The 556,313-nt window shown below is 39.4% G+C and overlaps 3 protein-coding genes, 2 long non-coding RNA genes and 1 pseudogene across 27 annotated transcripts in view; 2 read left to right on the forward strand and 4 right to left on the reverse strand.

Annotated features, from left to right (window-relative positions):
- Positions 1-4,467, reverse strand: part of LOC134759257 (uncharacterized) — a 6,249-nt gene extending 1,782 nt beyond the window's left edge. Inside the window, exons 1-2 of the long non-coding RNA XR_010135332.1 lie at positions 4,235-4,467; positions 1-29 (exon numbers count right to left, since the gene is read on the reverse strand). The exon at positions 1-29 is cut by the window's left edge and continues 1,782 nt beyond it. This is a non-coding gene — a long non-coding RNA (uncharacterized lncRNA). The remainder of the gene's footprint in view (positions 30-4,234) is intronic.
- Positions 4,468-14,032: 9,565 nt separating this feature from the next.
- On the reverse strand, positions 14,033-34,041 carry TEX35 (testis expressed 35). Of its 14 annotated transcripts, XM_063710609.1 has the most exons (11): positions 33,884-34,040; positions 33,035-33,085; positions 32,344-32,412; positions 31,197-31,253; positions 30,438-30,497; positions 26,678-26,742; positions 26,240-26,441; positions 25,850-25,892; positions 21,649-21,746; positions 16,933-16,989; positions 15,552-15,578 (listed from the first exon to the last, which is right to left on the reverse strand). In XM_063710609.1, the coding sequence occupies exons 1-11, from the start codon at positions 33,920-33,922 to the stop codon at positions 15,552-15,554; spliced, it is 768 nt and encodes a 255-aa protein (XP_063566679.1). In that variant the 5' UTR covers positions 33,923-34,040. The 14 variants fall into 14 exon arrangements, with proteins under 14 accessions (XP_055222645.1, XP_063566679.1, XP_063566676.1 ...); XM_063710606.1 differs by lacking the exons at positions 15,552-15,578; positions 16,933-16,989; positions 21,649-21,746 and adding an exon at positions 25,301-25,436 and having other exon boundaries at positions 25,849-25,976; positions 32,927-33,085; positions 33,884-34,041; XM_063710611.1 differs by lacking the exons at positions 15,552-15,578; positions 16,933-16,989; positions 21,649-21,746 and adding an exon at positions 25,301-25,436 and having other exon boundaries at positions 25,849-25,892.
- Positions 34,042-50,087: 16,046 nt separating this feature from the next.
- On the forward strand, positions 50,088-68,413 carry CLEC20A (C-type lectin domain containing 20A). Its single transcript, XM_055366606.2, is given in 8 exon segments — positions 50,088-50,127; positions 52,231-52,587; positions 54,477-54,542; positions 56,599-56,964; positions 58,441-58,539; positions 63,748-63,855; positions 64,632-64,717; positions 67,404-68,413. Coding segments are annotated over 8 exon segments (1,203 nt in total). The 3' UTR covers positions 67,485-68,413.
- On the reverse strand, positions 65,798-446,581 carry RASAL2 (RAS protein activator like 2). Of its 9 annotated transcripts, none has more exons than XM_019027079.4 (19): positions 445,961-446,272; positions 257,712-257,839; positions 241,619-241,745; positions 157,464-157,570; positions 126,694-126,803; positions 107,771-107,924; positions 105,402-105,500; positions 103,822-104,376; positions 101,388-101,532; positions 95,330-95,474; positions 94,393-94,629; positions 92,398-92,599; positions 90,146-90,324; positions 88,501-89,362; positions 82,621-82,755; positions 80,916-81,118; positions 79,617-79,704; positions 76,329-76,359; positions 65,798-73,968 (listed from the first exon to the last, which is right to left on the reverse strand). In XM_019027079.4, the coding sequence occupies exons 1-19, from the start codon at positions 446,160-446,162 to the stop codon at positions 73,826-73,828; spliced, it is 3,852 nt and encodes a 1,283-aa protein (XP_018882624.1). In that variant the 5' UTR covers positions 446,163-446,272; the 3' UTR covers positions 65,798-73,825. The 9 variants fall into 9 exon arrangements, with proteins under 9 accessions (XP_018882624.1, XP_030869425.1, XP_004028004.1 ...); XM_031013565.3 differs by having other exon boundaries at positions 90,146-90,345; XM_004027955.5 differs by lacking the exon at positions 76,329-76,359 and having other exon boundaries at positions 445,961-446,581.
- Positions 135,602-136,172, reverse strand: LOC129527741 (small ribosomal subunit protein uS11-like; annotated as a pseudogene).
- A 56,124-nt stretch (positions 446,582-502,705) lies between the features above and the next one.
- On the forward strand, positions 502,706-535,124 carry LOC129531620 (uncharacterized). Of its 2 annotated transcripts, XR_010135357.1 has the most exons (10): positions 502,706-502,962; positions 503,058-503,165; positions 506,057-506,153; positions 506,988-507,044; positions 507,764-507,822; positions 508,354-508,419; positions 509,189-509,298; positions 514,588-514,700; positions 518,300-518,528; positions 533,090-535,124. It is a non-coding gene; the product is annotated as an uncharacterized lncRNA (long non-coding RNA). The 2 variants fall into 2 exon arrangements; XR_008676905.2 differs by lacking the exon at positions 506,988-507,044.
- Positions 535,125-556,313: the final 21,189 nt, after the last annotated feature.

The raw sequence follows: 556,313 nt of genomic DNA on the forward strand, positions 1-556,313 counted from the left end.
TCATTGAAAAAGCAGCTCCTGCCCCCAACCTGTGTGTTGAAGAAGGGAGTGCAGTCAAATGTAAGAAGGTAGGTTATTTAAAACACTATGGTATATTCTCTACATTACAAAAACCTCAGATGGGCTGGGTGTGGTGGCTCATGCCTATAATCCCAGCACTTTGGGAGGCCGAGGTGGGTGGATCATTTGAGGTCAGGAATTCAAGACCAGCCTGGCCAATAGGGTGAGACCTGGTCTCTACTAAAAATACAAAAATTAGCCGGGCATGGTGGCACGCGCCTGTAGTCACAGCTACTGAGGAGGCTGAGGTAGGAGAATTGCTTGATCCAGGGAAGCGGAGGTTGTAGTGAGCTGAGATCATACCATTAGACTCCAGCCTGGGCATCGCAGCGAGACTCCATTGCCAAAAAAAAAGAAAAATCTCAGATGACATCAGCGAACAGAGAGAGCTGAGATTCTAGTGTTGCTTGTGAGCTTCCCTAGAGGAGGCCGAACCGAAACCAGGTCTCAAATGCAGTAGGGATATCCATCTGCTGTTTTTTAAAAATATTTTTTAAAGTATATATTTAAAATACAGATAGGGTCTCACTTTGTTCCTCAGGCTGGTGTCAAACTCCTGGCCTCAAGCAATCCTCCGGCCTCCTCCTCCCAAACTGCTGCCATTACAGGGACGAGCCACTGCGCCCAGCCCATTGTAGTTTTTATTAGAATTTATGATAAACTTTTCATTTCATGGCATTGTCAATTATATCAGGTATTTTCTTGGTCATTTTTTCTTTTTTTTTGGTCTGGAAAGCTGCTCTGGGGAGACCTCAGTTTTCTGCCCACCTCCTCTGTGTGTGGCCCTCAAACTAAAGACAAGACCCTTAAAGATCACCACTCCCATGCCTTGCCTCTACCACGGGTACCTCAACCGCTTCTAAAATTTTTAGATCATCTCTGCTATATTCAACGGCCATGGAAGTTTCAAAAGTTTCCAAAGCAAAATGTTTTGTCTGAAACAAGCTGCTTTGGATTTTGTCTACATGATACAGGCACCTTCCTCTGGGCCCCACAACTGTCCCCTCTGTCACTTGCTTGGTGTTATGACATGTAACAAATCAGAGTGGGAAGGTCTTAGTTTTCTCTTTGTCAGCATTCTGGGATGCCCTGGCGGTAACAGGAAATGCACCCACAGCTCCATGCAGCTCTCTTGTAGGTGCTTTTCTTACCTGTGGGCCAGATCCTGTCCTGTGTAATGTTGATGTTTGTCGAGTTTATTTTTTGGTTCAGGGCATGAAATGATAATCGGCTTAAGCAGCACCAGAATTGAAGCAGAGAAGGTGAGGACACAGATTTCTTGGCCCTTTGACGAACAAACTGAAGATCACTGTTCTGGCTTCCCAACTGCAGAAGCTGTGATGTGGCAGAAAGAGCTGGAACCGTGCAGCTGGGCTTGCTCCCCCATGTCCCTCGTCCATCCTTCGTGGCCCACTCACTTGCCAAGAGCTGTTGATGTTGAAGCACCCAGGATATCCAGGAGGCAGCACCACATTCAGCAGGGCATTGTGACTTGAGGCCAAGTCTTTCAGCCTCCCTCAATCTCACTTTCTTTACTTGCAAATAGCAATACCACAGACCCCTCACAGGGATCATGGGAAGGTTAAAGAAGTGGAACTGGTTCAGCTGGAGCTTAGTAAGTAGTCAAAATCAACCTTCAAGAGTCCTTGTCCTGGAGGTCAGCAGCTGTCCTGGGCCTGGAAGACGGGGTGTGCTTCTGCTCCGTCTCCTTCTGTGGTTCTGGGGTGGGGGATCTGCACAGCCTGTGGGGTCCCCAGAGAGCCTGGGGCTGCTGCAGAGCAAGTTCTCTGTTGTTGGCAAATAAAGCCATAGCAGAGATGACTCCAGCAAGTTGAGCACCCTCTGAACAAAGAAGGAAATGTATTATCTCTTTCCTGAGGCCTATTCAATATTGGAAAAAACACCACCAGATTTAACTTCAAAATATAATTTTTCCAGCACAGCTGGAATGCACCCCCTGGCCATCCAGAGGCTTCTAAATGCATTGGGAGCTTAGTTACGACGCTCACCAAGTTGTCTCATCTCGCCTGGAACCCACTGGCCCTCACAGAGTTGAGAGAATATTCATTTTCTTGAGCTCTTATGAATGACAGTTTCTCGCTTGCCATGATTCCATGGAACTGGGCATCCGGCATCTCAGAGATGGGAAGTCGGAGAAATTCTGAGCATAGGCTGTATTTGCTGAGAAGATAAAGAGACTATTTTCCATTTCTCACTTCTCTCTCAAAGCGCAAAAACAACGGGCCTGTCTGGCCTAGTCACTGCTTTCTGTCTCTGAAGTGTTCCAGGCGCCAGCACCAGCCTTCCTCCTTATTAACGTTCCATGATGATTCCTTCCAGGTGCTGGGGATCCAGCCCGTGGGGTTATTAGAGGGCAGACACCAACAGGGAAGGTGTTGTTGACTCACCCTCACAAATATCATTCCTTACATTGTCAGGGCAATTACAAAACACGACTTTAAAAATACGATAATAAAATATCCAACTGAAGACTTTCAGTATAATTAATCCGCCAACCTTATATTTTGAGAAGGTTGAGAGCCATGAGGGAAAATAAACCCTAGAGAAATACATTGTTTTTAAGTTCTTTCAATAAAGACATGTAGGCATTTTCTAATGTTTTTCCCAAAAAGAAAGAACATCTACCCCTCTAATTCCACAAGAGATATAAAGAATTAAAGAAATTGTGATTAACAGCCCTGTAGCTGGAGCTCATGAAGCTCAGAGGATTGGGAATGGAAGTGGCAGGTTTAGGCTTGAATCAGAACTTCTGAATTTAAGAAAACAAAACAGGCCAGGCACGGTGGCTCACACCTGTAATCCCAGCACTCTGGGAGGCCAAGGCGGGCAGATCAGGAGCTTGAGACCAGCCTGCCCAACGTGAGAAACCCTGTCTCTACTAAGAATAAAAAAATTAGCCAGGCATGGTGGTGGCACGCCTGTTAATCCCCGCTACTTGGGAGACTGAGGCAGGAGAATCGCTTGAACCTGGGAAGCAGAGGTTGCAGTGAGCCGAGATGGCGCCACTGCACTCCAGCCTGGGCCACAGAGCGAGACTCCGTCTCAAACAAACAAACGACAACAACAACAAAATGCAAACTCTGGCCAGGCGCGGTGGCTCATGCCTGTAATCCCAGCACGTTGGGAGGCCAAGGTGGGTGTATCACTTGAGGTCAGGAGTTCGAGACCAGCCTGGCCAACATGGTGAAACCCCATCTCTACGAAAAATACAAAAATTAGCCAGGTGTGGTGTCATGCACCTGTAGTCCCAGCTACTCAGAAGGCTGAGGCAGGATAATCGCTTGAACCTGGAAGACAGAGGTTGCGGTGAGCACAGATCGCGCCACTGCACCCCAACCTGAGCGACAGAGCAAGACTCCATAAAAAAAAAAAAAAAACCCACGCAGATTGCAGATTCCTGGGCCCCATCCTCGCCTTTCTGAATTGCAGCCTTTCACCCTTTAAGAATGAGAGGGTGAAATCTGCACATCATACAAACAGCCCAGGGGCTATTAATCTGATGTTGCGCCCCAGCTCCCTCCAACACCGTCAGAGGGTGCACGGATTAGGCCTCTGCTGCGTGCAGAGAAGCATCCTAGGTGCTGCGTGGCTGTGCCAAAGCAGCAGAAACCGGTGGTGTGCCTTAAGATGCATGCTCCAAAGCTGTCCACAAGGCCTCTGGTACAGGCTTCCAGGTCTACGTCTCGGCTTCCCCGACAGTGTCCATGCGACACTGTCACCAGTTTCTCCTCTCACAAGCAGAAAATCAAATTCGGATTGGGCAAATGATTCCCTGCCCGGGTGTGGAATAAGGGTCAAGTCCTAAGTATGGAGAGAGAGCCGGCTCCCGCCAGGATAATGCGAAGCTCTGGAGGGGAGGCCAAGCCACCAGGCACCCGGCGGGAGAAGAGGAGGCTGGAGAGCGCCGCCCAGTGCCTGCAGGCCGGCGCTCCACGCCTCCCCTCCCCCCTGCACACCCCATTCCCCTCCGGTTGCCCGGCCTGGGAAGCCCCCTCCCCACACCTCCCCGCCCAGCATCTGCACGAGAGCCGCGAACCCTGGCCCAGAGCTCTGGGTGGGCCTCTCATCCCAGACGGCGGCCGCAGCCCGGCCCTGATCACCGGCCGCCTGAGCCCTCCGTTCGCTTGGCGCGAGCGCCGCCACCCGTCCTTACCCCCATCCAGTCCGAGGCCAGCCCCGTAGGCTCCCAGCCTGCTCCGTGAAAAGCCTTTTCCCCAGGAGGAGAGTTACTGGAAAGCAAGAGGAAGCCGAGAAGAGGCGGTGGCTGCAGCGCGCGGGGCCCGGCAGGGGCGCGGGGGCGTCGGGGCACTGACTGGGCAGCGCGGTTCCCCCTCATCCCGGGACACGGCGCGGCGCTAGCGCCACCCAGCGGGCGCGGTGGGAATTGCGCTCCCTTCCTGCGCGGGGGCTCTGGACACACAGGCGACCAAGAATGACGCCTGCAGCCGGATAAACGCTCGAGGCGAGGCCGCTATCATCCCTCTGCCGGGAGTGAGTCAAGTCTCAGCAAAAGAAGAAGCCACTTTGGCCAAAATTCCAAGAGTGCTGATGAAGACGGTGACATCTGACATTTCAATGGCACTTTCCATTTCCCCCGGGGTGCGCATTCCGGGCCAGTGGAGCGCTGCGTCGCCTGTGCAGGACCTGGAGGTCTGCAAGACTGTGACCAGTCGGAGTCTCGGAGTCGTGGGTTAAACATTAGTCGGGAGCACTCGTTCATTCCCTGAGCTCCCCTTGCCCTTCACCCTTCGGTCCCTGAAGCCGGAAGGGAGACTGCCCCGCCCCTTGCCTGCCGCCGGGTGGCTCTCCCGGGGCCCTCTTGGCCCCTCTCTCCCAGCCCTCCATACAGTGAAGGGTTGTTTCCGCTGGTGACTTCCACCTGTGGGAGCAGAGAAAGGAAGCGGGGCAGAGGAGAAGGGGAAGGTGTCAGGCGATTCCCCTCCTTGCGCTGCAAGCCGGGTGGGAATAGAACACCTGCAGCCCTCCCCGGCGCCCTGCGAATGAGGTGGGAGTGGGAACGCCATCAGGGCAGAGCCCCTCCAGCTGGCTGGGGTCTGCACCTCCTCGCCAGCCCGGCCACCTCAAAACGGTGCTTGCCTCCCTGCGGGGGTGTAGAAGCCTCTTGGAGCAGCACTTGTAGAAAATCAAGTCCCTGGAAAGAAGCAAAATTAATCCGTTTGTTTCTCTATTTATTTTTGCTTCCCCACACCAGGTATTCACTTCATCCAAGGCTGCCCAGTGTCACCTTCCACCCAGAGGAATCTCCCCTCTCCACCCCAGGCCAACAGCCTCTGCCTTCAGCTGTGGCCTCCACTCTGGCATTACTCTGGGCAGAGGGCTCAGGAGGGCTCAAGGAGGACCAGTGACATTCAGAGTGGCCAGAGTAAAGGGAGGGAGGGGGAGTGGTGGGAGAGGCGTGCAGAAGGCACAGGTGAGGTGGCGGAGGGGGGCAGGTGGTGGGGGGAGCGGGCTGGGGTGGGATGGGCCTGTCAGCATAGCAAGAGCTGTGATGGGCTTGAGTCTGACAGGGGGCAATGACCTGACCTACGGTTTTGTAAGATCACTCTGGCTGCCACCTGGAGAGCTGGTGTGGGGATGATGGCCATGGTAGACACAAGGGGAGCAGTTAGGAGACCACCACAAGTGACCATGCGGCCCAGGCGAGTCTGGTAGCAATAGAGATGGGGAGAGGAGGTCAGATTTGTGATCTGTATCTGAAGGTGGAATGGACAGGAATTGCTGATGAGCTTGGGTGTGGTGCATGAGGGAAAGAGAGAAATAAGCATCATTCTTAGGATTTGTCATGAGCAACTGGAAGAATAAGAATGACAGTGGCTAATACGGTTAGCCAGGCACTCCTCTAAACCCTTCACATAGTTTAACCTGTCTAGATTTCGTAACACTCCTATGAATTAGGCGTTAGTTCTTCCCACATTTTACAGAAGAGGCAATTGAGGCCCAGAGAGTTGAATCAGTTTGCATAAAGTCCCACCATTAGCAAATGGAAAAGCTAGAATTTGGACCCAGCACTTCACCACTGCACACTTCCCCGGCTTTACAGAAAGAGGAATGCCGTGAACTGAGCTAGATGAGCCCGGGGGAGGAATGGGGTTTTTCCGTGGGGGTGTGAATCAAGAGTTCTAGTTGGAATGAATTCAGGCTGAGGTGCCTTTTAAACATCCAAGTAGAGATATTTAGCTCAGCAGATGGATGTATGACTCAGGCCCTTGGTGGCAAGGAGGAGCATTTGGGGCTGGCGTGTTAAGCATGGAGAGGAGACAGGAGAAGAGGGCAGAAGGCTGGGAAGTGGGATTAAATGCTGCACGTGAACGGATGAGGATAGAAATGGATATTTTAGAGCATCTTGTCAAGCCTTGGGGTGTCGGGTGATGAGTGTGTTTAGGAAATATTATTCTAGAGCAGTGCTTCTTTTTGTTTGAGGATTCAATAAAGGCTCACCTTGTTCCAGAAAAAGTACATGAACACACACGCAACATTTTGCATACAATTTCAGGGTGTCCGTGGGTCCCCAGAGGACATGCATGGGCCATTCTATTTCTATCAAACCTTACTTCATCCACCAGCCACAATCAAATTTCACTGCATCTCTCAAGTCCTGACCAGACCTCTGATGCAGTCACCCCACCCTCTCTGTCTGCATGAGATAGGAGCTGCACTCCTCTGAATTGAGACAGTTTTGAATGTCTACGTAGAATGCAGCTCACCCTGCAGGTATTGCCTGTGTACATGTCTCATTTGGATATGGTTCCCCTGAGGAATGATAGGATGAACCCACAGTCTTTTGCTCTCTTATTCACCTGGGAGGTGATGTTATTCATCTATTTCCTAGATTTATTTGTTTTTTTGGTGTTTTTTGTTTTTGTTTTCGTTTTGAGATGGAGTCTTGCTCTGTCGCCCAGGCTGGAATGCAATGGCGTGATCTCAACTCACTGCAACCTCTGCTTCCCGGGTTCAAGCGATTCTCCTGCCTCAGCCTTCTGAGTAGCTGGGATTACAGGTGTGCACCACCACACCTGGCTAATTTTTGTATTTTTAATGGAGACCGGGTTTCACCATGTTGGCCAGCCTGGTCTCGAACTCCTGACCTCAAGTGATCCATCCTCCTCAGCCCCCTATAGTGCTGGGATTACAGGCATGAGCCACCATGCCTGGCCTTATTTCCTAGGTTTAAAGACAAAACTAGCTCGTTCTATTGTTTCCATCGACACAATTGCTTCCCCAATATATAATGGGCATTTGTTGCTATTGTTCTGTTTGTTTTGGCGGTCCAGCTTCCAGCATCCATTCTATTTGGGAGGATTCCCCGGTGACTCTTGGCAGGAATCCATCAACCCCTCTGGAAATGGAAGGAATGGAAGGAATCAGGTGTCCCTCTTGTCCCCCACCCCTGCAGAGGTCACAGCCTTCCTATCCTGCCCAGCCCAGTGGGGCTTTGAAGGCTAGGGTGCAGGAATAGAAGAGAACTTATTTTTGGCCATGGCAGCTAGGCCAGGAGACCATCTGTGAGAGTAGCATCCCGTGTCCTGTGGCAGCAGTCCCGGCCACGGTATCCTCACCACAGCCTGGCCACAGCTTGGCCTCGCCTGCATCTCCTGCTGCCAGCCGCCTTGATACCTGCCCATTTTCCCCATGCGGTTCTCCAGCCTTCCGACTGATAAGTTCTGCACATATTTCCCCATGTCCATTGCCTGCACGAGTCAGCCAGGTCAGCTCTGTCGCTTCCACCAAGACCTCTCACTGCAGTGGCTGTGCTGAGCTTGCAGCTGACGTCTTGTTCTGCTCTACAGTGTCAGCGCTTGGGATTCTTCTTCTGTTGGGGGTCCCTGAAGGTGGGATTCCTGGCCTGTCGAAGCATTGCTGTGTGACACATGCCAGATCCTTGCGGTTGCCTGTGAAGCTCGGAGCCCTCCATATCGAGAGAGGAAGGCTTTCCTTCCAGCAAAGTCTCGTGGCTTTCAGCGAGAGCGACTATGCAGCAGCCAGACCAACTACAGAGGTCACAACAACAACCCCTGTCCCAATGACAATCCTGTGATTTTCCTGGCTCAAAATGAAGTTTGACAAGTCTTGTTTTATACTCTTGTCATCACTGGGATTTCTTCTGACTTTACAAGACCAACAGGAACTGGAGTCAGACTCACAGGGGAGCCTGAGAGCCTCTCCATCCCACACCACTGTGGGAGCCATGCCCGGGTGGGGCCAGGGCCGCAGAGGGGGAAGCTGGGAATGGCTGGACAAGGATAGAGGCAGCTCAGCTTCCCCTAAGACTGGGGTGGCCTGAGGGGCCCCCTGCACTATGCTGGAACGTACCTTCCTTTCCAAGGAAGGAAAACAGCAGCTTCTGACTCATGACTGTGTCCTCCTGCAGACAAGTACACAGCTCATCCCCTCAGAGTGTCTGAGTGCTGAGCTCACATCTCATGGTGGGGTGTGCGGCCATGTCGCTGCCCCATCCCACGGGCATGGCGAGGATTCTGTTACTGCACACTCTTTAGGGTCCTTTATAGTTAATAAAATATTGAACCACTTCCATACTGGTTGGTAAACAGCTGCTGCCCTGAGCTGCCCCCACCTCCGACCCAGTGGCCACCTGCTCATCATTCTCCTGGTCCTTTCCCAGGACTGGCCAGATGTCCCCACAACCCAGCAGCTAAGGGTCCTACCTGGCACAGGTTCTGGTGGGTCAGGGCCCATGGTTAAGTATTTGGGGGTATCACCCCACCCACGAGTGTTCTCAGCACGCACTCACTCCTGCCTCTTCTCTGGTCCCCACACACTCAGCCACCCTGTCCCACCTCTTCTCACCACCAAATTAATATCATGCTCATCCTTCTCACCTCATCCTAGCCCCACCTCCTTCACGAATCAGTCCTGAGTCCATAGCCCCTGCATCTCCCACTCACACCCAGAGCACTCCGCCTCCTACAGATAGCGCTTCCTAAATATGTCTCTCTCAAAGCTCTTTATGAGTCTTCAATATTTCCTTGGCCGGCTGGCCGATTGATTGGTTACAGAGCCTTGCCTTCTCATTTTCTGGCAGCAGATAAGTGAGGCTGGGACCTCTGGGGCCAGAGGCAGAGAGGCAGAGGTCCCAGGCCACACCTGAAAAGGCCGCCTGAGAAGGGAAGTTTCTGAAAGAGGCCAAGCAAGAGGGACCCCAATGCTGGGGCACTGTGAGCAGTGCTGAGCTGGTCAGTGGTCAGAACAGGTAAACTGGTGGGGCTCAGGCAAAGAGAAGGTCAAAGTGCAAGTCACACCTGGAGCAGGCGGGCATGACGCAAGGCCAGCTCAGCCACAAACCCCGTGTTGGGGGCAGGTGCCTTCCCTCTGGGTCAAGATGTCCTGGAAGTGATTGGCTCCTGTTGGACAGGCAAAAGGTTAAGCAACACTCATCCCAGCTTCGAGCTGTCCCTCCCACCGACCTGAGTGGCAGGGAAGTTGCAGGGAAGGGGGCCTTGCTCTGTGCCACAGCTAATACCTGAGAATAGAATTTGGGAAACTTGAATCACAGTTCCCCATAACGTGTCGCGATTGCTTAGAAACTACGTGTCTCCCCTCCCCCCAGTCGTCGGGGATCAGTGGCTCCTGATGCGTTTGCTTTAAATCTCTCTGTTCCCTGCCAATTAGCCAGTTTGACTTTCTGCTGTGGCAGAGATGAAAGTCACTATTCAGCGCTAGACACGGATGCTGGGGGAGGAATCTCATTGCTGTGGAGGTGGAATCTGGGCTTGGCACTGCCTGTTCAGCTGCTGAGTGTTACTTTGGGTTGACTCACAGCCCAGCATGAAGCAGGAGGCCAATCTTCGTGCACTCCACAACTTTTCCCTCCCCAGCTTTATCCAGACTGTGTCTTCTGCTGACCAGCTGTTTACACTTGTACTTGATATGCGCTTGCCAAAGCCTGCAGCATAGAAGCCCACAGCTCAGTCCAAAGCAGCCAACCTTCGGCCTACTAGGATCTTAGCCACACCCCAGAGTCCCAGAGAGAAGTGACTCAGGTTGGACACAGTGGCTCCAAATGACCTCAGGTGACTCACAGCAAACAGATTAAAGGTGACACCCAGTGTCTCACCTATCAACTCAATTTGTCATTGAGTTGGCAGCCATGGCTGCCACCATTTCCCAGCTCGTTCACCCAGCTGTTTTTAAATATGGGCACACCAGCTTAAATCCCAACCTTGCCTGTCCTAACACCACAAGTCTCAACTCTGGCTGCAGGTTAGAATCACCCGAGGAGCATTTGAAACCACTGAAACCCCAGGCCTCCCTCCTGCAGAGATTGGTCCAGGATGGGCCTGGGCATCTGTATGTTTTCAGAGCTCCTCAGGTGGGATTTTTGTTTGTTTGTTTGTTTGTTTGTTTTGTAGAGATGAAGTTTCCCCATCTTGCCCAGGCTGGTCTCAAACTCCTGAGTTGAAGCGATCCACCCCCTCGGCCTCCCAAAGTGCTGGGATCACAGGTGTATGCCACTGTGCCCAGCCCCCAGGTGGTTTTAATGTTCAACGGTCCTGAGAACCAGGGATCTGCCATCCAATTCTGTGAGGAAGGAGGATGCCAGACAGATATGCTATTTTCATATCCAATTCAGTCACCAGCACGTCTGCAGCCTGGCTCATGCCTTCAGTAGAGGACCTTCTGGTGTGAACACTTGCTCATTTCTGACCCAGAATCTTCCATAAATTTTTCTGCATCCCACTCTTTCTCCTTGGGTTTTAGTAATCTGTAAGTTTCTGCTTAATTTTCTGGATTAGGAGTTGAGAGTCCCAGCTTGTGAAACACACATTGCCAAAAAACCTAGTTATGGAAAAACTGGCTGAGATGAAAAAGATCTTGTTCTTACATAATTATGGATTCTCAATCTGTTCCATTTTGTTTATATTTGTTTCTCTGGAGAAATACTTTGTTATACATCATATATATTTTTTGATCTATATATATCTTTGTTTTAGCTTTATTAACTTTGGAGACTCGAACATACACAAAACTAGACAGGATAGCATCATGAACTACTACAAACCTACCCACTCTCCTGCCCCAACAATGGCTAACCCAGCCCCATCCCCACACCCATCAGTTCACTCCATCTTCTATTATTTTCAATCAAATACCAGATATCATACTATTTTATCTATGAATGTTTTAGCAGATCACTCGAAAAGAACTTCTTGGGTATCATAACCACCATTCTACTGCACAGCAAAACTAGCAATAATTCCTAGAATTTAAATTTCCCAATTGTCTCAAAACTGTCCTGTGTGAATTATTAAAAAGAATTTGAGCCAGGCACAGTGGCTCATGCCTGTAATCCCAGCACTTTGTGAGGCCAAGGCAGGTGGATCACCTGAGGCCAGGAGTTTGAGACCAGCCTGGCCAACAGGGTGAAACCCCGTCTCTACTAAAAATACAAAAATTAGCCAAGCGTGGTGGTAAGTGCCTGTAATCCCAGTTACTTGGGAGGCTGAGGCAGGAGAATCACTTGAATGCGGAAGGCAGAGGTTGCAGTAAGCCGAGATGGCGCCATTGCACTCCAGCCTGGGCAACAAGAGTGAAACTCTGTCTCAAAAAAAAAAAAAAGAAAAAAAAAAAGAATTTGAATCAGGGTACAAATGAGATGCAGATGTTGAAACTGGCTGATATAACTTTTTAGTCTGTTTTAGTCTATAGATTACCCCTCCTTTTTTTTTTTTTTTTTTTTTTTTTTGAGATGGAGTCTGGCATTGTTGCCCAGGCTGGAGTGCAGTGGCTTGATCTCGGCTCACTGCAGTCTCCACCTCCCGGTTTCCAGTGATTCTCCTGCCTCAGCCTCCCAAGTAACTGGAATTACAGGTGCTCACCACCATGCCTGGCTAATTTTTGTATTTTTAGTAGAGACGGGGTTTCACCCTGTTGGCCAGGCTGGTCTCGAACTCCTAACCTCAGGTGATCCACCCACCTCGGCCTCCCAAAGTTCTAGGATTACAGGCGTGAGCCACCACGCCCAGCCTCCATGTTCCATTTTTGAGGAACTGCCAAACTGTTTTCCAAAGCAGCATCGCCATTTGACATATTCAGTTTGATGAATTTTTACACATAGTACACACCCATATCCCCACCACAAGATCAGGAATAGGGCATCAGCACTCTAGAATCCTCCCTATCATCCTTGCACTCTAAAGGTAACCCTATTTTGACTTCTGTCACTCTGGATTAATTTTGATGGCCAGGACTTGAGAGGTGATCCAAGGAATGCTTCCACTGGAGAACTCAGCGTTAGCAAAGGCTCAATGGCCGAGGCAGGGCAACCTCAGCTTTACATTCTGCAGGACAGGGACCCAGATTCTCCTGTGGTCCCACCAAGGCCTGGTGAGCAGGCAGGTCTCCTCCTCCCCTGCCCCGCTTCCTGCACAGCCAGCAGAACTTTTCAAAGGAACAGCAAACAGGTGGGCTTCTTAATTGGGATCCCCTGCGAGGCAGAGGAGGAGAACCATGTGCGCGATGACTAAGTTTCATCCTAATGGAGGACTTTAGCATGCAGTGCCATGGCAAAACCTGGCTTGCGGTGGGAAGGGAATCTGTCCTTGCATGGCCCTGGCACAACTGTCTCCCCAGGCCTGTTAGGCTCTGCTCACCTCCTACAGCAGGCTCTTTAGGAAAGACCCAGGCTCCCAGAGCCCAGCCCACAGCCGCTGAGGCAGGACTTTCTGAGCAAGTCTCTCCTGACCACAGGGAACTGCTGTGTGGGCAATTTGGCAGCACAGGCATCTGTTCTGCAGGGCAAAATGCTGGAGAACCAGCTGGAGAACCATGCTGCATGGGGAGGGCTCTCAGGTGGTGGCCCCTGGAGAGTCAGGCCTGCTGCAGCCCCATTACTTTGAGGCCTTTCTCCCAGCTCAGCAGTTCTCTGGCTTCCAGCCTTTTCCCTGAACTGACCTTCTGTCTCTGGCCTCACCCAAGCACACATGCAGAATGACACTGAAGTCACTCAAAACTGCTATAGATATTTACCCCTGATCTGCAAACCCCCTACTTGCCAATGATCTTTCCATGCCAGCCCCTAACTCTAATTTGCTTCCAAATTCCATCCTCAGCACAGTCTGAAATTGTCACTCCCCTCCAGCCCACTGCCTGGGAACTTACCAATTAGAGGTTAATTTGGGTACTCATTAAAAGATGCAAACAGGCTGGGTGTAAGGGCTCACACCTATAATCACAGCACTTTGGGAGGCCGAGGTGGGAGGATCACTTGAGCTCACAAGGGGTTGGAGACCGGCCAGGGCAACGTGGTGAGATCTCCGCCTCTACAATAAAAAATATTTTAAAATTAGCTGGGCATGTGCTTGTAGCCCTAGATACTCAGGAGGCTGAGGCAGGAGGATCACTTGAACCCAGGAGGTTGAGGCAGCAGTGAGCCATGATTGTGTCACTGCATTCTAGCCAGGACAACAGAGCAAGACCCTGTTTCACTCAAAAAAAAAAAAGATGTGCAAACGTCCCTGGGAGGGCTGGTCTGTCACATATCAGGGTGCTTTCTTTTAAGAGATTGAGCTCCTACCAACACTGAGCTGGGAAGAGCAGCAGCTGCAGACACTTGGCGGCTTTGGGGCGCCTCACACAATGCTGTGTTCTGCAGAGATAAGTCTCGGGTCCTGGTCTAGAAAGGGAAACAGGATGATGCCAAAACCAAACCTTTTATGGTTCAGTATTTTGTGTACACCAGGGCCGGGTGCAGTGGCTTCGCCTGTAATCCTGAGCTTTGGCTGAGGCTTGAGGCAGGAGGATCACTTGAGGCCAGGAGTTTGAGACCAACCTGGACAACATAGTGAGACCCTGTTTCTACAAAAAGAATTAAAAATTAGCCAGGTATGTTGGCATGCACCTGTAGTCCCAACTACTCGTTACTATTTTTTTTACTCAGGAGGAAAAATAATAACATAATAATAAATATATATACCATGATGGGATTGAAACCCAGCTTCTTTTTCTCTCCAGTCCTCTTGCTCCTACTTGTCTCCCTTCCTTTCTCTCTCTTCTCCACACTGTCCTTCCCCTATTCCTTTTCTCTGACCCTAAAACAGAAAATAGTCTCATTCCATTTTCTCTAAAGATATAAAACAGGGTTTTTTTGGCGGGGCGTGGTGGCGCAGCAAACTTGGAATCTAACCATTGTCACAGCATCATTTTACGGGAAAACACATCGTCCAGCCCTGTACCTGGCCCATTGCAGGTACTCAACAAATGCTAGTTAAGTAAATAAAGGAATGAATGGAAGTCCCTTTATTGTGAGTTCCAAATACGGATTTGGGGTGTCCTTTTGGAACTGATCCCTCTGTGAGGGGCCACTGGCTTTCCTGTAGGCACAGATCAGCGGTGTCAGTCTTCCTGGGTCCCCCTGAAAATTCCAAAGAGGAAGCCATGGTGGGACCGCGTGGGACGCAGGGTCTAGACTCCCAGTCTGGTCTGATTTTCTTGTTTGCATCCTTGCCGCTTTCCCTTCTGGAGAGGTCAGTGGGCAGGGACTGATGGGGCCACAGCGTCCTCTGCTGGCTTCTCACAGTCGCCTTTTGCCTGCCTGAGCTTATACATACAGTGCCCTTGGAATTGGAGGGCTTGGGGCAGGCTGCGAATGGGGATTTCTGGTTTTATTCCAGGCCCACTCCTTAGTGAATGTCAAGACCAAAGGTGGCTCCTGGTAATAAAATGAGTGTCAGGGTGGGCTCCCAGGCATTAATAACCTAAATGAGAGTAGGTTTTGTTTTTGTTTTAACAGCCTTCCTGGTCCAAGTGCCTGAGAAGTGTCAAGTGGAAATGGCTTCTTGCCCGGGCTCAGCGCTGTACCTCTGATGTCAAATTGGCTCTCTGCCTGCTTTTGAGAGGTGCAGCCTGCTGCTCCCTAAGTGAACGGAGAGCGTTTTCTCCAACAGCCCTGTCCATGACAGGCCTGGCTCTCACACACAGGCAGGGGCTGAGCCTTCCCTGATCAACACGAAATCTGGCCCTCCGACAGAGGCCCGTGGGCAGCTGAAGAGGAAGCCTAAAGCCTCACTACCTGCACCAGGCCCTTCTCAGCCTTCTTTCAGGATTGCAACAGCAGACAGGGGAGCGCTCCTGGGTAGGGTGGGGGGCGGTAATGGCAGGAGAATGACCCCCAGGCCATGGGCATCCCCTTGTTCAGAGCGAGGCCCCCTGTTTTCCATACAGCAGATCCCATTGCTTATAGTGGTGACTTTAGTGTGCCCTGGAAGGGCTCACCCAGGGAGTATTGTGAAAATGCAGATTCTGATGCAGTAGGTCTGGGGTAGAGCCTGAGATGCTGCATCTCCCACAAGCTCCCAGACAGTGCTGATGCTGCCGGGCCGGGGACCACATCGAGAGAAGCCAGAGTGTCCAGGAAACAGGTTCTTAAGTCAGAATGCTAGGATTCGCATTTCAGCTCTGCCACTTATCCTGTGACCTCAGACAGATTACGTTCATTACCTTCTCCCTGAGTTTATTTCATCCTGTATAAAATGGCAAGAATGACAATTTCAATGGCTTCATAGAATGACAGAGGGACTTCACAGGGTTGTCATAAGTATAAAATGAAATAAATAGCCAGGCGTGGTGGCTCACGCCTGTAATCCCAGCACTTTGGGAGGCTGAGGCAGGCAGATCACAAGGTAAGGAGCTCAAGACCAACCTGGCCAACATGGTGAAACCCTGTGTCTACTAAAAATACAAAAATCAGCCAGGTGTGGTGGTGGGCACCTGTAATCCCAGCTATTCGGGAGGCTGAGGCAGGAGAATTGCTTGAACCCGGGAGGCGGAGGTTGCAGTGAGCGGAGATCACGCCACTGTACTCCAGCCTGGGGGACAGAGCAAGACTCTGTCTCGAAAGAAAAAAAAATGAAATAAATAATATTAGAAAAGCTCTTAGCCCAGAACCCTCAGTGCCCAGTAGATGGTAAGTCTCTTGATGTCCACGTGGCCTTTCGACAGGTGCTTATTGATCCCCTGCTAGTGCCTGGCACTGTTCTGGGCCCTGGGATATGGCAGTGACAGAAACAAAATCTCCACACTCAAAAAGCTTAGATTCTCGTAGAAAAAGACAGACAATAAACAAATAAGTAAACTGTATGGTATGTGAGTTGGTGACAAGTGTGCTGGAGAGAAAAATAAAGCAGAGAGTAAGAGAGATAAGGAATGCTGGGACTGGGGGCCACTGAGAAGGTAACTTTGAGGTGAGGGAGCTGGCCGACTGGAAGGCTGAGAATTCTAGTGATGGTGGTGGCAGGGTGGTGAAAGGGGGTAGTGTTTGTAAGTGCAGAGGCCCTGAGGCAAGAGGGTATGTGTTGTGTTTGAAGAAAAACAAAGAAACTAGCGTGGCTAGAAAGTGCAAGTGAAATACCGTACAGGGTTAGGGATGGGGAAGGCAGCAGGGCGAATCCTGTAGGGCTTTGTGAACCACTGACTTTGCATTTTGCTCTGAGAGAAGTGGGAAAACACTGGAAAGTTCTGAGCTGAAGAGTGACATGTTCTAATTTATGTTTTTAAAGGACAGCTTCGGTTTGCTGAGACTAGACTGTGGCAAGTCAGGGTAGCACCCCTTGGGAAGGTGGGTGGGCAGCCCGTTGCCATGGAATTGGGGGATCCTCAGAGCTGCTGAGTTTAAGAGAGATGGATCTGGGCTCCAGTCAGAAGTGTTGGATGCCTGAGCCCATCCTCAGCCACCTTCTGGGCTGGCCTGTGGCCTGTGACCCGGGAGAAGGAATGTTGTGAGTGGGCACTGGGCCAGTGCTGTGGCAGTGATGGGATGGATGACACAGTCTGGCCTCCTCCTGGGCCTCCCCTCTTAATTGCTCCCAGATGACTCACCCTCATGTTTCTCTGATGACCACATGCGTCAAGGCCTGGGGCTGCCGCACCTGTTACCTGTGGGAGGGCTGGGGTGAGCCAACTGCACCTCACTCTGTTGTCATTGGCCACCAGGTTGACAGGAGTGAGATGCTGTGTTACAAGGGACCCACCCCTGTCTTCTAGAATAGCCAGTCCTGATCCCCACCCACTCACGTTTTCCTATTATTTTATTTCCTACCTCCTCTCAAAATAACTGTAGGTCATTTGTTTATTTTTTAAGGTAGATCAAAATTCATTTCATTGCAGGCCTCGACATGATAAGTGTTAGTCAATGTGTCAGAAAACTGGGTCTGTGAATGGAAGGCCTTTGATCCAGGAAAGGCAACTCTGACCTTATGGTTACTGTCAACACAACAGTTTTTAAAAAATCTAATTCCTCCATACATACTCATTTAATTCTCACAACACTCCTATTAACTAGATGTTATCACCCCTACATTCTGGAGGAATATGCTGAGTCTCAGAGAGGCTAAGTAACGTGTCTGCAGCATCCACCAATTTGTATCTGGATCCGGCTGGCTGTGACCTCTGAGCTCCTCCTATCTCACCTGCTATCTCTGAAAGAGTTGCTGGCCCCAGAGGGCCACAGGGCAAAGGGAGCAAAGTGCTGGGCCGGGAGCCAGAAAACCTGGGCTGTAGTCCTGGCCTGGCCACAGCGGAGGGCGCCTCGCCACACACCTCTGGACCTCAAACCCCTCACCTGTAAATGGAAGAGATTGATCAGACCATCTCCAAGATCTCTTCTGTGTGGCCTTAGCTAAGGCTTGTTTGGTGATAACAGAAGCCCACTCTGCCTAAACAGGAATGGGTGATACAGTCCAAGAGGCCAGGGGGTCCCTCAGAGCTAAGGTGGGAACTACAACTGGACCAAGAGGGCCTGGGACCCGGAGAGTGGCTCTTGCAGACCCCTCTCTGGATTGCAGGGCCTTTCCCTCCACTCCTCCACTTCATTCTTCTCTTTCTGTGAACTGGTTTTCTTTTCCAACAGATCAGCTTTTTCTGCATCTTCAGCTAACGGTGGCAGATGGCAACCCAGCTCCCAGTTACATATCTTCAATTCTGGGGCCAACTGAGCTCTCACCAAATTCCAGTTCCAAATCCCCAGGGAAAGGAATCCAACTGGGTGAGCTGGGTTTGGCATCCACCCCGGTCTAGTCAACCGGCTCCTGATTATGTCCAGGAGGGCAGGGTCCCATGGCACAGAAGTAGGGGCCTGGGTCAGGGAGATGCCCACCATGGCTCTGTACACAGGACAGGAATAGTATTTTTAGGAAAAGAGACAAAGTTAAGTATCATTCTGTCCCAGAGGAGGTGACATTGAGACCTATGAATAAAGCACAAGCTTGCCAGTAAAGCTGGCCTGTGCGCAGTGTCAGCAGGAACGTCTGGCAGTGGCTCCCTGCAGGTCTCTCCCCAGGGGCACAGGAAACAGCTTTTTGACAGCTAGGCAAGCCTGTCCCTGCACACACACAGATGTCCTGTTGCCTGTGAGTTGGGTGACATGGGACTGGGGCATGAGGGGGCTTGGGAAAGATCAAGGGATAGGGAAGGCAGAGACCACTGCCACCAGTCCTCGGCACTGAATTAGAGCTGCAGCATCATTTCCATAAAGAAGTTAGTGCCTCAGCAGATTGTGGCAGCTCAGTTTCCCTGATGACTTTGCTTCTGTTCTTAAAACTGGCACCTACGTAGGCTGGGAGGCAGCCTTGCTCATCCCGTCCGCCAGCCTGGCACAGACACGGTGATGTATGTATATTTCCAGACATGATCTGGGATGGACACTGGATAGTATGGAGAATTTTCTTGGGATCGCCCCCAAACCTGCACAGTCCCGGAGGGCTCCATGTGACAGGAGACCCCTGTTGGCACCCCGGGACCCTCAGGGATGTCCACAGTCCGAAGGCCACAGAGCCAAGAGGGCAGGAGTGGGTCAGGAGGGCCAACATGTGAATCTGTCAGGCTAGGCAGCAAAAGTTCAACCAAAAAATTTTTCCTCAGCCCCTGCCAAGTGCAGGGTTCTGACCTCCATGATGAGGATGAAGATGAAGACAGCATAAGCTCTGCCTCTAGAAACTGACAGTCTGCACGGAGAGGAAAGACATATGCAGGTTGGAACAGTAAGATGGGAAACACCTCTACACGGCCGAGTGACCTATTCCTTGGGTCCCTGAGGAGCTGTTAGAGCAGAGGGCAGTGCAGCGGGGATGATGGGAGATCCCTGGAGCTCAGAGAAGAAGGGGAGCGAAGGCAAGGATATGGGAATGTGAAGGGCACATTTGGGACCCTAGAGTGTAGGGTTTACAGATAGGAACGGGGGAGAAAAGGTGAAAAATAATATGGGAAATGCAAGGCCTTGGACGGCAGGTTAAAGAGTGTGTCTGTTATCCCACCAGTAATCAGCCCTGGGGATGGTTTTTGAGCAAGACGTTGAGTTGCAGAGTAAAGTAGTAGTTCGGGAGGAAATCTCTGGAAGTGGCGTGGACAATGGATTCCAGGCTGTGAGAAGAAACTCCTGGAGTCAAGAGGACTAGGTCAGAAGCTACTGGACATAGCTCAGGATCCAGACACTAAGAGCTTGGATTAGAGTGTGTATGGGAGAGGGGAGAATTCAGGAATAAACATTTGAAATGGTTAAAGGCCGTGGGACCCAGGTGCTCATTTGCTATGGGAGATGGAGAAGATGTGAAGCTTTCATGACTAACGTGGTACCAAGGGCAGAAAAAGGGCATGCTCTCCACAGCCACGCAGCCATCAAGTGGCAGGGGCAGGGCATAATCAATGAATTCTACACAGTCTCTGCCCTTAAGGGACTCACATCCTCTTTTTTCATCCTCAGCTCTTCGGAAAAGGCCCTAAGAAGCCATCAAAGATATGTCATGGAGGAAGCCATCGAAGAGGAAAGAGGAAGCTTTGTAACAGGTACTTTACCTGTATTCTCAGAAATCCTCAAAATAACCAAAGGAGCTCTGGGAACAGCTGCTCAGGGCAGGGGGCTCTGAGCTCCACAGCACTCCAGGTTTCCTCCAGGGATGTTTAGTCCAGGAGACCAAGTGGACAGGCAAACAGACAAGCTGGTGAAAGCCCTGTGGGGGGATGAGGTCCAACCTTTGGCTGGAGATCAGCCTGTGCTCTAGCTGTCAGAGAACTGAGCAAAGACAAGGACTCCCATCAGCAAGTCAGGCAGAGAAGGGTTTGGGGACACGGGGAAGTTTGGTTTTGGCTGTGTTGAAGTTGACAGGATGATGAGGCCCTGAAACAACAGGTAGATCCAAGCTTGGGTGACAGGTCAGGGCTTGAGTCCAAGGCTTGGGGTCACCTGCCAGAGACCATGATTTGAGGCCACTGGTCAAGTTCATGCTTCTTTTCTATTTTTTTTTTTTTTTTTTTTTTTGAGATGGAGTCTCACTCTGTCCCCCAGGCTGGAGTGCAATGGTTCAATCTTGGCTCACCGCAACCTCTGCCTCCCGGGTTTAAGTGATTCTCCTGCCTTAGCCTCCCGAGTAGCTGGGATTACAGGCGCCCACCAACACGCCCGGCTAATTTTTGTATTTTTAGTAGAGACGGGGTTTCTCTATGTTGGTGAGGCTGGTCTCAAACTCCTGACCTCAGGTGATCCACCCACCTTGGCCTCCCAAAGTGCTGGGATTACAGTCATGAGCCACCGCAGCTGGCCAAGTTCATGCTTCTTTAGAGCAAAGTTGACATTGGTACCTCTTAAACAAATTTACATTCCCTCTCAACCAGTTTACCTGGGAGGAATAACAAGCTGCCATATGAATACTGATGAGAAAGGAGGTGGGAGAGACATTTGATCATCAATCAAGTTATGATTATGAACACTCAATTAAGAAAGAAACGTGAAGTCAGTGTTCCTGAACATGAAGAACAAGACCAGGGGTTGGGTTTTGGAGTCACATGGACTTTTTTTGTTCCAGCTCATTTGTCTTTTTACCCATTAATAAATTAATCTAAACTCTAGATTCCAGAGCCAGTTTGATCTCTTTCAGGAGGCCCTGTGTCAATTTGGTTTCGACCTTCTGGTCCTGAGGGTTGATACTGAGTGCTACATACTCATTCACTGAGCAGTGTATTAATTCTGGGGCTGCTGTGTTGAGTGAGACAGACTCAATTTCTACCCTCCAACTCCAAGAAGGAAGTGAAGTAGGTCCCTAGAAAAATGTCAGGTAATTAAGGGAAAAGCCTAGGGGTCATCCATGTTGAGAATGGAGGCAGATGCTGTGGTCTGAAAGTTTATGTCCCTCAGAACTTGTATGCTGAAACCTAACCTCCAAGGGGATGATGGATGGTATTAGAGTTGGGGGATTGGGTCATGATGGCAGCACCCTCACGAATGGAATTAGTGCCTCTTATAAAAGAGAGACCTCTTGCCCCATCTACCATGCGAAGACACATGAGAAGATGCCATCTGTGACCCAGGAAATGCCTGCATTAGAAACCAAATCTGCCGGTGCCTTGAGCTTGAACTTTACAGCCTGCAGGACTGTGAGAAATAAATCTCTGTAGTTTATAGGCTGCTCCACTTATGATATTTTGATATAGCAGCCCAAACTACTAAGACAGTGGAGGAAGAGTAACCAAGAGAGATACAAAAGAAGGTAGGGGTAGAACAGGAGTCAAGGAAACCGGGGAATTCAAGGAAGATCGATTACTCACCAGGGTCAAAAGCAGGAACTCAATCAGAAGAACAAGACCTGCAGAAGGGTCAATAGAATTGGCTGTCAGGAGGTGACCAGCTTCCTTTAGGGGAGCAGATTCAAGAGAAAAGCAGGCAGAGGACAGGCATTCAGGGCTAAGCAGAGTAGGCATGGGGAGGCAGGCAGGCCCTTTCATACACTTCTCAGTGAAGAGGAAGCAGTGTAACCCACCAGGCACTGTGGACTAAGGAAAGTGTTCAAATATAGGGAAGAATGGACAGAGGGCAACTGGGAAAATGGCTTTTACTTAGATTATTTTAAAGAACAATCTGGACTACCAACAGGAGAATAGAAAAATAGATTATGAGGTAGACACAAGATAGAAACTTCATGGCAGTTAAAAAATAATGAATTACTTCTATATACAAACAATATGCATGAGTTGTACAATTTTGAGCAAAATAATACATAACATATTATTCCATTTATGTCAACTTTAAGAACAGGCAAAATAACACAAAATGGTAGAGATTAAAATAGTGGTAACCTGGATATGGGGCAAATGTGAGCTGGGAAGAGGGGATGGAAGTGTTCTAGAACAATTCCAGTCATGTATCTGTACGTAAAAATTCATCAAGTTGTATATTTGTGTGCATAACCATATAAATCTCAATGTTTCAAGTCTTTAAAACAATGAAGAGGAGATAGACATATTCTTATCTGTTGCTGAGTAACAACAAATTACCTCAAGACTTAGCAACTTAAAAACAACAAGCATTTATTATTTCATGGTTGCTGCAGGCCAGATGTCTAGGAGAAGCTTAACTGAGTGGTTCTGGCTCAGGATCTTCTCAGGCAGTTGCAGGCAAGAGGTCAGCCAGGGTTGCCATCATCTGAAGGCTCTACTGGGGCTGGAGGATTCACTTCCTGGTCAAATGGCTCACTCAAATGGCTATTGGCAGGAGGCCTCAGTTTCTTGCCATGTGGCCCTCTCCACAGGATTGCTTGGGTGTCCTTACAACATGGCAGCCAGCTTCACTAAGAATGAGTGTCCAAGAGAGAGCAAGATGGAAGCCACCATGTCTTCTACGACTTAACCTCAGAAGTGATACACATCACTTCTGCCATGTTCCATTCATTAGAAGCAAGTCACTCTGTCTAGCCCACACTTAAGAGGAGAGGAACTGGGTTCCTCTTGAAGGAAAGAGTATAAAAGGAGTATCAAAGAATTTGTGGGCCTAGTTTAAAACCACCACAGCACAGAACTGAATAGTGCAGTGTTCCCAAGTGTTTGGAGGCTTGGTAGTCAAGGGACAGGGTCTGGGAAGTCCCCTGTGGTGGGTAGAATAATGTCCTGCAAAGATGTCCATGTTCTAACTCCCTGAGCCTGTGAATATGTTATGTCACCTGGAAAAGGGGAATTAGAGTTGCTAACTGGCTAACCTTAAAATAAAAAGATTATTCTGGATTATCCAGGTGGGCTCAGTGTAATCACAAGGGTCCTTAAATGTGGTAGCAAGAGGCAGAAGAGTCAATGTCAGAGTGATGAGGCACAAGAAAGATCCCATGGCCATTGCTGGCCTTGAAGTTGGGGAGGGACCATCAGCCAAGGAAGGCAGGTGGCCTCCAGAAGCGGGGAAAGGCCAGGAAGCAGATTTTCCCCTAGAGCTTCCAGAAGGAATGCAGTTGTGCTGGCACCTTGATTTGTGCCCAATAAGATCCACGTTAGGCCCATTTCTTGTTGTCTTAAGTCATTAAATTTGTGGTGATCTGTGACAGCAGCAATAGGGAACTAATACAGAGTTCTGCCCACCCTTCTTCTTTTCCCCATTTCTGATCCATTTCTGCTTTCATCACATGCTTATGATTATTGTACTTATTTCTACACGGTCCATATTGTTATTCTGCATGTTTGCCATCTCACCTTTAAAGCTATAAGCTCCTTGCAAACAAGGCCTACATGTGTTTTGAGTTTTGTTTTTTAAATGTTTATCTGAAGCACCAAATACATTGCTCATTAATTTGCAGCCATTAAGAACTTGACCCGGAGAAAAGGGAATCTTTGTACACTGTTGGTGGGAATGTAAATTAGTACAGCCACTATGGAGAACAGTTTGGAGGTTGTTCCTCAAAAAACTAAAAATTGAGCTACCATAGATCCAGCAGTCCCACTGCTGCGTATATACCTACAAGAAAGAAAATCAGCATATTGAAGAGATATCTGCACTCTCACATTTGTTGCATCACTGTTCACAATAGCCAAGATTTGGAAGCAACCTAAGTGTCATCAACAGATGAATGAGGAAAATATCGTACACACACACAATTGAGTACTATTCAGCCATAAAAAGAATGAACTCCTGTCGTTTGCGACAATGTGGATGGAACTGGAAATCATTATGTTTAGTGAAATAAGCCGGGCACAGAAAGACAAACATCGCATGTTCTCACTTATCTGTGGGATCTAAAAATGAAAACAATGAAATTCATGGATATAGAGTAGAAGGATGGTTACCAGAGGCTGGGAAGGGTAGTCAGGGGCTTGGGGGCCGGTAGGGATGGTTAAGGGGTACAAAAAATAGAATAAATTAGACCTACCATTTGATAGCACAACAGGGTGACTACAGTCAATAACTGTACATTTTCAAATAACTTAGAGCGTAACTGGATTGTTTGTAACTCAAAGATAAATGCTTGAAGGGATGGATACCCCATTCTCCATGGCATGCTTATTTCACCTTGCATACCTTTGTCAAAACATCTCATGTACCCCACAAATATATACACCTACTATGAACCCACAAAATTAACCATAATAATACAATTCCAAAAAAAAAGAACTTGGCCAATTATTTATTAGATGGTAGAAGCAGCCAGCTTAGCAAAGAGATGAAACAAGGAGGAACTGGTGTGAAATAAAATATGAAATCCCATCATTCCCCCTCCTTCAAATTGAAGCCAAAGAATCACACCCAGGGCAGGACAGTTTCTGAAACAGTTTGCTCTGTATCTTCTTTACTCTCATCTCAAGCTGGCAGTTAAGCTTCACCTTCCCTCAGTCTGGGACTTTGGGGCAGGCACAGCGTGACCCACAGAAGGTTGGGTGGTCACTGGCTCCTCTCCACCTTTGTAAAGGCCTGAGGCCTCTGAAGGAATGTTCCCTTCGGGGGTGGAGGGAGGGAGAGGAAACCTTCAAGGGGGTGAGAAGGGTGGATCCCCAGAACCCAAGAAAGCTACCCAGTTCCTATGAGCAGCAGGAACCTGAGTCCTGCTTGGTGACAAGACCTCAGAGGGGTGCAGTGCAGGCAGAACTCGAGGCTGAGGGGTTCCCTGCATCACCCAAGACACCCTGGCCCCATGCACAGGTGGAAGCTGATTATGTGGAGGGAGCGGGTGGGCCAGGCAACAGGGTCTCCTGAGACCACACAGACTGGCGTCCGCTATCATCAGGGGCCCTCCCCATGCTATGACCTGGGACGTTTGCAGACCCAGGTGGAATGGAGGGAGGTGGTGGTTGGGAGAACCCTAAGATGACTAAGATGGAATTTCCCACCAATCCATCAGGAAGCAGGGGGAAGGGTTGGAGTCTGAAATACACTGATATAGAACCAAAAATAATCGACCTCCACACACTCAAGTTTTGGACTGGTACTCAAAACCATGACATCCCCTTTGGCTTTGAATGAAGGTTTTTAATCTCCAGTGGAGGCCTGGGGTTGGGGTGGTATTTAACAGGACAAGAAGCCCTGACTGTGCATCTTAAGGAGCTGGGAGGTGACGAACCGGAACTGCTGGTAGGTTCTGCAGCTGCGTTAGGTTGGAAACACATATTCGATGTCACTGGGGTTGAGGTACAGATAAATCAGAAGGCAGCTCCAGAAGCCAAGGGTGAAAAGGGTGCCCAGACCTGGTGTGAATATTTCCCACTGGATGGGGAGAAAGGGCAGGACCTGAGGCAAGGTCAGTTCCGCTGCTAGTGGTGCACCCTCCCCACCATGGGAGCCCCAGGCAGCAGCCTCTAGGCTGGGTGACCCAAGTCCTCCTTCCTGGTGCCACATCCTCTATGACTGAGCATGCTGGGTGGCAGCATCTGCTAACAGTCCCTACTCCTGGCACAACCTCAGGAGGGGTGTGATGTGAATGCGGCTGGGAGCACATGGCCTTGGGGACAACAAGGCACCTGATCGAGAAAAGGCACATCTTGTATGAATCTACCTACCCCTGATTGTAGTTGTTCTTTAGAGCACGCAACAAACATTTCTCCTGCAGAGGACAGAAACGGCACAAGAAAGATCGATTTCCCCTGGTCCAAGAAGGGCAGCCTGCTAGGCACCTCATCTGCCCTTGCTAAAGGGAAGGACAGAATAAGAGGGTGGAGCTGGCGGATAGGCCCATCCAGGGTCAAGTCCTGCATGGTCACAGCTAAGGAGGCTCCACAGGCCTAGAAGGCAAGGCAGGTCAGGGAGGGCGCAGGCTCGGGCGGCACCCAGAAGTCAGCAGCAGGCGGACCTGTCCCTTCACTATGATACAGCACAAGCTCGGGGAAGTCACCAGGGAGCAGGAGCCAGGGGTCTGGCACGAGTGCTGGGCTCAGGCAGGGTTTCACTTACGCAGCAGGTCCCACAGTGATGAAGGGGATCCAGTGAGCCCTGTTTTGCTTTTTGTGGTGCCATCGTCTTCTTGTGAAGAGCACAGGGTGCTCCATTGACTCCACCGGCTCCATCCATTTTCTTGGGCCTGAGCTGTGGTTCTCTGTGAGTCTTTCCCATCAGCCTGAGCTCCTGCTGCTCCTTTGGTGCTCTTCTAAGGGGACTGGGGGAGGAGGGCCAGGGAGGGGCAGAGAGTTGGGGAGACATTTTGCAGCATGACAAGGAGATAACCAGTACACGGGTGGCCATGGAAGGCCTTGACTCCAAGTCACAGGGGCAGTAGGAGCAAAGACAACTCCTCCAAGAGTCTGGGTGTCCTCTGAACCCCAAAGGGATCCAGCAAAGGGAAGGGAGGAGACCCTTTAGGGATGAGGAGAGACGAGTGCAGGTTACACTTACAGCTTATAGTTCTTCTGTGTATTTATTAAAATGTCCATCTTCTCATCCATATCTTTCTGCATTTCCTTCAACAGAGAATTCAGAACTAGCATCTTCATTTTGAAGGACTTTGGAAATACCTTCCTCCTGCCTCTCTGCAAACCATTCTGCATCTTACTTCCTCAAGAATCCTCGCTAGACTTGGGTGAGGTGGCTTTTGGAGTGTCCGTGACAGGTACAGCTTCTCCCCTTCCTCATCCCCCTTCCCCGATGAGACGAAAGCACAGGCAGAGACATTAGGGGACTTTTCTGAAGTCTCTAGGTGAGCCAGAGGCCAGCTACTGTTTTATCTGATCTCACACTTTGGATAAAACCAGTGCTTGCCTTGGTTTGATGCCTATAAAATGATAGAACCAAGAAGACCAATCTTGTGACCCCAAAGACAATTTGACTGCAATGTTTTGACCCTTGGCATGCACCCAGATCCTGCATATTTATGTTTGCTTCATCTTTTACCTAATTCCTGGCAAAGATGGTCAACAAAAAGTAAAATGACAGCAGCTAAAGGGATACATCACATGTATTATTCACTCAGAACAGAAAGAATAATAAAATCTTGACAAAGTTTTGATCTATAAAATGTGACCTGGGTAAATTGAATGGAAATAGTGGACATGAGAAAAATTCTAAGATGGTAGAAGCTATAACTGACAATATTTGTCACAGAGAAAAACAGGTTTGGGTTGTCATAAAATAGAAATAAAAACAATTTATTCCAATAAAATAATTTTCATTAAAAATGAAAGATTTGGTAACAGTTTAATTGATGTACTATAGAAAATTGATCAAGAAATTACACCATCTGCATAGAGATGATTTCATAAAATACCTTCTTGAAAAGCATTTTTAAATGTTAGTACAAATTTGAATAAAATATTTGTATTCATAGAGTCAAAATATCCTTGAAGTCAATGTCCCCTAGGTCCAAAACATCAGAGTCAAAATGTCCCATATTCTTACACGTTTCACCAACATGTACCCCTTCAAAATCATCATGTTCCAAACTGATTTCATTTTCCCAAGCTACCTCTATCTCCCCACTGTCATTGTCATCGTCACCACTTTCTTTTAATCAACCAGATTAAAATTTGGTGTCATCACAGACGCTTGCCTCTCAAGACTTCAGTCTCCATATTGAATCAGTCGCCAGGAACTGTTATTTTTCCCTCAGTGCATCTTTCAGATTTATCTTTTCCTTCTTTCCCTATACCTGGTCCAGCTGTGGTATTCTTGCTGCCAGACATCTCCACCTGCTCCCCGGGCCCCACCCAGGCCGCCTTGCAAACAAAACCTGCCGGGCTAAGCTTTTTGAAGTGCTCCTCCCAGAATATTCTTTGATTAAGAATCTCCAGAGGCCTCTTGCTGCTCACAGAACCAAGTCCTAGCTTGTCTGCATGTCTTTCAAAAGCCATCATTACCTGCAGCCTTTGTGCCCATTCATTTTTTTTTTCCCTCACAGTTTCCCCCAGTGGTCCCACTTCATGACTGATCCCCATGCTGACCACCATATACAACATACTCCTCCTGCCTCCTGCCCTGCTTAAGGGGTTCCCCTGCCTGAAATCTCCTCCTTTGTGCCTTTCCATACCCAGCCTCCCCACCAACAAAACACTTACTTTGTTTGGATTTTAACAGAGAAATAATTAATGCATGCCCTTTGTAGAAAATTTGGACAGTACAGAGGGATATAAAAGTATGAATATTCTCATCCAGAAATAACTGCTATGAACCCCTTTGGTATATTTCTTTCCAGTCTTTTTTCTATATATTTACTTATTTTTTTTAACCTAGCTGAGATCAGCCTGTGTATATTACTTGTATCTTGCTTTTTTAGTTCTTATTATAAATATTCTTTCTAAACATTGTCTTTAATAGTTCCTAACTTTTATTATATAAGTATTTCATAATTTATTTGGCCATTCCCCTACTGTTGAAAATTGAGGTCGTTTCCAAATTTTTATTATTACAAGTAATCCTGTCATGAACATCTTTTTATGTATACCCATGATGGCGTTTCTGATTATTCTCATAGGTTAAATTCTAAGAAGTGAAATTGACAAATCAAGAGGTTGATTTTTTTATATCTATCGTCTAACAATGTTCCAGTTTTGTACAAATTTGCACTCTAATTAACAGTATAAGAGCATTTATGTCTTATACTGTAATTGTCATAAATTAAAATTTTGCTTGAGTGTAACAATAATTGATTGTTCATTTGCATGTATTTAATTATGAGGTCAGGCCTTTGTTAATATGTTTATTGCTTTTTAGTTATATTCTCTTCTGTGGATTGTCTGTTCACACTCGTCTATTTTCCTACTTAGTTCTTATTGATTTATGTGAACTTTATATGTTATGGATAAAAACCTTTTTTCTGTGCTTATATTTTTGGAAAAATGTTCCCCCAAACTGTTTCTTTAATTCTGTAAATGTAAGTGATTTTTCTGTCATAATTCTTTTAAAAAAATCTTACATAGTTAAATATATCAATATGTCCTTTGTAATTTCTTCCATTGTATTTATATTTAGAACTTCTATTTACATATTTACTTAACATTTCTTCTTATTGGTTTTTATTATTTAAAATCACTTCATAGACTATTTAGCTTTACAGTGTTAACTGGCTTAAGTTTTTTCTTCATATAATCAAGCAATGTTTCTAATATTACTACCTAATCCTTTCCTTCTGACTGACATCAAAAAATCACCTTTATCATATTGTAAATTCTATAGAGCTGTGATTCTCAACCTTGAGTATGCACTGTAATCACCTGGGCAACTAAAACCCACTGGCGTCTGGACCTCATTCTAAGAGCTTCTGACTTAATCGTTATGAGGTGTAGCCTGGATGGGGAGGGCATAGGGGAAAGGCTTTCCAGGTGATTCTAATGTGCAGCCAAGGTTAGTAACTGCTGCTAAAGTGTTTAGGACCTGGTTCTCATCCACAGGCAAGCATCTGAATCAAAACGGAGTTTTAAGCAACTCCCGTCCACCCTGGAGATTTTTATTCAGTTCCTCTGGGAAAGGGTCTAAGTAAATGGAGTTTTAAAATTCTCACAGCTGATTCTCATTACATCCCAGGCAGAGAGGCTGTTGAGGCGTTATCTATCCCATTTCATTCATGTGTTTGGTTATCATTGGGCTGATTTAATAACTTTGTTTTTATCGTGAATTTTAATATCTGGTAAGGCTAATGTCCCCTAACAACTCTTGAAAAATGGGTACCTATTTGCTTTTGCCAGTTTATGCTTCTCAATCTTTCCCTTCGGAACTTGTCTAAACTACGAGGGCCCAGCACCATCTGAACATGAGCCCAGGCTCTGTTTTATTAGTGTTCCAGGTGATTCTGAAACACACCACATGTTGTCAATCACTGCTCTAGAATCTAGATCATCCTAGTAATTTTTTGAGTTAAAAAAGAATCTTACTGGGCTCTTGATGAGATTTGCATTAAGCTTCCCATGCAGTCTTCAAGGCTCAACTTGAGACTCACTTTCTCTGTAAGGACTTCGCTGCTTACTCCAACCCGCATTCATTTCTCATGCCTCTAAGCCCCTAACTAGCAAACAACGAATTAATTATTTGGCTTGCAATGCTTTCCTGCAATGGAATATGGGACTACTAGTAGATAATAAGCTCCTGGAGGGCACGGTCTGCTGGTGTCTCTTCCACAGTTTCCAGTACGGTACTGGCCCATGGAAGGCACTCAAGTAATGCTTACCTTCATAATTTCCACAAATTCGTGAAGTTTATCAAAATCCTTGTCCATTAGATCCTTTATCTAACAAGGAAGAAAGGCGTGGCTTGACAAAGCACAGAGCATGTTATTGAGGTTAGTTGTGGCGTCTTTCGGGCATTTTAAGCAAAGGGCAGCAGCTGCTCCTCTGGCATGGACTAATAATGGCCTGTTAGAGCCACTTTCTTCTCAAGGAGTCTGTGAAGGGACTAGGGTGCAAGCACCATCAAGTCACCACCACCACCAGCCTTGGCACGGCTTAGATCTGGCTACAGCAAGGCTGCATGTGGAGCTTGGACCACAGCTTCAATTACACTTTCTTGCTTGATTATTCGCTTTTTTCCTAAGGATGCTACAGGTGGTTGGTTGGTTGTATCATAGAAATGAGAGGTTTCCTGCTTTGCAACTTGCTCAGGGGAGGTGAATAAGGAAGATGGGGTTGGTCCCTGACTTCCCCTAAATTCAAATTCCAAACCAGCCCCTCTCACTCAGCTTCATCACTAAGGTGACATCACCCACCCTTATCAAAGAGACACTTTAGGGAGTCCTCAGTCACTCAAAAATTGGGTTTAGGCATCAAACAAGTAAGAAGTGAATAACCTAATACTGAAGTGCTCTGGGTATTAGGACTGAGTTACACTTTTCCATGCAATTCCTGCTTTCCTTCACTATTCAAACTTAAGGATTGCATTTTTCCTGAAGCTACACTTTCCCTCCATGATATGGAAGGCCTCATCTTCTTACCTGTTTTATCTCCTCCATTTTCTCCTTGAGCTCTTCTCTCACTTCCCTGAGTTCATTCTGAGGAAATAAAGTGGAGAAGAGAAGGAGGAAAGAAATATCTAGGATGGAGGGGAAACCATCAACAGGAGGAAAGGAAAGATCCTGGGACACTGTCAGAGAAAAGCTTCCAATAGGGAGGAAAGAAAAGATGTTGTTGAGACAATAGGATAGACCAGGCGCACTGGCTCACACCTGTAATCCCAGCACTTTGGGAGGCCAAGGCGGGAGGATCACTTGAAACAAGGAGTTTGAAACCAGCCTGGGCAACATAGCAAGACCCCCACCCCCATCTCAAAATTAATTAATTAATGAATGTTTTAAAAAGACTATAAGATAGTGGGACCTACAGGCATCATGTGTCTCTGCCAAAAAATGCACAGCCTGAATCTCATCATGAGGAATCCAACAGACAAAGCCAAACTGAGGGTTATCCCACAACATAAGTGATCTGTAATCTGTAAAAATGTCAATGTCCCCAGACCAGGTGCAGTGGCTCAAACCTGTAATCCCAGCACTTCGGGAGGCCAAGGCAGACAGATCAGCTGAGGTCAGGAGTTCGAAACCAATATGGTGAAACCCTGTGTCTACTAAAAATACAAAAATTAGCTGGGCGTGGTGGTGCACGCCTATAGTCCCAGATACTCGGGAGGCTGAGGCAGGAGAATTGCTTGAACTTGGGAGTTGGAGGTTGCAGCGAGCCTAGATCATGCCACTGCACTCCAGCCTGGGTGACAGAGGGAGACCTTGTCTCAAAAAATAAAATAAAAATAAATAAATGTCAGTGTACCCAAAGAAAAAGAACTGTTCTGTTCCAGATTATAGAAAAGACACCTGGTAATTCGAGGCAATGTGTGATCCTGGATCAGACCCTAGACCAGAAAACGTCTCCTTTCTGTTGTTATGAAACACATGTGTGGGACAACTGGTGAAATTAGAACAAGGGCTATAGATGAGTGTTGTCTGTGTGTTAACTTCTGGATTTTGATAATTGCACTGTGCCTATGTAAGAGGATATTCTTGTATTTAGGAAACAGGCACTGAGGATTTGGGGAAAACTTACACTCACGTGGTTTGGAATATAGACATGCCTCTGAGTTCACGCACTCACCTTTAGGTCCTGTGTCACTCCTGCTTTGGTAAACCGCCCTTCTTGTTTAACTGCTTTGTAATCAAATGTCTGTGGATTGAAACAGCAACACAGACTTTTGGGTATTGCAGATGGGAGGTGGAAGTGCAGAGGCAGAAGAGATCCCCCTGTGTTTCTGTTCCTCCCTTAGGGCTAAGGCAAGAGGAAAGCTGGTGGCCCCACCTGTGCAGGGGGTTCCTCTATCCTCCTCCCTCTTTCAGCTCATCTTGTTCCACTCCCCTGCTGGCCCACGGGGCCTCAGCTCCTTTTGTCCCTTGAACAGCCAGGCTCATTCCCACCTTGGGCCCCAGTGCATGCTGCCTCCTCTGCCTAGAAGGCTCTTACTCTGCCTTTGCAAGGCCAGAGTCTTGTCCTTCAGCTCTCAGCTCAAAGGAAGGCCTTTCCCTACCACCCACTCTACGGCAGCCACTCAGACATGTCTCCCTGTCTTGATTCCCAGCAGAGCAGGTAACACTGCTGAATGAGTCCTTGTTCGTTTATGTATCTGATTGGTTACAGTGTGAAGTTCTATGATAGCAAGAACTCTCAGTGCATCACCCAGCACCTGGGACAAATCTTGGCCACTAGGATCAGCAAATGACCCCTGACTCCTGGTCACTTCCCCATGGATCTCAGGCCTGGCTGCTGGCATGGCCTCAAAAGGGCTTCTTACTTTGGTCGGCTCTGGCTTCAATTCCAGGCAAACTGCCTTGTAGTTCTTGCTCTGCAAAAAGAGGAGACTGGGATTCAGGCTGGCAGACATCAGGATTGGGGAGGAGAACATCTGGCCCTCGCATGGGAACCCTGCCCCCTGCCCCCCACAACCATGCAACCCTGCCTGTCCAACTGGCTTGAGCTCAGGCTCACAGACCCCGCAGCACCCGGATCCAATTCCTAACAACTCACATCTTGTCGTGCTGTCCTCTTCCTATGGGCGTGTGTCTGCCTATTTGGCAGACAGCCCTCTCTCTGCTGGAGGGGCCAGCGTGGAGAAAACACTTTAGGATAACTACAAGCAAGCCCCGGAAGTGTTGTTTCCAGAGCAAGGGCTTTGGCCATAGGCAGATTTGCACTATAATCTCAGCTGACCTCTCTACTAGCTCTGTTATTTTGGGTGAGTTGCTTAGCCTCTCTGAGCCCCCATTTCCTCATCTATAAAATCGAGGTGATGATTATATTTATCTAATAAGGTTATTCTGAGCCTTAGCCCTGCTGGTTAGATGTGGGCCTGGCAGGCCTGGCATGGGCCGTGGAACCATGAGTGGTCTTGGAGTAGGGAGTGCTCCCTTGGCAGTGCTCCTTATCCCCAGAGGGAGGCAGCAGAGGCCTCTTTCCTTCCCACCCCAAGGCTAGGGATTAATCTCACACCCCTTCCAGACTGAGAGGCTGCTTTATGCTCAGTACAGAGAAAGAAAAACCAGAGATTCATGCGAGCATTCTCTGTATCCCCTGCCCCGACACCATCTCCATTCAGTAGGAGCTCAGAGAGGACCCACACTGTCCAGCAATGTCTCTCTTTTACCAGATGTGTTTTCTCCAATTCTGCCCTCTTGGCTGACATGATGGAGGAGGTCAGGGTGTTCTTCAACTCCCCACAACAGCCCCCGGGACCAGGCCACTGTCCTAGGCAACTTACAGGTCAAGGTGAGGGCAGGGTGACCACCCCTTTGTGTACGGAACAGCTGAGGTCACAATGCCAGGACCCACATGGTGGTCCAGAGTGTCACCACAGCTTCAGGCCTGGGGGGCTTCGGCCACTGAGATGAGGGGCTCAGGCCAGGTTTCAGAGTCCCACCAGGCCTCCCTCTTGCAACAGAAGGAAAGTCCACACTGAGGAGGATCATGGCCTGCTACGGTCGAAGTGCAAGGCACACGTCAGAAGCAGTGGCTCCTTCTGCAGCAGGACTCACTTACTGACTCAGAAGGACGTCCTCCAGGGACAGCCAGCTCCTCCTCTGAGCGCACAGCCCATGTCCTCTGCTGTGCACTCCTCACGCGAATGGACCCCACCTCGGACCGGAAGCCACCTTGGGTTGGAGGATGCCATGAAGTCTCTCTGGTTCAATGTGCATGCACCGTCTCGCTTAACCTGGGTTACTCTGTATGAGGTGGGATAGCCAGTCTCAGCAGGATGGTTTCTGATGCCTCTGACCTCACACTGCCCCTGTCCCACAACCACCCCCAGACCCATGCCCACCTAAAAATTCTCTTTTCCTAGTTCTTCTATCATCCTGGAAGAGGGTTGGGACAAGAAACTAAAGATAAGAAGCTTTTGGGGCAAATGAAGAATACTAAAGAAAAGGCCATTCTGCGGGTAGCCATAGTTTGTGCTAAAGTAGACAGTCAGAGGAACATGGCACCCCATGGGATAAAAAATCACTGGGGATCTGGGTTGGTGAAATTGATTTCTCTTTTCCTCTTATCACTGGTCATTCACTTCCTTCTTCCCTCTCATTTCAACTGCTAGTTGCACAGAAAAGGCCAACATGGACATCTGAGGACAGACAGCACAGGAGTACAGGAACTAATGCAAATTGCATGTGAATGACATCCCCACGCAGGCCACTACTGACCACACTTACCCTCCCGTTTCACACACCTGCTTGGGACTATCCTTCCTGGAGGCCACTGGAACTTCTGGAGCCACCTGCAGCACTTCTGATGCATTTCCTAGGTGGTGATTTCCCAGCCCTGACACTGGTGACAGCTGTGGGTCTTACTCCACCATAGCCAGAGGAGAATGTGTCTGCCACTGCATCAGGGGAAGGAGAGGGAGTTGGGGGTGGTCACCAGCTTCCCAGGCCTCACTTTCCCCACTTATAAATGAGGGGCTGGAACTTTTCAGTTTCCTTGGACTTTTAATTCAGCCCTCTCAGATCTGATGGCCTTGTGGTAGGAATGCCCTTCCTCTAAGGGAATTACAGTGAAAATGACTGACTCCATCTCAACATCCACCAGCCCCGTGAAAATGTGCCCCACCTCCTTCTGCTAATTTTGGCTTGGGGGCCTCCTGGACCTGCGGCAGAGCTTCCCTTGCTTGGTTGAGCGGTTGTTAAATGAGCTGCCTTCTAGCCAAGCATAGCACATGAGCCCACTGGCCTATCTATTAGGAAAGAAGGTCTAAGAGAAATCAGGGTCTCAATGCAAAGCCGCATTACAAAGTAAAAAATTATCTTGTATATATACACAAGTACACATGGTATTATCACTTGGGCAGAATTTTAACTACAGAGCCACAGCTCTGGGCTTGTGCCTTCTCACAGCGTTTACTATTCATGTTCTCAAACATTGTACACCATTGTTTTATCAATATATTCTGGCGGGGCTGGGGGAATCCATGTGGCGAACCTGAATAATGATTATTTATTTATGAAGAGACAGGATCTTGCTCTTTCTCCCAGGCTGGAGTGCAGTGGTATGATCATGGATCATTGCAGTCTCAAACTCCTGGACTCGAGCAATTCTCCTGCCTCAGCATCCTGTGTAGCTGGGACCACAGGCATGCGTCACCCCACTCCCAGCTAATTTTTAAAATTTTTTTGTGGAGACAAGGTCTCACTATGTTGCCCAGGCTGATCTCCAACTCCTGAGCTCAAGGGATCCTCCCACCTCGGCCTCCCAGAGTGCTAGGATTGCAAGCATGAGCCACCATGCCCAGTCTGAATGATGATTCTCATATTCTTTTAAGAAGCTTTTGCACCTGCAAGAGAAACGAGGTTGAAGCAGTGTTGCAGTGTTGGTATTGCTGTGGTGTGACTTTGTTCTAGGTAAGCCATAGGACGTTCTTACTTGAAGAATGCCAGACACTCTTTTCCTAATCCCCCTTCAGAGCAAAACCCATCTGTACCAGGGCAAGCAGCATAGAGCCCACTGCTGCTCCATCAGAGTTTGGGGGAAAAGGAATATTCACAACAGACAGAAAGAAGCAGCCACCTGTCTCTGTTCTCCAAGTTGATATCATTTGGGTTTCATTTTCTTTACAAGGGTCCTGCTTTTTTTTTTTTTCAGTTTTAAGGATACAGTGTTGTGGGGGGAGGCTGGGGTCGGGGGGAATTTTAAAGTGGTCTGAAGCCTCTGAGTTTGGCATTTTGTGATTCTGGGTCTGGCCCATGATGAGGTCCAGGCTCAGCCACTCCCCACGTCAAGGTCCAGAGAACATGAAGAGAACATCATGTGTGCTGAGGGGCCTATTCGACCACTGGGGGCCCAATGTTCTAAAGTCCTTTGATTAGGGTGGAACATTTCACAAAGACCCAGAATCCCACAGGCTTTGCTGTCCAGTCAAACTCAAACAGACACGGCTCAATACATGTGACCTAGACGACTCACACTTAGGATGCCCTGGCTGTTTACATCCCGACAGGCTGCAGTATCTGGGTGGCTGCCCTCAGCCAGAGATGATCTCTGGCTCGCAGCCCCAAGAGAACCTCTTACATGACATTTTTAGAGATCTCATATGATTGATTCCTGTGTCATCCTACTTGACTGATTTATAGACACCTTGGAAAGCTTTACTCCGAGCAGAGTAGAGATAGCTTTTATCATTGGCACACTGATTACTATGCAATTTCTGATCATTTTTATCATAGTGTATCAGACCTTGGCTAGAATCATAATCCTATTATGTTGTTTCTTTGGAAAATTTATATCCAGTTTTTATCATATGAACTTCCTGGTACCTCTATTTCTGCAAAAAAACACAACAGTCTGAACAGATCATTGTAAATCTCTGGCTATTTCAATACAGCCAATGACAAGTGAAAAGTCTGAGCAAATGTATTGTGGAAGAATCTTCTCTGTAAGTTCACCATGACAGGCACATGCTTGCCAGGGCCTTCCAAGACCCAGGGGAACCCGCTACTCTTCCCACAACCAACCATCACAGGGCACCTGCCGTGTGAGATAAAGCCAACACCGCCAGCCAGCAGAGGCTCTCCCTCCTCCTGCCAAACAGGGCTCCTGAGGCCTCCTTACTTAGCCAGTTCCCTTTACCCTCTTTGGATGGAACCCAAATAGAGTACAGTGATGATTTCATGCCTGTCTCCCTCAGCTTGCCTGACGGAAGGTGCTCTGCAGTTGCAATTCCCTCCCCTAATAGCCTCCTCTCCACCTCTGACAGCTTCAAATTCCCATCCATCACTGAAACAATCAAACTGAGTGGCACAGTAGCCTCTTGGGGCTGGCCTTGTTGGGGGACTATGCTTCACACAGGGTCCATGGAGAGTGGAACGTCTCAGATGGGAGGGTTTCTTGGGTTAGTCCTGGGAATAGCCCTCGTCTCTCCCACTCACATTCCTTTGGCTGGAATATAATCACAAGGCCATATCTCACTGCAAAAGAGGCTGGGAAATATGGCCAGGTTTCTCCCAAGAATAAGAGGAGACAGGCTTATGGGGCAGGCAGCTAATCTCCACTATACTTTCCTGACACATTTCATCTTCCTTATTCTACTCTAACAAGTCTCCTCATAAGAAAACTTGATTTCGAGTTCTTCCACTCTTAGGGTAAAAGGGAGGTAGCTTACAAGGTCCAAAATCCATGAAGTCAGTAGCTGGGTGTGGTGGTGCACGCCTGTGGTCCCAGCTACTTTAGAGGCTGAGGTGGAAGGATTGCTTGAGCCCAGGAGGCCAAGGCTGCATTGAGCTAGGATCACACCACTGCACTCCAGTCTGGGCAACAGAATGAGACCCTGTCTAATTAAAAAACAGAAAACAAAAAAGAAGAGGAAACCTACACTGGACACTCAAACAGAATGAAATCTCCTAGCAAATGTGAACTGAAAGAGTTAGGATTAGGGTTAGGGACTCACCTCTGTGTCACCTGAATGGCCAGTGGGCTGGAGCATTGAGACAGAGACTGGAATAATGATCTGGTTTGTCCAGGGCTTTCCCGAGCAATAGTTCCAGTCTCTCCCAGTCCCAGTCTAACCCAGTCTCATTCTGTGGCAGGCCCTGCAAACCTCCCTCCCCACCACAGGCTTCTGCCCTCCTGCAGCACAGAATGTGGGTCTGGTCTACACTTCTCTTGCTCTTCTAAGCCCTCTGAGTAGCACTGGGGCCCAACCAAGTTGCCTCAGCTTTGCCAGCCCCTTCCTGAGGGGTGGGCCCTGCTGCTGTCCTCTTGGCTGAGAATCCATAACCTTCTTCAGCTGAACCTTTGTGTCCAGCCCCATGAAGCCACCTGAACTTGATTCCTGCCTGGAGATGCCAAATGCTAGGCCCCACCCACCGAATATGGCAATGACTCAGATTGAGCCAAGTTTTTCAGAACCTGGAGATACTGACTGCTGGTTGGCATCCAGTGGGGTCAGCCTGGCCATTGACTCTTTTACATCTGGTTTACCTCCTTCCCTTGAACATTCTGCCCCTGAGGTCATTAGGACCTCAGAGCTGAGTCCATGAGAACATTGGCCCAGAAAGTTTGAATCTTCTTCTCTTGGTAGGGGTTTGGGCCTGGGCTGGAGACAGAGCATTTCTCTCTCTCTCTCTCTCTTTTTTTTTCTTTTTTTAATTTAAGACAGAGTTTCACTCTTTTCACCCAGGCTGGAGTGCAGTGGCATGATCTCAACTCACTGCAACTTCCACCTGCCAGGTTCAAGCTATTCTCCTGCCTCAGCCTCCCAAGTAGCTAGGATTACAGGACCCCATCACTATGCCTGGCTAATTTTTTTTTTTTTGTATTTTTAGTAGAGACGGGGTTTTACCCTGTTGGCCAAGCTGGTCTCGAACTCCTGACCTCAGGTGATCCGCCCACCTTGGCCTCCCAAAGTGCTGGGATTATAGGCATGAGCCACTGCGCCTGGCCTAGAGCATCTCTTACCTGGGGCTGTGGGGTGGTGATAAAAGTGAGGGAACTTGTAAAGCCAAGAGTCACGTAGAGAGCTGAGGTCAATGTGCTCAAGAAAAGTGGTTAAGTGGGTCTCCAAACAGAGAAGCCAAAGGCAGATCCTGAGAGCTCTGGTGGAGAGACCCAGGGGAGATGAGAGAAGCGAGGGAACTGATGCTAGCATAGACATGGCCGGCCTGGGAGGTTCTCCTGGGTGACTGAGTGGTGAGTAGGGAGCATCTGGGTGCATTTAAAGACTAAGAATTAGGCAGTTTCCAAGGTCGTTTGCTCCTTTCTTCTTGTTACATCACTGAGCCCTATGCAGGGCTGTGGATTTTTTCTCTTGTTGGCAAAGAGCATTGGTAGAACGCTCATAAACAGGCTGTGTGGTTTTCTAGAACTTGAATTCAATGGATTCTATTTTCCTCTTGCATTTAATGCCAAAATATTTTTCTTCTCTAGTTTAGGTTTAACAAAGTTAAACAATATACATCCAGATCCACGCTGACATGCTGGACATAAAATTGGGTTGTGTTTAGCTCTGAGTCACGCCCTGAAGAAACCCCCCTGTTTGCCTCTGTGAGTGGAGCGAGGGAGCCAGCTCCCTGAATCAGCCCATCTCCGAGGTGGCTCCAAACATTGTTGCTGGAAGCTTAGAGTCCAGCCTTATTCTCTGGTCCTTCCAACAATTAAACCAGCTGAATGTGGATTCTCTTTGCAACTGAGAACCTAACTGACAGAGCTGGCCGCATGTTCCTGGTCATTGTAGATCTTTGGGGATGCCCAGGTGTGCAGAGGTAACTCCTGGTTGGTGACCCATGAGGACACTTCCTATGCAAACATCAAGGATGTCTACTTCGTGCCATGTCTCAGGGTAGGTAATTTCGACTCGTGGCCATGAGCAAAAGGAAACCTGATGTGTTTCTATTTAAGCCTCTCATGATTTTTTTTCACAAGTGCTTTCACTTGGCTGGTTTTCTGCAGCCAGACATCAGACCTTTTACTGCACCCAGACACCTGGGACAGCCTTTTCCTCACAGAGGGTTGAGGTCTCCTTATCTTGTCTGCTCACCCAGCGTGCACTTTCACCAGCAGCCCTGCTCGTGCAGTGAGCAGCCAACAGAAGCCTGCTTTCTGACGCTTCCAGCTCCTCCCTGCATGGGACTCTGAGGTGTTCTTGAGCCACGTGACAAACCAACACTTCAAGATGAACCCTCTGGGGCCCTGGACTCTGACTTAAAGCTGAGGAAGAGGCATAAGTGACATTACTCTTCTGGGTGGCAACATGTGTGAAAATTGCCCTCTAGGGAAAGGCAACTTCGATTGAATCAAACACTAGAGCAAGCTGCACTCATTTGCCATTTGACTTATTTGACTCTGACTTATTTGACTACAACTTATTTGACTCCGACTTAAAGCTGAGGAAGAGGCATAAGTGACATTACTCTTCTGGGTGGCAACATGTGTGAAAATTGCCCTCCAGGGAAAGACAACTTGGATTGAATCAAACGCTAGAGCAAGCTGCACTCATTTGCCAAATCCCCTAAACACACATGTGAATTTATTTTTATCTAATTATTGATTAAACCCCATTGATCCCCTTCTTGTGCCCTCATCCCTCGAAAGACCATGATGATCATCCAGAGAAACCCAGCCAAAGAAACACGGATCCCGGGGCCTGCCTGGCTCTCAGCCCCACAGCTCGCTGGCAGGCCCAGGCTCCGGGCCAGGCTGGCTCTTAGCAAGCAGCTCTAGTTCAACATGCAGGTGACACCACACCCATTCCCGTGTTCATTCAGCACAGGCTTCCTGAGCATCTACCATGCGTCAAGCACTCTGCAAGGCACCAAAGGCACACAGGTAATTAAGACATGGTGCTGGCTCCTGGGAACTCACCATCCATGAGGCTCACAGAGGCATCATTTCACCATTTTAGCACAAGATGGTAAGTGTGATGCTTGCGGTAGGCTCAGGGAACTGAGGGAGCCCAGAGGAGGAGCACAACCCAGCTACTGGGGCTGGGTCTCTGCCATGTTCATCTGGACCTCATTCCTGGCCTGGTGAGCTTCCCAATACCCCAGCTCCCCTAAATCCTAGCTCCCCAAAATCCTAACTCCTCTAAATCCTCTAGCTCCTCTAAATCCTATCTCCTCTGAATCCTAGCTCCCTTGAATCCTAGCTCCCCTGAATCCTAGCTCCTCTGAATCCTAGCTCCCCTGAATCCTAGCTCCTCTGAATCCTAGCTCCTCTGAATCCTAGCTCCCCTGAATCCTAGCTCCTCTGAATCCTAGCTTCTCTGAATCCACTGCAGGAGCCAGGCAGGGCCACTGAATGCCAGGCTTTGCCAGTGCCATTGCCTGCCTGAGCCTCTGAAGATGGCACACCCCCTCCACTCACATCATGGGGAGCTCCTGTCCATGCTGGGCCCTGGGGGGCAGTGTGCACCTGTCATATCAAATGGCTCTTTCTTCTAGCAGAGACCATGCTCACCTGTCCCAGCAGGCGTGCTGCATACCAAATCAGCCCTCTGTCTGCTCCACTGGCCCAAGAGCACCTTTGCCTGGCCTTGTCACTGCACACAGCAGTTTGGACTGGACGGAAATCTACACATCCTCTAAGACTGTTGAACAACAAGGTGTTCTCTGAGCTGTGTGTGTGTCAGACTGACATTTCACCACATGGCGGTCTGGGCAGCTAACATATTCTTGTTTTTGGAGGTCCTATCATTCCTGCCTCAGGAAATGATGGGCTATTCATAAACGCAGCAGCCCTTGGGTTCTGAGTATTGTCTCCTTCAGCTGTCAGTGCTCAGAGAATAAGAAAAATGGGAGCCGGCCGGGCACAGTGGGTCACACCTGTAATCCCAGCACTTTGGGAGGCCCAGGCAGGTGGATCACCTGAGGTCAGGAGTTTGAGACCAGCCTGGCCAACATGGCAAAACCCCATCTCTACTAAAAATACAAAAATTAGCTGGGCATGGAGGCATGCACCTGTAATCCAGCTACTCAGGAGGCTGGGGCAGGAGAATTGCTTGAACCCAGGAGGCGGAGGTTGCAGTAAGCTGAGATTGCACCACTACACTCCAGCCTTGGCAACAGAGTGAGACTCTGTCTCAAAAACAAAAAAACAAACAAAAAAAGAAAATGGGAGCCACAGAAGTCCACAGGAAGGACACTGTGAAGTGCTGGCCTGGTGTCCGTGAGACTCCTCTCACTGATGCAGTAACCTTACCTGGCCTTCATCCTGCTGTTCCTCTGGACGTCCCACCCTGCCTCCCACTTGACCCGTCACTTCATCTCCTGAGCAGAGCGCATCTCCTCCCTCAGCTGTGGCGCTCACGGCCCAGCCTCAGGGCAGCTGACCACTGGGTGGACTGCAGGACCTTCCTCTCCTGACCTTCCTTCTCAGGCAGTTCCAGCAGGAGCTCTGGGGCTCTCAGGCCCCTCCACTCAGATCCTGTCCCCTGGCTGTTGGGATGCCAGCTCCTCCCTTCCTCCCTTTGTCCCTGTTGGAGACCTGCAGTTCACCCAGCCCCATGGCTCCTGATACCAAGGCAAAGTCTCCCAGAAGGACATTTCTCTCTCTCGGCTCAGTGATAGGAATGGGAATGGGCACATTCTAAAGGCCCCACCTCCTCCTGCTCTCATTCATGGTGTTTCCTCCCCTGGCACCTGGCTAATATAAGGGTATTTGTCCAAACCCCACCCCGCCACCAGCCCCTTTTTCCAGGATGGAATATCCCGTTTTTCAGATTCCCTTGAGCAGTCCTCAGCCACAGCTGCACCTGCCACGGCACCTCCTGAGCTCACTCTCAGACATCCTCTCAAGAGTGCAAACCCCAGCTCCATGTATGGCCCCTCCTGGGGAAGCCCCTGGCCCCGCCTCTGCAGCCTCCTGCCGCCCCTCAGCTCGTTTCCACAGCTTGGTTCATGCCAAATGGGAGAGCAGCTTAGGGGCCGGGGACACATGGCACCATTTCCTCATGGAAGGGTGGATGGCTCAGGCTTAAAGAGATGTTGATCTGTCCCATTGCTAAAGAGCAACTGATGAGGAGCTTGGGGCCTGCCTGCGTCCTCTGGTTCAATGTGTTTCAGTGGCCCTGCCAGTCTTCTTCCTTGTGGGTCCTTAGAGTCAATGGTTTGCCTGCTGGGATACAGGGAACCACTGTCACAAACCAGGTAGTGGCTTGAGCAAGCATTTTGTGTGTGTGTGTGCATGCGTGTGTGTGTGTATGTGTGTGTTTCTTGGAGACGGAGTCTCGCTCTGTCGCCCAGGCTGGAGTGTGGTGACATGATTTCAGCTGACTGCAGCCTCTGCCTCCCGGGTTCAAGCAATTCTCCTGCCCCAGCCTCCCGACTGGCTGGGACTACAGGTGCACGCCTCTATGCCTGGCTAGTTTTTTGTATTTTAGTAGAGACAGGGTTTCACCGTGTTGCCCAGGCTGGTCTCGAACTCATGAGCTCAGTCAATCTGCCTGCCTTTGCCTCCCAAAGTGCTGAGATTACAGGCGTGAGCCACCACACCCGGCCTTGTGTGTGTTTATTTAGCCCACATGACTACCCTAAGAAGTAAACACTGCTGCTATTCCCATTTTGCAGGTGAGGAAACTGTTTAACTCAGAAGTTAACTTTTCTGAAGTCACAGCTAAATGGGGGAGCCATGGCTACACAGCCAGCACATTTGACCTGCACCCCAGACTCTCCCCCGAGGGGCATACACCCTCCACCTTCCTTGCTTGGGGAGTAGAGGGGTGGACTGTGTTGACCGCTGCACCCCATGACAGCATTTCCCACTTGACATTTGTAAAATTGTGGTTTAAAAAAATGAGTAGGTAGACATGATCCCTGCTTTCCCAGGCCATGCCCCGATGCAGGAGGGTCATCTGCATAGTGTGGATGGAGGGACTCCATCCTTTCCCCCGATAACTCAGTTGGCCTGAGGTGGGTCCTGGAATAGCAGCCTTGGGAAATGAGCCTGGGCTGTAACATCACACAGCCCTGCTCTAAACTCCAGGTCCTTGCCATACCAGTTACATGGCCTTGGGCAGTTTTCTTAACCTCTGTGAACTTGTTTCCTCATTTGTAAAATGGGATATTATACAGTACCTACCTCATAGGGTTTTAACATTTTATTTCTAATAATTAAATAAGGCAAAGCATGTGAAGGGTGTGACACATGTACCTTGTGAACCGTAACTGCCCCCAAAGGCCTCTAGTTCTTGGGGACGATACCCTCCAGTCCTTACTCCTGTCCCAGGATCTCTCAGGGTAGGATGCTCCACTTAGCAGAGATACCAGTGCTTCCCTTTTTTAATGGCTCCACTCCCACCCCCAGGGCTCTGGACACAGTTCAGAAGTATGTTGAGGTGGGAGTTGGGGGGTGGAGGAGGCTTTAGGGACAGGTGCTCATGTGGCGGTCCCTGCACTGTCCCTGAAGCCAGCTTTTTCAGAGGCACCCTTCACATGTGGTGTGTACCCAACCCACTCCCTCCTTCCCCCTTCCATGAATACTTGAAATAAATAAAATATTAAGAGGAAATTAATCATGTATCTACCAAGCTATTGGTATGAAATACTTGCTGAAGAAAATTATATGAAGCAGAACAGAAAAGACCAAAACAGTTATATAAAACAAAAGGAATTTAGTAATCTGAAAGGTAAGAGGATCAAAATCAGAGATAATATACGTATTAGGTTAATGGGAAGAAAAATAGTCAAATTAGGTACATAATATTAACTCAATATTTAGTTGTAAAGGAATCAAGTAGAATTGTTTCTATTTAAGACTAGCTATTAAAACAGCACTTAAACAGGGGGAAGGGGGTGGAATAAATGAAAGATACAAGCAGCAGTAGCTTAGAATGCAAGGGTTCACCCTTCCTCTCCCCCACCAGCAAAAACGGCTCTTCAGGTTGAAGGAAGCAGGTCTGGCAGCCCAGTACTGAGTGTTTGCCCCTAGGGGGCGCCCAAGAACAGAGGCTCTCGCCAAGGGATCCAAGTGTTCCAGAAATACCCAAGTGACCTGCCCCAGCTGCTCCCCTGCTTTCCCTGCCAGCATAGGGATTTAGAGCAGAACTTTTCCCTTGGGCAGAAATGGCCCCACGAGGCACAGGCGACTTCACAGGTCATGTCCAAACCCACACAATCATCAGCAGTAAATCATTTTTATCCAACCGTTCATTCAGTCAACATATACCGACTGCCCCTCCTTGCCAGGCATGGCAACCCACACTTACAACAGAGGATGTGGAAACAGATTTAGGTTACAAGCCGAATAAACAGTTCAGAGCAGGGAGCAGGAATAAAGGGAACAAGCTCCTCACTGCAGACACCCTACCTTTCAGGGTGGGCAGGTGTTCCTAAGAGCTGCCCCTCCATCCAATGGGACATGGCCTGTGGCTCTGCAGTGTCCACAAAATGAACAAAGTGCAGCCGAGCTTGAGGTCCTGCGGTCCTTGAGGATGATCTCAACCCACGCAGCTGATGGAGCCTTCCGAGGACACAGGTGCTGTCCCCGTACTGCCCTCAGAGCACAGCCCTAGTCTCCAGTTCACAGCGCCTCCCACAGGGAGAGGAGAAAACCTTCCTTTCTCTGAAGAAATGGAAGGAAGGCTAGTTGAGCCTCTTCTATGGGTCTGGGATGAGGTTGAGTGCTTTTATAGACACGAGGCAGGATAAGCTTGTTAGGTAGTAATTTGTGTTTTTTTCCCAGAGCCCTAGGCGGGAGTAGGACCTCAGAGAGGAGCAGCCATGTGGGGGTCCCAGATTCTCAGAACATCCTCCGTCACTGGGGTGGCTCATCCATGGCAGAGCTGGCTGACCTGAAGTCACCCTAAGGACTGGAAACGGGTGTCTCAGTGGTGAGCAGTGCAGACAGGCCCAAGGCAAGACCCAGGCTCTTGTTCTTTCTCTACAGCCTGTGAGTATGTGTGCAAGAGAGTGTGTGTTGGGGGGAACAGCCCTGAAAAAAGAGGGGCTCTAATTTCTTCCTTGCTTAGGGTGAGCACTCAGAGTGAAAGCTAAGTTGCTTTACTTGTTATCGAGGTAGCAGAATAACTGGGATTATCATACATTGGGGTAGGAGTAGAAAATGAGACACCCACTCTAGAAAAGAAAGTGTTTCCTGCACACTGGAATTTGTAAAGTGCATCATATTCATGACAAGGAATCCTCATGATACCATAATGCCATTGTCAAATAGCTATGTTGACTCTCATCTTGTAGATGAAGAATCAAGGCTCAGAGAAAATCTCTCAAGCTGGCCGCAGGGCTGTTTCCACTGTGCCTGCTCCGATGGTTGGCAGGGGTACTGCGGCCACGGCACACAACGTTAGCAAAAGCACCGTGGGAAACGCAGCTCCCATGTTGGGTATGCAGATCTGGTGGTTCTGGGAGAAAAGGTGTGGATTGTAGGAAAGTGAAAGTTGTCTGTCTATAAAGAAGGGTTCTTTAAGCCTGGGTAAAAATGGCATTCCCATGTTCGGGGATAGGAAAAGAGTGGCTGGGAGTTTCCCTGAACCATTTGGCTTCCTGTAGCTCATGCAAACCAAGTGTTTGTTCCTGGGCCGCTTAGGAAGCCTGCTCCTCCCTCACTCTTGGTTCCTTTGACCCTTGCCTAGATTTCCTGGCACAGCCACCAATGTAACTCACACACTGGGAGCCAAGGCTGTCCTCCCTCGCCTTCACCATCATTCAAGCCATCTCCTTCATTCATATATTTAAGGTCTCTATGTACCAGGCAGAGCACTGCGTAGAAGCTGCAATCCAAAGAGAATAATAATAGCAAATGCTACTGTATTAGTCAGGGTTCTCTAGAGGGACAGAACTAACAGGATAGATGTATATATAAAGGGGAGTTTATTTTATTTATTTATTTATTTATTTTATTTATTTATTTATTTTCGAGACGGAGTTTCGCTCTGACCCCCAGGCTGGAGTGCAGAGGCGCGATCTCGGCTCACTGCAAGCTCTGCCTCCCAGGTTCACGCCATTCTCCTGCCTCAGCCTCCTGAGTAGCTGGAACTACAGGCCCCTGCCACCACACCCGGCTAATTTTTTGTATTTTTAGTAGAGACGGGGTTTCACCGTGTTAGCCAGGATGGTCTCGATCTCCTGACCCTGTGATCCGCCCATCTCGGCCTCCCAAAGTGTTGGGATTACAGGCGTGAGCCACCACGCCCGGCATAAAGGGGAGTTTATTACGGAGTATGGACTCACATGATCACAAGGTGAGGTCCAACAATAGGCCATCTGCAAGCTGAGGAAAAAGGAGGCCAGTCCAAATCCCAAAGCTGAAGAACTCGGAGTCCGATGTTCAAGGGCAGGAAGCATCGAGCACGGGCCAAGCCAGTCTAGTTTTTCCGTGTTCTTCTGCCTGCTTTTATTCTGGCCGCGCTGGCAGCTGATTAGATTCTGCCTACCCAGATTGAGGGTGTGTCTGCCTTTCCCAGTTCAGCTGACTCAAATGTCTCCTCTGGCAACACCCTCACAGACACACCCAGGATCAATACTTTGTATCCTTCAATCCAATCAAGTCGACACTCGATATTAACCATCACAGCTACTAATGATAACCATAATGCTTGCCATTTATTGAAAGGTTTTGTTGGGCTTGTGAGGGGCGAGTGCTTTGTGACTTTGGCACAGTCCCTGCTCTCCAGGAGCTCACAGTCAGGAAGGAAAGAAACGCAGGTGGAATTTCAGCCTGGAGTTCCAAGTGCTGCCCTCAGGGAGTGCTGGGCCTGAGCTGGGGTGAGGCTGCAGGGCCCTTCCTGGAGAGACTTGAGGGAGACGCCTGGGGGAGTGGCCAAATGAAAAGGTGGCTGGCAGGGCAGCATCTTCCAGGTCAGGGTTGTCAGGTTCTCTTCTGTCCCCAGAGAGTGGTCCTAGGAGGCCCTGACACAAGCAGGACCTGCTTCTGGGAGGAAGTTATCCGAGGCCATTGCTGCACGAGAGAATACTGTGGCAGGACATTTTTGTGGCTGCATTAACAAATTTTCCCCCCTTTCTCTTTTGCCCATTCAGAGGGGCCGTTTGCCTTTCCATCAGGGAAAGGTGAGAAGGGGTGGGGGGGTAGGAAAAAAGAGAGCCTTCCAGACTGTGTTCCTGAAAGTCTTCGCCCTTAGGCCAACAGAGAGGCCTCTGGGCCTAAACAGCATGTTTGATGTTGTGGAGAGAGAGAGAGAACACAAGCAAGCTGTTTTTGGTTCCCCAGAGAAAGTGCCTTGGCCTCCAGTCCTGCATTTTGTTTTTGTTTTACTTGTTTATTTATTTATTTATTTTAGAGACAGGGTCTCGCCCTGTCTCCCAGGCTGGAGTACAGTGGTACAATCACAACTCACTGCAGCCTTAACCTCCCATGTTCAAGCAATCCTCCTGTCTCAGCCTACTGAGTAGCTGGGGCTACAGACATGCACCACCAAGCCCAGCTAATTTTTAATTTTTGTAGAGATGGAGTCTCACTATGTTGCCTAGGCTGGTCTCAAATTCCTGGGCACAAACAACCCTCCTGCCTCGGTTTCTCAAAGTGCTGGGGCTATAGGTACATGCCACTGTGCCCAGCCCAGTCCTGTGCTTAATTTTGGAGCCAGAGCCTAGACTGGGCCTGGGGGTCTCTGACCGTGCAGAAGCAGAACTTGTCGGGGCCATCACCTCTCAACCTCATGCTTTTCAGTGTCCTAAGCTTGAATACAGTCTCACCTCTGCCTGCGGTGTAGTCGTGAGCATGCTGTTTCACTTCTCTGAGCCACAGTTTCTCCCCTGTGAGCCAGTGAAAATGACAGCCCTCTCCCTCATGTCATGTGGTTGCTGTGAGGAGGGGTAGGGGGTGAGTCTAGCAAAGCCTGCCTGGTCCACAGTTTCCAGCTCCTTCTCCCTCCTCACCCCCTTCTTCCCCATCCTTCCTTTCTGCCCCTTGCTCTTCTGACCCTGAGGACTCAAGGGGTCTAGCCTCACCCTGCCCTCTGCTACCCTACTCTCTTTCTCCCCCAGCAGCCAGCCCCAAGGATGGGTTCCTTCCCTCCCCGATCTGCTTATTAATTACCAGATCCATGTTGCCTTCCTCCTAAGTTGCAGGAGGACCTCTGAAGATGCTCTGAAAAATCAACTTGCAAAAGGCAGATTAATTGGAGGAAAGTCATACAAATTTATTTAACATGTGTCCCCGGGAGCCTTCAGAATGAAGACCCAATGATAGAGGAAGAAATTGTTCATTTTTATGCTTAGGTTCAGCAAAGTGTGGGCAGCTGTGTAGAAATATGATTGGACACAAAGGGTCTGATCTAATGTGAATAGACAGAGTGGGGAAACCCAGCCAGGCCTGTGGGTCTGGATTCTTCTTGGCCCCTCTGAGCATGAAGTCCTTCCTTCTGGGCGTGGAGCAGGGCCCTCTCTGGAATGGGGGGGGTCTCATGACCTACAGTCAAATGATGATCCCTTCAGATCATTTCTTTACAGCCAGTTTCTACACAGCCAGGCAAGGGCAAGTTAGAGTAATATTTTTAGGTTTTATGGCTGGCTTTGGCGAAAAGGAGTTCTAGTTCCTATGGCTGGCCTTGGGGAGAGTGGGGCTGAGAGACAGGAAGGCAGGAGAAGGTAAGAGAAAAACTTGTGCTTCTGGGGCCTTCATTTTGGGACACTGTTTTCTGAGCCCCCACATAGGGATCTCTTCCGCATCCTCCAGGCTGCATCTCCAGCACCTCACACCCTGCTGGCAGCAACAGACACTGGATAAGTATTTGTTTAGTAAAATCCAGCAGTTTGGGTAGCAAAGAGGAAGAGAGTAAACAGCAAGGAATAAAAGGCCAGAAGGTCAGACGCAGCCTCTGCCACAGTCCCCGCCAGCTCCAGGGGCTTGTCCCGTGCCCAGCCAGCACCCAGCCATCGCCCAGCCAGTGCCCAGCCATGCTGCCCCGGGCGCTGCTGCTCTCCTTCTGCACAGCAGGTGAGGCCCCCCAGCCTGGAGGAGGGTGCCTGGCTCCATGCTCCCCCGGGCTAGAGGCTGAGGGAAGGGGGCGCACCCCTGAAGTTCCCAGATTTCCAGGTTGGAGGGAGGCAAGGTGGAAAGAAATGAATGCTTTTCAACCCTCAGAACAGGGTTGGGAAGGGAGCTTCGCCCTCATCACCCCTAACCAGACAGTACTCAGCCAGCGTCCAGAAGGCAGCAGTCAGAAACAGTGCGGCTCCAGCAGCTTTCTTTCTAGCGGGGCTAAGACATTCCTCAAAGAGACGGCCGCGCAGGTCACTTCAGAAGCATGTGCAATGCAGGGAAGGACATCACCGGGGTGTGGACAGGGATGGGCGTTGTGGGGGTCTGTGGACCAGGGGGCGGCAAGGGTTCTCGGAGAAAGGGAGCCGTGGGTGAGCCTGAGGGGGAGAAGGAGCCACCAAGAAAGCCAGGAAAAGCCCTGGCTTGGAGGGTGGCGGCTGCTGATGCAGGTAGGAGGGGAGGGCTCAGGGCCCCATGGCTGCAACCCACGTGACGGTGGGTGGTCAGGTCTTAGGCCCTCTGGCTGCAGAGTGGGGTCATGTGGGGACTGCCGAGGGTAGAGGGGTCTTGGGCCCAGGTGTCGGCAGGCAAGCAGAGAAGGGCTAAGTTCAAGGCCATGGAACTGACTAGAGGCTCCCGGGTGGGGCTGGAGAGGCCGGCGGGAGGGGCGCCCTGCATGGGGCTGGGGGTCCAGGGGTGGACACCGTCCTAAAATCAATTATGCGGGCCACAGCCAGTCATTAAAAAAAATAAGCAGAATGCTTTTCTCAGTGACAGGAAGCATCCTCCCCTATGGTGGGTGTGAGGAGCTTGTTCTCCTTGGCAAGTGCCTCCTCAGCCCTGGCCCCTAGCTTCCATGCCACGGCCTGTGCCCAGCTCTCCAGTCTCATTCTCCTCTCCTGGGGCATTTAGCTTGAAGGGTTCCTTGTGGCCCAGACCCCCAAGGTCCCAGCACCAAGCCCTTCATTCTTCTCTGCCTCCCTCCATAGGCAGGGCCTGGGCAGACAGAGCAGCCCTGGACCAACCGCATTTACTGGGACCAAGAGGGTGGAGTCAAGGAAGGAAGGAACACAGATCTTGGGGCTTGGGGTGGCTTCCTGGGAGACGTTTGATTTGCTCATTAGTTCCTCCCTCTCTTTCCTTCCTCCCTCCTTCCCTCCCTCCCTTCCTTCCTTCTTTCCTTCCTTCCTTCCCTTCTCTTCCTTCCTTTTCAATACATTGAGCCCTTGTGATGTGGCTGGCATTGTGCTGGGCCCTGGGAATATAATGAATGAAGCTCGTTCTTTGCTCCTAAGTTGCCTATACCAGGTGATACAGACAGACAAGCAAAAAGGTCTCTTCCCTGAAACCTTTTTAAAAAATCCTGATGCTAGTCCCAGCAGCAGATCTTTGCTTTAGGGTGGGCCTGGAAATTGGTATATTTGAAAAGCTTCCTAGGTGACTCCAGCTTGCAGCTCTGGTTATGAGCCCCTGATGGAGGGGCAGTGCCCTGCCATGGATATGGGCCTGGAGCTGAGAGCCTGCCCAGGGTACTTGAGTCTGGGCTGTATTCCTTCCCACTGAGTGACCTTGGCTGTGCCTCTTTAACTCTCTGTGACTTGGTTCCTTCATTTGTAAAACAGAGTGATATCTTAGGCAGCTGGAAGAATTCCTTGAGCTGATGGCACATGGTGGGTGCTCAGCAAGCATTGTCTATTGTTATCAAGCACTAACAAAGGTGCACTGCAGCATGTAGGAAAGGCACCTCACCTTTTCTGTAGAAAGGATGGGGCAGAAGGGTGAGGAGTTAGCTGGGCAAAGGGACTGGGGAGATGAGGGAATGGGAGAATAGGAATCGTGGGTTGAGGGAGCTGGAGGAGGTGGCCGGCTCTTCAAGAACAAGAGAACAGCTTGTGCCAAGGCTGGGAGGTAGAGCTGGATATGACTGGTGGGCCAGTGGCAAAGCGCAGAGTGGGCGGGAAGAGGCTGGGGAGGCCCACCCGAGTGTGGCTGAAAGCTCTTTGAGGACTAGGGGCTGGGGTGGGGACAGCCATGCTGTGACAGCCTCTCCTGCTCCAGCCCTGCAGCTGGTGAGCAGTAAGAGGGACTTGGTTCTGGTGAAGGAGGCGCTGAGCTGGTACGACGCCCAGCAGCACTGCCGGCTGCACTACACAGACCTCGCTGACCTGCAGCCAAGTGGCCTGTGGAAGCTCTACTCCCTCATGACCAGCACCCCGGCTTGGATTGGCCTCTTCTTCGACGCAAGCACTTCTGGCCTGAGATGGTCCAGCGGCTCCACCTTCACAGCCCTGGAGTGGGGCCAGAAGCTACCCGAATTTGGGTTGGGCTTCTGTGCCACGCTGTACACTTGGCTGAAATTACCCAGCATAGGGGCTTCCTCCTGCACAGCCCAGAAGCCCTTCCTCTGCTACTATGGTGTGTTCACATTCATATTTCAGGCTTGGTCTTTCCCCCAGGGGCCTCACTCTGTTGCCCAGGCTGGAGTGCAGTGGTGTGATCATAGCTCACTGTAACCTCCAACTCCTGGGCTCAAGTGATTCTCCTGCCTCAGCCTCCTGAGCAGCTGGGACTATAGGTGCATGCCACCATACCTGGCTAATTAAAAAACAAAACAAAACAAACAAAAAACCAAACTTAATAGAGACAGGGTCTCGCTATGTTGCCCAGGCTGGTCTCAAATTCTTGCCTTCAAATGATCCTCCTGCCTCAAGTCTCCCAAAGTGCTGGGATTATAGGCATGAGCCATTGGGCCTGGCCCAGGGTTGGTTTTCAATAGCAAATGACGGGGCGGGGAGAGACAGAGAGAGAAGCACCCTTTCAGAGGATAACTGGTCATGACTTTACTCTTTTTGCCACATCACTTTCTCTCTGTGGCCTCTATTTCTATCTCCTCTGCACCCCTATTCGAAGCATTAGAAAAAATGGGTGTAAGTCAGGATAGAATACAAATAAAATCTGGAAATTTCCTTTCTTTCCAATTAAGGATTTGGGGGAAGGAGAAAAAGAAAGGGAGCCAAGAGGGAAAGACAGGCTGGGGTTGAGGGGATGCATGTGTACCTATGCAGAAGCAAGAGCAGAATTCACTGTCTTCTTCTCATGAAGCACAGGTGGATGGTTAGGGTCTCAGAACTGGGCAGGAGGGGAGCAGCCGCCCTCTGGGAGATCCCCTGCTTCCCGCTAAGTGGGCAGTGGGAGCCAACTCCTCGGGCATCTTTGCGGGAAATCCACCATCAGTACGCCATGCGCAAGGCTCCAGCTGTTGGAGAACAGCAGCCCCCTCCTTGTGCTCCACCGGGCCCCTCTCTGTCCTGGCTGCCGGTGCCTCCGACTCCTGTCTTGTTGCTGTTGGGAAGATCATACGTGGGCTGGTTGTGGCGTGCACAGCACTTCCCCGGTAAGAGTGTCACTTCCTGCTTCTCCCTCTGTCAGCCAAGGCTCAGTCCAACTCTGTGCCATCCTCACCTCTCAAATAGGGTTATGGAGGACCAACCTCAACATGTGCCCAACATGGCCACGTGGTGCCTGCCCCGGGACCTTGAGAAGTAGCAGGTGGTGGCTGCCTAGATTTAAATGCTGGGTTCCCAAGGGAGTAAGGAGATTCCCAGGGGTGGTGAGTGTGCCTGGGACCAGGAGGCCTGCAAAGGGAGGGGTGTGCGTATGGGGTTGTCTCCTGCTCCCCACACTGTCCCCGCACTCCACCAAGATGGGTCCTGACCCCTCACCTCTCTCCAGCTCTGCACCTCTGCTGCTAGCACGTGGGGTCAAGTCAGCGCTGTCTCTCCTCTGGGACTGCCCTTGACCCCTAAAGTCTGTTCTCTACACAGAGTGAGCTTTTAAAAAGGTAAATCAGGTCACTTCCCTGTAAACAAAAGAATCAGGAGGATCTGGCAGCACTTAGGATCCTGTCCTCCTTTAGCCATCAGGCCTCGCCTCCCCTCTTTGGCCTCATCTCCTACTCCTGTCCCAGCCACATGAATTCCTTTGGCTCCTTCTCACTGCAGAACCTTTGTCGTGGCTGTGCTTGGGCAGCTCCTCCCACCTCTCTACAAGATTTGCTCCTTCTCATATTCTCTTCAAGAGCAAGGACTCCGCTTGTCTTATTTCTGCCATTTTTTCCCAGGGTGTAGAATAGCGTCTGCGACAAAATAGGTGCCCAGTATTTATTGAATGGATTGAATCGATGTGGAAAGGGATGGACCAGCCTGTCTGCCCTGAGCTAGGTTTTCCCGGCTATAACTGGACAGCTCCTGCCTGCAGAGGATCCTGGGCCTCCCCATAACTCGTGGTCTGTTTCTGTTTTACAGACCCTGACGTCGGGCACCTCATCTCCACGAAGCCCTCTCTCAGCCTGACCATCTCTCCAAAGCCAGGTACATACCTGCTCCCCATTCCCTTTTCTGGAAATTTGGCTTGTTTTGCCTTGGACCTCTCCACCAAGACCAGCCAGCAGGATCTCCACCCCCGGATCCCCCCTGTTCCCCTGATTTCTGCCTGGCTGTCCGGGAGGGATTTCCAGACTTTGCTGCCCCCTGGCTGAACCCCATGGGGAGAATCAATGTCTTTATTTTTATTTTTTATTTTTTTAAGACATGGATGGTCTCACTCTGTCTCCCAGGCTGGAGTGCAGTGGCACACTCACAGCTCACCCGACATTACCAGTGGCTGATCCTCCTGCCTCAGCCTCCTGAGTAGCTGGTACTACAGGCACATGCCACCATGCCCAGCTAATTTTTTGTATTTTTAGTAGAGATGGGGTTTTGCCATGTTGCTCAGGCTGCTCTCGAACTCCTGGGCTCTAGCGATCCACCTGCCTGGGCCTCCCAAGGTGCTGGGATTACAGGTATGAGCCACCGAGCCGGCCATTGTCTTTATTATTCTGATGGGCCCAGAGGGGAGGGTGACTGGCTCAAGGTCTCCAATCACAGACTAGAATCAGAAAGTGGATGGGCCCTTGGCTGCAGCCCAGCTCTCACTCTGGGGTTGGGGACAGGGTGGTTCCTTTTCACAGCCCAAGTACCTGCTCATCCATCTAGGGGTGGGGCGACTTCTCTGAAATAGTCCCCTCTGGTATTACTGCATTGGTATCTTTTAAAAAGTTTCTTCCTATCTGATATGGAGAAGATCTACGACAGAGGCAATATACTCACTCAATCTGCTCTGTAGAGTAGGTTTTCTGCATGGTATGGAGTACAGAGTTGTAGAGTGAAGATGGCGTGGGCTTCCCATGTTCGAATCTCTAGTATGGCCTGAGTTCGGGCAGGTTGTCGCCTCCCTGAGCCTCCTTTTCCTCATCTGTGAACTGAGGTTAATGACACCAACCTCTCAGGATGGTAGTGGGGTTTTCAAAGATGACACAGGCCACATGCATAGCTCAGGGCTGGCACATACTAGGGGTTTAATCAAGAGTAACTTTAAAAAATCTGTTTAGATAGGGAAAATGTTAGGGAAATTGGAGGCAAATCTTGATGGGCTCAGGTGAAAGGCTCATGTCCAAGTTTGGGAGGCTCCATTTGAATCTGAGGATGTGACTCCTGACTCAGCAAACAGGAGTGTTTCATCTTCCGGGCCTCCGGAATCAATGCCTCAGGTCAAGTCCCAGCCACTCACGTCGTTTGCAATCTTCCATTGTCTGGAATCTCAGATGTGTGGGCTTATGTGCTGCACCGGTGATGGGCAGGGTAGGCTGGGCCTGTCCTACCTCAGGACCTGGCCCAGTCCAGCCTCAGGCAGGGACTGGCAGTGGTGGTTGTGGGAGGACAGCATCTCAGTCTGTCTGGGCTCCCCAGAAGGCAAGGCCACTGAGCCTGCTCTGCGTCCTGTCCACCAGGCCCATCCCTCCAGGCTGGCCTCTTCTCCCTGGCTCTCCAGGCACGGTGAGCCTAGGAACATCACACAGTTCATCTATTCTGCTCAGCCCTGGATTCACCTGAGAGCCAGTGGGGGCAGGCACCGCCCCTAGAAATCACACTGGAGGGTGGCCCCAAACCAAGATTGTTCTGTCTTCCTCATAATCTCCCCCGAAATGGTCACTACCATCTTGCCAAGTGCTTACTATTAATATATCACTGTGCTAAACCATTTACATATGTGATTTCATGTAATCCTGACCTTAGGTACTATTATTACCCCATTGTATAGATGAAGAAATTAGGACTTAAACTGAACTTGTGAGGCCATATATCTACAAGGACTCTTAAGCTCTGCTTTCCCTAATGTTTCTCCCACCTGCTGCTATACTATCTCATCCATTCTTCCATCCTGGTATTTAGTCTACCTATAAAATTGTTGTTTTGATCAAACCTAACACTCAAGGACCAGGGACAAGGGCCCATGTCAGACCAAAATTCTATCCCCAAGGGTGATGAAGGCTGGGCTGTCAGAGATCCGGGCCCTCAGGCCAGTGACCTCCACATTCTTTGACCCCAGCTGTGGTCCAGATCAGTGGTCAGACCTTCATGTGATTTGACCAAGTGATGACATGGTCCTCGGCCCTGCTGTACTGCCGCAGCCACCACACGGATCTGGCCGACCTGCAGATGGTGACGGATGAGACAGGCAAGGAGGCCTTGAGATCCATCATGAGTGAGACTGAAGCCTGGATTGGCCTCTACCTCAATGCAAACTCTGGATCTCTGAGCTGGTCCAGTGACCTGGGGGCCAGCATTCCCTCCTGGCTGCAGGTGCCGATGATGGTGAGAGGACTGTGCACAGCTCTTGGCATCTATATGACCTACTCCCCAAAAGTGTACTCAGTGAACTGCTCTTCCCTGCTGCCCTTCATCTGCTTCTATGGTGAGTGAGAGTCTGCTCTTGCTGGCCCTCGGCCCATTGAGGATAGAATGAGATGGGAAATGGGTTTACTTGGCAGCAGATGACACTGAGGATAGACCCAAGGAAGCACTTCCAGACTCTGAGGGGTAACTGAGTTCTGGAGCAGGCTCCTGAGATCCTTGCACTATAAACTTGTGAGGAAGTTGTATTATTTTAATTCTGGGAATCTTTAAATGATGGAACGGACTCCATCCAGCCTTAGGGCAGTGGCAATTAGCAAGAGCAATACGTTATTGGACAATGAAGTTAAGACTCTGGGCTTTGGAATCAGACTTTACAGAAATAAGGTGGGCAGCATCTCGGAGCCTCCTTTTCCTCATCTCTGAAATACATTGAACAAAATGAATTGGTGGCACCCACCTCATAGGATGTCTTTGAGAGCCGAATGAGAAAGTGAATGTAAGGGGCAGAGTAGAAACTCTGGCACAGAGTGGGCCCCGGTGGACGGGAGCCATTGTCATTGTTCTGTCCCTGTGAATGCATGGGATCCCAAACCTGCCTGGTGCCCACATCCTGTGTGATGGGCGTCCTTCTGCCTTGCCCTTTCCTTCTCTTCTTCCTCCCTTCCTCATTCCCCACCTCTCTCTTTTTTGTAAGTTTTGTTGAGATATAATTCTCATCTTAAAATTTACCTTATTTTTTATTTAATTAAATTAATTAATTAATTAATTTTTGAGACAGAGTCTCGCTCTGTCGCCCAGGCTGGAGTGCAGTGGTCTTATCTCAGCTCACTGCAACCTCCACCTCCTGGGTTCAAGCAATTCTCATGCTTCAGCCTCCCAAGTAGCTGGGGTTACAGGTGCCCACCACCACGCCTGGCTAATTTTTGTATTTTTAGTAGAGACGGGGTTTTGCCATGTTAGCCAGGCTGGTCTTGAACTCCTGACCTCAAGTGATCCACCCGCCTTGGCCTCCCAAGGTGTTGGAATTACAGGCATGAGCCACCGCACCCAGCCAAAATTTACCTTTTTAAAGGGTACAATGCAGTGGCTTTTAGTATATTCACAAGGTTGTCCAACTATCATCACTAATCTGATTTTAGGACATTTTCATCACCGCCCCCCCGACCTCAAAGAAACCCCTTACCTGGTAGAAGTCACTCCTTCTCCTCCCCGCCGGCAGCCACAAACCTATTTTCTGTTTCTGTGCATTTGCTTGTCCTTGGCTGTTTCTTTTTGTGTTTTGGATTTGATGAGACGCATGATCCTTATCCATAAAGATGCTCTTCCTCCCTGAGGAGCTGCTTGCTGTGAGGATTGGAGATGGTGAATGTGTCTCCTGCAGGGATTGGCACACGGTAGATGTACAACAACTGTGCCCTCCTGAGTTTGGCTACCATGATGGGCAACCAAATGCGGGGCCATCAGAGCCTGGGGTGGCCACTCACCTGCTGGGTGTTGCAGACCCTGCCCTCACACTCACTCTGTTTTCTTGCAGACCCCTCCACTGGACACCGGGCATCAGCAGAGTTGCCTCCACTCTTCCACACTTCCCCCACAGAAATGACAGAGGAAACAACTCCCAGGCCAGGCAGAGGTGCTTTGAGCCTGCCCTTGGCTAGATCTGGGTCTTCAGGGTCTGGGGAAGTGGCAAGGCTGGCTTGCAGGCCCCATAAGCCCCTCCTAGAAGGGCCAGTGTATGCCTAGAAAAGGGGTGAGCTAAGGGGGTGGCAGTCAAGGGCCACTTACGCAGAGGGGAGTTTCCCTCCGCTCCCCACCCTGCTGGTCCAGCCAGGGTTGGGGAAGGAGGACTGGGCCACATCAAACTCCCTTTTCCTGGAAATTGGGCCACTGAACTTGCAGCTCCAGGGCCAGGAGACCCAGGAGAGGCCGTACGGTCTCTCAGGTGAGAGGATGAGGCCCTGGGGGAGGTGGAGGGGAAGACGCCTGAGCAGTGTTCCTGAGGAAGAATCATCAGAGAGGTCCTGAGGCTCAGCATCCAGACGGAAGCACCGCAAAGTCCCTCGGAATTGCAGGCTCCTCTGCAGGGAGAGGATGAGGGATGATGAGCTGTTGGCATTATGTATGGGGAGGTGGCTGGGAAGGACAGTGACAGCATTCCTATAGCATTTTAAAATTTCTGAAACATCTTCACAGCTGTTACCTCATTTTACTTCCCAAGAGTTCTGAGGCTAACTAGAGTAATTGAGGGCAAAATCACCGTTTTCCTGGCCTCCTTACAGATTCCTATATCACACAAAGGGATTATTGTCTTTTTTTGAGGACACAGAAAAGTGAGGGCACTTGATCAAGGTCGATCAGAGCCTCGTTCATTCACTCATTAGAAAGTGTGGATGGAGTCCTGTGCTAGGCCAGGCACAGCCACCAGGCAAGATTTTGGGGACACAACGAAAAGGGAAGGCTTGTTCTGAAGGCGCTCACAGCCAGCTGGGAAGAGGCTGGTGCTTGGTATAGGCACAGGCGTGGTGGGGACGCTGAGAAGGGGAGCATCCCCCCCTGTAATTGTCCAGGGGATTTCCCAGAGGAGGTGACTTTATAACTATTGGAAGGATGAGAAGGATTTAGCTTGCAAAGTGGAGTGGGGGTGCGTGGCTGGGTGAGGACTGCAGATGGAAGGAGCTGCAGGTGGGGTGGGGACAGTCAGCGCTGGAGAGTGTGGGAGCCCAGATCCTGCCGGCCGGGCCCTCTGTGAGTCACTAAGGGACCTCACCCTGAAGGCGACAGAGCCCAGGCTGGTAGCCGTGATCAGATTTGGGTCAGAAGCTGGGTGACAGCCTGTCTTCTCATCTAAGGTCTATCCTGGCACCTGCCTGGCTGCCCCAGGCTCACTGGCCACCTGGGCCGCGCTATTGGGTTCAGGAGGCCCTCCCTGCTCGCCCCTGTCTGCACTGGGTGGGAAGAGGCACAGGCCCAGGAGCCAGCGCGCGAAGCCACTCCTCGGCGCCCTCGGCTTTGGGAGGGGTCCCGGGCGCAGCGGACCCCACAGAAGTCTTCTCTCTGGCCCTAGGGACCAGCACCGGCCCCGTGGGGGCCTCGCAGGGCCTGGCTTCAGCAGCGCGGCTCACTCAGAGGGGCAGCCCGGAGCCCCGCGAGCCCGACCTCCGCACCTCCTACTCGCGCGCTTCCGCCTCCGCGGGCCCAGCGGCCCTCCAGCCCCAAGGAGCGGTAACACCCGGCCCTCCGGCCAACCTCGCGGCCCCGGGGGGCACCTTGGTTCCCGCGGAAGGACCCAGGATGCCGCCGGTCACTGCCCAGAGTGCGTCTTCCCACCCTGCGCCCTCGGCGTCCCAGCCCTCCAGCCCTGCTGCGGCCTCTCGGGGGAGCCTCTCTGTCCCCCAGGAAGTAACTGCGACTCTTCTGGCCTCCGCTTCGAGCCCCACACTCGATGCCACCCGCGATGCCCCAGCTACTCCCAGGATAGCAGCACCCCCTGGGTCTGCCACATCCAGCCGGGGCCTCGGCTCCCAGGCTCAAGGGAGCTCTCTGGGGACCAAAGAAAGCATCTCGGACTCATTTGGCTTAGGGAGCCCAGCTGTGCCCCAAAAGACAACTGCACCGCCTGACTCTGCAGCCCTGAGCCAAAACACCCGCCCGGAGGCAGCTGGGAGCTGGCCAGGGCCCCAAACAGGTGCCTGTCTGCGTCGCTGGAAATTAGGACCTCCACCCCAGGCAGGCCCAAGCATCTTGGGGAGTTCCTCTCTTGGGGCGACCAGGCCTGGCTTCCATGAGTAGGGTGCAGGCCAGGGAGTTGAGGATGAGAGGTGGGGTGTGGTGTGGGCGCGTTGTGTGCTGGGCCACAGTCTCCCCACTCCGGCTGCATTCCAGCGCATCTTACGGGGGTCCTGTCTGGCCAGAGCCAGCTCACTGTCTCGTCCTCCCTGGGTAATTTAGGATGGAAATGGAGGTGAAGTGGGGTGATCTGGGGGAGAAATAATCCATTTTGGTTCTAAAAGCAAGAGTCTGACAGTCAAGAGTTGGAATATTGGCTCCAGTACCTACTGTGTAGCCTTATGCAAGTTTCCTAACTTCTCTGAACCTTATTTTTCTCATCTCTCAGTGCCTGGCATCTGGCAGACACTCGATAAATGGTAGTTATTACCATTTTAATCTCAGTTCTCTAGTGAAATGTTTAGTGACTCATTCCTTCTCCCACCTCTCTCCTTACCTTAATAGATGGAGCTGGCCTCATTCTCATTTTATTAATTATAAATGGCTACAATTATGAATTATTGAGATTGCAGAATCTCACAGGGCAGGGGCTGTTCTGTACTTCTTTGTATCTCTCTGGGGACTAGGATAGTGCACATTGGTAGATGATTTAATTTGACGATAATTTCCTGAGTACTTGTTTTGAAGAAGGCATTGAACTGTGGATACCAAGATGAACAGGGCTGTTTCCTGTTTTTAGAAGCACATGGTCTCATAGGAACTAATGGAGACAGTCAGGACGGTTTGGAAAGTGCTGCACCAGAAGTGTGAACCAAGAGCTGTGGTAGGAAAGCAATTCATTTCCTTCTGCCTGGAAGGTGGTAATAGGATAGAAGGTGTAACAATGGAGGATTTCATCTGGCAGAAAAGTATAGAAAGTTCTTCCTGGCAGAAGGAACAGCATGGGTAAAGACAGATGTCAAACTGTATGGTTTGCTTGGGAATGACAAGCAGTTTGATGCGACTGGTGTAGGCCACACAGCGGGGAAGGGAGTGGCGGGGGATGAGGAGAAAGGGGTACACTGGGGGCAAAATCTGAAGGACTTGATCCCCCAGCCAATGGAGCCATCAGAGGTTTATAGCAGGTGAGCAAAATGCTCAGATCTGTAGTTTCCAGAAGCAAGGCGGTTAGGATGATGTAGGACAATGCTTGTATTAGGGTGCTAAATGAAAAAAGCATTATCAATGTTATGTACATAATACAGTCACAACAAGGCTGAAATGAAATAGCAATGCTTAGGAATCAAGTCTGGAAGGAGATGTGTGACAATGTTAACAGTGACTATATTCAGGGGATGAAAATACAGATGTTTCCTCCTCTTCTGTGTTTCTGAATTTTACACATTTATCCACTTTATTAAAGAAATTTATGATGCTTTGGGTGGGGAAAGAGGCCTTTGAAGGGGTGGCCAATCAGAAAAGGAGAGACAGGAAACGTGTGTGCGGGGAAAGAATATTGCACAGTCTGGGTGGGTGGAACCCAGGCCTGTTCTGGAGCACTGGAGTGGGAAGGGACATGACAGCGAATTGATTTTACATTGTTCACAAGTGACGTTAACTGAAGTACCAATACAAATACATTTTAAAAAATGCTCAGCTTTGTTCACTGAATCACACAAATGCAAAGTTTATAAAGATGCTTACTTTTTTTTGCTTTTTGTTTTGTTTTTGTTTTCAGAGACAAGGTCTCACTCTGTTGCCCAGGCTGGAGAGCAGTGGTATGATCATAGCTCACTGCAGCCTTGAACTCCTGGGTTCAAGCGATTCTCCCACCTCACCCTCCCAAGTAGCTAGAACTATATGCATACACCACCATGCCTGGCTAATTTTTTTTTTTAAAGACAGGATCTCGTCATGTTGCACAGCCGGCCTTGAACTCCTGGCCTCAAGTGATCCTCCTGCCTCACCCTCCCAGTGTTGAGATTACAGGTGTGAGCCATCACACCTAGCCAAAAGATGCAGTTTTAAAATGTATTTTTGTACTTAACAGTGTGGCAAAGATTTGAAAGGTAATAATGCTGAGAATGTGGGAAAAACAGTGATCTTGGCACAGTAGGTATGCCAACTGGGGCTACCACTCTGGTATCAGAATTTGCGTCAGTTTTAACATGTGCATAATCTTTCGTACAGAAATTCTACCCTTGGAAATTGATTAAGGAAATAGTAATATGAGGTGCACACATATATATGCACCTTCCACACACACGGTTGTTTGTTGTGGCATTGTTTATTACAGTGAAAAGGTGGAAACAACGTAATGTCCACTGAAAGCAGATTGGTTAAATAAGTTATGGTACATTCAGTGAAATACTGCTATGCAGGCTTTAAAGAGAACAAGGGAGATCTTTACACATTCAAATTAACAAATTCGAGAGTGTGAAGGACCTTCTACAGCAAAGTGTTAATCATGGGTGTCCCTGGGTTGGGGAGGGGACAAATTTGCTTACATATTTTACAATAATATATTCCAAATAAAAGGATTATTTCCATATTTGAAAAAATAAGACATCTGCAAGGCACTGACAGGACTTTGGTGACTGAACATGAGAGCAGGTGAGACGGAGCAAGGGAGCCGCTGAGGACACCAGGGTCTCTGGCTGGAGTGCCTCCGGGCATGGCCAGCCATACAGGAAGAGAGGGGGTGCTGGGGGAGAGCCTGAACTTGGTTTGGGATGGAGATGGCGATGTTGAGGGTCCCTGGGTGCCATGGTGGGGGCTTTGTGTAGCTGGCAGACAAAATAAGGACATTAGGCCCTTTGGAGCACAGGCTACTGAACAACAAAAATTTGATGAGGAAAAACCTCCTAATATTGCCCAAGCCCCACAGGTCCTGCTGCCAGGGGGGGCTTTCTGAAAGATGATGGTGTAGCAACTCAAGTGCTGGGTTAAAAGAGCCTGTAGGGGTGAGTCAGGGATTGGCAGGAATTGAGCTTCCCACATCGCTGGCTTCTGCAGCAACTGTGTGCCTAGCAGTGGCTGTCCTTGACTGTCTTTTAGCTCAGGGGCAGTCACCAATATCAGGCCACCTTACTCCTGGTTGTATTTGCAATAAATCTTTTATTTTCCCCTCCTGTAGCTGTGGCCAGTGTAGGGAGTGGCACTGATAGAAGACATACAGCTGCTGCCACGGAGGCCCAACATCTGAGTTCAGAATCTAAAGAAAAAACATCAGCACAAAAATCAGGTAACTGCTTCTGTCTACCAAGTTCCTACTCTTACCAGTGGAGCAGTTAAATCTAGACATCACTCCTTGGCACAGGGCCCTTGAGACCTTTTCATGAAATACAGCATGAAATGTTGGGAATAGGGATAGTAATAAAGAGGTGGATTCTAGTTTATGCTCCATGACTATTATGAAAACTTAGGGGACAAGTTTCTGAATTTCTATTTCTCTTCTGCGAAGGGGATGTGGTAAAAACTACCCTGCCTATATCACAGCGTTGTTGTGAGCACCCAATGAGATAACTATAAACTTCATAAACAATAAAATGCAATGCAAATATAGTCTTATTATGAGATTGTAGTTCCTGTAATGATTATGGATGGCTCATGGGCAAAGGCTGGATTTATTTAAAAAGTCAGAGAACTTCTTTAGAATTTTCTGTGGTGGGGAGCTCAAGGACAGATGAGTATTTCCGGCATGGTGTGGAGTATCTACTTATTGGATTAAAAGTAAGGAGAAAAATACAGAAGAAACAAAAAAGAAAATAATTGCCTGATGGGTAGCCAGGCTGTGGAAGACTTCGCATTACCCAAAGCATGGGACTCTTTTTTCAGCCACTAATTGGTTAACCCTAATTGTGGCTGAGCATTCTTCTGCTCAGCAGTTTCTTTCTTCTTTTTGAAATCCCAAATCAACATGTAGCATTTATGGTGTCCACCGGGTGCTCCTGACTGCTAAGAACTTGAAATGGAAATAGGATAATATCCCCCCCGAACAGGTAGCACTTTCTTTTTCAGGGCACCCTTTTGGAATCCTGAAAGCAGACTTTACCATCTCGACTCTGATGGACCCAGAAGAGATGAAAGACCAATTTCTGAGACAGGTGAGACTTCTGCCCACTCTTCTAATTCTGATCAGATGATTGGACATTGCAAGACAATCTTATAAAAACCAATATATTAAGGTGGAAAACCTGTGGAATATGACCTCATCTTGTTCCACTGCCATCACTTTGGCTCATGGTGACAAGTTGGTTATGTGGCAAGATCTTTTTGGATCTTTTCTTACCCTCTCCAATGTCTTTCCTAAGCTTTTTTTTTTTCTTTTTTTTTTTTTGGTCAAGACAGCACAGTCAGAGGGATCTGAGCGTGGGTCTTAGTTTTGCCCTTATCCATTGTGTAGCTTTGGGCAAGTAACTTAGTCTTTCTGAGCCTCAGTTTCCTCCTGAAATAAGAATGATAATAATGCCTAACTCACATGGTTGGTGTTATGATTAAATGATATATTCCATATAAAGTGCTTAGCAAATAATCTGACACATAGTTGGTGCTATTATTAGTTATTATTTTTGAGTCAGGGTCTTGCTTTGTCCACCTTGGCTGGAGTGCAATGGTGTGATTATAGCTGACTGCAACCTCCAATTCTTGGGCTCAAGCAATACTCCTGCCTCAGCCTCCCAAAGGGCTGGGATTATAAGCGTGAGCCACTATGCCTGGCCAGCTATTATTATTATCAACATTATCACTGTAGTGTTCTGAATATACATTTGTTCCAGACTTTATTTTTTTTGGTTCTTAAAAACTACTGTGCCATGGGAGACTGTGGAGGAAGAATTGTTCCTAAATACTGAGAGAAAAGCTTCAAGCCGATTTTTGAACATAGTCTAAGGACACATTTCTCAATTATATCAGATAATAACCACAGAATGTCAGTGCTAGAGAGTACCCTATACACCATTTAGCCACAGTCTTAATTTTACAGACAAGGAAACATTGGCATTTACCTGTTAGTTCATTGCAATTTATTCATAGGCCAAACAAATATCACCCTGGGAATTCATTCTAGAATTTCACAAAATCAAGTTTCTAGAAAGACCAGTAATATGTGTGTGTGAGTATATAATGTATATGTGTTTATTATAAATTTTACTGATATAAAGAATGTATAGCACACAATTTACAAATTATAATAAAATATACAATACTCTTTATTGTAATTTCATAGAACCAACTGAATCTTACAAAATGCTCATGATTTTGGAAAATTCACACGAGCACGTGACTGCATGCTTGCCAGGAGTGGAGGGGGGACTGGAGAGCTTTCAGTACATTTTGCTATTGAAAGAACAATAAGTATGAATGGTGTAATTTAGCATCTGATAAGTTTCAAGTAATAAGACTTCAGTGCTGAATATTAGGTCAAGAAAAGTTAAGAACCTTTTTTTTTTTTTTGGGTGGGGAGAGACAAAGGAATTCTGAGTTCTCTTATGTTTATTCCTTAAAGTCAAATGTAGTTAAGGGCCTTTTTTTTGGTGGGGGGTGGTGGAGGTAGACAAAGGAACTTTGAGTTCTCTATGTTGTTTACTTTTTTTTTTAATTTTTATTTTTTTGAGACGGAGTCTTGCTCTGTCGCCCAGGCTGGAGTGCAGTGGCGTGATCTCGGCTCACTGCAAGCTCCACCTCCCGAGTTCACCCCATGCTCCTGCCTCAGCCTCCCGAGTAGCTGGGACTACAGGTGCCCGCCACCACGCCTGGCTAATTTTTTGTATTTTCAGTAGAGATGGGGTTTCACCATGTTAGCCAGGATGGTCTCGATCTCCTGACCTTGTGATCCACCTGCCTTGGCCTCCCAAAGTGCTGGGATTACAGGCGTGAGCCACCGCGCCCAGCCTGTTGTTTACTCTTTAAAGTCAAATGTAGCATATTTGATTCTGGCCTGGGCCCTTCAGCACTCCTCAAGGGGTGTACTCATTGAAGCTTCTGACTCCAAACCAGAAGCCACCTACCTTCTGCTTTAAATTGAAGCCAGTGGGGAAACTGAGGTTGAAATAGGGAATTCCATCTTCTGGTCAGCTTTGTCAGAATGTATCTATTCCATAAATGGGATGACCATGTTAATGGAGAGAATTTCTACCTCACAGACTTAAAGGACAGATTGGTGGGGACAACGTGTATGTGGGGGAAGGCTGAGTATATATTGTCAGTTTTAGTAGAATTTTAAATTCCAAATAGAAGGGAAGGAAACACCTCTAACCAACTTACCCCAGTTTCAGGATTGGGGACAGAAAACATTTTAAGACACCTACACACAGTGCTCACAGCTTGATCTGGACTAGTGTTTCTTACCCCCTGGCTCTTTGGAATCCCCTGGCAAGGTTAAAAAGAAAACAAACAAACAAAAAAAGCCTGGCCAGGCCCAATCCTTAGAGAGATTCTATTTAATTGTTCAATGGTGGAGCTCAGGAGGTACTCCTCTGTTTTTTTTCTTTTCTTTTTTTTTTTTAAACAACTCTCCGGTGATTCTGATAAACAATCAGGATTGAAAACCACTGATTTAGTCATCTGTTTTAGTGTTCTTTGTCATTAAATTTTTTTTTTGCTAACAAAATTAATTTATGTATTTTCCTACTGGTAAAATGCTAATAAAAAAAGTCAGGCAGCTGGAGGGAGGCTAAAAACAATTACAGGGTATGGATATGCATAAAGCGTATACGGATGGATAGTTTAGGGCTAAGAGGACCATGAAGTAAAAAGACCGCATCAACACTTTCTCTCTTTTTGATGTTTCAGATCCAGGAAGTCTTAAAGCTTACATTAGGTCACGAACAATTTAGACTGAAATGGGTCAGCTTCGAAGTGAACAAAAAATAGCACAATTCTTGGATATGCAGTTTCTGTTTCATGCAATCTTCTCTGGATTTTGAGTAAATTTTAATTTTTTAATCCCTAGTAGAACAAGATTAGGAAGAACTCGACATGTGCCAAAAAGCACAGACCTACAACTAACACAAAACAAGACTACACATGAAACCTGCATCCCTGGATTTTACAGAATGAAACAGGGATGCAGGAGAAGATGGGTGTATTTGGGAACAATCATGTTGGGAATGACAAATGAACTTCTATTAAGAAATTAAAATAAAAAACCTGAACCAAACATCAAAAATCCTGAAAACAAACCCCATTAATCTAACTGGAAAATTACAAGAGGATGGTAGTGGTCTAGGAAGCTAAGTGGGGCTACATTTCCTAATAAACCAGATGAAACTTTCTTTACCTGTCACAAGTTATTAAAGAGATTTCAAATTCTGCAGAATTCGAAAGTAACAGTTTTATCACAATACATGCTAATGCTAGTTATTTTTCCTAAATTGAAATCTTATTACATGGAAGTTGGGAAATTCTAAGACAGACTGTTCTTAATGTTAAAATATATTTTTAGAAGAATATTCCGGCATACATTTCCTTTCTTGTTTCTCTTCAAGTGTCCTAGTCACCCAGGTGCATGCTAGAAGACAGCAATATGTCAAATATAGTAGCAGCTTTAGTCTGAAATGTTTAAAGTTAAAGTTTATTTGTATTCTTTGTAGGAATATCAATAAAAGACCTCAAACATATCTATATCTGTACATGTACAAGAACCGTCAAAAATTATTCACAGAACAAAAATAAATCTTCTTTAGAAGAAACCCAGGTAATGAAATGCTGATATGGATCTCACATACGGAATAATCTAAATGCTACTAGCACAAAAATATGGCTTTAAAAATAAAATAAAATCTTGGGTTTTGTTTTTCTAAGGTGTATTTCTCTTTCTTGAAATAAAAAATAAATTATTTAGAGCTATCATTGTAAAATAGTCGTGTGTTAACACACTCTTATTAAGGCCCTGGAGATGAAAAACAAAATCGAATTTAGAAGGTCATTTCCTCACAGGTGTAACTCAGGTTAATGTGCTGCTGTCTGCTTAAGTTAATATAACTAGGAAATGTCTAAGCACCAGTCAAAATTTAACCTAATTTACTATTTAACTTTTCTGAAGGTGGTCATTGAGTCAATTAGTATTTAACCTTTTGTTGAACTGGGAATTGAAATGTTTCCCTCGAAAATTTGGAAATCACATAAAATGATATTTACACATAAATATCTGTACCCCCACAAAGATGATGGAGGTCCCTAAAACACAACTTCTGTGGAAATCTCTCTACAACAACAAATAAATCTGGTTTTAAGTCTCAAACTAAAAAAAAAAACAAAAAACTTCCTAGGGTCAAATGAGGGTATTTAAGTGGAAGATAGCAACTGAGTAGGAAATGAAAACGCATGCTGAAATGCAGGCAAAGACTACCACTTTCCTTTCCTCGGGTGCTCACTGCCTTTCTCAAGTCTTGCTGTGTTGGTTACTCAAACACTTGAGGCTTAACTGATCAGGAACTGAAACTACTTATTTCTGGATCCTACTCTCAGATCAGTGATATTCAACTTTATTTCTATGATTCCCCATGGTATCAATAATGATATCTAGGGTTCTTGAGACAATGCCAAACCAAGTCAATTTCAAGTTGCTTTAACTTATATATACATATAACACATATAGTACATTTTTTAGGATGATAGAATGACTGTCATAAAATCTAACAAACGAGAGCATAAAATCTGAAAATCTCAAAGTTTGGGAATCACTGCTCGATAAAATGGATTAACATTCAGAAAAAGGAAGCCCCAGGAATTATGTTTTGTGTGGGTGTGTGCATGTGTTGTCTACAGAGACTGCCTTTTTATGTATCTATGTATTTTAAGAGTGGGCAAGGGATATAAATATTCCTGTTTCCTGGAAACTCTGGGCTACTGAGAAGACTGCTTATGCATTCATTCCCTTAGGGTCGTGTCTCTTCCTCAGGTTCTTTCACTCTTCCTAAGATATTTATTCTATCTCATGCACATTTCATCACTTTTGTCCTTCCTAAACCCAAGAGTATACATAATCGGGTCATGACAACGAGAATGCTTCTAGAACTAATAACAATCATTCAAACATGAAAAGAGATTCTATTTAAAAATTCAACACTCCAACATTTCTTGCTTTTAAGAAACTAAATCCTTCAACTGACGCATTGAAAAAACAAAGTATCTCAAATTATCGGCCCCCAGGTAAGGGGTAGGAAGGCAACAATTTACTGCTGGGGTAAGCAGGAGATTTCACTATTAGACTTGAAAAAGGGAAGGAGAATGGAGAAGGGAGCCCTTCTGGCTTTCCACAGTTGATAGGAGAAGGTGGCCTCCAAAGGTGTAGCTGAAAATGCAGTGAAGCTATGGCATGTGGCTGTTGGGTTTGGCCCTGTGACAAGTCTAGTCTGGTGCCAAGCGTGTGTTGGGCTCCATGTCACAATGGGGTAGACTGATGGGACTGAGGTAATCCTGAAGAGGGTTCCTTTCCCACGCTCAGTCCTATAACCAGCCTTCTCAGGAACTCCAAGCTAGAGGTAACTAAAACTAACCCTCTATGGAAGGGGAAACAAATATGAATGCAAACTCACTTGATGGCAGTTATTTTGCTCTGGGACTTCCAAAGAAGAACTCTGCTCTCAATCTGGTGTACCTCTGAGAACACAGTGAAAGCCAGGGGTCTACAGAACCACAGACCCATCAACAAAGGCCCTGGGTAGACTAAGATCTGAAAAGCTTTACTTCCAAAGTCAAGCTCATTCTTAAGGGCATATAGTTAACGCTTGTAGCAGTCTTAGGTAATCTTTCTTTTTCTTTCATAATCTTAACACCATCACAGAGAAACACGGAAGCAGACCAGTCAGAGAAAGCTAATTCTGACCAACTTGATACTATACGAAAAAAAGCAAAAAGCTATAGCAGCATGATTACCTCATTTTACCACATTTTTCTTACCGTTAGACTGCCATAAACCCAAACAGTACCTTGGTGATAGTGCTTGGAACATGGTAAGTGCCCAAGTGCTTGTTATAGTTACCTAGTTATAATCTCCCCTCTGACATGGTTTTTACTGCAGAGACTCAGGGAATATGATGACCTGATGGAAATGTGACTCTTTTTGCTGCTTCAGCTCAGATTGCTTATTGCTTCCGTAATATAAAAGGGGAATATGAAGCTCTTTTCTGACTCCTACCAACACTGTCCTCATTAATGGTCAAGTCTGTTGTCAGCTAGACATGCACTTTACAAGCACTTCACCTGAATTCCAAATTCCACTCAACCCTGATCTATCCTGCGCCCCACAATGTGGTGTTGTTTTGAGGGAAACAGGAAGTGCAAGACATTGCTATCTTAATCTATTTGCCTCTCTTCAGCCATCTACCTCCTCCCAGCAAACAAAGTTATTTACCTACTTGAACTGAGGGAAAGCCAATTAAGAAACATCTCCATAAAAATTATCACCTGTTGGTGGCTTCTCTTCTTAAAAAATCCTTCAGAGTAAGTTATACAGATTGCAGCATTCTCTAAAGAAATACTGAGAAAAAAGGTTGGACAGGAGTAGGCTCACAGGATAACTTAACATTTAACATCTATCAGCAACTCTGAACTTTTAGCTTATTTGTAATGCTCTATTATTATTATTTTTTATTATTTCTTCTTCATTCAAGATAACCTGGTAGTAGAAGGCTGCATAATCTGTCCAAATGTTTTGGGCATTAAATCTTTCAGTGAAGACAGCCCTCTAAGGAGCTCCCATAATGCTAATAAGATACACTCTATCCATCAAAAGCACATTTGATTTTTTGGGGCTTCTCTCAATTCCCAATATAAGTAATTTTATCAGCCCTCTGTAATCCATAATCGGCACTTAAGAGCTTCCAAACCTCAATGGCAAGACATCACTCACATTACATACTTATGGCCAATGAAACTGACAATTCTCTTACCAGGTTTTCTGTGGCACAATTGAAGGCTTTTACAAAGAATGAATTAAACACGGCTTGAGCTGAGAATAGCCAGAAACAAGAACAAATCTATGCTTACATCCCTCCTCCTTCAACAAAAGACACTACACTTTGGAACAGTTACCTCTTTTTCCTAATAAAATAAGTGATTTTGACCACAGTGTGCCCTCCGCTTGGAGAGAAGGTGTAAGAATTTGCAAAACAAATACCAAAGGTGAAGAAAACGTAAAAGTGCCAAAACAGCTGGATATAAAGTGTGCAGATCAGATAAACACAGTGAGAAACTCCCATTTTAGATCTCTGTCTGGCAGAAACAGGGATTGCTATGAAAGAAACTGTTTTAAAAGGTTGTGGGTTATGTGGCCATGGTGAGGTTGCTGAAACGTAAGGTCCAACACAAAGATCCACCTGAGAGAGGGCAGAGCTCAAGAGGCTGGAATGCAAGCCTGGGACTTGGTGAAAAGTAGGGCTTGGTGTCTGTCGGCATCACTCAAAAGAGGGCACTATACACGTTCTCTTATAAATATTCTGTTATGGAGAAACACAAACTTGATGCATATGGCTCCCTCAGGTCCTTTTTTTTCCATCCCCTTTTTCTAGAAAAAAAATTCTTTAAAGCTTATAATTTAAAATCAGCATCAACTTATTCGAGAAACATTGTTGCTTTCTCAATATAAAACAACTACTTAGATCTTGCTTAAAGAGGTTTGAGACCCTTTTAACATTATATCTGAACAGCATAGAAGGCATGAACTTTTCCTATTTGTGCAGTTGTATGTACATATGTGTGAATATATATTATATATATATTTGTATATATAATGTCTGTTTAACATGTAACCTTCCATACTTCTGGTAATCAAGGTTGCATTCAAGATGACATTGCACACCTCTGGAAAAAAGGAAATGAATTCGTTTCCATGACTTTTTCTGTTCTATAATAATAAGGCTATGGATGACAAGTGTTGAAATTGGGTCATTACTGTCAGATCTACGAGCATGGGAATAATAATTGGAATGTGCCATCCTGACACTTTCCATTATTTTCTTTTTCTTTTTTCTTTTAAGAGAGTGATGCTTCAAATTTGGATTTCCTTTCTTTACTGAGGGGATAAGGGGAAGAAGTATTTTAAAAGTTAAAGATGGAGATAAAATTACCCCCCATAGATTTGCTAGTACAATGGATAAAGTCTTTATCCCAAACAAAAATTATAACAACACATAGAAAAAATTTCTAATAGGAAATATTCAGAGATTCCAGCTGTGGTACGGTTAGCCCTTTTCTGTATGGAAGAAAGGGTGTTGATCTGGATGGCTTATGGACAGCTATTTAAATAACCTCTCCAGGGGAGAGTAAACCCTGTTGGTGATGACAGCTCCCACTATGGGGAGGAAAGCGCAGTGAATGTGTGAAGATGAAGATGGTATGTGGAGACACAAATATTTATAGTTTTGTAAACTCTAAAGAGGAAAAAGAACACCCTTTATTACAATTGGGGTTAAAAACAAAAAGCCCCTATCTAAAAGAGAAGACTCCCATCTGCTGTAGACAGAGGAAATAAACATATTGACAGGAGTTCAATAGAAATTACTCCTAAAGTCCAGTTTTGATGCAACAGCTTTTGTCTGTGTCCTCTGAAACAGTGAATCCCCAAATCAGATTAGCTGTCCAACCAGAACCAGTCTTGGTTGATCAGTGGAATAAATTATTGTTTTGTATGGATCTTGGTATTTGCATGTTTTCTGAAAGGACAAGGGGGCCAGAGTGGGGTTTTTAAACTAGTAGATGAATCCCTGAAAAATTCCTTCTCACAATGTCCTATTGCACTCCATGTGCTTCTATCAGATAGATGCTTGGTCTCTACCTACTGAACCTACAGGCTCATGTCTCGCTCACACAACAGTTCCTACTTTACTTCCTGTAACAACTGCAGTGCTTTCAACAAGAGGAAAACAATAATAAAAATAGCAATAATCAAAAAGGTAATCTACATTATTAACTTCCTTTTGGTATATTACAGTGATATTTTCTGTACATGGCCCAGAACTAAGTTCCCTATGTACATAGAGATGTGGGGGAAAAGCATTGACCTTGGAAGTCGCCGCCTTATGCCCTGAAAGACAAGGTTCCTTTCTTCATTCAAGAGTTTCTCACCACATTGCCATTGTGAAGTAGCAACATTCTGTAAACCTGGAGGGGCTAGGTAAAGGTCTGGAGATGGGAGAGTGGGTCAATTTCCTTCTGTCTCCTTCCACAGTCTGTCTATTCACAAAGCCCGTCAGCAGCTGCTGTTTTTGAATTCACCATTCTCCGTGATGGAAAGCTTGGTGGGGTTGGTGGGGGAGATGCCATTGCGGACCTGCATGCTGTACCGCTCCTTCACTTGGGTCAGCGCACTCATCAGTCTGGTGTTGGCTGAATCCAGGGACACGATCCGTTTTTCCTACAACACACCAATCATGGCTTTATTCAGGCTACAGGCAGGAGGTAACACGCTTTCTTTACTGAATGACTAGTCCAGTGCTTTCTCTCAAACAGTTGTATGCATGGTGCTTCCCAGACAAATGGAACGTCTCTGCCTCTTTCTGCACACTGGTCAGGTTCAGCTTCCCCTGAGCCCAATGGATCTGTGTTTATTTTTCTCTCTCTCTCTTTTTCTTTCAGCATAGCAGGACTTTTTATTAACAATCTCTTGGGACATTAGACTGTCATGTAAAAGTGATACCATGTGTTACCTCAGACTATGCAACACAGGTATCAAGCTGCCTTATACTAAGTGCTTTAGGTCAAAATTGAAACATGGAAATTAGGTGGCAAAGAAAGAAGCACCAGAGGTTTCATTTCACAGAGGAGAAGAGCATGTGATCTATGGGTTCTTAGCCCCAAAAGAGGGCATATCAGTCACATTTGGAAAGAATTCACATTGTGCTCAAAATTAAAACAATACATGGTGGCAGTGTAGAGTCACCAACAAGGTGAGGATGCAACAGCAAGAGGGGAAAAAAGCAGCCAAAAAGCTCAGACCAAGGAGTTACTTGAATATGGGGAGGGAGATGTGGCCGAAAAGGGAATGCCATCAACATAACACATGAGAACAAACAGAGAACACAGGCTCCTAGACCCATTCCAGCTCAAAGTTACTCCAGGAGGGCTGCCCAATACGGAGATTGCTTTCATTTTACTTTCGAGTCTCTGAAAAAAAATGCTTTAGAAACAATATTTGGAAACCAAGCATTGGTGAATACACACACACAAAAACCAAGGGGGAAAAAAAGAGGAAAAAAAATAGGCAGTCTAACTAAAGGAAAGTAGGACTATCTAAAATTTTTTTAATAAAATCATTTAATCAAAACATTATCAGTCTCCTAAGGATTAGGTTAGAAGAGATACCCTAATCTTAGCTTCAGCAGCTCAGTAAATCATTCTAGAACCTTTCTAACATGAAGTCTATAGTTTTCAGAAAACAACGCAGGAAACAGTCTTTACCTATGCCTGTAAAATTAAAAAGAAAATAACACATAGGGAATACCTCCAAAGCCAAAAGGAGCTTTACTACCTTAGGGGTTTTTAAAATTGACCCTGAGAAAAGCATGGTAAAGTTTAGTCATGGTAAAGTTCAGAGAGGAGGTAGCAGGGCTGAGGGCTGGTGCTGCTCCTTGCTATTAAAACAGCAGCTACCCAGGGCTGTCATGTAGTGCTACACTTTGGGACACACGCTACTGGGAGCAGGCAGAGTGAAGACCACGGCCCTGGGGGAAAAATCTAGGTAAAACCACATACCACCATGGTATCAAGTAATACTTCCCTTTACTCTCCTGCTTTCTGGGGGCAGGAGGGTAGGATCCGTAAGGCAGCAGTGCTGGTGGTCACAGTTTCAAAAGTATATTAAAAAAAAGAAACAACAACAAACTAGCTCTTGCTTGTCATTATCACTTAAAAAAAAAATCCTTCTTTCCCTGATGGAGAACTCATGTGGTAAGATATACAAAATCAGCATTATTAATGACCCATGCATCTGGTATAAAATGCTTTTTATTTTAGGAAAGTAATTCATTTTAAGGATAGACAAAACTAAAGGAAAGAGCTGCAAGGCTTTTAAAAAATAATTATTATTAAAAAAATTTTAACCAATGAAGTTTACTGGGATAACAAATATAGATCTTTGAAAAGCCAATAGGTAAGAACTGGCCAGTGAATACTAGAAAACAAGAGGTAAGAGCTAAATATGATATTCCCCCCTCCCTACTCGCATTATTAGGAATGATCTCTAAACTGAGTAACTGATAATTTCTTGAATGATTAAAGAAAAGATATTTCAGAACTGGGATAAATTATAAGGCCTCAATACTAAGGAAATTAGGATTCTCCAGGGTTCATCCAAAAATAAATAATTCATAAAAAATTTGATTTTTAAAGGGTCAAAAAGCCTAAGAATGACTGTAATTACTTACTGCCTAAAAAGGTAACAACTGAAGACAAACAGCCCCCCCTACTAAACAGCTGAAAGTTTCCACATAAAGAAACTCCCTTTGTATTTCCCCCTATTGCCAACCTCTCAAAATAAAACAAAAAAGTTAAAAAAAATCAAATAGAGACTTATGAAAGTCATGTTCAGTTGGCAAAAGATGCTCGGACATTTCAATTCTGCCTGGATTGTAAGGGAAAGCAATCTAGTCCAGGATTCCCATGGACAGGAAGGATTCCCATGTGGGGAGTGGCAGGAGCTGGAATGTGTAGGAGGCCAGTGCACTGGGCCAGGGCTGGGAACTGCTCAGCTAGAGAACGGACGCGGGGTTTACTTGCCTGTTTGAATAATCTCATCTCCATTTATGACCTGTAATTTAACACAGCGGAGATATCACTTGCAACAGTAACTAGGCAGCTGCTTTGCTTCTCATAGGAGGAAGCCCTTCTCTGTTCTCCACCTGAGTCACATAGAGAGATCCTGGGAGCCACAGTGTCTCCTCATGCTCAGGGGTGAAAGGTGGCACATTCTCTGGTCTGATATTTAAGAAATGGATCCTTATGATCACCACTAGGATCCCTATGGCCCCTAAGCTACAAGGTCCAGGATAGGTGCTTCTGCCACTCACCAAAGGAGTGCTCATCCTTTTGCAGTTCCTGTTAGAAAGTGGCTGATGCAGGCCTGTGCCTTGTAGCATGAAATGACTCAAGAAGAGGCAGAGGCTGAATTCAGGGACAAGATTTTCCTGGGAGCACAGGGCTGCTGAGAGAGATGAAAACCAGTTTACTGGGCACCTGGCTGGTAGTGTTTTGGGAAGTGTTGACATAAGAGTCACTTCTCTGGGAAGCTTTCACCCCAAACACGTCTTCATTCTATTAAATGATGCCAGAAGGGCTGCTCTGCTCCATCATTCACTTAAGAGAGAAGATTTATCCTTACAAAAGAAAGGATCTGATACCAAAGTCATTCATTACAAAGAATGCCAAAGGATGTTTAAAGTCATTTGCTATAATAAGATTTTAATGTATCAGTAAGCCAACAGCTGGAATTGAGAAACCTTCCTTTTAAGGACACTATAATTTTCTAAAATTTAACTATAGTGTTTAGGATTTGTGCTATGCATGGTGCAGAGGTTTTCCAAATATAGTTTAGTGGATTCTCCCAACTATTCTTTAGGGATCCACAGTGGGTCTCTGGTAGAATAATTTATTATATAGTAATATTTGTGTTTGGGTAGGTAATTTATTATATTTAACCAATCCCAGTATGATTTGATTCATTAGTTGAGAGTGTGGTCCTTGCTGTTGAGTGGTCAGTGGAAGGAGCCGGATATTCATTTATGAAAGGTGCCTGGATTCTACCAAAATAGTCCAGAGAACCAAACCATTTCAAAACCACTGTCTTGAAGTATGGACTCAAAACATTAACTAGCTTAGCCAGACCACCAGTCTGACAGTGACTGACGGTTTGAGGATAGCATTTCTCCCATTCCTACACATGACACCCTCCTGGTTAACTGAGAGAAAGTCCTTACTTTCCAGAGCATTTGAGCCCTAATAAATCAGATTCCCTCCCTGGCTTTTACCTCCTATGCCTAGCAGGTGACTTCTGCTTTATACCCAGTCACCTAGCCCTAATATAAAATTAGGGGGTGGGGTAGAAATCTTCAGGAGCTAATCATGAGGCTGTCCTGTCAGCCTGTGTACAGAACCACAACTGTGGCACACCCAAGCTCCCTCTGCTTAAGACTATTACATTTTTTTTCAAGACAGGGTCTCACTTTGTCACTCAGGCTGTAGTGCACTGGCGCAAATATGGCTCACCACAGCCTTGACCTCCTGGGCTCAAGCTATCCTCCCACCTCAGCCCCCCAAGCAGCTGGGACTACAGACATGAGCCACCATGTCTGACTAATTTTTGCATTGTTTGTAGAGATGGGTCTCACCATGTTACCCAGGCTGGTCTTGAAATCCTGAGCTCAAGCAATCCGCCTGCCTCAGCCTCCCAAAGTGCCGGGATTATAGGCATCAGCCACCTTGCCTGGCCAAGACTGATACTTTTAAACCAGCTGAAATTATTTAAAAAGTCTGTTTTATCTCTTAGTACTAACATCTCTCCTTGTGTGGTTATTAATAGAACTCTTCTTGCTTTATATTGTTATATTGAAATTTCCAAAGTGAAAACCTACTAACATTAGTTTTCCTGACTCAATTGCCTTATTTATCCAGGCTGTTTTTCTTAAGTCTCTGGGATGAATTTTTATAATGTGAACAGCGAGATGGCCTAGTCTCCACTACCCTTACCTCACCTACCCTGGGGGCATCTAGAAAGATTTCTTTCAAAGGACCAAGTAAGATAATTACTACAGACCTTTCTTCTGATTCTCCGCATGTCTAAGTATCCAGAAACTATAGAGTTCAAGAATCCAAAATATTTTAAGGAGCAGTGCTGATTGCATCCTCACAACTCTCACCTGACTTCCAAGTCTAGTGTGTTTAAAGGAGTGTGAGGCCCATGAAGCATTCTTTCAGCCTCACTCTCAAATTTGTTGAAAAATAAACCCATTCCACATGGACTCTGTAAGGAAACTAGACTGTTAAGTACATGTTTAAGAATACTGGGGGCTCTAAAATATGCTGATTACTAGCTGATACCTAGAGAAGGGAGGAGGCTATCTATGCATAAAATCCTTGCTCTCATTTTTTATTTCACAGCTTAGGGATATGATATGGCATTTAAGGTTAAAAAATGCAAACCTGGATCGGCTATCTTCAGGGAAGCAACACATTCAGTGGCTAGATCAGCCACTATCAAAACTATAAAAACTCTAACTGCTTTTTGTTATTTGTTTCACCCTAAGAAATACAACCATATTTTGCAATGATAAAACAAAAAGGAGTTAGAAACACTTCTTGCCTCCTGGATTTTGCTCTAATCATTGACATGTCCCTATGAGGTGCTCTTGGCAGCCTTTATGTCATTGGTGTCACAGGTGTGAGCTACAGTGAGCAGAAGCCTAGGTTCTGATTTCAACAACCTTTTCTTTTTTTAAAGTTTTATCAAAAGATGCTCTCTAAGCACAGCACCAACAAAGAAGAGCAGCCAAGCACATTCCAAGCAGCAATGCCAAACCCTAAACCAAAAGAACAACAAGGAAAGGTACCTTTTTACAACCTTGTCTTTCCCTGGCAATTCCATTACTGTCTGGGGCAAAAGGTTGATGGCAGTGGACGTGACTGACAAGACCATGAACAGCACAGCCAAGCAATGGTCAGTGGAGGTCACAAGCCAGGCACATGCAGTGCACTTTTTCACAATTGCGCCCTTAGAAAATGCCCTCCTTTCCATAGGGAAAGAAGCAAACCCCATCATGCACTAGGTTGAGATTTGTCAAGCAACTGCACTAAACACGCTAATACTTTGCTGAGTAAACAGACTTCTCACCAGTGAAAGAAAGGAAAATAATGGAGGTCACATAGACACTCATTTAATCTTCAAAATGTAACGTCCAGAACTTTTCAATGACACATTTTCGGGTACCTGCCTTGGCATTTGCAAGGGTGTGAAGTCAGGAAATAATCGTTACTATAAACAAGTGCCTTCTATTAGATTCAAAGCCTGCTTACCTGTGCATCAATTATTTTCTGCTTTGCATCAATAACTGCTTGCATCTCAGCATGATCCTTCTTCAGTTCCTCTTCCACAGCCATTAGCCTAGAATGTGGCAGGAAGGAAATATCAACACCTTCAAAGAAAGGGCTAGCTAGTGTAGAGAACAGGAAAACTCAATATCCTCTGCCCTTCTTAATAAGACACCTGCAACCATCTTTTCTTTCTTCTCTGCTACCTTGGAATAAGACATCTAAGGTTGATTTTTCTCCTTGTGCCTGGATCCCACACATTTTCATCTCCTTCAGAATAGTAACCCCATAATGATTTCCTCCCTCTTCTCTCTCAGATTCCTTCCTGAGCACAACTTATTTCATCTTAAAATATCAAATCAACCAACAAAAAACAAACAACCCTCTCTTAATCTCAAGTTACCCTAAACCTGGCCCACTTTCTCTTCCCTTGCACAGCTAAGTTTCCTCAATGAGTACTCTATACCTAGTATGTTTAGCTTGTTTTCTGTCCGCCATTCACATCTTAACTCATTGATGTTTAATTCTGCCAGTCTACCCAAACACCTCTCAGTAAGACTGTCAATTACCTCCACACTATTAAAACAACAAACAGTTCTGTTTACTTGACCTGTCCATAGCATTTTACAAATATTGAGGCATAGTGGTTATGAGCATGGAATCTGGAGTCCGGGATTCAAATCCTGGTGCATCACCGTGTGACCTTGGGCAAGTGACTTAATGAATTTGTTGCCTGTTTATTTGTAAAATGAGAATAATAATGCGTAGGTGGAGGCTGTGATAAAGATTAAACAAACTATTATGTGTAAAGTGCTTAGAAAAGTGTGTGTCCCATGTCGAGTGCTACACAAGTGTTTGGTAAAACTGACCCTCCCTTTTTCTCCCTTGGCATCTGCAGCACTCTCAAAAGAGGTCCTCTGGCCCTAAAGATATTCCATAAAATTCCTTTCCATGTTTCTGGACTCATTTTGAAAGATTAATTTAGTCTTGGGCATTGGATATTTACATTTTTAAAACCGAGTTCTCCTCTAAGATTTCTCAAGTAAACCACCAAGTTTTAATTTTTTCTAATTGTTATGGTTAAAGAAAAACAAATTATCTTCATAGGAAGTGCCCAAGGTCTCATATTTAGGATATTTTAAGAGATACAGTCAATTATCACATTTGTACTCAGTACCACAAGGATAAAAATGGCTTTTGCTGCCATTCCTTCAGGGTTCTGTGGATCATCTCAATTCTTTGTCTTGCTAACTAGCCCACATCTGCTGCCAGGTGATGTCTAACCTGCTGATGATGCTTTTCATCTGGCTATCTTTTTCTTCCTGCTGTCTTCGGAGCCGCTCCTCGCTGTCCTCCAGTCGGGCCTTGTATTCCAGCAGCAGCTTCTGCATCTGCTGCTCCTGCACCAGCAAGCGGCGTTCATATTCCTCCAGTCGCCGGCTGGAAACTCTCAGGCGCTCCTTCAGTTTAGTAATTTCTTGTTCATACTAGGGCAGAGGAGGCAAGGAGACAAAAACTAGAGTCACACTGCTTTTAGAAATCAGTGATTTACTTTTCTTTCTTTCTCTTTTTTTCTTTTTCTTTTCTTTTCTTTTTTTTTTTTAACAAAAGAAACCCTAAGCAGTGTAGCTAGATGCTGGCTGTGCTGTCATTCCCTATACTGTTCTTAATATTCTTTATAATTATCAACTGGCATAAATGTTAATGGAGCATTGCCTTCCTTACTAAAATTACATTTTAAATCTTAACTTGGCATTCCAAATTCTACATATATATGTATCTCTCTCTACACTAGGCTACCATTGCTATAAGCCACATCCAATCTGTGATGGTATCAAATGAAAGGGGGAAAAAAAAAACCAGATGAAGTACTTAAAAGTCTGACAAATCACTTAAAATAAGCCAAAAGTCAGTTGTCTATAAGAGAAAAAGATTCTGTGTCATCATCTGCACTGTAGGATCTCTGATGTGTCTTAGCTCATCAGACTGCCATTCCTTTGTTCTACTAGAATCAGCCCTATAGAGAACAAGCAACATTTCTATAATGTTAAGCCCATAAATCAATAAGACTTTCATGGCAGAGGTTATTGCTGCTTTCTCCCCAACTATAAAAGTGTAAAGTATTCCAGTTACAAGCACTAAACAAAGGCCTACATGTTCTCTAGGGCCAATTAATATTGCTTCTTTGCCCATTTTCGTAATATGACTCACCTGCCCAATTTTGTACTGCTTGCTGGAACATACATGTCTGTGTTCTAAGGAGCTTTACATAAATTCAGTGACTCAATTAGTTACATGGCCCTTTCCTGTACTGTAGTTGCTGTGGCTGGGGTTTGAGTACACTGGAATATCATGCTGATAAAAAGAAGCTAATTGTCTGGTTGTCAATTAAATAACATAATGCTATATATGATATCAAGGTTCTTGTTTGATAACCCTTTTACCCCTTGTCAACTTTTCCTTAAAAAACAAAAAAAATCTAAACAATAGATAATATCCTTTTAACAATCATTTATAGAGCTATACATTCTTTATCCAGAAAAGGCAAAAAAAAAAAAAAAAAAAACAACTAAAACCAAAACCTAATTGTTACCAAGATAAACAAAAAGTCTTGCCCTAGGGTAATTTTGTCCTTGGGTGAAGACCAACAAGTTTATGGAAACACAGAAACATGAAATATTTACCTAAAATGACTAGAAATGAATAGTAGAGTATCCTCTAGATTAAGGCATCTACATTAAAAAAAATAGTAGCTAACTGCCACCCCCTAGCAAGATGAACATTTTCCATGTATATTCACACACACACACACACACACACACACACACACACACCACTGACCTATTTTACATAGATATGTATAGGATGATTAACATAAGGGGTAGAGGTGAAGATGGGGGTGGGATGAGTTTATGTTCTTAGCTAGATAACCTTTTTAGTGGCCTGTCATTTTGGGATCAGAAAGTTGATGAAGCAGACTAGGTTCTACCTTCTCAGCATGCTTGGCTTCATCTAGATTTTGCTCAGTTTCTTCCACATCCTCTTCATACTGCCCATTGTTCAGAACCCAGGCTGCTGTCCTCTCTACTGGGGACATTGTGGCAGAGTCCACAGGTGACTGAACCTGCATCAGAAACAGTTATTAGCATTTCCCCTAACAGCTCACCCGTGTGCTATGTTTCACAAACAGCTATTCTTGGAAGACATTAACTGTGATCTCTCAGTTTTCTAATAAATGCTCTTAGCTTTAAGTATTATTTTACTAATGCCAAGGCTAGGGGTGGGGAAAGAGAATATACATTTGTATAAGTGCAAACTATTCTGAACAGAAAGTTGTATATATCATATCCAAGAGGCATCCTTATTCTCCCTCTAAAGAAAGTCAAAGCCTTAAAATTGTTAATTTGCCCAGTGGTCCAAATACTGGTAGGTAACAAATTGCCTGCTGAAATTAATAAACGACCTCTGCCATAAAAGTCTTTTATGCCATAAAAGTCTATTTGATGATTAAATAAGAGAAAGAAAGCATAACCTGATGGTCAAAACATCTGTTTAGCCCAGACACAATCAGAAACCAAAAAACTGATTAGTGCTAAACAAACTCACAAAGCGCCCATTTATATATCAGAATGGCAAATACTAGGTTGGTGCAAAAGTAATTGTGGGTTAAATGGCAAAACCTGCAATTACTTTTGCACCAGTCTATTTAGTTTTCATATTATTGATTTAGAGAAAAAGAAGGACAAGTGATGCTGGTTATCTTTACAGAACACTGACTTCATGATGGATTAAGATCACTCAAGGGTCCTTATACTGGAAAATTTCTTGCATACAGGATCAAAATGATGGATACTGGGTAGTCTATTTTCCTAATCTACTGAATAGAGATACCAACACCGTCACCACCACCTATCTTGATCATCTCATAGGGAGCTGTGAGGATAAGACAATATATTTGAAAATTCTTTGGAAACTTCAGAGTGCTACAGAGAGGTTAGGTGTCAGTCATTACAATATTTATGTTTCAAAAACTAGCATTAGATATTACAATTTATATTAGGCTACTGAACATTAGTGCTTTCTCCACAAACAATGATGGAAACACACAATTTTTTTCCCCTCTGTCCTGCCTCAGAGAGAGAGAGTAAGCTAAAGAGAGAGTACAAAACTTGGCATGTGAGTTAGCCTTTTATAATTAAATAGAGGGATTTGTATTTTAAGGACCAGAATTCCATAATTTCATAATTGAAGGGCATTTTCTCCCCCATCACAGCCATTACATCTTAAGGATCTTTATACCATTCTGAAATAGAACTCAGTTAAACTCTAAATAAATATTTTAAAAGAAGGGGTATTTTGATGAACTGGAGAGTGAGGAAGACAAGATTAAAAAACTGATTACAGAGACTAAAAGGCTATCAGAGATGGGTTGGGAGAGACTTTAAAACTTACACATGCAAAAGTAACATAGGGACATTTCTTAAAGGTGTGAAGAAAGATCTGGTTTAGTCGATTTACAGATTATAGTTATATATCAATAAAAATAGCTTCATGCCTGGGGATGGATGTGCATAGTTTATATAAATAGACCCGTACACACTAAGCAATTGTGAATGAACTTCTAGAAATTTCTACTATTTTATTGGTCAAATCTTATTTTCAGCCACTTCCTAATATATCCTAGCACTTTGCTTGGCATACAGTAGGTGGTCAAAATAATAAAAATAAAAGTGACAAAATAGATCAATCCTAACTATTCCTTCTATTAATGATAAAGCCTTCACAAAATTGTAAAAAGGCTAGAAATATAGAATAAATAAAAAATAGTTATTGTGCTAGATTGAAAGGAAACAGAGGTGATTTTTGTTTCATGTTTTTTTTGTTGTAATATGTTCTTCAAATGAAAAAACTATATACTATCTTTTATATATTCTTGGTCTTATAAGCGTTGCTCTTATTTTCCAATTAGTCAATCTAATGCGCATCATATCATACAGTTCTTTTAAATGATACTGACTAGTTAAATACACAACAGATGCTCAATAAAATATTATTCATTTATTATTCTGGATTATCTTTAGAATTCATTACTAAAATATAATTTATTACTTAGAGAATATTCTATGTTTTTCCCCTAATCCTTTGGAAGGGCACCAAAGGCTTCTTTTCAATGATTGTTCCATCTCCTTATAAGCTGGATAAATAGCAAAAAATATCTCTAGTTTATAGTCCAAAAAATTGAGGGAGGAGGTTAGTAAGTGGTTCAGATTCCATCTTGCTTAGGAATAGCCTTAGAAAGAGAATTTATATCCACTGACTTTCAACATGATCATCAAAGATAATGAAAAAGACAAAAAGAAAAAGGAGCAGGAATTCCCATTAGGAATATCTTCCCTTTGAGATAAAGCTGTGTAGGGTTTCCCTGGAAAAACAGTAACGCTTTAGGGCAAAAGAGCCTGATGCAGCAGTTTCACTGATACTACAATTAATCATAGTCTGGCTATGCTGAGGCCAGTTCCTTGTTCCTTGCTAGTATTTACTAGATATAAACAAGACCAATTGGTTTCAGCTTCATAGTGTGAAATAGTCGGATTCCCATAAATGAATAACCCTTCTGCTATCAACACCAAAGAAAGGGCCGAATAAATTAATCCACAAACTTTGGGAGTTCTTGAAGAGGTTGGTTAGGAGACAGTTCAACAAATCTAAATGTGAAAACTGCAGCATCATATTAACGGGCTTGTCAATTATCTATTTTAAAAGGTCTCTTCAAATTCAAATTTCTAAGATTAGAGTACATGATAAATCTGAACAACTCATATATATAAAGTCTACTGTTTGTACGAAGTACATGATACATGAAAAACAAAATAGAGAGGAAAATAAGAAAAAAGCAATACAAACAGAGGCTGAAATGGGTTAAAAAATTAAGAGAGTTTCTTGAAAAAAAATTTATCTGTAAATTTTTTCACAAGGATTTTATTTCCTTCCTACTCATTAGACGTAGAAGACTGAAGCCAGTTACTCTGCAGACAATGGCCACTACTTTGTGCTAAGATATAAATGGAATTTGCATGGGACAAAGCTACTGATAATTACAGCCGCCTACAGAACAATCCCCACAAAAAAATCCTCTAGTTTCTGGGAGAGAATTCCCCAACACAATTTGCAATTAAAATATGTAAAGGAATTTGCCTTAAAAATGTGCTGATTATATAGAACTTCAGAGGCTTCATGGGAGTGAGATGAACAAAGCAAGCAAGAAACAGATAAGAAATAAAAAACTAGGCCGGGCACGGTGGCTCACTCCTGTAATCAAAGCACTTTGGGAGGCCGAGGCAGGTGGATCACTTGAGGTCAGGAGTTCAAGACCAACCTGGCCAACATGATGAAACCCCGCCTCTACTAAAAATACAAAAATTAGCCAAGCGTGGTGGTGGGCACCTGTAATCCCAGCTACTCAGGAGGCTGAGACAGGAGAACTGCTTGAACCTGGGAGGCGGAAGTTACAGTGAGCCAAGATCGTCCCACTGCACTCCAGCCTAGGCGACAGAGCAAGACTCTGTTTCAAAAAAATAAAAATAAAAATAAAAAACTAACAATGTAAGTTCAAAACAATGAACCAAAAGCCAGTGTAGGAAAAAAAAAAGAAACTTGAGCAATCAAAATACGGTGATTTATGCTTCAACTGATAGCACAGTGGCAGTACCAGCAAAAATATAAACAAAGATTAATATTCAAAGCTGTACCTGGACATCTCACTGTGCCTGTACCCCACTTCATGCCAAAAAATATATTTGCTGACTCATTAATGGCTGTGACACAAAAACTAATTTTTATATTGGTTGTTTGGAGACTGTATGCATTTCCTACCTCCCATCCATCCAGGCAGCCCTCTAATCATAACCCACAGAAACATGTATTATGTGCTTATGCGATAGGTATTATATTTTCCTAAAGAAAAAATGTTATAAATGACAACTGGTTCCAGATGAGCACAAAAAAGGCTGTTTAATTTATAATATTAATAAACAACCAGCCTGAGTCATAGGCCCTCATGGAGTCACAGAGCACTCCATGATACAGAAGGAAAGAGTAAACAAAAGAAAAAAGAAAGAATCTTTATTTTCCTTTTCTGTACAGGGCTGGGCCTAAGTACACTTTTGAAAAGCAGGTGGAGGACACTTTCCCTGTCCTGTCCCTCTTGCCAGATCTCATGCTCTTCGCTAATCCTATTTTATCTTCAGTGCCCTTGTGCTGCCCTAAGTTCCTGAGTAGATATTTGCTTCTACACAGTATTCTGATTTCTAAAATTATGTATTTTTTCCTTTCTCCTCCCAATAAACACCTTAATTCTCTGAAAGTAGTTGATCTCAACTAGAGTCTAGCACAAAAGTGATGTGAGGAAACTACTTCACAATAAGGTAGGAATGACTGATAGCCTCCTAACACATACATTTTATGCTTATATACACACACACATTTATATATAAAAAATACATATGATACATATAAAAGATATATTTTTCCTTTTCTTCAAATAAAAATGCTTACTAAATCAAATGATTTGGTGAAATTTTGGGAAATATAACAAAATAAAAATGAAAAATTTAAGACTGTAGAAAAACTTTATTACTCAGTAAAAAATGACCAACTAGGAGGTTTAGCCCAGGAAGTCTGCTTCCAGAAACAGCTTAAGTTAGTCATGCTTTTCATCCCTTCTTCTATTTCTGTATCCAAGGATTCTATAAATAATCCAATTAAAAAATCAAAGTAGGTGCAAGGGGCTCTGATCATAGCAGACTGGAGGCAGAGGCAGCCATATAGGTAAGTGCCTAAGCTGTAAAAATGCAAATATATAAAAGATACAAACTAGGATTTTATTGCAGTCTCCCTGCCCAGTTATTTTGCTGCATAAAAGGATTTGTCATAGAACTCTTTTAATCTCAAGTTTTTTAGTACTATCATTAGGTTTCAAAAAAAATTCAACTAATACAATGCTTTTTTAGGAGAAAAGTCTTTTTAGATGAAAGATATATAAAGATATATATTATATATATGAAAAATTATATGAATGTGTATATTATATATTTAACAGTAGTTTGTTTCAAAGGGAAAAATATGTATTGATGCTTCAAAATGTAATATTTAAGGAAGAAATGATTAGTTTCTTGGCAAAGCTTTTTATTTGTCAAGAAAAAAATTAGAAAATCTTATATTAAGATTGGATGTGATGTTAGCTGGGCTTGTCCATGTAAATAGAAATGTAAGGGATTTGCAGATGTTTAGAATACTTCCTTTTCCACCTGTGCTTCTATCTTTTTACTCTCTCCTTTACCTTGACTCTACAGGTGTTCAAGTGTTTATTTTTCTAGCTATTTCCAGGAAAAGCCACATGGGACTTTGTATTTCCAGAAGGAGTTGAGGGATGGAATGGAGGGCAGTCATATTAAACTCTTGGCTCGGAATGCAAACCTTTATTCTGGAAGCTTAAGAAAAAAAATTAAGGATTAATTTTCAGATTTCCAAAATAATAGTTGGTTTTGCCTACAGATTTTAAGTATCTAATTATTCATTTAACATCATAGATTTGCTCTAAGTGCAAACTGAGGTAGTAGCTCTGCTGCTTGAAGAGAAGGAAGGGGGCCCCTGCGTGTTTGTTAGACTCTTAAGGGGAATGAGTCAAACTACATTCTGTAGTCACACCTGGGCAGAAGCCTCCCAAATTTTTCCTTTCCTCTTTCCATTTAAAGGTTGCTTTTAAGAGGAAATCTTGTTAACAATAGGATTTCCCAATGATTTATGTATAAAGAACCAAGGAAACAGATGGACCAAGTAGAAGCCAGGCCCCTTCAGCACTCGCACCTACCTGCTGTGTCTGTTGTCTCTGGATTGCTCTCACTTTGGGAACAGGGCTCTCTCTGGAGGAAGAGGACTGCTGCCGGGACCGGCTCCCATTCTGCACAGCTTCGGCCACCAGGGCTGCGGACGCCACTGACATGCTCCCGGTGCTACGTAAGGAAGCACTGTGTGGCAGGGATGGTGGGGCTTTGGCTCGGGCACCTAACCCACCCTGGTCCACTTTTCGGATCTGGGCCTGCCCAGTACTATTTTGTCGTGGCAAAGCAAGAGGTATGTGTCTATCTGGCACCGTGTGCCGCCTGGAGAAGTCCTCACTCTGAGTGCTACGTTTAGTGAAATCTTCCATGCTGCTATTGCTGGGTCCACTGAGCTTGAAGTCTTCACTGTTACTTTGGCTTCTGGAACTGGCAGTGCTTAGGTTCTCCAAACTGGAATCTATAGAGGCCTTTGGCATTGCTGGAATTGGATTATTGAGGTGATAGACAGGGTTCTGGAACGACAAGGGCTGAAGGCCACCTGGCTGGTTCAAGGCTGGGTGCAGGGGCCTTCTCACTTGGGGTGCACTTTGGGGAGTGCTCTGGGTTTCCCGCAGCTGTTTGATGCTGGCCACCTGGGTTATGGAAAGCTGGCTTCCGGTCAAGCGTATAGGCACATCAAGCATGACAGATGCATGCTCCACTTGAGCAGCATGAGTGTCCTGGAGGTCCATGAGGGAGACGCTCCGACCATTAGGAAGGCTACTTTCCCTTTCATCCTTTTCAGAATAAGTCATGCTCTGAGAGGAGGCTTGCTGAACCAGCAATAATGTTTTCCCTCTGAAGTAGCTGTCTGTGTTGTCCTGGCTTGGAGATTTTAGTTTATGCAAATCACTGTGGAAAAGGAAAGGACACTTAATTTCTCTTGAGACAACTTCAACATGGCTAAGATGCCTCAATTCAGGCATATGAACTCCTCTGAAGGTTCTTATGTGGATACGTACATTTCTTTGGAAACTCAGATTTTATCTAATTAGGGAATTATTACAATTCTTAGAAAAAAATCCAGCATTTTTACTTTTTCCCCAAAGCTAGAGAATAACACTGTAGATACCAACCCATCACTGTCTTCAGTTTTAACCAGGATTCCAATAATTTCCTAGTTAGGTTTTAAACCTTCCCCAAATATTCCAATTCATACTTACTTGTCTAAACCTTCAAGAGGAGAAGTTCTAAGCACACAACTGAAAGGTCCCTGCAAAAGGCACAAGTCTTGCCAATCCCTAAAACAGTCTAAGCATCGACATTGTATCTACCTGTCCAGCTGACATAGCCAGCTATAAAATGGTTTTAACCGAGGTTCTCCAAGATTTTGAATGCTATAACGTACAGAAACATGAATTTCATAAAGCCTTTAGTCTTCCACTAAGCAAGAAAGAAATTTTTAAAATATGCTTGTGGAATATATTGTAACTCTCTATACTACCATTCTAGAAAATAAGTTATCCCAGATCTTGTGCATTATTATGACAAATAATTGTACTGCTCTCAGGTCAGATGAGTCTTCAATTGCTCATGATTTTAAACTTGTAAATTCAACAAATAGGTTGAATATACTTCTGCTAAATCTAAACATTATGTTTCTCCGAGATAGTGGTCAAATTCTCTCTTTCATACCTGTCAGTGGGGTCTTCAAATATTTTCTGCAGCCCAGAGGAGAGGCTTCCACTGACATTTGGACTGGAGTTATGTTCAGTGAAGCGTCTCAGTTGCTGTTGTATTGGCGTAGGATTAGTCAATGACTTGGTAATATCAGCAAGAACACGAGGGAGAGGCCCCAATTTTGCCACGGTCGCCTGTAGGAAGGAATTTTCACCCTAATTGGATAATAAGCATTGCGACATCCACCACAGATTGTTTTTGGCACAACGATGGCCATTGATGGAGGGGTGTAGGTTGGAGGGAAGGGTAGGTGTTTGCATATGGGAGTGGCAGGTTCATAATGCATTGTTATGGAGCAGCAGAACCATGGCGTCGAGATGAATGGAGGAGGCGAAACAAGGTGCGGCAGACATCGAGGAAAGAAAGGAAATCGAAATCAGGATTATGCAAATAAAAATTAAAAGACATGCTCAAAACTACCAAACTAATGCCATTCCAACTAAAATAGGCATGCGAAGCAAACTAAATCTTTGGGAGGCTAGTAGATCAAGGTGGGGAGGGTGGAGGAAGAACCAAATTCCTTCTAACCAAAAGAACTTCAAGATCAGAGGATCAACTAATATGATAAACTTTCAAAGAAAAGGGATCATGTGAGAAAAGAAATGCATGCCAACATATAAGAAGGTGCTCATTCAGGAATCCAGAGTACTGCAGGGCACACAGATGATACTGCCATCCACTATCCCAGTCAATCTTGGGAACCCTGACCCACTGCCAACTGAGTTTCCATCAGTAAGACAATTGTTATTGTTAATTTAACAGCAAAATCAGGTAAACTTCCTCTATGAGATATGTCTAGATGTATTCCTGGTTCCCAGGACCAAACACAGATTAAAAAGGAGAAAGTGTGTTTACACAGCAAAGCCCGTTAAAAAGACTTTGATCCTGAATAAACCAGGCCCATTTCACAGGAAAACTGAATCTGCATCCCACTGAGATGCAGTTATTCAACAAAGACGAACTCTTTAATACTTGCTTTATCCATTTCAATCATTTTTTTATTTAGGGAATTCTTATTCTCATGGGGTCTTAGGGGTCCCCTTCAACTGTCAGTCAGTTTGGCATAGCTGCCTTTGGGTCTTTGCCTTCTCAACAATCAACAGACTCTTCTACCCTACTCAAACAGGTATAGATGCCACCAAGGCCTTTACTTGCTCAATAATGTTGGGCTATGATTCACATGAAAAGGATTTATCTTTGGCATAGCTGCAACTTAAAAATCTAGCTAGCATTTCTAAAAGTGAAGAAAAGGTCCTCGAGAATAAGGAGCAGTTTATTGTTTTACAAATATTTTAAGCACTGGAGGACACATTACCACTTATGTTTCCTCAGCAAAGTGGTCTTTGTTAATAGGTTTTATTCCCCTTCAAATTTTACTGATATAGCATTTTTATTGATAGGAAAATAGAGGAAAAGAAGTAGATCATTATCATAGAAAAATGACTGTCTTTTGAAGTTATTCTAACATACCACCACACATATTTATAAAGTGCCTGTAGCAAACAAAAACATCAATAAATAATTATTGTCATAAGCCTAGCCAACATCTATTAGACTATTTTTTACTACCAAATCTATTCCTTTTTGTTAAATTCCAGAAGGAAGAAAATGATTGGCATGGTGTATATTTACTTATTAACACGGTATATAATAAAATTCTTAGCAAATGATTAAAAATAATTGCTTTCTGTATTCTTAATTCACATCTGTAAAGAAAGAAAACAATAACTGTTAGCACTAATAATTATATGAAACTCTATGACTTATATAGTAAAAAAATTTGTTTCATGGGTAAAGTTACTTAAAACATGATAAACCTAGTATTTTCTTAGCTAAATCTATACTTTTATTAGAAATTACTATATGAGGTTTCATCTTATCCTATTAGACATGCATAAGGTTGTATATACCAATATATTAGTTTCTAGTCAAGTTTTCAGATATGCACTCTGTATATATAAATTTAGAGAAATATACTCCATTAATTCAGATAATTATTAAAAACATATATTAATAATGTCATGGTTTTCTAGAGTTTCATGGTTGTCGATCTCATATTTTACTCAGAAATGATGACCATTTACTCTCAGATTTCTAGGGTAAACGGTTGCTTTCAATTAGCAGAAAGAGTGAGTGCTATCACTCTATAGTTACTTTCCAGAATTCAGGTACATTAAAGTTCTCTATCTTCCACCAACCTACTTTACCTTATCAAGTTGGGAAACTACTTCCCACAGTAAGGAATGCAAAACTGAAAGCTCTCGGCCCAGATCAATGTAACCATCAAAGCCTGGGGTGTTTGAGATGGTGTCTGGATTAGAGATCTCCAAAAGAAAGCGCTTCATTCCACCCCATTCATGTTCTAAAAAATCATTCATGAATGCCATGTATTCCTCTTTGTTACCAAACCTGAAGTAGAGGATGAGAAAATGAGAAAGAACATATTCAAGAGAGATATGATCATTCTGATTTGACATTACACAGAACTATGACTTTTTTTTTATTTTGTGGAGGGAATGACTAATTTTGTTTATTATCTATAAGTGATAAATGTTATAACATACTTTCTTAATATCACTTTAATATTCTAATGCTTTGAATAGCTTTCTATTCTCTCTAAAGGGTAAAGCCAAAACTCCTTTTTTTTTTTTTTTTAGTTCTGGTATTTAAATTTCTCTGCAATATAGCCCTCACTTACCTACCAAAAGCTCACCAGTACAAACCTTCAATACTGCTAGCTTCTACAAAGTCTCCCAAATATATTACACATTTTTTTCTTCTCCAAGCTTTTGCCCATGCTATTTACTTGCACTAGAGAAAAACTTCTCTCCTTTGCCTGTCTAGATTCTAGCTATCTGCAGGGCCTAGTTTAAGTCCATAAAACCTGTTCCAAAATAAAATATAAATATTTTTTAGCTCAAATATGGATAAATATGTATATTTCTGCATTGGCTTATATATAAATTATACAAAATTAAAATAGTACACCTCTAAAAAGCCACCACTTATACTAGAAAACAATCTGTTCACTGAAGTTCCAATTTTTTTCTTCAATACATTGCTAACAGAAACTTGTCTTTAAGCATCAATATTGAGTAAATCTGTGGTCAGTTCTGTAAATGTGAATTCCTTCCCAGCCATTTCTTAAATTTATTTTCTATAAATTATAAAAATATCATAAACTTACTGAAAAAAGTTTGAAACAATGAAAAGTAGAAAGAAAAAAGTGTGGATGTATCATTCAAGCTACCCAAATATATCTGCTGTTTATATTTTAGTACATTTCCTTCCCAACTGTTTTCTCCTAATTTTCTTTTGAAAAATTTTAAACCTACAGAAAAGTTGAAAGAATATACAATGAATACCCATATGCCTTTCATCTACAATAACCAACTGTTATATTTGCCAAGTTTGCTTTCACACCCTCTCTTTCTAGACAGATTTTTTTTTTTCTTTCTGGAATCATTTTAAACTAAGTTGCAGACATCACCTCTAAATAGTTTAGCGTCCATTTCTTCAGAATAAGGAATATCTCTTACATAAACCAATGCTATTATCACACTAAAACTTTTAAAAACATTATTCATGAATTATCTTATCTATAGTCTATATTTAAATTCCACCCATTGCCCCCAAAAGGACATATATATATATATTTTTCCAACTTAAGATCCAAATAAGTCTCAAGTATTGCATTTAATCTCTTTTAATCTAGAACAGCCCCCCTCCATCTGTTGCATTTTTCATAAAATTGTCTTTTTTGAAGTGGCCAGGATAATTGTCTTAGACATTGTAACCGCAGAATTTGTCTTTTCTTCCCAACTTTTTTTATACTTAGATTTTTGTGTTTTCATATTGCTGGGATAACAGTATACATACCACTTTTTATTCTGCCCTTTTTTTTCCCACTAAAGTATTTTTATCAGCACTTTTAATATAATTTTATCTTCATGCTCTATATTATTAGTCTTTGTAAACAGTCTGTAGTGCCTGCAAATATTCCATTGAATGCATGTATCATAGGATACTTAACCATTCCTCTATGAAGTGATTAAGTTGTTTCCAATTTTTTGCTATATTTATTAATACCACAGTGAAAATCTGGTAACATGAGTGATGAGGCTCCCAACCCTCATCCAAATTTTAGGCCTCAAGTATTTTTTAAACTGTGTTTTTAAAGTGGTTACAACAGTATCACCTACTTGGCAAAGTTGGCCAGGTTCTGAATGACCTTGGCAATAAGAGTTAGAGTCCGAGATGTGCGGTCATCAGGATACTCCTGCATAAGGTTGAAAAGACTGGGAGACATAATGGCTGGACACAGAAAACGGAGAAATAATGAGGCACTGATGAGCCTCTCGCTGATGTCTTGCTTGCCACGGTTCAGGCACTGCTGCTTCCATGATGCAAACACTTCTTTCAACTCACGAGGGAAAACACTAGGGAAGGAAAGAAGTACCAAAACCTCTAAACACAGAAGTACCAGTACAAGCACAAGTGATTCCACCCTGACCCAATATACTTTTGCTTAAGAATCAGGCTGTGAGGAGGACCTAGTAGAAATTCCGGGATGAGGTTTTACCTGATTCATGGCTGAGAGGCGGTGGAAAATTCACAGAGGCCAGATGGAGACTGGAAACCCAAGGCTACAGAACTCTGGATTAGTTTAAATTTAGTTTTGCAAAGTGGGAAAATGGCATGAGGCTCCTGACTAAACCATCTGGTTTAGTATAACTCACCATAATCTCTCTAAAGACTGTTTATCAAAAATCTTCCAAAATTTCGCCAATTGCTGGAGTTAGAGCAATGATCAAAACTCATGAACACATCTGTTCAACACTAGTAAATATTTTAGAAAGCAAAAGAAATACTTTTGATATTAGAGGCTATAGTACTAATATTCTATTAGAGAGATTATATTTATGTAGATAGCCAGTTCAAAAGTACTTCTGCTTACAATGGAGATTTCAATTTTAGACGGGACTGTATTAGGGAAACTTTCAATTTTTCTCCAAGACCCTCCCCTTTGGTTGTAAAATAATTGTTAACGTTGTGATGACTTTTACATGAAAAAATGTAAGTTCCATTGTGATGACCTTTACATGAAAAAATGTAAGGCAGAGGATAAGATAAGCTCACCAGTAAGAGTTGATGATCTTGCAGAAAGCCAGCTCACAGCACATTTTCAGGTTGCTCTGATGGTCTATCAGTTCACTAGATGAACATTTGCTGGGATCCACTTCACAGTTCTCATCGGACTCATACAAAGCTTTGATAAACTCCCCTATTTGAAGAGAGAAGATGACGGTATAGCTACAAACAGTGTCTTCCTGAATAGAATAAAACGACTTATGATTTCTGCCCTAAAATGTATAATGGGGAATTCTTTTCTAGATCTGACAGGGAGGGCACAAAAGATGGCCCATGAAGCCTCATTGCTTTGGAACCCAAGAGTTGCCACATCCTACATATCATGTTTATTTTTCTTATCCTGGAAGTGGAATAACAGCAATCACTAACATCATCATCACAGTATTTATAAAAGTGGTAATGATACTACTCAAAAAATATATTAAACTAAATATATGTTTAATTAGTATAAACTTGTTATGTTTTAAGGCTCGCTCTACTTAGGTGACTATTATTGTTATTCTAGAAGAACAAATGACCCAAGCTTGACTGAATAGTCCAGTGAAGGTTTTAAGTGCTAATGTTGGTGCCAAACACGGATACAAGTAAGGATCTATCTTCTATGTTTACCTCTTGTAACGGAGACAGTCATTCAACATTGCACAATAATATAGCAGATCTCCTTACATAATCTGTATATGCTTTTCCATATAAATTTAGTTTAGAAGCCATGTTCATACGGCCTATGCTCTATGAAGATACACCCACTATTCCCTGAAAGAACAAATTCCTACCTTACCTGTTTATCCTCTAGTATACACCATACCTTGTATATCTTCGACTACTTCATATTTCTCATTGTTTGTGTTTGTTTCATTTCTAGGATGAATACCTTCAGAGGTTAGGTACTAGGTTTTATTCATGTTCAAATCTTGACTCTTCTGAATAGCTCCCAAAATGTTACAGGTGCTCAATAAATATTTATCAGAGATGGCAGTATGTATTCTTGGTTTTTTATAGGTCTTTATGAAAGAGGAGTGGATCTTTCAAAGATCCTCCTAAATATGTGTTTATTACTTGAGGTTCAGGCTAGTTATAACAGACTTCATGAAAGTGAACAATAATGCCTGCAAAACTAAGTAGCAGTATCAGCAGCAGAAAGAGCATTTCTATCAAAGTGGTTAGTATTTGGATAAATGAAAGCTTTTAAAAATACCCGTGACAGGAGATGAGAAGTGATAATTTTGAGGAAAAACGCTTAGAGAACAGGAAACAATGTGGTATACAGAAAGGAAAGTGGTGCACAGAAAAATTAAAGGCATTGAGGTCAGAGATCTAGGCTCAAATCCTGGATCCATCATTTAACTGACTGTGGGGCCTGGAAAAGTCACTTAATTAGCCTGAGTTGCAGCTGTCTTGTTTGTAAAACAGTGTTAACAGCAACCATCCTGTAGAGTTGTGGTGAGGAACAGACATAATGCATGAAAAGCATCTAATATGGTACCTGGCTCTTAGTAGGCGCACCATACAAAAAGTATTTTAGTTTAAAAATCATGCAACTTTTGAATAATTTTTTGTCAGGTGAAATGGCCAAAACTAGTAAAAGACTGTTTTAAAATGTTACCAATTCTCCCAAGATATGTAGTCAATATGTTCTCTATGTCTCCTGTGCTATGTGTTTCCACAAATGAACTTCATTTAAAGAGTACCTAAATTTAAAACTAAGAAATCAATGTCAAATATCCCATGTAAAAACTGGCCAAACTCTACACCTGTATCCTAAATATTCTGTTTAGTGACTTCTTTTAGGTTATATGTATTCAAGGGAAAAAATACTAATATTAATAAAAAACATGAATATTAACCATATTTTTCTTTAATTCTTCAAGAAAAGTGCCAGATAAATAACTCCAGGGCCCAGAAGTAAATTAATTGTCTATAGTACCAGCTTAAAAAGTTTTTGTCCCTGATTATCACATATTTAAAATGCTCCAAAATAGAAAAATAATACTTTAACTGTTGAAACAATAACCAATGTTTGAGCATGCAGAATGTACCATATTGAAAGGAGAGGCTTTTATTGATTTGTAACTAGAAGGTGCTTAATTACCAACACAGATTAAAAAACCCACTTAAGTTTGCCTTCTTGCATTTGAAAAAAAAAACAGAGCCAAAGGGGGTGCTTGTCATGTCGTTTACATGTTAAGTTTGTGCCCAGAATGCTCTATGATGTATTTTCTATGTAAATCATTAACTCATTACTATCTAGCATAAAAATTTCACATGTAGGAATAAGTCAACAAGGATGGACATATTACTGCCGAAAGAAACTTGCCTCCACTGCTACAAGTGGAAATCAGGTCTTTTCATCAGGGCTTTCTTTTGTATATCTCACAGATAGTATTTCCTGTGTGTCACAGGATACCAAGGTGCAATCTGATTTCAATTGGAAAGGTAAAATGGGATAATAGATGGAAGATTTAAGTCTAAACAATGCAGAGTCTGTGCAGAAAGAGTGACGCTTTAATTAAGATAAGGACTGGCTAAGAAGCAGACAGATATCGTACACTATTACTGGCAACTTTTAAAATCAATTCTCTCTGAAAATTCTTCAAGCAGTCTGGAAACAGCATCTATTTCCTGCCCAAAGTATATGAAATATAGCAAAACTTTAACGAGAAGAAGACAATACAGCCCCTGTCCTGAAGAAGCTTACCAATTAATTCTGTTTATGTTCTTAGAAGCAGCAGCCATTTTTACTACTCTGGCCCTTGCTCTTGGATTATAAATATTATTACAGAGATTTCTGAGGGGTTACTTGAATTTCTTTCCATGTCCACTGAATTAATTTTCATGCCTCATTGAGCCCATCGGCCATTTAATCATTCACTGTTATAAAAAGACTAGTATCCACTTTTCATTTTGGAAATTATTTCATTCAGAAATCCTGTTTAGCACACTGAATTTCAAATATGAATATTTGATTTCAAAGAAGCAGATAGTCAATAAATACTCACTCCTATCTCCATAGAATGGAGAATACGGTTTGAGATGCTTTTTTTTTTTTTTGGGTGGACTTTTTTAACAAAACACAAATCATTAAAGCAAATCATGAGATATAATTTATGACTGTAATAAGCTCTTTATGTAAATGACACTATAAACTTCTTTGTACTTTTCTTAAGCTCTTTGTACCATTCTTAATTTCTATATGATTAGAGAAAAAAATATGAAGATAAGCAGGAAGACAAAAAATCTGCTTCAGAGCAGAAACTAATTGTAGTAGCTACTATAATGCGTCTGCTTCATGTAAACACAGTGATCCTGTTTCTTGAATGGCGACTCACTTTATTCCTTACAGCCTGCCTCCTTTCCTCCTGAAACCAGTGTGAGCCATCACTAGTGATATTTAAGGTGCCAAATGCAATATCCATTCTTTTTCTTTACCTTCCATAATTTCTGACTCTACTGATGCTCTCTTCTCTATTGGTATCTAGGACTCAGTATTTTCCTGGTTTTCTTTCTTTTTTGGATGCTCTCTCTTTCTCTGATCACTTCTCTGATTCCTCTTCTTCATTCTATACCATAAACCCAGGTGCACTCTAAGATCTATCCTTGGCCCTGTTCTCTTCCTGCTCTGGTAATCTTACAGCTTCATTTAACCTCTCCACAAGCATAAATTAGTCTCAAATTTCCAACAGCCAGCTAGACAGGTATCTTAGATTGCCTATCTAAAACCCCTGAGATTTCCTACTAGAACTTCAAATTGAATATATATGTAATTTCCACTGTTTCACACCTACTACTTCTGTGGTTTCTATTCCTGTTAAGAATCTCATCATCCCCCTAGTCACTCACAAAACCCCACAATTCTCTGTAGTATTTGTTCCCTCCTTGCCTCCCACAAACTGAAAAATTTGCCAAGTTCTATCAGTTCAACCTTAATATTTCTCATATCCGTCTTCCTCTCTATTCTTACTTGCATGATTACAGTCATTCAGAGTCTCATTCTTTCTTATCACAATGGCTTTTTTTTTTTTTTTTTTTTTTAAGAGAAGGAGTTTTGCTCTTGTCTCCCAGGCTGGAGTGCAATGGTATAATCTTGGCTTACCGCAACCTCCACCTCTCTGGTTCAAGCAATTCTCCTGCCTCAGCCTCCTTAGCTGGGATTACAGGTGCCCGCCACCATGCCTGGCTAATTTTTGTATTTTTAGTAGAGATGAGGTTTCAGCATGTTGGCCAGGCTGGTCTCGAACTCCTGACCTTGGGTGGTGGGCCTGCCTTGGCCTCCTAAAGTGTTGGGATTACAAGTGTGAGCCACCACGCCCAGCCTACAATGGCTTCTTAATTGACTGGCTTTCAGTAGGCTTTCTTCACTTTTTTTTTAAATTTTTTAATTTTTTTAAGACAAGGTCTTTCTCTGTCACCCAGGCTGGAGTGCAGTGATGTGACCATAGCTCACTGCTGCCTCGAACTCCTGGGCTCAAGCAGTTCTCTTACCTCGGCCTCCTGAGTAGCTGGAACTATAGATGTGAGCCACCATGCCTGGATACAACTCGTCTTAATCAGTCTGCTAAGTTAATTCCACTGAAAACACCCTGCTCAAAACTTTCAGTGGCTCTCCAGTTATTACTGTAAACTTTAAATCTTCACCCAGGCATTTGAGGTTTTCACAAATTGGTTCTAATTATTGTTTAATCTTTTTTTTGTTGTTGTTCACATGTTTCTTTCATGTCTTTTTCCAGCTAAATAGTTTTATTCCACACATTCCTGGTTCTGTCCCACCTCTATGTCTTTTTGTTCATGGGTCCTTTCCCCCATGCTACTTCTTATCTTATCTTATCTGCTCTTGCTCAATGTCTGTTTTTAACCTTTCTATTCATCAAACTACATACAAAACAGAAATATTTCACACAGAAAGTTTGACAACTCTATCAGCTGGATTCAATTTTTTAAAATTATTTGAAAGAACACAGAATGTCTCTTTTTGGTATAGAGATATCCCTAATGTTATATCCTTACATTGCAAACTTCTTGAGGGTAAAAATCTCTCCAATCATTCAACATATTTTTACTTTCTATTCTTGATAGTCACACGTGGCTGTTGAGCATTAGAAATGGCTTGTGCAAATTAAAATGTGTGATACATGTGAAATACACACTGATTTTCAAAAAGAATAAAAAAGTAAAACACCTAATTAATAACTTTTATTCTTCTAAACCATTAAATAGTATTTGGATATACTGGGTCAAATGAAATATGTTATCAATTTCACCTGTTTCTCTTCATCCTTTTTAATACTGTGACTACTAGAAAATTTACAATTACTCAAAAAATAAAAATAAAAGTATTCACACATGGGTCATATTTCTATCGGACAGTGCTGCTCAACAGTGTGTGCAGGTAGTGGGGATATGGAGGTAAAACAAAGGGCTATTTCCTTCAAGGAACTCACATCTGCTCTATCATGATGTATATTAAAGTGACCAGCACAGTACCTTACTCTAGTGGTTAATGCCTCAATTTCATGACCAAATCTGGAACTGCAAGTGCGTAGCCTAGTCAGCAAGAACTACTGATTGGACAAAAATTAGTTATGTTAAAAATTCTAGAGAAAGGCAGAAATTTGTGGGGGGAGTTGTGGGAAGTGGCAAGAGTTTCTTCACTTTTGATTAGAGTTTTGCATGCATGATAACAAATGTCAGGGTAACACTCTCAAGACTAGGTAATAATATCATCATATAAACACCCAAAACTTTGGGCAAAACAGACCACCTCAGATCTATCAGTGGACACTGCTGATATTACTGTGCATCCTGGAATCATGAAGCTGGGGACCTGGGGTAGCAGTCTATGCTGACAAGGTTTCTGTTTCTACATTTATTATTATTTCTCTACTGGTGAGTACTGCAGACTTCTTACAGCCATGATTCAAACCTTAACACCTGAGTCAGCTAGAACTAAATAACATGCAGAATTTGAGCTCAATTCATTTGTCTCATGGGGGTGAAATAGCTTAAAACTGAAAAGTAAAGAAAAGAAAATAGATGTTTTTCTCTTTCATACCCAGTGCGTCATGAAGATACTGTTGTCCCACCAACTTGAGGTATTCCTCAATGGATTTGGTGGCAATAGTGTTCTCTCTGAATATCAAGACATCATGCTCTCCACAACGATCCACCTCAGACATCACCAAGTCAGTCAGAAAATCCTGGTAGAATAATGTTCAATCAGGCAGAAAGCAACTGAATAAATAATACACATTAGAAGAGACTTTTGAAATATCAGACATCCTGGAAATGCTGCTTTAAAACTAAAGCTATCAGATTCATCTGAAAGGAAAAAAAGCAATCAGGATAAAATCTTAGGTGTTACTACCCCTACATTTAAAATTCCCTCAAAGATTTTCCATTGCACTTTTGATAAAGGCCATAATTCTGAATGCAGTCTACAAGTCCCTATATTGTCTGGTTTCTGTCTACCTTTCAAGCCTTGTACCTTTTCTTTTTAGGTCCTTTAATACACCAAGCCCTTTCTAACACACACAATGTTCTCTATTCACCACAAAGCCTTTTTTTTTTTTCCAAATACTGTTCTCAGTTCTGCTCTGCTCCCACCCTTGCTTCCACTCCCACTGTCAGGTAGCTCATTCCTGGGATCCTTTGGATTTTAGTTCACACATCATTTCCTCAGTGAAGGTGTCCCTGACCAACATTGCCCCTGAACTCCATTAGTCAGCTCCCCTTGCTCCATTTCATAGTATCATCTCTCTTTTTATCCTCTGCAGTTCTCACTGTAATCATATTTATTTCTGTAATTACTTGATTAATATTTATTTTCCCCAGAAAACCAGTTTCTGTTTTTGTTTACCACCATATCTCCAGTACCTAACAGTTTCTGGCATATATTAGGTGTTCAATATATAATACTTACAAATCGGTCCACAGTGTCAATGTAGAATCTACTGAACTCATCACTTGAAGTCACTGTCTAGGCTATCTTTCTGTCTGCCCGCCCACCCATCCATCCGTCCATCCATCCATCAATCCAGAAGGATAGCATAAGGGGAAATAAAGGTGCAAAGAAACAGCTGCTTCATTCCTCAACAGTCTTAAAGAACTTCTAGTAAAGCTCAATGTTGGTTGTTCAGTTTGAATGTGATAACATCGTATATTTTGAATGCTATATAATTATTGGATATTTCAAGGGCTGCAAATGCTAAAATAGGAGGAATATGCTGATTTATTTTACTTTAAAATTAAGCATTTTAAACATCAATGGGACTTACTCTGGGGCAGCTTAACAGTATAACAGAGTTGTAGACTTAGGAATCACTATTAAACTTAATGCTAAGAGACAGGAGGAAACTCTTGGGGGTAACGGTAACATTCTGTATCTTGATCATAGTGGTGGTTTCAATGGGTGCAAAATCGGTCAAAGCTTACTGAACTTTTCCACTTTAAATGGGTGTTTATTCTACCTAAAATGTACGTAAATCAGTATTAAGTCATTAAAAAAAGTCTTAATGTATATTCTGAACCTTGAGCAACTGAAAAGTAGAAATATATCCATACAATTCAAAATTTCAGTGACACCTCACTCCAAACTCATAAGCTTTTTAATGACAGAATGCCCAAGATTATCATAAGTAAACTTAAACACAAAAGTTATAATCCATAGAAGCCAGATACGAGACTAAATATTGAATATATTGATATATTCCGACATATCAAGAAATAGTAATAGTACTTTGTTTGGTTCTAAATACATTATTCTAGCTGTGAGTTTCTTTGGATCTGAGATGTAATTTTATCATGACCAGTTTGCATACAGTATAACGGTAACTCTTCCTAGTTAATATCCTTCATAGGTCAAAGACTCTCTCAACTGGTTTTTGTTCTTCCTACAACCAGCATATTTCTCCTTTAAATAAAAAATATTCCTGAGTTTTTACTTCTATCCAAGGTGAAATAAGATAAGTGTATCATGAAACAGCTACCAATTGTATCATATCCCTTGGATTTTTATTCTAAATATAGATTTTAATCCCACAAAGACTCTTGCTAATACTCAATATGCTTCTGGAATACTTCCTTCTGTGCCTAGAGGATACAGTCATCAGTTAATCTTAAATAAAATACAGTGAGGAAGAAAACCACCATACAACACTCTAGAACTAAATTAAAGATAAGGAACCTTGAACATGCTGTAGGGTTATCGTGCCAATCCTACCATTTATTTTGTCAGACAAGAAAGAGCTGGCTGTGTTATCTATGTTTCATGCAAATTGGCTTTAAATATTTGTTGGTCTCTCCATTTTACTTGTTTAGTTTTATAATCTTCATCTTTTCTGGATCTAATAGGTTTTCTTCTTAATTCTTCTTGTTTTGACCAATAGTAAAGCACATTTCTCTAATTTGGATTTCTACAATATCCATATCTTGGTTTATGAAAGGTAGGGAAGAGACTTCAGGTACTGCAATCCCCCTTTTCCACTTACCTTGGCTCTGCCAGTACTTTGAAGAATGTGCACTAAGGCACAAGCCAACTCCTCTTTATTTCTCACACTAATTACTGGCTCAAGGACAGAACACAGCATGGTGTAGTTGCTGGTGACAAATTCTGCAAATTCTTTGTATTGCTCCATAGGCAGAATGGTGATAGTTTGGAAACGTGATTTAATCCGAATAGAAGGTCCTCCTGTCTTTCCTTTGTTGGGTGTAGGTGTACTCACTGGATACCACTTTTCTACAAATTGGCGACCAGTCACACTGGCAGTGGGGATGTTGACTAGACCTACATAATTATTCTTGTCCTTTTTTTTCTTTTTTTCCACATCCTTGTAAATGTGAACTGTGATACTATGAAGAGGTGGAAGGCTGAAGAATTCAAAATGTTCGCCCCAGAAAATATTGTCTGCTTTGGTCTTGCTGGTTGTACGAGCAAAGAGGGTATCATCAAGGCACAGTTCGCAGAAATATTTCTTTTTAGGGGCAAGGTCCTTGGCTTCAATGATCCATAAACGAAGAACATTTTCAGCTCGCCTGCAATTGTCCTATAAAGAGGCAACAAAGCTGAATTTCAGAGCTGACATTGTAGAAAAAAAAACATTTTTTTCTTAAGTTGGCAATGTTCATTAGGTACTCTATTAAGGGGAGTCAACAAATAATGAAAGGGATTGCTATCTCATTGCTTAGGTTAACAGCAAGCTCTAAACAAGCATGCATTAGAATCTTGGAATTATATATAGTTCATTATATATATTATATATAGTTCATTCTATTTTATTTACTTGGGTTAAGAAAATATCATTTTGTAATGGTAAGTTTTCATATAACCAGTCTAATATCTGCAAATAAAACAGATAAGCTGTTAAGAAGCTCGTATTCTAGTCGCTCTTCTATCATGTACTAGCTTCTGACATGGCCAATTCACCTAACTTTTCAGAGTCCTTTTATCCATGCTGGTAGAACCATGGCAATAGTATCTGCAGTAAGACTGCTTTTAGCTTAAAATGATAATACAGTTTGGATAGTTGTCCCTGCCCAAATTTTATGTTGAATTGTAATCCCCAGTGCTAGAGGTGGGGCCTGGTGGGAGGTGTTTGGATCATGGGGGCAGATTCCTCATGCCTTGGTGCCATCTTCCTGATACTGAGTTCCTGTGAGATCTGGTGGTTTAAAAGTGTGTGGCACCTTCCCCCTAAGTCACTCACACACACACTCTCTCTCTCGCTTGCTCCTGCTTTCACCATGTGATGTGCCTGCTCCCCTTCTGCCTTCTGCCATGACTGTAAGTTTCCTGAGGCCTTACTAGAGGCTGAGCAGATAACAGCACCATGCTTCCTGTAAAGCCTGCAGAACCGTGAGCCAATTAAACTGCTTTTCTTGATAAATTACCCAGTCTCAGATACTTCTTTATAGTGATATAATAAGGGCTTACTACAAATGGCATAACATATAAATGTGCTTTAAAACTCTCAAGCTGTAGACAAATTAAGGTATTACTACCACACTTACCTTCTATCAACTAACTGCTTACAAAGTTGTACATTTTTTAGATACTTGAAGCTACTATTACCTTATTAGGTTGAACTGTCCTGCGAAGGTTTTCCATCCACTTATCTCTCTCAGAAGCAGAGTTACAGCTGAAGCATTTACTTCCACTTAAGTAGGTAACCTTCAACATAAAAATTAGACATAAGAAAAAGAAAACACTGGATTTCAGGGCTCTGTCATTAGGGTTCACAGCATACCTCTAACTCTTAAATGATAAGGTTGAAATGTCCTGGAATTAGGATGGATGGATGGATAGATAAGAAAAACATGGTCTCAGATCCCAAACTACTCATGCTGTGGTTACAAAAATAACCTAATGAGCGACATCCTTACCAATACTAAAAAATTAATATGCTAATTTAGTGTTTTTGTTAGTCTTGTCCTCTGATGAAAATGTACTAAGAGTCCAATTTTATTGAAAGTAGACAAGGCCAAAAGGAATGCAAAGCTGTGAGTTAGACATATGCTATGAACCTAAATCATACCATAAGAAACTAAGATGTTCTTTGCTAGTTTTCTGATACCTATATCTACATCTACATCTGCTTTTTGCTTAGGTAGCATCCACATCCATTTCCAGGTATGAGAACAAAGGCCATTTTAAATTCATCCAAGGAAATTAAAACTGGCCTATGGTTCAGAAAAATCAAAATTAAAGGCCTTTCAGGCAATACCTTAAATTACCTGCAAATAAATATGTTCAACTTTGAGTTAGTAAAAAATAGGTAATAAAGGATGAGAGTTTCTGAAACAGCTTATCAGATTTCTTGAGACTCTCTTTACTATATTATAGAAGGGTACTAAATGAAATTGAAGAGTTACTAATATTGAATTACTATCTTTGGAACCCATTTTTCCTCCACTACGCAATCAGCCTGTTGATTTCTAGTCATTTATTAGGTTAGCCTGACCACTATTAACACAGTCCTTTAAAAATGAAATATGTTGGCCGGGCACGGTGGCTCACGCCTGTAATCCCAGCACTTTGGGAGGCCGAGGCGGGTGGATCACGAGGTCAGGAGATCGAGACCATCCTGGCCAACACGGTGAAACCCCGTCTCTACTAAAAATACTAAAAATTAGCCGGGCGTGGTGGCGGGCGCCTGTAGTCCCAGCTACTCGGGAGGCTGAGGCAGGAGAATGGCGTGAACCCAGGAGGCGGAGCTTGCAGTGAGCCGAGATCGCGCCACTGCACTCCAGCCTGGGCGACAGAGCGAGACTCCGTCTCAAAAAAAAAAAAAAAAAAAAAATGAAATATGTTGTTATATACTTAGCACCTAACTCTGGGCTTGATATACAGCCTAATGAACTGAGTTCCGCAAATACAAGAAAGTTCAACTGATTTTTATAAAAAAGAACACCAATAAATATCCTGCCCAAATTGCTGAAGTTTGCTCACTTATTAACTCAATCTCTGGTCACAACCTAATAAATCCGATCAGATTATATGCTCTGTCCAATACAGCAGCTACTAGCCTCACATGGCTATTCCAGATTGAGATGTGCTGCAAGTGTAAACACACATCAGATTTTGAAGACTTAGTTTTAAAAAAAAGGAAACAATTTCTCTGATAGTGAACATGTTGAAATGATAATATTTTGGATATGTATGCAGATTGTACTATATTTCTTTTGGACAGTGCTGGTCCATAAGAAGAGGAACCAAACATCTTTTGACTTCTACAACATCTAGTATAGGACTCATCTGTAGTCACTTCGTAAGCTCTTGTTAATTAATCAAATCTCAGCCCTAATAATTCTATGTATGTATAAATACATGTATATATAGTTTTTGAATTTTACTTGTAACTGGCTAGTAGTATATATTTGGAAGGGAGAAATTACCTTATGATAGTTGGCAATTTTGTTTATTCAAAAATCAGGCACCTGCAATGTGCTGGGGTCTGGGTTAGTTACAGGGGATTTCAAAAATAAATAAGACATTTAGGTCAAAACGTCCTGGAATTAGGATGGATGGATAGATGGATGGATGGACGGATAAATAAGAAAAACACAGTCTCAGATCTTGAACCACTCATGCTGTGGTTAGAAAAATAACATGATGAGTGACATCCTTACCAATACCAAAAATTAACATAGTAATGTAATGTTATTGTTAGTCTTGTCCACTGATGAAAATGTACTAAGAATCAAATTTTACTGAAAGGAGACAAAGCCAAAAGGAATGCAAAGCTATCTTTAATAACTTTAACTGCGAATATGATTAGATGAAAAGATTTCTAACTTTTTCTCTGTAAGTAGATAATTTCTAGCAACTGAAAACCAGTTAATTAAATCATCAAGTGCACAGTAATGAAATCGCAAAATTACTGGACAGAAAATCCAATTGTTGTTTAACTACTCTTCCTTTTTTCTACACTTTATTTTTACCTCAAAGCAGAAGTCTTGTCCAAGGATGCTACTATGAAGTGGTTTCACTGATACAGGTTCCCCTCTACCAAGATCCAGACATTCCACTGCGCTGCACGGGCTCAGCAAGGATTCATGGGAACGTGACTCTTTTAGTTTAGGCAGCCCACGAGACCTAAAAGTAGAAAAAGATATTTAAGGTAGTGTAACTTGGCCAGCAAGGAAATGAAGGTCTAATGCAATGGAGGATAACAATAAATGTACAAACGCCTAAGGGAAGAAATAAATGAGGAACAAATTAATAGTTAATCTACAGTAACAATAATAGTAATCATATTTATGTGGCAAATATATTCTCTCTATATACCTATGTGAGTGCACACACACTTTTTTTCAATATGGCATAAAAATATACTATAATTTTACTAGTCTTGAGTGACCTTCAAATCCCATTACAGACATTGTTTTTTATTCTTATTCCTATTTTGGAAGATGGAGAAATATATACTCTTTAAGGTTATCTTATACATTCTTTCTTATGCAAAGGTATTGCCAAAAGACAAATGATTTCTTTTTGTTTTTCATGTTATAGCTTTATCCTCTTATATCATTGACAGAATAGTAGTGGCTGAATCTTCATTTTGTTTCTTTCTACTTTGGCAGAACACACACACACACACACACACACACACACACACAGAGTCGAAGCTCAACTTTTTATCACAAGACCTTGTCTTTCAAAAGTCCTGATTTCCATCTCAATATAGAATTCTTTTCTGGCAGGCTTTTGGTTCAATACATGCTTTACTGTATAAGCATGAATAAAGAATAAAATGCCTTGAAGAAACCTCCCACCATGGAAAAAAAAGCCCAAACTCTCATCTAGAAGAGAGATCTTTGTCAACACCATTCAGTCATCCTGGCTGATTTTGTTTCCTAGTTGTTTACAAGAAGAATGCTAGGAATCATGACTCTTGTCACTACAAGAGCCAGTACTTCACTGCCTTCCTCTTGAAAGAATTAAAGGAGTCAAACCTAAGTACAATATTCTTGAATCCCAAACTGGATGGCCATGCAGTTTGACTCAATAATCATAGTATCTATTGAAGTAAACACCCAGAGTTACACACACATATTTCAAGCAGAAGTACTTAGTAATAAGGATAAAAAGAAATGCCTTGTGTAAAGACAATTGTTTTTATAAAACACATTAAATAAGTAGCTTCATTTAATTCCTTGAAATAACCACATTAACACTAAAAGGAACTTAAATATTTAATGCCAGAGTAGCTTTTGGTTAAATTATAAAGTAAAAAGATATAAGAAACTAGCATTAAGGCTGCTTTCTCCTTTCTACCTTTATTCTAACACTGTTTAATCAAATTTCACAAAATAAGAAAAATCTTAAGCTTATAAGGATTTTAGTTCTTCTTCTTTCCACACACACACACAAATAAGCCACCATTTAAAGTTTAGGCTGCAAAACATGTGTTCTGATATTTAGTAATTTTTAAAGTAAAAAAGTCAACATTTATATTTCTTGTTGATAGTACAAAGTATGCACAAAAGGGACAAATGCTACCTAATGTTTTGTATCTTAAAATGACAATGTTTATTTTTCTGATATTGGGCAAGAACAAAAAATTAAAATATTTAAAAATTAAAAAAACAGAAAAGAAAAATATAACAATGTAAGCTCCATATTTATTTCCCTTTGTTTTATGTATAAGACAATGACATGTTATGTACTGCAAATATAGTACATCAACTATAAATAATTAAATGTTAGAAAGATTGTACTTTAATTATCATATAATCTTTCCCAATATGCTACACGGGAAGCCTGATTAAGGAAACTGGACACTGTAATCTTTCTTAAACAAAACAACAATTCTAGCTCATTTTTCCCAGGAGGAGTTGCTGGAAGGAAAAATCCTCTCATGCTCTGGGGTGAGCTTCTCAACAGGAAAGATTAAGGCATGTTTAAAACAGAAGGAGGTATGACAAAGGCAACTTTTATTTTTTAAATTCTCTAGGAAAAATTTCTAAAGCATAAATTAATTTTATTTCAAACAAAATAAATGTCTACCTACATGAAGCAATGGTAGAGCCACCTGGCAGTGCAACCCCAAATCATAGCGGTGCCACATGTCCCGGTATAGCAAGTCACTTTCTGAACTATATGTCAGAAAACAACTCTCTGTTTAGAAGACGAGAACAAATAGAAGATGGCTTCTTTGTTGCCTTTGGTTACTGATAACATCTTTGAATAAATGTTTTCCAGGTGTTATTTCAAGTCTTCCATAGAAGCAGAACAGAAACACAAACAACAGATCAAGACTTCATCTATCCAAACAATTTGTAGGATAGGTAATATTCCTTCTTCTATTCCTTCAGGCTGCACCCAGCCCCTCAGGTAACAAACAAGGCACCTGGGCTCTAGGCTGGGCCTGTTGCCATGGTGCTACACCTATAAGGAGATTAGAGCTGGAAGGCAGCAAGAAGCTATGGCTTGAATAACGCAAGGGGCACGCTCTGCAAACATGGCAAAGTCGACTACTTTAAGACAGAAAGGAAGGAATGGTGAGGCTTCTATCCATTTCTATGAACAAGTTCTCAGTAAAAGGCAATAGAAAAGAGACGAGGCCAACTCTGGGAGTGGGAGATAATCTCTTATTAAAACCTCTACTAGGTGGCTCACACCTGTAATCCCAGCACTTTGGGAGGCTGAGGTGGGCAGACCACTTGAGTTTAGCAATTTGAGACCAGCCTGGGCAACATGGTGAAACTCCAACTCTACAAAAAATACAAAATAAATAAAAAATAAAAAGTAAAACCTCTACTAGGGACTAACTTGAGAAACTTTAGCTTGCTTCACATACAATTCCCATGCCCCTACTAGAAGCTATTTCCTATATCTCACCTTGCAAGTACAAAGCTTTCTCTCACATGTGTTCTGTTTCCTTTACAGTGCCTACCGTGGTTTAATGTTTCTAGGTATTATTTTACTGAAACTTACCTGGCTTACATATATTTTCTTCTTTTACAGAAAGATGGTGAAAACTATTTTTTCACTGTATTTCCAGTGCTGAACAAGTTTCATTTTGATACTCAGGTCTAACTTCAAATGTAGCCATAAGAGAATTTAAAACTAAGCCACTTAGTTACCGAAATTTTAATTAATACATAGTTCAGAATGTCATATTTTTTGGCATTTTTATGTGTGTGTGTACTGAATTGAAAACCAAAGTCACGAATATATTCAACATTATTACTGAATAAATAAGCAAGCCCTCCCTGTATTGGGAAGAAAGTATCTCTAAGAAGACAGAAGTAATTCCCAGAGAAGCAAGATTATAGTAAACAGGAAGATCAAACAGCCTGGGACTGGCTTGGGACAGGGGAGGCATTATTTGTACAAATATTTTAATATAATAGCATTAGTAACCCCAAGTTTCCTCTAATTCATGTTTACCTTCTTCTGAATTGATTTTTCTTAGATCTACTAACTACAGAGTTTTAGTAGCCCTGTGTGGCACCAGAGTTTACTCCTCTAACAGAAAGCAGAATGTGGATTTATTGGGAGAATAATGAGTTTAAAATAATGATTCCCAGTCCAATCTGACAATGGCCTTCATCAAAAAATCTAACCCATCCTTGAAAGTGGACTTTGTGAATCCCTTGACTACTGGCCAGGTTCTCTCCCTGACTACTTCCCATACTGCCCCATCATCCCGAACACCATGTAAGAATAATTCAGGGCTCCAACAGACTATGTATTGATTTAAATAAAAAACTGCTTCCCAGAGGCAATTTTACTTCTAATTAAGGCACACCATATTCTTTATATTTTTATCTTAAGGTCAGCAGACGATCTTGATTTCTGTGTAAACTTCAAGACCTCTAGCAATGTGATAGGTAATGGTTAAAATCTAATTGCTTTGCTGATGAAAATTACCTGATGCTTCTGACTTATTTAAGAAATAAACTACTAGCCAGGTGAGGCTTTCTATTACTCACTAAAGTGAATGAGTATTATATTGCTTGAATCCTCATCCCTATATGAAATCAGTCTTAAAAGATAAAAGTGAAGGGCTGGGAGATGGGGAGCCAACATTCACATAACAGCAGATACACTGGTGAAGAAAAAAAGGAATAAAATAACACTGATTAGTGCAATTTTAAGTAAAACACAGCTGGATTTTCTCAGCTTAACTGGCCAATTTTTCAGAATGCCACATTTCCCCCACAGCTCCAATGAGGCTTGGTGGTGCTAGCTCAATCTGCTACATGTTTACAGATTAAGTTCCAAATTTAGGAATTGGGAAACTTTTAATTAAAAATGCTTATTGCCACATAAAATCCTGGACTCCAGTGCAGGTGAGTTTCTGCTTGGCTTGGCAGTTATGATTCCAGACTGCTTCAGTGAATTCCTGATGAGATAGCTCAGCCAGTAAGCTGGGTGCAGCAACATACTGTTGTATTCACCAGTATGCATTTCTAAGGCACTCACTTTGTTTAAAAATGTCCTAGGTAGTAATTAACAAAATTGGGTACCCTAATACTCTACCAGCAAGTTTATATAGTGTCTAATCAGTTTTTTAAAAATTGAATTTGAGCTTTCACTTTGGGAAAAATGTAGCTTTACTTGCTCCCTGGATTTTATTATTTTCCAATTAGGTATTTTGTGAAAATATTCAACTGATGTTTGCCAATTGAAAGTGCAGATCCTTTCTTGTATTATAATTTTAAAGGTTTTCCTCCCTGGATTAAAAAAAAAAAAAAGAAATTAGAGCTCATTCACCAGAGCTCTACTTATGTGCAAAGACTTGTTCAGCCTGAGGATCCTGACAGCACCGGCTGAACTGGTTTACCTGCTGTAGTTAAAGCCAGTAGTCTCTACTGCTTATATTACTCACTGATTTTTATGTTAGCTTAAAAATACATACCACACCACTCACATTAAAAAGCTATTTATGGAAACATAACATATAGGTCTTACTTCTCCCTGCTCTCAGCCTCTAGGACAGGATGGTCTAATGGGACCAGCTGGTAATGATGAAGAAGGATATTTGTCAGCCTGAGTTGTCACTCAAAATGAGAAACTCATGGTAAAGAAATGTATCAGCATAGACAAAAATATCCTTACCTACTTTGTACTTGGTACATATACATGTATACACACAGTGAAGGTGGATACAGAAGGAAGACTAGATTATAAACCTTAAGACATATTCTAGGGAGTAGAAAATCCAACTTGCCTCCAATATGATAGACACTAGGGAACAATTCCTTTACAGAAACTGTACCATGTTATAACATATCTTTTTGTCCTTAAATTGCAAAGGTAATATAATCTACTAGCACCTATTAAACAAATTCAATATAAACACAACTATATTGAATTTTAAAAAACAGAAACTAAACCAAACCAAACCAAACTCGTAATCCAACTCAAGTAACATACCAGTAAGAGTGGACAGACTACAGCTTTTATTTCCTTATTTCTGATTTCAGTTGCTAGACTTTTAGTCTCATAATTGCCATAAAAGTAATGGGTAGAAGGATAAGAGAGGAAAAAAACTGGTGAAGTTCAATAACACTGACTTTTTTTTTTTTTGAGACATAGTCTCTCTCTTGTCGCCCAGGCTGGAGTGCAGTGGTGCAATCTCAGCTCACTGCAACTTCCGCCTCCTGGGTTCAAGTGATTCTGGTGCCTCAACTTCCCAAGTAGTTGGGATTACAGATGTGTACCACCAACCACTCCCAGCTAATTTTTGTATTTTTAGTAGAGATGGGGTTTTACCATGTTGGCCAGGCTGGTCTTGAACTCCTGACCTCAGGTGATCTGCCCACCTCAGCCTTCCAAAGTGCTAGGATTACAGGTGTGAGCCAACATGCTTGGCAACACTGACTTTTTAGTAATTCCTAAACTCATAACTGATTTGCTTTCCCATTAGTTTCTCGTTTGGTTGAATAAATGAATATATGTATGAATCCATCTATCTAACCAATACTTACCTGGTGTGCATTATGGGTCAGGCACTATACTAGAGGTAGATGCAAGGAATACAAAGGTGAAGAAGAAAAGCATGGTCTTTGTACTCACACACAATTTATAATCTAGTGAGTTAACAATCCATTATAATACAATGTGACAAGACTTACGAAAAAGGATGCCAAAAAAAGGCTCTATGAGCTCTAAGTAGAGGATTTTAAGGTGGGGGTGGTTCAGAGAAGACTTCTTGGAGAAAACAGTAACACAAAGTTGTAACCATCTTCATGGGGATGGGGTGGATTTCACTATATGCAGGTGTGGAGATCTACAGAAAACGGATAGCATGTGAAAAGGCCTGTATTACAGTATGCAAGGCTGTGGTGTTCAGACAGTGAAAGAAATTCAGCAGTGTGGCTCTACTACAGTATGGATATTAGAAGGAGAAGAGGCTGGGGTGTTGGAGTGGGTGAGGCCTGGTGAATAATGAGGTTTGAGAGAGATCACAGACTTGTAGTCATGTGTGGGTATTTAAATTTGATCACAATACCAGTAGATGTACATCGGAAGGCTTTAGGTGGTAGAAGGGGAATTACACGGTAAGATGTGTGTCTCAGTAAAACTACCTTGGCTAAGGAGTGGAGAAAGAAAGGAGTACACAGAGAGTGGAGAGAAAAGAAATGAAAGACCTAGAAACCAGTTCATTGATTATGGTAGTAATCTGAGTAAAGATAATGAATTAGACTAACAGATATGGGGAAGAAGTAGATGGCACTGAGAGAGATTTAGGAGGTAAATAGGCTTTGATGACTGGAATGCTGGAGGAATTGGGGAGAGGGTAGAGTCCAGGACAACTGCTCATTTCTGGCTTGAAACACTGGGTGAAAGATGGTGATGTCCTTCACAGGGATAGGAAAGAGGAGGCAATGCTGGTTGAGGTGAGAGTATAAATAAAATCAAGTTTTATACAAGTTGAGTTTGAGGTTCCTGTCGGGGTAGATGTGAACAGTGAAACAGAACATACATATTGAGAAGACAACCTAAAAACAACCTGAGGCATGTTAACATTTAAAGCTACAAAACTGACAAAAGACACTGAAGAATTTGAGAGAGAAGAAAAACCAGGTGAGTCAAGTATCACAGAAGGCCAGGAAAGAGGGGTCTCAAGAAAGGTGGATTAATAGCAGCCACTGAATTTGGGAATTGAATTTAGAGGTAACTGGAGACTTTGGCAAGAGCAGTTTCAGAAAAGAGGACAAAAATAAGATTTCAATGGGTTGAGAAAATGAATGAAATATGAGGAAGTGAAGATTAATTCCACAAGTCTGATTGTGAAGGGGTGACAACAGTAAAACAGCTAGAGGGAGACATGGGTTTGAAACAGGTTTTTTAAAAAAATTAATCATCTTTTAATTTTTCTCCTGAAACAGTAAGTGATAAATACTCTTGGCAAAAAATTCCAGGAGTTCAGAAGGATATAAGGTAAAGAATAAAAAAAGGGTACCTCCCACAACCTCCTATAGAAAGGAGGCCATTAACAGTTTTTGTGAACCCAGAAATATTTTATACAAAGGTACCCATATATGTATATAATTATATAAAGTATGTAATATATAGCATATTACATATATTTATATAACAATATATTTGCACGTATTTAACATAATATACATAATATATTTAAATACAAACATATGTCTATATATACATATTCATTTACATAAATGGGATGGTACGATACTGTTTTTAAGAGAATATTTTGGACTTCTATCCATATTGGAACCTACAGATATACTTTGTCTCTTTGTAATGACCACATAGTATTCCTTTACATGAGCCTGTAATAATTTACAGTCCTTGATGACCATCTAAGTTTCCTTTTTTTGTGATTAGCAACAAAATTCAGAATATCTTACTACATATATCTTCATGCACATGTGCACACATTCATACTTCAAATTCTCAGATGTGAAATTGCTAGATCCAAGGGCATATGCATTTAAATTTTTGATATGGCTCAATTACCCTCCATAAAGACAACATCAATTTAAGTGTCTATCAGCAGTGCATGTTTCTACCTGCTATCTTCAACATGAGATGTGGCTGAACTTCAAAATCTTTTGCCTGTTTAATTAGTAAAAAATCGTATTTCATTATGGCTTTAGTGTGCATTTCTTTAATTATGAGATTAAGGACATTTGTACATGTTTGTTGGCAATCTCAGTTCCCTTTTCTGTGAATTATAAACTGCTATTCCATGTTCTTAAACCATTTTCCTAATTGTTAAAATTAACTGATATGTAAACAATCTTTGTATATTAAGTAAATTAGTTCTTTTTCTGTCATATTTATAATATTTCCCCCCAGTTTATGTTTACAAAGGGCTTTTAAATTCCAAGATCATAAGAAATAAGCTATATTTTCTTTTAGTGCTTTTAAGTTTTCATTCAATCCATTTGGATTTTTTGGCAGAGGAGGAGAGATGAAAAGAGTACAGTACGGAGTCAGCTTTGTATTTTTCCAAATTGCAGAAATATTATGATCATAAATTGACTCAATTATTACCATATAGTATTCTGCTGGTATAAGAGGGGTGTGTGTGTGTGTGTGTGTGTGTACTTTTTTGCCTTCGTTTTTCCCTTCTTTCTTATTTTGTCAGCAAGTTAGGATTCCTATCAACACACACAACAAAGAGTATAATGGAAAAAACACTCAAACTGAAGCCAAAAGCCCTACATATTCACATCAGCTCGAACCACTTATTAGCCATGTGACATGCAGTAAATAATTTATTCTTTCTGAACCTCAGTTATCTCATTTAAGATATGTGTAGATAATGTGGATAATGATTTCTCTTCCTACATCTCACACAGTTGTGAGAATCAAATGCAGTAATCTATAATTTCACATCTATTTCATAAACTGCAGTACAATACAAATGTGAAGGAGTATGATTGTAGACACACAGCTTTTTTTGCAGTGATATGACATGCATTAGTTCATTTTATGTAAATTATTCATCTGGTTGAGATCAGGAAAGCTATTCTTGAATACACTCTTCACTGGAAGAAAACAAAGATGGAGTAAATGTGTAGAAATATTTTTTCTATTAAGATAAAGCATTCTAATGAATTTTAAATGTTATCATGATGCAATTAGATACTTCAATTGGGTTTTAGTTCATAAAACTAAGGGATCCCTAATTGGCCCATGGCTGTAAATCTGGAATAGGAAACTCTATAATCGATAGCTAGACTGTATTGATTAATTAATGGCTTGGAGTCCAGTAATTTCTGAGAAGTTGTCATATCCACATAGACCATATTTTAAAAGATTGTAATTCTTTTTTATCTGGAAGTCAGTTTTGACTCTCCTCTTCTGTTTCAGGCCAACAAATGTGTATTGAGTTCCTCAATAGGACAGTCATTGTGCTAGGGGATGAGGATACAAAGATTGTATCCTGGAGGAGCTTTCAATCTGCTGCAGTAAGCAGACATATGAAAAGATAAATTGAATAAAAAAGTTAGTCCTAGAATAAAGTATGCAGAGTTGGACTCAGGTAGTTGGGGGGTGGGGTAGGCACTTAGTCTAGGATGATATGCGGGAAGAATACCAAAAAGAAGGGAGGGAGCATGTAACTCCTGACTTGGATACTGTTGCATGAGGATGAACTAGAAGTGAGCTTGACAAAAGACAGGGTATAGGAATAGGAAATGGCATTTGGGTTAGAGGAGACAGTAAGATCAAAAGCAGAGAAATATGAAACAGTATGACAAGTATAATACTATAAAGAAGACTTTTGGTAGGAGTGACAGGAGGTAATATTGAGAGGGAAAGACTGGGCCATGTTGCCTTTTGTGCGGTAGCTAAAGATTACAGATTTATAGAAGTATTACATACATAGGCAATGAGATATGAAAATCGCAGTTTCAATTGAGACACCTAGATAAAACAGATTCTGTATACCAAAGTCATGTATCAGACCAACTGCAGCATTTACAAAGGAAATGTGTTAGAACCAGTTCCACTACCTTGATCCTCTCATAGTCTTTATAGTCTTAACTATGTCAAGACTATAAAAAGTGGTCAGAGAATGGAGAATGGGAAAGATTTTGTGAGAAACAATTTTTGAAAGAAGTTGTGAGGCTCATCCTCCTGCTACCTACAAGGGAGAAGAGTAAAAGATACATAGAGGGCAGGGTTTGATTCCATCTGGGAAATCTAGATGATGAGAAATGACCAACTAACTGTTGGTGGCAGAGCAAGAGCATTGATGCTTTTGGATAAGCCTGTAGTCCTAGAGGTTGTTAGGGCAAAAGATTTGTGGAGGTTTCCTGCGGACCATAAGACTGCGTGATGAAGAAACCAAAGCATCAAGAACTCCTTTCTAGAAAGGATTCACAAGTGAGCACTTGGAAGAGAAATGCATCTGTCAGAGTCAATAAAACCATAGGTGAGAGCTCCTCAGGGATGATAAATCTCTGAAAAAGTCCCCAAATCACCCCATGAGAGAAAAGTCAGCTTCAAATTTCTGTTAGGCTCAGTGAGCATTATGGAAGGCTAAGATAGACTTTGTTATCCTCTTTCTCATCTTTTTGTTGCTTCACCTTCCCCAAAACCTGGAGGGTGCCTAAAAACATGGTTAGTAGGCTACAGGGGAAGAGCAGATGAGGAGAGAAGTAAGTAGTCTATCATACTTTCTTCTCCAAAGGCAGGCAGACTGCCTGTAACTGGTTTGGCTGGGGCTAGTTTGTAGTTTTGATTAGAATTTTGTAATATCTTAAACTGGGCCTGGTGCCACAGCTCATGCCTATAATCCCAGCACTTTAGGAGGCTAAGGCAGGAGGATTACTTGAGCCCAGGAGTTCAAGGTTACAGTGAGCTATGATGGCACCACTGCACGCTAGCCTGAGCAACAGAGCAAGACCTTGTCTCTTAAAAATATATATATATTTAATATATATGTAGAATATATATATATAGAGAGAACATCAATAAGTTCTGAATTAAGATCTTTTATTTAAAGCTATCACAGATGAACTCTAAATGGATCATAGACTTATATATAAAAGCTAAAATCATAAAACTTCTAAAAGAAAACATAAGTGAAAATCTCTTGGGACACAAAAAATTCCTCTGCAAACATCGCTTATCAGGATGTAAAATGGTACAGCCTCTTTGGAAAATAGTTTGGTAGTTTCTTACAAACCTAAACATGTACATAACATAGAACCCAGCAATTATACTCTTGGGCATTTACCCCACAGAAGGGAAAACACGTTCACAAAAACCTGTATCTAACTGTTCACAGCAGCTTTATTCATATTAATGACAGCAAAAACTGGAAACAACCCAAACGTCTTTCAATGGGTGAATGGTTAAACAAACCGTAGTACATCCATACAATGAAATACTACTCAGCAACCGAAGAAACAAACTACTGATACATGTAACAATTTGGATGGACCTCAAGGGCATATGATTAGTGTAAAAAAAAAAAAAAGAAGCCAATCTCAACCAATTATATACTATATGATTCTGTGAAACACTATTCTTAAAATAATAAAGCGATAGAGATAGGAAACAAATTAGTAGTTTTTTAAGGGATGTGATAGGTGTGGGGAGGTGGGTATGACTATAAAGGGGTAGCATAGGGAGTTCTTTCTTGGTATGAAACAGTTCTTTATCTTGATCATGGTAGTAGTTACACTAATCTATACATATGATTAAATTGGACAGAACTATACACACACACACATGCACAAATGAATGCATGTAAAATTGGTGAAAACTGAATAAAGTCTGCAGTTTATTTAATATTATTATACCAATGTCCATTACCTGGTTTTGATATTATACTACAGTTATAAGACCTCACTATTGGGGAAAGCTGGGGGGAAGAGTCTACAGAACTGTATGTACTATTTTTGCAACTTTCTTTATATAATTTCAAAATAAAAAGTTAAAAAATTCTAATTAATAAGGAGAAACTCAAGAAGCTGAGAATATTGTTCCATAATTCCACCTACCAATGAACACCATACTTACTTTCAGGTATCTTTTGACAAAGAAAAAGTAGACTACTTAAAACCATACTTTGTTAGCGAGCCTTAGAATTGAGAACATTACTGTGAAGGTTTTTATTTGAGGGAAGTTTGGAGTGGGTGAGAATATTCTACTCCATATGCTCATCTTTACCTTTAGTCTTTGGTAAATTTAAGTAGCACTTCCAAAGCAAGGCTGGCAACAGGCATTTGGAATCTTGGAATACCTGACAATACAGTACCACTGTTTTCAGTCATTTCCTAGTTTTAAGTGCATTTGAATGAAAGGTAGAAACATCACAGAGTCTTTTTGTGTCCCAACACCCTCCTATATGACATGGCTTTAATGTGAAAATGCTGCCAATATTGATTCTAGGAAATCACTTTACTGGCTTTTATCTGATTAGATGGCTTTGGAACAATGATGACTTTGTGACATCCTATTGATTTTGCCTCTAAAACGTTCCTCCTATCTTGTCTCTGCCTCTCCATTTCCACTGCTACTATCCGCCTTGGAGCCCTCATTATATCTTCTTACAGCTTTTTGTTAACTGGTCTCTCAGACTTAGTATCTGCAAACTAAGTTACCTGAAATTCCACTGCTGGATTAATCCATCCATAGCAAAACTCTGATTAGGTCATTTTCTTGATCAAAAATGTTTAAAGGCTCCTTGTTTCTTATAGGCTAAAATCCAAACTCCTCAGTTTGACATTCGAGATCTGCTCTGGGTATGGAATATTGGGTTGAAAATAATTTCCACTCAGAATTTTCAAGACATTGCTCCAATAACGTCTGGTTTTCATTGTTTCTACTGAGAATTCCAATGTCATCCCCCCACCCCCAACATTCCTTTGTATGCAACCTATTTTTTCTTTCTAGAAGATTTTAATTTTTTTTTAAACCTTAGCATTCAGATATTTCACGATGATATAAATTGATTTACCTATTCTTGGCATTTCCATTTCTTATACATGGAATCATACAATATGTGGTACTTTGCGACTAACTGGCTTATTATTATTACTATTATTGAGACAGAGTCTCTCCTGTCTCCCAGGCTGGAGTGCAGTGGCACGATCACGGCTGACTGCAGCCTTGACGTCCTGGCCTCAAGTGATCCTCCCACTTCAGTGTTTTCAAGGTTGAAAACATGCATACACATTGCAACATGTACCAGTACTCTTTTTATTGCTGATGAATATTCTATTGTACGGGTATATCATGTTTTTGTATATCTATTGATCAGCTGATGGACATTTGGGTTGTTATCACTTTTTGCCTATTATGAATAATGTTGTTATGAACATTCACATATAAGTTTTTATATGAATATATATTTTTATTTCTCTTGGATCTACCTAGGAATGAATTTATCAGCTGGGATTTTAATAGGCAAAAAAACCTACAGATATAAATGTAGCTATCTGTAGGTCTGTTTCTCCAGGGTGGTTCAATTTCTCAAACTGCTATGTGACAGGGGTAAGTCTGGCTGCTGACTTTCTAGAGCTGGGTGGAAGCTGAACCTTTCCAGAGTAGGTGGGTAAATCAACTTCCTATGCAGAGACTGCTAGCTGTTTTACCAATGTCCATCCCTCTCTCTTTCCTTAAGAACAGATTCCTATATTATTGGGCCCACCAATATATCCAGGTATAAAGTTTCCCAGGCTCCCTTAGAAAAAGGTGGCAATGAGACAGAAGTCAAAGTCAACTAGGTATGGTTTCAGAGAGATTGCTTTAAAGGGAGATAACTTGGCTGGAAAGCATGTGTCTTTTTATGGGCCCATCTTTTCTGGTATCTAAAACAAATATGTTATGGTTGGAGCTCTAGTAGCTATCTTATGCCTATAAAGAGATTCTTGAAGATCCTGAAGAATGGCAGACTTGAACAGGACTGTCCACTTTCAGACAGAAGTGAAAAAAAAAATAATTCTACCTTGTTTCAGTCATTTCTATTTTGGGCATCTGTTAATTGGCAACTAAACTGAATCCTAAGTAGAGACTTCTTTTTAGAATTTCCTTTTGTAGGTAACTACATCTGTTTGTCCTCTAAGTGAGAATTATAGATTAAGTAATCTATCTCTCATATTTTTCCTAGTTTCATTAAAGATGGAGTTCATATTTGTTTCTCATATTAATTTTTAAGACAAAAAAAAGCAGAACTGTTTTCACCCATTAAGTTAAAAACTGGAATTTTACCTTTCCAAACTTATTTCCTACCTTGCCCCTTTTCATGTTAATACCATGAACTATTCAGTAATTCTCTTCAAGCTCCATAATTTCCTACTTTCTACTTTTGCTCATTATTTCCATTCCAAGGAAAGTTCTGTGTGCGTGTCTATTTCTATGTTCAAATTACACCTGTAAGATCCAACTCACAGGCCATTGCCCTCTAAGGTCTCTCCTGATCCACTCAACAAGAAGTAATTTTATCTTCATCGATACCATTTCCTCCTTGACACTTACCTCTTTTACTGGACTCCTCGAGGTTGAGGGCTGTATCGTTGGTTCTCTATGCTATATTCTCGGTAGCATACAGCATAGTAGCTTGTACATAACTGTCACATATTGAGTGTGTTACTGTATATCAATACATTTGGATTTTAGAAACATTATTTGGTAAAACTATGGTATTTTTCACAGCTTGCTTTCTTTAGATAAAATTAACCATTTTAAAAATGTTTTTCTGCTATCTTAAAGTGGTAACTCAGACCTCCTGAGAATAATTTTATCTTTTAAAAATATGAGGGCTGTGCATGGTGGCTCACACTTATAATTCCAGACTCTGGGAGGCCAGGGCGGGCAAATCACTTGAGCCCAGGAGTTTGAGACCAGCCTAGGGAACATGACAAAATCCCATCTCTACAAAAAGTATAAAAATAAGCCAGGGATGGTAGTGTGTGGCTGTAGTCCCAGCTACTCAGGAGACTGAGGCAGGAGGATTAAGTAAGCTTGAGAAGTCAAGGCTGCAGTGAACCGTGATCGTGCCACTGCACTCCAGCCTGGGTGACAGAACAAGACACTGTCTCAAAAAATAAAAATAAAAGTGTAATGAGTGAAGATAAGGTTTGTGGTTTATCTCAAAAACCTTGAAGATTTCTGGCTGGAGGCAGTGGCTTATGTCTGCAATCCCAGCTACTCAGAAGGCTGAGGCAGGAGAATTGCCTGAACCCAGGAGGTGGAGGTTGCAATGAGCCGAGATTGCGCCACTACACTCCAGCCTGGGCGACAGAGTGAGACTCCGTATCCAAACAAAACAAAACAAAACAAAACAAAACAAAACAAAAACAAAAAAAACACACAACACTTTGAAGATTTCAAAATATCATGTCCACTATTTCATTATCCTCTGGATCGCTCCAGATAGAATATTTCTCCCTTTTGAAGAAGGGAAAAATAAAGTAACTTGCAGAGTATCATAAAGAAGAATTTAATAAGAAACAGGTCCCTCACCTCTTGAGTTCAATGTTCTGATCAAATTTGATCAGATAAGCCCCCCTTCCCACCCAAAAAGACTGACATATCAGAGAAAGGAAAATTGAAAACTTCCATGTAACTTGAAGACATGATTTTAAAACACAAGAAACAGATTGGGAGAAAAATTTTATTAACATGCATAGTAGTGGCTTACTATCCATAGTAATAAAAAGTGCTATTCCAAATCATAAGAAATAGGACAAACAACTCAACAGAAAAATGGGCAAAGGAAATAGGTAAGTCACAGAAGAAGAAAACATATGACAGGATATTCAGTATACTAAGCATTAGCAAAATACAAATTAAAACAAAGAAATCCCCCCCCCCCCATCCCATCTTTTAGAGAGGCAATACACAGTAAAGATTACAAATACAGACTCTAAAGCCAATCTTCCTGGGTTTGAACCTCAGTTCTCTCATTTTCCAAGCTGTATAACCTCAGGCAACTTATGAATTTCTCTGTGTCTCAGTTTTCTCATCTTCAAAATAGGAGTAATGACAGTGACTATCTCTTAGGGTGGTTGTGATGATTAAATGAGTTAGTTTATATAAAGTACTTAGAATATATCTGTCACATAATAAATACTACATTTTATTATTTCTATTCTTTCAACATATTGATAAAATGGAAAAGGTTGTCTGAAGGATAAAAGTAATCTCAATTTGTTGGTGGGAAAGGTCCTTTTTTGAAGGAAAATTTGATAACATACATACTCTATACCAAGCAGTTCTACTTCTGAAATCCAACCCAGCCACCAGTACAAAAAGGCACATATTCAAAAATGTTCATGACATCTCTATTTTGTACCAAAAAAGGGAAACAATGTAAATATCCATCAATAGAGAAGTGAGGTACATTATCATAAAAACACTGTAGCATACAAAAATTCAGTTGTTAAAAAGAATGATGTGGACTGACATTTACTGACACAGGGAGAGTACAAAATATTTACACTAAAAAGCAAGTCACAAAGTAATATGTGATCCCATTTATATGAAAACATGAAAACATATACTTGGGTTCCCTTTATGTATGGAGTTTTAAAGAGGTTTGAAAATATACGAATGGTTAATAAGGTTATTTATGTGGGGAGATAGGAAAGATAAAGAGGGTCTTTAGTTCTTTTTCTCTTTACTTATATACTGAAACTTTTCCCCCTCCAAAACAAAGACAAATGAGTATTTTACTTTATAATTTAAAAAATGGAAAAAAAAGGAGCTGCTTACTACATTTAACTGGAAGTTCCACAGATTGGATAAAAGAATAGAAATGTTTTGCTACTTAGATTTAGACACTGTATAACATTTTGAAAGAAGTGGCTGACTTCAGCAATTGATGTATCTGACCCAAGAAAATCAGGTCTTCAGAAAATACTTGGTCACACCTATAAGGGCACTAATTCAAAGAACTCAGCTGATCAACATCTTGTACCTTAGCTCTATTTATCTGACTGTTCATATGATCTGAAGGCAAGAGAGTCTTTTTTAAAAATGGTAACACATTCAAACTATATTGAGTACACCTCTATACAAGAAAAAGTTTTTTGAAAAATTTCTGTATAGGAAATCTCTGCAATTCAAATGGAGTTGATAAATTAAAAGGGTTACTTAATATTTGAGATTTACTAGCACTTTTTTATTGTGCTGTACTTAAGAAAGAAAGACTTTGTTATTGATTAAAGCATTAACATTATAAAAGTCACAAATAATACATTTCAATCACTGGAAAGGCTAAAAATACAGTAACTATATAATAGAAATACAAGAGACTCCGGGAGAATATAATCTCTTGGTAATTCAATCAAACAATTCCCATGGGCAACCTAAAACAAAATGGAATAGGAGAGAGCCCTTTGTTTGAAATAAAGAAGGTAATATTTAGTGCAAGGTTAAAAAATAATGTAAACTTTAAAAAAAAAATCTTGTCTCCCAAGTTTCTATATGATGCTGCAGAGTTTAAGAAATTGCCTATTGAATTGGGAGTGTTTTATTTGCTGCACAACATTTTTGTTCTTAAGAATCGATAATCTGAAAAAAAATTGTTATTCTATTTTTTGAGACATTAATAAAATGTTTTGAATTCCTGGAATGATGAAAATTATAGAATAACAGGAAACTAAGAAAAATATTTTAAAAATCTTTTTTTATGATTACCTTAAAACAAAGAGGTAAAAAAGAGATAATAATATAAATATAATGCGAATCGGGCTGACTTGCAAATTTCACAGAGCACCTTTAATGTGGTTCAAGAAGGGCTAATAAAGCAGTAGTCCCTCATCAAGTCCCTTCATTTACAAAATAAAGACAGTAATCATCTGCTTGGCAAATCTATAATTTTATTTCTGTTTTCTAGGTAGATAAGTGAAAAAAAGTCACTTACTGGAAAAAAAAAAAGTAAAACATAAATAAGAGTATCAAATATGAGAGGCAGACCTGAGTTCAAATCTTAGCTCTACTACTTATTAGCTGTGTGACCCTGGGCAAGTTTCTCAAACTTTTTATGCCTCAGTTCCTCATCTATAAAATGAGGACAATAATAGTATCTAGGGTTGTTGTATTACATGAGAGACTACATTTAACATGTATGGCACAGAGTAGGTACTTAATAAATATAGGTGGTGGTGATGATGTGCTGATGCTGATACCACAAGCACTGTTTCCAAAATTTTGAACATTATCGAGACATGATGTGTCAAAAATGTGTTAGCACACATTCAATGATTTTTGAAGGATATTATCCTTAGGGAGCTATACTCAAGCTAGTAGTCCTAATTATGGAAATCCATCCAGGCTTCCTTTTCAGCACGTCTTCTAGATGTAATTGCAAACCAACAAGGCCAATTTCATATGCTATACATACAGAACATAGCAGTAAAAAGCATGGACTCTGGAGCCAAACTGCCCAAGTTCAAATACCATTTTTGCTATTTACTAGCTGTATGACCCTGGGCAAGATTATTTAATCTCTCTGTACTTCAGATTCTTCATCTATAAAATGGTGATAATAATAGTATTTATCATATACGGTTATTATAAAGATGAAACAAGATAACAAACACGTATGAAGCATCCTGTGACAGTGCTAAAATTGTTTAGCTATCATAATCATTATTCTTTATAGTCATTCTACCAAAAACCAAACAAAAGATACAGCTCTGACCACTGTAACTTGATTCTACAGAAACAGCTTAACTGACTTTGAAATTAGTTTTTATGTATCCACAAACTCTCCAATATTATAAGATTCTTAAACTGGTTGGGTATTTGAGTCAATATTTTGTGTCTTGCCTTAATATGGACACGACATAAAAGTCAATTTTTTATTGTATTTTTCTATTTGTCATTGATTCAAATTCAGAATAGACCAAAATGCCTTAACAAAATTCACTCTCAAACTGCTTTTTTTGTTTTAAGAAAGTTAACTTCCTACCTGTCATCTGTACTGCGAAGGGATGGAAGCCGAAAGCTCGTGTTTCTGTCAAGCTTTGACTGACTTTTGGTCCTCTTGATGGAGCCTTTCAGGCGCTTGCTGAAGAATCCCTAGAAGGAAAGGCAGAAGGTGATGGGAGAGAGAACCAAAAGGGAATGTTACTCTTCCGCACTATCTCTGTAAAAGGTATTTAGACTTTTACAATAAAGACCAGAAATAGAACCTAGCTTTTAAGCTTTTTAATTTTGTAAATAATAGTCGCTTGAAACCACCTGGCAATGTGATGAGAAAATTTTCTTCTGTGAGAATTGGGATAACTAAACTTTCTAATAGCATCTAATTTATTATTTCTTAATGTTTATATTAGTTATGGAAGAAAAACTTCTAATTTTACTGGTAGATTTCTAAAAAGCACAACAATATAACATACACAAATATATTCCTTTCTATGAAGATGGTACCAGCAATTTCAACACAAATGACATCCACTGATTTCCCAAACTAAGGGAAAACAGGCAAAGAAAATGGCATGTGCAAAGGCCCCCAGGTGAGAAGGTACTTGGCGCATTGGAGGAATTAAAAGATAACTGACAGGCCGGGCGCGGTGGCTCACGCCTGTAATCCCAGCACTTTGGGAGGCCGAGGCGGGCGGATCACGAGGTCAGGAGATCGAGACCATCCTGGCTAACACGGTGAAACCCCGTCTCTACTAAAAATACAAAAAATTAGCCGGGCGTGGTAGTGGGCGCCTGTAGTCCCAGCTACTCGGGAGGCTGAGGCAGGAGAATGGCGTGAACCCGGGAGGTGGAGCTTGCAGTGAGCCGAGATCGCGCCACTGCACTCCAGCCTGGGCGACAAAGCAAGACTCCGTCTCAAAAAAAAAAAAAGATAACTGACAGAAGAGAAAAAGCTTTATTCTAAGATATGTAAAAAGGAGTTAACTAAGTTGTAAAATATAATGTATTGGTGGTCTCGGAAGTGTTAAAACTCAGTCTATGTCACCTTGGATATGGCATTGTAAAATTAAGTATTGAATGTGGATAAACTATTTTAAAATGAAGTATAGATCATTTATGAAATCATTAAAGCTTCCAGACTGTAACAAAGTGCTTTACAGTCTATGGCCCCTGCCTGCCTCCTGCCAGTTTTACCAAACTATCTAGAGTTCCCTGAACATCCTCCTGGACTCTGCACCTGGCAAACAGTGAGCACTTAACAAAAGTTTGTTGAATAAAAGAATAAATGCAAAAATGAATGACGGTCACTACTTTCAAGAAATTTACAATTCTATCATTGGCAGGTGAAAGGAATCTTATAGAAGCATATTAAATTTTCTCAGTCAGACACGGTGGCTCATGCCTGTAGTCCCAGCATTTTGAAAAGGCTGAGGTGACAGGATAGCTTGAGGCCAGGAATTTAAGACCAGCCTGGGCAAAATGGCGAGACCCCATCTCTACAAAAATAAAATAAAATAAAATAAAAAATTTAGCCAGCCATGGTAGCACATGCCTGTAGTCCCAGCTACTCAGGAGGATGAAGTGGGAGGATTGCTTGAGCTCAGGAGTTCGAGGCTGCAGTAAGTGATGACTGTACCACAGCACTCCAGCCGGGGCAATAGAATGAAACCCTAACTCAAAAACAAATAAATAAAATAAAACAAAATTTTTCAAGCAAAGATTCTAATTCAAAGAAAAATATTTTGACACATGGAGAATGACTCTTTCTTGAAATGAATATCATTTTATATAAGCTGTGTACAATAAACATTTCTATAATGAAAAAAAAGAAATACTAGGCCAATATTAGCACATCAAATCTTTTATATTCCTTTAGTAACTACCAAAGCCCACTGTTTTGGGGTGAAGGCTATATTTATCAGGATAAGCTAGGTTATGATTATCTAATTACCCCCCTAATCTTTGTGGCATAAAATATGTTACATGTCCATAAGCAGGTCAACTGAGGGGGTGGGATCCTGTCTATGCTGTCCTTACTCAGGAACTTAGGCTAAGGGAGGCTATCTGGGCTTCTACAGTTTTTGCAGCAGGATAAAGGTAAAATAGCAAATTATGTACATGTACTAGCTCTTAAAGCTTCATGTCACTTCTGGTCTCATTTCACTGACAAAACAATCACGTGACCATATCTAACTTCAATGGAGGAAGGGATATATAGTACTATCAGGTACTCAGAAAGGGAACTGAAAATATTTGGTGAACAACAGTATAGACTGCCACAGTGTTTTACCAAGCCAAGTGATTTTTAAACATGCAGGCATTGCTCCTTTTATTAGAGAAAAATGAAAACAAACTTACTCAAATCAAAGTGGAACTATTTAGATTACTGAAAGAAAACACTTATAATGCTATATCTTATTGTTTTGGCCATCCAAGGAGTTAAGTGTAAAAACTCCTAGTATATATCACATAGACATAATACCCTAGGCTGTTTTTCACTCCAGCTTATTATAGGTATGTAGAGATTGACTAAAGGCAAGGGAAAAAGGCTCAATGTGAAGATAATGAGGATGAAGATCTTTACGATTCACTTCCACCTAATGAATAGTAAATAGTATATTTTATTTTCCTTATGATTTTCTCAATAACAGTTTCTTTTCTCTAGTTTACAATTTTAAGAATGCAACATATAATACATATATCACACAAAAGATGTGTTAATTGACTGTATATGTTATTGGCAAGGCTTCCAGTCAACAGTAGGCTAATAGTAGTTAAGTTTTGGGTGAGTCAAAAGTTATATGAAATTTTTCAACTGCACAGCAGGGTGGTGTCTCTAACCCCCATGTTGTTCAAGGGTCAACTGTACAATTTTGGTGTCATTAGGGAGAGTCACTGTCATTAGTCACAGTCATTAGTACATAAAGGCAAAGGCTTTATGTACTATTTTCTATGACTCAATCAGAATGAGTCACCACATTTGCTAATAAATGTAGCTAGCAAACCAGGCTTAAGTTTATAGAATTGTAATAGGATTGCTTGGTGTTGTTTCAAAAACCTAGGTTGAGATCCAGGCCGAGGAGTTGACCAAAAATCATACATATATTTCTAATGAAAATACAGTTAAGCATTTGACTGAGACAGTATTAGTAGACGTTCACTCATCTAGTAATTTAATTCTACCTTTTTGTGGCACTTCTTTTTTTTTTTTTTTTTCAGACGGAGTTTCACTCTCGTTGCCCAGGCTGGAGTGCAATGGTGCAATCTCGGCTCACCGCAACCTCCGCCTCCCAGGTTCAAGCTCTTCTCCTGCCCCAACCTCCCGAGTAGCTGGGATTACAGTTGGAATTACACACCCGGCTAATTTTGTATTTTTGGTAGAGATGGTGTTTTTCCATGTTGGTCAGGCTGGTCTCGAACTTCCGACCTCAGGTGATCCGCCCACCTCGGCCTCCCAAAGTGCTGGGGTTACAGGCATGAGCCACTGCGTCCAGCCTTGTGGCACATATCATGTCATACCTCATATGACATAATATGATACATTGTATTTAATAAAATTTATGCTTATTTGTTGTAGAGAACTCTACTAGGAGTTGTAAGGAAATCAAAGATAAACACAAACTCTGCCCTCAAGGAACTTGCCATTTAATACAGAATTTAGATACTAAATATAAATTTATGCACAGGCTTATTAGTAGACTGGACATGGCTGAGGAAAGAATCTCTAAGCATGAGGATATATCAATAGAAACGTCCAAAACTGAAAAGCAAGCAGAACAAACAAAAATTAACCCAGAAAAGAATATCCAAAGACTACAGGACAACTATGAAAGGCGTAACGTGTAATGGGAATACCAAAAGGAGAAAAGAGAAAGAAATAGCAGAAAATCAGAAACAATAATGACTGAGAATTTCCCCAAATTAATATACCAAACCAAAGATCCAGGAAGCTCAGAGAATACTGAGAATACCAAGCAGCATAAATGCCAAAAAAAACCCTAAAAGAAAAAAAATCCCAACCCCCAAAACTACACTGAGGCATATAATTTTCAAACTGCAGAAAAACAAAGATAAAGAAAAAATCCTAAAGAAGCCAGAAGGAAAAAACACCTTATGTACAGAGGAACAAAAATAAGCATTACATCTGGCTTCTCCTCAGAAACCATACAAGCAAGAGAATGGAGTGAAATATTAAAGTGCTGAGAGGAAAAAAAAAAAGAACCCAAACTACCAACCTAGAATTCTATAACCTGCAAAACTATCATTCAAAAGTGAAGGTGAAATAAAGCTGTCTCATATACATGAAAAAATTGAGGAAAAATGTTGCCAGTAGACCAGCATTGCAAAAAATGTTTAAAGAAGTTCCTTACAGAGAAAGAAAACAACATAGGTCAGAAACTGGACCTTCTTAAGAAAACAAAGAGTATAAAAGGAATAAGTGAAAATAAAACCACTTTTATTTTTCTTCTTAATTGATTTAATATTAAAGTAATATCAACAATGTATTTAATTATGTATGCTTATGTATATATGCTTATGTCTATATGATATATATGCTTATGTATACTTATATATAAGGGAAATGAATAATATCAATGATACAAATGACAAGATGGAAGAATTAAGATTATTTTATTATAAGGTACTCATACTATCTATGAAGTTGTATAGTGTTATGTGAAAGTGGACTTACATTAGTTATAAATTTAAAAAACTGCAAATTCTAGGGAAACCACTAAATTTTTTAAAAAATAAGTATAACTGATATGCTAAGAAAGGAGACAAAATGGAATCATATAAGTCATTCAATTACAATCATGAAAGGTTATAAACAGTGGAAGACAAAAATAAGGACACAGAACAAAGGCAACAAATAGAAAACAGTTAACAAATATGGTTAGAAACCCAACTATATCAATAATCACTTTGAACATCAATAGTCTAAATACCCCAATTAAAAGAGATTGTCAGTGTAGATCAGAAAACAAGACCCAACTATATATCATCTACAAGAAACTCACTTTAAATATAAAGGCACATAAAGATTAATAGTAAATGGATGGAAACAATATACTATGCCAACACTAATCAGAAGAAAGCAGGCACAGCTATATTAATTTCAGACAGAGCAGATATTACAGCAAGAAAACAAGGATAAAGAATGGCATTATATAATGATAAATGGGTCAATTTTCCAAGAATACAGCCTTAATGTATACGTGCTTAATAACAGAGTGTCAAGAGACATGAGGCAAAACTGGTAAGAGTTGCTAGGAGAAACAGATAAATCTATATAGTTGAAGACTACACACCTATCTATCAGAAATGGACAGATCTAGCAGGCAGAAAATCAGTGAGGACATAGTTGAACTCCAAAACACCATTTAATCAACTGGATATAATTGACATCTATAGACTACTTTATCCAACAACAGCAGAATAGAGATTCCTCAAGCTCATATGGAACATTCACCAAGACAGATCAAATTCTGGGCATAAAACACATATTAATAAATTTAAAAGAATAGAGATCATACAATGTCTTCTTTTAGATCATAATGGAATTAAACTAGAAATCAGTAATAGAAAGATGACTAGAAAATCCCAAAATATGTGGGGATTAAACAACATACTTCTGAACAACACATGGATCAAAGAAGAAATCTCAAGAGAAATTAAAAAACACTTTGAACTGAATGAAATAAAAATGAAAACATAGCATCTAAATTTTGTGGTATGCAGTAAAAACAGTGCTTAGAGGAAAATTTATAGCATTGAATGCATATACTAGAAAAGAAGAAAGATCTAAACCCAATACTAAGTTTCTATCTTAGAAAACTAGAAAAAAAAGAGCAAATTAAATCCAAAGCAAACACAAGAAATAAAAATTAGTGCAGAATCGATTAAATTGAAAACAATAAATCAATAGATAAAAGCAATAAAATCAAAAGCTGGTTCCTTATGAAGATCAATAAAATTTGTAAGTCTGTAGCCAGACTAAGAAAAAAATAGAGATGACCCAAATGACTTATACTAGAAATAAAAGAGGGGTCATCACAACAGGTTCTATGGACCTTAAAATGGTACAAAGGGATTTGATAATCTAGGTGAAACAGATCAATTCCTTGAAAGACACAATCTGCCAAACTTATACAGGAAGAAATAGACAATATGAATAGGGCTATATCTATTAAAGAAATTGAGTCAATAATTAATAACCTTACAAAACAGAAGCACCAGGCCCAGACGGGTTCCTCTGGTGAATTCCATGAAACATTAAAGGAAGAAATGATACCAATTCTCTACAATGTCTTTCAGAAGACAGAAGATAGAAGCAGAGACAATACTTCTTAACTTAGTTCTAGATTCACAGCAAAACTGAGTAGAAGACATAAAGATTTCCAATGTTCCTCCCCTTCCCTCTACACATGCATAGCCACTCCCACCAACATCCCCTACCAAACTGGAATATTTGTCACAACTGACGAATCTACATTGACATTATCATCACCCATATTCCATAGTTTACTTTAGGGTTTGTTATTGGTGTTGTGCATTCTATGGCTTTGGACAAATGCATGGTGATATGTATCCACAATTATATTATTATGCAGAGTATATTTACTACTCAAAATCCTCTGTGCTCTGCCTATTCATCCCTCAGTACCTCCCACACTCCAACCCCTGGCAAACAGTGATCTTTTCACTGATTCCATAGTTTTACCTTTTCTAGAATGTCATACATTGATAGTCCCCCATTTAAGATGGTTTGAACAATTTTTTGATTTATGATAGGTTTGTCAGGACGTTAAATACTTTTCAATTTAGGATATTTTTGACTTATGATGGGTTTATTTGGACATAACCCTATTGTAAGTCAAGGAGCATCTGTGGTTGGAATCATACTGCAGCCTTTTTAGATTGGCTTGTTTCACTTAGTAATATGTACTTAAGGTTCCTCTGGGTCTGTTCTGTTTTTGTTTTTTCTGCAGTCTTCTTTTTCTTTGCTTTTCAGTCTTGCCACTTTCTACTGAGGTGTCCTCAAGCTCAGAAATTCTTTCCTCAATTGTGTCCTGTCTACTAATATGCCCATAAAAGGCATTCTTCATTTCTGCTATAGTGTTTTTGATTTCCAGCATTCCCTTTTGGTTCTTTTTTATAATTTCTATCTCTCTTCTTACATTGTCCATCTGTTCTTGCATGCTATCTGCTTTATCCATTAGAGCCCTTAGTACATTAATCATAATTGTTTTAAGTTTCCGATCTGATAATTTCAATATTATCTGAGGCTGGTTCTGATGCTTGCTCTGAGGATGGTTCTGATGCTTGCCCTGTCTCTTTAAACTGTGTTTTCTGCCTTTCAGTATGTTCTGTAATTTTTTTCTTGCTAGCTGGATATGCTAAATACTAGGTGAGAGGATATGCTAAAACTAGGTACCAGGTGAGAGGAACTGCAGTAAACCGGCCTTTAGTAATGTAGTAGTAAGGTGGGGGAAAACATTCTGAAGTCCTATTAGATCTCAGTCTTTTAATGAGTCTGTGTTTCTGGACTGTGAACTTCATAAGTGCTTCTCAGTGCCCCTCACCCCACCCACCCCACTTAGGTGGAAGGGGATGGCTAGAGAGTGCTGGAATTGGGTATTTCCCTTCCTTCTGATCAGTTAGGCTCTGATTAGTTTCTTCTGAGCGCAGACCTTGTTAAGAAAAACAGAACGGGCCGGGTGTGGTGGCTCATGCCTGTAATCCCAGCACTTTGGGAGGCTGAGGCAGGCGGATCACCTGAGGTCAGGAGTTTGAGACCAGCCTGGCCAACATGGCAAAACCCCATCTCTACTAAACATATAAAAATTAGCCGGAGATCGTGCCACTGCCCTCCAGCCTGGGAGACAGAGCAAGACTGAAGAAAAGACAGACAGACGGAGGGACAGACGGAAGGAAGGAAGGAAGGAAAGAAAGAGAAAAGAAAGAAAGAGAAAGAAAGAAAGTAAGAAAGAAAGAAAGAGAAAAAGAAAGAGAAAGAAAGCTCTGATGCATTTAAAAATGCCTCCTTTCCCTTCTCCCTGCTGGAAAAATGAGGGGAATTTTCTCAGATATTCACTGTGAGAACCTAGTAGGACTCTAGGAGGTAAAATTTTTAAAAATTGTGGCCTCCCCATTAATGAATACCCCTACAGTTTTTATCTCTCAAACTTGGCCACACTAAGCCTCCAGCATTTCATAAATTACAGTTGACGTTTTCCTATCTGAAAACAAGAAGTCTTGCATTTAAACTTTCGAGGAGATGGCATAATGTTATATTTACCTTAACATCAACCACAGTGTTTAAACTTTAGTAAGTCCTTGATAAATATATACATGAAATCATGGCTGATTTAGGAACACAGATAAGGAAAAGGTTAAGATTGCACAGAGTGGGCAGTAATACTTCAGGGAGGTAGTGAAACCTTTCAAAATTTTGTGGTCACCTCCTTGATGTAAATGAAGCATAGTTTTAACCTGAGAAATGGTTTCTCTCATTTCTAAATAGAAATGGTTTCTATTTAGTTGAAGTTTTTTCATTCTCCATTACCCAATATTCAGTGGTACCCAGGAAGAGGTAGCTGGACTTTACCTAGCTTACCATGACTGTTTCCAAATCAATATTCCATAAAATCATGGTTTGGAGTAAATGCATATTTTTTAAGGTACATACCATCTTGATTTAGCATTCTTCATCTCTCTTTGCTGCTCTCATGTTTCAATCTCTCTTTCACTTTCCTTTATTCATTAAGAACTTTAGCCCCTAGCTTGTAATATTTTTCTGACTCTTAACACCATGCTAGAAAATAACCAAATAGTGATGTCTAGTACCCTAGCTTCATAATTCCTTGACTCCATTACTCAGTATCCTCCCCTTCAGCCACCTACTCTTTTTTTTTTTCACATGATGGCAATTTATTTTCAGAAAGTATTTTGAGGAGTCCTGTTCACAGACGGTGACCACAGCGACCCCACTTCCTGTGGGTGCCGTCAAGAGGGGATGGGGGTGATGTCCTCTATCTGCCTGATCTTCATACTCAAGCGGGCAAGGGCTCTGAAGGCCGACTGGCCCCAGGTCCAGCGGTCTTGGTCCTATTTCCTCCTGTGGCCCAGAGTTTGAAGTGTAGGGCAGTGATACCTGGCTCCTTGCACCTCTGGGCCACATCCTGGGCAGCCAAAAAAGCAGCACATGGTGAGGATTCATCTTGGTCTGCCTTCACCTTCATCCCACCAGTCACACGGCAGATGGTTTCTTTGCCAGAAAGATCAGTGACATGGACAAAAGTGTCACTGAAGGTTGCAAAGATATGGCAGACACCAAATACATTTCTCTCCTTCAGCCACCTGAAGTGTGCCATTTCTGCATGTCGTCTCTCCACCCACTCATTTTTTTAAATTAAATTTTTATTTTTATTCAATAGTTTTAGGAGAATAGGTCGTGTCTGATTGCATGGAAAAGTTCTTTAGTGGTGATCTGTGAGATTTTGGGGCACCCATCACCTGAGCAGTGTAGACCATACCCAATGTGTAGTCTTTATCCCTCACCCACCTCCCACCCTTCCTCCCAAGTCCCCAGAGTCCATTATATCATTCTTACGCCTTTGTGTCCTCACAGCTTAGCTCCCACTTATAAGTGAGAATATACAATATTTGGTTTTCCATTCCTGAGTTATTTTACTAAGAATAATGGTCTCCAACTCCATCCAGGTTTCTGCGAATGCCATTATTTCGCTCCTTTTTGTTTGTGACTGAGTAGTATTCCATGGGGTGTGTGTGTGTGTGTGTGTACACACACACACACATTTTCTTTATCCACTCATTAGTTGATAGGCATTTAGACTGGTTCCACACTTTTGCAATTGCGAATTGTGCTACTATATACGTGTGCAAGTGTCTTTTTCATATGACTTCTTTTCCTCTGGGTAGATATCCAGTAGTGGGATTGCTGGATCAAATGGCAGTTCTACTTTTAGTTCTTTAAGGAATCTCTATACTGTTTTCCATAGTGGTTGTACTAGTTTACATTCTCATCAGCAGTGTAAAAGTGTTCCCTTTTCACCACATCCATGTCACCATCTGTTATTTTTTTATTTTTAATTATGGCCATTCTTGCAGGAGTAAGGTGGTTATCTCACTGTGGTTTTGATTTGCATTTCCCTGATAATTAGTGATGCTGAGCTTTTTTTTAACGTTTCTTGGCCATTTGTATATCTTCTTTTGAGAACTGTGTATTCATTTCCTTTGCTCACTTTTTGACGGGATTATCTGTTTGTTTGTTTTTTTTTTTCTTGATTTGTTTGAGTTCCTGGTAGATTCTGGATATTAGTCCTTTGGCAGATGCAGTTTGTGAACATTTTCTCCCACCCTGTCGGTTGTCTGTTTATTGATTCTGATCTCTTTTGCTGTGCAGAAGCTTTTTAGTTTTATTAGGCTCCATCTATTTATCTTTACTTTTGTTGCATTTGCTTTTGGGTTCTTGATCACGAAGTCTTTGCCTAAGTCAATGTCTAGAAGAGTTTTTCCGATGTTATCTTCTAGAATTCTTATGGTTTCAGGTCTTAGATGTAAGTCTTTGATCCATCTTGAGTTGATTTTTGTATAAGGTGAGAGATGAGGACCCAGCTTCATTCTTCAACATTTCAGCCACCCACTCTTATATCTACACACTAGATCTTATCATCATTCAGAGATCCTCCATCTCAGACATCTTAAACAGTAATTTTTTTTCTCTGATTTCCTCCCTAATCACATGTCTTTCATATATCTCTTTCTCCACATTAATCTACTCTTCAACCTAACAGAAACCTTCACTTTCTGGACCACCTCATTTTCTCCCTGTCCCTTGTTTTTTCCTGCTCTCTTTTCCTTCTCCCTAGATTTCACAGCTAATCATCTGATGCTATTCAATTACCAACACCCTCCATTTTCTTAATGACCAGCTATCCAAAATAACAATTAAAACAATATTTAAGTCAATCTTCCTGGTGCCATGATGAAGCTCTTCAGGAAGACCACATAGATGTACCGGATGAAACCACAAAAAATTCACTGTTTTCAAGCTTGGCTTGGCTTCTACTATCCCTCCATCCTGGACCAACCACGTACTGAGTCTTCCCACATTATCCTCTTCTGAGAAACAACAAAGTAAATGTCATGCCCAGTTGCCCATTGCCTGCTTCTGAGCAACTGCTTACATATTCAGGTCACTATGCTTTGTGCCATGCAATCTTTCTGCCCTGGATCCATATGACTGGTCAAGGGATGGATAATTAACCCAAAGGTACCTAAAAGCAGCTAGGAATGGCCCTGGTAAGAGTTCTGCCTATAAGATATAGTATCATCTGGTAACGACTTACCATTCCAGCTGATCCCTGGTCATTTCACTTCATACTTTATCCTCCACTAACCTGAAATACCTGTAATTCTCTATATTCACCATGCATGTTTACCACTGCTCATATTCTCTTCCTTCTCCCTGGCTGAATCATCCTTTTTGATACCGCTTAGGAATGACCTCTTCTAGGGTGTCTTTTTTGACATGACCTGACCCTGCCCTAGATTACGTGCCCCTCCACTGTGCTTTATAGAGAGCTAGCCTTACATCTAGCACAGTGTATGCCCACTTATGTGTCATCCTCACTAAACCCTGCAAGCTTTGTGTTCCCAGGGCAGGTCTGATATCTGGTATTTAGCAGGGGCTCAAAAATTGCTTTCAGAACTGAAAAATCATATGCAGTGTGTCCTCAGATCATCTGAGAACTCACTCACTCACTATCATGAGAACAGCATAGAGGAAATCCTCTCCCATGATGCAATCTTCTCCAACCACCTCCCACGGCCTAAAAGTATGGCAGTTCCCCGCTTGCTCTCTCTTGCCTCCATGTGAAGAAGGTCCTTCTTCTCCTTCTGCTATAACTGTAAATTTCCTGAGGCCTCGTAGTCATGCTTCCTGTTAAGGCTGTGGAACTGTGAGTCAAACCTCTCTCTTCATAAATTACCCAGTCTCAGGTAGTTCTTTACAGTAGTGTGAAAACAGACTAATACAGAAGATATATGACTTTCCCAAGGTCACATAGAGCTAAATGGCAGAGGAGAACTTTGAGCCTAGGTAGCCTCACACTGGAACCCTTCCTTTTTAACCACTGTGCTATATGAATTCTCGACATTCTAATTCCACATCAAATACTTTAAGTACTATAAAACATAACTTATTTTCCCCATATGTATTATATGTAACTTCTACACATACCTTATTATAGAATTATGTATCATAAACAGCCAGAAATGTAATATGACAATTCAAAATATGAGGAAAAAAAAGAGAAGCAAAAAACAAACAAACAAACAAACAAAAAAACAACCAAACAACAACAACAATAAAAAACCTAAAAAACAAAAAAACTACTATTGTGGCATTTGACTTACAAGAATTTGCCCCTAGGATTCCTAGCTATATAATTAAACTAAAGTAAAATCAAAATCTTATTGAAATGGCTTTTATATGTAACTGATTCTGTGGTCACTGAGTATAAAATAAAAAAATCCAAATATAAAATTTAAAAATAGATGGATACCAAGAGGAAAATGCTTTTTTCTCTTTCACAGTTATGATATCCATGCCTTATAAAAATGTGAAGAGTGTGAATGATGTTCCAGTCTAAATGGAAACAAACGAAAGAAAGAATGTAAATAAACTGATTTCATCCTTCTGACACCAACCTAATCTGAAAGCATACTAATCAAACACTCAAAACAAATCCTACTCTATCCAATTTTTTCAAATGCTGTTGCTACCATTTACAAGTCTTAAAAATAGTAAAAAGCTCATTATTTTTTTTAAAAAGCTACATTGTCATAGCAATTGATACAACTAAAATAATTTAATTAGTTGGTATTCATTATTTTCTTTCAAAATAAGGCTTAAAATTAGCAACAGTCAATGAAAGAAAAAGCCAACTATTGCCTTTCTCTGGAGCTTGGTAAATGTTAAGACAATGATAACTAAAGTTGTTGGCCACCTGCAAATTGGAGTATTCCCTGAAGACTGAACTCGGCTAGCTGGGAATGAGTGGTAACTGAAATAAAACTGCTGCTATGCAACTGCTCTCAGAAGCCTCAGTGGGCGTAATAAGGGACAATGCCTTGCCGGCATCCTAGCACTGCTGCGTTCCCTTAAGACAGGGAGAAGTGGAGACAGAGAAACATGTCATCACCTTTCACATGAAAAATGTAGGGATGTGCAACAAAACCCTGCTTTAATTCTGCTTGAGACTTTTTCATATCAGTGACCACACAAGGGATTAAGGACAATGTTACAGCAATTCTAAGTGATTAACTATTTTTAAATGGCAATTTCTCAAAATGTTACCTGATTCACAGTAAGAAAATGCCACCTTGTCAACTAGAAAGGACCCAGGTGAGAATTGTTTTCATTCTTGCTTTTCAAGTTTTAGTTTATTAGTAAATTAAAATCTCTATGTATTTTACATATTTGTTTTATCATGGATTGTAAATACCTGAGAAAAGAAGCTGTGTCATATATAAATAATTCCCTTCCTTGCTCTCTTAATATAACTTAGGAACTTGTAGATATTCACTAAATGTTGACTAAAACGTAATTCTAAAAAATTAACAAGGAAAAAGGAGAAGAGTAACTGAAAACGTTCAAGTTTACTTTCTAGTCTTTATATTTTACTTAAGTTTATCTTCCAGTTATTTGGAAGTCCAAACAGGAAGGGAGACTGTAGATGACAAGAATAACAAAACAAGAAATAGTTGCAAAGTGCATTATAGTTTAGTTGTAGTATGGGTAGTTTATCCTCTAGTAGGTTTTTTGTTTTTGTTTTTCAAATTTAAGCATCAAAAGGAAAGAGAAAAGGTTCTGTCATAAATCACAATTGTTCTTCTAGCACAGATCTGATATATCGGAATCTTTGGGATTGGGGCACAGTGATCTACATTTTTAACAAGCATTCAATTCAATGTGATTTTTTTATTAAGCAAACTAAAACTTTCATTATGAAACTTTTAAGCATACAAAGCACAGAAATTAATAAACACATATCCATTAATCAGATCTAATTGATGTTGACACATTAATGTCATTATGCTACATTATGTATAATTATTATATTAAAATATAAAATACATATTATATTACAGGTATTACATTATAACATGTTAAAACACATATTGACATGTTAAGATCTGCTAGAGGGACCAATGGAAGATTCTAGCATACTTTATTAACTAATTACATTCTTAGAGATTCATTTTCATGAATCTGTCATGTCAGATTTTTATTACCTTCTTGTTATATTATTTCAAACCTTTTATGTCCAACTTTTTATGTATTTTGTTTTAAAACATTTCTTTTAAAACAGGTTTATTGAGGTGTAAGTTACAAAAAACAAGTCACTATTTTTGCATGTACAGCTTGACGAGTTTTGATAAACGTATGCTGTACCAATACAAGTGAGATACGGAACATTTCTATCACCCCAAAAATGTCTTCATGCCTTTCCGTAGTCAGTCAATCCCTTCCTCTCACCCTCAGCCCCTGGAAACCACTAATATGACTTGTTCCTATAGTTTTATCTTTTCCACAATGTCACATAAATGGGTTTATGCAGTATGTAGTCTTTCTTCACTTGGCATAATGTTTTTGAAATTTATGCATGCTGTTGCATGTACAGTTTGCTCCTTTTTATTCCACTGTATGGGTACACCAACATTTGTTTAACCATTTGTCAACTCATGGACATTCGAGTTATTTCCAGTTTTGGGATATTAAGAATAAAGTTGCCATAAACATTTATGAACAAGTCTTTATGTGGACATATGGTTTGGGAACCACTGAGTTAAAAGCTTGGTTGGAAATTCACAAATAAGACGACATGGCAACTTTTTAAGGGGATGTTAATGAGGTAGAGTGGGGAAAGGACACTGAGGAGGGAAGGAATCCTTAGTTATTTTTCCTCTAGATATGAAGTAATTTTAGATTTACAAAAAATTTGGAAAAATAGTACAGAGTTTTCCTTTGCCCAGCTTCCCCTAATGTTATTATCTTATATAACCATAGTATGATTATGAAAACTAAGAAATTAACATAGGTACTATACTCACCTAAACACGGCCCTAATTCTAAATTCACCAGTTTTCCACTGTATTAGTTTTCAACTGCCATTATAACAAATTAAAACAAATGTGGTTTAAACAGTACAAATTTATTATCTTACAGTTCTATGGGTCAGAAGTCCAACACAGGTCTCATCTGGCTAAAATCAAAGTGTCAGCAGGTCTGCATTCCTTTCTGAAGGCTCTAGGGGAGAATCTGTCTTATGCCTTTTCAAGTTTCTAAAGGCCACCCACATTCCTTGGCTCATGGCCTTTCCTCCATCTTCAAAGCCAGCAATGTTGCATCTCTATGAAAGCTTTTCAGCTTTTAAAGTCTCGTGATCAGACTGGATCCATCTGGATAATTTAGGATAATCTTCCTATCTCAAGGTCCTTAGCCTTAATCCTATCTACAAAAGTCCCTTTTGCCACATAAGATAGCATATTCACAATTTCCATGTATTAGGATGTGGACATCTTGGGAGATGGGGGAGGAACCACTATTCTACTTTCTACATATAGTTTAGTCACCCTCTTATGAATGTGCATATAGGCTGTTTACAATATTTTGCGATTAAAAAACAATGCTGCATAAATAACTTTGTGCATATGTGTTTTCATAATGGTGGAAATGTATCTTCAGGTTGGATTTCTAGAAATGGGATGCTGGGTCAAAAGGTAAGTGTATATGTAATCTTGCCAAATCCCCTGTAGAAGTGTTGTACCAGTTTGCCTTCCCTTCGACAATGTATGAAAGTGTCTGTTTCCCACAACCTTGCCAACTGAATTCGTCGTCATCCTTTATAGTTTGTGTCAGACTGAAAGGTGAAATAATATTTCTATGTTGTTTTAAAATGTGCATTTCTCGGCTAGGTGCCGTGGCTCATCCCTGTAATCCCAGCACTTCGAGAGGCCGAGGCAGGAGGATTGATTGATCCTAGGAGTATGAAACCAGCCTGGCCAACATGGTGAGACCTCGTCTCTACAAACAATACAGAAATTAGCTGGGTGTGGTGGCATGTACCTGCAGACCCGGATACTCAGGAGGCTGAGGTGGGAAGATCCTTTGAACCCGGGAGGTGGAGGTTACAGTGAGCTGAGGTTGCGCCACTGCACTCCAGCCTGGGCGACAGAGCGAGACTCAAAAAAAAAAAAAAAAAAAAAAAAAAATTGGGGGCCAGGTGCGGTTGCTCACGCCTGTAATCCCAGTACTTTGGGAGGCCGAGGTGGGCGGATCACGAGGTCAAGAGATTGAGACCAGCCTGGCCAACATGGTGAAACCCTGTCTCTACTAAAAATACAAAAATTATCTGGGCGTGGTGGTACGGGCTTGTAGTCCCAGCTACTCCAGAGGCTGAGGCAGGAGAATGGGTTGAATCCAGGAGGCAGAAGTTGCAGTGAGCAGAGATGGCACCACTGCGCTCTAGCCTGGCGACAGAGCGAGACTCTGTCTCAAAAAACAAACACATAAACAAAAAATTGCATTTCTCTGATTATAAGTGAATTTGAACATTGTTTTCATATGTTCAGAAACATTTTTACCTATTACCTCTTCATGTCTTTCTTTTCTTCAGTTTTCCTATTGGGTCTTAGTCACTTGTCCCTTAATTTTTTTTTTTTTTTTTTTTGAGACGGGGTCTCACACTGTCACCCCAGCTGGAGTGCAATGGCGTGATCTCGGCTCACTGCAACCTCTGCCTCCCGGGTTCGAGCAATTCTCCTGCCTCAGCCTCCCGAGTAGCTGGGATTACAGGCGCCCACCACCATGCCCGGCTAATTTTTTGTATTTTTAGTAGAGATGGGGTTTCGGTATGTTGGACAGGCTGGTCTCAAACTCCTGACCTGGTGATCTGCCTGCTTCAGCCTCCCAAAATGATGGGGTTACAGGCATGAGCCACCGTGCCCGACCTTAATAGTTTCTTACATGTTGTAAATATTTTCTCTCAATTGATTCATTGGTTGTCTTTTAACTTTAATTTTTTTATTTTTTTTGTCGTGCAATTATTAAAAAAGTTTCTTTTGTATAATCAAATTTATCAATCTATTTTTAAAAAATTGCCTCTGGCTTTTCAGTAACCATCATAGAAAGTTTTTCCCTGCATTAAGGTTAGAGAATTCATCCATGTTTCCTACCAGGTATGCTTTTTTTTTCACATTTTACATCCCTAATCCATTTGGAGTTTACTCTTGTGTAAGGTATGAGATACACATCTAATATTATCTTTTTCCACATGGTTACTCAGTTGTCCTTATATCATTTACTTCAAGTACCAATTCCTGAGGAAACCATTCCTGATTACTCTAATAGGACTTAGTCTCTCCCACTTCTGATTATCTAAACTTTTTATTTATACTACTGTTTTCCCCTACCTTGACCTATAATTAATTCTGTTCCTATTTTATATTCCCTATGAATCTTAACTCCTGAAGGCAACAGAAAACAAACACATTGAGCTCATCTTCGTATTTCTGTAATGCTTAGCATACAGTGGGCTACTTAATACGTATTTGCAGAATGCTGATAACGATTAACGTGAATTATTAAGAAAAGTTGAATTCACTCAAGAAAGTACGGAAATAACACATAGGAGGGAAAACCCCCTCAAAATTATTAAAACAAAACTAAATCTGGTGGTTAAGGAAGAAAAGTTTAGTATCTGGAAAATTCACTTCTGTAGAACACTTCAGTTCCTGATAATGAGGCGTATGCTGATTTTTTTTAAATTTTATTGTAAATTGAATGTCATACATACTCTATATAGTATGTTGATTTTCTTATGACTAACAGAGACTGTGCTAATCTCATTCAAGTTCACAAAGTATGAATATTAAGGATGATGGCTTTAAGGAATATAATAATGAGAAATGATGGGTCAAAATGAAGACCTCAAAGTGAGGTCTATTAGCCTATTGGACAGTCTCTCAGAGGTTATCATGGAAGGCCTGAAAAAGCATTAGATAATATAATGTGAAATACTATTTTTTTTCATTGTCAGGGGAGATGGACTAGATGAATTTAATTGAAGTTTCCCATCTCTCATTTCTAGGACTCTAAGAATAACAGCATCAGAGATGGAGGGGGGCTTTTGAGCCTATTAGTTATTGAAAAAGATAAAATTCTTACTGCCTCTGTTGAAACAAAATGTACCAAAAATCCACATTATGGATGGTCATGAGCAAAAGGTATAATGTGAAACAATGTAATTACTCTTTACTAACGTCTATCAGGATGGATTTGTTTTTTCCTAAGGATAAAATGAAGGGTAAAAGAAGTGGGGAAATACATTACTGAAAAGATTGTATTAGACTTATTTTATTACTTCTAGAGGCTATTTCCTAACTATACTGTTTGTAATACTGCAAACAGTTTTTCCATTGTAAATTTGGCACCAAAATATTAACAAATTGGTCCTTACTATATATAATATATATGTTGGTCCTTTTTTTTTTTCAGATGAAGTCTCGCTCTGTCGCCCAGGCTGGAGTGCGGTGGCGTTATCTCAGCTCACTGCAACCTCCACCTCCCAGGTTCAAGTGATCCTCCCGAGTAGCTGGGACTACAGGTGCCTGCCACCACACCTGGCTAATTTTTTGTATTTTTAGTAGAGACGGGCTTTCAACATGTTGGCTAGGCTGGTCTCGAACTTCTGACCTCAAGTGATCTGCCCGCCTTGGCCTCCCAAAGTGCTGGGATTACAAGCGTGAGCCAACACACCCAGCCTATAGTATCTTTTTATCTGCAAACTTCCAAAGATCTTAAAATATTTGTGTAATATTTCACTACTACAGAAAAGAAATCATAGGTGTTAGAGGAAGTCAAACAATTTGCTCTTCATCATACAAGTGAGATGCTAGTTGAAGAACGGTAAAAAATACAGTTCTCTTATCATTCCTTTGCCTATTCTAGGTACAAATCCTTCAAAGTTAATAATATGAAATCTTTGTTCTGGTACTCTGACAGAGTTAAAAAGACAGGGTGACGCGGGCCCTAAATCTTATCATCAGAAAAGCTCAGGGCCTTTTTCAACTGTAACCACCTTATTTTAATGAAAAAGTTTCCGAGTAACAGTCTCACTGACTGCATAACATGTAAGCCCAGGTAGCTAGGACAGATCATCAGGTTTTCACCTTCACTTCTGTTGACTGTATTGTCTTTTCTCCCCATTTACCTTTAATTTATCCCCTAGTATTAGTATTTTTTAGAGATGGGGTCTCGCTATGTTGCCCAAGCTGGAGTTCAGTGGCTATTCACAGAACAATCATCCGCACTATGGCCTGGAACTCCTGGGCTCAAGTGAACCTCTTGCCTCAGGCTCCCAAATAGCTTGGAACTACTGGCATGTACCACCATGCCCAGCCCCATGGAACTTTTAAAGAGTTGAGAGGCAGACCACATTCTTACACATTCAATTATACCTTAAATGAGAAGCAAACTAAGATACTCCCCATGAGTTTCTCTATCATTATTCTCACAGGACTTCCACAGAAATTCTTCCTACTCACTACATTCCACCCTTCTTAATTCTATTTCACTTAATAGATTTATTGTAGACCCTTTATAAAAACCAGTACACAATGTTGATTAATTAAAAACTACCAACTAATGATGAAGAAACTATGGCATAAGAGGTTAATGTCTTTGCAACGTGCATACTTTGGGTAATCATGAATATCACCCATATATTAAATCAGTTTTCATAAACAGATTAGGAAAAATAAAAGGTCAGTGCTGAAGTTATGAGATGAATAAGATATAGTTCTTGTCTTCTAGAAGAGTGGTTTCTAAATTATTTTGACTATTGGCTGGGTGGGGTGGCTCACGCCTGTAATTCCAGCACCTTGGGAGGCCAAGGTAGGTGGATCACCTGAGGTCAGGAGTTCAAGACCAGCCTGGCCAACATGGCAAAACTCCGTCTCTACTAAAAATAGAAAAATTAGCCAGGCGTGGTGTCATGTGCTTGTAATTCCAGCTACTCGGGAAGCTGAGGCAGGAGAATCACTTGAACATGGGAGGCGGAGGTTGCAGTGAGCTGAGATTACACCACTGCATTCCAGCCTGAGTGACTGAGACACCATCTCAAAATAATTAATGAATTAATTAATTTTGACTATGAAATGAATAAAATATTGTTGAGTGTGCCTTCCTAATAAAATATACTTATAAAATATGATTTTCTGATGTATGACTGTAAAATATTCAATAACATAAAACTTTTAAAGAGCAAAAATTTTTTTAAAGTATCAAACATTTAATATTTTCTTTCTGCACCCCAAATGAATTGTCTGTGTATCCTCTGAAGTATATACAACCTATTCTGGAGATCACCAACTAGAATATCACAGACTAGGGAAGGCAACCCTACAATATAATAGTGTCGGTGCTATAATGGATAATGTACACTCCCGTGGAAGGACAGAGACGGCCAAGGTTAATGCTGCCTAGAAGAGGTAACGAAACACTGGAATTGAGTCTTAATGGATGAGAATACTTTTAGCAAGGATGGAAGGTAGACTTCCTGGGCAGAAATGTGTAAGGAGACCTGAGAAAACTTGTTTGGGGAACTCTCAGATTTGTTAAAGATGGAACTCAGGACTGAAGACAGTTGGGGGTGAAAATGAGGATACTGAGCATTAGGAAATGAGTCTGGAAAGGCAGTACAAAATTAGACAATGAAAGCTCTCAGTGCCAATTTAACTTTGGTTTTATCATCCTGTAACACAAGTTCAACTCAAAAGCCTTCAGCGGGCGACTGACAGTTTTTGAAGTAAAAGGTAGTTCTGTCTGAAGACATTCAAATGAAGGGAAAGAAGAGGGGAAAGGAAGAGAGAGGAGGAAGAAACCACTGAGCAAGCCAAATAAAATGTATGAAACTAGTCTTGTTCATGGGCATGGAATCGTAGAGAGCTAAAAGACATTAAGCAAGGGAGGCCCAAGTAATGATGGAGTTTAGATTTTAGAGACCACTCTGGCAGCAGAGCGAAGGCTAAAGTTGATGAGGAGGAATTGGAGGCCAGGAGTGAGTTAAGAATCTCTACTGCACTAGACAGGACCTGCAGCATAATTAGAGGGGCTCAGTGCAAAATGAAAAGCTGGGAGTAGTACTGTTCAAAAAGCAGGAAGACAATGTCATTAAATGTACTATTATAAATTAGGAAACTTTTCCCTTTCTTCAGTAGTTTTTGTCTCCACTTGCCATGCTGCCTTTTATTTACTATTTAATGTCACACTTCCTCCAGTACCAGGAAAAATTACAGGTAAGTGTAAACCTTCAGAGGTGCCAGGGGCCCCAGACTATGACTCAGCAGTGGGTGTCCACTGGCTACCAGGTTCCACCATGCCAGCCACCAAACCTGTGTGTCATGCCATGCTGGGAGGCTGATGCTTCTTCCCTACCTGTGGCTGCCCCTGCAACTCACTAGGTACCTGGCTTGGAGATAGGCAAGAGGCTTGTCCCTTCACTCCCCTGCCCCTCCCCCGCCCACCCAAACACAGTTGTGGTTTCTATCTACCTGTAAGACATCCCTGGAGATGACAGGCAGGGGCAAGGACTACCCTTACCAAGCCCTGCTCCAAGACACCATGGGTTGTGCTGTCTAATCCCTATCTTTCTCACACTTGTGCAAAGGCCCCTGCCAGGGTCAGAGAGTGACAGCTGTGGCTGGGTGAAGAGAGAGGGAGGCTGAATGAGATCAGGGAGTGGGGAAGTGGGCAACAGATAATTCATTCCAGGGAGGCAGCAGGAGGTGGTACCATGCCCAAGGTCCCCACGAATGCTCCATTGTCCCATTAAACTTCACTTAGAAAATACAAATCCAAAGATCAATCACTAAGAACTTTGGGATGGCAACGATACAGCATTGAACTTCATGCATTGAGCCTTTGTAAGTGTAGGCCCTGTGTACTGCACTGGTCTCATGCTCATGAAGCTGACCCTGGTACTAGTTCAGGGAAGGAACCACAAGTACTGATAAGCGAAGTCAGTAAATGGCAGTGGGGCTGGAAAAGGGGATGAATGAATTTGAAGAGAGGTAGACAAGATCTGGTGACAGAATTTGAGAGAAGGGGAAGAGTATATTATGACTCTTAGGGTTTTGGCTCTGGGAACTGAAGAAATCTGCAGCACTACAAAGAGAAATTCAAGGGAAAATTTTTTAAGAAAAACATAAAGTGAATACAGTTTGGGGGAAGCTGAGTTTAAATTACGATGGGACATCAGAACCAAGCCATAGTACAATACAGAGGACTGAATGTAAGAATGTTTGCCAAAACAGCATCCTTTTCTATTTCCTGATTTGTTGATATTAATTGCATTGATATACAAATATCATAAAAACACTCCTCTAATACGAAATCTCAGCATTATCCCATTAAACAAACCCACATATAAGACATCTTACAAGAATGGAGAGGCAGAGGTGGACTGTATTAAAAATACAAAAGGTCAAACAATTTAACAGGTATGAATTTATAGAAGAAACTATAACATATGCTATGCAAACATGAACAAGATATAAAAATTTGTTGATAATTTGCAAAAATTAAAAAATATTCCACATAGAGGACACTACTGTAAATTAGCTTTTTTCTCTTTAAACTAAATATTATGCTTCTATTTCTACATCCTTGAGTAAAAGTAGTTAGTACTATCTCCCTTATAGTAGGCCAAATTATGGTAGTTTGTATAAAAATGCAAATATGCAAAGTATCAGAAACGATTACCTAAAAAAAACTGTAGAAAATAAGCAGCCAATATGTAATATATTACATATCTAAAATATATCTAAAACATTATTTCAATTTAAAATCAATATTAAAGTATTAATATTTTCAAATTTTTTATCCTAAGTCTTCTAAGCCTGGTGTTTTACTTTTTTAAAAAGTTTTACTGAGATACAATTCATATACCATAAATTCACCCTTTTAAAGTGTGCAATTCTGCTGGGCATGGTGACTCATGCCTGTAATCCCGGCACTTTAGAAGACCAAAGCAGGATGATTGCTTGAGCCCAGGAGTTTGAGACAAGCCTGGGCAACATAAGCAAGATCCCATCTCTCCAAAAGTTAAAAAAAAAAAAAAAATTAGCCAGGTACAGTGCCATGCGCTTGTGGTTCCAGCTTCACGGCTGAGGTGGGAGGTTCGTTTGAGCCTGGGTTGTTGAGGCTGCAGTGAGCCACGATTGTGCCATTGCAGTCCAGCATGGGTGACAGAGCGAGACCCTATCTTAAAAAAAAAAAAAAAAAAAAAAAAAAAAAGTAAAAAATAAAAGATGCAACTCAGTGATTTTTGTATATCCCCAAAGCTGTGCAACCATCACCACAGTCTAATTCCTGAACATTTTCATTATGTAAAAAGAAACCCCATGCCCATTAGCAGTCACTTCCCATTTCTCCCTCACCCAACTCATGAGAAACACTAATCTCTTTTTTGGTCTGTATAGATTTGCCTATTCTGAACATCTCATATAAATGGAATCATACAACATGTGGCCTTTGGTATGGCTTCTTTCACTTAGCACAATATTTTCAAAGTTCATTCATGTTGTGGCATGTGTCAGTATCTCATTCCTTTTTCATGGCTAAATAATAAGCCATTGTATGGATAAATCATAGTTTGTATATCTATTCTTCAGTTGATAGACATTTGGGTTATGACTACTTTGTGGCTATCATAAATAATGCTACTATAAACATCTGTGTACATTTTATGTGGACATATATTTTCAATTTTCTTGTGTATATACCTAAAAGTAGAATTGCTAGGTCATATAGAAACTCTACATTTAATGTTTTGAGGAGCTGTCAAAAGTGGCCACACCATTTTACATTCCAATTTCTCCACATTCTCACCAATACTTATTATTGTCTCTCTTTTTGATTGTGGTCGTCCTAGTGGGCATCAAGTGGTATTTCATTGTGGTTTTGATTTTTTTCTTAATGACTAATGATATTGAGCATCTTTTCATGTGTGTATTGGCCATTTGTATATTTTCTTTGGAGAAACGTCTATTCAAATTTTTCTAGAGCCTTTTTTTTTTTTTTACCAGCCACTCAACAATCTGACAAAAAATTTTATATTGATATTATAATCAAATAATACTGTTGGAATGAAGTTTCTTTAAATTGAAATTAGTAGATGTTTAATATAAAAGAAACAAAGCATTTTAAAAATCCAGTGGAATGCTACTGGCATTGGTTATGAAATTAAAAGGCCTTATGGTAGAAAGGCACGCCAAGGGTATTATTGTTTACCAGCAATTCTCATACCTTGCTGAGTATAAGTACAGCTGAGAAGACCAAAACATATATATATATATATATATATATTTTTTTTTTTTTTGCATAGCTAACTCTAGCTTAATCATGAAGGTGGCAAATTTTCTTTTCTACATCTCTGGCTTCAGAACTTCTGTAAAAGAGGTTATACTTAGTAGCTAATTATATGCTCCCTTAAGTGAGCATTAGGCCTTCAAAGTGTTTATCTCTCATTGTGAAATGAGAGGTCTTGTGTTTCCCCTTGCCCATTAAAACTGAGGAGAAATATCTTTGCTTTGAGAGGAAAAGGGTTTATGGTACATCATCTATAAGAATGAGCTGTGAGTGTATCTCATCCTCTCTCTCTAACAGCCCTCTTCTGGTTAGGGTAAGTTGGAATCTCCAGTAGTTAGTGCTGCTGCAAGCCCATTTCTAGGAATTACCACAGATTGAGGAGGGCTTCCCTCATTCTTTAATTCTTTCAAGTTTAGAGTCTTGGTAGTATTTCCTAACCAAGCCTGCTCCCTTTTCCTCCAGGTATTTGCCAGTTCTCACCCTGTTCCCTTAAGGAATTGTATCTAACCTTATTCTTTTTTTTTCTCTGCTCTGAGACCCTTGGTTCTAAATTATATATTTTCTAAGATATTTATCATTAGAAGATTTTAAAATTATGCCCTTTCTGATTACAAAATGACTTAAAGATATAGTTAATATCTACAGGCCATAATTTTCTGACATACCCATGATTGCTATATGATTTCTACCTTTGGTAATAACATTTTCATAGACATATGAATATACTCATATCTATACATTCATACACATATGAATATATATATATATATATATATATATATATACTGTTCATTAAAAGAGGTCTCACTGGAGGGCGATCCTATTATGGATTTTAACTCCATGCAGATGGTTAGTGAAAAGAGGGAAGAAACACAGATATAGAGTCTTTAAGCATCATGGGAAATAAGTTTTAAGTATCCTCTTGGAATACAGTAATGCTGAGAATATGAAAGTTGGAACTGTATTGTAGCTTGGATGCTATGAATTGAATTTCAATATTTCACCCTGAAATCTGAGATTCTTAGGCTGGTCAGAGGTAAAGCAAGTATTTTGTAAATTTACATTGGTCATCTGAACTGATCATGGCAAACACAGAAGGGCAACTAACAGGCAACTCAGCAATTAGTATGTGAGTAACAAAGGCCACTGAGAAAATACTGCTTCTTAGTTTCTTATGTCAGACTTGAAGGTAGGAAAGAAAGCACTCATATTCACAGGTAACACACTGACTAAAATAAGTTCCTAATATTTTATCAATCATTTAGACAAATGGCTTACAACCCTAGCTGCATATTAGAATCATCTGGGACCTTTAAAAAAATACAGAAGACTGGGCTCTAGTCTAGAGATTTTGATTTAACTGGTCTGAGGTGGAGTCTAAGTATCAGTATATTTTTTGAAGTTCCTTAGGTGATTTTCATGTACGGCCAGAGTTGAAAACCCCTAGTTTGGACAATGGACACTTACTAGTCTTTATTAAATAGTGGACGTGAAGCTTTCTATCTCTTTGTTTAACTTGGAAAAACACTTACATAGGATCTTATAGAGGATTCAAAACAGAAACCAATAGCAACTGAGTCTGATAATCTCGATACTTAAGACACATTTCTTTTTACACAGGACTTTAACTTAGCCTATATCTTATTTCCCAGGACTTTAGATTCTTCTAAAAACTATGTAAAGATGTTTTCTTTCTAGTGTATTTATTTGATTGGGAATGCTTAGGTGTCACAGTGACAAGAGCACAAGGAGAGTTACATAGGAATATTCAGCTACTGCCTTAGTTCAATTATGCTTTCTGGATGTCTTGGCATAATTTTTGGTGCCTGAATTCTTTCAGAGCCAAGCTCAAAGCAAACACAAATGAAGCAGCTGCAACTGTATTGTGTTATACTTACATGAAAGGCAAAGTTAGACCATTGTGTTATGAAAATCAGAACACTAAGCCTAGCACCTGGCCCAGAACACAAGCAGTTCCCTCTTGACCAAAGCCAAATTGATGGTATCATATAAGTAGAAGTGATTAAAAAAATCATAAATATCAATAGTCACTTTATAAATAGAGTATAAAGAAAGAAGCCTGTTCCAAAATATCAGGCACTGTGAAACAAATATACACAATTACAAGACATAATCATTTTCTCTTTCTGAATTAAACTTAAGTATGTACCTGGATAACTTTTCATTATTTATTCAATTGTTCCTCATCATCCCAGTAATTTCATTTAAATGAAAGTCTAGCACGATGTTAAAGAAAAAATGAAAAATGATCTTTAAAAGAGGGGAAAATGTCAAATGACTGAAGTTGTTTTTGAAGAACAGTCAAAACTCAGATGTGCAAAAACATTGTGAATTTATACGTATGTATAACACCTAAAAGGTTCCAAGAAATAGCCACAGAAACAAATCATTAAATAATAAAGAATTCTATCTAGTTTCAGTTACCAACATAAGTAGACAAAGTATACACTATATAACTAAAACACCATAGTTCTGAATTTCAAATATTAATTAAAATCTCTCTTTAAGGAAAAAAATCTATCCATTCTGCTCTTATCCCACATGATCTCTTATTAAATGTTTATTAAATGTAATTACATATTTAATATTCCATTTGACTAGGGACATTATCAGTAATACCAAGAGAATATGTGTGAGATAAACTCATTCGATTCTGGCCTTTGATAATTCATGCATATTTTATCTATTCAACAATTATTTGTTGAATGTTTGCTCTGTGGGAGGTACTGTGTTAGGCACTGGGGTTGTTATAAAGATGACTGGAACAGATTATCTGTTGTCTAATGAGGGACAGAACCTACAAACAAATAATTGCAATTGGAATTATGGTATGTGTGAAGAAATATGGAATGAGAGCGAAGGAAGGAAGAAACTCTCCTATAGATCAGGGGTCCTCAACCCCAGGGCCATGGACCAGTACTGGTCTGTGGCCTGTTAGGAACTGGGCGGCACAGCAGGAGGTGAGCAGCAGGTGAGCGAGTAAAACATCATCTGTATTTACAACTGCTCCCCATCGACTTGCAGCCTGAGCTCTGCCTCCTGTCAGATCAGCGGTGGCATTAGATTCTCATAGGAGCACATACCCTATTGTGAACTGCGCATGCGAGGGATCTAGGTTGTGTGTTCCTGATGAGAATCTACTGCGTGAGGATCTGTCACTGTCTACCATCACCCCCAGATGGGACCGTCTAGTTGCAGAAAAACAAACTCAGGGTTCCCAGTGATTCTACATTATGGTGAGTTGAATAATTATTTCATTATATATTACAACCTAATAATAACAGAAATAAAGTGCACAATAAATGTAATGCACTTCAATCATCCCCAAACCATCCCCCACAACCCAACCCTGGTCCGTGGAAAAATTATCTTCCACAAAACTGGTCCCTGGTGCCAGAAAGGTTGGGGACCACTGCTGTAGATTACTACTTTTTCTTATGGCTATGATTAGATAAGAGTACAAATACATTTAAATATTGCAGAAAACCAAGACATTGCCTTAACCTACAGGTTCAGTAGCCATATAAATTTCCTCTTCTTCCCTCATTTTGAATGTTATTATACATGAATACCCTGCTGTACCAGTTGCCTATTTTAAGTTTTTAAAAGTATAAATTTTTGTGAATGAGGAAGGCATACAAAGGTTTTTTAGGGTTCCCTGCTTTGAGCTCACTGTTACAGGTATTATTCTTTCTGCCTAACTTGGCATCAACCAGCAGGATATGAGTGATCCTTACCCACTGGCTTCTCCTTGATCTCCTTAAGGCTAAATATTATTCTAGAAAAATCAGTAGTATCAGCTGAAAGGCCAGGAGTGAGTGCTGGGCTGGCCTTCTACTGAATGATAGCCCCTTACCTATCACCCTGAGTTGGAATAGTGACAGCAAGAGGAAAAAAGACTCACTTAGGAGAAGAGTCAAGTAATTTACCCATATTTCACAGTATTCATGCCACTTTGTTTAGTTTTAGAGTCAAAGACAAATATTCCAATAAACACATCTTTAATGCTTCAGCAGCAAGTATAATTTAGTTAAGTTTGATGAACAAACTCAATCACAGTCTTGCCCCCACCTACCTTTCCGGCCTTCTCACCTGCCATTTTTGCCCACATACTTTTCAATTCCTGTCTCACTCAGTTCTTTCTATAATCCCTGGAAGCATCAGTCATCCCATGACTGTGTGTCTTTCCAAAATGCCATTCCCACAGCCTGGAGTACTTTCTTCCCTTGTCAATTATTTTCTTTCAGACTTTGAAACTCTGCTCAAATGCTGCTCCTTGTCAAAGCCTTAACTTACACATTGTGTTGTTAATAACTTGTGTTACCATGCTCACTTATCTCTTTATGAATCTGGTCATTTTACTATCTCTTGCTACTAGGCTATATATAGGGTCTCAGAATGGAAAACTTTGTTATACCACGCACAGTATGCCAAGAAGGTATCAATTGATGAATCACCAATACTTTGCCCAAAGTAAGCATTCAATAAGTGTGTCACTGTAAATAATTTCATTTAGGACTTGTTAAAATCTATTTTATCTGCTCTCAGTCTGAAAATGGAGCTCGGAAGAATAAGGTCCTTTTTGAGAGTCCACTACTATAATTTTGGGGTCCAATTGATGAGTGGTAAACCTACTGCTCACCATAGCAATGACATCTGAATCCTGGAACCACTGGTACTTGTGGTAAAATATTGGTTCTGTCTCTTCATAAAGTTAACATAGAAACGATCTGAGATATTGTATAAACAACTCTAAGTTAAATATCTCAAAGTCTGACTCCTTTTTGTACTGCTATCCTAAATTCAGATATTGCATAAACAACTCTAAGTTAAATATCTCAAAGTCTGACTCCTTTTTGTACTGCTTTCCCAAATTCAAAGAGTCCACTGTGATATTAATTATAAATGTATTGTGTGTTGACCTGAAAATTAGACATTCTTCTAATCAGCAATATATTTAAGTGATGTAAATCACACTACTATTGGTATTACATGAAAATTTAAGAAAATACAATGAATTTCTACAGATATCCAAGTACTCATTTAGCCAGCATATTTTGATTTCTCTTAAAAAAAAAATTATTTATCTAGCATGATCAAGGAATGAGGTACTTCACAAACCACTTTTCTGGATAACAAGTTTTATAAACGTCACATATCTTCAACATTTTAAATATTCTCAATGGATGCATGTCACAAACATAGTTCCACTTTTTAAAAAAATAGTGAAATAAATATAATCTCACTTTTTCTTGATGATTCAGGATCATTATTATCAATGTCAATTTCTGCACTATAGACCATCCCGGAACACAATAATATCCTTAAGGTCTAATTAATCCTCCCACCTCAGCCTCCCAAAATGCTAGGATTACAGGTGTGAACCACTAGGCCCAGCCTCTTTTGTATTTAATGCTGATTCTCAATACTGCCTGGTCAATTTAAGGAGTTAGTTTCTTTCAAGGTTTTTCTTAAGCACTTCCATGGTCATCCAAAAGATAGCTTAAGCAAAGTGCAGACCAAGTTTTAGGATTAGAATTCACAATTGTCTAATTCTCTATGAATTTAGTCTGCAACTTTCTGAGTCTCATCACTCTCTGCTTAGGTTCCAGCTCTGAAAAATAAAAAAAACTACATCCCGTTCCTAAAAAAAAAACCTCCCACCAGCTTCTTTACAGAATTGTGATAGGTTTTTGCTAGCAACTTGATAAAAAGATGTCTGCAAGGATTTGAACTCTACAGTTAAGAGGAATTTGAACTTAATGTAGTTACATATTTTGTTAAGTACCCTGTGAGTAAAAATAATATTCCCTAAAACCTAATAAATATTATACTGAAAGTGGACAGCTGGGCATGGTGGCTTAAGCCTGAAATCCCAACACTTTGGGAGGCTGAGGCAGGGGGATCGTTTGAGGTTAGGAGTTTGAGACCAGCCTGGCCAATGTGGTAAAACCCCGCCTCTACTAAAAATACAAAAATTAGCCAGGCATGATGGTATGCGCCTGTAATTCCAGCTACTCCGGAGGCTGAGGCAGGAGAATCGCCTAAACTCGGGAGGGGGAGGTTGCAGTGAGTGTTATCACGCCACTGCACTCCAGCCTGGATGACAGAGTAAGACTCAGTCTCAAAAAAAAAAAAAAAAAAAGAAAGTAGTTGACAATTAACCACAGTTAATTTACACAAGTTGATGAGTCTATCCTTTAATCACAGAATTATAAAGAAATTCTTGAAGAGAAGAATGTTTGGATTCCTTAGTAGCTGTCCCTAACTCTAAGAAGAAAGGAGAAAAGGAAAAGCAAAATATTCTTATAAAGAAGATAAACACTTACTGGTACTTTGAAGGGTGAGGTATTTGCAGTGTCCATGGAGTTGGGTTTCTCTGATGTACTGGTCCCTGAGATACTCCGTCTACGAGGGGACCTTTCTGCTGGTACCTCTGGAAAAAAGGAGGAAAGTTGAAACATCATTAAGAACCCCAAATTAAGGATCTTCCACTAAACTGTAAAGTTACTGGTTTTTCACAATAAACCAGCATGCTTTAAAGGTACATTACATTCTATCTCACATAATTTATCTATCTTTGAGGTGCTTAAACTATCAAGACACTAGAGAGACTTGGTCACAGTTAAGAATCTGCTTTAGTGTGACAGTTTATATTTTCATCTGTGCACATATAAAAATAATTTCCTCTGAGCTATGTTTAATATCTTTAAGTTCACTTAATAGTTGCAACTCACAGTATATAAATCTAATTCTCTATATGTCAGCAATGTAGGAGTTAATAGAATAAAATGGAATTTCTAATATTCTTCTGAACAAAATATAGTCTAATGTTGCATATGATTTGATGGTGTTTGCACAAAGGTCAAAGTTAGTTCTGTGCAGATAAGATGATTCACCAGACTGCAACAAAAGGGCCATGAGAAGACTGAAAGCTGCTGCCAAGATAAAATAACATATATGCCTATGCAGATATAAAAATAGATCAGCTTCTCCTTGTTCTGGCAATATGACCTTACTAAGATCTTACTCTGGAATCCTAAATCTGTTCAAACTAACCTAACAAGCTTAGGATTTTGCAGATAATGTGATCTTCTCCCATTTAATTACTATATACTGTATTAAGGCTACATTTTTAAGATTTTTTCATAGAGTGATATATATATATACATGTGCATATATATATGCATACACACGCACACACAGATGATAGATATATACGTATTATACCTTTATCACAACTGCTTCCCATCGCCACTTCAACTGACAGACATAAAGGAATCCAGCTTCTCAGATAACATTAGATAATCTCAACATGGACAAGGAAAAAAAAGCCACATCCTAAAAAAAGTATTCTGTGTTATCTTCCAGATCTTAGAAAACAAGGAGTAAATCGTAACTCCGGAGACTGACATTTTGATTCCTGCTGTTCTCCCTTTAAAAGACAGATGCAGTTTAAACTTCCATTTCTGGCCTCCTGGCCCCTGGGATCCGTGCTACTTCCACTTAAGAGAGAGCGTTTTTTCTCTCGCTCCCTCTCTGTGTCTTGCTCTTCCCCCTCCCTCTCCACAGCTTGCAGAGAGCAAGCAAGAAAGAAATACACAGGACTGCAGCTATTCAATCAATCGTTCTGACTGCACATCCTCATTAGTTACTTTCAGGCTATTAACAGATGCCCAACCACTGCCTTCCCTCAGTTACTGTCTTACACTAATCTGCAGCAAGAAAAAACATTTACTGAAATGTACATCCAGCTAGTGCCAAAAGGACACCATTTTACACAGATCCAGTAATGCACATAAATCAATTCCTCCTATGAAAATCCAATTGGAAGTGCTTACCCTTTTACTATCTTTGCATGCTGGACACTGATTTTCTTTTCCATGACTAAACATATCTTCTCTGTGACATCTTGACTGGTAAGGCACAAGCCAAATTGGAACATTCCTAAAGACTGAGAGGCTGACAACATAGCATCTTGTATGCTTGCAGTACAAGAGAGTTCCATACTACTACTGTATTTTAAAATTATGACCAGTAACTGTAAGTCCCTTAACTTCTCTCTAACCATCACTAGTCAAATGAGCCTTAATGTGCAAAGCCGTTCTCAGAATTAGGCACACATGACTTCTAATGCACATCGCTGAAAAATGGCAGCATAATTAGCTCAGATTCATGGGAATGGCACAAAGCACTGAATTTAAGTAAATCAGCTTGTTGGAGCACATTGAACAGAAAGACTTCCAGACTTCAGGAATATGACTTTACAGAGTAATTATCCAAGTTAGATGACTCTATGTGGCTAGGGGCAAGGCAGGCAGGGAGTGGGGCTGGTGAAGGTAGAAAAAAAATCTCACCTTTCCTCTAATAATTACCTATAAAGGTAACCTCACATCAAATTAGAAGATACTGGAGATTTAATATTACAATATAGTATGTTTTAATTTCTGAATAATTGACAGAGAAACTAAATTGGGGGAAAAATAAATTTCATTAGCTGGGATAAAATGATCTAGTAAACCATTTCCTTAATTTGCAATGTTCTGGCTAAGGAAAAAAACTGAAATTAATTTCCTCACTTTCTTCCATACATCCAATTTTAGTTTTCAGGCATACAAACTCATCAAATGAATATGTTTCAGTGCTTTTAACTATTTGAAACTATATTGACTAAAATTAGTGGCCACATTTCAAACTCCAATAAATATGGTATTGTTATACTTCTGTTTTCTTTTCTCTTTTTTCCAACAACGATAGACTGGATTAAGAAAATGTGGCACATATACACCATGGAATACTATGCAGCCATAAAAAATGATGAGTTCATGTCCTTTGTAGGGACATGGGTGAAACTGGAAACCATCATTCTCAGCAAACTATCGCAAGGACAAAAAACCAAACACTGCATGTTCCCACTCATAGGTGGGAATTGAACAATGAGAACACATGGACACAGGAAGGCGAACATCACACTCCGGGGACTGTTGTGGGGTGGGGGGAGCGGGGAGGGGTAGCATTAGGAGATATACCTAATGCTAAATGATGAGTTAATGGGTGCAGCACACCAACATGGCACATGTATACATATGTAACTAACCTGCACATTGTGCACATGTACCCTAAAACTTAAAGTATAATAATAATAAAATTAAAAAAAATAAATTCTCTTTCTGTATTATGGGAAAAAATAAGATGCTGATGTAGCTTATATGATGTATTATCGGGTCCAGAAAGAAGATATTAAATCATTCCTGAAGTTTGAACAATTTCCACTAAAAAGGGGAAAGAAGGGGAAGAAATAAGGTAAAGCTAAATCACCTAATGAAAAGAAGTTTACACTTTGTTGCTTTCTCAACCCCCACAATACCACCACTCATCTGCTAGTGTAGAATAGGCCTTTGGAGAATCCCAGTTCTTTAGTTCTCAGAAGATTCTTAACTACTTCAAAGCATACAGAAAAATAAATACCCCAAGTACCAATGTCCACTTAGAAGCAAGGTAGCAGCATTAGCAAGAGCGGAATGAGCAACCTGCTGGATTAGTCACAGAACGAACTGCATATTAAACTTGTGCCTTTAACTTTAAATCTGTAAGCAGAAAGGAAAGCTGCTACTATGCTCTAAGAGCTACATTTCTGCTCAGTTTGAAGGAAAATCTACACTAGTTCCAGTAAACCAAAATTAGACAGCTGTATCCTCTACCCCCACTCATGCTACATACTATTGCATTATTTTCACCTGCTGTAAAATTAATGTTCTTTTCATAGTTACAATATTTAATTACAGTCATTTTAAAATATGCTCATTCTCTAAGACTGATGAGACAAGAGAGATACAATATTGTTTCAGATAAAGACCTGAAACTGCCTCACTTTCTCATCTCTAAACATAATATTTTTCATCTTCAGATTGAAAGGCAAAAAGAGTTATAAAAAGCCTGGTTAAGTTTTAAATTATCTCTTCATTTCCTTTGCCATTGGATATGACCTCAGATGATGCGACGACTTAAAATGATGAGAGATGACCTCCAATACAGCTCCATATAGAATGATGTATTGAACAAAGAGAACATCTGGATGTTTTTCTTAGCAGCTCTACCAACGATATGTACGATTCTGTGTAAGCCATTTCACCTTTTCTGTCCTGGTCTTCACCATTTAATAAACTGGGTTATCCAGACCAAACAGAGATAAAGACAAGATTAATGAGTTTATATGCTTTGAGGCAAAATTAGCTTTCTGGAAGGAAGAATCTTTTAAAATCCAAAATAGAGTACTATCATTTCCTCAACACACACATTTTCCTCTATGTCAACACACTTTCTTTGGAAAGTGTGGCAAAGAAATTGAAAATTGGATAATTATAGGGGCAAATATACTTTTGGTGGAGGATGTTGCTGTTCAACAAACAGAAGTCAATTTCTGCCTTAGAACCTAATAGTGTATACACTGCCTTTGGTTCACTTACCAGGGAGTAAATGCCAAAAATTCCTATCATGTATTTGAGAGGACCCTAAGGAGTAAGTTAGAAGGTGACAAGTGTTTTGGGGGAAATAAAAAGTAGTCAGGGAGATGAATAGGTACAGTAATTTTAAATAGGTAGTTGCATTGCAAAGGTGAGGTGTGAGTCAATACTTTAGGAGGTAAGGAAGTCAGCCTTGCAGGTTTAACAGGGAAGAAGACTACAGGTAGAGGGAAGCTAGTACAAAGCTTCTAAGGTAAACCGCAACAAAGAGGCCAGTGGGATTAGTGCCAGTGAGTGGGAACAAATAGTAGGAGGTAAAGTCTGAGAGGAACTGGGGCAGACATGTTCAGATAATACTGGCCAATATAAGGACAGTGACAGAAGAAAATGTATATGCTAAGGAAATGACACTACAATACTACTATATTTTGAAGAACCCCTTTCTTCCAAAAAGCTAATTTTGCACCAAAACATATAAACTCATTAATCTTCTCTTGTAAGGACTTTTTTTTTTTTTAACTCTAAAATGAAAAACCACCTGGTCAGACATGCGTCACCAAAAGGTACAAATCATATTGAAAGTCCATAGATATACACTTACTGGTATTTCTTAATGCTTTTCTTTTTCTTTTTTTTAAGACAGTCGCCCAGGCTGGAGTGCAGTGGTATGATCTGGGCTCACTACAAACTCCACCTCCGGGGTTTAAGTGATCCTCCCACCTCAGCCTCCTGAGTAGCTGGGACTATAAGTGTGTGCCACCATGCCTGTTTCTAGAAAGGGTATTTCACCATCTTACCCAGGCTAGCCTCTAACTCCTGGGCTCAAATGATCCACTCGCCTTGGCCTCCCAAAGTGCTAGGGTTACAGGCTTGAGCCAACTCCACCAGGCCAATTTTCTTTTCAGGATTTTGAATAATGAATGGGATACAGAATAAATCTGGAATGTTATTATGTTTGGAAAGAGAGTAAAGTGAAATGTCTATCATATTAACTGAGGGTTAGGTTCCAAAAGACTCTGAAAATATCTTAAACGAGAAAGGTATCTGCTACACAATGTCATTACTATATGGTCAAATATCTATAGGCATCAATTACATTTACTTTTTGTTCAATCTCGTTTAACCGAAGTTCATATGCCATATAATATTTGCATATACTTAACTATTATAAATAACATAAATTTCTTATAATGTCTACCATTTTTAGAATTAGTTACCATAGTGTAAAAAACAAGTAAAGATAATAATTTAAATTTTTTTTCTTTTAAAAGAGTTACATTATAAAAGCTATTTAAGCACCTCTTTGTGAATAATTTGTCTAGGGAAAATATTTTTATTATAATTTTAGCTCATATTGAGTTTTTTTTGTGTGTGGTTTTTTTTTTTTTTTGAGACACGGACTCAGTCTCCCAAGCTGGAGTGCAGTGGCACAATCTCAGCTCCTTGCAGCCTATACCTCCCACGTTCAAACGATCCTCCCACCTCAGCCTCCTGATTAGCTGGGACCACAGGTGCGTGCCACCACACCCAGCTAATTTTAGCTCATGTTGAGAATTTATGTGCTAAGTACTGGGCCTAGTATCTAACTTACTTAATCTTTGCTGTAGCCCCTGAGATAGTAACAAATATTACTCTCTCTGAGGATGGTGGCAAAATTTAAAAGGGAATAAAGTAAGTTCAGAGGAGGAAATTCAGCAGGAAAGGTAAATAAAATGTAGAAAGATATTTATAGCTTTAATTTGGTGAACAATTATATAAGAAACTAAAATATCATAGTAAAATTCTCAAGTTATAATAGAACAGAAAAATATTACATGTCACAGATGCAGTTTCTTTGGCATATACAGGATTCTAAGCACTTCATATTAATGGCAACCTGAACCAATTCTTAGTAATTTTTTGCACAGAATTATAAAACATGAATAAATGTAAATACTCTTTCAATTATAATTATTCACATGCCTCTTTAATAATTTTGATATTTGTAGGTAGGAAACAAGTTTCTAATGTTTTTCTCATAAAGTGAATTCTTCAGTTTACTTCAAAAGCCTTTTTAAAAATCAACATTTCAACAAAACATGATAAAACATTGAATACAAACCAAACTGTTTGTGTACCCATTCAAGTCACTGAAATTTTGGCATATATAGTGTTGCTATGAATGAGTCCACTTCACTATAATCTATTTTCCCTTGCATTGTGTAAATAATGACAACATTAAATAGGATGTGGTATGTTGGTAGTTCAAGTTATTAATGAATGAAATAAGCAAATAACTTCTCTCCCCACGCTGTGAATTCTGAATTAGGAGGGTTCTTCTTCCATAGGATGCACAGAAGACATTTAAGAAACAGAATAGGAAGGATGAAATAGTAGGAGGAAATGGGTTTGTAGCTCTTCAGTAGAGGGGCTTTAATAACAAATGGCAAATTGTGAAACAAAAAAGGCTTTCATGAAAATAAGGTTTCATATTTTTTTGCTGGAGGACTCCTAAAGGTAATAGGAACTTAAAAGACAGAGTTAGAAAAATATTATAAAGAAAAAGTGACAAGAGCAAAGAGAAGAAAAATCACATACTGCATTTATACAGCTGCTAACACTATAGCACCTGGGTGTTTTTATAAACTTCATCCACCATTTTCAGTAGGATACTTTCTGCTGTATCCCACTTTTACTGCCTTAAAGCCTATGCACTGTCAGCCACAAGCATCCAGCTGCTCTGAAATACAAATCCCCAGAGCCACTTTAATTCACCCAATTTGTATCACTCAGACTGCAGTACTTCACTCAAACAAGTAGTCCTTTCAAGTTTGCATGCCCCACACACTCCAATATGTACAAATTGGTGCTAAGTACATAAATGTGGTAAATTCTCATAAAGTAAAGCCATCCAGTCTCCCCACCATTTCCTTGCTTCAGTAAATTTATTATTATTTTTTTTAAATATTTCTTCTTGTTAACATAATAGAAAAACAATTTTTTTCCCCAGCCAAGGAATCTGAATACCACCCATAAGTATTCCATTTCTTCAACTTAGGGCTTCACATGACAATGTTGGATGAGATGGTAGAGAATACTTTTAGTGCAAACAACACTCTCAACTGAAAAGGCCAAGAAAATAGCTCAGGGATATTTATGTGTTATCTTAGGTTTCAGATAGAAAACACGTATCTAGTTCTTAGTGATGACAACTGGGTATCTTAATGATGATGATGAAAACATAACAACGACAAGTACAAACATCAAATCGTCATGTTTGGTGCAAAAGTAATTGTGGCTTTTGCAACTTAAAAAATGCGAAACCACAATTACTTTTGCGCCAACCTTATATTATGCCTTATTATTTGCTACATGTTTTACATAAGTTACATCTTTAATCCTCAAAACAATTCTTTGGAGGTGGAACTATCACCCACGTATTACTCTGCCCATGTTTGCACAGCTGGTAAAAAGGGTGGGGGCAGGATTAGAATCCATGCAGTTTGGCTTTAGAGACAGCTTTAATTGCCATGCATTCTATCCTGTTCTCCATGTGTTTTGTATAATGGGCTGCAATGGAGAAAAAAAATAAGATGAATGATCACGGAGACTCCAGTTTTCTTCATATTTTAAAGTGAATTAAGTCATACTCTTGAGGTGTTTTCTGCACACAAAACCTGTAAAGAACAACTCAATCCTTGAATGCTGATGCTGATAAAAACATTCTAGTCAAGAAACACAGAGAGGTGAGGCAAAACAATAACAAGGGACAAAAGTTTACTAAATGATAAAAGTTAATGGTGAAAAAATGTGAACAAAACAGGAAACAACTTATAAAGAATATCTAATACTGATCCCTTGAACAAAAAAGTGACAAGAGCCCTCCAAAATAAACCATGTCTTTCAATGCCACTAATCTTCAGTATACCTACGTGGGGAGATAAGTACTTAGATAAGTTGTATGAGATGAACAGAGATAAAAAGCATTAATATTTTAGGTTTTGCAAAGAACAATTACTAAACAACAAAGCATTGTTCAGCATAAAATGACTATTTTGAACATGTCAGTCCAATTATTTATAAGGTATTAACTTCAGTTTGGTATTTATAAGGTATCAACTTCAGTTTGGTGAGTTTTATTTTGTCATCAACTGTGGAAGATAATCTCTTCTAATCTACAGATAGGGCCTAACACCTTTATTTAAACCTTTTCTGTAACTGATTTAATAATATATACTCATTACTAATATGCTTCATACATAACTTTTTCTGTAACTGATTTAGTAATATATTCTCATTGTTAATATGCTTCATGTATAATTGGGGATATAATGGTAGATTTATTCATACCATCATTTTGGTAGTCAGTGAACATTAAAAAAAAGATTTAGTCTTGATTACGTCAGAGCCTCTGTTTGGGTTTTATTTCCCAAACAAATATTAATAGAGGACATTAAAAAAAGAAAACATACAAATATGTAAACCTGTAATATAAAGATGAAAATTTAATCATTTACCGAGAACTAAATATGCACATGACACTGTACAAAAACAAAATCATTTACACTCAACATCACCCATTAGTGAAGGTAATAAAAAAGAAAGGAGCCTATGATGTTGATTTGCCCCCCTTTAGCCAACACACACTGCTAAGTATCTCTTCGAAATGGCTGTTGGCTTCATTTTGTCTTATTTCCACTACCATCCACCATCCTAATCTAGGGCTTTTTATCTTCTCATGCAGGTTATGGCAGGAAGCACCTAACTGCTCTTACTGACTCCAGTCTCTCCCTGCTTAAAGCTATCCTACTCATCATTACCAGATTAATCTCCCTAAAACATTACTTTCTGGATGAAATTTCCTTCCTAGAGATCTTTAGACAGTCAGACATTAGGAAAAAAATCACCTGGCCCTACTTTGCATATTTAGTCCTTTCTGCCAACAATTTTCTACAATTTGCCTCAGTCAGATGATCTCTAATCTCAAACTGGCCACATTCATTCTCACATGCCTGCTTTTTTCACCTACATATCTGCCAACTCTTAGATGACCTTCAATATCAACTTCAATTCATCTACTTCCATAAAACCAGGCCTAATTACTCACATTTCTTTGATTTCCAATTAATACATTTATATAAGTTCATATTCTTTGATTATATGCGTTTTAGTTTTGGGTACCAAACTAAACTATATTCCTGACTAATACTGATACTAGTGTTCCATAATGGAGGTCTTAAGTCACTGCAAGATTGGAATCATCTTGTGATTGTGTCTAAATTTTTAAACAAATTTTAACCGGTAGAATTCTCTCTGTTTTAAGTATTTCTCTCACAATGTTTTTATAAACCATTTGCACCCATTCTTGCTTGTCTGCAGGGATTATTAAGATAGAATAAAAGATAATAAATAATGGCAAATATATTTTAACAACTAAAAAATAGTTAAGCATACTTTGTCTGGACACCTGCCCCTACCCCCACTCAACAGACACATGTGCTTATAATCATGACTCTATTAGGTACAGTCCTATAGAACTGCCTTTTTTTGGTAGATTAAAATGGTAAAATACCAGCAATTTCATATAGTTCAATTTAATACACAATAAATTAATAAATTTTCTAGTTACCTCTAACTCACACATGGAATTAAATTCAACCAACTGGTTGAGTTTAAGACCACTCTCCTTTATGTATATTAAATTGTTATTTTTTCTTCTAATTTTTTTCTTTTTCTTTTGAGCTCTCTATTAGTGACATGGCTATCACAGAAAAACTGAGATTATGTTAAATAAGCCTCATGGGAAATTAGGTTTAAAAGTTTTGAGGATTTTCCTTCTATGCATCATTCTATTTAAAAAGGTCACAAATTGGCGGGGCACGGTGACTCACGCCTGTAATCCCAGCACTTTGGGGGGCCGAGGCGGGTGCATCACTTGAGTTCAGGAGTTCGAGACCAGCCTGGGCAACCTGGTGAGAAACCCCATCTCTACAAAAAATACAAAAATTAGCTGGGCGTGGCGGCGTGCGACTGCACCTGTCGTCCCAGCTACTACGGGTAGGGGGCGCTGAGGCTGGGAGGCAAGGCGCTGAGGTGGAAGAGGCAGGGCTTGACTGACAAGAGTGAGACCCTGTCTCAAATTAAGTCACAAATTTCCAAATTTTGTTGAGAAGCACACTTCAACATAATTACATTTAAGTCTTGATATCTTATTCATTTTCTTTAGATATCTGTTCAGCTTAATTTCCTTTAGTTTTTAAATTATACATCCCCAAAAGGAAAATTTTTGCAAGAACATCTTCTGTTCTACACTTTTTCTGTTCTAAGGAAATCCCTAAACAAAGGATGTAAGACTTAAAAACTCTAAGGGAACCATGTCCACCTGTGAGACTCAATATGGATTCAATAGCCATACTGAGGTACTTTTTGCTTTTAAATTTAGATGCCAGAATGCTAATTTATTCACTTGCTATGAAAAACTGAATTATCACTGATTGGAAATATTAACGCAAGTGTGCTTTGACATTAATTATTTTTCTGAAGTCAAGCTGTATGAGAAATTAAACCATAATCAGTGGTAGATTTTAAACTACTGATTCCATTTCTCTCTCTCTTCTCTCTTCCTTCCTTCCCTTCCTTCCCTCCCCTCCCCTCCCCCCCTTCCTTTCTCTCTCTCTCTCTCTCTCTCTCTCTCTCTCTTTCAAGACAGGGTCTTGCTCTGTCACTCCCAGTAAAGTGGCAGAATCACAGCTCACTGCCTCAAACTTCTGGTCTCAAGTGATCCTCCCAACTCAGCCTCCCCAGTAGCTGAGACTACAGGTGTGCTCCACTGTGTCTAGCCTCTGTTTCTTTAATGGTTACAGGTTACAGGTCACAGGCCTAATTACAGTTTTTTATTGCTTCTACAATTTTAAGTTACATTTTTCTTAAAATGTCCACTTGTCTAAATTTCCAAATATATTATCAAAAAGGTCTTTTTTATAATAGTCTCCTATTTTTCAATTCTCTAATTTTCTATAATTATACCCTTTTTTCATGTCAACATTGTTTATATTTTCTCTTTTTAGCAAATCTTGTCGGTTTCATCTATTTTCATTAGGCTTTTTAAAGGAACAACTCTTGGCTTTATTGATTCTGTTTATTTCTATTTTCCATTTCATCATTATCTACTCTTATTTTCATTCTTTCTTTCCCTAAACTTTCTTTGGGTTTGTTATTTTTCTAACTTGTTGAGTTAAATGCTTAGCTCATTAATTTGTAGCTTTTGCCCTTTTCAATGTAAAAGACTACACATTTCATTTAAGAATTATTTTAGTGATATTCCACAAGTTTTGATATACACTATTTTCAGTATTGCTTAGTATTTTATAATTTCCATTATGTTTTCCTTTTTGACTAACAAGTTATTTGCAAGTAACTTTAAAAGACTGCAAAAATAAAGGTTTTTACAGTAAATTTTTGTTACTAATTTCTAACTTAGTTCAACTGTTATTAGAGAATGCAATCTGTATAACTTTGAAATTTGTTGAGATTTGTTTTATGACCTGGTCTATTGCCAGTTTTTATAAAGATTCTGTATGTGCTTGAGAAGACTAATTGTTGGAGTCAGGATTCTATATATGTCCATTAAATCAAGCTTACTGCATTTTTGAATATTCTCTATATCCTTACTAATTTTTATAGATAGGACTGTAGAATTATCCATTTCTGTCCATTTTTGCCAAATAAAATTTGAGGTTTTGTTATTGGGTACATGTAAGATTGTTATGTCTTCCTAGTGATTTTTATATTTTATCATTATTTAGGGACCTCCTTTATTCCAGTAACTTTTTTGATAGTCTTATTCTATTTCACTGGCTACACCAGCTTTCTTTTTCCAAGCCTTTACTTTTAACTTTCCTAGGTCCCTGTGTTTTAGATCTCTCACTCATAGCATTAAAAAAATCCAGTCTGACAACATTTATCTTTTAACATTTTCATATATAATTTATGATATAATTGGATTTTATTTTTACCATCTTACTGTATCTTCTATTTTTTTCCCCATTTTTTTCTGATTTTCTTTTTTTTTAAATCAGGTTAATCAGGTTTAAAAAATTCCATTTTCTTCTGTATTGCTTTTGAAAATATTTTTCAATATTTTCAAATATTTCAATAAAAGTACTCTATTTTTATTCTTCTAGTAGTTGTCCTTAACATTTTAACACGTATACTTAAAGCCTAAAGTTAATCATGATTTCTATCCTTCTCTCGAATAATTCAACAATCTTAAAATACTTCAATTCCAATTACCCACTTCCTATCTCTGACATATTAATGTTGTCCACTATTTCAGTTTTACCTTATCACGACTGTGATTATGAATTCTCAGGATGTTTTTCCCCCTCCCACCTCACCTACCAGTCCAGGTTAAGATAATTAAGATTTGTCTATATTTGTCAATGAGAGTTTTTTCTAACTTCAACTCTCACTGAAGGTGTAACTCATTCAGAGGCCCAGTCCTATGGGGAAGAATGACATAGGCCTTTCAGTTCTAATTCTTCACTTTGTTAGACCCTTGGCCCATCTCCTATATTACAGCCATTAAAACTTAACTCTAATATTCTAAAATTGGTAAATGCCCCCAGGAGAGTTTACTGTCTAGATTTTGAGTTTTGTTTTGTTTTCTTTTTCCTCTTCCTGGGGACTTCCTTTCCTTCCTGAGAGTTCAGCCATTTAGTTAAAAGTGTTTGTTACATTAATGTGAAATTTCTAATTGTCTCTATATTATTTTTGAGGTTATCTAGTCTGGCATATTATCAGAAATTAGAGTTTCAATTTTTGAATATGTTTCTCCCTTGATGTTTGGTGTAAATTTTGGGAATCAGATAATAGTTGCCAATGCCAAATAATTAACTACAGTCAACAGAGTCATTTAGAAACTTAAAATGTTTAGGATTTGTCAAAATTACATTATTCTTTCATAGAACTATTCCATCACATAAATAACTTCACTCTATGAAGTAAAATGAAATCATTTAAATTCCATTTAGAAAAGGCAAAGTGGAAAAAAGTATACGCTGAGTATTTTCCTTCTTATTCTAGAATTTGGAAAACACAATCATTATCTACTGAATAATAATTTCAAATGCTATCAAAGTACCTGAAAAGGTTATGGGACTACAGAATAGTAGTAGAATAAGAGGGAAAAAAAGCTGGATCTGACAGAATAATTTCAATAATTTTGAAAAGTCCCGAGTCTCAAATTTTTGGGTATCTGGATATCATTCATTCATTCAAAAAGTATCTACTAAGTACCTATTCGGTGCTATTCTGGAAGATGCCAAAATATTAAGAGAAGATCCTTATCTGGCAGTAGCAGGGAAGTATTTGATGGGCACACAAATAACAACATAAATGGGTACACAAATAGCTAACTCTGCAAGACTGGGTGTGATAAACGGCATAAGATTAATACAGTAGCTGTTATCTCCCCATCTTCCCTACATTCCATTGCTAAATCTCGGCATGTATATTTGGTTCCTGTATGAGTTTTTCCTTTCTCCCTTCAAAAGGTTAATCCTATGCTTTTAATTCTACTCTCACCTCCAAACCCATAAAATGTTTTGTTTTCTTAGTCTTTATTCTTGTAGGTTCAAGATCTTGCTCTCTCCTCCACTTAAAAATATGTACAAGTCTTCTCAATTTAGTTTTTAACAGGGTACATGTTTCTGTCAGTCACAGATTTCTTCAGGCAAAAGGCTTAACCTGTGGTTTCCACTATCTCACCTCCTACTGTCATTCTCAGTATTATAAAATCTGACTTCTCCCTCTTCAACTTTACTCAAATAGCATTAACACTTTCACAGGTTATCAACAGTCTCTTACATTGTCAAGCCTAGTGGTTTTTTTCTGACTTCTCTTTGGCTTTTGTAGCCACTGACACTACTGACCACATTGTTAACCTTTTCTACCTTAGCACCTGTAATACCACACCATCCTGGCTTTCCTCCCACATTTACGGTCATTCCCTCTGTGTCTCCTCTTTGTCTCCACCCACCCCCAAATGTTGATATTCTTCAAGTTTCAGCTGCTGCCCTCTCTTTTTTCTTGACAAGCTCTTGATAGCAGATGACCTACAGATGCTTAGAATATCAACAATCTTTCTTCTCTAGATGAACAGCTCCCACCTGTGACTTCATTTCCAATTACCAAACCTGTTTTTTCTGTCTGGATGTGGATTAGTCTTCTAAAACTGAAAATACCTAAACAGAACTCCCCTCTTCCTAAAAAATTGGCTCCCTTTCTCAATTTATTTCTGTTAATAGTACCACCATTCTTCCAAGTTCAAAAATTATCTTTGATTCATTTTGTTCCCCATTCCTCTAATATGTCACCAGTTCTGCTGATATATTCTTTGTAATCTCTCCATCTATTTTAATCTGTTATTCACCTGAGCTACACAAACATTCATCTGCACAAGGAGTATTCCACGTACTGAAAAGACAGAGGATTAAGCCCTCCTTGTGGAGGCATTCACAGTCTGGTTTTAATACACAAACCAACAATTATAATACACAGGGATAAAAAAAGTAGAGGCACTTATTGCATACCTGTACTACTGCAATAGCTTTCAAACTGATTTAACTGCTTCTAGCCTCTTCCCCTTTAGTATCACTTTCAGATGTCTTTCTAAAAAACTATTTTGATCATATCTTCTTCTTGCTCAAGGGTCTTTCATTCTTCTCTATGGCTTTCAGGATAAAATTGTCACTAGTCCTACATAGTGAGCTTCCAAATACCCTTCAAATGTTATCTCTCATTACTTCTTTACGTGAATTCTGTGTTCTTTTCAAGACAGTTTGCTCACTGGGTGTGAAATTATTTAATATTCCTCAGGACACTGCTTTCATACAGAAAATCCTACCATTTCCATAAAAATCTTTTAGGATTCAGATTAAACCCTATCTCTGTAAGATAATTTTCAATGTTTTTAAATGTCTCTTCTTCAAACTCCCAAAGCAATTTTTACCTGGATAAATAATTTTACAATTAGGAACTGCCTTATTTTCATTTTCTCCACTGTCGTCTGAATTACCATTTTTCTCATTTAACTTGTGCATAGTTCATGTTTTCTCCCCAGCCAAACTCTATGCCTCTCACAAGCAGCTTTTTCTTATACTTCTCTGTATCCAGCCACAGCATCTAGCAGTGTCTAGAACATTGCATTTATTTATAAGAAAGTTTTGAAACAAGGGCAGAGTTTTAAAAACCTGAATTTAGAAAGCTGAGTTTGAACACTGCTGACAGAAGAAACAAGGTAGGAAAGGGCAATATTTGTTCCAAGATAGGAAGTAAATCAATTTGGTTGGAAGGGAGGCTTGGGGATTTTCTCCTCTAAAATGAATAATAGAATGTCAGGTGTGAAAGGCCAAATTAAGTTTCACAGTAAGGTGTTTTAAATTTATCTGATAGGTGATGAAGAAACCATGGAAGGTTTTTGAACAGATTAATAACAGTGCACAGTTGTATGAAGTTTCATCAAACTAGCAGTGAGCTACGTTATTGGGAAGGCCTGAACATCAGTTAGGTGGTTATTGTACAGAATTAAGTAGTAGATCCTAACCAGCACAAAGTACTTTTCTTGCATCCCCCCTTCTGGAGGGAAATCTGCCTTAAAATTCCTTAGGCAAAGAAAGCATAATCTGATAGCTACCAAAAGACACAGTGTTTCTTGGTTCTACTCATCCTAGATTCACCATAAAGTAGATCTAGTTTTCTTGTTTTTCTCTTGGCATCTTCATTGGGAAAAGCATGTTGTCACTAATGGTAATTACATTAGCAAATGACTCAACACAAGGGTTTTACTTAATCCTCGAACTATCACAAGCTACATCTCAGATAGTTTTGTTCCTCATTCCTGTGGAGCTCAGTAAAATTCCTGTTCATCCACAGATGGAGGTGTTTGCTGCCTATGGTCAGGAGAGAGCTTCAATCCTAAAAATAAGATTTGCTGACTTTCACAGCTTAGCACTGCCACAGCAGAGCATGGGATACATTGCTGTCTATTCACTCAGCAACTAAACTTATTGTAGCCCTTGAGCAGAATCAGGACTCTAACTTACCTGTTTTTATCTATAATCTGAAGCTTCCATTAGGTGGATAATCGGGAATTGACTATCCAGAAGTCAACATCATAATTTATGGAAATTTGTGTTTTTTTCTTCTAAGCAAGTTCTAACATTCTTTGTCTTTATTACCTCCATTTATCCGTCTGTGGATAAATAGGAATTTACTAATTCCCTTAATCAGAGGACAGGAGCAGGGATGGGTGGGGGCACTACTATAGCACTTTTTATTTACTCATCTTTGTTAACCAAATTCATTTCAGGTATAGTGGGATAATGCCTTCCCCACAAAAAAAGGAGATAAATAAATTAATCTTTAGGCTAGATAATTAGAATTCATAAAGGTATGCCAGGAGCACAGAAAATATGTTTAATGATAACTCTGCCTTCCTTTCCCATGATGTAGTAGAGTCTAAGTGGTTGGTTTTACTTAGGGATATCTGTATTTGTTTCTTCACTGATGTTTCTCTATGTGTATGTATGCATGTGTCAGGGGAGGGGAATGGGAAGCAAGTAGAATGAGATAGGCTTCAGAGAAACGAAGGCTTAAGAGGTACACATATTTCTTAAAGTCATCCAAATGCCGAAGATAAATAAGGCCATGGTAAATTAAGAGTCGGGTTAGTATCTAAATATATGTACCTAGGAAGACCTGATTAGGATGACCCTTTACATCTAAACTGCAAAAAAAAAAAAAAAAAAAAAAGAAAAGAAAAGAAAAGAAAAAGAATGCTAAGATTGACAACAGAATTGAAAGATAAACTTATGCTAACTATAAGAAAGATTTTCAAATAATAGTAGAGATAACTTTTGGACTGGCAGAAGACTATCCATAGGTCATACATAATATTCATGAGGAATAAATTAGAAAATTAGAAGATCAACTGAATTTTGTCCATTTATAATAAAGGCATACTTATATCTAGGAAAATAGAAGATAAATCAAATTTATAAGAAAGATAAATTTGAAGGCTATAATTAATCTAGCGAAAGTATTCACAAATAGGTTTTAAAATGAGTATCAAGCTCTTCTATCACATTTAAGATATGACTGGATTTACAACCTAACTTTCCTAATAATTTGTTTATTATATCAATAACCACAAGATAAACAATTGCTTTACTTAGAAATTTATTAGAAAGCCTTCAAAAATGCAAAATTAAAGCAATGGGAGGTCCATGTGTCCTATTTTATGTAGTCAGTAGAAATCATATATAAGCATTACAAATATTTCACACCTTGCATAAAAGCTACTTCTCGATTTGTACATTGGCTTTTCATGCACACAAAGCCTACTCCCACTCTCACACGGCACACCTCACCATCACTGTATTGAGAGTAAAGTAAAACAATAATATTATTTTGGTTGGCAGAAGTTATCTAAATACCATGAACAGCTGGCCAGATGACATGGTAAGCCTTGAATGGAGCTAGCACTCTTTGTTAAGGCAAAGCAATCTCTCTCTTATTTCTCATAGCTAGTGTTGGTGGCATTATTTCTATAGACAAACAAAATTTGAAAAGCAAACGACTTAAACATATTCCCTTAATTCCTCTTCTCCTTTTAAAAATACAAAAGTGGATTTAGAGAATTTGGGGTCCTATTCCCAAAAGTAAGAAAAGTTCAGACAATAAAGGGTTAAAAGAACAAGCAAGCCCTACCGTACCCAGAAATGACAGAAGGCTCTTCTCTTCTTCGGTGCTACTATCCAACCACTCCGCCACATCACCGGGGGAAAGGAGACTCATTCTCCAGCCAGAAAACTTTTCCATACAGAGCACAATTACTGAATGATGAAGTGAGAAAAAAAGGATACAGAGACTAAATTCTTGGGGGTCCAACACTTAAATTGCTGGCTAGGCAGTAATGATGAAAGAGAAAATGTGATCCTCCCTCCACTCTGAATTCTGTCTCTGTGACATCAATCTAATACAACCAGGGGGAGGGGGAAAGAAATAGGGTTAAAAGAGGGTGGTATAAGAGAAGAGAAGGGAGATTTGTCCTTCTGTCTCTTGGTGTTATGCTTTAGTCTGAAAGAAAAAGCCAGGATAACACTGAATAATGAACTGTGTTTAATGACAGGAAAAATCATACGAAAATAAAGAATAAAGACACTCAAAGAAAAAGAAACAGGTTCCTACACTGGAAGCAGCTTAGATAACCAGACAGCACAATAGCTAATCAGTTAAGTAAAGCATATCAAACAAAAACAAAGACAAAAGAACAAATTCAGCATTTTGTTTTGTTTTGAGGAGAAAGGTTTTCAAATTTCCTTTCAGTCCTCCACAAGAACTGCAGCCCCCTTCCCCTTCCTGCTTTAGCTATTTCAACAGCCCCCTTTACGAAGATTTCCTGCAAGAAAAGGCAGGTTGATAAATCTGTGAATAGGAAGCTCTCATCTCTCCTTTCTTCTCCTCCTCCTCCATTCCTCCCCCCACCTCGCATGGCGACTGCACTGATCGACAATAATGGAATCTGTAACTGACTGCCAACAGCAACATTAAGGATATTACAAGTCCACTTCATAAGAATTCGAGCTGGTGGTCGGAACTTGGGGGCAATTCTGGGCTTCTAGTCAATAGCTGTCTTTCTTTGCGAGGAAAGAAAGGAAGAGTGTGTGTGTGTGTGTGTGTGTGTGTGTGTGTGTGTGTGTGTGTGTGTGTGTGTGTGTGTGTGTGTGTGTGTGAAAGAAGGCTGAAATCTGAAAGAAGTAAGAGAAGTAAGCTTGTTGGGCTGAAGGTACAGAGATCAACATAGAGAATGACTGTTCTGCAACATCATCATGAAGGTGTCAGATCCAGATGAATTTTTTACATCATTTACATTACATATTTTCATGGTTTGACTTAAGATTATTTCACAGGTTTATACCTTATTACCAGTCAGAGAAAAATCAAGCAGAAGAGGTATGTTCACAGAACCATAAATTATTAATATCCTTGTTCTCTGGAGATTGATTAGGCTTGTTACTAGGATAAAACAATATTCTTAATAAAAGATAGAGCTTTTTTTCCCCTGTATTAGCAAAACATTAGCTCTTTTCCTAAGAATCTGGTCTTTGCTTCTATTCTAGTAGTCTGCTTTCAGTGAGAGATTCTCATTGATTAAGAGTTACTACCTCCTTAACATATCCTGAATCTATACCCTTTTCTCCATGCTTACTTCAGTCTTATTTATTTTTAATCTAGACTCTATTTCATTATGACTGTAAGTTCCCTGAGGACATGGACCTTGTTTTATATTAATCTTTGTAATCCTAGTGGCTAGAGCAGTGCTTGGCACTTAGATGGAGCTCATCAAATATTAACTGAAGTTTTAGATGGTAGCTCTAGAAGTTTTAACAGGTTCAACACTGGCAGGAGATGCCAGGCTGAATATTTTAGGACCTCATTTAAAAATTAACCATTTTGACGATTAATTAAAAGTAGTTACAGTGACAGTACCACACGATTGAGAAAATAAAAATTGTCGAAAAAGGTATTATGAATTCATGTTTAAATGAGTTTCTATTACTCAAAATAACTACAAAAAATTGAGAAGTAGTACAAAAATAGGTGTAAAAGACATTTTATTAAAATCCACAGGCTATGCATGCTTAATATCTAAGCATGGATTGCTAATTCCCTTGTAATAACTTCATGACACACCAGTATCCCTGGAGCTCTGGGATTGGACATCAGTAGCCTACAGGATTACACTCAAACTTCCTGGTGTGACACGGCTTCTGCTTTTTTCTTGTCAGGGACCCCCAGACTCCTCTCAACTCAGCCATTCTGTATTATTTACCTCACTTCCACGCCTTTACATGTTCCACTGAAAGTGGCAGAAAAAAGTCATTTGTTTTGTTCATATAGAACAACTAGACAACTGTTTTGTTTCGTTCAACTGCCTAAAACATTATCTGACACACAGTAGAAGCTCAAAGATTTTTGCTGAATGACTTTGGTACCTCTTGTGTGGTATCACTCTACCATATACATCTGACAATATTGAACTGTTCCCTTGAGACTCAGCTCAAATGTCACCTCTCCAGGTCTTCCCTGACATCTTAAAGTAGAACTAATGGCTCTCACGACCGTACTTTCATTGTTATTACTATTATGTTATTAAAATTACTTGTTTACATAATGTTTTTCTCAACAATATCTCATACCTTTAGAAAACAAAATTTCTGTTCTAAGTTTTTAAAAAATTTTAATGCCTAGCATATAGTAGATTTATAACTGTTTACTAGATTATTATTGAAAGTGAGATTATAATTTCATGTATTGCAGATATCTTAATACTAAAGAATCACACATATTCCTGATTTAAGGATTCATACCATTGGTCTTCATATTTAGCAACCAAAATAACTTGGTTAAGGAAAAATTAAATCTCTTATTTATTTTAACAAAGAAAACACTGTATAGTTAGAAAGGTCATCAAAATAATCCAGCCCTATGAATTTGCCTTCTGTATACTGACAGTTAGAAAATGAGGCACCCAGACCAGGTGCTGTGGCTCATGCCTGTAATCCCAGCATTTCGGAGGCTGAGGCAGGCAGATCACTTGAGGTCAGGAGTTCAAGACGAGCCTGGCCAACATGGTGAAACCCTGTTTCTAATAAAAATACAAAAAAACTAGCCAGGCGTGGTGGTGCACGCCTGTAATCCCAGCCACTCGGGAGACTGAGGCAGGAGAATTGCTTGAACCCGGGAGGCACAGGTTGCAGTGAGCCGAGATCGCGCCACTGCACTCCAGCCTGGGTGACACAAGCGAGACCCCATATCAAAAAAAGAAAAAAGAAAATGAGGCACCCAAGAAAAAGTTCTAGATTGAAATTTTGTCATAATATAATGTATAAGGCATTACACTGTTTTCCTCTTTTTATAATCCGAACATAGCATGAATTAGTCCTTCCTTAAAAATAAAACATTGAAACTTACCTGAAAATGTAAAACTCTATAGTGGGCTGTACATTTTGCTAAAATGTGAGTCAAGAGCATCAAAATACTGTAAATAGGGCTGTCAGAAATAATGCTTGAAGGTTAGGCATGGTGGTTCATGCCTATAATCCCACCATTTTGGGAGGCTGAGGAACCCAGGAGTTTGGTAACACCATGGGCAACATAGTGAGACCCCACTTCTGTGAAAAATGCAAAAAATAGCCGGATGTGGTGACATGTGCCTGTAGTCTCAGCTACTTGGGAGGCTGAGGCAGGGGGATCGCTTGAGCCCAGGAGTTTGAGGCTGCAGTGAGCTATGACTGTGCCACTGTGCTGCAGTCTAGGTGATGGAGTGAGACCCTGTTTCTAAGGAGGAAAAAAAAAAAAAAGAAAGAAAGAATGCTCGACTATAATTTTCTACATAAAAAACAAAATCCCATACATTTTGGCAGTTTACCATGTCGTCTTATGTGTAGTAAGTACTTACTATTTAACTTTATTCATTATTTACTTAAAAATATAGAAAGTGTCTGGAGAATGCTTGGTGACTTACAGAGTTCCTATTTGAGGGCATATGCATTTCCTGTGTGTATGTGCATGTCTGTATATATGCATATACACATATGCGTGTGCTACTTACTGGGCTGACATTTACTGTTTACTAGGCACTTCACTAAATGCTTTATACACATTAGCTCAGTTAAAATTCTTAAACAACAACCAAGTGAGATAAGTATTCTATTCATTTTCAGATGAGAAACCGAAAATCATAGAACTTAACTTGTCCAAAACAACACAGCCAGTCCAGGAAATGAAACGTAAACTTCTGAAGGCTTGGTCATGATTCTCTATTATACTATTCCATATTCCACAGAGACCAATTTAGGCAGGGGTCAGCAAATGCACTTTTTCTGTGGAGGGCCAGATAGTAAATATTTTAAGTTTTGTGGGTCATATAATCTGTTGCAACTACTTTAACTCCACTGTTATAGCACAAAAACAACCATAGAAAATACGTAGACTAATGGGCATGGCTGTGTTCCAATACAAATTTATTTACAAAAAAAGGCATGGGCCATACTTAAATGATCCCTGATTTATGTCAACACTGTCCATTCAGGCAACATATTTTCAGTACTTAATGTATGTCCGGATATCTACCAAGTCCTTATCATTGAAAAGTAAAGTAACTATTATCTGCCTGGGTCAAATAACATTTTATTTTCATTTTAATAACTCAATAATTGTCTTATTATTTTGCTTTCAAGACACAAATTACTGCTTTCCTTCTACTCCTTTAGTTTCATGGTCCCATGAGATACTTAATTTTTATTTTAATAAAGGGCATAAAATATGTAGCCCTTTCTTCAATTACTTAGTATTCCTGATTTTTGTTATAGCTGCTTGTACTTATACTTTCAGATTCATTCATTCAACAATATCAGTGCTAATATGTGCCAAGCATATTTTAGACCCTCGCATACAGTTGTGAACAAAAGCAACAAAATCTCTGTCCTCAGGGAGCTTATATTTTATGGGGAAGAGAAATAGTAAGATAAAAAAGTAAAATATATATTGTGTTAGATGGTAAATAATACCAAGGAGAAGAGTAAAGCAAAAAGGGGAAATAGGTAATTTGGGGGAGGTTTACAATTTCAGAGAGGGTAGCCAGGGAAAGCCTTGCTGAGAGGTAGACATTTGACTAAACTGTTAAAGGTGGTAAGTTTTAGGAAGAAGGAACTACCAATAAAAAGACTAGAGGCAAGAACAGCCAGGAGGCACTGCAGCTAGACTGGAATGAGAGGGAAAAAGTAAAAGGAGATCAGACTGTGGAGTAATAGGAAGCCAGATCATGTAATGTTAGGGGTCTTTGACTTACCTTTAATTAGACAGGAAGACTCCGAGGCAAGAGTGATGGGCAAGGTTTTACTTTTTTAAAATAAGAGCTTTATTGAAATATAATTCACATACTATAAAATTCATCCTTTTAAAGTGATTTTTAATATTCACATTTTTGTAGCCATTACTACTATTTAATTACAGAACATTTTCATGGCCTGTAAAAGAAACTCTGTGTCCATTAGCAGTCACTCTGTATACTCCCCAGCCCCTAATCCCCTAACAAATACTCAACTAAGTTTTGACTCTATGCATTTGCCTATTCTGGACATTTTATACAATTGAAATCATATAATATGTGGTCTTTTATGCCTGGTTTCTTTTACTTAGGTTCATCCATGTTTTAGCAAGTACTTCATTCCTTTTTATGGCCGAAAATATTCCACTAATGGACATTTGGGTTGTTTCTACTTTTTAATATTATGAAGAATGCTGCCATGAACAATTTGTGTACAAGTTTTTGTGTGGAAGCCTTATACTTCAAAAGGATGTCCACATAAGATGTTTTTTCTATAATCTGTGTTTTTTTTGGGGGGGGGGTGGGAGGTACCAAGTAATTTTAAAATGTGACAGCGGATGAGCGTTATCTTCTAATTTTACAATCACCATATTTTCTCCCTAATTCCTCTGGGATTTCCATCCTTCTTCAAGAAACCAAAACCACTAACTCAGTCTCTTTCCTCCTGCTTTAGTATTCTTGCACATAGGAAAAGATTAATGCTAGATATTCAAGAATGAACAAAGGCAAGTAATACATGATCTTTTCCTAAACTGATAACTAAAGTTGGTGTAGATTTTTTAGTAACTTTATATAAATAGTATAAGCAACTCCTGAATATCTTTTTTCCAGATTTATCAACAGTTTACATTTTGCCAACTTTGCTGAATCACTCTATGTATATTTTTATTATATATATGCATTTTTCCTGACTCATTTGAGGAAGCTGGAGACATTATGCCCTTTACCAGCAACTGTTTCAGTGTGCATTTTCTAAAACAAAGGACATTCTCTTACTAAACCAAGAACAAAAATTAAAATCAGGAAATTTAACATTGATGTTGGTTGACATTTTAAGGATAAAACTAGGCATGCTACTCCATGAATAATCTATTATACAAATTATATTTCAATATCATAAAAAGGCATTTATTTGAAAAACAAAGTGTCTTCAAGCAATGGTGACTGAGAAATCATGGGTACTGATTGCAAGTATAATTCAAAGTAATAATCTATATAATATTAAAATATGTCTCAAATATTTGGAGGATTACTATTGAACTTACGGACATTCAATACACTATTGTGATAAAGGACTGGAAGCAAGAATAACTAGTTTTCTAAAAGGCAACTAGGTTGGCATGGTGGCTCATGCCTATAATCCCAGCACTGTGGGAGGCTGAGGCGGGTGGATCACCTGAGGTCAGGAGATCGAGACCAGCCTGGCCAACATGGTGAAAACCCATCTCTGCTAAAAACACAAAAAATTACCTGGGCATAGTGGTGCGTGCCTGTAATCCCAGCTACTTGGGAGGCTGAGGCAGGAGAATCACTTGATGCCGGGAGGCAGAGGTTGCAGTGAGCCGAGATCATGTTACTGCACTCCAGCCTGAGCGACAGTGAGACTCCATCAAAATAACATAACATAACATAACATAACATAACATAACATAACATAACATAACATAACATAACAGGCAACTAGAGGATAGATACCATGATTGCATCTCTATCTTGATACTCCTTTGTACATGTACAATACTTTTCCTCAAAGAAGCTTAAAGTAAATATCAAACTATAACTTTCCTTGTATTTTAGTGAGGAGATATAGTATTATATGATCATATAAGGTATTATATGATTAGAGCTGATGAAACTAATGAAACTAAGATGAATTTTCATTTATCTAGATTTAGGAAGCAATACTTAGACATGCAAAGCCACAGTGTAACAAGGATGTCAGCATCAGAAGAAGTATTCCCATCATATGAATATTTAATATATACATAGAAGTTGCTTTGATTTCAGTGAAAAAGGCTATCAAGATGTAAAGTAATAAAAAAAAAAAGCAAGGTAGTCAACAGTATTATAAAACGTGCTCAACAGAAATATTCCATTCAAAGCTAAAGGCAGGTTCTGTTTAAAGACGTTAATGATTATCTAGAATTAAAGATAATCAGATTCTTTAAATACTAAAGCTATTCTTCTAAGAAAAAAAAAGTAAATAAAGTGACAGCTGTTGTTAATGAACAGATAACTCCTTCTCAAAAAGACCCAGAAAGTAGCTAATGCATAACTATTCTTGAAATATTTTTTCTTTAATATAAAGTTATATTTTACATTTTACTCATAGTATATACAATTCTTAGAGCCTATCACTTTTAGCACCTAACAAAATATCAAGCAAATAGTAGCTACCTAATATTTATTGAGTAGATGCATAGATGGATATATAAACCCAATATATCTATAATTAGTACTGCTCTGTAAGTAAACTGAAAATCATTAGGGTAACATCTCCTGCAATTTGTCACTAGGCCTAGCAATAATTTGAATACTTGTAGCAACAATAATAATAGATCAAATGTATTCTGCATTTACAATGTACTAGGTAGTACGTGAGGTGCTATTAACCTCTCGTTTACTCCTCATATCAACCCTACAAGGTTGTAGTAACATTTTTCCCATTTTATAGTTAGGTAAACTAAGGTTCAGAGAAAACAAAGGTTTAGAGAAGTGATGAAGTCATACAGCCAGTATTGGAGGTTGGGTGAAGACTTAGATATTCTTATTCCAGAGCCGACACTCAGAACTACATTCCATATTGGAATTTCTTCCATAACATTTTTAGATACTTTGGGTGAGGTATGAAGGGTGAAGGTGAACAGTTATTTAATGAGAAGTAAAACTCTTTTCCTTGATCAGTGATCTGAGACACTACAACAGAGTTAAGTAAATTGTGTAGGAATCCAGAGAGTTAGTGGCCAAATAAAAAGGCCAGACCCCATAGTTTCTTCTTTTTTTTTTTTTTTTGAGATGGAGTCTCGCTCTGTCACCCAGGCTGGAGTGCAGTGGCGCGATCTCGGCTCACTGCAAGCTCCACCTCCCAGGTTCACACCATTCTCCTGCCTCAGCCTCCCGAATAGCTGGGACTACAGGCGCCCGCCACCTGGCCCCGCTAATTTTTTGTATTTTTAGTAGAGATGGGGTTTCACCGTGTTAGCCAGGATGGTCTCAATCTCCTGACCTCGTGATCCACCCGCCTCGGCCTCCCAAAGTGCTGGGATTACAGGCGTGAGCCACCGCACCTGGCCTTTTTATAGCATATAGATGTTTTACTCTTTTCCACCAATAAATAATATTTATAGTCTGATTGTTTTTCGAAAGAATCTCTTAACAAAAGGATTTCACTGAACATTAGTCAATGCTGGGCACATAGTAAGTGCTTAATATTTGTTAAATGAGCAAAATTTTTCCATATCTGAACAGGGTATTTGACATGGTTATTTGCTCCTATGAACATTTAATGAGGCTGTTTAATGCTTCGACAAATTTACCATTGCTAATTTTACAATGAAAACTATGTTAATTTAAATCTAACTTTGGACGTGTGGTACCGGATAAAAGTTAATAGCCTTTTTTTGCACAGCAAAGGAAACAATCAACAAAATGAAAAGGAGGCCTACGCATTAGGAGAAAACATCTGCAAACCATATATCTGATAAGGGGTTAATATCAAAAATATGTAACGACGCAATGCCAAAAAATTGAATAACCTAATTAAAAAATGGGCAAAAAACCTGAATAAACATTTCTCAAAAGACATAAAAATGGCCAACAGGTATATGAAAAGATGCTCAACATCGCTAATCATCAGGGAAATGAAAATCAAAACCACAATAAGATATCACCTTACACCTTTTAGGATGGCTATTATCAAAAAGACAAGAGATAACAAGTGTTAGTAAGAGTGGGAGGAAAAGGGAACCCTTGTACACTGTTGGTGGAAATGCAGATTTGTGCAGCCCGTGTGGAAAACAGTCTGGAGATTTCTTAAGGAATTAAAAATAGAACTAGTAATATGACCCTGCAATCCCGCCTCTTCTGAGTATCTACTCAAAGGAAATGAAATCACAATCTTATTTTAAAAATCTGCATTCCCATATTCATTGCAACATTATTCACAATACAAGTTATGGAAGCAACTGAAGTGCCTGTTGATGAATAAAGAAACTATGATGTGGGTGTGTGTGTATGTAATGAAATATTATTCATCCTTGAAAAAGAGAGAGATCCTGCCATTTGCAAAACATTAATGAACCTAGAGGACATTATGCTAAGTGAAATACGCCAGACACACAGAGAAAAACACTGCGTGATCTCACTTATATGTGGAATTAAAAAAAAATAATGAAAAACCAAAAAATGCAACAACGAATACACAGATAGCAACAAAGAGCAGAATACTGGTTACCTGGGGCAGAGAAAATGGGAAGAATTAGGTCAAAGGGTATAAAGTTTGCAGCTATGTAGGCTAAATCTAGAGATCTAGTGTACAACATGAGGACTATGGTTAATAATATTTTATACTGGAAATTTCCAAGGGAGTAGATGTTAGATACTCTTACTACGAAGGAAAAGAGAAGGGAAGAGAGGGAGGGAGGGAGGGAGAGAAGGAAGGAGGGAGGGAGAGAAGTATATGAGATAACAGATATGTTAATTTGCTGGACTGTAGTAATCATTTCACTACGTATATCAAAACATCATGTTATAGACCTTAAGTCATACACAGTAATCTCTCTGTATCCATGGGGGATTGGTTCCAGGACCTCCTACAGACACCAAAATCCATGGATGCTTAAGTCCCTGATACAAGAGGGCACAGTATTTGTATATAACCTATGCATAACCTTCCATATACTTTAAATCATCTCTAGATTACTTGTAATACCTAATACAATGTAAATCCTATGTAAATAGTTATTACACTATATTACGTAGGGCAGGGGTCCCCAACCCCCAGGCCACGGAGCAGTACTGGTTTATGGCCTGGTAGGAAGTAGGCCGCACAGCAGGAGGTGAGTGGCAGGTGAACAAGCATTACCGCCAGAGCGCCACCTCCTGTTAGATCAGTGGTGGCATCAGATTCTCACAGAAGCACATACCCTATTGTGAACCGTACATGCGAGGGATCTAGGTTGCGTGTTCCTTATGAGAATCTAATGCCTGATGATCTGTCACTGTCTCCCATCACCCCCAGATGAGACCATCTAGTTGCAGGGAAACGAGCTCAGGCTCCCACTGATTCTACATTATGGTGAGTTGTATAATTATTTCATTATATATTACAATGTAATAATAATAGAAATAAAATGCACAATAAGTGTAATGTGCTTGAATCATGCCAAAACCAACCCCCACCCCCGACTCCCTCCTGTCCATGGAAAAATCTTCCATGAAACCAGACCCCGGTGCCAAAAAGGCTGGGGAGCACTAGTTTAAGGAATAGTGATGAGAACAAAAGTCTGTACATGTTCAGTACAGATGCAATTTTTTTAAGAATATTTTTGATCCATGGTTGGTTGCATCCACATATGCAGAACCCAGAGATATGAAGGGCCAACTGTTCAATTAAAAAAAGCTAACAGGTGCTAATAGCTATGGAGAATGTATACATTATTACAGAAATGTTTTGGCAAATCAAAAAAAAGTCAAGGGTTTTCATACCTTTCTTTTTTTACATTAAAAACCACAATTATAAAAAATGTTCAATACATTTATCACCTGGATTGTTATAACACTGTATCTAGATGTATCCAGAAAACACTTCTGATTGAAAAAAAAATACCACAATCAACTCATTAATTTCCTTCTGGTTAGTATTTGAATCTGTTGTAAATTGGGCTGTAGTTGGACAAAACAGTTGCATCAACAGATATGTAAAGCATGCCCTATTTGATCTTAAATGAGTTTAAATGGCAGAACTATTTTACAGAACTACATTATTATCTACCTCAGAAATTCATTAACATTACAATAAAATACATCACATTTGTGGAATATAGAGACAAATTAGAAAAAGATTTGTTCTCAAGAAGCTCATGGTCTATACTTCTTAAATATTATATCAATAGAAAATTTAACTTCATATCTCTAGTATATTTATTCATAAATGACATACATGGGCTCCAAATCTATAAAGCAAATATTAGTGAAGTACACTTTTCCTTATTTCAGATAAAAACCAAAGGGATAAAACTCTATTATTTTCTTCCCACCCATACCTACAAACCAAGGAACACCAAACATTGCCAGCAACCCACTGGAAGCGAGGTGAAAAGGCATGCAACAGATTTGTTCTCACAGCCCTCAGAAGGAAACAACCCCGTTGACACCTTCTAACCTCCAGAACCGTGAAACAATACATTTCTGTTGTCTAAGCCACCCAGTCAGTGGTTCTTTGTTATAGCAGCCCTGGTAAAATAAAACCCTGAACAAGGTACTGCAGTGGAGCAGCCTGTAACCTTGCTGACTGGAAGAACAAGAATGCAAAGGAAAGATATAGTTGATTACTATGAGCTAAGTAGACACCAAAAAAGAGAACCAGGTCTATATCGTGAATGCTGGATCTCCAACACCAAAGAACTATTCAGTAGGGAAGCTTCCCATGGGCCCCTCTGAAGAGTTTGCACCCTTCTACCTATAAGAGAACCAGCACTGGAACACACGCAGAAGGCATTCAAATTCACGGCCAATGTTAGCTAGAGAAGCAACAATAACCAACAGGGGCTTGTAATTTCATGTCTGGCTAAGTAAAAACTGTGGCATCAGACCAGGACGCCTTTTCTCCAATCCTGTCTCCCTACTCCAATGCCGGAAGGGTTAGAAGTTGAAGAGGGTAGAGCAGGGGTGGAGGAGTGAATAGAACTGGCTGGCTATCTCCTACTCCATGGTGGGGTTGGGGGTGGAGTTAAATAGGATATGAGATAAAATTTTAATCAAGTAGATTAAATTAACTTTAATTACTGAAAGTAAAGTAAACAACGATTGGCTCCCCATCATAGAGATCAGCTTTCTAGCAGTGATAGCACAACTGTGGGCAAGAACTGGGGTAAATAAAACCCCCACTCTTCACCCCTTACACCCAGAGGCAGACTCATGTGTTGTGGGACCTGAAGCTTATATAATCTGTGAGTCTATATGTTAAAAAAATCACAAAATTGCAAACACAAATTTTTTTTTTCTTCTATCATTTATTAAGGTCTCATATGCTAAAAAGATCTTAAGGTTTGGGGTCAACAGAGGCCGCTGTAAGACAGGAGAAATTAATTCAACAACAGTAACATCAAAGGTTTATCAAAGATCTACAGTCATTTATAACAAAATCAGAGTTCACCATCATCATCTGACTATAGCATAGAATAAATGGTAGTAAGTTGCTGCCTTGCTTTCCCTAATTGCATCTTCATTTTTCAGCAGTAGTGTAATTAGCTGGCATGAAGAGAGACCCCAAGTTTTTCTGTACATAGTTAATAAATAATAAAAATTTAAGTATCTTGGGAAATTCCAAAATGATGTTTTGTAAAATGAAAGTAGATAAGCAGAGTAAAAAGATGAGCACAAGGTTGGTATGCTGGATGACAAAACACAAAAAATTCTAAGGCTTTAAGAATATTGCAAAGAACAAATTTGTATTTTCAATGACCTGCTATATTTAAGTTTCCTGGCTTTACTTTTGTGACTTGGGAGAAATGAATAAATATTTTAATACAACATCATTATGACACTGTATTAAGAGATTAAAAGGTAAAAACAAAATGATTATATCAGTACATGCTGAAAAGGCAACTGACAAAATCCTGTATTTGGCCTTTTATTAATGTATTTACTTTTCCAAATGAATGGTAGTATCAAGTCCCTCTGTACTCCCAGCCAAAAACAAAAAACAAAAAACGTGTTGACATTTCAGTTGGAATTACAATGAATGTATAGATTATTTGGGAGATAATTTACTTTCATACATATTTTTAAATTTTAGTCATTTTTAACTTTACATAAAGAGCATGTTTTATATATTCTTTTGAACTTTTTCCATTTAAATATTATATTACTCATATCTCTCCATATTTTTGCTGTAGTTTATTTGACTACTGTATAATTTTTACATTGTTTGAATATAACAACAAATTTAGATTAAGAGTTGCGGTTGGGGTTGGTATTCAGGTTCAGTCTCTTATTGAAGTATATTGTATTTCCTTTGTTAAGAGTTTTGCTATTGGTGTCAGTGCTGCTGTGAACATCCTTGCAAATGTCTTCTTTCATCCTCTGTAGGAATTCCTCTTTGGTATATACATAGGAGTAGAATCTCTGGGCTTAGGGTATATAAATGTTCAACTTCAGCAATGCCAAACTTTTTCCCACCAGCAGAATATATGAAATCCTGAGTCATCTACATTCTGCTCAATATTAATACTTGGTATTGTCAGAATTTTTAGTGTTTCTCATGGAATGAAGATAAGATGGTTGATTTTGCATATCCTGACTACCAGTAATACCAAACATTTTTCATAAGTCTATGGCTATATATGTTATGCTTTTGTGAAAGTCTTCTTTATATCTCTTGCCCACTTTTCTATTGAGTTGGTCATGCTCAGCCTATTAATAGATAGCAGTTCTTTGTATGTCCTTGATAGTAATCCTGTGAAAAATTGTGGGTCTTGTGAATATCATTTCTCAGTTTCTAACTGGTCTTTTTACCTTCTTTACTTAAAGTCTACAGATGGACAGAAGTTTATAATTTTAATATAATGGCCAACCCCACCAGTCTTTTATAGTCAATACTTCTCGTTTGTTTCCTTTCCTTTTTTTTTTTTTTTAGGAGACAGAGTCTCACTCTGTCACAGAGGCTGGAGAACAGTGGCGCCTTCTCGGCTTACTGCAACCTCCGCCTCCCAGGTTCAAGCAATTCTTGTGCCTTGGTCTCCTGAGTAGCTGGAATTACAGGCACATGCCACCACGCCTGGCTAATTTTCTTATTTTTAGTAGAGACTGGGTTTTGCCACATTGGCCAGGCTGGTCTTGAACTCCTGACCTCCAGTGATCCGCCTTCCTTAGCCTCCCAAAGTGCTGGGATTACAGGTGTGAGGCACCACACCTGGCCTTGTTTTTTGTTTAAAAAATGTACTTCAATAAGAGACTGAACCTGAATACCAACCCCAACCGCAACTCTTAATCTAAATTTGTTGTTATATTCAAACAGTGTAAAAATTATACAGTAGTCAAATAAACTATAGCAAAAATATGGAGAGATATGAGTAATATAATATTTACATGGAAAAAGTTCAAAAGAATATATAAAACATGCTCTTTATATAAAGTTAAAAATGACTAAAATTTAAAAATGTGTATGAAAGTAAATTATCTCCCAAATAATCTATACATTCATTGTAATTCCAACTGAAATGTCAACACATGTTTTTTGTTTTTTGTTTTTGGCTGGGAGTACAGAGGGACTTGATACTACCATTCATTTGGAAAAGTAAGTACATGAATAAAAGGCCAAATACCTTTTGAAAGGAAAAACTAATTAGAATTCCCTATATCAGTAAGAGAAAAACATTAAAATCTATAATCATTAAAATACTGTGACACTGATATAGAAATAGATCAGTAGAATAGAAAAAGACATATAGACATTTAGCTGATGATAAAGGGTAGCTTTTACATCACTGTGCAAAGAACTGACCATTCAAAAAAAAAAAAGCACTGAAACAACTAGCTATACGGCTGAAAAAAAATCTCATTTCACATAACTAAAAATAAATTCCAGATAAAGACATAAACTGAAGTTGAAAAAGGCTTTCTAAGCATGACACAAAAGCCAGAAATTACAGTGGAAAAGAGAGACAGATTGAACAATAAAAAATTAAAAGCTTCAAATAGCAAAAGACAGGCTGAACAAATTTGCAAGGCTATTTAACAGCATCTATCAAAATATGAAATGCAAATTATCTTTTGATTCTATTTCTGGAAACCAATCCTACAGAAATACCAGCACAAGCAAATGAACATAGATATATGTACAAAGATGCTTAACTCAAAGTTGGCAACTGCAAAAAACAAAAACACTCCAAGTAGTCAAAACGAGGGGAACAGATAAATCTACAATGGAATAAGATGCAGCCTTTAAGGATAACAAGTATAGATAAGATGAAATAAAAATGTCTTCAATATATGCCTTTATTTTATTGTGAAATATGATACCCCACAGAGAATAGCATAAAACATAAATGTAGAGTTTAATGAATTATAATACTGCCATAGCAAGAATTAGAACATTGTCTGCAACAAATGATTCCCCAAATACTCCATCCTGATCCCAATTCCTTTCACCCTATAGATAACCACTGTACCTATTTCCGGGGTAAACATTCCTTGCTTTTATTTAGTTTTAGCACTGAAATGTGCATATCTCAACACATGTTTTCTTTTTCCTTTTCTTGAATTTTATATAAATAGTATAAGAAGATATATTTTTGAGTTTGATTTACTAAATATTATATTTTAAAGATTTATTAATGTTGCTGTGTGTCACTGTGGTTTGTTCATTTTACTACATGATGATGTCACTTTTTAAAAACTCATTTTACTGATTTTTTTCCAGGTTGTATCCATTTTGGGGCCTTTATGGATGCTTGTTTATTCTTGTACATGCATCCTCATGTACATAAGCATGTATTTATGTTGGGTTAGCATTGCTTTCAATTTTATTAGATAATGCTAAAGTGTTCTCCAATGAAACTGTACAAGTTTTTACTCCCACTAGCAATGTAGGAGTTCCCATTGCTCTATATGCTTGACAACTTTAGTATCATCTGATTTTAAATCTTAGCCAATCTGGAGATTATGTGGGGGTATCTTGTGGGTTTTTTTTTTTTTTTTTTTTTTTTTTGAGACAGAGTCTTGCTCTGTTACCCAGGCTGGAGGAGTGCAGTGGCACGATCTCGGCTCACTGCAGCCTCTGCCTCCCGGGTTCAAGCGATTCTCTGCCTCAGCCTCCCAGGTAGCTGGGATTACAGGTGCCCGCCACCATCCCGGCTAATTTTTTGTATTTTCAGTAGAGATGGGGTTTCGCCATCTTGGCCAGGCTGATCTTGAACTCCTGACCTCGTAATCCACCTGTCTCAGCCTCCCAAAGTGCTGGGATTACAGGCGTGAGCCACCGCGCCTGGCCCCCTTGTTGTGGTTTTAACTTGGGATTCCTTGATAAGGCTGAGCACCTCTTTAAATGTATACAGCCATTTGGTTATATTCTTTTGTGAAGTGCCTATTAAGTCTCTGCCCATTTTTCTATTGGGCTTTGTCTTTCTCAATTTGTTGGGATGCTTGAAATATTCTGGTATAATTTCTTTGTTGGTTTATATAGCTTGACCTTTTGCACTTTCAGTAGTGTCTTTTGACAAACAGAAGTTATTAATATTAATAAACATTATCACCTTTTTCTTCTTTATAATTGGTGCTTTTTCTATTTGATTTAATAATTACTTCTTTATCCTCAGGTCATGAAGATGCTATAATATATTCTAAAAGTGGTATTATTACTATTTGGTGTTTTACACGTAGGTCTACAATTTAGATGGAATTCATTTTTATGTAAATTGTTAAGAAATAATCCACTTCCACTTTATTTTTCCATATGGATCTCCAGATGAGCCAGGATCATTTATTGAAAAGATCTTAATTTCCCCACCACTCTGCAGTGTCAATTTTATCATAAGTAAAATGTACATATATGCACAGGTCTGTTTCCGGACTCTTTATTCTGTTCCATTGGTCTATTTCTAACACTAATACCACTTTGTCTCAATTAATTTAGTTTTATAAAGAGCCTTAATAGCTGACAGAGCAAGTCCTCCTAAATTAGGTTTCTAAAAGAGTTTTTGGCTATCCTAATATATACAAATATATAGATACCTAGAAAGAAAGAGAGAAAGACAGACAGACAGGGTCTTGCTCTGTCACCCAGGCTGGAGTGCAGGGGTGTGATCACAGCTTGCTGCAATCTAGAATTCCTGGCTCAAGTGATCCTCCCTGCTTCAGTCTCCCAAGTAGCTGGGACCACAGGCATGTGCCACCACGCCCAGCTAATTTTCAAATTTTTTGTAGAGATGGGGCTTATCATGTTGCCCAGGCTTCGCAAGATTTTTAAAACTGGAATTACACTGAATCTATAAAGGAATTTAGGGTAAAAGTTAACACCATACAAACCAGTTTTCCAACTCCAGAAACGTAGTATATATCTACTTTAGATTATTCTTAAATTTCTCCTAATAAAGCTTTATAGTTTACTTTTTAGATGTTTTACACATCTTTTAAAAGATTTACTCCTAGGTTATTACATTTTGTTATTGTAAACAGTATCTCAAAAAATTTGCTTTCAGTTTATTGTTGATCTATAGAAATGCAATTAGGTTTTGTTTATGGATCTTGTTATCTAGCAACTTGCTAAACTCAATGCCTGTAAAGTTTTTACTGGATTTTCTAAATGATCACATCACTTGTGAAGTTTTAATTTTCTAATCCTTACATATTTTCTTGTATTGATTGAGACCTTACTGTATTGATTACTGTATTGACTGAGACCTCCAATACAATGTGGAATAGCAAGGATAATAATGGACATCCCAGCCTTGGTCCTCATCTAAAAGGGAAAGCTTTTCACCATTACATATATTTGTCGATGGGTTTTTGTAAATATCACTAATCAGAGTAAAGAAATTCTTTTCTATTGTTGTTTTGCTAAGAGTTCTTATGAATAGTTGTTAAATTTTATTAAATGTCATTTTTGCTCAATCGAGATGATTTTAAGATTTTTCTCCTTTAGTTCATTAATGGTAAACTATTCTAACTTTCTAATATTAAATCTACTTTGCATTTTGTGTTATAAACCCAACTTTAGTCATAATGTATTATTCCATTTTCTAATATTTTATTTAGGATTTCTGGTACTATAATAATGAGTAATACTCCCTGTAATTGTCCTTTCATGATGTGTCATTGCTAGGTGGTATAAAAGTAGCTGATGTGTGTAGTCTCTTTTACTGAAAAAAATTTGTAATTTGAAAATGTATCTTCCTTCTTCTTTTTTTTTTTTTTTTTTTGGACAGGGTTTCATTTTTGTCACCCAAGCTGGAGTGCAGTGGCACAATCTTGGCTCACACTGTAGCCCTGACCTCCTGGGCTCCAATGATCCACCCATCTCAGCCTCCTGAGCAGCTGGGACTACAGGCATAAGCCACCACACCCTTGTATAATTCTCTACCCTCAGGGGCCTGGAATCTGTAATATGATGGGATAGCCACTCCACTGATTAGGTTACATTACATGGCCAAGGTGACATATAGTCACTATCATGATTACAGTTGTGTTATACTGGATTACATCATAGCCAAAAAATTAGTACTGAAGAGTTGGGCACTGCTATAAAGATACCTTAAAATATGTAAGAAGCTTTGGAATTCGGTAACTGGTAGAAGCTGGAAGAGTGTGGAGGGTTCAGAAGAAGACAGGAAGATGAGGGAAAATTTGGAACTCCCTAGAGACTGGTTAAATGGTTGTGACCAAAATACTGATAGTGATATAAACAGTGAAGTCCAGGCTGAAGAGGTCTCGGACGGAGATGAGGAACTTATTGGGTACTGGAGCAAAGGTCACTTTTGTTATGCATTAGCAAAGAACCTGGTGGCCTTCTGCCCCTGTCCTAGGGATCTACAGAATTTTGAATTTGAGCGTGATGATTTAGTATATCTGGCAGAAGAAATCTCTAAGCATCAAAGTAATCAAGATGTAGCCTGGCTGCTTCTAACAACCTATGCTCATACGCATGAGCAAAGACATGACGTAAAACTGGAACTTATATTTAAAGGGGAAATGGACAGTAAAAGCTTGAAAAATTTGCAGCCTGGCCATGTGGTAGAAGAGAAGAGCCCACTTTCAGGGGAGGAATTCAAGCAGGTTGCAGAAATTTGCATAAGTAAGAAGGTGCCAAGTACTGATAGCCAAGACACTAGGGAAAAGGCCTTGCAGGCATTTCTGAGACCTTGGCAGCAGCCCCTCCCATCACAGGCCTGTAAGCCCAAGAAAACAAAATGGTTCTGTGGGCCAGGCCCAGGGTCTGCTGCCCCATGCAGCCTCAGGACACTGCTCTCTGTGTCCCAGCTGTCTAACTCCAGCCATGGCTCAAAGGGACCCAGGTACAGCTTAGGCTGCTGCTTCAGACAGTACAAGCTGAAAGCCTTAAATACATGGTGTTAAGCCTGTGGGTACACAGAGTGCAAGAGCTGAGGCTTGGGAGCCTCTGCCTAGATTTCAGAGAATGTATGGAAAAGCCTGGATGTCCAGGCAGAAGCCTAATGCAGGGCCAGAGCCCTCATGGAGAACCTCTACTAGGGCAATACAGAGGACAAATGTGGGGTTGGAGCCACCACAAAGAATCCCTACTGGGGCACTACCTAGTGGAGCTGTAAGAAGAGGGCCACCATCCTACAGACTCTAGAATGGTAGAACCACCAAGAGCTTGCACCCTGCACCTGGAAAAACTGCCAGCACTCAACAACAGCCCAAGAGAACAGCACATGGGCTGACCTCTGAAAGGCCCACAGGAATGGACTGCCCAAGGCCTTGGGAGCCCACCTTTCACATCAGTGTGTCCTGGATGTAGGAAATGGAGTCAAAGGAGATTATTTTGGAGCCTTAAGATTTAATTCTTCTCCTGTTTGCCCCAAGAATACTTGCTGGCGAAGCTTGCAGTTTCAGCATTTACCCCAAGATAACTTTGCCACAAAACATCTCATTTTTATTACTATTTTCACACTGCTCTAGTATATCAACTTTGAAAACAAAAGACATCATTCTATTTATAGCATTCTGTTTTTAGTAGTGGTATTTCCACTTACAAAATATAGTAATTCTCGATTGCTAAAAATGTCAAATCCTAGAAAACATAGCATTCCTATGTGTGCTGTTAACATCATTCTGGAACAGTTGTTGGCCAAAGATTCCTTTGATGAATTCAATTTTTCTGAAATAGACAATTCTGATGATTCAGATGATTCTGATGTTAGTTCTATTTAGAAATAACTCCAAGAACAGTTTTTATATTTTGTTTTCACACTGAAAATCAGTCAGATTTGCTTCAGCCTCAAAGAGTATGTTTATGTAAAATTAAATGAGCACTGGCAGAGAGCTGCACTTTTTGTTTTCTAAATGGGAAAAGGGCTAATGGCTGCTCTGCTAGGTTTCAGACTTGTATGGGGCCTGTAGCCCCTTTCTTTTGGCCAATTTCTCCCTTTTGGGATGGGAGTATTTACCCAATGCCTATACTTTTTTTTTTTTTTTTTCTTGAGATAGAGTCTCGCTCTGTCGCCCAGGCTGGAGTGCAGTGGCGCGATCTTGGATCACTGCAAGCTCTGCCTCATGGGTTCACGCCATTCTTCTGCCTCAGCCTCCCAAGTAGCTGGGACTACAGCCGCACCACCACACCTGGCTAATTTTTTGTATTTTTAGTAGAGACGGGGTTTCACTGTGTTAGCCAGGATGGTCTTGATCTCCTGACCTTGTGATCCACCCACCTTGGCCTCCCAAAGTGCTGGGATTACAGCCCAATGCCTATACTTTCATTGTATCTTGGAAGTAACTAACTTGTGTTTGACTTTACAGGCTCATAGGCAAAAGGGACTAGCCTTCTCTAAGATGATACTTTGGGTTTTGGACTTTTGAGTTAATACTGGAATGAGTCAAGACTTCAAGGACTGTTGGGAAGGCATGACTGTATTTTGAAATGTGAGAAGAACATGAGATTTGGAAGGGGCCAAGGGTGGAATGATATGGTTTGGATCTGTATCCCTGCCCAAATCTCATGTCAAATTATAATCCCTAATGCGGGAAATGGAGCCTGGTGGGAGGTGACTGGATCATGGGGGCAGTTTCTCATGGTTTAACACCATGCAACCTTGGTCCTGTCATCAGGATAGTGAGTTCTCATGAGATCTGGTTGTTTAAAAGTGTGTAGCATCTCCCCCACCCAAGTCCTGCTCCTGCCTGCATGTAAGAAGCTTGATCTCGTTTTGCCCTCTGTCATGAATAAAAGCTCTCTGAGACTTCCCCAGAAGCAGATGATGCCATGCTTCCTGTACAGCCTGCAGAACTATGAGCCAATTAAACCTCTTTTCTTTATAAATTACCCAGTCTCAGGTATTTCTTTGTAGCAATGCAAGAATGAACTAATACATCCAACCAGAGTAAGATTCTCTCACTGGCTTTGAAAAAGTAAGCGCCAAGTAGTGAGGGGGCCATGGAAATGGGACATAACAGTGGCCTCTAGAAGCTAGGAGTGACTCCTTGCCAACAGCAAGCCAAAAAACAGGGATCTCAGTCCTACCACTGCAAGAAACTGAATCCTGCTGACAACCTGAACAAGTTTGAAAGAGGACTCTGAGCTCCAGATACGAGTGTGGTCTGGCTGATATGTTTGTTTTGGCCCTGAGCAGAGAACCAGCTGCACTCTCCCTAGACTTCTGATGTATAGAAACTGAAATAGGCTGGGAGTGGTGGCTCACACCTGTAATCCCAGCACTTTGGGAGGTCAAGGCAGGCGGACTGCCTGAACTCAGGAGTTTGAGACCAAGATGAGCATCATGGCGAAACCCTGTCTCTACAAAAACAAAACAAAACAAAACAAAAAATTAGCCAGGTGTGGTGACACGCAGTTGTAGTTCCAGCTACTCGGGGGGCTGAGGCGAGAGGATCGCTTGAACCCAGGAGGTTGAGGCTGCAGTGAGCCATGATCATGCCACTGCACACTCCAGCCTGGGTGACAAAGTGAGACCCTGTCTCAACAGAGAAAGAGAGAGAGAGAAGGCTGGGGGACAGGGTAAATGAATGCTGTTTTCACTTGCCAAGTTTGTGGTAACTTTTTACACAGCAACAAATAAATAATATGCTAACATTAAAACATCAAGTTTGAGTAAAACAAGTGATATGAAAGAACTAGTGAAGAAGATTGCTCTAGAAGAATCCAGAAATAAAACTAAACACATGTGTTTTAATGGTTCAGAACAGGAAGAACAGCACAGGTGGCAGAGCTTAATCTGAGAAGATAAGACGGGAATGTTCAAGAGTATGTCATGTTTGTAGTTTTGTAAAGACAAAGAAGGATATTAACATTTATTAGGCATCTTCCATTTGTTGTATTGGATATTTTCACATTTCACAATGATGAAAAAGCTGTTATTTTTCTTCCAATATAACAAGGAATTACACATCCTTTAAAAGTCCAAATACATATTTTTAAAGCAAAATTATATTAAAGCCAAAGTATGGAAAATTCTTATTAAATTTGTACCATCAACTCTTTAGTAACTATATGTAAAAGTTAATGTGTTAAGTACGAGTACATATATATCTTTTTATATATATTACTATTATAAAATATTTTCAATTCAGGTATGACTAGATTAGTGTTTTTATACAGTAAGCTCAGAGCTTTAGAAAGCCTAGAAATTCTATTATTTACATGATGAAATTTTGTTTTGAGGATACATCCACAAGCCTAGTTTCCCAAATGCTTTCCTCATCTAACCTATTCAATGACCCCAAATGTAAAGTCCTTGATGGCACACATAGACTGGTGAACTTTCTTTATTTTATTTGGAGACCAACTCTCACTCTGTCGCCAGGCTGGAGTGCAGTGGCACAATCTCAGCTCACTGCAACCTCTGCCTCCGGATTCAAGTGATTCCCCTGCCTCAGCCTCCTGAGTAGCTGGGACTACAGGCGCGCGCCACCATGCCTGGCTTTTTTTTTTTTTTTTTTTTTAAGTAGAGACAGGGTTTCACCATGTTGGCCAGGACGGTCTTGATCTCCTGACCTGGTGATCTGCCCGCCTCAGCCTCCCAAAATGCTGGGATTACAGGCGTGAGCCACGGCGCCCGGCCAGACTGGAGAACTTTCAACATGAAAATAAACCTGGTGTCGGGCCGGGCGCGGTGGCTCAGGCCTGTAATCCCAGCACTTTGGGAGGCCGAGGCAGGTGGATCACGAGGTCAGGAGATCAAGATCATCCTGGCTAACACGTTGAAAGCCCGTTTCCACTAAAAATACAAAAAATTAGCCAGGCATGGTGGCAGGCACCTGTAGTCCCAGCTACTTGGGAGGCTGAGGCAGGAGAATGGCATGAACCCGGGAGGCGGAACTTGCAGTGAGCCGAGATCGCGCCACTGCACTCCAGTCTGGGCGAGAGCGAGACTCCATCTCAAAAAAAAAAAAAAAAAAAAAAAAAAAAAACCAAAAAGAAAAGAAAGAAACCTGGTGTCCTGCTCACATTCTGCATAAACAAAAAGGACTTTTACAGACGTCACTTCCATCAACTTGGAAGTTGCCTAGAGTTTTTTGTTTTTGTTTTGTTTGTTTGCAAACTGGAGAGCTTATAATAGGAATATTTTCCTTGAACTTTTTACTGAAGTATAACATACATGTAGAAAAGTGTACAGGCTGGGCGTGGTAGCTCATGCCTGTAATCCCAGCCCTTTGGGAGGCCAAGATGGGAGGGTTGCTTGAGGCCAGGAGTTTAAGACCAGTTTGGGCAAGATAGCAAGACCCCATCTTTACAAAAAAATAATTTTAAAAATTAGCCAGGCGTAGTCGTGTGCACCTATAGTCCCAGCTACTCAGAAGGCTGAGAGGTGGGAGAATCACTTGAGCCAAGGGGTTTGAGGTTACAATGAGCTATGATTAGTTGGGCCATTGCACTCCACCCTGGTTGACAGAGAAAGACCTTGTCTCAAGAAAAAAAGAAAAAGAAAGAAAAAAGAGCAGTGTACAAATAACATATGTACAGGTCAATAAGTTTTCACAAATGTAATTCATGCTAGTAACCAGCATCTGAATCAGAAAACAACACCACCACAGAACATCACCAGCAGCCAGAGGCCTCTCTTATGTATCCTTGGCAGTTATTACCCCCATAAGGATAATCACTATCCTGATTTCCATCACCCTAGATCAGTTTGAACTCTATATAAATGGAATCACTCAGTGAGTATTCTTTTGAGACTTTTCATGCTCAACATACATTTGTGAGGTTCGTGCATTCTGTCACACGAAGCAGTGGTTTGTTCTTTTTCATTGCTGTATAGAATTCCATTTTATAAGCAAACCACAATTTATTCATTCTACTGCTGATGAGCATTTGGGTAGTTTCAGATTTTTAGCTGTTATAAATAGTGCTGTTAAAAGCATTTTTGTACAGGTCTTCTGATGAACCTAGGTATACATTGCTATTGGGTACATAAATAGGAGTGTAATTGCTGGGTCACTGAGCATTGTTCAGCTTTAGGAGATATTGTCAAATAGCTGTTCAAAGTAACTGTACAAGTTTACACTCTCGTCAATATGGTATGAAAACTATTTTTGTTCCAGATACTTATCAACATTTGGTATTTTCTTTTTTCTCATTTTAGACGTTTTGATGGGTATGTAATCCTATTTTGGTTTAAATTTGCATTTCCCTGATGACTAACAATAGCTGCACACCTTGTTATATACTAAATGGTCATCTGGATCACCTCTTTTGTAAAATGAGCATTCCAGTCTTGCTTTTTTCTCACTGATGTGTAGGAGCCTGTTATATATTATGATCAAACGTTAAAATTTAAAAATTTATTTTTTCAGACTATCAGAGAAAATGTAACATAAGCAACATCTGAACTAAATCTGAAGAGCCTTAAAACAGTTTCTATTCTCCCGTCACACAGGTTTGATAGGGGGAAAGAGAAACAAAAATTCTACCTTTAAATATTTAATTCAAGAACAAAGTAAAATGAAAATGGGTTTATAATTTCTGACACTGGGAGAATTTCTACTGGGAAGCTGTCATAAATCACAGCACTTTACGGCAATAGTCACACCCTTCAAGCTCACTATTTCTTGATAATTAAAATTTCACTGTCAAATACATTTTGCAATTTGTTCACAGTAAGATAGCTTCTGAGAAAAACAGGTAAATCATTGTTTGGATATTCCTTTTAAAAAAGACCAGATGAAAGCCTGGCTTCTGGTTTTAAATACCCTTCCATTAAAAAAACCAAACAAAACCAAAATAAAGCAGTGTCATCAAGTGTTGACCTAAACAGTTCTACTGAGGCACTGGGGACAAACAGCTATACTTCCACTAGACTTCTACCTTTTATATTACAATAAATTTCCTCTGCCTAGTACATTTTGATCTTGCATAAGCTAAAAAATGTTTACAAGGGAGACTAGTTTTCATTCCTTGTAATGATAGCAGTTAACTCCTAGGGTTTCTTCTTTATACTACACTTTTGGTTAATAAAAATGGTCTATACCATTTCTCAGAGATGAGAAGAGAATGGTAAGGTGTTTAATTGATTTTAAAAAGCTACTTTAAAAAATTATCTTTAAAAGTTGATCATCAATCATTTTCCAAGTGCTGTTTTTTATAGGGGAAGGAAATAAATAAAACTTAACATACTAAAAGCATATTTCAAAATTTCAGCAATTATACCCCAGCAAGTAAATGATGCTACTCATATAATAGCGTATTTATTGTTTCAGGAAACTACAGTGACATTTCACTGGACTTCAGGTGGAGGAAAAATGCTTCAAGGAAAATATCAGGATGTATATAGCGATTTCTTTTCTTTTCTTTCTTTTTTTTTTTTTAAAGATACAAGGTTTTGCTCTGTCACCCAGGCTGGAGTACAGTGATGTGACCATAGCTCACTGCAGTCTTGATTCCTGGGCTCAAGCAATCCTCTTACCTCAGCCTTCTGAGTAGCTGGGACTAGAGGTGCATGCCACCATGCCTGGCTGATTTTTAAATTTTCTGTAGAGGGGAGGTCTCACTATGTTGCCAGGCCTGGCCTCAAGCAATCCTCCTGATTCAGCCTCCCAAAGTGTTGAGATTACAAGTAGGAGCCACTGAACCTGGCTGATGTGGCAAATTATATGAAAGATAAAATATTTCAATTAATAAAAAAACTCCTTAAATTTCAGCTGTACAATAGAGATTCATAAATAAAGCAGGCCAAATACTGTGTGATGCAATTCCTCTACCACATGTTGAAAGCATTTAAATAATCTATTTCCCCTTTGTTTGAGGGATTAGTTTCCCATACTTTTGAGAAAATACTGATAAGAAATATTCTATAATCATACTGGACACACTCTTCGAAATGAGCTCTTGGTACACAGGAGATGATTATCCTTCCCTGTTAATAGACTTATCACATCTTCCCTTGTCCTTTGACTGAACAAACTCAATTCTATGTACTCACACAAGCTAGATTTTTGGTGACTCTTCTTGCACTCATTTTGACAAATCACTTCTCTTTGTTATTTCATTTCACTTATTTACCTGAAACTTCATATTCCAGGTATTCCTGGAAAGAAGAGTGATTGAAGTAGGGACCCCGACATCTTACCTTCTCTGATCTGACTCGAGAGGCACACACAACCCACTTGAAGTATTTTAGCAAAAAAGTTATAAACCAGAATCTTAAAAATGGAAAGAATACCCATTTTACTAATCTTCATATAAACTAAAGGTAGTATTTACGAATAGTTACACAACAGTGCTGTTACAACATTTTTCAAAGGTACTCCGTAATCTTTGGAATTGGATTCAGGACATCAGTTAGCAACTTGTCTAACAGGCTAGCTATCCTAGGCAACACTTGATCCTGAACAACACCTGCTTTATTCCAGCAGCTCAAGTTGCTTACTTTCCAAGATCTGACATTAGAAAGAGCAAGCAGAACCAGGTATCTTTTCTTCTTCAAAGAATAGAGCTGCACAAACCTAAACTACTTTTTCAAGGTGCTTTTCAGCAACTCATTTACTCAAAAAATATTGCAAACCTGAGAATGACAGAAATGTGGAGTTCTATAGAGTCGTATTATTAACGGGATCTCCTCAGTGGTTCCCTCTTCATGTGCTTGAGTTAACAGTATTTCCAATTCAGCTTAATGACACGGTTTGAGTAGGGGCAAGGAGGGTACCAGAGAGGACAAAGGCCTTCATCTGAATTTTAATCACTGACTCAGTAAGTCTCTCTTACTTGTCAAGTATGTACAAAGAAAGTATTCTGAGTGGCATTGCTTAAGGCTTCCAAACACAAGCTGAGATCATACCCACAATTAAATGTGGAATTTTGATAGATGGAATTCCCATCAGCAGTTAAAAATAACCCCAGCTAAAAGAGAATTCATATCGCTGAGTCATGACTCATTTTCTTGAATCATTGTCCACTAGGAACAACAGGACAAAAATTTTTGCTTCTGATTCTGCATATAAGAATCAGTTATTTTAAGAAAGTTTATGCAACTCAAATATAAGAATCCGGTGAACCTTATTTCACAATACAATAGTCACCTCCTTCTCCTTCTCACTACAACTGATATACAGGGAACTGAAAACAAGAATGACCATGAACAACCACTAGGGAGCGTGAAACAACAGAAGAGAACAAAAAGAGTCTGTAACAAACACTTTTCCTCTTTAGAGACTGCTGAAGGTCAAGACTGGAGCAGAAGGGGAAACACAATCATGTTGTCTACATAAAAGGACTCTTGGAGTCTTGGGTGGATAACTGGGTAACTTTCATAAGTAAAGAATTAATTTGACATCTCAGAACAATTTATATGTCCAGCTTCAAGTCCCTGCTTCTGGCCCCTATTTTTTGCCTTCATTTTTCTTTGAAGATATTTCATTCTTGGGGATTTAACTGGGATACATAACATAGAATTATGCCCGAGAGGTAGAAAGAAATTGCAACAGCAAAGAAAGCAGTTCCTTTCAATGAGTCAAAAGTTTTGATCAACTATAGGCAAATCTTTTTCAGAAAATGTTGTCATTACATAGCAGAGCTCTTTACCTCCTTTGAAAATTTAATATATAAACAATATTTATATATAGATTGTTCATGTAAAACAGTATCAAGGAGAAAATCATGAATAGTGAAAATAGGTCTGCCTTCAAGAAAACACTGGTCAAAAGAAAATTATTTCACATACATATGAGAGTTTCTTTTTTATGCCACTCATTTCACTCTACCTATTCTATTCCCATTTAAAATTTGTCTCCTTTTCAGGTGATGGGTATCCCAAGTATACTGATTTGATCTTTCCAAATTGTGTAAACATATTAAATTATCAAATGAATCCCACAACTATCTACATGTATTATACACCAATAAAAACTTGTTTAAAAATAAAATTTGTCTTTAGCCACAAAGTGGGCACCTTTTTATTGTTTTTTTTTCTAACACAGAAGTTATGAATGTGCATAATCTGACATTTGTTTTCAGAATTAAAAAAGAAGTGTGTTTCCTTTGAGTATTTTTCTCTTTGTAGTGCATGGTAGTGAGTTTTATCATGATTAGCTTGGTTAATAAAATAGTTTCTTTTAACTTAGGTCAGTAAAATACCAGCAATAGATTAATGACTTCTGATCATTTCTGGCATCAGAAAATATACTCAGACCAAAGGCCCATTTTACTCTCTATTCTATCATATAATATACACACACAACATAATATACATAGATATATCATGGCAGTCCTTTCACATATTAAAAGCAGGATAAAAGCTCAGAGAAGAATCTAAGCTTTGTGTAATACAACATGAATACTGTTAAGTTGGATAGAGCATTAATGTCCTCATTCTCACAGCCATCAGTCCTCTTAAAAACAGTGCTTAAATAATGGATTCTCCAGTAAGACAGACAGTCTCTTCTTTCCTACTGGGTGGAGAATTCACTTGGTAATTTGGTTTCCGATATAGCCGAGAGGAGTAATGAAACTATTCCTTATAACTTGCTGCCCATTCTACACAGACTTGTAAGTCAGTACTACACTTACACAGACCCAGCCAAAAACTGGAAAGAGCAGGTCAGGCTTTAATACAAAAGGACAACATCCCTTTACTGTGCTTATAGCCAAATCAAGCTAACTTGTTCCCAGGAGTTGTAAAGAGCCATGACAGATTCTGTTGACAGTGGCTATCTTTACTATTTAGCTCACTAGAATAGTGTGGCCTCTCATCCCCACAATGGTCTCCAGAAAAATGGAAAGGGCAGCAACCTTTTTTAGGCACTAAATGAAAATGTATGAAGACAGATGTTCACTGTCTGTTGCGGCTCTCAAGATCCTTCACTTAAATTATCTGCTAACACATAATTCATGAGGTGAAGTAACAGAGGATCCTTATAAGCAGGGAGAAACAGAAATGGACCTTGGATAAGGAAGCAATTGGTCAAAATAGCTGGATAATTTAAAATATTATCTTATATTTTTGAATAAACATAACAAAGGCAGTGAATACGATTTGCTTTCAGTAAAATAGATACATTACAAAAATAGATATTTGCATACAGAAAAAAGTTTACTAACATATTTATACAGAAAATTGATGTCCTAAAGTCTTTTAAAAAATTAAAAGCAGCGTACAAACTAATTTTCCTTCACTGAAAGCCATTTTTTCCTCTTGATAAATATTTCGTTACATGTTTTTGGTTTTGGTCAAGAGCATGTATCAATAGCGATTTGATGACATCCATTTCTCAATACCTCCTCTCCATAAGATTTCAATCTAGGTTTATGATGTACTTGGTCTATTTAGGCAATAATTCATTGTAATTGGGGCTAGCAGATGTAGTATAGAGAAAATATAAGCCTATATATAATTGGTTCTATGAAAAACACGTTAAACTGACAATAAGGAGATCTGGGTTTTCATTTCAATTCTGTTCCTAATTCTGACCTTGGGCAAGTACCTTAGACCACAAAATTTTCATTGAAAATGGAGAGAATAGACTATAGATAATCAATCTCCAAGTCTCTTTCAGATTTAACTTTCAATAAGTCAATAAACTTTCTTACCTGTCATCTTGGCAGAGGATATTAAAAGCCTACCTTGGGCAAAAATAACAAGCAAAGTTCTCATTTGAATGCTCTTACTGCTGTCTATGGATCAAACCTGTTAAACTTTTGAATGACACAGATTATGTGTTACTGAGATTCAAGCAAGGCTGTTAATATCTTGTTGATGGTCAATATATTCTGTCTCACTCGGAGAGAAATGAGCTTTACCTGTTCCCAGGTATCTTTATATTTCATAAAGAATTTTAAGAAAGATCCAGAATAAGGATCCATTTCATATTATTAACAGAACAAGTACATGCTGCAGTGTTAATATTTTGCTGTGGTCATTATTCTTTTAATTTATCTGAGTTTCTTAGATGGCTATTCTTGTGCTGGATTTTGTACTGGAATGCTAACAGACAGCTTCCACACAGTATTTCTGTGAACTCACAGCAATAAAAACCAACCTATTTTTTTAAAGCCAATAATCATAAAGGTAAATAGTCACTGCATTTGTGTAATTTTTAAAAAGCCACATTCCCCTTAAATACGTGACTTTTCATTTCGGTCTCAGACTCTACAAACTCTTACCTGGGGTCTGCATCGTGTGAAGTTTCTGGGTGTGCTAACATGATCTTTCCGGCACGCCAGTCAGAAACTCAAAACACTTTGTATACTGTACTCGCCTGTGCTCGCTCTCCTGCTCTCTCCCTTTTTGCTCTCACTTCATGCCTCAGACAGTTTGGAATGCAGAAAAGCCAGAGCCAATGCCAGTTAAACTCAATCCTCACCCCAACCCCGCCCCCAATCCCATTCTTTTGCTAGAGAGCACTAAACAATAGCCACCCTTCCTTACTCACTCACTGGGCTTTCTTTCACAGCACTGGGTGAAGGCAGTCTACTTCAGGAGAAGCAATGTGATTTACCAAGCTAAGTATTTCATTGTTTCTATCACAAAGGATGGGAGGGTGGATGTGTGAATCTGTGCACTTTAAGAAGTGATTTTTTCAAAAGCAGTCTAAAATAAAACTAAGTTCAGAGATTCCTATTTTGAATGTTTTATTATGTTGAATTTAAATATAAACTCTTCAGAGTATAAAAACCAGGTAAATCTTACAGGTGACGCAGAGATAGAAGCCTGTTAACACATATACATTACTATCTTAAACTACCTTCTTAAACCGATCAGTTTAACTTACCATAACGGAAATATCTAAAATTTAGAAAAGGAACAAAGTTTTTATTTCCCTAAAGCCCTTAATTCAGGTCTTAGGCTATAATTTCATTTTTTAAAAGTTATTTTTAAAAAATATTTAATACTTTATTCATACAGAAATGCCCTGTATTGTATGGACTCTGTATTATATACTCTGTAGCTGTGCTGAGGACAGTGTTGACTACTAAAGGCAAAGTCTTAAAATGAAAAGTTCATCTACTGTTAGGCAAGTCCCATTAAGTTAGGAAGTCATTAGACCCCTGGAAGCTGATGCCTGATTTCCTCCTCAAAATTTTTTTAACTTATTGACAGATAAAAATCTGCTCTGCTGTAATCAAGAGATTTCCTGTTAAGATTAAAACTGAGAACTTCATTTTTGAAATAAAGAATAATCAAAACAATTTTATAAACTGAGTGGCTTTCCAAAGCTAATTTTCTACTAGATGCAATGAAATTATAGATAGTATTACTGTTCTCAATCATCATTTTAGTTTGTTTTAAAATCAGTCATATTTCTAGGGTTTTTTTCTATATTCCCCCAATAAAAAGGCAAGTCAACTATGTAATCTTCATTATTAATATGATGACCTAACATATTATGTGGGTGCTCAGTTGCTGAGGTTAGCATGTCAGAATTGATCAATGAAAAAATTCATAGTTTTAATCACAGTGGACTCCACCTGCCACATTAAAGCAGTAGAACAGAAGAGACATGAAAACGACACAGTATTAATCTATCATCTACCTTTTAACAAACAGCTGATGGAAACACATACACTGTATCTATCATCTATCTACCCATTTATATTTATGTATATATGTATTATATATCTTACACATTAGATACGTATTATACACATTAAAATGAGGAGCACATAGTCATCTAGTATAAAAATAGCTAAATCACTGTGATAAGTTCCAAGAAAGACAAGAACAGGGTGCCAGGTTTGTGTACAATATGAACACCATGGTTTCATAAGTTGGTAGCTAAGTATTGAAACTGACTGATGATGTTATTAATGTTTGAATTATAAGGTCATGAAATCCCAGAACCGGAAGAGATCTTTAAAATCATCTAGTCCAACCAGTCATTCACTGCTTGAATTTTTCTTATTATTCACTTGATCATTGCTGATATTTGACTATTTTTTGACTTACAAACACAGCATTTTTATACAGTTCAACCTAATACAAACATTTATTAAGTTTGGTGCTGGGCCAGGACCACATAAGATGGATTAGTCAAGACAACCCTACCCAACTCTTTATACAGGAGAGAAATGTGAAACCAAATAATTATAACATAGTGACTATTTGTAGAAATAAAATGGCTAAAGTGGCCTCACCTATCCAAAATGAACAGGCTTGGTGCTGAGTTGAGTGGTCAAATTGTGTGATCTAATGCATCAGTTCAAAACTCCATCAAACTCTATGAGGCTATTCGTAACCAATGAGGGATTCACTGCAGAGACATGAATTTCAGCCACTTTCTAGCTTGAGCTCATGGCTAAATAGTGAAGCATTTACTCGTGCTTCTCCAGCTTCTTGGAGAACTCACTCATGCTGCAGGAGAAGATTACAATTTTACCAGTCACTTCAGTCTCTATCCCAAAAGCTGTGTTTCCCTGGCCATGGCACCACAGCACATGGCTATGGGTTCACAGACATTGAAGGTTAAGTAGAAATTACTCTTAGAAGCAACTTCTATTGACCACGATCCCACCTGTTAGAAATAGGTCCTAACTGTGTAAATGATGAAAGGACTATCTTTCCTTGGTATTTAATTCTATTGGCTTCAGTTAGTCACTTGAAACTGTACAAGATGGAGATGAATTCCTTAATGTTCTTATTTCAGCACATAACATACACAGTGCTAGGCTGGCATCAGAAAATAGATATGCTATGGCCCCTGTCCTCAAGTTATGCTAAAGTCCTCTTAAGTCTAAATACTTTAAAAAGGTTTGATGAGTGTAATATATTCATCCATCCATCCACCATTTATGAAGCACTGACTAATGTCAGGCATTTTCCTGAACTCTGGGGATACGTGGGAAATAAGACAAAGTCCCTGCTGCCACCCCACCCTTACCATGTATATATTTATTGGAACAATATACTGAATTTTCAAAAGGACATTCCACTTATGTGCTTTTTTCATTTGTTTCAGCAACCGGAGAAAACTGTATCACTCAGAATCTGAGTGGTGGCAGAGACTATAACTGCCTTGTTCGCTGCTATATCTGCAACGCTAAAAGTATACTGTCTGCCACATAGTAAGTGCTTACTAAGTATCTGTTGAATAAATAAATGGTTTGAAAACAGAGGAAAGTAAACTCCCGGAGGCTACATCTATGATAGTTTCAAAGTTCAAATCAACAAATATAGTGTTTCTAAAAGGCTGTGAGATTTTTTTTCTTAGTTATGAATCAACCAAATAGTATACTTGCTGAATTTTGAAGAATGTAGATAATGTATTTTCCCTCCATCCCATATAAAAGTAATATTATGGGATTCTGACTTTGGTTCAGGTATACAATTCAATATGCTAGCCATTAAGAAATTCTGAAACCAGGCCCGGCACGGTGGCTCACGCCTGTAATCCCAGCACTTTGGGAGGCTGAGGTGGGTGGATTGCTTGAGGTTAGGAGTTCGAGACTAGCCTGACCAACATGGTAAAACCCCATCTCTACTAAAAATACAAAAATTAGCCAGGCGTGGTGACACATGCCTGTAATCCCATCTACTTGGGAGGCTGAGGCAAGAGAATCACTTGAACCCAGGAGGCAAATGTTGCAGTGAGCCGAGATCATGCCACTGCACTCCAGCCTGGGTAACACAGCACGACTCTGTCTCAAAAATAAATAAATAAATAAACAAATAATAAAAAAAAATTCTGAAACCATAAATGCATGATCTTTTTGAAAATCAATGAGCACAAAAATAATAAGCTAGCTGTATATAATTAAAAATCAAAGCTGGGCACAGTGGCTCACGTCTGTAATCCCAGTACTTTGGGAGGCCGAGGTGGGTGGATCAACTGAGGTGAGGAGTTCAAGACCAGCCTGGCCAACATGGTGAAACCCTGTCTCTACTGAAAATACAAAAATTAGCCAGGCGTGGTGGCAGGCGCCTATAATCTCAGCTACTCGGGAGGTTGAGGCAGGAGAATCGCTTGAACCCGGGAGAAGGAGATTGCAGTGAGCTGAGATTGCGCCACTGCACTCCAGCCTGGGCAATAAGAGCAAAACTCCATCTCAAAAAAAAAAAAATTACTTGCATATCAATTTTATTGCTTATCAAATAAATTAATGAACAACAAGCCACCCTCTGGATACCTATGTTCTCCTCTTCCAAGCAGAAAACACATCTCAAAGCAAACCAACTGAGGTTATACCAGGCTGTAAGTGTGCTGGCTCTTGAGCTTACATGTGCTTCCTCTTTTGAACAGCAGATGATCACAAACTCAGCTTCTTCTAACCATAAACACAGTGTCTTTTCATGTTTACCCATAAAAAAGATTGGCATTCTGATATGTGGGTCTTCCCACTGCATTCTTTTGAGAGTTCATATTTAAAAAGAAAACCATTGTTTATAATTTGAATGACAAACACCAAAGTCACCCACTTATTCAGAAATACCATTAAAACTTTATCTAATTTCATTTTTGTATGATGGGATGCCAGCACAATACACAGATACACATACATACATACTTCTGCTCTCTGATAAAGAGGCATTATGAAGATCAGAAGACTTGTTAATTCATATGGTTAGCAAAGTACTTACAAGTGTTTAGAAAGGGTCATGTCAAACAAGTAACAATTATGATAGTCACAAAATATTTTTAGAACTTCTGGCTAAGCATTAGAGCTTTACTTTGCTCTTCCCACTAAGATGACTTAGTAGACTGTGTTTTTTTTTTTCTGGAATGGCAATTGGCTAGGAGGAAGTATTATAGGGAGTAGGCAAAATCAAATATCAGTCCCCTGATATTGAGTTGAGAAACTAAGGCTTTCATGTGAACAAGACCACAGTTCAAAAAAAAAATAATAATAAGCAAAATCTAAATGGGAAAATAGAAGGAAATCTTTCCTACTTTTATTTCATCATATGAGTAAGATTATACTAAAAGAACAAAACCAACACTTTTATTTCTATAAAAAAATTCATGAATAAACAATGAAAAGCAACTAAAAGTATTTTCGGATAGTGTTGGATATTACTGGGTACTATCTCTGAATGTGCTCAGAGAGCCAGGGACGTGCCTGTAATATTGGACCTCCTCATTTAAAAAGGGAGTTTAAACAAATTCATTTTCTTTAGTGGATTTAAAAATATATTTATATATTTATTTATACATACATACATATATTTTTATATATACACATACATAATTATACATATACATATACACACATAATTATGTTAGGCTTACAGATTTCCTATTAAGCTAATGTGCTGTCACAACTAAAGCATTAGTCCATTTTTCTCATATAATGCAGATAACACTCAGTTTCAGTAAAAATAACGATCATTAGGCATTTGGTTTTGCCTTCGTTTTAAAGAATATTTGCAACTATGGGCTACTGTTTCTACAAAATCTATTTAGAAAAAGCATAGATCTTATGGTACAATCAGTCTTTGGCTTACCACTGATACAAAGACATACATATGTATTATATAATTCAAAATACTACTGCAGGCAGTTAACTTCATCCAATTTCCAATTTCCATTATTTCCTTACAACTAACTGAAGCACACCAAAATCCAGTAGAACTCTAAAGACTGTCATCAAGCATTAAAAAAAAAAAAAAGAAAAAGGAAGAAAAAGGAAAATTATAACAGCAATTTCCTAGGAAAACAGAGTTCTAAAATATAAAAACCTAAGAAGTAAATTATACTATTTTGCCCATTTTACAGATGAGGAAATGGAGACACAAGTTAAGTGAGTAACTTGCCCAAGGTCACAAAGTGGTAGAGCCAGAATTCATGCTTTAGCTGGCTCTTGGAGTGCTTTCCCTTAACCACTATGGTATACTAAACTACTCCAAATTTATCTTTAATTGGCATTTTGAGTTTTTTTTTTTTCCTCTTCATAGCTTTCTATACTTTCCAAATTTTCTATAATAGTATTAATTTTATAAAGGAGCTTGCATATTGTTCCAAATTAGGTTTATCAGAAGCTATTGCTCTTTTCCTCAGTGTGTATTAATCCAGATGCTACAATGTATATATTTATTGGAATGATGTACTGAATTTTCAAAAGGACATTCCACTTATGTGCTTTTTCATTTGTTTCAGCAACTGGAGAGCCTGTATCACTCAGAATCTGAGAGGCAGCTCCTGACTTGAAAATGGTCATTGTGTGTAATGTGTGAGCAGTTTCCAAACATCTGTGTCCGAGAATACGGAGGGGCCAGGGAGAGGAAGATCAGTGTGTGTGTCTGAGAGTGTGTGTGTGTTTTAAGGGAGAAGGGAATAGATTGAGTAAGGAAAGGAGAGGAACATATTCTCAGTATCAGCAGTCTGGCCCCAAATTTTGTGTTGTTTGGAAGAAATCAAATTCAAGAGAAAATGAGGGGCCCCTTTCCTCAGTTCAGCGGCTACTTATTTTCCTCCTCTATTTTTAAACATATTTAATATTAAATAGGCCAATGAATTTAATCAGACCCTATATTTTATATAAAGAAAGAAAGAGAAGAAAAACCAGTATTACAAATATATAGTCTTTGGTTTGTAGATATGCTATATTTTTTTTCTGTAGAATATTATCCTTTATCCAAACCTTTGAAAATTATGGTCCTGATTATTTTTTAAAAGAAAATAAATTCCCCAAAGGAAAATTTAAGTTCTTAAGGAAAAAAAAATTGATCTGTGGTACTTCTACTTATTACTTCTGATCCATTAGGATAGTGATAGTGACAAAAACAAAACTCTTTTATTCAATTATTTTTCAGGCTCCAAAAGGACAATCTTGTTATATTTTATGATACTGGTTATATTACATTTTTATTTCAAATATTATATTTTAAAATACATTTTTTTTTTTAATTTTAGACAGAGTCTCACTCTGTCACCACACTGTAGTGCAGTGGCGCAATCTCAGCTCACTACAACTCTCCCTCCCGGGTTCAAGCGATTCTCCTGCCTCAGCCTCCCTAGTAGCTGGGACTACAGGTGCACAGCACCACATCCAGCTAATTTTTGTATTTTCAGTAGAGAGGGGATTTCACCATGTTGGCCAGGATGGTCTTGATCTCTTGACCTCATGGGTCCATCCCCCATCCGGCCTGCCTATTTTTTTAGAAGGATTATTTTTTAAAGTTCCTATGTAATGACATGCATTTTTTTATCTTTTAAAAGTTGTGGCCGGGTGCAGTGGCTCATGCCTGTAATCCCAGCACTCTGGGAGGCCGAGGCAGGCAGATCACCTGAGGTCAGGAGTTCGAGACCAGCCTGGCCAACATGGTGAACCCCTGACTCTATTAAAAATACAAAAATTAGCAAGGCGTGGTGGCGCATGCCTGTAATCCCAGCTACTTGGGAGGCTGAGGCAGGAGAATGGCTTGAACCCAGGAGGTGGAGGTTGCAGTGACCCGAGATAGTGCCACTGCACTCCGGCCTGGGTGACAAGAGCAAAACTCCATCTCAAAAAAAAAAAAGAAAAAAAAGTTGCAATAAATGAATGATTTTTTACCAAGTATAAAACATTGTGGACATGAGAAACCAATAAATAATCATTTTTAGTTTTTGAAAATCTTATTAAATAAGAAAAATAACTTTCAAGAGGTTAAAAATTCCCTCTAAATTTCTGCACATGCAGTAAAAAATTATTACTAGTATTAAAAAAATTCAACACGATAAGAAATGAATTAGATATTATACCCAGAAAAGGCAAAAGCAATGTTATAAAAAGCATGGAATTACGCAAGGCCTATAATCAATTCATGATCAATTCCAAAACAATAATCCCACAAAGAAAACACAATGTAGTTCAAAAACACAAATACTACATTCAAAGACTGATTTACTGTTGCTTTAAAAACAAGCCAAGTTTTTCTGTCTACCACAAGGGTTAACATATTTTCTCTTGGCAATAAAACATGATATCTAAATTTATTACTGCTGAAACTACAGACAAAATAAATTACTACTAATGAAAAACTGAAAAATCCTCTAGGAGAAGTTTGTTTCAGTGAGTAGAGAAGTAATTCTAAGAAAAGATAATTTGTTTTTTAATATAGTCAAGAATTATGATTATTTACTATTATGATTATATGCTATTTTGTAACTTATCTTCAACAGTAGTTACTATCAACAGGTAAATGTGCCCCATGGGTAAAGTAAACTCAGCATATGGCTTGGGTTTTTGAACTCATTTAAAACTAAATAATGTATCTAACGTGCTGGTCTTAACCCATTTATGCCAGAGGTTGCAATTTTTTTGTTTTGCCAAAAAAATCAGACTTTGGTGATGACCTTGAGCAATAGGATATAAATAACTGCCAAAAGTTTAGGGTTCCAATAATGGAACACTAGGCATAAATGGGTTAAAATGTCATATTGACAAAAAACAAAAATAGGTGAAAAATAGCTTCACCTCAGTAAAGTCTAATATTTGAGTGATATTTTATGGATGACAAAATTCAGAGAATAAAAGATATATTAATAAATCTGGCCGGGCGCGTTGGCTTACGCCTGTAATCCCAGCACTTTGGGAGGCCGAGACGGGCGGATCGCAAGGTCAGGAGATCGAGACCATCCTGGCTAACACGTGAAACCCCGTCTCTACTAAAAATACAAAAAATTAGCCGGGAGCGGTGGCGGGCGCCTGTAGTCCCAGCTACTCGGGAGGCTGAGGCAGGAGAATGGCGTGAACCCGGGAGGCGGAGCTTGCAGTGAGCCGAGATCGTGCCACTGCACTCCAGCCTGGGCGACAGAGCGAGACTCTGTCTCAAAAAAAAATTAATAAATAAATAAATCTGATAAGGAAATATTCATTAGTGACTAAAGGCAGATTCAAACAGCCACTATTACATTTCTCAAGGCCACACAGAGAAATTAGACAGGAATATCTTTGTATAAGAATTGGAGACAATTTGGCCAGGCGCAGTGGCTCACGCCTGTAATCCCAGCACTTTGGGAGGCTGAGGCAGGCAGATCACGAGGTCAGGAGATCGAGACCACGGTGAAACCCCGTCTCTACTAAAAATACAAAAAAGAATTAGCTGGGCGTGGTGGCGGGCGCCTGTAGTCCCAGCTACTTGGGAGGCTGAGGCAGGAGAATGGCGTGAACCCGGGAGGCGGAGCTTGCAGTGAGCCAAGATCGCGCCACTGCACTCCAGCCTGGGCGGCAGAGTGAGACTCCGTCTCAAAAAAAAAAAAAAAAGAATTGGAGACAATTTTTTCTCCCTCATACCAGGAAATAAAGAATGGTTTCCATCTGACTGGCAAAGTGTCAGGCCACAACATTGATTTTGAGAATACAGGTTTTTTGTTTTGTTTTGTTTTTCTTTATTGCCTAGGCTGGAGTGCAGTGGTGCAATCTCGGCTCACTGCAACTTCTGCCTCCCGGGTTCAAGCGATTGTCCTGCCTCAGCCTCCTGAGTAGCTGGGATACAAGTGCCTGCCACTACCCCTGGCTAATTTTTTTGTGTGTTTTTAGTAGAGACGAGGTTTTACCATGTTGGCCAGGCTGGTCTTGAACTCCTGACCTCGGGTGATCTGCCTGCCTCGGCCTCCCAAAGTGCTAGGATTACAGGCGTGAGTCACTGTGCCCGGCCGAGAACATAGGTTTTTCTGTAGAGAAAATCTAGGCTTGAATTAGAAAAATTCTATTATTAGTGGGCTATGCTTTATCCTATACCATCGTTTATTGCATAATTAAAATCATAATCCAAAAAACATTTAAAATTTACTAAAATTTTTATGACACGTTTTAAATTTTACATATCTATACATGTAAACATGAAATTAATGAGAATATAATCAATTGAATAATGCTGAAAGTATATTGTACACTCTTTGACATTTAACTGAACTCAATATTTATTGAATGCTATTAAATGTCAAAAATGTTCTTTGTATTGAAATTCTTTAAATGATGCATGAAGTGGCTGGGCATGGTGGCTCATGCCTGTAATCCCAGCACTTTGGGAGGCCGAGGCAGGCGGATCATGAGGTCAGGAGTTTGAGACCAGGCTGGCCAACATAGTGAAACCCCGTCTTTACTAAAAATACAAAAAAATTAGCCAGGCGTGGTGGTGGGTGCCTATAATCCTAGCTATTCGGGAGGCTGAGGCAAGAGAATCACTTGAACCCAGGAGGCGGAGGTTGCAGTGAGCCGAGATCGCACCACTGCATGCCAGCCTGGATGACAGTGCGAGAATCTGTCTCAAAAAAAAAAAAAAAAAAAAAAAAAGATGCATGAAGTTACATCTCTAAGAAACATGATTATTTCACTCATCACAGTTTGTCCTATGATTGCTAACAGCAACAAAAACCCCATATAGTCTCTTTTTATGTTTTTAAATAGATTACTACACATTTTTCCTCCACTAAATAACAGTAAAATAGACAACTTGACAAATAAATTTATTTTTATAAGGGCATAGGGATTCAACCACTGACAATGTCATAGGATACGGGAGTATAGAACGCTGCCTCTTAGTCACGTGTGGTGCTGCGCACCTGTGCTCCCAGCTACTCAGGAGGCTGAGGCGGGTGGATTTGCTTGAGCCTAGGAGGTTGAGGCTGCAGTTTGCAGCACTGTACCTTGGCCTGGGTGACAGAGCAAAACCCTGTCTTAAAAAACAAAAATAAAAAATAAAACAGAACTCTGCCTCTTTTGCTCACCACTTCTAAGGTACTACATTAGCAGACAGAAGAGCACAGTGGTTAAGAGGACTGACTTTAGGGCCAAATTCCAGCTATGCCATTTACTACTTATGGTGTCTTGGACAAGCACTGTCTCAGTTTCATTAACTGCTGGCAAACAAACAAAGAGGCATAATAACAGTACCCACCTTATAGGGTTATGTGAATAAATATTTGCAAAGTGCTTAGAACAGTACTTGGCACAAACCACTACATAATATTTTGTTAAGTAAAATAAAATAAAAACAGTATTCTGGGGGAGAGGCACTGTTATTAAATGCCAAACATATTTATTGTATAGAAATTCCATAAATGAAGATGAAAGGTGAAAAAAAGGAAAATGAGAGCGATTTTTATCATTCACCCCCCATTTGACATAGTATTTTTTCCCTCAAAAACCTTACCTCTTTATACACTGCTCCACTCACTAGGACCCACAAGCTATTATTGATCAGATTCTCTGAAATCTTTTTCTTTTCCTTCCATTTACAGAAATGTTTAATTCTTTTACCAGGGAACATTTTTAATCTGTTATTTCATGACCCAGACTACAGCCCACTGCAACTACAATTATGTGAAAAAGTCTATAACTTTGTCAAAAAGAACTCCACTTTACCAAGAGTACTGTTCACTGTTCAGTCTTTTGTTCCATCCACAGAGAATATGTATTAGAAATAAGACACTACATACTCTATGTTGTAATCATAGACACCTTGGTAAAAAAATGCAGACATCATAAATCACCCAAGGAGAGATATAAATAGAATGCTTTTGTGAAATAATTTCTCAGGTATGCAGGACAGTAGCTTGCAGAATCTTAGATATATATTACAAGCAGAACCATTAAGACAAAATAATACATTACTTATGTTACTCATATTATGATCTAGCATTAGCCCAATCTTCCAAATTTATCGAATCAAACAATTTTGAGAAAAGATTTGTGCAGGTCTTACTAATCATCTGATAACACTGCTGTAACACAGTGGAACTGTAATAAACTAGTGCCTTAACTTGAGCATTCAATAATATTTATCCTTCCCCCTACCCCTACTAATGGCTCTGATTAAAGCAACTTAGTCAACAATATAATTAACCAAAATTTACTGAATGTATACTTATTATTAACTTATAATACTAATATATACCAGAGCCTTCCATCCTTTTACCCCAGTTTGGACTGGATGCTCACTCAGCTACATAGCTGCCATCCAGAGACTTCCTTTCACCAAGATTCTGGGGATAACCTTTGTCTTTCTCTTGTCCCTTTTTTTTTAAGAGACAGGATCTCGCTCTGTCACCCAGGCTGGAGCACAGTGGTGTGATCATAGTTCACTGCAACCCCCAATTCCTGGGCTTAAGCGATCCTCCTGAGTAGCTGGAACTTCAGTCTTGTCCTTAATTTACCCCTTCTTATACTTGACAGATACATTAGCTTGGAATATAATTTCAGTTTAGACATCATGTTCACTTGGAATGATATTTAGACATCACGTTCACTTGGAATTTTAAGGGCACTGCTCCAGCGTCTCAGCCTCTAATATTACTATCAAGAAGTCAGATGCTGCTCTCATTCAAATCCTTTATAGAGTATTTTTTGTTTCTGCTTTAAATCCCTGAAAACTTTTAGAAGGGTCTCTCCCATTGTGGATGTTCTGAAATTTCCTGAAGATGTGCCTTCAAGGGGGTTGTATTTATTTACAATGCTGAGCACTTCACAGGCCTATTAAATTGGAAATTCACAGGCCTATTAAACTGGAAATTCAAGGAACTCAAATGTCAGTTCTGGGACATTTTCTTTCAGATATTCACCAAATGTTCCTTAATCAGTGAGGTCTTCTCTGATGATCTCATATAAAAATAACACTCCTTTGCTTCCTTCTCCACCCACAGCACTCCCTACATCTTTTACCTTACCTTTTTTCTCCATTGCATTTATCACCATGCGGTATATTGTAAAGGTGTTTGCTTTGCCAGTCTAGTCCCACCAGAGTGTAAGTTCCCTGAAGGCAGAGGCTTTTAACTGTACTGCCGGCTATTTTTGAATGCTTTGTTCAATAGGCCAGAACAGTGTGTGGCACATAATAGGAATTAAAAAATATATATTTGAGGAATGAAAGGCTGTACTCCCTAGGTTAGGCAATTTGCTAAGTCAATCACTCTGTGGGGCTCTGAATCAGGGAACAAATATAGCTGGGGAGAGGAAGAGAAGAGAGACAAGGTCTCACAGCTGCCTGTTAGTATTTATAAGTCACTCATAACCAGAAATACCCTACTGGTAATTGTGATTTGTATAAAGCAGTAGGAAAATACCATGGTAAGGTGGATTTAAAGTCATACAGACCTGGGTTTGAATTCTGGTTCTGCCACTTATTTGGCATCAGTACTCTTCTCTATAAAATAAGGGTACTAATAATACTTGTTTCACAGGACTACTGCCAGGAATAAATGAGATAATATATATCCAGAACTTAACATTGTCACTGTTTTGTCATCATTATGTCTACCTAGTTACATCACTTATTGTTTCTTTACATTTATAACTATTCTTTATTTTTATTCTAAAAACATAAAGAGATGAATTTGAGATGGCAATTGGTGATACTAAGAAATAAGAATTACAGAATAAGTAAGATCTAATATTTGATAGCACAACAAAGTAACTACAGTCAGCAACAATTTGTTGTACCTTTTAGAATAACAACTGGAATATTCATAATACAAAGAAATGATTAATGCTTGAGGTGATAGATACCACTTACCCTGATGTGATTATTACACATTATATGCCTGTATCAAAATATCTCATGTACCCCATAAATATATACACCTACTATGTACCCATACAAATTAAAAATAAAAAAAATTTAAAAAGAAATAGGAATAAGAGACTCACAATTAAAAAGAGGAGATTCATGGTACTGTACACCAAAAACGTGATAGGAGATGAGATAGTCTGTATAGCAGAAAAAATAACCAGATGTATCATTTCCCTAGTGCTACCATAAGAAATTACCACAAACAGAGTAACTTAAAAAACAAAGGAAATTTATGCTCTCATAATTTTCTGGAAGTCAGAAGTCCAAAATCAAGGCATAGGCAGAGCCACCCTTCCTTGGAAGTCTGCAGGGGAGAAGACTTGCTTGCCTCTTCCTATTTCTGGTGGCTCCTGGCATTCCCTGGCTTGTGTCTGCTTTACTCCAATCATTGTCTCTGTCTTCACAAGGCCTTCTCCTCCATGTCTATGTCTTCCCTTTTTCTGTCTCTTATGAGGAAATTTGTCATTGGATTAGGACCTACCTAGATATCCAGGATGTTCTTATCTTGAGATTTTTAATTATACCTACAAAGACCTTTTCTCTAAATAAGGTCATTCTTGGGACTGGCCATTTCTATACTGTTTTTCTAGGTACAAGAACTAACAAGGTTGTCTTTCTGCCAATTATGCTTTCTGATTCAACAATGAACTGTGGCTGGGCACAGTGGCTCATGTCTGTAATCCCAGAACTTTGGAAGGCTGATGCAGGTAGATTGCTTGAGCCCAGGAATTAAGAGACTAGCCTGGGCAATGTGGAGAAATACTGTCTCTATTAAAAAAAACACAAAAAATTATTAGCTAGGTGTGATGGTATGTGCCTGTAGTCCCAGCTACTCAGGAGGCTGAAGTGGGAGGATTGCTTGAACTCAAGAGGTCGAGGCTGCAGTGAGCCAAGATCATGCCACTGCACTCCAGCCTGGGTGACAGAGTAAGACCCTTTCTCGAAATATAAATAAATAAAATAAAAATAAAATAAACTGCATTTTATTAATTATATTCTCCCTGGTAAATTAATAATTTTCTGTTATCTAAGATTCTAATTTAAAAATACTTTATAGCCTGAAGAATGTTACTTATAATCTAAATGAATACTAGGAAATACTATAGTTTTAAAAAGCTACTTAAGAGGACCTCCACGGGAGCAACTAAATTTGTATATATACACATACTGAAATGTTTTAAGAGTTTGATGATTTTAAATTTCATTCAAAATAGAAAAGAAATGCTAAGTTAGAATGAGATTGTTCTATTTACCTGGACAATATTACTATATGAAACTTGTCCTTTATTAAGAGCCTTTCAATATTTATATTGTAGCATGGTTTAAACCATAGGGATAATGCTATTTTTGATTGTCTCCAGAAAGAAGGAATCATCACTTAAAACGTGATAAAAACTCTGTAAGAGAAGATAACATAGGTAAAATGGGAGAAAAAGGAGGTTATAGAAAGGAAAACAAAATTGGCCAGGAGTGGTGGCTCACCCCTGTAATCCCAGCACTTTGGGAGGCCGAGGCGGGCAGATCACCTGAGGTCGGGAGTTCGAGACCAGCCTGACCAACATGGAGAAACCCCATCTCTACTAAAAATACAAAATTAGCTGGGCATGGTGGCACATGCCTGTAATCCCAGCTACTTGGGAGGCTGAGGCAGGAGAATTGCCTGAACTTTGGAGGTGGAGGTTGTGGTGAGCCGAGATTGTGCCATTGCACTCCAGCCTGGGCAACAAGAGTGAAACTCCATCTCAAAAATAAATAAAATAAAATAAAAAATTAATTAGATATTTTCTGAGACATAAACTTTTAGTACAATAATCAATTCTGAAATAGCAGAGCATTATTATAAATAAAATGGAAATAGTATACAATAAATTTTGAAAGACAAATACATACTAAAAGGTGACTTCTTAGAGTCTAAAAACATTTCTTTTGAAAATCCACTTATTATTCTCACTTATGAGGGATAATTATGAGGGAGGTAGATTTCTGCTAATGAAATTTTGAACCTATTCTCTTATTCCCTGATGGGAACTGATACCATATACCTTTGATATATGATTCATTCTTTCTAATGTGGAAAACATATAATCCAGCCTTTTACATGGGTACATGAGATTCTGCAAAATTAATTTTTCTTGGGAAAGTTAAAAAAAATTCTTATTTATTTATTAATTCATTTCTTTATTTTTAGAGGCAGGGTCTTGCTCGCTCTGTCACCCAGGCTGGAGTGCAGTAGCATAATCGTAGCTAGTGTAGACTATATAGTCATAGCTATATGTAGAATCAAACTCCTGGGCTCAAGTGATCCTCCCACCTCTGCCTCCCAAGTAGCTGGGACTACAGGCACACACCAACATGCCTGGCTAGTTTTTTTATTTTTTGTAAAGATGGGGTCTCATTATGTTGCCCAGGCTGGTCTCAAACACCTGACCTCAAGCAATCTTTCTGTTAAAGTGCTAGGATTACAGTCATGAGCCATGGTACCCAGCTAATTTTAACTTATCAACTGCAGTAACACATTTAGTTATAAAAGCTCATCTTTTACTGTAACTCTATACTGTATCAGTGATGTCAAACCTTATTAGAAGAGGCCAAATTTTCTCTTTTCTCCTATTCTGCATACAGTTTCTTTCAGGGAGCCTATCTACCACTGTGAAACTTTCTAGCTTTTAGCGGCTACTCCAAGGCTATTTCTATCCAACTGTTATATGCACTGCTAATGATATTCTGCTTTTAAATATATTTTTTTCTCTTCTTATTTGAAGTCACACCCAATGTATTATCTCATTAGCTCTATCCCTAGCTCATCTGGTTCCTAATACATATATCTGAATGAATACTTCTCTACAATTCCTACCTTTAAAAATTAATTACAAAAGATTTGTTTAAATAGGTTTTTGACTCTTCGGTGGCACTACTCTGATTAAAGTGGGAGGGAAAAAACCTAAAGGCCTTTAAGAGGAAAAAATGAACTGATAATTATCTTTCCTCTATTACTAGTTCTCTTTCTAATTCACTCGCTTTTACTTCCTTCTCATCCTGTGAATTCATGTTCTAGACACTATTTTCTACCTTGAATTTTTCCTATGTTATTCTCTACTCTTCAGAGTTAGAAAGAACACGTCAAACACAGACAAAATAGGAATGTTGTAAGGAGAATTTTTTTAAAAAATGAAATGAATGGAAGCTTCCTGTTGTGCTATATTAAATATCAATCAAAATGAGGAAACATGTTAACATGCAAATATCTGAAGACAACAGGAAAGAAAATAGGCTTTAAATTTTACAGAAATAAAAGTAACCAGAACAATCCAATGAATACAACAGCTTTATGAGAAACTAGGGAGCTTTCTTGGTTAAGCATTGTTACTAGAGAGACCAGTTGGCAGGTGGGTGCCAAGGGGGTCATAACAAGCCAAAAACTTCATTCCTTGAGGCAGTTAGAGTCTGTTTTGCACATAAAATTAAACTAGATTTTCCACCAATCTGATTTATAAATCCTTCTGCTTGAAATGTAAACTTAAAAGGCTTTGGTAAACAGCATAGCCAATCTTGGGCTACCTAAAAAGAGAGCCATATGCACATGTACAATTAAACAATATTTAGCTAATTTTGCTCAAGTTATCTGAATTACTTATTTTTCCTTTCAGAAAAGGTTCTGGGCAGTCAAAGGCCTAGGTCAAGTCTCCAAATATATTTCAAGATGCATTGTAAACAAGCCCACTCCCATCTTTCTACCTTCATTACATAACAGACTGGTGAATTATGACTATACTTTAGAAGAAAGGAAGTGCAAGTGAAAATCGAAAAAAACAAATGGGCAAAGTCACAAGATACAGAGATAGAATGCTTTAAGAGATGTCACACCTCAAATTTCTTTTTTCTTTTCTTTTTTTTTTTTCCTAGAGATCGAGTCTTGCTCTGTCACCCAGGCTGGAGTGCAGTGGTGTGATCTGCAGCCTATAACTCCTGGACCAAAGCAATCCTCCCACCTTAGCCTCCCAAGTAGTTGGGATTACAGGAGTGAGCTACTATGACCAGCTTCAAATTTCTTTAATAGCTTAAACCTGTCCAAGCAAGATGAGAAACATAACACCTAATCTATTATCTCACTGGTTCCATGATTTTATGAGTCAGAGCGAACTGAAGTTTGGCTCAAATCAAAGTTTATGTTATTGCTCCTGCATTCTTCTTTTGAATCATAATAAAAATCTCATCCAACAAGGAAGCTGAGGTTCAGAGTTAATGATAAGAGGATACGGAATTTGAATCCAGGTTAAGACAACTTCAAAGCTGGTGCCATTTTCCGCTACCCAGCACTGTCACTGGTAAAGGTATCCTTCCAGACAGAATGTGTTCTAGTTACGGGTATGCATTTTCTTTCCTGAAACAGTAAACCCTCTATCTGTGAAATAACTGCTAAATCTTCTTGTGTGGTTTTTATATACTAATTAATCTCTTAACAACCTAATACATGTTTTTGTTATAAATAACCTAATATTCATTTTGTGAAATGCAGCAAAAAGGATAAAATGGTCATTTCCTTTCATTAAGATACTTCATTTTCTCTTATCATTCTCTATAAATATAAGAAATTAATAAAAGTGATTTACTATTAATAAAATCTTAAAAATAAACACAAATATCTTGCTCACTAACACAACTATGTTATGATATTAACCAACAGCACGGAGTTCAGACCTGACATTCACAACCATGTACACTTGATACTGTGACTTGTTAACTTGGACAATGGCATTTACCAACTTTGTATTTATCAAAACCAATAGTTGTGATTATACTGCTTATAGTCCTGTGGCTGTGCAATGATATTTAGTAATTCTCTAATTTCATTACTAAACGATTTTCTCTAAAGTGGGTATGGTTTTCCCTTCAGGATAAAAAAAAATTACTCACATCTAAGATTATTTTTCACTTTGACATGCTCCACCTGAAAGTCAAGAAAGAGTTTCTCTAGTATGTCTCATATCAGTCATTTGCTCAACAATCAGTCACTCACTCAGCCTGCAGTTATGTACAAAACAACCTGCTATGGTGATACCAAGGTGAGTAAGATACAATCTTGCCATCTAAGAGGTTCCAATCTAGTAAAGATGACACATACCAACAACTTACTGAAAACATAAGAACATACATCCAAATATCAGAAGTACAAAAAGTACTGTTTATCAAAAACAAAAATGCTAATGAATTCTGATTAGTGAATGAAGAAAAAGATTGCCAAGAGGTAATATCTTATTGGTCCCTTAGGATAAATGGCATTTCTACATACAGAAGGTAGAAATGAAGGTGGAAGAACAGAGCAAGATATTCCAGGTTTATGCCCTATGTGAACAAAAGCCCATGTGTATTGAGAATGCCTACGGAATCTGAAGCAGTCCTATGTGGCCAGAACCCAGAATACGTACCTGTGGTGGGTAAAAAGAAAAAAGATGATCTTAAAGAGCTAACTCTCAGTCAGAATATATAGGACGTTTAGTGTCACTGTAAATTTGAACCTCATCTTATAGATCAATGGAGATACAGTAAAAGTGTTTAAACAAGGAAAGTAGTATGATTCAATTAGTGCTCTAAGATGACAAAAGAGCAGTGAAATGAGTTAATACAGAAGGATAAAAATGGAAACAGGAAAAGATATACGAGTAGCTATTAAGATATTTAGGTAGAAATAAAAGAGTAATGTAAAGTTAGAATGACTAGAAGGATGGTGGTCATATTAACAGAACCAACCACCACATGAGAACAGGTTGTTGGGGAGGGAAGGAACAAAGAAGGGAAACTAATCAAAGATAATGGCTTCAGTTTTGAACATTCTAGTACAGACGACCAATTGGGAATTCAGGTCTGGAACTGAGAAGAGAAGAGGAAGCCAAAAACAGATTTAAAAGGTATTGGCCCAGGGATGACATTTGGAAACATGAATATAGGTGAAGTCAACTACTGAGAAAGGACAAAGCAAAAGAAAAAGGGTAAGGATAAGACCTTTAGACATCTGCATTTAAAAAGTGGGAAATATTTTAAAAAGTACGGTGAGGCAGGACATAAGCAATAGAGGAAAAAATGTCACAGAAGTCAAGAAAGAGAAGCTTTAAAGGGAAGTCGATCATTAAAAACCACGAAGAGAGTTAGAAGGTGATGAGGACTAAAGTTATGAAACTTGGCCAGATGCAGTGGCTTGTACCTGTATTCCCAGCACTTTGGGAGGCCGAGGTGGGAGTATCACTTGAGGTGAGGAGTTTGAGACCAGCCTGGGCAACACGGTGAGACCCCATCTCTACCAAAAAAAATTTTTTTTTTTTTTTTTGAGATGGAGTTTCGCTCTTGTTGCCCAGGCTGGAGTGCAATGGCGCGATCTCGGCTCACCACAACCTCCGCCTTCTGGGTTCAAGCAATTCTCCTGCCTCAGCCTCCCGAGTAGTTGGGATTACAGACATGCACCACCTCACCCAGCTAATTTTGTATTTTTAGTAGAGACGGGGTTTCACCATGTTGGTCAGGCTGGTCTCAAACTCCCGACCTCAGGTGATCCACCCGCCTTGGCCTCCCAAAGTGCTGGGATTACAGATGTGAGCCACTGCACCCGACCTACAAAAATTTTTTTAAATAAAAAAATTATCTGGTTCTGGTGGCACATGCCTGTAGTCCCAGCTACTAGGGAGGCTGAGGCAGGGGAGGATCACTTGAGCCTAGGAGGTCAAAGCTGCAGTGAGCTATGATCATGCCATGCGCCACTGCACTCTAGCCTAGCCACAAAGCGAGACACCAGCTAAAAAAAAAATAGAAAAACAAAAAAGAAAAAAATAATGAAGTTATGAAACTTATTATCAAATCTCTGATAGTTGGGGGTAATTTCAGTGGCAAATAAAACCAGATTTCAGGGTATTGAAAAAATTATTAAAAAATTATTGAGGCTGGGCGCGATGGCTCACGCCTGTAATTGCAGCACTTTGGGAGGCCGAGGTGGGTGGATTACCTTAGGTCAGGAGTTCGAGACTAGCCTGGCCAACATGGGGTGAAACCCTGTCTCTACTAAAAATACAAAAATTAGCCAGGCATGGTGGCAAATTCCTGTAATCTCAGCTACTTGGGAGGCTGGGACAGGAGAATCGATGGAACCCGGGAGGTGGAGGTTGCAGTGAGCCAAGATCAAGCCACTGTACTCCAGCCTGGGTGACAGAGATGAGACTCCGTCTCAAAAAAATAAATAAATAAAAAATTACTGTGCACAGATAAAGTACTTTTTAGAAAAGGTTGGTGAAGAATGGAGATAGCCACTAACATGTCAAAACTTTCACAATCTGCTAAAAACCAGCTGATATACTGAAAACTTAGAATGTGCTTGTTACCGAAGAAGGATGTTAACTGACTCAGTGAATGAGAGCTTAACTGGGAATAACTCAAGTGTGCCATTTTGGTTTTAACTTAGTTTCTAAATTGAGTAAATTTTACAAATTAAATAGTCATAATAATAAAGTGAGAGGAAGCTGTTTTTAGTTATAAAAGTATCTGTGATGCCTATCACTTCAAATCAAATAAGATGTTACAACTAGTATTGAAAGAGCACAGAAGCTTGCTTTACTTCACAGAGAAACACTAAAAATACTGAATCTCAGTCAAAAAAATATTGCAAACATAATAAAGAATAATTTCCCCAATATTTGGGAGGAAAAAGAGATAAAGAAAATCTTAACATGAGGCCAAATAATAGAACGTTAGAAAGTAGTTTGAATTCATAAAATGACAGTTTGAAACATAACACTTGTCCAATAACCCTGTAGATCATGTTTTATTTATTTCATTTTCATGCAGATCACTGGCAAATCTGTAATCTAAAGTAGGAAGCTGCGGTACTTTAAAAGCTGCAAGAGAATTATTCTGTTAGCCTAATATTTGCTAGGCTCACCACCAATACAACTTGGAAAACTGTAAAATAAAACGACTTACATACAGATAATTTTTCTTACTGACATTTTCTGAATTCTATTTATATGACACTGCAAGAAACACAGTAAAAATATTCCTAACCTAGGTATAAAAACTCCACTTTTGGATCTTCTCACGTGAGCAAAGGTTGCTGTGAGTCTACAAGAGACCTATGTGGAATTAATTCTTATGTATTTTACTATCGTGGTCCCTGGGTTTTGAATTCATTGGCAGAAATATAAACCATCAAAATGATACATTAAATCATAGGCACAGCATTTATGGTCTGCAGAAAACTTGTTCTTTAGCATTATTTCAGCTGAATTTTTATTTAACAAAGAGACAAAGAGAAGAAAATATCTTCTTAAAACATTCCTGAAGCATCCAATAGAGGTTGTTTTTATTGTCTATTAGATTATAATAATTTAACCTGAAAACGCCAAGAAGTTTTTAGTCTTGTTTTGTCAGATTCAATTTATCTTCCTTACCTTAGATAAGGAAAAACTAAGCTGTTTTAAAGGCTAACTTAATATCTTACTACAAGTGACTATAGAATGAGAAGAGACTTAGCTAATTTTAAAAACAGTATATTTTAGTAGTGTGAAACCCACCTGTCGTCATCAATGTAATATGCCCTTCCATTTAAATCCCTAAAAGCTAAGGAATTAATGCCCTTAATTAGCTGGGTGTGGTGGTGTGCACCTGCAGTTCCAGCTCCCTGGGAGGCTGAGGTGGGAGGATTGCTTGAGCCCAGGAGTTTGAGGCTGCAGTGAGCTGTGACCATGCCACTGCACTCCAGCCCGGGAGACAGAGTGAGACCCTGTCTCAAAACAGAAAAAAAAAAAGTGCACATAGTTTAGAGTCAACTGGTTCTACAACTTGTTAAAACAAACAGCAATCCCCAGCCCTCCTCTTTTAACACATTTCCTTCTGCAGAAGCAACCACTTTTACCTCTCTTAGCCAATTGTTTTGGTAGTTAACATCAAATATTGAATAATATTGCTTTATTGATATTTTAAAATTTCTCTATTTTAGACATTATCTATTGACTTTCCACTATGAAAGATGAGAATGTGAATCCTTCCTCCTCCATCACCATCCCAGTAGGTGCGTACATACTTCTATTCTCTCACCCTCCCTATATAGTTACACAATAATTTTGGTAAAGGCAAACAATATTATGACTATGTACGTTATTTAGACTCCAGCCACAGAGTAAATCCTATGTAGACTGTAGCATAGTGGTCAGGAGCATAGATCTTGAAGGCATACTTCCAGGGTTCAAAGCCTATCTTTGCCACTTAATGGCTGTCTAGCTATTTAGGCAAGTTACTTCATCTCTCTATGCCTCAGTTTCCTTATCCATAAAATATTCATTGTAACATTATCTACCTCTTGGGTTTACAAGGATTAAAAAATTCATATATGTAAAGTGCCCAATATGATAAAAAGTGCTATAGAAGTGTTCTCTTTGTCCTGAGCTACTTTTTTGTTTCTCTTATAGTGTTCTCTTGTATTATTCATTTGCTTAGATATCTATATGCTTATTGTTAATTCAACCACAAATGTGCTTCCCATTGTTTCCGCTGATTGAGTTAACTTATCAATTTTGTGTTCTTGGAAAGTCTCACTACAGCCTTATCAGCTGCTCCAGCCTGAACTGGCTGTCTTCATTCTACATCTTGTACCGAGCTATTAAACTTGGTTCTGTCTTTAGCATTCTACTAAAAGTTCCCTTTTTCTCTCCCCTGTGCTAGATCTCCTGTCCTCATTCTTAGTAAAACATATCTTTCATTAGCTTCAGGAAAAATGATGTGTAGGAGGTAATCTTTTTTGAGTCTTGCGTGTCTGAAAATGTCTTTATGCTATTGTCAAATTTGACTAATGGTTTACAGCTAAATATACAATTCTGGACTGGAAAAAAATTTCCTTCAGAATTTTGAGGGCATTCCTCATTGTTCTCTAGCTTCTGATATTGCTTATTGTAAGTCCGAAGACTTTCTGATCCTTTGTATGTACTCCGATTTCCCTTTTTTTGCAGGTTTGTAAGACTGTCTCTTGTCACTAGAGACAATTTAGAATTTCATGAAATGTGCCTTGTCATGGGAACTGAGTAAGCCCTTTCAATCTGGAAACACATATCTTTCAGTGGTGGGAAATTTCCTGAAATTATTTTGCTAGGGTTTTGCTCCCTTTCTTTCCCTTTTTCTGGAATTGTTGTTTTGATATTCAACTTCCTAGACTGGTCCTCTCATTATTTTATCTTTTTTTTCTCTCCACTTTCTATTTTCTCAATTCCATTTTCCAACCCTTATATTGAGTTTTATATTCTAATTTTTTAGTAGACAAAAGCTCAACTTTGTAAAACATTCTGTTCTTGTTTCATGTATGTAACATCCTATCTTTCTGAGGATATCAATCATTTTTTTAAAGTTTTCTGTTCCCTGCCTAGTCTCTACCTCCAAGTTGTTTTTTCCCTTTTTTCTTTTTATTTTCTTCTTCTTCTTCTTTTTTTGTATGTTTTAGTCTCTCTCTTTCAGGCTTTTCTTCAGATGTCCACTAATCTTGGGAAAGTTGGTATTCTTAGATCTTTCTTCTTGGGCTAAATACCCCAAGGGGTATTCTACTAATCTCCTGCCTGTAGGGTAAAGGCAAGTGAGAGAAGAAAGGTGGAGGAGTCCCATCATCCAGCATGCACATATTCACCTAATTCCCTCATATGTGGTAAAATGCCCTGTTCTCAATTTTGCCTAGTATCTCCCAATCCAAAGATACTTGGGCTTTCTTTTTTTTTCCCTCCAAAGAGTATACCTGGAGTCTTATACTAAGGTAGAGGTATAGGTAGGAAGAACAGTTGTTCAGTGGAATGGGGAAGAGGAGGAGACCTGGGGATCTGCTACCACATATGTCTGGCTCAATTCCTGAGCTATTTAAAGATTTTGTGGTAAAGGTCAGCTTCATTTTTAGCCTTCTTCATAGCCAAGTTAAGATTTGGCTTTCTTAAGTAAGCTATGTCATTTGCCACACTCTATTTGCTTTTCAGCTTTCAATGTGTGTGTGTGTGTGTGTGTGTGTGTGTGTGTGTGTGTGTGTGTGTATGGCTGTTTTCTTCTTTCTCGTTCTCCATATCCTTGATGGATCATGTCTTTAAAATAAAACACCTTTAGTAGGTTTGGTGGAGTTTCTGGGAGGAGTATAATTAGATGCTTGTGTTCAATCTGCCATTCATCTCCTCCAGATGTCCAGGCTGAATCTAAAAATCACTCCTACTTCCCACCTGATTCTCCAACCACCACAGTGGTTTCCTAAGAACTTGGCCTTAGGGCTGATTAAGAGGAGCCTCTAGCGTGGGTATCACATTTTGGAGTACTCTACTCTGGTCTTCTTGGGCACCCATTTCCACAGAACTTGACTGTACAAACTGGGAACAGTAACCATGACAATAGCCTATACAAATGACTTCCACAAATTAGAAAGGGAATCCTTTATTGAAGAAACTCTACTGCCATCTACTGGAAATTTTATGAAACAGCTACAAATCAGCGATAACAAGTGACAGGTAATTGGGTAACAGTTTGAGCAACCATAAAGTGGCAGCACTGCCTTGGAGCCACTTTCACAGAAGTAAACAAATCTCCACTGTGCTAAAATATGGAAGATAAAAGAACAAATTAGGAATCCAAACTTCAAATTACAGCAGAATTGTGGTCTCACACCTCAACTTAGAATTGAGAACTGATGTCCCAATCGAAAAAAATGTTACTGCTAATCAAAATCTAGCTCATAAGAGTAACAAAAGTAACAAAATCAAACAGTAAAATTGATTTTAGTAGGTTAGCTTGAGAACTTAAGTACTAGTTTTTTTTTTTATTTTATTCATGTCAGTTTTGAGACCCAATTAACTACTTCCAAAAGAAAATCAGGAAAATGTTCAAATGTAAATGAAGTTTTTGCATTTAATTGGCTAATAATGCAAACTTCTTTCTAATGGGCAAATCTAACTATATCAGATTGGTAGTAAGGTCAGTTCTGTTATGATATTTGCTTTGAAAACTTTAATGTTCTGCTACAATTGATTTATTTTAGGTAACAATTTGCACATAACACAAAATCTGTGTTTCCTTATGCACAACCTTCATTACTCACATATCCTGTCTATCAATGCTATTACCATCCAGTAGTTTTATAGAAGATTCTAGCATCTTGAAAATATTTCACAAATTATCTAGATATTTCTAACAATGTCTTGGGAATAAAAACAGAGTCCTCACTAATTTACAAATTTCATCTGTAATAAACACTAAATGAACAAAGAAAACTCTACTCACCAAGCCATGTTGAATATACAAGATGTTCATATTCAGATACACCTCAAACATCTACCAGCTGCCTCAGTTCACTGCATGAGTGTTATTAGCCACACCCAAACATGTCTGTTGTAACAACATTCTATCCGCTTTTAAATAACCCTCCATCAATTCAAAATACACTTAAATTAGTCTGATGCCCACTACCACAAGGAAACTTTAGGATTTTTTCAAGGTAAAGTGCTATATTCATTATAGTATTTGAAACCTAGTTTTATCACTTTTTTGTGTGTTACTGACCATGTTTTTGAGAGTAGTGCCCCTAACCACTTTGTCTCCACTTGCATAGTGTAGTGATTTTTAGGACTCTGTATGTCATATTATAACAGAACTGACTGTAGATGGCTATTTTATCCCATAATCAAGCCAATTCTTCCAGAATATTACCATCAGTATTACCACATACATCTTCCCAAATCTTATTTCAAAGAATAAATATATAGTCACTCATGGTTTTTAAGAAAACCCAAAACTACTCAACCAAAACCTTGAGGAAGATTTTTCCAGGGTTTTCTACCTTAATTATTCATAATGATTTTGATAATTCTTGAGCTTATCTGAGTTCTCCTCAAATTACTTGCATATCACTGCCATCTATTAATGTGGAATACAAATATAATGCCTAGATATTATGCAGCTGTTTTAATGTGAGCTTTCTTATAGATAGTAGTCAAATAATCTTATTTTACAGGAGAGGAATAAGACATGACATTTTAAGGAAATTTCAAAGAAAATCAGTGGCTGCCATTATCCATTGAGCTCCAACTTTCAGAGCCAGAAATACCAGGATATTATTTTTTATAAAGATTTTGATCTTTATATGTATTAATATATCACCATAAAGTTCAAGGTCTGCTTCTGTTGGTTAAGTAAATACACACATTAATTTAATAGCCAATCTAAATATTGAGTACTACCATACACAGACATTATTTATCAGCATTTTTACTCTATTTTATAAAGGAAAGAATATATCTCTTATAATATTAAATCTTCATTATGCACATATCCTGTCTACCAATGCTATTACCATCCAGTAGTTCTATAGAAGATTCTAGCATCTTGAAATTATTTCATAAATTATCTAGATATTTCTAACAATGTCTTGGGAATAAAAACAGAGTCCTCACTAATTTACAAATAAAGTTAGAACTGAGGCTAATTTAATCTAACAGAAAGGGCCAGGGTTTAAACCAAGGTTTCCCAGCATGAGCAACATAGTGACACCCTGTCTCTAGAATAAATTTAAAAAAAAAATAGCCAGGCATGGTGGTGAGTGCCTGTAGTACCAATTGCTTGGCAGGTGGAGGTGGGAGAATCAGTTGAGCCTAGGAAGTTGAGGCTGCAGTGAGTCATGATTACACCACGCCACTGTAATCTAGCCTGGGCAACAGAGTGAGACCCTGCCTCCAAAAAAAAAAAAAAAAAGCTAATGTTTGAATAATCAATATATTTTATTAATTCTGATCAAAAGCTTTATCCTTTATAATATTTTTATAAATACCCTAGAGAACATATTCTACTTTAATATTAATTTTCTTCAAAGTTTTCTCAAGTTTTTGGTCACTTAGAGGTCAATAAACTTAGGAAAAGATGGTATAAAGTAAAAGGTTGGCTTTTCCTCAGAGTTTTCCAATTTAATTTCCTTTTTTGGTCTTCATGTATACAAACATAAAAATTTTAGATAGCTAGCTTTGACTCTAAAAGACTTTTGATACACTCTTCCCTAAGGCTTGCTAGACTATATCAGAGGCATACTATGTTAAATTATAATTTTAAATATATTTACCAACTGTTTATAGGTTTTTGAGGACTCTAGGATAATAACACAAATTTACTATCACAGGCACAGTTTTTATAAAAATCCAGACATTCTGTAATAAGATGATGGGATAACTTTAATATTTTATTATAATATATTAAAATAGAGGCATGAGATCTCTGCAGCCTTGAGTTACTAAATGTTTGGATTTGAATTTACCAGTTCAATCTGAACTTTCTGTTTGAGGACTGAGAAAGCCTCAGACTTACGAATGTTTGGCATTTTCTAATTAAACCAGCTTTATGAACATGTTTATGATGTTACATGCAAACAACTATCCTTGCTCATTTCAGGCTCATACTGTAGTTTGCCCATTTGGGCATGAAAACATGAACTTTACCGGAATGTCAAAGAAATACAACAAAAAGATTGGAGACAGTTCTAAATTCACCTTGTGCTATCCACCAGCCAAGCAGTAAGCAATATGCAATAACAGAGATAAATTTTCTTCCATAAATGCACAGTTCACAAAAATGTCCACTCTTCAGCTTTCACTTTTCCCCTTTCTCAGAGTTCTTGAAAGCTATTTGATAGCTTTGGTTTTTTTAAAAGAAGTTGAATTTGTAGGTTACATTGACATTGAAAATGACTATTTACTAATTCTAGTTCACACGGTCAACTAATATGCCTTCCAGTATTATTTGTATACAAAGAACCCTACTACCTCCTCTTGAAAATTCAGCAAGTCATGCTTTGCATGGTTTGAATCTAGATAATCTTTTGATGAATAAATTAAAATCTGGATACTGTTACTAGGGGAAAATAGTTTTTTCCTAGGTTTTCTAAATCTGGAAGTGGGTACTTTAGACATGATGCACACATGCCTTAAGAAAACATCTCATTTTCAGTGGAAAAAAAAATTTTTTTTTAAAGATAATTAGTATATTTTATTTAAAAATATTTTTAGTATGAAAGAAATGCACATTGCTTAAGAAAATCTAGAACATACAAGCAAAACAAAGATAATGCTCATAATACGTTGATGTGTATAAGCAATCTTTATTCTGCGTGCATACTGTACCTTTTTTTAAAAAATGAAATAATGATTAGACTGCACATGCTGTTATATAACTTGTCCTCTTCACAATTTATTTAGAACATCTTTTTCGTGCTTTTCTTTTTTTTTTCTTTTATTATTATACTTTAAGTTTTAGGGTACATGTGCACATTGTGCAGGTTAGTTACATATGTATACATGTGCCATGCTGGTGCACTGCACCCACTAACTCGTCATCTAGCATTAGGTATATCTCCCAATGCTATCCCTCCCCCCTCCCCCCACCACACAACAGTCCCCAGAGTGTGATGTTCCCCTTCCTGTGTCCACGTGATTTGTTCATCTGACAAAGGGCTAATATCCAGAATCTACAATGAACTCAAACAAATTTACCAGAAGAAAACAAACAACCCCATCAAAAAGTGGGCAAAGGACATGAACAGACACTTCTCAAAAGAAGACACTTATGCAGCCAAAAAACACATGAAAAAATGCTCATCATCACTGGCCATCAGAGAAATGCAAATCAAAACCACAATGAGATACCATCTCACACCAGTTAGAATGGCAATCATTAAAAAGTCAGGAAACAACAGGTGCTGGAGAGGATGTGGAGAAATAGGAACACTTTTACACTATTGGTGGGACTGTAAACTAGTTCAACCATTGTGGAAGTCAGTGTGGCTATTCCTCAGGGATCTAGAACTGGAAATACCATTTGACCCAGCCATCCCATTACTGGGTATATACCCAAAGGACTATAAATCATGCTGCTATAAAGACACATGCACATGTATGTTTATTGCGGCACTATTCACAATAGCAAAGACTTGGAACCAACCCAAATGTCCAACAATGACAGACTGGATTAAGAAAATGTGGCACATATACACCATGGAATACTATGCAGCCATAAAAAATGATAAGTTCATGTCCTTTGTAGGGACATGGATGAAATTGGAAATCATCATTCTCAGTAAACTATCGCAAGAACAAAAAACCAAACACCGCATATTCTCACTCATAGGTGGGAATTGAACAATGAAAAAAATTTGATGAATCAAAATCTATGTCAAATTTAGTATCCTTGGTAACTGTAAACTGCTGAATGCAACAGTCGGAGAACTCTTGTCAATAAGAAGTAAATTCTGTGCTTAAGCACTCCCTTCTTCTTCCCCATACACATTTGTCTCAATTTGCTTATTTGGAAACAAAATTCTGGATTTTCATCTTTCCTCTTTAGTTCGTCCTTTGCTAGTGCTTCCTCATCTTCCTAACCTCTAAATGTTGTCCCAGGGCTTAGTCTTTGCATTTCTTCTGTCATACATTCTAATAGGAATGTCATTAAATCTCAGGGTTTTAAATATCATCTATTTGCTAAAGGCTTGCAATTTGTATCTGTAGTCTGTACCTTCCCCTTTATTTCCAAATTCATATATCCAACAAATTTCTACTTGGGTGTCTAATAATACCCTCAAACTTAACGTGTGCAAAAATTGAGCTGCTGGTCAATCACACTTTCAAACTAGTTTCTCCCAGTCTTCCCACTTTAAACAATAGTAACTTCATTCCTGTAGCTGTTCTAGCCAACATTCTTGAATCTTCTACTTCTCACTTTCCACATCCAATCCATTAAGCAAATTCTGAGTTCACTGTAGGTGTGTGGATTTGTTTCTGGATTCTCTGTTCCACTGGTCTGTGTGTCTGTTTTTCTGCCTGTGCCATGCTATTTTGGTTACTATAGCTCTGTACTGTAATTTGAACTCAGGTAATGTGATTCCTCTAGTTTTGTTCCTTTTGCTCAGAATGACTTTGGCTATTCAGGGTCTTTTGTGATTCCATAGAAATTTTAGTATTGTTTTTTCTATTTCTGTGAAGAATGTCATTGGTATTTTGATAGGAATTGCACTGGATTTGTCGACTGCTTTGTGCAGTATGGACATTATAACAATATTGATTCTTCCAACCCATGAACATGAAATATCTTTCCATTTTTTGCCATCCTCTTCAATTTCTTTCATCAGTATTTTATAACTTTCATTGTAGCGATATTCACTTCTTTGGTTAATTCCTAGGTACTTCATTTTACTTGTGGCTCTTGTAAATGGGATTACTTTTTAAATTTCTTTTTTTCAGATTGTTCACTGTTAACATACAGAAATGCCACTGATTTTTGTATGCTGATTTTGTATCCTGTAACTTTACTGAATTTGTTTATCAGTCCTAACAGTTTTTTAGTGGAGTCTTTAGGTTTCTCCAAATATAAGATCGTATCATCTGCAAACAAGAATAAGTTGGCTTCTTCCTTTCTAATTTGGATGCCCTTTATTTCCTTCTCTTGTCTGACTGCTCTAGCTAGGACTTCCAGTACTATAACAAATAAGAGTGGTAAAAGTGCGCAACCTTGTTGTGTTCCAGATCTAAAAGGAAACGCTTTCAGTTTTTCCACAGGCAAACGTTTAAGAAGAATTGTCTCCATTTGCTGTTTTGATTTCCTTATCACACTATCTTCTCAACTCATTTCAGTAGGGCTTCTGCTGCCACATACCATTAAAACTACAGTTCCTAAACTTACCAAGAACCTTAATGTCACTTAATCTAATGTGTGGTTTTTGTTTTGTTTTGTTTTTGAGACAAGGTCTCACTCTGTCGCCTAGGCTAGAGTACAGTGGTGTGATCTCAGCTCACTGTAGCCTCAACCTCCCAGGCTCAAGAGATCCTCCCACTTTAGCCTTCAGAGTAGCTGAGACTACAGATGTGTGCCACCATACCTGGCTAATTTTTTTATTTTGTAGAGATAGGGTCTCACTATGTTGTCTAGGCTGGTCTCATACTCCTAGACATAAGTGACCCTCCAGCTTCAGCCTCCCAAAGTGCTGGGATTATAGGTGTGAGCCATCACACCTGGCCTAATGATTTTCGTTAGACCTCATCCTAGTGGCCCTTTTGGTAGCATAAAACAGAGTTGGCTATATAGTTCTTAATCCTCCCTACTATGTACTTTGTAATAGTATAGACCACTTATGTGACAGCACAATTTAGCTTGTTTTTCTTTGTCTTTTTAAAATTTTCTTTATATGCTCAATGAATTATTACAAAGTGAACACACCTGTGTAATTCCTACCCAAGTCAACAAACAGAAAACTACTGGCACTCCAGAATCCACCTTTATATTCCTCCCAATCACTATTCATGCCTCCTCCCCAAAAGTAACCACCATCCTAATAACTAACACCATAGATTAGTTTTAACAGTTTTGGAACTTGATATAAACGGAATCAGACAGGATGTACTATTTTGTGTCTGTTCTTCAGTGAACTCTTCGTTAAAATATCTGTTCAAGCCTCTTGCTCATTTTCTACGAGGAAGCATTTATATATACTAGATAAAAGCCCTTTGTTCATTATAGGTGTTGCAAATATATTATTCTACTCTGTGGTTTGCCTTTTCACTCTCTTAATGATATACTGATTGACAGAATTCTTAATCTTAATATAGTCCAATGTATCAATTATTTCCGTTACAATTTGTGTTTTTTGTATTGTTTAAGACAAACTTGTCCAACCCACGGTCCATGGGCTGCATGCAGCCCAGGATGGTTCTGAATGCAGCCCAACACAAATTCTTAAACTTTCTTAAAACATTATGAGATTTTTGCATGAACCTTTTTTTTTTTTTTAAGCTCATCAGCTGTCGTTAGTGTTAGTGCATTTTGGGTGTGGTCCAAGACAATTCTTCTTCTGATGTGGCCCAGGAAAGCCAAAAGATTGGACACTCCTGACTTAAGAAATCTTTCTTTATCCAAGATCATGAAAATATCCTACACTATTTCTAGAAGTTTTATTGTATTATCTCTCTTGTTCAGATCTTGGAATTGATTTTGTGCATGGTTATAAGGTCACTACCTTATAGGTCAATTCCTCCTCATTCCCACCCCGCTCCAAAAAGATATGTTATTGAGCCAGCACCAATGACTAAAAAGACTGTCTTTTCTCTCACTGCTGTGAGGGAAATGTCACACCAAATGTCCTTATATATGGGATAACTTCAGGACTCTCTATTCTATTTCACTATTCTATTTGTTTATTCTTCCACCAACACACTATTATACTTTGTTTTTTTTTTGAGACGGAGTGTCGCTCTGTCTCCCAGGCTGGAGTGCAGTGGCTCAATCTTGGCTCACTGCAACCTCCACCTCCCGGGTTCAAGCGATTCTCCTGCCTCAGCCTCCTGAGTAACTGGGACTACAGGCACATGCCACCACACTCGAGACAGGGTTTCACCATATTGACCAAGCTGGTCTTGAACTCCTGACCTCGTGATCTGCTCAACCTTGGCCTCCCAAAGTGCTGGGATTATAGGCGTGAACCACTGCGCCCAGCCTATTATACTTTTTAAAGAGATCTTAATACTAGTAATTAAGTCTTCTCACCTTATTTTCTTCTGCTGTGGCTATACTTGGTCTATGGCATTTCAAGATGAATTTTAGAATCAACTTGCCAATTTGTATACGTGTATATGGTGGTAAGGATGGGGGACAGAAATTTTGAAATTCATTGAAATTTTGATCTTAAAGAGAACTGACATTATATTAAGTCTTCTAAACCATCATCATGGTATTTACCCCTCCATTTGTTTATTTAAATCTTTTTTTCTTTTATGTTTTAAAGTTCTCTATGTAGAAGAAAGAGAACTGACATTATATTAAGTCTTCTAAACCATCATCATGGTATTTACCCCTCCATCTGCTTATTTAAATCTTTTTTTCTTTTATGTTTTAAAGTTCTCTATGTAGAAGTCTTTCACATCTGTTATTAGATCTTTTCCCCTAGAAATTTGTTATCATGATGCTATATTAAACAGGATATTTAATTTTTTTGTTTCCTGTTTATTGCTAGTATATAGACAATCAATTTTTGTACACTAACTTACATTTTAGTTTCTATGTATATTCGTCCTATCTTGCTAACTACATAAAAAAATGTTCTAAGAGCAGAAATCTTATACCTCTTTTCACTCTTAGCGACTGGCATAGAATGTTACATATACAGCAATTATTCAATGAAATACCTGACAGCAGAAATTTTGGCTAAAGACAAATCACTTGGAGATAACAATAAAAAAAAGAACAATTATCTAATTCAAGATTAGACTGGCATGTAAGGAAGAATGGCTCTAGAAGTAGTGTTTTTCCCTATAATATTTACGAGGATAGCTTTTAGTGCAAATTTAGGACATTTGCTCATGGACTGTCCATGAGTCAGAATGGCTACTGGACTTCTTGTTAAGCACAAAAGATAAGGACTGGCTCTAGACCAGACACTTTTGTCACCTTTAGTTTGTTTTTGGGGCCACTACCTCGAACACTGTAGATATTTAACAATTTCCTATATAGTTCTCTCTTCTATAACACTGCAATAATTCTTGAGACTATAGTTGTACTTCCTCAAAATCTATTGACTTTTATGGGTCAAAACTTGAAGAGCGAAAGGTTCCTAGAAAATTGGTAAAGACAATAGTCAGGCTGGGCGCAGTGGTTCATGCTTTATTCCTAGCACTTTGGGAGGCTGAGGAGGGCAGATCATCAGTGGTCGGGAGTTTGAGACCAGCCTGGCCAACATGGTGAAACCCCGTCTCTATTAAAAATACAAAAATTAGCCGGGCATGGTGGTGCATGCCTGTAATCCCAGCTACTTGGGAGGCTGAGGCAGGAGAATTGCTTGAACCAAGTAGGTGGAGGCTTCAGTGAGCCAAGATCACACCATTGCACTCCAGCCTGGGCAACACAGCAAGTCTCTGTCTCAGAAAAAAAAAAAGAGAGACAACAGTCAACATATCATTGCAAATAATGAAAGCAAAGGAACTGAAAGAAGGTGACTCTAAGCCAGTTCAATTTACATAGAAGTTGGATGTGAAATATAAATAGGCTATAAAATGGTTACACCCAGACAGGTTTTTAGTAGAATTTAGGCCCACACCTAAACTGGTTTCAACACATGTTAAAGAAGTATAGTGGAAATAAGATGAGAGAAAAATCTGACTTCTCCAAGGTGGCTCCTTGGAAAAAAGTACTTGCTAACTCAACTAATTTCTAGGAAAGCAACAACTATTACACAATAAAAAGAAAAACAAAAGATTCAAATTCTGCCCAAAAGGATTCAAATTCCAGCCAAAAGCTCTGGGTTCCACTTAGAAATGAAGAAAAAGGCAACCCCCTCCAAAATCCCAAACCAAACCATGATTTTAGAAAACACAAACAAAATTACAGAATTATCCATACTGATCACCATACAGACAATAAATGATTCCATCTACTTATCAAATGTCAAAAGTCTATGGTTCACTAAGCAAATAATAACACAACAATATAAAGCACCAAAACAATTCCTACTTTTCAAATTGCTTCATTATTCTATTTAATCTTAATTATGTTCTTTTAAAATTACCTGACCAGTCTGATTATTTAAATATCCATTATTAAAAATGAAAACATTTAACAGAATACATTTGGTAGGGAATGGGAGAAGAGCTAGCTGCTTTGATATTGACATTAACTCCTTTAGTATATAACAATGGAAGTAAGGTTTCTTTAGTAACCTTACTGGAAAAATGGAAGTAGGATTTCTCCCTTTTGTCACCCACTCCAACCATAGTCCAGCATATGACTTTTATGAGACATGCAAGATTAACTTAGCTAAATTAGCCTGATCTAATATTACATCATATAAGACAACACCAGTAGCTACCTGAACAAGACACATCTAAACCACTTAATACTAAGTTCCAACACATACTGCTCCCTTATGAACCTCAGTGCTTCAACAAGATCGCCAAATACTCTCTCAAAATCTACAGCTGAGCAATCAACCCAGAAGCAACACATTATCCCATCTGCCTAGGACTAAACAGCAACCTTACTAGTGCTCACATAGTCTTTCTCTTTAAAATAACTTTGCTGTCAGTTGGTTATGAAGAACAGAACTCTCTAATGACCTCTAACTCTCGCTTAACGTGCCATTGATTTCAAAGCACTTACTTAACAGGAAATGCAGGATGTTCTGTTTTACTCAGTAACAAGTCCATAAATTATGGGATAAAAGCTAGGAATTTATTTCCTTTTCAGTAGCTTACCCAGTTTAGTGGCGCCCTCTGGTGGGTACTCGGGAAACTGACCCTCGGAAGGGACACTGACAGTTCTCCTCAGGCATCGCCCTTTGGTGGAATCTGTCTGCTGCTCCTGTCCCCCTTCCACAGGTATCTAGTTAATGAAAAGCAAAAGATAAAACTTAATAGTGAACTCACCATAACTACGTTCTGATTGAATAATGGTTTTAGTCAAAGAAGACAGGAGTGTGTAACAAAGAGTAAGGCAGGAGAAATACAGAAATAAAGTATATACAATGGTAAGGTATTACCAACCCCTTCACAGTAAGCTTTCCTTTAAAAAGAAAACTGGGCCAGGTGCAGTGACTCACGCCTGTAATCCCAGCACTTTGGGAGGCTGAGGTGGGCGGATAACGAGGTCAAGAGATCCAGATCATCCTGGCCAACATGGTGAAACCCTGTTTCTACAAAAATACAAAAATTAGCTGGGCGTGGTGGCGCCCACCTGTAGTCCCAGCTACTTGGGAGGCTGAGACAGGAGAATCGCTTGAACCTGGGAGGCAGAGGTTGCAGTGAGCCGAGATCGCACCACTGCACTCCAGCCTGGTGACACAGCAAGACTCCATCTCAAAAAAAAAGAAAAAAGAAAACTGAAACATCAGGAAAGGTGGGCATGTAAATTAGCTAACATGAAGTATGTACAAATCATAACCAGGTGCATACTTGCTCCTGGAGCTCAGAAAACAAAACACCCACACAAATAAAATGTTTTTCTATATCAGAAACTGGTTCACAAGCTCCAATTTTGTCCAATGTTAAATAAAATAAATGGAAATAAAAGTTGATCAGAAAGACTTAGCCTCAAAATTATCTTAAAATATTTCATTAAAGGTAGTTAAATCACCCAAATGTTCTTCAATTTTAGAGTTGAGCACTTAGACATAGTTAATAAATCACATTTTCAGTGGAAACTTGTATAGATACCAACATAAAATGGTATATTTTCTTCCAAAGGTAAGAGTGTTTTTATAATCCTAATAAACATTTTTTCTGACATAATTTCAGAAACATATCAAGTGGTTATTTGCATATGTGGAATGAGAACTATGAATAGTAAAAAAAAAAATCTCTAATACTAATAACTATTTTAAGACTTACAAAGCAGGTTATCAATGTAGAGTAATGGGATGGTTCAAAGTTGTGGGTTTTTTTTGGTTTTGGGGTTTTTTTTTTTTTCTGGTAATCCTAAGTATTCAGTAATGAGATTTTACTAGTAGCTTTTATCAGAATTAAGAATTGTAACATCCTAAATAGTTTGGCAGAGTATGTCATAATTAATCATAACTCCTAATTTATTATGGCTCCAATACTGTTTTCAATATATCTCGATAATGAAACACTGAGTTCTTACATGTGCAAGTCTAATGAGTTCATATGTGTGACATTATGAGGGAGACATTATTATTATTTCCTTTTAAGAGATGGGGAATGAATGATTTATTTCTCCAAATGATTATAATGGACATGTATTGCATCAATTGATCCAGCAAAAGTAGGACAGGTACAGGCTTAAGTGTACATGCCTTCTGCTTTGCTTCCGTAATCCAACTCCTGTGACTTGGGTCAAGGAGATGATGGCAAGGAAAACTCTCTCTCTGTTACTGAGAATCCGAGGAGCAAATTCCTAATGCCTCCATAGGCACTTCAAATTTTCATACTCCTTATAGGACCCCCAATTCTCCCATTTCCTTATTACCATAACTACGGTTACTCTTTGCACATTGAGAAATTGAAGGGCAGAAGAAATGTAAAATTACAAAAATAAGCTGAGGCCAAAAAATAGCATCAATAAAGACATGAACTCTTCCAAAAGTACTCTGTAATATAAAACTTCACAAACAGTAATCTAAGTCATCTGTCCCTTTCAGGACGGAAATTTTATTATCTCTACTTAAATAATTAAAAGAGTATCACTGATAGGTTTAAATGACTATCTCCTATTAAAAAAGGCGAAACATATCCTGTATCTGCCTTAAAAGTGGGAAGAATGACAGTAAATTTGGAAAAAATAGTCTGGTTCTTTGAAGAAATAGTTCAATCTAAATAAACATAACTATTTGATAATAGTTCTAAAAATGCCTATTATTTTAAATAATAAAGGTCTAAACCATGCAGAAAAAAAGTAGTAGTTTCTTATGGTGTTTTAGGAAGAAATATTTTTTCTATGCAAATTTATAAACGCCATATCCAAATAAAGTAAGAATGTCTTCTATGAGGACATATTTTGTCTCTGCTATATCAAAGGAGAGAATAAATACAATATTTCTTATTTGGGCCTAAAATTCACTCAATTATTTTCTCCAAGTTTTAATGTAGACTCTTTATTTCCCAGTATTAAAACTTAAAATATGATAAAAGGTTGTATTCAAAGTATCACTTTTAAAGGTTAGGGCATTTTACTTCTCATTCAGGATACAAAGAACATAATGTAACCTTTATTCTAAATTGCATTTCTTTTTTTTTTTTTTTTTTTTTTTTGAGATGGAGTCTTGCTCTTGTTGCTCAGGCTGGAGTGCAGTGGTGTGATTTTGGCTCACTGCAACCTCTGCCGCCCAAGTTCAAGCGATTCTCCTGCCTCAGCCTCCCAAGTAGCTGGGATTACAGGTGCCCGCCACCACGCCCAGCTGATTTTTTATTTTTATTTTTAGTAGAGACAGGGTTTTACAATGTTGGCCAGGCTGGTCTCAAACTCCTGACCTCAGGTGATCCACCCACCTCAGCCTCCCAAAGTGCTGGGATTACAGGTATGAGCCACACTACAGATTGCTTCTTAGCTAAAATATTTTTTAAAAAGATATTGATCTACTCCTTTAAAATTGGATAGATCCTATTTCAAGTACTTTCAAATGACCCAAGCTGAAATATACAAATCTTAGCATATAGCTAAGAGAATCAGCTATACATGAGCAATTCTCTCCACTGTGATTGTCGTAATTTATTTTACTAGTTCATATTTACTTGTTTATACTGAATTCCTCATAAAAATTATGTATCTTCCAAGTTCTATAACATGAGAGTAAATTTTCTTTCTTTTTTTTTTCTTCTCTGCCCTTGTGGCCCTGTACTGGGCTTCTTCTCATCTTCTTTTGCCTCAACTAAAAAAAAAAAAAATTGGCTGGGTGTGGTGGCTCATGTCTGTAAATCCCAGCACTTTGGGAGGCTGAGGTGAGTAGATCACCTGAGTTCAGGAGTTCAAGACCAGCCTGACCAACATGGTGAAACCCCATATCTACTAAATACAAAAAATCAGTTGGACATGGTGGGGCATGCCTGTAATTCCAGCTACTTGGGAGGCTGAGGCAGGAGAACTGCTTGAACCCGAGAGGTGGAGGATGCAGTGAGCCGAGACTGTGCCACTGCACTCTGGCCTGGGCAACAAGAGCAAAACTCTGTCTCCAAAAAAAAAAAAAAAAAATCAAGGCCAGGTGCAGTAGGGCTTCCACCTGTAATCGCAGCACTTTGGGAGGTCAAGGTGGGAGAATCTCTTGAGGCCAAAAGTTCAAGACCCTGGGCAACAAAGTGAGATCCCCCATCTTTAAAAAAATAAAAAATAAAAATCAGCCAGTTGTAGTGGCATGCACCTGCAGTCCCAGCTACTCGGGAGGCTGAGGCAAGAGGATCACTTAAGCACAGGAATCTAAGGCTGCCATGAGCTATGAACACATCACTGTACTCCAGCCTGGGTGACAGAGTGAGACCCTGTCTCTCAAAAACAAACAAACAAAACCGAGCACTTTAATTTCATTCCATTTTAGAGGAAGAAAGTAGAAAAGGAGTAAATGATATCTCAGGTATCTAAGATGTGTTAATAACAAAGCCAAACTAGAGCTCTGGCTCCCTGTCCTCTTTGTTAATTTCAAACCATCCATGAAAATCAAAAAGCAATGTGGCACATATTTATATATACACACACACACATATATACACACACATATATACACATATAAATACACACATATATACACATATATATACACACACATATATATACACATATATATACACACACATATATATACACACACACATACACACATATTTTCTGTAAAACTGCCTTTCATATTGTTTAGAATCATATGGAAATTAATGTTGATTTCAATCTAAACTCATACAGATTAAACAGATAGTCAAGTACGGGAAATCAAGATTACGCTAACTAGCATCAGAAAGCTCTTATTTCTTTTCCTAAAGAATGCTAAAAAGATGCTCAGGACTACTATATGCTTAAGAGGATTTTTCAGTACTTTAAAGAAAAAACAATTCCTCAACTTTCTTATTTCCTTAAGGCACTGGTTCTCAAAACAAGCGGTCTAGGTACCAGCAGCAACAGCATAACCCAGGAACTTATTAGAAAACCACATTCTCAGTCCCCACCCCAGACCTACTGCATCAGAAACTCAGGGTAGAGCTTGGCAATCTGTGTTTTAACAAGCCTCCGACTGATTCTGATGCTCACTAAGGTTGCGAACCACTGTCTTAAGGTGTTGTTTCCTCTCCTTCCAATCATGGATAAGCATCTCAAAATGTCATGTATAACAGACATTCTCAACCTTGGCTGCAACTTATAATCATCTATGGGAGCTTTAAAAAAAAAACCAATGCTGTTCTCACTCATAAACGGGAGTTGAACAATGAGAACACATGGACACAGAGAGGTGAACAACAGACACCAGGGCCTGCTGGGGGGTGAGGGGTGAGGAGAGGGAACTTAGAGGACAGGTCAATAGGTGCAGCAAACCACCATGGCACACGTGTACCTATGTAACAAACCTGCACATTCTGCACATGTACCCTGGTTTTTTTTTGTTTTTTTTTTTTTGGGAGAAAAAAAAATGCCAACGCTTAGACCACTCTAGACATTCTAGACATGCAAAGTTGAGAACCACTGATCTATACTCTGTATCTCCAATTCTAATTATTCACTTATTAGTCCTTGGCTACCAGTACTAAGTGTGAAGATATAAATAAATCATTTGGCTTTAATAAACCTCAATTTCCACAACTCTGAGATATGATCTTTCTGGTATCTCAGCTGGATTCCTGGAGTAGGCAGGTTTTAAACAGATTTCTCACTGGCAGTGTCAGATCTCTGTCATTGCTCAACATGACCACTAGTATCTCTATTCTGTTTTCAATATACTTCAGTTTCTCTCTGGAAAACTTACGTAGTCTTTCCCTGGACATGTGCAGTCCAGCTAAAGACTCTCTGGTATCCTACCCAGCAGGTTCCAGCCCTTTCAGATGCAAAATTCTGTTCTGTGCCTCCTCAGCTCAGTGAGTCTACTGTACTCTGGCAGGCCTGGCCTCCAGATTACAGCACCACAGTTGGAAAATAGTATGCAGCAGACACCTGGGCAATGGTGACCACCACAGTGGCTGCCTATTGTCCAATGCCTGAAAATAGTTGTGTTGCACACCCATGCTCTCTTTCGATTGATCGATAGACGGACAGACAGACAGATAGATAGTGAGGGGGTGGTGTCCTATTTTTTGTTGTTTACAGTGGGAGGGCCCGTCTTGCACCAGTCATTCTGTCATAGCTGGTGCCAAAAGCCTCTATTTATCTCTTAATTAAACTCCTGCAAGTTTCTTCACTGGTATCTGCCTGGGACGTTCTGCCCCTTAAACCTATCCTTTACATAGTTATCATAATAGTTCCAAAATGCAAATACGATCATGTCATCCTGAGGTTTAAAGCCCTTCAGCAGTTCTTTGCCTCTAGCAGTGGTTTTCAAAGAAGTGGTGGTGTGTTTGTGTATGGAAGTATGTGGGGGTGGGGGGAAGTATCTCTGCTTCAACCTGAACATCATTCTCAGTGTATCTGTTGTACAGGGCTTCTGCATAAGCCTTTCTACAAAGAAAGTGTCCTTCTGCTTAAAAAGGGTTTAAAAACTATTATCCTATAAAGTGCAAGCTCCCTAATATAGTACACCAGATTTTCCACAATCCAGCCACTGTCTCTGTCTTTGTGCTCAGTTTTAGACTTCATTCTAGAAATACCAAATTGCTTGCAGTTCTTTAATACATTCCCTATTGTGTAGTTCAGTGCCATGGCTTAGTCTGTTCTCTCTTCCTGAAATGTTTTCCCTCTTTCTTTTCTATTCTACATCTGCAAGGTAAACTCCTAATCATCCTGAGGCTTAGGACAGGCTTTGCATTTCCCAGGAATCTTCCTCCTCTATCAGTCCCCTAAGGGAAGGTTAAGGTACACTTCCATTTAGTTCTCCGGTAACACATCTTTCTCTGTCATTATACTTACTGTGTTAAATTATAATTATTCATTTATGCAACTAATTCCACGTAAGTTAACAGCTTGTACTTTACCAGTAAATCCCCAAACCTTAAAATAGTTCACAAATAAGTGAATGATAGGTAGAGATGGGGGCCATTTTAGGCAAAGGAAAAAGCATAACATCAGCCAGGAAGCTGGTAAGTATATGACTTTTTTGTTTTGTTTTGGAATAGGGAGTAGGCCAATTTGGCTAGAGCCTCTTAAGAGGGAGAAAAGGGATGGAACAATATATTATGAACATGTTAGGAGGGCTGGAATACCAGACCACGCATGGGGAGCACTGAGAAGCCACTCCAGCTTTTAGATCTAAGGACTGGCAGTCTCCTAATTGTTCTGTTTCCTGTGTCTTGTTCTTCCAATACGTCCTACAGATTAATATTTATAACACCTAACTTTGATCAAATTGCTTCTTTTATTAAGCTTTCCTTTGGTAATTCCCCATTGCCAGTGGCATCTTAATGACATATTTAGTTAGGCTAAGGTTCTTTTTATAATTAATGGATTTCTTTCTCTTATTCTATCCATTTACTTGTGTTATTTATCAAATGTCACTTTAAAATTGTCTTATTTTTACCACTAAATTTGTTACAGGGGAGAAAGAGGAAAGAAGATCTGTCTTGTGCTTTGTAACTCCTAACATAGTGAATAACATATAAGGGCATATTATATATCTATTGAATAATTTAAAAGTGGTTCTGAATGAAATATGCCATAGGTAGCTCATCCCAGAATAAATACCAGTTAATTTTTAGCTATTTGCACAAAGACTGATATTTTCATCAACATATCTGAGTGTAAACACTTTCAAAAGAAAAATGTTTTAAAACATTTAAAAGTGTCATTTTAAATGTCTTGCTGCCTATACACAAGAATACAGCCTTAAACATTCTAAATATAGAAAGTAGAGTTTGCATTAAGAAAAATGGAGTCAAATGGACCCTGCCTAATAGACTGTTATTGCCAAAAGAAATAAACTCATAAATTCAGCTTTTGTATTTTTATAATGGCTGTACCTCTGAGGGGTTCATGTTTGTCTTCTCTACCATTTCCCTCAACTCCTTAATCTCAAATTTACTTGGTCTCATCTCTTGCAAGCAAAATGAAAGTCAAATGGCCTCCTGTGCCCTCTTTGAACTGGGCTGGTATCAAGCCAGTTGGGGCCTTTCCTGGAACCCAGGTAAGAAAGTATATTTCATAGCACATAAGCAATATCTATTTGGCACAATTTGCATGAAGCAGTTTACTGAACCAATAAGTCATTTGTCAAGGTGACATTCCCAGCAAGCTTCTCTTTCAGCATTCTGCCCCAATCTACCCTTCTGCCACATTCCCAGATTGGTAATTGGAATATTTAACACTCTTCCCATGTATACTCCTCAAACAGACTTTTCCCCAGTTCTGACAAGAAACATGCAGAGTTAAGAGAAAGCATTAAAAGATCCCACACACTGACTTAATACATGAGTGATACTAGACTAATATAATCCTCCCAAATTCCAGCAGTGCCTGGCTAAGGATTCAGTTTAAATCCTTACAGAACCCTTTTAATTAATTTTTTAACACAGTAATAAACACCCCCATGATGATTTAATTAAAGTTTAAAACCACCTTTTTAGATAATTTTAGCAGGAAATTCCTTAAACTCATTTTAAGAAATTCTAAATTATTCAATGCAAAATTCCAAGGATTAAGAGTTAAATTCTTTATAATTCTTTTTTTTTTTTTTTTTTGGTTGAGACAAAGTCTTGCCCAGTCGCCCAGGCTGGAGTGCAATGGTGCGATCTCAACTTATTGCAACCTCCACCTCCCGAGTTCAAAGGATTTCTCCTGCCTCAGCCTCCCGAGTAGCTGGGGTTACAGGCACCCGACACCATGTCCAGCTAATTTTTGTATTTTTCGTAGAGACAGGGTTTCACCATATTGGTCAGGCTGGTCTCAGAACTCCTGACCTCGTGATCCACCTGCCTCGGCCTCCAAAAGTGCTGGGATTCCAGGTGTGAGCCGCCGTGCCCGGCCCACATTCTTTATAATTCTTAAGTGTGGGTGAAAGGTAGAAGGGTGACAGCATATTCTGGTCCCTACACAAGAAATGGATTTATAATCTTTTCATGTAATGAAATTAACAGAAAATCAAACTTATTCAAGTAAAGCAATGTAAAGCAATGGCTTCACATTTTCTTTTCCTAGAGATTTAATTCAATTTTCCCCATATAATAATGGCAGAACATAAACACCTGTCTGAGGGCATTAAACTGTTTTTGTAAACTGTTTTGTAAATTTATCCCTTCATTATTCCTCACCTGGTCTACTGCAGCAATCTTGTAACTCATCTATTTGCTTCTAATCCCTTTCACTTCATTTTCCATATAATCAACAGAGTTACTTCTCTAAGAAGCAAATCTGATGATGTCATTACTTTGCTAAATACCCTTTCCCTGGTCCAGATCATTTCCGGAATAAAATCCAAATTCCTCATCATAGCCTTCAAGGTTCTTCATTACCTAGTTCTTGCTAGCTATCACTTTTCCTCTTGCAAACTATGTTCCATGAACTCTGAATATTTTGCAGTTTGCCAAAGAGACATATGTTTCTTGACTTAGTATCATTATATACACTCAGATTGTCCTTCCCTTCTTTTTCTCCTCGTGAGCCCTTATTTGTCCCTTAAGATACAGTCCAAGCATAAATTTCTCTGTAAAACACTTTTTTGGCATTCTCCACTCCATACTATAATCCATCCTAGGCCATATCTCAGTTAATCTCTTATGGTTATATTACAATTAAAAAATAAACTTGGCTGGGTGTGGTGGCTCACACCTATAATCCCAGCACTTTGGGAGGCTAAGGCAGGCGGATCACGAGGTCAGGAGATCGAGACCATCCTGACTAACACGATGAAACCCTGTCTCTACTAAAAATACAAAAAAATTAGCCGCGCGTGGTGGTGGGCGCCTGTAGTCCCAGCTACTTGGGAGGCTGAGGCAGGAGAATGGCGTGAACCCAGGAGGCGGAGCTCGCAGTGAGCCGAGATCGCGCCACCGCACTTCAGCCTGGGTGACATAGCAAGACTCCATCTCAAAAACAAAAAACAAACAAACAAAAAAATAAAAATAAACTTACTGAAGCAAAATTTATATAACATAAAATTTACTATTTTAAAGTGAATAATTCATCAGCATTTAGTACGTTCACAACGTTGTGCAACTACCACTGCTGTCTAATTCCAAATGCTTTTAACTTTATTTTACTTCTCAACAGAACTGCATCTTTGTGACCACAATACTACAAATAATGATAGGTGCTCAATAAATAAAGATGGAATCATGTATTCAACTGTGGAAAAGCACCGCATCAATTATTTTTCTCTTCTTTTTATTAGTTTTAGAAAAATAAAGAATTAAGTTACATGTTCTGGGTAGATATATCATGGAAAGAAAGGATAGAAGATATTTTCTATTCAACTTATATTAAGGAAATAGACATTCAGAAATAAAAGTTTTTAATTTGGCTTTTGCAACATTCATTCAACAAATATTTATTGAGAGTTTCCTATGTTTCATCAGGAACTGTTCTAAGAACTGGTGGATACATCCTTGAACAAAACAGACAAAATCTTTGCTCAAAAGCTTATATTCCAGTAGGAGATGAGAGACAGTAAACATAATAAACAAATTATATAGCATTTTAGCAGGTGGCAAATGCTATAAAAAATATATTAGAGCCAGGTAATTAGGTCAGAAGTTCTGGATACAGATGTGGGGAGCAGTAGTGATTTAAAATAGGTTAGTCAGGGTTGGCCTTACTAAGTATGTGGTACGTAAGCAAAGAGATGAAGGAGGTAAGAAAATGAGCCATGTAAATATAAGAGGGAATAATGTTCCATGCAAAGAAAAAGCCAAGACCACGGCCTTAGGGACGAACATGCCTGATGTACTCATGAAATAACGATGAAGACAGTATGTCTGGAAAGTAGCACGTTGGGGAAGCTTTTGGCCTTTGAAACTTAGAAGGATGGAGTTGTCATTAATGGAGATAACTTACCTATGGTTAAGTCATGAAGTGAAGATTAGGGCTGAATTGTGGGGCATGTTGAAAATGACTCTTACATATCCAAGTGGAGATGTGTAATGCACAGATGGATATATGAGTCTAGAGAAGAGAGATGGCCTGGTGCAGTGGCTCATGCCTGTAATCCCAGCACTTTGGGAGGCTGAGGTGGGAGGATCACTTGAGCCCAAGAGTTACAGACCAGTTTGGGCAACATAGTGAGACTCCATCTTTTGAAGAGAGAGAGAACAGTGATATGTAGTTTTAAGATATAAAATAAGGAATCATCAGCATTAGAGGACATTTATAGTCTCAAGACTATAAATGAGATGAGATCCCTAAGGAAATAAGGTCCCATGGCGCTTCCATGTTAAGATTTGAAGAGAAGAAGAGAAATCTGTAAAGATGACTCAAAAGAAACTTCCAGAGAGGCAGGAAAGAAAAAGAACACAGTGTCATGGAAGCCAAACAGGAAAAGTGACCTTAGGAGAAGAAATGAGTGATCAACTCTACTAAATGCCATTAACAGATTAAGATGAGAACTGAGAACTGACCACTGAATTTAACAATGGGAAGGTCACTAGTGAGCTTAACAAGCACAATTCTGGCAGTGATGTGGGTAAGAGTCTGGCTGAAATAGATTTAAAGGAGAACAGGAATTAAAGACAATGAGCATAGAAGTTTTGAGAATTTTTGTTATAAAGGAGAGAAGAGAAAGGGGTGGTATCTGGAGGTACAAGTGAGGCTAATACAGGCTTTATTTTTTTCAGATGAGAAAAAAAGCTGGGCTCAGTGGCTCACACCTGTAATCCCAGCACTTTGGGAGGCCAAGGCGGGTGGATCACCTGAGGTCAGGAGTTCGAGTCCAGCCTGGCCAACATGGTGAAACCCCATCTCTACTAAAAATACAAAAATTAGCTGGGCGTGGTGGCGCATGCCTGTAATTCCAGCTACTCAGGAGGCTAAGGCAGGAGAGTCGCTTGAACCCAGGAGGCGGAGATTGCAGTGAGCTGAGATTGCACCATTGCACTCCAGCCTGGGCGACAGAGTGAAAGTCTTGTCTCCAAAAAAAAAAAAAAAAAAAGAGAGAGAGAAAGAATAGCATGCTGATGGGAATGATCTGATAGAAAGCAAAAAACTAAAATGTTTTTCAAAAATGGTAGGGGAGAATTGCTAGTGATATATCCTTGAACAGGCAAGAAATAATGGAATGAACACAAGCAGAAGGGCTGACCACAGTGGACAGCTCAATCACAGTTAAAAAAGTAAAATCAGGGTAGAAGGAAACAGTTGCTGTTAGGCAAATACAGTAATGGAGTGTGCAGAAGTTCTCTTGTGAATTTTCCAATTTTCTCAGTGAAGTAATAAGCAAAGTAATCAGCTCTAGGTGGGAATAATAAAGAAGAGATTGGCAGTTTGAGGAAACAGGAGAAGGTATGAAAAACATCTTCCTAAAAATTATTCTGGACTGTGTTACTCAAAGTGTAGTTCAAGCTCCTGTGCTATCTGCAAATTGTGACTAGTCCACAATAAACAAAATAGTACAGAAACCGAGAAGCAGCATGCTTGGTGTGATCAGTGGGTTTGTACAGCCTACTTTCCATGAATATATACAATTTTTATCCTTCTATTCCTTCTTTTCCTATGTTATGATTATGCTGAACATACTTAACTGAATTGTGATTTAATGTCTGTTAAACCCAATAAAAATTTGGTCTTATATATTTTTTCAATTTTTAATTATTATTTCAATAGGTTTTTGGGGGAATGGGTGGTGTTTGGTTACATGGATAAGTTTTTTAGTGGTGATTTCTGAGATTTTGGTTCACTCATTACCTGAGCAGTGTGCATGGTACCCAATATGCAGTCTTTTATCCCTCACTTCTTTCCCACCCTTTCCCCTGAGTCCCCAAAGTCCATTGTTATCATTCTTATTCCTTTGCATCCTCATAGCTCAGCTCCCACTTATGAGTGAGGACATACTCCATTCCTGAGTTACTTCATAGAATAATGGTCTCCAGTTTCTTCCAGTTTGCTTCAAATGCTATTATTTCATTCCTTTTTATGGCTGAGTAGTATTCCACAGTATATACATACACCATATTTTCTTTATCCACCCCTTGATTGATGGGCATTTGGGCTGGTTCCGTATTTTTGCAATTGCGAATTGTGCTGCTGTAAACATGTGTGCTGTAAACATGTATATCCTTGTTATATAACGACTTATTTTCCTCTGGGTAGATAGCCAGGAGTAGGATTATATTTTTACTTTTTTTTTTTCATTTTTTTCTTAACAATCCACTTTATTGCATTTTATTGATCACAACAAGGTGGGTGGAGAGGAAACTGGTACTTTACCACAGATAGAATGTGAAGCACTAGTCCAGGAGAGTGGGACAGTAACTGAAGTGGGAAAATGTTTTGTGATTGCCAAGCAGCATTATGGGCTGATATGAGGTTTGCAGCCATTTGTTTAACACCAGGCAGCACGGTATGTGTAATTTTCTCCAGATACATTAAGCTGCACAGATACTGGGCAGACTAGATAAAGAGTAAGATTCACTTCAGCTATCACTTTGCCAAGTGTGTATGATGAAGCAAGGGAAGGGCAAGGAAACAGTATGCAAAGGAGTGATGAGAATGACTGACCATGGAACTCAGCGGAGAGAGAGGACATCAGAGGCTTTATAAAAGCCAGAAAAGGTGACAGGATCAATGGGTCCTAGGTCTCAGAAGGGTTGAAGGATTGCTGAAATAAGAAATGAGCTAGAAAGATAGAAGGTATTAGTCAAAGAGTAATATGCACACAATTGTGAATATGAAGGAGTTGTAGCAATAAGGTGGGATCCTTAGAGAGGAAAAAGTTCAAGTAACTGACAGCTAGTGTGTTACGAAAGAAAAATCTCTCTATGGATATGAGAATCATAAAAAATTAAAACTGGAGTAGTCTTGGAGATAATAATGGCCCAGGGGATAGAATCAACAAAAAAACGACGAGGAAGGTTAGAAGATGACTACAGGCCGGGCACGGTGGCCCACGCCTATAATCCCAGCACTTTGGGAGGCTGAGGCGGGTGGATCACCTGAGGTCAGGAGTTCGAGACCAGCCTGGACTACATTGTGAAACCACATCTCTACTAAAAATACAAAAAATTAGCTGGGCATGGTGACAGATGCCTGTAATCCCAGCTACTCGGGAGGCTGAGGCAGGAGAATCACTTGAACTCAGGAGGCAGAGGTTGCAGTGAGCCGAGATGGCACCATTGCACTCCAGCCTGAGAAACAAGAGAGAGACTCCGTCTCAAAAAAAAAAAAAAAGAAGATAACTATAATGTGAGACTCAAAGTTTGGACATTTTAGGGAAAACAGGGGAGAATAGACAGCAGCCATGAAAGAGGAAGACACCTATCACAGACATGATGGTATGAGGAAAAACGGCCATCCACTGACAAAACTTTATGGAAGATAGTGTCCTCAGGGAAGATCTCAGTTCTTGTAAGACTAAGAAGTTTAGGGACCCCTTCAGAGAAAAGGTGGAAGAAACAGCTGGTTTTGCTGATGATGATGAACCTGGAATTGCAGTGGACACAGTGAAAGAGTTTTAAGAGGTGGGGAAGGACAAGTGGAAGACAGTGTCAGAAAAGAGAATACACAGAGCCATAGGGAGAGTACATACAGCGTGGTGGATGAGGGTTACCCAGGTGTTTAGGGTTACTCATGATGACTGGCATAAAAAGGGATAAAGGACATAAGATGTTGTTTTAGAAAATTATTTGTCATGGACAGTTATATTATGAGACAAAAGGTGGCCCAAGCGCAGGTAACTCAATTGACTAATTTGCACCTTGGTTCTGGAAAAGGCATGCTTCTTGACTTTCTGCTATCTATACTTAAAGCTATTTCATCTCTTACAGTACTAAATTGAATAAAATGTAGGTAAGGGCAAAAAGATGGCAAATGATTTGTTTATATTACTCCTTACTAATAGCTCTGAGAAAAGACTGCTGACAGTACATTTGGTTAAAATGAAGATTTTGAATAGTTTGGATAATTAGAAATGTTCTATACTAATATTCACTTTACCAATTTTTATTATCTACTTAATATAAACACAGCAACATACACAACTTGTTCTAGAAAAGTCTGGCCTTTATTCAGTTATTTTAATAAAATTAAATTTAAGAATATTAAAATGCTGGAAAAGGGTTACAGGTAGGGAGATGATAACAAAAGTAAAAGATATTTTCAATGGCAAGAGAAAAAGAATGAGCAAGTTCTTTGTGGAGGCATATTAACAAGCCTCTGGAAAGTAGCAATGCCTATTAAAATACAAGAAGAAACTGGAATTGTTTTATTGGTATTATCGTTACCACATTAAAAAATGCTGAGAAAGAGAAGGGATAGGTAAGAGAAGGAACAGGGAAGGAAGGAGGAGCAAGAGAAGAGAAAGGGGAGGTAGGGATCCACAGAGGAGAATTAAGAAATGTGTTTCCTGTTCTTTGCTTCTTTTGAACTCACCTTTCTGGAAGGTGACTTACTGAATGGATATTCTACCTACATCTTTCTAGTTATTTATATAGTTTTGGCAATTAATCTTTCTCCTTCATTGAATCATATCTTCTCCTTCCCTTTCATTATTCCTCTTCTTTGTCAATATTATATTCACTTATTTTTTTATATGGTGGAAATTGGGAATTATGATGATTTTACAGAGTAGTTTTATCATACCAAATCAGAATATCAATTACCTGATTAATCACCAATAAGCAAATAAATGAGATGGCTGTGGAAGGATTTGTAAACTGTAACAGTTTGAGGAATAAAATAGTAATAGCATGTGATAAGTTTAAGAGTTTTTTAATTTAGAAGAACAGAAAGTACACCTAGAACTAGACGCGTGTCCTGGTTACATTCTGTCTACCTCACCAGATCTATTCTACTCTCTGCCCTTCTTGACCTTGTTACATGTTTCAGGAAGCTGACCTCTACAGAATACATCAAGAAGCAATCTTTTTCTGCCTTTGAGTTAGATTTGGCCAGTAGGTGACACTGGCAAGAAATCAGAAGGCAGAAGAAAAGAGTTGGAGTGTTTATTCTGTCTTACTTCCTCCCTGCTGGCCATTTTTGTTTGGTATAGAGACTGTGTTCTTTTGTGCATAACCACAGCAACTGTCAAGCAGCTCTCTCATGCAGCTACAGTTCTCTAGGTTCCAGAAACATCGCTTTCTTCCCTTGCCTTGGAAGCCCAGGGTGATAACTGCTTTCTGCGACTGCTAGCTCGTGGGTGCTTCCTCATCCTTAGTTAGGTCCTTTATGCTGCCCACACATCTGCAAATAGTCCCTCCAATAAACCTCTTTCAAATAATCCAATTAATGACATTTGTTTTTGCTAGGAAGTACTGATGTAATTCCCAATGGCCCCTCCAGACCATTTTCAGGGCCAGGCCTATATAATCCAACCCCTTCCCATTCCGAACTCCTCAGTTTAACTCAGTATCTCTTCCATTGTTTCTTGGTGAAAATCCAGCCCTATCTTGTGAAACCCACTCCTTCATGAAGATAACATATCTTTATGACATTAGCAGCCTTTTAAACTTACCTATATCTTCATCAAGCCTTTATTTTTATAATCCAACTTTTCAAAATGCAAACAAAAACTAGGCAATTTCAGGAATTTACTCAGAAAAGGAAACTAACTTTCCTGAGTAATATCCATCTCACCTCCTTCTCCTTGTTGAGCAATACCAACTGGCTGTCTGTGAGGATGCAATACTTCCGCTCCCACGTTGTTGTCTCGGTGTAGGGTGACTGACCACAAGACAGACGGTGGGTGGGTGGTCCTTTCACATCTGCATGAGAAAAGGGAAAAACAAAAGTGACAAATCATTATCTTGCTTAGTAAACCAGTATTTCAAATGTAAAATTCTTCCAAATCAAATAAAGAGGTGAGCCTAAACACGAATCTCAATGGTAAATTTAAAGCTTCCTCTTAAGAAAATGAAAACTAATATACAGAACAAGGAAAAAATAGCCCTACGACCTTCAGAGAAGAGGGCTGAAACACTCTGGGAAGAACTGTTAGTGCAAACTTTACATAGTAATTACCACTGTATATAAACTATAATAATGAGAGGTTGCTTCAGAGCTTAACCAGTATCATTTAAAATACAGAAGCAGAGTGACTCAGACACCTTCCCTAGTCTTTAGGAGAAAGATGATGTTACATGTACACTTTGAGAACACTGTTAACCCAGAACTCTGAGAGTAAATTTATCAGCAGACTAGGCCTTCCAAATGGCTTTACACTCACAGGAACTGACAATGTTTAAACAACAGCATCGTATTACCACTAGAGGCCAGCAAGATCTTAAAAACATGGAAAATAATTTTCTTTAGAAAATATCTAAATATATTACCATGTTTCTTAAAGGTGGAGGTACCCGATATTAAAGCAAAATGTCTCAGCAATTCCCAACTGTCTCATTTCCTTATAAAATACCAAGTGGTTACTAACATCTCTGTCATTTTCAATTTTTTTGATATAAAACGTTTACTCATTTGGGCTGCTGGAACTGGGCACATATTTTAATTTGTAAGTACACATTAGATCCATTAAATAAAGCTTTTATGACAGTTCGATATATATTAAAAGTTCTTCAGGCATGAGGAACTAATTCTTCTCAGGAATATACTATAGAGACTACTTAACATGCATTATCATTACTTAGTTATTATGCTAAAGTAAAAACTCAAATTGAAAAGATTAGAAAACCAATACCCATGAGGGCAGGGGAGTTGTAAATCATAAAAAAGAACATTATATCTATTATATGAGTATTTTTCATTATCACTGCTTTCTGTAGAATTTTTGTCTTTTGTCACAGAATGATAGGTATATTACTGGCACTGGCTTGACTTCAAGGAAAGGCAAATAATTTCCTAGGTGTCTTATAATTAACCAAATATGCATAATTATAGCTGGAGTTCTGTAGAACGTTAGCAACAAGTCAGTTGCTATATGTCTCTCTTCATAGAACTACGTAGGTCTCTGTTTATAAATCCCTTTATGTGTTCAATATTGTCTTCATTGTTTCTTCTGGTTTAACTTCCTGTCCTCTCTAAGGCTATCTAAACTGCGCTGCATGTTTGGGGGTTTATCAACTCCCCCCAAAGATAATTCAAGGTCCAAGAACCAACAGTGTTATTAGGGCTTGGTTAGACATGTTACTAATTCTTAGAAGTTCACTGTTTTGTCTTTTCTTCCCTTATTTTCTGTTTGTATCTCCTCCGCACTATGCACAGCATTACATGCTACATCTGTAGCATCTCCAATCTACACCAACCCTCTCTCCCGTACCCTCAACCCTCCCCTTGTAGTCTAAGCATCTTAAATTATTTTATGTTAGAACTGCATCTTCAGTTCTTCCAAAGTTTTCTTTTGACTTCAAAATCTCAAAATTATCACAAAAAAGCTCTAATGAAACTGACTCTTAATCCTTTTGTACATATATAGGATATTCTTGCCTACATTTAAAAGCCATGTCAAAACCACTTTTCTTCACATGATTTGGACAAAAATATGGGTTACAATTTTACCACACGTAGGCCTATTTTTAGAGTCAAATACCAAGAAGACTTCAACAGAAAGAGATGCATCTACTTTATGTAGAAATATGAATAGTTTTGTGGTCTAAACAATTAGAAACTTTGACAAAATTAGACAATTTATGGTCATTCAAATAACTAGCTTTATTATATAAGTTAGCCATGGGTGACCTAAACTGCATACTGTAAGCTTTACTGTAAATTAACTTTAGCAAGAAAACACTGATAAACCCTGTCCATAAAAACTTTAATACAGGATATTGATTAATAGCACAACCCAGGTTTCCTGACAAAATATAAATCTGTATCAACACTGAATTTAAGAAAATCTAAATTCTCTTTTCTGTGAGATCCTAATAAATTCTCTTAAAGCCTCACTGTCTAATATTCTCCCTTTGTCCAACCTAATCCTTTTCCTAATTTCTTCATGGTATTGTGAAAACAAGACAATGTCTCAAAAAAACATTCTGGAACCCTGACCCATCCCCCTCTAGTGCTAAAGATAAGAAGAAATAGAGAACAATGAAATAGGGAGCAATGCTTCTATATTAAAAAAAAAATTATGTCTGTCTAAACAGAGGGATTTATTAGCCATCCTACAGATTTTACAGCTTCTTTTTCTAATGCCCATTTTTGGTCATTTTATAAGAATGTATACCAAGGGGGGGAACAAAACAAGAAAAAAAGTGATAGTTTCTGTTCTTTTTAGCACTTCTCTATTATCTAAAAGGCATTTTAAGTAATAAAACTATATTTTTTTAAATAACCTATATTTAACTTATATAGGTTATGTTATATCATGTTCTCATTTCCAGGGCTAAATGAAGGTTTAAAAGCAAGTAAGCAAGGCCTGTATACTGAGACTATACGCGTTACCAGGACAAGCTCAGATTTTTGTCCCATTTCACCTTGCCAATCCTATCTTATTTTTTGCTCTAGTGACTTACTTTTAATTTCTGACTTCCAATTATTTTTAGTATCTAAAATTCACTAGAGAAAAGAATAACTAACTTAGAATCACACAGAAGAATCTTAATAGCAAAACTGAAAACAATTTTGGATTTGCTCTGTCCATTCCTATGAGGATACTAAGGACAATGAATGCTGGCCTCATTACAAAAATTAAATAATTTTAGAAACATTAAAAAGAATCAGAGGTAAGTCAATGGATCTCTTTGTAAATACTTCTTTAAAACTGTATTATTCTGTAGACCAGCAGTTCTCCAGTTTCTTGATTGCAGGACTCCTTTAGGCTTTAAAATTACTGAGGACTTCAGTATATGGGTTATATCAATATGGGTTTATATGGGTTATATCAATATTTACCATGTTAGAAATTAAAACTGAGAAATTTAAAAAATATGAATTAATTTAACAATAACACTCCTATTGCATGTTAACATAGGTAACACATTTTTAATGAAATGTAACTTTTCAAAAAAATTAAAAGAACGACTCTTATATTTTTGCAAATCTCTTTAAAGTCTGGCTGAATAGAAGACAGCAAGGTTTTTATATCTGTTTCTACATTCAATCTATTGCTTTGTGTTCTCGTTGATATACACAAAGAAAATCTGGACTCACAAATATGTAGTTGGAAAAGGAAAGAGTGTTTTAATAATATTTTCAAATAACTATGAATATTCTTCGTTAATACTATACCAAACCTGACAAGCAGTTGCTTTTCAAAAGTTAGTGTACAATGTGTAATCTGAAACCAAATCAATGAACTTTTCATATTCTGTTACATCAAAAACCACTGGTCCACCTTGTCCTTTGAGTGCATCTTTCACCCCATGTATGTGAGTTTATAAACATCATGCACCGATTACTTAAAAAATATTGGTTCATTCAGATTTGCAGATATTCCAAATATTGACACCTTTCATTATAGAATATCAAAAAAGTCACATTCATCAATCTTCAGAAAAGTTTTGATCTCATCAGAAAAGACTTCAAGTACTACTGGGAAGCTGCCAAGCTCAAAGTTGCAGATGCAAATTTTCTAACATTCTAGTTTTTGCTTTTAGTCTTAAATTTTATCATTAGCAATAAATACTCTTGGTTGTTTCCCTGAAGTGATAAGTTTATGTCTTCCTTTTTTCAGAAAATGTCTGCCATATAACCAAGACTGAATAACCATAATTAGTCTTATAGTTCTACTATAAAAAATAGTTTTAAACTATCAGATCAGGGGGGTCCTGGAGATCTAGCATTCCACAGACCACATGCTAAAAACCACTGCTTAGACAACAGAAAGTCAATGAGGTATTCTAAGAAAATCTGGCAATACTAGTTTGTAACAAGATGAATAAAGTGGGGGAAAGACCAGAGGTCTTAACAATGTATGGGAGACTGATGTAATGGCCTGGTTTAGGGATGGTCAGGGTCTGAAACAGATCAGTTATAGTGAAAATGGTAACAAACAGACCATGTGAGCCAGATTTTAAAATAGGAATCAACAGGACAGGTAACTTTCTAGTTGTTTGTGGTGGATGAATAACACAAAAGAGATGAGAGAATAAAAGAGTCACTAATAAAAATACAAATTGATAAAAGTTAATAAAGCAGGTTATGTAACTATAATATATAACAGGAAGTCCAATATAGATGGTTTTCAAAAAAGGAAGAAAGATAACCTAAAAGGGAAGCTTATTTGAAGTATTCAATGCAATCTATTATTTCCAAATAATTTCAAAACAGCATTCAAAATACTAAGTCATTTGGCCTGCCACTAAGTCTAAAAAGCAAACTTTGGGCTCCTTCGAATGCTAATATAAATTCAGTAACTGCAAATGCTAATATAAATTTAGAAACTACTTGGCAAGGAAACAACAACAATAACAATAGATCTCTCATGTGTTAACCCTTCCTTGTAATGGGAGAAAGGAGCATCATAGCATGATATATTACTTGACAAAAATGGCAAACTGAATGATATGATAGAGCTGGAAATTTCAGTATAGGAATACACACATAGACACACTCCAACTTTTTTCTTAGAGGATAAGCAACTTATCTCTTCCATACTTACGAAAAGTGCCTCAAAAATTTTATAGCAGGAGAGTAATTAAAGGGATCTGATGGAAAGCAGAAATAGGGATAAGGGAGAAAGGACAATAAGTCTATGGCCAAAATATGAAGAATGTGTAAGAAAAAACTGCTGTGAGAAATTTTATTTTTGTATCTTACAGCTCCTTAGAAGTTCATCTGAGTTGCTTTTGAATCACATCATTTACTAGTCTCATGTTTTTAAAAATTCTGACATGATATGTTAAATGCAATTGGTAAAATCATGAACCTATGGAGAGGAGAAAGAAGAAACTGGTCAGGCAGGCAGCTAGGGTGGGGCCTCGGTTGAATCCTTTCAAATAAAAGCCTGATTTTTCAGGCTATAGGCACAAATAAGGGAACTTAGACAGGGAAGCTTGCCTAAGACATGCTCACAGCCACACAGATAAGACAGGTTACAGAGATGACTTGCCCAGACATGGCCACAGTGGAAAATTCCATCCCCTAACACATGTGCAGTAAGGGGAACAAAGCATTATGGAGTAACTCAAGCTAAGGGCCCACATGTACACTAGCAGGACGGGGTGGAGGTACCAGAAATTCACACCTTATGTAAATGAGATGCCCAGCCCTCATCAGTTTCTTATAAAAGCCTTTGCATTGAACTGTAAAAATGGCAACCCTCTTCTGGGCCCCCTCTCTGCGGCAGACAGCTTTCATTCTTTTGCTTATTAAACTTTTGCTCCAACCTCACCCTTTGTGACCATGCTCCTTAATTCTCTTGGTCATGAGACAAACAACTCTGGGTGATGTCTCACAATAACAGACACTACACTGTGTTGCATTGGTGAGACTGTAACACTATTAATATTTACTGCCTTCCAGAGAAAACTTTATAAAGGGATTCTATAGAGAGAATCTTCCCAGTTAATACAAACTCTAATGTTTCATTCAGTCTCAGGGGCCTTTCATCTATCTTAGTGCCAAACTAAAAAAAGAAATAACAACAGCATAGTTTTGGGAAATCTATCTAAATAGGGAAGGTCTTAATACACTAAAAGAGAAACACATTCCCAACAGATAATTGGTGTAAACTGCAGAAGTCTGAACTGTTGTGGAAGGATAGATCTGTATTTTTCTGTATCTATACATACGTTTTCATTTCCACACCACAGCTAACCTGGCTTAGAAATGGCAAATTCTTCGCAACTCTGAAATTTCAATGACCAGATTTGTTTTGGCTTTGAACCCAAAGTCAAAAAGTATTACTTCATAAAAGCTAAGAATTAAAGTGATCACTTTATTACAGAAGCAAAAACATCTGGCCAGGAATGGTGGCTCACGCCTATAATCCCAGCACTTTGGGAGGCCAAGGTGGGTGGATCACTTGAACTCAGAAGTTTGAGGCTAGCCTGGTCAACACAGTGAGACCTCATCTCTACAAAAAATACAAAAATCAGCCAGGCATGGTGGTGCGTGCCTGTAGTCCCAGCTACTTGGGAAGCTGAGGTGGGAGGATTGCATTTTTTCTTTTCATCAACATGTTCACAACAGTTTTAACAGGCATTCATGTTTAATATCATATTAATAGGCCAATTAACAAGTTTTTGGTTTTTTTTTTTTTTTGAGAGGGAATCTCACTCTGTCACCCAGGCTGGAGTGAGTGGCGCGATCTCAGCTCACGGCAAGCTCTGCCTCGCAGGTTCACGCCATTCTCCTGCCTCAGCCTCCCGAGTAGCTGGGACTACAGGCGACCGCCACCACACCTGGCTAATTTTTTGTATTTTTAGTAGAGATGGGGTTTTACCATGTTAGCCAGGATGATCTAAATCTCCTGACCTTGTGATCCGCCAGCCTTGGCCTCCCAAAGTGTTGGGATTACAGGCATGAGCCACTGTGCCCGGCCAACAAGCTATTTTTTAAAAGGCAGTTCTTTATTTTTTTAATAAACAATAAAATCCTTGCCCCTGACATGCAGATTTAAAAATATGGCATACACATGGCTATCTTCTATAGACAATTTCTGATATAATAGAAGAAATAATGTTAGAGTTGTTACGTGGAGATGATTCTTAACAATGTCAATAACTGTAACAGGCTGGGCACAGTGGCTCATGCCTGTAACCCCAGCAGTTTGGGAGGCTAAGGCAGGAGGATCACTTGAGCCCAGGAAGTCAAGGCTGCAGTGGGCCATGATCACACCACTGTACTCTGCCTGGGCAACAGAATGACACCTTGTCTCAAAAAAAAAAACAAAAAAATTGTAATGTGGTTGAGGAGTAGTCCACAATATACTGCAGATTTATGCTCAAATTATTTTATAAATGCATTAATGTTGTCTGCTTAAGACCTAGTGTAGTTCCCATCAACTAAGTCATTCTCTTTCATTCTTAAAGTACAAAAGGAAAGGAAAATCCAGTCAGGTCACTTAAAGTAAAGTTTAATTTTACTTATTTTATCCCTTCATTACCTTCCCACCTTCTATATTCTGTCAAAATGTCAGAAAATAACATTTCCAGAACAACAAACAAAAATTTTCTTAGACTGATAACCACCCAATACACAGTACCTGTGAACTTTGCTTTGTCCTGACACACAATGAACATTTGGGCTGGCAAATTATATTATAGTTCATACAAATAAATGGCCTCAGTGGATTTAAATATGGCCACCCTCGTACCTTGATGAGTAATATGGATACTAAGTAATCATTCAATATGTTTAAGATATAGTCATTAGGTCAGAAATGGTTGCCTTCATGGAAATACAAGTCTTAATCCTTACATTACCATAAATTTACTATGAGACCACAACTATTTGCCGAAATAAATTTATATTGTGTCTTTTAACCTTAGCTAACCACTTTAGTTTCCTTGTCAACTACAGAGGCTTAATTTCCGACCTACTTGATCACTGGTGTCTAGTTAGTAAATCCACTATGCTCATTATCATCCTTGTTAAGAGAAGGAGAGAGCAGGAAAGAGATAACATGTGATACTTCTCTCTGGTGAGTAATTTCCTTTAGTCTAACATTTGCAGAGTTCTGCTGCTGCTTCCCTCTCAGTCTCAGCCGCACCACAGTTCAGCATGAATGTTCTAACTCTGCTCTATCACAGGTCAGAGTGAGTTATCTGGTAAAAAAGTAATAAATTCCTTGAAGGCATGACTTATTTATGGCAGACAACTTGATATTTGATAAAGGTAACACTTCTCTATAGAAGAGCTCATTTTAGTTTGGTGCCATTACTTATTTTAAGAAGATGGTAAGCATGGGGAACAATTCCTATGATAGTTCTACCTTGCTTCTCCCTTCCACATCACTACAACAGTTTGCACTGTCCCGATCACATGTGCTGTGAAATGCAAACAAAGCAGATCATACAGTTTTCTTCCACTTCTTAAATATGCACTTGAAGAAATAAGTCCTGCTGGGATATCAGGGCATGCCTCTATAGTCCCAGCTACTTGGGAGCTGAGATCACTTGAGCTCAGAAGATCAAAGCTGTAGGGTGCATGACTGTGCTCTCAATAGCCACTGCATTCAAACCGGGGCAACACAGCACAACCCAGTCTCTTAAAAGACGTAAGTCCCTTAATTTCCACATTAAGCCAAGTCTGCTTAAGCAACTATGTGGCCTAGCTAACTGAATGGAGTCTTATGGATGGTGCCAGCAGTAAGATGAGAAATGGCAGTCCATCACAGCCTGTTCTTCAATCCCAATAGATCAGTCATAATCTACAGTTCATACTAAACCTCTTAAACAGAAAAATATAAAATATTCAAAATAAAATAAGTCACTTATATACTAATCCTTTGAAGGAAATAAAAGCCTATCTACAATTTTTTCTTAAATAAATATTGTGCTAATTTAAGAAAAGTGTAGCCAAGCACGGTGGCTCACGCCTGTAATCCTAGCACTTTGGGAGGCAGCAGCAGGAGGATCCTTTGAGCTCCAGAGTTCAAGACCAGCCTGGGCAACAAAGTGGGAACCCTGGCTCTACAAAAAGAGTACAAAAATCAGCCAGGTGTGGTGGCTTGCACCTTTAGTCCCAACTACTCAGGAGGCTGTGGCAGGAGGATTGCTTGAGCCTGGGAGGTCGATGCTGTGGTGAGCTGTGATTTCTGTCACTGTATTCCAGCCTGGGTGACAGAGCAAGACCCTGTCTCAAAAAGAAAAGAAAGAGAAAAGCATAAGAAAAACTAGCATGGCACTTAAAATATGACCATAGTATTATATTACTAAGCGATAAAAACTCAAGATCATTTTCATGTCTCGTTTCTGTTACCGACAGAAAAATGAACTACACTAAGACTTAATCTCAAACAGCATTTAATGCACATTCCTTTTGTTATATTCAGTATCTCTCCCTATATTAATATATCCTCATGCTTGCCTCTTTTTGAATTGGATAGCATCACTTTCCTTTAGGGGCAGCTGGTGTGGGAAAAGAATTAGAGCTTTTCAAGGAATGTGATTCTTTGTGGAGAGGGTGAAAAAGAGTGAACTCAGACACTAATTTCACTATTGAGAAATTAGTGTCTGATTTTTTAGCAATTGATTACACAACCAATGCTGTGATATCACCTCTCTACCTAAGAAAGCAGAAGAAGGCAGGCTACATTAGAAATAAAAGTTGTCAAGAGTATGGCAGCATTAAAAATCTTTAATAGCTCTACCTCTATTTATAGCATCAAGTGCAATAGAATCCAGAGCTACACATGCATCTTTTCTGAATTGAGACCCATTTGAATCACAAATCGCTGAGCTTACAGTGAAAACTATCAAGGTGATAATATAAGCATCTCTAAAGAATGTTATCCGTCACTCACTAGGAATTAGATAACCCAATTCGATGAGCACAACTTAGCTGACTCATACCAGCAGTGAAAAACCTTTCTTTTTATGAAAAACCACTGACCTCAAGTGAGTGGTAGGAAACAAACACCTACAATACAAGGCTATAAAGCAGTAAGAAGCAGCATTTAGTTTTTCTCTTTAATACGGCCAACACAAATAGAAAAACATCCCTCTCATCGAAATCTAATCCATTCCTGAAAACGCATTGGATGGCAAATTTTCATGTAACAGGAGCCTATATTCCATGATTTTTTAAATGGAAAAAGAAAATTTAGTTCAAACCCATCTAAAACTCCAAATTAATTTCCGCAAATATTAAGTATTCTTAAACCCCTATATGTAATCCATCAGAAAGTTCTAAATTAAAAATGCCAATACAAAATTGTTTAATATTTGGTGAACCTGTTAGTGGGTATGTTTATACATAGTATATACATCAGACACAAGTTACATTCCCTTCGACACTACAAACCTGTACTGTAAGGTAAATAAACAATAATTTGTTAAAGATATATAATGAATGCAAATAAGGCAATAAAATTAAACAAATTACAAAGCTTTCTAAAACTAACACCATTATCATAATTTTCTTTATAAAAGTCATACACACAGTACAAGAGGACATATGCACAGCCAAGTTTATGGTTTTTGCCTCATTAGCCTTTATTACATATCTTTTCTTCAAAGTAAAAATTTTTCTAATTTCCTAGGCAAACCTACTTTTTGCAGCCTTTTCCATTATCTTAGAAGATATTAAGATTGCATAAAACCCTTAACATAATCATGAAATACAATCCTATTGGGAACATAGCTGATACAGGACAATAAGTCTATATTCTCCAACCACATTTGTGTGGCACTTATGTTTCTGGCCACAATACACGTGCAGGGTTCTTTTAGTAATATTTTAATCTGGATAGTCAATTTAAGGTTAAAAAAATTCCAAGTCGTTACAGCAAATATTTGGATTTTTTTTTTTTTAAGGTGGAATCTCATTCTGTCACCCAGGCTGCAGTGCAATGGTGCGATCTCAGCTCACTCACTGCAACCTCTGCCTCCTGGGTTCAAGTGATTCTCCTGCCTCAGCCTCCCGAGTAGCTGGGACTACAGGCATGTGCCAGCACACCCAGCTGATTTTTGTATTTTTAGTAGAGACAGGGTTTAACCATGTTGGCCAGGCTGGTCTCGAACTCTTGACCTCAAGTGATCCACCTGTCTTGGTCTCCCAAAGTGCTAGGATTACAGGCTAAGCAACCGTGCCTGGCCAAATAGTTGGATTTTAATTGAGAAAAGAAAATATAGTTCAAGCCCACTTGAACTAAAGTGAGAGTTCAAATACCAAGGAATATATTCATATTACAGAGAATAAAAAGAATGAACATAAGGAAGAAATGATTTATGAGTATCAAGTAGGAAAATAAAAATGAAAGCCAACTGGAAAAGAAATGAATAGAAAGGGAAAGGGGGGGGTCCTTTAATGTAGAGTTAAAAGGTATCTTAGAGATCAATAAATCACACTTCCTTAATTCATAAATAAAATAAGGCTGAGAATTATATAATTATTTGCTCAAAGTGACACACCTAGCATAGCTATCTTAGAATTCAGTTATTCTGATGTATAGTCCGGGATTTTTTTCTAGCATATCAATAAAGCTTCTCCTTTATTTTTAAGTTCAATGAGTATTTGTTTATTGTAAGTAAAGCACTGTACTCAAGCCTCGGGATATAACAATGAACAAGACGATCTAGTGACTGGACTTGTGGAACATCAACTTAACAGGGTCAAATACTGTACAACCAGTATATAACTAATTTAAAAGAATTCTGATCAACACTACAAAAAAGCAGTATAGGGTGCTGTGAGAACATTCAACAAGCAATAGACTTAGGCTTGGGCATTATTACAGCTGGAAGAATGGTAGGTGGTGAAGGGAAATGTATTAGCATTTCAGACAAACGAACCACAGATGTAAAAGCCCTTGAGGAAGACGGTGGTCCTACTTCAACAATCTGAAAGGGGGGGGCCCTATGGCTGAAGCAGTTTTGGAGAGTAAGGAAGTAGTGCAGAGATAGGAGGCTAGTGAAAATTTTGGGGCAAGATCGTGCAAAGCCCAATAAACCAGGTTAAGGAGGTTGATTTTTATCCTATGAATAATGGGAAGCATCCGAAGAATTTTAAATAGAGGAATGACACCGCTGATTTGCATTTTTGTCAAAAGGTGAACAGAGGTTTCATTTACTGAGATTAGGAATTCTGAAAGAAGAACAAGTTTGAGGAAGAAGCTGAGAAATTCAGTTTGGGTCACATCTAGTCAGATAAAGTCAAGCCAAATGCTAGATCCATCTGTCTAAGGCCAAGATCTCTAACTCTGGCCTACAAAAAAAAACTGGAATTGCTCCAAGAGCTCCATAATGCCTTATTCAAATTTCATTTTAAGAAATACATGGTAGCTACTAGGTTAAAACAGTAGATTGAACATATATAATTTCACTTCCTTTCGAAACCCCACTTAAACTACAGTAAAGATAAATTTATATACGGAGAGACAGAGACATGGACCCACAAAAGTAGTGAGAATGGAAATAAAGAAAAAGTAAATAAAAGTTTAAAAGCTAGAAGAAACATGTTCAAGTGGTAACTGACTTAGCAGGCCTGAGTAACAGAATCCTAGGTTAAGAATGAGAAAAGCTAAGAACCAACCTAATTACCACAGAATCTTTGAAAGGTTCAGGGATAGGCCAGTACTAGGTAGCTCTCAATGGAGAAGAGGGGTAGTATAAAATCTGTTTAAGAGGCAGAGTACCAAGATCCTCTCGCCCATTATATAGATAAATGTCCCTTCCCAACCCAGGTAAAAGAATGGAGGTTTGCTCTCCTGGGAGGGTAAAATAAATGGTGGACAAAAGAGTAATTGTCACAGTTGAGAAAAGCTACTCTAAACATGTTAAGACATGAGCTTCCACCAAAGGTCTCTTCAACTCCCATTTGACTCTCAAAATTAGACTTTTACATTCCAGACAGGCAATTTAGAAGAACACTCTGGGCATCAGACCATCCCAAGAGAAAAGAACTAAAGATACTAACAAAAGGGTTCCCCCAACAAACAGCAGGTCCAGGTCACCTTATAGTAAAGCCCTTAAAATGGGCAAGGTCCATCTTCACGCTTAGATCCTCCAGTAAGCTTTCTCATCTCCCATTCTTAATCTGAAGCAGACCAACAAGAATTACCAGAACCAAAAGAAAGCTTCTAGCAGAAGAATATAGACATAAAAAAAAAAAAAAAGAGAGACACAGAAAAAGGCAACTTGAAGGAGACACAAACAATACAGGGAAAAAACAAAACACTGTTATCCTCAAAGAGACAGATACAAGAAAAAATGGCATCCAGGAAACAAAAATAAGATATTTTTTAATAAAAAGCAACACTTACAGAGCTAAAAAGATCTTTTGTATATTAAAAACATAATCGCAGAAATGAAAAAAATGCAGTAATATAATCAAAAGATAAAATTAAGAAAATAGATCAAAAAGACAAAAAGATGGAAAAGAAAAAGGTAAACTGAGAAACCAATCTAGGAGGGTCAAGATAAAAATAATAGGCAAGAAGAAACAGAAATGAGGAAATCATTTGTGAAATTTCTCAGTACTAAATGATGTGAGTTTCTAGATCGAAACCTGAGTGTCCAGCAAAATTGATAAAAACAGATGACCACCAAAACATATCAGTAAGAAAAAAAACAGTTATGTATAAAACATCAGGAATAAGAATAGATCTGGACTTCTCAAAAGCAACACAGGAATTTGGAAGACAATGGAGCAATGAGTTCAATATTCTGACAGAAAAGTATTTCTAACCTAGATTATTATTCACTTAGCCAAACTAACAACCAAGTGTGAGAATAAAAGGATTTTAGATAATCAAGGCCTCAAAAATTTTGCCTACCACGAACTGCTAATCAGGAAAAATACCCTACTGGAGTGTTACAGGAAAGGGTCCCGATCCAGACCCCCAAGAGAGGGTTCTTGGATCTCACGCAATAAAGAATTCAGGGCAAGTCCGCAGTGCAAAATGAAAGCAAGTTTATTAAGAAAGTAAAGGAATAAAAGAATGGCTACTCCATAGACAGAGCAGCCCCAAGGGCTGCTGGTTGCCCATTTTTACGGTTATTTCTTGATGATATGCTAAACAAGGGGTAGATTATTCATGCCTCCCCTTTGTGGACCATATAGGGTACGCTGTCATGGCATTTGTAAACTGTCATGGCGCTGGTGGGAGTGTAGAAGTGAGGACGACCAGAGGTCACTCTCGTCACCATTTTGGTTTTGGCAGGTTTTGGCCAGCTCCTTTACTGCAACCTATTTTATCAGGAAGGTCTTTATGACCTGTATTTTGTGCTGACCTCCTGTCTCATCCTGTGACTTAGAATGCCTTAACCATCTGGGAATGCAGCCTGGTAAGTTTCAGCCTCACTGTACCCAGTTCCTACTTAAGATAGAATTGCTCTGGTTCACACGTGTCTGACAAGAAGATGTCCTCCTTCAAAATGGGGGAATGTCTTAGTCTGCTCAGGCTGCCTTAACAAAATACTATAGACGGTGTGAGTTAAACAACACAAATTTATATTCACATAGTTCTGGAGGTTATGAAGTCCAAGATCAAGGTACTGGCCAATTTAGTTCCTGATGAGGGCTCTTTCTTGGCTTACAGATGGCCACCTTCTCACTGTGTCCTCACATGGGGAAGAGAGATCACTGGAGCCTCTCCTCTTCTTTATAAGGGCAACGGCCCTATTAAATTAAGGTCCCACCCTTATTACCTCATTTAATCTTTATCACTTTCCTCACAGGTCCTATGTCCAAATACAGCACACTCAGATAGAAGGCTTCAACATGAAATAACTTTGGGGAGACACACTCAGTTCATAATAGAAAGTAAACCAAGAAAACAAAAAGCATACAGTATTTAAAAAAACAGGTGCTCCAATACAGGAGAGAAGCAAGTAGTATCTCAACATGAGAATGAATACGAATAGGAGGTTGATAACTATCCACCAGTTCTGATTGCAGCAGTATGGTTAAAGAGACTGGCATGCTGAAGGCTGTCATACCATGCTTTTCTGCCTATGTGCCATCTTTAAAAACTATTGAAGGAAGCCAGGAGCCGTGGTGCATGCTTGTCGTCCTAGCTACTCAGGAGGCTAAGGCAGGGGGGTCATTTCAGTCCAGGAGTTCAGGTTCAGCCTGGACAAAGGAGCAAGCAATACCCCTCCTCTCTCTCTTTTTTTTCTAAGAGACAGGGTCTTGCTTTGTTGCCCAGGCTGGAGTACAGTGGTGTGATCATAGCTCATTGTGACCTTTAACTCCTGGGCTCAAGCAATCCTCCCAAGTAGCCATGACGACAGACATGCACCACCACACCCAGCTAATTTTTTTTCTTTTTTTTTTGAGATGGAGGCTCGCTTTGTCACCAGGCTGGAGTGCAGTGGTGCAATTTCGGCTCACTGCAACCTCTGCCTCCCGGGTTCAAGCAATTCTCCTGCCTCAGTCTCCCAAGTAGCTGGGACTACAGGTGCTCACCACCATGCCCAACTAATTTTTGTATTTTTAGTAGAGATGGGGTTTCACCATGTTGGCCAGGATGGTCTCCATCTCTTGACTTCGTGATCCGCCCGCCTCGGCCTCCTAAAGTGCTGGGATTACAGGTGGGAGCCACTGCGCCCAGCTGCTAATTTTTAATTTGTTTATTTTATTTTGGTAGGGTCTCACTCTATTGCCCATGCTGGTCTTAAATTCTGGCCTCAGGCAATTCTCCTGCCTCCGCTTTCCAAACTGCTAGGATTATGGGTGTGAACCACTATGCCTGGCCTAGACCTTGTCTCTTAAAAAAAAAACAAAAAAAAAAAACTAACTACTGGAGGATATGCTTGAACAAAGCAAGGAAGTAAGTAAAAAAAGAGAGGAAGATCCACACAATGAGGAATACAACCTATGAAAAAGGCAAAAGGAATTCCAAGAATGACAGCAAAAGAAACTCCTAAAATGATAGCTATTCAGGAAATAGGCCTAAAGGTAAGAATAGGAGGGCTCCATGAGGAATGTTTCCAAGAAAAAAGAAAACAAAGCAAAATAACACTAGATCTGAGGCCAGCGATCACGAGGTCAGGAGATTGAGACCATCCTCTGGAGGCTGAGGCAGGGGAATAGCTTGAATTCAGGAGGTGGAGATTGCAGTGAGCCCTGCATTCCAGCTGGGCAACAGAGCAAGACTCCCTCTCAAAAAAAAAAAAAAAAAGACACTAGATCTGATATGTTACCTGGTATTATTGACCTTGAGTAAAAATATAATGCAATATTACAGTAAGGTCTGAGAAGAATAAGTAATAAGAAAACTAAACAAACAGGAAAAAGGGGCAATTACAAACTTCAAAAAAAAAAAAAAGGAAGGAAAAATAATAATGATATTCAACCATACTCAGCATGGCATAATAATACAAACATTGAATACTGATAAAAACAAACCAACCAATCACCAAAAACTATAGTGAGGAAGTTCGAATGGTTTTATGTGATAGCTAAATCCTCATCTGCCATAATAGGAAATCAGTAAAAAGGTCTAAAATGGATGAATAAAAAAGCAACAGTGTATGTATATTATTTGGAATTAAGAGAGATATGTAAATGCCGAAATAAAATGCTAGAAGAGTCTAAAGTTCTTTCTTCAGAAAAAGGGAACAGGGATGGAGAAAGTCAATGTAATCTGTTAAGAAAAGGATGGATAGACTGACAAAAATGTGGTAGGAGTTAAGAAATTATTTTAGGCAGATAGGAGAGGAAAAGGGGTCTTTGGAAAGTTTTTGTCTCTTTCGAAGCAGCTCCAGAAACATTTCTTGTCTAGCAGGAAAGCCCGGCTCTTAGAGCTGGGCTGGAAACCTTTGATATACAAATGCCAGCCATTAGAAACTGGGTCCGCCCAGCATGGCGATTCCTACCCTTGTTCTCTTGCCTTTGCCCCGACATGTGCCTGGCAACATGGCTGCCCCCCATTTCCCCCAGTGTATAGAACCTCATGGCACTCTGCATTTGCATATTAAAAGGCTAGGGTGGGAGGGCCAGTTTTTTCCACAGGCTACATGAATGACATGCCTGATCAAACCAATCCCCTGAGCCCTATGCAAATAAGACACTGCCTCTTCCAGCCTCTTCATATACCTGGCTGGTTTCTGCCACACTTGAGGTCTCCTCTCAGCTTTGGAGCCCCCCTCCCTCTGTCTCTGTACAGGGGAGCTTCTTCCTTCTTTCTTCTCTCTTCTTTCTTGCCTATTAAACTCTCCGCTACTTAAAACCACTCCACGTGTGTCCATGTTGTCTTATCGAATTTGGTGTGAGACAAGAGCCCTGGTGTTCCTCCACTCATTGGAGCCATACCAAAATGAATAAGGCTGTCCAGTAAAACCAAGTGTAAATGGTATGAGAAAAAAGAAACAAGGGCAGACAAACCAGCTGAATACAGGCAAAAGACTTGAACGCTCACTTCACAAAAAAGAATATCCAAATGTCCATTTAACATGTAAAAAGATGCTCAACTTCATTACTCATCAGGGAAATGCAAATTAAGGCCACAGTGAGATAGCACTACATACCCACCAGAATGGCTAAAATGAAAAAGATACTAAGTATTGTTGAGGAATTGAAGGATCTGAGGGTGAGAGTACAAATTGGTAAAATCACTTTTGAAAACTGTTGGACAATATTAACTAAAACTGAACGTATACATATCTAGCAATTCTACTCCTAGATATATACCCAACAGAAATGTGGACATGTTTTAGTCAAAAGACATGTATAAGAACATACATGCCAGCACTATTCAAAACTGCCCAAAGCTAGAAACAATCCAAAATAAAAACCAACAGTAAAATGGAAAAATTTTGGTAATTCATAAAATGAAATACTATATACCAGGGAGAATGAAAGAACTATAACTATAGAAAACAATATGTTTGACTCTCACAAATATAACATTGAGCAAAAAAAGATATAAAAGATGTGTAATTTTGTTTAAACATCAAAATTGGGTAAACCTAATCTATAGCATTAAAAGTCAGTTTAGTAGTCACTATTTGCAGGTGAAGTGTCTGGGACAGGACATAAGTGGGCTTCTGTGATGGTAATAATGTTCTGTTTCTTGAGCAGGGTATAAATTACACAGATATGCCCCTTTATGCAAATTCATCAAGCCATACATCAAGCTATACAATTTATGTACTTTGTGTACATTATCCTTTCATAAAAAGTTTACTTGAAAAAGACTGGACAAATTACTCAACCTAATTGAACCTCAATCTCCTCATCTATGAATAGGGACTATAAAAATACCTACTCTTTTAGGGAGTTTTTTGAGGTTCAAATGAGATAATGCATACTGAGTGCTTAACAAAGCACTTTGCACATACTAGGCATACAATAACGTTTTTCTATTATTAATTATTTGGGCATTGAAAAGGAGGGAAACTGTAATTCCAGCTATTTGGGAGGCTGAGGCAGGGGAACTGCTTGAACCCAGGAGGCAGAGGTTGCAGTGAGCCAAGATCGTGCCACTGCACACCAGCCTGGGCGACAGAGCAAGACTCTGTCTCAAAAAAAAACCCAAAAAACCAAAAACAACAACAAAAAAAGGAGGGAACCATGACTATATAGTTCCATTTGAACATTTGAACAAGGCCAAATGTGAGTTATATGAAAACACTAATTTAGTGGTATAGTCAGATAACTAGATTCAAATCTTCCATGTATTATAGATGATTTGGGGGCAAGTGTGATATTCTGATATAATAAGAAATACATATTTGGTCTTTGTCCCCGGTTCCTAGCACAGAACTGCTAAAATCCTTAGAATTTGTAGAGTAATCAGTTGGAGAAGCATCTTTTGTTATTCATAGTAAGTCCCTTTCAAATTTACTTAAGTTTATACTAATGAGTTGACTCTTAGTGGCTCCCAAATGGGGGCTGGTTGCCAGAGGAACCAACCCTGTGATTAGAGGGTTGGAACTTTCAGATGTAACCCACACCCCCATGGAAGAAATGAGGCTGGAGATTGAGCTAATTACCAATGGCCAATGATTTAATCAATCATATCTATGTAATAGAGTTCCATTAAAACTCTAAACAGTGGGGTTCAGAGAGCTCCCAGGTTGGTGAATACATCCACATGCCAGGATGCTGGTACACCCTAAAACTCCACAGGGACAGAAGTACCTGCCCTTAGAAATCTTCCAGACCTTGCCCTATATACTTCCTCATCTGGCTGTTCATTTGTGTCCTCTATGATATCCTTTTGGTAAACTGATAATAGTAAGTACTATATACTGTTTCCCTGAGTTCTGAGAGCCACTATAGCAAATTATCAAATCTGAGAGGGGGTTGTAAGAACCTCTGATTTTCTAAATTATACAAGGGGATAACATCACAGTTTTGAGCATGAGGGTTTAGAGAGAATTTTAGAAATGGATTAAAAGTAGAAGGCAATTCCAAACAAAGAATGTTTAAAACTGTATAAGTCTATCTTGGTTTCATGTATGCGTACATGAATACATGAGTTATTTAAAATATGATGGTAAATAGTGAAAGAAACCTCTGAAAGAGTTGACAATGGATGCCTCTGTGGAGCAGAAACTAGCTGAGGCAACGGGTAGAGATAGGGAAAGTGAATGATCATTTTCATTTAAATCCTCGCAGAACTGACTTTTTAACTATGTACATCCACTGCTTTAACTTAAACAATCAGAAAAGAAATGCTGGTTACAAGGTATTTAATCTTTCCCTTATAAATATCTAAGCAGCACTTGTAATATTAGGTTCAAACTTAGACTTCTGCATAACTCTCTAAAATTTTTATTTCTCCCATAAGAAAAGTAAGAGTACCTAAATATACCGGAAGGAAGGTAATACTAACTCAGAGCACAATGGCACACGCTGACCTCTGCTAGAATTTCTATGGAGTTGTTTAACACAACTCAATACAGATTTTCAGCAGACACAAATTATTTTCAAAGATCTTTGAGGCCCAGCATGGTGGCATATGGCCTGTAATCCCAACTATTCAGGAGGCTGATGTGGGAGGATCGCTTGAGTCCAGGAATTCAAATCCAGCCTAGGCAAAATAGTGAGACCCTGTCTCAATTTTTTTTTTTAAACGATTTTAGAGAAGAAGTTACCAAACCACTAACGTTTGGCAAAGGGAGGCTGAGAGTCAAACTGGAACCCTGGCAAGACCCATGTCCTCAACTTAGGTTATTTGATTCAATAAGTTAACACACCAGAAAGAGTTGAGAGCAATTTCTGGAACACAGAAAAGTACTCAATAAATGTTAACTCTGATTATTATCATTCTTGAGAAGCATGAAGGTCAAGTGGTTAAGAGCACAGACTTTGGAGTCAGACTGCCTGAAAAGGAATTCCCATCCTATCACTTGCCAGCCATGTGACTCTAGTCAAGATACTTAACTTCTTAGAGCTCCAGTTTTCTCATCTTTAAAATGGAATAATGTGGTTTCTACTATGTAGGAATGTGGTGAAGATTAAATGAGAAATATCAAGCATTACAAACAGTGGTTGGCATACTGTAAAGCCCTCAATAAATAATAGCACTTATTATTTTAACTTCACACATCTGAAACAATGGGTTCATTTGTTACTTCTATTGAAAACGTTCAGATGGTAAAAATATTGTAATAAAATCTGATAGAAAAAACTAATTTAAACTGTGAATGGTCTTCAGGATTATATGATGAATGTAAATAAACCTTTCCTTGGAAATATTCTGAGGAAAAAAAGTACTGCACAGATTTGCTCTAACAAAAACATACTTCCATCTGATACCATCAGACAGACTCTAGTTATATCGCTGTGCCAAAAATCTACATATTATTCTTAATACAAACTTTACAAAGGAAAAGACAACAAATCCAGAGCCTTTTGGCTAGAGAAGCAGTTACAAGCAGAAATGAAATATAAAGGCCAAAACACTTTCTGTTATTTAGGTCTATTTGTTCAGCTTAATGTACATCATTTAGGTCAGTCTACCAATTCCCTCTCAGATTTAAAAAAAAAAAAAAAATGAGTGGGGGGCAGGGGGGATGAGAAGAGAGAAAAAAATCTTTTTAATAGCACTGTTTTACTCTAACCAGTTAGTTCAAATACTCCCAGCTCTAAAAGTCTCTTACCACTCACAGTTGATGGCTAAACTTGACAGGAGTAATTGATCTTCATCTATTTCTCTACAGGTTTCAATTGGTACAAAAATGTGTATATACTTCTCAAATGCAATCACAAGAATATAAAACAATGACAAATTTGATGGGTGACATCTTTTGCTATTTTTAAAAAAGCTGAATCCAAACTCGTAAGATTTAAAGAAGGAAAAGTAAGGTTGTCACTCTTTCTTAAAATTAAAGCCTGAGAAAACACACACACAAATTAAGCCTTAAATCCTATGGGCATTCAGTTGCTTTTCCAAAACTATCTGAACTCCTCTGTAGGTCCACAAACAAGACGTTCATTGTGTGGATCTGTAAATTGTATGACGTCATTGAAACACAAGCACCAATTGGTATTATAAACAGTTTGTGTTTCCAAGGATACTGGGAACTTTAAATACCCTGCATTTATACAAAGCCCAAGACCACGACCTTCCTAACAATACAAGGAGCCTGCCCACTTTCTCTTTTTAGTCACTGTTTGCAGCAGAGAAAGGATACTGATTTTGCTAATAATTCCTCCAAATAATATACTTGGAATATTCCTCAATCATTCAATTATTCGTCTTTATATTCTTAATATAATGACACCAAAAAAGAGGATTAAGAATTTAAATAGCCCTAGCAGGCCCCTAATAGAGAGACTCTCAAAAGGCTAGCTAGGCTGGAGTCCTTTAAGAAAACTTCATGATATAGATTTTTTGTAATGCAAAGCACATCAACACTTTTTTTTTTTTTTTTTTTTTGAGACAGTCTCACTCTGTCACCCAGGCTGGAGTACAGTGGTGCAATCTCAACTCACTGCAACCTCCACCTCCCAGGTTCAAGCAATTCTCTGCCTCAGCCTCCCGAGTAGCTGGGATGACAGGCGCCCACCACCACACCAGGCTACTTTTTTTGTATTTTTAGTAGAGACGGGGTTTCACCATCTTGGCCAGGCTGGTCTTGAACTCCTGACCTGGTGATCCACCAGCCTCCCAAAATGCTGGGATTACACGCGTTGAGTCACCACGCCCATCCAACACTTCTAATTAATCCTTACAGTTATGTTCCTCTGTGTTATGAAGTACTCTTTTAGTAACACAGAGCACTTGTGTGCATTTCCTGGAAAAGTTACTTTTCTTTACTTACTATTCACCTTGAACTCACATATAAAAATTCAGTATATAAACTTGTTTGTGTTAGCTGGAGTAACTACTGCAACATAAAAACACAGGTGGAATATGGGGTGATTATATTATTGTTAAAAGTCAAAAAGGTTGTATGTCTTTATAAAGGTATACAAAAAAAGATATGTAGAGCTAAGTTGTTACAAAACGTCTGTAGCTAAGCTCTTCTCTAATACCTATCCAGAGGTAGGCCTAAATATTTATATTATGCTCACATCAAATTTATTTGTTTTCCATGAGTTACAAACATGAGGGTTTGGACAATTCCAGAGTTCTTATTTTTCTACTTAGGAGATAAATATTTTAATCAAGTATTTCTCAAAATACAGATTGGAAACTGGCAAGGAAAAAAGGGAGAATTCACAGAGACTAAAATTAGAGAGTTCCAAAGAGCTGTTTAATAATGATGGCAGCAGCAAGGAGCTCGGAGCTGTATGAATAGAATGACCTCCACACCTTCTGGCTCTTCTCCTTACTGCATCTCACATTCAGACTGTTCTAACGCCAAGATTATAGAACAACAACAATTTCTATTTAGCATTCACAGTTCATCAATTTATTAAACACTGAATATCAGTCTAAGTACAATAACAAGAACAAACTGCCAAATTTGGGAACAAATCACTGATTTATGATAAGCTTACAACTGATGGGTGCAGAAGTAAGTGGGCATGTTGAAGAGCAGTCCTCTCCAACATGTTCAATGCACCATTAGCATCAGTCAGTAGGTTTCACAGAAGGAGTGGAGAAATTTGGGGGAATTAATCATGTCAGTTAATCCAGCAAGTCCTTTATAAAATACTCTTGATATTTTAGTGTAGTTATTTAGGATATAGAGTTTGACTTAAAGAAATAAAATAATGGGAAATATTTTACCTGTAAGTGAATTTGTTTTTTCTTATTTGGAAGACTTTTTAAAAACTTTGTATGAACGATTCACCTAATAGTGTTAATGAGAACTCTACAATTCTTAACAAAAGTCAAGACTGTACGGAAAAATAAAACTAGAAACACACATTAGATAAAAGGTGCCAGACTTTCTTGAATCTTCTTCCAGTTTGCTAAAATTATTATCATATATATATATATATATATATATATATATTTTTTTTTTTGAGACGAGTCTCGCTCTGTCGCCCAGGCTGGAGTGCAGTGGCATGATCTCGGCTCACTGTAACCTCCGCCTCCCCGGTTCAAGCAATTCTCTGTCTCAGCCTCCCAAGTGGCTGAGATTACAGGCGCCAGCCACCACGCCCAGCTAATTTTTTTGTATTTTTAGTAGAGACAGAGTTTCACCATCTTGGCCAGGCTGGTCTTGAACTCCTAACCTCGTGATCCACCCACCTCGGCTTCCCAAAATGCTGGGATTACAGGCGTGAGCCAACGCGCCTGGCCTCAAATATATTTTTAAAACAAAATTTACATCTGTTACGAAGGCAAAACAAACCTTACATTTCAGATCATTTGTAAGATCATTAGGTCTAAAATAAAAGATTATTTTTCAGTAATTCAAACTGTTAAGGTTGTTTATGGCTGTACTCTACACTCTGAAGTCTAAATACAATGATTAACAAAATAAACATCATTAGTGATATCAAAACATGCAGGGGGGAGTGACCCATCCCCGTAATCTCAGCACTTTGAGAGGCCAAGAAGGGAGGATGACTTGGGCCCAGTATTTCAAGACCAGCATGGGCAACAAAGTGAGATCCCATCTCAACAAAAAAAATTAAAATATTAGCTGGGCATGGGAGCACACACCTGTAGTCCCAGCTACTGGGGAGGCTAAGGCAGGCCTGGAGGCCAAGGCTACAGTGAGCTGTGTTCGCACCACTGCACTCCAGCCTGAGTGACAGAGAGAGACTTGGCCTCTAAAAACAAAACAAAACATGTAGTTTACCTAGGAAGACGGACATCTTTTAATAACAGCTTTATGAAGATACAACTAACATAGCACATAATTTAGCCATTTAAAGTGTACAATTCAACAGTCTGTACTTTTATTCACAGATATGTGCAATCAACATAGACGATTTTAGAACATTCTTGTCAGCTCAAAAAGAAGTTTCATTGCCCTTTACACATCCATCCACCCATCCCCCTCGGCCCTAAGAAACTACTAATCTGCTCCCTGTCTCTATATTTCCCTAGTCTGGATACTTCATATGAATGGAATCATATAATATGTGTGGTCTTTCACTTAACATAATATAATCAAGATTCGTGTTTAGAAAGTGTTAGTACTACATTCTTTTTAGGGCTGATTATTATTCTATTGTATAGATATACTACATTTTATTTATACATTCATCAGTTGATGAACATTTGGGTTGTTTCCACCTTTTGGCACTTATGAATAATCCGGCTATAAACATTCATGTATGAATTTTTATGAGGACATACGTTTTCATTTCTCTTGGTTATATAACTTGGAGTGGAATTGCTGAGTCATTTAGTAATGCTATTTTAATTGTTTGAAGAACTGCCAGGCAGTCTTTCAAAGCAGCTACACGATTTTATGTCAGCAATGTAGAAGGGTTAAAATTCCTCCACATACAAGCCAACACTTGTTATTATCTGACTTTTTGATTCTAGATATCCTAATAGCAAGATGTGGTATCTCACTGTTGTATTGATTTGTATTTCCCTCATGATTAATGATGCTGAGCATCTTTTCATGTGCTTACTGGCTATTTGTATACTGTCCTTAGAGAACTATCTACTCAGATCCTTTGCCTGTTTTTAAAATTGGCTTGTCTTTTTATTATTGAGATGTAAGAGTTTTTATATGTTATGGATACAAGTCCCAAATTAGGTAATTAATTTGCAAATATTTTCTTCCATTCTGTGGGGATGTCCTTTCACTGTCGTCTTTTTTTTTTTTTTTTTTTTTTGAGATGGAGTCTTGCTCTGTCGCCCAGGGTGGCAGGGTGGAATGCAGTGGCACGATCTCGGCTCACTGCAAACTCCACCTCCCGGGTTCAAGTGATTCTTCTGCCTCAGCCTCCTGAGTAGCTGGGACTACAGGTGCATGCCACCATGCCTGGCTAATTTTTAGTATTTTTAGTAGAGACAGGGTTTCACTGTTTACCCAGGATCGTCTCCCATCTCCTGACCTCATGATCCGCCCACCTTGACCTCCCAAAGTGCTGGGATTACAGGTGTGAGCCACAGGGCCCAGCCCTCCTTTCACTGTCTTGATGGTATCGTTTTGTTTTAAATACTGATGAAGTCCAATTATTTATTTTTTCTTTTGTTCTTCATGCTTTTGATGTCACTTCTAGAAATACTTTGCCAATCCAAGGTCATTAAGATTTAGCTATGTATCAATTCTTTTTTTTTTTTTCTTTTTTGAGACAGGGTCTCACTCTGTTGCCCAGGCTAGAGTGCAGTGGCATGATCATGGCTCATTGCAGCCTCAACTCACGGGCTCAGGTGATTCTCCCACCTCAGCCTCCTGAGTACCTGGGACTACAAGCACACGCCACCAAGCCTAATTTTTTGTATTTTTGGTAGAGGTGGGGTTTTGCCATGTTGCCTAGGTTGATCTTGAACTCCTGGGCTCAAGCACGTGGGCAGCCACCTGCCTTGGTTTTCCAAAGTGCTGGGATTACAGGTGTGAGCCACCATGCCCAGCCTACATTAATTTTTATAAAGTTATTATACTCTTATGATGAGTGGTCTTGATAACCTTGTCAAAAATCAATTAGTTTTATTAGACACTTGATTTTATTTCTAGACTTAATTCTATGTGTACACACACACACACACACACACACATACACACATCCCTGAGCCAGTACCACACTGTCTTGATTCTTGATTGGTTACTACTACTTTGTATTAAGTTGTGACATAAGAAGTGTTCTTTTTATCCCCTATGATTGTTGTGGCTATTCTGGGTCGCTTGCAATTCCATATAAATTTTAGAATCAGTTTGTCAATATCCACAAAAAAGTCAGCTGGGATTCTGACAGGGATTGTATTGAATCTGTGGACCATTTTGTGAGTATTGTTGCCATCTTAACAACACTAAGTCTTCTAATCAATGAACATGGGGTGCATTTCCATTTATTTAAATCTTCTTTAATTTCTTTCAATAGTGTTTTGTGGTTTTCAAAGGTTTTGCACTTCTTTTATTAAATTCCTAAGTATCTTATTCTTTTTGATGTTTTATGAATAAAATTGCCTTACATTTTTGGATTATTCATTGCAAGTATATAAAAATACCATTGGGCCAGGCGCAGTGGCTCATGCCTGTAATCCTAGCACTTTGGGAGGCTGAGGCAGGTGGATCACCTGAGATCAGGAGTTTGAGACCAGCCTGGGCAACACGGTGAAACCCCGTCTCTACTAAAATACAAAACATTAGCAGGGCATGGTGGCGTATGCCTGTAGTCCCAGCTACTCGAGAGGCTGAGTCAGGAGAATTGCTTGAACCCAGGAGGCGGAGGTTGCAATGAGCCGAGATCATGCCACAGCACTCCAGCCTGGGCGACAGAGCAAGACTCTGTCTCAAACAAAAACAAAAACACTGATTTTTCTATACATTGATTTTGTATCCCATAATCAAGGTGAAGTTATATATTTACTGTATATTTTAGTGGATTTCTTAGGATTACATACATGTGAACATATCACTTGCAAACAGAAATAGTTTTACTTGTTGGTTTACAATCTGGTTGCTTTTTATTTCTTTATGTTGCCTAATTGCCCTGGTTAGAATTTCCAAGAAGATGTTGAATAGAAGTAGTGAGAGCAAACATCCTTATCTTTTTCACATAGGAGGAAAGCATCTAATGTTTCCTCATTAAGTATGATATTAGCTGTAGATGTTTGTTGATGGCCTTTATCAGGCTGAGAAAGTTCCCATTTACTTGTTGAGTGTTTTTTATCATGAAAGGTGTTGAATCTCATCGAATGCTCTTTCTGTGTTTATTGGAAGAATCATGTTTTTTTTCCTTTATTCTATTAATATGATATATTACCGTCATTGATTTTCTTATGTTCAAACAACCTAGCATTCCTGGGATACATCCCACATGGTCATAGTTTATAATACTTAGATGTTGCTGGATTCAATTTGCTAGTATTTTATTGAGGATGCCCCTCTATTTCTAATAAGAGGATTCCTTTGTTGTTACCGTTTAGTCTATTTTCTCTGATGTTAGTATAGCCACTTCAGCCTTCTTGTTGTTGCTCCTTGTATGATACATGTTTTTCCATCCTTTTACTTACAACCTATTAGCATTTCTTAAAGTGTGTCTCCTGTAGAAAACGTATAGTTGATTCTTATTTTTAATCCAGTCTCACAAGCGCTTTTGGATTGTGTAATCCTTTCACATTTCATGTTGTTATTGACATAACTGAATTTATATCTACTATTTTACCTTTTGTTTTCTATTTATCTCTTGTTTTTGTTGTTGTTCTTCTATTTTTCTTTTACTGCTTTCTTTTGCATTAAGTGAATATTTTCTAATACATTTAAATAAAGTTATTTTTCATTTTTTAAAAAAGCTATTGTTTCCTCGTTTCTCTATGGCTTACCATACATATCTCACTAGAATCATCTTCAGATTTGTTCTAATTTAATTGCAGTGGGATATAGAAATTTTACTCCCATACAGCTCTATCCTCTTTCTCCACTTTATTGTTATACATATTACATGTATTAATATTATAAACCCAATAATATTAATACATTGCTATAATTACTTTACAATCATTGCTTTAGTCCAATACAGCTTTATTCCCACCCATGTCTTTCGTGCTGTAATTGGCAAATATACTAAGATATATTATGTTTCTGTATGTTATGAGCCCAACAATAATAATATACATATTATTTTATGCAATTGCTTTTTCAATTAGAAAAAGAAAGGAGAAAATAAGCATTTATACTATCTTTTAAAATCACATAATTAGCTTTACTGGAGCTCTTTGTTTTTTTTCATTTGGATTTGAATTACTGTCTGGAGTTACTTGCTTTCAGCCTGAAGAACTTCCTTTAGTATTTCCTCTACGCCAAGTCTGCTGGTGACAATTTGTCTCAGTTTTTGTTTCTCTGGAAATATCTTTATATCATTCTGATTTTGCTTATATCTCAACAAAGATAGCTTTGTTAGACATAAGATGTTTGGTTGACAGTTTTTTGGGGGTTTTTTGGATTTCTTCCGGAGTACTTTCAGTATGTTATCCTATTGTCTCCTGGCTTCCTTTTTTTTTCCCCCCCCACAGAGAAGATGTTAATCTCACTGGAGCTTCCTTGTAAATAATGAGTGGTTTTTCTGTAGCTGATTTCAAGATTTTCTCCTTGTACTTGACTGACAGTATGTTTATTATTACGTGCCTATGAATTTCTTTGTGTTTATCCTACTTGGAGTTCACTGAGCTTTCTGGCTGTGCAGCTTATTGTTTTTCAATAAATTGGGGGAGTTCTCTGCTACTGTTTCTTTGAATATTTTTCTGTTTCTTTCTCTTTCTCCTCTCCTTCTGTATTCCTGAGAAGAAAGCATTCCAACAAGGAGTTGAGGAAAGATGGAGCCTTGTGTTCTTGGCTTGGTTGCCAAGATTTGGTTGCAACAGTCTCAGTGAGCTCAGTAGTGGGAGGTCAGGAGCAGTTTCAAGTATTACAGACTCTTGCTTTTTCTTAGCATATTTTTCTAAGTTTTCTTGAACTTTTGTAGGTTTTTCTTCATTTATTGTATGCCTTTATGACCATTTCCAAAGGCTTTAAGGTAACTGTTTTCTTTATAAGTTTCAATAATTTCACTGAGAAATGGATCAGCAGATAGACTGCAATGCCAAAAGTTGATATAATCCAGACATTAACTTTTAAAGACCCTGTGCATGTAATTACAGTTATGATATATGAAACGTACAAAATATTATGAGTATATAATATGGGGAGATTTAATCTAGTTTTGGGGATCAGGGCACATTTCTCTAAGAAAGTGACATTTGAATTGAGCTCTGAAGGATAAATAGACATTACCTAGAAGAATAAAATGATGGGGAAGAAGGAGCAGCAAAAGATCTCAAACAGAGACAACAGCATTTGACTTGAGGTGAAAAGGAACATGGCACATTCTGGGAACTGAAAGTAGGCCAGTTGTTGCAGCAGAAATATGATGGAGACGAATGGCTCCAAGTAAAGCTTGAGAAGCAGAGGCCAGAGTATGTTATAAATTTTAAGCCTAATTTCAAAAAGAATGGACAACCAATGGATAGTTTTGAATAGAAGACTTACAGGATCGGATTTGTCTCTTTGAAAGATCATTCTGGCTACAAGTCAGGCCTCTGAGCCCAAGCTAAGCCATCATATCCCCTGCGACCAGATGGCCCGAAGCAAGTGAAGAATCACAAAAGAAGTGAAAATGGCCTGTTCCTGCCTTAACTGATGACATTCCACCATAAAAGAAGTGAAAATGGACGGTCCTTGCCTTAATTGATGACATTACCTTGTGAAATTCCTTTCCCTGGCTCATCCTGGCTCAGAAAGCTCCCCCAATGAGCACCTTGTGACCCCCACCCATGCCCGCCAGAGAACAACCCCTTTGACTGTAATTTTCCTTTACCTACCCAAATCTTATAAAACAGCCCCACCCCTATCTCCCTTCACTGACTCTCTTTCGGACTCAGCCCGCCTGCACCCAGGTGAAATAAACAGCCTTATTGCTCACACAAAGCCTGTTTGGTGGTCTCTTCACACTGACACGAGTGAAACTACATACAGACAACTGACTCAAAAAAATCTCAAATATAGGGACAGTTTTGCTTAGAAGCTGTAATAGGTTGAATTGTATGCCCCCCAAAAGTATGTTAAAGTTATGGCCCTCGGTATCTGTGATTGTGACCCTATTTGAAAATATGGGTCATTGCAGACGTAATCAAGTTAAGGTAAAGTCATATTGGAGTACGGTGAGTCTGAAATCTAATCACCCAAATCATTATAATAAAAGAAAAATTTGAAGTCACAGAAGAGACACACAAATAAGGCAGCCATGTGACACCGGAGACAGAAATTAAGGTGATGAAGCTGAATGCCAAGAAACAGCAAAGATTGTCAGCAACCACCAGAAACAAGGAGAGAGGCATGAAACAGATTTTCCCTCAGAGTCTTGAGAAAGAACCAACCCTGCTGACACCTAGATTTTAAGCTTCTAGCCTCCTGAACTGAGAGAGAATAAATTTCTATTGCTTTAAGCTACCTCTTTGCGGTAATTTCTTACAGCAGTCCTAGAAAATGAATACAGAGGCTGCTACGGTAATCCAGGCAAGGTTTACCAGTTACTGGTAGATTGAGACCAATATAGTCGGGGGAGAGATAAAAGAAGGTTGTAATAGAGAAATATTTAGGTGGCAAAAAGAATAAGAATTGCTGATGAACTGGATTTAGTGACAGGGAAAGCAAGGTGTTAAAGATGGTCACTTGATTTCTGGATTATCCAATCAGATGGTAGATTTTGATTTCAGGATTTTCTTGCATCAGACCCTTTTCTAACTATCATTATAAAGTTTTTCCCTTTAATTCATATCTAAAGATTCCTCCTTGAGCTTTATAGGCCAAAAACTGTATTCTGAACTTAATGACTTCATTTCTATTTCATTTCTCTTTCTTTAGTAGCATTTTAGGGATCTGCAACTGAAACAAAAATATAAAGAACTAGACTGCCAATTCCAAAGCATCACACCATCAGCCTGAAAGTACTCTCTTCTTAAAAACAAAATAAATTTTTTATTATCTAATCTCCATACAACTATAAACATCAAAAAACAAAATGTTAACATTTTACTTAAATATTAATGTTCATATTGCCATATTGCTGAGATAGATTACATCTCCTCCTATTCCAACATTTTCTTCCTGGTATAAGTGAATAGTGAGATTTCAGAGTGAGTATACTATCTGCATATTCATAATTTACCCCTGGATTTTTACTATTTCAATGTAAAATGCAAAATTAATAGGTTTAGAATATATTTTTCCACATAATTTTATTTTAAAATATTGAATTAAATTCCTCAGAATTTTAAAATAAAACTCATTCAGGCTCAATTATAATCTCAAAGTGGATTACGAGGAAATTAGAACAAAAATTTCCTCCACCCCCACATAAATTTTCAGTTTGTAAAATTTTTCAAGCACTTTATTCTCTTAAATAACATAATTTTTCAATGTTTTTGGACCCCAACCAGAAATGAATTTGGCAAATCTGAAACCTTTATGTGTATGTCTTTTCTGATCTGACCATCTGACACTTAGAGACTTATATATAAACATTTAGTTAACTGTAGCTAATTTAAAATAGTTAAAATTTATATAACATTCTATTTCAAGCACTGACTATATTTGCAACCATCTTTACAAGGCTAATTCATTAATGAGGATGAAAGAATAAAGTAAATAGTTATGTTTTTACTTTCCCTACTAGACTGATAAGCATCTGAAGAAAAAGACTGTTTTACGTTTTTAATGTGCCATACACATAGTAGCCACTTGATCAATAATTATTGAACTGAATTAACATACAATTCTACTGTGGCAGGACAGGCTACATGATCTTTCAAGGTTCTAGCCCATGTTTTATCACTGTAATTAATCAACCATTCCCTGTCCCCACTTTCATCCTTTTTCTTTCCTTTAAAAAGTACCAAAGCTCATTTCAATTAAAACTATGTAGATAAATGAGGAATTATGTTCAGTCATTAACTATAATTTACACATACTGATTTTTACATATAGTTTTAGTATACTGTGGCAGCAAGTATCTACATTTCTTAAGTGATGAGGAAATCACAAAAGGGAGTGTTCTAACGGAAGCATCAACACTCCCACATTGCACATATACAGTAATTTTGGATTGCTAGTTAAGCAGATTTTTAAAGATTGTATGAGCAAGTTATTGTCAATGGAGAGAACAAAGTTATAAGCTTACATAGTACCTTTCTCCCACAGATGTAAAGCATTTTCCATCATTTTCTTTATGATCTCCCATGACATAGGCAGATGGCAAGATTCTCCTAGCTTTAGATGGCTAGATTTAGACACGAAAAGGTTAACCAGTTTTCCAAAGAGTCCAAGTGAGTCAGGAACAAAACAGAAATGGAACCCTAAACTCCTGATTCTTAGTTTCCTACAAAAACTATCAGACCTCACTTCACTCTTGCTTTCTCTGATCTTAGAATTTTACAAAATAGTAACAAAAGTTATTAACAGTAGCAGCAAACATGACACTTACTAAATGCTAGCTAGCCCTTGACTGTACTAAGAGCTTTACATCCTCATGTAAGCCTCACAGTACCCCTGTGACTTTATTTTACTCATCTGTAAAATAAGTACATTTGATTCGAAGACTTTACGGTCTTTAAATTTCAAAATAACGTGACTAAGCAAATACAGTGTAAGGACACACATATATATATAGTAAGGTGTTTGCTTATAAGTGTTCACTGCAGTCCCCATAGTTGTAAACTTTTATAAAGAAATAAGGTTTTCTGGATCTGGCAAGATGACCTAATAGGAACAGCTCTGGTAAGCAGCTCCCAGCGAGACCAACACAGAAGGCGGGTGATTTCTGCATTTCCAACTGAGTGGCGCCTGGAACCCCAGCAAGACAGCACTGTTTACTCTCCTGGAAAGGCAGCTAAAGCCAGGGAGCCAAGTGGTCTCGATCAGCGAGTCCCACTCCCAAACAGCTCAGCAAGCTAAGAACCACTGGCTTGAAATTCTTGCTGCCAGGACAGCAGTCTGAAGTCGACCTGGGATGATCAAGCTTGGTGGGGTTGGGGCGTCCGCCATTGCTGAGGCTTGAGTAGGTGGTTTTCCCCTGACAGCGCTAAGGAGGCCTGGGAGTTTGGACTGGGCAGAATTCAACACAGCACAGCAATGTGGCTGTGGCCTGACTGTCTCTCTAGATTCCTCTTCACTGGGCAGGGCATCTCTGAAAGAAAGGCAGCAGCCCCAGTAAGAGGCTTATTGATAAAACTCCCATCTCCCTGGGACAGAGCACCCTGGGGGAAGGGGCAGCTGTGGGCGCAGCTTCAGCAGACATAAACGTTCAGCCTACTAGCTCTGAAGAGAGCAAGGGGATCCTGACAAAGAGGGCTCTTCCAGCACAATACTCAAGCTCTGCTAAGGGACAGACTGCCTCTTCAAGTGGGTCCCTGACCGCCAAGCCTCCTGAGTGGGAGAGACCTCACAACAGGGGTTGACAGACCCCTCATACAGGACAGCCCCAGCATCAGGCTGGTGCCCCTCTGGGACGAAGCTTCCAGAGGAAGGAACAGGTGGCAGTTTTGCTGTTCTGCAGCTTCCGCTGGTGATAACCAGGCAAACAGGGTCTGGAGTGGACCTCCAGCAAACTGGCGCAGATCTGCAGAAGAGAGGCCCGTTAGAAGAAACACTAACAAACAGGAAGCAATATCAAAATCAACAAAAACGACCCATACAGAAAACCCATCCAAAGGTCACTGGACTCAAAGATCAAAGGTAGATAAATCCACGAAAATGAGGAAAAATCAGAGCAAAAATGCTGAAAATTCCAAAAACCAGAATGCCTCTTCTCCAAATGATCACAACTCTTCTCCAGCAAGGGCACCAAACTGGACAGAGAATGAGTTTGACGAGCTGACAGGAGTAGGCTTCAGAAGGTGGGTAATAACAAACTCCTCTGAGCTAAAGGAGCATGTTCTAATCCAATGCAAGGCAGCTAAGAACCTTGACAAAAGGTTACAGGAACTGCTAACTAGAATAACCAGTTTAGAGAAGAACATAAATGACCTGACAGAGATGAAAAACACAGCACGAGAATTTCGTGAAGCATACACAAGTATCTATAGCCAAATCGATCAAGCAGAAGAAAGGATATCAGAGATTGAAGACCAACTTAATGAAATAAGACGTGAAGACAAGATTAGAGAAAAAAGAATGAAAAGGAACGAACAAAGCCTCCAAGAAATATGGGACTATGTGAAAAGACCAAACCTATGCTTGATTGGGGTCCCTGAAAGTGACAAAGAGAATGGAACCAAGTTGGAAAACACACTTTAGGGTATTATCCAGGAGAACTTCCCCAACCTAGGAAGACAGGCTAACATTCAAATTCAGGAAATACAGAGAACACCACAAAGATACTCCTCGAGGAGAGCAACCCGAAGACACATAATCATCAGATTCTCCAAAGCTGAAATGAAGGAAAAAATGTTAAGGGCAGCCAGAGAGAAAGGTCAGGTTACCTACAAAGGGAAGCCCATCAGACTAACAGCAGATCTCTTGGCAGAAACCCTACAAGCCAGAAGAGAGTGGGGGCCAATAGTCAACATTCTTAAAGAAAAGAATTTTCAACCCAGAATTTCATATCCAGCTAAACTAAGCTTCATAAATGAAGGAGAAATAAAATCCTTTACAGACAAGCAAATGCTGAGAAATTTTGTCACCACAAGGCCTTACAAGAGCTCCTGAAGGAAGCACTAAATATGGAAAGGAAAAACTGGTACCAATTACTGCAAAAACATAACAAAATATAAAGAACAGCACTATAAAGAAACTGCATCAACTAATGTGCAAAATAATCAGCTAGCATCATGATGACAGGATCAAATTCACACACTAACGATATTAACCTTAAATGTAATGGGCTAAATGTCTCAGTTAAAAGACACAAACCGGTAAACTAGATAAAGGGTCAAGACCCATCGATATGCTGTATTCAGGAGACCTATCTCACATGCAAAGACACACATGGGCTCAAAATAAAGGGATGGAGGAATATTTACCAAGCAAATGGAAAGCAAAAAAAGCAGGGTTGCAATCCTAGTCCCTGATAAAACAGACTTTAAACCAACAAAGATCAAAAAAGACACAGAAGGGCATTACATAATGGTAAAGGGATCAATGCACCAAGAAGAGCTAACTATCCTAAATATATAAGCAGTCAATACAGAAGCAACCAGATTCATAAAGCAAGTTATCAGAGATCTACAAAGAGACTTAGACTCCCACACAATAATAGTTGGAGATTTTAACACCCCACTGTCAATATTAAGCAGATCAACGAGACAGAAAATTAACAAGGATATTCAGGATTTGAACTCAGCTCTGGACCAAGTGGACCTAATAGACATCTACAGAACTCTCCACCCCAACTCAACAGAATATTCATTCTTCTCAGCACTACACAGCACTTATTCTAAAATTGACCACATAATTGGAAGTAAAACACTCCTCAGTAAATGCAAAAGAATGGAAATCATAACAAACAGCCTCTCAGACCACAATGCAATCAAATTAGAACTCAGGATTAAGAAACTCACTCAAAACCACACAACTACATGGAAACTGAACAACCTGCTCCTGCATGACTACTGCATAAATAACGAAATTAAGGTAGAGATAATGAAGTTCTTTGAAACCAATGAGAATAAAGACACAACATACCAGAATCTCTGGGATACAGCTAAGGCAGTGTTAAGAGGGAAATTTATAGTACTAAATGCCCATATCAGAAAGTGGGAAAGATCTGAAATCAACACCCTAACATCATAATTAAAAGAACTAGAGAAGCAAGAGAAAACAAATTCAAAAGCCAGCAGAAGGCAATAAATAACTAAGATCAGTGCAGAACTGAAGGAGATAGAGACACGAAAAACTCTTCAAAAAATAAATGAATCCAGGAGCTGGTTTTTTGAAAAGATTAACAAAATAGATAGACTACTAGATAGACTAATAAGAGAGAAGAATCAAATAGACAAAATAAAAAATCATAAAGGGGATATCACCACTGATCCCACAGAAATATAAACTACCATCAAACTACCATCAGAGAATACTATAAACACCTGTATGCAAATAAACTGGAAATTCTAGAAGAAATGGATAAATTCCTAGACACACACACCCTGCCAAGACTAAACCAGGAAGAAGTCAAATCCCTGAATAGACCAATAACAAGTTCTGAAACTGAGGCAGTAATTAATAGCTTACCAACAAAAAAAAGCCCAGGACCAGATGGATCCACAGCCGAATTCTACCAGAGGTACAAAGAGGAGCTGGTACAATTCTTTCTGAAACTGTTCCAAACAAGAGAAAAAGAGGGACTTCTCCCTAACTCATTTTATGAGGCCAGCATCATCCTGATTCCAAAACCTGGCCAAGACACAACAAAAAAAGAAAATTTCAGGCCAATATCCCTCATGAACATCGATGTGATAATCCTCAATAAAATACTGGCAAACTGATTCAGCAGCACATCGAAAAGCTTATCCACCACAATCAAGGCAGCTTCATCCCTGTGATGAGAGGCTGGTTCAACATATGCAAATCAATAAACGTAATTCATCACATAAACAGAGCCAATGACAAAAACCACATGATTATCTCAATAGATGCAGAAAAAGCTTTTGATAAAATTCAAAACCCCTTCATGCTAAAAACTCTCAATAAACTAGGTATTGATGGAACATATCTCAAAATAATAAGAGCTATTTATGACAAACCCACAGCCAATATCATACTGAATGGGCAAAAACTGGAAGCATTCCCTTTGAAAACCAGCACAAGACAAGGATGCCCTCTCTCACCACGCCGATTCAACATAGTGTTGGAAGTTCTGGCCAGAGCATCAGGCAAGAGAAAGAAATAAAGGGTATTCAAATAGGAAGAGAGGAAGTCAAATTGTCTCTGTTTGCAGACGACATGATTGTATATTTAGAAAATCCCATTGTCTCAGCCCCAAAACTCCTTAAGCTGATAAACAACTTCACCAAATTCTCAGGATACAAAATCAATGTGCAAAAATCACAAGTATTCCTATACACCAATAATAGACAAGCAGAGAGTCAAATCCTGAATGAACTCCCATTCACAACTGCTACAAAGAAAGTAAAATACCTAGGAATACAACTTACAAGGGATGTGAAGGACCTCTTCGAGGAAAACTACAAACCACTGCTCAAGGAAATAAGGGAGGACAAAAACAAATGGAAAAAAATTCCATGCTCATGGATAGGAAGAATCAATATCGTGAAAATGACCATACTGCCCAAAGTAATTTATAAATTCAATGCTATTCCTATCAAGTTACCACTGACTTTCTTCACAGAACTAGAAAAAATGACTTTAAATTTCATATGGAACCAAACAAGAGCCTGTATAGCCAAGACAATCCTAAGCAAAAAGAACAAAGCTGGAGGCATCATGCTACCCAACTTCAAACTATACTACAAGGCTACAGTAACCAAACACCATGGTACTGGTACCAAAACAGATATATAGTCCAAAGCAACAGAACAGAGGTGTCAGAAATAACACTACACATCTACAACCATCTGATCTTTGACAAACCTGACCAAAAAAAGCAATGGGGAAAGGATTCTGTATTTTACAAATGGTGCTGGGAAAACTGGCTAGCCATATGCAGAAAATAGAAACTGGACCCCTTCCTTGCACCTCACACAAAAATTAACTCAAGATGGATTAAATAATTAAATGTAAAACCTAAAACCATAAAAACCCTAGAAGAAAACCTAGGCAATATCATTCAGGACATAGGCATGGGCAAAGACTTCATGACTAAAACACCAAAAGCAACTGCAACAAAAGCCAAAACTGACAAATGGGATCTAATTAAACTAAAGAGCTTCTGCTCAGCAAAAGAAACTATCATCAGAGTGAATAGGCAACCTACAGAACAGGAGAAAATTTTTGTAATCTACCCATCTGACAAAGAACTGATACCCAGAATCTACAAGGAACTTAAACAAATTTACAAGAAAAAAACAACCCCATCAAAAAGTGGGTGAAGGATATGAACAGACACTTCTCAAAAGAAGACATTTATGGAGCTGACAAACATATGAAAAAAAGCTCATCATCACTGGTCATTACAGAAATGCAAATCACAACCACAATGAAATACCATCTCATGCCAGTTAGAATGGTGATCATTAAAAAGTCTGGAAACTACAGATGCTGGCGAGGATGCAGAGAAATAGGAACGCTTTTACACTGTTGGTGGCAGTGTAAATTAGTTCAGCCATTGTGGACGACAGTGTGGCAATTCCTCAAGGATCTAGAACCAGAAATACCATTTGAACCAGCAATCCCATTACCGGGTATATACCCAAAGGATTATAAATCATTCTACTATAAAGACATATGCACATATATGTTTATTGCAGCACTATTTACAATAGCAAAAACTTGGAACCAACCCAAATGCCCATCAATGATAGACTGGATAAAGAAAACGTGGCACATATACACCATGGGATACTAAGCAGCCATGAAAAAGAACGAGTTCATGTCCTTTGGAGGGACACGGATGAAGTTGGAAACCATCACCCTCAGCAAACTAACACAGGAACAGAAAACCAAACACTGCATGTTCTCACTCATAAGTGGGAGTTGAACAATGCAAACACATGGACATAGGGAGGGGATCATCACACACCAGGGCCTGTTGGGGGATGAGGGGAAAGGGGAAGGAGAACATTAGGACAAATATCTAATGCATGTGGGGCTTAAAACGTAGATGACAGGTTGATAGGTGCAGCAAACCACCATGGCACATGTATACCTATGTAACAAACCTGCACATTCAGCACATATATCCCAGAACTTAAAGTACAATAAAAATAAAACAAAATTTTAAAGAAGAAATAGGCCGGGCACGGTGGCTCACGCCTGTAATCCCAGCACTTTGGGAGGCCGAGGCGGGTGGATTACAAGGTCAGGAGCTCAAGACCAGCCTGACCAATATGGTGAAACCCCATCTCTACTAAAAATACAAAAATTAGCTGGGCGTGGTGGCATGCGCCTGTAGTCCCAGGTACTCGGGAAGCTGAGGTAGGAGAATCACTTGAACCCGAGAGGCAGAGGTTGCAGTGAGCCAAGATCGCACCACTGCAGTCCAGCCTGGGTGACAGAGCGAGACTCCTTCTCAAAAAGAAAAAAAAATGAAATAAAAGTTTACCAAGTACAAAAATATTCCTTAGTGAACTGAACCCTTATACAACTTAATACTATCCCCACTTGAATACTATCCATCCCAGTACCTTTTTGATCATTGCTGAATACTGTATAAGTGCAAACTGACTGAAGGGTTAAATTGCTAATCTTGCAAAAAGATAAAATTTCACAGAGCCAATGAAAGTGATGTTGGAAAAGTGCTCAGATTCCATGTAAAAAGCACTAATAAGTGAGGAATAGAAGAGTTATACCATTTAACAACTGCAGATATTTGACATGGATGATGACAAGCTAGGCACTCTAAATGAAAATGATATGAATAACAAAAGATTAAGAAAAAGTCTTGGGCCAGACAAGATGGTGTAGACTCGTTTCTCCCAACTGCTCCTCACTAAATATGACAAAATTTTGAAATAATACAAAAGACAGTCATAGAAGAACTCTGTAAAAAGAAAAATGGCTGATTTGCTAGGGGCCCTAGGACAAGGAGGACCAAAATAGTGGCAGGACATCTGAGGACCCTGCCTCCCAATCCATTAAAAGAAGGCAACCCAGGCCTGACCTCAAACCTAGGAACAGAAAATAGCCTACCTGGGGGCTATTTATTTTGTTGTTGTCATTTTTTTTTTTGATAACAACAAGCAAGCCTAGCATCACTAGCAAGGGGTAATGATGGGGAGGCCAACAGACAATAAGCAGCCAGGGAAAGCATTCTTCTTCCCCTCCAGATCTGGGACTCCCCTTCCCCAGTGAGAGATTCAGGTAGCCAGGTGGATACCAGAAAGGGGGATGCACCACAACCAGGGCTCAGGCTGGGAAGTGTTCCTCATTTTCACAGGCTGGGAGGTCCTGCCAAAACCCGAGAAGCCTCATTTTCCCCAATGGGCCAGAGATTCCCTTCTGCCTCCTAGAGGCACCAGATGGCCTATCCTGGGGAAGCTCATTCCCTGCTTTGGGCAGCACCAGCAGGGATCGGTAGGAACTCCAGCTAAACTAAGCAGACAAAAATAGTACTGCAAAATCTCTGAAAATTAAATTGTCACTGGAAGCACAGCTCACTACTGTAGGCTTGGAGCTGCATGCTAAACTTGAGTAGGGCAACTCCCTGCTAAAATAAAAGATCTAAATAAAACCCAGAGTTCCCTAGCATAATAACCAAAATGTTCAAGATTCAATAAATTTTTAAAAAATCAACACACCAAGAACCAGGAAAATCTCAACTTGAATGAAAAAAGACAATCAACTGAGAAAAATCAGACATTAAAATTATCTGAGAAGTTTAAATTGCATGTCATAAAGTGCTTCAGAATCAATTAGAAATTATCTGGAAACAAATTAAGAAAAAAAACCTTATAAAAGAAATAGAAGTTATAGAGCTACTCAGGAGACTGAGGCGTGAGGATCGCTTGAGCCTGGAAGGTCAAGGCTGCAGTGAGCTTTGATGGCACCACTCACTCCAGCCTGGGTGGCAGAGTAAGGTCCTGTCTCAAACATAAATAAATAAGATCCAACATCTGTATCACCAGAGATCTAGGAGAGAAGAAAGTAGAGCTAAAAGGGTATTCAAAGAAATAATGGTGAAAACTTCCTAAATTTGGCAAAAGACATAAACCTACAGATTCAAGAATGTAAGTGGGCCAGGCATTGGTGGCTCACACTTATAATCCCATCACAGCACTTTAAAAAGCCGAGGGTGGAGGACTGCTTGAGCCCAGGAGTGGGGAGAGAGGGAGACGAGAGAGAGAAGAGAGAGAGAGAGAGAGAGAGAGAGAGAATGAATTATAAAAATTGTCATTAGCAGACCTATGCATAAAGAATGGCTAAAGGGAGTTCTTCAAAGAGAAAAGATATGTTAAAAGATATGCTAAAATCTTAGAGTATCAGGAAGGAAGCAGAAATATGGGAAAGTGTAAGTATCCTCATGAGTTTTATAAACCATATATACTAATTGAAGCAATAATTAGAACACCATCCAATATTCAAAGACAATGATACTTAAAAGTGGGGAAGGCAGAGGGTGTAAATGGAGAGTTTACTACCTGACATTTACTCAAAGTAGTAAAATGTTGATAAAAATAAACTGTGATGTCACATATGAATACTGTAATACCTATAGCAACCACTAAGAAAACTACCCAAAGAGATACACTCAAAAATACTATAAATAAATCAAGAAACAAACCTGAGGGTGAAATAAAGCAGTTCTCCATCCTTGTGCTCTGACCAGTGCTCCCTGCATGAGCAAAAAATTGAATTGAAGAGAGAGCTAGAGGTAAAAACCACCATAGCAAGAGAAGACAGAGCCTTCAGATTGAAAAAGCTTTCCAGACTAAGCAACAGCCACGGCCTCTGCATACACTTCTTTGCATGCATATATGTATGTATTTGTGGAAGGGGGAGAATTAATCTGTACTATTATTTCCTGCATTTAACAGCCAAATGAAGAGTAAGTTTGTCCAAGATAATATACTGATAAGTTGGTATGTCATCTGCACACCTTTGCACACCCTTCTGAGTGCAATACTTTGGTCATCCATTTCTGAGAGAGGAAGGTGAAGTATTATGTAAATGTTATTTAATCCTGATGCTCATGATCAAGGCTCAATGTATTCTAGTTAAAGATGGATAGAGATATCAGATCAGTGGAGGATTCAAGTTTGATTCTCAGACTGACTCTCCATTTCCAAATCCACAGCTGCCTTAAAAGATGAGAAAAGAGCTTACCCATGGAAATTTAATATGTATCCCTAAAGTATTTCTCCTCACACATAAAGTGAACTTATTACTTTCTCCACAATATACTAGCAACACATGTGAAAGAGATTGAAAATTACAAAGAACCAAAAGAAACATATAGTACTTTTGTAGCTTATTTCCTAACACAGCTTGGAGATCTTTCCATATCTGTATATAAACAGCTCTTCATTCTTTCATTCTTTCATACAGTGACTCAACATTCTGTGTACTTATCTCAAGTATATGAATCACATCAATAATACTCATTTAGGGTATATAAGTTCTAATTATATAGTACACCAGAAAGAAGCATAAATGTCAAAACCTAAATATTCAAGTGTATTCATAAATTCATCCTATTTTAAAATTTTATTTATAAATCATTTTCCTCAAAATTCCACCTCATACTTTATATTCTGCACTCTTATTTAAAAACCACACTGGTCAATTAGAACAATGTGACAGTAGGATACACCAGAGGGCTTATGTTTCTAATCAATAAAAAAGTCATGAATAAAAATAAAAATATGTATAAATAAAATAATTATAATAGAAATAAAAAGGAACCTTAAAAACTAACAAAATCTTCCAATAATTTTCCTAAAAAACATTATAATAAAATAATTCTCGAGACAAAGTAAAATGTGAAGTGAAGGATACTGATTTGCAGTCACACAATTTTGTTCAGGGAAAAATACCCCAAAAAGTTGTTAATAATTAGCCTAATAACTTTATTTTAATAACTAGTATATAGTTACAACTATAAGGTAAATTTTGTTTAAAAAACTAAAAAGTTTATTTTCATAAATTTTCATTTAAGATAAATTCCCAATATCCTCTCCAGCAACACATGTATACATTATTTACTATGAAATTTTGACACTTGCTTTAAATAATTTAAAGTGGTCTTTTTTCAATGCCATTTGCTTTTGGATAAAACATCCCTTTATATTCTCGTATTTAAAATAAAGTCTAAGGCTAAGAAAAAAAAACTGGATAAAAATAAGAAAATGGACCTATTGTGTTTAAATGAATGTTCTTTATTGGGTAAAGAAATACAATAAACACTAACATCTGAAGTGATAGGGTTTACAGGAAAGTATTAAGTTCCTTTTGGCTAAACAAAATGATACATCTAGAATTCTATGAACAGGAAAGCATTATTCAAAGAAATACTGTCTACATCTAGGGACTAATAGCAATATCTGAGGTATCACTAACAGTCCAATAAATTGAAGTAACAGCCTAGAGAGGATTAGTAAGCCAGCAACTCCATAATTTCCACTAGCAACTGACCTTGTTCACTGTGGACAACATATGTTCATAAAACACTGTGCTTGAAAAGCAATGCCCTAATGTTACATCGCAGGGCAAAAAGTAATTACAAAAGTTTATATTAAAGACAAAATAATCAAGTATAAAAATCTGTGTAAAGGCAAATATTTTATGTTTTATTATAGGCTAAGGGATAGCAAGGCACCACAATGTTAAAAAATTTATAAAATAAAAATTTTAAATAAAAATACCATTCATCTGTTTTTAATAAGCTAGGAAAATACCTTTATTACCTTATTTCAGGGGCAGAACACTTCCATCCAGCTCAAGGACCAGCCATATTACAAAAGGGCTCATTTTTAAGAACCATGGTTTAGGATGCCATCAAGAGGATAGAGGTATATAAAACTTAAATACTAGAGTATCAGTGCCTAACGTGTCCACATATTAGAATCATCACACAATCTTAAACATATTCCTTACTCTTAGATTCTGGCATGTACTACTGTGATATATGGATGGTGTCCATGAGGTAGTGTCCTCAAAAGTCCCTTGGATAGAGAGTAATGTCTAACCACTTTGAATTAAAAATGTTTATTATAAGTTGCTTAAAATACCACACTACTACTTGGAAACAGTAATCATGCCTTTCTCAAAGAAAGATTTATTAAATAATAGAATCACTAAGTACCAGTGACAACTATCATTATTTTACACATATTGTGAGTGATTTATTGCATATTATGCTGCCAGTTATATAACATCTTCACTAGTATTTACAATATATCTACAGTATGTAAACCATTGCACTAAACATACAACAGGCATGGACTCTGACTTTCCTTTTAAAAAAGCTTGGATCTGGGAAGAAAACCCACAAATGCTGACAGTAACTCTTATGTTCTAACCACCAGATACCACTTTACTTCAGAACAACAAACCACACACATAGCTTTCAAAACACTCTTTAGTTTGACCAAGGTTATGGTTATATACTATGCTAAATTATATGAATCAATATCCCTTAAGCTTCAAACTATTTTGACATTTTGGTGACAAAATCTAAAAACATAGATAGAATAGGGTTTCTACTTTGTAAAGGTGAATAAGTAATCATCCTTAAATCCAGAAATTAGGGGCAAAATTTTTTTAAGACATTTCAATGAAAATTCCACATGAGAATGACAGGAAAAATACCTGTGGTTAACTGACTCAAGCTCAGTCACTAAGAACCTGTGTACTCATAAGGATACGGTTTCATAATCATAGATCCAGAGTCATTACTCATCTTACTCTTCTCTTTGCTTCCTCACAAAGACAAACTGGCCTTGAGTGTGAGAAACCAAATAAAAACTTGCCTGAGGCAGATAAATCATTCCAGGATGACAATCATCCTGAAAATGCAGACAAATCGTACTGTTCATTGTAATCAAGCTACCAGTTGAAAACTCTAGATCACATTGAACTATATTTATATTTTGAGCAGAGGTGTGGGAAATTACTAACTACAGAAGGTATTTGACTAAGACTAAAATTTTATTTACATATATACATATATAGTGATTGCTAATAGGTACTTGAGGTGATCAAAGTGTGTGTGTGTGTGTATATACACACATACACACAGAAATATTTTACTGAATGAATACATGGATATAAAACAATAATAAAGTAGCAGCACCATCACATGTTCAGATAACAAATGGAAAATTTAATGTGACTTAAGGTCACAAAACACCAAATCATTATTCTAGAGGCAGAATACACTGTTTGCAAAATACAAGGGTAAATACCCAGGCGAAATGAAAACATTATGTTCACGTAAAAATCTGTTCATGAATGTTCATAGTAGCATAATTAATAATAGCACAAACGTGGAAACAACCCAAATGTCCACCAAATGATGAATGTATAAATGAAATATAGTATATCCATACAATAGAAAGTCAGTGATAAAAAGAAAGTACTGCTGCTATAACATGGAGGAGCCATGAAACCATTATGCTAAGTAAAAGAAGCTAGACACAAAATGTCACATATTGTACAATTCCATTTATATAGCATCTATAAGCAAATCTATAGAGACAGTATATTACTGATTGCCTAGGTCTGATGGATGGGACCTTTAAGGGTAAACAGGAATTGCCTGCTAATAGGTAATTGGTGTAATGAAAATGTTCTAAAATTGTGGTGTGCTTGTACAGCTTTGTAAAAATACTAAAAATAAACTGTACAAAAGAATATTACGATTCCACTTATATGAGGTACTTGGGAATCGAATTCATAGAGACAGAAAGTAGAATGGTGGTTACCAGGGCCTAGGGTGAGGCAAGAATGGGGAGTTAGTGTTTAATGGGTACAGAGTTTCGGTATGGGAAGATAAAATAGTCTGGAGATGGATGATGGTGATGGTTGAACAACAATGTGAAGCTACTTATGCCACTGAACTGTACACTTAAAAATGGTTAAAGTGGTAAATTTTTTGGTATGTGCATGCTATCACAATAAAAAAGTAATTGAATTGTGTGTATTAAGTAGACGAACTACGTTATGTAAGTTATATCTCAAAAAAGCTGTTAAACAAAAATAAATAAGGTGTGTATGCAAGTATATGTAAAAGTAAGAATATTAAAGTTACCACCACATTGGTAAACTCCAAGTCTATACCCGTAAACCACTGGCTCTGCTAACAGACACTGGTTAGACTGGAATAAGATGTCCAGATGTGTTGAGGCTGGGATGCTAGTCTCAACATTCTCATTACTCTCCCACTATATCCCTAGCCTGTGTGATTTCACCCACTCCTGTGGCTTCAATGTCCATGGGCTGATGGCCTCCAAATGTATATCCTCATATGGGAACTAACCTCTGCTGCTAAACTCCTGCCCCTTTATTCCTCAATACTGCTTGAAGCGATGCTCTCAAGTTCCTGAAAACCTCTCAAACATCATGTGTTCAAAGTGGGCCCCCAAATGGAGGAGCATAGAATCATAAGAGACCTGGGACCCACAACTTACTAGCTGTGTAATCTTGGAGAAGTAACCGAAACTTTCTGAGGCTCTAATTCCTTACTTTTAAAATGAGAATAACACTCCCTCGCAGGATTATTCGGAGGATTAAACCAGATAAAATGCATTTAAAGTACTCAGGGAGGCTGGGCGCGCTGGCTCACACCTGTAATTCCAGCATTTTCGGAGGCTGAGGCGGGTGGATCACCTGAGATCAGAAGTTCGAGACTAGCCTGACCAACATGGCGAAACCCCGTCTCTACTAAAAATACAAAAATTAGCTGGGCTTGGTGCTGTGCACCCGTAATCCCAGCTACTCAGGAGGCTGAGGCAGGAGAACCACTTGAACCCGGGAGGCGGAGGTTGCAGTGAGCCGAGATCGCGCCACTGGCCTCCAGCCTGGGCGACAGAGCAAGGCTCTGTCTCAAAAAAAAAAAAAAAAAGTAGTGTCCAATATAAAATATCACAGATTAAGTTTTGCTCATAAGTAAAAGCTAGAGAAGCCTAGTGTTTTGTGCAAGTTATACCCTAAAGTTTTAAACAGTGAAATAAACTACCAATCATAATGCTTAAAGCAAACCCTTTCTGTTTTTTGTTTTCCTTTGTTTTTTAAGACTTCCTTGGAAAACAATGAGCAACTGAAAACCAAGGAATTACTAATCTTTATAGGCTTGAGAAGCAAAGAAATGACCCAGTTGCCACATGGATAAAAAATAACACTTGGTTGACTAGTAAAAATATGGGGTGATTATTAGACATTCTACAGGTTTTTAGTGGCTAGTCTAAGCTCTTAAAATCCAGAATCTCTGATTTTTGGAAACCAAGTGTAACTGCAAATTCTAAAGCTGAGAGACAGGTACATGGTTATTACAGTATCATACCTCTATGAGGACCACCATAGTATATACTTATGAAGAGATAAATTCTATTATAGGTTGGGGTAGCTTAGCCCTCAAGATTATTAGGCATAATCTAAAAAACCAACAACTATATAGCTGATGTAACAATTAGCTACCATGACCACACTGGGTCAGATCCTTTGCACCTAATATCTGAACAAAAAAGACTATCTTCTGGTTATCTGAAGGTTTGGTAATCAATAGCTTTCCAATTCCAGTATCTGGAAAATGAGCATTAAAAAAATACTGGTAGGCAGGAGAAAGTAGGATAACAACTAGATAATCTTTTTTGGAAAATTATTTCCAAATAATTTGGATTTTAGATAAATAAATTGCCTCAGAAACTTTATTCATTAGGATACTAGCTCTCGCCTATAAATTCACTTAATTTGCTAACTCAGTGAATTCAACTTTAATTACTTTCTCTTAGATAAGAAAATCAAACTAGTCAGTTATTTGGTAGTCTTTTGCTTGTGGGAAATGAGGGATGAAGAAAGGCTCACAACTGCAAAAGGTTAGAAAACCACTGAGTAGACACTAGGCCAGAAAGAAGTTACTGCCAAAAGAGAAAAGGAGACCTCTGCACAGGCACTTGATCCGCTCTTTATAATAAACAGTACATTTCAGTCTTAAGAGCTTAATCCCCCCTCACTTGCACACACATACCCATACACACACACAGACACACACACACACACACACGCACACGAAGCACTTAGGAGATAGCGGAGTAACTGTTTTATAAATGTTGTTATGTTACTGGTAGGACACTATGCACTGTTTTTTCGTTACTGGAATCGAAATTCCTTGAAATAGCACCTTAAACTCTGTATGTGCTTCCATATACATATTATTACATTTTATATTTCCTTAAGTAGACCATATATGTGTAAAATGCAGGGACACCTTCTCACAGCACCTCACACATCGTAGACAGTCAAAAATAGCTTCGTATACTTGCTAAAAACTGAAAGTGCACTATCAAAGTCCAAAAATGATTATAAATGCAAAAATTTAAAGTATTGCTTCTTTTATCAAATGCACACATGCTAACCATTGAGAGGAACTGATTGTAAGATTTTAAACTCTTAATTTCCTTTGACATTCTTTTACTTTGATCACCTTATGATCACCTGGCAAGGAAACAGACATACAAGTATCCAAGAAACTGAAACAACCAAGTCTTTCAAAAATTTTAATGGAATGTTAATAGAGGCACATCAAGGAGGAAGATTTTCCTCTAGGTAATTATCTATTTGCCAAGAGTAAGGAGAAAATATATATGTTTAAGAGTATCATTAAAATTCACTGAGCAAAGGAACATCTAGGGAGGACAGGGTTTATAGGAAATACTTAATTTTTGGCATACATTAATTTGGAAAATTACTTCAGTTTTCACTGAAATGATCTCATTAGCATTCTTCAACTTTATTTTAAAATAAATTAAATTATATTTCAATAACAAAATTCTTCAACAATTCTCACAGTTTTAGAAAGGGTTTAAACCTTTGATGATACGTTCAATCTCCTAATAATGAGAGGCTGAAATTTTCTTAATGGTAAGAGCTTCTCAAAAAATGATCTCAGCTGGTCATGAAGATACTACCAAGCTTCCAGTGCTAAGGTTTTTTAAAAAACATAGGCCCCAAGTCATAACCAAAATTGTTCACCAGATAAGGTCAACCATTTTTAAGGCAATCAGTTAAAAAAATTAAGCACTGTGGGCTTTTTGGCTTTAACAATTCTATAATCAATATGAAATAATTTTTAAATTTTAAAAAGTCCCAAATAAGATTTTTAAAAATTTGACAATTCTATTGTATTAAATGAATCAAACACAAATTTCTATTTTGTCATCTAAACAAATATTCAAGATTTGCATGCTTGGCTTCCATATTCAAATGGAGTATTTTATGATACAAGCAAACTAAAATCCCAACTTTTTAAGAGCTATCAGTGTAATTCTGCTCTACATTTCTCACTAATAACATTAATTTAAAAATAATGTTTATGAAGAGATAACAGTAGAAATACATTTTAAATTCTCAACAGTCATGACAAATTACTTGAATATTTTTCCCTCCAAATTGCACTTAACCTAGAAAAGTAGATCAGTGGAGACAAATGAACATTAAAAATAATTTTTTCACATGTACTCCAAAATTGAGTTCAAGAATTAACAACATAAAAATATTCCTTAATTAACCAAATCCATTCACTTCTTGCTATTACTATAAGTCATTAAAAGGTTTCTGAAGCAGTGATGATCACTTTTTTAAAATTGTGCTAATTAAATATATTTGTTTTATAATGAGAAAATGAAATGCTTCACCTGATTATAAAACAAATAATTAAAATTTCAACAGTAACTAAATCTGAGCCATCCCTCTTTTCCCCTTATTCATTGCAATATACCTTCTCTTACTGGCTCATTGGTTGATTCTCCTTTTAGATTCAGCATCCTGGAGAAGCCATTGGAAAGAGTAGAGAAAATGCCACGGATGAAATATCCCTGCTGCTCAGACTCCACTGACCCAACTGAAGTTGGCCACAGTCTAACAAATCGGATACCGCAGCGGGGTTCTGGTTCTGAAATAGATCTGGTGAATGGTGCTCGAAGTGACCGGCTGTTGACCAGGTGTGGCTTCTCTGTTGATGTTCCAAGGACCTCATCAGCAGAGGAAGAAGCATTATTACTAACCATCTTTGGCAGGATGACCTTTTGTTGTTGTCGTTCAACCAGGTCTCCTTTATTACTCTGCAATCTCTCCCTTTTGTTCCCTTTCCACCTAAAACTCGGATGTCTCTGCCACCGATAAGCACCCAGTGGCTTTCCCAGATTGGAAACAGCAGAATCATTTTTCTTCCTCTTGCTTTTCACTGGACCACACCATGGATAACTCTTTAAACTTGTTCCTATCTCTGAATCTGCATAAGCAGGTTCTGACAAAGATCTTCGATAGCTTGGAGGACAAGGTGATGTTTGTTTCTTAAAGATGCTCATCTTCCCTGACTCCAGTCTTCAACAGCCTCTCTAAACTTTAAGATTCCTCTACTCTGCAGTCTTTGCAGTTGAACCACACATGTCTGTGCAGTCCAAAACATTTGACTGCTTAAGCAGCTTTCTTTGTGTGGCTTTGAACCACAGCAGATGTTGCTGCTTAAGAGCTGGTGTCATGTTATTACGCCATTTTCCAAGATCTCAAAAACTTCAGCAGCACCTAAAAACCTCTTGCCTGAAGCAAAGTATCATCAGAGTAGAGACAAAGTCAAGATTTCCAAAGGATCACCTCACTTCCTGCAGTAGGTTACATTTCTGTAATAGGCTTTCGGGAAATGATTTTTTTAAGTGAAATAAAAACAACAACAACCCACCAACACCTTTATGGACCAGTAGTAGTTAAGTGTTCACCATGCAAATGATAGCGAGTTAAAAACAGATTGTGAAGAAAATCAAATTACTCAAGCTGATATTGATACTTTCCAGAAGAAGGAAAAAAACCTTGCCTAGTCTTGGAGTGACAACTCTTCAGAAGAGTTTTGATGGCCTGCATTTCAGAAGTTTAATTTCAAGCAAATCAATGCTATTTATACTACATCTCTCAAAGTTAATATTGTTTTTCAACCAATAGGTAAAATTCAAACTGGTACTGTAAGAGGAGGAAAAAAGCCAAAAGAAAGCCAACACCATTTTTAGTGTAAATGTATTACACTATGAAGAATTTAAAAAGCACAAATAGGAAGAAAAAGAGCAGAGGCAGAGGGTATTTGCTATAAACTATAGCAAAGGAAAAGGAAAATCTTGAGGCAAGATCTTGTGGCAACTGGAACATAGGAATGTACATACTTAAAAAATTTCTGGAAGAAGAAAGTTTGCTATATAAATCCAATTGGGATAAGTTGGCTGGAAAAATATTCCCTATCTGTTTAACCAAAGAAATTCCTTTATTCCTCTTTGTGCTCCTTACAACTTTAAAAAAGAGCTGACTACTTAAAATTTGTTAAAGCAAGTACCTTATACTGAACCAAGATCATGAATGCCAAGTTTTTGCTGGTTAAGTTCTTTTCAACTGTCTGCTCATAAACCCCTGAAAATAGGGGTTTCAAATGGAAAGCCTGACAGACTTCAGACTACCAATAAAACAGATATAACAGTGCAATCAAAGTCACTCTGAAAGTTGTTTTAAAAATGATTTCATCTGGCAAACTAAAAAAACTATCCACTTATTTGTAGAATGTTTTACAATGAAAAACAGGTCTCACACTAAGTCTTTTTCTTATTATGGTCGAAATCGTAACGAAACCCAACATACCTATTCCTTTAAACATATTACAATGTTCTATTTATCACTATTATCATCAACCAATAACTGCATTTTGATTTGTTTATATAGTCTCTAAATCTACATATTTGTATATTAAAGAAATGAAGTATTTGGCTTTCTCAAAAACATATCAAATTAGAGAATCTTACAATTGTACATTTTCCCCTTATTTAAAAGAAAACCTAGAATGGTGAATTTGCACAAGGAAAGGAACAATAAATATCAAGTTCTAATCTCTATGGCACATCACATCATTCACAAAAAATAATCTGTGAGGAGAAAAAAAGACCTAAATGGAGAGTATAAAATTATAAAGCTTGTAAAAAAAAACTGTGAGTGAATATTTTTGTGACCTGAGGGTGGGCAAAGATTTCTTAGGACACAGAAAGCAAAACTAATACAGGAAAATGGTAATAAGTATGATTTCATAAATTTAACAACTTCTGTTCAATAGAAGACATCATTAAGAAAATCAACATGCAAGCCACAAAATGAGAAAAAATATTCACAATACAAACATTTCAAATAATTTATACCAGAATATACAAAGAACTTCTATACCTTACTGGTAAAAAGAAAAACCAATTTTTTAAAAAGTCAATAAGAGTTGAACAAACTCTTCACACACACAAAAAAAATATTAAAGGCCAACAAGCATATGAAAAAAGAATTAATCTTGTTACAGTAGGTATCTAGTCAGACATGAACAGGACAGGAGAGGGCCTACCCCACCAGGAATGTCAGGTGACCACCAGGCATGTCAGGTGACCACCAGGTGATGGTCAGGCAGTTGTTAACTGTCTCTCTAAAATAGTAATTGGCTGCAGCCAGCACCAGGGAAAGGCAGTTTCCCAACAGATAGAAACACATGAAACTGGTGATCAGCAGCTTCCCGATAAGATCTCAGGAACTGGGTGAATGGGCTCAAGCATGCACACTAAAAGGCAAAATGGCAGAGTTTAACTGGTATATGACCTTCTGAGGACATTCCACCGGTAAAGGGAAGAATGCCTCAGGTAAGCATGTGTACAACTCCAGTAAACACACTGTGTACGCTCACTTCCCAAGTGCTAGCAGGCCCCTGTGCATGAGGGCAGCCTACCCCAAGGGAAGAATCAAGGGGAAAGGGACACAAGACCCCAGAAGCATGCCAACATACAAAACCCTAAGTCCATGATCGAATGGGGACACCTGTCCTCCAAGATGTCCACTTGGCCCTCTTCCAAGTGTATTTTACTTTCTTTTCATTGTTGCTCTAAAGCTTTTTAATAAACTTTCACTCCTGCTCTAAAACTTGCCTCGATCTCCTCTTCTGCCTTATGCCCCTAAATTCTTTCTTCTGAGGAGGCAAGAATTAGGTTGCTGCAGGCCTGTATGGGTGCACCACCAGTAACTCAGATACCCACCACTGATAACAATCTCATTAGTAATTGGGGAAATGCAAATTAAAGCCATAATGAGATATTACTCACATCCAATAGAATGGCTAACACTTAAAAGGCTGATAAAACCACATGTTGGTGAGGATGTAGAGTAACCAGAACTCTCATGATTGGTAATGGGAGCACAAAATGGTACAATTTCTATGGAATATGTTTGCAGTTTTTGAAAAAAAGTTAAGCATACATCTGCCCTATGAACCAGCAATTCCACTTACAGGTATTTACTCAAGAGAAATTAAAAATATATATACTTGTACCTAAATGTTCACAGCAGCTTTATTTATAATAGTCATAAAATAAAACGACCCAAATGTACATCACAAAAGAATGTCTAAATACATTGCGGTGTTTTCATACAATGGAATACTACTCAGCCATAAAAAGAATGAACTACTCATTCACAAAACAATGAGGATGCATCTCACAGATATTATGCCAAAAAAAGACCCTAGACACAAGAGTATACACTGTATGATTCTATTTATACAAGTTCTAAACCAAACCAAACTAATCTATAATAGAAAAAAAAATCAGAAAAGCAGTTCTCAGTGGTAGATGGCATTATTATTAACCAGAAAGGAGAACCAGGAAGCTTTTGGTGATGGAAACTTTCTAAGCTTTGATAGGGATCTGGATTATGAGGGTTTATGTATTTTCAAAACTCATCCAAATGTTCCCTTAAGGTTTACCATTTCATCATAATTAGATTTTACCTTGAAAACTAAAAGCAACACTGAACTCTATCTAGTTAGCAGATTTGCTTAATCAGTGTTACAGATTAGCCAGTCAGAAACCACTTTCTGTGTATTATTGGCTTGAGGAAAGGAGTAAATACATTGAAGAGAATGAATGAATCAATCAATCAATGAGCAAGTGACTAAATGGCAATACTGGAACAAACTGACATGATTTGCCTCCTGATATGATGAACAGTGAGGGATACAACATCATTTGTGTGTCATTCCTGCAAAAAAAAATGCATAGCCTACATCTGATCATGAGCAAAATCAGACTGGTACCCCCTCCCAATAAAAAAAAAAAAGTTCTACAAAATAACCATCCTCCTTGCTTCAAAAATGTCAGGATCAGGACAAAGAAAGATCATGGAATTGTTTCAGTTTCAAAGAGACTAATGACAGACAATTTAAAGTAATGCATGATTTTGGATTGTATCATGAACTGGGGAAAAACAGTTATGAAAGACATTATTGGGACAACTGACAAATTCTGAATGTGGATTATGGGTTAGGCCATTACCTAATTACAAAAATATTAAAATTCTCATTTTAATAATTTTACTATGGTTATGTAAGAGAAAGTTATCATATTTTTAAGGTACTCACAGAAGGATTTAGGGATAGAGGGTCACAATGTTTCCAACTCATTCTCATATGACTCAGGAAAAACTGCATATAAAGGTAGATAAAATATGATAAAGCAAATGGGGCAAACTGTACAGAGTTGTTGAATCTAAGTAAAGGATTTATGGGAGTTTCTTGTACTATTGCAAATTTCTATAGGTTTGAAATCACATTAAAATAAAACAATACGCAAGTAAATATTTTTAAATTTTACAACCTCTTCCTTTGAGTCTATAATATAGATTTTTATAATTAATACTGTAATGTTCCCTCTTTGAGAATATCTTTTGAGTAGTATAACAAAATATCTTGCTTCATAGATTTTATGAGGGAGAGAAGTTAATCAAGATCACCCTATTATGATATCTTAGTGGAAAATTAAATTAGAGCTATAATTTTGAGAAAAGTTGCAAAATGGGAATAGAATTTGAGTCCTGAAATCCACATGGTAAAATTCAGAGACTCCTTGTTAAATGAGTCTTATACCAAGAGGTAAGGTTAAAGGTAACAAGGATTACGGTATTTTGTAAACCATCAACACAATTGTTTCGAAAAACTACCAAAATCCTTTTTTTCTTTTCCCCAGGACGGAGTCTCACTCTGTTACCCAGGAGTGCAGTGGCGCACTTGGCTCACTGCAACCTCCGCCTCCCCAGTTCAAGCAATTCTCTGCTCCAGCCTCCCAAGTAGCTGGGATTACAGGCACCCGCCACCACACCGGGCTAATTTTTTTGTATTTTAAGTAGAGACGGGGTTTCACCATCTTGGCCAGGCTGGTCTTGAACTCCTGAACTCGTGATCCACCTGCCTCGGCGTCCTAAAGTGCTGGGATTACAGGCATGAGACACCGCACCCGGCCCACAATTCTTTTTACCATAAGCTTCCCTATTTAATTAAGAAATATGGAGATGGAAAATATTAAATAACAGAAACAAAATCAAATACAATTAGAAGGCAGAAAGAACCATGGACTGAGGAAGACACACTATACAAGCAAGAATCAAAGAAATAAAGGTGAAGACTCAGATCTGTCACGGCTAGCTAAAATTTAATTTGACAAGTGCTCAAAATTATGTTCCATTATTAACGAAAGCCTAATATCACTTACGTTAGTTATTTCTCTAAGCTTTATCCTTAATCTAACTTTAAAACAATAACTTGACACTTCATTTTCTGAATTTTCTCAAATATATATAATGAATTTAGGAATTTTAAAGAAAATATTCACAGGATGTATAATCTCTTAGAAACAATGATACTGGAACCACTGGATTACTACATTCATTAAGAATTCTTTCTACTATAAAAGTTGGCTGCTGATTGAAATGTCAGAACAAGAACATTTCTGCCACTTCCAACAGCAACTAATTACTTTTACATTTTTTAAACAACAATTTATAACATTTAAAGCACAGCTTTAAGAATCATTCTGGTCGCTATGTCTAAATGACATTTAAATTCTCTCAATAAATATGCAACTACTTAAATTCACAGAATCATATTTCAAATAGTTATTGAGCACCTACCTATCAGGCACTATATTAGGACTAGAGGAACAACAACAACAACAAAAAATAACCAGACACTGTCCCTGTCTTCCTGGAACTTCCCATTATCAGGAAAGGCTTACATTAGGAAGGGGAAAATGTAAGGTGTTAGGGAAGTGTGTAGTAAGGGGATTTTTATAAAGTGTAAAGGATGGAGGCAATGTCTTTTGAGAGTCTTATGATCTACAGTCGATTCTGCCATAATGTAACATGAATTCTTTAAAATTCCCTGCACTAAGCAAAACTGCACACTAAAACCACAGGGCTTACAGGGAAGATGGAGTTAGGGGAATAACATTCAGAAACTCAGACAATGACATGTAAGACAAGACGCTAAACTGTAGCACCATTTTAAATGGCTAAGAAACACATAAATACAAAAATAAATATGGTGTTTTTTTTTTAAACCGGAAGTTTGCTTGTGAAAGTAGGCATCAGAATGGTTGCAGCTTTTGATTTTTTCTGAGGTGGTAGAAGGAGGGTTACCTGAAGTGTACAGCAAGTAAAGCTGTAACACCACAGGTGGGCAGGTATGGCTTTAACATGTGGAGAACTCAGGCAGCTGGTAGTTGAGATGTATGTATTTTGAGTATTCCTATGTAGCTTGCTTCGGCTGGATACAGTTGTGGTTTTTTGTTTGTTTGTTTGTCTGTCTGTTTGTTTTTTGAGACAGTCTCATTGGGTCACCTAGGCTGGAGTGCAGTGGCATGATCTTGGCTCACTGCAACCTCCACCTCCCGGGTTCAAGTGATTCTCCTGCCTCAGCCTCCCGAATAGCTGGGATTACAGGCACATGCCACCACACCTGGCTAGTTTTTGTATTTTTGTAGGGATGGGGTTTCACCATGTTGGCCAGGCTGGTCTTGAACTCCTGGCCTCAGGTGATCTGCCTGCCTCGGCCTCCCAAAATGCTGGGATTACAGGTGTGAGCCACCGCGTCCGGCCCTGGATACAGTTTTCTGTATTCAGTTAGTAATTCTTACAGACAAATGGCATATAAGTCAACACAAAATTCACATAATGCTTAAATTTTTCCTTAATATCAATTGTGTAGTACAAATCCGTGTTTTCAAAGCAAGCATTACAACACAACCAACTGTATTTTCTCTTCTCTTCCACATACCTGGTGTGGTAAAAACCAGGTAAAAATCAACAAAAGACTCTACCATTGCAAGGCACAATAAAAACAGGGAAAATGACTTTTATCCTTAGTAAATTCAGCTCTTTAGTTCAAACATTTGTATGTTTTTCTTTTCTTCCTCTTCTCTTAATCAGAACAACAAGAAGCAAAGGACCAAACTCATGATGTGGGCACAAAGAAACATGCCCCCCCCCAAAAACAATGCAACAAATCTGCTTCCAGACCAGTGCTTCTCACATTATAATGTGTGAATGAATTACTACAGGATCGTATTAAGATGCAGATTTCAATTTACTACTCCGCCTGAGATTCCACATTTCTAAGCTCCTAGATGATAACTATGCTACTGGTCCACGGACCAAATTGTGAATAACAAGCTGTAGATAGATCTTAAACTAAAACAACTAAGTTCTCAAGGTTCCTCTGTAATTCAGTCAAGTTCACCAAAAGAGAAAACTGTATCAAGATTTCGGGGCAAAATGAGAACATTTGCCTGAAATATTCTGTGAGATTGTAGAGACCTATGCAGTGCTCATGATAGTGTGCTAAGAATCAAAGATACAGTAATCCTAGCCAAACCTCCTTGAAGACAAAGATTATAGCACATAAAGAAAGCACAATAAAAAATTCAACAATCTTTTGCACTTACATTCTTATCAGTTAGCATATACATATATATAGGATATATATATATATATATATATATATGTACAGTATGAAAGGAAAGGAGGCAAATGCTAATGACCATCAATAGAAAAGTGACTAAATAAATCATAGTACATAGATATACATACAAAAAGAAACACACATATATCTATACATGCTACAAAGACACACATGCTTTTATAACAGTGATTACTTGTGGGGAGTATAGCTAAGAAATCACCTTAGACCTCTGGTTTTAAGTTTTAACCATGGCTATATACTACATTCATAATAGTGACAAGAAAAAAATGTAAGAGATAAATGTATATGGAAAGGAATCCAAGAGACAAGATAGAAAGGTAAAATATACCATAAAAAGTAGACCATGATCCTACTTTTATTTAAAATAATGATTAATATATCAGTATGTACACGGTAGAATCATATGCATCAAGAAAAAATGTGTTGTTATTTTCTTTTAGGGTAGAATTTCATTTTTTATATTATTAATTTCTATCATATATCAAATTTTATAAGTATGTGTTTTCATTCCTTTTGAAAGCAGAAAAGTTAAGTAAAAATACACATATTTAAAATCCACACCAAAAATAAAAGCCTTAACACTAATCTACAGAATCATAATTATAGAACAGAGAACTAAACAAGTCATCACAGACCAACTTCACTAAGTCTCTCATATTATAAATAATCCAACAAAGCCAGACAAAAGGGACCTGTCCCTTAAAAGTTAACAGCAAAAATAGAAAAACACAAGTATATCCTAATTTCCAGTTCAGGATTCCGTGACCTGCTTAAATTAGCATTTTCTAAACTATGATCCACAGAACATAATTGAGAAATTCAGGCTTAAAGAGCATAGTTGTGGCACTAACTCTTAGATATTCTAGGATTAGTGTAAATGCTAAAAGTCTTTTAAAAAGTTTAAAATAGGATATCAGTTTCTCATTAAAATGTGTTTATTAGGGAAACAAGTAGAGATGAAAAGGGAAAACATGAGCTTTCTCAGCTTAGACATAGTCTGTTGTCACTTCCTATTTTATGACACAACTTTTCTATATGAATATTCTATTTTATTATACGTATCCCACTTGCTCTTTTGTATTAGAATACATGATAGATGCTACAGTTAACAAAGAGAGTTCTAGAATTCTGTTACTAGAACAAGTGACTACATAGCTCTTAGATCAACTCATAAAAATCTTTAAAAATAGAACTCATTTATATTAACCAGAAGATGACATCTTTCAAAAGTACAAAGTCCTTGTTTATACAAAGCTAAATAATTAATAACAAAACATCCTCTTCCCATTTCCTATCACTGGAGCACATATGCTTCCCAATGAAACACTTCCTGCAGCAAAAACTACCTTTCTTCTAAGTATTAGAAGTGAAAGGCACACCTGACATGTACACAGCCGCTTCTCATTTAAGAGACAAAGATACGTCTAGAAGGGCCAAATAAAGATATTTTAAGTGTTGGAATAAAAGATTTATTTAAATAAGAAAGCATTTTTAAACAAAAACAAAAAAACCAGGTGACTCCTAAAACCATAATGAACACCTTTAAACATTTAAAAGAAAAAAAAAATTCTAGTTTTCCCCTAACCTCTGATCACACTTCTGACTGGTTCAATCAGAGGTTCAATATTTTCCATCTAGTCTCTAAGTGTTGAGAGACTTTGAAAGCTGGGTCCTTGACATCCTCTGTCCATATTTTCACCATGCATATCATCATTCACAATTAACACATCTACTTATATCTCCAGTTCAGACTTTGTCTTCTTTGAGCAACATACTTATATATTCAATTTAACACTTAATAGCTATCTCAAGTTCAAAACGTATAAAACCTACACTATGATCTTTCTTTTAAAATCTGGTCTTATTCTAGTGTTCCTTATCCTAATAAATGGGACCACATTCATCCAGCTATACAAGCCCCAAACCTTAGTTATCACCATCTCTCACCATTCAATATCCAATATCTAATGAATCTTACTCATTTCACCTCCTGAGTATTATCCAACTTATCTACTTCTCACCATTCTCCCCTAAATGAATCTACCATCATGTCTCACCTGGATTACAAGAGCCTCCTAAATTTATCAACCTACATCTACTATGACCACCAAAAAACATTTTTCCTACTGTAGTCAGAATAATCTTTTCAAAATACAAATTTACCTCATCTTGTCTGGAACTATTCAATGGTTTCCCACTTACAATCAAGACAAAATTCTTGATTTTGGTATGAGCCTACTCATACCCACTCTACCCCTGTAAGGCTGTCTCATAAAGACATACTTGAATTCTTTCAGTTCTTCACACCTGTCACTCTCCTTCCCACCACAGGGCTCTTGTTCATCCTGTTCTCTGCAACTGGATGGTATATGATCTTCCTTCCATCATTATCATGCTTCAGATTTCAGTTCAAGTGTCACTTCCTCAGGGAAGTCTTTCCTGACCCCCCTGACCAGGTCAAATCTCCCTATTACAGGCCTTTACAGCCCAATGCATCTCTCCATCACAGCTGTGGCGTTGTAATTGTATATTTCCTCGTGAAATTATCAATCAATGCCTGTTTTACCCACTAGGCTATAACATCCATGTTTGTTTTGATTCTCCGTAGTGTCTCAAGTGCTTAGCAAATTGTAAGCACACAATAAATATTTGTTGAATTAATTAATAAAAAGAGAGAGAGATCTAAAATAAAACTACCTAACTTCAGACTAGTAGTGAGAAAGTCAAGCACCTATTTGAGTTTAACATTATCTCTGATACCATGAAGATTACATCAAAATACAGTTCATGGGTGAGGAAGCAGTTAAATGCACTACAGGGAGTCATTTTCCCTATACCAAGTAATTTTTTGTTTCTTAAAGGATATGGACAGAATATTAAAAAAGGAAAAAAGAATAATGTGAAACAGGAGGATAAGGAGAAGGCAAGAAATACTACTAAAATTGTTAAAGCAATTTTCTTCCCAGAAATGCCAATTTAGTAGATGTACAAACTATTATCTGGCCTGTTCAAGTTTTTTATAATCATTATTTTTAATATTAGCATCACAATTTAGGGAAATTTTTAAAGCATAAAGAGATATCTACAAGCTATTAACAAGCTTTATATGTTCTTTAATGAATATACACTTAGAAAATAAATATTCTCATAACCTGAAACAAATATCAACATTGGACATCTGATAAATAATCAAGCAATTGGTTCTAAGATAGAACTTTAAGCATCAAAAATTGAGGATTCCAGAGAGAGATTAGGAATATTTTCTTATTATAAGATACATGCAGTATCTGGAAAATGATACAGTGTTACTTGAAACTAGACTTGAATTAATTGTAAATGTATATTGCAAACTCAAAAGCAAACAATTTAAAAAGTTAAAAAAAGATAACTGACATGCTAAGAAACAAAAGAAAATGGAGTGAAACAAAATGCTCAATTAAACCAGAAAATGTAGAAAATGGGTGGAAGACATATAAGGAAAAAAGAACAAAGGCAATTAATACAAATAGGAAGTAATATGGTAGATATTAATAATCCAAATATATCAATAATCACTTTTACATATCGATAATCTAAATCCAATTTAAAAATAGAGACTGTTAGAGTAAATCACAAAACAAAACCTAACTATACGTTATCTACAAGAAATACATTTTAAATATAAAGACACACATAGATTAAAAGTAAATGGAGAAAGCTATACTGTGCTAACACAAATCAAAAGCTGGAATCACTATATTAACTTCAGCACAGCAGACTAGAGAAATAAAAATTATCAGGGGTAAAGAAAGGATAAAGGAGTCAATTCTCCAAGAAAATTTAACAATCCTTAATGTGTATGCACTTAACAACAGAGCATTAAGAGATAGGAAGCAAAAATTAAGAGATGCCAACGAGAAATACATGAATCCAGTATTACAGTTGGAAATTTTAACAGCCCTCTTATCAGAAATGGTCAGATCCAGTGGGCAGAAAATCAGTGAGAATATAGTTGATCTCAACAGCACCAGCAATTCACTGAATATACCTGACATCTATAGACTACTTCATTCAACAACAGCAGAACACACATTCTTCTCAAGCTCACATGGAACATTCATCAAGACAGGCCACATTCTAGGTCATAAAACACACCTTAACAAATTTAAAATAGAAATCATACCATGTCTGCTCTCAGACTACACCAGAATTAAACTAGAAATCAATAACACAAAGAGAGCTGATAAATCCTCAAACACATAAAGATAAAGCAACACACTTTCAAGTACATGTTACCAAAGAAATCTCAAGAGAAATTTAAATATATTGCAAACTAAGTAAAAATGATGATATAACATCAGAATTTGTGGGATGCAGTGAAAACTGTACTTACAGGGAAGTCTATAACATTGAAATGCATATCTTAAAAAAGAAGGCCTACAATCAATAACTGAAGCTTCTACCTTAGGATACTAGAAAAACAAAAGCAAATTAAATACAAAGTAAGTAGAATAAACAAAATTAGAGGAGAAATCAAAGAAATCAATTAAAAATGGGCAAAAATCTCAGCAGCCTCCTAACCAAACAAGACATACAAATGGTAAATAAGCATATGAAAAGATGCTCCACAAAGTATTTCACTAGGGAATCAACCACAAGTTCAAACAACGACATATCATTACAAACCTATTAAAATGGCAACAACCCTAAACACTAAAACCGCCAAATGCTGGCAAGGGTGTGAAGCAACAGCAACTCTCATGCACTGCTGGTGGGAACACAAAAATGGTACAGCTACTTTAAAAGACGATTTGGCAGTTTCTTTAAAAACTAAACATACTCTTAACGTACAATTCAGCAATCATACTCTTTGGTGTTTACCCAAATGAGCTGAAAGCTTATGTCCACACAAAAACCTCCACATGAATGTTTATAGCAACTTTATTCATAATTGCCAAAACTTGGAAGCAACCAAGATGTCTTTCAGTAGACAAATGGCTAAATAAACCTTGGTACATCCAGACAACTGAATATTATTCAGTGCTAAAAAGAAATGAGCCATCAAGCTATGAAAAGACATGGAAGAACCTTAAATACATATTACTAAGTTAAAGAAGCCAATCTGAAAAGGCTACATACTGTATGATTCCAACTACAGGCATATCTCATTTTTTTAGCACTTTGCAGATATTGCATTTTTTATAAAATTAAGGTTTGTGGCAACCCTGTGTCAATCAAGTCTGTTGGCCCCATTCTTCCAGCAGCATGTGCTCGCTTTGTATCTCTGTATCACCCGTAGTAATTCTCACATTACTTCAAATTTTTCATTACTATTGTATCTATTATGGTAATCTATGATAAATAATCTTTGATGTTACTACTGTAATTGTTTGGGGGCACCACAAACCTACGTAAGATAGCAAACATAACCAATAAACCCTTATGTGTTCTGACCGCTCCATCAACTGGCCATTCCTTGCCTCTTTTCTTCCCCTTGGGCCTCCTTATTTGCTGAGACATGATGATGTGGAAATTAGGACAATTAGTCATCCTATATGTTAGTCTACTTTGTGTCTCTATAAAGGAATACCTCGGGTTGAGTAATTTATTTAAAAAAGAGGTCTGTTCAGCTCAAGGATCTGCAGCCTATACAGGCATGGCACAGCATCTGTTTTGCTTCTGGTGACAGCCTCAGGAAGCTTACAATCATGGTGGAAGGCAAAGGGGGAGCAGGCATATCACATGGTGAGAGAGAGAGAGATAAAGAGAGGAGAGGACATACCACACTCTTTTAAACAACAATATCTCGTGTGAACTCAGAGCGAGAACTCACTCATTACTGAGAGGAGGGTACCAGCCATTCACGAGGGATCCACCCACCCCTATTAGTCAGACACCTCCCACTAGGCCTCACCTCCAACATTGGAGGTCACATTTTAACACAAGATTTGGAGGGGATGAAACATCCAAACCATATCACCCTAGAATGGCATTTAAGTGTTCAGGTGAAAGGAAGAGTCACATATCTCACTTTAAATCAAAAGCTAGAAATGATTAAGCTTAGTGAGGAAGGCAAAACAAAAGCTAAGATAGGCCTCTTACACCAAACAGCCAGGTTGTGAATTAAATGGAAAAATTATTTTTCTTTCTTTCTTTTTTTTTTTTCCTGAGGCAGAGTCTCACTCTGTCACTTAGGCTAGAGTGCTATGGCGTGATCACAGTTCACTGCAGCCTTGACCAACAATGCTCCCACCACAGCCTCCTGAGTAGAGGGGACTATGTGCGTGCACCACCAAGCCTGGCTAATTTTTCTACTTTTTGTAGAAATAGGGTTTGTTGCCCAGGCTGGTCTCAAACCCAGAGCTCAAGTGATCCACCAGCCTCAGCCTCCCAAAGTGCTGGGATTACAGGTGTGAGCCACCACACCTGGCCTGAAAAGTTCTTGAAGGAAATTAAAAGTGCTACTCTCCAGGCATCACATGAAATATAAGAAAGCAAAACAATAAAGCTTGAGTGGTCTGAATAAATGATCAAACCAGCTATATTTCCTTAAACCAAAGCCTAATCCACAGCAAGGCCCTAACTCTCTTCAATTCTATGTAGGTTGAGAGAAGTAAAGAAGCTACAGAAGAAAAGTTTGAAGCTAGCAGAAGTTGGTTTATGAGGTTTAAAGAAATAACCCATCTCCAGAACATAAAAGTACAAGGTGAAGCAGCAAGTGCTAATGCAGAAGCTGTACCAAGTTATCCAGAAGATCTAGCTAAGACCATTGATAAACACTAAGAACACTGATGAACACTGTACACTAAACAACAGATTTTCAACATAGATGAAACAGTCTGCTATTGGAAGAAAATGCCATCTAGGACTTTTCATAGCTAGAGAAGTCAGTGTCTGGCTTAAAAGCTTCAAAGGATAGGCTGACTCTGTTGTTAGGGGCTAATACAGCTGGTGACTTTAAGTTGAAGCCAATGCTCATTTCCTATTCCAAAAAATCCTAGGGCCCGTATGAATTATGCTAAATCTACTCTGACTGCACTCTATCAATAAAATAACAAAGCCTGGATGACAGCACATCTGTTTTAAGCATGGCAAACTGAATTTTTTTTTTGAGACGGAGTCTCGCTCTTGTTGCCCAGGCTGGAGTGTAATGGCGCGATCTTGGCTCATTGCAACCTCCTCCTCCAGGATTCAAGCAATTCTCCTGCCTCAGCCTCTCGAGTAGCTGGGATTACAGGAGTATGCCATCATGCCCGGCTAATTTTTGTATTTTTAGTAGAGAAGGGGTTTCATCATGTTGGCCAGGCTGGTCTTGAACTCCTGACCTCAGGTAATCCGCCCGCCTCGGCCTTCCAAAGTGCTGGGATTACAGGCGTGAGCCACTGCACCTGGCCACATACTGAGTATTTTAAGCCCCACTGTTGAGACCTATTGCTCAGAAAAAAAGATTCCTTTAAAAATATTACTGCTCATTGACAATGCACTTAGTTACCCCAAGAGCTCTGATAGAGATACCCAAGTAGATTAATGCTGTTTTCATCCCTCCTAATATGACATCCATAATATCAACATTAACAGGTATCTGGAAGAAGCTGATTCCAACTTTCATTGATGACTTTGAAAGGTTTAAGACTTCAGTGAAGGATGTAATGCAGATGTGTTAGAAACAGCAAGAGAATAGGAATTAGAAGTGGAGCCTGAAGATGTGACTGAATTTCTGTAATCTCAAAACTTGAATGGGTGAGGAGTTGCTTCTTATGGATAAGCAAAGAAAGCGGCTTCTTGAGATGGAAGTTTATTCCATCTTGAGATAGAAGTTTATTACATAAACTTAGTTGATATAGCAGTGGAAGACTTTGAAGGGACTGACTCCAGTTTGGAAAGAAATTCTGTGGGTACAATGCTATCAAACAGTACTGCATACTAAAGAGAAATCTTTCATGAAAGGAAAAGTTGATCAATGGGGCAACTTCATTGTCGTCTTCTTTTAAGAAATTGCCACAGCCATCCCCATGTTCAGCAACCACTACCCTGAGCAGCTAGCAGTCATCAATATTGAGGCAAGAACCTTCAACAAAAAGATTACAACTCTCTGAAGGCTCAGATGATCATTAGCAGTTTTTAGCAATAAAAAAATTTTAAATTCAGGTATGTGATTTTTTAGACATAATGCACAACTTTTATATGGACTGAGAAACAAAAAAATTCATGTGACTCACTTTATTGGGACATTTGCTTTATTGCAGTGGTCTGGAACTGAACACACAATATCTGCAGTATGCCTGTAGCTTGTCAAAACTCATAAATGTACAACACCAAGAGTGAACCTTAATGGAATTATGAACTTTGGGTGGTGATGATGTGTTGATGTGGGTTCATCTATTTTAACAAATGTACCACTCTGGTGTGAGAAGTTCTAGTAGGAGGGCTTTGGGGAGGAAGCAGGGTTTACATGGGACTTCTTTGTATTTTCTGCTCATTTTTTCTGTCAACCAAATAACACTCTAAAAAATAAAGTCTACTTGGCTGGGCGCGGTGGCTCATGCCTGTAATCCCAGCACTTTGGGAGGCCGAGGTGGGCGGATCACCTGAGGTTGGGAGTTCAAGACCAGCCTGACTAACATGGAGAAACCTCATCTCTACTAAAAATACAAAATTAGCCAGGCGTGGTGGTGCGTGCCTATAATCCCAGCTACTCGGTGGGCTGAGGCAGGAGAACTGTTTGAACCCGGGAGGTGGAGGTTGCAGTGAGCCAAGGTCGTGCCATTGCACTCCAGCCTGGGAAACAAGAGCGAAACTCCGTCTCAAAAAATAAATAAATAAATAAATAAATAATAAAGTCTACTCAAAAAAAATTAAGGGTGCAACTTCTTACTTGCTGCTTCATGGTTCCCACAGAACACTTTTATAATTAGTACAGCCTCCACATTTGCTTCAACCTTTGAACACTATCTTCTTCAACTTCTGATTTCAAAAGAGTGGTTCAAAACTAATAACCATCCAGGCACAGTGGCACACACCTGTAATCCCAGCTAATCAGGAGGCTGAGGCAGGAGAATCACTTGGACCCAGGAGGCAGAGGCTGCAGTGAGCCAAGATCGTGCCACTGCACTTCAGCCTGAGCAACAGAGTGAGACTCCATCTTAAACACACAAACAAACTGATAACCAATATAATTATTTAAATTAGCTATCCTGAATTCGGCAACCAAAAAAACATTAGATAAGAGTCAATAGATGGCTGGGTAGGTAAGGAATGTTATTTTTACGATAATTGGTTGGTTAAACTAGATAAAATAGTCTTCCTTAAACCAAAAATAACAGTAAATCCAAATAATTGCATTCTCTAATTTTACGGCTGCAGTTATACATATATCTAGAGATGTCTTTTTGGATCATTAATTTAAAGCTTAGAAAGTAAAGACAGGCATGAGGAATAGAACATAAAATGTCACAAATTTCTTCTCTGGCTTATGAAATCAGTCTCATTATAAAACACTGTAAATCAATGACAAGATCGAGCCTTTTAAAATCTCACAAACAGTGGATTTTCATATCTGATTTATAACTCTTCATATTTAACACAAATTGAAGACATGAAGTAAAAAACATAAAATGAGTTTGATGATGAGATGTTATTAAGACTAGAAAATTCTGTAACTCTAACATCTGAGATCCAGTCTTTCCTAAGGACTTCTAAATCAACCCAATCTTTTCCTCTCATTGTCAACCTCTAAAATGATTACTAGAGCAAAAAGTCTCAAGAGCATTTTAATTCTCTTCTAAGCTACTATTTATTATTATTGGTTGGGAGAACAGAAAATACGTTCCACTGAATAGATTTAGTTACTTTGCTGAAATTATTTTGTAAAAGGACAAATCTTTATTTTCTTGGATCTTTATTCTCATATAAGTAATATATTCATAATTTGAACTTTAAGTAAGGCTAGATGGATATTGCAAAGGTCTTCTGGTCTAATTATTCCTAATCACTGATTCAGTGATAATTCTTTGTGTCTTCAGCTTGTTTAGGCATTAAATGAAATTACCCCTAAATTGTCAAAGCTGACATATTTAAACAAAATAAACATTCATAATACTTTTTCTCCTTTTCTGAGGAGAGGAGTAGAGCTAGGGAGAAGAAACTATCTTTATGACCTATTAAGACTTTCTAATCCTGCTACCTATTAGAAAAGTGCCTGGTACACTGAGATGATGAATATAACTTTTATAGTCACACAGACAAAGTGTACTCATAAGTAATACTAGCTGGTATAATGAACACTCAAGTCTTAGCAAAGATTTAGTTGAACAAAACAGAAGCTTGTTTTCCACTCACGTAAGGTCCAATGGAGTATTCAGGATCCTGGGTTCTTCCATCCCCTAGGACTTCCCACTCTTTCTCAGCATCTTCTCCATCCAACAAGTACACCAGAGAAGAAGAGAGAGAACCCATGGGAGGTTTTGTGGTGTCAGCTTCAAAGTGGCTTACATCAGTTCCACTCATGTTCCCTTGGTTAGATCTCAGACACATGGCCACTGCTAATGAAAGAGAGGCTAAGAAATGTAGCTTAGCTACATGACCAGAGTCAAGAAACAAACAAAAAGCAGATTTGGTGAGCACCTAATCCATCTCTGCCACACTTGAATACAAATACTGGCCTGCTATATATCAGTTGGATGATTTAATGCAAGTTAACTGTTACACATGAGATACTGAACTTACACATGAGATAACATTTGAAGAAAAAGTTCCACAGCTAAAACGAAGTTTGAAAACATCTGTACTACAGCAACAGCAAAGTTCCCCTTACAGAAAAGGTTAGACACCCATAAATTCATGATGTAAACAGTTAATATGTCCCATTTAATATGCTATCTGCTTGGAGACCAGATAGCTTTACTAGGGATAAATGCAAAATAAAAATACATAGTCCAGGTGGGCCGGGCGTGGTGGCTCATGCCTGTAATCCCTGCACTTTCAGAGGCCAAGGCGGGCAGATCACGAGGTCAAGAGATCGAGACCATCCTGGCTAACACGGTGAAACCCCGTCTCTACTAAAAATACAAAAAATTAGCCGAGCGTGGTGGCAGGCACCTGTAGTCCCAGCTACTTGGGAGGCTGAGGCAGGAGAATGGCATGAACCCAGGAGGCAGAGCTTGCAGTGAGCCGAGATTGCGCCACTGCACTCCAGCCTGGGCGACAGAGCGAGACTCTGTCTCAAAAAAAAAAAATACATAGTCCAGGTGATGTTACTGATTAAAATGTGTGAGTTTCAGCCAATGGCATCTACTATGTGAAACATACTTGACTGCCCAAAAGGTATTTGTTTTTATCTTTGGCTTAGCATTCAGGTATTTTCTATAACCTGGTTAAGTAAGGTTTCCAAATAGCTAAGTTCCAAATAAGTCAAGTTGTATGTATGGCTACAGTAACTACTACTACAAGACACAAGTTAATCTTCTTATCTTCCTGAAATTATTTATTTATTTATTCATTCATTCATTCATTCATTGATTCATTCATTCATTCTAAGGTTCTCGCTCAGTCATCCAGGCTGGAGAGCAGTGGCATGATGATAGCTCATTCACTACAGCCTTGAACTCCTAGACTCAAGTGATCCACTTGCCTCAGCCTCCCAAGTAGCTAGGACTACAGACATGGATTACCACGCCCAGTTAGTTTTTGTTTTGTTTTGTCTTGTCTTGCTTTTGTAGAGGTAGTCTCAAGATGTTGTCCAGGCCGGTCTTGAACTCCTGGCCTCAAGCAATCCCAAAGGATTGCTATCAATCCTTTGGGAGTCTCCCAAAGTGTTGGAATTACAGGTATGAGCTACCACGTCCAGCCTCTTCCTCAATTCAGATAGAAATATATTCTTTTCAGGGTTTGTGTTTGGGGTCTTTTTTTCCCCTATATAAAGTCCTCATATCTATAGTAAAAAGTTCAGTGAGTTCTCATGTATTTGTATTCACCACTCAATTCAGCTCACAGATTTTCAGGATCCCAGAAGGTTCCCTCATACTCTTTTTCAGTCTTTTGTTGCTCCTTCCCCCACTCCCCCAAGAACCTACAGGTAACTTATTTTCACTTCTGTCATACAGATTAGTTTTACTCTTTTTAAAAATTAATTCATATAAATAAAATTTATTATATATAAATAAAATTATACATTATGTATTCCTTTGCCTTGCTTCTTATGCTCATCATTGTGTCTCAGATTCATCCACATTGTTGTATATAACTTGATTATTTTGTTGCCATGTATTTCATCGTATCATGATTTAACTGTTCCACTGTTGATGAACATTTGATCATATCCAGTTTTTGTCTATGATAAAGCTGCCATTAATACTCCTGTACAGACTTTTGGTAGATGTCTACACTCTTTTCCCATAGTTATGTTCCTAGACATGGAGTTGCTGGTCGTAAGGTAGGCACATGTGTAATTTTAGTGAATATGGCTAGGTACAGTGGCTCATGCCTGTAATCCCTGCACTTTGGGAAGCCGAGGCAGGAGAATCGCTTGCACCCAGGAGTTTGAAATCAGCCTGGGCAACATAGTGAGACCTCGTTTCTATAGCAAACGAAAGAAAAAGAAATTGAACTGGGCACGGTAGCATGCACCTGTAGTCCCAGCTACTCCAGAGGCTGACGTGGCAGTATTGCTTGAGCCAGGGAGGTCAAGGTTGTGGTGAGCCGAGATCACACCACTGCACTCCAGCCTGGGCAACAGAGTGAGACCCTGTCTCTTAAAAAAGAATAGTGAATATAACCAAACTGTTTTCCAAAGTGGTTGTACCTAGTTGGGAATACAATTAAACCATCTTGGAGAAAGACTGCTTTGTACTTTCAAAGGTCAGGAAAGTACACACAGCTTTTCTCAGAAAATCATTTCATTGTCCGGTGATTATGCCTAAATATAATTCTTTATTGATTGAATATAGTGGGCACCAATGAGACTCAAATACCTTCAATGTTATGATATTTAAAGAGTTAGATAGAAGTGGCCGGGCACGGTGGCTCATGGCTCGTGCCTGTAATCCCAACACTTTGGGAGGCTGAGGCAGGTGGATCACGAGGTCAGGAGTTTGAGACCAGCCTGGCCAATACGGTGAGACCCCATCTCTACTAAAAATACAAAAATTAGTTGGGCGTGGTGGTGCATACCTGTAGTCCCACCTACTCGGGAGGCTGAGGCAGAAGAATGGCTTGAACCCAGGAGGCGGACATTGCAGTGAGCCGAGATCATGTCACTGCACTCCAGCCTGGGCGACAGAGTGAGACTCCGTCTCAAAAAAACAGAAAAAAAAAGAGTTAGAAGTCTATATCACCTCACTTCCTTCGCGTTGTTTATTATACTGCCGCCTCTTACCAGTTCCTCCCTGTTAGCTGGCATGATCATTAAAAGATCACAAAGCTCACATATGAGGACCACACAAACAACAATCTGAAAATGCTATTTTTATATTTGTTTCAGTTATTTATGCTTGTTATAGTTCATTACATTTTGTGTTTGGGAATCCTTTGTAATTCATTCCTTAAATATATATGTTGAAAGCATACTGCCTTGTAATGGAATGAACTAGCTGAAGTTTTTATTCTGCCGTTTTTTTGGCAAGTTTTACAATTTTTCAGGGTCACTTTCACTTTAGACATTCTTTCCCAAAGTGTAGACCATTTCTACATCTACCAGAATCCTAGAAGTATAGAAAAGAAGGGACCTCATAAACTATATACTATACCTCCTCATTTTATAGTTCATTTGAATATTAAGTGGGATAGAATAAAAAAATACTGCTCAAGCCGTAACATTCATTCAGGGACCTCAACTGACATTTTTTAAAGCATTTATTGTATTATCAAATTCATGCTAAGGACCGGGGATAAAAAACAATGCATTCTATATTCCCTCAATGGCCTCCATTTAGTTAGGGAAAACAGACATGGACACAAATAACTGTTATGATGGTTGGTTTGTGCAAAAATATAAAGTACATACAGAATTCAATGGGGACAAAATGGAAACCATAGTCTACCCTATGGGGAATGAGAGAAAGGGAGAGTAAATGAAGAAAGCACTATAGAAAAAAAAAAAGTCAATTTTCCTAGGTTTTACAGGAGGAGGGTTTTTTTAGGTTAAGGGGATAGAGTTTGAGGGTATAAGAAAAGCATTACCAGCAAAGAGAACAGCATGGGCAAATATATGAAGACATAAAACAGCATGATCCATTTCAGGTACTGATAAAGAATCCAGAGTATGGGGCGAGAAGCAATGGGAGACAACACTGTAGAGGCAGATCAAGGGAGGAATAGTGAGTTTCTTCCTTATTAAAGAATCTGGACTTCATCTTATAAATAATGAGGAGCTACTGAAAAAGTTTAAATAAGCTAGTAATGTGATCATGTTTGTGCTTTTTTAAGAAAGCTCTTTCTGGCAATGAGCAGGAAATTAGATTGGAAAGGGATAAGGATCAAGGTAGGGAGGTGAGCTAGGATACAATCAGAAGTGAAATGATGAGAACCTGAACTAAGAGTGGAGTCAGAGCTGGCTCCAAGACCTATCAAAGACTTCACATATGAAACAACTAACCAGATGGTGAAGAAGTTCTTGGTTGAGTCAACAATCCAGAGAAGTGAGCATGGCATCAGGAGCAGTTCTTGCTTGGGGGCTTTTGTTACCTAGAAGAGGTCCTCAGAAACTGAGCTGTGTCTTTAATAGGCACATGGAGCTAAAGGGATAAAAGTCAGAGACCAGGCTTGACAGGGTTCAAACCCCAGGTGACCAATCCCTGTCCCTTTAGCCCACGTTAGACTGGGAGTCTAAAGAGCTACACCCTAGGACTACAGGTTAACCATAAGTAAATGAGATTTGTAAAGAGGCTAGCTTCAAGTCTTCTAGGTAGTTCATCAAAAATCTCCAGTCCCAGTCCCAAAACTAAATTATGTTCTACAGTACTAGAGCCCTTGGTGTTTGGAAAGAGCAAACAAAAATTTTATTAAGAGAAATGCATTATCCTAAGCCCAAAATGATTTCCATATATAAATTTTCAAATAGGTCCACAGATCTTTATCTAAACTTTCAGACCAAATGTCTTTCAGAATTTGGAAGACTTTAGATTTTAGAAAGGTAATATGGCACATGCACCATAATACTATGTTATATCACCAGTGGAATGTTTGGCGGCACCTGTTATCAGTCTGAAGCAAACTTTAACAACATTCCCACAAAGTAGGATAAGACTAAACAGCTCTGTGTCACTTCACAGCAGGTTTGGCCAACAAATCAGTCACAAAAAATCTTTTAAGTTATTTGAACTTTTTTGATTTCAAAATTGTAGACAAGGGACTATAATTCTGTATAATGTTCAACACACAATCAAAGATAAGGAAGTCCCCAAGGACAAAAGAAATCATAAGCACTAACAAGTAAAATCAACAGGCAACAAAAATATATTAACAGAAACATTAACAGAGATATGATGTGTTTGAATTACAAGGCCAGGTCAATATAATTATATGTTTACAATATATAAAACAATAAATCCAAGCTTGAAAGTTTGGCAGAAAACTAAAAATTATAAAGTGTCAAAGTAGATTAGAAAAAGAACTAAATACAAATCCTAGAACTATGAAAACCATTAGATACTGCTAAAGAGAGAATAAGGTCAGAGGAAACTATCTAGAATGAAGCATGAAAAGACAAAAACATGAAAAATATAAAAATAGAAGAGTAAAGTGACCTAACAGTCACAGGGAGAAAATTTAACATGTTAAATTGAACTACCAAAAGAAAAGGAGAGAAAGAATGGAGAAGCGGTGTTATTTAAAAAGATAATGACTAATATTTTTCCACATTTGATAAAAGATATCAATCCATAGTTTCAAGAAGCCCAAAGAATTCAAATAGAAATAAATAAAAAGAAATCCAGGAAATGGAGATGAAAGAGAAAGAAGGCCCCTAAAACAGGCAGAAATTAGAAAAGCAAAATATAATATACATACATAGTCTAGGAGACTGATCTGTATATATTAATCAGATAATGATATCTGATTAATAAGAGTCCAAGAAAGAATGGAAAAATGGATGTTATCATATGAGAGAGACAGAAAAAGAGAGGAGATACAAACAGATGAATTATCCAGAAATGAAATACAAGTCTTTAGACTAAAAGCCCATGAATTAAAAAAGACCCAACCAGAGCACATCATCACGCTATTTCAAAACAATGGGAATAAAGACATGAGCTTAAAACTTCAAAAGAGAGGTGAATATAAAGGTCACCTATATAGGAATGGAAAAAGATGAGAAAATGCTGACTACTTGGGAGTTACACTGAATGCCTCTAAAATACTGAAAGCCTGTTACACCAAAATGACAGGCAAGGATTCAGAAATATTGATCCCAATGCACTATTTCTTAGGAAGCTACTTGAAAATATGCCTCAGCAAAATGAAAATTAATTCAAGAAAGAGAAAGAAATGCTATCCAGGACAAAAGTATCCAATCCATAAAAGCAGTTATGGGAAGTCTCATGGCTAAGTCACACAGCAGGTCTAGAGAGCAACCAACGGAGACAAAAGATAATGGACACAAAGCTCCAGAATTATCTCCAAAAACAGCAAAATATGTGTGGGGTGGGATAATTTAATATAAAATTATATAAGAACACTTGATATCATGGCATACTTGAAAAAATGAGAATATGAAAGACAATACAAAAAGACAATTAAAAATTTAAGGAAAAATTGAATAAGATGCACCAGAAAAGAAATATAACCAAAGTACCATATGATCATTTAAAAAAAAAAATCTTTTTTCCCTGATTTTATCAGAGGAATCTGCCCCCAATATTTCAATGTAGGTTCTTTCTATTTTCCATAAGTGTTGGCCGGCTGAGAAATAAAGAGAAAGAGTACAAAGAGAGGAATTTTACAGCTGGGCCACCAGGGGTGACATCACATATTGGTAGGACAGTGATGCCCACCTGAGCCTCAAACCAGCAAGTTTTTTATTAAGAGTTTCAAAAGGGAAGGGGGTGTAATAACAGAGAGTAGGTACAAAGATCACATACTTCAAAGCGCAAAAAGCAGAACAAAGATCACATGCTTCTGAGGGAACAGGACAAAAGGCAAAAGCAGAACTACTGATAAGGGTCCAACAAAGATCACAGGTCAAAGGGCAAAAGCAGAACTACTGATAAGAGTCTATGTTCAGCAGCGCATGTATTCTACTGATAAACATCTTAAACAACAGAGAACAGGGTTCGAGAGCAGAGAACTGGTCTGATCACAAATTTACTAGCACGGAGTTTTTTTCCCACCCTAGTAAGCCTGAGGGTACTGCAGAAGACCAGGGCGTATCTCAGTCCTTATCTCAACTGCATAAGACAGACACTCCCAGAGTGGCCGTTTATAGACCTCCCCCAAGGAATGCATTCCTTTCCCAGGGTATTAATATTAATATTCCTTGCTAGCAAAAGAATTTAGCGATATCTTTCCTACTCGCACATCCATTTATAGGCTCTCTGCAAGAAGAAAAATATGGCTGTTTTTGCCCAACCCTGCAGACAGTCAGACCTTACGGTTGTCTTCCCTTGTTCCCTAAAAATCGCTGTTATTCTGTTCTTTCTCAAGGTGCACTAATTTCATATTGTTCAAACACACATTTTACAATCGATTTGTACAGTTAACACAATAATCACAGTGGTCCTGAGGTGACGTACATCCTCAGCTTACGAAGATTAACAGGATTAAGAGATTAAAGTAAAGATAGGCATAAGAAATTATAAAAGTATTATTTGGGAACTGATAAATGCCCATGAAATCTTCACAATTCACATTCCTCTGCCATGGCTCCAGCCAGTCCGTTTGGGGTCCCTGACCTCCCGCAACATGATTTGACTAAAATGTGTGCTACAGCTATATGGGGGATGCTATAGTGGAACTGTGTGGTATAAGAGTTCTAATGTTTTTATCATGAGAGAAAATAAATAGATAATATTTAAAATGAATAAGTTAAAAATTAGAGGATATTATCATGTTACTTATGTGTGTGGGGGGTGGGGAAAGGACTGTTTTTTATTATAAGCTGTATGATATAAGTTATTAACCATGTGCATTTTTCAGTCTGATAAAACTTGTTTTAATAATAAAAAGGAATCATCCAAAATCCCACCACTCAATACTTTAGCCTATTTTTTTCTAGCATATTTGTCCCTCAGTATCCATGGGGAATCGGTTCCAGGATTCCCTTCAATACCAAAATATGAGGATGCTCAAGTCTTTTACATAAAATGTCACAGTATTTGCACATAATCTATACCCAATTTTAAATTATCTCCAGATTACTTATAATATCTAACACAATATAAATGTTACATCAATAGTTCTTAAACTGTATTTTGTATTTGTGTTATTTTTATTGTTATTATTACTTTTTCTAATATCTTCAATCCATGGTTGGTTGAATCTGCAGATGTGGGACCTGAGGATACACAGGACAAACTGTATTTATTTTTTCCCATATGTGTGTTAATATTTCTTTAGATTTAAGGTCAAAATGTTTTTCTTTTTACGTAACATCAGTATTTCCAATCATCATTTAAATGCTTTAAAATCATTACTTTTTTTTTTTTTTTTTTTGAGACAAGGTCTCGCTCTGTCGCCCACTGCAGCCTCAAACTCCTGAGCTAAAGCAATCCTCCTGCCTCAGCCTTCCGAGTAGCTTGGACTACAGGTTTGCAACACCATGCCCAGCTAATATATATTTTTTTTATTTTTAGGAAAGACAAGGTCTTGCTATGTAGTCCAGGCTGGTCTTGAACTCCTAAGCTTAAGCAATCCCACTGCCTTGGCCTCCCAAAGTGCTAGGACTACAGGAGTAAGCCACCTCGTCTGGCTGAGATCATTACTTTTAATGTCTGAATTACATTACATTGAGTGGAGTACCATAATTTATTCAGCCATTCCACTATTGACGAACTTTTTTTTAAAGGTTACTCCAAGTTTTTCATTTGTTTGCTTTGTTTTTACTGTTAGAAGTAACATCATAAAAAATGTTAATATAGATCTTTGTCAAATCTTTACTTTTCTCAGGTATATTGTTAAAATTACTGGTTCAAGGGACATAAAAAATTTAAGGCTTTCACCAAAGAGTAGTGACTAGGATGGAAGAATTGATAAAGAAGACAGTGATGAACTGTAAAGAACAAGGACTTTGTAGCCAGGAAGCTTTCTATGCCCAGTATTAGTTCTATTCCTTATTAGCCATGCAACTATATTTTGGCCTGTCACTTAACCTTCTTCCTCATCTGGAAGATGAAAATACTTTTCTCATAGAGTTGTTATAAACATTGATTGAGATAACATAGCAAGTGTCAAGTGTCACACCTATTATCAATAATCCTTAGCTGAGAGTTTTAACTAGTAGAAAGGGAAAGCTTGACTATACAAGACAGAAAGGATCAGTGTAGCAAGATCCGGTAGTGGATGGGAAGGTGAAGGAAATACTAGAAAGGAATATACTTTAGCCATTTGGTCTCTCAAATGGGATCTTTGTATAAGAACAAAACAGAATGCTACCCCTCTTTCCTGTCTCGCTTTCTTCACCTCTATCTTTCCTGAAACTTTCTTCTCAAGATGGCTTTTCTGGGTAGACAGGAGTTCAGAGAGGACAGAGTACATAGAGCAAGATAAATACAACAAAAAGAATTCTCTATTTAAGAGAAGGGCAAAGGACTTGAGCTAAGGAAGAAAGCTGAAGAACAGTCAGAGTGTCAGGATAACAATGTCAAGGAAACCAGAGGAAAAAAGAATTTCAAGGAGAGGATGGTCCGTAATGTCACACAGAAGTCAATAATATTGTGGAGTTAAAAGTTGCCGTTAGATTTATCAGCTAGGAAATTTGTAATTTCAATAAAATGTAAGTATGGGTGGCAAGTTCCTATAGGCTAAGAAGTAAGTGGTTGGTGAGGACGTATACATCTAAAGTGATCTAATGTAAGGCAGCAGAGGTGTGAACATGAGTCTTTTTTTTTTGTTAGACGGAGTCTCGCTCTGTCGCCCAGGCTGGAGTGCAGTGGCGCGATCTCAGCTCACTGCAAGCTCTGCCTCCTGGGTTCATGCCATTCTCCTGCCTCAGCCTCCCAAGTAGCTGGGACTATAGGCGCCTGCCACCACACCTGGCTAATTTTTTGTATTCTTTAGTAGAGACAGGGTTTCACCATGTTGGCCAGGATGGTCTCGATCTCCTGACGTCGTGATCAGCCCACCTCAGCCTCCCAAAGTGCTGGGATTACAGGTGTGATCCACTGCACCCGGCCCACAAGAGTCTTTTTAAAAAATTATTGTTAACAAGGTTGGTGACCCATGACTCTGCTTTTGGCTTTTAATTAAAGCACTCAAGAAAAAGTCACTTTATAAAAATTTCTCTAAGATCTGGCATAGCCTGTTAATTCACACAAGCATGTATTTTTCTATAAACAATTTTCTGGGCTGGGCACAGTGCCTCACACCTGTAATCACAGCACTTTGGGAGGCTGAGGCAGGCAAATCACCTGAGGTCAGGAGTTCAAGACCAGCCTGGCCAACATGGTGAAACCCAGTCTCTACCAAAAATACAAAAATTAGCTGGGCATGGAAGTGTACGCCTATAATCCCAGATACTCAGGAGGCTGAGGCACAAGAATTGCTTGAACCCAGGAGGTGGAGGTTGCACTGAGCCAAGATCATGCCACTGTACTCCAGCCTGGGCGACAGAGCAAGACTCTGTCTCACAGTTTATGAATGACAGCAAAGATACTTTGACACCAGATGATATTTTCAGCTAGAAATTCTAATAATTCTTTTCTCTTTTTTATGATGGATATATGGTAGATCCTAGTTATGGTCAAGGAATGAATTTGGAAGCCTTCACATTTTCCTCTGATTATGAAATACCATTGTATTTCATTTTCTGGAAGAAAGCACACACTAAATCACAATTGAAATTAGGTGGCAAATGATGCACCTTGTAACTTTATAAGCATTTTGTACATAATTGAAAAAACCCGTGAAACAATTTCATACATTGCTTTGATTCTTTCTGTACAGAATATAGGATGGATTTACTCAAATCTTAAAGTCAAGGTGTTTCAGATTTCAACGTTTTGCTTTTTAATTTATGCAAAATTTCAATATTTGGCTTACGAATCATCTTTCAGTTATTTAATTCCATCATCAACATCAGCAAGTAGTTTTGTTTTGGGTATCACTTTTAAAATATAAAATACTCCAGTCTGTGTAGCTGCCTAAGAAGGGTATGGCATACTATGTATCCTTGAGGAACAGGGTCAAACTATCAAAGATACAGAGATGAATAGTGTTAGTATAAGGCTTCACTTACTTAGTGCAGTGCCTGGCTTCCTCTCATGAACCTCCTGGTGTGTATTAACCATCAATATTAACTATCACAAGTCCACCCCTTGTCAACTTGAACCCATATGCATCTCCTGAGATCATAATCTCCAAATAAACACAATAATAAGGTCATAATTATGCCTAACATAATACAACTATCCTTCGTACAACCAGAGACGCACCAATCCCCAACCCAAATGTTATTACATAAAGTTAACAACACTTAAATGCCGATACAATGAAGATATTTTCTTAATACAAGTGTATAAATGTACAAATATGTTTTTAGCAAAAGGAGAAAATGCTCATGACAATTATGGTCCTCATTTCTGCAACTGGCCACATGGTTGTAGCTGGTATTGATGACCTTCTTCTACTACTACCAATTCTGTATTCTCTTTGCCTTCAGCAAGCACCTCAACAGGTCATGGTTTTTTTTCCTGGTGGAGTGACCCAAACCTTCATTCCTGAAGAGTCTGGGTCATTTGTAGTCTTGCCTGGATTGGGCTGTTGTAGTTTCCCATTGACCTTAATCACAGAGTATGGTAATACTAAGAGATGCTCCAAGGGATCTCCTGTATTCTACACATACTCTTCCTTACCTTCATTGTGGAGCAGTAGACTGATTTCATCTTGATAGTCCAGTCAATCACCCCAGCCAACACAGTAACTTCCTTCTTAGCCTGTTAACTTAAAGGTAGGAGGAGCCCAAAGTGTCCAGGTGGCAATATTAACTTCCAGTTTAATGGAACCATTGTTGTGCCTCCTGGTGGCAGTGTTCTTCCCTCTGGAACTAAGACCTCTAGGCCAGCAGAACATAATGTTGCAGGAATAGGAAGCAAAAATTGTGCTAGTGGATCACTAGGAGTGATACTGAATGGTGCCACTTCCATTTCCATCCCTTGATTCCTGGACCTGTGAATTCTGGCTATGCAAGAAACAGTACCATGTATTAGATGCCGATTCAGAGCATGCACAGCCTTCTGGAGAACTCTGTCCGAGCCTTGCCAAGTATTCTCACCTAGATGGCATTGTAATTGTGACTTCAAAAGGCCATTCTACCGTTCTATCAATCCAGCTGCTTCAGGATGATGAGGAACATGGTAAGACCAGTGAATTCCATAAGCATGAGCCCACTGCCACACATCTTTAGCCATAAAGTGAGTGCCTTGGTCAGAGGCAATGCTGTGTGGAATACCATGACAGTGGATAAGGCATTCCTTGAGTCCACATATGGTAGTCTTGGCAGAAGCATTATGTGCAGGATAGGCAAGCCCCTATCCAGAGTAAGTGTCTATTCCAGTGAGGACAAACCTCTGCCCTTTCCATGATAGAAGAGGTCCAATATAATCGACCTGCCACCAACTAGCTGGCTGATCACCCAGAGGAATGGTGCCATTTTGAGGGCTCAGTTTTGGTCTCTGCTGCTGGCAAATTGGGCATTCAGCAGTGGCCATAGCCAAGTCAGCCTTGGTAAGTGGAAGTCCATGTTGCTGAGCCCATGCATAACCTCCACCCCTGCCACCATGACCACTTTGTTCATGGGCCCATTGGGCAATGACACAGGTGGCTGGGGAAACAGGCTGAGTGGTGCATACAGAACAAGTCATCCCATCCACTTGATTATTAAAATCCTCCTCTGCCAAGGTCACCCTTTGGTGAGCACTCACATGGGATACAAATACCTTCACAGTTTTTGACCACTCAGAGAGGCCCATCCACATACCTCTTCCCCAGATTTCTTTGTCACCAGTTTTCCAATCATGCTTCTTCCAAGTCCCTGACCATCCGGCCAAACCATTGACTACAGCCCATGACTCAGTATATAATAACACATCTGGCCACTTCTCCTTCCATGCAAAGTGCACACCCAGGTGCACTGCTTGAAGTTCTGCCCACTGGAAAGATTTTCCTTCACCGCTATCCTTCAGGGATGTCCTAGAAAGGGGCTGTAGTGCTGCAGCTGTCCACTTTCAGGTGGTGCCTGCATATTGTGCAGAACCATCTGTGAACCAGGCCTTAGTCTTCTCTTCCTCTGTCAGCTGATCATAGGGAACTCCCCATGAGGCCATCAGTGCAGGCTGGGGGAGAGAAGGCAGGGTGGCAGGAGTGAAAACCATGGGCATTTGAGCCACTTCCTCATGTAACTTACTTGTGCCTTCAGGACCTGCTCGAGCCTAATCATGTATACACCACTTCCATTTGACGACGGATGCTGTAAGTCAAACCTGAGCTAAAACTCCATTAATTACCTGACCTCCATAAGCCACTACTTTAACTGGAGGACCACACTGATGTTTTGGGTCCCCTGGAATCAACGTCAGCTCAGAGCCAGTGTCCAATAGTCCCGGAAATGTCTGATCATTTCCCTTTCTCCAATGCACAGTTACTCTGGTAAAAGGCCAGAGGTCCCTTTGGGGAAGCAGGGAGAAAGATTTACAGCATAAATTGTCGGCAGAGGGATCTTTCTTCAAGGGGACCTGGCCTCCCCTTCATTCAAGGGGTTCTGGGTCTGTAAACTGGCTCAAGTCTGAAAATTGAGGAGCCATGATTCTGTTTTTATAATTCAAATTAGTTTTCTGTCCACTTGACCTAACGTTTTCTGCTTATATAAATTAAGTAGGAATGCCGTAGGCTTCTATCAGTTTCACTTCTAGAAACACCATGATGAATTAGCCAATGGCAGAGCTCTACACAAGTCAAACTATTCTGATTGCTGCTTTGCCTCTGCTGTCCATTATGGTAGCTATGTTTACCTTGCTTTTGACAGTTGAGTGAAGCCAATTGGCCCCTGCCACACTGGAATCCAATTACTCCCACTGCATTTAAATTTTGTAGTTGAGCGACTGCAGTTCCCACAGTCAGATCTGGCATACAGAGAAAAGCAATCGCTATGGAGCTCTTCCAAGATGCAGATGCTGCCTTCACAAATCCATTTCGCTAAGGGTATAGCTTCTGGACTCTTCCAGCTGGGATGAGTAGGTCTAAAGTGACTAATCCACTCCAGTATCACAATCTCCCTAAGCCCTTGGATCCCTTCCTCTACATTAAACCAAGGGAGATTAGGCATTTCCAGCTCACTCACAGTGGGCCATCTTTTAATTCACATTTCACCTAACCAAGCAAATGAACTATTAGAACCTTTTTTTAACTCCCCAAGCTGCCACATAAATGCAGAATCCCTACTTAGGGGGCCCAAATTGATAAATTCAGCCTGATCCAACTCTACGTTCCATCCACCATCATCCCACACCCTTAATATCCATTCCCATGCCTGTTCTCCAGATTTCTGCTTATATAAATTAGAGAACTCAGCAGTTTTTTTCGAGTGTAGCACACCTCCTTGTGGGTCACACTCTGAACCTCACCTCTAGGAGCCTGCCGGGACTTTAGTCTAATTATAGGTCTAGAAGCTCACAGGGTGTTGGGGGTGGGTCCTGGGTGTCTTGCCAGGCACCGGTCTCAGGGGACGCCATCACTGTTGCCTCAGGCAGCATATCTCCTCAAACAAAGGTGGAAAGGATGATGGCAGCATGGGTTGGGGAGGGGATGCTGCCAGTACTGGGGATGAGGAAGCTGTTTCTTCTGGTAAAAACGGTTCATCAGAGTTTACAAGCTCAGTGTCCCCAGCTTCATCAGGGTCCTCTCACACGTCACCATTCCAAGTTGCAGGGTCCCATTCTTTTCCAGTAAATGCCCTCACTTTAATAGTAGACACCTGGCGAGGCTGTCCATGCACCTTTTGTTGCAGGTCAGTCACTCACATAAGAGCTTCTGTCTGTTTTCCCACAATTTCAACTCTTTCTCTACAGGAGATAAGACTCTCAATCACGGCAATCTTAACAGATTTGAGGCTCAGTATCTGCTTCTGAAGCCAGCAGTTAGAAGCTCCAAGTTCATTATTTTCTGAAATCACTTGGTCCAGTTAGAAGCAACTAACAAACTTCATTATGTTCTTTGGTTCTCCACATATGGCCAAAGGTATTATGTATAAAGCTGCTAAACTCTTTGCCTCTCATGAGCAGCGCATCAGGAATGTCAAACGCATTTATTTTGCATAACTCTCTAAACAGTTCACGCCAAGGACTATCACTGTTCTCCACATTATTAGAAGTAGCGTCCTTAGCATTTTTGGGTCTATTCATATTAAGCAGCCAACTCCAGAAACCCCAGAACCAACAAAAGAACTCCATCCTTAATATTCTGTTCCTCTAGAACCACTCTTGGTACCAAAATTTGTATTAGTCAGGGTTCTCTAGAGGGACAGAGCTAATAGGACAGATGTATATATAAAGGGGAGTATATTAAGGAGTATTAACTCACATGATCACGAGGTATCACAATAGGCCGTCTGCAAGCTGAGGAGCAAGGAAGCTGGTCCGAGTCCCAAAGCTCAAGAACCTGGAGCCTGATGTTCAGGGCAGGAAGCATCCAGCATGGAGAAAGATGTAGGCCAGGAGGCTAAGCCAGTCTAATCTCTCCACGATCTTCTGCCTGTTGTTTATTCTGGCCATGCTGGCAGCTGATTAGATGGTGCCCACCCAGATTGAGGGTTGGTCTGCCTCTCTCAGTCCACTGACTCAAAAGTTAATCTCCTTTGGCAACACCCTCACAGATACACCTGGGAACAATACTTTGCATCCTTCAATCCAATTAAGTTGACACTATTAATCATCACATGGTGGTTGTGCCTAAAATTTTTGTCTCCAAAAAAAAATCACAGAAGATTGGTTGTCATGAAACATACATATTCACATGTGCACATATTCAATGTTGTATGTACTTGTAGTTCATTTTTACTACTGTAAAATATATTCCAATTTATGAATTTATCAGCATTTAACCAATCTACTGATAATGAACATTTGAGTTATCTCCAATTTTTTGGTATTATAAACAATGTTCCTGTGAACTTTTTTATACATGTCTCTTGGTCCACATATTTAAGAATTCCTCAGGGTGTCCGTTCCAAGATGGCCAAATAGGAACAGCTCTGGTCTGCAGCTCCTAGCATGATCAACGTAGAAGACAGGTGATATCTGCATTTCCAACTGAGGTACCTGGTTCATCTCATTGGGACTGGTCAGAAAGTGGGTACAGCCCACGGAGGGCGAGCTGAAGGAGGGCGGGGCATCGCCTCACCTGGGAAGTGCAAGGTGTCGAGGGATTCCCCTTTCCTAGCCAAGGGAAGCCTTGACAGACTGTACCAGGAAAATCAGGACACTGCCACCTAAACACTGCACTTTTCCAACGGTCTTAGCAAATGGCACACCAGGAGATTATATCCCATGCATGGCTCAGCGGGTCCCACGCCCACGAAGCCTTGTTCACTGCTAGTCCCAGATGGAACTGCAGGGCAGCCAGCCTGGATGGAGGAGGTGTCCACCATTACTGAGGCTTGAGTAGGTAAACAAAGCGGCCAGGAACCTTGAACTGGGTGGAGCCCACCGCAGCTCAATGAGGACCACTTGCCTCTGTAGACTCCACCTCTGGGGGCAGGGCACAACTGAACAAAACACAACAAAAACTTCTGCAGACTTAAACGTTCCTGTCTGACAGCTCTGAAGAGAGCAGTGGTTCTCCCAGCACAGTGTTTGAGCTCTGGGAATGGACAGATTGCGCCCTCAAGCAGGTGCCTGACCCCCAGGTAGACTAACTTGGAGACATCTCCCAGCAGGGGCCGATTGACACCTCATACAACCAGGTGCCCCTCTGAGACAAAGCTTCCAGAGAAAGGATCAGGCAGCAATATTTGCTGTTCTGTAGCCTCCAGTGGTGATACCCAGGCAAACACGGTCTGGAGTGGACCTCCAGCAAACTCCAACAGACCTGCAGCTGAGGGACCTGACTATTAGAAGGAAAACTAACAAACAGAAAGGAATAACATCAACATCAACAAAAAGGACATCCACACCAAAACCCCATCTGTAGGTCACCATCATCAAAGACCAAAGTTAGATAAAACCACAAAGATGGGGAGAAACCAGAGCAGAAAAGCTGAAAATTCTAAAAACCAGAGTGCCCCTCCAGATGCTGGAGAGGATGTGGAGAAATAGGAATGCTTTTACACTTTTGGTGGGAGTGTAAACTAGTTCAACAATTGTGTAAGACAGTGTGGCAATTCCTCAAGGATCTAGAACTACAAATACCATTTGACCCAGAGATCCCATTACTGGGTATATATATACCCAAAGGATTATAAATCATGCTACTATAAAGACACATGCACATGTATGTTTATTGTGGCACTATTCACAAGAGCAAAGACTTGGAACCAACCCAAATGTCCATCAATGATAGACTGGATTAAGCAAATGTGGCACATATACACCATGGAATACTATGCAGCCACAAAAAAGGATGAGTTCATGTCCTTTGTAGCGACATGGATGAAGCTGGAAACCATCATTCTGAGCAAACTATTCCAAGGACAGAAAACCAAACACTGCATGTTCTCATTCACAGGTGGGAACTGAACAATGAGAATAGTTGGACACAGGGCAGGGAACATCACACACCGGGGCCTGTCGTTGGGTGGGGGTATGGGGGAAAGATAGCATTAGGAGAAATATCTAATGTAAATGATGAGTTAATGGGTGCAGCAAACCAAAATGGCACATGTATACACATGTAACAAACCTGCATGTTGTGCACATGTACCCTAGAACTTAAAGTATAATAATTTTTAAAAAAGAAGAATTTCTCTAGAATAAATAGGCAGAAATAAAATTGCCGAGTCTTAAGCTATGAGCATGTTTAACTTTTGTTGTTTTTTTTTTTTCCCAGAGGGAGTCTCACTCTTTTGCCCAGGCTGGGGTGCAGTGGCACAATCTTGGCTCACTGCAGCCTCCCTTTCCCGGGTTCAAGCAATTCTCCTGCCTCAGCCTCCCGAGTAGCTGGGGCTACAGGTGTGCACCACCACACCTGGCTTTTTTTTTTTCTTTTTTTTTTTTTTTTTTTTGAGACAGAGTCTCGCTCTCTTGCTCATGCTGGAGTCCAATGGCACAATCTCGGCTCACTGCAACCTCCGCCTCCCAGGTTCAAGCAATTCTCCTGCCCGTCTCCTGAGTAGCTAGGATTACAGACGTGCGCCACCAAGCCCAGCTAATTTTTGTATTTTTAATAGAGATGAGGTTTCACCATGTTGGTCAGGCTGGTCTCAAACTCCTGACATCGTGATCTGCCTGCCTTGGCCTCCCAAAGTTTTGGGATTACAGGCGTGAGCCACCACGCCCAGCCACACCTGGCTAATTTTTGTATTTCAGTAGAGACAATGTTTCACGATGTTGGCCAGGCTGGTCTTGAACTCCTGAACTCAAGTGATCTGTCCACCTCGGCCTCCCAAAGTGCTGGGATTACAGGTGTCAGCCACTGTGCCTGGCTAAGCATGTTTAATAGGTAATGTCAAGGTATTTTTCAAAGGGCTTGTACCAATTTACAGTCCCATGAGATAAAAATGAATTCCTATTGCTCTACATGTCCTTCATCACTAATGTCAACATTTTTTAATGTTTAGTCATCAGATGGTATATAAGAGTATTTCTTTGTGGTTTAAAGTTGCATTTTCCTAATTACTAATAAAGTTGAACATCTTTTGTTGTAGTTACTAGTAAGCTGTGTTTCCTCTCTTATGAGGTCTCACTTGAAGTCTTTTACAGTCATCCCTTGGTATCTGTGGAGAACCGGTTTCAGGATCTGCACACCCACGTACCAGAATCCAAGGATGCTTAAGTCTCTTATATAAGATGGTGTAGTATTTGCATACAGCCCAGGCACATCCTCTTGTATACTTTAAATCATCTCTAGATTACTTAAAGTACCTAATACAACGCTTTTATATCACGTCACTGGCATGGATTCAAAGTAGTACTCAGCATGCAGCAAATTCAAGTTTTGATTTCTAGAATTTTCTGGAATTTTTTCCCCTAATATTTTCAATCCATGGTTGGTTGATTCCAAGGATGAGGAACCCATGGATACAGAAGGCTGATTACATTCATTTTCCATTGATTGGTTTGCCTTTCTCTCTTAAAAGTTCTTTATTCTGAATTTTAATCTTTTGTTTTACATGTTGCAAATATCTTCTCACTTTGTACCTTGACTTTTCCCTTTCTTTATAGTATTAGTTGTTTTAAACATGTTTTTAATGAATATGAATGGCCCCCAAATATGTAAGGCAATATATTTTTAGGTATATATAATACAATTAGCAACTATTTATTTATTTTTTTAAATTAATGAGAAGAAGTATCCCAAGGAGAGGGTAGAACTTTTGAGAATTTAAGATCCTACCTTATTTCTTAAATATAATACCTATAACATTCTACATCTGTTCTTCTTTCATTTATATTTTCATTTGATAGGATTATATAATATCCTCAAATATTTATGAGACATGGAACTTTTACATGTTTGGTCTTGGGACAGTAGATTTATATCTTTACTAGGATATAGAATCCAAAGATTTTCACAGGTCTCTAGAATAGTATGGGTAATATATATGAATAGTATGGCTAGAAGGATGACTGTCAATAACTCTTATCCTTTTATGATTATAATAACAGCCTTGAGACAGTAGATTCAGTGTCTTTAATTCAGAGCTCATCATAATTAGCTTATTTTTTTAAGTGTCATGCTTTCAATAGATCTATCTAGAAACTGTATAGTTTGATGAGTAATTTTGTTTAGTTCTGATGTCATAAAAAATGATTCATCTTCTATAGCAGTATTTTTGAGGCGAAAAATATCAAGTGTGCTAAAGGAAAATAATATCTACCATTTATCAAATACTTACTACATAGTTACATCTTATATTTATTATTTTTAATTCTCACAGCACTCTACGAGGTAGGTTTTATAAATGAAGAAAGTGAAGCTTTTTCTTCACTTATATTCTTATATACTTCATTCTATTGTGTGGCTTTGGGAGCCACACAATAAGTGCCAGAGCAATAGTTATTAAGTGGTACAGCAATATCTAGCAAGAGCAACAATTCAAACACAAGCCTAGTAACTTTTAACCTTACACTAATTCACATTGCAAATTATTGAAAAGATCACTAACAATTAGCTATTCAAATGCAGTTAATTAAATCGGAAATATTTAATAAACGCCTACTATGGAAAAAATACTATATTGACTGCTAGCAAATTAGAAGTAATCTAGATTGTATGCTAGAATATAACCTTTAAAATCAGGAAAATATTAAGTCTCACTGGTCCCAGCCACACCTGTCTAGTTGACTGCCTTTGAGCAAGTCATTTAATACCTCTTAGCCCCACTTTACTCAAATATAAATGAAACTACAGTGGAAATGCACTGTGTATGTTTATCTGTGCTGAGTGAAATAGAAGCAGGAATTGAATTTGGTCTTAAAGTAAATGAGGAAAGCAAAAATTAGATACATTCAAAATTACCCTTCAAAATTCTTAAATCACTCAAACTACAGTTTCAAGATAACATCTCTTACTGGATCCTATACGACTATTTTTATTTTTATTTTTCATCATTTGAACATGACAAGTTGAACAGTAAAAATGGTTGGGCATGTTATACCAAAACTATCTACATTTAAAATCATTCTTTGTGTCAGGTGCAGAGTGTTTGGTCATTCATCGGAGGAGCATCTTTTCTTTGCTTGGTGACTGAAGAAGCAGTGCAGCAGTTGGAGAAGTGGCCTAAGACTTCGGCGTTGGGTAAAAGATGGCCCAAACCAAATAGACTGCTAGTAAATCCACTGGTGAGGAAGCCTCCTGCAAACAGGTAGCCACTAAAGCTGCCAGAAAGAGCAGCCCCCTCTAACGATGGTAAAAACAAAACAAAAAAAAAAAAAAAAGAAAAGAAAACAACAACAACAACAACAAAAATCATAAAAATGCATCACTACAGGCCCAGGACCTTGGTGCTTAGAGAAATTCATCATTACCGGAAAATGACCAAGCTTCTCCTGTACTTCCAGAGGCAAGTGAGGCATAGTTGGTAGATGTGTTGGAAGACACTACTCTGTGTGCTATCCATGCTAAGATTTGCCCAAAGACATCCAGTTGGTTTGCTGGATATGGGGAGAGAGAGTTTAAGTGAAGGCAGTTTTTATGGAGTTTTGTAGTAAATGCTGTAAAATACTTTAATTCGTGACATTTTTGTAAGAAATGACTTATAATAGCTGTATTTATACTTAAGTCATTCCATATTTCACTCAAATGTGAAAAGTGACTGTTCACAGGCCTCAGTAATGAGATGTTGCTCAGGAGTGATAAGTTGCTAATATACAGAAGGGATGGGTGATAGTTCTTGTTCTCATGATGTATGTTTCTATACGTTAATGAGCTGCTGCGTAGATTTTAAGGCACTAAAATTGACAAATAAATGTGTACAAGTCCTTTGGCAATAAACTTAGTTATGATTTGATCCAAGTGTTTAACGACTGGGCCTCAGTTTGACCATACATCACAGTGATAGAATGGGGGCTTTTTCAAGGGTGAAGATATGTCTTAACCACAGTGTAACTTAAAGCTTCCTAAAACAAAAAAAGTCAAGTTGGTATCTACAAAATACACCACGTGCATTTGTAATAGCTAGCTATTTCATACATTATAGTGTCAACATTTTAAAATTAAATGTTTTATATTCACCCAAAAAAAAATTCTTTGTGTCAAGTACTCGTGGTAAATTATGTTTAAGTTTCATGTATTACGAGGCAATCTAAGTGTTTAGGTACAAGGAAAAAAAGAATAACTCCGTTCCAAACAGGACATTTAAATCTAGGTAGGGAAATAATATATCAACTACCTGTGCTAGCTGCTAAGAAAGAACAGGGTGAAGGAGGGAAAGAAAGAAAAGGAAGGGAAAGAAAAGAAAAAACTTTTTTTAAAAAAAGTTTAAAGAATTTCCAAATAGAATTAAGTTTTACAAAGCGTCATGTCATAAAATCATGTCCTCAGTTTTTCAAAAGTGCTGATTTAATTTTTATTATTTTCAATATAAAAATTTATTATATTATGAACAAAAGTAATTTATTTTACTGTTGTAAGGCTTTCCCAACAAATAATTTTCCAATCAGAAAAAGGAGGGTTGGGGCAGAAAAGACAGTTTGTTATTTATTGTGGTCTTTAACATTCAATAACCTGACTTGCGTTTATCCTATGAACCATATTTAAAGAGCATTATGCTGCTAGGAGATAGAGATAAAATACACCAGAAGATTATCAGTCAATGTTTGTGAAGGAAAATCAACAGATGTAATTGTCACATGAATCCACACTGATTTATTTGTCATGGCAGAAAAACCTGAAAATTTTGGGATGAGTTCCCTCAAACGTGATCTAGATTTAAATTTATTTTTTTCGCTGCTTCCTGTTTCGCTATGTAAAAATTTGACCCTACTAAGAGCCTTTGTTTTTTTAAAAAAATAATTTCCCTGATTCTCTAATTGTGACTCAGTCTGGCTGTCTCTATCTGCCTTCTGCCAGGAATCAGCTTCTCTGTGGGAACTGGAAATGCGCACATACCCAAGAAGTAATGCAAGATCTCACTTTCCCCAGGGGCAGTGCCAACAACCTAGGACTTCAGACTTCTGTACTTCCTTCCCCTAAACCAGTGCGTTGGAGACAGAATGCAAAGGAAATAGCTGGCCAGACTCAGAGGAGGAAGTACTGAAAGAAATATATTCATTTGCCTACTTAGATACAGATCAAAAACTGAAGAAGACTGTAGGTTGCTAAATTCCTTACCATCTTCTTCCCTTTTAGACTCGTTTCTACCTTTAGAAGCTAAATGTGTCCATTTATTGAGAAGTTGATGAAGTTAGTTCAACATCACATGCACGTGTGTGTGTATATACACACATACACTAACGGTTTTATTGTTTAAAGAAAATAAATCTACTTCACATTTATATAGATGTGTCATCTACAACAGCTGTCCTAAGCATATCCATAGACTGCCTCAGAAGAAACATAGATTTGAAAAGCATTCTGTATTTGAACACTTTTAATTTTAAAATAATTTACTCATATTTTTAAAAGTTCTTCGTTCACGTGCTATTGCACTTCTACCTAATGCATTTTTTGTCTTTTAGTTAATTTCATGTATTTCTCTTTGTACTCTCCAAGGTGCCTAACAGAGTAGATAATAGACTGTCATCAAATATTTACTGAAATAAAAGTAGTATAACAAGATACCAAATATTAACAGTTAGAGGGACAGGGAAAAGAAAAAAGATAGCACAGAGTACCACCACGAAACTCTGGGGGCATTAATTTTCAACTCCCTTTCCCATCCCCACCTCCGACCCCCTCACTGTTAAAAATTATTTAAATCAGCATTGCTAGCAAGTTCTCTTAAGAGGTCTTGAGTTTTTATTTAGGTCCATATGCTCCTTCACCTCCATAGTCTGTGTTATACAGTTATGAAATGTATGCATGTGTTCAGGTGTCTATCAAGGGTTATTTTTATAATAATTAGATTCACATAAGTCTTTTGAGACTGAGAAACTGTCTTTTCTTTCTGTAAAATGAAGTTTTCCTTTATCCAGTGTGTGTTGTTATTAAAGCCTCAGGATTTTGCTACAATTCATTCCTTTTTTATTTCATTCATTAAATAAACATTTACTTATTGTCTGTGTGCCACAAACCTTTCTAGGTCTTAAGGACTATTTTTACATTTTCTTTAAATGAAATAAATGAATTGATATCACAGTTGCTATACTAGAGGCCCTTTGGGGATACAGCAAGAGCATAGGCTAGGAATTACCCAAGTCAGCTTGGGAAAGTCAAGGAAAGTTTTGAAGACAAGACAGCATTTGAAAGTAAGCAGAAATCTGTACTGAACAAAAGCTAACGTGTAAACAGCAGAGAAAGAAATTTTATTTCATATAATTTCTACTGAAATTCGTGCAACCCAAAGTTTGGTTCACAGGCTTCTGATGATCCACAAACTGTTACCAGGCTATGTCAAGATGGATATAAAAATAGAGGATAAGTATTTAGAAACCTTCATTGCAATTTGACAGTAATATTATGTCTGTTGAATCTAAATTTTAAAATTATGGCTTGTTTTTGTATGTGTTTTTTTATTTATCTATTCATTTATATTATAGTTAACAAAATTATTGGCTCACAACATACTGAAATTTTTTAAAAGCACATACAGTTTGAGAAGTGCTATTATTAACTGCGTCTAATTCTGCCTGTAACTCTAAAGTTGTTCCCACTTTTAAGCTCCTTTTGAGTTCTAGAGTGTATGCTAAGAGGTTTTTCCACTGACTTCAGGAAGAACCTTCTATCATTTGGATGATTTTAATTAAGGATCATGCTAACAATTCAGCTAGGCTGACTGAAAGCATCCTAAGTATCTCAGTGGAGTGAACAGTAGCTGTTTCACATTCTGTGGCACATATTATCAAAAGAAAAAGCAATTAGATGGTGATAGAATACTATTCTATTTAATTCTCCTAATACCTGAAGCCATTAATCCTTACTATTCTTTTGAGAGACAAGCCTTACATCTCTTTGGCATCATCTTTATTTAAAGAACTCAAGTGAATTGTTATAAAAATAAGAGTTTAATTCACATACAAATTCAACTAAGGACAGGTCTTCACCACCTAAAAACCTATGCTCTAAAATGGACAACTCACAGTGACTGTTTATTCCGGCTACATATAGGGGATTTTTTTTTTTAAACTACGAAATTACAACAAAGTTTAATATGCATAAGACCATGCATATGAGAAGCATACCAATTTGGAAATTAAACCCTCAAGTCAGAATCTTTCAGAAAAATCATTAGATCATGGACTCCTTGTTCTTTACTTTGCACGTAGTTTATTCTAGCTAGGTTCCTTCCTGTGAATCTTATCAGTAGCAGCTTTCTTTTAGATTTCAATGAATCAGTACACCAATGCAGTTCATAAAACATCAAAAGATTTGATAGGAATTACAAAACAAAAATTAGAACTTAATGAACATATTCAGTTAATCTCAGAAGTGTAAAACCACAAACAAATATTTTAGATACCACCCTGTGTGTAAGGCCTTACACATTTTGTTATCTCTTTTCCTCTAACTGTTCAGAGTATTCTTTTGGTTTTATAAAATTAAGTACCTTCAGTTCTCTTGTGCCTATTTTTGAGATATTGGAAAATATATACGTAAGAAAACCAAGTAGTCAGCCAACAGCGAGATGAAAAAGAAAATACACAGGCTAGACTCACTTCTTTGCAATCCCTCCTTCAAGGAAAAAGAAATACACAGTATATACCTGTGTTTCTCTAACTCATTTCAGACCAGATAATTCTTTCTGTGGAAGGTGGGCTGAAGGAAAGCTGTCCTGTGAACTCAAGGATGTTTATTTAGCAGCATCCCTGGCATCTACCCACTAGATGTCAGTAGCACACCCTTGCCCCCTTGACATGACACTACTCAGCATGCCCCCAGTTGAGAACCACTGGTTCACAGCACAAAGCAGTAGTTTCAACTTTGTTTTCCCAACATGTACCATCAGTTTAAAAAAAAATTGGACATGCATCTCTAACTAGGTGTATTTATAAATTACATTCGTGGACTGCCGTAAATATACATTGCAAAAGATAGAAACATAAATTTAAACACAATGAGATAAAAACATATAAATAGATGTGCTAATACTTTTATCCTGAACCCCAGAGGATTATCTTTGTACTCCCAGGGATGTATACACCATACTTTTGAGACAACTGGTATAGATTATTTTCAGATTTGATTATTTTATTGGTTCATTTACTGTTATTTACAGTGAGACTTCGAGGTCATTGGGTTGTGTAGAACATATTCGTGCCATTTATAAACTAGATATAATCACTCCAATATACAATGTAACAGAAATGCTGTGGCCTTTACTGAAAAGTGAAATAACTCTAAAGCTTCCAGAAAAATGTATTCGCTAAATTTTTGGTTCTACAGAAAAGCATACTTGTAAGACCAATGACTCAGGATGAATTCTCTGGTTTACTTTGGTCTTTCTTTCTCCTGTATCTGGTACTTGTATTCAAGGATAGACAGATGTCAGCATTTCTACCACACAGTCCTACAACCCTATTTACAAATGGACCCCACTAATGTAGCAAGAATTGGTTATTATATCCTCACATGACAATCAATTTTTATTTAACAAAATTTGTGGAATACATACCAAGGAATATAAGAACTGTAATTATGCTATTGCTGAAGGTCTCTTATTTTATGCCATAATGATTAGCCATAAAATAGTAGTTTGGGAGAATATTATCAGTCATTCATGTAGTAACTCATGGTTGATAATGATGCAGCTGGTATCAATGTCATCACTCCAGATTTACACAGGTAACATAAATCAACATTTGAAGCGAACCACAATAACTGCTATGGTTATTTGCCTTTATCTTGAATGCTTCTAACTACCATATGGGTCTCAATTTTATAACTGGCACCAGTAAATATGGCTCTATATTAAGCGAACTCAGTGGTCCCATCAGAGAAATAGTATTCATAGCTTTTTAGAGGGTATAAAATTTAGAAGTTAGGTACTTTTAGTGACTCCTGTGGTTCATCACCCTCAAGCAAAACAATTTAAGCTAGTATACAGATATCTGTAAATAATGAAAAGTATAATTTGCCTTCTAAATAGTAACACTCATTCAATAAATGTTGAATTAGGATCACAGAATGTAAGCTTAAGAATCATAGAATCCGAACGTAAGCTGAAGAATTTTACTACTTCTAAGTTTTATTTGAACATGCTTTTGAGAGGAAATACTTTAAATAATCTGCAAAGTAAAATTCATTTAGTGGCAGACTTTTTGGTGATGTAATTAATATCATACTAAAAATGAAATTGCCATCATCCATTTCCTACTATGACCAAGTGACCGATACTGAACTTGCCCTCCTATAAACACCTAGAAAACCAGACAAAATATATGAAACAACTTTTTTTCAGATACTAGACAACAGAGCACAGGACTGTGATCCCTAAGAAAAGGAAAACCTATCAATAAATCCTATAATAATTCCAGATTTTAAGCAGGAGTCATGTTTTGAAAACTGGTACAAGGAGAGGGAACATAGGCAGAATACAATGGCCTCAATGAATTTGAGGAAACAGAAACGGGAGTTTAGGGAGACTGAGACTGGTAGAATTTTCAGGGTAGAATACCAAAGAAAAGGGAGTTACAAAGAGAAAATGATCCAGAAATGTACAGAAATCCCCTTGAGTTATTGGTTGAATATTAAAGTGCATGTAAGTAGGATTAAACTTTATGACTGAAGGCAAAGAAAACTGCTAGGGAGATATAAGCTGAAAAGTTCCATAACTTACTCAGGGCTGGAGGTCATTTGGGATCCTTCAAGTCAAAGAGGAAGAGACTTTGTTGAATACCCAGAGCATTGTATAGCTATCTTCCAAAGGGTTACACATTGGTATTAATAGTAAGAGTAAATTAGCCCTAGAAAAAAAAGCATACTTTGGGGCCAGGTGCTGTGGCTCACACCTGTAATTCTAGTGCTTTGAGAGGCCAAGATGGAAGAACTCCTTGAGGCCAGGAGTTCAAGGTTACAGTGAAGCTATGACCATACTTCTGCAGAGTGAGACTCTGTCTCTTAGAAAAAGAAAAGTAAAAAGGGTACTTCAGATCCACCCTAATAAAGCTTTCAATCAAGCCTCAAAACTAGCAAGCTGATTCTCAAGAAGTTTAAATCCAGTCATAATTAAAGAAAGACAACAAAAATCAAACCATCAAAAATGTAAAAATTGTTACCCAAGTAACAGTTTTTCTGGTTGTGGTTCACCTTTTGTGAACTTTTTTTCAGATACTAGACAACAGAGAGCACAGGACTGGTTCATCTTTTGTGAACTTCAACCAGAAAAAAAGATAATCAGTCATTAGGTACAATACCTACTGAAATGACAGACATGATAGAATTAGGAAAGACTATAAAACAGCTATTATAAACATATTCAATGTGCTAACAAGGAGAGAAGTGAAAGATATTTTTTAAAGGACCAAATAGAAGTTCTAGAATTAAAAAATACAGTATCTAACATGAAAAATTTACTTGATGAATAGAACAGTAGATTAAATACCACAAAGAAAATATCAGTGAACAATAAGATATGGCAATCTAAAATACACCAACTGAAAAACAGAGTGGGGGAAAAAGGGCTGAAAACAGTGGCCAGTGGCCTATGGAGGTTATCAAGGAATCCCTGGTGAAAAAAATAGAAAGGGAGGAGAAACAAATATAGTTGAAGAAATAAGCCGGGTGCAGTGGATCACACCTATAATCCCAGCACTTTGGGAGGCCGAGGCAGGAGGACTGCTTTAGGCCAGGAGTTCGAGACCAACCTGGGCAACACAGAGACCCTTCTCTCCACAAAAAATAAAAATGAACAATTGGTAAGGCATGGTGGCACATGCTTGTAGTCCTAACTACTCAGAAAGTTGAGGCGGGAGGATCACTTGAGCCCAGGAGTTGGAGGCTGAAGTGAGCTATGATTGTACCACTGTCATCTAGCATGGGCAACACAGAGAGACCCTGCCTGCCCAACCCCCCAAAAAAAGAAAGAAAAAAGAAAAAGGAAGAAAGAAGGCTGAAATGTTTTTGAAATTTGAACTAAAAATCCATAAAACCAACAACAAATCCCATGCAGGATAAAACCAAGAAAACCAGACCAAGACACATAATAATTAAATTACTGAAAACTGGTTATAAAGAAACAAAATAATAATAACAGCCAGAGGAGGGTAAGTATTACATGCAGGGGAACAAATAGGAGAATGCTGACTACTGACTACTACTCATCGGAAAGAATCAAGCCTCAAGATGATGGAACAAGACTTTAAATGTACAGAAAGAAAAGAAATGAAATTCTATAATTAGTAAAATATACCATACCCTTCAAAAATGAAGGCAAAATACTTTTTTAAAAAGCTGAGTGAATTCACTTCCAACAGACCTTATTTAAGCCTAATGTAAGCAGAAGTAAAAAATAACAGAGTAGAAATCAATGGAAATGAAAACGGAGAATCAACAGAGAAAAATAAACAAAACCAGAAGCTGGTTCTTTGAATAGATCAACAAAATAGATAAATCTCTACCCAGTATAAGAAAATAAAAAGGAGAGAAGCTAAACTGTCAGTATCAGAAAAAAAAAAAAAAGAGAAAAGTCATCACTACTGATCACATGGACGTTACGCAGACAATAAATGTTACAAACAACACTTTGTCCATAAATATGATAACTTAAATGAAAAATTCCTTAAAAGATGTAATTTACCAAAATTCACACAAAAAGAAATAGATAACTTTAATAGCTCTATATTTATTAATGATATTGAATAAATAATAAACTTTCAAAAAACAAAGTACCAGGTCCAGGTAGTTTCAATGGTAAATTCTACCGAACATTTAAGGAACAAGCAATAACAATTCTCCACAATCTCTTCCAGAAAACAGAAGTAGATGGAACACTCCTAATTCAATCTATGAAGCCAGCATTATCCTTATACCAAAACCAGAGAGAGACATTACAAGAAAGGAAAACAATAGAACAATATCTCTCATAAACATGAATATAAAGACTCTCAACAAAATATTAGCAAATCATATCCAACATTTCATAGAAAGAATTATATAACATAGGGCCGGGCGCGGTGGCTCACGCCTGTAATCCCAGCACTTTGGGAGGTCGAGGCGGGCGGATCACGAGGTCAGGAGATCGAGACCATCCTGGCTAACACGGTGAAACCCCGTTTCTACTAAAAATACAAAAAATTAGCCGGGCGTGGTAGTGGGCGCCTGTAGTCCCAGCTCCTCGGGAGGCTGAGGCAGGAGAATGGCGTGAACCCGGGAGGTGGAGCTTGTAGTGAGCCGAGATCGCGCCACTGCACTCCAGCCTGGGCGACAGAGCAAGACTCCGTCTCAAAAAAAAAAAAAAAAAAAGAATTATATAACATAACCAAGTGAGATTCTAGGTATGCAAGGCTGGTTCAACAGTTCAAATCAATAAATGTAATCCACCATATAAACAGGATAAAGAAGAAAAATCATATAATCATATCAACTGAAGACCAAAAAGGGAGCTGGGAAAAAAGTCCAACACCCATTCATGATTTAACCCCCTCACTCCCCATGACATGAGTTCATCTATGTTAACAAACCTTCTTATATACCCCCAAGCCAAAAAAAAAAATTGTTTTAAACCTTCTCAGCAAATTTCCTCAACTTTGTAAAAAACATCTACAAAAAACCTACAACTAACATACATAATGATGAGAGACTGGCCACTTTCTCTCTAAGATGGATAACAAGACAAAGATGTTACCCATCTCTCATCATTCCTCTTCAGCATCCTACCATAAGTCCTAACTAGAGCAATAGTTAGGAAAAGAAGAAATAAACCTGCCTTTTTATTTGCAAATGACATGACTGTCTGTAGAAAAAAAAATGTAAAGACTCTACTAAAAACCTCTCGGAACCAATAAGCAGTTATAGCATGGTCACAGGATACAAGGTTAATAAGCAAAAGTCTATTGATTTCCTTTATGCCAGCAACAAACAACTACAACCTGAAAATTAAAAAAAAAAAACTAAAACCATTTACAATGGCATCCCCACACATACAACAAAAAGAGAATAGAAAAGAAATACTTCAGTATAAACCTAACAAAATATGTACAGAACCTGCATGCAAAAGCTATGGAACATCGATGAAAGAAACCAAAGAAGACTTAAATAAGAGAAATTCTAAATTCATGGATTGGAAGACTCAATTTTGAAAAGATGTCAATTCTTCCCTATTTGTTCTATATATTCAACACAATCTCAATTAAATTTCCAGCAAGTTGTTTTGTGGATAACAAATTATCCCTAAAGTTTATATGAAATAGGAAAAGACCTAGAATAACCAACACAATACTGAAAAAGAACAAAGTTGAAGGATCACACTGTAGTAGATCTTAAGACCTACTACAAAGCTACAGTAATCAAGAGAGCATAGTATCTACAAAGAACAGAAAAAGCAATGAAACAGAATAGAGAGACTGGAAAAAGACACATATTTATATAGTTAACTGGTTTTTGACAAAAGAAAACAAGTAATTCAATGGAGAAAGAATAGTATTTCAACAAATAATGCTGAAACATTGGATGCCTGTATGTAAAACTATGAACTTAAACACAAACCTAACATCTTTCACAAAATAAACTAAAAATGGAACACAGATCTAAATGTAAATAAACTAAAAATGGAACATAAATCTAAATGTAAAATGTAAAAGTATAAAACTTCTTTAAAAAAAAAAAACAGGAAAAATTCTACGTGACCTGGATTTTGATGAGTTTTTGGATATAACACCAAAAGCATACTCCATGAAAAAATTAATTTGCAGGATTTAATTAAAATTAAATTCCTTGCAAAACACACTGGTAAGAGAGTCAAAAGACAAGATATAAACTGGAAGAAAATATCTGCAAAACACATAGCTGACAAAGGACTTGTATCCAAAATATACAAAGACTCTATAAAGTTCACCAATATAAAAACAGATAACTCAATTTTAAAAATGGGCCAAAGGTCTGAATGGCCAGCTTACCAAAGAAAATACACAGATAGCAAATATGCATACAAAAAATGATCAACATCATCTTTCATTAGGGGAATGCAACAGTGAGATTTGTTGTTTTAACACTACATACCTTTTAGAATGGCTAAAATCCAAAATACTAACCAACTGCTGGTGAGGATACAGAGCAACAGGAACTCTCATTCATTGCCGGTAAGAATGCAAAATGGTACGTTTTGGAGTACAGTTTGGCAATTTCAGAAAAAGTTAAACACAGTCTTACTACATAATCCAGTAATCATGCTCCTAGGTATTTACACAACTGTCTGAAAACTTATGTCCACACAGAAACCCACATATGGATGTATTTTATACCAACTTTATTCATAATCACCAAAAACTAGAAGCAACAAAAATGTCCCTCGATAGGTACATAAATACTATTCAGTGATGCAAAGGAGTGAGATATTAAGCCACACAAAGACATGGATGAATCCTAAAGGCATATTACTACATGAAAGAAGTCAGTTTGAGAAGTCTACATACTCTATGATTTTAACAATGTGATATTCTGGAAAAGGCAAAACTGGAGAGATGGTAAACATATAAGTTGGCTGCCAAAAGAAGGGAGTGGGTCGGGGGTACTGAACAGGTGAAGTACAGGATATTCTTCGGGATATTCTTGGCAGTGGAACTATTCCCTATGATACAGTAATGATGGATATATGACACTATATATTTGTTACAACCCATAGAACTTTGCAGCACAAAGTGTGAATCTTAAAGGATACAAATTTAAAATAAATTCTTTAGGAGGTCTGGGAATCCCAGGATTGAATGCAGAATGTGACAAAACAATCTATTTGTAATACAAATGTGTGAAACAATCTTACTGAAGATGGTGGGTGGGAAAGGGTGCTGTCCTAAGTAACCCTGGAAACTAGTGAAGTCTGTAAAACTAAACATGAAAGACATTATATGTAAGCACTATACTCTAGTTCAGGGGTCCCTAACCAGTACCAGTCCACAGCCTGTTAGGGCCTGTTAGCAACTGGGCCACACAGCAGGAGGTGAGTGGTGGGTGAGTGAGCATTACTGCCTGAGCTGCACCTCCTGTCAGATCAGTGGTGGCATTCAATTCTCATGCAATTGCAAACCCCACTGTGAACTGCTCATGCGAAAGTTCTAGGCTGCACACTCCTTACAAGAATCTAACGCCTGACGATCTGAGGTGGAACAGTTTGATCCCGAAACCATTTCCCCCACCTACCCACCCCCACCCCAGTCCATGGAAAAATTGTCTTCCACAAAACAAAAAGGCTGAGGACTGCTGCTCTAGTTGACGAAGCTGTTTCCCAAAGGGATATGGATTAACAATTCTGAAAACCACTATACATGTATAGTGGAACTGTATACATGTATTGGAACTGAAAAAATAAGTAAATGAGTGGGAGTCCAAGTTTCGAATTGTTGGAGTGGGAGTTTACAGATATGCCAGGGGAGAAGGGTAGAATGATCCAGATAGTAATGGATTAGAGTCAGAAACATTAATATGAACTTACATTTAGCTTATATAGATACAGGTGGTCACATACAGAAATGCTTATCAATATGTGTATATACACGAATCAGTATAAACACATTTAATTTCTTGCTCTGTCAGCAGAGACGACCTAGAAGCAACGATGCCCCAGTATAAACAAACATACCTAGTGCCTAGATCATGACTTCTAATATCATTCTCTAATAAAAGGAACCAGGGCTCTTTGGAGAAATGGCTCATTACAGGACTGGAACAGGAAATACGTAAGATGGGCCTGGAGCATCTTGTAGTGCCAAAAAGTAAGGATATATTCAAACAAAGGTACAATGATGGGGTCAAGGATCCAACTAAAAGAGTACCCAATGGCTAAAGCTAGAACAATTTGAGCAATAGAAATACATAAAGAACTATTGGATAGTAATGCAAGGCATGAATAAATATCCATGAGTCTAGTGATATAAATAAATAAATAAATGGGGTAGGAGGGTGGACAAATCTGTGCAGAACAATTTCAAGTAATTTGTGTAGATACTCTACCCTCAAGGAGGTGGAATATAACACATCACTCCTTAAGTGTGCTGAGCACAGTGACTTCCAAAGAATACAGAATGGAAATAAGGGGGAAAAAAGTAACTTTACAGCAGTGAAACCTAGCAAACACTATCTCAACAAGGTGATCAACATTAACAATGTTAAGTCATGTTGATAGTGTGCACCCTTGACATGATGTAATGAAAATGGCACTTCACCTCTGTGTCTCCCTCTAAATAAAAACCTTAAACTGAGTCTAACTATGATTTAAAAAAAAACTGCAAATCCCAGTTGAGGTACTTTTACAAAACCTTATCAATACTCCTCAAAACTGTCAAGGTCATAAAAAATAAAGAACGTCTGAGAGACTGTCACAGCCAAGATGCCAAGATGGATCGGATCTCAGAAGATATGACAACCAAAGTTAAATGTGGTATCCTAGATGGCATCCTGAAACAGAAAAAGAATGTTAGGTAAAAATAATCTAAATGAACCACGGTGAAACCCCGTCTCTACTAAAAATACAAAAAATTAGCCGGGCACGGTGGCAGTTGCCTGTAGTCCCAGCTACTCAGCAGGCTGAGGCAGGAGAATGGCGTGAAGCTGGGAGGCAGAGCTTACAGTGAGCTGAGATCGCGCCACTGCACTCCAGCCTGGGTGACAGGGTGAGACACTGCCTCAAAAAAAAAAAAAAAAAAAAAATTCTGAATCAAGTAGGAACTTTATTTAATAATAATTGTTAATATTGTTTCATTAAGTATGATGAATGTACCACATTAATAAGGATGTTAATATAAGTAATAGGGAAATTGGGTGTGAAGCATATGGGAACTCTGTACTATCTTGGTGATTTTTCTATAAATCAAAAACTATTCTATCATTAATATTTATTTTTAAATATCATAAAAACGTTAGTAACACAAAAAGCTGGTTCTTTGAAAAGATTAATAAAACTGAAAAATCTTTAGCCAGATTAATCAAGGAAAAAAGAGACAAGCTACAAAGTATCAATATCATAAATGAAATGGGGACATTACTACAGATTCCATAAACACTAAAAGGATAAGAAAATGTTATGAATAGCATTATGTCATTAGGTCGAACAACTTAGAAGAAATGTGTATCTGTTTCTTATGTGATATGAAACCTGAGAAGCAGAATTAAATTTCAGTGGTTTCTTCTCCCCAGCTTCAATTATGTCTTTGGCTATTTGTATACAGAATAAATTGTGGGTTTTTTTTTTAAATAAAGTAACTTTTCAGGATTATTATAGTATTTTGTGCATAAAAATTCTAGATACTACTAGCTGAGACGCTAATTAAAAATTGTGGTTAGAGTCGCAATAATGCCTTTTCTTCTTTCTCAGAAGTGTGTGTGTGTGTGTGTGTGTGTGCGCGCGTGCATGCGTGTGTGTGTGACAGAGTCTCGCTCCATCGCCCAGGCTTGAATGCAGTGCTGTGATCTCAACTCACTGAAACCTCCACCTTCCAGGCTCAAGCGATTCTCTCACGTCAGCCTCCCGAGAAGCTGGTGCTATAGGCGCGCCATCATACTAGGCTACTTTTCGTGGGTTTTTGTTTTTTTTTTTTTTTTTGGTAGAGATGAGGTTTCACCATGTTGCCCAGGCTGGTTTTGAATTCCTGGACTCAAGCGATCCATCCACCTGCCTTGGCGTCTCAAAGTGCAGGTATAACAGGAATGAGCCACTATGCCCAGCCTCTTAGTATCATATTTTAGTACCAGATTATGCAAGAATGGTAAAGGGAAATATTTCTAAAATTAATAATGTATTGTCTTCCCTGTGTGTCCTGCTACTTAGCTCAACTGTGACTATATGCCTTATGAAAGAAGCTAAGTATCATTAAGATAACTCAAAACATTTCAGTAAAATACACGACCTTTATGTGACTGGTTATAAACATATGGAAAGACTTTTTAATCTGAAACCTTATGTATCTCAAAGCTACATACAACGACAGGATTATACTGTAGATTAGAGAATCCAGATTAATAAGTATTTCATAATCAAACTCTAAAAAATTCCAGTGAACGATCTTTCATTCCAGATGTCCTCTGGAACTAGCTTCCTCTCCCCTTGTTATTTATAATAACAAGAAATTTTGTAAACGTTGAATGTACAATGGCATATTTGGCTTTTTTACCCTCAGAAAATTATGGTTATTTTCTATTTCGTACAAATAAGATTGTTATTTATTATCTAGATTAGCTACTTTGTTGAGCTGCTTTGTGTGTAGCAGTGTGGTCATTAGTTGAAGTTGTATGAATGAGGGTGATAAGAACAGATCATCAGTTGCAGGAAGCTTGTCAAAACACAATTCCCCTTAAGATGTGGTAGCCATTATTATCATTTCTATATACTAGGTGTCCTCTTGAAAGTGACAAAAACACAGCCGACTGCTGCCATTTTGATAAAACTTGTGTTATCACTTTATAAGACTTGTTTTTCTTCTTCCACCTCCAAACGATCTACATCAGTTGCTCTCAATCTTCAATCTAAAAGCTCCTTTCTTCCTCCCTCGACTTTGCTCACTACCTGTCCTCTCTCCTTTCTCTTACCCTCTCTATCTCCTCTACCTCTTTCTTCCCTTCTCAAGTTGAAGAGGTGGACTCTTCGCTACTCTTTTATCCAGTAAAGAAAAGGAGTATTGCAGAAAAAGCACAGTCTTCAGAATTATTAGACTGATACAAGTGTGAATGTTGGCATTATTAAAAAAAAATTACTTCATTTTTATGTGCCTCAGTCAGTGGTGTTTCAGAACCAGATCACACTAGCTGGAGAACCAATTGTGCTCATCTCTTCTTCCCAAATCCCCTTCACTGACTTCAGGCTGGTAGCTTGAAATCAGCCATAATAGGAGTATTTACACCACAGAAATCAGCAAACACTACAAATCAGAACTTTTACCCCAAAGAACTAGTTTTTAAAACATTCACCAACACATCATCAGCTTCAGTTTCCACCTCTCTCAAACAGGACTAATAACACCAACCCTGCAAATATGTTGTAAGGACTTCAAATAATATCAGTAAAACACCTAGCAAAATTCTAGTCACATAAAAGGCACTTAGTATGTGGTATATAGCAAAAAGTTATGGTACTATAAATGAAATCTGGCTATATGAAAGTAGAGCATAAATAATAAGTAATGCAGTCATTCATGTATAATAAAGCAGTTGAACTTTAGTAGAGGTGCCGGGTCCTTTAGGATCTTTAAATGGAAAGAATTAATACAGAATTCCATATACTTTTCCTCAATTAATGAGAACAATTTTTTTTGCATCTTCTCCTATTTTCCAGGTTTCTTTTTAATTATGATCTCTTGTGTTCAAGTTGTCAGCCACTACTACATATCCCATAAAAACAAACTGAGTACTAGTAGCTGGCACAAATTCAGAAAAGCACAAGCAGTGGAAAAAGCACTGCGAAGGAGAAATCATACATATAGGTAACTTAGTATAAAATTTAGTAATACATGTTTGAGGCTTTCACAGTTCTTTAAGGTTTCAGATATTTGAGCAAAATCCCTCAACTATTATTTATGTGTAATAAATTGACTTGCAATATCTCATATAAAAAAGATTACCTGGAGGCTTCCAAAGTATCTCAGAGGAAAAAAATAGTTACAAATCTGTCTAGAAATATATTATTTTTCCTCCCTTCACTAAGTAATGATTTGAATGATTTTTTTTTACCTTGGCCCCCATAAATGAATGTGAGGTCTTCATTTCAGATTATCATCATGTTGCTAACATCACATAAATGAAATAAGTTATTTAAGTAATTTTTAAATTTTCAAGTTCTTTGTTTTAAGTTGGTACACACATTTCCCACTTAGGCCCTCATATCCTCTGATGCTGATTTATTATTCCTATTGAATTTTTTTATGGTGATCTTACGTCTAAATGTTTGGACTAGTGTTAAGAAGCACTCAAACTGCATTTTTATTAATGACACAAGTCTTATGATAACTGATGATTCTAAACTCAATTCAATAAGCAACACTCAATACGAAATTTGAAAACTATAATCACAAAAGAGAAATAACCCCTACAATATGGAGATTCAAGTTTCTCCACTGAATAGTTTGAAACTTTATCAAGAGGGGAAATACTTTTCTAGTCTAAAACATAATTGTAATGTAGGGCATTATCCATTATTAATTACAAAAACTATTTACAGAATGTTTCAGAATTATCATGTTCTGTAGTCATTTAAGTTAGTTATTTATACTATAGTTGTAGGTCTACCCCTTGCCTGCCTCTCTGGAATCATCTTACACTGCTTAGGCTCCTTACTTTCCTGGCTCAGCATTATCCCCTTCCTTCAGTTTTTCTAATACACCATCCTTCTTCATTCCATGGGGACCTTCCCATGCTATTCCCTCAAAATGGAATGTTCTTCCAGTGCTTTTTCCACTTTAATCCCAACTCAAAGATCAATTCCTCAGAGAAGTCTTCCTGTATTTCTCAGTGAAGGTACTGTTCCTTTTTAATATATTTTTTCTATTAGAAGCATGTTTCTTTCCTTTACAGTACTTACCAGTTTATATTTATGCATTTGTCTGTTTAACCTAAACTTCAGGCTCCTTGAGAGCAAGAACATTGTCAATCCCTGCTTACCATTATTACATCAGCAAGTAGCATGGTCTCTGGCACATAGTAAGTGAATATTTAATGACTTATATACATAGATTACTACAAATTAAGCTGCAAGGTAATATAAATCAACATCAGATGCAATACAAGGTCACAGCATAATTGCTGAATCCCAAGTAACACTGATCCAGATAACTTAAGATCATACTGAAACCTATAGCAACCATTCGAAAGTATTAAACTCCAAACATGTAATTCAGGCCTTATGTTTTTTCAAATAGCATGGAAATTTTAATTCTCAGGCAGTATCACACACTTAACTCATGGTACTGTTCTCACAACTATTCATGTTACCCACTGTTCCTTTAAACAACTAAAGAAAATATTCAGCTGAAGAATATTCTGGAACTAGCAAAATTTAGACTAATTTTCTGTATAAAGAATCCCTGAAATAGAATTTTGAAATTGCACCTGATAGCCAGGCATGGTGCTCACGCCTGTAATCCCAGCTCTTTGGGAGGCTGTGGTGGGAGGATAGTTTTAGGCCAACAGTTGAAGATCGGCCTAGGCAACATAGTGAAAACCTGTCTCTACAAAATGATAAAAAAAGAATTAGCCAGGCATGGTGGCACACGCCTGTAGTCCCAGCTACTCAGGAGGCTAAGATGGGAGGATCACTTGAGCACGGGAGTTTGAGGCTACAGTGAGCTATGATCACGCCAATGCACTCCAGCCTGGAGGAATGAGGGAGGGAATCTCTCTGTCTGTCTGTCTCTCTCTCTCTCTCTCTCCCTCTTTCTCAAAAAAAAATGCAACAAATATGGCTTAATATACAGTTACTAATTCTGATGAGTTAGTTATGTCTGTCTGAAGCAAGTATTAAGAAGATTCTGAGGCTGCGTCTAAGCTCAGTGAAAGAGAACTATGAGAATGGGAGAAAACATCTGCAAGCTATGCATCTGACAAACAACTAATATCTAGTATCTACAAACAACTCAAATCAGCAAGGAAAAAATAAAAATAAAAAACAAATAATCCCATCAAAAAGTGGGCAAATGACAGGAACAGACATTTCTCAAAAGAAGATATACAAATGGTCAAGAAACATGAAAAAATGCTCAACATCAGGGAAATGCAATTTAAAACCACAAGGAGATATCACCTTATTCCTGCAAGAATGGCCACGCAAGAATGGCCACAACTAAAGAGTCAAAAAACAATAGATGTTGGCATGGATGTGGTGACAGGGGAATGCTTATACACTGCTGGTTGGAATGTAAATTAGTAGTACAACCTCTATGGTAAACAGTAGGGAGATTTCTTAAAGAACTAAAAGTAGATCTACCATTCCATCCAGCAATAGCATTAACTGGGTATCTACCCAAAGGAAAGGAAGTCATTACATCAAAAGACACCTGTATATGTATGTTTATTTTTGCATAATTCACAATTGCAAAGATATGGAACTAACCTAAGTGCCCATCAACCAATAAGTGAATAAAGAAAATGTGGTATACATACACCATGGAATACTACTCTGCCATTAAAACAACGACAACAACAAAATAATGTCTTTTGCAACAACTTGCATGAAACTGGAGGACATTATTTTAAGTGAAGTTAACTCAGGGATGGAAAACCAAATACCATATGTTCTCTCTTATAACTGGGACCTAAACAATGGGTACACAAAGGCATTCACAGTGATATAATGGACTTTGGAAACTCAGAAGGGGGAGGTTGGGAGTGGGGTGAGAGACAAAAAAAAAAAAAAACCTACATATAGGGTACAATGTACACCACTTGGGTGATGGGTACACTAAAATCTCAGACTTCACCACTATACAATTCATCTATATAACCAAAAACCACTTGTACCCTAAAAGCTGTTGAAATTTTAAAAAGTTTAAAAGAAGTAAATTAAGTAAATTAAATAAATATGTTTAATTGGTGAAAAAAGGGCATAGTTATCACACACACACACACACAAACACACACACACACACACACACACACGTAACCATGTATATACACAGAATATTTCTGGATGGATACAGTTCCAACAGTTGTTAGTTCTGGGAGAGTCCTGTGAAATTTGGAAGTCTAGGTTAGAAGACGTAGATTTCCCTTTCATCATAAACCCTTGCAGGTATCACAATGTTTTCTACTCTCATATATGACTTTCCCCCCCAAAAAAGTTAATAAAAATGTTCAAGGTTAAATTAACAGCATTAATCATTCCCATAACTTAACTATAAGGGAAAAAAAACACATGTCAAAATCATGGCAATGAAAGGGACCTAAGATAATACTTTCCTATTTTATTAATGAGAAAACTAAAATAGTTAAGATAATTTTGTTAAGTAGTTAATTCCAAAGGCAATAGTCAATTCAGTGACATTAGCTCTAAAATCTAGGACCTCCTTATTCCCAGTAATCTGCCATGTACTATATGATTCTATCTCATCTTAGTACGTTACAGCAAAACTTGTCTAAAAGCTTCTTGCAACCTAGGTAAGCAATACATAGCAATCACAATTTGACAATAATTTACACCGATTTGAAAACAGGTAGCTCAGAAGCTGCAATCTGGCAAGGATGATTATTTTTTAAAGCAAGCTCAGGAAAGAGCTGAATTTAGCACATGAAGGAACCAGCTATTGCCTTCAATTGTCCTTGGAAAGTAAATGCCAAAGTCAAAGGGTTCGTGCATGAACACTCTACACTGTTTAAATCCAGAGGCAGAAGCAGGAAGCAGGAAATTAATTAGCCTCTCATTTGTTATCTGTGGCCTTCTTGACTGATCTAATAATAACTCATCTCCAACATTTACAGAATTTGGTCTAGAAACAGTTTAAACTTCATCTAACCTATGCGACTCATTTTATCAGGTGCCAACCTGATAAGAAAAGTACCCATTAACTCTTCTTCTTCCACAATATTCTTGCTTAGAAGTGTATATTAGGCCATCACTCGATTTCATGTGTTAGAAAAGTACAGCATTTGTTTCTGCAAAAGGTGATGAAAGCTTTTTAAATTTTCCAGCTTAACAGAGTGGAAACCGTATTACCATGCAAACTTTAATCTTGGACAGTAAATAAAAAGAAAAAATGACAAATATTGAAAGAATTCTGAACCCAACTCCCAAATAATTAGGATACAGAAAGACATAAGATGAGGGACACGGATATAGTATTCTAAAATGACTACTAGGAAAAGAACTATAAGACCTAAATTAAGCATTTAGAGAAAGGTATAAGAATATTGCTGACATTTTCCAAGGACAGAAAAAAAATTATATGCTAATACGTTTTTCATATCATACTAAATTATTAGGGGACAAAGTTTCTTCTTGAAAACTTTTTAGAATAAGTAACAAGCAAAAGGAAGAGGCTGCATCAACTAAGTAAAATCTGTCCTAATGTCACTGCCTCACTTAAAAGTAATTTTCATAGAGTATGAATCATAGTCTTAAATACGGAAATAACTAATAGTGGGGAGGGGGAAATTAAGGAGAAAAGTCTTGATTACAATATGAACTTTTTTTAAAAAAAAAAAAAAGCTTGTTTTTCATAACTGATATCCTGGAAAGCTTTACCCAACCATTAAAATTCCTCTCTTGTCATGTGAAAGGATAAAGACCCAATGACAATATGTTAGCTTTCCTTCTGCACTTTAATGCCACAGTTTCAAAAAAATCTACATTTTTCAAAAATGGATTTCAGGATTTGAATCCTTACTTCTAGGAAAAAGAAAAGAAGTAGTGGTAAAGGTAAGGCTACTCTAATCTTAGTCAATCTCAGGGTGTGCCATTAAGGTTCACAGAAACGGAACAGGTTCCTTCCGTACCTTTTAGACTCCATCATGACCTTAGGCACTTCTTTACAGATCTACTGAAAATCATCTCCCCAGAAAAATGTACCCAAGAACACACATACGAAATGTGTAATTTCAGGGAATACCCAAACACCAAATTAGGACCTTTGCCCTAAAAAGGAACAACAGGTTTACACACTTTCCACCAAGGCAAATGCTATATTTAGATGTACATTACAATGTGATGGTGGCCTTTTATGTTTCATTTATTCTGTGCATTCTATGACAAAGGCCATTATCTCAGGAAACATGAATACCAAGAATAGACCACACTGCCTTACTGGAGACACACTGGACTGTTAAAACTATTTTCCCATTGATCATTCCTCCAGGGCAGTGGTTCAAAATAGGGGCTATGCACCCCCGTAGGTGGCACATTGGAATTTGTGTGTGTTTGGTTACTACAGTAACTAGAGGTTGCTATGGAAATGCAGAGTTCTCTCCTCCCCACAACACTGGGGAGGAAGGGATGGAGAAATGGACACGTATGTTAGAATGGAATGCATCGATATTCCCACAAAGTGAAAAACGTCCAACCACACATGCACATAGGTGAAAATCCATTTATAATTATCTAAGCCTGAAACTGAAATCTGTTTTACACATAAATATAAGATATTTTTACACAATTTTAAGACACACTGAATTTCTAGGAATGCAATTACCGAAGACTGTATTTTGTTTTGTTTGGAACTTTACCAAGGTTGTTGACCTTTTTGAAAAATCATGTCACCAATGACAACACTATTTGTGGTATTTGAGCTGCCAATGAAACACACCTTTATTAATCTGCATTTGGAAATACTGCAATTATGATGATTCTACACATAGGTGCAAGGACTTCACTATCTCATTATGTCTCCTAGTGTATATGCTTAAGTGTTTACATACTGAAATACAAATTATTTTATTCTAAATTATTTTCCTTATTATTTCTCATTTATATTACTTAGGTATTACTATATAATCACTTTTGACTTATGTTCAGGTGGTTTTCACTATATGTCAATTTTACTTCAGGACAGGCTAAAGAGAGCATCACAAAATATTTGCTACAACAAGCGGGCAATAGGTCTGATAGGATTGAGAACCACTGATCTAGGGATAACGATATTAGATTTAAATGAAAAACCGTCAAACATCTTTACAAACAGAATATTCAATGGTAGCTTACAGGATTAATTTGTAGAATATTTTTATCTATCTCATTATGCTAGGGGCTGGGATTACAGCCAGCTTCTCTACTGAGACCACCACCATTTCTACACATTATTTAGGCCACAGTCAGAGGCAGCCATTCCCCTCACATTAACCTTTGACAAACTATTATCTGGGCCAATTTGTAGATATAATTGATTTTACAAAACAAGGTGAAAAAGATGGCATGGTAAAATGGTATGAAGGACTTGCAAATTCATGAAATAGACATGTCTTTCATCTCCTATTAATTTTTCATGGAGAACCTCTCCAAACAGGTAACAGTCAATAACAGTTTCAAACTTAGGCCTTGTCCTGGTCCAAGGTTTGAAAAGGACTATCATGAATGAATGAATGGAAGGAAAGGAAGAACAGAGAGAGAAAAAAGGAAAGGGAAACGTTGGTAAGGCAACATATGAAATAGAGCATGAAAAAGCTCTCCAGGAACATATCAAGTTTATATACTCATAAACTTATTAATTCAAAACATATTAGCCATGATAAATCCTTTTGAAAATACTTGAATGACAGACCCAAGTAAGAAGGCAAATCTGTAGAGATGGTTACTCATGGTATATTCCCATAAGAGACTGCCAAACAGAAAGCAATGAAAATTTGGGAAGGTTACTACTCCTAACACTTTAGTCTTAAATCTCTCTCCTCCAACCTCATCCCTTAGGCCAAAGCTTCATAAAACATCTCCAAATAGGCCACCTCATTAAAATAGCTTATATTAAGTACTGGATAAAGAACTTTGCCACAGAAACTATTTATAACCTATTCTCTATAGCAGGAATATGATCCACACCAACCTGTGCACCCCAACTATACAAGTAAAATATTGTCTGAATAGGCTCACTTTCAAAATGGTTAGTCCTTTTTTCCCTCAAAACTACTAACTACTAGGGCTTCAAAAATATGAATTTCCCAATATTTTAAACAGGCAACTCAAGTATCAATTACTTTTATTCTTTTGTGGGGAAAGCTACTCGGAATATATATGACAGTCTGCAGTTAGCCTTTACTCTGATTACAGGAACCAGTTACTGGTTAAATTGCCTGAACTACTGGTGTCTCTTTCTGAAAACAAAACCAGTACCCTTGTGAAAATAAGAGTGAGCAGGTACAGTATGCTGAGAGATCACATTATTTAAAAGGCCTAATGTTTCATTCCTCTTCTTTTCAACTCATGTCTTAAGGAGTAGAAATTACTTTTGGATGGCACAGACATAATACAGATAAAAATACTCCATACATTCTGTGGAATTTTCCAAGGAAAACCCACGTGGAATGGTGTGTAAGTTTACTGACTGCTGATTAATAATTATTAATTAACTTAAGGACATAAAGACAAGCAAACTTACACTGAATTAAGAGCATATGCCAAGAAATTTAAATGAAATGAATTCGGTGCCCCCATTCAAACCAGCTGAGACAAAGCTTCATAAAAAATAAGTGAGAAATGACAAAGGAAGAAATGAAATCATGAACAACTCAAATCAACAAAACTAAAAAACAAAAAGAACTGATAACTTTAAATAAAAGCACCTGGGCTGGTATGTATGTGCCTCATGTGTGTGACTACATGCATTTATGTTGAATTGCTGATGAATAAATATTTAATATTTAAAACCTAAAGAACTGAAAAAGAGTTATAGATAGATAAGAGCTCATGGATATATAATATATATATAAAAGACCATGAAATATGAATAAATAGAATGTCCTTCAGAGAAAAAGAGCAAATAAAACAACTTTAAGAAATGAACAAAGAACCACCTCCAAGTAAAAACCACCAAAGAATTCCTCTTGAAAAATATGCTATAAAAAGGAGAAAATATTTAAATAGTTATACACATGAATAAATATTAAAAATAGTTTAATCCTCCTAAAAATTCTGTTTCCAATTACATATTCCCTTGTCTGATTATATATTTTACTACAATGAAAGAATAAACTATGACTTAGCTCTTCCCACATTAGCAGCATCCTCCATTATGCTACTACCAAAATATATATATATAATATATCTTTACATACTTCCTCCAGGAAAAGACCACAGAATTTCTCTATCTCAATTTAGCTAGTGCATGGGACAATTTGCTGTATCTTTATAAATATTAAAATAGGGAGAGGAAACTTTTTTGCCTACTTCACAAATATGTGGTTCTCCAGTCAACAACATATTTCCTATAAATGCAGGTCAAGAATCCACTTTCAAATGTCTTGAATCTCTTTTAGCAACCAAGTAACAGAGAGGATTGCCTATTTTCAATGTATCCTATTAAGAAATAAGGAGCAATTTAAATCAAACAAGAAAAGATAAATCTAAAATAAATGAGAATGGGGAGGATAGAGAAGGATATAATCATACACTGAAGAAATTAAGTGGAAATAAATGTATTCATAATCACTTAGCCAAACTGTTAATGTTTTAAACCTTCCCATTCTTCCATGATGTGTATTTCTTTAAAGTATAAAATGGAATGTTAAGAAGGCAGCTCTCTGGCAAGTGTAAACACCCTAATAATTTTTACAAGTTGCTTTTTGGTAAGGCCCATACACCTAACTCCACCCTCATTTTAAAACTGTACTGTCACATAATTAAATACCACAGCCTTCATTTTAAAGGCTCTAAATAGAATTGCAACTGTGGTCTACATTCAGAACTCAGCATATGGGTTCTGAAGGATAATTTCAACAATAAATAGAACGGCTGGGAAAGGTACAAACTTGAAAACCGTGAAGAGTACTCTTCAATTAATAAACATGACACAAGTAGGACCAATAAGACTTCCGCATATCTCTTGGCTTGTACCTCCTCAAAGGGTAATGATCTCTTGGACCATTTAATAGTTAGCATCCTTATGATATACCCAAAGGTAAGCAATTAGTGTCAATTGTAATGATTAAGAAGAACATCTTTTAAAAATAAACTCATCTGAGTAAATGAAGCCAGTTGAAAAGTCAACCAGATATATTTTATTTATCTTATCTAAAAGAGATGTAAAAATAAACAAACACTTCCTTGAAATACAATCTTCTAATAAGAAGTGTCGCCAAAGATCCCCTGGGGTTTCTCTAAGTTGTGTGAATACAACTTGTCAATCATAGAGGGAAGAAAGTAACCACCACAATTAAATAAGACTTGGAAATATTCAAATATAAAGACTATACATTAGGGGTATTTTTTCGTGTACTAGGTAAGTAGGTAGTCATAAAAATGTCAGAAAATTGACAAATGGTACATTTTTAAAGAAAAGTAGGCAACTATGCATATTAATGTTAAAAAGTTTCATAATCAAAGATTATATCTTCTATTGCTCTCACACAATAAATACTGCCTCAATAAAAGATGAAAACTAAGGATAACTTCATTGATCTTTCTTCATTGTCTAGGACATCTTCATTGTTACATAAAAACAGTTTTGCAGTTAAAAAATGAATAAATCTATACAACTACAATGAACTGGAACATTATCAAATATGTTCAAAAACATATTAAAATTAGACTTTGGTGTATACACAGGAGCTGCAAAACACTCGGTGACAAACTCTAAAATTCCACACAGTAAAGAACAGGAATAAGAGTGGCTATAAAGAGTTCATTCTGTGTGACTCACAACCCACCTCTCATGTGATGGTGCAGACAGTCCCACTGACTGCTGTGAGATTGAACATAAGCCTGTAAGCAAAAGTCTCACAAACACACAGCCCAGTGTGCATTTCAACTAGCCTATAGAGCTAGCAGTGCTATTGTTGAGATTCTGCAGGCCACATAAAGATGGTACATACCACAATTCCAAATTTTAAAATGAGACTTTAGGTCTAGAGAATATCATACTCAAAACAGCAGTGCCCTCATAGATTACCAGTAAAAACTTCTGATTACAAACTTCAAACCGTTATGAAGTACTTTACAAAAAACAATCCTCTAGAAATTAAGCTAAAGGTATAAAACGGAAAAAAAAAAGATTTATAGTAATATTTCTGATAAACTTTTCTTCTTGGGGATATGTATCTACAGCTTTATATAATATATGTAGTATTTGTGCAGTCATAAAATACTATATTTTCTGGTCTACAGTTTTTTTCTTTTTGGCTTCTCACAGGGTCTAAAATAAGACTAAATCTTAGTTATTTGTGTGTTATCTTCAATTTCAACTTCAATAAATGTTTGTTAAAACTGGGGAGAGTATTTAAGTTTAAAAGTGTACAGGATTTTATAAAGACTAGAACATATGCAGGTGGGTGCTAAAGGAATTTTCTGCCTCTTTTGCCAGAAGCAGGATGCCATCTGCTTGTGCCATGAATCAAGCTAACCCTCAGCAGTTTCCAAAGTTGAGAGGAAAATCTGGTTGTTAGTTAATATTGAAAACACGCTCTAATCCAAGAACTGTTATTTTTGTAAATGCTCTTAGATACAGTTAAAACCTTGCACTCCCCCTTAAAAGCAGTGATCTGTTTATCCTTTCCTCACACAACAACAGTCGATCCTTGAGCAACACAGGTTTTAATCGCACGAGTCCACACACATGTGAATTTCTTTCAATAAACGTATTTGAAAATTTTTGGAGATTTGTGACAATTTGAAAAAACATGCAGGCAAACCATGTAGCGTAGAAATTTAAAAAAAAAAGGAAGAAAGAAAAGAAAAAGTTGGGCATGTCATCAATGGATAAAATATATGTAAATACTAGTTTATTTGTATATTAATCAATCGTTCATGTTATCAGTAAGGCTTCGGGTCAACTGTAGGCTATTAGTAGTTAAGTTTTGGAAGAGACAAAAGTTACATGCAAATTTTTGGCTGCAAGGCAGGGAGCATTATAGACACCCCCATACCCATTTTGTCCAAAGATCAACTGTACTTTAAAAAGAAAAATCAAATTAATGCCAATCTCTTATTTATAAATAGTATTCTCTATTAAGTAACTGAAATTTTATTATTTTGGTTCATTATCTGAAAAGTAAGCACAGCTTTATATTTGAAACTATTTCTATCTTGTATACTACAGATATCAACAAATAAGACAAGTAAAATCACTTATATGAAGAAGTTTCACAGTAGCCAATTAGAAATCATAATTCTCTGATTCTGTTACTGCTTTATCTGTCTGTCTCTCTAATTTAAACTTAAAGTCCACAGTCATTATGTACTGTGTTTAAATAGTATAAGACACAAAACCTAGTGGTTTATGAACACTCTAACTTACTGTACATATTATTAAAGTCTAAAGAAAACTCTGAAAATGGAAAACATCTTGCCAGATCTTGTTACAGGAGGAAAGTCTTATTGGATTTTTATCAGTTAGGAAATTTTTTGTTTGAACATTTTGAGTAATAATCTTCCTCAGAGTAGGGGCTAGAAAGAACTTTAATAAAACTCTGTGAAAATCCATGTAAATGACTGAAAGTTAACTTAAAAATGACTCCTAATAATTGATTTTTAAAAATTAATTCAGCAGTTTTCCTTTTGAATAAGCATAACAACAGGGGACTTTTAAAACTATATAGAACTTTCAGCCACATCCTAATCACACTAGGCACCTACAACCTAACATAAATTAGGCACCATTTGTCAATTTTCTGACATTTTTATAACTACCTACTTACCTAGTGTAGGAAAAAATACTCCTAATGTATAGTCTTCATATTTGAATATTTCCAAGTCTTATTTAATTGTGGTGGTTACTCTTTCTCCCCTCTATGATTGACAAGTTGTATTCACACAGCTTAGAAAAACCCCAAGGGATCTTTGGTGACACTTCTTATTCGAAGATTGTATTTTGAGGAAGTGTTCACTTATTTTTACATCTCTTTTAGATAAGATATACAAAATATATCTGGTTGACTTTTCAACTGGCTTCATTTACTCAGATAAGTTTATTTTTAAAAGATGTTCTTTTTAATCATTATAACTGACACTAATTGCTTACCTTTGGGTATATCATAAGGATGCTAACTATTAAATAGTTCAAGAGATCATTACCCTTTGAGGAGGTACAAGCCAAGAGATATTAGTTCCATGAGGATTTTAGTCCCATGAGGATATCTATCATGTCATAGAAAACTTTCACCTGAAAATTGTTGCCACTTGGATGGCATGCCTTGAATTTGAAGTTAAATGATCACATTAATATTGTGTTACACAGCTATTATTTTCACATTTTGCAACAGTGAGATTGACCACAAACATACAATCCATTTTAAAAAATTCCTCTGACCTCCCTTATTTATAGCACAAGGGACAGGTCTCGTTTTACTTTCAGGAAGCCGGAAACAATCGATTTGGCTTTGGTGAGATGAGGGAACACTTACAGGGAAACTGGGTTTGCTGATACCAGCAGTGAAGGTGGGTAAAGTGGGTTTGGTGAGTATGTATGTGCACATATGTACAAAGATGGGGGGAAAATGCAGCTTATAAATGTAATTCCCACTATCTACTCATCTATGACTAAAGCCTTTAAAATACACCACCCACCAAGTATTAGGTTTATGTTGGTCATGGTTAAAAGACAGTGAGCAGGGCAACTCTGGACAAGAGACATTAACTTTCTCTGGACCTCAGCTTCTTTATTTGTAAAATTAGCAGTAAGGTCTACTTTAGCTTGTAAGGTTCCTTTCAGTTCTGAAACTCAAACATTCATTGAATATCAATTTTTAGAACATAAAGATGAATAAAACACAGCTCTGCCTCTAAAAGTTGACTCAATAAAAAACTCAATCACCATGTCCACTGTTTCTAAATAAAACATACTGTGTTTGCATTTGTGTGTATATGTGTACATGTATGTGTACAGTCATCCCTTAGCATCCTTGGGGATTAGTTCCAGGACTTCCCTTGGATACCCAAATCCACAAATGCTCAAGTCTCTGACATAAAATGGCATAGAATTTGCTGTATAACCTATGCACATCCTCTTGTATACTTCAAATAATCTCTGGATTACTTATAATATCTAACACAATGTAAATGTTATGTAATAGTTACATTGTTTAGGGAATAATGACAAGAAAAAAGTCTATACGTGATAAGTACAGATGCAACTTTTTTCCTGAATCCTTGCTCTTTGGTTGGTTGAACCCACAGATGCAGAACTCACAGATGCAGAGGGCTAACTGTACATACACATTCATATGTAACTATAGACATATATACACATATATGTGTAACTATAGATACACACACACATATACATGTATACACATGCACGTACAGTTGTACTTTGATATCTGTGGGGGACTGGCTCCAGGATGTCTCTCAGATAACAAAATCCATGCACTCAAGACTCTTATATAAAATGGTGAAGTATTAGCATATAGCCTACATCTTCCTGTATACTTTAAGTCATCTCTAGATTATTTATAATAACTAATGTAATATAAATGCAATGTAAATAGTTGTATTTTTCTTTGTATTATTTTTTAGTGTTATAAAGTTTTCTTTTTACTGTTTTTTTCCAATACATACTTGGTTGAATCCAGACTCAGAATACGCAGCAGATACAGAGGGCCCACTGTACACACACACACACACACACACACACAAACGTTTGATGAACAAAGCATATGTTCTAAAAAACTTAAAACTGTGGTCTCATGAAATGGAAAACAATCAGTGAAAATTGACAACATATCACTCCACCAAAATAGGTAATTTATCAACTATATCACCACCCAAGAAAGCTTTTAATGCCATGCTCAATAACCCAGCAATATATATTTCTGCCTCCTTTAAAACAGAGAAAAAAAATCCTGTATGCATAGAAGAAAATGACATCCACAAATTTACTGATAGTTTATTTTCAGGAAACCATTTAGAGCAAGGAAGGGGAAATACCGTTTAAAACACACACACACACACACACACACATACACACACACACACAAATGCTAATTATCATTGTAATTCTTGCTGAGATGCTTAAAAATTAAATACATTTCCCCTGAAGATTTTGGGCCTGTTCCATTTGGAATAACCAGCTTTTTCAATAATAGGAATTAGAAAAGACATTAATCTGTCTGATTGCTGGCATAATGATGATTGCAAAAATGGAAATAACATGTTATAACTGGAGTCCTGAACTCAGAAAAGTACCGCATTTTTGACCAGCCCCTAGAAATAAAAATTGATGTCAATAATTAGTATTGGGAGTCTTAGAGCTAATTTCTATGTCTATCAGTTGCCCTACCTTCCTTTTATACAGTTTTTTAACTTTTTATTTTGAAACAGTTTCAGACACACAAAAAAGCTGAAAGAATTGTACAAATAATTCCTGTATTCTCTTCATCCAGATTCCCCAAATGTTCACATTTTGCCATATATGCTTTATTATTTTCCCTTTTTTAAACAAAAACAGGAAAATGAATAAAATACTTAGGAATAAACAACATAAGTGAAAGACTTGTATCCTGAAGACTACTAAACAGTGTAAGAAAAACGTAAATAAATGAAAAGACAATCCCATTCATGGATTACTAGGTTTAATGTTGTTACAAAGGCAATATTCCCTAAATTGACCTACAAATTAAACAAAATCTCTATTAAAATCCCAAATGGTTTTATTATGCAGAAATTGATAAGCTCATATGGAATAACAAGGGCCTCCAAATAGCTAAAACAACCTAGAAAAAGAAAAACAAAGTTGGAGTACTCACATTTTCCCAATCTCAAAACTTACTATAAAGTTACAATAATTAACATTTATATGGTACATAGGATAGACACACAGATCATAAAAATAAAAGTAAACTCATAAATTTGTGAGCAATTGATTTTGACACAGGGGCCAAGACAAATTTGGGAATAGTCTTTTCAACAAATGATGTTGGGTTAACAGGATATCCACATGCAGAAGTATAAAGTTAGACCCTAGTCACACCATATGCAAAAACCGACTCATCACAGGATCAAAGACCTAAATATATATGCTAAAACTAGAAAACTCTTAGAAGAAAACATAAGCACAATTCTGTTTGACCTTGGAATAGGTAATGGCTTACTGGCTATGACACAAAAAAGCACAGGTAAGAAAAAAGAAAAACTGGACATCATAAAAATTTAAAATATATCCTTCAAAAACTATCATCAAGAAAGTGTAAAGAAAGACACAGTGGCTCACGCCTGTAATCCCAGCATTTTGGGAGGCTGAGGCAGGCAGATAATGAGGTCAGGAGTTCAAGACTAGCCTGGCCAACATGGAAACCCCATCTCTACTAAAAATATAAAAATTAGCCAGGCATGTTGTGCGCCTGTAATCCCAGCTACTCGGGAGGCTGAGGCAGGAGAATTGCTTGAACCCAGGAGGCAGAGGTTTCAGTGAGCCGAGATCACACCACCGCACTCCAGCCTGGGCAACAGAGCAAGACTCTGTCTTGGAAAATAAAAAACAAAGAAAGTGTAAAAATCTGCAAAAGGGAGGAAATGTTTTTCAAATCATGTATCTGATAAGGTTCTAGTATCAAGTATATATAAAGAAATCTCAGCTGGGCACAGTGGCTCACAATCCCAGCACTTTGGGAGGCTGAGGCAGGTGGATCACCTAAGATCAGGAGTTCGAGACCTGCCTGGCCAACATGGTAAAACACTATCTCTACTAAAAATACAGAAATTAGACGAGCATGGTGGCTCATGCTTGTAATCCTAGCTACTTGAAAGGCTGAGGCAGGAGGATCACTTGAACCCAGGAGGCGGAGGTTGTGGTGAGCTGAGATCGTGCCAGTGCACTCCAGCCTGAGTGACAGAGAGACTCAGTCTCAAAAATATGTATATATAAAATATATATAATATATATTTATATAAAATATATTTTATATAAATATATATTATATATTATCTAAAGATATATTATATAAATATATATTATATATATTATATAAAGATATATTATATTTTATATAAAATATATTAATATAAAAGATATATTATACTTTATATAAAATATATATAAAACATATAATATATATTATATATACTATAAAACATATATAATATATAAATACATTTTATATATATATATATAAAGAAATCTTATAAATCAACAATTAGGCCAGGTGCGGTGGCTCACGCCTGTAATCCCAGCACTCTGGGAGGCCGACGCGGGCAGATCACGAGATCAGGAGATCAAGACCATCCTGGCTAACATGGTGAAACCCCGTCTCTACTAAAAAATACAAAAAATTAGCCAGGCGTGGTGGCAGGTGCCTGTAGTCCCAGCTACTCGGGAGGCTGAGGCAGGAGAATGACGTGAACCTGAGAGGCAGAGCTTGCAGTGAGCAGAGATCACACCACTGCACTCCAGCCTGGCAGACAAAGACTCCGTCTCAAAATAAATAAATAAAAATAAATAAATAAATCAATCAACAATCAAAAGACAAATAACCCAATTTAAATATGGCAAAGAATCTGAATAGACATTTCTTCAAAGAAGACACAGTGTCTCAAACACATGAAAAGATACTCAGCACTATTAGTCACCAAGGAAATACAAAATCAAAATCACAGAGATGCCACTTCACACCCACTAGGAAGGCTATAATAAAAAAAAAATGATAAGAAGTGTTGACAAGGATGTGGAAAACGTGGAATCCTTATTCATTGCTGGTGGGAATATAAAATGGTGGATTTGGCAGTTCATCAAAATGTTAAGCTCAGAGTTACCATGTGACCCAGACATTTCATTCCTAGGCATATACCCAAAAAACTGAAAATGTGTCAACAACAAACGTGTTCACAAATGTTCGTATCAGTATTATTCATAATAGTCAAATGGTAGAAAAAACCCAAATGTCCATCAAATGATGAATGTGGTATATTCAAATAATGACTGGAATGATATTCAGCCATAAAATGAAATAATATAGTATTGATACATGGTATAATATGGATGAATCTTGAAAATATTATGCTAAGTGAAAGAAGCCAGTCACAAAGGCCATACTGTATGATTCTATTTATGTGAAAAGTATAGAATAGGTAGGCAACTCCATAAAGACAGAAAGTAAATTAGTGGTTGCCAGGGCCTGGGGGAGGGGAAATGAACAATGACAATGCATAAGGGGTTTCCCTTCAGGGTGATCAAAGTTCTGGAACTAGACGGTAGTGATTGTTGCAAAAGATATTGTACAAAGTACTAAAAACTACTTAATTGTACATTTTAAAAGAAAGAAAGTACTGTATTTAACTATATCCTTTTTTTTTTAAAGTATTTGAGGGAAAAAAATGTGTTAGAAAACTCTGTGAGTAAAAAGAGAAAGAAAACAGAAAATAGCCAGACAGACACTTGGGGGAACTCTCACCTATGTGGAACAAAGAGGAAGAAGAGGCCAGAGAAGCAACCAGATGGAAAATGGAGTTTGTAAAATCAAATGGAACACTATTAGGGTCAGAAGTGTCAAATTCTTTCGGAAAATCATTCTGAGTGATGAGCATACCTAATACAAGTCCCACCCAGTTTAAATACGCTCTCTTAAAAAGAAGCCTGCTTACTACTCCATCCCCCTTCTCTGGTTGGAGACCAATCCTGGACATTATTGAAAACAACCAAGCTACGTTTCTTTCACAGTGTTCCATAAGTCAGGCTTTCACTATCTGTCTGATCTTTTCTTCATTAGATAGGATTAATAAAGATTGACGCAATATATTTATTTGTTGTCATTATTATTATTTTTTTGAGACAGAGTTTCACCCTTGTAGTCCAGGCTGGAGTGCAGTGGTGCGATCTTGGCTCACTGCAACCTCCGCCTCCCAGGTTCAAGCGATTCTCCTGCCTCAGCCTCCCAAGTAGCTTGGATTACAGGCGCCTGCCACCACGTCCCGCTAATTTTTGTATTTTTAGTAGAGACCGGGTTTTGCCAGGTTGGCCAGGCTGGTCTCGAACTCCTGACCTCAGGTGATCCACCCATCTCGGCCTCCCGAAGTTCTGGGATTACAGGCGAGAGCCACCACGCCCAGCGACACAATAGGTTTAATACAAATACGACCCCCTTATTACCAACCTGATCTCAATCTCATTTCATGAGTTAAATTATGAAAAGAAAATCTACTCTCTTGATGATCATATAAAGTAATAATTTTATTACCTTATTGTTTTTATTAAGTAATGATGTTTCTTTTTTCTTTCGTACTAGTTCTATTGTAGTTTGTAAAACTACAGAATAGGGTGCAGCAAACCAACATGACACATGTATACATATGTAACAAACCTGCACGTTGTGCAAATGTACCCTAGAACTTAAAAGAAAGAAAGAAAGAAAAAGAAAGAAAGAAAGAAAATAGACCAGTTATTTCCTTAAAAAAAAACAAAAAAAAAACTACAGAATAATTTTCCTACAGGCTGACTGGAAATTTAAAAGTTCTGATCATTTTGATTTTTGCTTTGGACACACTTATCCACAGTTTTGTTTGTTTGTTTGTTTGTTTGTTTTAGACAGAGTCTCGCTCTGTCGCCCAGGCAGGAGTGCAGTGTCGCGATCTCGACTCACTGCAACCTCCACCTCTGGATTCAAGCAATTCTCCTGCCTCAGCCTCCCGAGTAGCTGGGATAATTAACTTTTTTATTTTTAGTAGAAACAGTTTCACCATGCTGGCCAGGCTGGTCTCAAACTTCCGACCTCAGGTGATCCACCTACCTTGGCCTCCCAAAGTGCTGGGATTACAGGCATGAGCCACCGCACCCGGCCCACAGTAGCATTTTATGGAATATATGCAGAAAAGCAAAAACAAAAACAAGTTTCTTGTTTTTCAATAATAGTCTAATAAGCGAGAGCATTTTAGAAAAGAACAAGTGGATGTATAAATCTGTTTTAAAACACTTTCCCTGTATCATTTTGTTTTATGTTATTTTCTAGGGCATCAGAAACTGCTACGCTGTATGCAGACTGGCCAGCCAAGAGAAAGTCTTGGCACTACTCTGAAATAAGATATGTCAGGTCTACCCTTCCATATTGCGTGACTGGCCTAGTTAGAGTAAATATATACATGACAGTAAAGAGATATAGTATCAATATGGATGCTACGGTGTTATCACCTCATTCGCAATGTTTCTTGTGTCAATGACATGCATGCTAACTAAAAAAGACTATAACATATGAAAAGATAAAGAATTCAAAAATAAAACCAAGCTAAGCAGTATGACACCAATTTGCACAATTAAGTTTGAAAGACCAAACAGTACAAGCTTACACATTCACTTTTAAGACTATTTTATTTTCGAAAAATAATTCCTAAAGTATTTGTTATTTATATTCTAAAATTCAAGTTATATTTTACTTTATTGGTTCCGAAGTGACCAAAACCTCTGTAAGACTGTATTTTGAGCTCACAGGGTAAATATTATCCAGTAATCTGGAGTTAAGCCTGAGCATCTAGAAGCCATCAAGAAACATTTCTATCACAATACTTTAATATTTGCATAAAGTATGTTTGTCTCATGCCCTTTAGCCTCAGAAATATCAGAGTGATTGATACCTATTAAAAGAAAGTTACAAGGCACATATCTTTCTCCTAAGAAGAGTAAGCATCAAATAAATTTTAAGAGAGAAGTCCATTTACATATTTCAACAAAGAGCAACTTAGGGATTTGAATTATAAGGGAAGAAAACATGAGAGATCAAAATAATAGGTGCTTCTAATATTTTAAGAAAACTGCCATGATACTAACGATTCTTCTATTAGTTTTGTCTACAATAAGAATCACTACCATTTATGGAGTACTTGCTATGTGCTAGATGCTACATATAAATTAGCTCATTTAATCCTCAAAAATATTTTCCCTATTTTACAAATTAGGTAAATAAGACTTAGTCAACTACTTCGTTGAAGGACACTCAAGGTATGAGGCAGAACAGGATTTTGAACCCAAGTTGGTCTAAGAATCACTACCATTCATGGAGTACTTGCTATGTGCTAGGTGCTTCATATAAATTGTCTCACTTAATCCTCAAAACCAGGTACCAATGAGCAAATGAATAAAATATTGATATTTTTTATGGTAACTCCTTTACTTTTGCCCCTTATATACAAACCTTGTAGCAATAATAAACTCTGCAGAAAAGTATCATTTAATATTGACTGTTTTCTACTTTTACAGTTAGCATTTCCAAAGATGCACTTGAAGGGTGAATGTACGCAAGTCTAAAAACAGACTTCTTACCTAACAGATTTACATGCAATAGTGGTGGTTATGTACTCAGGGAGTTAAAGGATATAATCAAATCCCTAATTATTGTTCTGAGAGCACTATCAACTACCTGAACACCACCCCTGCTCTAAACCAGCAACCCAGGGAGCAGCAGATAACCCTCATAGGCACCCCAACTCCCTGCAGCCTTGGGAATTAGAATTAGGTATTTCTCCTTCCTACAGCCTACAGTCCTTCCCCACTGACCAATTCCCCACTCCACACAAGGGCAAAAACTAGGTGGTAAAATGGCAGAGGTGTGACAGAAAAGGAAGGGCATGGGGAAAGTCTGAGTAGATGGACACCACTGTTAAAACAAATTCCAAGCTCTGGCTGTGCAGTGGTCCACAGAAGCATTTGGCAATCTAGGATTCCTGGGAGGCTCCTCCACAAGGCAAAGCACAGTAAAAATACTTAGACCACTGCCAGACCAAGTGCCTACTCTAAAAAGCACTGTCCGTGGTCTAGGGCAGAAGTGCCAAAACGCAATAGATCAAAATTATCAAGACTCAGAAAACAGAACATGGAAAATTCAGTTCCATATGCAGAAGAGAGTTCAGGAAGTCAATATATAATGTTTTAAAATATTATTTTTATGACAGTCAAGGCCCACCAAATGAGTACTAACACTAGATATGAACAAAAGAGGTTACCCATAATGTCAGGTATTATAAGCAGAAGTTATACACCTAAGTAGGTATTTAGGCTAAATAAAACTGCTGATTTATAGGTTAAATAATACATTATTGATCTGGGCACTCACAAAATGACACTGCCAAACACTGATGAGGATTTTGTGCATAACCACGTTTTCAACCTGTCCTAATATCATATTTGCTTCTATTTTAATGAATATTATGTACCTAAGAATATCACTGTATCAGGCTTTTAACACTGACCTTAATCGCTGTGTTTTTTAAAAAAGAGTATTTATTAGAAAGTGTAATAATATTTCATGTCTTTAGCTAGTTTTCTCTGTTCTCTGTCTACTCAACAGGTCACGTTAAATGTCTGCCATCTAAAAATCCATCACTAGAATTATTGAGTGGTTCAAAAAGAAGTATACACTTTAGTTGAAGTTTGTGACTCATATATACACTTTCATGTGTATTTCTTTCAAATAAAAAAATATGCATCTGAGCACAGCTGACATTCTGACACAGAAAATATACATCTTCCCTAATCTCACCCATAACTTACTATTATAACAACCAGTGTCATATTAAGACTCATATATTCGAAGTTTACTGTTTATAAGGAGTCCATTAAACCAACACATTACTCATATGTATTCTAAAACTACCTGATATAATGAGAAGGGGAAAAGGGTAGAAATCACACAATTAATCCTTACTTAGAGATAATTTTTATAACATATAAAGTTTAATAAATGAGAGAGAATTCTAAAAACAATAATTTAAATCACCATTGTTCCTAAATCAATAGCTTGATTTCTTTGCATTCAGGCATAAGCTTTCAGCAGCAAATACTGAGTAATACGGTAGCTCAATTCATCTTTAATCTGCTTCAAATTGAATCATTTTTAAACTTCCAGTTAGAAATTCTTGAGCTGTGAGTTTCTATTACTGCATAGCAATTACAAGCTCCCAGCTGTGCAGTAAATATTACCTGAACAGAACTTCTTAAAATACCCTTTACAATTAAATACCTAGTAATCATTAAACAAGGCAAGAAATATAAGGTTTGGGGTTGTAGGGGGAAGAGCAAGCAAACATTGTTTTACAACAGGTTTCTGGAAACTATCAACTCAAATAGCAGATTACTAATTATTGGGAAGGAGATGGGTTCTTGGTTCTAAGAATCTCTGTAACAACTTGGATATAGATGTAACAGAGCCTAACTAAATTATTCCTTGCAAAGACAGAGGTGTAATATTCTCAACAAAGTCCTGTAGAGTACACCCAGTCAGTTGACAGTCATCTGTGGTAAAGTCATTCATGGGGGCTTTCAGCAGAACGGAGGGAGAAAGTCCAACATATTCAGCATACTCTCTAAAGAAAAAGGAAAAAAAAAAAAAAAAAAGACTGGCAAGACGACAGTGATCCAGCAAGATCTGTCTCCTACATCACAAAAGATGTAGGAGGCTGCTTTAGAACTGACTAAAAAAGTTCCCTGGAAGACAGTAACAGATTTTTTTTAAGGCAACGTAAATTATAACTATAGGATGTCAACATCGTACTTCTAAAATTTTTTTTTTTTTTTTTTTTTTTTTGCTGGTTTATAATGTACTGAGTGAGCTATGTTCTTCAGGGGGAAAAAAAAACTTTCTAAAAATGCCTTAAATTTTTAAAATAAACAGCAAATTTATCAGGGGAAATGTACATAAATAATTTAAAAATTTTATTAGAAGACAAAGAGCATGAAACTTGATGATACTCAGAATTGAGTAGTCTAGATCAGAATGATATGTATGTCCAAGAATTTTAGAATATTACAGTATTTTCTAACAACCCCTGGGGCAATAGAAGAATACAGAATCAAAATCCTATTTCCTGCTACTATATCTAGATTATATACCCAAACTCTCCTTTAATTAATAATTATGAATCTGGCCAGGCGCGGTGGCTCACGCTTGTAATCCCAACACTTTGGGAGGCCAAGGCGGGTGGATCGTCTGAGGTCAGGAGTTCAAGACCAGCCTGACCCACATGGAGAAATCCCGTCTCTACTAAAAATACAAAATTAGCTGGGCGTGGTGGCGCATAACTGTAATCTCAGGTACTCAGGAGGTTGAGACAGGAGAATCGCCTGAACCCGGAAGGCAGAGGTTGCGGTGAGCTGAGATGGCACCCTTGCACTCCAGCCTGGGCAACAAGAGTGAAACTCTGTCTCAAAAAATAATAATTATTATTATTACGAATCTATTATACCAATGGCTGATATCCCAATAAAATGAGACAAGCATACACTATGTGCCCCCTGACAGAAGTACACAATAACTTAAGATGTGCTCTTGCAATGTTTATCCAAAGAAGATATATGAATGGCCAATATGCACATGCAAAGATGTTCAACTTAATTAGTCATCAGGGAAATGCAAATTAAAACAACAGATTTAATATCATTTTTCACCCAATAGAATGGTTATAATCAAAAAGTCAAACATTAACAAATGTTGTCAAGGACGTGGAGAAAGTAAAGCCCTCATACATTGCTAATAGGAGTGTAAAACAGTGTGACCACTTTGGAAAACAGTCTGGCAGATCCTTAAAAAATTAATCATAGGCTAGGCAGTGTGGCCCACTGCTGTAATCCCAGCACTTTGGGAAGCCAAGGCCGGAGGACTGCTTGAGCCCAGGAGTTCAACACCAGCCTGGGCAACACAGGGAGACCCACATCTCCACAAAAAATTTTAAAAATTAGCTAAATGTGGTGATGCATGGTTATAGTCCCAGCTACTTAGAAGGCTGAGATGGGAGGATCACTGGAGCCCAGGAGTTCGAGGCTGCAGTGAGCCATGATGGTGCCACTGTACTACAGCCTGGAGTATAGAGCAAGACCCCATCTCTTTAAAAAAAAAAAAAAAAAAAAAAAAAAACATCAATCAGGCCATGCACGATGGCTCACACCTGTAATCCCAGCACTCTGGGAGGCTGAGGCAGGTGGATCACCTGAGGTCAGGAGTTCGAGACAAGCCTGACCAACATGGTGAAACGCTGTCTCTAATAAAAGTACAAAAATTAGCCAGGCATGGTGGCGGGCGCCCATAATCCCAGCTACTCAGGAGGCTGAGGCAGGAGACTCGATTGCACCCAGGAGGTAGAGGTTGCAGTAAGCCAAGATCGCACCACTGCATTCCAGCCTGGGCAACAAGAACGAAACTGCACCTCAAAAAAAAAAATGTTAATCATAGAATTACATTATCTAGCAATTCCATTCCTTGATGTCTGTATACACAAGAAAAAAAAAAACTTGTGTCTGCACAAAAATTTGTACACCAAAGTTTACAGTAGCATTATTCTTAGCCAAAAACGTATATTAACTGGTGAAAGGCCAAACAAAATATGGTGTATTCATACAATGGAATACTATTCAGCATTAAGAAACAACCAGTCATTGCTACAACATGGATGAACCTCAAAAATATGCTCAGTGAAAGAAGCCAGATACAATAGAACACATATTGTATGATTCTGTTTATATTAAGTATCCCCAAAAAGCCAATTTATAAAGACAGAAGTAGATTAGTGGTTGTCTACGTCTGGGGGTGAAAATAAGGACTTACTATAAATAGGCACAAAGTTTATTTTTAGAGTAATCAAAACGTTCTGTTGAATTAGATTGCTGTAATAGTTGTAAAATTGTAACTATACCTAGTTCACTTAAAACCAGTGTATTTTATGTTAAATATTATGCACATTTCACCACAATAAAGCTAATTTTTTTAAAGTCATCTTACCAAAAAATGTCTAAATCAGATTAAGCTTGTGGATCTAACTATAAACATAGAGAACATGCAGGGGAGCAAGAGGAACATATTAATGATACCACAAGGATAAAATCAGCAAAATCTACACTATGGGAAACTATACAAGATAATCAACCCTGTTTCTTTGACAAAACATTGCAAAAAGGGGGTTGGGAGAGAGAAAGAATCTATAAATTAAGAGAGATCTAGAAATATAACAACTACCAAAATGTATGAAATTTATCTGGATCACATTCAAATACATTAAACTGTAAGACAATAGGGGAAATAAATATCTATTGGATATTAGATTATTTTTAAGAAATGATTACTAATTTGGAGGGATATAATAATGATGTTGTGCTGAGTCCTTATCTTTTAGAGATATACACTGAATTATTTACTGAAATAACGTCTGAGATTTGCTTCAACATAATCTGAAAGGGTGTGACTGGAAAGTAAACAGGCTCAAACGAAAAAAGACTGGCCATGAGTTGACCACTGTTGAAGCTGAGTAATGGTTACATGGGACTCATTAAATTATTTTCTCCACTTTTGTGTATGTATAAAATTTTCTACTGAAAAAGGTGGTTTTTTTGTTTTCTTTTGTTTTTTTGAGACAGAGTCTAGCTCTGTTGCCAGGCTAGAGTGCAGTGGCCCAATCTCGGCTCACTGCAACCTCCGCCTCCCAGGCTCAAGTGATTCTCCTGCCTCAGCCTCCCGAGTAGCTGGGACTACAAGCGCCCGCCACCACGCTTGTCTAATTCCAGGCACCAGTCTCAAGTCCTGGAGGGGCCACCCATACTTCTGACTGACCAGCTAAAAATCAGGGGTCTCCACAACAACCTCTTCATATTCAATAATTTGCTAGAATGACTCACAAAACACTGTACTTATATTTACGATTTATTATAAGAGATACAACCCAAGAACAGTCAAATGAAAGAGATGCATAGGGCAAGTTAAGATGGGGAAGAGGGACACACAGTTCCCATGCCCTCTCCATGTGAACCACCCTCCCAGTACCTTCATGTGTTCAATCCAGAAGTTCACCAAACACTGCTGTTTTAAGGAAGAGCTCCTACAGGACTCAATCTCCAGCCTCTACTTCCCCCAGAGGTTGGTGAGTGAAACTGAAAATTTCCATCCTCTAATCACATGGTCTGTCTGGTGACCAGCCATATCCTGAGGCAATTCAGTGGCTCCACTCTAAGTCACCTCACCAGCATAAATTTAGGTGTAATCAAAAGGAACTTCTAATGACTAACGAAACACTCTCCTAACACTCAGGAAACTCCGTGAGTCCGAGGAACTCTGTGCCAGGAACAGAGACAAAGACCAAACATAAAATTTACTACACCTCAGCCAGGATGTTAAGTTCCTCTCCAGGTGGGCCTTTCCACAGGACTATACAGACGTCCTCTGGGTACAGTGGAACAGCTGGCTTCCTCCAGAAAGACCAACACAAGTACCAAGGCAGAAGTTTGTAATTCTTCTCATGACCCAGCCTCAGAAAGCACAAATCATCACCATCCACTGTATTCTATTGCTGACACAGAGTCAACCAGCTATAATTCAATGTGGAAGGGGACTACACTAGCATGTAAACACCAGGAGCCTTGGATCACTGGAGGCCATTTTGGAGGTGAGCTACCACAATATACAATCAATTCTGGTTATTAGCAATAGTTATGTTCTACCATGTCACTGCAAACACCGAATTAGCCAATACTGAACCACTTAGCAAATATGAGAAATACAAGGTTAGGTTCCTGTAAGCCTCTGGTCACAACATTTTCATCAACTGATCAATACATAATCTTGTTTAATGTGTGTTTCTGTTTAAAGTACCTTATTTTATTTTATTTTATGTTATTTTTGAGACAGAGTCTCACTCTGTTGCACAGGCTAGAGTGAAGTGGTGCGCTTTCAGCTCACTGCAACCTCCGTTTACTGGGTTCAAGCAATTCTCCTGACTCAGTCTCTGAGTAGCTAGGATCACAGGCATGTGCCACCACATCTGGCTAATTTTTGTATTTTTAGTAGAGACAGGGTTTCACCATGTTGGCCAGGTTGTTCTCAAACTCCTGACCTCAAGTGATCCACCCGCCTCGGCCTCCCAAAGTGCTGGGATTACTTACAGACGTGAGCCACCATGCCTGGCTGCTAAAGCACCTTATTTTATATTGTTGATTCATTAACATTGAACTCATGGTCAACAGTCTAAATAAAGCTTATTCAACACTCATATTTTCTCCAGAAGGTACAGCATAGCCTTCTTGCACTTACAAACACTAGATAACACTTCAGCACTTCATATGGCACCATTTAAACAGCCATATCACCAAGAAAAAGCACAAAAAAAGTGAAAAAAATCATGGCACTAAATAGCAAAAAGGATGCTTATTTACAGTATAACAGCTGAAATAATAAGGCAGAGTGTTGCTTTTTTCCCACCTCATCTGGGAAGATGAATGACTGGTGACTCAAATTTTTGCTGCTCTGCAAGTAGCCATAAAAACAACACAAGTATTGATTTGGGGGTTAAAAATAAAATTTAACAAGCAGGTGAATTTGCAAACACAGAATCCGTGAATAATGATGAATAATGAGGATCCAATGAATATACAAACAGATAATCCCACAGAAGCAACAAGTTTTAGAAGTGTTCAATATTTTTATATTGAAATACTTGAATTAAATTCCTAAAGTCCACATCAATGTAACAATAGATAACATTTTATCTTCTATGGAGAAAATCAGTAGATTCTTATTTTGGTTTAAAAAACACCTAACAGGCCAAGAGCGCAGCGGATCACGCCTGTAATACCAGCACTTTGGGAGGCCAAGGCGGGTGGATCACCTGAGGTCAGGAGTTTGAGACCAGCCTGCCCAACATGGCAAAACCCTGTCTCTACTAAAAATAAAAAAATTAGCCAGGCGTGAGAGCTAATCTCAGCTACTTGGGAGGCTAAGGTGGGAGAATCACTTGAACCCAGGAGGTGGAGGTTGCGGTGCGCTGAGATCATGCTGCTGCACTCCAGCCTGGATGACAAAGTGAGACTCCATCGCAAAAAAATAAATAACCTAACAGTTAAGCCCAATATACTGTAATTTCTTAATTGAATCAGTCAATAATATAAGGCTTTTAATTATTAAAAACATCACAGAAAATCTATTAAAAGATGAAAAGTTTCATAATCAAGCTTATCTAATGAATTGACAAGGAAGTAACTTACAATTCTAACCCTCCTAAAATAGGATGGTACCTTTAAAAGTGGAAAAAGTAGAAGTTGAACCATCTAAAGCACAAACCAATACTAACAGAACTCACAAAATTTATATACTGGGGGTTGTGGCAGTTTCTAAATCTGGTCCAGTAACAATCATTCCTAGTCTAATTGTTTCCGTTAGTTAATGAAGGAGGATCAATGGTCAAACAACAGATAATTAAGTATCAGAGTGATCCTATTTGCATGTTAAATGTAATTTATTTTTAAGTACAACAGAAAATCATTCAGACTGCATTATTTGATCAAATCTGCCTTCCATCTAGAAAGGTGGCAGAAGGAAAGATGATAGGAAACATATTTAAACAGAATACAGGACAGTTTTGATTTCATACAAAGAAGAAAGAATATTCTTGACTACTTTCTTCCAATTTGGCTCACAAAAAAGACGTGGACTCTGTGATACTCAAAGTTTGGCAAAAAGGTACATTAAAAATTAATGCACAATATGGAAAAAGACAAGGACAGCAACTACTACGAGGCAAATAACAGAAAATTACGAGATGACAAGCAGAAAGAAAGAATACAATGATTAAAGAGGTACTGGCAAAAATTTTGAGGTTAAGAAAAAAATGAATTAAATCCACAACAATTTTAGAGTATTTTATACTGACAATTTGTACAACAGCCAGAAATAAAAAATAAATCTACCTTTGTTATGTTTTACTTAATCAGATTTTGGCATACTCCTTAAGATAACAGATTAAAATTCCTACAAATGCCTAGTACATTCCCTTTTATAGAGTAAACACATACACACAAAAATCTAAGAACATAAACTCTTCTTATATTATCTGTAAGTTTAGAATCTCTAAAAGGCTTAATTTTCATATCATTAATACCCAAATTAGTGAGTAATTTGGAGACAGTTTATGTCCTAGAATAATCTAACTCAACAAGGGTATTTTTACATGGGTTTAGATCATTCATATGGCACAATCCTCCTTAATAAAATACTTCTGTCATCTACACTTAGGAAAAAAGAAGGGAGGGAAGGGGAAGAGAGGAAGAAAGAGAGAGAATGAGAATAGGAATCCAAGCTGTCATAGTCGTTTGTTTTCCAGATCGGAGAAAGAGAAGATGGATGGGAAATTAAAGTAAAACAAAACAGTTTACAAAATTACAAAGAGAATCTCCAAGATTATCTAAATAAACCCACGTATTTACATACTGATATTCATATAAGTGTACAGTAACAACTTTGAGTAGCCATGGACAACTCTCCAAATTTCTAAATCTAATTCAGTTAATGATAAAGGGGTTGGGTGAGGTGTCTCATGCCTGTAATCCTAACACTTTGGGAGGCTGAGGTAGTGTATTGCTTGAGCTTGGGAATTTGAGACCAGACTGGGCAACATGGCAATCCTGTCTCTACAAAAAATACAAAGCAGCCAGGCATGCTGGTGCACACCTGTAGTCCCAGCTGCTTGGGGAGCTGAGGCAGGAGGATCACCTGAGCCCAGGAGGTTGAAGCTGCAGTGGGCCAAGATCACACCACTGCACTCTAGCCTGGCTGACAAAGTGAGACCCTATCTCAAAAAATAAATAAATAAGAATGAAATAGATTAACCACATTAAGCCTATTGACTATGCGTTTAATCAAATTACTGTGCTTAAATTCACCATTTAAGAGATGCTAACTAAATGGCTTTCCTCCAGACAATTTATAGTGTATACATAAAACTTGCCCCACAGGGATCAAAACTGAAAGTAAAAGCACTTTACCAAGCCTTACCCTTTTCTATCTCTTCTTTAATCCCTTACTCATGGTTAAGTCCCCTTTCAAAAAAAAAAAAAAAGTGAGCAAAGAAAATAAATGAACACTGGAGAAATGTCAGTTACTCCAGTGTAGTTGCTTATAGTCACCTAACAACTCAATCACTCAATCATTTTATTTTTTTAATTAATTTATTTGTTTTGAGACAGAGTCTCACTCTGCTGCCCAGGCTGGAGTGCAGTGGCATAATCTCGGCTCACTGCAACCTCCACCTCCTGGGTTCAAGTGATTCTCCTGCCTCTGCCTTCCAAGTAGCTGGGATTACAGGCATGCACCACCATGCCTGGCTAATTTTTTGTATTTTTAGTGGAAGCAGGTTTTGACCATGTTGGCCAGCCTGGTCTCGAACCCCTGACCTGAGGTGATCCACCCGCCTTGGCCTCCCAAAGTGCTGGGATTACAGGTGTGAGCCACCAAGCCCAGCCCAATCACTCAATCATTTTATAGTAAAGCTGGAAATTGAAATCCACATAAATTTGGAAATAAGTTGCTCAGTAAGGTGAACTTTCTCCTGTTGCACATATGTATACAACCTAGTTATATTACTATTACTGCAGGCATCTCAGACAACCAAGGAAAGATCAGCTTGCCTCATATAATCCCATTTATTTGCCAAAGGGAGCCTGTGTGCTCATATATATTTTAATGGTTTGTTCATATTCACTTACCACTTTACTGCTTTACTGTTTATATAAACTAGCTTTCCTTTACTTTTCTTTTTTTTTTTTTTTGAGACGGAGTCTCACTCTGTAGCCTAAGCCAGAGTGCAGTGGTACGACCGCAACCTCCACCTCCGGGGCTCAAGCGATTCTGCCTCAGCCTCCCAAGTAGCTGGGACTACAGGCACACACTACCACACCCAGCTAATTTTTTGTATTTTTAGTAGAGGGAGGGTTCCGCCATGTTGCCCAGGGTGGTCTGTAACTCCTGAGCTCAGGCGATCCACCCACCTCGGCCTCCCTAAGTGCTGGGATTATAGGCATGAGCTACCGCGCCCAGCCATAAACTAGCTTTAAAAGGGCAGAATAGAAGATAGGATGAAGACAATTAAAATATTCAATCCTCTGAATATAAAAGTTCAAAATAAAACGATTGAGTTATCTACCACAAGTATCTACACTGACAAAACCAATTTTAAGAAAGACTTAATTACAGTTAAAATCTGTAACCTCAGAAATTATTCAAGTTGTATGAAATAAACGAACCAATCTTAAGAGAGAAACAGCCAAAGGCTACTGCTAAAAGGAAACATTTTATGCTATTAAGTAATTTTGGCATTCACGCCAACCCTTTATATAGACATCTCCACCTGCAGGTTAGCCTGACATACACCTACTGAGACCAAATTGATGTGGAAAAGGTTGCTGCCATCCATCACAGTGAAAATTAATAGCTTTTAATAGTTGAAGAAATAATGGTATGGCACAGCAATCTTATAGCAAATATAATTTGCTACCAAAAAAAGCATAGGCAAAGTCCATTCATAACATTCCCTTCCCATGGCCACCTACATGTTAATTCATTATTCAAATGCCAAAGACAGCAGCAGGCACACATACTCAGCCAAGAAGTCACCATTATAAAAGCTGCATAAACATTTCCTGCTCAATCACCTAAGAATAATAGAATGAGACAAGAAGATGTTTTCCAAGTTATCTCAGTAATAAAACCTGTAACAGCTTTGAAAACAGCATGATTACACGCAAAAATGGCCGCATCAGTATTTTTTGAGCATCTCATGGAATAATTTATATATCCCAAATTTTCTCTAATTATTTTTGAACATAAGAAAACAAAGAATGCAATCTGACTATAAGTGTTAAGCATTATACAGCTAAATAAAGCCTGCAAGGCTTCGCCTACATCAGTTTGCAAAGGATAAACTCAAAATCCTCTTAGGACTACAGAGCTTGAATATAACAAGTAAATAAGGACAACCATTCCCTTCTGTTGTGAAAAATCAAAGTATAATCTGTATTATTTTCCAGAAGTACCTTTTTAAAGCCCTCTGAATACAAGTCCATGGCAACTGTCTGTGTTTTTTCCAATAGGAATTTATAAAAGACACCTTGCTAATGGAAAATATACTGAAAATTTGCAATAATCAATAAAATTTGCAGAATTACCTATCATATCTCAGTAGAAACAAAAACTATTACTTCTCTCACTATAGAAGAGAATGCTATTTTCCTATCCAATATATACTCTCTTCCTTCCTCAATAATGGATCCCCAATTTGATTTGGAGTAGCAATTCTTCTAGGTTAGTTTTCCGGTTTCCCTTATAGCTAGGTATGACCATGTGTGTGAGTTTTGGCTAATGGGTGCAAATGTGTGGGACTTTCTGGGAAAGTCGCTTATAGGTAGTTGGCTTAACTGAAGGGTGGAGTCATTGATCCACTTCCTCTCTGCTGCTACCTAAGGATACTGATGCAATGGCAGAAGGTCCTGTAGGCACAGTTGTCCGTAAGGTCAACTGGCCATGCCAGATGATGATAGGAAGAAGAGGAAACTGGTCCTTAATGACTACCCGTTCCTACCTGTCTCCAGTCTTCTTTCATAAACTTCTATTTTGTTTAAGCCACCTTTATTTTTGAGTTTTGTTTTATGCTGTCAAACTTAAAACTAATACACTCCCTTTTTTTTTTTTTTTTTTTTTTTTTTTTGTCAAAGTCACTATTTGGGCCCTAACATAATTCTGCTCAGAGCGAGGGAAAAAAGGCAAGCCTTTTCAAACATAACTCTCTCTACCAGCCAGCTATTACGGCAAGGGAAAAAAGAAAGCATCTAGATAAATATCTATCAAAATTAACTTTAAGAAAAATATTCTCTTTCCTTAAAAGCCCTTATTTTTTAAGACACTAGAAAATAAGTTACTATAAAAAATGGTGGTCTGGGGGCTAAAAACAACAACAAAAAAATCCTCTTTTCTACATTTTTCAGTTTTCTGGCATATTTTTGAAGATTTTACAGTCCCAAATGAGTCAAATGCCTATTTGTTTTTTGAATAAACAATGGACTTGTCATGTGATATATGTTTCTAAACTTAAGTATTACAGAAAACATCACTATCCATTTGTAAAAAACTCATTCTGGAAAATACCTTTCCCTTGTGTTTGCTATAAAATAACTTTCCATAAAGCTTTTTGGTAATTTTGACATGAAAAAACAACAGCATTCATTTATTTCCCACTTCAAAATCAATGGCCCAGAACTTAAAACATATTTTTACAAAGATGTTAAACTTACTACATCAGGTAATAACAAAAGGATACTAAATAATAACAGTTCTAACCTAACTCCTGTTGTATGAGTATGCAATTATTCCAGCTGACAGCTGTGAAGAAGCACTAAATTTTTCTGGTCATCTAAAATATATGTGTATAGTTGCTATGTATAAATCCACGGGCAAATCTCCTAGAATGATTTAGAAAAAGACTAAAGCACATTTCTTATCAAAACTGAATAGTGATTATTTAAACTGATAACCATTAACTGCATTATTCCAAAGTCATATTACACAACCATTTACAAACAATGGTTTACATTGGTCATTTAATAGTTCCTCTACAATTCTTTTACCCCATTCCCAAAAAGGGCTGTCAAAAATACTTAAATAACCTAAAAGTCAAAAAAGCAAATATTAATTAACTCACTGCTTCTCAAATACTTAGAGATTACCAACTACGTGTCAAGCACAGTGATGATACACAGTATTAGGCAATAGACAGAAATTCTTCTTTCATAAAGCTTTCAAAGTGGAGGAAAGAGAAACAATTTTAAAATATTTTTAAAAATCAATACAGAATGTGAAGAGCTGTAAATGAAACAGAATAACATGATTTTTAAAAAGGGGAAATTGTAATATATGTTGAACTCATTCCACAGAATGTTTTGTTAGCCCACAAAGTGTCTTAAAAATCAAGATTAGCCAAAGGGGTAGAAGAAAAATACAGAATTGGTGTCAGAGAAGCTGAGAGAGAGGAAGTGATCAACTTTCTCTCTGTACGGAACCTATCTGTGCAGAGAGGTTAAGTAGGAGGACAGAAAGTGTCCACTGGGCTCAGCAACATGGAGTTCATGGTGACTTCTCAAGAGCATATTAGAGCATTAGTCAGACTGGAGTCAGTAAATGAGACAGAGAGGGAAATAGAAACTGAATACACACACAACTCTTGAGACATTCAACAGTGACAAGAATAATGAGAGTGAAAAGAAATTATTCCTGATAGTAGGTAATAATGATACTATAACACCAGTTATGATATAACACTTATGACATAACCACCTATATAGGAAACTTCATTTCTTTCATTCATCATAGGCTCAATGATAGGTGTTTTTGGTTTTGCTTTAGATACTTGACTGCCTCCATTTCAGGTTTCCCTTTCTCTTTTGAAAATTTATTTTTAATTGTATAAGTAATACATGAATGTATTCTACTTGTCAAAAAAAATACCAAACAATAGAGACAAAGCAAAATTACCCTTTAACCACCCCCACTTCCCAATCCCAGTTGCATCAGAGGGCTTACACTTGCCAATCTCATGTATATCTTTTTCTATACATTTCATACACTGATGCATATGTAGAACCACATATTTGGTTCTTTAGGTATAATTGGTTTACATAAATGTTAACATATTCTATCAATTATTCTGCAATTTGCTTTAGTCCCCTAAAGTATCTTGGGAATCTTTCCATATAAATTCATATAGATCTACAATGGCAAGTTAATTTAATGATTTGGGGTTTTTTTTAAATCTGCTTCAAAAAATTGCAGCAGAGGCCTGAATAAAAAACACCCTTTTTAAAAATCTATCTTCCACACATTCTCAATGAAGGTAGTATCACTCACAATAGGGCAAATATTGGTTCTTCAGGAATGTAAAAATCTTAGCCATGAAAATGGTTTATGGCCCTCCAAAGCCAATAAATATAAGTACATTACATCTATGATATTATAGATAAATATATATTACATCTATATTAAAATTATCAAAGATAACTAAATATACATTACATCTATATATAAATAATATACATTATAAATAAACATACATTACATCTATGATATTAAAATTTAATGGTGGGTGATACGGTTTGAATATGTGTTCCTTCCAAATCTCATGTTGAAATGAGGTCTCCAGTCAGGCCTTTTCAAAACTATCAAGCAGACAGTCAGGGCCTGTGAAACGTGCCAAAGAAATAATCCCCTGCCTTATCACCAAGCTCCTTCAGGAGAACAAAGAACAGGCCATTACCCAGGAAAAGACTGGCACTAGATTTTCCCCACATGCCCAAATCTCAGGGATTTCAGTATCTACTATTCTGGGTAGATACTTTCACTGGTTGGGCGGAGTCCTTCCCTTGCAGGACAGAAAAGGCCCAAGAGGTAATAAAGGCACTAATTCATGAAATAATTCCCAGATTCGGACTTCCCCGAGGTTTACAGAGTGAAAATGGCCCCGCTTTCAAGGCTGCAGTAATCCAGGGAGTATCCCAGGCATTAGGCATACAATATCACTTACACTGCGCCTAGAGGCCAAAATCCTCAGGAAAAGTCGAGAAAATGAACGAAACACTCAAACAACATCTAAAAAAGCTAACCCAAGAAATCCACCTTGCGTGGCCTGCTCTGTTGCCTTTAGCCTTACTAAGAATCCGAAACTCTCCCCAAAGAGCAGGACTTAGCCCATACGAAATGCTGTATGGACAGCCCTTCCTAACCAATGACCTTGTGCTTGACCAAGAGACAGCCAACTTGGTTGCAGACATCACCTCCTTAGCCAAATATCAACAAGTTCTTAAAACATTACAGGGAACCTGTCCCCGAGAGGAGGGAAAGGAATTTTTCCACCCTAGTGACATGGTATTAGTCAACTCCCTTCCCTCTAACTTCCCATCCCTAGACACATCCTGGGAAGGACCCTACCCAGTCATTTTTCTACCCCAACCGCAGTTAAAGTGGCTGGAGTGGAGTCTTGGATACATCGCACTCGAGTCAAACCCTGGATACTGCCAAAGGAACCCAAAAATCCAGGCGACAGTGCTAGCTATTCCTGTGAATCTCTAGAGGATCTGTGCCTGCTGTTCAAGCAACAACCCTGAGGAAAGTAACTAGAATCGTAGATCCTCGTGGCCCTCCCTTGTCGTATTTTTCTTTTTACTGTTCTCTTACCCCCTTTCACTCTCACTGCACCTCCTCCATGCTGCTGTACTACCAGTAGCTCCCCTTACCAAGAGCTTCTACAGAGAATGCAGCTTCCCGGAAATATTGACGCCCCATTGTACAGGGGTTTTTCTAAAGGAAACCCCACTTTCACCACCCACACCCATATGCCCCTGCACTTTAGGCCATACATTTCAATCCCTGTATCTTTAACCTCCTTGTTAAGTTTGTCTCTTCCAGAATCAAAGCTGTAAAACAACACATCGTTCTTCAAATGGAGCCCCAGGTGCAGTCCATGACTAAGATCTACCGCGTACCCCTGGACCAGCCTGCTAGCCCATGCTCCGATGTTAATGACATCGAAGGCACTCCTCCCGAGGAAATCTCAAATGCACAACCCCTACTACGCCCCAATTCAGCAGGAAGCAGTTGGAGCAGTCGATGGCCAACCTCCCCAACAGCACTTGGGTTTTCCTGTTGAGAGGGGGTACTGAGAGACAGGACTAGCTGGATTTCCTAGGCCGACTAACAATTTCTAAGCTTAGGTGGGGAAGGTGACTGCACCTACCTTTAAACACAGGACTTTTGTAACTCAGCTCACATCTGGCCAATCAGGTAGTAAAGAGAGCTCATTAAAATACCAATTAGTCTAAAAACAGGAGGTAAAGAAATAATCAAATCATCTCTCACCTGACAGCACAGGGGAAGGGGCAATGATTGGGATATAAACCCCAGGCATTCGAGCTGGGAGTGGGCAACCCCCTTTGGGTCCCCTCCCATTGTATGGGAGCTCTGTTTTCACTCTATTCAATCTTGCAACTGCAAAAAAAAAAAAAAGAAAAGAAAAGTGGTCTCCAGTGTTGGAGGTGGGGCCTGGTCAGAGGTGTTTGGATCACAGGGGTGGATCCTCATGAATGGCTTGGCACCATTCCCTTGGTGATAAGTGAGCTCGCGCTCTGAGTTCACATAAGACCTGGCTGTTTAAAAAGTATGTAGTGCCTCCCCAACTCTTTCTTGCTCCTACTCTGGCCATGTGATGTGCCTGCTGCCCTTTTGCCTTCCGCTTCCTGAGGCCCTCACCAGAATCTGATGCCAGTGCCATGCTTGCATAGCCTACAGAACCATGAGCCAATTAAACCTCTTTTCTTTATAAATTAACAGTCTCAGGTATTTCTTTATAGCAATGCAAGAATGGCCGAATACACTGGGGGTCTAAAGGACTTCTTAGGATTTTGCTTTTCAAGTAAAACGTGAGAAGTTCACAAATTTAAAATTATGAAAAACTGGAGGCAAACAAGATGTCCTTTAACAGCTAAATGTATAAACTGTGGTACATCCAATACAATGGAGATTCACTGATTTTTTTTAAATGAGCTATCAAGCCACAAAAAGTCATGGAGGAAACTTTTAACTGCATATTGCTAAACGAAAAAGGCCAGGCTACATACTGTCTGACTCCAACCATGTGACATTCTGGAAAAGGTAAAACTATAGAGACAGTAAACATATCCGTGATTGACAGAGTTTCAGGGGGAGGAAAGAATGGATGAACGGGAGAAACACAGGGTATTTTCAGGGCAGTAAGCTATCCTATATAATACTGTAATGGTAGAGATACGGCATTACACATTTGTCAAAACCATAGAACTGTATAATACAAAGACAGAAACCTAATGTAAACTGATAACGCATCAATATTGGTTCATCAACTGTAACAAACGTACCAAACTAACATAGAAAAAATTATGTGTGGTTGGGGGAGAGTGGCACTTGGGAACTCTGTGTATTTTCTGCACAATTTTTCTGTAAACCTCAAACTGCTCTAAAGAATAAAGTCTATTTTAAAAAACAAAAACTGTCCTTGGAGAAGCAATAATGAAAAAAAGATTGAGAAACACTGCTCTAGTCTTAAAAGACAGTGATTCAAATTTTAAACTTCCAATCTGCTTTCATAGGTTTTAGAATAATATAGAACTGGGTTTGAATTCTGACTTTTACCAATAAGGTGACAAGTTCTTCCACCTCTTAGCATTAAAAAGTAGGGAAAGAATAAGACAAACTTTTAAAAGGGTATTTATAAAAAGAAAAACATTATGTATAGCAAAGTAAATACAACTGCACATATAAAGTGCTCTGGTTTTCACAAAGAGGAGCTCATTAAAAGGTACCCTGACTTTCTATCATGAAATATCAAAATTTGTGTACATTTCATTCCCATAAAAGGTAATAGGGTGTTTAGTTAATTTTATCACTAATTTACTACAAAGGAAATCACCCTAGAAAAATCCACATTAAAAAAAAAAACTTATGACAACTGACAATTTTATACGATAATTACAACATGGAGTTCATGTGTTATAGTACCAATAAATAAACAAATAAATAAATAAATAAATAACTTCCCTGCAGTTTCTTCACCTATCATAGGTAACTTTCCGACTCTTGGTAAAAAATGGAAAATATTTTGTCAATAACTCTGTGCCATACTGGGAATTAAAGTTAAGAATATGGAGTAATAGTAAGGAGTAACTTTTAAAAATTCAAAAATACTGTTATCACTCTGAAATTGTCTACTTTTAAGTCAGAAACAGTATATACATCAATAAAAGGGTAAGTAAAAAGTTTATAGCTGTAATCAGATAATGAATAATTATAACACTAATCTATTAGATTTAGTGTAGATCATCTGAAAATCACAATTAGAACAAAAACTGAAATGCTCCATTTTTCACAAATATGGTCCTCTCAGAAAAAAGTTCCCTTATTCCCATGAGAGAAAGAAATCTAAACAGAAAGTATATACCACTAGAGATTAACAATTCTTCCAAAAAGTTGAGATCCACTAGATATTTTTATTAAAATCCACTCCCTAACATTAATACCAGAAATACATATAGCAGAAACTTACATCTTATATTAAATACAGAAGACATTCTACTTTTACCACCCTCAATTACCTCTTCTAACCAGTAATCTTCTCTACTTTGCATTTATTATATATCTATAACAACAAGGAATTTACCTTTCTTTTTCAAAATGTCCAATAAAACATGCTTTGTGGTCCACAGATAAAGGGTATTATATAATCTTAAAATTATAAATAAATCAGCCAATCGCTGTTATATTTCTAATATTAAAAATAGCTAACACAAATAACATTTACTAGATGGAAGGAACTGTTCTAACTACCTTATATATATAAATTGATTTGATCCTCACAAAAGTCCTTCGAGGTATGTACTATCATCAACTCCATTCGGATGATCGGATGCAGTGACCATACCAAAAGGTATAAATTAAGAATTTTCATATAACTTCATGTCTACTGTCACATGACTGATAGTAAAATACAGCAATCACAAACATGTATCCTGATTTCAGAGCCCTTAGAATGTGAAAAAAATGTATGCAGCTCAGAATCAAATTAAATAGGGCATTTTCATACCATTTTAGAGATGAGAGAAATGAGAAAGAGGTTATACAGCTCGTTCAAGGTTATATGGCTTATACATATAATCTCTCTGTTATGAAGAGAGACCAACACAGTGCTGTCTATGATGCCTTAGTGTGTATGATAAAATCAGTTCTAATTCATGAAACTATTCTGAAAAAGTATTTTATGTAAAACTTTTACATTTGAGATATACTAATATGTGGTATAAAAGAATCGCCATTATGATAACAATGTACAAAAGTATATGATATCATTCATACGACTATTTCAGGGAACTTCAGGAGAATCAGCTCATGACTTTAGCATGGTTATCAATTTTTATTCTTTTTTATAAAGGTAGCCAAAAGATCTTCAGATTCCAAACAATTCTCCCTGTGCAGTCAAATAAAGACATCCATCACCATCTTTCTATTCCCATAATAATCTGAATTCTTAACTCAAGTTTCCAAAAATATAATATTTTTCTTCCTCTTCCTTCTGCATAGCTAACAGAAGGTAGAAAATACATGTGGCACTTCTCCTGACAGCTTCTGGAAAGCACTGAGCAGGAAAGAAGTGAGAGCATCTCTGTTTCCACAATGCCTTTGGCAATCCAGAACACCTGCCCTTTAAATCACCCTCACTAGAGTAAGAACAATCTCTATAAAATATGACGCAGAAATGGCGACTAAAACAGTACCAACATTAGATTCTTTATATATTCTTCCACAGTTTAAAAAAAGTTATTTGGTATACATTTAACTAAATCATCTGAGTCACAATCATGATTTCTTTGGCCACAAACAAATCATTTCACAAAATCTTTAACTCTACTTTTTGTTGACTATTTGAAAGCATCAGTAAGTATCTGAGGCTTTCTTCCTAAAACCACTGACAAAATTTTTCATTCTGTGAAATGAAATTCCAAAACTTTTAAAAAGTAATTTAAAAGTTAACAGCAGCTAATAAATTAGTGCCCAATATTATGTCCTACTATATACCTCAGATGACAGAAGCATAGGCAATAGACTTCTCTTAGCACCAACAGAAAAAAAGCAGCTGGGACTGTATGTGCCTTAGAAATGTTCCAGAAAATCTGCTTCAGCACAGTAAAAACGGTGCCACACTCCACAGAAAAACAACAGAGGGAGACAGTAGAACTAACTTCAAATGCTCAATCCCCAGCTTCCTTAAAAATGCAGTAATTGGGAGAAAGAGGACAGAGGAAAATATAACTTCAATTCTGCGAGCAGAAGCAAAACAGAGAAGGGAAAGTTCTGTCTCAGACCCTGCAGTTATTTTTAAATTTCTTACTGAGAAGGATCATAGATCTACATGGATCCCTTCTACCCAAGTTTATTCTCTGGCTTTTGAAAAAATAATAAAATCCTGAAACTAAGTAATAAACATTAGATTCTAAGACTCTGAATAACAAGAGAAAAATAAATTCCTCCACGGAAGTTAACTGCAGCTTACTGTCTCAAAATTTTGGAAAGCAGAATTATAGCCCTTGTGGATTTAAACTCTCCAATGGTTTCAACTACATTAAAAATTAAATACAAATAAATGTCACAACCTCAAAGGCCCTTAAGATCTGGCTCCTACTTACCTTTCCAATCTTATCCCCACTACATCTAATTAAAGGATAAAAGCCTTCAATTAGTTCTCAAAATTGTCAAGCTTTTCTTCTTCTAAAGCTCTGAACATATTATTCTCACTGCAGGGATAGGACTAGACCTCTATGTTTCAGTTTAAATATATCTCATCAGGGACACCTTTTCTTTTCTGGTTGTCTTATCTTTTCATCTTTTTTTTTTTTTTTTTTTGAGACACAGTCTCACTTTGTCACCTAGGCTGGAGTGCAGTGGCGCAATCTTGGCTCACTGCAACCTCCCTGCAACAGGTTCAAGGAATCATCCTGTCTCAGCCTCCTGAGTAGCTGAGATTACTGGCACCCGCCACCACGCCCCGGTAATTTTCGTATTTTTTGGTAGAGACAGGGTTTCACCATGTTGGCCAGGCTGGTCTCGAACTCCTGGCCTCAAGTGATCCTCCTGCCTCAGCCTCCCAAAGTGCTGGGACTACAGGCATGAGCCACCACGCCTGGCCAAGTCCTTTAAGGGAAAAAATAGAGTATCTAAGAAACACTGGGAAACCCTTCACATAATTTCTTTTAATCTTCACAAGAAACCTTAGATACTATTATTCTAGATGAGGAAATAGATTTGATATGAAGATTAAGCAGCTGGTCCACGGTCCCACAGGTAAAGCAAAGACTCAAGCCCAAATGGATCTAATTCCAAGCCTACAATCTTTCTGCTACATTATATTGCCTCTCTGTTTGAAAGAAAACTATCTTACCAGAAGGAAATGCTTAATTAAATACAGAGCTACAAAAGGACAGTGGTTTACATAAAAATCTATAAACTGAAAATCTGGATAATTAATTTCATATTCACTATCTTTATTTCTTTTATATTAGCAATCCTAGCTAACTGGGATCATGCTAGATTTAAAAAACAATAGCTATTTATTCTACAGACCCAAAGAGTTCATATGGTTGATATGGTTTGTCTCTGTGTCCCCACCCAAATCTCATCCTGAATTGAACTCCCATAATTCCCACATGTTGTGGGAGGGACCTGGTGGGAGATAACTGAATCATGGGGGCAGTTTCCCCATACTGTTCTCGTGTTAGTGAATAAGTCTCATGAGACCTGATGGTTTTATCAGGTGTTTCCGCTTTTGCATCCTCCTCATTCTCTCTTTGCCTACTGCCATCCATGTAAGATGGGATTTGCTCCTCCTTGCCTTCCACCATTATTGTGAGGCTTCCCCAGCCACATGGAACTGTAAGTCCAATTAAACCTCTTTATTTTGTAAATTGCCCAGTCTCAGGTATGTCTTTATCAGCAGCATGAAAATGGACTAATACAATAGTATATGTAAAATGCTATTTCTTTTCTATACTGTATATAATTGCTATAATAGGTAAATCAAGTAGTTAAACTATAGAATTTCTCAGTTTACCCTTAGGAATTCAGCTACTACGTATTCGGAAATGGCTTTTTTTTTTTTTATGAAGAGACAAGATTTTCAACATTCTCCAATTAAGGTTAATAAATTGGGATAATATTTAGGCCAAATTAATTTGAAAAAGCCATTCACAAGTATTCTGGAAATACAAGGGGACTCCAAAAAGTTTGTGGAAAAAATGGAATTAGATGAAAATAAAAAGTATAAACTTTATTTCTCAACATAAGCTCCATCAAGGTCAAGACACCTGCAGGCAATAATAACACATATTTAGTCCATCCTTAAAGAACTGAGGGTCCTGCATTAACCATGTCAATGCAGTCTTTTTTAAATTTTTAACTGAAGAAAAATGGATACACTTTATAGACGTTTTAAGATTAAGAAATAAAAAAGTCAGAAGGAGCCAATCAGGACTGTAGGGTGGATGCCTAATAAATGTGCATCAAAACTATCCCAAAATTGACCTTGTTTGATGAGAAGAATGAGCAAGAGCACTATCATGGTGGAGTAGGACTCTCTGGTGAAGCTTTCCTAGGCATTTTTCTGCTCAAGCTTTAGCTAACTTTCTTAAAATACTCTTACAATAAGCAGATGTTGGCATTCATTGGCCCTCCCAAAAGGCAACAAGCAAAATGCCTTGCGTATCCCAAAAAAAAGTGTTGCCATGACCTTTGTTCTTGATCAGTCTGCTTCTGCTCTGACTTCCACCTCTTGGTAGCCAGTGATTTGATTGTACTTTGTCTTCAGGATGCACTGGTAAAACCAAGTTCATTTATTGTTAAAATTCTTCGAAGAAATCCTTCAGAATGTTGATCCCACCTGTTTGAAATTTCCAGTGAAAGCTCTGCTCTTGTCTGCAATTGATCTGGGAGCAACAGTTTTGGCACCCATTGAGCAGAGTCAGAATTGTGTAAAATGAACCAGCTGAAATGTCTATGGCGTTGGCTATTGTTTTTGCTGTTAATCATTGGTCTCCTGCAATTAGAACATGAAAAAGATTAACTGATGTCGATTGCCTGCCCCTATAGCAGGCTTCACCTTCAACATCATCTAATCCTTCTTTTTTTTTTCTTTTGAGATAGGGTCTCACTTTGCCACCTAGGCTGGGGTGCCATGCCACGATCACGGCTCACTACAGCCTCAACCTTCCAGGCTCAAGCAATCCTCCCACCTCAGCTTCCCAAGTAGCTGGGACTACTCACTCTAGGCCATGTCCTGAGATTACCCAAACAGCTCTATAGAGAGGTCCACATGATTAACAACTAAGGCTTCCTGCCAAAAGCCAGAGAGGAAGTAAAGTCTCCTGACAATAGCCATCCTCCCACCCCAAAGAGGCCTTCAGATGACTTCAGCCTTGCCAACATCTTGCCTACAATGTTATGAGAATCCCTGAGCCAGAACAACTCTGCTAACTGGCTCCTAAATTTCTGATGCACAAAACTATGTGAGATAATAGATAAATGTTCATTGTTTTAAGCTGCTAAGTTTAGGGGTAGTTTGTTATACAGCAATAGATAAAAAATTTAAGTATCTCTCAATTATTAAATTTCTCACATTGTTTGCACCTCAACTTTTTTCCTTTCCCAACATTCATTAGAATCTTGAGGAGCAAGGCAGCTATTAATTAGAAAAGGTATCTCCACATGATCCTGTCACACCCTTCCCTGATTTGACAGTCACTCATAAAGAACACAATTAGCTGAAAATAAATGAGGTGCCCTTTAGATGTTAAGTACAGTAAGAAAGAGAGGCAATGACAAACTTAGCACTCAGGCTCCACTATTACTTACTGGTGTGACTTATTTAAAACTCAGGGCGATTCCCTCTACTCTCTCTTTTATATTTGCCCTGTGGAAAGGCTTTCATTGGGAGCAGGGCAAGAGCCCTAACCAGAATTTTTATGAAAACCTAATAACCCTAAAGTACCTAATTACGTATCAGACAAATTTTCAAAACTTTGTTAGACAGTGAGTTATAAAGCAACTTACATTACTTCCCTGCCACCACACATTCCCCAACTCCTTACCGCAAAACAAAGTAATTAAAAAAAAAAAAAAAAGTAACAGGGAGCAGAATGTTTTCTGGTGGCATTTAAGATTAAGAAAGTTAAATAACTTCCTTGCACACACACCACATTCAAGTCTGTCCTGCTATTCATAGAGTTGCTAGGTTTACTTGTGGCAGAAACAGTGTCACCAAAGTGATCATGGAAAGGCAAATAACAGGCTTTTTGTTTCATGCCATGATAATATTTATAACAAAAAGGCAGGGGAGCAAAATGCGTAAGAGTAAAGCTAATGCCTCAGACAAGTTTACTAAAAAGTTGAAGTGAGGAAAGGAAGAAAGGGATGCAGTAGAAGGATGACAGAGGACAAAGCATTCAGCTCTAAAACATACCAAACTGCACTCTTAATTAATGGATTTCACTTCCCTGCCTCAAACTCTTCTAAAAGTATCATTTAAATTTCTGAATTGTAGGCCGGGCACAGTGGCTCACGCCTGTAATCCCAGCACTTTGGGAGGCCGAGGCAGGTGGATCACCTGAGGTCAGAAGTTTGAGACCAGCCTGGCTGACATGGACTCTGTCTCTACTAAAAATACAAAAATTAGCTAGGTATGGTGGCACATACCTGCGGTCCCAGCTACTTGGGAGGCTGAGGCAGGAGAATCGCTTGAACCCGGGAGGCAGAGGTTGCAGTAAGCCAAGATTACGCCACTGCACTCCAACCTGGGTGACAGAGCAAGACTCCGTCTCAAAAAAAAAAAAAAAAATTCTGAATTGTAAAAGGTGAATCAAAACAACAAAAATGACATACAAATCAGTTATGGTACACATCCTCCAAACCTTAGAAAAAATAAAATCCATCTTGCTATTCAAATTCTACCTCCAAGTTAAATACCCAAACAGATTTCTCCTCAACTTTAAAAAGGTGTCATTCATAATTGCAAAACCACCATTACTTTTGCACCAACCTAATAACTACTTTGTATAACTACAGGTAAATTACTGGGTGATTTATGTTCTCCTCATATATGACCCTATTCACTTCTAGATTAGAAACTACAAACATACAAGCTTGCTTATATGATCTTCAAGCCCACAGAAGATCAGAAAGAAATAAGAAAACAGGTAACAGGTATGGTACACTGACAGTAGTAAATTATTTTTTTAAGAAAAAAGAGGCCAGTCACAGTGGCTTACACCTATAATCCCAGCGCTTTGGGAGGCCAAGGCAGGAGGATCACTTGAGCCCAAGAGCTTGAGAACAGCCTTGGCAACATAGTGAGACTCTGTCTCTACAAAAAAAAAAAAAAAAAAATTAAAATTTTTTAAATTAGCCAGGCATAGTGGTATACACTTGCAGTCCCAGCTACTCAGGAGGCTGAGGTAGGAGGATGGCTACAGCCCAGGAGTTTGAGGCTACACTCCAGTGTGGGTGGCAGAGCAAGACTCTAAGAGAAGGAAAAAGAGAAGGGGGAAGGGAGGGAAGAGAAAGAGGGAAGGGAAGAGGGAGGGGAAGGGAGGAAGAAAAGATGCCTGACAATGAGGAAGGAAACAAAAATTCTAAAACATGACTACAAAGACTCAAAACAGAATAGCCTAATTGGAATTTTAGTATAGGGATAAACAGTTGCACCATGTTCAAAACTACTGAGGGCATTCAGGTAACATGCAATTGTTACTTTTATAAACATGTCAAGTTAATACAGTATAATATTTAAGAGTTCACGCTCTGTGGTTGGGCTGCCCAGAATTCACAGTAGCATTCAGCTACTCACAATTCATGTGACCTCAAGAAAATTAACATCATTTTACTTCCTTGGGGATAACTCACCTACTCCTCAGTCTAACATTTAACTTGTGCATGATGAGGAAATAAGATAGTTGATAAAAGAATGTTCAGCTAAGTGTCAGGTTTTTGGAAAAACCACCACCACCTTGCAAGAGTTACTAAAAGAATGTTAAATTAGGTTTGGTGTATACTTTCCAAGAGGGAAGAGAATGAACTGAAATATATCCTAGCTGTGTGCAGTAGCTCACAACTGTAATCTCAGCATTTTGGGAGGCCAAGGCAGGAGGTCTGCTTCAGACCAGGAGTTTGAGACCAGCCTCGGCAACAAATACGTACCCTGTCTCCACAAAAAAAAAAAAAAAAAAAAAGATTATCCAGGCTTGGTAGCGCATGACTACAGTGCCAGCTACTCAGGAGCTGAGGCAGGAGGATCACTTGAGCCTGGGAGTTCAAGACTGCAGTGAGCTATGATTGTGCCACTGCAGTCCAGTCTGGGCCACAGAGTGAAACCCTGTCTATACCTAAATAAATAAATATTTCCATTTAAGAGGCTTGCCTTTAAAAGGGTCTTGGCATTTACTGGGTTTTACTCTAATTATTTGGAATTTTAAAACATGAATTAATCTTGTAACCTAACAATAACAAATGTTTTTTTTTTGTTTTTTTGTTTTTTTTGTTTTGTTTTTTTGTTTTTGAGACAGAGTCTCGCTCTTTCACCCAGGCTGGACTGCAGTGGTGCTATCTCGGCTCACTGCAAGCTCCGCCTCCCGGGTTCACACCATTCTCCTGCCTCAGCCTCCCGAGTAGCTGGGACTACAGGCACCCACCACTGCGCCCAGCTAATTTTTTGTATTTTTAGTAGAGACGGGGTTTCACTGTGTTAGCCAGGATGGTCTCGATCTCCTGACCTCGTGATCCGCCCGCCTCGGCCTCCCAAAGTGCTGGGATTACAGGCGACAAATGTTATTTTTTAAGTGAAAGGAATATATGACAGGAAAAGCCAAGTCAGAAGACCAAGATTAATATTTGATTATACCTGCCAAACAAGGTGAAGAAAAAACAAATCTTTCGTCTAGAGGTTTGTTTATCCTGTTTCCCCCTAAAGTTAGCATCTAAAGACCAGGACTAAATCTAAGATACTAGACGTTACATATGGCTTCCTTACATTTCCCGTATGATAAACTATTCAATATATACTGTAGTCAAGATTGCATTCAAGAACTAACTTGTACACAATATATAATAAGTAAAAGAATAAATTCTCTCTCCCACACAGAGGTGATAATAGTTGAGATTATGTAAGATTTTCTAGGGGGGAAAAACATGCTCCTTCAAATATCAGATGTCAAAACAAATACAGTGGCCCAGGGGGATATTTCAGGGCAACTTAACATAAAACAGAAAAGAAACTTAATTAAACATTTTTCTTTTAACCTTCAACCTCCAAAGTCCAAAGTCATATGACCTGCCAATTGTCAATCACATATTACATCTCCTTGTGTTAAAATTTGGGTAGAAGTCAATGACCACAGGCCCAGAGTGACAATGAAATAGATATGGAAATCGGCTTTTAAAAAAATCAAGTTTGAGACATTATCTTAAATGCACTATATAGTAATTGTTTTATAAACTGCCCTGCTGAATTTGAACATACTACGGAAAAGACCTGTTCTACATTTGAAATGAAGCTTTTCCTTAATTATGCAAATGTCTGTATATCATAAAAAGGGAAAGTCTGTAATACTAACACTTATGTTAATTCTAAAATATAAATCTGGCCAATGAGTCCTGGTGTTTTAATTATTCTAATTTAATGTACTAGTGTCAAAAAGAAAAAAACATGTTTTCACGTGCATACATGTATCAAACATTCATTTTTCAACAAAGATGCCAAGATCACTCAATGAGGAAAGGAAAATCTTTCTAACAATGATGTCAGGATAACTGGATATCCACAGGCTAAAAAATAATCTTATGGGCTCTTACCTCATAATCATACACAAAAATTAACTTAAAATGGATCACGGGTCTAAATTTTAAAACTAAACTATAAAATTTCTTCAAAAAAAAAAAACATGTTCATGACCTTCAATTAAGCTGAGTTCTTAGATATGATACTAAAACCATCAATTGTAAAAGAAAAACCTGACGAACTGAACTGCATCAAAATTTTAAACTTTTACACTCCAAGAGACATCAAGAAATAAACAGGCCACACACTAAAAGAAAACATATAAAAATCACCTGTCTTTATAAAGATCTTTTATTCAGAATATATAAAGAATTCATACAACTCATTAAGCAGACAGACAGCCCAATTTTAAAATGGACAAAACATATGAAGTGACACTTCACTAAAGAAGATATACAAATATATAGTAAGCACATAACAAGGTGTTCAACATCATTAGTAATCACGAAAAATGCAAGTTAAAACCACAATGAAATGCCACTTTACATACATTAGGATAGCTACTAGAAAATGAAAAAAGTAACAGAAAAATAAGTGTTGGGGAGGATATGGAGAAATCAGAGCCCTTATACAATACTAGTGGAAATGCAGAATGGTGCAGCTGCTATAGAAAACAATTTGGCATTTCCTCAAAAGGTTAAACATAGAGTGACTATATGACCCAGCCATTCCAGTCCTAGGTATATGCCAAAGAGAATTGAAACCTATGTACCTTAACATATAAAACATACGTATGTTCATACTATATAAAACATATGTATGTTAACATAAAAACTTGTACATGAATGTTCATAGTAGCATTATTCATAATAGCCGAACAACCCAAATGTCCATCTACTAACGAATGAATGAATGAATAAACAAAGTATGGTATATCTATACAACAGAATCTTATTCAGCCAAAAAAAAGAATGAAGTACTAATTCATGTTACAACATGGATGAACCCTGAAAACACTATGGTGAAAGAACCCAGTCACAAAGAGCCACAAATTTTATGATTCTATGTATTGAAATGTCCAGAAATGGCACATTTAGGGGAATCAGAAAGCAGATCAGTGGTTGCCTAGGGCTGGGAGTGGGAATTAACTGCAAACAGATACAAAGGAATTTGTGGGAATAATGGAAGTGTTCTAAAACTGGATTGAAGTGATGGTTATACGACTTTATAAATTTACTAATAATCAGTGAATTGTACAATTACAATGAATGAATTTTATGTACATAAATTACACCTCAATAAAGTTACTTAAAAAAATGTACAGAGTATTATTGTTTCAAATAAAAACAACAAAATCATTTCCTTCTCTCTATTGTAACATCACCAATGTGAGATTCTGAGTAATTCATTTAATCCTCATAACAAACTAACAAGTAGAATTCTATTATTACCTTCATATCACAAACCAGGGAACTGAGACAGAGAGATTACGTATTATGTTATTCAGTTAATAAATGGCATGACCAGAGTTAGAACTCCTATTTATCTGACTTCAAATAATAAAAATTGATAGGCACTTCATTTGTTTACAAAATGCATAAGCATCAATTTTTTGAATTCTGAGGTTTTAAAGGAAAGAAATTCTTTAGACACCAAAGAGATCATAAATACTTGGGTAGTGATGTAGAAAGAACACTTCATTGAAGTCAGAAGAACTGCGTTGATGAACCTTAGGTGAAAATGAAAGAATTGAACTACAGTATCTTTAAGGGCCCTTTCAAATTTTGTTCCACAAAATGAAATGTCTTCCACAGAAAATTGAGAAATTTTTCACCACTGGTTTTCCATAGCTTTAGTAACTTAGTTACTAGAGCAATCATTTCCTCTTCTTAATTTTTTATATTTAGAGGCAATGCTCTTTATCTGGCTCTTTTTCTACTAGTCATTTACAGTAAACTTCTATTCTTTAAAAAGAAATTAACACTGAAAAAATTCAACTGAAATGATGTACAATTCTCCTGATCAGAGACTGAGGGGGAAATGTATAGGCTATGGGAGCACATGTATGAAACGTCTAGATTCTAGAATAAGTATGGAGATACTAGATACTAAAGGTGATCTTTTAAAGATCACCACTACAGGAATGTATCTCCAGCCTAAAAGTAACAAAGTTATAAAATGTAATGTTCACTCCATTTCCTCTGTAAGCCTTGAGTTTTGTTTCTATCAGGTAATTCTCTCAAATACAGGGTTTCAAAAAAGACAGGCTCTTTCCAGATAATTTATCCCTGAAATTTTAAAAATCAGAGAAAACACTATCAATGACAAAGGAATGATGTATTATGATTACTTACTATGAAAAATGGCAAAGAAAGAGTTACTGCTGTTCTTGTTATTTTCACAGGAAAAAAGAGGATTGCAATTACCATTTCCTTGTGCCTTTAAATGCTTCTATTTCAGAATAGAAAATATTTTTTTTCCTGCTGCCTAATTTTTAACAGGCTATGTATTTCTCTAAAACTCAAGAATAATTCGAAGCCAAGAGAAAACACTGAACTTAATAAATATACTATCATTAAGTACTGGGTAATAACAAATATTAGAAGGAATGCTACTTAAAAACCAGGTATAACCTTTGATAAGTCTCTATCTTCAAGCCACTATACTGTGACACATTCCACACATTCTGGAAATATTAATCATTACAGGTTGAGTCAACTCAACCTACAGTTTGTGGGTCACAAGATGACTGAGGCGAAATAAGCTACAAAATGAAGGACAAAGAATTAGACAGCAATCCTACCTTAAGTATTTCAGAAAGAAAGACAGTATTAATCTAGCTGCTATAAGTGGGTGTTTGCTTCTCTTGTGCTGAAGGCCAAGCCTCAAACCACTGACTGAGTCAGTTTTACTCAGAGAAGTCATGAGGCAGCAGACTGGACATGACAGCATGCTATGTAATGAATGACACACCCTGTTTCTGAGCACAAACCTGAAGCATCAGAACAATGTTAATAAAAGTCATTTACAGGAATTGAATGAATGTTACTGCTCCCTTCTTATCTTTCCACTCCCCATCATCTCCCATGGAATATGAAGAACAACTTCCAAACAGTAATGCAAGTAGAAATCTGAAAAAGGCAGCTAGGTTGTAAAGTGTACTCACTCTTGAGCTTTCCCACATTTTTATTTAAATAGATTTCAGAAATAAGTGAGACAATTTTAATAAACTATTCAATGTAACTACCTGTACATGGTTAAAAGTGTTTTTTAAAAGGTAATGACTAAAAGAATGGTGTTTCTTTAAATCTTACTCATGGAGGGTGCAAATGCACAGTGCACAGCCCATCCCAGCTGTTCAATATTACACAACAATATGGCCAGAGTCTAGAATCCTGATTATGCCAGTCAGGATTGCCTTGCTAATCAACCTAGTCAAATAAATAGATGAATATTTCTACTTACAGCATTTATTTACTGTCAACAATCTTAAAAAATATACATTATATATCTTTACATGTGTTTGAGACTTGTCACTGCAACTAGACAACAGGCTATTTGAGGGCAGGAACCAGGTCTTCTGCCTCGTGCTACTGATTACAAGATAATAACACAGGCTCCACAGCCATATCACCAGGTGTCAAATCCAAACTCCACCACCAGCTTTGTGACCTTGTCCAAGATACTTATCTTCCCTATGTCTCAGTTTTCTTATTTGCAAGAGAGGTAAGAGCATATGATTGCTGTAAAATTTATACAAGTAGTAAGTTCTGAGTACCCAGAAGGTGTCTGGCACATAGTAAGCATTATAAAATATCAGTTATTATAACTATCTGTATCCCTACAATGCCTAGCACCAGCCCTTGCTCCTTAGGTAGGTGTCCAAGTACCTGCCAATTGGCCAAAAATATGTACTGTATCAACAATACAATTTCTCTCACTGTCACCATCTAATTTATGAAAAATGAACTCTGCTATTCTAGAATATCTTCTTTAATTCTTCAAGATGTCTTATGCAATTAGTCTAAAACGTAGGATTATATATCCCTACTTTTCAATCTAGTTGAAAAGGAAATGAAAAATAACTAACAAAACAAATTATTCACCTGTTCGTTCTGCATCTGTTTGACAGTCCCAGCTACTAAGTGTGAGAAAGCAGAAGCCTTGTCAATGTAATTGTAAGCTACTTAAAATATCACATCGATTACCAGAATACAGGAAAGTATACTGTTATTCTTCTGAAAAATAATTAAGTTAATTTCAGTAGCAAAAAATAAAATACCATGATTTTAAGCTTTTTCAGGCCCTCACCAGAAGTAGATGCCGGCACCACATTTCCTGTACAGCCTGAAGAACTCTGAGACAATTAAACTTCTTCTCTTTATAAATTACCCAGCCTCAGGTATTCCTTCACAGCAACACAAAGTAGACTAATACAGTAAGCATATATTCTACGTTGCATATGAAGAGATGCCATTCCAAAGACCTAGGAAATAATTTAGTGAAAGAAATTTAAAATAAGGTAGTAAAATATATTCTCAGCAACTACCACCAGTCAGATAATTCAATTTCCCCTAAAATATAAAGCAAAAATGATCTGAAATGTAAAACATTTACTATACATATGCCACAGAAATTGGCCAAAATGCTGCATATTTGCTAGAGGAAATAAGATTAAAGGAAGCATTTCAAGTGACCAGAACTTCCTTAACATACTTTTTCTAACTGATGTTTGGGCAATAATTCTCCCAGGATATTTCTGCCAATTCGTGAGAACCTAAAAAGGATAGGAGATAATTTCTCTAAGTATGAGATATAACATTTTCAAACTCAAGTTTTTTACCTCACTATAACACTTCTTTGATGCTGAATTAATAGAAAAAAAAAGCTTATGGAGAAAGGAAAATCTACCGCTGAAATATTGCGACATTTTAAAAGTTAACCCATTTTAATAAAGCTGATTAAAAATGTGTTTTTTTAAAAAACCAAATCAACTGATACAAGCTGGTAATAAAATTAGAGAGTCTCTCCCAAAGGAGGGCGGGGCAATTCTGAAAGAGAGGCTATTGTCTCATACCATATAGGTCTAATAGGTTATCATACATAAAATACAAATAACATTTTCTTATTAAAAATCTTACTAAAGCTGTTGAAAGAAAACTTAGGTTTAATCAAAATATCTTTGCAAAATAAACATCCTAATAAAAGAGTAAACTAACGGTAAAATAACCACAACTTACTAAGCTACTCGTTTATAAAAATATTTGCCTCCCATCCACTAAACTCTTATCTACAGAGAATACGGACTGCAAACTAAATTATACTTTAGAAAACATTTCTCTAAGGCAGAGTTTCTCAGCCTAGGTACTTACCCTTGATATTTGGGACAGGATAAGTCTTTGGAATAAGGGGCACCATGCACTGTAGAATGTTTAGCAGTACTCTGGGCTCCACCCACAAGATACCAGTGGCTCCCCACCCCCCTACTCCAGTTGTGACAACCAAAAATGTCTGCAGACTTTGTCAAATGTCCCCTGGAGGGCAAAATTCCCCTAGGCTGAGAACTACCACTCTAAGGATTGAACAGCTTTGACAGAACTTCAGACTCTCTCCTATCCTCTCTACATAAAATTTAATAAAAATTAGCTACCACTTCTTCCAGTGATTTTCAAATTTTATGCCCAAAGCCCTGAGTCCCTAGGAAATGTCTCAGGAACACCCATGGGGTATGTAACCAGAGCAGGTCTACTTTCATTTTCTGGGGTTCTGGATATTTCCTTTGGGTGGGAAAAAGTTTGGAAATCCTGTCATAGATAAGTATGTCACTAATAGTGCATTTTGGGCCAGGCAAGGTGGCTCACGCCTATAATCCCAGCACTTTGGAAGGCCGAGGCAGAAGGATCGCTTGAGCCCAGAAGTTCAAGACCAGCCTAGGCAACATGACAAAACCCCATCTCTACAAAAAATACAAAAATCAGTGGGGCATCATGGCGTGCACCTGTAGGCCCAGCTACTCAGAAGGCTGAGGCAGGAGGATCAATTGAGCCCAGGAGGTTGAGGCTGCAATAAGCCATGACTGTACCACTGCATTCCGCCTGAGTGACAGAAAAAACAAAAATATTACATTTTATACAACATTGAATTTAAAACCTCACATTTTTTTCTGTCACTTCTCTATTTTTAAATTCAGGATCAATTTCAGAAAACCTGACATCTGGAAGAGCTCTAGGAGAGAGGACAGTGAAGTCGGGACCACAAAGCAAGTTTGAACATGTAGCTTATCTATATCTACTTAGCACAACAGGAACTGTAAATGTAGTTTTTAGAAGCATTACAGTACTTTCTACTTTGGTTAAACAAAAATTAGATGTTCAAAGCCCTGAATTATAAAATTCAAGGCCAAGTTTCATCCTCAGGAGAAACTAATAAATGAAATGAATGCTGTAATTATGTGTTAGCTTTTAAAACTCCAAAAATTCATTCAATTCATAAATTGAAAACAGATACCCTTGTTCTCTCTCGGCCTTCAAAGATCTCATAATTTAATCATCTTAAACAGGAGAGCAATACGTATAACATGTTGAATGTTCTATGTCAGGAGATCTCGACTTTTAATGTATATCCAGATTACCTGGGTGCCTGTTAAATGCAATTCCTAGGCAGTTCCCAGATATTCTGACTGGTGAGAGATGGGGGAAGGAAGGGTCCAAGGATCTGAATTTTTAACAAGCATTCCAGGTGATTTTTAGATAGATGATCTGAAAAACTCATTTTGTAAAACACTGGTCAATATGCTGAATTTGGCACACACATTATATAGTGTTATCATGAAATTCTATCCTTTTCTATCCCTAGACTATTCCATACTTGGTATTACCACTAGTCTCTGGTCAACTCATCTAAAATCTAAAAATTAATTTTAAATACTATACAATTAAAATCATCCAGAGTAGTGTGTGAGCAAAAAAAAAAAGGAAAGTAAGTATTACAGATTCATTTTATGATGAATAGCTAGGCTATAAAATTTGATAAATCCAAACCATTAATCTTTCCCTTGTGAAAAAAACTACATTTATCCCAGCTATAATTTTATATATTACAAGACATTCCAAAAAAACAAAAACTTTACTGGTTATGAAAATCCTAGCTCCTTGATAAAGGTTTTCATGCACCACAAACTTACTTGGCTCTAACAAATAGTACAGTCAGTTCATGAATCAGTCTTGATTTTCTTCCTGGACACACATTAAGTTGATGTTTTAGGATGCAAATAGATAAATGACTTCTAGTGTCATTTCTGAAATCCAGTCATTATGACTGCATTCCTACTATAGTCTGAACACCTGAAAATATTTCAGCAAATGGCCATGTCAATTTCAACTTCTCCATTTCTGACCCAAACACAGTCAAAGCAGGCAGCATCAATTTCTTTTTGACTTAATGTGTATCCCTAAACACTCAATTTTTTACACTCCAATGTTGGCTTTATAAGACATATAAACAATCTCATACTTGTCGTATTTTTTCTTACACCAGACAAAAACCAGATCGGTGATAAAGCACACTGATGTTTTTACATTTCACCTAACATACCAAACCGATTTTAATGCACATTTCATGAATCTCAGGCTGGTGGTACATTCAGTCACTATTTCAGCAGTAACAATGAGAGTCAGCTCCATGGATTCCACGCTCCTTTGAAAAGACTCAGCATGTCCTTTGTTTTCAAGATACAGAATACCATAAATAAAAACGAGGCAGTCTAACAATGACTTGGTCCTAGAGCCAGGCTGAGCTCTTAAAGAGCCTCCAAAAGCCTCCAGAAAAAAAACCAGAAAACAGTTATCAGGAAGACTAAAGCCAAAAATGAGGTGATGTCAGTGAAAAATGGCAAAGAAAAAAAAAGTGGGGTTAGGTTTTTTTCTATTTGTTATTGTTTTGTTTTAAGCTATACACAGAGTAACATGAAAGAAACTCAGAGAGGTTCAGGCTTGGGGGAAAAGAGTATAATAACAACAAATGGGTTGGGCATGGTGGCTCATGCCTGTAATCCCAGCACTTTGGGAGGCTGACTGGGCAGATCACCTGAGGTCAGGAAATTCAAGACCAGCCTGGCTAACACGGCAAAACCCCAGCTCTACTAAAAATATAAAACTTAGCCAGGCATGGTGGTGCGCACCTGTAATCCCAGCTACTCAGGAGGCTGAGGCAGGAGAATCACCTGAACCCGGAAGATGGAGGCTGCAGTGAGCCAAGATCGCACCACTGCACTCCAGCCTGGGCAACAGAGTGAGACTCCATCCCAAAAAAAAAAGAAAACAACCAATGATGAAGAGAAAGCAGAAATACTTGATTTCTATTAGAAGAGAGGTTGAGAAATCAACCACTGGATTAGTCTCTAACTGAGCAAATCACAACCTATTTTAGCCTCAGTTTCTTCATCTATAACCTTGTGTATTTCACAAAGTTATGAGGAACACTGAGAAAAATGTGTATCATGCACATCAAAGTAATACATAAATATGAGTTTCTAATACCCTAGTGAACAAAATACATTTTTAAAGGAAACATTAAGAGAAAACTGGAACAAGAGATAAGAAAGAATTTATTCACAAAACCTCTGAAAGTGATCTTGTAAAAGCAAAATGTTGTACTGATTTTCATAAAGTAGTTAGGGGTAGATTTCAGAAGCTAGAAACCAGTAAGTCTGACGATACTCACCTGGAAAAACTTGAAAATGTAGTATGAAAACTTGAGGAAAAGGAAATTACTGGGACCCTGAAACTGATTCTCTAAAACAGGGGTCCCCAAACCTTGGTTCCTGTTAGGAACTGGGCCACCACACAGGAGGAGATGAGCAGCAGGCAAGCAAGCGCGAGCAAAGCTTCATCTGTATTTACAGCTGTTCCCCATGGCTCACATTGGTGAGCCTGAGCTCCACCTCCTGTCAGATCAGCAGCGGCATTAGATTCTCATGGGAGCACGAACCCTACTGTGAACTGAGCATGCAAGGGATCTAGGTTGTGTGCCCCTTATGAAAGTCTAATGCCTGATGATCTGAGGTGGAGCTGAGGTGGTAATGCTAGCACTGGTGAGTGGCTGCAAATAGAGATTAACATCAGCAGAGAGGTCTGACTGCACAGAGACCATAATAAATCAATTGCTTGCAGACTCATATCAAAACCCTATCAGTAAGTGGCAAGTGACAATTAAGCTACATTTGGTGGCAGGCTTTATAGTGACAGTGAGTTGATGTACATCAATGGTACAGCCGCATCTGGTGGAAGGCTTTAAGTCAGAATCTGACACTGATTTTAGCCCATGTGTAGCCCATCATTATTTTATTTACCACTTCCATCTATGCCTCTTTCCTGTACTGTGCACTTGTCTCAGTCATAGTTTTGGTAAGCCCACAAGCTAACCCTAGCAAAAATGAGTAAAAACTAAACATTACTGGAGAGCTTCTTTGAAAACAGGAAAAGACCCAATGGTGAAACAGCAGGGAACTCTAAGACTGCCAACAAAAAGAAATCTACACTTAAAATACCAAGAGTCCTACTTAAATTATGAGTTCATTGCAACAGGTGATTCACATTCTCCAAGCCACTTTGTACAATATTTGATGACTAGCTATCAAACGAAGCCATCAAACCTTCAACACTGCTTCGCCACATGGAGACCAAGCGCCCTGCGTTAAAACACAAGCCTTTGGAGTTCTTTAAAAGAAAAAAATGTGAATATCAAGTACAGAAGCAATTACTGAAGGCCACCACTTCATCAAATGTGTCTGCACTGAGAGCATCATTCTTAGTAGCTAATGGCATTGCTAAAGCTGAGAAACCTTTTAATACTGGTGAAGAGTGATCCTGTTTGCTGTTAAGGACAACTGTCATGAACTTTCAGGAGAGGCTGCAGTTCAAAGGGTGGCATGTGTTCCTCTTTTGGCTAGCACCATAACTAGATGAATTGAGGAAATAGCAGAGGATCCTGAGGCACAATCGTTAGAGAGGATTAGTGAGTCATCGTGGTAGGCAATCCAGATTGACAAGTCTACCGGTGTTGACAACAAGGCAACAGTGCTTGTTTTTGTGTGATATATTTTTCAGGAAGATATCCATGAAAATATGTTACATGTACTTCTGTTGCCAACCAACACCACAGCTGCAGAACTATTCACGTCTTTGAATGAATACATATCAGGAAAACTGAACTGATCATTTTGTGTTGGTATATGCAAGGATGGAGTGGCTGCCATGACTGCACAGCTTTCTGGTTTCACTACTTGGGTCAAAGAGGTCACTTTTGAATGTTGAGTCTATGCAGTGTATCATCCATAGAGAAATGCTGGCTAGCTGCAAAATGTCACCTGAACTTAACAACGTTTTGCAGGATGTGATTAAAATTATCAACCACGTTAAAGTACATGCCCTTAACTCACGCCTGTTCACGCAACTCTGGGAGGTGATGGATGCAGAACACACACATCTTCTCTTACACACAGAAGTGAGATGGCTTTCTAAAGGTAGATCCCTGGCCAGAGTTTTTGAGTTATAAGAGCCACTCCAGAGATTTCTCTTAGAAAAACAGTCACCAGTGGCAGCATATTTCAGTGACACACAATGGGTCACAAAACTTGCTCACTTGGCCAGGCATGGTGGCTCACACCTGGAATCCCAGCACTTTGGGAGGCCAAGGTGGGTGGATCACCTGAGGTCAGGAGTTCGAGACCAACCTGGCCAACACGGTGAAACCCTGTCTCTACTAAAAATACAAAAATTAGCTGGGTGTGGTGGCAGGTGCCTGTAATCCCAGCTACTTGGGAGGCTGAGACAGAAGAACCGCTTGAACCCGGGAGGCAGAGGTTGCAGTGAGCCAAGATCACACCACTGCACTGCAGCCTGGGCAACAAGAGCGAAACTCCATCTCAAAAAACAAACAAACAAACAAAAAAAACCTGCTCAATTGTGTGACATATTCAACCTGCTCAACAAACTCAATCTGTCATTTTGGGAGAGAATGACAACTGTGTTCAAGTCAGCAGATAAAGTGGCTGCATTCAAAGCCAAACTGGGACTATGAGGGCGATGAGTGAACATTGGGATTTCTGAAATGTTTCAAACATTAGCAGAGATGTTGAAAGAGACTAAGCCAGGGCCTTCCTTCTCCCAGCTGGTGCGTGATCACCTATCTCAGCTTTCAAAAGAGTTGAAGTATTACTTTCCAACCACAAAAGATCCCCAAACTGGAAAGGAATAGATCCACAACCCATTTGTGACTAAGCCAGGTGAACTGACTTTGTCCATGCTAGAATAGGATCAACTGCTTGAGACCGCAACACACTTTGTGTGTCACTGTCTCCCATCACCCCCAGATGAGACCATCTAGTTGCACGACAACGAGCTCAGGGCTTCCACTGATTCTACATTATGGTGAGTTGTATAATTATTTCATTATATATTACAATGTAATAATAATAGAAATAAAGTACACAATAAATGTAATGAGCTTGAATCGTCCCCACCCACCTCCTCCCCATCCGTGGAGGGTAGGTTTCTTTCATGAAACCAGTCCCTGGTGCCAAAAAGGTTGAGAACCACTGCTCTAAAACAAGTTAAAAGAAATTATATATATATATATATATATATATATATATATATATATATATATATATATATCTTTTTTTTTTTCTTTTAAACAGAGTCTCGTTCTTACTGCTCAGGCTGGAGTGCAATGGTGCAATCTCAGCTACTGCAACCTCCACCTCCCAGGTTCAAGGGATTCTCCTGCCTCAACCTCCTAAGTAGCTGGGATTACAGAGGCCAGCCACCACGCCCAGCTAATTTTTTGTATTTAGTCGAGACGGAGTTTCACCATGTTGGTCAGGCTGGTCTCGAACTCGTGACCTCAGGTGATCCACCCATCTTGGCCTCCCAAAGTGCTGGGATTACAGGTATGAGTCACCACGCCCGGCCAAGAATATTATTATATTCTATCTTAGTCTACTTGGGCCGCTATAACAAAATATCTTAGACTGCATAATTTACAAATAATAGAAATTTATTTCTCACATTTATGGAGGCCTGGAAGTCTAAGATCAAGGTCCCATTAGATTCAGTGTCTGGTGAAGGTTCAGTTTCTGCTTCATGGACAGTGCCTCTTGCTGCATTCTCACATGGCAGAAAAGTCCAAACGGCTAGCTCCCTTGCACCCCTTTTATAAGGGCACTAATCCCATTCACAAGGATTAAGTCACCCCTGTGACTGAATCACCTCCTAAAGGCCCCACCTCTTAACACTATCACATTGGTGATTAACTTTCAACATATGAATTGGGGAGGACATCAGCATTCAGACCATAGCATATTCCACATCCTAATTGTGCTTTATTTATAAGATCACACTATTTCCTTCAAAGTACATTTTAAACACAAATAAATCTATTTCAAAATGCATCTTTACTAGTTACTTCAAAGACAAATTTAAAGTCTGTTTTAAACTAAAATATTAAAACATCATAAAATGCTTAAACAGAATGGTTAGAGTTGAGTTCATCTCAGAAACTGAACCTGATTGAGATGCTAGCCCCAAAAGCTACTCAGGTTAAATCATAAAAATAAATTACTATTTACAACAGTATCAATTACTTTATTACTCAAATGCTTCCAGTTAACTCTATTAGAGAAAGTATAAGGGAATATTTTGATTTCTGTAAACACAAAATAGCCTCATTCCAATGTCTTAATAAGTGTTCTTCAATATATGGCGTAAATCTGTAAATTAAGAACAATACCTTTCTTACCCATCTAACAGGTCTGTTATGAAAACAGAATGAGATATATTATGTATGAATGTTTTAAGTAGTTATTGAGCCCTATAAAAGCGTTAGGCATTATTTAAGTCTACGTTTGGCTCTTCACTTTCAGACTGATAAATCAAAAATTACAAAAATTAGCAATCTAGGCCAGGCGTGGTGGGTAATCCCAGGACTTTGGGAGGCGGAGGCAGGTAGATCACGAGGTCAGGAGATCAAGGTCATCCTGGCTAACACGGTGAAACCCCGTCTCAACTAAAAATACAAAAAAATTAGCCGGGTGTGGTGGTGGGTGCCTGTAATCCCAGTTACTCAGGAGGCTGAGGCAGGAGAATGGCGTGAACGCAGGAGGTGAAGATTGCAGTGAGCCAAGATTGTGCCACTGCACTCAAGGCTGGGCGACAGAGCAAGACTCCATCTCAAAAAAAATAAAATAAAATAAAATAACAATCTATTAAGAAACTTTGAGCAAAGATTCATATTTAACTGAAGTAGTTCCTCCTTTTAAAAAAAAAGTAATGTTTAATAATAGTTAATAATCTAAATAATGGAATCATAAGAAATCTTCCTACTATTATACTACTCTAGTGATTCTTCTTGTTTGTAGATACCTCAATGTGCATAAGAGTTCTGATTTACTGAACTAGGTATACTCTTTCATAGACTACCCACCTCCATAAGGCTATAGCATGTGTTCATTAAAGAAACCGTTACTTTTAGTTGTGAACTATTAAAATGAGTAACGCTCCCCTTCAATGAGCAGTTTCTACTACAATAAAGAAAATAAAACATATATACCAATAAGAATACGACAAGTTAGATAATAAAAAAAGCTCCATAAAAGAAATGTAAACAAAGCTTAATAGAAATTCAGAAAAGGGAAAGGTTATTTCTAGTCAGGAGGGAAAAGCAAGCAAAGAGATATCAAGAAAGACTCCAAGGAAGAAGTTCTATTTGTGCTGGGTACTAACGGATGAATAGGATTTTAAAACATCCCTAAATAAAATACATATTCCCCTGGAAGAAAAATGCTTCCAGTTTAGGGAAAAAACTCTCAGTAAATAGTACCAACATCCCTCTAGTTTTCATTCACCATTAAACCAAAATTTACCCTTCACACATCTCTCTAACTCTCCCAATATCTGCCTGCCCCCATATCCATTCCTCACCAAGTCTTATTAATATTAACCTTCAAAATATTTTTCAAAATCTGTCCACTTCTCTTTTCTCTACCATCTCCCTAGCCCAAATTACCACCATGTTTTACCCAGTCTACAAAGCAGCCTTCTGGCTGATCTCTCTGCTCCACAGGAATCTATTTTCTACACCACAACCAGAGTGGTCTTTTTGAAAATAAAGACACCAGGCATCACCTTCCAGACTCAAATCTTTGGCATAGCTATTTCTCTAGCCTTATACTATACCATGTACCCTCTTACTATCTGTGCTCCAGCCTTTATTCAGAGTTCCTCAAAGCTGCCATGCTGGCTAACACCAGAACCTTTGCATGTGTTATCCCCTTCATCTGGAACACTCACCCACTACTAACTCCCACTACCTAGTTAACTCCTATTCAACCTTTTGGTCTTAGTACAAATGTCACTTCCTCAAGAAGGTCTTTCCTACTCTCCCACACTAAATTAGATCTCCCACACAAATAAATAAAATTGATAAACCAGACTGGGGACAAAACAGGGAAGACATAAACTAATATGAGGAATGAAAGAGGTAACATCATTAAGGATTCTAAAGATATTTATAAGATAAGGAAATATTACGAACAATTTTATGTTAATACATTTGACAATTTAGACAAAATGGACATATTCCTTCAAAGACACAAACAATAAAAGCACACTCAAGAAAAAACAAATAATCTAAATAGCCCTATATCTATTAAGGAAATTGGATTTGAAGTGAATTACCCTCCAACAAAGAAAAGTCCGGGTGTAGATGGCTTCTCTGATAAACTGTACCAAATATATAAGGAAGAAATAGTACTAATTCTACACAAACTCTTCCAGAAAGTGGAAAAAAAAAATTTATAATGTATACTACGAAGTCAGCATATTCTGAAACCAAAGACATAAGAAAACTAAAAACCAATATTCCTCATGAATATAGGTGAAAAAATCTTAACATAATTTTAGCAAATCAAATCAACACATAAAAAGAATAATAATACATCAAGACCAAATATGGTTTATGCCAGGATTGTAAATTGATTTAAAACTCAAAAATGGCTGGGCGTGGTGGCTCACGCCTGTAATCCCAGCCCTTTGGGAGGCCAAGGCAGGCGGATCACGAGGTCAGGAGATCGAGACCATCCTGGCTAACACGGTGAAACACCGTCTCTACTAAAAGATACAAAAAATTAGCCGGGCGTGGTGGTGGGCGCCTGTAGTCCCAGCTACTAGGGAGGCTGAGGCAGGAGAATGGCATGAACCCAGGAGGCGGAGCTTGCAGTGAGCAGATATCCTGCCATTGCACTCCAGCCTGGGCAAAAGAGCAAGACTCCATCTCAAAGAAAAAAAAAAAAAACCTCAAAAATCAAGGTTATTCACAATATTAATGAACAAAAAAGAAAAACCATATGGTCTTCTCCATAGATACAGGAAATGCATTTGACAAAAATCCAACATCCACTTCTAATTTAAAATTTAAAAAAGCTCTCAGAAACTAAAAATAGGAGGGAACATCTTTAAACTAATAAAGGAGATCTGTATTTTTTAAAAAACAACAAAAAAACCTAAGGCTAACATCATACTTAAATGGCAAAAGACTGCTTTTTACCTACGATCAGGTTGATGGCAAGGATGTCTACTCTCACCACTTCCATTAAACATTATACTGGAAGTTCTAGCCAATGTAATCAAGCAAGAAATAAAAGGCATCCTGATTACAAAAAGAAGTAATCTATCTTTATTTGTAGACAATATGATCCTCCATTTAGAAAAGCCAATGGAATCCACAAAAAACAAAACAAAACAAAAAAAAACACTAGAAATAATAAATGAGTTTAGCAAGGTTGCAGGGTACAAGATAAAAAATGTAAAAAATTATTGTATGCCTATATACTAGCAACAAATAATTGGAAATTAAAAAATTTAAACCATACATTTATAATATTATCAAAAATTATGAAATACTTAAAGGTAAATCCAACAAAAGATGTATCAGATCTATATACTGAAATCTTTGTAGTAAAAAATCAAAGACAAACCACATGAAGAAATGTATTGTGCTCCCAGATTGAAAGACTTAATATTGTTAAGATAGTAACTCTCCCCAGAATTGATCTATAGATTTAACACAATCCCAATCAAAATCTTGCAGGCTTTTTTTCTGTAAAAGTGACAAAGTGATTCTAAAATTTCTGCCCAGGTGTGGTGGCTCACAGCTATAATCCCAGCACGTTTGGAGGCCAAGGTTGGGGGATCACTTGAGGCCAGGAGTTTCAGACCAGCCTGGGCAATACAGCAAGACTCTGCCTCTACACACACACACACACACACACACACACACACACACACACACACACTCACGGGCATGCACGCACACACACACACTCACGGGCATGCACGCACACACACATACACATACACAAAATCAGCCTGGTATGGTGGTGCACGCCTGCAGTCCTAGCTACTAAGGAATCTGAGGTGGGAAGATTGCTTGAGCCCAGGAGTTCAAAGCTACAGTAATGATCACACAACTGAGCTCCAGCCTGGGTGACAGAACAAGACCTATGGGCATGCAAATGATCTAGAGTAGTCAAAGTAACTTTGAAAAAAAAAAAAGTCAGGATTGTATATCTCACCTCAATTTATCATTAATCTATAGTAATCAAAACAGTAGGCTTGTAAATCAAGATAGACAACAGACCGATGGAACTGAATAGTCCAGATAGAAACCCACACATATATTACATTTTCAACAAAGATACAAAGGCACCTGAGTGCTGAAAGGATAGTTTTTTCAACAAATGGTGCTATTTGATATCCATTTAAAAAAAGAAGAATTTCAATTCTTATTCTTTACCACACACAAAAATACAATCAAAATGGATGATAGGACAAAAACTATAAAACTTTTAATGAAAAAAATTGAAGAAAATCTTTGTGAAATTGGGCTAGACCATGATTTCTTTTTTTCTTTTTTTTTGAGATGGAGTCTCGCTCTGTCGCCCAGGCGGGAGTGCAGTGTCGTGATCCTGGCTCACTGCAACCTCCACCTCCCGGGTTCAAGCAATTCTCCTGCCTCAGCCTCCTGAGTAGTTGAGATTACAGGCGCACACCACCACGCCCAGCTAACTTTTGTATTTTTAGTAGAGACGGGGTTTCACCATGTTAGTCAGGCTGGTCTCGAACTCCTGACCTCGTGATCCACCCGCCTTGGCCTCCCAAAGTGCTAGGATTACAGGCATGAGCCACCGTGCCCAGCTGACAATGATTTCTTAAATAAAATAGCAAAAGTACAATCCACGAAAGCAAAAGAAAATAGGGATAAATCAACCTCATCAAAATTAAGAATTTTAATTCTTTGAAAGGTTTAAGAGAATAAGACCAGCCACAGAATGAAGAAAAAATAATTACAGATCACATATCTGACAAATGACATATCCAAAATATATGAGGAATTCATACAATAAATAAGAAAAAATCAATTTTAAAATTGACAAAAGAGGCCAGGCGCAGTAGCTCACATCTGTAATTCCAGCACTTTGGGAGGTGGAGGCAGGCAGATCACCTGAGGTCAGGAGTTCAAGACCAGCCTGGCCAACATGGTGAAGTCCTGTCTCTACAAAAATATAAAAATTAGCCAGGCATGATGGCAGGTGCCTGTAATCCCAGCTACTCGGGAGGCTGAGGTGGGAGAATCGCTTGAACCTGGGAGGCGGAGGTTGCAGTGAGCTGAAATCATGCCATCGCACTACAGCCTGGGTGACAGAGCAAGACTCCATCTTAAAACAAAATAAAATAAAATAGACAAAAAATTGAACATTTTACCAAAGATACATGAATATCCAATAAGCATATGAAAAGCTGCTCAACATTATTAGTCATTGAATAAATTGAAACCACAATGGCCATCACTGCACACCTCTTGAAATGGCTAAAATTAAGTATTGATGAGGATGTGGAAATGGAACTTACATACACTGCTGGTAGGAAAACATGGAAATGGAACCTACATACACTGCTGGTAGGAAAATGTGATAATGGAACCTGCCACACACTGCTAGTGGGAAAATGGTACAACCACTTAGGAAAACAATTCAGCAGTTTCTTAAAATATTAAACAAGGCCAGGCATGATGGCTCATGCACGTAATCCTAGCACTTTGGGAGGCCAAGGCAGGAGGGATCACTTGAGCCCAGGAGTTTGAGATCAGCCTGGGCAACATGGCAAAACCCTGTCTCTACAAAAAAATACAAAACAATTAGCCAGGTGTGGTGGTGTGTGCAAAGACTAGTACACAAATGTTCACAACAACTTTATCTGCCATAGTCAAAAATTAAAAACAACGCAAATGTTCATCAAAAGGCGAGCGGGCAAACAATTGTAGAATATCGATGGGATACTATCAGCAATACAAAGGAATTAACTATTGATACATGCAACAATATGGATGAATCTCAAAATATGCTGAAAGAAGCCAAACAAAAAATTAGTATATATCATACAATTCCACTTACAGTTGACCTTCCATAAATTCCACATCCATGGATTGAACCAACTGCAAATCAAAAATATTCCGTAAAAAGAAAAAAACACAACTATAAAAAATGTAGAATACAAATTTTAAAAAACAATACAGTATGGCCAGGTGCAGTGGCTCAATCCTGTAATCCCAGCAAATCCCAAATTTGGGAGGCTGAGGCAGACGGATTGCCTGAGCTCAGGAGTTCGAGATCAGCCTGGGAAACACGGTGAAACCCCATCTCTACTAAAAATACAAAAAATTAGCCAGGCATAGTAGTGTGTGCCTTAATCCCAGCTACTCAGGAGGCTGAGGCATGAGAATAGCTTGAACCTGGAAGGTGGAGTTTGCAGTATACATACATACGCATATATATATATGTATACACCATGTATACACTATATATACTGTATATAGTGTATATACAGTGTATATACAGTATATATACACTGTATATACAGTGTATATACAGTGTATATATACAGTATATATAGCATATATATACACTACATATGCTATATATATACTATATATACACTGTATATATAGTATATATATAACATATATATACACTATATATGCTATATATACTATATATACAGTGTATATATATAGCATAAAAACTATTCACATAGAATTTACATTGTATTAGCTATTTTATGTAATCTAGGAATGGTTTAAAGTATATGGAAGGATAAGCCTAAGCTATATGCAAATAGAATGCCATTTTATATATGGAACTTCAGCATCTGAGGATTTTGGTATCTGTTGGGACCCTGGAACCAATCCCCTGGTAAATAATGAGGGATTAATGTCCATAAAATTCTTGAAAATCCAAACTAATCTATACAGATAGAAAGCAGATTAGTAGCTGTCTAGTGTTAGGCTGGGGAAAGGGAGGAATTACAAACGGATGCAAAGAAACTTTTTAGACAAAGTAAGTGTTCATTTTCTTGCTTGTGGTAATGGTTTCATGGTTACTTATTTCAAATACATCAAATTACACTTTAAAGATGTGTAGTTTGTTGTTGCAATTTTCTTATTGAATCCGGTTTTTCGTTTGTTTGCTTTAGAGATGGTGTCTCACTCTGTAGCTCAGGCTGAAGTGTAGTAGCAGGATCATAGTTCACTGTAGACTTGAAATCCTGAGTTCAAGCAATCCTCCTGCTTCAGCCTCCCAAGTAGCTAGGACTACAAGTGCGGGCCACAACACCTGGCTAATTTATTTTTTGTAGAGGCAGGTTTTCACTATGTTGCCCAGGCTGGTCTCCAACTCCTGGCCTCAAGAGATTCTCCCACCTTAGCCTCCCAAAACACTAGGATTATAGACATCAGCCAACCATGCCTCGCCTAAATCTGGTTTCTAAAAAGATATATGAATTGGTCAGAATGAAATACTGTAATTCACTTCCCATTGCTAAATTAGCCAAAACAGAATCACAGATTTTTAAGAACTGCAACCTATTTGTAAGAAATGGAGTTAAATTTCAAAACTGATTCACAGTTTTGTGTGTATGAATCATACTTTAAGTTTCTGAGTCCTTGAAATACAAACCCTGGGATATAAATTATGAATTATAAAGCATATGTACCGTAAGTATAGTCAGGCTCAAGAGGAACTTAGAGAAAGAGAACTAGGCTCACTAAGAGCCCACAGTGTTCCTGAGCTTTTAGAAAAGAACATGTGAAGGTGAGTAGAGAAGCATGCACCTATAATCCCAGCTCCCTGGGAGACTGAGGCGAAAGAATTGCTTGACTTCAGGAGTTTAAGACCAGCCTGGGCAAAACAGTAAGACCCTCATCTAGGAAAAAAAAACAAAACAAAAAACTGTGAATTCTATCAATGTCCTAAAATATCTCCTGTAGGGCCAAGCTCTGAGCAATGTTTTAACTGACCTGCTTCTGTGAAAGTGAATTCTCTTTCCTAGAATTACTAATATTAAAGTAGAGAGCCACCTGAATAAATCCTGGAGTAAATAAAGCTATGTCCCAGATGAATACAACTTGTGGTTCTTAAGATTGTGTGATTTCTTAACTATCAGTAGTCTCATTGGCTTGATCAAACATAAGTAATAGGCATAGAAAGACATGCTTTTATAGAAAAAAAGTCCATATTTTATATTACTGCTAAAAATACATGAATTTTAGAGAGCTAACAGACTTTAAATACAGAACTATTCAAACTTTTTTAAATTTGAATGAATACAGAACTTTTTTAAACACAGAACTATTCAAATGGCTCATCCACATAGAGCTTCCTCATGTTATCTACGGTTAATAAAACTTATACAACTCGATGAAGATATTATGTAAATTATGACATCCAAAGCGTATCAAGCATAACAATGTCATTATTTTATAGTCATGGTGCTAATATAAAACTCATAGGTAAACTACAGGATTGGGATACAAATTAACAAACATCATACTGAATACTTTTTATAATAACTATTTGCATTCTTTATTTGTGAGAAGTCAAATTATATAGTGATTAAGAGCACAGATTTGAGAGGAACTGTCTAGATTTAAATCCCACATCAGCCACTTGCTTTCTGTATAATGTTGGACAAGTTCCTCTACATCTTTATGCCTCTAATTCCTCATCTATAAAATGAGAAAAACAATAGTATTTACCTGATAGTGTAGTTATAAAGACTAAATAAGTTAACAGGCATAAAGCACTTAGAACTGTGCCAGGTTCACAGCAAACACTCAACAAGTTTTCTCATTATCATCATTATCATCATGCTCATGACTGTCAGTTACCAGAGTTAAGATTAATATGTAGAATAATTAACACCATCAGTGACAATCTAAAAAATACCAATACATCTACTGAGAATTCATGCAAAAAAGAGGACTTGAATAGACATGTCTCCAAAGAAGATATACAAATGGCCAATAAGCAATAAAAAGATGCTCAATATCATTAATCATTATGTAAATACAAATAAAAACCACAATGGGCTATCACTTCACACCTACTAGGATGGTTAAACCAAAAATGAATAATAAATGTTGGCAAGGAAGTGGAGTAACTGGAACCCTTGTGCATTGCTGGTAAGGATGTAAAAGGGTACATACAGCTGCTGTACCAAAACAGTCTGGCAGTTTCTCAAAAGGCTAAACATAGAACAACCATATACCCAGCATTTCCACCCCTAGGTATATAAGAATGGAAAGCAGAGACTCAAACAGATATTTGTATACCAAAGCTCATAGCAGCATTATTCAAAACAGACAAAATGTGGAAACAACCCAAATGTCCATCAACAAATGAATGGATAAAAAATATAGTTTATGCGTACAATGGAATATTTATTTAGCCATAAAAAATGAAATTTTTATACATGTTACAAGAATGGACCTTGAAGCCATTATGCTTAGTGAATAAGTCAGACACAGGAGGACAAATGTATGATTTCACCTATATGAGGTACCTAGAATAGGGAAATTCAGGGAGACAGAAAGAATAGAGGTTACCAGCTGCTAAGAGGAGGGGAAAGGGAGAGTCATTGTTTAATGGGAAGTTTGAAGATGATGAAAACATTTGGGGTATAGGTAGTGGTGATGGTTACACAACATTATGAACGTATTTAATATCATTAAATTGTATACTTATTAAATATAGCAAAATTAAAATGAAAGTTTGCTATATTTACCATAATAATAAAAACACAAAATAATTTATTGGTTACTCTATCTAGCATCCTCACTTTTATTCCTGCAGTTCACCAAAGAACTCAATATCTGTTACTATCCACATGGGTCTCAAAGAGGCAGAGAAGATAGGATAAGACATACTGTTAAATTCTAAGACAACTTAGAAAAGCACAAAAATGCTTGTAATACATTTTAACACAAATATGTTAAAACAGTAAATGTGAACTTCAATAATAGAGGGTAATATTTCAAAAGAAACTACTGGATTGGGAGTCAAATAGTAATCATCTCACATCACCAAGAATCATTAGGAGTCACTAACTTTTTCACAATTATTTCCCTGATAAAATGGAGAAATGACTTATCATGTTTAATAAGTTTGTTGGCAGAAAAAAATGCAAGGTTTTTCAAGATTGTAGGGAAAAAGCAACTCTGTAAAAACATATAATTTCATACAATATGCTCACAGGTAAACAGAATAATATTACTGGATATATATGGGGAAATTTATTATGCTAGTTAAGCTACAGGAAAAGAAAGATGATCAGCTAATAGATATTACAAAGTCAAGCCTCTCTCAAGGTGACACTCTGGCATGACAATCTCAGTATAGACCAAAACTACAACCTAAAATGCAAATAACTGAAAACGTTCTCTTAAGCTTATTTTGGTTGAACTTGCAAAAGAATGACTGAAGACTTTCTGACCTGAACAAAACAGGAAGAAATCAACTGTATCTGGGGTATCTTTCTATTTCAACAGGAATCACCATATGATACCATTTTTTCTTAATCATGTTATCAAGCTAGATTCAAAAACAGGAATATAAATTTTATTTTCTGTAAAAAGGAAAACTATGAAGTCTTTATAAAACTAGACAACACTAAAAGCAAAGTCATTGTTTTAGACATTACAACATATCTTTCGTTACTTGGTAGCTACTGTACTGACCATCTTATTCAAGGTCCATACATTGATACAGAGTAATCAGCAACCACTTGGACAAAAAGCAGCCATTTCAAAATAGGAACATGCAACAGAAAGGCCTTGGGTTTCCTCACTCAAGGGCAGTCTCGAAATTTACAAATACACATAAAGTTGTACACAGTCAAGCCTAAGGGAACCATGGAGGGAAATCTAGGAATTGTGGATATGCTATACTTCAGCACAAACTGGAACATGCAAATATAGATTATAGCCAGGCAAAGAGATTTTTTATGCTGTCAGTCACTACCCTGGAGATAGTGTACATGCTATCCTTTTTGGAAAACTATTACATAAAATATGACATTAAAAAATTTTCATTACAAGAACTGAAAAACAAAACAAGAATAATCTTCACCTTGTCAATGTATCCCTCAGAGCAATAGAGTTATAGATTAACTCCTAACAATAATGTTGTCATCTACAGCGATTTCATGTTTCCATGAACTAAATTAGTAAAATGCTTTAAAACTACAATTGATTTTTACTGAGTTCAAAAAGAAAACGTGGCCGGGTACAGCAGCTCATGCCTATAACCACAACACTTTGGAAGGCTGGGGCAAGAGGATTGCTTGAGCTCAGGAGTTCGAAACCAGCCTGCGCAACACAGTGAGACCTCGTCTCTACAAAAAGTAAACAAAAAACTAGCTGGGTGCAGTGGTGCACACCTGAAGTACCACCTACTTGGTGGGAAGATCCCTTGGGCCTGGGAGGTCCAGGCTACAGTGAGCCAAGATAGAGCCACAGCACTCCAGCCTGAGTGACAGAACAAGACTCCGTCTCAAAAAAAAAAAAAAAGAACCCCAAAAAACAAAAAGAGAACGTGTCTAGTAATTTCATACACTTCAAAAACTGACAAAAATACTGCCATACTTTCCCACTGTATCATATCCTTCATATGTCTTCATTATTTAGTACTTATTTATGGAGCAAGATATTTGCATATTCTATCCTGCCCGAATTAAACAAATTTTCCTACAAACCTCCAGAGTATTAACTGGATAAGGGATTATTTTTTCATTTCACTTTCAAACTACTCTAAGTCATTGTCAAAAGTTAAACAGTTTGTTCTTTTTCTAAGTTTGCTCCTTTCTGGCCTAGCAAGACAAGCTTATGCTTATGTATTACATGCTAAACAGCTAAATGGTAAAAGAAAATTTGGTTAACTTTGTTAACGGTCTATATAAAATATGATTTTTTCCATAGTCTTATTCCTATTCCTGCCATTATTTTTTCTGAAGAAAAGATTTTAAATTACTTTAATCATTAATATTAGTTCTTGTTGCCATTACTTGGATTTGGCTTTGTTTAACATTATGAAAAACTTTCCTCAGAACATACCTAAATTAATCCCATGCTATAAAACTGGGTCATTAACACAGTATTATATAAGACATACAACTCAATCACTCATCCAGGTAAAACTAAATGAAACTATATTCAAATCATGTTCAAAATAACTTTCATGAATGTCAACTCCTTCTAGCTGAAAGTTACCAACTGTGTGCTTCTTGGAATACCTAAAACATATGTCTGCATCAAGTTATTTCAGTTGGAGGGTCTGACATAATACAAATAAGGCCATGGTCATGGATTTGACCTTTAGCAGACCAATTGCTTTGAGTCTACACTCCCGCCCTTCCCTCATTCACTTGGAAATATGCCATTAATCAAAAGGAGTACCATTTAAACAACAACTAAGTTTTTGAAGGACAGTCTTAAAGGCATAAGGACTCAAGGCATTTAATATGTGCTAAGTAACATTTAAGGTATTATATAAAATTTATGTAAGAAGATTTTAATACATTGAAAGTAGCAACACAGCAGTAGAACTTAAAATTATGAGCCATATTTCACATACTAGAGGCAGGAATTACTTTCCAGGAAGGTTTCACCAATTTGGCACTAAATCTCAGGCCTTTAAAAACATTTCATACTCTTCTAGGAATTCAGCATAAGAAAACATTCAGAAGTTTGGATCAAAGATTTGTGCACAAAGACAAATCAGTAAAGTGTTAAACTTTTTGAAAAATGTTAACATCTAAAATAGAATAATGGTTAAATAATGTTAGTCATTAAAAATTGTATTTTCATATTATAAAGTCTCAACAATAAAGCTGTGTGATACTGGCACATGAATATAAACAGACCAATAGAACAGAATAGAAAATCTTGAAATAACCCAAAATATAAATGGCAATCTTGTATAGAATAAAGAAGTCTTCTTAAATCAGTGCGAAAAAGCTGGTTTCTTCAACAAATGATGGTAGGACAACTGGAAAGCCATCTTTCAAAAAATGAAATTGGATCCATATCTCATATTTAATACCAGACTGGATCAAAGATTTGAATGTAAAAAATAAAACCAACGAAGTACTAGATAAACCAAGAGAGAATTATTTCCTAACCTCGGAATAGGAAAGCCTATTCTTTTTTTTTGTCCCCCAAGGGTATTTAGGTACTTAGCATATGTAGAGGGGGAAAAAAAAAGAATGGGCTTTCCTATTCTGAGGTTATAAAATAAAGGTCCAGAGAACTCCCTGGAAAGGCCATTCTAACATAAAATACATTCTGACATAAAACCAAAAAGCCATAAAAGAAAAATTCGATACATTCAATTGTGTAAGAATCATTTCTTCATAAGGGTGGGGGGAATACCATAACAAAAATGAAAATACTGGCAACTGTTGCAGATAAAGGGTTCTTTACTTAAATACTAAGAGTTCCTTAGTATGCTTTGCTTAATATACTAATAGTTCCTACAAATCACTAAGAAAAAGATCCAAGAACCCAATAAAAATGGGCAAAAGGTATGTACAGTTCACAGAAAAGGTTATATTTAAATGACTCTTAAAAATTAAAAGATGTTCAATCACACTTAATGTAAAAGATATTTAAAAAATTAAATTAAGACACCATTTTTACCTTTCAGATTGTCTGATTCAAAATTTCGTGATAATTCACTATGTGTGGGGAGACAGGCACTCTCATATATTGCGGGCAAAGTACAGACAGGTAGGGCAATTTGGCAATATCTTTCAAAATTACAAATACACGTACCTTTGACCTAGCAATTCCATGAATTTTTCTTACACATATGCTCATACACAAGCAAAATGGCTTATACTCAAGATCATTCACTGCAAAATCACTTGAACTAGCAAAACTTGGGGAATAATTAAATGAGTTATGATTAATTCAGGCATTATGCAGCCATAAAAAGAATGAGGTACCTCTTTACAAAATGAAAGGAAAATATATCTGAGATACATTAATAAGTGAGGGGCAGGGGGGAAGAAAGAAGAAGCAATCTCAAAGTACAGATAAAAATCAATTCTAATGGGTTATCATACGTGTAAAAATAGAGAAAAATGCATATATACAGTAAAAACCTATGATATCATTTCAGATATAAAGCAATTTACTGGCTCCAGACCCCCAGAACTCATGGCCAACTTCATTTGCAGGTTTGTTCTGGTCATTTCACTAACCTCACAGAAATATAACCCTGAATTTTTTGTAAACTAGATTTCTTGGACCCCACTTATGGCAGGATTTTTACATATCTATCTATCTCTACATTTGCTTCTATGCACGTGGAATAGGTATGGAAAGATACATAAAAATTTCAAGTATTTATTGATTGGGAAGAGGGACCATGCCTGCCGGCTGGCAAGTTGTAGAGGCAGGGAGGAAGAGTAAGAGAGAGCTCATGGAATATCTTTTTATACTCTGAATTTTGGAACAAAGGAATATATTACCTATTTTTTAAAATAAATAACATATTTGAAAAAAATGTGTTAATGTTTTCAATAACATGAGAAAATACACTTAAGAGAAAAAAAGTAGAATGTAAAATATATGCAGTTTGATACCAAATATGTATTAATACAAAAAAATCTGTACACAAAAAAGACTGGAATAAAACACAATAAAATATTAAAAGAATAGTTATCTCAGCCAGGTGTGGTAGCACACTCCTGTAGTCCCAGTTATTCGGGAGGCTGAGGTGGAAGGATCCCCTGAACCCAGGCAATGGATAATATGTAAGCTATGATTGCGCCACTGCACTCCAACCTGGGCATGAGCTATGATTGCGCCACTGCACTCCAACCTTGGCAACACAATGAGACCCCGTCTCTAAAATATAATATTTAAAAAAAAATGATAGTTATCTCTAAGAGGTAGAATTACAAATGATTTTAATTTTGGCTTTTCCTAAAATTATAATTCTTTATGTTAAGCACAAATTATATTCATAATCAGAAAAAGGGTATTAATTTTTAATGACAGGAATCAGAGGTTAGAAATTCAAATGGAAGGTACAAAGTTATTAGGTATTATTCAGGGTTCTAAGCATCATATATGAAATTCAAATTTCCTTCAGACATCACTTCCAATCACAGCACCAAAAAAAGTATGCATAATAAGCTTAGGAAAAATATGAAAAAAAAATCTCATCTGTCCTCTGGTCTATCTCTTAAGGATTATTATGAAATTATTCTCATCCTCCTACTTTATGGATGTTTTGTCCATTTTTGTTTTCTGTTACCTAGGTAATGGTATTTCCAGCATTTCCCTTAAAAGACTGTGAAACTAACAATCTGGTTTTTCTCACTGTTGAGTTTTCCTGACCTTCAGCTTTGAGAGGCCATCTCCCTAAGGGAAGGCAGCAAGATCTGGAAGCTAAATCAGGAGGCTAAGGAATCTGAGGTTAAGAGTTCCAATCCTGACAAACTGTGGAGTCTGTCTCCAATTTTGGGAATAAGCTAAACTTCCTGAGCCAGTTTCTTCAATGAGAAAACCTAAAGGATTGCTTTGAAAAATATCAAAAACTATTGACTTTAAGGTTTCATTTTAACTTTTCAGACTATTCTTCTGAATTTTGTTTTCTTATCTATGTTGAATATTTTCCCCTCACTAAATTTTCACTCTCTCAATCAGTATCTATAAGTATTACCAATCCCTTAGACTCAGGGATGGAGGTAAGGGGTACTTTTAGAAAGTCTGCTACAAGTGACACAATGTGAATGGAACTCGAGCAATGTTGAAGATAATTTATGGAGGGGTAAAAATACAATCAGGATCTAAATTGAACCCTTATGAGCAAAGCCAACAAAGACAATTAACTGATGTTACTAACACCTGGTAAGGGAAGGTAAAATTCAGACAGCTCATATCTGAACCCAGCTGTAGAGATTAGGAAAGTGATAACTTCTGTATCATAGTCTAGCAAATGAAATGTTCTTATGCCTTTAAGGGTTCAATTTTTATTTCGTTTACTGTATACTCACTAACACCACTGCACTGGGCCTCAAGACTTCTCTTTTCCCTTCTATTTGTGAACCACACTACTTCTTGATGGGCTGCCCTCTCACTATAAAATAAACTACATGAAATTTGCAAAAGGGTTTTCTACATGCTAGCCTTAAGAAGTACTTGACAGCCTTTGGGAAGAAAGGTGTTTTTACAAACATCAGACAGCAATTATCCCTCTGCCAAGACAGGGTGAAGCAATTTTAGCAGTGCCCTTAGCACACTTCAAACTCCTCCTCCTGGTTAACAAGACCAAACAACTCTCTAGTTAGTTAAAAGTTTTTCCAATAGGGAGGGACAAGGGAGCAAACAGCTGAAGTTTTTCTGAATTAACTGTTATTAGTTGAATGCTTTTTTGTGGTTCACCTACTTAAAAGGTGATCAAATCACTTTGTGCTACTGAAGAAAGCAACTGCAAAGAACAATTATGTAAACCCTCTATTTCAACTTACCTCATCCTTCCTTCTAATGAAACAAAGGATCCGAAACCACTACCTTGCCACCATTTCCTTAATAATCTTGGTAAAGCCTACTATGTCATGTGAATCTCTTTTCTTTTTCTTAGCAAACCACAGAAATTTCACTCACTATAGTAGGACACACAACTGTACAACTTTTTTTTTTTTTTTTGAGACTGAGTCTCGCTCTGTTGCCCAGGCTGGAGTGCAGTGGCACGATCTCAGCTAGCTGCAACCTCTGCCTCCTGGGCTCAAGCGATTCTCGTGCCTCAGCATCCCGAGTAGCTGGGATTACAGACGTGCCACCATGCCCTGCTAATTTTTTTTTTTTTTGTATTTATAGTAGAGACAAGGTTTCACCATGTTGGCCAGGCTGGTCTCAAACTCCTGACCTCAGGTGATCCGCCCACCTTGGCCTCCTACAAGTGCTGGAATTATGGGCATAAGCCACCGCGCCCGGCCCATTTTTAAAAACGTGTTCAGTAAATGTTATTATCTGAAAAAGATAAAGGATATCCACACAAACTATTCTTAAAGAAGGGTGTTCTAGAACTTTGTATTATTTATGTCCGAAGATTTGTACAGATCCTCAATTCCATATCTGCAATTCCTAAATCAAAAAAGCTCTGAAAAGCAAAAGACTGTATGCAACTTTTCTGGCAGTAAAGTCTGACCTGCACTGACATAAGGCTATTTATAGTCTTTATACCACTTGGTATGATTTTTTTTTTTTTTTTTGAGATAGTCTCACTCTGTCACCCAGGCTGCAGTGCAACAGTGGAATCACAGCTCACTGCAATCTCCCCCTCCCGGGTTCAAGCGATTCTCCTGCCTCAGCCTCCCAAGTAGCTGGGATTACAGGTGCATGCCACCACGCCCGGCTAATTTCTTTGTACTTTAGTAGAAACGGGGTTTCACCATGTTGGCCAGGCTGGTCTTGAACTCCTGACCTCAAGTGATCCACCTGCCTCGGCCTCCCAAAGTGCTGGGATTACAGGCGTGAGCCACCATGCCCGGCCTATTCATTTGTTTAACTGCAGAAATATTAACATAACTGTCTAGTCCAAATGGTTTTGGAAAAGAGATTGTAGATGTATAATTCTATTCCTTAAAAATATTTTCACTGTTTGAAAATCAAATAGCAGTAAACCAACATGATAGAGGGTAGAACAATACTAAGATGTTATCAATGAAACTGTCTATCACCTACATTAATAGAGCACACAATTTAAATCAGACATACAAATTTTCTCTCAAAAGAAGAAAAAAGGGGGTTATTTAAAGTCACTTAAACAGTACATGCCTAGGCATTCTTAGAAGTTCTCTCTTATTTCAATGAAAAACTGTCTACTCTTAATGTGTTTTAATGTATTTGGAAATCATTGGAAACTAATACATCAACAAGCCTATGCCACATCCTAAGTATTGAACTCAAGCTTAAGATTCCAAAAATTTCTAAAATATGACTACTCAGGTGTAAAGATTCAATTAACAGTACCTGAGGAAATTAAGACATTTAAGGAACATGAACATGTTTGGGGATGTATTTTATACACACTCACTGATTTTCTTCTAGCCATACTAGTTGCAACATTTTAAATAAATTTAGAGACATAACCTCTAGAAACGTAACTTTTAAAAATCTCATCCTGTGTCTTAATTGGTGAGGCGTAAGCAGTATCATATAATACAACCAGATAAGACTTCTGTCTCATCAGCTCATATTCACTTCTTGAATATGAACTTTTATTAATTCTTACCGAATTCCCACTGCCACACTTCTGAAATTATAAGGTACTTAATGAAGTATGATTAATTCCCTTTTTCTTCTGTTTGCTTAAATAGTACTAGCCCTTTGAAATTTTCCAGCAGGTCCCTATGTTGTTATCAATAAACAATGAGCTGTATACAAGCTTAATGGTAATAATGTTGATGCTATTCATTTTCTTAACAGAATATTTTACCTAATTCCTTCTGATAATATTAAAATTTAAAAGTACAAGATTTCTTGTTGATCCCTTTCTTGTGCTGATTATATTTCCCTTCTAACTCTTCAAGAGCATATCTGAGCACATACTTGCAGACCTGTCATACTGATGAGTGCAGAGCTCCACCGCAGGCAGTCCTAGAGATTGGGATCTTAAATTTCTCCCAGAGTGTCCTACACTCCCCATCCATTCATGGTAAAGTATTTAATTTTAATGTTCTCATTGTTTACCAGAAAGCACAGACAGTGAGGCTGGCTTTGCCACTCCCGTTTCCTTTCGCTATGCTGCTGAGCTTTTTCAGCCAATTGACTTTGCTTTGAGGCTATAAATATCTGAAAAATGTTCTGCATTTGATGCTCTTGGATTCTGTATCCATATTTAGCTGTTTGTGGCATGCCTTTGTTTAAGCTACTCTACCACCCATACAGTCAGTCAGGTTGAGATCTGGATGGTCAAAGGACAAACGGATCAACATACAACAGACACTGACTTACTATGAGCAAGGTACCAATCTGGCAGACAAGTTGACAATGAAGGGGGTGGCAAGATAAGAATACAAAGATAAACAAGGCTCCCTGATATCAAAAATTCTATAGTCTTGACAAGGCATGGGCACAACTTATAATACTGGAATAAAACAAATGAAACATTTTACAACTACATGAAAATGAAGATTAGGACAGACAGCACAAATATTTTTCTCTCAGCCACATCTCAAAAATGTGCATTAGTTTGTGTTCTAAATATAGAGCCACCTATTATAAAGCTCTGAACATATTCCAGAAAAGTTTTCCAAATCATGGCAATACACAAAACCCTGAGTATACGTATTATGACAATATATACTTATGTACACAATATATATGTATTATCAACCAAGGAGCCAAACCTGTCAACAACAAACTCAAAACAGTGCCTAGTCTTCATATTTTGTGAGGCAAACTAATAAAATATTGTTTCTATTAGTTTCTGTTAAGATATTCTTTGGGGGGTTACTTCTGTTGTTGTTTGTTCCCATCATGATTTCAAACAGAAGTATATTGCAGGAGATGCAAATTGCACTTAATAAAGCTCCTTATTATTATCCTACCTTTAGAACCCACATGGCTATGTAGGTTAGGTCTCAAAACTGGATGAACTAGACCTAAGCAACATCGCCATACTCACCTTCCTATCTTGTGAAAACATTCCAAACAAATAAACATCTGCCTTCAATATATCTTCTTTGAAAACTCAGTTCACTGACCTTTTGATAAAACTGCTCCCCAGAATCCCCTGACAATCATGATTTAAATGCATTAAGTTAAGGGCTTGGTTAATGCCTGGCCCCAAGAGCCAGGATAAAGATTATAGGCCAACCTGCAGGTAAAATAATGGGCCAGGCCACAGAATCAGACAACTTTAAAGCTAAAAGGGACCACAGATACCAATTACTCCAGATTCCACTTTTATGCTGAAACCTAGAGGCCATGAGTTAAAACTACTTGCCCAGAGTTAGACAACCAACTTGTGGCAAAGCCAGAATGAAACCAATACTCTAAGCTTCTAGTTGTATCCTCTAGACTAGGTTCCCAATTTGTAGATTTCCCTGAAACATGTTAGACAACACTCATCAAAGTCTCTTTAAATTGTGAGAAGAACCTAGGTGATCCAAGACAACGAAGGTTTTGAACAAACAGACAAGAAACAAGAAAAACAAAAATTCTGTATTCTCCAAATTGTTTTTCTACATTCTATTACTTTTATTTCAAAGTTTTTACTTCAAAGTTTTCAAACATACACCCTGTTCATACAATAGGCAACTTAAAACTAGCTAAGGACATAGCCAAAAGTCATTCCAATAGTTCTGAAATATTTACATAAACTAAAGACAACAAAATAGTATCCAGGATGAGCTGCCTCAGAGGAAGGAAAGTAGCAATACTAAACAATAAATAAAAACAACTTCTGGTTAATTGATAGAGAAAACAGAAAAAGTTACAATGCAGTGGTAAGTCTGCAACTGGTCACAAAAATGCAAGGCATGGTATGTATATGTGTGTGTCACACACATATACATACCATGCATTTCTGTGATGTCTGATATGAAGTCTTGACATAAATTGAACCACGCAGAAAGAAAACTTCTAAGTCGTGGTCACTCTTGAACAATAAACATATATCCTGTTCAGAAGGACGAAAGAAAAAAAACATAATGTAAACTTGCTCTCACTCTCTCTCTCTCTCACACACACACACACAAAATATACAATATATATTTCACAAATCAACCCCTAGGAATGGACTACAAAACAACATACATTTGTAGACTTTTATGTCCTTACAAACGAAGAACGATAGTTAACACTAGGTCCAGAGAACCCAGATTGTTCTGGATACTGAAATACCGAATTATCATATACACGTATTCTTAGAATAGCATGGCCCTATTTCTAACATCACACAAATAAACAGTATGCCAAAGAAGTGTGTAAGGAGAGGAAGATGATACAATGGGAAAACGTTGTAACTACAATATACTCTAATTCATATACACTTTCAGATTCTCACCAACCTTTGTTCTAAATGACCAGCTAAGTGGGATTAGCAGGCAGACGGAAAATCAGGCACCAAAGTTTTTAATCTAATTTGCTGAGAACAAACTGGGTGACCTTGCATCGTCTCCCACTCCTTTGCTTTAAATCTTCCGGTACGTAGAGTAACATCAAGAAACAGCCAGCAAAATACAAAGTGGTACACAAATCCTTAAGAACTGGTTATAAGAAGAATTCCTGGATTTTTATGATTAAAAGGGTCACTAGTGATGATTTAATCCAATCCACTCACTTTACAGATGAGGAATCACAAGCCAAAAATGTGACTCGATCTGCCCCAAATCCCATAGCCATTTAGTGGTAGAACTGAGACAAGAACTGAGATCTCTGGACTCCTAGTTCTATGATCTTTGCGATGGACATGAAGTCTTCAAATCAACTGAACTATACAGAAAAAAACCTTCTAAGTCTTGGTCACTCTTGAATAGTAAGCATATACCCTGTTCAGAAAGATGAAAGAAAAAAACATAAGGTACTTGATCACTACAGGCTTAGATGCACAAGACTGCAGGATAACATCTTAACATTGTGTTTGATCCCAGGTGCTTCAAATTTGCCATCTTATACTCAGCCACGTTACTAATGTCTTCTGTAGTCACGTGAGCTAGGCGATAAACATCTTGCCGTTTCAATATTTTGGAAAGCCACAGCTCAGTCCTGAATGCCAGGCTATAAATCCTTAAGCTATGAGTTTTCAAAACCAGCATGGTTTTAGTGTTGCCACAAGGCTCACCCTAATAGAATCTCATCACTCAGTTTTAATTAAAGAGGCGGTTACCAGGAATGCAGAAAGGGAAAGTTTTAGTGTGTTCATCACTTTTAACCTGCTGAGTGGCAACCCAGTCACTTTACAACGAGATTCAGAAACAATAGTGTAATCTGAAACAATCCACACCCGTTGGAATAAGTGGTTGCTTTTAGAGAGAGTGAGGTTCAGGCAGAGGTTATAGATTAGTCTTGCTCCCACCAAATACATAGTTTGTATTTTTTTTCATTCATTAGCTTATCCTCTGCTTTTTCATAATATCTTGGGTTTCCAGTCTTGCCTCATTCAACAAGAAAAAGACACGAAAATCCATTCACTTGGTTTCATGGAGTTTTCCATCATACCTTCTTGAAGACTGATTGCCTGGCAGTTCCCTTGAAGTAATCGCCTAAGAATTACGTCTTGGATAGCCCAACTCCCGCATTGAACTTACTGCAGGTGTCTGAAGAGGTCCAAAGACCATACTGAGTCACATCCCTGCCCAAGTGATAGTCTGAAGAAACTTGTCAGAAATGCACCCCCAGAACAAAAAGGGATGTGGGAAACTGACCTAGCACGGATGAGGACTGGGAATGAGCCTGTGACTTAGGGAATGAATTTCAGCCCAAGCAAAAATAGGAAACACCAGCCTCTAAGACGGCCTGTGGTCCTTACCGTACACCCGGACCCAGCTCTGTTGCTGGCACACGGACTCCAGAAGGATCCGATCCAACATGCCACCGGCCACGGCTCCACTGACTGGGACAACCGCGTCCAGGTCCTCCGGGGGCAGCGGCGAGTCGGACTCCAGCGCCGGGAACATCTCCGGCCAGGACAGCGCCTCCGCGGCTCCTCCGGACGACGGAGAGAGCTCCATGGTGCCCCGAGGCGGGAGGGGGACTAGGCGGCGGCTTCGGGGCGGGCTCGCGCGCGGCTCCGCGCCCTGCCTGCGGGAAGGGGAGGAGGAGAGCGCGCAGCGAGGGCAGGGACCCGAGCGGCAGCCGGCGCGGACACCTCTCACCTCCTTCCCCGTCGCCCACTGCCCGAGGCTCGGGCGATGCAGCCCACCTGCAGCCGGCGGGCGGGACCCAGGCCGGGAGGAGGATCCAGCGTGGCCCCGACCAAGGGTGGGTCCGGGCTCAGGTGTGTGTGGGTCCCTCCCGGGAGAGGACGCAGAAGAACCCGGGAGGGGAGGCTCGCCCTCCCACCTCCTCGGAGCCGCCTTCTTCAGCCCCGCCGGCGTCTCTCGCGGTCAGACCAGGCTCTGGCTGGGGATGGAGCGGGGCCGGGCAGGGCTGGGCTTGGGGGCGTCGCCGCCAGGGGCCGCCCCCTCTGACCGGCTCCCGCCGCCGCCGCCTCAGAAGCTCCGAGTGCCCGTTCCCTCAGCCTGAGGAGGGGTAGGGGGCGGTGGCCCCGGGTTCTAGCCCGCCTGTCCTCGGCCCCCACTTCTGGAATAAGCCTGCCCGCCCCCTGACTCTCAGGCCACAGCTCCGGCCACAGCTCTGGCTCCTGCTCCGCGGCGGATCCCACAAGCCCGGCAGCCGCGGCGGCGGCGGTGGCGGTGGCGGCGGCGGCGGCGGCAGGCGGCATCCCAGGGTGATAGGCTGAAGCAATCGAGGGCCGAGAGCCCGGCCGCGTGTGCACTCGAGTAACGAAGCGGGGGAGGGACTGCGCCGAAGGCAGGAAAAGTCGGACACCGAATTATTCATCCGGCCTGTCCCGCCTACTTTCCAAGTACCCTCCCGGGGATAGCCGGGTATTGAGCGGTCCGGGTCTCTGCTGCTCAAAGTAAAGACCGTTTGAGAAGGCGGGGAGGTAAAAGGGTGCGGGAAATTTAAACAGAAAAGAAAGGAGCTTCCCTTCCTTCTCACACCTTTCCTATTTATTTGTTTCTTTCTTTCTTTATGGGCCAACGTTTCTTTCTTATTGGACAAAGAGATCGAAGAAGCTGCTTTATCTTACAGTCACCCAAGGGGGAGCGCCTTCTTCCTTCCCAGAGTGGAGTGGCAGTGGGTCCGGGATTCTGGGATATGCACAGGGTCTGCGCCCTGCGCCCTGTCCGCGCTGAAGCTGAACTTGTCATTGGTTTGCAACAGCATGGTGAAGAAGTGTGGTGTGGATGGATGGACGGGCCTCTCAGGCACATGAAATACTCAAAAGCCCAGTATTAACCAAACATGTTTCTCTGTTTTGTCTTTGATCTTTGTGCAGTGTATTGGCTTTTTTCCTTTAATGATGTCACTTGTATTTTATTTTTGGTTTATTTGTAGACTGTCTCCCTCCTTGGCCATGGCTTTACTTTTATGTCCACCCAAGGAGAGTTTCACCAGTTTAGGTTTAAGAAATTACTGACAAGTTAACAATAATAATTTCAAAATTGAACAATAATAACTTAAACCGTGCCTTGGACATAGTAGATCTCCAACAGTGTTTCTTGAATTTGGCTACCTAACGTGGAACAAGATTTTTCATAATTACATGTTGCTATTTTTAATACCTTTTGGGAGGTTCTTTAGTCCCCCCCGCCCTTTCTCCCTACGTTGCACAAAGAGACTGGTCTACAAGGGGTCCTGTTAGTTTTCTGGTTTTGTGGGGTCGTGGAATATTGTTTGGGCTTATTGAGAGTTAACAAGGATGTATTTTGTGAGTTTCTCCAAAGTCTTATTTAGAGTAATAGTATTTCAAAGCAAGAAGTGTTTTAGAGATAACATCATTCTGCCTCTTGTTTAACAGGTGAGGAAACTGAGGAAAAACCAGCTTACCTGGCAAATCAACCACAAGTACAGATAGTTCCACAATGACTCAATGGATATTACTTCAACTTTGTTCCCTCAAGAAACTTTTGTGATTAAGCTTGTTGATTTGTGGCTTGATGGTTTACAGGAATGGTCATTTTTAATATCTAGGATCCTGCTTACTTGCTTGCTTACTAGACTGGCTGCATAGTCAGTCTTCCACGTGTAAACAATAGTGTGTGCTTTAGTGGATAAGAGATGTTGAGTGCTGAGACTTCAGGGCTCAGCACTGAGTAGACCTAGAGCATTTTTATTTACACTAAATTAATGCCATGGTAACATAAGTGAGACAGCAAGTGAATATGGCATCAAATGTACAAAGTTGAGTATCTCTTTACTAGTCAATATATAAGGAATTTATTTACCCAAGCAATTATCTTAAAAACAGCATTACAAGTGGTATGTGAAACATTTCCAGAATTTATTTCCACATCTGCTCTTTCAGTGGCATCATCCATTCCTGAGCTCAAGAAAAGGCCTCTGCCAACCGCCAGTAATCCTGCTTTTTTAGTAATCCTACTATTTTTTTTTTTAACTTTAAGTTCTGGGATACATGTGCAGAACATGCAGGTTTGTTACATAGGTATACATGTGCCATGGTGGTTTACTGCACCTATCAACCCGTCATCTAGGTTTTAAGCCCTGCATTCATTAGATATTTGTCCTAATGCTCTCCCTCCCCTTTCCCCCACCCCCCGACAGGCCCCAGTATGTGATATTACCCTCCCTGTGTCCATGTGTTCTCGTCGTTCAACTCCCACTTATGAGTGAGAACATGCAGAGTTTGGTTTTCTGTTGTGTTACTTTGCTTAGAATGATGGCTTCCAGCTTCATCCATGTCCCTGCAAATGACATGAACTCATTCTTTTTTATGGCTGCATAGTATTCCATGGTGTATATGTGCCACATTGTCTTTATCCAGTCTATCATCGATGGCATTTGGGTTGGTTCCAAGTCTTTGCTATTGTAAATAGCACTGCAATAAACATACATGTGCATGTGTCTTTATAGTAGAATGATTTATAATCCTTTGGGTATATACCCAGTAATGGGATTGCTGGGTCAAATGGTATTTTGGTTCTAGATCCTTGAGGAATCGCCACAGTGTCTTCCACAATGGTTGAACTAATTTACACTCCCACCAACAGTGTAAAAGCTTTCCTATTTCTCCATAGCCTTGGCAGAATCTGTTGTTTCCAGACTTTTTAATAATCACCATTCTCACTGGCGTGAGGTGGTGTCTCATTGTGGTTTTGATTTGCATTTGTCTAATGACCAATGATGATGAACTTTTTTTCATATGTTTATTGGCTGCATAAATGTCTTCTTTTGAGAAGTGTCTGTTCATATCCTTTGCCCACTTTTTGATGGGGTTGTTTGTTTTTTTCTTGTAAATTTGTCTAAGTTCCTTGTAGATTCTGGACATTAGACCTTTGTCGGATGGGTAGATTGCAAAACTTTCTCCCATTCTGTAGGTTGCCTGTTCACTCTGATGATAGTTTCTTTTGCTGTGCAGAAGCTCTTTAGTTGGATTAGATCCCATTTGTCAATTTTGGCTTTTGTTGCAATTGCTTTTGGTGTTTTAGTCATGAAGTCTTTGCCCATGCCTTTGTCCTGAATGGTATTATCTGGATTTTCTTCTAGGGTTTTTATGGTTTGGGGTTTTACATTTAAGTCTTTAATCCATTTTCAATAATCCTACTTTTTAAATCCAAACGTTCCAGATACTGGTCCCTGCTTCACCTCCCTATCCTGACCCCAGACTAGCAGCAGGTCATTATCTAATTGCCTAAGTAATAGTATGTCTGAAATTTATCTAGTGTTCATAACTTAAAAATAAAATACTTTCACAGGCCAGGCATGGTGGCTTACACCTATAATCATAGTGCTTTTAGAGGCTGAGGCAGGAGGACCACTTGAGCCCCAGGAGTTTGTGACCAGCCTGGACAACATAGTGAGACCCTCATCTCTACAAAAAAATAGAAAAAAATTAACTGGGCCTGGTTGCAAACACCTGTAGTCCCAGCTACTCAGGAGGCTGAGGCAGGAAAATCACTTGAGTCCAGGAGTTTGAGACTGCAGTAAACCATAATTGCACCACTACATTCCAGCCTGGGCAACAGCATGAGACCCCGTCTCAAAAAAAAAGAAAAGAAAGAAAGAAAGGAAATACTTTCACAACCTGAACAATAATTCTGTGAGATAAGTAGAACCAGTATTTTAAAATCACCATTTAGAGAATTTTAAAAAAAATTAAGCATAGAATTGTATTAAGCGACCTACCTAAACATGGCTACTTAGGAGATTGAGATTAAAACTCAAGTCTCCTAATTTTTAATTTCATTAATAGATCTGGATTCCTGAAGAGTGTTTTTCTTTGGTGTTCTGACATTTGTAGAACCAAAAATAATATTTCGTGGTTTTTGCAAATTATTATCATTTAAGAAAAATATCCCAAAAAATATTGAAGAAAAAACAAAACAAAAAAGTTGGAAACCAATTTGCATTGCTGGGAGGCAGTTAATCCTACCTGAACTTACACCAGTGGTATCTCCCCAGAGCCAACCCAGATTTTAATGTGAAGATAAATCCTTGGCTGATGAAGTCTTAGTTAACACTGTGGTTTGCAAACAGTCCTTTATGTGTGAACTACAAGAAAGCTCTCACACCCCTGCCTGCCTTCTCCCCTCCTCTTTCCTCCAGGTTTCAAGCTCCCAAAGGTGATCTACATATTTACTATCATTGGAATTCATAACATCAAGAATCAAACCCAAGTCCCCCGAGAAGTGGGAACTAAAAATTGGGTAACTATCGAGGAGAAGAAATAATAGTTTTCCTATGTCTAAAAACAAATGCTGGCACGAATCTGAGGTTTCTAAAAGACAGAAAGAGGCCTTTGGTTCTGAATACACATTGCCAGTAATAAAGAGAAGTATACATTACCAATAGTCAATAATAAGGGGAGATGAGGGTTTGGAATCTTGGCTGTCACAAAACTGAGGACCGGGTATGGGTCCAGTTTTCTTCTTCATTCACTTGTTAGCACATGCGCACGCACACACACACACACACACACACACACACACGAGGTTCCCTCTTCACAAATGCTGTTAACTATTTTCTTTCCTTTAAAGGCGGGGCCTTGCTCTGTCACCCAGGCTGGAGTGCAGTGGCATGATCTTGGCTCACTGCAACCTCCACCTCCCAGGCTCAAGCAATTCTCCCACCTCAACCTCCCAAGTAGCTGGGACTACAGGTGTGCGCCACCATGCCTGGCTAATTTTGCATTTTTTGTAGAGACAGGGTTGCCCCATGTTGCCCAGGCTGGCCTCAAGCTCCTGGGCTCAAGTGATCCACCTGCGTCGACTTCCCAAAATGCTGGGATTACAGGAGTGAGCCACCGAGCCTGGCCAGCTATTTTCTTATAGCCAGTCCCTTCTAGACTATGTATGCCCCACCTCTAAGCAGCTAATCCCCAAAACAGTAATGCAATTTTTAAACTGGTTCGCCAGCTCCTCCCTTTCAATATCCTCTCTCCCTTTAGACACGTTTATGCAGCACTCTCCTGATTATACTCTATAACACTGACTATGCCCAGTCTATCATAAGGAAGAATTCAGACATTTCCCAAGATTCTGCCATCTGTCTTCCTCTCACCTCACTCCCTAAATCCCTGGTGATCTACCCACTTCTGTGATTTCAGCCGTCACTTGGATAATGTTGATTTTGAGAAACTCATCTCCAGCCTTATCCACAGTACTAGGGTCCTATCAGGAGTTTTTAAATGTTGAACACCTCCAACAAAATATGCTTCCTGGACTTCCAACTCAATGCATGGAAAGTGACATCTTCATGATCTCCTTACCCCTTGCCCAACCACCCTTGCCTTCTTGAATTGCCTTTTTATGTTAGTAAAACTAGTGGGTTCTGTCTCAAACTTGCTTATACATGGAGTTACTTTTGAGTCCTCTCCTCCATCCTAGCTTGCATGAATCCAACCCATGCTTTGCAATTCGTATTGACACTGTCCTAGCTCAGACCTAGTTAGCTTTCACCAGGATTATTGCATTAGCTTGTTAGCCGTCCTCCTTCCCCTGCCACCTTTCCACCTCCAATACTTTCTACTTTCTGTTGTAGGTGAATTATTCTACAGCACAGTTCAGACCAAATCACATCCAAGCTCAAAAAAACAGCTCCTTATTGCCTACTAAGTAAAATATATGCTTTACAGAGCTTAAAAGGGCCTTCCAAATGTAATCCCAAACCACTGTTGCTGCCTCGCTCATTGCATGTGCTCTGCCAACCCAATAGACTCTCTGTTCTACAAATACATCCAGCACTTTCCTTGCCACTTGCCTCGGCTTAATTGTTTCTTCCACCTGGAATGGGACTTTTCAAGGGTCCCCATCAAATACCACTGTCCTCCTCCATCAAGTCATTCCCTATTCTCCAAGCTGGCAATTAGCCTCCTCTGAGTTCCTGTAGCATTTGCTTCTGTCTGTCTTCTGGAACCAATCATAGTACATATTATGGAATTGTCCTTTGTATAACTCTTTTTTTTTTTTTTTTTTTTTTTTTGAGACGGAGTCTGGCTCTGTCGCCCAGGCTGGAGTGCAGTGGCACGATCTTGGCTCACTGGAAACTCCGCCTCCCGGGTCCACACCATTCTCCTGCCTTAACCTCCTGAGTAGCTGGGACTACAGGCGCCCGCTGCCACACCCGGCTAATTTTTTTTTTTTTTTTGTATTTTTGGTAGAGACGGGGTTTCACTGTGTTAGCCAGGATGGTCTCAATCTCCTGACCTCGTGATCCACCCTCCTTGGCCTCCCAAAGTGCTGGGATTACGGGCGTGAGCCACTGCGCCCAGCCTGTATAACTCTTACTATCTGCTATCAGGTTATAAGCACCTTGAGACAGAAACCTTGTTTCTCCCCAGCAATGTCTTTCATAAATTAACCCCTCAATGAAACCAGAAGCCAAGAAACAAGAAATTATACTAAGGGTTTCTTCACAGATGTTTGGGGCTGCAAAAGATACTAAAATATCCGTTTAATAAGTCCAATCATGCAACTCTCATTTTCTCTCCTGCCCCTGCCCATTTTAAAAATAAACATTCCTAGGCCCAGGAAAATGACATGACTGTGCTCACAAAACTTATGACAGAGGAAAGATTAGAATTCAGATCTCCTGAATCTCAATTCATTAGCCCTATCAAAAGATTCATTCCTTTCCATCCTTTTCCGTCCTTTAAATGGATATTTTTCTTGTTAATAAAGGTTTTCTCAGCAAAGTAATTTTATTCTTTTACATATTATTTAAGCTTAAAGCATTCGTGCCATATTCCTGGCCCCACATATAATTTTAGCAAAATTATACTTATTTTTTTTAACCAAAGGACCAAACAGAGACATCAGAGAAACATCTGGTCTGATTCATCAGGGTAGCAGCAACATTGCTATTTATACACGAGCACAGCCCTATCTTTGTAGCTCTCAGCTGTTCCTCATTGCTCAGTATGTTCCCCTTTTCAACCTTGTCTGTCCCTCATCACGATAGCATCCTGCATCCTGAGTCTTAAGCAGAATCTAATGCAATCATAGAAAATATATTTCCTACTCCCTAGAAGGGGTCTGTCTTTAAAAGGAAATATTTCTCTACTCTCTCAGTCTTTTCATTGAGGAGTATGGGACAGCAAGCCTCAAGTGGTTGGGTGGCTGCCATTCATTCCACAGCATTCTGGGTAGAAAGAAATTGGATAGAAACCAAAGCTGTGGCATAAGTCAAGTTTGGAAGCAGGTCAGGTAGAAAGGAAGTGAGCATTCTAAATGGGGAAACTGAGGTTAATGAGGAGAATTTAAGGAGCACTGATTCTCCTCATAGCAGTTAGAAACTTCATGATCTTAGGGAGTCATCAGGACCAAAGAAAGGCTTAGGAATCTTCTTGGGTTTTGTGAGTACCCTTTTATATCTGGCCCGTGTCCTCTAAGAGAAGGCCACTGTTTGTACTAACCAATGACAATATTGTTTGGAAAAGCAGTGGAACAGCCCAGAGACAAACAGACGTCTACCAGTCACTTCTGGGAAAAACTCCTCCAAAATCATGACCTCACTTCAGCATTCAACTACAGGAATGCGAAAAAAGTAAAAATACTCAGATGGAATCACAATGGCCCCTGACATCAGGGCCTAATTAAAACCTTAGAGGTCCTAAGCACTGAAAATAGTAAGGTGCCTCACCCCACCTAAGAATTATTTTTGCAAAGTGTTATGAAGAGCAACAAAGTTCTGTTTTATTTTTTCAGTGATAACCACTACAGAATTTGTTTCAGAAATGGCAGATACCAAACTCTTAAAAGTTTTGTATGTGTCTTTGTGTATTCCTACTTTGCCAGTGCCCTAAACACCATATCTGTTGAGTAACCCAGCTCTTCTTGGAATATCCCGAGCCAACCATCTATTAACAGACACTATCTATGAACAGAGTAATCTTTAGCAAATTAATTTCTGTGTTTTTCTATTAACTATAGAGACACCAAGTTAGGTAACCCTAGCCAAAGAAAATGATCACTTCCTTAGCTTTGTTGTTCTAATGAGTCCTCAAAAATGTGAATAAAAAATCAGAACCAAATGATTCTGAAGAAGAGATTTAAAAAAATTATTCCATTGTCCTCCTATTACTCTGAAAGAAATATTATCTTTTTTTTTTTTTTTTTGAGACAGAGTCTTGCTCTGTTGCCCAGGCTGGAGTGCAGTGGCATGATCTCAGCTCACTAAAACCTCCACCTCCTGGGTTCACGCCATTCTCCAGCCTCAGCCTCCCGAGTAGCTGGGACTACAGTCACCCGCCACCACGCCTGACTAATTTTTTTTTTTTTTTGTATTTTTAGTAGAGATGGGGTTTCACCGTGTTAGCCAGGATGGTCTCGATCTCCTGACCTCGTGATCCGCCCTCCTCGGCCTCCCAAAGTGCTGGGATTACAGGCGTGAGCCACCGCGCCTGGCCAAGAAATATTATCTTAATTGGTCAATATGTGGAGGCTACACAACCATTTTCATTTTTCTCTCATATCTTAAAGATATCAAGACATTGGTTATAATAGTTAAAGCCTATTTAAGACTTGTGAGTAAAGAAAAAAATATCCAGAATATATCTTTTGTAAGCTGTTATCTAAATATGGATGAAGAATCTCTTCCCAGTGTTGATCTTGGTTAATCGTTAGTATTGAGAAATAAGAAACCTGGAAGGGTTTTTTTTTTTTTGGTCATTTTTCCATTAGTTTATAACAGGAAATTATTAGCAGGATAACCAGGGAGGAGCTGGAAGGTTAGAAGCAAGTAGTCAGAAAGTGGGATATCAGAATCTAAGATTGCTAAGGTGTAATGTCTGAGTGATGACAAGATACAAAATGTGGTCCTAAGTGGTGGATGACTAAAGTAGATTGAAGGAGAAGGTCAGAAGGGTTAAGAAGGTACAAAAATTAAAAAGCTAAGTTAGTGGAACAGTTGTTAACACCAACTCCTAGGATGGTACTAGGAGGTAGGATAAAGATAAAAACTATTGGGGAGTTAAGTCCCCAAATTTTTGGAGAATGAAGGGAACCAAGTGGCAAAAAGGAAGAGAGGGTAGAGGGAACCCTTAAGAAAAGAGTGAGCATTTACATGAGAGTTAAAGAGTAGTGGTCTGGAAGTAGCAAAGGACAGTCAGCCAAATGCTAACCCCTGCATCCCAACTCCCTCTACAGCACAACAGAACAAAGTATGTGGGAGAATGAACAGCCTCAACTAGAGGATGTTGCAAGGCAAATCCTAGCCTTGAAGTGGGTCTCTCAATTCAAGACAAATGAGGAGTACACATCCAAGAAAAAATATTAAGAATGTAGAATGTCTTACTTATAATGGGATAATGGTTCCAGATGGCTCAGTGCAAAGGATGATTAAGGGGTTTGTAGTGATAGCCACAAGAGATGAGAAAGAGGGGTTTCATAGTGATAGGCAGATGTGAGAAAGTACTGAACCATTCATTAAGGGGGTGAAGGCAATAGAGAGCACAGGTGACTAGAAATATTGCCCATTCAATCAGTGACTGGGGATTAGAGGAATGAGGGAGAGATGGGCTTCAAATATTATACTTTGGCTCACTGTGAAGCCTGTCACAAAGTTTTTGGAAAGGCCACAAGGACCTTGTTCTAATCCAAGCTGTCTCCCTGTGTCTGGAGCTGAAGCAATGAGCCTAGTGAGGACAGAGCTCTCTCAAGGTTTGTGGCTCAATAGAGGGGTTGTTTTTCCATTTCATGAGAACTCTACTCTATAGATACCTTCATTTTATTCCAGTTGATCAGCCTTTCCTAGACTCTGTTAGTTCCATGCTCTGCCTGGGACTAATGATTGATCATCTAAAACACACTACTCCTGGGCCAGGAGTGGTGGCTCATGCCTGTAATCCCAGTACTTTGGGAGATTGAGGCCGGCGGATCATTTGAGTTCAGGAGTTTGAGACCAGCCTGGCCAACATGGCGAAACCCCATCTCTACTAAAAATACAAAAATTAGCCAGGCGCGGTGGCACATGCCTGTAATCCCAGCTATTTGGGAGGCTGAGGCATGAGAATCGCTTGAGCCTGGGAGGTGGAGGTTGCAGTGAGCTAAGATTGTACCATTAATTCCAGCCTGGGTGACAGAGCAAGACCTTGTCTCAAAATAGAATAAAATTGAATTAAATTAAAAAAATAAAATACACTAGTCCCTTCTGTTCCCTTGCACCTTGCCCACTGCATCAACTCTATATCAGTCTCACAGTCTATTTTTCCTTCTCCTCCTTTGTTTTAGTCTGTTCTCACACTGCTATAAAGATACTACCTGAGACTGGGTAATTTATAAAGAAAAGAAGTTTAATTGACTTACAGTTCCACATAGCTAGGGAGGCCTCAGAAAACATACAATCATGGCGAAAGGTGAAGAGGAAGCGAGGCACATCTTACATGATGGTAGAAGAAGAAGAGAGAGAGTGCAGAGGAAACTACCACTTTTAAACCATCAGATCCTGTGAGAACTCCCTCACTATCACAAGAACAGCATGGGGGAAACTGCCACAGTGATTCAGTCACCTCCTACTATGTCCCTCCCTCAACAAGTGGGGATTACAATTTGAGATGAGATTTGGGTGGGGACACAGAGCCAAACCATATCATCCTTCTCAAACAGTTGAGGCCTGGAGAAAATCCCATAACCTGGAGTCATCTGCTGCTACAGATTCAAGCTCAACTGGGCCCTCAAAGATTTCACCAACCCCTTAACTTGTCTTTGATCAATTCCCTCTCCCATTCTGCTCAGTGAATAGACCTAATCTTTGTCTTCCCTCCTCAAGACCTGGTCAACTCCCAACTCTCATTCTCAACAAATGTTTCCACCTCCTGTTTCAAAGAGAAAAATTGAGGCACTAAGTAAGATCTCCTTCAACATCCATATCCCTCCAGTCTTTTCTTTCGGGCTCAGGGGATGAGAGCTCCCTCCTCTTTTTCAAAGGTCAGATGCTCCCACCTCTTTTAGGGCTTAAGCAATTATTTTCTCTTTTTTCCTTCAACCACACCCTCAACACTGACTCCTTTCAATTCATATGTTCGTCTCTCCCATCTAATCAAAAAGTTGGCCGGGCACGGTGGCTCATACCTGTAATCCCAGCATTTTGGGAGGCCGAAGTGAGTGGATCACTTGAAGTCAGGAGTTCGAGACCAGCCTGGCCAACATAGTGAAACTCTGTCTCTACTAAAAATACAAAAATGGCTGCGCATGATGATGGGCATCTGTAATGCCAGCTACTCAGGGAGGCTGAGGCAGGAGAATCGCTTGAACCTGGAAGGTAGTGGTTGCAGTAAGCCGAGATCATGCCACTGCATTCCAGTAACATGCCACTGCACTCTGGGTAACAGAGCAAGACTCTCAGAAAAAAACAAAAAACGCTACTGACTGACGAAGTGCACTGATATCTACAACTTCCTTTGAAATGCATCTAAAAAAATAGGCTGGATTGATGGATGGATAGATATAGAATAAACCAAATAAAGCAAAATGCTCTTTGTGGAATCTAGGTTGTGGGTAAATGAGTGTTCACTGTACAGTTCTTTCAACTTTTCTGTGTTTTTTAAAATTGTCATAGCTGGGCACGCTGCCTCATGCCTGTAATCCCAGCTACTTGGGAGGCTGAGGCAGTAGGATAGCTTAAGCCCAGGAGTTCGAGGCTGCAGTGAGCTATGACTGTGCCACTACACTCCAGTGTAGGCAATAGAGCAAAATCCTCTTTTAAAAAATTATAATAAAAGTGTTGGGGTACACAACATTTTTATGGGGGTGTGGCTTCCAACCCAGCGTCTTCCTCAAACCACTATCCAATCTTTCTTCCTTTCTCTACCTGAACTTTTCTAAAGGGTAGATGATACTCACTATCTTCACTACTTCCTTACCTCCCAGCCATTGTTTTTCTTCAGATCTTTAAAAAAAGAGATAAAATGGTTTTGTGTCTTTATAAAATGTATATATATATATCCTAGACTTTACCTTTTACATTCAGTATTGTTTCATGATTTATCTACGTTGATACTTGTGATTCTATTCCATTCATTTTAACTGCTGTATAGTTGCATATCATATAAATAGTCCATCCATTAGTTTACATATTCCACAGAAATGGTTGTTTCCACCTTTTTTATTGCAAACAATAAAGCAGTGATCATCCTTAAGGCACTTCTCCTTATGTATATATGCATTTCTCTAGATATATGTTAAGAAATTGAATTGCCAGGTGTAGGGAATACACATATTCAACTCTACAAATAGTTGGAAAATTGCTTTTCATAGTGGTTGTACCAATTTACTTTCCCATCAGAAGATATAGAAATTCCTTTCTTCACGCTCTTGCCAAGATTTAGCATTATCAGATTTTTAGATTTTGCTATTCTCACATATATGAAAAGCAATCCAATGTTAATTCTGAATTTTCCTCTTTAGGAGAGAGGTTAAACATCTTTTGATATGCTATTGACAATTTGGGTTTTACTTCTCTGAATTGCCTATTCATGTTCTTTTTATTTATTTTTAATTTTTTTTTTTTTTTTTTTTTTTTTTTTTTTTTTGAGACTGAGTCTTGCTCTGTTGCCTAGGCTGGAGTACAGTGGCTCAATCATGGCTCACTACAACCTTAAACTCCTGAGCTCAAGTGATCCTCCCACCTCAGCCTCCCAAGTAACTGGGACTACAGGTGTGCACAACCACGCCTGGCTATTTTAAATTTTTTGTACAGATGGAGTCTTACTATGTTGACTTGGGTGGTCTCAGACTTCTGGCCTCAAGTAATCCTCCTGCCTTGGCCTCTCAAAGTGCTGGGATTACAGGCATGGGCCACTGTGCCTGGCCAATTCACATTCTTTGATAATTTTTTTTCCATTGCATTTTTGTCTTTTCCTTATTGGTTTATAAAAGTTTTCCCCATATATATGCTATACTGTAATCTTTTGTCAGTTTTTTTAATTGTAAACATTTTCTCCTGGTCTTTTAACATAGTTCAATGGTATTTTTTCTCACATAGGAATTTATTTTAGTCTGGGTGCAGTGGTTCATGCCTGTAATCCCAGCACTGTGGAAGGCCAAGGCAGGTGGGTGGATCGCTTGAGCCCAGGAGTTCAAGACCAGCTTGGGCAACATAGCAAAACCTATTAAAAATACAAAAAAATTAGCCTGGTGTGGTGGCATGTGCCTGTAGTCCCAGCCACTAGGGAAGCTGAGGTGGGAGGATGGCTTCAGCCTGGGAAGTGAAGGTTGTAGTGAGCTGAGATTGCACCACTGCACTCCAGCCTAGGCAACAGAGTGAAGAGTGAGACCCTGTCTCACAAGAAGGAAGGAAGGAAGGAAGGGAGGAAGGGAAGAAAGGAGGGAGGGAGGGAGGGAGGGAGAGAGGGAAGGAAATTTTAATTTATCATGTTTATGTTCATTTATGATGTAAGTTTTTCATGCCTTAAAATTGCCTTCCCTACTCCAAAGTTATAAATGTATTCTACTCTACTATATTCCAAAAGCTTTATTATTCTGCCTTTCACATTGGAAAGTTTAATCCACCTGATATGTATTTATGTATATAGTGAGAAATATCTAATTTTTCTCTACATGGATAACTAATTGACCTAGCACCACTTATTCAATAGTCCAGCTATTTCCTGCTGCTTTATATGTTCTATCACATACCAAGCTCTCCTATGTGTTGCTCTCTGTTCCGCTGAACTTTATATTTGCTTATGCTCTACTACCATACCATCTTAATTCCTTCCCATTCTTATTTTCCTTTTTCAAATTTGTTTTGCCTATTCTTGGCCCTGAACTCTTCGATGGGCATTTTATAATCAAATGTCAAATTCCACAAAGCACTCATTGAGATTCTGATTGTAAAATGTTAAATGTATACATTAATTAGGGAGAATTGCCTGGTTATAATATTGCGTTTCCCTTCAAGAACATGATATATTTCTTCTATTTTGTATTCATTGATAAAGTCTCATTTTTTTTTCCATGTAAGTCTTAGACATATTTTGTTAAATCTATTTCTGGGTACATTATGGCTTTTGTTGGGACTGCAATTTAGATATTCTTATTATATTTTCTAATTGGTTATTGCTGTCATAGCGTTTCCCTTCAAGAACATGATATATTTCTTCTATTTTGTATTCATTGATAAAGTCTCATTTTTTTTTCCATGTAAGTCTTAGACATATTTTGTTAAATCTATTTCTGGGTACATTATGGCTTTTGTTGGGACTGCAATTTAGATATTCTTATTATATTTTCTAATTGGTTATTGCTGTCATAGAAAAACACTATTTTTGTTTTATTTTATTTTATTTTATTTTATTTTGAGACGGAGTCTTTCTTTGATTCTCAGGCTGGAGTGCAATGGCGTGATATTGGCTTACTGCAGCCTCTGCCTCCTGGGTTCAAGTGATTCTCCTGCCCCAGACTCCTGAGTAGCTGGGACTACATGTGTGCACCACCACGCCCAGCTGATTTTTGTGTTTTTAGTAGAGATGGGTTTTCACCATATTGGCCAGGCTGGTCTCAAACTCCTGACCTCAAGTGATCCGCCCACCTTGGCCTTCCAAAGTGCTGGGATTACAAGCGTGAGCCACTGTGCCAGGCTGAAAAACACTATTGATTCTTGAACATTGGCTTTGTGTCCATCAACCTTGAAGAACTCTCTTAGAAGTATTGATAGGCTGGGCACAGTGGCACACACCTGTAATCTTAGTATTTTGGGAGGCCGAGGTGGACAGATCACAAGGTCAAGAAATAGAGACCATTCTGGCCAACATGGTGAAATCCTGTCTCTACCAAAAATACAGAAATTAGCCAGGTGTGGTGGTATGTGCCTGTAATCCCAGCTACTCAGGAGTCTGAGGCAGGAGAATCGCTTGAACCTGGGAGGCGGAGGTTGCAGTGAGCCGAGATTGCACCACTGCACTCCAGCCTGGCATCAGAGCGAGACTCTGTCTCAAAAAAAAAAAAAAAAAAAACCCAAAAGTATTGATAAAATGTCAAAAGATTGTCTTGAATATCCTCTGTAGACAATTATATTATTTTCATATAATTATTATTTTCTTTCTTTTCAATTCCTATGCTTTTATTTCTTATCTTATTGCATTGTTTAGGACCCCCAGAAACAATGTGGAATGGATACAATACCATGTCTTGTTCTTGACTTTGAAGAAAATGTTTTCATTTTTTTCACCATTAAGTACAATATTTGCTGTAGGTTTTTGATATTTAGGATGATCTGATCTATTTCTGGTTTTCTAAGAAGAATATTTTAAAATAAATGAAGGCCTGGCATGGTGGCTCACGCCTGCAATCCTAGCACTTTGGGAGGCCAAGGTGGGTGGATCATGAGGTCAGGGGATCAAGACAAGCCTGCCAACATGGTGAAACCCCGTCTCTACTAAAAATACAAAAATTAGCTGGGTGTGGTGCTGCGTGTCTGTAATCCCATCTACTCGGGAGGCTGAGGCAGGAGAATCGCTTGAAGCCGGAAGGCGGAGGTTTGAAGTGAGCCAAGATCATGCTACTGCACTCCAGTCTGGCAACAGAGTGAGACTCCATCTCAACAAAGAAAAAAAAAGAATGTTTTCCTATAGTTATTGAGGTGATGATTTAAGTTCCTCCATTAATTGGATATGATAGTGAATTACACTAATAGATTTCAAAAAATAAAGTATCATTCACTTCTGAGATTAACCCCCCTTGATTATACTGCATTTTCAATGAATTGCAAATATTTTGTTTAGTTTTTATATATCTATATTTATGTGTGAGACAAGTTAGTAACTTTCTATTCTGGTCCTGCCCTTGTTTGGTTTGAATATCCTCTTTTGATATTCAAGGGAGTTGCCTCCCTACTCATTCTTCAGCTCCTTACAACTCTATGACAACAGCTGTTGAAATGACATCTAAGTAAATAAATTGACATCTAAGTGAATAAATTTATTTTCCTCTAAGCCCTATATTACAACCCCTGTTATAATCATTTGACACAATGATCACTTCCTTCTGAAAATGCATTCTTTATTTTAATATACCACTCTCCTCCTTTTCTTATACATCTCTGATCATTCCTTCTCTACCTTCCTTGTGGGCTCATCTTCTCCCTGGACTCTCCCTTGTCTATCAGTCTGCAGATGTTCCTTAAGTGATCTGAGGCATCTTCAATGTTTCAAGTACCATCTGTACAGAAATGAATTCCAGTGCCGTACTTTCAGACCTCTCCCCTCATTTCTAGCATTTTCTGGCTCATTCTGGCTGTCCTAAGGCACCCAGAACTTCACGTTTAGAATGAAATTTATCATCTTCTCCATTAAAAAATTTTACCTCCTGTTGACACAGTCTTAGCTCATGACCCCATTATCCATACTTGTCATCTGAGAGAGTCCTTTGGTAGTGTCTCTCCTTTATCTCCAAAATCTAATCGGTTACCATGCCCTGAGGGTTTAACTTCCTAAACATTGCTTGACCTGTTCACACTTCTCCATCTTCACCATCCACACCTCAGATAGGCCACTCTTCATCTTTCACCTGGTCTAGAACAACAATTTGCTAACAAATTTCCTTTGTTTTGTCTACCTTAAATACAGGTATAACCACAGGTGCAACTACAACCCCTTTTTAACTGTTCTGTCTATAAACACTGAAGTAATTTATTTAAAACTCTACTCTTGCCCTGCCACTTTTCTGCCTCAAAACCCGTTAGCCTTTCCACATCACAGACAAGATGGTCTACACTTTTTAGAGATAACACTCAGAGTCACCACCATCTACCTTTTACCCTTTTCTCTAGTGCATTATAACTGTTTCCAGCAAATCAAAACTTGTAGTTTCCTATGTAGTCTTTGCACTTTTCCCCTTCTATGTCTTTGCCTATGCTGTTCCTTCTGGAACCACATCTCTGCTTCTGTTTCCCTCTCCTACACCTAACCCCAATCCAGTTTCCTTCCCATCAAGAATTTGTCTTGAGTAATTCTTCATATCCTTAAAAATCCAACTCAGCTGTCAGCTTATTAAAAAGGCCACCCCTGGGTAGGCACAGTGGCTCACATCTGTAATCCCAGTGCTTTGGAAGGAATGAGGCAGGAGGATTGCTTGAGCTCAAGAGTTCAGGGTTACAGTGAGCTATGATTGCACCAGTTTATTTCAGCCTGGACTTCAGCCTGGGCAACAGAGCGAGACCCTGTCTCAAGGAAAAAAAAAAAAAAGCCACTCCTAACTCTGATCTCTTCCAAAGGGTTCACTAAGTGCCTCTTTCTTCAGTGATCTCATAAAAGTGATGATTGTTTTTATATTTTGCACTTCCTACATTGTATCATAAGTATTTGCTTTTGTATCCCCACTGAACTGTGAACTCATGGAGAGGGACAACTGGGTTTTTTCATATTCAAAGTTCCAGAACCTAGCAGAGTATTTGGCACAGAGTATTTGTTGAATTCAGTGAATAAGTGATTTAGCTGAATTGGATATGCTCTTTGCAGCTAACTTTAGGCTTTTCTATTATTATTTAAATTTTAGTTTTCACTAGCCTGCTCATACTACATAGATTTGATAAATTTAATTTTTATTGTTCTGGCTAACCAACTCTAAAAATAATAAAAAACAGTGATCTATCACTGTGGCCAACATGGTTTACATTGGAGTATGGAACCACAGGGGAAAACAGAAACAAATAAAGCAGGATAGAATGATCAAAGGAGAGGATCAAAATCGAAACACACACCACCTATTGTTTTAGTCATTTGGGGCTGGTATGACAAAGCACCACAGACTAGATGGCTTATATACAAATGAAATTTATTTCTCGCAGTTTGGAAGGCTAGAAATCCTAGATCAGCATGCTGGCAGGGTTGCATTCTGGTGAGGGTCCTCTTCTGGATTGCAGACTGCTGTCTTCTCATTGAATCCTCACATGACAGAAAGAGGGCAAGGGAGCTCTCTGGGGTTCTTTTTATAGGGGTGCTAATTCTACTCATTAGGGCACCACCCTCATGACCTAATTAGCTCCCAAAAACACTACCATCTAATACCATCACACTGGGGGATGACATACGAATTTGTCAGGGGGAGGACACAGACATTGTCTGTTGCACCTATCATCTCTAATAAGAGTTTTCACTAATACTATGGTGAGGGGTGATTAATATTTATCAGCAGAATCCTATTGTCAGTGGCTCTTAGATCATTTGTGAAGTCAAATACCACCTTGCAGTTTAATAAACTCACCTGGAAACCTCATCCCATGTCTTATGGGAAGTTGATGCTCTCCCAAACTCCCTGAGATACTTCTGGGCTTCCCATTCTCTTGGTACCTCTGGGTTTGATTTCTGGCTTCTGCTGAATTACCATTCTTCACTCTGCAGTATCTTGCAGCTGTTCCTTTATCTTCTTTTGGCACTGACCCAGGGATGTGTTACAGCTCCTCCTCTTTGATTTCCCATCCCAAATTCATGAGAGGCAGCTGGGTGTGTTAGACTGTTCCTGGCAATTCAAAGATAATGTTTGCCATATAGGGAGGCTACATTGACAAATATGCAATACTCTTTAGCAGCCAATTTAAAACTGAAAACTTGATTTCCTTGTTCTATTTCCACCAACCCAAATGTAAGCTTCCTGACATTTTGCTCAGCCTCCTCTCCCACTCTGTCTCCTCCCTTACCACTTCTCTCTTCTTCCCGTACCTCCCAATAATTGCTTATGCAGAATGATTTTGTGATTTTTTTTCTACTCTTGGCTCTGCAGAATATGATTTTGTGATCTTTTGATTGTTTTTTTCCCCAACCCATACAGAGCCTCACCTACCACCCCTTAGGCATCTCTCAAGATATTATTATAAATAAAGACAATTACTTACCTAAAAAGAACTCATGTACCAGTTTGCAAAAGAATAATTTCTATTTTCAACTACATTTCTATTTAGAGTGTGTATATATTTGTGCTTCAGCTAACTATGTAATAAATTCAACATTGATCATTTTAATCCATGTGATTATTTCTTCTCATCTAAATATTTTGTTTTGTCATAAGATCTTAACACTTTCAGTCCAGGCACAGTGGCATATACTTGTAATCTTAGCACTTTGGGAAGCCAAGGTGGGAGAATTGCTTAAACCCAGGAGTTTGAGACTAGCCTGTGCAACATGTTAAGACTCCTGTCTCTACAAAAATAAAAATAAAAATCAGCTGAGCTTGGTGGCACATGCCTATAGTCCTAGCCACTTGGGAGGCTGAGGCAGGAGGATCACTTGAGCCCAGGAGGTTGAGGCTGCAGTGAGCTATGATGGCACCGCTGTACTCCAGCCTGGGTGACAGAGCAAGACTCCACCTCTAAACAAAATAAATCAAAACAAAACACTTTTAGTTATATCTAACAATTGGTGCCTGAACCTGGTGATACTAAGCAACATGGATTGTCACCCCGGTGTTCAGGTTGGGACAATCAAACAAAATAGTAGTTTTTAAGAATTACGTCTGAACTAGGCCTCAAAATATTCTCAACTCATTCCCTTTAAATAATACATGTATTTTATACATGTATATGTGGCCAATCTGAATGGAATACTTCTGAACAACAGCAAATATTGATGGTGCCTAAACTTTTAGAATCCCAGAAATATCCTCTTTTGCAAATACCTGAATTCATTCCTTCTGGCAAATATTTGTTAAGAGGCTACTGTGGGTCAGGCACTACAGTAAACCCTGAGGACTAATGGAGAAGAAAAGAGTTGAACTCTGCTTTTGTGGTGCTTATGTTCTAGAGGGAAATATGGTCAATAGGAAGGAAATAGAAAGTTACATATAGTGGTAAGTTCTACGAAGAAAGTCAACATGGTGAGTTAATAAAGAACAGGTCGGGGGCAGTGGCTCACGCCTGTAATCCCAGCACTTTGGGACGCTGAGGCGGGCCTCTACTAAAATTACAAAAAATAAAATTAGCCGGGCATAGTGGCACGCACCTGTGGTCCCAGCTGCTCGGGAGGCCAAGGCAGAAGAATCATTTAACCTGGGAGGCGGAGGTTACAGTGAGCTGAGATCGCGCCACTGCACTCTAGCCTGGGTGACAGAGTGAGACTCTGTCTCAAAAACAAACAAACAACAACAACAACAACAAAAAACAAGTAGTGGGTGGAGGGGAGTACTCTTGATAGGGTAGTTTCATTTGTCCTCCTTGAGCTTTGCTTGATCTGCTGAGAACTAAAAAAAAAAAGGAGGGGAAACCAGTTAAGATTGCATGCGCATTCATTGAATTGACTGAAAAAAGAAAAAGAGGCCATTGCAATAGTCGTGGAAAAAGATGATGGTGGCTTGGACTAGGGTTGTGGCATTTGAAGAGATATAGTCAAGATATATTTTGGAGGTAGACCCACAGTAATATTTGCTGGTGGATTATATATATGGGATGTGAAAAACAAAATCAGGGATAACTTCTATGTGTGTGGCTTGGGAGACTATATAGTTCATTTTCACACTAAGATGAAGAAGACTAGAAGAAGAACAGGTTTGAGTCAGTGTTCCATTATGGACCTATAAGTTTGAAATATCTCTTGGACTTTCGAATAGAGATATTGGTTTTATGGTGAATGGTTAGGGCTGTGATATGGTTTGGTTCTGTGTCACCACCCAAATCTCATCTTGTAGCTCCCATAATTCTCACATGTTATGGGAGGGACCCAGTGGGAGATAATTGAATCATGGGGTTGGGTCTTTCCCATGCTGTTCTTGTGGTAGTGAATGGATCTCCGGAAATCTGATGGTTTTAAAAATGGGAGTTTCTCTTCACAAGCTCTCTCACTTTGCATGCTGCCATCCACGTAAGATGCAACTTGTTCCTCCTTGCGTTCTGCCATGATTGTGAGGCCTCCCCAGCTATGTGGAAATGTAAGTCCAATAAACCTCTTTCTTTTGTAAATTGCCCAGTCTCGGGTATGTCATTATCAGCAGTATGCAAATGGACTAATGCAGGCTGAAAAGACATATTTGGAGTAGTCAGCACACAGATGTTATTTAAAGTCTTAGAATTGAAGGTGCTCTCTTAAGGAGAGAGTTATACTTAGAGAAGAAGGCCCAAGACTGAGCACAGAGGCACTCCAGCATATAGAGGTCAGGTAGAAAAATAGGAGACAGAAAAAGACAGAGAAGGAGTAGACAGTGAGGCAGGATGAAGCCAAGAGAGTGTGGTGCCTTGAAAGTCAAGGAAGAGTTGGTCAGCAATTAAGTTAGGAACAGAGAGCAATTAAGTTAGAACACTATATATTGTATACCCAGAGCAAGAATCTCCCCAGTCTATAAGCTTTCTTAGCCTGAAAATACAGGTTAGAAAGGGTTTATCGCATCAACATTTTCAGGAAAGATTTTGCATCCTAACTGGGTGCCTGAAGAGGCATCAGGTCAGGGCATGATCATGTGATATGGGTTTTTCCAGGCTTGTGATTGAACAGAACATGCAATGGTAGTCAGTGAACATGTGACTCTGAGCTGCCTCAATGCTGACATAAATGTGTTGGCTGATTGTTAGTAGATAATTCCAAAAGATCTCTGTGATGAGAACAAAGTGTAAAGACATGATTATAAAATTAGTATGGGAGTTTCACAATTTTCATGGTGAAAGCAGGATCATCTTTGTTAAATTGTACCCAATTCTTTTTTGCAGAAGACATTGATCATTAGGAGCAAGGAGTGGGTACCTCTTTATCATCCTTGTGGGGTCCCTGTGCGTAATTCTAGCTCCCAATTGAAAGTAGAAGCATTGGTGGTGGAAAGAAACACAACTTTTCATTTTTACGTTACTATAAACAGTAATGACATTCTAGAAACCATTCTTGTCATGGCAAGTCCTGTGCCAATGTAGGATACAGCCATTTCGATAAAAGCTATTTTGTCATAGTCAAGTTTGCTGACACACAGCTTTGGCTGTCATTTTGATGCCAAGAACATCTTGATGTGGCTGCCTTGATGTGGCTGTTTTGATATGGGAATATTTTGACTCTGCCTAAAAACAAACCAATAAACTTTTGCTTAAAAAAAGTATGTTTAAGTAATGCGCCTGAGAAATATCTTTATCCACTCCCTGAGCCCCTCTCATCCTTTAGCCCCCACCAATAGAAGCCAGACTGCAGAAGTAAACAGTGGGACCCTTGAAAGGAAAAAAAAAAAATCACTGTAGGGGAGGGAAGAGACTGGAACAGGGGACCTGACCCAGCAACACAACCTGAAGGGAAAGAAAGATGGTTCTAGTAAACCCATCCTGACGCAGCTCCTTGAAGAAGTCATCCAACACATTCATATGACACCGAAAGGGGATTAAGGGGCTCTGCTGTAAGACAAACCCCACTGCCACTCAAGAGCTCACAGGAGCCGTGCATGACCAGGCATTTCTCTGACAAGACATGTACCATTGAATGAAGAACAGCACCACTGAGCAGAAAGATTTAAAAAGCCACAGCACTGCACACCCAAACAGTAGGCAGTAATCACAGGCTGCCAAGTGACAGAGTTGGGGGGATGCATGGAGAAATTAGATGATTGAGTTTGGGGTTGATCTAGAGTTGACATTTTGTCATTCAGGTGTAACTAGACACTAGGATGAGGAAAGTAAAATGCCTCAGGCCTGTTGTCACACTCACACCATTAGGGATCGAAAGTGTCCTATCTTGTTGCCCCTAGTAGTTGAAAAGAGAATATAAATTGCCTTCCTCTAAATCCTTTTCCTCTCTAATAATTCTCTCTTTAAGCAACAATAGAACTGAAACATTTACTCTGGGAAGCCAATTAAATCATTAATATGATTAATGGTATAATTTCTCCAGTACCAGGTATTCATATCACTTAAGCTCATGAAATAAAATATTAAATATTTTCAAAAGATGAATCTGTCTATTTCTGTCATCATTATCTCTTTAAATATTTGAAATGTTATTTAATTGAATTTTAAAATGTTCGTAGAGAGTATTGAATGATACGTAATAGGAAAATCTATATGGTGCATGTGATTTGTTTCATGGAAATATTAATTTCTCCTATCTCCAAAGCCATTTACTTCATCTTCCACTGCAAGGATTTTCTGTTTTCTTTTCATTTCAGTCTGTTCTAAATACTCATTTTAATTTAGGTCAGCAAATACATATTAAATACTACTATGTACCAGTCACTTTGCTAGGTACTATAGAGAAAAAAATATAAATATGAATCAGAAATATTCCCTGCCTTCGGGAAATATATTGAGGGAGACAGGGTTGACTTTTTGCAAAATACAAAATAAATAGAGATATCATCGGGCACTTTTCTTATGCATTTAAATATCATCTGATACATTTCAGGTGTGGTAAGCTAGCAGAATCAAAATTATTTGGGACCACAATGACTGGAGCAATTAAACCCTATTTGAAGGAGGAAAAGGAAAATGACATTTAACTCTAGGAGCCTATTCTGTGATAAGCACTGTGCTAAATACTTTATGTAAATTATCTCATTTAGTCCTCCCAACAGCCCAGTTTTACAAAGGATGAAAGAATAGCTCAGTAACATTAGGTAGCTTTCCCAAGTCGCACAGCTTGTTTGGTATGAAGACCAAATTCAAACCTAGCAGAAGCCATACTCTTTTCAGTCACCTCAAGGAAGGTAGTGGTATGGGTTACCATTGAGTTAAGAGGACAATTGGCAGCTTCTGATTTAGACCGGATTGTAATGTCTGAAAGAAAGACTTTGGGTTATTAAAACTTTATGAAAAGGAGGAAAACAAATAGTAGTCATCATCAATCTAGATCCACCACTGAGCAATTGGTGGACACATGAGCACGGGGATCAAAATGGCAATTTGTACACATGAATAAAGTGTCCAAGTTGTTAATGAAAGTAACAAAAGAGAGTAATAAAACCATAATGTTTACCTTTCAAAATGACTGTACCCATCCTTTAGCTTCTTGAATCTGTAATAGAAGGTTATCTTTTGTTCCTATGAGAAAAATTAATAATAATAATAACATCCATTGAACACTTACTAATGCTGGGCTTCGTGCTAAATACATGTGCCATACATACATGTAGAATAGAGGTTGAGATTTACAACAAGGTTCAGCAGGTTCAAATCTTGTTTTCACCACATGTTAGTTATTACCCCCCTCCCAAGTTACTCAACCTCTCTGGACCTCAGTTTCTTCATCTGAAAAGTGAGGATGTGATAAATAAACACCTGGTAAAAGTTAGCGATTACGCAGATGGAATATGTTTAACCACTGCCCCAGTTAGAAAGGGAGTTTTCTTAGTACACTGGCCCATCAATAAGTCCAGGCTTTCTTCTTTTGTGCTCTCTGCAAGTTAGGGGTCATGCACATAGGGTAAGCAGGCCCAAGCAAAGTCTCAGAGCATGGTGGCCATCACTCCTGCTGGAAGGTCCTTGTGTGATGAGAGGATGTCTGTTGTAGAAGAGACACCCTCCACTAATGCCAAAGGCAAGTTGAGAGCCACAGGTGCCGAACAAAACTCAGAGAAGTCAGGCAGACTGCTCCCACTTGTGCCTGGCTGCTCCAACAATACCCATCATGGTATCTGTGACAGCCAGCCTCTGAAATAATTCCCAATGATCACCATCTCCTAGTATTCTCATTCTCATGCAAACCCCTTCCATATTGTACCGGAGATGGTTATATAATAAGACAGAAGAATGTGGCAGAAATGATGGTATGACATCTAAGATTAAGTAATAAAAGATACTGTTGCTTCCATCTGGGTCTCTTTCTCTTTTCTCTCCTTGTCTTTCCTCTCCTCTTCTCTCTCTTAGATCACTCACTATAAGGAAAGTCAGATACTATGTCTTGAACATCCCTATGGAGAGGCCCATGCGGTGAGAAATTGAAGCCTCCTGCTAATAGCCATGTAAGTGAGCTTGAAGCAGGTCCTACAGCTCCAATCAAGCCTGTAGATGACTGCAACCCAGCTAGTGGCTTGACTGCAATCTCATGAGAGGCTCAGAGCCACAAATACTCAGTTAAGCCCTTTTTTGACTCCTGACCCCTGAAACTGTGATACAGTAAATGTTTGTTTTCTTTGACTACTAAGGTTTGGGGTAAATTGTTACAGAGCAATAGATAACTAATAGAATGTCCTCTTTGCTGAGCTGTCCCTCATTCTTACAGGCTTGGTTCTGATTAAGTCTGGACTTCTCTCCAGTGACTCAGACATACACACACATACACACACACACACACACACACACACACACACACACACACACACACACACACACAATTCTCTCAGCTTCTTTCTTTTCTCTCCAGAAAGGAGGGAGTCTTTTCTACTCTTCAGGGACCATCAGTTGTCTCAGAGACAATTCCTCCCTTGCTAATGGCTTAAAGTATATCCCCTGATATCCTTTTCTTAATTGGTTTAGGGGTTCTCAAATTAGGAAGACTCCTTTTGCTTTTTTTTTTTCTCACCAGTTTCACAACCTGCTCTGCCCCATTTTACTTCAAAGAATATACCACAAAGAACAGTTCCAGAAAGAGAATTAGTTAATAACTTAAAAGTTAATATATCAAAAAATATTATTACACCAAATATGTCATCTCCTTTAACAACCCTATGAGGTAAGTGTTCTTACCATGGCCATTTTACAGGTAAACAGTTACCTTGCTTTTGATCACATGGATGGTAGGTGGCCCAACCAGGATGACCACCCTCAGGGTGACCACCTCCAGAGTCTGTGCTTTTAACTATCAAGTAATTCTACCTCCGTATACTGGTTATACCAATGTAGTGACAATAGAATCTAAAGAAAAAATGATAGGCCGGGAGCGGTGACTCACGCCTGTAATTCCAGCACTTTGGGAGGCCGAGGCGAGCAGATCATGAGGTCAGGAGATCGAGACCATCCTGGCTAACATGGTGAAACCCCGTCTCTCTAAAAATACAAAAAATTAGCCAGGCATGGTGGCATGACCTGTAGTCCCAGTTACTCGGGAGACTGAGGCAGGAAAATCACTTGAACCTGGGAGGCGGAGAGTGCAGTGAGCTGAGATCGCGCCACTGCACTCCAGCCTGAGTGACAGAGCAAGACTCTGTCTCAAAAAAAAAAAAAAAAGTAAAGAAAGAAAGAAACGATGATGTTTGTGGAGTCTGCATATTTACTGTAAATATATCACTTATAATGAATCATTAATTAATATTAATTTCAAGAAATGTTTTTTAGGCTATGTCCCAACAAACAGCTGACATGTCTTCATATGTTTCAAACTTAGTTGTGGAGTAGGGTAAAGTGCTTTCCCAGGCAAGATTCTGGGTCTCATACAAAGCAGGGAATTTGTCTGAAAGTCTATGTCACAGTGAAGGCAGTCCTCCTACTTTACTCCAGACCCAGCTGGGCCCCTTGTAACATGTTCCCTTTCTTTCTCCAAAGCAGCATTCTCCCGTCTTCTCCATTCTCCAGAAATCTTCAACCATCCCTCCCACCCACAAACATCAATCATGTCCCCATCACTCTAATGACTCAACACCCACTGAGAGGGGAAATACAAGCCAACCGACGATAACCACTTCAACTTCCCACCACATGCTAAAGCCTGGCCTCCCACCAGACTATGGAAGCATTCCTCTTTTCTGCAGCTAAGGCCCCTGCCTGTTCTTTGGACCTCAAACTCTTACTTTCTCAGGAATCTTGCCCTATTGATTTCTCCGTCTCTCTTCCTTCTCCACCTTTCCCTCTCCTATGATATTATTTCAATATTTAAAATGCTCAAATCTTTGCTTAGTAAATGCAAAACAAACAAAAACCCTCCCATGGCCTCTGCTCTTTCTCTCTTCCCCTTTTCAGCCAGTTTTCAGAAACTGTCTACACTTGGCGTCACTACTTTCCTACCTCCCACTCACTCCTCACCCCCACCACATTTCAGCTTATGCCATCAACACTTCTCTCAATCTGCTATCACCAAGGGCACCGATAAACTCCCTTTGCAAAATCCCAGGGACACTGTTTACTCTATTTATTTCTTCACCTCTCAATGTTTGACACTACTGTTTACCATCTCTTGAGCTGCTCTCTTTGCTTGGCTGGATTTTCTTTCTACCTCTCTGGCTATGCTTTTTTTGTGTGCTTCTCTTCCACTGGCCATCTTTTCCCCTTGGTGTTCTGTACTGGGGCATCTTCATTTCTCAATCTACACACTTTCCCTGTGTGGGATTATCTATTCCTTTGGCCTAAATTACCATCTATTTGCCTGTGACTCCCCTATTTATAATTCTGGCCTAGATCTCTCTTGTGAGCTTACATACCTCAGATATGTACATACCTAAAATATGTACATATCAACCTACCTCCTGGACATTTCCACTTAGATATGGGGCCCCCAACCCCTGGGCCTTGGACTGGTACTGGTTTGTGGCCTGTTAGGAACTGGGGCGCACAGCAGGAGGTGAGCAGCACCATGAGCCCCTGTTACTGCCTGAGCTCCACCTTCTGTCAGATTAGTGAGGAAATTAGATTCTCATAGGAGCATCCACCCTATTGTGAACTGCGCATGCGAAGGCTGCACACTCTTTATGAGAATCTTACTAATGTGTGATGATGTGAGGTGGAACAGTTTCATCCGGAAACCATCCCTCCACCCCACCAACGAAACTGGTCCCTGGTGCCAAAAAAGTTGGGGATGTCCTATAGGCGCTTCAAACTCACTTGCTCCAAATTCACCTGCTTTTGCCTCCTAACCTGCTCTTTCTCTTGGGTTTCCATACAACCAGTTGCCTATGTCTAAAATGTGGGTGTCCTTCCTAAATTATTCTCCCTCCTATGTGCCCCATTCCTTTTGGGTTTTTTTTTGAAATAGGGTCTCTCTGTCACTTAGGGTGGAGTGCAGTGGCATAATCATGGCTCACTGCAGTCTTGACCTCCTGGGCTCACATGATCCTCCCACCTCAGCCTCCAGAGTACCTGGGACTATGAGTGTATGCCACTACCCCCAACTAATTTTCATTTTTTTTTTTTTTTAGGCGATGGGGTCTCTTGCTACGTTGCCCCAGCTGGTCTGAAACTCCTGGCCTCAGGTGATCCTTCCACCTCGGCCTCCCAAAGTGCTGGAATTACAGGTGTGAGCCACCACCCCATTTCTAATCAAGTTTGACAATAATATCTCTTAAATATACCTGGAATCCATCCACTATTTCCATGTTTACTACCACTGTCCAGACCAAGTCCCCATCTCCTCTAACCAGAATTACTACAGGCATCTCCCAACTGATCTTGCCTCCAGTCTTGTCCTTCCCGAACTCATTCTCCATCCTTCAGCCAGAGTGATCTTTTCTTAAGATAGGGTCTTGCTCTGTCATCCAGGCTGAATGCAGTGGTATGATCATGGCTTACTGCATGCCATGATCCCAGAGTCAAACAATCCTCTCACCTCAGCTCCTGAGTAGCTGGAACTACAGGTGCACAACATCACACTTGGCTAATTTTTAACTTTTATTTTTTGCAGAGACAGGGTCTTGTTATGTTGCCCAGGCTGGTGTCGAACTCTTGGGCTCAAATGGTCCTCCTGCCTTGGCCTCCCGAAATGCTGGGATTACAAGCATGAGTCACTGCATCTGGCCCAGAATGATCTTTATAAAGTGTAAATCCTTCAGGATGGAGCTCTGATTTCCTGGTGCGGCATGTGTGGCCTCTCATGACCCAGCCATCTTTTAGCAGGCTCTCCTTTGTTCCCTTCCCACTCCAGCCTTCTATCCAGCCTTAATGAACTGATTCTGGATTTTCTGCTAGAAAGCTGTCCTTAGTCTCCATAAGATAAAGTCTTGCTAACTTTTCCTCTGGGGTACCTGCTCTTCTCTATCAATCTCTATATTGTCTATGTTTCTACCTACTGTGGATGAAGTTAAAGTACTTTCTCAGCCACGCTCTTGAGTCTCACACAAAACAGGCAATTTGTCTAAAAATGTACGTCTTGATGGTGCGTACCTTGGGTCAATATATCTCTTAAATGTTTCCTGCTTTTCTACCCCTCCTTCTATCATAGTCCATATTTTTCTTCTCTCTTTAAGCTACAAGGCATGTGAGGCCATGGCAATCAAATATAGCAGGTCCTCAAATAACATTGTTTCATTCAACATCATTCATTATAATGTTGATGAGAAAAATAATTGATTCCCAGACAAGGTCACTGTCTGTGTGGAGTGTGCATGCTCTCCCATGTCTTCCTGAGTTTCTCCGGGTACTCCAGTTTCCTGCCACGTCCCAAAAATGTGCATGCTAGGTGAACTGGCATGTCAAAATGGTCCTGGTGTGAGTGAGCACAGGTGTGGGTGTGAGAGCATCCTGACATGGAATGGAGTCCCATCCAGGGTGGCTTTGACTTTGCCCCTGAGCTGCTGGAACAGGCCCTGACCATCCACCAACCTGAACTGGAATAAGCAGGTTGCAAAATGAATGAATACAAATTACTGCAAAAAAATAAATATTCAGTCAGGCGCAATGGCTCATGTCTGTAATCCCAGCAATTTGAGAAGCCAAGGCAGGAGGATTGCTTGAAGCCAGGAGTTAGAGACATGCCTGGCCAACAAAGCAAGACCCCGTCTCTGTAAAAAACAAACAAACAAACAAAAAAACCTAGCAAGGTGCCGTGGCATGCACCTGTAGTCCCAGCTACCTGGGAGGCTGAAGCGGGAGGATCACTTGAGCTCATGAGTTCAAGGTTGCAGTGAGCTATGATCACATCACTGCACTCTAGCCTGGGTAATAGAATGAGACCCAATAAATAAATAAATAATCTTAAGCTCAACAATAATCATACAAATGCATGACAATAAAGGAGGTGGTAGGAAAGTACTCAGTGAGCCCAACATATTCATTCTGGTTTGTGTTTGACCTTTGTGGTTGAGGGAGGTGCTCCTTCTAATTTTTGCTTTGAAAACATTTATTCCCTGATTTAACCCACCACCACAATGACTGCTGTCACTCACTGGCTCACCAAAAATTGAGTTAGTAAGTCACTTATTGTTTTTATTTCTCTTTCTTTAATGTACGTATAGTTCACATTTATTTCAATCTTTAATATTAGAAGTGTTTGGGGTCCTTAGTTAGAAGTTTGGTGAGGTTTGTGACCAGAAATGTGCCTTGGGAGGTTTACTCTTGTTTGTATCAATTAGCCTACAGTAAAATTGGTTTTGTTATATATCATTTTGCTTAAAGTTGCGGTTTCCAAGAACCTGCCAATGATGGTAAGTGAGGACTTACTGTACAATTGGTTAAGAATTCAGGCTCTAGAATAAGATTGCCTGGCTTCAAATCCAAGATCTACAACATCCTGTTACTGTGATCTTAGACAACTTGCAAATTTGAGCCTCAGTTTTCTCATCTGCAAAATGGAGATTATATTGGTGCCTATCTCATAGGCTTGTTGTGAGGATTCAATGAGAAAAGGTAAGTAAAGCATTTAGAATGGTGCCTTGAATGTAGCAAATATTCAATAAGTCTTGGCTGTTATTAATTTTTTTGTTTGTTTGTTTGTTTTTTGAGGCAGGGTCTTGCTCTGTAGCCCAGGCTGGAATGCAGTGATGCAATCATGTCTCACTGCAGCCTTGACCTTCTGGGCTCAAATGATCCTCCTGCTTCAGTCTCCTGAGTAGCTGTGACTACAGGCATGCACCACCATGCCCTGCTAATTTTTTTTTAGTTTTTTGTAAAGACAGGGTCTCCCTATGTTGCCCAGGCTGGTCTCAAATTCCTGGGCTCAATCTATCCTCCCACTCAGTCTCCCAAAGTGCTGAGATTACAGGCTTGAGCCACCATGCCCAGCCTGCTGTTATTATTTCTAAAGTCAGATACTGTAGCATTTATCCCCATATGGTTATTTACTCATTATTTATAAAATCAATGTGTCTTAAACCAAAATTCTTAACATTAACCCAAAGGTGAATATTAAATCTATTACACTAAGCACCTTGCATAAAAATTACACCACCTTGGTTGCTGGTCACTTGGAGCTTTTGGAAAATGAGGTCATTCTATTTCTACCCAAGCACTCAGGGAATTATATTCCCTTGAGGAAGGAGGTCTGAATCAAACAGGACACCTGAAGTTTCCTGAAGCCGTCATGACTGAGACTGAGGTAATGTCTTCTTTATATAAACATGACTGTTAAAAGCAAGTAAACATCAAGATAACTGTTTTAACTTGTTTTCCAGTAATTTAAGAGGACTGGGCCCTCGGTTCTTCCAGTGTCACAGACACCTGCAATCTCACGCATCCTGCCCCAGGACAGGGCTAAGTTCTGCAGGTGCTTTCCTTTTCCAGAGTTACAGAAGCCAGGACTTAGTTCAAGCTTCACAAGCTTGGGATTTAAAAGTCAAGTTTTAATAATAGAAGTAGTGCCTCTAGATGCTTAGTTTGTTTGGTCCGGGGAGAGAAAGAAACAGAATAGAATTGTATAACAGCGTTGGATTTGTTTCCAAGGACACAATGTAAGAGGGAACTGAGGTGACTTAAGAGAAGTTTCAGAGTAGGAGGAAAAGCTGGAACAGGCATATTTATAGCACCAACCTGCCATATATATATATATGTAAATAAATAAATGTGCATCCTACTCTTATTACTGCTTGTCTTCCTTATTGGCCTCCTTCCTCTTGTAGGTTTAGACAGACACTGACACAGTATTTCCATCTTCACAAAGAAAGGCTGGCATCTAGGGAAATGACCTTGATAGACAACTATAAACACAATATTAATCAGAGCAATTTGCTCTTCATTGTGCCCCCTTCCCAATATCCCAAAGCAACCCCGGAAGAGAGGCCAAAAAAAAAAAAAAGAAAAAGAAAAAGCACAATCGCTGGCCATCTAATGAGTGTGCAGATAAAGGTAAAATATTCCAACATGGTCCGAAAATGACCCAAGTCCTGCCTCCAAAGAAAGAGATTTTTAAAGATCGGCTAAATCCTAATAGATTTTACAGGCGGCACCTCTGTGCCAAATGGTTTCTGTCTTGGTGTCATAGAACAAGGTGTTAAGGAAGATAAAGTCAGGGATTTAATCCACATATAACTAGACATCTTTACTCTTTGTAAATAGTGACACAACCTTTACTCCTAGGACAGCTGTCTTGCAAAGAGCTGTGCTCCAGAGAGTCTGGGGCAGAAAGGGAAAATGAAAAATGAGTACCAGCCTATTGTCAGTAATGCGAAAAGAAAGCGCCAACTCACAATCACCTATTGCCTATTGGCAATAAGAGTGGCACATTACATTACTTTGTCCTATACTCTCATTGGACCTGAGCATTATTTTTCAGGTCAACTGAATACTTGATTTCAAAAAGACCAGTATTCTAAATGTTGCCCAAATAAATGTCCTCAAATAGATGTTCCTGCCAGTGTAAAAAATATTTTCTGCTTGAAGGTTGAACACGGAAATGGGAGCCCCTTGTTGCTGCTTGCATAAGAGCCTCTGTGGACAATTTAGCTGCTGTTTTACAAGTCAAAGCTGGCCTTTCACAGGCAGCATTGGTGCCTCCATGTGAGACTGGAAAATTGAGCTGCTCTTTCTCTGCCTCTAGTGACCTGCTGAGTAATAAAGGTTTGTGGAGTTGCTTTGTTTCTTTCTCTTTTTTGTTGTTTTAAAATCAGAGCTAAGCTGACAGTCTTCATGAGGATGGTGGGGAGGGCAAGGGCAAGTTAAAATCCACCTCCAGCTCCCTGGGGAAGGAAGAAGCTGAGAGGCTCATTCCTGTCAGCAGGTGTGAGTCAGACACACAGGGAGCAGCAAAATTGAGTAAGAAGGTGCCATTTTGTCGTCAATGTTCCCACCACCACCGCACAGAAATAAATAGTTTGAGAAAATGATCCCGCATGAAAGAAAGATCTGGTTAGGAGTCAGACAGAATAGAAAGTCCCCATGGAATGCTGCTTCATTACACAATCCTTCCTTTCACCGAGGGATTCCAACTTTTGGTGGAACCAATTTGACAAGCAAGGGCTGACAGCCTGGGAACCAGAAAAGCTGGCGTCCAAAGTGATTAGTCACTTTGAAGCTCAGTCCTACCATTGTATTGTTAGTTGGTATAAGAAGAACTCGGTTAGCCTCAAGTCTCAGTTTTTAAATCTGGAAACTGGGATCAGTAATCTTCACCAACAGATGAATGTTTCTAAGTAATGCTTGGGTTGGAGACACCATCATTCCCCTTTTTAACTATTCCCCCAAATCTTCCTGGAGACACTGTTTTTCTCTTCCTGTGTATTTTACACTGAAGGTTTGCCTTTCCCACTCTGCTCACTGCTGGAGGGATGGTGAATGGCTTGATGTTTAGATAGTCCACACTAGGTTAGCTTCAAAGGAACCTAAATACACTCAGGACAGAATTGTCCCATAAATGGCTATGAATATTACCAATGTCATAATGGAAGAGACTGGAAATTAATCTGGCAGCTTTCTTCTATTATTCATCATTTTTGTATGCTTCAGCTTTAACTGTTTAGTAAGTTATGCATAGTTCATTTGGAAGATATTTTGAAAGGAGGACCTAAGGTATAGTTAATCCCAGAGAGTGGGAGGGTTATCTATAATTCCTTTCACTTGTTTCATTACAAAGTCCAGAATTTTAAACACAGAACTCCACCAACTATTATTTTACAATTTAGCAGCTCTCCATTGAATATATATTTTTGGACCCCTTCTCCAGACTTACTAAAGAAGAATCTTTTGGGATCTTGGGCAAGTATAATTGTGAAAGCGTCCCACATGATTCTGATCAACACACTTGGATAAGAACCATAGATAAGTTACTTGGATCAAATGCACCCCAAGTGACCCTGGTGCACCCTTCCGTTTCTCCACTGATGCTTTTTCCTTCCTCTTGGTTGCTCAGGCCAAAAGCTTTGCAGTTGTCCTTGATTTAACTCTTATTCTCGCATCCCACATCTAATCTATCAGCAAATCTTGCTGGCTCTACTTTCAAAATATATCCTGAAAAAAATATATATGTTTATATACCTAGGATTAATCACTTTTGCTGATACACTATCCCAGTCTATTTTCTACAAGGCAGCCAGTATGGTTCTGTAAAAATTTAAATGAGATCCCTTCATTCCTTTGCTCAAAAAATCTCCCATGATTCCCTCTTTTGCTCGGAGTCAAAGGCAAAGTCCTTACCATGGCACACGGGGCTCTGCTGAGCTGGAGTCTGTCACCTCTCTCCACTCTCCTCCTATGCTCTCCTACTCCAACCATAGCAGCCTCCTTGTTGCTCTAAGCACATTTTCATCTCAAGTCCTCTGCATTGGCTCTTCTCTTGTTTGGAAAAGTTCTTCTCCACAGATGTCTACATGGCGAACTCCATCACTTCACTCATTCATTCGTTCATTCGTTTATTAGAAACAGGCTCTTGCTATGTTACCCAGACTGGTCTTGAACTTCCGGCCTCAAGTGATCCTCCCACTTCTGTCTCCTGAGTTGCTGCAATTACAGGTGCAAGACACTGCACCCAGCTTTCCATCACTTCCATTAAGTCTTTTTCAACTGTCACCTCAATGACCACCTCATGGTTACCCTGACCACCCTAATTGAATTGCAACCTGCCTCCTTCACCACAACTCTCCCAATTGCCCTTATTTTGATCTATGTTTCCCCCCAAAGCACTTGTCAGCTTTTAATATATTATATAACCTACTTATTGTTCTTTATTTTATCTTCCTCAGCTAGACTGTAAGCCCCACAAGGGCAGGAATCTGTGTTTGTTTCATCCACGAATATATCTGAAGCACCCAGAACACTACCTAGCATGTAGTCAGTGCTCAATAAATATTTGTAGTATTTGATACATAAAGATTTTTAAATCCAGAGAGAGCAAACCAGGTAAGTGACACACCTTACAGAATGCTGCCTCAACATGTTTGCTCCTAACTGGGTTTGCTGCTATGGGGACAATCATAGCTTATATATTTTAAGACCTTTGTGGTGCTATATCTTACAAATGCCATAAAATATGCTACTCCTGTTTTGGAAGTCAAGAACTGAGAGTTGTTGAACTACTTCTACACGAACAGCCCACAGCCAAATCTATATAGTTGCTGGAAATTTCACTTTAGCAGCACACCTGCATGTTTGGGGTGAAATAGAATAAGGCATTAGTCCTGTGACCTCCAGTCTGTGCCAGGTCAGTGGGAGTGAAAAGCCAAATTGTTGGAGTGTCCTTTTCTGAAGTGAGTTAGTACCGGAAACTCAAATGCCAAAAAAGAGAGAGAGAAAGAGAGAGGGAGGGAGGGAGAGATTATACTTCACATATCTATTTTTATGTTATTGGGCTTCATCACAATCTCCCCCTAAAACGGTTGACCCAGCAGGACAGAGAGATCTCAGCAGCCCTCACTTACCCCTGGTGAAAACCACGGTCTCGGAAAGCCCTCCGCCTTCCCCCCTCACAGGACAATGCTCTTAATTAGCTTCACCATATTTCCCAGAGAACAAAAGCTCCCCACCCCTTACAGGAAAAGCTTTTGCAGGAGATATCTCACTGGGGAAGCGCCAGGCGCACAACAGGGAGAGGAGAACATACAGGCTGTTCTGAGCTCTGCAAAGAGACACAAACTCTGGATTCTCTAGGGAGTCTCAGAGGTTAGCCCAGCACATTTTTTATCCACGTGACAAGCACGTGCTTCATATACCCTGAGGTGGCCAACTTCAGAGGGCCCCTTTCCTCCTCTCTCTCCTTCAGTCACTAGCTGGGGGGCTGGGGTTAGAAACCTTGGGGGTGGCAAAATAAGCTGGAATAATCTTTAGAATTGAGTATCTGAGAAGCAGTAGGAGAGGAACAGGGAGTTTATTTCAGGTGACAGACACAGAGCAGGCCCCTATTTTTTTTTCCTGAGACTAATAATATTTCTGGAATGAGGATGCCTGAATCATATGTCGCTTCATACCACTGTGTGGGAAGTCTCAGTTATGAGCCCAACAATCAAAGACATGGTGGTGCTTTGAAGACTTGGTGGGGGGCCTTGCAAAGGCGTCTAGAAGCATGCTGGGGGGAGGCATGTGGGGGGGGCAATCTGATTGCAAGCAAAAAGGGCAATTAAGGAAGAAAAAGACTGCCTCACCTTGGCCTGTTTGGGGCCAAAGAAGATGGGGCTGAAAAATCTTCTCTCAACAGTTTTGTTCCTCCCATTAAACGTGTTTTTTGAAAAACAGAGGAAAAAAAATCTTGCTTAAATGCCTCTTCCTGAGTAAGTTCACTGTCAGGAAAGGAAAATCCAAACGCTCGAATATTCTATTTTTGTGTCCAGAGGCTCCAGCCCCTGCACACAGACTCTTCCTCACTCTGAAGGAAAGGAAACTGGGCGGGAGACCTCCCTGTCACAGAGGCCGGAATTGAGGAACCTGTGTCACTCCAAGGCCTGTTCTCCATACATTCGGCTTCCATTTTAGGAAATGAGGATATAGTGCAGGCTGCTTTGGGATTGGCCTGAGGGTGGAGTTAGTGGTTTAAAAAAAAAAAGTGCTCCTTTGACTATTCTCCAGGCAAGCAGCAAGCGCGGAACTAGACTTTAATTAAATTGGGAGGTTTAAACGGCTGCATTAGTATTACACTTCCTCTGGTCATTAAAGTTTACTGCCATCACCTGCTTCTCAGCTAACATGTAGATAAGGACGAGAGGCCTGATGAAGAGTTTTACATTTTGATGTGTGAGCAAAGTGAAAGCTGTAAGTCAGTCATAGCAGTAATAAAACAGCAGTTACCTAGGAACATAAAGCCCCTCTTCGTACGTTCCACATTAATTTTGTGCACTGATCCATACGTTTGTCTGTAGTTTCCCCCTCTGCATTGCCTTTATTTAATTAATTTTTTAAATGGACACATAATAATTGTATATGTTTATAGGATACATAGGAATGCTGCAATACATATAATGTATAGTGATCAGATCAGGAGAATTAGCATCTCCATCATCTCAAATATTTATCACTTCTTTGTGTTGGGAACATTCAATAGGCACTGCCTTTAAATGATGGTAAGTGCTAAGGGTGTCCAACCTGGGAACTGGGGTTTGGACCACCACTCTTCCTCTCAATCCAGTGTGGCTCTTCCTCCTTCTGCACTTTACTAGAGATGGCCTTTTTCAAGGACTGTAAGGGACACAGAGAAGGGCAGTCCAGCTTGTGATAGTCACATTTTTAAGCTATTCCTGCTTCCTCTGCCATCCAGCATGAGAAGCAGACCTTAAAAACAGACCTCAGTTTGAAAAGATTTCAAGGGAAGCTGGTAAATGGGGATGGAGGAAGGAAACCGGAAAGGTCCAGTTAAAGAGAGACTGATTCCTATGGCTTTGCTTGTTTATTACTACTCCAAGGTAGCACTGACCCTGGCATAGACAGGTCCTCCTAAAATGCAGATCTCATTAGGGAACCACCATTCCCCTGCTCTTAACCCTTCAGTGGTTCCCCAGTGCCCGGAGGATGATGTCTAGGTAGCCCAGTTATGATTTACAAGACTCTTCATGAGCTGGCCCCAGTCTACCGCGAGCTCTCCATGCTGTTCAGCACACCCCCACTACCACGGGGCCAGCCCTACTGCCTTTCTTTCAGTTCCTCAAATATACTGTTTCTTCTCTCCCCCAGCCTTCAAACATGCTCTTTCTCCCTCTGCTCCTAACTCATCCTTCCTTTCATTGGACATTTCTACCCCAGGGAAGCCTTCTGTTACCACCCTGGCTCTGGATTAGGCTTCTCTCCTGTGAACACCCACAAACCTCCTGCTTTACCTACCACGTAACACACTGCTCTGGAATCATTGTGCTTGCTGGCCTGTCTCTCCAACTGAACTGTAAACACATGAGGGCAGCACTAAGCGTTTGCCTTGTCCAGTGTTGTACTCCCAGTGGCTGGCACACGGTAGTGCTCTGCAAGTATCTGTTGAATAAATGGCTACTGTGCAATATGACAATTGAAAGCCCAGCGGTACTTCCCAGATTTACATTCGACATGCTTATTTTAGTTAAGTCACTGCTAAGACACAGAAAGGGCCCTGAATTAGTCATGTGTTGTAATTAGGCTGCCCTGACCTCCTCTTCTCCCGTTCACTTTATTCCAAGGCCCTCTCTCATCCCACTTTTTCCACGATGCCTTCTCAGGGATCCTGGTTTGCAGTCATCCCAGTCAGCTTAGGGGCCACTCCCTGTGTGTACCTTTACTGGCAAACGTCTGTGTCAGATTTTGTAATTTAAAAAAATTTTTTTTTACTGTTCATTTGAAAATTACTATTAATTATAATTGCTTTTAAATGATTTTACAATTTTGTCTTACCTTTTCCAGGTTTTTCTTGATAGTAGGAAGGATGTTTTCTTTTATTAATCCTGTTGATACCTAATGCTTTTGCAGTACACAATTTGTGTTTAATGAATACACACGAGATAACTTAAACCCTAATTTTTCTTTAGAAATTGAATTTATTATAGTGCCATTGTGGAAATGAATACTAGATCTGTTTGGTGATGTGGCAACTGCACTAAGTTTCTTAAAGGAAACTGTGGTTCCAGGATGGGCTTGGAAGCTGTAGCCCAGAACTATGTGGGCGCCGCGTCCCTGGTGGGTTGGCAGGAACAGGAAGCCCGCAGCCAGAAAAAACATTGTTCCATGGTGCCCTCTAGTGAGCCAAGGCACCACCAGGTCAGAAGTCAGGGCCAGAGGCCCTCGAACCTCGGCAGGAAGCAGGATCATCCGGGGAGCCTGACAAAACTGTAGATGTCAGTGCTCCTTCCCAGAGTGCCAAGCCAGCAGGGAGATCAAGCCCTTCAATCAGCATCTTCAGGGATCTGATGCACACAGTCCTCAGATCACACTTTGTGAAGTACTGACTAGGTGATGCTCATCAGAAAAAAACTCTCCAGATACGTAATCTGAGAACACCCACGCCCATTCTTCTGCTCCTAGGGATGGATCACTGACTTCTTGCTTACTACTCAAGGATGGATTTGGATGAGAAAGACAGAGAAAGGAGAGAGAGAGAGAGGGAAGAAACAGTGTCTACATCTCTGGTATGAATCCAGTACACACAAGAATATTGAGCAGCAAAAAATGGATGGAAACACTGAGCGAATGTTTTAGGGAGAATTGTGTCACCCTCTTTTGATACCTATCTCCAATCCAATAAAGCACTAATGAAGAGCGCTACTTTCCTCATTTTGTGCCCTTCCTGGCAACAAGGGTGGGGAGGTGCCTGGCTTTTATCAAGCAAACAATCCACGGCCACCACTATGTCAGACTTTTAAAGTATATCATCTCTAGAAGTCCCTGGAATCATAGAGAGTGAGGCATTCTTTGTACCATACAGAGGGAAGGATTGCTGGACAACTGGTTCAAGCATAGGCAACAGAGATAATTCACTTTCATGTGTCTGTATTTATATTCTGTTAACAAACTCACTTTGTTAACAAACAAAGATAAATACGGTAACAACTGCATCACTTTCTCATTCATAAAAAGGGCCAATTCATGACCAGAAACCCAATAGACAGTGTTCATCAATGACAAAAAAAAAAAAAAAAAAAAAACCACTTCAAATCCCCACCAGTACTTTTCTTCCTTCCTCTTGATAATTTTATTATTATTATTATTATTTATTTATTTATTTATTTATTTTTGAGACAGAGTCTCGCTCTGTCGCCCAGGCTGGAGTGCAGTGGCACAATCTCGGCTCACTGAAGCCTCTACCTCCCGGGTTCAAGCGATTCTTGTGCCTCAGCCTCTTGAGTAGCTGGGATTACAGGCATGTACCATCACATCCAGCTAATTTTTGTATTTTTAGTAGAGATAGGGTTTCACCATGTTGGTCAGGCTGCTCTCTAACTTCTGGCCTCAGGTGATCTGCCCGCCTCGGCCTCCCAAAGTACTGGGATTGCAGGGGTAAGCCATCACGCCTGGCCTCCCTCTTGATAATTTTAAATGAAGGCTGCCGCTTTACTAAGGGGCTGTTCACAAACTAAAATGTTTGTTGAACCTTGCGAGGTGATACATTACTCTGATGTGAAGTCTACTACTCAAGTCTAAGTCTTTTATGTACTTGTTCATGTATTAATTGTACCTAATGAATTCATTTAAATGGCAAAACTACATTTATTGAGTGTCTACTATATGTCTGGACACTGTGTTGGGCTCAAGAAGTATAAAGGAGCACTGGGTAAGGCTGACTGCCTATACAGGGGTCAGCGTCTAGAGGGGACATTATCTGATGTAATGTGATGGGTACTCTACCAGAAATATGAACCCAGGGCTAGGATAGCACAGGACAATTATTACCTCTCTCCATGGGAACCAGCTGAATAGAGAAATGCTATCACAGACAAACTCTAATATTCTAATACTTGATGAACGTTGGAATTTTCATGGGAATTAGTTAAGACCACATCATTAATTTTCAAATGTTTTAAGACAAAAGAGTTATCAAATCTCTGTTCTCACAAATAATGTTTTTTTAAGCTCCTCCATTCCCCGTGACTGTAGCTTTGAAACAAACTATGAGGTGCTGAGCTGATGCCATCTGATTTCAGTCTTGCTTATTTGCTTGTCCGGAAAACTTTAAGCATAGACTCACAGAGCCCTTAATGAGAAAGCTCATTAAAAAGCCGTCTGAAATGGTGAAACAAATTACATGCACAACACAGCCCACTCTTTTCCTCTTCATTTCCTTCTTTCCCTCCCAGCCTGCAGCATTATAAACGACAAGGTGAAGTGAATCATCAGGTCAAAAAAAGGCACGCCGAATGGGTCTATCCATACCTCGTCGCTTTGATGACATTTCTCTTGCTTCACTGCAGCACTAAAATGTTGCCCAAACAGCAGGAGGGCCCTGCACAAGTAATGATGGCCTTGGTTAAAGCCTTTGATTGTGTGTATTTGGGTGGAACTTTAACTTGTAATTGCCGAATGCACACATTGTCTGATTTCAGAGCCTCTCCCTGGAAGGCTTGTTTATTCCTGGTGTAATTCCTGGTATTTCCTTCTTTCCAGGTGTATCTTTGACCGCTTTATGAAGGTTTCTTCAGGAGTATTACTTCAGGATGGTAGAGATCATATTCAGGGCAGGCCTGGCTACAAGGCATCTTATTAAAACACTCTCCACCCCTGGGTCTGTGAGGAAACCTGAGGGAAATCGGGAGTTTCAGGAGCTAGGATATGTTTCCTGCCTCCTGGCTTAACAGGAAGTGATGGTGACGGCTGTCCACTGGGAGGAAGAGAGGGGAGGTGGGTGTTTTTTTTTTTTTCTTCTTTTATCCTGGGGTATGCAAAAGGAAGGCTACAGATGCCAAACAATCCTTCCACACCTGGTAGCTGGGGCAATATTTGTGGGGAAAAGGAAATCCTTCCCTCCATCTTGCCCCTTAATTTATAGAATTCACTGGGGTTGAGGCACTTATAATTAAATACTTGCAACACTGCTTTTTTTCTCTGCTGAGGTAGAGAGACTACCACCTTTAAAGTCAGAACACTGGGGTTTAGGCCCTGACTTTTTATTGATTGCTCTTGGTCTGACTCTTAAGAATACATCAAACACTTCTAAATCTGTGTCTACCATATGCCAGGTACTTAGCTAGGCACTGAGAATCCACAAATAGCGAAGTCACAGTCTTGACCCTGAAGTTTTTCATAATCTCCTGGGGAAGGCATACACACAAACAGTCACAGCACAATGTGATGTGAGCTTTACTGAAGCTAGGAAAGAGCCACTGTGAAAGCAAGAGGAAGGGGAATGCACATGTTTTCAAGGTGGGGCAGCAGAGTGAGAAGGTGAGAGGTGGTCGGACTGCTGCTAGGGAGGGTTTCACAAATCGGAAGGCTGAGCAGGATTTTAAAGAAATCCTGTTCACTTGGAGAGATGGAGACACACACACAGACACACACACAGACACACACACACACACACACACACACACACACACACACACACACAGAGAAGGGTGGTAGAAAGAGCCCCGATCGACAGCATCAAAGTGTGGCAGAGGAGAAGAAGCTGAGCACAAGACCGAGAAGGAGCAGGCTGGGAAGCAGGAGGAGAAAGAGCAGAAAATGGCTTTGAAAGCTAAAGAAGCCAACTATCACAGGGACCGACGAGCATCCCTTGGACTGGGCATATGGGAAGTCACAACAATTTCACTGGCCTTTGGGGGTTGATCACAGTAGGATGAGTAAATGGAAGGAGACCAATGGAGCTAATAAGCATATTCTTAATGTTTGGTGGACTTGGCTGTGAGGAGGAGATGATGGCTAGACAGAGATAAGGAATGAAGGAAGCCTTTCGTTGTTTTTGTTTATGACTGAAACGTGGGCATCATTATATGCCACAGTGGAGAGGGAGGAGTTAACCTACAGGAGAGAGATGGGGTTAAATGGGGTGAATGCCTACTTCACAGAGTCGTTCTGAGGATTAAATGAGATCCCCTTGGTGAACCCCTTGGTGAACCCTTTCTCTAAAGAGATACACACTTGTGAAGTATGATTATCCTGCTGTTGAAATGAAACCATGCATCATCACAAGGCATTTGAGCTCAGTTATCACTTGGCTGCTGAGATAGGCAAATCTCCCTCTCCATAGCCTTTTTGTGTGCACTGCTTTCCTATTTCCTCTTGCCATGGCTTTAAACATTAGAGCCCAATAATTACTTGAGCTCTCCTTGACATTTCTTCCTGACAAACAACACAACTCACCAGTTCCCCCGGATCACAACAGGAAGCTGGGGGTTGATAAGTGAGAAGCGATTAAGGGAGAGGATGAGAGCCTCCTCATTGTTATTATGAAGTGGAATTAACATCCAGACCTCTTGGGAACTTTGCCTTGTCAGGTTATTAGCTTTTCATCAGAGAACCATAAAGACACAGGGACCATGATGTACAATGTCCCCTCACGGACACCTGCGTCCCCTTTCCCATCTCGATTCATGAACTGTAAGTCCCACCGCGGCAGAGACTTTTGTCTGCTTTGTTAGCTGCTGTGTCCCTAGTGCCTAGAACAGTGACTGGCACATGGAGAGTATCTAAAAAATATGCAGTAAGTGAATGATTCACCCATTCCTCTTTCAACTGATTCAATAAAAATGAGTGTGTACTATGGATCAACCACCAAACGTATCCTAGATAAACACAGTTAAAGAATACTTGTTATCATTTAAACAATGTATATTCTGTGCCAGGCACTTTACATACATTAGTTCATATAGTCGCCATCATTTTACAAATGGGGAAACGGAGACTCAGAAAGAAGTCACTTGGTTGAGGATATGTGATTGGAGAGTGAAGAAGCTAGAATTCCTGACTGCTGGAATTCCAAAACCTATACTCTTTCTACACCAGCCTCATCCCTCATCATTCTCCAGCTCAAACCGTAACTTCAGTTGTAAATGACCACTTGCAATTCCTTGACCATGCCATGTTCTGTCGTGTGTACTCCTTTGCCTGGGACACATTTGGCTGTGCCCTCTGACTGGGTAATTCTTCTTCATTCTTCTTCTCTGAGGCTTTCCTGAAATGATGTCCTCTAGCTGGGGTAGGCTGACCTTCCTCTCTGCTCCCATATCCCCCCTTGCAGCCCTTCATCACAGAACATATCACAGGCATTTGAGATGCCTCCTTATGCGAACTTCGCTCCACTAGACAGTGAGAGGCTCAAGGGCAGGGACAGTGTCTTCATAACAAAAGCTGCTATTGATTGAGTGCTGCCACAAACGTGCTTACTTTGTTTAATTTTCACGACCACTACCTGAGGTGGGAATTATTATGCTTCTTTTTTTTTTTTTGAAATGGAGTTTTGCTCTTGTTGTCCAGGCTGGAGTACAATGGCATGATCTCGGCTCACTGCAACTTCTGCCTCCTGGGTTCAAGTGATTCTCCTGCCTCAGCCTCCCAAGTAGCTGGGACTACAGGCATGCACTACCACACCCGGGTAATTTTGTATTTTTAGTAGAGACAGGGTTTCTCCATGTTGGTCAAGCTGGTCTTGAACTCCCGACCTCAGGTGATCCGCCCGCCTTGGCCTCCCAAAGTGCTGGGATTATGGGCGGGCGTGAGCCACTGCTCCCAGCCTATTATGCCTCTTTTTTTTTTTTTTTTTTTTTTTTTTTTGTGAGATGGAGTCTCACTGTCACCCAGGCTGGAGTGCAGTGGCCTGTTATTGGCTCACTGCAACCTCTGCCTCCTGGGTTCAAGCAATTCTCCTGCCTCAGCCTCCTAAGTAGTTGGGTTTACAGGCACGCACTACCACGCCCAGCTAATTTTTTATTTTTAATAGAGATGGGGTTTTATCATGTTGGTCGGGCTGGTCTTGAACTCCTGACCACATGATCCACCTGCCTCGGCCTCCCAAAGTGCTGGGATTACAGGCATGAGCCACTGTGCCTGGCTTATTATGCCTCTTTTAAAGATGTGGAAATGGAGGCTCAGAGAAGTTAGATAACTTTAATAAGGTCACAGTGAGTAAGTAGCTAACCCAGGAATTAAACATAGGTACATCTTAATCCAAAGCCCAAATTCTTTTCACTTCGCTATGCTGTCGTTAGAATTATCTACAATGCTCACAGCTTAGCTGTGGGGGTAAATAGATAAATACCACCTGAACATTGAGATTAGCAAGCTACTACAGGTTGGTACAAAGTTCTTTGGAGTGACATATGGAAGGGAATAATTTGTTCCCTTTGGGGGAGGTGGGAGCTGGAAGAGCTTCATAAGGTTGCCAGAATGCTTGGGAATTTGTCAACTGAATTAATAATGATGGTTCAAGGTGGAAGACAGTTCCCTGCATCTAATCCTGGTGGTTGGTTTTAAGGGCCACAACAGCCATTGCCCAGGTCACTACTGCTTCCAAGTTGGCCCATCTGGGTGCCAGGAATGCAGCCCAAATGCCTGCTGGTACCTGCTTAAGTGATGACTGGTAACCAGGCAACCCTGTCAGCACATTGTTTCATTGAAATCATATTTGTGAGTGTGTGAATATGAAAACAACTTTACATAATCACAGTTTTAATCTTGCACAATATACTTTACATTTAAATGAAATAAGTGTATTTTCAAGCTTATGGCTATATGGAATAGTGTAGCAACCCCTAATTATGTGTTAGCTTCTCTTCCTGCTCTTGTCCCTTAACTACAGGCATCCCTGGAGGCTGCTTTCTGTATTCTCTCCTCCAGGGAATTAATCTATTTTCTAGGCTTGAATGACTGTAAAATTCCTATAAAATGAGGCTTAAAACTGCAAGCAAAGCATTGCTTTAAAATATATTGTATAATACCTTCTTTGTCTGCTCTTGGGGGCATTTGTCAGGGAAAGCACAGTAGGCAGCCAGATACTGTTGTAGGGGCTCTGGTACCAGGCAATTAGGATGATTCTAAACTCCTCCGTTTCCGAGTTATGTGGCCTTGGGCAAGTTACTTGACTTCCTTAAGCCTACATTCCTGATCTATAAAAGAGCAAAAATAATAGTATCTTAGTCACAGAACTACTGGGTGGATTAATGAAATCATGCAAAAGCACTTAGTGACTGGTTTGTTAGAAATAACCAGTAAGTGCTACTGTTTATTTACATATTTACCTACTTGTTTATTTTTGTTAGAGACAGGGTCTCTCTCTGTTGCCCAGGCTGGAGTGCAGGGGCACAATCATGGCTCACTGCAACCTTGAACTCCTAGGCTCAAGCGATTCCCTCTCCTCAGCCTTTCTAGTAGCTGGGACTTCAGGCGCATGTCACCATGTCTGGCACTAATTTTTCTTTTTTTTTTTTTTCACAGAGGTGGAGGTCTCACTATGTTGCCCAGGCTGGTCTCAAACTCCTGGCCTCAAGTGATCCTCCTGCCATGGCCTCCCAAAGTGCTGGAATTATAGGTGTGAGTCACCATGCCCAGCCAGTGCTAGTTGTGATGATTATTATTACTCTCATGGTTAGCAGGATGAACAAGTTTGGGTGACAGTGATTTGAAACCTATGAAGCACTATAAAAATGTGAAATATTATCACTATTATGGATACTGCTGAGGAGTGAGATCTAAACAGCATGGTATTAAGAGCAGTGAACAGGAAGTCAGGAAAGCCAGATCCCAATGCTACTCCTGTCACTAATCAGCCGTGTGACCTTGGGCCAGTCTCTCCCCTAACCTCAGGTTTTTTTACTTGTAAATAAAGTAGTTTGATTAGATTATCTCGAAGACCCATTCCAGCTCCGAAATTCTATGATTCCATGACTTTTGGAGCAAATAACTTATGTAGAAATCTTATACATTTCCTGGAATAGAGTAGGTCAATATACATTATAAATTAATGGCCAAAGTACATTTCTGAAGTTGATAAAAGTTAACCCCAATTGCAACAATCAGAAAGAGCATTCCTAGGGGAATGCAGTGAAAAAGCAAACTACTCCTACCCACCTTAGGAATTTTGAAGGACATCATTGTGGCAGAAGAGAATTTATATCTAAAATGGCAATACTGAACTAGTCATAAAGAAGATGAGATTATGTTCAGCATTTGTATACTTAGCTAAAGAAGTGGGTGCAGTAACCCTTAAAATTGTCTGGATTTGGGCTTTGGATAGTTATGTTGTGGCTGGCAGCTCCTCACACCTTCCTACCATTTACTGAGTACCTGCCATGTTCCAGGAGTGGTGGTAGGCTCTGAGGCTACTGAGACAGTCTCTATTCTCAAGGGACTGACAGTCTATCGGGTAAAGCATTTTAACTGTGGAGGATACTTTTGCATTTTCTGCATATTCCTGCATGATGCTTACATCGTTTATATATTGTTTGTCTATTATTCTGTGAAAACATAGCTGTTTGTGTGTTCAGCTTTGGCTTGCTTCCCCACCCTCAGCCCTCCACCAGCTTCTGGATGTTAAATATTATCTCTTCATGTGAGCTGTACCAGAAGGAAGAGTCATCTGTTACTCTTTTACTTCCTTAATGAGCCCTCAAGCTGGTTTGCAGGGCAGCTATCTATACTTTCTTTCTTTTTTTTCCCAGAGGACAGATTGGTTCAGATATAGCTGCTTGGTCTTATTCTCTCCCAGGACTCAAATTTTATTCTTCTTGTCCCCTCTCCATCTTACCCTCAAATAAAATAAAATAATCAGAAACAATCACCAAAACTAGATAGTAGGGTGTGGTGGCAGCACTTTGATGGATAGAGCAAATATTTCTTTTGCTACTGTAGCAACTACTATTAAATGCCTTGTCACACATCTTTGATTCTCTTTGGAAATGTGAAGGTTATTTTGCATATGTGCTTAAAATCACCTCAATTACTGAAAATACTTTCATCTCCCTCCAAGATTCTTCTTAATGGGGCTTTTACTATTTTCTTCAGATATTGTTATAAATGCAGAATGCAGTCTTGACCGTTTTCTCCAAACTATTTGATTTCTCTAAATATTCTCATCCCAAATATTTTCATATTATCTGAGAATGACAAGGATATTATGAAAATCATAATTGAAAAATTTTCCATAAAAACACTTAATTAAAAATAAAAAGTTTGATTCCTAAAGATATTTTTTGTTATCTAGAAAATTGATAACAGATAACTCAATGTTTATTGAACAATTCATTAGATAAACCAATATTAAATGGCTCTGTCAGGTATTGTGCAAAGTACTGCAAACATAAAGGAGATTAAGAAATGATTGCTACTTTCAAGGAGTTCAATTAAGAGCCGCTTGCTTTATACCTTGTATAGTTAATATTTTACAAAACACTTTCCATATGTAATAACTCATTTCATCCTCAGAACAATAAATCCTGGTTTCATACTTAATAAACTTGCAGTTTCTTGTTGCTCACTGCTTTTTTTTTTTTTTTTTTGACCAGGTCTCACTCTGTTACCCAGGCTGGAGTGCAGTGGGGCAATTCTGGCTCACTGCAATCTCCACCTCCCGGGTTCAAGCGATTCTCATGCCTCAGCCTCCCAAGTAGCTGGGACTACAGGTGTGTACTACCACCGTTGGCTAAGTTTTTGTATTTTTGGTAGAGATGGGGTCTCATTGTCATGCACGTCTGTGTGAAGAGACCACCAAACAGGCTTTGTGTGAGCAACAAGGCTGTTTATTTCACCCGGGTGCAGGTGGGCTGAGTCCGAAAAGAGAGTCAGCAAAGGGTGGTAGGATTATCATTAGTTCTTATAGGTTTTGGGGTAGGCGGTGGAGTTAGGAGCAATGTTTTGTGGGCAGGGAGTGGATCTCACAAAGTGCATTCTCAAGGGTGGGAGAATTACAAAGAACCTTCTTAAGATGTGGGGGAGATGACAAAGAACCTTCTTAAGGGTTGGGAAGATTACAAAGTACATTGATCAGTTAGGGCGGGGCAGAAACAAATCACAATGGTGGAATGTCATCAGTTAAGGCTATTTTCATTTCTTTTGTGGATCTTCAGTTGCTTCAGGCCATCTGGATGTATAGTGCAGGTCACAGGGGATATGATGGCTTAGCTTGGTCTCAGAGGCCTGACATTCCTGTCTTCTTATGTTAATAAGAAAAGCAAAACAAAATAGTGGTTAAGTGTTGGAGTGGTGAAAAATTTTGGGGGTGGTATGGAGAGATAATGGGCGATGTTTCTCAGGGCTGCTTCAAGCGGGATTAGGGGTGGTGTGGGAATCCAGAGTGGGAGAGATTAAGTTGAAGGAAGATTTTGTGGTCAGGGGTGATATTGTGGGGTTATTAGAAGGAGCATTTGTCATATAGAATGATTGGCAATGGCCTGGATACAGTTTTGGATGAATTGAGAAATTTAATGGAAGATATAAGGTCTGAATAAAAGAAGGAGAAAAATAGATATTAAAGGAATAAGAATTGGGAGGACCCAGGACATCCAATTAGAGAGTGCCCAAGGGGGTCCAGTGTAATTACTTGCTTGGTTGGTGAGTTTTTGGGAAAAGACCATTAGTCTGTTTTACCTTTCCTGAAGATTGAGGACGGTCATGGGTATGAAGGTTCCACTGAATACCAAGAGCCTGAGAAATTGCTTGGGTATTTGACTAGTAAAGGCTGGTCTGTTATTGGACTGTATAGAGGTGAGAAAGCCAAACTGAGGAATTATGTCTGACAAAAGGGAAGAAATGACCATGGTGGCCTTCTCAGACCCAGTGGGAAAGGCCTCTACCCATCCAGTGAAAGTGTCTACCCAGACCAAGAGGTATTTTAGTTTCCTGACTTGGGCATGTGAGTAAAGTTAATTTGCCAGTCCTGGGGGTGGCAAATCCCCGAGCTTGATGTGTAGGGAAGGGAGGGGGCCTGAACAATCCCTGAGGAGTAGTAGAATAGCAGATGGAACACTGAGAAGTGATTTCCTTAAGGATAGATTTCCACAATGGGAAGGAAATCAGAGGTTCTAAGAGGTGGGCTAGCGGCTTGTAACCTACATGGAAGAGGTTATGAAATGACGATAGAATAGAATGGGCCTGTGAGGCAAGAAGGAGATATTTTCCTTGGTCCAAGAAGCATTTGCCTTGTGTGGGAAGAGATTGATAGGTGGAAGTTTCAGTGGGAGAGTAGGTGGGAGTGACCAGATGAGAAGGAGAAAAACTGCCATGAGGGATAGAAGTTGGAATGCTAGCTGCTTCTTTAGCTACCTTATCAGCATAAGGGCTGCCCCTAGCGATGGGATCTGATGCCTTTTGGTGGCCCTTACAGTGTATGACTCCAGCTTTCTTTGGAAGTAAAGCAGCCTTGAGAAGAGTTTTCATTAAAGAGGCATTAATGATGGAGGACCCTTGCATAGTAAGAAAACCTCTTTCAGCCCATATAACAGCATGGTGGTGCAGGATATGGAAGGCATATTTAGAGTCAGTATAAATATTGACAAGTAATTCCTTTGCAAGAGTGAGGGCTCGAGTTAAGGCAATGAGTTCGGCTTGCTGAGAGGTAGTGGAGGGGGGCAGAGCAGTAGCCTCAATGATAGATGTGGAAGATACTATAGCATAGCCTGCCTTTGCTGGTGAGTGGCGATTAGGCCTGGTGGAACTGCCATCAATAAACCAGGTGTGATCAGGGTGAGGACCAGGAAAGAGGGAAATATGGGGAAGTGGAGTGAATGTCAGGTGGATTAGAGAGATACAGTCATGGGGGTCAGGTGTGGTATCAGGAATAATGTGGGGGCTAGCCTAAAACGGTAAGGTCAAGTTGTTTGGATGGAAAGGCTACAGAGTGTGGTCCCAGCTCTTGTGTAAGAATTTTGACCGCACAGCCCTGTAGTTTGGCTGTGTGTAATGAAAAGGGGTGGGATGAGTTAGGGAGAGCTAGTGTGGGAGCAGCTTCTAGGGCTGTTTTTAAGGAATGGAAAGAGGAGTGGGGAAAGGATTTAGGATCTATGGATTCAGCTAGGTTTGCTTTTGTGAGTTTATATAATGGTTTAGTCAGGATGGTAAAACTAGGTGTCCAAAGGCGGAAGTACCTAACCATGCATAGGAAGGAAAGGAGTTGTTGTTTTGTAGAAGGGGTTGGGTTTGGGAGATTAGCCGGACACAATCAGCAGGGAGAGCACGTGTGTTTTCATGAAGAATTATGCCGAGATAGGTAACGGATGAGGAAGAAATTTTGGCTTGACTGAAGTAATGGGAGCTGTCTGTGAAGCCTTGTGGCAGTACAGCCCAGGTAATTTGCTTAGCCTAATGGGTGTCAGGGTCAGTTCAAGTAAAAGTGAAGAGAGGCTGGGATGAAGGGTGCAAAGGAATAGTAAAGACAGCATGTTTGAGATCCAGAACAGAATAATGGGTTGTGGAGGGAGGTATTGAGGATAGGAGAGTATATGGCTTTGGCATCACAGGCTGGATAGGCAAGACAATTTGGTTGATAAAGCACAAATCCTGAACTAACCTGTAAGGCTTGTCTGGTTTTTGGACAAGTAAAATGGGGGAATTGTAAGGAGAGTTTATAGGCTTTAAAAGGCCATGCTGTAACAGGCGAGTGATAACAGGATTTAATCCTTTTAAAGCATGCTGTGGGATGGGATATTGGCATTGAGTGGGGTAAGGGTGATTAGGTTTTAATGGGATGGTAAGAGGTGCATAATTGGACGCCAAGGAGGGAGTAGACGTGTCCTATACTTGTGGATTAAGGTGGGGAGGTACAAGGGGAGGATGCAAAGGAGGTGTTGAACTGGGGAAAAGGGTGTAAATGAGGTGAGGCTATAGCCTAGGAATAGTCAGGGAAGCAGATAATTTAGTTAAAATATCTCAGCCTAATAAGGGAGCTGGGCAGGTGTGGATAACTAAAAAGGAGCGCATAAAAGAATGTTGTCCAAGTTGGCATCAGAGTTGGGGAGTTTTAAGGGGTCTAGAAGCCTGGCCATCAATACCCACAACAGTTATGGAGGCAAAGGAAATAGGCCCTTGAAAAGAAGGTAATGTGGAGTGAGTAGCCTCCATATTGACTAAGAAGGGGACGGACTTACCCTCCACTGTGAGAGTTCCCGAAGCTCGGCATCCGTGATGGTCTAGGGGGCTTCCAAGACAATCAGGCAGCATCAGTCTTCAGCTGCTAAGTCAAGAAGATCTGGGAAGGAGTCAGTCAGAGAGCCTTGGGCCAGAGTTCCAGGGGCTCTGGGAGTGGCTGCCGGGTAAGTTGGACAGTCCGATTTCCAGTGGGGTCCCGCACAGATGGGACATGGTATAGGAGGAATCCCGGGCTGCAGGCATTCCTTGGCCTGGTGGCCAGATTTCTGGCACTTGAAGCAAGATCCTGGGGCAGGCAGTCCTGGAGGAATGCCTGGCCGCTGCAGTTCACGCATTTGGAGTTCTTGTGTGCTGGAGATGTGGCTGGGGTTTGTCTCACAGTGGAGGCAAAGAATTGCAACTCAGAAATACATTGCTACTTGGCTGCCTCTACTCTATTATTGTACACCTTGAAGGTGAGGTTAATTAGGTCCCGTTGTGGGGTTTGAGGGCCAGAATCTAATTTTTGGAGCTTTTTCTAATGTCAGCAGCGGATTGGGTAATAAAATGCATATTGAGAGGCCGGGCGCGGTGGCTCACGCCTGTAATCCCAGCACTTTGGGAGGCCGAGGTGGGCGGATCACGAGGTCAGGAGATCGAGACCACGGTGAAACCCCATCTCTATTAAAAATACAAAAAATTAGCCGGGCGCAGTGGCGGGCGCCTGTAGTCCCAGCTACTCGGGAGGCTGAGGCAGGAGAATGGCGTGAACCCGGGAGGCGGAGCTTGCAGTGAGCCGAGATGGCGCCACTGCACTCCAGCCTGGGCGACAGAGCGAGACTCCGTCTCAAAAAAAAAAAAAAAAAAAAATGCATATTGAGAATAAGACGGCCTTCTGGCCCTTCTGGGTCTAGGGCAGTAAACCTTCTAAGGGTTGTTGCCAAATGGGCCATGAACTGGATTGAGTTTTTATATTTGATGAAAAAGAGCCTAAACCCTGATTTGGGAGAGGTCGGAAAAAGGAGCATTAACCTTGGCTATGCCTTCAGCTCCAGCCACCTCTTTAAGAGGAAATTGTTGGGCAGGTGGGTGAGGGCTAGTCGAGGAATGTAATTGTAAGCTGGACCAGGTGTGAGGAGGGGAGGTGATAAAAGGATTATAGGATTGGGGAACGGAGGCTGAGGAAGAATTGGGACCTGGCTTGGCCTGGTGAGGAGCAGCCTGGGGAGGAGGGGAGAGGTTAGATGGGTCTGTAGAAAAGGAGCATTCAAAGGACTCAGAGCTTGGGGTGGAGACTGAAGGAACAGACCGCAGAGAAAGAAGAAAGATTTGGGAAGAGTCGCATTGGGAGCAGAGACTAAGGAGGGACCAGTGTATAAAACAATGCCTGGATGTCAGGCACATCAGACCCATTTGCCCATTTTTCAACAAAAATCATCCAGGTCTTGTAAAATGGAGAAATCAAAAGTGTCATTTTCTAGCTATTTAGAACCATTTTTGAGTTTGTATTGGGGCCAAGCGGTGTTGCAGAAGAAAATAAGACGCTTAGGTTTTAGGTCAGGCGAGAGTTGAAGAGGTTTTAAGTTTTTGAGAACACAGGCTAAGGGAGAAGATGGGGGAATGGAGGGTGGAAGGTTGCCCATAGTAATGGAGGTAAGTTTAAAGAGAAAGGTAGAGACATGGAGAAGGGAGTAGGTGAGCAGCCAAAACAGGTGTCCCCGCAATTGACTTGCCACCAAGGGAATGTGGGTGAATGACCAAGGCAGGCGTCCCTGCGGTGATCAGACACCAATGGAGTGTGAGTGAATAATCAGGCAGGCGTCCCCGCAGTGATTAAACACCAAGGGAAGACTGTCTTCCCAAGTCCGTGACTGGCGCTGGAGTCCACAGATAAAATGTGTTTCCTTTGTCTCTACTAGAGAGGAAAAAGAACTGGAGTTGGAAGGACTGGGAGATTGAAGGGTAGCGAGAGAGAGAGGTTGAAGGGTAGCAAGAGAGGCTGGAGAAGAGAGTGAAAAGACCGCTTACCCAATTTGAAATTCATGAGATGTTCCTTGGGCTGGTTGGTCTGAGGACCCGAGGTTGCAGGTGGATCTCCTCAAGGAGTGAGGGCGAGGACAGGGGACTGGTCTCCCGAAGGAGTCCTCCTGTCCCGGTTTCAGCACCCAATGTCATGTGAGGAGACCACCAAACAGGCTTTGTGTGAGCAACGAGGCTGTTTATTTCACCTGGTGCAGGCGGGCTAAGTCCAAAAAGAGAGTCAGCAAAGGGTGGTGGGATTATCATTAGTTCTTATAGGTTTTGGGATAGGCGGTGGAGTTAGGAGCAATGTTTTGCGGGCGGGGGTGGATCTCACAAAGTACATTCTCAAGGGTGGGGAGAATTACAAAGAACCTTCTTAAGGGTGGGGGAGATTACAAAGTACATTGATCAGTTAGGGTGGGGCAGAAACAAATCACAATGGTGGAATGTCATCAGTTAAGGCTATTTTCACTTCTTTTGTGAATCTTCAGTTGCTTCAGGCCATCTGGATGTATATGTGCAGGTCACAGGGGATATGATGGCTTAGCTTGGGCTCAGAGGCCTGACAATTATCTTGCCCAGGCTGTGAGCTCCTGGCCTCAAGCGATCCACCTCCCTCGGCCTCTCAAAGTGCTGAGATTACAGGTGTGAGCCACTGCACCCAGTTGTTCACTGTTATTTGGCACCCAGTTGCTCACTGTTATTTGGCAACCAGAATGTTCACTTTGATGATAACGTTAGTATTTCTCCATTATTCCTGGTTTGATTTTATATGTCTCATGATTAACAGTTCACAAAGTGCTTTCTTGTCTCATTGGAAACACAAGTTTTTTCATCTTCTCAGCTTCTAGTCATTGTTCTAGTCTTCCTCTTGTGGGAAGGGGGAGAGGACTAAAAGGACTTCTCAAATTCCTTGTGAGTGCTATTAAAATAACAGTAAGCTCTGTTGTATATCCAAGGTGAGGACCTTGCTCTTGGACTCCTTTTCCCCAGAGCCTTTAGGCTATAATCTCAGAAGTTCATTCCTACTTCATTTTTGCTCTCCATTTTCCCTTTATTCCATTCCTGATCATGCCTTCCAGGTCATGCTCTATCTGGGAATTCTGTTTCTGTCAAAAAGTAGAAGGAATTTAGAACTTAGGGATTATTCTGCCCGATGTGTTCATTTTACAGAGGAGTTCACTGAGGCAGAGAGCCAACAAATGTCAATGTTAAACCCGCAAATAAGTGGGAGAGCTGGGCTTGAACCTGAGACTACTCTTCTGCCAGATGTCTTTTAAAGACATCAAGCTGTCTTTAAAAGTCACCTGTCAAACGAAATATTCTCTCCAACATAATGTGTGCTTCTCTTATATAGCTAGCCTATAAATATTTGGTTACTGTTGCAATAGAGATCTACCCAATTTTATAATATTTCACAGATTATATCGTGTATTTTCAATTCTTCCAGAGTGTGCTTATTCACCTAGTGTGAATGGTCTGTGTTGGTCTTCGAATCAACAATCATTTATTGAGCATCTACTATGTGCCAAGCATAATACTGGCATTGGGGACATGAGAACCAATGCCCTTCCACTCTCCCCGTGGTGGGTTTTGGTCTGATTTTAACTGGAAGTATTATTTGGATTTGCGTAGGCTCATTCAACATTGGATCATTAGTAACTCTTTGGATTTAGTGTAAATGGTCCTGCAAATGTGAAAAAATTAGTAACAAGAATTGAACTCTAACAAGGTGTTCAAATGCTGACTTTAAAGCCTTTACCTAGGCAGGCGTGGTGGCTCACACTTGTAATCCTAGCACTTTGGAAGGCTGAGGCGAGCAGGGCGCTTGAGGCCAGGAGTTCGAGACCAGCCTGGGCAAAATGGTGAAACCCCGTCTTTAAAAAAATACAAAAATTAGCCAGATATAGTGGCGCACAACTATAGTACCAGCTACATGGGAGGCTGAGGCGGGAGGATGGTTTGACCCTAAGTGGCGGAGGTTGCAGTGAGCCGAAATAGTGCCACTACACTCCAGCCTGGGTGACAGAGCAGGACCCTGTCTCAAAAATAAATACATAAATAAAGCCTTTACCTGTGCATTTAGGATTTTTTGCACTGCAGAGGACCCAATAACCTTTATCTATGTATCGTCTGTCTGTCTGTCTATCTATCTCATCTATAGAGAAGGTCTCACTCTGTCACTCAGGGTGGTGCGATCATAGTTCACTGCAGCCTCCAACTCCTGCGCTCAAGCGACCCTCCGGCCTCAGCCTCCTGAGTAGCTGAGACCACAGACACTGGCAACCACCCGCCTTGGCCTCCAAAAGTGCTGGGATTACAGGCGTGAACCACCCAGCCAAGAACCACTATTTAAATGTCGCCAAGTGTGGTTTAAAAAGTTTCCCAGTTTTGAGGGGGGCAAGGGTTGAAAAACTATTAGGTACTATGTTCAGCACCAAAGTGACGAGATGATTCGTACCCTGAACCTTAGCATCACACAATATACCCAGGTCACATCTGCACATGTAGCCCCTGAATCTAAAATAAAAGTTGAAACTATAAAAAAAAAAAAGTCTCCCAAATTTTGTTACAAAAATGCCAAAGAAGGTTAATCTCGGGTAATCGAATTCCGTTTTCTGGTGTTTTCCTTTATTCTTTTTTTCTTCCAGCCGGCTCCACCTCCAGAGAGGCCCAACAGGGGGCTCGCGCGGTCGTTTGGGCTCGGCGGCCGTAGAAGCCGGGCGCACTGGGCCGGAGCTGCCCCGCCGGGGTTGGGTCGTGGCTGCCAGGGCGCGTCGCCAGGAGGCCTCGCGGGCCGCCCTTCCGCTCTCCCGGGGCTGGGCGGCGCTGTCCGGCTCTTCCTGCCGCGCTCTGGCCACTCCCCCACGCCCCTCGCTCGGCTTGGCCTTGGCGGCCGGCCGTGCTCTGCAGGCAGTGCCTCCCTCGGGCGTGGGTCTGCAGGTGCAACTCCGACTCCTCCCTGAGCCCCGCAAGGCAGTCCCGGGGTGCTCCCGGCGGGGCTGCGCCACTGACCCTTCCCTTGTTCTGTGTTGCAGGAGAGCCGGACAGGGCAGCGGCCGGCGCTACCGCGCCGCGATTTGCGCAGAGCTGAAGAAGCCCCTGACCATTGAAGAGGTGGCCCCCGCCCCGTCGGGCCTCACGAGGTAGGGGGCTGGCTTATCCCCTTCTACCCTCCCCTTCTCCCGGCCACCACACACTCCCCGCAGGCTTCCTTCTTGAATCAAGTTCCCAGTTCCGAAGCGAGGGGGCGACCGAGAGAGTGGAGGGCAACTTCGTCCTGGGATAGCTAGTTGAAGCCCTTTCCAAGGTCTAAAGTGCTAAAGGAAGATTGTTCCCCCAAAACACGCCTATAGGCCTCATTCTCAATGCTCAGAGCTGTTGCCTTAGAAACAGAGAATTCTGACTTGCACACGACTTTGTATGTGCAAGTTATTGGTTTAACACAGGTACATGGACCTCATCCTTTGCTTCCTTCCACCTCAGTGCCGGAATCGAATTATTCGGCCTCTGCCTCTCTGAAACCAGCCCGGTAACCTCCGTGTTTCCATGTGAACATACGCCTCTGGTATATGGCAGAGATTTGGGATGGGGTTCGTTTAGGGATGTGGGCAGCTGGTCCACTGAAATGTGGACATCACTTTGGCCTTGCCTATTGACCACTCTAGTAACACAGTGTCATCTGGTGTGGAGATGAGAACCTCAGACAGCGTGAAGCAGGCAGTGGGCCTCAGTGTTGGAGACCGCCAGGGAGAGGGAGAAAGGCAGCCATAGCCCTGAAGTGTTACCAGCATGGAGCCTGTTAACTAACATGGCTAACACGGATTATTTGACTGAGCACATGATGGCAGCCAATCTACTTCCTGGGATTCACATGCTGAACTACATTCATCCTCAAATCATCGTTAAATCTAGGTGGAGTGGCTGGAGAACACATGTGTGCCTTGTGTATGCCTGTCAATAACTGATGTGTCCTGCATGGAATGTGTCCAGGCTGAGGGCTAGGCTCCTTTGTTCTGTTATTTGTCCTAGACATTGCATTGTAAGGAATTAGCCCATGAGAGCTGTAACTATGTTTGTTTTACTCACTACTAAATCCGTTAAGTCTAAAATGGTTCCTGGCATGTGGCAGAGGCTTAAAAAATTGTTGAATGAATGAATTTTGTAGATAAAAATGTCTTCTCACCAATATGGCCACCTCTGTACAAACAAATCAGTATCATCCCTTTGGTGTCTCAGCTTTCATTTCTTCCAGTAATTCCAACCCCTGTTGGGATGTGTTGGTTTATGACAATGGTTGTCTAGCACAGCGGTTCGCAACCTTTTTGGCACCAGGGACCAGTTCTGTGGAAGACAGTTTTTCCATGGACTGATGGGGGTTGGAGGGTATGGTTTTGGAATGAAACTGTTCCACCTCAGATCCTCAGGCATTAGATTCTCATAAGGAGTGCGCAACCTGGATCCCTTGCCTGTGTAGTTCACAATAGGGTTCGCACTTCTATGAGAATCTGATGCCACCACTGATCTGACGGGAGGCAGAGCTGGGCGGTATGCTTGCTTTGTCTGCTCACCTCTTGCTGTGCAGCTGGATTCCTGACAGCCTACCGGTCTGTGGCCCCGGGGTTGGGAACCCCTGGTCTTGCGGCTTGTTAAAACAGAACGCTAGGCTTTGTCTTCAGAGTTTCTGATTCAGTAGGTCTGGGATGGGGCTTGATAATTTGAATTTTTTTTTTTTTTTTTTTTTGAGATAGGGTCTCACGCTGTCACTCAGGCTGGAGTGCAGTGGCATGATCATGGCTCACTGCAACCTTGACCTCCCAGGCTCAAGCAGTTCTCCCACCCCAGTCCCCCAAGTAGCTGAGACCACAGGCACATGCCACCATTCCTGGCTAATTTTTTAATTTTTATTTTTGTAGAGGTGGTTGCCCAGGCTAGTCTCGAACTCCTGGGCTCAAGTGATTCTCCTGCTTTGGCCTCCTGAAGTGCTGCGATTACAGGCATGAACCATTGTGCCTGGCCTGTGCCAGGTGATACTGATGCTAGTGGTCTGGGGCCACATTTTGAGAACCGTGGGCTTACAAGGCCTAGAGAAACTACTGGCTACACTGCTGTAGGTCTGCCTCAGCTATGGCACTATCACAAAACATAGAGGCTGGGGATCTGGGACTAGGGTAAAGGATTCCAGATTCCCCAAACAGCTGATCATTTTACCCTTCTGTTTAAAACTCATTAATGACTTCCCATTGTTCCTAGTATGAAAATTAAGATCTTCAGTAAGGAGGCCGGATGCGGTGGCTCACGCCTGTAATCCCAGCACTTTGGGAGGCTGAGGCAGGCGGATCACGAGGTCAGGAGTTCGAGACCAGCCGGGCTAATATGGTGAAACCCTGTCTCTACTAAAAATACAAAAAAATTTAGCTGGGTGTGGTGGTGCATGCCTGTAATCCCAGCTATTTGGGAGGCTGAGGCAGGAGAATTGCTTGAACCGGGGAGGCAGAGGTTGCAGTGAGCTGAGATCATGCCACTGCACTCCACCCTGGGCAACAGTGTGAGAGTCGGTCTCAAAAAAAAAAAAAAATCCTCAGTAAGGCTTCAAAGTCTCTTGTGTCCCCACTGTAGTGTCTTTGTACATGCCATTGCTTTTGTCTGTGCCAAGGCTTTTGCCTCCTGTTTAAAATAGTTAACTCTCAGTTGTTAGTTCAAAGTGTTGCTTACTTAGGAATGCTTTTCCTGGCTTCCCTAAGTGGTCAAATCCTTCCATTATGTGCTTTCATAGCACCATATATTTTTTATCATTAATGCTTGGTACTGGAGTTATAACTTAATATATGTATCTTCATTATTATCTGGTTAATATCTGTTTTCCCTCCTATACTTTAGCTTCATGAAGGCAGAGGCCTTGCCCATGAGTGTGTGCCGGCTCTTACTTTAGTACCTGGCATGTCGTTGTCATTCAGTAACTATTTTGGTATGATTGAATGAACATTGTCTCCGTGGATGTGTACTGTTCTGCTTTGCTGCTCTATTTCTTTTGTAGGTCAGAGTTGATGTCCATTTCTGTGGAGTTAACTTTGGTGATATTTTGATCTGCCGTGATCAATATCAGGAAAGGCCCCATCTTCCCTTCATACCTGGTGAGTATGGGGAGACCAAGTGACTGCTTCAGGAAAAAAAGATACAGGGAGTTTTCAGAATCATGCCCTTGGGCTCAGGCAGTGCTCTGTTGGTGTCTGCCTGCCATCGGTGTTGTTTCAGTTATATGTGTCCATCTCACTGTGTATTGGGATCACTGGATTGTGAGCCCCATGAGGGCAAAGTCTATGCCTGTCTTGATCAACATTATATCCCCCAGCTTAGCATTGTACGTGGCTCTTAGTAGGTGCTCAATAAATACTCTAAAAATGAAGAAATGAACAAATGAATTTTCACCAGAATTATCATTGGTCCTAGCCATTCGTTCCCTTTCCTTGATGGATATTGCCCCAATTTTGTTTCTTCACTGAAGGATCACAGACATCTGTTTGCAGCTAAAACTTTCAGCCTCACAGACACATTCCCAATAAAACCTAATGCCAGGCCGGGCATGGTGGCTCACGCCTGTAATCCTAGCACTTTGTGAGGCTGAGGCGGGCGGATTGCCTGAGCCCAGGAGTTCAAGACCAGACTGGGCAACAATGGTGAAACCCTGTCTCTACCAAAATACAAAAATTAGCCGGGCGTGGCGGCGTGCGCCTGTAGTCCCAGCTACTCGGGAGGCTGAGGCAGGAAAATTGCTTGAACCTAGAAGGCGGAGGTTGCAGTGAGCCAAGATCATGCCACTGCACTCCAGCCTGGGCAACAGAGTGAGACTCCATCTCAAAAACAAAACAAACAAACAAACAAAACCTAATGCCAAAGGATCAGAGAGAAGAAGAGTGTGGATTTCTTAGCAGCCCTCTGTCTGATTTTTGTTCCCAATCTACTTCTAGATCCTGAACATGTGGACAAGTGACTGATTTTTGTTGTTGAAATTTATTTAAAGGGATGTAAGTATAGCTTAGCATGTATATAGTACATGTACATTTTATGATATATATCATGAAAGATAGAGTGATTGCAAATAGTTACCGTGTTTTCTTTTCAGGATGTTTGATTGTATCTCGACAGTTAGAACCATTTCCTTCTGTTTATATTTGCTGAAATACTGGTTGGGGGGAAGATGTCATACACAATTGAGTTATTCCCCTGGCAGCTCAAGTAGGAAACATGATCATTAATTCAGAAATTTCAGAGGTGAAAGAGGAAAGGGCAGACAGCAACAGTTCATCCAGTTGAGCCAAGTACTGTCTGAATAAACACAGTTCATGTCCTTGAGGGCCCTACAGGCCAGCAGAAGAGACTTGAAAACAGATAAATAAATAGGATGAGCATTGTCACTGGGGTGCTATAGGAGGTCCCAGTGATTAGGGTCAAAAGTACCTGTGTACCTGTGATTCTCTGTGCTTTTGCACATTCTTGAAATTTTCGTTTGTGTCATGGTAAGATTGAGACTGCTATAGCTTCCCAGGTTGTGATGGTGAAATCTTATGTTTACTTTCCTGTGCTTTGAGTATAACACCTTACCTCTGTATGCATATGGAGAGGAGGAGGGGCACCTAAATCCTCAGCTCCGAAAGCTGTTGGAATAGCCTGTCAATCAGTGTTTTCTCATCTCCATGGTGTTGTGTTTTACAGATAACCTAATCTTTAAACAATATGTTTTTAGGAATGGAGTTTTCTGGGACAGTATTGGAGACAGGCACAGATGTCAGGACAGTTAAAGAGGTAAATTAATTGAAGTCTAGGGAATCAATGTATATGTAGCTATGAAAAATATGCTAACTTCATTTGTAGCCAAAGGGTCTTGCTTCTACTGGCTTTTGCCTGCAGACACCAAAGGGAAACCTAACTAGAAAGGTAAGAAACAAAATTCTTTCTGGGGAAAGGAAGTAATTGGAAGTTCCTGGCTGCATTAAACTTTTCATTATGAATAAAAGGCGGCACCTCAGTCTTTAACCAAGAGGACAGAGAATTTGATTCTCTTGTGAAATTAAGACTGGGCTTCTAATTCAAATCAACCTTTCCCTTACTCTCTCTCTTCGTCTCAAATGTGCTCACTCAAATTGGCTTCACAGCCTGGTGGTGGTATTGAGAGAGTTATTATTTTATTTACTAAATAGTAACTCTGAATAATTAAGACCAACCTGTGTCTTATGGAGTCAGAGATGTGCATTTTTTTTTCTTTTTTGATTAACTCAGGAAAAGGAATGCAAGGCCATACATTTGCACATATCCTTAATGGTATGTTTCCTTTAGGGAGATAGAGTTATTGGCACAAGAAACTTTAATTGTATGGCTGAAGAATGCGTCACTGACCAGAAGGTATCTGTACCACTCACGATTAATGGTTGAAGATGTTTTTTCTCCTTTGCTTTTCTTTAATTTCCACCTATCCCTCATTTCTGTCTTCCCCTCTCCCTCTTTTTCTTTGTATTTATTTGGTCATGTCTTGTTTCTCAGCTAAGCACTTCATTTTTTCAAATGTTAAACTCCTTCTCTTCATTAATGTGACAACACTTTGCACAGAGCTTTGTTTGCATTGAGTATTTTAATGAAGAACAACATTTTGTTTTCTGAGTCCTTGAGCTGGCTGTTCATTTGGACTAGGTAGTTTTAGTAGAAAAGCTGGTTTTGGGCATTGAGCTGGATGTAATGGGCTTCTCCCGGACACAAAGCTTATGAAAGAGATAGCCCTGGGAATGGAGCCAGCCAGGGTAGTCTAGCATGGTTGTGCAGGGTGTGAATGGTGCCCCCTGGTGGTGGACAGTACACAATTGTCCCCACCAGCTTTACTGAGGTAAAACTGACATACCAGACCATTCACCCATCACAGTACAGTGATCTGTGTTCCATTCTCTACCTGTTGGCTCCTTTCTGAGCCAGATGCTAGCCTTGGGGTTTTGAAGTCTGATGCATTCAAGTTCTGAAATCTGCTACAGCTTGCTTAGTTTTGACCTCCACTGGGCTTGGTTATGGGCAAGTATTTCCCTTTACAAATCAGTCACTGAATCAAATCCTAATATTTACTGAGCAGCCTTTATGACTTAGGTACATACACTCAATCTGTAAGTCACTGTTATCTCTTTTTTAGGACCTGTGGCAGATTCCAGAAAAGGTCTCCCTATAAGAAGCTGCTGTCCTCCCTATAACTTATGGCACTGTGATTTTTGCTCTTGAGGATTGGGCCCGTACCCAGCCTGGGTAAGGACTGTGTAGATGACAGAAGGCTAGAAAGTACCCTTCTCTTGATATCAGAAGTGTCCAACAAGGCCATGCCCCACCTCTTCCCTTCCCTTCCCTTCCTTTTGGCTGAGGAAAGGCCAAAGGGAGGTAGCCACTTGAGATTGGGGTTTTTTGACTGTGAGGACATCCTTCTGTCTGAGAGGAGATGATAGACTGTGAACTGGACCATTGTGAATTGGAGAAATACCTCTCTCAAATGTGACCGCCCTGGAGGTCTCATAAAATATATTAAAGTGTAGATAGTTGGTTTATTTAAGCCCATTTCACTCTGATTTTATTAGAGGCCTATGGTATTTGTTTCTGTGAGGCCTTGTTGAGTGTGTCAGATGGGACATTTCAGAAGAAAAGGTGCTGAAGTTTGACTCTTTACCTGGAGCATATGTACTACTTCTTGATCTTTTCAGAGAGCTGAGACTCAGAATTGCTTCAGAGAGGTGGGTTTAGTTGAGCAGTGGCCATTACATGCTTATCACCTTGTAACATTGGGTAGTATCTAATATGAGAAGGATTTTAAGATAGAATTTCTGAAGAATAAATTGGAGTGGTAGCTCAAAGGAAGGGTTGCCACTGATATGAGGGAGAGGCTACCTAGAGAGATTCAGGAATATTTTTCCTGGGAGGTCTTCAAAACTGAACCCAATTAGCACTAATCTAGAAGTCACATCCGTAAGCTTACAGGGTGGAGAACAGATGTATATGAAGGTTTGAATGAAACGACCTCTAACATTCTTGCTTTAAAATGTTCTTTTTCTAAAATATTTGTGAAATCATATTACTGGTTGACTTTTGAAGGTTTCTGAAGTAGCATTCATCTTTCTTTGGCACAGAGTTGTTTTAGTGACGGCAGCAGCTGGAGCCACAGGCTTTGCAGTGATGTGGCAACAAATGTTCTTCAGGCCAAGGTTATTTCTATGTTAGAGTCACCACTTAAAAAAATCATAACTCCAGTTTTCAAACATATATTTATTCAAGCAATATATTCATTCATTGATTAAAAATCATGTGCAAGGCACCGGGGATATAAAGTAACCCAGAGAAGGGTCTTGCCATCTATTCACTTACAGACTAGGGAGGGGGCCTAGAAGCAAATAATTCATCCTTCCAGCTACTAGACCCTGGCAAGGTCTGACCCACTTCATGCCTTCTGCACATGCTATTTTCTCTACCTGTAATTCTCAGAGCTGTCGTTCAGATTTAAACTCAAATGTCACTTTTTCAGAGAAGTATTCTCTGTCCCTCAGTCTAGGTGAGGCCCCTCTCCCTCCTCTGTATATATGATTTCATAGCACCTTCTACTTCTCTTTCATAATACATAGCTCAGAGTGTGGTTACTTGTGTCATTATCGGGTTATTGTCTCCCTCTTACTGGATTGTAATCCTCATAAAGGTAGTGACAGTGTCTCTTTGGTTCATCCCTGTAGTCCTGCACCTAGCATGGTACCTGGAACATAGTGGCCCTCAAGAACTATTTCTTAAATGAATGAATGAATAAAATAATGAAAAAAGACTTAGGTCTCTTCAGAAGTATCTTTCTGAGGCTGTGAGTGTTGGAAAAGGGGGATTTCTTGGAGAAGGTGGACATTTAAACTGACTTTTAAAGAATTGGTAGCAGTTGAATAGAGGAAGAAGGGAAGTGAAGGCCATTTCAGTGGTGGGAGGACTTATTAGAAGATAGAGAACTAGGAACTAGCATGATACATTCAGAGAATTGCAAACAGTATCTCTGGAGCCAGGGACCTGGGGGGAAATGGTGGAAGGTGGCTCTAGAGAGGAGGGCAGAGATAAGACCACGAGGCCCTTGTGTGGGGCTGAAGAATTTGAACATTTATTGGAAGCTATTGAGAGGAGTTGAGGATTTAAAGTAGGGAAGTGACATGATACTTTTGCATTTGGAAAAGTTCAGTCTGGTAGCCGTGGGGATGAGGGATAGGGGAAAGGTCAAGGGTAGTCTGGAAGCAATAGGACAGGCTCTTGGAGCAATCTGAGCCAGGATTAGGATAGGCTACCTGAACCAAGGCAGTGGAAACAATGCATTGAGAGATACTGAAGTGGAAAAAAAATAGATAATTTGGTACCTGGAGAGCATCCTGTTCTAGTCGAAAGAACAAGGACTTTAAAGTTAGCCTGACGTAGGTTCAAATTCCAGCTCTGCCTCCAGCTTAATATCGTCAGTTTTCTCACTTGTAAAAGAATGCTCTCTCCATGGAGTTGTTGTGGGAATACTGAGATTACACGTGCAGTGCCTATTAGAGGGCGGGGCATGTCAGTAAGAATCTCTTTAAAAAGAATCCTGTTATTATTAGACATTGAGTGGGAAGGAGCAAACTAAGTTAACTCGTGGAGTTGCCATCTAATTGAGATTGAGAACACAGGCAGGAATAGTGAGTTGGGTTTTGGCTGTGTTGAATGTGAGATTCCTGTGGAGCATGCAATTGGATAGCCAGAGGGCAGCTGGGTATATAGGTTTGGAAATAATTGGATTGGTCTGGAATTCCTTTAGGGGACATCTCTCCTTTCTCCTATTAAGTTCCATTTGGGAAGGACATGTGAGTTCTGAAAGTAATCATAGATACCAGGAGGCTCCTCAAGTGATATGAACACATTTCATGTTAACAGGATGGGCTTTTAGCTCCTGTCTGGGGGAGAGACTAGAATTGGTTTTATTGTCTAGAGCTGTTGGTTATTTAACATTTCGAGGAAGATAAAATTGTACAAATTGTTTTAAATAGTTATAAATTGTTATAAATAGTAGATAGAAAAGCTCACTTTAATTAATATATTAAAATTAACCTAAGCTGTATTTTCTTGAACCTCAATAATGGTTTTAAACAAAAGCAAACAAAAATATAAATGTTACCATGCCACCTATGTGGAATAGGCCATTTTGATTACACCTTGAATCCACAGCATTTCATATTGCTTCCAAAGTGTCTCCGCGGCAATTATCTTACCCTGGATCCTCACAAAGCCCCTGGGATGTCGGCAGTGTAAGTGTTTATTATCCCTATTTCACAGATCAAGAAAGCGAGGCACCAAGAGAGAAAATGGTTCACTGCAGGTCCCATGGAGATCTAGTGAGAATCTCGGGATTCAATTCAGGTGCCTGACCCTAGAGCAGTGTCTGCCCACTGTGGCACTGTATGCTAATAGCCCTCAGTGAACTGCAACTATTTCAGGGTTCCACCAGGGAATATTTGAGGGAAGCATTCAGTTTCAAATAGTTATGAGTAAGTTTGGAATCTTTTAAGGGCACCAGTGTTCTTGGAGTATTTCATTGCAAATTCACTTTGAGACTAAAGTGCTTGGGCTGGTGGGTGCTGCCCCATGGTGAGGCACGTCTAGGCAATGCTTGAGTGTTTGCAGCTTTTCTGGAGACTTCCAAACCCCAGACTTCCCCACAGTATGGCTCACCACCATCTATGCCATCTGTGTCGGGCCTTAGGTGTGGCTTTCTCCTAGGGTGATGGAGTGGAAAAGCATGGGCTTTGGAGTAACGCAGCAGTGGGCTTGAGTAATTGTTCTAACACCTGCAACCTGGATGACCCTGGTTGATTGCTTTACCTCTCTATGTCTCTGTCTGGAAACTGGAAGTAATTATATCTCCTCAATAATGTTCTTATGAGGTTCAAATAGAAAAAATGATTGCATGGTGTAGCAATGGCTTCAGTTTATCTAACACTTTGTTTTCCAAGTGCTTTGTATATAGTGTCCCATTTAATTCTTTTTCCTTTATTTCTCTTGAGCTTGTGCCTGGAGATAATTTTTTTTTTTTTTTAAACGGAGTCTTGCTCTGTTGCCCAGGCTGGAGTGCAGTGGTAAGATCTCGGCTCGCTGCAACCTCTGACTCCCAGGTTCAAGCAATTATTCTGCTTCAGCCTTCCGAGTAGCTGGGACTACAGACACACGCCACCATGCCCAGCTAATTTTTGTATTTTTAGTAGAGATGGGGTTTCCCGATATTGGCCAGGCTGGTCTTGAACTCCTGACCTTGTGATCCGCCCACCTTGGCCTCCCAAAGCGCTGGGATTACAGGTGTTAGCCACTGTGCCCAGCCCGTGAATTTTTTTTTTTTTTTTTTTTGAGATGAAGTCTCGCTCTGTTGCCCAGGCTGGAGTGCAGTGGCACATCTTGGCTCACTGCAGCCTCCACCTCCCAGGTTCAAGCGATTCTCCTGCTTCAGCCTCGCGAGTAGCTGGGACTACAGGTGTGTGCCACCATGCCCAGCTAATTTTTGTGTTTTTAGTAGAGATGGGGGATTCACCATATTGGCCAGGCTGGTCTTGAACTCCCGACCTTGTGATCTGCCCACCTGGGCCTCCCAAAGTGCTGGGATTACAGGCGTGAGCCACCGCGCCTGGCCTCCGATAATTTTTTAAATGTCTTACTTTACTGATGAGGTAACTGAAACCTTGAGAAGCTGGCAGGCAGTATGGAGGTTAAATGCATGGACTCTGGAGATGAATTACCTGGGTTTGGACCCCAGTGCTGTCTCCCATTTGCTGTGCGACCTTCCTTGGGCAACAAGTTACTTAACTTCTTTTGCCTCAGTTTCTTCATCTATAAAACAAGGCTAATAATACTGTATATTTCATTGGGCTATTACAATTAAATGAGTTATTCATGTACATAAAATGTTTAGAATGTTAACTGGCAAATAGTAACAAGATGTTGTTTTGTTACTAAGTATTTTGCCTAGGTCAACACAGCTAGTGAGTGGCAAAGCCAGAAGTTGGACTAAGGTCTCTCTAACCTCAAGATCTTTCTATTGAGTCATGTTTCACCCTCTAGGAAGTCTTTCCTGATCCTCTAGATTTAGATTGGGTACCTCTTGTTTACATTTCTGGACCCCTGTTTATTTCCCCCATCACTCTGCTGTATCTTGCTTTCTTGGCTCTAGAGGATCCATCTTGTATCCTTACGGCTTGATTCATAGTAGATGCTCAATAAATGGTGGTTTTCATTTGAATTTGAGAAGACTTTCTGAATGTCTCTTGAACCACCTTCTAGCTATCCTTGTTAGGGTTCCAAGATTCCTAGAAATGTGGACCTCATGGCTAGTAGGGCATGGAGGGGCCAGTGGGATGGTCTGTGTGTTGGGCCTGATGTGTGGGCTCAAGGCCAGTGCCAGGGCAGCAAGGTCACAATGATTTCCCTGAGTAGCACCCTTTGGCTGGAGATGGGGTAGGTGGGGTGCCCCTTTCTTGGGACATGTTCTGGATAATCAGATACCTTGTGTTCTTGATGCAGGTAATATAGTTGCTGCTGGAAGTGACGAGAAGTGCAAGCTGGCGATGCAGAGGGGTGCGCAGTCCAGCGTGAACTACAGTCAGGGCAGCCTGAAGGATGCAGTGAGGAAGCTGGTGGGCGAGGGCGGGGTGAATGTGGCCATTGGCATGGTGGGAGGAGACATCTGCCTGGAGGCTCTTCGCAGGTGCATGGGGTGGTCTGTCTAGAGTGGGCTGGAGCTGAAACCTTTCCTGATCTCTGCCTTCCTTCTGGCCTTGCTTCTCTCTCATCTTTGCTGTTCACTTCTGCTGTAGGCATCAGCATCAACGAGAACAGCAAGTGGGTGGGTGAAAAGGAATAGAAGCAGAGAAGATCAGGAAATGCTTATATATAGCAAAAACAAAATACCCATCTGGAAAATATCCAAAAAATGACTGCAGACTCTCTTAGTTGGCAATGCCAAATGCTTTAGAAATTATTCATGTGTTAAATTCAGCTATGCCAGTTCTCACTAACTACTTTATATCCATGTCTGTGGGGAATTCTTGCAGAGGGCATTGTTCAGCTATTAGAATTACTGGGGTGGCAGTTCCCCTTTTCCCAGTTCATTGTGGACCAAACCACAGGCTCTTCTGATCTTACTGCTTTCTGAAGCAGCCAGCAGCGTAGATAATTCCTTGACTTGTTTTATTTAAAAAATATCACTGGAGATTTAGTAGGAGTGTTGTATCACACCAATTCTCATTCTGTTTTCAACCAAGGATTCTGGAGTACTCTGATAGCATTGGTTTCATTTCTCATGTCGTCCTGGCAAGCATAATTTTGTAGTTTATTTCAGTTTCAGGTAGAAGCCGCAGAAGCAGAGAGCAGCCTACCCACAAAAGGGGTCCAGTTGGTTCTCTAGCCCCTAGCAGGCAGTCTATATGTTTGCTCATCTCTGCACTGTGCCTGGTGCTGTGCTTAGAGGAGAAGCACAGGAAGGAGTGTGTAGTCCAAGTGGAAAGCCAGGATAGACAGCTGGTAAAACTCGCCCATCTCTTGCCTTCCTTCTTGCCTTCTGGATAATTGTGTTTTAGCAATAGCTTCTCATTTCCCTTCTAAAGAAGAAAAGCAAAAAGCAAAAGCCAAACAAATATACACATATTTTATATCAAAGATGTTTGCAAAAGTTGTTTCTGTAACTCATTGCTTAGCAATGGTACCGTAGGGGAATTTTCATACTGGGCTACAGAATACTTATGCATTTTTGTAGTTTATTTAAAATTCTCTAAAGAGGCACATGTGTTAAAGGAATCCTAAAGTAAGTCTTTGTGTAAAGCAAATGGTCCTTCCCTCATTAAAGTGTATGTCTTCTTATTCCTGCTTCCTAAGTTCATAATCTTCAAACTGAGTTGTTTCAGTACAACCTATGGAATGACATTGCCCAATTTTCTTCCACAAAGTGGTTGAGGTAGTTAAATAGATAGTCTTGATTCTTCATTTTTTTCTGAGATAGGGTCTCACTCTGTCACACATGCTGGAGCACAGTGGTGCAATCATGGCTCCATGGCTCACTACGGCCTTGACCTCCTGGGCTCAAGCAGTCCTCCTCCCTCAGCCTCCTGAGTAGCTGGGTGTATTAGTCTGTTCTTACACTGCTAATAAAGACATACCTGAGAATGGGTAATTTATAAAGGAAAAAGGTTTAATTGACTCACTGTTCAGCATGGCTGGGGAGACCTCAGGAAACTCACAATCATGGTGGAAAGGGAAGCAAACACGTCCTTCTTCACATGGCAGCAGCAAGGAGAAGTGCTGGGGAAAGCCCCTTATAAAACCATCAGATCTTTTGAGAACCTACTCACTATCACGAGAACAGCATGAAGGTAACTGCCCCCTTGATTAAATTACCTCCCACTGGGTCCCTCCCATGACATGTGAGGATTATGGGAACTACAATTCAATATGAGATTTGGATGGGGACACAGCAAAACCATATCACTGGGACTACAGGCATGTGCCACAATGCCTGGCTAATTTTTTTTTTTTTTTTTTTTTTGAGATGGAGTCTCTCTCTGCTACCCAGGCTTAAGTGCAGTGGTACTATCTCTGTTCACTGCAAGCTCCGCCTCCCGAGTTCACACCATTCTCCTGCCTCAGCCTCCCGAGTAGCTGGGACTATAGGCGCCTGCCACCACGCCCGACTAATTTTTTTGTAATTTTAGTAGAGATGGGGTTTCATCGTGTTCTGGCTAATATTTTTATTTTTTGTAGAGACAAGGTCTCACTATGTTGCCCAGGCTGGTCTTGGCCTCCTGGGCTCACGTGATCCTCTTGCCTTGGCCTCCAAAGGTGCTTGGATTATAGGTTTAAGCCACTGCACCTGGCTCAACAGCCTGGATTTTAAGTGGGCCCCCTTATAAAATTGTCTAGTTCCTTTGGTTCCCTAATACTTTGCTTATGGTATATATATATATATATGTGTATATATATGTGTGTGTGTGTGTGTGTGTGTATATATATATGTGTGTATATATATGTGTATATATGTGTATATATATGTGTATATATATGTGTATATCTATGTGTATATATATGTGTACATATATATGTGTGTGTATATATGTATATATATGTGTATATATGTGTATATATATATATGTATTTTTTTTTTTTTTACTGAGAAGCCCAAAGTAATAAATGATGGTTCACTCCTGCCAGTTTGCAAGGTCAAGAGGACTGCCCAGCTGTGGATTTAATACATGTTGGTTTTTTTAATGTTGGTAAAATATACTATAACCTAATATTTATCATTTTAAAGATTTGTAAGTGTGCAATTCACTGGCATTAAATACAGTCATAATGTTGCATAATCATCCCCAACAAAAACTCTGTACTTGTTAAATATTAACTGCCTCTTTCCCCTTCCCCAGCCCCTGGTAACCTCTGTCCTACTTTCTGTCTCTGTGAATGAATGTACATTGCTCTTTTTTTCATTTTACTTTTTTTATTGTGGTAAAAAACAGATAACATAAAGTTTACCATCTTAACCATTTTCAAGTGTGCAGTTCAGTAGTGTTAATTATATTCACATTGTTATGTGACAGATCTCAAGAACTTTTTCATCTTGTAAACCGGAAACTCTATAGCCATTAAACAGCGACTCTCCTTTCCTCCCTTTCCCTAGCCCTTGGTAACCACCATTCACTTTCTGTTTCTACGAATTTGACTACTTTAGATATCTCATATAAGTGGAATCATACAGTATTTGTCTTTTTGTGTTTGGCTTATTTCACTTAGCATAATGTTCTCAAGGATCATCCATGTTATTGCATGTGACAGGATTTCCTTCCTTTTTAAGGCAGAATAGTATTTCATTATATGTATATATCACATTTTGTTTATCATTTGTCTGTTGATGGACACTTGGGCTGCTTCTACCTCTTGGCTATTGTGAATAGTGCTGCTGTGAATATGGCTGTGCAAATATCTCTTTGAGACCTTGCTTTCAATTCTTTTAGATATATATCAGAAGTGGAATTGCTGAACCTATTTTTAATTTTTTGAGGAACCTTCATACTGTTTTCTATAGTAGTTGCACTATTTTATAATCCCGCCAACAGTGCACAGGTGCTTAAACTTCTTCACATCCTCGCCATTTGTCACTTGTTATTTTACGAGACTAGCCTTCCTAATGGGTGTGAATGTATGTTGCTTTTTTATAATTTCTTTTTCTTCTTCTCTTTCTCCTCAGCCTGGCATGGGAGGGCAGGATTGTGGTGGTGGGATTTGCTGGAGGAAACATTGCTTCTGAACCAGCCAACCTTCTGCTCCTGAAGAATATCTCTGCTATGGGCCTGTACTGTGGTCAATACAAAGATATGAACTTTCACGTCTTCTCCAAGAGCCTATCTTCAGTGCTTCAGTACTGCCAGCAAGGGTGCATCCAGCCATATGTCAGAATGGTTTTCAAGCTGGATGAGGTGAGACACACTTAAGGGATGTGATGCAGATGAGGCCAGGAAATAATTTGTGCAAGCTACTGGGCAGTTTATCTCTGGACGCTATCAGTCCTCTTTTTATAAAAGGAAAAGATGAAAATGCAACACAGAATAGTGGGATTGCACAGGTGTCAGGGTCACCGGATTTTTCCCGGCCTTCTGGGTTGTATGGCTGTAAACTCAGGCTTAATGTGAATCTGAATCCGTGAAGGCCATGTGAAGCCGAAATTTGAGGGCTCTGTGTGCATCACTGCTCCCTCAAATAGAGGAAAGTTACGGTTCTTTAGAAAATGATTTACACGTGTTGATATGAACTTTGAACTCTACAACATACAAGCCTAAGAAGAAAGTGCTTGGCGTGACCTTTGGTTTTTAAAATATAGATGCTTTAAAGCACAACCAGATGATCTAAGCTGGGGTTCTGTGAGGAGAACACTAAATAATGCCTGGCATCTTAAGACTATAATTCATCCATTAGTCACTGTAGTTAATTTTGTTGGCTATTCACTACCTTTTTTCATTCCCCCCAGTCTCATTAATGTGGCTTAAACTTCCTCCGAAGTGTAATTGTGAGCATGCATATGCAATATAGTTGTAAATGTGAATCTGTTAGGCATTCACTGTGAAATCTTTATTATTTTTTTGACTTAATTTATTTTAATGTTCAAAAAACTGTCTTGGTAACTCTTGTCAGCCATAGATGGAGGTGATATTTTGTTCAAATGCAGATTAGTGGAGCCCAAGCTGTCGATGCCAGACTTCATTGCTAACCAGCCTTCCATGGTTGTTTCTTTCTGTGAGGAGACCCGTTCTTTTCAAACATGGCTTATTTTCTTTATCTTTTTAATATGTAAGTCAGGAAGATGGTGTTCAATGGTGAAGAGAACCTGACTGGCCAGTAGAAAACTGGTTGGATGCCAGTCACAGCTTCATCCCTCCAGCCATGCCATTTTGTGGAAATCCCCTTGCTTTTCTGACTTCAGTTTCTGCCTCTCTAAATAAGCAGGAGGACGTGATGAGTGGTTTTTAGACTGTGCTGCAGGAGCCACAGCAGGGATGTGGGGCTAGGGCGGCAGCCATAGATGTGAGCTGCCTGGGCTGTGGGACCCCATCGCTGCTAGGGTTTGAGTAGCTGCACATTTTAACTACTTTTTTCAGACTTTTAAGCAAAGGTCTTGTGGCTTTAAAACTTGAAAACCCCAAGTTCTGGGTCCCCTTCCATCCTGTGGCATTTATCATGTGACTTCTAACCTGAGGCTATACCTGTTGATAAGGGATAAGGACAAGTAGGCATACAGAAGTGGAAACAAGTGTCTGTTTGAACTGTCTCTTCTCTCTCAAGGTCTTTTAGGTGCCGTTTAGGCAGGAACGAAAGCCAGAGGTGGATTATTGTTTTAATTATCCCCGTTGAAGTTCTCTCTCCTCTGTAAACATGAATTGACTGTGTAATTACTAACCACCTGTCAGCTTCCATTTGCCCTTCTCCTTTCCAGTGAGGTCTCTGCATGTGGGATGTATAGAGTTGTTCTCACTCTGCTGCCCTTGGGGTAATCGGGTGGCTCTTTAGGCCATGCTCCCTCACACATTTCAAGCATCTCATTCATATACCATCCATTTACCATGTCTTCTTTTTCTGTTTCTTTCAATATGCAAACCATTTAGAGGATTCATAATAGGAATGACAGCTCATATACATTAGGTGCTTACTGTGGGTCAAGAACTATGCTAAACACTTTACATGCATTATCTCCTTTAACCTTCACAACAACCCTTTGAGGTATGCCAACTTTATTATATTTTACGGATGAAAGAATCAGGACTTATAGAGGCTAGGAGCCTTGTCCAGTTATAGGTAGGAAGTAAATCTAGTCTTGGTCCATCTGATGCCAGAATCTGGGCTTCTTATGACTGTCAAACTCTCTTCTCAAACAAGCCGAGAAGCCTTATTCTATAGGATGCAGTTTATCTATTTATCATAGAATTATCTGTGTGAAAGAGATTATTTTAACTATGTTATAGTTATACTCTTATATTTTCCTGAGCAGTACCAGAATTTATATATTTTGTTCTTTTGTTCTTTGTTCTTTTGAAAATGAAGATGGTTAAATGAATATATAATTAATTTCACTGAACTTTAAAGCCTGGGTAAGAAAAATATTAAATGAGTAAATCAGTAAACGTGTAAATTAGTTAACATACTGGAAAAAGTTATTTATCAGGACCTGTTTGGGTTTGGAAAATGACCACTGTACTGTATATAGAGAAAACACAAACTAAAATGCACTAGTATTTCTGACTGGCTTGTATTTTCTCCTGAATATGTGTACTTGCAGATTTAACCTTGATAGTTGATACTAATATGACCACAAACTTTGCACCATAGATTTTTGAGTAGGCACAGGGTGTGAACTTCCATAGGACTCTGCTTCTCCTTTATTTACTTGTGATTACTTCTTTAATGCCTGTCTTTCCCATAGAGCATAAACTCTGTGCAAGCAGGGCCATGTGCTGTCTGCACCTCTATATCTCCAGCTTCTGGCAGGTGCTCACATACCTGTTGAATGACTGTGTGTGTGGGGGGCTCTGGGCTCAGACCAACAGCATTCAGACGCTGGCTGTGGACAAATTACACATCTTTGTGCCTTAGTTTTCTCATCTGTAGCAGGGGCAGTAATATACCCTGCATCCTAGGGTGATTATGAGGATTAAATGACATGATACATGTAAAAGCACATAATGAATATAGTAACTTTTTAGAAACATAATATATTTCCATGATAAAATATGGAGTTGAGCTTTTTCAGTTCCCCTCAACTGTAACACTTTTGCTTTGATGTCTCAGAGGGAAGGATTATAAGACAGTCTTTAGATTTTGAATTCTACCTAGAATTTATTATTTTCTGAAGGATTATATCTATGCTGTGGTGGGTGGATCATGAATTGGTCCTGTAATCTGTCCAGAGGAGGGCATTATTTTGATGTGCAGTGTCTGTTTTCTGTAGGGAGCTGTCTCTGAACGTGTCAGCTTGACACGGTATTTAACCTCACAGATCTGAACTTATTTATTATTTAAAGGTCAAGTGAGATCATCATATGAACAGATGAATAGAAATTGTTAATGGATAGAAATTGCTTGAAATTTTCTTAGTGTATCTGTGGCATATTCTTAAAAATGAAACTACTCTTTTAGTTTAGAAGGTCTATTAATTATAGCCCATTGTTCTAGACCCAGTTTGTGGAATTCCTCATATCTGCTGGCCCCACCTGCCCCAGGCCTTGGCCACTTGTCATGCTTTTCCAGTGATGCCTCCTATAGCTGATCCTACAATGCATACAGCCCAGACCACTATCTCTAGGATGCATCTCCTAACATCATTGATTGCCTTGTGCTTTCCTGGGTTGGGAGCTGATCCTAGAGGCAAGGCCACCATTGTGTTCATCATACAGGAGCTTCTGCAGCGCTGGTACAGAGGTTTGATCCAAATGGACCTGTTGAAGCTTCCGGCTTCCCCAGAAACTGTATGCGGGGTCTGGGCAATGCAGTTCAGAAGTATGGATATTTTACTCCATTGGGCAAGCTTTTCATTGGGAGGAATGAAAGGAGATAAATTGTTTGCCTTTTCTCCTCCCTGTTGACTGTTTCATATGGCTGCTGCTTTATTTATTTATTTATTTATTTAAAATGGAGTTTCATTCTTGTTGCTGAGGCTGGAGTGCAGTGGCATGATCTCGGTCACTGCAACCTCTGCCTCCCAGGTTCAAGTGATTCTCCTGCCTTAGCCTCCCGAGTAGCTGCAAGTATAGGCGCCTGCCACCACTCATGGCTAATTTTGTATTTTTAGTAGAGATGGGGTTTCACTATGTTGGTCAGGCTGGTCTCAAACTCCTGACCTCAGGTGATCCACCTGCCTCAGCCTCCCAAAGTGCTGGGACTACAGGTGTGAGCCACTCTGCCCAGCCTTATTTATTTATTTATTTATTTTTTTGCAACCATTGCCTCTATCAAATAGCTTCTCTATAGAGGTCCCGTGTGAACAACAGCCAACTACATGTCCCCCTGAAGCTACAACCAATTCAAAATCAGTAACACAGTGCCCTGTAGTTTCTCTCCTTCTTTCCTTGGTTTGTTTTACTTTTTCTGTTACCCTTGCCTCCCTGAGATTGCAACCCTCTAATGCATTAGGGCATAACTTTTGATTAGGTTCTATTTTCTAAGGGCTTATGCTGATGCTCAACTTCAAAAATTTATTTATTTTTATGTTCAGTACCACATTGTCTGACTTTTTTAAAAAAAAAGTTTGTTGAGATATAATTTACATATAATTTACATATTTACAAACCTATACAGCACATAGCTACCCCACAAAGATATAAGAACATTTCCGTCACCCCCAAAAGTTCCCTTTTGTGCCTTGTAATCAGTCTCCTTTTCCTGCTCCATGGCTACTGGTAGTCGCTGACCTGTTTTCTTCCCATTTAATTTTTCCTTTTCCAGAGTGTCATGTAAATGAAATCATTCAGTATGTAGCCTTTTGGGTCTGATTTCTTTCTCTTTGCCTAATGCTTCTGAGGTGCATCATGTTGCTACATGTGTCGGTAGTCCATTCCTTTTTATTGCTGAGTAATATTTCATTGTATGGATGTACCACAGTTTTTTTCATTCACCAGTATGCAGACATTTGATTATTTTCAGTTTTTTGGTGATTGTGAATATATCTTCTATAAACATTCATGACAGGTATAGACATATGGTTTTATATATTTTAGGACTGAGATTTCTGGGTTATATGCTAGATGTATGTTTAACTTAAGACAATTTACACAGATGTGTAATTGGTTTTACTTTTCTCCTCATTCTCCATTTTTGCCTAGATAACATCATGAAGCAAGAATGATATAAGGCAAGGATTGAATTGTAGCTGCTACCGAATGATAACTTTAAAATAAATCTGTGCAGAATTCTAAAAAGAACAGATGTTGATGCCCCTTCAAAAAGAGGCAGCTTCGATTATATCAGCAGCTGTTTCTCTATGCCTCAGTTATTCAGAAACAATTCTGTTTCGGTTTCTATGTCCTATGATTTTGAAGAGAAGGCTGTTGTTACTACATTCCTATCAAAGCCCGTATCACACAGGTTTTCCATTTCTTTGGCTGTATTCTGGATTAGAAACTGGTGCTCTGGCATACAAATGTGCCCAAAGTTGAGCTCTCTGTTTCAACATTTTGGGACTTTGCTTGCACTGGTTTGCTACTACATGTTTAGCTTTTAATAAATTGGCAAACTGTTTTCCAAAGTGCTTGTGCCATTTTGCATTCCCTGTGTGTGAGAGTTCCAGTTGCTCTGCATCTGCCAAAACTTAGTCTTGTCAGTTGTTTCCTTGAATGTTAGCCATTTCATTAGGTTTGTAGTGGTATCTAAGATTTAGATAAACTTAGATCAATGATGTGATGAATATAATTCACCTATGACAACATCCTGCTAACCAAAAGTTTTTACCTTTTAGAAACTATCCCAATTCTGTAGGCCAGGGTTGAACCACCATAAAGCGTAAGTCTTACAGGGCCTGTAAAACAATAGCACAATGAAAAAAACAGTATCTAGGTAACAACTGATATGATGAATAGAACAGTACCTCACATCTCAATATTAACATTGAATGTAAATGGCCTAAATGCTCTACTTAAAAGATACAGAATGGCAGAATGAATAAAGAACCACCAACCAAATATTTGCTATCTTCAAGAGACTCACCTAACACAAAAGGATTCATGTAAATTCAAGGTAAAGGGGTGGAAAAGATGTTCCACACAAACAGAAACCAAAAGTGAGCAGGAGTAGCTGTTCTTACAGGCAAAAGAGACTTTAAAGCAGCAACAGTTAAAAAAAAAAATACAAAGAAGGACATTATGTAATGATAAAAGGATCAGTCCAACAATAAGATATTATAATCCTACATTTATATGAATCTAACACCGGAGCTTCCAGAGTTATAAAGCAATTACTCCTAGACCTAAGAAATGAGATAGTGACACAATAATAGTGGGGGACTTCAATACTTCACTGACAGCACTAGACAGATCATCAAGACAGAAAGTCAACGAAGAAACAATGGACTTAAATTATACCCTAGAACAATTGGACTTAACAGATACTTACAGAAATTCTTCCCAGCAACTGTAGTATTCTATATTCTTCTCATCAGCACATGGAACATTCTCCAAGATAGACCATATGAAGACCACAAAACAAGTCTCAATAAATTTTAGAAAATCAAAATTATATCAAGTATCTTCTTAGACCACAGTGGAATAAAACTGGAAATCAACTCCAGAAAGTACCCTCAAAACTATACAAATACGTGGAAATTAAATAATCTGCTCTTGAATGATTTTTGGGTTAACAATGAAATCAAGATGGAAGTTAAAAAATTCTTTGAAATGAATGATAATAGTGACACAACTTATCAAAATCTCTGGGATACAGCAAAAGTAGTGCTATGAGGAAAGTTCATAGCATTAAATGCTTACATCAAAAAGCATGAAAGAGCACAAATTGACAACCTAATGTCACACCTCAAGGAACTAGAGAAACAAGAACAAACTAAACCAAAACCCAGAAGAAGAAAAGAAATAACAAAGATTAGAGCAGAGCCAAATGAAATTGAAACAACAACAACAAAATACAAAAGACAAATGAAACAAAAGCTGGTTCTTTGAAAAGATAAACAAAGTTGATAGACCATTAGTGAGATTAACCAAGGAAAGAAGAGAGAAAATCCAAATAAGCTCAATTAGAAATGAAACTGGAGATATTACAAATGATACCACATAAATACAAAAGATCATTCAAGGCTACTACCAACACCTTTGCGAGTACAAACTAGAAAATCTAGAGGAAATAGATAAATTCCTAGAAACATACAACCCTCCTAGATTAAATCAGGAAGAAATAGAAACCATGAACAGACCAATAACAAGCAGAGAGATTGAATCAGTAATAAAAAAATTACCAACAACGAAAAAAGGTCCAGGACCAGATAGATTCACAGCTGAATTCAGACATTCAAAGAAGGATTGGTACCAATCCCACTGAAACCATTCCAAAAGATGGAGAAAGAGGTAATGCTCCCTAAGTCATTCTGTGAAGCCAGTATCGCCCTAATTCGTAAACCAGGAAAGGACATAAGAAAAAAGAAAACTACAGACCAATTTCCCTGATGAATATAGATGCAAAAATCCTTAACAAAATACCAGATAACCAAATCCAACAGCCCATCAGAAAGATTATGCATCATGAACAAGTGGGTTTCATCCCAGGGATGCAGGGATGGTTTAACATATGCAAGTCAATAAATATGGTACATCACATAAAAAAATTAAAAACTATATGATCATTTCAATAGGTACAGAGAAAGCATTTGATAAAATCCAGCATCCTTGCATGATAAAAACCCTCAATAAAATAGGCATAGAAGGGACTTACCTCAAAGTAATAAAAGCCGTATATGACAAACCCACTGCCAACTTCATACTGAATGGGGAAAAGTTGAAAATATTCCCCTTGAGAACTGGGACAAGACAAGGATGCTCACTTTCACCACTTCTATTTAACATAGTACTGGAAGTCCTAGCCAGAGCAGTCAGGCAAAAGAAAGAAATAAAGGGTATCCAAATTGGAAAAGAGGAAGTCAAATTGTTGCCATTTGCTGATGATATGATTGTATACCTAGAAGACCCTAAGAGTCATCCAAAAAGCTCCCAGATCCGAGAAATGAATTCAGTAAAGTCTCAGGATACAAAATCATTATACACAAATCAGTAGCACTACTGTACACCAACAGCGACTAAGCTGAGAATCAAATCAAGAACTCAATCCTTTTTACAATAACTACAAAAAACAAACAGAAAAACCCTCCCAAAAACCTAGGAACATACTTAACCAAGGAGGTGAAAGATCTCTACAAGGAAAACTGCAAAACACTGCTGCAAAACACTGCTGAAAGAAATCATAGATAACACAAACAAATGGAAACACATCCCATGCACATGGATGGGAACAATCAATATTGTGAAAATGACCATGCTGCCCAAAGCAATCTACAGATTCAATGCAATTGCTATCAGAATACCAGCATCATTCTTCACATAACTGGAAAACACAATCCTAAAATTCATATGGAACCAAAAAAGAGCCCACATAGCCAAAGCAATACTAAGCAAAAAGAACAAATCTGGAAACATCACATTACCCAACTTTAAATTATATTACAAGGCCATAGTTACCAAAACAGCATGCTACTGGTTTAAAAATAGGCACATAGACCAATGGAACAGAATAGAGAGCCCAGAAATAAAGCCCAATTCTTACAGCCAACTGACTTTCAACAAATCACACAAAAACATAAATTGGGGAAAGGACACCCCATTCAATAAATGGTGCTAGGAAAACTGGCAGGCACATCTAGAAGAAACAAACTGGATCCCCATCGCTCACCTTATACAAAAATCAACTCAAGAACTCAAGATGGGTCAAAGACTTATATCTAAGACCTGAAACCATAAAAATTCTAGAAGATAACATCAGAAAAAAGTCTTCTAGACATTGGCTTAGGCAAAGAATTCATGAGTAAGACCCCAAAAGCAAATGCAACAAAAAGAAAAAATAAATAGATGAGACCTAATTAAATTAGAAAGCTTCTGCACAGCAAAAGAAATAATTAGTAGAGTAAACAGACAACCCACGGAGAGGGAGAAAATATTTGCAACCTATGCATCTGACAAAGGACTAGTATCCAGAATCTACAAGGAACTCAAATCAGCAAGAAAAAAAACAAATAGTTCCATCAAAAGTGGGGGAAGGACATGAATAGACATTTCTCAGAAAGAGATGTACAAACAGCCAACAAACGTATGAAAAAATGCTCAACATCACTAATAATTGGCGAAATGCAAATTAAAATCACAGTGAGATACCATGTTACTCCTGCAAGAATGGCCATAATTAAAAAGTTAAAAAACAATAGATGTTGGTGTGGATGTGGTGAAAAGGGAACGCTTTTACACTGCTGGTGGGAATGTAAATTAGCATAACCATTATGGAAAACAGTATGGAGATTCCTTAAACAACTAAAAGTGGAACTATCATTCAATCCAGCAATCCCAGTATTGGGTATCTACCCAAAGGAAAAGAAGTCATTATATGAAAAAGACATGTACACACATGTTTATAGTGGCACAATTTGCAATTGCAAAGATATGGAACCCGCCTAAGTGCCCAATGACCAATGAGTGGATAAAGAAAATGTGGTATATGTACACCATGGAATTCTACTCAGCCATAAAAAGAAACAAAAAAAAAATGCCTTTTGCAGCATCTTGGATGAAGCTGGAGGTCATTATTCTAAGTGAAGTAACTCAGGAATGGAAAATCAAATACCGTATGTTCTCACTTATAAGTGGGATCTAAGCTATGAGGACTCAAAGGCATAAGAGTGATATTAATGAATTTTGGGGTCTCGGTTTGGGGGAAGATTTGGGGGATGGATAAAAGGCTACATATTCGGTACCATGTATACTGCTGGGTAATGGGTACACTAAAATCTCAGAAATCACAACTAAGTAACTTATCCATGTAACCAGAAGCCACCTGTACTCCAAAAACGATTAGAAAAAAAACCCAATCCCACTCATCTCACATATACTCATTCATTCATGATTTATTTTATTCATCAAACATTCACTTTATGTCAGTCAATAAAAAGTAAGATTTAGTCTTGCCCATGAGGAGTTTATGTTTTAGTTGGGAAGATCTCAGGACAGTGCTATGATGGGGGAGAGCCAGTTTCTAATGAATGCACACATCAATATGATATATTTAGAAAACTCTAGGTTACTTTGATTATTCCTGATTGATGAACTAGTTAAAAATTCCAACAGCAGAACCTTCATATCCTAAAACAAAAGCAGTGTTTTTATCTTGCTGCAAATTCCAGGTTGCATATCTCCAGAGACAAATTTAATTATGGCTTCATCCACCTGAAGGCAGAAAACCAGAGTGCTGGGAACAGCCTGTGTGTCTGTTATACCTAGGCATCAGTATTGTACAGTCTTCCTCTCTGTAACACAGCCTGTAGAATCCAGGAGGAAAGCGTCCCTAGTCTATCTGAAGTAGCTATCAAAAGACTCTGGTCTAAAGGCATGCATTTTACTTTTTAGTTTCTCACTCAGAGCCTTATCACTTTTATTAAACTTCCAGTCCTTAACACCACTGAGAGTCTGTTTTCCCAGCCCAGACAGAGACCACCAGGTAGAAAGGGAAAGAGTTGGGTTATTTTTAGAAGCAGCTACAGTTACAACAGAAGTGGCAACTGGACATGAAGAGGTGACAGAATATCGGAAAAATAGAAGGTAAAATAATGGATGTTCAAAATTTTGAAATGCTGAAGTCATGGAACAAGATTATGCTTTCCCCCAGTATTCTCTGTAATAGAAGTCACAGAAATATATGATACATTTTAATAAAGATTTTTATGCAAAATGATTAAAATTAGCTTGAGCATTTGAAGGGACAGCTTTCTTTTTATGTTAACATTTATTTGCAGAAGACCTTGACTCCCTTAGGATGCCAGGTGAAAAAGTATCACTAGCTTTAATAATATTTATTTTCTCAAGTATTTTCTATTGTCAGGCTATGACACATCTCTGGGAACAAGTTACTTCTAACTGACAGGGAGAATGATGCAGCTGTGAGTCATCTGGAAATGACTGACAGGGGGGATGAGTGTTTCAAACATCTGTCTTAGACCTCTTCCACCTCCTCGTCGAGAGTCTAAACTTGCTTAGATGGGAAAGGTCTCTGTAAGGCATGGAGCTCTGAAAGACAGATGTTTTTGAAACCAGGGATTTCATGCAGCAGAGAGATTGCCATGATTGATTTGTTCCTGTACTTACTTTACTTTATTTTTTGTATTTTTTTTTTTGAGAATCTCAAACGGAAAGGGTTGATTAATCATAATCTTCATTTCAAAGTACATTTTCATTGTTGGGCCATGGACAGCTGATCTTTTGTTTTTATGTCTGTATATTTATGAATGTCTGTATTGACTTATTCCCTTTCCCCTCATTTCCCACTGCCTCTCCCCACCTTTTCCTTCCTTCTGAGCCAGTCTGTGATGACTTTGATATGCATCTTTGGATTTGCATTTCCTTGTAAAACAAATAGAGTTAATTTGTGTGTTAATTTCTTTTTAAGTTACATAAATGGTGTTATGCACTAGACCTTGTTCTGTTTCATATAACTCAGTCGGTGCTTTTTAAGATCCATCTGTGTTGCTGTTCCTGTATCCAGTTCATTGCTTCCCACTGTTACATCGTGGTGCATCGTATGCATCCACCACAGTTTACAGATTCATTTTCTACTGATAAACTTTGCGGTTGACTTGATGCCCTAATAAAATCATAATAATCAGTATGGCAGTAAACAGCCTTATTGCACAACCTTAGGGACTTGTGCAAAGGTCACGTTGGGGTTATTTTCCCAGGTGTAGATTGTTGGGTCATAGGATGTATGCATACTTAATTTGACTGCCAGTTACTCTCCAGAATGACTTGACCAGTTTATGCCTCTATCATCAATCAGTATGTGAGAATTCTTGTTTATTTGTCACCCTGTTGATATGTCCAACATTCAGAATTTTGCCAAACTGGTAAGGCGTAAAGTGGCATCTTACTATTTTACTTTGAATTTTCCTGATTTCTAATACATTTAAGTATCTTTTTATATATTTGGTATCCGTTCAGGTTTCCAGTGCTTTGAATTGCAATTTAAGCTCTTTGTGTAGTTTTCTATTTGGCTTCCTGTCTTTGGGTTTTGTTCTTGTTTTTTTGAGATGAGGTCTTGCTCTGTCACCTAGGCTGAAGTGCAGTGGCACAATCATGGTTCACTGAAGGCTACCTCTGGGCCTCAAGCAATCCTCCCATATTCAAGTGAGTTCCCACCTCAGCCTCCTGAGCAGCTGAGACTACAGGCATGTGCCACCATGCCTGGCTAATTAAAAAAACCTTTTTAATAGAGATGGGGTCTCCCTGTGTTCCCCAGGCTGGTCTCCAATTCCTGGGCTCAAGCGATCCTCCCAACATGGCCTCCTGAAATGCCGGGATTACAGGTATGAATCACCACGCCTGGCCTTCCTGTCTTTTTCTAAGTTGCAAACGTTCCTTGTGTAATCTGTGGCTCTCAAACTTTGATGTGCATATAAATCACCTGGGAATCTTTTTAAGATTCAGATTATGGGCCGGGCGCGGTGGCTCACGCCTGTAATCCCAGCACTTTGGGAGGCCGAGGCGGGTGGATCACGAGGTCAGGAGATCGAGACCATCCTGGCTAACACGGTGAAACCCCGTCTCTACTAAAAATACTAAAAAATTAGCCGGGCGTTGTGGCGGGCGCCTGTAGTCCCAGCTACTGGGGAGGCTGAGGCAGGAGAATGGCGTGAACCCAGGAGGCGGAGCTTGCAGTGAGCCGAGATCGCGCCACTGCACTCCAGCCTGGGCGACAGAGCGAGACTCCGTCTCAAAAAAAAAAAAAAAAAAAGATTCAGATTATGATTCAGTAAAGACAGGATGGGGCTCAAGCCTGTGCATTTCTTATAAGCTCCCAGATGATGTGGAAGCCTGGGGTTCTTGTACCACCCTTTGAGTAGCAAAGTTCTAGATGTTAGTTTGAGACTTTGCAAAAGTCTCCTTCCACATTTGTCATGCTACTATCACTTTTGTCTAGATTTAATTGCTTTTTGTCTAGATTTAATTGCTTCACAGCTCTAAAAAAATCCTCTGAGCTCCACATAGTCATCTTTACCCCCAGCCCCTGAATCCCTGGCAGGCACTGATCTTTTTACTGTCTCTACAGTTTTGCTTTTTCCCGAATGTCATATGGTTGGATTTAGACTGCATCTAGCCTTTTCACACTGGCTTCTTTCACTTAGAAACATGCACTTAAGGTTCCTCCATGTCTTTTCTTGGCTTGATGGATCATTTCTTCTTATCACAGAATGATATTTCATTGTATAGATGTACCACTGGTTGTTTTTCCATTTACCTATTGAAGGACATTTTGGTTGCTTCCAAGTTTTGGCAATTGTGAATAAAGGTGCTATAAACATTTATGTGCAGGTTTTTATATGGACATACATTTTCGGATCATTTGGGTAAATACCTAGGAGTGAAATTGCTGGATTGTATGGTAAGGATATGTTTAGTTGTGTAAGAAACTGCCAAACTGTCTTCCAAAGTGGCTGTACCATTTTGTATTCCCTCTAGCAGCAAATCGGAGTTTCTATTGCTCTACATCGTCATCAGCATTTACTGTTAGTGTTTTGGATTTTAGCCATTCTGGTCGGTATGTAGTGGTATCTCATTGTTGTTTTAATTTGCAATTCTCTAGTGACATATGATGTTGGGCATCTTTTTATATACTGATTTGCCATCTGTATATCTTCTTTGGTGAAGTGTCCGTTCAGATCTTTTGCCTGCTTTTTATTGTTAAGTTTTAAGAATTCTGTGTATATTTTAGATACACGTCCTTTATCAGATATGTGTTTTGCAGAGCTTTTTCTCCCAGACTGTGGCTTGTCTTTTTATTCTTTTAACAGTGTCTTTTGCGGAGCATAAGTTTTTAACTTTAATGAAGACTACTTACCCATTTTTTTTTCATGGATTGTGCTTTTTTGGTGCTGTATCTAAAAACTCATTGCTAAACCAAGGTGACCTAGATTTTTCGCTATATTTTCTTCTGGAAGTTTTATAGTTTTGCATTTTACATTTAAGGTCTATGATCCATTTTAAGGTGTTTTTTGTGAAGAGTATAAGGTCTAATATCTAGATTCATATTTTTGCATGTGGCTATGCAGTTTTTCCAGCACCATTTGTTGAAAGACTATTCTGTCTCCATTGAATTGCTTTGCTCTTTTGTCAAAGATCAGTTAACTATATTTGTATGGGTCTATTTTTGGGCTCTCTATTCTATTCCATTGATCTGTTTGTCTATTCTTTCACCAATATCACACTGCCTTGATTACTGTAGCTGCTTTTAAATATATGTTTTGTAACCTTGTACTTCCTTAAAAATGATTCAAGATAGATTACAATTTCAGTTACATAGGAAGTAGGACAATTTTAATAAAAAGACAAAAATTATTAAACATAAAAATACTGATTCTTCTGCCAGTGGCTCCATTCTTTCAAAAGCTGGAAAACAAAGCACTATTACAGTGGTGTATGAACAGGCCTAGGGCTTTTTACCGTCTGGCATTTATCTGACAACACTGAGAATTATACATTTAGAGAAATACTGAGGCTGAGTTATTCTTGAATGTTATTGTTTTCCTTTGCATTTGTGATAACTAGTTAGTGTTGCATAGTTAGTTATAGTTCATTGGAGATACATCTTAATACTTTAGTTATTTTATTACTTGATCCTGCATCAAATGTTTGTTGAAATATCCATACATGCAAATCTGACCACATTCTTTTGCATTTTGTTTTAGGTCAATGATGTCTTCCTTCATGTGATACAGGGGAAATCCGTGGGCAAGGTGCTTCTCGCTCTTAAATAAATCCTTGCCTGAGCAGCAGAGTTAACATGTCCAGATCAAAACTCCACATCTTTCCCCAAAACCTGATTTCCCTTCTGTGTTTCCAAAGGTGTTACCACTTTCCTTACTAATCCAGGTTTAAAATCTTGGAGTCACCTTTGAATATGTTTACTAATTGCTCCTAATTAATATGATTATATAGTTTATTGTCCAAACCTTTTTGAGAGTAAAAGGGTGCCATTAGTAATTACATCAGGAAAACATATCCCAGGCAAACCAGAATATATGGTCAGCCTACTTGATGCATTATGAAATGCAGTGATTGCCGAGTTCTGTCATTCTCACCTCTAAGATATCTCTCATGTCCATATCCTCTTTTCCATTCTGACTAATTAAGCCTCAACTGCTATCACCAGTGACCTTCTAACTGCTTTTCCTACCTTTAAGCTATTCTCACCCCCTCCATCCTTGTGATGCATTATTGCCATGGTGATCTTCCCGAAGCATAGCTCTGACTATGGCCCATCATAGCTCTGACTATGGCCCATCTCAGAAAACCTACAGTGGCTTACCATTGCCTGATGGTGGAGTTCAGAGCCCTTGAGCTAGCATTTCATTATGACCGTGATTTTTCCCCGCACCACTTTCCAGCCTTGTGGTCCACAATTCCACTGGGCCTTAAGTATGTACTGAACTTTCCTGCCTCCCTCATTTTGCTCTGCTTGTGCAATTTTTTCCACCCTCCATCTCTGTCAAACGTAAGCCTTCCTGACCTCTAAGACCTACCTTTGTCATGTACCTTTACCCTCAGGCAAGGAGCAATCTCTTCTCTTCCTCTTCTACCTTGCTGTAGCTTCTCCCCAAGGATTTATCAAATTCTGCCTTGAATCATAGGGAACAGCATGTGTAGTGGAATGAACACAGGCCTCTGAATCCAAGATATGAGTTTAAATCCCAGCTTTGGAGGTGGTTACTTAAGGTCTCAGTGCCTTCATTCTTCTTCCTATATAAAGTAGATATTACAATATCTAACTTACAGAGTCATTGGGAGCTATACATGCAGCGATTGGGTAAAGCACCTGGCACATGGCAAGCGATTAGCAAATGCTGGTTACTTCTACTTCTTTCTCTTCCCTTTTCTCAGTCTATCATAATTTCCTTGAGAGCAGGCACCATGTCTTACTTACCCTTGTATTTCCCACAGTGCTTCCCATAGTGAGTTACCCTTAGTAAATACTCAGTAAGTTGAATTGAATTTAAATTACCCGTAAGTCTTAAAATGTGGGATTAAATTAAGAATATATTGTCCTGGAAATACCCAAATGTCTATCGATGGATGAATGGATAAACAAAATGTGGTATACACATAATGGAATATTATTCAGCCTTAAAAAGGAATGAAATTCTGACATGTGTTACAATATGATGAACCTGGAAGACATTATATGTGAAATAAGCCAGACAGAAAAGGACAAATACTATATGATTCCACTTATATGAAGTACCTAGAGTAGTGAAATTCATAGAAACAGAAAGTACAGGTTGACATCCAAAATCTGAAATGAGAAATGCTCCAAAAACTGAAACTTTTTCAATGCCGACACGATGCTCAAAGAAAATGCTAATTGGAGCATTTCAGATTTTGGATTTTTGGATTTGGGATGCTGAACTGGCATAATGTGAATATTCCAAACTCTGAAAAAATCTGAAGTCTAAAACACTTCTGGTCTCAAGAATTTTGGAAAAGGATACTCAATGTGCAACATGTAGAATGGTGGTTGCAAGGTGGGAGGAGAGAATGGAGAGTTACTGTTTAATGGTACAATGTTTCCGTTTGGGCAGATGGAAAGTTTTGGAGATGTGTGATGGTTATGGTTGCCCAACAATGGGAAGGTACTTAGTACTGCTTAACTGTGCACACTTAAAAATGGTAAAAATGATAAATTTTGTGTATATCTTAAAACAATAAAAGAAGTTTTTAAAAAAATCATGTTATCTTCCTTTCTAAGTGAATCCATTCAGGGAGGAGAACAGGGAGTGTGTGTAGCGTGCCTACCTTAGGTTGAAGTCAGCTCCAGTCTCTGCCGGCATCCTGGTTTGTTGGGAGAGGTCCTGTACTTTTGCTGGGTGCTAAACATTGTGCTCTATTCCTCCTACTGCATGAGTGATAATTCTCAGAAAGGAGGAGGTGGCATGGGGATAAAAACAGGCACCTGACACAACAGGGAGATGTGGGTACTTCCACTTATTCTTGATGAAGTCCGCTTCCAATAAATGTGGTAAGAGGCTTTGTTTAGAAAAAATATATATTTTTTTGAAGAATAGAATGGTAAAATAGGGATTAACATTTGAGGAAAGAATTTAAAATGGAGAAATTAGCAGAAGGAAGAGGGAGGAGAAAGATGTCAGGGAAATCACCCACGTGTGTGTTGTGGGCCACGTGGTGCCTCCACAACGGCCAGCGCACATGCTGCCGCCTCTTCCGTGTCTCAGGGGGTGTGTTTCAGCCTTCTGGGAGCTTCATGCCCTGTGATTCCGTTTCATAATAGGCTTCTTCTCACTTCCCTTCCCCCAACCCCATTTCATCTTAATATGAACTACTTTTATATTTAAATGAAAGTTGATTTTCAAAAATATTAAGAAAGTAAACTTTGAGCCTTATTTTAGAGTTTTCTAACACCCTTTGGCATAACTGAAGACATGCTGGATAGATCGTGGGAGAGAAGACAAATCAGGATTGGGAAAAGTGTATGAGCCCAGCCAGGAGCTGCCTTTTCTGCTGCTGAGAGCTGATCAGTACGTGTCACAAGTAATAAAGATCTATTGTCCCTGGTTCACTAACATCAAAATGACTTAAATAGAAAGAGACAGTCATTTAGGAGAATGAGTTTTTTCAGATTTAACAAGTTTTGGTTAGAACCCCTAATGACCTGTTCTCTGCTTGCCTCTGTTCCTGTTTCATTGGAATGATTTGATTTGAAAGCATTTGACTCATATTTTAGTCATCGTTTGGTTGTTCTACCATCTGAGCGATTAGTTAGTCTGAAAAAAGAATCAATGCAGCTCCAAGTGACAGTATTTATTCTATATTCACAGACTTTTCCCAGCGCTTCCTCGTAGGCTGCTGCTGGAGGAATCATGCCCACACGCCCACCTCCCCTTTTTCAGTAACTGTGGGTCTCTCCACCTGCACATACTTCTCTCCAAACCAAAGTGAGGTTTTCTGCCATTAGCCGTGGAATGATCCTATCTATGCACCACCAGTATATTTGTCCCTGCTCTTTCCTCTGTAATCTGTGTGAATTTAGAAAATGACCTTTTCTATTTGAGTTATGGTAAAGATAATAAGGGCTGCTATTTGAGAAGTAAAGGATAGTGAGGTGCCTTCATGTACTCAATTGTATTTAATTTAAAACAATTGGAGTAAACTAAGAAAAATTCATTTTATTATTTCTTTTTCTTATTTTCCTTCCAAGTTTATATAAAGGAATCAATGAGCAATGACTTTTTTTTTTCTTTTTTTGAGATGGAGTCTCACTCTGTCATCTAGGCTGGAGTGCAGTGGCGCGATGGAGTCACTGCAAGCTCTGCCTTCCGGGTTACGCCATTCTCCTGCCTCAGCCTCCCGAGTAGCTGGGACTACAGGCGCCTGCCACCACATCCAGCTAATTTTTGTATTTTTACTAGAGACGGGGTTTCACCATATTGGCCAGGCTGGCCTTGGACTCCTGACCTCAAGTGATCCACCCACCTTGGCCTCCCAAAGTGCTGGGATTACAGGTGTGAGCCACCGTGACAGGCCAGCAGTGACTTTTTGAAATCTCTTTTGTTTATAAAAGTGATGTGAGGGGAAGACCGAATTAAACAAACAAATTCTGGCATTTCCATTTGTTCTCTTCCATTTCACGTCTTCATCAGAGCTTATTGCTAGATTGAAGGTCTGACTTGGAAATTAGCTTGTTTCTAGAACTGTATCCTTGTTGAGGAATCATATACAAAGTGGCTTTTTTTCCTTTTTTGCACTGTATTTAGAAATGATCATTTTCTTGAACTTTGGTGAACTACATCATTATTTTAGAAATGGCATTTTAAAAATAATTACAACAATACCATATAGTCACTGGAAAAAGTCAAACCACCCAGAAATTTATAAGTAGAAATTGTTATCCTATTTTTCCTCTTTCTTGTCTCATTTCCATTCTCCCAGGAAAGCACTGCAAGCAATTCGTTGTTAGTCTTGACTCTTGCAAACCTTTTTAAATACAGGCCCCCTCCACACTCCCTCCACAAACACAGAGGTTTTTTTTTTTTAAATAAAGATATATAAGTTTTAAAAATAGTATGCATACTGTTCTGTAATGTGCTGTTTTAAATTTAAAATATAGACATTCATATTAGTATATAGAGTTATCTCTTTTTAACAGCTGCTTAGTATTCCATAGTGAGGAGGTATATAATATATAATCATTTCCTTATTAGTGAGCTTATTCACATAAATGTTTATCAATGTGCCTCTATGTGAGCAAAAGTTTACAAATCTAGTGGGGGAGACAAACATTAATCAAATATATAAAATCATGCTAAACTGATGCCATCTGAGGTCTAATGGAGGAATTCAACTCAGGAAGGTCAAGAAACGTTCCCTGAGGAAAGACCTTTGAGCCTCTATCTGAAGATGGAAGCTTCTAGGAATTTAATCCTAGAGATTTAGATATGGAAGAAAGGGAAGAATATTCCCGGACCCTGTGAGTAGTGAAAGCACAGTGAATAAAGGGAGCTGAAAGGAGGCTAGTGGGGCTGAAGCTTGAGGAATGCAGGCAACTGTTGTGAGATGAGGCTGGCAGTGGGGACCAGGTTAGGCAGGGATGTGCAAACAAGTTATGGGAGTTTTGACTTTACCCTAAAAGCGAGGGGTGCCATTGCAGTGTTGTAAGCAGAGGTGAAACAGGGGCAGCATGACCAGAATGGCCTTTTGGAATCCCTTCAACTGTAGTGGGGAGAAGGGATTAGAGAGGAATGGACAGCTAGGAGTTCATTAAAGTCCAAATGAAAGATGGTTGTATCTTGGACTAAGGTGGTGGTGATGGGGAAGGAGAGAAATGGACAGAAGGCAGAGCTATGCGGGAGATGAAAGTGAAAGGACTTGGTGTTAAATTGGGTATAGGGGTAAGGAGGAGGAAAGGAGAGGGAAATGTCAAGACGACTCCTAGCTCCTAGATGTTTGAGAAGAGGGACATCAAAATTGGGTTTTGGCAGTGGAGATGGGCTATGATGGGGCAAAAGGTTAAGTTTTGTAAATATTGAGATTTACAGGACATGTTAAATACCTATCTGGGACTCAGAAGAGAGATGTGGCCTGGAGATACAACTTTGGGAATCATTTGCATGAAGGTGATATTGATGCCTGTGGTGTGGCTGAGATTATCCATGGAGAGTGTGTAGGGTGAGAAAAGAATAGGGTATAGGCTAGTCTTGAACATGTTTCCTTTCAATAGAACCATGTAATATTTCATAACTGTGCTGTTTACCACTAAAAGTCTTAGAAGGGGTAGTTTGGTGATTTAAAATAAGTGCCAAGTGAATATAAGGAAGGATGCACTGCACAGTTGCAAAAGCACCGTCCTCTTCATGAAGGGCCAGGGACTGGGACTCTAATTCCAGCTCTTTGATCTTAGTCTAGTTACCTTTTTACTGTTTTCATGTGAAAAATAAGGATCACATGTTTTCTCTACCTTGCATGGTTCATGTGAGGGTCAAATGAGATAATGTATGTAAAAGTGCTTTGCAAGTTATTTTCATAATAGATTACAAGGTTGACTTTTACCAGTGTATTTAAATTCATTGCGGAGTTCAATTCATTTCATTTTATTGGAGCAAAAAGATGTATATTTTTTCAGCATATGCTGGGCTGACATGGAGCAAAAGAATTGTTTGATTTTTAAAATGATCCCTCAAATATTTTTACATTTTAACTAAAGCCATTGTGCTCTTTTATACAGAAGAATAGACAGAGTGATGGGAGCCCAATGATCTGATGTACTTCAAAGAATTACAGAGCCAGACAAGGTCTAGAGAAGGACATGTAAGTCGATCAAGAGGCTAGAGAGCATTCTTTGTGAGCGATGATAAAAGAATTAGAACTCTTCATTCTGGAAAGAAAGACATGGGCTGAGGGGGGAATATGATTGAGATTTACAAGATAACGAAAACCTAGGATAAAAATATGAACTTATTACATCCCAGAGCATAGGAACTACGGATGACTTTAACATTTTAAAGAAATAGTTTTAGGGCAAAGTAAAAATAGCACTTTTTAACAGAAGAAGAGTAAGCATATAGAACTTACTACTCTTAAAGTTTGCTAAGACCAAAAGCAAACATTGTAAGAGATTTATATTGTTGGAGGATAGATTCATAGGAGATTATAAAATGAAACCAAAACTATTTGGTTAAATCTCCCTAATCTGTTAGGATGAGGATAGGGAATGACTATTAAACTTTCCTGTCTCTATCTGGCATCCTTATCTAAATCAAGATTCCTGAGTGTACATGCTGGAGAGCAGAGAGCATAGAATTTGGGCTCAGGGGCCTGGCTGGCTGCAAGTATTACCTCTGTGACTTTAGAGAATCATTTCTCTTCTGTGTACCTCAGTTTACTCATCTGTTAAAAAAAGGAAGAGGGAAGGTAGTATAAACTATTATGAGAGATTCAAAGGAAGTGGTGTTTCTGAAAGTGTTTTGTCATTGATAAATAGGTTTATCCTTCAAATGTAATAATTTCCTCTTTTATTGCAGCATTTCCAGTTCTATGCCCTTCAGGTGGGATGAGCTTTACCGTGCCCGTCCTGCCCCTAGCCGAGTTAGGGAGCGGTACTCGCAACTCAGAAATAGAGAGGACGGAGGGCAGGGAAGAATCCCTGGTCCTCTAAGGAGGTGGAGAGAGTGCAGACACCCCTTTTCTGATACCCCTTTCCCTCTCTGGGAAGATCTGGTGGGTAAACTAAAGAACTAAAAGTAGGGAGAACTTTCCAAACATCTTTCTTCTCCTTTAGATGTTTTGGGTGATAAGATGCCACTTAAAAGATGGGGGTGTTTGATCTCGGGTAACTTCCAGGGTTCTTGTGGATCTTAGGAACCCTGAAAAAGGCCAGTACAGGGGCTGGATGAGAAAAACCATGGGGACTTGTTTCTTATGGCTATCATTGGTTTAGGATTTAAGGGAGAGAGAAAAATATTGCAGTTCTCTAAGGCGGGAAAGCTGATGGAGATCTGGGAGCAGGGGAAGTATGTCTTACCAGGAGGATCCTTTAAGCTCCATGTGTATCTCTTGGGAATATGACTTTGACAGAGGGGGTACACAGCAGCAGGAAGAGAGAACTGATAACAGATAACTTCCCATCTCTTCCATAGCAGATATGAATTACTTCACCTGGCTTTCAAGCACTACATCATACAATCTCATCTGGTCTTACTTCCCATGTGGTATGGTGGAGAAAGAATGGCTCATAAGCCAGGAAACCTTGGATTTGAATTTTTGCTTCACCACTAATTAGGTCTGTGAGAGCTCAGTTTCCCATGTATAAAATGATGATAATAGTAATGGCCTTATCATTGAGTTGCTATGGGGATCAAATAAGATTATATTTGCAAAGTGCTTAGCATAGTGCCTGGCACATCATGGACCCTAGATAAGTGCCAGCTTTTGTCATGACCCACCAGTATCCTCTTCTGTAAGTAGACTGATTGCTAGACTATGAGCTCTATGAAAGTGGGGATCGGGATGCATCTTGTCCACCATGGTGTCTGGTGCATGCCAGAGCCTGGAGGAACAAGTCTCCCTGTACCAAGATTCTGTCATTCCTTTCTATGCAAGTTGTATCCATTCAGGGCCCAGTTGAAGGCTCATTTCCTCAGTGAAGCCAGCTTATATTGATCTTTCTTTCCTCAGAACTCCCTTAGCAATTCAGTCCTCAGATAGCCATAGATTCGCATATTTGACTTGCTGCCTTGTATATGTTAGTCCTGTCCTTCAGTGATGTTCAGCTAACGGTGAAACTTGCTATGATCCAGGTCTTGGATTAGAGATGCGACCAAGGAGTCAATTCCTTAGATGCGGGACTTCTATTATATCTGATACTTTTCCCCCTGCATGGGATTCAGTGCAGGAAAGTGCCTGTCTTGCCTCAGACCTGAGGAAAACCTACTGTTTTCATGTGCTGCATTGACATGTGACACAGTGGAGTGCTTTGCAGGAACCTCTCCCTTTGAGGGGGACATATTTTCTGGCACTTACAACTAGAATTCCTTCCTCATTCCTAGCACCTTTGACTTGATGGAAAAGCTGTGCAGGGCGTTAGTGTTATTGCTGATTTGTCACAATAAACATAAAGCAGCACTCAGAATATCTTTCTCAATATTAAAACAGCATTTACATGCCAGTTGGTGCCACTTTCACATAACATACCACGCTTGCTTAAAAGATTCCCCTTCCTTTCCTTTTGTTCTGAAAATTGCGAGAGCCAGTGGTAGAAGCTGGGACAGGTTTGCTGAATTTCTTCCTCCCTTTCTTCTCTCAAGAAAGGGTGAAGGGCAATGCCTTTCTGGAGGCAGTGTGAGGGAGTGGCACTAGCCCTTGCACGTCTCCTGCTTTGCATTTCTGCTCATGTCTCAGGTCCATTTTCTGATTCCAGGCCACCCTTTACAGATATGATGGAGCCAGGAACCACTGTGATCCACCAAGGATATCTCCCTACAGCTTCCAAATCAGGGTCAATAACCTGCTCTTCCTATAGAACAGCTCTCTTTTGACTTCAGCTTGTAAAAATTCTGATTTATTTATTAATTTCATTTTTATCCTCTCTTTTGCTTTAAAGGTTATCTTTTTTAAGTTAAAAATAACCACAAGGAGACCTTGTGATCCTCTTCTCACTGTCCCAGATATTTTAAGAGCAGATATTTTAAGAGACTGACAGCCGCTTCTCATCTGGGGATTCAGGCCAGCTCTCAGGAGCTGATGAGCTAAATGTAATAATAAAATATTAATCCTATTTCCCATACATGAACCACTCTTCTTGTTTTCCCTTACCTATCCAGACCCTACTCATCCTTCAGTGCATTGTAGAAAAAGCCTTGGAATTGGGGATAAAGACTTGTGCTCAATTCTCGACTTGGAAATTTTTGCTATCTGACCTTGAGCAAGCCACTTCATGTCTGTGAATCTTGGTTTCTTCACCTGTAAAACAGGAATGCTGAGACTCTCTCAGGGTGAATGTAGAGGGTTCAGGGTCCAGCCAGCCTGGTGACTGGAATATACAGAATGGAAATACCAAACTCCAGAAAGCCGAATTTGAGTAATCCTCAATCTTTGATCTCTCCTATTTTTGTATTTCTGTGTTATTGAGTAATCCTCAATCTTTGATCTCTCCTATTTTTGTATTTCTGTGTTATTGAGTCTATCTACATCATACAATTTAACAATTAACTATATCCTGTCCTTAATATGTGGCTCTAGTTTTCTTCACATCCCCAACTAGTGGGTAAGCACAGGAGGGCGCTGGGCATTTTATTTTTCCTGTGTTAACATTGCAATATTAGGCACTTAATTCTTGATAATTGATAGATGGAGTACTTTACCCATTTAACGAAATTAGGCTTCTGCCACACAACACAAGTTATTTTTGTTGTCTTGATTGGTCCAGTTTCACTGCTTGTTGCTAATGATGAGCTAGCAGGACATTTTTTAGGCTTTCATTCTCTTGTCAGATTGTGGCTTCTCATCAAATACATGCAATATGTGTATTCAAAGACACTGCTGACCTGCTATGAACAGAGAGTTGACTTGTTTATCCACTGTGACGATGCATTTTCCCGGTGGAGCTTTGTTTTCTCTCTCAAATGGGTTTGAAGAGGCCCATGGAGCTGTGTTTGTGCCTGCTGAGACTGTCTTTCCCCTGCCCTGACACAGAGGGCCACAAAAGAGGCCTATGGCTGACCCTCTTCTGGCTGTGACATGCTCTCAGTGGAATTCATAGTGGCCCAAAGAGCTGGTGTTATTTAGGTGGGAACCCCATTCCCAGATGTCACATCGCTTTCACCAACTGCCTGCTGTGAGTTGAATTGTGTCCCCCAAAAGATATGTTGAAGTTCTAGCCTGTGGTATATGTGAATGTGACCTTATTTGGAAATAGGGTATTTGCAAATGTAATCAAGTTAAGATTAGGCCATACTGGATTGGCTCGAGGCGTAAATCCAGTGTCTGCCATCTTTGTAAGGAGAGAGAGGGATTTGGCCACACACAGAAGGAAGATGGCCGTGTGAAGATGGAGGCAGAAATTGGGCTGATGCAGCTACAAGCCAGAGAATGTCAAGGCTGGTTGGGAGCCACCCGAAGCCAGAAGAGGCAGGAAAGGTTCTCCTCTAGAGGCTGCAGAGGGAGCGTGACCCTGCCCACACCTCGATTCCAGACTTCTAGGCTTCAGAATCATTGGAGAATACATTTCTGTTGTTTTAGGCTACAAAGTTTGTGGTAATTTGTTATGGCAGCCACAGGAAACTAATATGCTGCCCAAGAGTCTAAATAAAATACAAAAGAGAAGCTCTAATTAGAATAGGTTACCCACCTTCCCCTGAAAGTCCTTGATCCTAATCCCGCTGTGCCCTACCTGGTGATTACCTGAGTACAAGGCTCCCAGGCCCTTCCCCTACACAGCTCTGTATGGTTCCTTATTTGACTTCATCTCCCAGGCGCCTGACCCCTAGCCCCTTCCTCTATATCCTCAACCTCACTGTTGTGCTCTAAATGATGCCTGACTAGCTCCTGGGGACAGGGGGCCACCCCTCAAATGTACCAGGGCCTGTTGGTGGGGTAGGTATCTGCATTGCTCCTCATGGCCACTCCCAGGCTATGCTTCTCCCTAACCCTCCCCTGAGCTTGGAAGCACAGGCCATGGGAATCTGTGTAAGCCTCTTGTGCCGTGGCCTCTTACCAGCCTGCTGTCACTCTTCCCACTGAGTGAAGCTTTGAGCCCCTGCCGGCTCTCCTTTCCTCTTCTCTTGGTGATTGCATTGTTCACGTAAGTCAGTCAGTCCCACCCCTGGCCGCGCTTTACAATTGTCTGGGAAGATTTTAAAAATGCCCACCATTAAGCTTCTGTCCTCCTCTTTCCCTGTTTCTACCCAATTAAGCCCGAATCTTTGGGGAGTTGGAGGCATGTGTATTTTTATTTTATTTTATTTTTTGAGACAGGGTCTCAGTCTGTCACCCAGGCTGGAGTGCAGTGGCGCCATCTTGGCCTACTGCAACCTCTCCCTCCTGGGTTCAAGCAATTCACCACCTCAGCCTCCTGAGTAGCTGGGACTATAGGCACACACCACCATGCCCGGCTAATTTTTGTATTTTTTGGTAGAAACAGGGTTTCACCATTGGCAGGCTGGTCTCAAACTCCTGACCTCAAGTGATCCACCTGCCTCGGTCACCCAAAGTGCTGGGATTACAGGTGTGAGTCCCCACACCCAGATGGCATGTGCATTTTTTAAGAGCTCCCAGGTCATTCTAGAATGTGGCCAGGTTTGAGAAGCTGGTGATGCAGGTAGTATTCTGGCCTCTTGATTTCTTACCTTCCTTAGTGCCAGCAGCCCTTCCTCCCCCCTCAGCCACCCACTCTCAGTCATGCTGTGGTGATTGGCTTTCCTAGTATTTGTTCCAACCTCAAAAATGTTGATTTCTGGCATCCTACTCTGACCACCACCTCCTCACTTCCAGTTCCTCCTTCTAGAACCCCAACTCTGACCATCATCTGGCCTCACCAGGTTCCCTAATCCATATACTTTTTCGTTGTCCATCATGACCCTCAGGTTCCCCTTTTATCCTTCCTTTCCCAGCCTGAGTCCACGGTCCCTGTTCAACTCCCTGGCTCTCGTGTTTCTCTGATGCTTTCCCCTGGCAAACCCCAGACCTGATAAAAATCTACTCACCAATTCAGGTCTGCATCCAGGCACCAAATCTCAGAGTGTGGCTGGATAAAAATACATAGCTGGCTTACTGGTCTTAATTTTATGCACAGAGTGCAAGTGGATTCTCAGTGGTGCCTGGCAGTGCTGCCTCATTTCCCTAGTTAATTCACTTTCCTATTCTTTGAGAGGCTATTTTACACCTTCTCTCTCCAAACCAACTCCCTCTAGTATCTCTGCCTCCTCACTCTTCCAATAGGCACAGCTCATTTCTGCCTCCAGACGTTTGCACTTACAGTCACTCTGTCTTCTACATTTCCCCCTGCCATTCTTGCCACAAAAAACCCCTCACCGGATTCATTTCCACTTCTCAAAGAAGTATTCCCTGACTTCTCTGCCTAAAATAGCCTCCCATCCGGGCCCTGATGCTCTCTATCCTCTGACCCTTCCTTATGCACTTACCCCCGCTGGCATTACATGATGGGTTTATTTTTGTTTGCTTGTCTCCCTCCCTCCCTCCCTGGTGCCTAGGCTCCATGCAGGCAGCGCCCTTCTGGTCTATCTGTTTCACCTCTACACCCATTACACCAGGGACAGTGCCTGGCACACAGCCAGCTCTCGGCGAATGAACCAGTGAATGGATGAGCAGAGGAATGGGTCTATGTTGTATATTTTTGAACTGCTGACTTGGGAGGAAGTATAAACAGGGATTAAAAGTTCAAGCTCTTGATCCATACTAGACCTAGACTCAAAGTCTGGTTCTTGAGACGGAGTCTTGCTCTGTAGCCCAGGCTGGAGTGCAGTGGCGCGATCTCAGCTCACTGCAAGCTCCACCTTCCGGGTTACGCCATTCTCCTTCCTCAGCCTCCCGAGTAGCTGGGACTACAGGCGCCCGCCACCTCGCCTGGCTAATTTTTTGTATTTTTAGTAGAGATGGGGTTTCACCATGTTAGCCAGGATGGTCTTGATCTCCTGACCTTGTGATCCGTCTGCCTCGGCCTCCCAAAGTGCTGGGATTACAGGCGTGAGCCACCGCACCCAGCCGACTCAAAGTCTGGTTCTATCCTTGCTAGCTGTGGGCCATTGAGCAAATTACCCACCTTCTCTGAGCTTCAGTTTTCTCACCTATAATAGAAGGGGATGGATGACAGTAGCTACATCAAAGGGCTGCTGTGTGGATTGCATAAAATTATATACATATAAAAAACAGCACAAAGCTGACAAACTGTAAGCACTCAACAATTGTTAAATAATAGCATAACAATTTACTAATTACTATTAAGTTAGAGGTATAGACCATAGGCTGCAGCAATTGTCTAAATGCTTTACTGGTAATGATTCAATCACTCTTCACAACAACCTTTGAGGTAGTTACTACTAACCCCTTTTCACAGATAAGGAAGCTGAGGCCCAGAGAGATTCAATGATTTACCTGATATCATGGAACTAGAGAGTGGCAGAACCAGGACCCAGCCTGGCAGTACGGCTTCAGAGCCCACACACATAACCATTGTGATATACTGCCTTTGCTCTAAAAAGGGGCTTTTCACATTTTACATAGTCACTCCTGAGGAGTTCAAGATGTTTTCCCAATACTTGACTCAGACTCGTGGTGGATAAACGTGAGATTTCTCGTCTACTGTAAATAAGTAATTTAGCTTAAGTAGTGGAGATTAAAATTCTTTCGAGAAGAAACATTTATACTTACTATTTTCTGCCATGAGTTTTGGTTTAGTGAAGTCTGAGCTAATACTTCCAATCTGCTGGTGATGTTGGAAAGGATGTGCCTATGACACCAAAAGTATGTATTTAGAAGCACATCAGTTATTGCATTTTGTTTGTTTGTTTGTTTTTGAGACGGAGTCATGCTCTGTCGCCAGGCTTGAGTGCAGTGGTGTGATCTTGGCTTACTGCAACCTCCGACTTTTGGGTTTGAGCCATTATCCTGCCTCAGCCTCCCAAGTAGCCGGGACTACAGGCGTGTGCCACCACACCCAGCTAATTTTTGTGTTTTTAGTACAGACAGGGTTTCACCATGTTGGCCCGCATGGTCTCGATCTCTTGACTGCCTGCCTCTGCCTCCCAAAGTGCTGGGATTACAGGTGTGAGCCACCACGCCTGGCCCAGTTATTGCATTTTTCACTTTTTTTTTTGGTTTGTTTTTGTTTTAGAAATGGGGGTTTTGTTATGTCCCTCAGGCTGGTCTCGAACTTCTGGCCTCAAGCAATCCTCCTGCCTTGGCCTCCCAAAGTGTTGGGGTTACAGGTGTGAGCCACCATGCCCAGCTTTTCTTTTTCTTTTCTTTTTTTGAGATAAAGTCTCGCTCTGTCGCCCAGGCTGTAGTGCAATGGCACGATCTTGGCTCACTGCAACCTCTGCCCCCAGGTTCAAGTGATTCTCCTGCTTCAGCCTCCTGCTTTCATTTTTATTCTATTGTTTAGTTACATGCAGACAAGTCTAGTAACCTCCCTAATTTATCCAAGCTGTCTGGACCAAAGAAAATGCAGGTCTATGAGTATGTGGATGTACGCTTTTTGCACATATTCCAAATGTATCTCTTTTTAAATAGGGAACATGTGTGGGAAATGAGGCTGCAATATTGTCTTAGGATTGGGGGTCACAAGTTCCATGTAAACTAAAGCTCAATATTATCAAATAGGAGCCTGTGTAATACAAATGTTCTTAAATATGTACAACATTCGCAGATAAGAAATCTTTTAATATTCCTTCTTATTTCTTTTTTCACGAATCTTTTTTTCTCCACCACCCCAAGTTAATTTGAATTCATCTCCCACTGCTGACCTCTCATAGCACTTAATGTTGATATCACACACTTGGCATTTGTTCACATTCTGCTCTTTATGGATATCTACTTGTATCCTTAATTTCGTCTAGTTGAGTAATTATTAACAACCTAAAGGAGAATAAACTAATTGCGAGACAAGATGGCAAATGCAGGCCATATTTAATTATTCTTTGCATAAATCTCAGGAAGTGCTCTTTGCACACAAAGCAAGAATATGGTAATTATGAGTGTCTTTTCTAATTATGACAAGCCACTTTCCACAAGAACTGCTTTTAATATTTGCAGCACGATGTTTTGGGATCTTTGAGAGCCAAAAGCCCTGAGTTCTACTGTGCGACCTTGGCAAGTTATTTAACCTTTCTGAATCTCTAATTTATTTTATTTTTTTTGAGACAGGGTTTCATTTTGCTGTCCAAGCTGGAATGCACTGGTGTGATCACAGCTCACTGTGGCCTCAACCTCTTGGGTTCAAGTGATCCTCCCACCTCAGCCTCCCAAGTAGCTGGGACAATAGGCACACCACTATGCCTGGCTAATTTTTGTATTTTTTGTAGAGAGAGGGATTCGCCATGTTGCCCAGGCTAGTCTTGAACTCCTGAGCTCAAGTGATTCGCCTGCCTCAGCCTCCCAAAGTGCTGGGATTACAGGTAAAAGCCGCTGTGCCTGGCCTGAATCTCTGATTATTTCTATCTAAAATTATGGGTTGAATTAGAGATAAATGCTATGGTTTGATTGTTTGTTTTCCCCCACAATTAATATGTTGAAATCCTAACTCCCAAGGTAATGGTATCAGGAGGTGGGGACTTTGGGAGGTGATTAGGTCATGAGGGTGGAACCATTATTAATGGGATTAATGCCCTTACAAAAGAGGCCTGAGGGATCTCAGTCATCCTTTCCACCATGGGAGGTCACAGTGAGATGTCTGCATATGAGGAATGGGTCTTCATGAAACACTCAATCCGCCATCCTCTTGAGCTTGGACTTTTGAGATGCCAGAACTGTGAGGACTAAACAGCTGTTTATAAGCCACACAACCTATGATATTTTGTTATAGCAGCCCATACAAACTGAGACAAGATCCTTTAGGATTACAAAAAATGTTTAGGACTCTACTTTGAATTATTTTTGTAGTGGAAGTAAAAGAACATTTCTTTTTAAAAAGTTATTTCTTTTTCTTTTTTTTGTTATTATACTTTAAGTTCTAGCGTACATGTGCACAATGTGCAGTTTTGATACATAGGTAGACATGTGTCATGTTGGTTTGCTGCACCCATCAACTCGTCATTTACATTAGGTATTTCTCCTAATGCTATCCCTCCCCCAGCCCCCCAACCCCTGACAGGCCCCAGTATGTGATGTTTCCCACCCTGTGTCCATGTGTTCTCATTGTTCAATTCCCACCTATGAGTGAGAACATGTGGTGTTTGGTTTTCTGTCTTTGTGATAGTTTGCTGAGAATGATGGTTTCCAGCTTTATCTATGTCCCTACAAAGGACATAAGCTCATCTTTTTTATGGCTGCATAGTATTCCATGGTGTATATGTGCCACAGTTTCTTAATCCAGTTTATCATTGTTGGGCATTTGGGTTGGTTCCAAGTCTTTGCTATTGTGAATAGTGCCGCAGTAAACATATGTGTGCATGTGTCTTTATAGTAGCATGATTTATGATCCTTTGGGTATATACCCAGAAATGCGATTGCTGGGTCAAATGGTATTTCTAGTTCTAGATCCTTGAGGAAATGCCACACTGTCTTCCACAATGGTCGAACTAGTTTACACTCCCACAAACAGTGTAAAAGCGTTCATATTTCTCCACATCCGCTCCAGCATCTGTTGTTTCCTGGCTTTTTAATGATTGCCATTCTAACTGGAGTGAGATGGTATCTCACTGTGGTTTTGATTTGCATTTCCCTGATGACCAGTGACGATGAGCATTTTTTCATGTGTCTGTTGGCTGCATAAAAGTCTTCTTTTGAGAAGTGTTTGTTCATATTATTTACCCACTTTTTGATGGGGTTGTTTGCTTTTTTCTTGTAAATTTGTTGAGTTCTTTGCAGATTCTGGATATTAGACCTTTGTCAGTTGGATAGATTGCAAAAATTTTCTCCCATTCTGTAGGTTGCCTGTTCACTCTGATGGTAGTTTCTTTTGCCATGCAGAAGCTCTTTAGTTTAATTAGATCCCATTTGTCTATTTTGGCTTTTGTTGCCATTGCTTTTGGTGTTTTAGACATGAAGTCCTTGCCCATGCCTATGTCCTGAATCGTATTGCCTAAGTTTTCTTTTAGGGTTTTTATGGTTTTAGGTCTAACATTTAAATCTTTAATCCATCTTGAATGAATTTTTGTATAAGGTGTAAGGAAGGGATCCAGTTTCAGCTTTCTACATATGGCTAGCCAGTTTTCCCAGCACCATTTATTAAATAGGGAATCCCTTCCCCATTTCTTGTTTTTGTCAGGTTTGTCAAAGATCAGATGGTTGTAGACATGTGGTGTTATTTCTGAGGCCTCTGTTCTGTTCCATTGGTCTATGTATCTGTTTTGGTACCAGTACCAGGCTCTTTTGGTTACTGTAGCCTTGTAGTATAGTTTGAAGTCAGGTAGAGTGATGCCTCTAGCTTTGTTCTTTTTGCTTAGGATTGTCTTGGCAATGCGGGCTCTTTTTTGGTTCCATATGAACTTTAAATTAGTTTTTTCCAATTCTGTGAAGAAAGTCATTGGTAGCTTGATGGGGATGGCATTGAATCTACAAATTACCTTGGGCAGTATGGCCATTTTCACAATATTGATTCTTCCTATCCATGAGCATAGAATGTTCTTCTATTTGTTTGTGTCCTCTTTTATTTCATTGAGCAGTGGTTTGTAGTTCTCCTTAAAGAGATCCTTCACATCCCTTGTAAGTTGGATTCCCAGGTATTTTATTCTCTTTGAAGCAATTGTGAATGGGAGTTCACTCATGATTTGGCTCTCTGTTTGTCTGTTATTGGTGTGTAGGAATGCTTGTGATTTTTGCACATTGCTTTTGTATCCTGGGACTTTGCTGAAGTTGCTTATCAGCTTAAGGAGATTTTGGGCTGAGACAATGGGGTTTTCTAAATATACAATCATGTCATCTGCAAACAGGGACAATTTGACTTCCTCTTTTCCTAATTGAATACCCTTTGTTTCTTTCTCTTGCCTGATTGCCCTGGCCAGAACTTCCAACACTATGTTGAACAGGAGTGGTGAGAGAGGGCTTCCTTGTCTTGTGCCAGTTTTGAAAGGGAATGCTTCCAGTTTTTGCCCATTCAGTATGATATTGGCTGCGGGTTTGTCATAAACAGCTCTTATTATTTTGTGATATGTTCCATCAATACCTAGTTTATTGAGAGTTTTTAGCACGAAGTGCTGTTGAATTTTGTCGAAGTCTTTTTCTGCATCTATTGAGATAATCATGTGGTTTTTGTTGTTGTTTCTGTTTATGTGATGGATTACGTTTATTGATTTGCATATGTCGAACCAGCCTTGCATTCCAGGGATGAAGCCAACTTGATTGTGGTGGATAAGCTTTTTGATGTGCTGCTGGATTTGCTTTGCCAGTATTTTATTGAGGATTTTCGCATCGATGTTCATCAGGGATATTGGTCTACAATTCTGTTTTTTTGTTGTGTCTCTGCCAGGCTTTGCTATTAGGATGATGTTGGTCTCATAAGATGAGTTAGGGAGGATTCCCTCTTTTTCTATTGATTGGAATAGTTTCAGAAGGAATGGTACCAGCTCCTCTTTGTACCTCTGGTTGAATTCAGCTGTGAATCTGTCAAGTCCTGGACTTTTTTTGGTTGGTAGGCTATTAATTATTGCCTCAATTTCAGAGCCTGTTATTGGTCTATTCAGAGATTCAACTTCTTCCTGGTTTAGTCTTGGAAGGTTGTGTGTGTCGAGGAATTTATCCATTTCTTCTAGATTTTCCAGTTTATTTGCATAGAGGTGTTTATAGTATTCTCTGATGGTAGTTTGTATTGCTGTGGGATTGGTGGTGATATCCCCTTTATAATTTTTTATTGCATCTATTTGATTCTTCTCTCTTTTCTTCTTTATTAGTCTTGCTAGCAGTCTATCAATTTTGTTGATCTTTTCAAAAAATCAGTTCCTGGAATCATTGATTTTCTGAAGGGTTTTTTGTGTCTCTTATTTCTTTCAGTTCTGCTCTGATCTTAGTTATTTCTTGCCTTCTGCTAGCTTTTGAATATGTTTGCTCTTGCTTCTCTAGTTCTTTTAATTGCGATGTTAGGGTGTCAGTTTTAGATCTTTCCTGCTTTCTCTTGTGGGCATTTAGTGCTATAAATTTCCCTCTACACGCTGCTTTAAATGTGTCCCAGAGATTCTGGTATGTTGTGTCTTTGTTCTCATTGGTTTCAAAGAACATCTTTATTTCTGCCTTCATTTCGTTATGTACCCAGTAGTCATTCAGGAGCAGGTTGTTCAGTTTCCATGTAGTTGTGTGGTTTTGAGTGAGTTTCTTAATCCTGAGTTCTAATTTGATTGCACTGTGGTCTGAGAGACAGTTTGTTGTAATTTCTATTCTTTTATATTTGCTGAGGAGTGCTTTACTTCCAACTATGTGGTCAATTTTGGAATAAGTGCAACGTGGTGATGAGAAGAATGTATATTCTGTTGACTTGGGGTGCAGAGTTCTGTAGATGTCTATTAGGTCTGCTTGGTGCAGAGCTGAGTTCAAGTCCTGGATATCCTTGTTAACCTTCTGTCTCGTTAATCTGTCTAATATTGACAGTGGGGTGTTAAAGTCTCCTATTATTATTGGGTGGGAGTCTAAGTCTCTTTGTAGGTCTCTCAGGACTTGCTCTATGAATCTGGGTGCTCACGTATTGGGTGCATATATATTTAGGATAGTTAGCTCTTCTTGTTGAATTGATCCCTTTACCATTATGTAATGGCCTTCTTTGTCTCTTTTTATCTTTGTTGGTTTAAAGTCTGTTTTATCAGAGAGTTGGATTGCAACCCTTGCTTTTTTTTGTTTTCCATTTGCTTGGTAGATCTTCCTCCATCCCTTTATTTTTGAGCCTGTGTGCATCTCTGCACCTGAGATGTGTCTCCTGAATACAGCACACTGATGGGTCTTGACTGTTTATCCAATTTGCCAGTCTGTGTCTTTTAAATGGGGCATTTAGCCCATTTACATTTAAGGTTAATATTGTTATGTGTGAATTTGATCCTGTCATTATGATGTTACCTGGTTATTTTGCCCGTTAATTGATGCAGTTTCTTCCTAGCATCAATGGTCTTTACATTTTGGTTTGTTTTTGCAGTGGCTGGTACTGGTTGCTCCTTTCCATGTTTAGTGCTTCCTTCAGGAGCTCTTGTAAGGCAGGCCTGGTGGTGACAAAATCTCTCGGCATTTGCTTGTCTGTAAAGGATTTTATTTCTCCTTCACTTATGAAGCTTAGTTTGGCTGGATATGAAATTCTGGGTTGAAAATTCCTTTCTTTAAGAATGTTGAATATTGGCCCTGACTCTCTTCTGGCTTGTAGGGTTTTTGCCAAGAGATCCACTGTTAGTCTGATGGGCTTCCCTTTGTGGGTAACCCAGCCTTTCTCTCCGGCTGCCCTTAACATTTTTTCCTTCACTTCAATTTTGGTGAATCTGACAATTATGTGTCTTGGAGTTGCTCTTATCGAGGAGTATCTTTGTGGCATTCTCTGTATTTCCCGAATTTGAATGTTGGCCTGCCTTGCTAGATTGGGGAATTTCTCCTGGATAATGTCCTGAAGAGTGTTTTCCAACTTGGTTCCATTCTCCCCATCACTTTCAGGTACACCAATCAAATGTAGATTTGGTCTTTTCACATAGTCTTATATTTCCTGGAGGCTTTGTTCATTTCTTTTTACCCTTTTTTCTCTAACCTTGTCTTTTCATTTCATTTCATTAATTTGATCTTCAATCACTGATACCCTTTCTTCCACTTGATCGAATTGGCTATTGAAGCTTGTGCATGCGTCATGAAGTTCTTGTGCCATGGTTTTCAGCTCCATCAGGTCATTTAAGGTTTTCTCTACACTGTTTATTCTAGTTGGCCATTCGTCTAACCTTTTTTCAAGGTTTTTAGCTTCCTCGCGATGGGTTTGGACAGGCTCCTTTAGCTCGGAGAAGTTTGTTATTACCGACTTCCTGAAGTCTACTTCTGTCAACTCATCAAAGTCATTCTCTGTCCAGCTTTGTTCCATTGCTGGTGAAGAGCTGCGATCCTTTGGAAGAGAAAAGGTGCTCTGGTTTTTAGATTTTTCTGCTTTTCTGTTCTGGTTTCTACCCATCTTTGTGTTTTTATCTACCTTTGGTCTTTGATGTTGGTGACCTACAGATGGGATTTTGGTGTAGATGTCCTTTTTGGTGACGTTGGTTCTATTCCTTTCTGTTTGTTAGTTTTCCTTCTAACAGTCAGGTCCCTCAGCTGTAGGTCTGTTGGAGTTTGCTGGAGGTCCACTCCAGACCCTTTGTACCTGGGTGTCACCAGTGGAGGCTCCAGAACAGCAAATATTGCAGAACAGCAAATATTGCTGCCTGGTCTTTCCTCTGGAAGCTTTGTCCCAGAGGGGCACCCGCCTATATGAGGTGTCTGTTGGCCCCTACTGGGAGGTGTCTTATCTCCCAGTTAGGCTACACAGGGATCACGGACCCACTTGAGGAGGCAGTCTGTCCATTCTCAGAGCTCAAGTGCCATGCTGGGAGAATCACTGCTCTCTTCAGAGCTGTCAGACAGGGACATTTATGTCTGCAGAAGCTGTCTGCTGCCTTTTGTTCAGCTATACCCAGCCCATAAAGGTGGAGTCTAGAGACAGAGGCCTTGCTAAGCTGCAGTGGGCTCCACCCAGTTCGAGCTTCCTGGCTGCTTTGTTTACCTACTCAAGCCTCAGCAATGGCAGACTCTCCTCCCCCAGCCAGGCTGCCGCCTCACAGATTGATCTCAGACTGCTGTGCTAGCAGTGAGCAAGGCTCCGTGGGCGTGGGATCCACTGAGCCAGGCACAGGAGAGAATCTCCTTGTCTGCTGGTTGCTAAGACCTTGGGAAAAGTGCAATATTTGGGCGGCAGTGTCCCGTTTTTCTAGGTACAGTCTGTTACGGCTTCCTTTGGTTAGGAAAGGGAAATCCCCCGACCCCTTGTGCTTCCTGGGTGAGGCGATGCCCCGCCCTGCTTTGGCTTGCCCTCTGTGGACTGCATCCACTGTCGAACCAGTCCCAGTGAGATGAACCAGGTACCTCAGTTGGAAATGCAGAAATCACCTGTCTTCTGCATCGATCACGCTGGGAGCTGCAGACTGGAGCTGTTCCTATTTGGCCACCTTGGAACAGCTCCTAAAAAGTTATTTTGGAAACATTTGTACAATTCAGAAATTTTACCCAAATCAGGACTTTTCCCTATTTAACATTGAGAACTTCCTTCATTCCAGGGTAATACATACCCAATACATATGTGCCTTCTGCTTCACACTTGTATGTACTTCATACACAGCCATTAAGGTGAGTGAAAACTTGAATTTTCTATAATTTTCCCCATTAAAAAAAAACTTCTGTTGTCTATATAATTAAGATAATTTAACATCCAAGTACATTCATATGCCTCACATAATTTTTTTTTTGAGACAAGGTCTTACTCTGTCACCCAGGCTGGAGTGAAGTGGTGTGATCTTGACTCACTGAATTCTTGACCTCATGCCTCTCAACCTCAGCCCCCCAGGTAGCTGGGAGCACAGGTGCACGCCATTGCACAGGGCTAATTTTTATAATTTTAGGAGAGATGGGGTTTCACCACGTTGCCCAGGCTGATCTCAAACTCCTGGGCTCAAGCGATCTGCCTGGCTCAGCCTCCCAAAGTGCTGAGATTACAGGCATGAACCACCTTGCCCAGCTCACTTCATTTTAATTCAAAAAAGTGGCTGAGAAATACATAGTGACCTCTCTTATGTTCTAATTATGTAAGATGCATGGGTTATTTGGTCATTGATCAATAAGTGCTTATTTCCCAGTTTTTGGCTGGTGCTAAAATGCGGGGATTGGTTGATCAATTCTAAGTCTCCTCTTTTCTGCAATTGGTAGTTTTTAAAATAATTTCTGAATCAGCCCTGGAGGCACTATCTGAGACAGTATGGATTGAACAGCACTGTCAACAACATGCTCTGGGGTCCCTCCCTGTGTAGAAAGGACGTGAAGAGTTGACCTGCCTCTGAGAACAATCTCAAAAGAGGGAAGGGCTGTGTGAGGTCTGGGCTGGAAGAGGATTTTACATTGTCTCTTTTGCGTGGCTTGTCTTTTCCAGATAAGCAGAAGACATCTTTAGGATTCTTTTGTGTGTTTGGAACAGAGAGAGGAAAAACCCAGATCCATTTAAGATTCAGCAGAGGGCTTGGAAGCCTAAGAGTTCAGGCAGGT

Source organism: Gorilla gorilla, chromosome 1 (assembly GCF_029281585.2).
Source record: "Gorilla gorilla gorilla isolate KB3781 chromosome 1, NHGRI_mGorGor1-v2.1_pri, whole genome shotgun sequence".
Lineage (NCBI taxonomy): Eukaryota > Metazoa > Chordata > Mammalia > Primates > Hominidae > Gorilla > Gorilla gorilla.

Bases quoted from the DNA above. Each gene is read 5' to 3' on its own strand.
- TEX35 (XM_055366620.2), bottom strand. From the start codon at position 33,922: ATGTCAGCCAAGAGGGCAGAATTGGAGAAAACACATCTGGTAAAAGAG. The intron at 32,413-32,926 runs GTGCTGGGTGAT...TTCAATCCACAG, and splicing joins GTGGCCAAGATTTGTCCCAG to ACATTTGATTACAAAGCAGT. The intron at 30,498-31,196 runs GTAAGAAGATGA...CTTCCTTGTTAG, and splicing joins AAATGGAGGAGATAAAACAG to ATAAAGGATCTAATGGACAA.
- RASAL2 (XM_031013565.3), bottom strand. From the start codon at position 446,162: ATGGAGCTCTCTCCGTCGTCCGGAGGAGCCGCGGAGGCGCTGTCCTGG. The intron at 126,804-157,463 runs GTAAGTGTTTAT...CTTTCCTTCTAG, and splicing joins CCTCACCCTTCAAAGTACCA to GGATTCTTCAGCAAGCGCCT. The intron at 94,630-95,329 runs GTGAGCTTATCT...TTCCTTCCCTAG, and splicing joins AAGATCATCAACTCTTACTG to TGTTTTCCCTCGTGAGTTGA.